The 556,782-nt window shown below is 36.0% G+C and overlaps 3 protein-coding genes across 6 annotated transcripts; all 3 read right to left on the bottom strand.

The window, feature by feature from the left end:
• Positions 1–34,563: 34,563 nt before the first annotated feature.
• On the bottom strand, positions 34,564–66,887 carry LOC145691923 (uncharacterized). 2 transcript variants are annotated; one of them, XM_081767238.1, is made up of 4 exons: positions 66,771–66,887; positions 49,409–49,511; positions 45,772–46,499; positions 34,564–39,084 (listed from the first exon to the last, which is right to left on the bottom strand). In XM_081767238.1, the coding sequence occupies exons 3-4, from the start codon at positions 46,479–46,481 to the stop codon at positions 37,899–37,901; spliced, it is 1,896 nt and encodes a 631-aa protein (XP_081623364.1). In that variant the 5' UTR covers positions 46,482–46,499; positions 49,409–49,511; positions 66,771–66,887; the 3' UTR covers positions 34,564–37,898. The 2 variants fall into 2 exon arrangements, with proteins under 2 accessions (XP_081623364.1, XP_081623359.1); XM_081767233.1 differs by having other exon boundaries at positions 66,693–66,844.
• A 26,257-nt stretch (positions 66,888–93,144) lies between these two features.
• Positions 93,145–358,886, bottom strand: LOC145691901 (N-acetylglucosamine-6-sulfatase-like). 3 transcript variants are annotated; one of them, XM_081767209.1, is made up of 11 exons: positions 358,399–358,886; positions 236,588–236,660; positions 121,417–121,657; positions 121,055–121,114; positions 117,990–118,193; positions 112,736–112,900; positions 107,970–108,143; positions 106,556–106,757; positions 104,548–104,927; positions 98,093–98,209; positions 93,146–93,746 (listed from the first exon to the last, which is right to left on the bottom strand). In XM_081767209.1, exons 3-11 carry the CDS (start codon positions 121,525–121,527, stop codon positions 93,600–93,602), a joined length of 1,560 nt encoding a protein of 519 aa, XP_081623335.1. In that variant the 5' UTR covers positions 121,528–121,657; positions 236,588–236,660; positions 358,399–358,886; the 3' UTR covers positions 93,146–93,599. The 3 variants fall into 3 exon arrangements, with proteins under 3 accessions (XP_081623349.1, XP_081623341.1, XP_081623335.1); XM_081767223.1 differs by lacking the exon at positions 236,588–236,660 and having other exon boundaries at positions 93,145–93,746; XM_081767215.1 differs by lacking the exons at positions 236,588–236,660; positions 358,399–358,886 and adding an exon at positions 122,672–122,733 and having other exon boundaries at positions 93,145–93,746.
• A 74,611-nt stretch (positions 358,887–433,497) lies between these two features.
• LOC145666831 (uncharacterized) lies at positions 433,498–554,177 on the bottom strand. The gene is made up of 19 exons (XM_081734407.1): positions 554,053–554,177; positions 550,502–550,699; positions 545,975–546,128; positions 539,888–540,012; positions 538,371–538,473; positions 532,264–532,549; positions 530,828–530,881; positions 527,077–527,158; positions 526,718–526,809; positions 524,770–525,019; positions 514,544–514,675; positions 500,566–500,745; positions 491,759–491,881; positions 481,992–482,091; positions 474,071–474,368; positions 459,196–459,249; positions 446,806–446,911; positions 436,554–436,663; positions 433,498–434,021 (listed from the first exon to the last, which is right to left on the bottom strand). Exons 1-19 carry the CDS (start codon positions 554,139–554,141, stop codon positions 433,903–433,905), a joined length of 2,655 nt encoding a protein of 884 aa, XP_081590533.1. The 5' UTR covers positions 554,142–554,177; the 3' UTR covers positions 433,498–433,902.
• Between the last annotated feature and the right edge of the window lie 2,605 nt (positions 554,178–556,782).

Raw genomic sequence — 556,782 nt, 5'->3', positions numbered from 1 at the left:
AACACGAATTTCCAATGTGGCACACCATACCATCACTATGCTGCGAACACCTGTAGATACGTAGATAAGGTGCAAACCACTCTTCGCATTCTTCTCTTGGTATTTTTAATGAAATATGCCAACACTGCTGCAGTTATTACTTCGTCTGTCGCCATGTGTGGTCTACCAGTCTTAGTTCGATCCGCCACAGGAAGAGTCCGGATACTTGGAATATCTTCAGCACTTTGAACACAGTGCCATTGCTAACGGAAGTCTTTCCTAGGAGAGCGGTTCAAATTGTCTGTTACCAATAATCACTCGAGTGTTTTGTTCTTCAGAAATCAGCACGATCTCAATGCTCTCTGCATGCGTAAAGGTCATCTGCTAGTAAGTCACCTGCAACAATACAAACAACGAAACAGTCATAACTTCATAATGGATAGAGCAAAATAATAGTGTTATTCAATTTCTACGTAAATTTGCTATTAAAATAATATATCATACGTTATGGTTTCCATTTAAGACAATAACGTAATATTCAAGACGGCGCGGCGTCCTCAAACATTTTCCCCAGCCCTATTTTCTACCTATGTTGGTAATTTGATTATATTTTGCAGCGTTTACAACTTATTAAGGTGTTTCACACTTGAACTACCCTGTTTATACACTCACATATTTATACTCATCTCGTACTTTATATATGTGAAGCTCCACACACACACACACACATACACACAAGAAGCTTCATCTCCAGTTTAAATGCTTTTCAGTTGCTTTTGTGATCCATCTCCTTCATTTACCTCTATAGGGAATAACTGTAGGTTGCACTAAATGGAAGATTTTGTCTTCTTTTTATGTACTTTTTCGGAACCCATATTTCTTGTCCCCCTTTCACCTCACTTCAGGGACGGATCCAGGACGGACTTCTGGAGCGGGGGGTTGTAGTACTGCTCATAGGCGCCGACTTTGGGGGCAGGCCACTTTTGGCCCCCCAATATTTAAAGGTGGGGTCCTCGCCCCTCCCAATATAATCCAGTTTAGGAAAAATTAACAAAGAGGAGTAAGAATTTCTGTCGTAAACTTCGTCGTACCTTTAATTCAATATTAGGAACAGCCTTCTTATTCTATAGAAAACGCCTCTTTCAAAGTTGTGTTTAATAGAGCACTAGTTTCAACCAACACTATCGCAGCACTGATATGACAAGGGAAGATCAATGTGGTGCGCAAACTTGCAGTGAAGTTCTGAAATTTTGAACATGAATTTGTGTTGGGCAAATTTGATTTACGTCGTGAATTTTGCAGCGGAACGGATGGAGCGGACCGAGATCCTGTGGGGGAGGGGCTTTCATCAAGCAGTTGATAGAAAACGTCTGAATATGATGATATATTTATTCATTGTTTGTCCCTCCCTCCATCGGCGCAAATCTGTCTTCAACATTGGGGGGACGGCGTATATATATATAACCGATGTTCAAAATATTTATGAAGTTCAAAAACAATGCTGTGGAGGATCAGGGGAACAGAGTTGTCTTCAGTGGCGTATAGGGTGCTATCGGGCTCAAGCTCGCCCCGTAATAAATTTGTTAGTTTTCGCATTCCACTTAGAACAATAATCAATAATCCTTCTTTAGCATTTCTAAGAATTTCATTGACTTCCCATTTTCTTATGCTCTTTGTTCAGAAATAATACTGTATTTGCCAAATTCCATATAATGTAAGAATTGCGTTCTCTTTTTCTTTCTTTCGACCTTTCTACTTTTCTGTTTCTTTTTCTTGATACTACTTTCTCTCATTTCACCTATCATACTTTCGACCGTTGTCAGTTGTAATTCAAGTCGGCCGTCATCAGTAACACCAAAACTAAGAGGAGTTGATAAGCGAAACTGATGTTCCACACCAACTTGCGCGGATATCAACATAACGGGGCTTTAGTTATTCTAGCAAAGGAAAAATTATATCGTTTTGTTATTTTAAAAACAAGGAAATGTTTGAATTAAAGAAAATCAAAACGAGGTAATAATTAGCCCGGAAAATTGGGTAGACCAAGAGTATACTTCCTTTTTCTTCTATGAATAGAATAAAAGGTGAGATTCACTCCTAAATTTTTGTATTATACCATATAGGATTTATCGGTCTGCAATTCTTGCCATTAAAATTTCAATTTATGCTTAAATTAAAATACATTTAATTCTCAAACTCAGGTGGGCAATTGCCCACTTCCTTCCCTGTGTTGGGCATAGCCCCTCGAAACAAAATCCTAAAGTCACCACTGGTTGTCTTCAACATTGCGAGGTGGGCAGATTTGAGACACTCTAGGGAAGGGAAATGAAACCCATATTACGGTAAGGGGCCGCAGTGGCTCAGTGGTAGAGCGTTCACCTCTGGTGCATGGGGTCCCGAGTTCAAACCCTGCTCCCACGAAGTGAACTTTGTAGTGGACAAACACCATGTCCGTGGGTTTATTCAGGGTTCTCCGTTTCCTCCCACTTTCTTCGTTCTACCATTTCATTAATTTCTCATTATCACAGTCTCCTTTAGCCCAGCCAGCATAACCGTGGGACATAAAACTCAAAGATTTTCATATTACGGTAGATGAATCTGATTTCTGAGGTAAACATGTTGTAGAGTATATTATATATTAGGCGATGTAGACAAAGTAGTAGTAGTACATATCCATGTTACAAATAACTGCCTTGAACACATTTTGAAATCTGAATACATGCATATTTATAATTGGTATGTTTCCAATTAGGCATCAACAATGATCCAAGTTAAAATTTTGGACACTTGTTTTATAATAATATAAATAATGGCTTCCCCAAAAGTATGAAGAAAGAAAATTATGTATGACGCAACAATACTCTTATTTGAGCAAAATGATGATAATCTCAATAGTATTACAGGAATCGTTACAGAAATCTTACGCATGTCATATACTCTTGCGTAACTCTAGGCATTTTTTTAAAAGTATTTCCTGCAAACAGATTTTTTGAACTCGTTTTGAGACATTTTTTAATATTTTTTCATCAGGACGTCTGGCTAGGAACACAAAAGTTACCTGGTTGGGGGTCTGTGAACACCTCGCGCGAGTACTTAAGAGTTACAGATATAACCTTAAGTTTACGGAGAAAAATATTCCAGTAATTAAATTCTTTTCTTTGCTTACGAAGCATGAGTAGATGCCTAAGCTGATACCACAAATAGAAGAAATGCGCGTTTGCTGAAAAGATGGGTTCTACTGACATAGGTTAGTCTATATACTCTTCGTGTGCTAGGGCCTAGGAGAGAGGAGGAAATAAGATTTCACATCAGGTTACGTCCCGCACAGTCGCACACCTTCATTTTCATTAAAAATGGAAAAGCCAAGAGAAATCAATTTCATCTCACTTTCTTTTGAGGCTGTCGGACACAAATCATCACATTTATCTGCAAAAAGCACTTTTCAAATCGAATTATTGGGGAAGCCTTCAGTTCCAATGTTGGTGGGACATGTCTCCCAATTTCCCCGGGATTTGTGCCCGTACCTACAGCTCAGACAATTTTCCAGAATATTCTCCTCTGGCATTTATTGCAATTTGTGCCCAAGTAGCGGATGTGGAATTAATACATATTGATGAGACTACTAAACGCACTAGGGATGCACACGAGACGAGACGAGTCAGAATTTTCCTGACAAAATTCGAGTCGAGACAAAGTCCTTCTAATAGAAAAATATACATTTTTCGAGCCAAGACATCAGTTTTACAGCACATTTTCGAGTCGAGACAGCCCCAAATTTTGTCTCGTGCGCATCCCTACACTACAGCACGAAGTTCAGTTTGAACTACTACAGAATACGATTCTTTCTAAAAAAAAAATAAAAAAATAAAATAAAATAAAAAAATAAAAATAAAAATAAAATAAAATAAAGTAAAATAAATGTACCGGTAAAAGTCAAGAGAAATCAATTACATCTCACATTCCTTTATGGCAGACGGACACAAATCATAACACTTATCCCAAAAAGCACTTTTCACATCGAACTATTGGGGGGACTGTCCCCCCAGGTCCAAGATTGGGGGGACATGTTCCTCTCATCCTCCCGGGCCTTGCGCCAGTAGCTCCCCCCAATATTTTCTTCAAGTCGGCGCCTATGGTACTGCTACTTAGAGCTACTTTTAAGAGCTCCAAACTCTGGGATGGGTTTTATTTATATATAAAATAAGAAAGTTTCCTCTTCTGGGGGGATCGCAATGATCGCTCTTCCTGGATCCGCACCCTGCCTCACTTGCGAAATTGTGGTAACAGCAATTTTGCTACTGAATTTTACATGTCATTTTGTTAGTGCATTACACTAGCCAACAGTGAAAATGTAACTGGAATGAAATAGATGTTTGTTAACTATATCGACCATGCTGATAACGAAAACGACAATGAAAAACTGTTATTAGCTCTCGTTTCCAAGTTAAGGGGGTGCATTTAATTATAAGTATTATATTTTATTAGCATTCATTGTCAATCCCTTCCCATTAAGCTTCGAAATCTCGATGATGGTAGACAGACTAAGTTTCTTACAGGCAACAATAGCTATGTGTATTTTGTTGCTATTTTTAGCCCGGGCTCATAGCAACTAGGGGGAGGGGAAGGGGAAGAAGAACGGAGGAGCGGAACATGTTTCCTTTAAGCGTAGTTTCAGTTTGATACAAATTGTGTTCGAAAAAGACTTCCTAAGACACTGTGAATATAATAAAATAAAAAAATGTCAATGATAAAATACAGCTTTTGAGATCCCTTACATCTGATTGCCTATTCTCAACCAATCCCACCAATTACAATGCAGTTCACTCTAAACAATCCAAAAGATAAACAAACTCTTTAAACTACCTTCCCCTAATTGTAAGCTACTAAAACGTAAACTAATTGCTTAATTTGCCTTTCTCCCTTGTTTTGACTTATACATAAAAGCTTGTCGTATAGCAATCTGAAATAATCCCTTATAACTAGACGAACTGTTAAGTCCTGCGAGAGATTTGTAACTTGTGTAATAATTTCTTCGAATACACCGTGTTTTCATATTTCTTTGATATCCTCAAGTGGTGAACAATCTGTTTCCATGGGCGCCCGATGGGAACGCAGGGATCGCTCCCCTGGCTCACGAAAATGTATACGTAATATAGCAAACCACGTATATTAAATACCAGATATACCAGACGTGATACAGAAACCATGGAGATGCCCCTCCCTAGAAAATTTTCTTCGGGCGCCCCTACCTCTTTCTGGTTTCTTTCTTATGCCATAAACATATTCAATCTAAACTTATGCTCCGTATCATTTTAAGATGAAATTTTTGATTATATTAGAATCATAGACAAAAGCGGAGCTACTCTAAATATTTAGTTACTTTTCCCCTTGATACAGTCAGTGTATTCATAGAAATTAATTCAAAAACATAATATTAGGAAAAACGTAAAGGTTGTTCATGTGATGAGAGCATTAGGGATGCGCACGAGACAAGATTTGAGACTGTCTCGTCTCGAAAATGTGCTGTAAAAGTGGTTTCTCGACTCGAAAAATATATATTTTTCTATTGAAAGAGGTGTGTTTCGACTCGAATTTTGTCAGGAAAATTCTGCATCGACTCGACTCGAGCGCATCCCTAGAGAGCATTCTCACGTATTAAATTCAGGTAGAGCGGAATTTTTCATAGTACTTTTTGTTAGGTTCTAAATCACATTAGCGTGATACAAGTTAAAGAAGAAAGAACTTTATCTTCTTCCATTATCTTAGTATGAACGAATCGGTGACTCATAGAGCTGTCAACAGATCGAATCGGTCGCTCATATGACAGTTAACAGTTCCTGTCCCTAATAGGACTGTCGCAAGTGGGATGACACCTGATTCATTATGACTCACAAATATGTAAACAATGCTGACAATTTTTGCTACAGAGCAGACAGGCTACATTGAGATCGCAAAGGAGACTAATAACGCCATATATTAGGAACGCGAAGAGACCGTACTTTGTCTGTGAAATCAGAGACCACGACAACCTCTGGGCTCCTCAGGTATGTTGCAATTTTGTGTCTCGAGTCTTCATTTGTGGTTGAATCGTAAATGATCTACTATGGGCTTTGCTATTCTGATGGTCTGGCGAGAATCACCAAACCGTGTGAATGATTGTTGCTTTTGTATAACAACTCCATTAACATGGTATTTCCAAGAAAAGAAAATCTTTCTTCATTTATGCTAAGATACCGTCGGCCATGCGACCAATGCCTCACGCAGACGGACTGCCTGTTCCTGTCCTACCTGCCTTTGTTTAAATGTCAACAAACTTTCTAGGAAATAAGAGGGCAGGAAACTGTAAGGATCTGGTGGCAAATCTTCTGCACTGCTGCGTAGACTGAGGTGCAATGTGTCCTTGAAGTTACATTTCTTAGATTCCCAAAAGGACTTCTTTCCTAACGACCATGGTGCTGTAAGAGACGAGCACGAGCAACTTTTCCCCCCCAGCAAATTACGGACGTGGAAATGAGATACTAGGAAAAGTGGATTGCATCAATGTTAGCCGATTACTGCTGGACACTAATCAGGAAATCACCAGCAGAAAACTACAAACGCCAGGCAAAGCGGTTGCGTTTTCAGTGACATTTCTCCGAGGGATAATAACAAGGAAAATACACGCATAAGCTTATATAGGCAATAACGTAAAGTTATCGTAACTTCAAAACGAGAGTTAATCTTGTATTTTCATTAACATTTTCGTCATCAGCATACCCGAAAACATAAAGATTAGCTGCTTTCATGCCAGTTACAGAAAAAAAGAAAAATTTTGTTGGCTAGTGTTATCGTTTGTTCAATAAATGCTTAAGAACTATTCACATGTTGAAAATCAGAAAACTTTAAGTTTGGATGAAGACTTCTAAGAAAATGCATCGACGAGAATATAATAGTACTTAAAGAGTCTTTCTCAAAGGACAACTATGAAAATCTGAGAAATAAATTGTTTAACCCGAAAGTCAATCAAGGAGATAAATGAAAACAAAATAAAGCAAAATATATAAGTATGTATTCTTAAATTATAATAAACTTATAGCTCACGAAATAAAAATTTTAGTTTTACGTCCCACGATTATGAGGCTAAAAGAAACAGATAATTAATGAGAATGAATGATTATTAAATAACTAATGGAATGAATATGTGGAAGGAAATAGGATAATCTAAAAAAAACACTCATACGATGTTACCACAAAAATTCATGTGACCGGGAATCGAAACAGGAACCTCTACACTGAGCCACTGTACCCCCTGTAAGATGCAGTTGATTCATCCAGGGAGGCACCCACAAGGGAGGGTTTACCGGGTCCGGATCCCACAAAAAAAACTTTCTAACTCAACATATATTTTTACACTTTCTCAATAAAACTATATTTGTTTAACAGAGAAATGATTGATTACCATGAAAATTTCATCTTACACTTCATCTGTACTCTTTCTCTCTCTTTTTTTTAAAAAATAAAACTAATCCTATTATTTTTTTTTAAAATATAGGTGGAAGTATTTTAGAATTGCTTATAAACGTTTCAGGTGCAGAATAATAAGCATTGACATAGACATGGTGACTTTTGTAGTATTAGACCCCCCCCCAAATCCTTGGACCCCTCCCAACAAAAAATTCTGGTTGCACGCCTGAATTAATCTAATTTATAATCCACGCAATAGAAGTAATTTTTAAATCTAAAAGAAAACTTGTTATATATTTGACGAAAATTATTTTTTAAAACGAAATCTATCGATTTTAAGGATAAAAGTAAATTTATCTCCTTATTCTTAACCGATTTATGTACATTACGAACACTTAATTCATTCTCATTTATATCATAATTAGTGACCAATTTTGACTTCAAATAATGGAAAATATTCAGAAGCCTTTAAAAATATATATATGCTATTCGCTATATTACATCAACATTGATATTTACAGGAATTATCGTGTAATTTGAAAAAAAAAAAAAAATCACAGTACATAGTGCACAAACATCTAACTTGGGGTTGTTGATTTATCTAATTTTTCCAGGACAGATTTCAATGCAAAGCAAAGAAACTTACTTAAGCGAGAGTATTGTATTAGCCAGCTTCGATTAAAACCTGATAAACTTAATGCAATTGGTCGAAATGACCGAAGATACATACAAAGATACGTACTTAGAAATACTATTAAGTCGAATGATAGAAGCTTCTTGCAATTATACTTCTAATATTATCGCTAATAATTTTTTGCATAAAAAGATTTAAACGAAGTACAAAACTTACTTGAATACACTAGATATCAGGAAAACTTCTCACTCCACTATACCCACTAGCTATACCCTACATTCAAATGTTAATATACAAAGAGAGAGAAAAATATTGTTCTCTTTTCAATACAGTAACTATAATGAAATCACCAGAGTAAGAATTCATTAGCATGCTTTCGTTCTACTAAGTAGGGAACTGTGTTACTAACAAAAATGCGATCAATAACTAGCTATAGCACCGAGTAGTACCAATTGTCAACGTGAATGTGGTATCGAACTGGCCACTAGTAGCATATAAAAGCATGTTTCTAGAGATGTAATCCAAAAAAAGATCTAAAAAAAAGTAATACTGCTGCGAAAAAAATGAAGGTTAAGAATAAAATGCTAGTGCTCAGAAGTTCATGACTTTGTATAGCTTTTCTTTCTCTTTAAAACCATCTAGTTGATCTAGCACGCCTGTCTTTGGTGCAGGAGATTTCTAGTTCGATTTCCGGTGGAAGAACTTTCAAATTTGAACGCATTACGATGGTTCTGATTCCATCTTAAACTTGTAGGGTCACGTCTCATATAGCCCCGGTGCTGGAAGTATAGACGCTAAACTCCAACCAACAAATCTTAATGATATGTTTTAATTTATGAACGTAATACTATTTAAACTAGATATTATAGTACATTTTAGTTGTCGCATGTAGCGTATCTAGGTATAGGCCATATTTTCTTTGAACAGTTCTAAATTTAAGAGGAAGCTTTAAGGAGTTTAGCCTGGGTTTCGGCTCTAAGAGGGCCTCCACTAAGAATAAAGAATGACTTTGGAAACATGATCACGTAGCATACATGTCTCTAAATTATTAACGTGATTTGAAAAACACACAAAAATTATTTTTGAGACAGGTCTGTCCATGAAGTGCGGACCACAATTAGGAACAATTTTGGTCAGACCCAAGTTCCCAGACAACTTGCATGTTGTTTATATTTGACAAACCAAAAGTATATTATTCTCTAGCGCGAGGCACAATTGGGAGTAATCAGTCTAGTCGACTAGAGGTTGGTCCTGTCAGGGCTGGGATTAGTAGTTGCGGGGCCCAATTGGAAGCAATTTTGGTTGGCCCTAGATTCCCAGCAAACTTCATGAAGATCTGTACAACCATATATCTCACTATATATGTAGGCTTATAAAAAAAAGGGGGCAAGGTTGCAATTTTTATATTAAGATACATATTACAGGCTTTATACGGTATTTCAGCGGCGGAACGATAAACAATCAAAAAGTGTGCGCTTAAAAAGTGCCCGCGAATTAATAGATCAAGCAGTGATAAACTACATACAGAAAACCGAAAAACTGTTTTTTTGCTCATCGCTAGTTCATACTGACTGATCAATGCCTAGAGTAAACTGCTTAACCTAGAGGGGGAGGGGCACGGTGGCTGGATACTAGAGCGCTTACCTCTGGTGCTAATGGCCCAGTGTTCGAATCCCGGCCAAGTAAGTTTGTAGTGGACAACATTGTGTCTGTGGGTTTTCTCGGAGTATTCGTTTCCTCTCACATTCTCATTCCACCATTTCTTCTATCATAATTCATTTGCCTTAATCACCCATCTTCCTAGCCTAACAGGCATAATTGTGGGACGTTAAACTGGAAGATTTCATTTCATTTCATTTAACCTAGAGACTTAAAATTTGGACATTACATAGGTCTTCTGACGTAAGCAGGGGCACACTCACACGGGGAGTCTATTAGGTTCCGGCAACTACCAAAACGCTTAATTCAACATATATTTGTATACTTTCGTAATAAAACGATACTTGCTTATCAGATAAATAATTGTTCGCCCTAAGATTTGACTTTACATTCCATCTCTACTCTTGCTTTACTTATAAAATAATCTAGATTTATCATTTCTTCTGAGAATATTGGTAGCAGTACGTAAAAATTACTTATCTTTTCGGGTGCAGAATAATACCTGTTTAATACTACATAGAAGTAATGTCTTGCAGTGTTGCCCACCAAAAACAAAAACTTTTGACCCTCCAGGAAAAAAAAATTGGACCCATTCCAACAAAAATTTCTGGATATGCACATAGACGTTAAGATCCACTAAGGAAGTATTATTATTATTATTATTATTATTATTATTATTTAAATTGACGTGTACGGAGAGAAATGGGGGTTGCAATTGTTAAAATAAGATGTACGTATCTCGAAATTCTTTAAGTTTAGAGAAGTAAAATTTGATATTCAGACTTTTTATTTAAAAGAACTAAACACTGTTTAAGCATTTTTTCGATATTTAATTTAAAAAGGATGGAAAGAAGAAAGGACAGGGGTTGCAATTGTTATATTAAGATGTCGATATCTTGGAACCTCTTAATATTCTTGATCTTTTTCATTTAACACTAGAAGCATCAGAGGGGTCATTTTGACCCATCTGGATGATTAATTTGTTATAATTTCTAAAGTAATGAAAATGTGGTCACTAGATGTCACGACTTTTTATCACTCTACCAATACTCTAACTTAAGCACATTTTGACCCTTAAGAATATATATATATATCACATTTTTTACATTTTACCTAAAAGCCTCACAAGGGTCATTTTGACCCTCATGCCTACAACGCGGATTTTTGACAATTGCAAACATTTTGATACTCACATATATTAAAGATACTAATTAGTATTACTTTTGTGACTGGTATAAATCATATACGATACTCAGATCGATACTATAATCGATCTTATCAGCTGTGGATGTACCATACGTCTGAAAGCTGTCTTTTGTAAGTTTACCTTCCTATTCCTCATCCCGGGTACTCTGTCGTTCCTTCTCAAGAGAACTTTGACGTCAGACTGATCCAGCCAAGGGCGTCTGGTTCTACTGTAAAGGCAACGGGAGCTATTCAACCTAGACTACTATCCAAACGGGTAGTCTAACCTTTGTTCATCTCATCATCATCATCATCACACAGTTAGGCTTACACTGCTTTCTTTACGGCCTTCGGGCCAGAGATCGGTATCATGTCCCTTGATACTTCACGGGACCTAGGGCATCATCATGGCCTCCCTATGGTTCTAGCTGCCCCTTCTGCTACTGCGTCAGGAGCAAAACGAAAAGGTGCCAACAATCCGAGTACAAGTCGTGACACCAGTCCTGCTAGGTCGTTAATCGGGAAACCCTATACTGACCATCAAAAGTCACCGCCATCAAAGAAAATCCATCAAGGCGACTTGTCAGATACAGCTAGTGAATCAGGTCTTGTAATGGACCTCGAAAATTTTCCCGAATTAACAGAGACCACTCGTCCACAAATCTATCAGTTTCTACTTACCAACTTTGATCCAAAGTACTCGCAGGCACACCATCTGTACAAGCAGCTAGTTAAATACATGCCACGCGCCAACATCACTCAAATCATACCTACACGTAACGGGACCATCTTACGGACTCCCGATGCAAACTTTCGAACTACCCTGCTCAATAAACATGGATTCGAAATATTTGGGAAAGGCACTACACTGACTAGGCTCGCAGAAAAACCGCTAAAACAACGGCCCCCACCACGTAAAGAGCCTTTGCTGTCAGTGGTTATCCGAGGCGTAGATACTGATATTACTGACCAGGAAGTCACTGACGAACTTACACTCGAAGGCTATACCATAACCAAATGCATTCGCATTCGTAACAACAACGGCTTAACCTATATGGTGAGAGTGCTTACACACTCTCAAGAGACCATCGACGATCTTCTGTCAAATGGGGCATACATATATCGTAAACGCCATAGAGTCGAGCCTTCTAGATCTCAGCCACCACTACCCTTACGCTGTGAGAGATGTCAAAAATATAATGCTCACTCTACTGATAAATGTCCGAACCAGCCAATCTGTGGGTACTGCTCCGGACCACACAATACGAGACAATGTCAAAACCTTGCTCAACCTCCGACCTGTTCAACCTGTCATGAGCAACATCCAGCATTCAGTTACAAGTGCAAGCAGCGACCTCCTCCGGAACCGACCAAACCTGAAATGACTGTTCCTTTGCAGCATCACACCAAGTCCATTCCGTCTTCTTCTATACCTACTGACAAACACCAGGCCGTCACTATTGAACAACTCCTTGCTTTCATCACACTCACACTTCAAAATATTCATCCTTTTCACCGCCCTCACATCCTACAACAATTGCAATACTCAACACGTGCAATCTTTCATATGAACTTCCATGCTACTTACAGCGGACATAAAGTATACTTTCATGTCAGTCCACTTGAAACCGAAGTCTAATTCCATCTTCCTTCTCTTACGAATCATCATGGCATTATCCTTTATATTTGTTAATATCAGTTCTCTCATCCAGCACAAACCACTCTTCGCACTTCTACTGCAAGAACACCGCACTTCAGGATTTCTTCTCAATGAGACTCGCCTTACACCTCGAAGCTCCTGCAAAATATCTGGATATTCCGTCACAAGAAAAGACAGTAATATGCCAGCTAGACGTGCTAACGGCGGAGTTGCAATAGGCTTTCCCCCTTCTATACCGTGTCGTCATTACGAACTTCCACAGCACAATCTTCCAGAGTACCTAATAACAACCCTCTACTTCAAAAACTTGTATATCACGCTTGCTACAATTTACGTTCGACCTGGTCATATTATTCCGTTAGATTTCTTCCAGTATATTTCAAATAACTTCCCATATTATATCATAATGGCCGACATAAATATCCATAGCAGAACACCTCAACAGCGACGGACTTTTCTCAACTTCCTTACAACTCACACCACTGGTACTTTTCATCAGCTACCTAAGCACACCCGGCCATCATCTCAAACCACACCTGATGTTGTAATTACTTCCACAAACTTACTATCTTCCTGTACAGTTGAAGTGCTGGATCCAATAGGAAGTGATCACTTGCCAATCAAGCTTACCATCAACCGCTCGCATTCTAATACCTCTAACCACAAAAGTTTAACACGCAAATCTCTCAACTATAACAAAGCAGACTGGATCGGATATCGAAATTTCCTAACTGCAAAACTTTCTAACATTCCCGAACCAACATCAGAAGACGATATGTATAACTCTATTAATCTCCTAACCAGTACAATCAATCAGGCCTCCAATAACTTCATTCCTACATCCAGTTCAAATCCATACAGTCCCAAATTACCACCGCACTACCTTCCGCTCATACGTAGATCTCGTCAGTTCTACCGAGACTACGAGCGTACGGGAAACCGAGAATCATTAGTTCACCACCGATACATGCAACGCATCGTCACCAATTACATCACAACATATAAACATCGGCAGTGGGTTAAAACTTGTAATACGCTAGCTGATACTTCTCATCCAACGCAGTACTGGAAAAGGTTCAATCAACTCAGCGGCAAACGTAGTATCACCACATATCCTATTCTTCTTCATAATCAACCGCTTCAAACTGATACTGACAAGGCAAATGCTTTCGCTACTTATCTGCAGGACATATTCACACCGCCTTTAACACATCCTAATCCTCGACATCCAGTCGATCGAATTGATTTTCAATCTCCACACCTCCAGCCCGCACTCAGCCACACATTGGGTCATACCCAAGAACTTACAACACCTATCACAGTCGATAACATTCTAACTGTCACCAAACGAAAACGCAACAGTGCACCTGGCATGGACAATATCTCTTACCGGCATATTAAAGAGGCCCCTTACTGTGTCCTTCATTTCCTGGCTATACTCTTCACATTCATACTCCGCACAGGTTTCTTTCCTATCACATGGAAAATGTCCAAAACTTTAATGTTTCCGAAACCTAACAAACCTACCAATCTTGTTTCTTCCTACCGCCCCATTCAGTTAACCAGTACACTCTGCAAAATCTTCGAACGAATTCTAGTTACTCGCCTTCACACTTACTGCACAGATCATCGCCTGTTACCTCTTTACCAAGCCGGATTCCGCCCTCAATTCAGCATAAATGATCAGCTACTTCGTCTTGTCAATCATATTTACAATCAATTTCTCTCCACGAAACCTTCTTGCCTGGTTCTCTTCGACTTAGAGAAAGCCTTTGATACTGTTTGGCACCACGGCCTGGTCTACAAACTTACTAAATATAATCTGCCTCTCACCTACATACGATTTATATTCAATTTTATCACTGGACGCATAGCCTACATCTCCATTAACAATTCATTATCTCATCCAGTATTTTTACATTCAGGCGTTCCACAGGGATCTGCTTTGTCTCCGCTTCTTTATCTTCTCTATGTGGCAGATATTCCACCTCTTCCAGCAACTGTCAGCACTTTTCAATACGCGGATGACACTGCATTTCTGGCACTTGGCAAAACCATACAGCACATCAACAAACATCTTCAGGAAGCTATCGATCTATTCACCTCCTGGTGTTCCAAATGGCGACTTAAAATCAACGCCGACAAAACTCAAGCAATTGTTTTTGTGCCTCCTGGCAAACGCACTAGGGTTCACCGCAACCCAACTTTGCTGAATGTTTCCGTTCAAGGAACACGAATTCACACTTCAAACACAGCCAAATATCTAGGACTTCTCTTGGACAAACATCTCACCTGGAGACCTTACTTAAAATCTATCTTGACCAAAGCCTATAATCGAATTAATCTACTCCGTCGATTGACTGGCACCAACTGGGGTCTCAACGCCTCTACAGTTCTCACTACATACAAAGTCTTTCTCCGACCAGTACTGACTTACGGATTCACAGCCTGGATACCTGCAGCACCCTTCTTTTATAAAAAGCTACAAATATTAGAACGTCATGCCTTCAGAATCGCTTACCGAATATCCTTACCTAGCCCCACTGCCGATCTCTATAGTCGCATTACTTTTCCCACACTTCTTACCCACATAGAACATCTTCGGTTAAAATATATCACTCATCGACTGACAATGAACCACCCTCTACTCATGGACACAGTATATACTGCAGCCGACTTCGTTACTCTCACACCATTACGCCCCACCCCTCTATCTCTGCTTTTTACCCTTTATCGATACACTGTCCCTCCGAATCATCCCGACATTCCTCTTCTCGATGCATTTCATCTCGATATTCATTCACATTTCATCTTTCCATCATATCATCCACAGTAATCCTACTGTTCTAACAGGGCACCAACTGTCTTACATTAATGCCCCGCGTAGCCCCGGGGCGAGAAGATAACCTCACTTGTTCTTCTAACCTCACCTATGTGTTGTGATGTGTATTGCACGTACTCATTACTTTCATACCACATAATCATTTCATATCTACCTATGCTAATGTTTATGATCATAAGATCATAAAATCCAATGACCATTAAATGTTAATAAATTAATAAATAAATGGATAAATATCACTTATCCCAACAACAGTAGTCCATATTCAATTTTCCTTCTTACCTCTTCCCGAGTCGAGGGCGTAACCCTTGGGTGGGGCTAGCTTCAGGCTAGCAAAAAAAAAAAAAAAAAAAAAAAAAAAAAAAAAAAAATCATATACATACTTTTCCAGAGCTTGCTCTGAAGCGTTGTCAAGTGCATGATAACGAGTTTTGAATTATCCTTCCTATTCCACATCCTGAGCTTCTTGTCTGTCTCTTTCTTGAGATCCTCTCGTCAGACTTATCCAGTCAAGGGCGGTCGGATCTACGGATCGAGTCAGGGGGGTTGCTCCACCTGGACAGCTATCCAAACGGGTTGTCCTACCTTCATCATCTCATTCATTCATTCATTCATCCTTGATCAGCATCACATATACGAGAGTGACGGCTTATTATTCTCCCGGTCTGCAAGATGGCGGACCCCACTGCTTCTGGTGGACCCATAGTGGATGGCCGACATGGTAACTTACCACCTGTTTTCCTTCCTCCCTCCGCTTCGGCCACGAAGGTGGTCAAGCGGAAGGATACGGGTACTAGACAACGAACCCAGTCGGGCAGTTCAACTGCTTCTACTACATCCAACGTTTCCACGCGGTCCAGATCACCACGAAGCAAGCAGTTATATTCTGATACTGTAACGCAGCCTCGCCATCAGGCGAAAAAGCAGCATCGAGATAGACCGTCAGACTCTTCGGATATGGATGCAGCCGATAGCCACACTGATAACGCCGCTAATCATAATAAATCATCTCTCATGGACAGTCATATTGCAAATAAACCCTCTCTTCACTCATTTCTTCTTCAACAATACGATACCAAGTTCAGCAACGAAAAGTTCATAACTATTCAACTTCGGAAATATTTACCTAGCATCCCTTTAACAGAAGTCGTTAAAACCAGAAACGGATACATTTTCAAATCGCCAGACCCACAATTCGCCATTAAGTCCGGAACAAGGCTTCATTCGAAATCTTCGGCAAACAGGCTACCATCACATCACTCAGCTCTACTCGACGCAAACAAGCACCGCCACCGAGACGACCTCCACTACTTTCCGTCGTGATTCGGGGAGTCGACCCCACTTACAATGATGAGGAGATTCATGAAGAACTTCAATACGAAGGACATACCGTCAGCAAAGTTATTCGTATTCGAAATAATGCTGGACCCACTTACATGGTACGTGTCCTCACCTCATCTCAAGACACGATCGATAACCTCCTCACTGAAGGGGCACTAATCTATAAACGTAAACACCGTGTCGAACCATCGCGTTCTTCACCACCTTTGCCTCTCAGGTGTGAGAAGTGTCAGGTGTACAACTCTCATCATACTTCTCAGTGCACCAACTCTACTGTGTGCGGTTACTGCTCTGGGCCTCATCAAACTCGTAACTGCCCAAACATGCAACAACCTCCAAAATGCCCCACGTGCAATGATCAACACCCCGCATATAGTTATAAATGTAAAGGCAAACCTACAGCACAAGAATCTCATCCGGAGCTTGTTGTTCCTTTGCGGGCTGCAGAACCGACAGTTTCTACCAACCACACAGTTGACGATCCGGTTACCGTTAGCAAACTTCTCGAATTTATTGCTCTGACATTGCAAAATATACATCCATTCCAACGTCAACATGTTCTTCAACATATTATTGCTTCCGCCAAATCCACTTTTCATGTGTCATTATACGCTACATACTCCAACAACTACGTTCACTTCCACACCACCAAACTCGAAACAGCAGTATAATTCTAGCAACTATGGATATAATTTTCTTATTTCTCAATATCCGTTCTCTTCTTAAAAACAAAGCAGTATTTGAGACTCTCTTAATGGAAGAAAACGTTACAGCCTTTCTGTTAAATGAAACCTTTCTAAAGCACACTACTTCCTGCACTATTCCGCGATACACATTATTACGTCATGATAGTTCCATCCCAGCAATCAGAGCCAACGGAGGTGCTGCGATAGGTTTTCGTCATTCAATTCCATTTCGTTCACATCCGTGTCCTGTATTACATATCCCCGAATACGTCATCGCTACCTTATATTTCAAAAACATCGCTCTTACCCTAGCCACAATCTACATCCGCCCCGGCCTTCCCATTCCGCACGAGTTCTTTTCACATATCTCTCAATCATATAAACATTTTATTATTCTTGCCGACATCAATCTTCATAGCCGTTCTCAAGCAGAACGCGATGACTTTAAGGACTTCATCACAGTCAATACCAGCGGCACTCTGCTGGACCTACCGTCCCCAACTCGTCCCATCAGTAATACTACACCGGATATAGCATTGGTCTCCAACACTATCTTCACCCATTGTACAGTAACTGTTTTGGACTTAATGGGGAGCGACCATGCGCCCATCAAGCTCATTTATCATTCCCGCCTTACTTCTCCTACAGCATCACCTTCACCACGTCTATCACCACGTTACGATAAAGCTGATTGGTCATCGTATCGCTCCTATATATCAAACTCATTGGCAGATTACGAATCCCCAACTACAGAAGATGAACTCACACACCAGGTTGATACAATCACCACTGTAATTCAACAGGCTTCCTCTCTATATATTCCACAGTCTGAATCCATTCCATATCGGCCGAAACTTCCACCACAATATCTGGCTATTGTTCGCCGCTCACGTCAGTCATATCGAGAATTCTTGCGCACCCGCAATCCGGAAGCTCTACGCCTTCATCGTCAACTCCAAAGACAAGTTCATAACTACATTTCGGCTTATAAATTACGTCAGTGGGTGAAAACCTGCAATCATCTTTCAGACACAGCTCATCCTACTCTGTACTGGAAGCGCTTCAATACACTCTGTGGTAAACACACCAGGACCCCATACCCTCTTCTACTACATGATACTCCACTTCATTCAGACACAGATAAAGCAAACGCCTTTGCTGACTATCTGCAGGGAATTTTCACTCCATCCGAGTCGGACAACCCAGACATGCCTCATCCAGTCGATCAAATCAATCTTAACACTAGATCTTTGCAACCGAACATCACTCATGCACTTCCCGACCATGTTCTCACTAGCCCTATCACAGTTGCCGAAATCTCATCTGTCATCCAGCGAAAACGAAACACTGCACCTGGCTTCGATTCTATTACTTACAGACACATTAAAGAAAGTCCTCTAGCACTACTGACACTTTTGGCATTTATATATACGTTTATACTCCGAACAGGATTTTTTCCTACCGACTGGAAAGTATCTAAAACACTCATGTTCCCCAAACCTAATAAGCCTCCATCGAATGTCTCATCCTATCGCCCCATACAGTTAACGTCTACATTTAGCAAAATATTCGAACGAATACTTGTCAAACGCCTACATCCCTATTTACTTGACCGCCAACTACTCCCATCACACCAAGCCGGTTTCCGACCATCATTTTCAATCAACGATCAACTACTCCGCCTCACAACTCTTATCACCAATCATTACAACTCCATTCAGCCCTCCGTTCTTCTTCTCTTTGATCTCGAAAAAGCATTTGACAAGGTTTGGCACATAGCACTCATATTCAAGCTCATCAAATTTAAGTTTCCGCTAACCTATGTTCGCATTATTTACCAGTTTCTAGCATGTCGTATCTCATACATTGCTATTAATGAGCAGCTTTCACATCCATTTTTTCTTATGTGTGGGGTCCCTCAAGGCTCTGCTCTTTCCCCTCTCTTATACATTCTGTTCGTTGCAGATTTTCCGCAGCTGCCTCCCGACGTTCACCTCTTCCAGTATGCTGACGACACTGCTTTTCTTGCTCTAGGCAAAACCATCCAAGCCATAAATATTTCATTACAAGCCGCTATAAATCGTTTCACTCACTGGTGTTCTCTATGGAAGCTCAAAATAAATTCCTCCAAAACTCAAGCCATCACTTTTGTTCCACCTCGCAAACGTACCAAAGTTCATCGCAATCCCTCCCTCCTGTCGCTCACTGTCCACGATACAATCATCACTCCAACTCGCACTGTCACATACTTAGGCATTATCTTCGATCAACATCTCACCTGGAAACCGCACCTCCAAAGTGTCAAAACCAAAGCCTACAACCGACTGAACTTGCTCAAACGCCTAACCGGTACTACCTGGGGTCTTCAAGCCAATGTTGTATTGAATACCTACAAAGTCTTTCTTAGACCAGTTCTTACGTATGGCTTTCCGGCTTGGATTTCCGCTTCTTCTTCCTACTATGACAAACTAGCCATTCTTGAACGACATGCTTTTCGCATTGCCTTCCGAATCTCTCTGCCAAGTCCGACTCGTGATCTCTATTCCTTGATATCATTTCCTACTCTCCGCTATCACCTTGAAGCACTCCGTTTAAAGTTCATCACTCAACGTTACACACATCATCAACCTCTTCTCTTTGACACAATGCATCACCTTGCACTTCACTCTGCACCCGCTAGATACCATTATACCCCACTTCATCTTCTGTTTACATTATACTGCTACACCATACCACCAGACCACCTCGATCGACAACTCCTTGACGACTATCGCCTGCATGTTCATCTCCCTCATATTTTCCCATCATTTTGTGCACAGTGATTCCATCATTACTAACAGGGCTCACCACGTCTTCATTAGCCTAGAGCAGCCCCTAGGCAGAAGATAACTGCATTTGTCCTTCTAACAGTCCTCATAATGTGTTGTGGCGTCCAGTGCACCTCACTTCATCTCTCATCTCCATCAGTGCTTAAATTTCAAATTATGCGTTAGTTTATATTCCAATTTCGTTAGTTTTCCTTTATTGCATATTGTTATGAGTTCGTTTCTTCACTATATTCTTTCGTTGTTATATACTTTTAAATTTGATAGTTTATTTCTTTTTTGTCATGTTTTGTTTTGTATTCTTACATTTACTATATTTTTTCGTTATGTTAACAGTTATATAAACATATAAAGTTCCTTCTACCTTGCTGTATGTTTATGATCGAAAAGATCATAAAGACCTCAAATAAAAGATGATTAAATAAAAATATCAATAAAACCCCATAGCCCATCCATAAATTCTTCACTTCTCCTATACCTTTCACTACCCTTCCCTAAAAGAGGGTGTAGCCCTCTGAAAGGTAGCTAGCCCATGGCTAGCCTTAAAAAAAATCATATATGTGTGTGTTCTAAGTGGTTGCTGTGAGTGTGGTGCATGATGAGTGCTGAGAAAAAGCTTTCGTCGGAAGAAATACTACAAGAACTACAGGCTATTGATGGAATAGACTCAGGTGATGACTATAGTGATAGAAGTGACGATGAATACATTGGTGATATCAGCATTGATGAACTGTCAGATGGTGAAAGTGTTTCTGCAAGTTATGAAGAATTTAGCGACAATGAAAGCATGGGAGATGAGACTGATGCTGAAAATTTTGAATTATCAAGAGATCAGACAATTTGGGTCGAACAAACCTGTGCAAGTGTTCGCGGAAGGGTTAAACATCATAACGTGTTACGTAAAACTCCAGGTCCTACTCCATATGCTTTTCGGCATGTCGACGACACAGTTTCTAGTTCTTTCAGACTTATAATAGATGAACCTGTTATGCGACATATAAAGAAGTGTACGGAAGTCGAAGCTCAAAGAGTTTTGAACGACCCAGCTTGGTCAGTTTCACTTCAAGAGTTGGACGCCTTCATAGGGTTGTTATATCTTCGCGGTGCTTTAGGAATGAAGGGGATTAGCATAAAGAGCCTTTGGTCAAAGAAATGGGGACCGCGAGTTTTCAGTGATACAATGTCAATAAGAAGATTTAGAGAAATTATGCGGTTTCTAAGATTCGATATAAAAAGTATTAGGATGGAAAAGTATCAATCTGACAAGTTTTGTATGATTTCCACGGTTTGGAAAGCATTTACTGAAAACTCTCAAAAGTGCTACAATCCAGAACCTTATTGTACGGTTGATGAACAACTGTTTCCAATGAAGACGAGGTGCAAATTCATACAGTTCATGGGCAACAAACCAGACAAATATGGCGTAAAATTCTGGATGCTGGTGGAAGTGGAACACAAATACATAATAAATGGCTTCCCATATTTAGGGAAGTGTGATCAACGACCAGCAAACACACAGCTTGGTGAATTTGTTGTACAGAAGCTTGTGGGACCTTTCTCAGAGTCCGGATTGAATGTCACATGTGACAACTTTTTCACATCCCTACGCCTCGCTCGTGATCTCAAGAAAAATAATATCAGTTTGGAAGGAACTATCCGTAACAACAGAAGAGAAGTTCCAGATTCAGTAAAAAAAAGTAGAGGGAAAGGACCTATACAGTACAACTGTACTGAAGACTGAAGATGATATCACGCTCACGGCATATCATTGTAAGAAGAACAAAAATGTCCTTGTTTTGAGTAGCCTTCACTCTTATGTTGATATCGATATCAGCCATAAGAAGAAAAAGCCTGAAACAATTTTATTTTACAATAAGCAAAAGGTTGGAGTTGATGTAATCGATCAGATGGCACGAAAATACTCCGTGAAAGCTGCGAGTAGAAGATGGCCAGTACAGATTTTCTATAACATTCTTGATTTGGCAGCTATAAATGCTTTCGTACTCTACAAGCTGGTAACGAGGAAAAAGATCACTCGTCATCAATTTCTTTTGGCGTTAGGAGAGGAACTGTGTTCGGAAGTGAAGTCACTAAAGGAGGACAGTAATCGTACCAAACAGTGTGTACCTGGATTGCTACAAACAACCAAGCGAAAGAGATGTCAAGTTGCTGAGTGCAATGGAAACAAGACACAAGATCAATGTTTCCACTGTAAGAGGCACGTTTGTGGATCCTGTACAAAGATCACCAAAAAGTACGTTGTTTGTTCAAAATGTCATGAGTAGGTATGCAGATGTGAACATTATAAAACATACCTTCTTGTAAAGATGTTCATGTTCTAATTCACTTTTATACCTTTTTAGTTTAATTCTTATTGTTTATGACTTTTAAAGGGAAACTAAGAAATTTTACTGTAACAATAAGTAGTGTTAATTATATTTGCTATATCATGTAACTTCATTTTAAGTAACTTTGTAAATTACGAAACTTATAATATTAAAATTCTTCACTAAGAATAATAACAAATGTTAAATAAAGAAAGAAAATAATGAAATTTGAATTTAAAAATAATAAAGTCCAACAATAAAACCAAAGTATACAAAAAGTAAAGCGTAGTACAGTTTAATGACTGTATTTTTAAGTTGGGGTCAAAATGACCCCGTTGATGCTTCTAGTATAAGTAAGATTATGATGCTCCTAGTGTTAAGAACATGTAAATGCAGATATAATGATCAATTACACAGAAAAAGTGAAAGAGCAGTTATTAGGATATTTGTAAACTCATCTGAAAGATATAAACAAATGCTTGTTTGTGATTGGCCAAGACCGGAAAATGTAAATTAATCCTTATACCTGACTGGTCGATCGCCTGACTATGATATTTAAAGAGAACTTAAAGAAATATATATATATATATATATATATATATATATATATATATATATATATATATATATATATATATATATATATATATATATACCCTGTTTCAAAAAGAATATACGTATTACGAAGAATTATTTTGTCCAAACTATCGATCGCTGCGCCTCGGCTCGGCTATTGGAGAAACGAATACATAGTCTAGTTTATATTAATAGCCGCTAGATGTCAGTTGTCTTCTGTTTTGCTTGGTAACCGTCATATGTTTAAAATGACTACTCCGCAGCAGAAATCATTTTGTGTTTTCGAGTTTGCGAACTGCAATTCCGTGATTACAGTGCAAAGACGTTTCAGGTTGAGGTACGAAATTGATCCTCCGAATGGGTGAAACATTCACAGATGGTATTGACAGTTTGTAGATACAGGATGTGTATATGCAAAGGAAAGAGTCCTGGAAGCCCTCGTGTTCCTGAAGAAAATGTTGCACGAATTCAAATTGCTTTCCAACGTACACCTTCAAAATCAACTCGTCGTGCCAGTCAGAAGTTACAAGTGCCGATAACAATAATTTGGCGTGTTTTGAGACGTCGATTGGTTATGAAGCCGGACAAGTTACAGCTGTTACAAGCTCTGCGCCCTGATGACAAACGCAAACGTGTGGCATTTTGTAACGAGATTCTGGATGGTATTGACAATGATAACACTTTTGCACAACGCATCGTGTTCAGTGATGAAGCGACTTCCATGTTAGTGGTCAGGTAAACAAACAATATGTTCGAATTTGGGGCCTACAGAATCCACATGCAGTCATTGAACATATACGAGATTCGCCCAAAGTCAATGTGTTTTGTGCGATATCCCGGTCATCTGTTTATGGCCCATTCTTCTTTAATGGAAACACGGTTAACAGTCAGTAGTAACTCGCTATGTTACAAAACTGGTTGTTTCCGAGGCTGCACGAAGACAACTTCATTTTTCAACAAGACGGGGCACCCCCTCACTGGAGTTGCCAAGTGCTGAATATCTGAATGAAACTCTACCGAACAGTTGGATTGGTCAAGGAGCTGGCGACTTAGCAAGTCTTAGCTGGCCACCACGGTCACTGGATTTGTCACCATGTTACTTCTTCCTGTGGGGTTTCGTTAAGACAACGTTTATGTACCAACACTCCTACAGAACCTGGAAGAGTTAAAGAACCGGATCTGTACTGCCATAACACCAGTGATGCAGCACATGCTTGCCTGAGTATTGGAGGAATTTGAGTATCGATGTGATATTGTTCGTGTCGCTGATAGAGGACATATTGAACATCTGTAATTTGAACTTTGAACTGTAATTTGAACTTGAGAGGTTCGTAAATATGTGTGTAAAATTGCATATTCGTACCTTAAAGTTTAATAAATATATGCATTCGAAATACGTATATTCTTTTTGAAAGTTTTCCCTGACAGTTTTCCAATAACTATTTGCCAATGGTTACTCAGAGTTGAAATATGATATTCTTTTCTTTCTTCATTTTTAACATGTTGAGATATTTGTATTTACGCGTAAGTATTATGAAATTATTCAAAGAGCAACTTGCTAGCGGAATGACTTGTCATAAGATTACTCATTTGGGATACATTTGTCGATTGTTATGAGCATATATAGGGATTTTTGATCAGATCTAGCTCGGAATAAATTTAAGAAACAAAGTTAAAATTAACGTTCCATGAATTAATAATTTATTTTCCTGATGTGTAATAGAGTTCAATTAGTACATTAGTAGATAGCTTCTTCTGGAACAAATAATAATTACTCCAACTTTTGAATGTGTGCCATTTTCCTCAAGGATTTCTTGACATCTTTCGAGGTTACATCTATTCAGTTAGTTTTCTATTCTTCTGTCCATCCTATGTACTGATGTCGTCTACGTTTCCCTTCAATGTTTAAAGTTCTTCTTTGATGTAGGTAGTCGCTGTACATAGCCTCACTTTTTAGGTACTTCACCAAACAGTAGAAGTTGACTTACCTATGAATGATTTGAGTCTGTGATTTCACCCTTTAACAGCATTATTCGTTCTGCGCTTTTGATTCGAGCAGTTCCACATGGAGATGTCAATAGCGGGATTGTTCAACAAAATTATCTACAAAATAATTTTAAAAAATCTCAAGTCTTTTATGATGTGGTGCACCTTTCATAATGGAAAGACACCTAACATAGACATCATCTACAGGGAGAAATGCTAGAGCAGAACACATTCTAAGGAGAGCCTTACCTCTGGGCTGATTTGTGAGTCCTAATTCCTGAATCTTCCTCCATAAGCACTGATTAAAATGTAAATTACACCTACTAATGTGTGTTTCCGGGAACGGCGTTCTTAGAGATATTATTGCAGCTTGCTCGAAATTCAATTTGATTAATTGCGGATTCCAATCTTTAATATTAGTCTTCACCAAACTGCAAAAATCTCTTGATACGTCTTAGTATTTCTTGTCAGTAAGAGGCCAAAGATCAATGGGACAATGTTTCCTCCAGCTTAATTCGATTTCTGCGTGTGTTGTATATAAATGGGCAAATTGCCGACTACAACACAAATGTTCAGCCAATAGAAAAACGTAGTATGCTCAATAGCATATTATCTTCTATTCTCAGTTCAAAATATTAATATTTTCTCTTCTTTTGTGGTGTTATCTGGAAGCAGGAAGTTTGTCTCATCATCTATCTTCAGAATATACACATGTTTCACGGCATGTACCGTAAATGTCCCACTGTCTTAGGGAAAGTTTTAAACAGTATCGCAAATGTCCCAGAAAACTGGTTTTCTCAATTGTACCGCAAATGCTCTGATACCATTAGATGCTGTATTTCTGACGATGCTTCCATTATTAGATATGCAGTTTCATTTAACGTAGAATTGCATACACCAAAACAGTTAAAAACTTTCTCATTTTTAAATCTTTACTTGAGTTGGGTTCAGTAGCGTAGCCAGGATTTTTGTTTAGGGAGCCTTTGGGGATTTTTGTTTGTTTTATATATATGGGTTTGATGCGCGCAGGAAGGTTTAGTTTTATTATTATTATTATCATTATCATTTAATAAATAATAATAATAATACATCTTTCCCTGAAGTACTGCGTTTTTGAGATATTTCTTCGCTGTTTCTTGATTGCTGTTTTTGCACATTTTCTTCGCCAAAATTAACACCATTACTGTCTTTTTCGTTCTAGCCACTTTTCTGAAACGTTTTTCGAGTCTTTCTCTGAATTAATATCTTGTTTAGAATCTTCTCCACTGCTTTTTGGTTTCTTTGTTTGCATATTTTCCTCACCAAAGTTAACATAATTGTCTTTTTGCCACTTTAATCACTTTTGTAAAAGTATTGCAACAATTTGCAATTGCAAAATAAATTCTTGTTTCGACTAGTGATGAGCAAATGCAAGACCAAGACAAGACCCGGGTAGTCTTGGTCTTGGTCTTGCACATCCGATCTTGGTCTTGGTCTTGCATTGGAACCCATAGTCTTGGCCTTGCTCTTGCTTGCAAGAGTCTTGCAAGTCTTGCTTTTAAGAAATCTTGTTTTTCATAGGTAAATTTCACCCTCGATATAAGTGATAAGATAATAAATTCTACAATGAGCCGATAGTAACGAAAATACAATGTATGTTTCTAAATGTAATATAGTTTAACTTTGTGTAAGTATGATGATAGTGTACAACATAGGCGATGACCTTTATTTATTTATTTACGTATTTAGATATTTTTCAATGGGTGCCCACGCTTCACTACTTATGAGATAAATCACAACGTTTCCAGCGCCGTAACTTTGATTTTTTCTGGGGGGGGGAGCAAGTATTAATAGTTGTACTTGGGCCTCCTAGAAAAAGTTGCTTTCCAAATTCTTGGGCCCCCCTCTTTCCATCTTTCTCTCACTCTTTATGGGCTTCCGGAGCCTGTGGGCCCTCCAGCACGGCAAAGTCTAAGGGACCGTTAGTTACGCCCCTGGGCCCGTTCCATATATGACAAATTAATTAAGGGGCACAATATTTACAAATCTCAAAGCCATACGAATAAATATTATTTCTAGGGCCCCTAATAGTAAACATTTTTTACTGAAATGGGCCCACGACTCTTTTTTGTTTTATTTACCTTTTGTGTGCTGTTTCGTTTAGTAATGTAGTGAACCTCTTGGATGCTTCATTTATAATTTCATGTTCGTATCGTACATGGAGTAAGAAAATTTTGTCTTAAAATGGGCCCTTTTCGAACGACAGGGAGCTTCCCTGGGGAGCAGTTGCCCCCTGCCCCCCACAAGTTACGACCCTGAACGTTTCGTAATCTTTTTATATATTTTTTTAAACAGATCCAATACTCCACTGGTTCCCAAACTGGGGAGGCTACCCCTGAGATGCATGAAAAGAATTAAGACGGCACATCTCACTGAAATACCATGAATTGCAAAATTACTTTTACACTCTAAAGGCGTCAGATTTTTTTTTTCTTTTCAACCACGATTAGCTGATCTTTGTATTGAACAAACTTCCAATTAAATATTGAGATTTTCTTTCATTGATTCCAATGTGTACTCTATGAGGCAGAAACATGGACATTACGCAAAAGCGATGAAAAAATAGAGGCTTTCGAAACGTGGGCATGGAGAAAAAAGAATTAGCTGGGTTGAACGGAAAACGAATGAGGTGTTAGAAATAGTAGCAGTAGGGAAGAAAAGAAAAATTTTAGACGTAATTAAGAGGAGAAAGAGGAACTGTACTATGAGGGACGTGCTAGAGGGCATGGTGGAAGGAAAGAGAGTTAGGGTATGAAGGATACTGTAGTTGAAGGGAGGTATTAAAGCAGAAAATTGCTGTGTCAAGACGAAGAAACTAACTGAGGACCACTGTACATCGAAGCTTCTCAGTTGCACCAAGTGGCTTGCCATTTATGACAGAATAGCCATTGATGATGATAATGATATGTTTAGCAATATTGGCCAAAAACGGGAGAAAAATTAAAATAATAATGATTATAATCAAATCTCTTAAAATTTTGGAATAATTTGAGTGAAAACTAAAAACGTCTCAACTGTCTATGTCTTTTGTGTAAACTCAATTTATATAAATACTTTTGACCTAGCTATATTAGAAATACAGAATAACGGCATCAAACTCTAAGTTATTTGAAATAACTGTACAAAATCACTCTCACTTGTGAATATGGATTTTTTATTGTTGTATAATGTTATATCGCTCAATCCTCGATGTGCCGTATATCTAAGGAAGCTAAAAGTTATATTGATAAACAATTATTCACCATATAAGCATCCGGCCATCAAGCTTGCAGTCACATGCACTAAGTTTTTGTCAATGACATTAAAATGTTATTTCGATATTAATTTTAAGAGAACACATTAAAAATTTCCAACGGATGCTTGAGCCTCGGAATCAAAGCCATACCCACATAATCGGCATCTATGTTGTACGGAATTACCGATGTTCAATACTACATTTCTTTTTAGTTTTGGAAGAACAACACCACTAATGTTTTCAAATGAAATGAAATATCTAGTTTAACGTTTCACGGTTGCGCACCGAAGCTATGGGAGACGGTGATCATGAGAAATGAATTAAATGGTGGAATGAAGAAAGTAGGAGGAAAACCCTGAGAAAACCCATGCACATGATGTTTGCCCACTAAAAAAACTCACGGCGCAAGCTGGGATCGAATCAGAGACCCCATGCATCACAGGGGAATGCTATATCACTGAGTCAGTACTTGTGCAAGACTCTTGGTCTTGCATAGGGATTTCTGGTCTTGGTGTTGGTGAAGACTCTTGAGTTCATCACTGATATCGACATCCTAAACAAGTATAGTTCAAGCAAACTTTTTGAACTGCTCTAACCTATCAAAGATCAGGTATTGCTTAGACAGTCACACACTAGAAGTTTTTACTATTGTTTTCCACCCTCTCCTGCTAACAATTTTTCGTCAAATATTTTAAATCTGAATGAAACAAAACAACAAAGGAAAATGTTTATTTTTATCACTCCATTCTTTCTATTTTTTCCTTGTATGTTAAGGAAACTAGCTGCTAAGCATTTATCGAAATCAATTGATCAACGTTTTCTTTGATGCCAAATGCGGCTAGATTGATATTAAACAGATGCTTTCTGCTGTAGTTAATCCTATTTACAACGACAGTGAATGATGCAAAACAGATGATAAACAAGTCACGTGCTTTATTATTTTTATCAAGGTCAATGATGTCTTGGGCTCAAATATAAAGGTAAAGATTTTTTTTGGAATCTCATTTTGTGATTAGAAAGGAACTTATTTTTTTCAGTATTGCCTGGCTCAGTCTGCAAACTTTGGAAAGAGGAGAGTGAGTTACTCTGGCGGGCGGTGGCTTTGGGTCAAAGATGACAAGTGAAAACTGTGGTCACTGCTATGGCGAACATATGATGATATATAGGACCTATATGCATATGGTCCTATATGTCACCATATGCATATAGAACCTCCTCACTCTCTTTTTTCCCCCATTAGAACAGCAGGAATTCTTGAAAAACTCGATTTTCATACCCCCAAAATGCAAACATTTTTAAAGAATAGAGAGGTGGTTGACGAACACAGCTTGTCTAGGAACTATTTAGTGACATAGTTTGTTTTGAAGTAGAGTACGTGAAAGGCAATTGTTGTTTGTTCCGGGAAAAATTACAAACATCAAAGTACCGGTACCAAAGAACCAGAAATCTTTTCTTTTTTGACTTTATTTTTTAATCAACTTCCACTTGGAAAAGTTAGAAATTAGCAGTTGCGTTGTTTTACGTCTTATCCAGTTTTTTGACAAAACTTTTCCATATCCATATATATGGAAAACTCTTACCAAACAACGGACAAGCTGTAAAACGAAACTATTCTTTAACATGAGAAGTATATTTCTTTTGTCTCCTAATAAATCTAAAAACTAATGCTTTATACTTCATTCTGGATGGGAAATGCCACACTAAATCTTAACGAGAACTCAATACAAATGCTTAACACTTTGTTAGTTTTTCCATCAGTAGCATATTCTCTGAGTGAATAGTTTCAATGATTTCATTTCTTTCAACCAATAGTGTCCCTTTCTGATAAGGAATTCATAGTTGCCTGTATCATAGTTTTTGATACGTTTACTTTTGAAAGATTACAAGTTGATCCAACAGCTACATACACTGATCCTTGAACAATTATAGAATCTTCTTACGTATTTTCTACCAAACACATTATTGCCTGTCTTCACAATATTGATAAAGAAATCATCAAGTCTCATTTTATTATGATCAAAGAACTTCAAGGACACTTTTAACGATAATGTTTTACAAAGCCGGTGATGATGATGACACACAAGTTTTGAATATAATTCTCAAGAGCTACAGTAACATGAACAGTTCTCAAAGATTCACTACTTTTAAATTCTGGTGAGGCTCCACAATGTGATAGAAAAATTCTAGACCACAGGTCTTATTTATTGACTTTCTTAACCGGTAGACATCTTATAAAGACAAGAATCTTCAAGTTCACTGCTATGCAAACATTATGTATTGCCAGACAACAATACTCTGGCTGTGCCTGTCACCACCGACGACATGTTAACTACTGAAGCAGGGAAACAAATTGAGTCCGAAATGAATCAAATGAATGTAATATTATGGAAACCCTTTACCAACTTATTCTATTATGTAAACTTCCGTCTTACGTACTAGTTACATTTCGCCTGATTTGAAAATGTCGGTTACTTTAACGTTTCTGACACCTAGGAAGATCAATCATGAGGTTTCTCCTTACCAATCCATACAACTTTTAGTAAATTCCTAGAAAGAATGCTTTTTAAGCACTGATCTGAACACTGATGACTTTTGTATGGAGTGAGCTTTTATAAATGGTTGAATTACTGCTAGAAACAGATATAGCGTATGATATAAAATAAAACTCTACATTTTGCCGAATTTGAACGCGCAACTTGCACCAGTGTTTTAGCATTGAACTACAGTTGCTTCTTGCTTGAAGTATCAAATAATATAGTGACATAATATTCTCCCAAATAGTTTTTTTAAACGTATTTTATTGTAGAGCTTATTGTCAAGATTTAATTCATATTCACTGATATTTTTTTATGCTAGAAAGGCAAAGCTTACAACAACAAAGGTATATTTATGGAACTCATTATCATGAGGATTTTCTGAGCAAGAATTATATTAAAATATTCATAAAAACAAACCCGTGAATACGAGACATGCAAGAGATGCAAAAGAGGAGACATTTGTCCTTTAAAAAAATGTTCAAGCAACTATATCGATGATGTAACTATTATTTTCATTAATCTATTTCACGTGTTATCATGAGATAATTTCTTCGTTGAATGCACATTTATCAAGAATTGAAGTAAGGGCACACAAAACATCATGTGTATTAATTACGAAATAATAATAATAAAAAAATGTACTTGAGGGTGTGATGTTCCGCCATGTACAAGTCTTTTGCTCAGCTATAAACATTTTCTAAAGACTTTACAAGTTTTAAATTATATTTCTAGTTGTTTGATTTATTAATGGGTATGTACAAAAGTTCTACGCATTTTTGGTATGCAGATAGAAGTGTGTACAACACAAACTGTAATTCACCTAGGAATGTGAATAATCGTCACTGCAATCGATGGCGCCTTGTGGGTGGGAGGTGAATCCCAACGGTACGTGACGTTTGGGCGCGGACCTTTGGGCCCCGCCGTTTGGGCACTGGACGTTTGGGCGCGAAGCCATTTGGGCGCCAGACGTTTTGGCGCGAGTTAAATTAAAAAGTCATTATGTTAGGCGCTGAGTACTAAGTTCGAATCAAGATATCACAAGGTGTCTACTGTAGTGGAAGTCCTTGAATTATACTGGATTTTCTTTTACATACTAGAAATACTGTAATTTCAAAATTCTAAAAATTGAATTAACAATTAAATTTTGTAAATTTAAGTTTCAACCAAAGTTAAGTGTGCTTTTTATTTGATAACTTTTCAAGCCAAAGGTAAGTAGACCAGACTACATATGACTGACTGCATTACATACATAGTGAGCCTATTCCATTAAAAAACTTAAAGGAGGCTTTCTACTGTAGTTATGCAATAAGTGTGAATGTCAAACACATTTCTAGTGGCTAAATAAATGACCAATATATATACACTTAACTATTATTTTTCACTTTGAAATCGTTCTTCTTTTTTTCCTTTCGTCACTGTCTTTAATGGAGATTAAATGCTTACAATGGAACGAAAAAAAAATGTGATAAGTTTTGATTTTTATATTAGAATGTTAATATAAAAAAAGTGATACCAGAAGTACGGCATACTGCAGTTCCTAAACTCAATGTCTTAGACGCCCTGTATGCGAAATATCTTTCCCTCAACTCGATTAGGATTTAGGATTTTTAGATTTCTGGGCTCTCGGCATTTAAGGCCATTTAGTCCGTCACGTTTGAGGGAGCACACTATCCGGGGAAAGGGAAGGGAGGAAGAGGCCTGGACCTATAAATTAGGTACCACCCCGGCATTTGCCTGGTGTGAATTATGACCGGTAGGGTCTGGTTCCTGTTCGAGCTAACCATTTTGTGGCTGGAAGAATCTGATCCTTACCTGATCCCATTCGGGATAACCAATTTTTTATAACTCCGCTCGATGCAACTCCTGTTCGGTACGCCTTACCTGTGGTGGATTTTAGTAGTTGGCGTGAAAGGGACATTACCAATACAAATGACAATACTGCAATGGAGAGTGCGGAAACCTCCAAGTTGGATCTCGAACCAATATACTGTTTCATTGAGGTTGCGACTGCGAGCGCCCACCATCCTCGCCACGCCTGCTGGTATCAGCACAATAAGTACAAGTTATTAGACATAACATCCACCATTTCAGTAGTGATTGTGCAGAAATACTGTAAAGGTAATTGCACATAAAGAAATAGATAGTATGTAAATTTTATTCACTTAACACAGGTTATATATAATACTTACGTTTACAACATTACAACATTTTGTTAGTGATTTTTATTTAACATGTACCAACACACCGTGAGCCCAAAACTTTATTAATGTGGAATTTATGTGAAGAGATTATTATATATTTTTACTTTCTCTTTCTTTCCTTAAAGAAGATGACGCACTACGAATGCCGGCTAAGATTTGTATTACACAATGCACTAGTATTAAACACACGCCATTTCGTATCACACTTGGCTGCACTATTAATTGATGGACTTTGGGGGGGGGGGAGTCATATAGTTATTCTTAGGAACAATATTTCTCCATGCTTCTTGTTGTTCGTCGGATAGTCATTATTTAAGTTCCGTGGAAGTTACTACTTTTCAATTGGGAGTGCAATTCACTCTTTTACCTGTATCGATTCCTTACTCTTGCCTCGTTGATTTCATGGTTTTACATATTATACGTTGTCTTGACACACGAACATATATTTTGTGTTAATTTTATATTTAAATACTTATGTAGATTCCACTTATTCTTCCCATTATCAAATTTACAAAGTCTTGAACGATTGCAAACAAAAACTCAGATATTTTTCTCTGGCGTCACAGTAGTAGAACAATTCAGACCGCCATAACCACTTAGCATCCCTTTCGCGGCTTTTTGCCTCAGCGTCAGTAAGTTTACGCTGAGCACGCCAGAAAAGATTTTATAAATATTCGTAATAAATATCTTTTATGAGAAATACACACATCAGAGGGCGTTAAATAAGTTTACCATTAAGACGAAATAATTAAAATGTTAAAAACAGTAAAAACATTTCACGATGGCATTTGAGTTTAAGGAACTATATTTTATATTATCATGACCACATTGCACCTCTTTTGTTCGGTGAACAGGAAGCACAAGTCACCATTCACAAGACTGCCAACTCATAGAAAAGGATAAAACTAGAACACAGTTTGCGTCGACGTACGGTACATGAAGCCTCATTCCAATTCAGCCAAAGAAAACGGGAAAATTTAAAATGGAATGGGAGTGAGGGGGGCTACACACTCATAGAATGAGGAAAACCTCATTCAGGGTGGCTGGCCTGAAAGAGCGTGTTACACATTTTCGACCGAGTGCCCCCACCGGGAATCGAATCCTGGACCGCTCGCACCGAAGGCGAGAGCGTTAGCGACTACGCTACGCGTGCCACTTCCCTCAACTCGAGTGCGCGGAAATCTTTTATTGGTAGTTCTTTATTGGGCTTATGGAAAAGAAGAGTTTGACAAACGTAATACGAAAGAAAACAAATTTTAATATTCATAAGTATGTAACTATCAACTTTTTAAAAAATACAAAAATTAAATCAATATATTTTAATTAACATTAAGAAAATTATTAACACTCCGTCTGATTCCTTCATTAACTAGCTTTCTTATGTAATACAAAAATTAGATCAACATTAAATCAGAAGTACAAGAATCGTGAACAAGCGAAAAATCAATCCATGACGAGGTTAGGCAACAAATGCCACAAACGCATTAAACTACTTAATTTAGATTAATAAATAAGATAGAGTTAGAAAATACACAGATAAATGAGGTGAGATAAAGATAGAAGTGTAGGAAATGTATATATCTTGATTCGCGCTTAGTTTTCAGTGCCTAGCATACTTTATATGTCGTAAATTGTGATTTTTACTATGTACCTCGCGCCCAAACGTCTGGCGCCTAAACGGCTTTACGCCCAAACGTCCTGTCCCGAATCCCAAGTTCATGAAAGTCTTGAGATTTCGAGCTGAAGAATAATTGCAAGGTTGTTTTTACAGCCTTCATATCATCAAGATTCTCCGGGCGAAGGATTTCTGCAACACGCGATAGTTCGCACGGGCCAATACAGGAGAACAGAGCGGGTAGGTAAAATCACCCAACTCAAATCCATCAATTTTTAACATGCGATAAAAGCATGTAGCCTGATATTATAGCGGATAATGACTTTTCCAACTGACGAGGCTTGGGCGCTTCGATCATAATGCTTCTTGCAGTCTGGCCAACTGTTCACAATAGAATATGGCATTAATGGTTTGATTAGGATCCAGGACCTCCCAGTGTAATGTTCCTTTGACAACCCATTAACTTAACAATTACTTCTTGGGATAAAGTTCTGGTTTAGAAATAGATGTCAGCAGCTTACAAACGTGAAACACAATGGTCCAACGTTGTACGTTCCGGTACATAACACACTTGTGATCGCCCGTATCAATGCGTGGAAGTAACTCGTTAATTCTGTGCTGCGAAAGCAAAGAAACACAGATCGTGACTTGTTATTTGCACTCATGTGATATGAAACCCAGTGATCTAATTGAAGCAGTGAAACCCTTTACAACCCTTGTCTTGTGTAGCTGGAAGGTGGCCGTCAATTATGCAACGGTTAAGTTCGCTGTGCGTCAAGATTATCTTCGGAAATCACTGCGAACGTCTAGACCAGTGCTTTTAAATCTTTCCCTTATGGCGACAGTATATATTTGAACAGCCATTCGTTGTTTCTTCTTCACATATCAAACACTCCGATACAAGACATTATCGCTGCTCCACATGAAATCGATTTTCGACCTTCAGTTGATTTCTATATATAAATAAAAATCAATCGCAAAGATGGTATATATACACCATATGTGATCGATAAAACCCAACCGATCTTAACTGAAATCGGAATGGTGATAGAACTTCAGCAGTTTAGTTCACAGATGAAGTACTATGGTCTGCAGGTCTTTGGCTCCTGAGTTACTGAGAAAGGATATTATATATCGCATTGCATATCATCCGATCTTGACCACATTTGTTGTTCAGTTTAATATTGATAACATATATTATGGCATGCAGACAATTGGTACTCGAGTTACTGACCGTCAAAATTAGGCTTGCATTTGGAGAAATGAAGAAATTTTACTAAATCGTGATCGATGAAACTAATCCGATCTTACCAAATTTGGCATGGTAGTAAACGCTGAGTTGCTTAATATGAAATATTATGGTGTAAAGATCCTTGAATTCCGAGTTATTGGCCATCGAAGTTCGGTTTGAACTCAGTGAAATTTCATTAAAACACAACTGACGGAATTCTCGATCTTGATCAAAATTGAGATGGTGATAAAACTTTATATGCTTAGGACACATAAAAAGTATTATGGTGTGCAAGGCTTTGGTTCCTGGGTCATCAAATTTGGAGTTGAACTCAGTGAAAGGATATTACATATATCGAATGTAATCGATAAAATCCATCAAGGTTTGACGAAATTTGGCATAGAATTTAATATGTATGTGAAATTTTATGGTATGCAAATCATTGGTTCTCGGGTTGTTGATCATCAAATTTGAATTTTTACTTCATGAAATGACGAAATTTCACTAAATCGCGATCGATAAAACTCATCCATATTGATCAAGCTTGGCATTGTGGTAAACGTTGACTAGCTTGGTACACACACAAGCTAAATATGAAATATGATGTAGAGATTGTTGGTTTCCGAGTTATTGCCTATGCAAGTTGGGCTTTAACTAAGTGAAATAAAAAAAAATCACTAGAATGCGATTAATGGTACTTCCGATCTTTACCAAGTTTAATACACTATGAAACATTATTGTGTGAAGGTCTTCAATTCGGAAGTTAGTGGCCATTAAAGAATCGGGTTTGGCTTAAAACCTGTTAACTGAAGTAGGTGCAGAGTGTGTGGTTACAACAAAAACTTGCTAAAAATCATCGCTTTTGTAAACTTACTAGTTAGGTATCCTCACTATAAGTCCCACTTGCTAGTTCTTACGACATTAAGAAGAGACATCAAGTGCTATCATTACATATTACTCACTAAATATTACAGAAATCAATATAAAATTTCGATTATGGCGTTAATGCGCTGAATGAACAGAAAGAAATTTAGTATTATTTTATTACAAGATCTTCATTCATTTTCAATTTATAACAAAAAAATCCCGCAACACCCTTGATAGCAAGTGACATCCAAGTTGAAAAGCTCTGTTTCTAGACCGTGGTTGATCTTGGTAGCTTCTGTTTATATTCCTGAATTTTCAATACTAGTGACATAAGCTATCATCACCTGCATCTGCTCCATATACTTGTCAAATACTGCGGCAGATTACAGCCCGATACTGCCTTTATCGACTTCGCATCTGTTTGTTTATAACTAGAATAAATGTGTTACAAGTAGATTTGAAGGAGTCATATCGAAGCTGAAAGAGCATCTACTACTATAAGCTAGAAGTCTATGATAACTGAAATTGAAGTGATACAGTTAGTTATTTATTCAGTTAAACAAAAAGTTTTTTTTTTTTTTATAAATATATATATTCTTCTACGTTAAATTACATGACATATTTAAGTTTCACCAAAATTTTAATTATATTTTTTGAATCACCTTTCTCACATAACAATTAAGTTAGAAGATTTTTCATAAGAAAACAAAATTGCATAACGTAAATATACGTTTTGATTTTGCGTTTAACAAACAATGAAAATGGAAGTTACAGTGCAAACCTCTTTCGTTTTTCCTTAACACAGATCACACTAAAGTTCGATATGCGAGTAGTGATGTGGAAAACTACTCAAGTATTACACTTAATATCTATATAGATTTGAAAGAAGTTTGATATAAAGCACTTAATACTTAAAAAAAAAAAAAGCCAATAATCACTATTGTTTTCTTAAAAACCAAGCTCCGAAGGAAGGGTGCATACAATGCATTTGCGCTACCTTTCTCAGAAATTACGATGTTCATAAGCTTTTCTAGCTTACTGCCAAATGAGTTTTGTAATGCCCTAATAGATGATCTTTTCTCGTAAAAGTCTTTGGACACTTATCACAACTAAAAGGTCTTTCCCCTGTGTGAGTTCTTAGGTGAGATTTCAAGTGTTGCTTCATTGAAAAAGCTCTTCCGCACTGGTCACAGGAGTACGGTCTTTCACCGGAATGCATTCTTAGATGTTTGTTAAAGTCTCCCTTCTCAGAAAATGTCTTCTCACAATGGACACAACGATACCGAATTTCACGAGTATGAGTGCGTATGTGAGTAGCTAATGTAGCCTCCTGAGTGAAACTCTTGCCACACAACTGACACGGATATGGTTTATCGCCTGTGTGTATCCTTGCATGAGCGACCAAATGTCCTCGTCGTTTAAAAGATTTACCACAATCACTGCATTCATAGGGCCTGTCATTAGTGTGTATTCTGACATGAATATTTAACTGAGTACCCGAGGAGAAACACTTCCCACACTGTTGGCACGTAAAGGGCTTTTCACCTGTATGCTGGCGCATATGTGCCATAAGATTACCTCGAAGCGCAAATCTCTTTTGACAAAAATCACAAGTAAATGGCTTCAATCCTGTATGCAAGAACTCATGTTTCGCACAGCTATCTTTATACGCAAATGATTTCTCGCAAAGACTGCAATTATAATATCGCTCAGCACTATGTACTTTCAAATGTTCTTTCAGTTTTCGAACGGATTTCCCACATTCACTACATGGGTACATTACTCCTGCATGAACTTTAAAGTGATGTCGAAGATCACCTTTATTTGTAAAAGCCTTTTCACATATTAAACAAATATGACTTGGCTCTGAATGTCGTTCTAAATGAGAAACGAGAGATGATCTTCGATTAAATTCTTTCAAACAATGACAACACTTATATGCCCCTTTATTTCTACGTACTTTTATAACCTGTAACACAGAACTACTTGGAGCACGAGTTTCGCCGCACACTCCGTAACTACATAAGGATTTTCTCTTGGCCTGTCTTATGTTGCTTTGGGTTGTGGAGAATTCTTCGATATGAGATTTAAACCCTATATCTTGAGTGAAGTCACAACTCAATTCGCACAGCTGCTGCAGAGAGATAATGGGCGATTCAACCTGATTAATATGATTAAACAGCTGAAGGTCATTTGCAATTCTTCTATGACCTACCCTATAATTAGAAAAAGTTATAATTTAACTACATTTACAATTACAATAAAAATAAGTACAGGCCTCGGCATTAACTTTCCTATTCAACTGTGATTACGTATGGGATGCAAATTAAATACAAAATGAACAAACAACTCACTTGCTGAATTAATCATCTTGTTAGAAGTTTCTTATAAAACCATGCGAATAAAAACTCATCCATTAATAATTACCATTACTAGATTTTCCTAAAATAATTATAGTAATAACACTATATTACTGAGCTATTACGAACATATTAGTTTCTGATACATATATATATATATATATATATATATATATATATATATATATATATATATATATATATATATATATAAATATAAATATATACAAAATCATTAGAACCGTATTTGACATGTTCGTGGGGAACAAATTCTTATCTCTCAGTAATACTTATCTTTTTAATATAATGCAGTACTTGAAAATTACCTTAAAAATAATCTCACTTTGCTTTTTTGTACTCCCATATAAATTGTTGAAAAGTCATGTTAGACACCGAATATTCGCTAATTAATTTTGTACGTCGTTTATAAGTATGATAATTGAGAATACAAAGTGAAAACAATTATACTAGTAAACATTAATTCCTTGAGGCAGTATAATTAATTTTTGTATTTTTTCTTTTGTGATTGGTAATGACGGTGAAGGTGTCACTGATGTTACTCAAACTTCTATCCATGGTGCTTATGTAGGAATTTAATTTTGATTTCTTCGTTCAAATCAAAAAAAGATCTTGTATGCCCAGGGCTTGAAAAATCCATTTGCCTGCTCGGCAGTGGCGAGTACGTTTTTACATTTGGCGGGTAAATTCCGATCAATCAAAAACGTAATCCAAAGCAGTCTATCGATACTGGTATTTCCAAAGCAGTGGCCGCCATACAGATGACCATATCCACAAGAAATTCAAGAATAGCAGATGTCACTCTATATTTTTTTTTATTTGTAAGAGACATACCAATAAACAAAATTAAAAAACATTGATATGTTTACTGTATCGCAAAGTGACTTTGTTGATTTGTATAAAAACTGTGACTGCAAAATGGTCTGGCGAATAGATTTTTTGGCTTACTAGCACTTGCAAGCAAGTTTTCAAGCCCTGCGTATGCCTGTCTTTCTATGAATAATGGATTTTTTTTAATGCCTACTTTATCGATGATGCATTTTTATCTTTCAGGAAATTTGAAAGGCCTGATGCTGGGGCATCGTTGTGTATGGTATCACGAATATGTTTGTCCTTTTCGTCATACATATATAATTTTTTGGTATGTGCATTAATTTTATTGTAATTCCCATACATCCTATTCTCACCAAAGTTTTCTTCTTATCTATGCCTTGGGAATGCTGACAGTTGTCTGTGGAACTTCGACGTTAAACAAGACTTTTGGGCAATCTATAACAGGATTCAGGACAGCAAGGTGAGAACCTTTTGAGTTTATTTTTTTCTAAGAGAAATGGATCAGAAAGGTTTAGGGAACAAAATTGTCAAAAAACAAGTTTTCTGAATACCGTATAGTTTTGAATCCAAGACGACCTCCCATATTTTTAACAAAAGATTACAAAAAGAATCTACAGCAAATACTGGGTATATTGTCAAAACTTACTGTAAAATAAAATTTAAAAAAATCAAATCAAGTACAAAGACTAGTCCTCCTCACTGGAAGAGTCTACTGAATCTGTGAACCTTCAAGGCTGAAGCGTTAGGCGAGAAAGAGGGAAAATTCCATATCAACCCCATATTTTTGGGCACGAAATTGATGCAAAAACCTCCTCTTGCATTCAAAAATATGCTGCAATAAAAATTCTATATTTTTGTACATTGGTCACCTATCGTTATTTTTGAGTGTAGAAAAAGAAAAGAAAGCACTTTAAAAAATCTTGAGCTTTCTATTCGTTGAATCGCTAAATGATGTGGAATTAGGACATGCATTCAAAAGATCGCTTCATTGGCATGTAGAGGGTATGACAAGTAGATTCATCATAAGTTACCAGACTTCACTGCTATAGCCGATTAACAATATAAAAAGTAATATAGTAAGCTAGATATGCTTCATGATGTTCACAAAAATCCATTACATATAACAAGTACTTGAGTTCACATGGGACTATGTGAAACAGTAAGTGGTTGGTGTGAAATAAAGAAGTTCATTGCTAGTTACTTTTTTAAATTATAAAGGGGCCTCGTAGCCAGAACTGCGGCACACTCTTCTCAGAAATCTTTCTCGTAAAATATCTTGTAGTGAAAAAGTTAGGGCCTATGGGACCTCAAAACAAGCACGAATACTCAAGATAAGGATGAGTCGAAAATCGCCTCCTTCGAAAGTTGTAAGTCACAAAGAGTTTGAAAGATACGTTTTGGAAGAGCTTCTCTCAAGTGGTTCAGCAAATTTCGCAGATTAAAATGAAATGAAATCTTTAAGTGTTACGTCCCACGGTTATGCCGGTCAGGCTAAAGGAGACGGTGATAATGAGAGATGAGTGAAATGGTGGAATGAAGAAAGTGGGAGGAAACGGGAGAACCCCGAGAAAACCCACGAGCACGGTGTTTGTCCACCACAAAGTTCACTTGGCGGAGGTTGGGATCGAACCCGGGACCCCAAGCACCAGAGGTGAACGCTCTACCACTGAGCCACCGCCCCCCCCCCCCCTATTTCGCAGATTAGTACGAGTTTAATTTACTATTCATGTTTACGGAACAAAACTTATCTATCAACAGATTTTAGAAGAAAGTCTAATTGCTGGAAATTCCATCTAATATCCGTCTCCTTATCTTAAAAAAAAAACACCGAGCTATATTTAGACAGAACCTGGACTAGCTCTTGCATAATTTCTCATGTTGATTGGCCAAGGTTCCTTAATTTTAAATCACAGCGCTTCAAAACTGATTTAATCCTCCATGCTGGTCTAGTGGCTAGCACATGTGCCTTCGGTGCATCTGGTCCCAGATTCGATTCCCGGTGGGAGATCACAACCATTTACTTTCATTACTTATGAGTCTCCTTTAGTTTAGCAAGTGTAATCGTAAGAAAACTGATTTCTTGCACTTCCGAGAATTCGTAATTTTGTAAATTTTACCGACTTATGTTCATTACAAAGTTTGTACTTGTTTTGAGGTCATGTACATCTTACACTATTCACCATCCAGTGTTTCTAAACACACTATTTGCGAGTGGAAATAGTATCATTTTAAAAAAAGGCGTTATCTTTTCCTTTTTAATATGACTATTTTTCTTATGTGTATTTTAAGTTGTAAATTATAAATGTATTACTAAGTATCTATGGCCAACAGATAAAGTCAAATGAGATATTAAGAATGAAAAGTCAACTCAATACTAACAAACAATGAACAAGTTGTAGGATAAATTTAAGGCTTAAGATATTGTAAACTATACACAAAGTTTGACATGGAAATATCGTATCATACAAATAATATGCAAAATAAAAATAAAAGGAAAGTATATTCCGCTTTTATAGTTGTCATATTAGATTTTTTGAATTTGTTGGTCATTCAATATTGAGGAAAATTATATATTATTTTCAGTAATGATCATTTTTACGGAATATAATTTTATGAAATATGTGGAAACTCGTGGTACAGTGAAAACAAAACAATGTTCAAATTCTAAGAGTTCAAATGGTTTCGAATAGTGATTTCACATGTATTAACTTCAAATTTCGTTCACGTCGATATATTTATTTATTTAATTCCCGAATGTTTCAATGATAATTCCCATCATCATCAGTGGCAATTTTCTCAAGCATCTACACTAGGGTTTTTTTGTATCTCTTTACCTCAATACCACGTAAACAAAATCTTAAGTCGATTGGTGATTTCCTTCAGGTGACAAGGTGACACTCATTTTCTTTTTAAAGGGATAATTTGTAGCTTTTCCACATTTTTTTAAAAATAAACATGTGCTATTCGTTCAGCGATAGGAATATTTGTTTTTATTTTTTGCTCCTTTTACACGAAGAAAAATTTCAGTTCTATAGGTCATATCGTTCAGGTGACGACTTGACTAAAGATACGTTAGAACGTGTTAAAATTTAAGAAAATTCGATAATATACCAAAATTCATTCTCAATGTTTTTCTCTTGTTTTACAGTAACAGTTACAAAAAAAGGCAGTGAAAGGCTTTTTAAAAGTATCAATGCCTGCATCACGCACGAGAAATTACAAATAATCCACTGGCGGGGAGGAAGGGACTTATGTAGTCAAGTTAAAGGTTGAAGTGTACGCAAAGCTTATGCAAATCATAATTCATTTTTGTGTTTGTGTTTCATTTGTCGTTTTATTGTTTTTTTGGAATTAGATTTTCAAAAAGGAAATACTTTTGCAGCTCTTCGCTTATTTCTAAACTGTGGTAATTACAAATTTAGAAATAACCCAGAACTCACTACGAGTTGATGGCTGCAAAGGGGGGTTCCGCCCGTCCGCCTGCGTGACTTTATCAAGCTGGTAGGTCACTGTCTAAGTGTGACTGTCTACTAGTGTCTAGAATTCGTAAAAATGGAACTATTGCCCACTTGGAACATATTCTGGGAAGAGCACTACAGAGATTTGTCTGTATGCTACACGCTAATGAGTTGCCCCTTAGACTCCTGTTCGAAAGCTTGGATGGGAAGAGCATCGGCCCACGTATATATTCTGGACCTATTGGAAGATAACAGAATCCTGCGATAGTCTAAATGTTTAAAAAATCAGCCAATTGTAGTTGATTGGATCGACGAGTTTCAAGATTTGGACAATTTGAGCACCGACTAACGGTACCTGCTCGACATTTGTAGAGCAACCTCAACATGAAGTGTTCTACAGACCTAGAAAGGGAAAAAAATGGAAAGACGCACGAAGCCCCGTGGTTGACAAAAGCGGTCTGAATCCTGCGCTTATACTTAGCCATAGACGACACCGATATAAATAAGGACAACATTTCTGCTAGTCCTCTATATAATGATAGTCTATGCTTCCACACAATTTTCCACTAAAAGAAAACCATCTTGCACAAACGGACCACGACACCTGTGGACACTAATTTCATTATCTCGAGCAATGGTCAACTCAACGAAAGAAGTAATTGATCCAGTTATATGTAGGAATGCATACTTCAGTCATCCGGAGAACCTCCTACTTGCTTTGATTAGTGACGACTAAGCTGATAAAGGACAATTGGGGTGGCGAAGAATTTTGAAGGTTCAAAGATGTAGCTCTACAATAACTGTTCGAGATTTTGATGTACCAAAAAATGTGAAGTTAGACGCAACGTCTTACGTTGATATGGTTGATTGGTCAACGTAAATCTGACAGAGCCCCTTCTTACCAAACATTTGAGCTTATTGGAGATAAAGGAGAATATTAAAACTGCAGCAAGGACATCCGAAGAAATTAAGTATTTTCCCTGTCACACACAGAAAATGGAGAGCATTATAAAATTAGTGACTGACGCGGCATCTGTGCGTGGACTGCAGACACGACATGATTCGTTCTGGCTACCTTAAAATCACGGCAACGCATATCAAACTTCTCATCGAAGTCTGACTACAAGGCTAATCAGCAGTAGACACTAGACACTAGTAGACAGTGACACTTAGTGAATTACCAGTTTGATAAAGGTACGCAAGTGGACAGGCGGAACTCCCTTTGCAGCCACCTCCTCGCGGTGAGTTCTGGGATATTCCAAATATGTAATTACTACAGTTTAGAAATACGCAAAGAGCTGTAAAAATATTTCCTACTTGAAAATTTAATGCCAAAAAACAATAAAACGACAAATGAAAAATAAACACAAAAATGAATTATGATTTGCATAAGCTTTGCGTACACTTCAACCTTTAACTTTACTACATAACTCCCTTCCTTCCCGTCACTGGATTATTGGTGATTTCTCGTGTGTGATGCAGTATTGATACTTTTAAAAAGCCTTTTACTGCCTTTTTGTTGTTGTTGCTGTAATTCTTACCGTACAACAAGGGGAAAACATTGACATTAATTTTTGGTATTATGGAATTTTTTCAAGTTTTAACACGTTTTAACGTATTTTTAGATTTAAGTCGTCACCTGAACGATATGACCTATAGAACTGAAATTTTTCTTCGTGTTAAGGGAGCAAGAAAACAAAAACAAATATTCCTACCGCTAAACGAATATCACATGTTAACTTAAAAAAAATGAAAAAGCTACAAATCATCCCTTAAAAAAAAAAATTAGAGCCAAGTCGTCACCTGAAGGTGGTCACCAATCGACTTAACACACAAAAATAACCTTATCGGAAAATCAATTTCGAAAAAGTGTTTTTTAGATCCACCCTAATCTGCACCTGTTGATGGTAGATGTCCCCACTAAAAATTTCAGCAAATGAATTTTTGATTTGATTTGATTTTGGGTTTAGCATCAGGTTCAGCAGCGAGGCTATGAGACGTGGACCTACAGTTTAACGTGGAATCTGAACCACATGAGCTCCGCCGGGAATCGAACCAAGGTCTCCTACGCCAAAGGCGCGTAAGCTAACCGCTTAGCCACGAGGGAGTTCAGAAATGAATAATTGGTATGTTGACGTATACCAAAGTTAACGCTAATGTGTCAATTTAGTCGACTTTACATGTACTCATCTAACTAACCTTGTGACTGGAAGAAAATACTGAAACTACAAACCTTTGTGTTGACGGCAGTCGTAAAGAAGAGTACTCTAAACTTTCATCATAGTCAATTGGTTCATCTTTTACAGTTATTTCTTCTGGCAAAAAGCCTCGAAAACCATCCGTTACCTCTTCAGGCAGAAAGCCTCGGAATCCATCCGTTACCTCTTCCGGCAAAAAGCCTCGGAATCCATCCGTTACCTCTTCCGGCAAAAAGCCTCGGAATCCATCCGTTACCTCTTCCGGCAAAAAGCCTCGGAATCCATCCGTTACCTCTTCCGGCAAAAAGCCTCGGAATCCATCCGTTACCTCTTCCAGCAAAAAACCTCGAAAACCATCCTCTATTTCTTCCAACGCACGTACATCTACATTGTTGAAATCTGAAACCTCCTCTTTAATGGAAGGTTCTAGTTCCACTTCTTCTTTTATAATAGCTACATCTTCAGTTGCCTGGCAATCAAATGGTGGGACAGCAGCCAAACCATTCATCGCATCCCTTAGAGATATAAGTTTCTCTTCATTTATTATAAGGGGAGCAGACAAAAGCGTAGAATATAACGAAGAGTTTATAAAGGTCGTCGCACTTGAAGATTTGGTAGAGTTTTGATCATTCTGATTCACGACTTTAATTGCAGAAGCTGAGTCTTTACTATTTCTACGTTTCTTCATCTTTCTTTTACTTCTGAATGACTCAACAGGTGATTTCCACTTGCTTGCCCTTTCCATATTTTCATTTAAGTAGGTCTGAAAATAATAACAAAAATGGTTTCAGTTCATATCAGTAAGACACAATATTAGAAGAATATACAGAAGGGGGGGGGGGATAAAATAAATGTATTAACAGTTTTCATATTATACTCTCGATTTTTTCCTTACACTGTGAAGAAAACTACAAATGTTTTCTGTATAACAAAATATATGGAATCTCAAGAGCACCGCAAGAAAATTCTACAGCATGACAATGGATAATCACCAAATCAAGTGGTTCGATTTTACATTCCACAAATAAGGGTTCTACACAAGAAACAGAGTGCAACATATTCACGCAAATTTCTAAATTACGACTTTGGTTTTTGTAGATAAAAAAATGATATAAATTACAGAGATCAGTTTTATCTCTAAGATAAGATGTGCTCTCTTTCCACGTTATAATAAAAACTTTATGCGAAAACAATTCTTAGGAAAAATTGAGAAACTTTCACATAGAAAACATTTGATAATTAATTTAAAACTGACAAAATTTTGATACTCTCTGAATGGTCAGTAACACACTTTCCTACCGCCAGATAAAAACGCATGTAATAACTGCATTAAATTATAATTCAAGGGGACGATTTTATTTTATTTTTTTAAATTTCACTTAAAAATCATATGAAGTTAAATCTTTCGGCATTTGCAGACTGGTATCTTCTCAATAAGGGAACCCACACTATTCAATAAATTCACATTTGTAGTGATTTCTACGATGAATATTTGTTACTTCTTTATTATTCTTTATATAAAAATCAGGGAAGCACAATAATAACAGTATATACTTCAAATTCATCGAAATATAATTTACCTTCACCTATTTAATGTTATATGTGTGGCCCAGACTAGCGTAGTCACTAATGCTCCAGCCTTCGGTGCGAGCGGTCCCGGGTTTGATTCCCGGTGAGGGCACTCGGTCGAAAAAGTGTAAAAAGCTATTTTAGGACAGCCATCCTGAATGAGGTTTTCCTCATTCACACCAGGCAAATGCCGGGGTGGTATCTAACTTATAGGTTCCAGTCCCGTACCCAGTGATTCCACAAATGCTCAACACGAGTTAATAATAATAGAAATAATCACGTACGTCGTTTGTTCAATTATAGAATTATTATCATTTCACTCATGCTGTGTATATTATTCTGACTGCTCTACGCATTTGTTTTTAAATATTTGATTGAAACGTTAAAGGAAAGGTCATATGACTTTATTCTTAAATTCTATTAACATTTAGTTTAACAACTTTTTCGGACCTTGGTCTGACCAAAGTCAACTTTTAATGAATATCTAGTTTAGCGTAGTCCACAAAAATTTGGAACGCATAATAATAATAATAATTCTACGATTAAACTAGTAAAAATGTTGGTATTGTTTTTTATCGTGTTGAGATTATTCCATAATCACAAATAATACAGTAACACTTATGATATAAATAATTTAAGGACGTTTTTATATTGGTGTTCATAAATACACGCTAGAACTACTATGCTTTAACTATGTGTATTAACGCCTGGACATCACATTTATTTATATTATATTAACAGAAATTAAAAATAGTTAATGAAATGAAATTTTGAGTTTTACGTCCCACGGTTATGCCGGTTAGGCTAAAGGAGACGGTGATAATGAGTAATGAATGAAATGGTGGAATGAAGAAAGTGGGAGGAAACGGGAGAACCCCGAGAAAACCCACGCACACGGTGTTTGTCCACCACAAAGTTCACTTGGCGGGAGCAGGGTTTGAACCCGAGACCCCTAGCACCAGAGGTGAACGCTCTACCACTGAGCCACCGCGGCCCCCCAAAATAGTTAATTTATGCATACATATGTATACTCTTAATCTAATATATTATCATTATTATAAACTAATTTGAATTTGAAGAAAGAATTTAACTTTTCCTGGCGACGTGATTTTTTCAAATGTTTTCGCTCTATCAGCCTGGTGAGGATATTGACATCCGGCGTTTCGAATCCAGACATTGCATGAAGCCCCATTTCGATTGCCGGTTCAATTCTGCCTTTTTCGCTCTTTGAATCTTGAGTTGTTCTGTGTTCCCTTATTTTCAATGGACCTGATTTCGATGTTTAGTTTGTCCTACTTCCATTATGCTATGAAACATACACACGAAACGCAACGCTGAAACAATGAATAACACAAGTTGAAAATGAAATTAAATATTTGGTTTGACATCTCATTAATAAGACTCATAAGCTAAATGAGACGATAGATAATCGTAAAGAAGAATTCATGGGATGAGACCGTAAACGAGAAGTTTAAAAAAAAAAAAAAAAAAATGGTGATGATATCCACCACAAACTGTCACAAGCCTGGGATTTCTCGCATCGGGGGTGAGTGCTATCAGCCCCAAACCGCGGAGTTGGTTGAGATTAGAAATACGGGTCTCTCTATTTTTTGCTCTATCGCAATACTCATAATCTTAGAAATATAACTATTTGAAGAGAGTATTGACTGTATTTTCTCGTATAAGGCATATATCAGAAGCTGTGATTTTTTATAATATTTTCATTGATGGGAGATGTTTGATTTACAGCTGAGTATCACATTATTCAATTACAATTCTTTAAAATCAAAATTCTCCTTTTTAATCAAAATCGTTTTTATAAAACTAACTGATTTAGATTATCAGATATTTGGTTTTGCATTTGTGAGTTTGTCTTTCGGGAAATAAATAAATAAATAATCCATGTTTCCATAGGACAAGGTTGGCCAATTTCTTTGATTTTCCTTCACGGTTTTGGAATATCGTTTGTGGCTCATTATGGCATTGGAACTCTTCTATAACTGAGTAACCTCCACAGCTGCCCAGCACACTGCTTTAATTTCTGAAGTTTTTCTAAGTCCATTATGTCTGTGACAATCATGAACTCCAACAATAAATACCCACCTTTAACGATGAGGTCACTTCTCATGCTACATGACATCGTTTTTAATATTAGCTGAACACTTCATGGGTTCTGTTGCTGAATACGCTCGTCCCAATCGAGGCACTAAAGCGAAGAAGAGAACAAAGACTAATGAGTACATATCCAATGTTAAGAGAAACAATGGAACCATGTAAATTTGATTGATATATTAATGTTTTCATTTTGTATAATACACAATTATTTATATTAGTAAAAGGAAATTACGAACATACCTTGCGTATTTTTTTTTTTTTTTTTTTTTTTTTTTTTTTTTTTTTTTTTTAAATTCCTTAGGACGATAATTTCGGGACATGTAATAATTCTTGGCTGCCTTTCTCAAGCCCACTTCGTCTTTAAGTTAAAGAATCAAGTTGCTTACCTACTTCTAGAACTGTTCTTCAACGTGTTTTGAATTTCCCATCACTTGCTTATACTTCAACAAAATTCTCGAAACCAATTGTTAATGGATTGTAAACTGGTACATGTGTAATTCACTTATATTTGTAAATAAATAAAATAAATATTTAGTAATGAGAAGTTTGTAATTAAATTCCCTACGCACAATTGAAACAAGGTTGCTTGTTCTTGTGTGTGTGATAATTATAGTGTTTACTCAGCTCATTGATTTGTATTAATTAGAATTAAGAATTATGTTATTATGTGATTCCAGCTTTAGTTCTTTGTCCAAAACTTTGCATTCGGTGGGTATGAGAATTTGCGAATGAGGAGTTTGCGTTCATCTTGCCTATTAATGACTAGTAGTTTTAGTAGAGTTATAAAGCTTGATTATATAATTCCAGATTTTGTGCAGTGAATAATCAAGGTTTAATTCTGGCGCTTTGGTCCTGATATAATAAGATTCAAAAGTAGACCTTTCAATTTGCGACTTGATCTATGAAGTAATTCTACTTTATCAATGAAATGTTAGGAAGAAGTTAAATGTTTTGTTAATGCCGAAACTGCAATATTCTGGTCATTCGTATCCCTTAAATGTTCTTTGGTTCTAGTGCACGGCCCTTTTAGTCATTTCTACAGGGTGTTTCAAAACAACTCCGACACGTTTGGGAGGTGATTTCTGACACTAAGATAAGACGAAAAGTATAGACCCATCTGGGTACACATATGTTGCCTTTCGGAATTATAAGATACCGGAAACATGAGAAAATGAACTTTAAAGGTCCATAGGTTCAAAACTATGGGCCTTACCGTAGTCAGGTCAAGACTTCACTTGGGTATATGCCCTACCCAAAAATCCATGTTTTAGAATCCTCCGGTACTTCCACAAAAGTATTTATAGAGGTAGTTAGTGAATACTTCAAATTATATGCACGTAGCCAAACTCTCTCTATAAAAATTGCTGCGTGAGTACCTAAAGATTCTGAAGGTTAGAGCACATATTAGTTCTATATTTGGTTAGAGCACATATTAGTTCCTAAGTGAAGTCTTGCCCCGACAACGGTAGGTCCCATAGTTTTGGAGCTACGGACCCTTAAAGTTTTTTTTTTTTTTCTTTCATGTTTTCGACAGCCTATAACTCCGAAAAGAAACATTTGTGCACCCAGGTTGGTCTACACTTTTCGTCTTATCTTGGTGTCAGGAATCAGATCTCAGAGTTGTCGGTGTTTTGAAACACCCTGTATATAAGTTAGTTGACATTTTACAAATATGTTACTGATGCCTTTAAATTATTCACGTAACGGTTTTCAAATTTTGAGATATTCTTTTCTAAATTTAATGATGGATGGAAAGTTTTTAAGTTTTACGTCCTACGGATATGCCAGCTAGGCTCATCGGTGATGATGAGAAATGAATGAAATAGTGGAATGAAGAAAGTGGGAGGAAACAGGAGAACCCCGAGAAAACCCACGTACACGATGTTTGTCCACCACAAAGCTCATTTGCCGCGAGCTGAGATCGAACTGAGGACTCCATGCATCAGAGGTGAACGCTCTACCAGTGAGCCACTACAGCCCCTTAACGAAGATTTTAGTGTTATTTTCACGCCATATTTTTGATTACTTCCTACAGATACTGTGAATGTTTCGGACATAATGGGACAGAAATCTATTTTTTTTAGTGCTTTTCTTTGCCTCGTCGATCTTTGTTGTGTTGCTTGTATATATATTTAGCGCCTACTTTTCTAATATAGATTTGGCGTATCAGTTACTGATGCCTAACTGATAATTTGCTTCAGTTGTTTTTCTAATTCTTCCTTCATGAATACTAATTTATATGCCCCCAGAGAAAACTTGATCCACATGTTAACTTCTATTTTACAAATGTGCTAATGTGTTCTTCGCCATAGATTATACGGTGTTCGTTACAAAATAAGGCTTTGATACTAAAAATTCATAGTCTGGAGAGAGTGAAAACATGAACCAATATTTAATTCATTATACAAAATTTAGTGTGAATATTATTGCAGTGAAAATAGTGTTGAAGAATACGCAATATGTGTATGAAATATCAAGATGCAGGTGACAAACAGGTTCTTCATTTTCGAGGTAAAAGACATGAAAGAGGTACCAGGTGCCGAAATCACTGTTCTACGAAACAAAGAAAAAAAACATACGCAGCTACTTTTATTTAGTTTTAGTTTTAGTTGTAGATATAAAATGAGATACAACGCAGATGACACAAAATGAGAATCTAATCTAGGAAACCTAAACCGTTTACATGCCTACCTATCATCGCTACCATGCCACATCATATGATATAAACTATTTAAGGCAGTACATAAAGAATACGGTGGAACATCTTTTGGAAAAATCTAATGTACTAGTAATATTTAAGGGAATTATTTCTTTAGGAGAAAAACACTCAACTCATTTATCAATGCAGATATATCACTGAAAGATTCACCTAATTACCATGCTATTATAATCCAAAAGAAACGAAGAAACAAATGCAAGATACATTGGAATATCTATGGTGAGAAGACGACAATGATGAAATGGATGATTATGGTGAAATGAAGAAAGTGGGAAAACCCCGAGAAAATCCACACACACGGTGCACAGCCAACCAGGGACCCCATGTATCAAACTTGTGCGTTCTACCACTGAACCACCGCAGCCCTTGCAGTCTAGTAAAATGCAGATTAATGTGTAAGTAATATACCAATTTAAATGCATAAATAAGGAGTATGCTCAGAGCTTTGCAACTGTACTGATGAGCTCCATCTTGGCTAAGTAGTTAACGTAAGCACCTTTGGCGTGAGAGAATCGGGTTCGCTTCCCAGAGGAAGCTCATAAGGTTCGGATCCTACATTAAACTGTAGGTGCACGTCTGATAGACTCACTGGTGAAAAGGATACTAAATTTAAACAAAAATAAGATAAAATTAAATTTTATTGATACCTAGTGAAAAATGAGAATTTGACACTGAAAATATTTTTTCTATAACACGTAAGTGCGTCATGTGTACACCCTTCCGAAACTTAATTTCGCGCGTGAATATTTCTAAGTTCCTTAAAACAGGCAGTTTCGTAACAACACATTCAGGGGAAAGAGTACTGAAGCATTCCCAACACATCTCGCTGCTTGAAATATCCAGCTCTTATTTTTTTACATAATGCAATGTTACTTTCAGAAAACACAGTGCCTCAGTAAATGCAGAAAATTTTGTTGCAGTTAAAGAGAACACATATTTCTTGACCAAAAACAATGCACTTTAAAAACAAGGAGTGTTGCTGAGTTCGTTGGCTATTAATACAACTGAAAGGTAAGTTTTGATAGCATTGCGTGTGAAGTTGTTCTTTAGTGCTGAGAGAGAATACTTTTGAACCTGGTTCGACTCCCACTGGCTGATTTTATTTATTTATTTTCTAGCTTTTCCGTTATTCCTGGTTTACAGTTTTTGATTTTTAATTCATTTCCTTCTTTGTTTCTTCGGAGAAGTCACATATTAAAAAGTCGCTAACTGATCATTTGTATCCGACAATTTCCCAAATACCAAGGAAACGAATATCATCATCATTTAAAGCATAAGGCTGAAGAATTTACAAATATACACTTGTGATTAAGACTAGTCGTAGTCATCAACTACGACTGTGCTCAATACATTTCTGTCTGAGCTCATCTTCGATTTTCAGTGTTTCTCAAACTGTGTTGCCTAATGCGGAGTTTGGTGGGGGTGGCTAGTCGATGCGACTGGGGTTTGAATTTCTGGACTTTTGTCGGGAACAAGATCAGCTTGGGTGGAAACGTCGGACGTCTCGGTTACCACAGATTTACAAGTAGTAGCTGCAATAATAGCAAAAGGCACAGAAAGCGAGAAAGGGATGCTTCACTTTGACTTACGCTTAGCATCAGCAGCAGAGATCTCAACAACCGTTATCTCTCGGATACTTTTCTCACGTTGAAAGGCTGAACAATCCCGAGACCAAGCGGAATGCTCGCAGTTGCAGTTGACACAAAAAGGCTTAGTCTTTGTACAAGGCTCCACACCAAGACTACCCTGGCCGCAATTAGCACAAGGAGCATACTCGCATTATACGATGTGCAGGTTTGCCCGAAGTGTTGACATTTAAAACAACGCAGGGGACCGAGAATAGAGGGACAGACCTTAAGTCGATAATAACCAGCCTTCACGTAGTCCGGAAGTGTAGGCAAACTGAAAGTAAGAGTTAGTGACTGAGTAGCAACGAGTTCACCTGACTTCTTACTTTTGATGCGAGTTACCTCTACAACATGCTGGTCAGTCACAGTCATCTCCTCCTCGGTGGCATTAGGAGGTTCGAACATGATATCACACCACGAGAGACGTTCTATAGACGATGGAGTTCCACCGACACGTTAACTGGTCCAATGATATCAATTTAAGCAGCTTCGCTGTTTGCTTTTCGTATACCGTTCCCACCAATAAAGAGCCATTCAGTCATTTCTTGATATCTTTAACCTGTCCGGCGTTATAAGTAATAATTTTACTAACAAGAAAGGGAACATGCCTTTAATAGAACTCAGACGATTTGCTTCACAGCTATCACGATATTTGTCTTTTCCACACTATCTATAACCTGACAGTTTGTTTCGTTCTCGTTTGGCTTAGGTTTTTATGATAGGGTGACCTTGGACCCGAGATTATAGTTTTAGCAGCCATAAAAAATTGGTATTAAATATACATTTATAAAGAGAAAATGTGTGTGAACGGCCTAAAATGAACATTGGGGCACTTGTGAGGAGAACTTACGCTACTCCCTTGGCTATGCCATAAGCTCGCACTCATCATAGGATCAGCGTGGGTCCGACCAGTGGGAAGTGGTTTTTAAATTGTATGTAGAATTTTACTTTTAGGTGAAAAGGCTTAAATGTTTTAAAACGACAATAAGACCAAGGGGAATGGCCATGTAAGAAAACCATTCTTGTTGACAGAAATGCATGGCTCCGGACAAAAAGAATTGGAACTAAAGAAACAACCTGTAGAAGAAGAAGAAGAAGAAAGACCCCACAAGCACACAAGGGAACAAAATGTGCAGATTTTTTCCTCTCTGTGCTTTTATTTTTCTTACTTTTATATGTTTTAATAGTTGTCTTGTATATTTTATATTTTCAAAGACTTGGACATGTGATAATAGAAACACTGGACGCACACAACAGCACGCCGGGATGGGTGCACGTCCCCCGCAGATGGAGGAAGACGTCCACGGACCATCCAGTTTCCAAGAATGCCAAAACCACCTGCGAGTCGGATAGCGGTATTCGTGGCTAAGAAAACATGCAGGAATATGGGAGTGGCACATGAATGAGAAATGAAGCCGCCTTCTCAGCTCTATTCCCTCCTTGACGATGACGGTCTGCTACTTAGAGGGTGTATAATAGGTTTTAAAACAATGAAGACACACTTCATCCCAACCCCCAAAAAAGCTTTATGTTGGACCGTTCGGGGTAAGATGATAACAAGTGTTTTAGGGAACTCTGGAAGGGACTCTTATGGTAGACTCTCTACTACCAGAGAATACTATTGCGAAATGTTAAATTAAGAACAGGAAAATGTGAGATAGCCAGGTAAAAATTGTCTGAAACAGTCCTAATGCAGCAAAACATCAGAAAGGTAATGGCAAACTGCGAATAAATAAAATTTCACCTCACCAGATTTAATATTTCCCTAAGAACTTTTTTTCTCCCAGCTTAATAATAATAGACTACGTTTTAGTATCGATAAAGAACTTGTTTTGCTTGATAATGATTTCCTGAACACTAGAACCCCGGAGTTTTTTAGACTTTTAAACTATGCTATATGTAAGTGAGAGAAGTCTTATAGAACGGCTGTGATCATCCGTTAATAGGTATCAGAGCAAAAACGATAAGAAATTTCTTGCAATCGATTCAGGATTCTAAGAATAGGTTCCACCTCCTCCGATAACCCTCTACTCAAACCGAAAGTGGCACAAATCAACCATTTCCGCTTCACCGTTGATAGCTATAAGAAGGAAAACGATAAGATATATCGAGAAACGTCTTTTTGCAATCGATTCAGCATTCCAAGAATGGGTTCCTTGCTATCTCTACCGACAACGATGGTAATTGTCAGCATTTGATCCGTGGAACACTTTAATTTCTACCAAATTTAAATATTTTTACCCAGTTATGGCAATCCAGTTGATCAGTGAAACTCCAATTGTCTCTACACAATTTGTGCTGTTTCTATTTTTTTTTTTTTTTCATCGGTTATGGGAAATATATTTTTTCGTCGTTCGCACTGACTCAAGATGTCCCATTCTCTACATGCTGATGTCGTTATAGTGTTCAATCTAAGACAATCAGAAGATGCAACCAGTGAGCTCAAGCACGTAGTATGGTATTGTCTCGAGTTGGTAGGGCACAGCACGAACCATCAACACTTACATTGCATTCGTCGCAGACGAAAATTAGTGATAATAACTAGCTAACTGTTCTAAAGACACGGATCAACTGATATTGTAAGTAATTTATTGCATTAACATAATTACAGGGCCCACTGCAGTCATAAAGACTTTTTAAGAGGAGAATTTATTCTAGCTGTTTGGACAAATATACATATTACGTCGTTAAAAGTTGACTTTTGCTATTTATCAGTATTTACGCATAAGGTTGTTTTTGTCAACGTGAGGAATCAGCTAGCAGTTACTGTAACAGGTGCCAGTATTTTAGTGAACATCGGTAAAACTAATATCCACTATTGGGGAGTATTAAATATTCATATAAACTCATGTTTAGAAAGAAAGAAAAAATAACTTTGCGATTTTCAACTATAACTATAAACAGGACATTCAAATGTTCTAGTTGGTGAATGCATATATACAAATTACTATTTGTTTTGTAAAGGTCAAAGGCTAGCGCAAAAGTAGTTCTGTTAATAGTTTATAAAAACGTCCATTAGTCTTGTTCATAATCTGTAGCCTTATGTATTTGTAATATATATATATATATATATATTCAAGTTTCCATTAAAGTATCAATGAGATAAAAACTTAACAATATTTTCTTGTTAAGAAAGATTCATTCCATAGCAGTACGATTAGGCTACTTGAACCAATATGCCAGTTCGTCACTACTATAATGAATAACTGTATCATTTCTTTTTTATTATTCCCACAGTGTGGTATGAAGAGTACCGCGGGCCGATCCCACAGTCTGTTGTATTATTCACATCGCATAGGAATGAGATCAACAGTTGTGGCTGTTGGGCTAACATTACTTTTTAATTGATTTTTTATATTGGCGATCGATGGCTTAATCCATTTACCAAATGGTTTGTTCTTTTAACAAGACCCTCAGCCATTGGTTTCAACCTTCTCCGAGACTAACCCTCTATTCAAACCTGAAGTGGTAGAAATTAGCCACTTCCGGTTTTAACATTTATAACCATAGAACAAAAACGGTAACGCGATACTGACAAACAGTTTCCTGCGAGCGATTCAATGTTTTAAATGAACATATCGCGACCTGCAACACTACGAAAACAAGAATTGGTGGAAATTTACTAGAATTTTCAGTCTCAATACTGATTTACATAGAGCAGAAACGATACAAGATATCGAGTAGCGGTTCGTTTGCAATCGATTCAGCGTCTAAAGAAAAAAGTCCCATCTCCTCCAACAACTCTCTATTTAAACTGAAAAATGTAGAAATCAAACATTTCCGGTTTGAAAGTTGATCGCCACAGAACAAACGCGGTAATATAGCTATAGCGACAAGCGGTTTTCAATCGAATCAACGTCTAAAGAGAACATACCATCATTTCCCACAATACTCTACTGAAAACTTAAGTGGTTAAATTTAGTAGTACTTCAGATTTTAATATTGATTTTCATAGGGCAAAACTGATAAGAGATATTGAGAAGCGGTTTCTTCTCCCCAATCGATTCAGCGTTCCAAGAATAAGTTCCATTTCCACTGGTAAGTCTCTATTGAAACGAAAGTGGTAGAAATCAACCATTTCTGGTTTTCAACGTTTATCACTATATACGACAAACGGTAACGGATAAGAACAAGCGTTTTTTGCAATCGATTTAGCGTCTCAAGCGAACATATCATCACAACTCGTAGCACTCTACCATCATCGGAAATGGTTGAAATTTACTAGTACTTCCGGTTTCGATACAGTAAAAACGGCAAATGATATCGAGAAGCTGTTTTTTGCAATTAATTTAGCGTCTCAAGAGTGGGTCCCATCTCCTCCACTAACTCTTTATTCAAAAACCGGAAGAGGTAGAAATCAACCATTTCCGGTTTCAAAGTTGATAGTAATAAAACAAAAACGGTAATAGATAACCTTGAGCAGTATTTTTCAATTGAATCAGCGTCTAAAAAGAACACACCATCACAACCTACAACGCTCTATAAAACCTGAAAAGGGTTGACATTTACTAATGCTTCAGGTTTCAATATATTTATTTTCATAGTGCCAAACCGTTACGAGATATCGAGAAGCATTCTTTTGCATTCGATTTAGCGTCACAAGAATAAGTTTATAGTCTTGGCTTTTATCTATCTGTTCAAACCAGTGGAGTGTGGATTTCCGGCCACAACACTGATCGCATAAAGCATAAAACGGAAATAGATAGCGTCAACCATTTTCCTATTGTGGATTCAGTGCCGCAAGTATCTGTGTCACTTCTGATTTTATTCCTCTGTTACAATCAGGAGTCATAAACGTCAACTACCACTTTTCGTTTCAACATTAATCTGTATAGAGTAAAAAGACTAAGTCACAGCGAATAATGGCTTTTTGATATGGATTAAGCTATATTTGCTCTTATTCCTCTATTGGAACCAGTAGTTATAGATGTACTACTTAAAGTTTGAGTATTGAATTCGTATAGTATGTAAGTCTGCCGTAGTTTCAAACTGTGAAACGAAACTCACTTATTATTTTTATCAGACCTACGAAAATCTGGATCGATGTAAAAATTGACTTGTACTCAGGAGGAACTACCTTGAGAATTACCTTTTATTTATGGGCCATTCCATATGAAATCAAGGTAGCTTATGTGTTTTCAAGTTTCTTCAAATTTTGTACAAATGTTGTGGTATCCAAACATAGCACACCTGTCAAATTTTACAACTCTACCTCAAAGTGGACTGCTGTAGGAGCTATTCGAAATTTGGGGGTTTTGTGCAAAAAACACCTAAGTCCGCCTTCGAGTTAAAGTACTGAAACCGCTATATCTCTGGAGATATTGAAGCTATTTGAAAATGGTTTTCACTAAAATAATATTAGAATTTGTAGCATTTCAAACATTGTACTAATAAACTTCTCAAGTGGGGTTAAACATATGAATTTCGCCATCAAAGAGAAAAACAAAGAAAAAAATGTCAAAATTTGGCAATTATTTCTGAAAAAGGCCCACCTAACATCAACCTCAAATTTTCAAAATAAGTAGCTCTGGTGTTTTTCTTTAACATATAAAAAAATTAGAAGGGTGTTTTTTAGTAAGAAAAACAAATTATGACACAATATAAGTTGAGGGCAGATTAGGCACGTCTTACACAAAACTGCCAAATTTCCAATGACTATTTCCAATTTTCCGTGTTGAAAACGTTTGTAATTGTCAAAACTAAGGTGATTGAACAAATGAATTGTACCAGAAATTTGAAACTTCAAGTATCATTGCTGAAGGGACTCAGATTCTGTCAGTAGTTCCAAAATCATGGACGACTATGAAAGATATTGAAACATTTCAAACAACCGAGTATCCCGTTCGTAGGTTAAAAGAACTGGCTCACTCAGAAGATATAAGTACAAACAATGGGTTCAAACTGATAGAACCCAAATGTGATTAAAGATACACGACTTCATTGAGATTTTGGTAGGAAAAAAAAATGACATATTAGCGTAGCATCAGTTCATAGCCAAATCCCAGAGCGACAACTTCAACTATACATAGCAGAGACTTTGGATGCCAAATCATGCTTAATTATAGTTGATTTTGCTGAAAACTATTCCTGTATTATTGAAGATGAAGTTTAAGAGTAACACTGGACTAACATGCTACTTAACTGTGTAACATTCTAATTTTTTTTAAATGCAACATCCTAAGAGATCCTGTAACTTCTGTTATCAAATGTTTCATTATGTTGTGTCAGTGATATGTTAAAGCGCGATGCAGTTACATTTTATGCTTTATAAGTTATTCTTTTGAAGTATGTTAACGATGTTTTTTCCTCAGACTAAATACGTTATCTACTTTGGAGATGAGTCAGCAGACCGACATAAAGACTATGAAAAAAAGCTGTCAACTTATGTTTGCATGACTGATTTTGGACTCACTTGTGAGTGGAACTATTTTGCCACAAGCTACGACAAAAGTGTTTGCGATGGCATAGGGAAGACGCTGAAATGTCTAGCGAGCCATGCTAGCTTACAGAGGCAACTGGATGTCCGAATTGTTACTAATGCCGATTTCTTCGAAGTTTGTCAAACTAACACCAATGTCATACTATAACCAAACGCTTTTTTTGTGCTGGAATATGTTGGAAACCTTCGTCCAATGCTTCAAAAGAGACTGGAAAAGCCATAAACAAGTGAAGCGTGAAATTCATAATTATGAACACATCAACCTGTTGAAACTTAAAGTCAATCGTGTATCTTCTTCAAAGACAACAACCACTCTAAATACTTGAGCAGAATCGAAAGACATTAATTTTTCATATGAGCAATTTATTGTGTGCATTTCTGAAGAGAAATGGCGGATTGAAAAAATAGTTGAGAATTTACAGGAACATCGTGACTATTATAAATTTAATTTGTTACGAATTTAATTCGCTTTCTTCCTTTCCTCAGAATTTTGGCCTAGGCTGAATACACTCCTGGGTACTGAAGGTACTCCAGGTTATCCAACCGTAACTTAAATTGTATTTGCACAACGAAAAAAAAAACTTAAGTTAAAATATAAAAGAGAAATAAAATATCATCTGCAATAATGAAGAAAGGAAGATTTAAAAATAAATAAATAAATAAAATTAAACTATACTTCGAATCAGGATCTTTCTCCTGTTGAGACCACTGCGAGAAGCACTGTAACTGTTGATAATATCCATAAAGTTTAATTCTTTCGTTCTGAAGACCACTTGCCAATATTGTTAATCCAGCTTATAACTAAGGGATATTCAGATCTCATAACACAATGACGACTACTTCGGACAGTACAAACTAAATTTATTGTTAGAACAGAAAGAAAAAAAATAAAACTACAATGACAGAGTTCTCCTTTCCGCACGGAGAGGAAAAAGACTGAAATACATTGCAAGTGAAAAAAAAGTATAATTAGGTTTGAAAATTTAGTCCCATGTTCTTAATTCCAAATTTTGTCTTCACCAAACCTACCTTTACAACAATATCTACGCGAACAGAACATTTATTTTAATGCACCTCTTAAGTTTCCAAAAAAAATTTAGTTCGGGTTATAGTTAGTTTCATATAATATAAACTCTGTTTCGTCAATCCGATTTTTAGTGCAAGTACATTTTTGCATTTTGGAGATTTAGAATTACATAGTACAAAATTACAAGTTCTGTTTATATCGGGTTGATTAAAAAAAAAAAAAAAAAAGTTATGTTGCCTGAATTCAATTTCGTCACAATTTAGTATTAATTTTTACAATTGTTTTTAAACACTATTACATCATTCGAGAGGAAGGGGGGGGGGGTAACATTTCTTTGGCCTGCTGACATACATTAGGAATACAAAAAAAAAAACTATTACAAGGGTTTACGGCATACTTATTAAATCGGTTCACAAACTGAATACAATTTTCACCCAACAGCTTTCCTAATGGCTGAGCACCCTATGAAAGCGGCAGCGGTGGAGATAGAGAATGGCCGGGCTTACATAAACACACTGAAGAAATAAAATATTATCTGCCTTCGAGCGGGCAACCTGTCTATCTCAGGCGCAACACGTCTCTAAATACACACTTTCTTCATATATTTAACTATTTCTTTGCCCATGGCTCATTAAATCGCAACTTCTCTAGTGTCACTTTTGTTTAGCACAAATGTTTAACTACTGATCGTATCTGCCAAATATTTCTTTAAGTTACAGGGTGAGCGGACAAGCTTCAGGTAATTCCATTATCACAAGCATTTATGTTAACAACATGCCAGCAGGATAGAGAGAGAAAGCAGTGAACGTTCTAAACATCACCCCCAGTTTATAATTCCATACTTAAAGTTTACTAGAAGGGTCCTATTAACCACAAACAACAGAGCCAATTTCAGATTTTGGTACACAACAGTTAACGATACTAAAACTAACCTAACTGCTATAACTAACAAACAAAGAAATAAATTCACACAAAACGAGAGATTCTAAATGCAGATTTGATATGGAGAGGTGCTAACCTAAGCGTAGATTTTTGACATTTGAAGTTCCAACCGAGACAAGTGGAAGTGGAAATGAAGGGAGAGGAAGGACGAATTCTATCACCCAGGCGACTGGGGACCCATGCTTGACCGGAAAAATTTACTTTAAGCAATCATGTTTCTAGATTCCATTACTCTAAAGAAACTCATATAATGTTACTTTTATCATCGTAGAAACAATTTACAGTAAGCAGGCGTATATATTAATTTATCTTTGCTCCCCCCTTTTGATCTGATATATATAAAAAAATATAAATTTTCGACAACCGAGAATTTAGTTCCTAGTTTATAGTTTTGATAGAATTTATGATAATTTATAGAATTTAGTCACCAATTGATCCGGATTGAAACAAAAATTTAACCAACCATAGCCACCATCTTCTCAAAAAAAACTTCCTACACCTGGAACCTTCCTAGTCACATGGTCTTCTAAATTTCAAAGCCTGCTTCTCAAAATATCGAAAGTAGCTGCATCCCAATTTCAAACAAGAGACTATTGTTACCTGAGAGGTCTTGAAGTGCTTTTCAGTCCTGGATATTACCGCTCCTCCGGACAGCAAACGCCATCATAGCCGATACTCGTGCATATGGATACGGAAGGGAAGTTCTGTTATTTCACCTTACATGTTTTTTTTAATCTGTTTATAGTAGTTAGTCGGCCTTCATTTCTCACCCTTCGTCCACTCCTGAAATTCATTAACTACAGATCACATAATTACGTGGTTCGTAGGTGTTTAGTTGAAATTTATTTCATCTCAGTTGCCTGAGATGTTAGCACTACTCCATAGTAACGCGGAAAAAGGACGCTATCCTCTCCCGGCGAGGATAGCTTCACTTCGCCCCCCTTATTTTCCAATTGGTAGGTTTAAATACCGGAAGATGTTGGAAATTTTAACATACTTATCCACCTATTAAATGAGGTAAAATAATTACGATTAAAGTAAAAATATCTAAATTATAACTACTTACTTGAAATAGTTTAAAATTAAATTTTACAAAAAAAAAGCTTGATGTCCTTTGTTTTTCATTTTGGGTTTTCTCACTTGGTGGCAGCACATTCACGCACAGCGAGGACTATAAACGAACAGTTGATGTGGCTTTGGATCGAACTCGAAGAAGGGCGCCATTTTGGGTCTTCAGATCCGAACGTTCTCATACTAATATAAACAATTATACATGAGCGGAAAAGGGACCGTCTCACCTTCATACCCATGGACTCACGAAAATTTTTTTCTGGCCAAAAACACCTAACACATGCTAGATTCCATACGAAAACTTCACCATTAATATTAAAGTACCCAGTATTTCAACTGCTACTGGCAGAAATTACAGCATTTCTGAAGAAGAAACTCAAACTACTGAGAACACCTTCTCTGAAATTGGTGATAAGAGATTTTAGGCTCAATATTTCAAATTGCTTACAATCAACCAAACATGTAAATTATGTACTATTATATAACGATAGTTCACTATTGTTCAGTGTTTCTTTTGTTAAATCAAATAGCACTATATAGACTGCGTAATAGGCACATATTGTTTAAAAATAACTTTATAAATTACATTTAAGAAAGAGTTTCTACTTTTTTGTTTTATTATTTTTTCATAAAAATCATCAACCATTGTAAAGGAACCTACTTAGCCACGCAAGTCGCTTTACTAGAAAATTAAATAATATGAAACTTGAATTATTATTTTTTTCCTTCAACATAAAAAAAACTATTTTTTTTTTAATATGATAAACAGGAATACCAGAGCTACTTATTTTGAAAATTTGAGGTTGATGTCAGGTGGATCTTTTTCAGAAATAACCGAAAAATTTTGACATTATTTTTCTTCTTTTTTCTCTTTGATGATGAAATTCATATGCACACTGACACTGAATCCAGCATTTCAGGGTACTCCACCACTGTTGTAAAATTCTGTGACTAAATTAAAGGTGTTTGCAGGAATACTATGTCCTTTCTTAGAACCAGGTTCGGCTAAAATAATATGCTCCTTTCTGATCTTCTGGGCTTTACGAACGAGATACTCGGTTGTTTGGAATGTTTCAATAGTTTTCATAGTCGTCCATGATTTTGGAACTAATGACAGAATCTGAGTCCCTTCAGCAATAGTACTTGAAGTTTCAGATTTCTGACTCAATTCATTTATTCAATCACCTCAGTCTCGACAATTATAAAAATTTTCAACATGAAAAATGGAAACAGTCATTGGAAATTTGGCAGTTTTGTGTAAAAAGTGCCTAAATCCGCCCTCAACTTACATTGTGTCATAATTTGTTTTTCTTGAACATACCAAAAAACACCCTCCTATTTTTTTTATATATATATATGTTAAAGAGGAACACTAGAGCTACCGGTACTTATTTTGAAAATTTGAGGTTGATGTTAGGTGGGCCTCTTTCAGAAATAATTGCCAAATTTTGACATTCTTCTTTCTTCTTTTTTTTCTCTTTGATGGCGAAATTCATATGCTTAACCCTATTTAGGAAGTTCATTCCTACAATGTTTCAAATGCTACAAATTCTAAGATTGTTTTAATGAAAACCATTTTCAAAAAGCTTCAATATATCCAGAGTGGTTTCAGTACTTTAACTCGAAGGCAGACTTAGGTGTTTTTTTGCACAAAACCCCCAAATTTCGAATGGCTCCGACAGCAGTCAGAGTAAAATTTGACAGGTGTGTTATGTTAGAGTACCACAACACATGAACAACATTTGAAGAAAATTTAAAACATATAAGCCACATTTCAGTTTCAAATTTGGTGATTTCATATGGAAAGACCCTTATATGTGAAGTTAGAACGTTATCAATCAACCGCGTGTAATACATATAATAATAATAATAATAATCAATGTATGACAAGAATAGCACAAAAGTTAGAAAAAATATTGAACTGCAACACCAAGAAACAACACGCACACACGCTATTAATATTCGCATAGCTCTTGAGTTACTTTTCAGCTGTAATAGTAGGTAACGAACTCCTTGACAATCCTCATTGTTCTTAACGGCTTTTTTGTCGGAATGAACGTTTTCTTTATATACAACTAGATTTTTTGCATTTGCCAAGGCACTATTTTGTTCTGAAAATAATATTGCGTTAAGTAATAGAAGAGAAGTTGAATATTTCAAACACCGAACTGTAACCTCAGTTGGGAAGTCACGTTATTATTATTTTTTTTATTACTCCCCCTTTGATGCGTGGTTGCCAAATTCTCTATTTTAAGGTCTGGAGGAATATACATTAGAATTAGCAGCCGATATCGTTACTCAGACAAAACCAAATATTTGTCTTGACGCTTACCCACCGTCACTAACGTGCGTGTTCCCTACGGACACATCCATATGAGGGAACAACAGCTTCGCCCTGCACTTAATCGGAATTCATACAAGGCTTGCTTGTAGTGACCACTGCTTAACATAGGTTTGTGCATGTCTTCGCACGAATATTCGTTTATTTTCAGTGGCAAATTATAAATCTGGTTTAAAAGGAACTTATCTTGGTCACGTTTTTTAGAACTGTTACCGGGGGAAAGGAAATATACAAACATACAATCAGTAAGCATAAAGCAATATAATGTAATGCATTAGAATTCTTTCAAAAAAAAGCACTAAATCTATATGCAATGAAAGGAATGGCATTTCCATAAAAGAAAAACCGGGTTAAGTTCCAAAGTTGGGCGTCCGTTTCCAGCAATTATTTTAAAATTTACAGGAAAGATGTAGATAATTTAAACGTTTGTATACTTGATAATATATAAAAGTGTCGAAAAATCTGTTTATTTGTTATATATAAGCGGTTATAAACATGGGACTATACGGCGAGTGGAGGGAACTACTTGGCGCAAGGTAACCAAACAGTTGCATTGTGGGAAAGAAACAAGCATTTATGTTATCAACATGACGAATGTACAAGGGCAAGTGAACTAACAGTTGTAATGTTTGTGGAGCAATACGTTGATAACGAGCAAAATCTTTTAAAAGTTTGTGAAAAGCAGGGATTAATGAACCTAATAACAAATTACAGAAAGTGTGGAAAGGAGATAACCACGAAAAAGCGTGGCGAAAGCGGACGCCCAACTTTGGAATAAATGCCGAAAAACCTAAACGGAGGTTTAGTGTTCAATTGTAGTGCACTTGCAATCTCTTCGTACTGGTTACTTATAGTTAGTCCAAACTTCAGGTATAGCAGGTTCAGTAATTGCGTACAAGCCTTACTGTTCGCTATATATATGAATCATACTGAAATTTCAGAAGTTGCTAATTTTTTATGTTTACGCAATTATAGTCTTCATACATATGGAAATTTTACGATTCTGACGTCTTTATTGAATGTTCCTTGCACTTTTTTACCTGTACATTATACGTAGTAACAATACAAATTGAAACTCACAATTAAACTAACACAATATACTTACAACATTCATAGTTTCACGATGAAATCTGGTAAAAGTATAAAATACACAAACTTCTATGCAAATAACTACGGTACATACTTTACGTATTAAAGCCTGACGTCAGTTATCTATCAAGTTCATATTTTCATCATCTTCTTCTTCTTCTTCATAAAAATTTTTTTTTCAAAGGAAAGTGGCAGCCATATTAGGCAAGTCGACTATTTCATTGTAAATTGCTATCTAGATTAATTGTAGAAAAAGAGTAAAATATTTTGCACTACAAAACGTGATCCCCACATTAATTGTTACCACAATGGCGCAAATATAATCCCAAATTCGTCTGTAGTAAACAATATTGATATAAAGTAAATCCATTGTTGATAAAAGAAATACTGACTTCAGGGATGTCCAAAAGATTGATATATAAAGATTGAGTACATAGAAGACATTGAAGGTATTTTTAATGAGCAATGTACAACGCAGATATTAAATAATTGAATTTAGATATAAAAGATATATTACTGTTTCATTTCATGTTATTTTCTTGATGACATTCCTTACATAAATCAGAGCATTAATAACATAAATGGGTGTAGGTATGGAGAATGAGTTAACTCACTCCGAGAAGGAACAGAGAAAATCGCGCTCGATGTACTAGAAGTAAGAAAATTATGTCCAAATTTAACTCTATAAAATCATTAATACATGAATATATTTTTTTCAATTAATAGGTTCTGTATTGCTCAAAGTTACGTATTAACATTAGCATGATATTGAAAATATTCATACCTTAATTTAAAAATATCGAACAAGTTTGGTTCTCTTCGGCAGAGAACAAGGTTTTAAGCAATTGTAATATCAGTGCCAGACAGTGCCTAGGATATCATCTCAGAAAGAAAATACGCCACTTTGCATCGATCTATCCTCATATCCTAAAGCTAACCATTTTGTGTTTTGGTCACTATCATTGGAATCATGGCCTGATTAAATAAATAAATAAATTAATTAATTAATATAAACGAAACAAAAGTAGAAAGTACTATATGCTACGAAGCACAAAGTACACTCTCATGACTAAGATTAAGCGAAGGATGTACGACATGTACCGCCGTGTACCCTCGACTACAACCCTGGTTGTAAATATAAGTAATAAGCTTTAAGAAAAGACGGAGGTAAGAAAAATCGTAGGATACATATTAAAAGAGACAAAGCCAAGATATTTATGAAGTATTGATAGAAAGTGGAGGTGGTGTTGCTGGTAAGAGGGTAGAAGAAAATTATATTATGATGGTGAGAGCATCTTGACCACAATTACTGGGAGTAGTAGCTTGTTTCTGAAGTAGAAATAAGTGTTGGGGAGAAGAGAGGGCATGAAGTTATCAAGGAGAAGAAAATGAAAGTAAGAGGAAGGAAAGTCATGTTGAAAGAATCAAGATGGGGAACGGAGAGAACAAGAATGGTGTCAATACCAGAACGCCGATCTACAGGGAAAGTTATAAGAAGCCCAGCGTTGAAAATCAAGTGTAGTGAGGAGCAGAAAAATATCTACTGGAGATACTGAGAGACAAATGTAAGTTCCATTCGCAATCCGCAGTTTGGATCTACTGGAGGCACTTCAATTCATTTACATCTGTTGGGAACATTCATATTCGCATTCCGATGGAATGGAGGCATGGTCTAAGCGTTACCGTACACGTTGAATGCAATTCCGTATCAATCCTGGGAGCCAGGTCACTTTTGCAACTGGAAATATGAGTCTGGTGTCATTTAAGGTTAAAACATGTACTTCTTTGTATCAAATTGGTCGCAAGGTCACCGTTGGTGTTATAAATATTTTAATTTGGAGATATATATTGCCATGAATTACCTCTATGAGGGAAAAGTGATCTTGTTCATAATATAGCTCTATAGCAAAGGATTATATAAAAGTTATTATATATACTGAACTGGAAAGGTCAGAAATATAGCAGTAAAGCCAATAACTGACAACATACAGCATAAATCAACATACTCTGAATACTTCAGTATCTTTCATTTTCACAGAAAAATGCAGTTCTTGTGCTACAAATTAAACAGATCAAGTTGTCGTCGAAACGGATTCAGCATTCAGTTTCGTATTTAACGACAGGATCACTCGGAGAAAAGGTATTATAATATGTAATACAAAAACACCCACACAGGAAACGTCTAGTACAATAAATACATATATGTGACTGCTGTCTTCAGTCTACTCAGAGCCAGGGATGCAAATTTAACTCCCCCCTTTTTTGGGGGCTAAATCTAGCCTATTGGGAGAGGCATTTAGCCATAGAAATCTACGAAATGCTTATAGCCTTAAATATAGCTTATTTTATGAAACTCTTTTGCCATTTTTGGCTTTTTATTGGCTATTAAATTAATTCTAAAAATACTTTTTCTTTGAAAATAAAGTGTAATTTTTAAAAATTAGCCTGTCATTATATATTATCGTGTTAATTGATTTCTCTAGGCAGGGGGTGTTTTATTATGCAACAAATACTTGGTATTCACTCTTCGTCTCTCTTCCTGCCCACAAATTTAAAACTACGTAACAATACTTATCGACCCAGAAAGAATTTCAATGTTGCTCCCGTAACGGTTTACTAAATTTTAATTATTTTAATTTTCGCATTTCATTGCAAGAAAATTTTCTAATACAAATTTAGAAAACTGTTCGGTTCTTCAAGCCACAGAGATTCTTTTTGTTTATTAAAGGAAACAAATAGGATATTTAATTTCCTTGAAAACTCGCAATGAATCATAATAATTCATATGCTGAAAATTGAGACAATGACAGTCTACACAAACCCAACCAATTCACAATTCAATGATGATGATTCCAGTTCCAGCGCCTCGGATAGCTGCGACGTCATCGATGATGACTTATTTCAATTCAACTGATAATATGGCTGTTGACTCTCACAAATCAGATGAGTTGATGGATTTTATTGTAATTTAAAGTCATGTATGTTGCTTGTTGATTTTCAGGGAATAGAATTCAACATGTCAAATTTTACTATCTTATAATACAAGACACAAAAAAGGGTTTAAAATCTACAATGTGGGTTATAGGTTAGTAGTTCAAAATCTAGCCATCTTTTGCGTAAAAGGTTATTTCTGAAGGCCATCTAGCCTATTTTCTTCAGAGGTTTTTGGCAACACTGCTCAGCGCAGGCATTCGGATTGACTACTATAATCAGCAGGAATGTGCGTCATTTAGCTGACTTCAGTAATATTCTTATCAGTTTTCTTTTTGTTAGCTACAAGATATTGAGAAACTGATGAAATATGCTAACAAATAGAGAGAAATACTAAATTCCTTTCTGCTACAGCCCATAAAGGTCTATGGCCGGCCAGATGGCACTCGTTCAACTAATCCCTGTTCAGCGTAAGCTCTAAACTCTGATAAACAAAATATTTGTATCTTTCCGCTTGTCACAATTACGATTGGCTAGTAATGTATCACTCCCACTCCCATGGGGAGGAGCAAATTATACACGAGCATTTTGATAATACTGTCTCATGTTGTCCAGATAGGCTACTTACAGCAGCAGCAGAAAAGAAAGAAAAAACTCGAAAGATTATTATTATTATTATTATTATTATTATTATTATTTTTAAATTTCACTGGTAAACAATTGTTGCTTAGTGAGTAATGGTTTACCTTATTGGCGTTTCACCACAACACTCGTGGAACCGCGATTCATGCCAGCCATCTTTCAGATTTTTAAAGCAGAACACGCCTTCACAGTTGAATTGGCATCATAATTACAGCGCATGCTTAATGCTTATTTCTATTGTTTAATTAACTACACTCGATTACAGTATTATTAGATAATCCGTATTATATTTTTGGCATTTATAATAATATAGCAGTTTTATATGGAGTTTCATATCAAATCATATGAACTATTTTGCGGAGGAGTAGAAGCGTCGGTAGGAAAACAGCAAATCAGGGAGATTTGGTTTCACGTGGCTTTGTTTATCGCAATTTAGAGCTTAGGCCGAACAGGGAATGGGTAATATGTGGTCAGCCAGGGAAGTCGTTAGTGGAGGGATTGGTTTGCGCCGCGACCCCCTAGATTTTTGCCAAATAAATGTAAGTAAATTAAGACGAAAATGATATGTTTAGTAAAACTTTTAATAATCGATTGCATGATAGCTGGAAATTGTGTGTATGCCTATTGTTTTCCTTTACTGAATTATTATACGGGGTGGTGCACGAAAAACCGGCCCGGCACTCCACGAGCATATAGAAAAATACACACAAAGCGTAAAGGTTTGGTTAGTGAAATGCACTTACTTTACTTATTACTTACTTTATTTACTGAAATGATCTTGTAATCTTGTCTTTTACAGTAAATGCTGAAAATGATCGCCTTGTGTCTGAATGCATTTTTGTGCGCGCACCAACATGTTATTATACACATTGTGCAAAATCTCTGCCGCATCAATTGCCAAAATCTCATTACGTATATTGTCTTGCAAGTCTTATAATGTTTTTGGACTATTTGCGCATACTTTTCCCTTTAGATGACCCCATGGATAAAAGTCACAAATGGTCAGGTCCGACGAATGCGGCGGCTACCATCGTTTGTTGACAGTCCTTTGTTCTGTGAAGCTTTCATGAATTCGTGGTAGTGACTTGCATGAAGTGCGGCAGGTTGTCCCATTCTTTTGAAAGAAGGCATAGAAACATTCATAGGGCATCAATTGCGCGTAAAATTCCTCAAATATTTGCATATACAGATCACTGTTTACTGTTGTTTAAAAAAAAAAAATATGGGATCCACAATCCGACTTGCCGACACAACACACCAGACTCGTATTTTCTGATCGTTAAGAAGTTCCTCACGAATCTTATGGGGATTGGTTGTTGACCAGTATCTGCTGTTTTGGGTGTTTACATGTCCTGTCAGATGGAACTAGGCTTCATCATTTATAAAATACAGAATTGGGTCCAACATTCCATTATGAACCATTTCAAGTTACCACGTGCAGTAATTCACGTTTTTGCTCATCTCCTTGCTTCAGTTCTTGGACACATATCACTTTGCACTGATTCATCCGTAGATCTTTTTAAGACACGTTGATAAGTTCTATGCGAAATGTTCACTTGTTGCGACAATTTCCGTGTCGACTTCTTTGGACTCATTCGTGCTTGAATATCCGTGTTCACAGCAGGTGTATGAACAGACGAAGTTCGATTCTTTTTTTGGTTCCACACTGCACCTGTAGTACGCCACTTCTTCACGAAATCCTGTATACTGCTCTTTGTGGTACGGAAACGCAAGGAAACTTCCTTGCAAAAAATGTTCTGCGTTTCCTTAACCCGCCGTAGCACGCGCCACGGAGTCACACTCTGCGGATACTCCGTGAATAGAGAAATTTTAGATTTTTTTAGGACTGTTAAAGGAGTTTGTGCTGTAAAATATACGTGGTGAATTGTCAGAAAAATTGCAAAGAAAATATTAAACAATTGAATATCGCTTAAAAACAAAATACACATTAAAATATGTTAAATAAATATTGCGGATTGAGACTCCGCGTGCGCGCCTTGATGTTACAATTGACCACGGCTATAGAGGGTTAAATGAACCGGTATACACGTACGCCTCCACTATTGCGATTCTTTCTTGTAGAGAATACATTTCGCTGAAATTTACTTCATATGTCTTAACAAAGTCTTCACAGCTTTCGTACTGAAAACTGACAACACACTACACAAACGTCACAACAATAGACGATAATGCACAGTTTGCCTGTCTGTGGCGGGTCGGTTTTTCGTGCGCCACCCGGTATAATATCAGTCGTAACATTGCTATTTCAAATTGCAATTAAAATAGTTGGCCTATTCTCTACACTGACAATAAACGAGCAAGAAGTTAGAAAATAAAACAAACAAGAAGTTAGATATCTGTATATAAAAAGTTTGTCCTAGATTGCGGGAAAAAACTGCTGATACCATACAAGTAGTTTTTGTTCATTTAATTTACATTTTTGTTCTCACTATCAGGGGTAAAAGTGGATCTGTAAAGGTAGGGGGGACGGTAGGTAGCGGCATGACACTACGCCGTTCCCCCTGCCAATCTTTGCCCATTGTACTTTTTTAGAAACTGGGGGCACGCCGTACATATTTTCTCGAGGTGGGGGACGGCGTCCCCCCGCGTTCACCCCTGCTATGATATTCCTGTGCTCTGAAAATGCAAGCAAACACAACAATATAAGCTTTTCAATATAAAATATCCCGCACAGAAATATTTTCGTTTAGCTGAAAACTAGATTTACTACTCCACTTGAGCAGACACTACCTTCTTTTACAGTTCTTGCGAGTATTACCATACAATAAATACAGATGGTGATCAGAAAAATGGAAACACCTAAACGAAATTGCAACTTACCAGATTAATATGGTGTTGGGCCACCTTTCGCCTTCAGAACAGCCTTGATGCGACGTGGGATGGAGGCATAGAGGTCGTGAATGGTAGAAAGTAGAATCTTACACCATTCCTCGTGCAGGGCATCGGCCAGTTCTGTGAGAGAGGATGGAGGTGGAAATCGTCGCCGGAGTCGTGTTTCCAAGACGGACCACAGATGTTCAATTATGTTGAGATCTGGGGATTGGGCGGGCCAGGGGAGGTGTTGAACTTCATCCCGATGTTCCTCAAACCACGCTGCAACAACGCCAGCTGTGTGAATGGGTGCATTATCATCCTGGAAGATGATTTAAAGAACTTGTACACATACATCTATAATAGGCTATCCGAATATGGCGATGTATCGTTCTCCCCCGGGGACACCATCCAGAGACCAGTCTCCAATCAACCCTGCAATGCGATTACAAGAGCAGAAGAAAATGAAAATAGAAAAAGAGCACGCGAGGAGTCTACAGCACCAGAAGAGCCAACTAAGGGAAAGACAACCGAGAATTTGGAATTCGACACAATGGGACAGCTAGACCAAGAAATGAATTACATTGAAAACTTATTGGACTGGAAAACGATAGGAAAGTCCCACCTCGAAAAATTAAAAAAAGAGAGTGGTAGTTTGGGTCAAGGATAAGGCCCAGCTACTTGGAAGGCTAGACCAAATGGAGAAAGTAAATGTTAAGCTTCATGAAAAATACGATAACCTTCAAAAAGAAAAATTAATAACAGAAATGGAAATGATGTCGGGACAAAAAGGTGGTTGCATCGAAGACAAAAAGCAAATGGAAGAATTGAGGCAAAATAATACAAAACTAGAGAAAGAAATAGAGGAACTAAAGGATGAGAAGGCAGAAATTAAAAACGACAGAGATAGACAATACAAACGACTCGAAACAGAAATGCAAGAAATAACGGAAAGTATAAACGAGCTAAAGAAACAATTACAAGAAAAAACGAAACAAGTACACAAACTGCAGGATGATTACAAATATCTGGAGAAAAAATACGAGCAAGTAAAAGAGGAGCTAATACAGACACAACAATCTTTTGGTAGAGAGGAGATAGCATGGGAGAAACAGAAAAATATGTACAGGGACAAGATTGAAGAATTAAGAAACAAACAGGGAACCGACACAGACGCAGTAATACACGAAATACAGGCACTAACAAAAAAGATTGAAGAAAAGCAGGAAAAGATGGAAACAGATGAGGGACAAACGTGGTCGGAAGTAGTGAGAGGGAGAAAAGTAACAGAGAAAGAAAAGAAAATCCTAGAAGTAACAGCTAAAACCAAACCCACCCTAATATTTAGACCCAACGAAGGAGAGACAGTTAAGCAAACTGTTCAAAGACTAACAGAAACAATAGATCCAAGGAAGGAAAAATTAAAAATAACTGGTATGCGTACGACAAAGGATATTGTGGTATTGGAAACCGCAACAAAAGAAGACCTAAACAGGATAAAGGATAAAGAACAAATAAAAAGAGATTTCAAGTTTGAGGAAAGTAGGAAACGAAACCCATTGATGATAGTGTATGGCGTACCGACTGAAATAAAAGACAACGACCTCATAGAAGCTATCATCCAACAGAACTTTGAGGAGGAAGAATTAGCAGAAGCCCAGAACATAAAGGCAAGATTTAGAGCTGGTAAGGGAGGGCAAAAGAAATGCCACCTGGTTATAGAGGTCACACCAAACATAAGGAAAATGTTGATTAATAAAGATCGCATATATATCGATTATGAATCACATAAAGTTAAAGATTTCATTGTGGTACCACAATGTTACACGTGCCAAGAATTTGGCCACATCACGAAATATTGCGAAAGTAAGGACAAAGTACGATGCAGATATTGCGGATCCCTTCGCCACAAAAGTGAAGACTGTGAAGATAAAGGCAAAAAGGTATGCATTCCATGTAAACTGAGACACAAAATATGCCAAACTCCAAATACGGAAGAATGTGTTTCATATCGGGTAGCGCGTGAAAGGATAATCAGCAAAATAAATTATGGATAAAGGACACAAAGAAGTATCCAAGAAAAAGAAAAACAAATCACCAAGCAAAGCCAAAAGGGACAAAAAACGTTTGGAGGAATTTTTGGATAGAAAAGGAAGAGCTATGGCATCTACAAAGGATAAATGTATACAAACTGAAATAGAAAAAGATAATAATACTATTAAGAAACCACCTGACATATACTGGAAGAAAAAAGACAAACCAACTACTTCAGATCCAGCAGCAGAAGAAAAAACAACACTTAAGATAAATTTTGTGAATGGCGAGCAGAAATATCTATTTAAAATCAAAGAAGAACCAATTCAAGATAACAAAATTACATCAACTCAATCTCCGAAAGAAGCAGAAAATAAGAAACCAATTTTGATGGAACCAAGACAATTATGTGATAATATGAGCCATCAATATAGATTAGCCAAATTGGAGGACAAGAACATTCTTAGTGTGGCATTTCGACAAGTAATTAGAGATCTACATGACAAGGGACGGACGATAACGTACCCTACGCTGGAAGAAATCGGTAGAATAGAACTGAGAACATACGATCTTCCCGCTAATGGATGGGAGTTAGTAGATCTAATAAACGAAGTATATGAGAGAAGAGCTATACACTGGGAATTAGAAAATGTATACAAACAGATGGTGAACGCCCACGGCAGAATTTGTTTCGACTACAGCAAAACTGGTATGGACGCCTTTGTATACACCAAACATGCTTAACAGCTTACTAACATTAAAAATTGCACAAAACAACTCGCACAGGTCGAAACTCGCGACATTGGAAGCAAGAAGATTTGTGGAAACAAAATATATCGATTTAATCGCTCTACAAGAACCATATACGTATAATAACAGATTAGTAGCTTTCCCAACATCAGCGAGAATAATTTATGGTGGTGAGGCCTCCCTAGCAGTGATTGTGGTCATGAACAAAAATCTAGAAGTATTAAAAATCTCACAATATTGTGATAATTGGACTGTATGTGTTGAAATTATACAAGGAACTGATTCAATCTGGCTAATAAATTCTTATTTTTAATATAGTAAGGAAATTAAACCATTTCTAAATAAACTACAGCAAGTAATCAGACAAAACCCTGGAAAAAAGATCATAATAATGTTAGATTCAAACGCCAAGAACACAGCGTGGGGTTCACCATATACCGATCAAAGAGGAGAGGAATTGGGAGATTTTATCATGCAAAACGATCTTGCGATTATAAATACTGGAAACAAGCCAACCTTCGTAGGATCAAGAGGCGAATCATTTATAGACAGAACAATCAGCACAATAAACATTATGGACAAAATTGAAAATTGGATGGTTCACGATAAACAAACTACCAGTGACCACGAAGTCATAACCTTCGACGTAAAAATGGATAAAGGAAGGAATAAAGAAAGATTAAATATAAAGAAAATAGATTGGGAAGTTTTTAAAGACAAGCTAGACCTCCCCCAATTAGAACAAACAGAAGATGCTAACAGTATGGTAATAAAGGTAGAAGAAGCCACAATAACCGCGATAAGAGAATCCACTCCGAAATTAGTGCAAAAAGTAGGATACGGTGACTTTTGGAAACCAAAATTAGAAAGATTAAAAAAATTGGTAAAAGCAAGAAGAAAAAGTTATCAGGCAACCCTAGAACCGAGGCTCAAAAATATTAGGCTCCAAAATTATAGAAAGGTAAAGGACGAATATGAACAGGCGGTATTACTGGAGAAAAAACGAAGTTGGGAATTGTTTCTGGCGAAAAACATAGAAATGGATCCTTGGGGTTTTCCATATAAATTAATTATGCAAAAGATTAATCCTACAACATTATGCACAACTAAAAATGTAGATGGAACGTACACAAAAACAAGAGAAGAAACACTAGACAAATTAATGCAGAAATTTTTTCCTAAGGATACGATGGAAGATGATACAATGGGACAGATGCAGCTAAGAAGAAATCATGCAAGAGAAGCAACAGTAGTAAATGTGGACGACTCCGAATTGATAACAAATGATGAAGTAGAAAAAATTATAAAGAAACTAAAAACAGGTAAGGCCCCAGGTCTTGATGAAATAACAAATGAAATATATAAAAGGAATAAAGATATATGGGTCCCTTACTTAACAAGGCTTTACAACATATTGTTAAAGAAACAAACATTCCCAAATGAATGGAAAATTTTGAAGTTAATTATACTACTTAAGAGCCTGGACAGAGACCCCTTAGAAATTGGTGCCTACAGACCAATATGTTTACTAAAGAACATAAGCAAAATTTATGAGAGAGTTATAGCTAATAGGATAAACAAGTATAGAAATACACAGAATGACACTTTACAATATGGTTTTAGAGCGGGAAGATCGACCGAGGATGCACTGAATGTTTTTAAAGAACAAATACAAAATAGTTACTACCAAAAGAAATATGCTCTAGCGTTGTTTTTTGACATCGAGGGAGCATTCGATAATTTACGGATACCAGCGTTATTAGAGAATTTGAAGAAATTAAGGCTTCCACAATATCTGCAAAACGTAATAAAAGACTATTTCCAACACAGAAAAATAGTTATACAAACAGAAATGGGAGATAAAGAAATACAAAATGAAAAGGGCTGTCCACAAGGTTCAATCTTGGGACCCCTGATGTGGGATATACAACTACAGCCTTGCCTGGAGAAAATGGCAAAGAATGAGTCAATAGATAGAATCATAGCCTTTGCTGATGATATTGTAATAATAACCTCGGCAAATTCCAGAAGAGAAATAGAAACAAAAACTAACCAAGTAGTGGAAAGTCTATATAACTGGTGCTCTGAAAATAAATTAAAGCTATCAGCGAAAAAAACTAAGTTTATGCTTTTTGGAACCAAATTAACTAGGGAACCACAAATAAAAATATTAAATCAAAAAATAAAAAGAGTAACAGAATTTAAATACTTAGGCGTAACAATAGATGAAAACTTAAACTTTGAGAAAAATGTACAGTATATAGTTGAAAAAAGTAATAAAATTGCCAACAAACTAATGACAATTGGCAAAAATACATACAAGTTACCAAATAAAATATTAAAGCTATACCATGATACAATACTATGTGCGACTATGGCATATGCTTCAAGTCTATGGGTACATCGAATTTTCGAGAACAAAAAAATTAGAGATTCCATAAATAGATCTCAAAGAAATTTACTTATAAGACTAAGTGCAGCATTTAACACAGTGCCAAATGAAGCATTATGTATACTACTACATATAATACCACTACATGTGGTAATACTACAAAGAGCAGCATTCTACTGGCTAAAAAAGAAAGAAAACGAAAAGCTAATGGATCTTCTTGGCAAGGCAGTAACAACAAAGAAGGAGATCGAAGAAACTATAGAAGAAATATGGAACTTAGAATGGACAAACTCAAACAAATCAAGAAGATTGTGGGATATTATTCCAACAATTAATAAAAGGGAAAAGTTAAAACATCTAGATCCAAGTCCAGGTGTCATTCACTTTCTAAGTGGGCACGGCCCCTATGAAACTTACCTCTATAGAATAAAGGCCAAAGAGAATGCAATCTGTGAATGCGGCGAAATTGGAACACCAGAGCACCACATCTTTTGGTGCCCTCTGACAGAAGATGTAATACCAGAGAGGGAAAATATCAGACGTAAAAATCTAATACAAATAATCGAAAACGAAAATGATTTTAACATCTTAAAGCGAATAGCAAACAGCTATTCAGAAATAAGAAGAAGAACTTATTACAATGAAAACGAATAAGCATTGCATAAATGTAAATAGAATTAGAGTGGATGTGTCTTTGAGTGTTTTTGAATGAATGAAATCTTCCGGACCGAAGAAAATCTTCAGGATGGCACTGGTATTCCGTGCCCCCCGGGAGAGAGGAGCGAGTGGATCATCGCATCCCCGGTTTACACCGGATGGAACTCCGGATGCGTATGGTCTTGTGTGTGTGCGTCGCATGTGTGCTTTTGTGTTCGTGGTTTCCGGGTTTTCGGTTTTCGGGTTTTTGGGTGTACCTCATTGCGTTATGGACAATAAGTGAAGAGGAGTGTCTCAGAGATAGTGAGCTTAGTGACCGCTTCAGTCGATCTCGGCTGAAATGACGCTCCCAGCCTGGGTGTGCGAGCGGAAGGACACAACGGACCAGGATCCGCACTAAGTGCTCTGAGTGGGTTCTGGACCTCAAGTCAGCACATACAGGACTGTGATATGGCATGGATACGAAACTGAGAACACTCACAGAATACTTCGTGAATAACTATTAAATTTAGGTCTTATAAGAGTGGAAGTTATTAGTGAAGTGAAATGTTAGTGTAAATGTGTTCCGTGACCACAGGAGAGAACCAATCATACAGTGAAAAACCATAGTGATCTGTTTTGTTGTGAAAAGTGAACAGGAGTGCAGTTTGATAAATAACCATACAGCATACGGGAGAGGAACCATTGTCATACGGTGAAAACCGAAGAAAGAAGATGAAGCAACACATTATTAAAAAAACTTAACTAAATAATATAACAATTCAAATAATTAATAAAGAAATATAAAATTAATTAAACAATATCATTAAACACTCACGTGGAATAACAAGAGGGAAAAAAGGATAAATAGTAACCTAAATAATAAATGTATTAATACATGATAATAAATAACATAATAAACCATTAAATAAGAATAGGAAACCATAATTACAATTTTAAAAAATAAAAATTAGAAACTAGGTAACTAAAAAACATAATAAGACTACAATGTTTAAAAAACATCTTAATAATTAAGAAAAGAAATCAATGAGTAGGAATTAAATGGATAAGAACTACAGGGAAATAAAATATAAAAATAAACAAATAACAGCAATATAGAAGAGTAGATTAGTTAGATAATATAGATAGATAAGTAGATAAGAATTAAAAACAATAGAATGTATTATTTAAGTATTTTGTATCATATTTCATACTATTACAGTTGTTGGATCAGAAATTGAAATACTAAGTAGTATAGTTCAGGAAGGTGCGGATAGATTTAAGCTGAGTAGCACTTTGCAAGAAAATTGTTGTTATTTTTTTCATAGTTTATTCTTGTTTGTTTCTTTGTTTTTTGTTTGTTTTGTTTTTGTGCTGTGGTTCTTTTGTTCTTTCCTTTTCCCCTTTTCCTTTCACCTTTTTTCTTTCAAACATGGATATCCAATAAAGATAAGAAAACAAATAAATGGCAATGATGATAACCCGTTCCGGTCAAAATGTTCAGATGCCGGATCTGAAAGACGGGCCTGAGCCAAAAAAAATCCTGGAAGATGGCGTCATTGTTCGGGAACAACATCCGGACCATAGGATGCAAGTGGTCTCCTAAAATTGCGACATAATCGTTGGCAGTGATTCGTCCGCTAAGTGCGACCACAGGACCCAATGAAAACCATGATATGGAGGCCCATAGCATCACCGAGCCGCCGCCATGTTTCACAGTTGGGAGGAGACACTGCAGATCATAAGCTTCTTTGGGCGTTCTCCACACATAAACACGGCCCGTGGTTGGGAATAGGGTGAAGGATGACTCATCCGACCATATCACACGTTTCCAGTCCTCAACGGTCCAAGGTGCATGGTCACGGCACCATTTGCGGCGTGCGAAAGCGTTATGGTCCTGATGAGTGGTTTGGCCCGTGCAACACGACCCCGTAAGTTCATGTCATGTAATTCGCGGCGAACTGTGATTGTCGAAACAGGATGGGGGAGGTGCTGATTGAGTTCCTCCGTCACTTGCTCTGCAGTGGCACGACGGTTCTGCGTGACAATGCGCTTTAATACCCGGCGTGACCTGTCACTCATGATTTTCTTCCGCCCACTGTTCCGCTTCCCCGATGTGGTTTTCCCGTGTGTTGTGTAGGCCGTTATCACCTTCGACACTGTCCCACGCGACACACCTAACACAGTAGCCACTGCCGTCACACTCACTACACATAACCGCGCACCAACAATTTGCCCTCTTTGAAAATCTGAGAGGTCTCCCATTTTACACTACCTCCGTCTGCTGCAGCCACTGGACAGTGCTGTTCCACTGCGCCTGACGTAGTATGGAGACCGACCTAACACCCCACCACCAGCGGTCCGGCGCTGCGGGCGCCACGACACCACTGCCAGCCCATACATCTGACGTGTTGCCAACTACAGGTGTTTCCATTTTTCTGATCACTATCTATATATTATAAACATATTTATATTATGCAGGCTCGGATCCAGGATTTTCTTACGGGGATGCACCAATAACTACCAGTACATTTAAATTAAATTTGATTTTTTAAAATGCCTTTAGGATTTATGGTGTGAATAAGGAATTGCTCTGAAAATGCTGTGTCTTTTCGGTGAATGTTTTTCCTTTAACCTTCAGAAATTAACTTAAACTATTGCTTTTGCAAAACTGCTTAAGCCCCAAACGGAAACATGACAGCAGATATTTTCTAAAATGTTCCTTTCCACTGCTAGCCTCTCACTGTATATTTACAACGAAGCTACATCCGACCATGGCTCTTTGGTATTACACTATACATTGATTCACAATTAAGCATGGGAAGTCATCGCAACAATGTTTGGGGTAAGAACAGACGCATAAAATAGGGATACTTTTAGCACTGATGTTTTGTTTCTTTAATGTGCAACACACCTAACGAAAACACTTTACTTTGCTTGTACGCTTTCTCACCCTTCCCCTAGATCAATATACTTGCTCCTCTGTCTCTGTTTCCTCCAGCTAATTATACAGCCAAACAACACCTGCTACTTTGCAACGAAAAAGAGCACTTCAATTGATTGATTCATTACGGTTTAATAGGAACTTCAGCATCGAGGATATTTGTCTCCGTCACGATTAACACGACTCAAATTTAATAACAAATATATCAAAATAGAACCACAAAACTGCTCTGAAAGAGAAATAAACATCTAAAAGAAAAGATGCTATATGAGAATAACAAATATATGACAATAATGAGAAATAGTAAATATATATCAATAACAATAAATAATAATAATAGTAAAATACAAAAATATGTATCAATAACAATAATAATAAAAGTAACAGTAGAGAAATATAATAATAACAATAAATAGTAAAAAAGGAAAAATATCGAAATTAAGGCTTCAGGTGTACCTTTCCATGGAGGCCTATCGTCCATTTACTGACCATTAGTTTGTCTTCCACTATCTCAGATTTCAAAGAAACTGAAGGTGACTTACAAACAGGTGTAGATTTTGATCTTTTTGGGGAAAGGACGGTATCACTGAGTTGGCGTATAAACGGGCTAAATTTTAAGCTACCCATACAACGTGAGCTGCGATGAGCTTGTATTCGCTGAAGACCACCATTAACAGAAACACATGGAGTTTTGTGGGGTTAGAGCTGGATTAACCCATTTGGAGGCCCGGGGCTGGAAAAATAAGTAGTCCCTGCTGACTTCACCTAATACATTCTTGTGAAAGTACAGTAAGAAAGTTAAGGGAATATGTTCCATACTTTTGGTCATATTTTATGATGATTCTTTTTTAGATAACCAGTTGAGATTTTGACCAGAGTGGAGGCCCCTGTCCACCTGGAGGCCCGGGGCTATAGCCCGCTAAGCCCCTCCCTTAATCCGGCCCTGGGTTCACTAGTCGGATGGAACTGGGGTCGGAATTTCTGGACTTTTCTCAGGAACAAGATTAGTTTGGGTGCAAACGTCGGACGTCTGGGTTACTACAGATTTACAGGTAGTAGCTGCAAAAGGCACAGAAAGAGAAGAAGGGATGCTTTCTTTTAAGCGACCCTTAGCATCAGCAGCAGAGATCTCAACAACCATTATCTCTCGGATACGTTTCTCACGTTGAAAGGCTGGACAATTTCGAGACCATGCAGAATGCCCGCCCTTGCAGTTGACACAAAACGGCCTGCTCGCTGTACAGAGTTCCGCACCATGCCTACCCTGGCCTCAGTCCGCACAAAGAGCAGCACTCGCATTACACGACGTGCTGGTATGCCCGAAGTGTTGACATTTGAAACAGCGCAGGGGATTGGGAATATAGAGACGTACCTTAAGTCGATAATAATAAGCCAGCCTTCAGGTAGTCCGTAAGTATAGGCAAACTACTGTAAAGGTAAGAATCAGTGACTAAGTAGCAACGAGTACGTCTGACTTTCCTTTTGATGCGACTTACCTCTACACGTTGGTCAGTCAACTCCAATTAATCTCTTCCTCGGTGGCGTTTAGGGGACCGCAATATGATATTACACCGCGAGAGACGTTCAGTAAACGATGGGGTTCTACCGACACGTTAACTGGTATAATGGTTGTCAATTTTAGTAACTTCGTTGTTTGGTTCTTCTTGGCTATTTCCACCAATTAGGTGCCGATATTATAAGTTATTATTTTAATAAGGAAAGGGAACAAGCCCTTACTAGCACTCGGACCGTTTGCTTCAGCATTGGCATTATCGACCTCTTTATTATGATACAATATACTGGATTACAGGTATTACTTGTCTTTTCCACACTTTGAAATCTTGAGATTTTGCTTCGCTCTCGTTTGGTTTGGGCATCTTTTGACAATCTTTTACATCAGTTGAGTTGAATTACACTTGTCAAAAGTTTAAAACATATGAAATATATGGGTCCCATACTCAGGTAATAGTTACTTACAAATGAGAAACCCTACCGAGAGACAACTTTCTTCAGTCAAGCCAGAATCTCAGAATACTGCCTGGAAATGTTTATTGGCAATCATCATCTCTATCAAGTACCTGTTACGGCAAAGATTGGTTCTGACAAGTAAGGGACCATATGGTTGTCGCGCAAATCAGATGCAGACATACGCCATCTGATTGAGCGTGAAAAGAAATGGAGAACACAGAAATTTAAGGGCCATAGGGAGCGGAGCTAGGAAAGAAGAAACGTTGAATGACGGCAAATTGAAGAAAGTCAGGAATGACGGGAAAAGTTAATTTCGTGCAAACAGGGAAAGAAAGTCAACCAAAAGAAAGAAACTAAACATAACATGGGCATCAAAGACGAAGAAAGATCATAATCAGGGCTGCCATCCGGACCGCAGTGTTGCCAGCGTTGCATAACATTGATATGGAAGATATAGCACAGTATAGCAATTCATGCACAAGGAAAAATATTATTAACACAAAAGACAATTGAAAAGACACTGTACACATGCGTAAAAAGGTTTAACGTAGTCGTGAGTGAATATTACACCCGTGTGAATACAAATGGAGGAAAATAGAGAACAGTACGCACCATTTGTAGTTTAATTGCAGTTGACGTGAAGATCACGAATGAATGCGTGGTCAATACACAAACATTTCTCGCAGTGAGCACAGCGGATGAAAGCAAGCTGGTCACACGCGTCTCTGCAGCATTCTTCTGTGAGTCCTTTTTCAAAGCAATTTGCGGAAGGTGTTTCAAACTGTCAAGGATGTTAATTGGAGTAGCCACATTTGAAAAACGCAAAGCGTATCATGTTTCGGAATCGGCTTGAGGAAACCTGGTAATGAACAAATGACTGAAGGCGGAGAAAGTTCTCACGTTGCCACACATTAATACTGGAGAACATTAACGTGTCTGTGATGAACTTTACCATGTTTTTGAATGGACGAAAGAAGAACACATCAGCAGGTTGTATAAGGCCTGTACATTTCGGAGAAATCAGCTTTTAGTAGAACTGAACACCGTCAGGAACTTCATGTTGTAAATAATGTCATCCTTGTTTGGAGTCCAGGAGTCAACCAAAAGCAAAACACGATCCTTACCCTGAAGATCGGGCCACAAAACTTCTTCCAAGAAGATTTGCAAATCCCGTTTGGTCATATTCGCTGATCTGCTTGCATATGCTTTCACATAGGGGAATTCAGCGACCATGCGCGCTGGAAAGTTATCACTGGGTTCCGAAACAAGAACATACATGTGTGGAAGCAATGTACCGTCCATCCCAATCACCGGCATAATCATATAGGAATGCGTCGTTGCGGTAACTGAACCTACGGCACCAAAGATTGGGTTGCTTCCTTTAATGGCAAGGGTTCTGCCTGAATGCAACTCTTTAGCAAATTTCGACTGATTTGTATTAAGGTCCTGCTCTAGAGTCAACTCGTGCTCTACAATGAAAGAATTGATCTCGTTAACAAAGTCTGTGGCGGATGCTTGAACTGCAGCAGTATCAACGGCGACTCGTGTACTAACTTATGTGTAATCTTGCGCGAAACCAGTTTGTTTTTTTCGTTTGAAGCGCGTGACCCATGATCTGGGCGCTGTGAATGATAATGTGTTGTGTGGATCAATTTCTTTCTTAATATTCATGGCCCAGATACGTATTGTGCGGTCGTGAATAATTGCACTGCATTGTCTCATTGCGATGAAATGCTCGAGTACAGCATTATTTAAGTGTTTCTGTAAGGAGTGCCGGCGTTTGCAAGGTGTTGTGAGTGTCTTTTCAAATTTTTGTAAGACGGTTTTATTTTTTATTTTGCGTTTTTGTGCCATAAGGCTAGTGAATTTTAGACGCGGTGACATATCGATCGCTAACCCAGGAAGACATAGCTGAGGGGCTCCGGCCCCGGGAATTTTGTGAACTGTTCCTTTGGTGGAGATGGAGCATAAGATGACGACCCACTGCTTTCGTGGTGGGTTGGTGGACTTCGTTCTGGTTGCAACATTGTTTCTTCTGCTAACGCTGTATCATCACCGAAATCACTTTCAATGTCCTCAATATCTGTCCCATCTTCATCCATCACTAATGTATTAAACTCATCTACAACACTTTCTTCGTTCCACAACTGTGTTTTAATCTTTTCTGTAACGATAAGTTCCTCCCGCGTTGGTGTTTCTTGTGAAATGCCGAATACATCTGCTAACAACTTCACAACTACATATTTTCGCATTTTGTACACATATGATGCGCCTAGCAAATCGCACTCGTGCCTGCTGGATAATAAACAGAATTGCTTCAATATATGACGGCAACGTCTCACAATCTTTGTGCTCTACCTACGTTCAAATCACTCGCTTCTCCTATTCCAATAGCAGATCAATATTGATCTAGTGTGGTATTTTTCTAATATATCATTAACAAAACCACATGCAACAAGTGTACAAATCAGTTTCCAAAATATCCCCGCACTCAGTCCAATGCCACTTCCTGACTGCCTTTTGTGGTGGCACACACAGAACATAATCTTCGCTCAATACTTGTACTTCTACAACAACAAGCACTAGTTGTGTCTCGCGCCTTTAAGTCCCACACTCTCTGCTCACTTTCTACAAATGCGCCTATCTACGTAGTTGCCTGTGGCCCATAGCATGACAAATTACTTCGTACCTCTTTCATTTTGTAGTTCCACGCTATCTGATTTTGTCTTCTCTCATAAGATCACTGCTTGGACAATCTCGAAGGAAAACCATGAGTACACATGTGAAAAACATGTGCACATTGTATTTTATGAACAAACAAACGTTCGGTTAGCTCTTATAGCGATCGCCATGGAAACAACAGAAACAAAAAATGTCCCCGTGTTTTGGAGGCGTCCATACACTTGTCTCCCACCGAGTTTGGTGACATATATCCTACCTACGGCGAGGCGGCGTTTGCGGTTTTTTGTCTACCAAATCAGCGAATACGCAATATACACTGCATCGTCAATTACCCGGGTCTTCTTCCAGTCTATTTATTTTTCTAGTCAAGGATACAATCAGGGGTTTATATCTTTAATCCCGAGGCCACATCGGCACTTTCGGTGAGACTAGGACAGATGAGGAAAGCAGGTTTGGGCCGTGCTACCGTATATCATCCCGACATTCGCCTTGTGCAACGACGGCTTATAAGGCACAATATGCAGGATGGCCGGCCGAAAGTTTTCCTCTATTAATATCGACACTGGACCGATAGTATCCCGGATAGATAAGTGGTTAAGCTCTTCGCTTTGTATTCAAGGGGTCCCGGGTTCGATTCCCGGTGGGGACACAAAAGGTTCGGATCCCTCGTTAAACTGTAGCTCCCGTCCTTTATACTTCATTATCATCCCATGGAAGGCAATAGCAAACCACCATGGGTTCATCCAGCCCAGAGACCTTCAGGTCAAAACCTGCCTTCGGGCAGAACACCGATCATCATCATCATCATGGAACGATGCTCCCAAACACTTTCGTTTCTGTGTTATCATGTGTACCCCCTTCACTTTCATGTCTATATTTGTCCTCCCTCATGTACATTATTCACTCACAACTATCGTTAAACCTTTTTACGCACGTGTACAGAGTCTTTTCAATTGTCTTTTGTGTTACTAATATTTTTCCTTGTGCATGAATTGCTATACTGTCCTATACCTTCTATATCAATGTTATGTAGCACTGGCAACACTGCGGTCCGGATGGCAACCCTGATTATGATCTTTCTTCGTCCTTGATGCATTTGTTATGTTTAGTTTCTATCTTTTGGTTGACTTTCTTTCCCTGTTTGCACGAAATTACCTTTTCCCGTCATTTCTGACTTTCTTCAATATGCCGACATTCAATGTTTCCTCTTTCCTAGCTCCGCTCCCTATGGCCCTTAAATTTCTGTGTTCTCCATATCTTTTCATGCTCAATCAGATGGCGTATGTCTGCATCTGATTTGCGCGACAACCATATGGTCCCTTACTTGTGAGAGGAAATAAGAATGAAGAAGGAAATCTAATGCAACATTTAAGAACACGAAAGTAAGACGCTTCCCAATTTAAACAGTGACTACTGCAAAACGGTGGTGAAATGTCACCCAGAAATACAAAATGAGATCCTAGAATTCTTGGTTTGGAGGCGTTCAGATGACATGCAATGAAATCAAGGCCAATACTCTGTTTGTTTTGTCCATGACCTCTTATTCCACAGGAGATGTCAGTGGATGCGAGCAACAAAGTATTTGTGTACATTAACTAACTAACTCTATGGCCTATGGAACCCGGAGGTTCAATGCCGCGTTCACAAAAGCTCTCCACTGACTTCTATTCTTAGCTAACTGCATCCAGTTCCTACTCTGTATTCCAATCTCTGCGAGATCCATCTTAATATTGTCCTCCCATCTGCGCCTAGGTCTTCCTAATGGTCGTTTTTCGATTGGTCTTCCAGTCAAGACTTTGAAAGCGTCTCTACTTTCTTCCATTCTAGCTACATGACCCGCCCATCTAAGCCTCCTAAACTTGACGACCCTAACAATGTTGGGTAAACCATATAAATTATGTAGTTCCTCGTTATGAAGTTTCCGCCATTCCCCATTCCCGTTCCTCTTGGGTCCGAATATTCGTCTCAGGATCTTGTTCTCAAATACTTTCAGTCTATGTTCTTCCCTCAGAGTAAGTGACCATGTTTCGCAGCCATACAAAACAACAGGCATGATTATCGTTTTGTATATTTTAAGTTTCAAATTCCTCGACAGAATTCGAGACGACAAGAGATTTTGAACCGAATAGTAACACGAATTCCCTGCTTTTAATCGACATTTAATTTCTCCGTGAATATGATTTTCCTCTGTTAATATTGATCCTAGATATTTGAAACTATCCACTTTATCAAAAGTATTATTTAGTATTCTAACGCATCCATAATTTGCTGTATTCCGGTCCCGACGCACTTCCATGTATTTAGTTTTCTCTGCATTTACTTCTAAACCCATGTCCCTGCAAGCGTTTAATAAGATCTCTGCATTTCTTTCTATTGTTCTCCTATCATCTCCTATTAAATTTACATCATCAGCATATGCCATAACCTGGTGAATACCGTTCAACTGTAAGCCCTGGTTGCTATCTTTGATTTTCCTTATAGCGTATTCCAAAACGAAGTTAAATAATAATGGCCACAACGCATCTCCTTGTTTCAGGCCATTTTCGACGTGAAAGCTCGTGGACAAAAATTTTCCTACTCGGACTTTACTTTGGGATTCATTTAAACATATCTTAATTAATCTAATTAGCTTTCTCGGTATTCCAAGTTCTGTAAGAACGTTGTATAATGTTTCTCTCCTAACCGAGTTGTACGCCTTTCAAAAATCAATAAATAGTTGATGTACCGGGGTATTGTATTCCCACTTTTTTTCGAGTATTCGGCGAATGGTAAATATTTGGTCGATAGTTGATCGATTTCGTCTAAATCCGCACTGATAATCTCCAATAATTTCATCTGCGTATGGGGTCAGTCTTGCTAACAGAATATTTGAAAGGATTTTATAGGTTGTTGATAGAAGAGAAATGCCTCGATAATTATTACAGTCAGTTTTGTCGCCTTTCTTGTGGATTGGAACAATGATTGATTCTTTCCACTCTTGAGGCAATTCTTCCTTGTTCCAGATAAGGAGAATGAGTTTGTGTATCTTGTTCCACAATTTTTCGCCTCCAGCTAAAATTAACTCAGCCGGAATTTCATCCACACCCGGAGATTTGTGTTTCTTTAATTTCTTTATAGCGGTTTCTACTTCTATTCGGTTGGGCTCTGGAATACACGGTTCTGCGGTGTGTATCTCCTTTTCTCCACGCACACTAGTTTTTGGTTGCGTGTTAAGCAAATCGTCAAAGAAATCTTTCCATCTATTTAAGATGCTATCCGTGTCAGTGAGAACTGTACCGTCAGATTTCTTTAATATATAAGCACGAGGTTGATAGCCTTTCTTAAATTCGTTGATTCCCTTATACATGTCCCGGATGTTTTTATTTTTACTATTATCGTCAAGTTCCTTAATTTTAGCTTTCAGAAAATCGCGTTTCTTTGTTCTACAAGTTTTGGAAGTTTCCCGCCTGATATCTGCGAAATTTTGTATAGTCATTTCATTCGGATTTTGTAGCCAGCGTAATTTTGCCTGTTTTCTCTTCTCTGCTAGTTTTATGCATTCCTGGTCGAACCATGGTTTGTTCCTACGTATTTCCGCGTGTCCCAATTTTTCTTTTGCTGAAATTTTAATGCTATCTCTAATTTCAATCCAGGTATCCTCAACACTAGTGCACTCCGAATCTTCTAAAGCCGAAAATCTATTCGAAACTTCAATCTGGTATTCCTCTCTTACCTGGCTGTCTTCTAATTTCTTTAAATTGAATCTCTCCGTTTTCGGACAATGAATATTACCTTTATTCAACGATAACCTCTCTCGTATTATCGCTGCTACCAGGTAGTGGTCAGTATCACAATCAGCCCCTCTAAACGACCGGACATCAATTATGCTAGATTGCCTTCTACTATCTACTAAAACGTGATCAATTTGATTATGTGTTTTCCCGTCTGGTGATGTCCAAGTGTATTTATGAACGTCGCGATGTGGGAATTTTGTACTCTTCACGATTAGGTTTTTGGATGTTGCAAAGTTCACGAGTCTAACACCGTTGTCATTACTTTCCTTATGCAGACTTTCGTTCCCTACAATCGGTTTGAAAATATCCTCTCGTCCTACCTTCGCATTGAAATCCCCTAATAGAATTTTCATATGGTATCGCGGGAGTTGGTCAAATATCCGTTCCACTTCTTCATAAAAACTGTCTTTTATATCGTCATCCTTATCTTCCGTTGGGGCATGTACATTTAAAACAATAATATCACACAACCGTCCCTTAAGAGTAATAAAAGGAAGCCTGTCAGTAACAAATTCAACCCGTTTAATTGCTGGTAATATACGTTTATGAACGAAAAACCCCGTTCCTAACTGGTGATTTTTATTTCCTTCCCCGTAAAAGAACGTAAAATTTCCGGAATTCTCAGATCCATTTCCTTCCCACCTAACTTTCTGAACTCCTACTACGTCCATCCTGTATTTCTCTAACTCCCTTGTTACGGATTTTAACGCGCCTGCCCTATAAAGACTCCTAATATTCCATGTTCCAAATCTCATGTCCATTTTCTTTTGCTGAGGTCGTGCCAAGTTATCAGTCCTTGTCCGAGGCTTTTGTGAATATTTCTGAACAAGTGTTTTTTTTTTTTTTTTTTTTTTTTTTTTTTTACATAATGAGGTTGTTAGCCCTACCCAAACCCCCAAGCTGGAGGACCACTCCTAGTCGGCTGTCCGCGACTGCTTATTCAGTATATTCGCAGTTAACCTCTATCTAGAGGCCTTCTCCTCGATCCGCAACCTGAGGACGCGCCATGCAGTGGTGACAGGAACCCACGTTATTTGTGTACATTGGGTTGACAAAGAAGCTAATGAAATATTTCTAGGTCCCTGACAAGCCTTCCATAGCGGGAGAAGTAATAGCCACACTGATTTTCGGATGCTTTAGCTTAAACACATCTAAGCAGCTTTTTCGATATTTCAAATTCTGTAAGAATCTTGTAGAAAGTTTTCCTCTTAACCAGTCATAAGCCTTTCCAAAATCAATAAATAACTGATGTACCGGGGTTTTTATTCCCATCTCTTTTCAAGTATTTGTCGAATGATAAATATCTCATCGATAGTTGATCTATTTCGCCTAAATCTGCACTGATAATCTCCAATAATTTTATCTTCGTATGGGGTCAATCTTGCTAATAGAATGAGACCTAGAGCAAGAATAATCAACACAATATAAACTAAACTAAAATCCCAGGCAATTCAGTGTAATAATAGATAGAACCAACCAGCCAGATAATGATATGTAGACAGCACGTTTTCCCATTATTCCTGGTTTACTTGATGTACTTCCCTATCTTTGAATTTAAGTAGCTCCTCAATTGTCTCATCATAATGTTATTATTACCAATAACTCCATTTTCCCACCGGGAATAGAACTGGAGATCAGAAACACCAAACTTCCCTGTTAGCAACTTGAATACATGGAAGACCTAACACAGTATGTAGAATGTTAAACCTACTGAAAACTTATTTAATAAATCATAGAATGTCATGTCTTTCTCTCAACACACGGAGTTTTGCATTGACTTGTCTACTGAAATCTGAGATACAAACAGCTCCCGCTTGAACAAATATAAATAAAGATAAATTGTTATCACAATAGTGTTTTTAAAGTTGGAGTTTCTATAGAAATGATAGGAATAACTTGGTTTGAAAGTAAATAAAACACCATACTGTACCTAGTCATCTGAACATTTGAAGGAATTGTCTGCAAATGAACTAATCAATTTCTTGTACAGCATTTTTTTGAACTTACAGCCACGCCAAAAGAAACAAAATATTATTTTCAATGAATATAGGACAAATCGTACTGGAGATAATTTCCCATTAAAAAGAAAAATCCTGAATTGCGAATCCTTCTTTTCAAAATGAACAAAGTCAGTTATTATTTCAATAAATCCTTTAAAGTATACATAAATTCTTTCCAAGTTGCCAAAAATTTACACATTTAGTAAATAGTTATTACAGAAATTCAAATTATTATAAAGTAATGATATGAATTCCATTTTAACTCTCACGAACGATGCCTCATAATAAAATAATCCATCTAGTTGTGCAGCTAGTGTGCGTGTTTTAAAGATTTAAGTTAACGACTCACTGCTCAGCTTTGAATTTAAATATTATATAAAAAAATTGCAGTGTTCCTCAGAACACATATGTATCCTATTAATGCAGGCAAAGACTCAGGCAGAAATTATGTTACAAGCGAAGTAAAAGAAAAAAAAACTTGTTTATTGAGCTCCAAAGAGTTTCGAGTGAGTAAAAACTAGAACTAAAATTTTTCCAAAATGCGAATAATAATAATAAATTGATTAATGAGCACACCAGAACCAAAATGTTTATTAATTTTATATAAATCGTTGCCTTTTGTAAAATTTACTAGTTGAAATTGGTACTAAAAAATCTTGCAAGGTAGAATTTTCTAAATAATACGTTTCCCATATTAATCAGAGTAATACTGTGTATTTATGAGGAATTCAGCATAAATGTAATAATGCAAAATAAATACAATAATGCAATAATTTCCAAATGCGTTATTCAATAATTTCAAATGCAATAATTTCCAAAAAAAGACGATATTCTATTAGGAAGAAATTACATTATTATTTACCAAAATTCTTGGATGAGATAAATATCCCTACTAATCAAAATTTAGTAAATATTACACTGGTTATTCTATATGTATTTATTTCTCTTGTAGATATTTACAATAATATAATATAAATTATAATACAGTACAATCTATTAATAAATGTTTTCAAAGGTTCGTTTAAAAATAGATACTGCACTTGATGCATGTTAAAATAATAAAATATGATAAAGTTAACTTAAAAATTACATTTTACATACATAGCCCATAACTACGTGCAAATTAAATATAAAAGTAAACAATAGAATTAACTTCTACTGAAATAGGTAAGTAAAACAGCACAAACAAACTTTCTTTCAATAACAATCTAAAAAAAAGCTATTTGTAGAAATCAATACAATGGTCTTTTATTCTCACTTTAGATTTACATACAGAACAATTTTCATAAAAATATATACCTACGTCTTAAAATACTTTTCATTTATCTATAACTTTACGTCATATCTTATGACAAAATTTTCCCTGGCAATTTTCTAGATAGTTCATGATTATCTTATATTTCTCTCTCGAGTTTCTCTTTAAGAATTTTGCAACATTGGTTAACTGATATGGATCTGCATCTAAATCATAGGCTTCAACAAAATTCTGTAAAAAGAAAGAAAGCAAAATATTATTCGAGACAATCTTAACGCCTATAAAGAACTATGGACAATATGCAAAGTTTAATAAAAGTAATTGTCTACCTTTCCAAATGGTCTGATTTACGTGATTTCCTTGTAGTTTGTGATTTTTTTTTTACAATCTTTCCCAGTTTGGAAGCAGATTAAGAAAAAAATATATACCCTCTTAAATAAATTACTACGGGCGAGCGTACGAAAGTTTAGAAATACCTATGATGAAAATCAGATCAAAAGCTCTCCGGGTGCTGCATTACAAATTGCAGGTAATTACCTAAAGTTCATTCAACGAACCTTCTGATCCTAATGTAAACATTACAGAATGGTATTACTCCGCCAGTCATTGGATGATTGGCTATCGGTCAGCGCTTCTTTCGAGAAGCACGTGCTTGTATCCTGTAGGTGTTTTACATATTCCTCGCACGCAGTCATACTGTAAACCGTGATTCGCGCGTAAGGTGGGTCAAAAGCCACTTTCTGCGCATGCGTATTCTCTTTTATTACATTAATTCAATTTGGTTCTTAGACACCGTGTTGTTTCTATTATATAACTGTAAGGAAATTGCATTTCAGGTAATGAACCTTACAAGCAACAAAAACATTGAAAAAACAGCTTATTTGACAATGGACTATTTTCTTTTGCCGCATGGATGTTCCAAGGCTCTTTAACCAATAAAGTGAAACAATTACCACGTGTATCTGTTTACATGAGGTACTGAATGTTACTTGAATAAACTATAACAATATTGCAAATTTGTTTTGAATCCGAGCAGACAGAAATCCAAATAAAACACTTAGAAAGCAATGATTTGGTAAAGCCTTAATAGTAGTTTAAACAAGAGTAAGTAGTTTGAAAGACTCAGAAACATTTTTGACTCCATAAGCCGTACCGTACAACAATTTCTTCGTTGTGTTGTGAAAGAAAAGAGAAGGGCTGCTTAAGTGAGGAATTAAACTAAGCAATTCCCAATTTGCTTTTGAAAGATCCAATTGTCTAAAAGAAGATTGGACTTTTTCAAAGTCATAAAGAAGAATCTATAGTACAGATGTAGACATGAGGTGTGCCTGTATATACTTTAATAAAATTGTTTGATCTTTATTCTTTCTTTAAATGTCATTTTTCAATTGTACTCTACAATTTCATTAACTCCTAATTTTTCAATTCATTGAAATAATAACTTTATGTTATTTTTAATATACTTAGAACCCAATAACAGGAGGATATAAGAATTTTATAGTGAACGGATGAGTGAGCTATAGCTACTTAACTTTATGTCCACTGTATGAATATTTCTAGCTACACATATCTATATATATAAAAGAGAACGCACAAAATCCTTTGTCCGCTCATCACGCTAATACGGCTGAACCGATTTCTTTCATTTTTGGGGGGTTGTTAGGATTTGGACCCTAGATGGTTTTTATCATATCACTTTAATTTTCAATTACCAGTGTCTTGAGATAATTGACCAATCAGGTGTCAATACGTAAAAAAAATCCTTTGTCCGCTCATCACGCTAATACGGCTGAACCGATTTCTTTCATTTTTGGGGGGTTGTTAGGATTTGGACCCTAGATGGTTTTTATCATATCACTTTAATTTTCAATTACCAGTGTCTTGAGATAATTGACCAATCAGGTGTCAATACGTAAAAAAAATCCTTTGTCCGCTCATCACGCTAATACGGCTGAACCGATTTCTTTCATTTTTGGGGGGTTGTTAGGATGTGGACCCTAGATGGTTTTTATCATATCACTTTAATTTTCAATTACCAGTGTCTTGAGATAATTGACCATTCAGGTGTCCATACGTACAAATCCTTTGTTATTAGTTCATCATAGGTATAAAAATAAACGTATTTATATGCAACCCGCATGACCCTGTGACTCAGCGGGTTAACATAACTGACAGGCGCTATAAATCACTTGAAAGCGAAAAAGTAAAAATTATCTAAGTAACAAAGTTTATTGCGTTCCGGGGTGACCGCAGCGAAGCGGGGTGAACGCTGCTAGTGACCTATAAATTCGCGTACACTAGGAATGGGCTTCAAGAATTTGTATCTTTCACTAGATCGAACTTGTGTTTATTTTCTCCGAAAACTGGAACGTTTGTGATTACCTTCGCATTAGTAGTTCTATTACTGACATTTTAAATCTTCTTCAATGCATTGAGAGTTTACACGTTTGAAATATTGAGTAAGTTCAATATAAATGAATACACATGAATGAATGAAATAACAGACAAAATCTGGAGCAATCGATTCATTTTGAAAACTCTTGCTCCTCACGAACGAAGTTGTGACGACACTGGACACGAGACACTATTACAGATCTGACCGCTAGTTGGCGAGCTGTCACTTTGGATGAATGCAACGACCCATTCTTCTTATTGCTTCATGGCTTTACCTTTGTTTCCTGAGTACCAGTGTGTTTAACTGCTCTTATTTTACATTGCCGGATTGGAGTGTGCTTTATTAAAAGTACAGCCTGTATTGTTCCTCTTTGTTTTACAATATATATAAGTTGGGTAAAAAAGTTAAGCAATATTGTTCTCACTTCAGAGGGGCATGTCTCAGCACTGTACGTCTGATAAGGGAATGTTAGACGAGGAAGTGGTGAGTGGTAATTCATGTTATTCAGTCAAAAGCAGCAGTGCCGTGAAGTAGAGGAGGAATATGGAAGCGCAATAAGAATACGTTTCGGAAAGACGAACAGTATGCGTGGATGTGCTCACGCGTTGAAGTGGCGTTTAAGCGCAATGCACAACAATGTCTTCGGGGACTTTGTGAAGCGTGTGGTGATGCAGCGTTGCCGTATTGTACGGTGACGTAATGGTTGAAAATGTTTTGTGAAGATAGGGATACTGTTCTAGATAGCCCTCGTTTGAGACGACCCCCAATTGTACAATTCAGCTCCTTGACTTCCTGCTGCATGCAGATTGCCGATGGACTGCGTGTGAGTTAGCAGCGGAGGTGGGCGTATGCCACAAAAGATTTACACATTTTTCAGAACATTCTTAGGTTCCGAAAAACTGCAGCACGTTGGATATTAGGTCAAATCATCGACGTGTAACAATGGCATTGTAATGCACTTACACAAGAATTGCTGAACCGCCACTAGAGGGAGGGTGAGATTTCCTTGGAACGATGGTTACTATGGACGAAACCTGGTTTCAATTGTATGAGCCACGGTTGAAGCGGCAGTATAATAAATGGAAACGTACTGGTTTCCCTCGCCCAAAGAACGTGCACACGGTGTTGGTGTGAAAGTAATGTCCATTATGGCTTACGATATCTATAGGGTCATCCTGTACCATGCTGTATCTCAAGGGCAGGCGAATCGCGGGTTGCAACTTCTTGCAACAACATCTTTCTCCTGCACTCTGTCAATGTCACGATGATCACGATGTCACATGGTTAACATTGTGATGGAGCTCCTGCCTCAGTAGCAGTGGGAGATATTGTATGATCTGCCATATTCACATGATATGAGCCCGTGCGATTACGACCTTTTTGCCAAAATGAAGCAACTACTTTGCGGAAAGCACTGCGATACAAGAGAAACCATTATCCATACCATAATGGTGGTCCCTGTGGAACACCGAGGACGATTGACAGTGTACGACACCTTCCACACACGTGGCAGTAGGTGACAAAGATGAGAGACGATTATATTGAAGGTATGCAACAGCTGTTCTTCTATGCATAATGCCAGGTACGAATTATAACAATATTGATATCACTTTTTATCCAACTCATGTAAATGTGAATGATAGATTTAGTGTTGGCACTTACGGACATTTTGCAATATCCAACCGCTTCTATCCCTTAAAACGAGAATTTTGTATGTGAAGTTCAGTTTAAAAATGACTATCAAGAACCTTATGCCGCTTGTCGTTCAAGAGTTTTTGATCGTAAAAGCGTTTACTAATTTACATAATCTTGCTTATTAAGCCGACTTAATACTTCTGACTTCTGTTTGTTTCCAAAATTAACCTGTCCTGAAAGAATGGAGATTCTCTGAACTCATAGATACTCAGCAATATGATAAAATTATTTCCAAAATAAAGCGTTCCGGGCATCCAGAAATGATCACCAACAAATCAAGTGTATAGATGCAATTGCAGCTTCCAATGTATAATTCTGAATACATATTTTCTGCGAATATATTGTATTCCAGGGATTAAGTTATATCCACGTATCTATATCTATATTTATCTGTAAGTCTATCTTACAAATTTGAAGTTAAATTTTGTAAATGATCATCAATGAAACATCTGAACTATCCTATAGCTTGTGAAAGTATTATTCTTACCTCATCATCATAAAATTGACAATATAAACTGTTTTCCGTTTCGGAAAGCTGACGGACACAATTGTATGTGTTGTTCCTCGAATCTTCACATTTACAAGCAGATTGTAGAGTACACTCCTAAAATTAAAAGAAAATCAAAAATTTACTTCTATGTTATTAGAATACCTATTTCAATAATTGCCATCCGGCACAAATATCCCACGGGCAGCTAGAAGTTGTCTAAATTAGTATTGCCATGTTAAAATTAAAAATTTCCTTTAGATGCTCCTTATTTGGATCGCGAGATTATATATTTTGATACGAGGGGTAGTCCAAAAGTGATGACAGACATTTGTAATACACGTAAAAATCTAATACAGTAAAATAATTTCGCTTCTCTATACTCGCAATACTTCTTAGTAAAACATGTATATATAAATATTGTAGGCCATCATTTGTGGGAGATACATTTATTCGAACATGAGTAGTCGACGTGATAACACGGAAATGAACAAAGACGAAGTGAGAGCTGTCATCAAGTATCTTTGTTTAAAAATCATTTGTCAAGGCTTCAAACTGCCCAACACCTGGCCTATTCTGCAGCCCAGTGAATTTTACCTCTTTCCTCGGCTCACATAAAACTCGGAAGCAAGAAATTTGCAGATGATACAGAGGTGATGGCCTCTGTGGAAGTATTTTGGGAAGGTCAAGACAAATATTTTTCTAGGGTATTCAGGATTTAGAAAAAAATAAACTAAATATATCCACTTGTTAGGAGTTTATGTGGAAAAATATACTAATTTTAAGCCATAACCTTTGCACTACATAACTTTTGGATCATCCCTCGTATACAGGCTTGGAGCGACTTCAAAAGGACAAAGAGCGTGCAACTACATTTGACACAACTATATTAGGAATAAGGGGTAGGGCATTTGAAAGAGAAATGTATTGTATACACACATACAGAAATAGCTTAAACGATTGAAAGCAAGCTTCTACAACTAAACACGATCAGAGGCGGCTTTTAAGAAGTCAATCCATAAAAATTTTAATGTTATCGCTACCAGCTAAGGAAAGGAAGCTTATTTCACGTACTAATTCCTGCGTAATGGACAACAGTATTGAATAGAATAGTATTGATACATTAGGTAAGCTTTCTTCCCTTAGCTGGTCGGGATAAAATTTAAATTTTTACTGATTTGACTTTCCTCAAGAACCGCCACTGAACAATATATATAAAAAATGTAAGGGATGATTCCTAACACGGAAACAAGAAAAAAAGTTCAAATAAACTTTTGTCCAACGTACATAATTTCGGAGCTACAAGGTGCCGAAAGCGTGGGAAAATGACATTCAAAGCTCTTTAGCCCGACTATGGTGAATGATAGAGCTAATACGGCATGGTCACTTCAAAGACACCAAAGCTGCTGTATTCAAAAATGCTTAGGTCGAGATCGTGCAATTCGTGCACAAGGGATTTCCCAAAGGAGCCTAGGGATTCCAGGATAATCTGTCAAGAAAGATGGGTCGAAAACGATACGGATGAATAGCTGTTCCAACTGCTAGCAATAATGGGTCTGTACTAAATTGATATCTCGCACAAGCACAAAATGGCGAACAGTTTTATACGTGCCATGTGTGGTTGCATAACGTGCACTAAATAATAGTGGGAAACATGAAAGGAAAATGTGAATAATTTGGTACAAATGGTAAATACATGATATTACGCTGTCCTATCATTGAACAGGCGCTTTTAAGAAAAGGTAATAGTCATGAAATGTACTAAAATGTAAAAGGATCACACTATTAAAGTCTTTCTTCCATGTATTGTTTTCATTGAAAACAAATAAACCAAAGTGAGCGAAACAACCATAATGCAAAAGAGGTTGTTAGCTAAAAACAAAAGTCACAAAATTGGGAATAATGTCATCAATCAACACTTTACTGCAGGATTGAATGTAGCCAAGAGCATCATCAATTACCTGTAAACGAGACAAATCTCCCAATTATCTTACAATAGGTGATGGACAAGGCGTTACAGCGTCGCAGTAAGTTCTGACGCATCCGCTGTAACAGCTCAGGATCTGTTCCTATAGTATCACAGGCAGCGAGTATTCTTGCTAATAGTTCTTCTGCGTTGTCTATAAGCGTTTCATAGACAAGTGTTTTGACATGACCCCACAAGAAAAAATCAAGTGGAAGCAAATCTGGGGAACGTGCAGGCCAATTACAAGGATCGAACCTGCAAACTGTGGCGTACTTCAGGTGATAACACCGTCTGTGAAAACAAAATATCTTCTAAACGATAACAATATGACAACATGTTAAGCATTCTAGGCAAAATCTCGGAATCAGTCCTGCAAAACATCGGAAGCAGCGACTAAAACAAACGTCCTGATAAATTGTTTTTCCTTGTTCTTTTTCAATGTTCGGGTAACGCACATTACGGCTAATGATAAGAAACGAATATTTTAGTGTTGTTCTCTGGCAGTGGTCAAATTAACATGGGATGGCGGAAAAATCCCCCTCTCGTAAAAAGTATCCTCGGCTCGTATCATCAAATAAAATAAGATTTCTGCCTGGAAGAAAGCACCCATATCCCCCGGTTTTCTCCCCTAGTTTTACTTGCTATCAATGACAAAACTACATGGAAGAAAGACTTTAATAGTGTGATCCTTTTACAACATTTTAGAACGTTTCATGACTATTACCTTTTATTAAAAGCGTCTGTTAATGATCATGTATTTACCATTTGTACCAAATTATTCACATTTTCCTTTCATGTTTCCCACTATTATTTAGTGCACGTTATGCAACCACACATGGCACGTATAAAACTGTTCGCCATTTTGTGCTTGTGCGAGATATCGACTTAGTACAGACGCATTATTGCTAGCAGTTGGGACAGCTATTCATCCGTATCGTTTTCGACCCATCTTTCTTGACAGGTTATCCTGGAATCCCTAGGCTCCTTTGGGGAATCCCTTGTGCACGAATTGCACGATCTCGACCTAAGCATTTTTGAATACAGCAGCTTTGGTGTCTTTGACGTGACTATGCCGCATTAGCTCTATCATTCACCATAGTCGAGCTATAGAGCTTTGAATGTTATTTTCCCACGCTTTCGGCACCTTGTAGCTCCGAAATTATGTACGTTGGACAAAAGTTTATTTGAACTTTTTTTCTTGTTTCCGTGTCAGGAATCATACCTTACGTTTTGTAACATAATCATGCGGTCACCCTATATTATATATACGATATTATATATATATATATATATACGATAACTAAAAATGTTCAGAGTTTAAAGAAACTTTTATTTTCTGATCAAGACATAAGCTGCAAATTAAATCCCGATTTGAAGTTTGTATATAGTATTTGTAATGCGATAATGAAAAAAAGTGGAAAGTAAAAGGAAAACGATAATTTTCGTAAAAATAATTAGCTGATTTGATGAAACATGTCCTTAAGAAAGTTTCTTTTTATCCTTTAACTCGTGTTTGAAATTTTTATGGATAAAAGGATAAATTCAAACCCCTTAAACAAGTATATCGTTTATACTCAACCACAGCAGTCATGAATAAACGATGAATAAACGAGGATTTGTATTCCTTGCAAAAAAAAAAAAAAAGGTTTGATTATTATTAAACTTAATTATTGTTTAAATGCGCTTTGTGCATTTTATGTACATTTATTTATTGTTTATTATGCAAGCCTGAAGAGAGAAAATAAAAAGACCGCTTTACTTTTACATCATAGGCTGAGAGAGATGGTTAATAAAGACAAGCAAATGAGCATCTAACAGTTAATTAAATGAGAGACTGGGAGGAAAAGAAGAATCCTTGGAAACAGGTGAACACAACGACATAAATCACATAGTTACATAATCTGAAATCTAACACTCGATCTATGATCCTTCATACTGGAAATATAAATTTTATGACTAATGTTTATTTAAAATACACTGAAATATGAAATCTTGCTGAATATTACGCTTGCATTGTATAGGGTGGGCCAGAGAGGGCGGTCATTTTTTAAATGGTTAAAACTCTCCACTAAGCAGAGTAGCAGATGTGGGATAGGTGTCATTAGGTTCGTGAAGTCATAGCATTTTATTGTTTGTTATTTTATTTTAGTTTCTGTAATCTTCTTTTCTTTTCAGATTAATTCATGGAGCTATGGACGATAGCACACCATGTTTTTGCCTATGACAGTTTCGCCAAAAATAACGGGTCTATCACGACAGTTTAGGGCGAGTTTCGTCGGCATTTAAATATCTATAGAAATCAATCTGTTCCCACTTGTAATACCATCCTACATTGTGTTAAAATACTTCATACATTAGATAAGGTAATGAACAAAGAAACCACCAGGGACTACACGAACGACATGTAACCCTGAAAATGTGGAAAGAGTCAGATAAACCATACTGCGCAGTCTGCGTCGATCAGCACGGAGACATGCTGAACTTGGCCTCAGCATTCGTTTGGTCAGATGTATTTTGCATTTAAACGTGTATTTTCACCCATACAAATTGGTCGTTATGCAACAGTTGAAGCCCAGTGATTATGCACAGCGACTGAATTGTGCACATGAGGTGAAGACAATTTTTGAGCAAAATGACAACTTCCATTTGTTTATGAGCGATGAAGCTCACTTTTATCTCAATGGCATTGCGAATCAACAGAACTGCGGTTACTGGGCGTCTGAAAATCCCAAAGAATTTACACGAAAGACTCTGCACAACCCTAAAGTGATGATTTGGTGTGTTAGAGACAAAGCTGCTGTCATCGGTCATATCAGCATAAAGCAAGTCATACATGTGAAATCCAATATATATATATATATATATATATATATATATATATATATATATATATATATATATATATATATCAGCAACATTCAGTGGGTGTGCAGGGGATTCTCTACACGGTACAATTTCCAGACATGCACTCAACAGAATTTTAAGGTATATTCTGACTTTAAGGGAGGTTTAAACTAGCCAAAAATAAACGTTGATAGCAGTAAACACGGAATGCTTCGGTGAGAAGTCAGAAGTATTAGTTACCGCCCGGCCTCTCGCGTGGAATAACGCGAACTGCGATGTTTTGTTACATGCTTAAAGGTTAAAAAAAAAAAAAAAAAAAAAGTGAAATATACCGTGATCGCAAGTTATTCCGAGCACGAAGAACCACGGAACTGGCGGTTCCTAACACTTCAGACTTCCCGCCAAAGCATTCCGTGTCCACAGTTGTCAAGGCTTAACTTTTGCTTACTTTGGACACACTTTTGAAATCAGAACATATCTAAAAATTCTGTTGAGAGCCTGTCTGGGAATTATACCGTGTGTTTAATCCATTGCACATTGATGAGATGTGTGTTTTTGGATTACATATATGACTTGCTTTACGCTGATATAAATTGCCACTCCACGATTTCTCGAATTCAAAACAGTGCGCGTTGAAATTTAGCTTTTCCATTATTTTGGACAGCATTATTTCTGAAACTATGCACGTCTACATGGACTTTTTCTCTTATTTTGATGTACGATTGCAATTGCATGATAACAACGATCGACAACTTGATGTGTTGTTTACTGATGCACACAATAGAGCAAAGTATAAAAGCGGAAGATTGTTTATAACAACGTACTCATTTTGGAAGTGGTGCTGTCATCCGTGGGTTATTCCAACATTTCTCAAATACCTTTCGTACTCGCTTACTATTGCATCCACAACGCGAAGTTGAATGTACAACCCTTTACCTGCACACATATTTTCAGTGCCCACGTAAATACGTCACTTCTTTCTCGGTGTTTACTTTTCACTTTTTAGCTGTGTATTTCCATCTATGATAATAATACATTTTTTCTAAGAAAGATAGCTTATCAGTTCTCGCACTACCTAGGTATTTTCTGTAACGCGGACTACCAAGAGGGGTAGGTCATTTCGTGCCCACCGATTAAGATGAAATGTATCTCGCAAAAGGAAACAAATTAGGAACTCTCACAAAATCTACAGAAACAAGTGAACAGTACAAACAAATTTTATGAGACACACTAACGTTAAATTTGAACCACCATAACGTATTCGCTTTAGCTAAATATGTTGAGCAATAACATATCTTTTTACAATTTTAAAGAAACGATTAGAAGAGTAATAACAAATAGTATACTGTGGTGGGCATAAAGTACCTCCCGGTTGGTAGTCCGAGGGTTAAAACATAACTACTCATACATAGAAACAGTTTTGACATATTATTAGATTTCTTTTAAAGGAGAAGTTTTTAAATGTAGGAAGAAAGAAAGGAGTGTTTTAAACCTTAAGTAGTCCTAGAATTCCAGTAAGTAGTCCTAGAGTTCCAGGAATATATACTCCAACTGATAAGGGAATATATTCCTCGATTCAGGTTTACCATACATCCAAACATTATGTCACATATATAAATATTTAGATAAATACATTTTTACTTACAGAAACGGTGTTATCACCTTTCCAGGGGCAATCTGGAGAGACAGTTCTCGATTCACCTTCTCCATGGTATTCAACTAAGAATGCCTCTCTCCAAGTTTCTTGTAGAGATTTAGGTCTCTTCTGCAGTAACGTAGTTTTCCTCATTCCCCGATTTTTGAATCTTCTCTCCTTACCAGTTAAAAGAGGCAACAATGACTCTCCGTCCATGCCTTCTACTTGTTCTATGTTAGCCATATCAAGGAAGGTTGGCGCAAAATCAATGGTTAATGCTATTTCTGAAATCACTTTCTTAGCGGGAATTCCAGGACCTCTCACAAGGAGAGGAATTCTTATATCAAACTCATAGGGTAGACGTTTATCCCACGGAAGAGCGAATTGCCCTAAAAAAATAATCGACAAACAAAATAGTGATAACGACAAAGGAAATTCGTGATATCTTGCATAGAAATAACAAAATCTACTTTTAGTAATACGAAATAAAATTGAATTAAAATTATAGAAATTATTGTTTATAACCACATTTGCTATGGTTTTTAATAAGTGCTTCAGTAAAAGGGAGAAATTTGCACTGGAAGTACAAACAGTATCTGATACATTAGTCCAGTCAACGTACGTAAAAAAAGACACTTTACCTTGAACAAATGGTAATAGAAATGAAACATGCACCAAAATGATGCTGAGTACATTATAAGCAAACCACCTGAAAAAGTCTTCAAGAATATTCAGTCTGGAAGATCGTTAAATCCAATATGGCCGACGTAGGTAGTCATTTACGACAGACATAGTAACAAACGGAGTAATTATGTGACTTTGTAACAAAATTACAGGCTCAACATCCCTGATAAAAGTTGTTCACCATTATGTGTCCTTTCGAATAAGGCATTGAACATACCTCTAATATACAAGGTGTCTCAAAAGTCCCCTGATATAAGGTAACTTATTATCAGAGTTACAACAAAATGTAAAAGGGTAAACCGTCTCCAAATGTGATGTTTTAGATCTAAAATGAATGAATGAATGTTTAAAATCGGATTAGCCGTTTGTGCTGTACACTCTTTATGCTCTCAATGTTAAATGAAAATGCAACGTTACTATTTCCCGGGAGGTGGATAAATTTTGTAAGAGTATGATGAATGGAGGCATGTTTGAAACGTGAGCTGGCCATCGACACGTTAGCGTAAAAGACAGTAACTTCATTCACTTATGTTGTGGATCCCGGTAAATGTCAACGTTGCATTTTCATTTAACATTGGGCGTATAAAAGTGTATAGCCCCAACGGCTCGTCCGATTTAAAACTTTAGACTTAAAACATTTTTGGAGACGATTTTCCCTCTTACTTTTTGTTGTAACTCTGATAACAACAGTGTTACCCTATGTCAGAGGACTTTTGAGACACCCTGTACTTTTTTCATTATCTACACATAGTAGGCCCTTTATGCTTCTTGTAAGTGTAAATGTAACTCCATTTGTGGTTATTGTTTTCAAATGACTGAATGGTTGAATACTGAACTGTAACCGATGATTTTAATTTTATTTATCTCAGAAGGAATGCCAAGCGAGTGAATTATGTGCAGCTGCACTGAGAGCCAAACCTAGAAAAAAGTACATCAAGCATACCGAAGGAAGTATGTGAATTTCAGATAAATCAAGAAGGATATGCAATCTAGAATACCATCTGATGAAGAGACATCTGCAAGTATTCTGCGTTCAAATTCGCCAGCATTTTGTTTTGTTCTTAGCTGTTTGTTTTGTGGTGAGCCTGATAGATATGACGGTAAGTGGAAGGATCACTAATTCCACTAAAAGCTAATACTTTTCAAGAAACAATAGAACACAATGATGATTGGGTCATGACTGTAAAAAGTCGTATTGAATATGCCAGAGAGTATTTAGCGAAGCATAGCTTCATAGCTTCGTATTTTATTTATATTGTTGGAGATGTAAGAGTCATATTTCTATCAATACAAAATATTCTTGTGAACACAAAAAAGATTATTACATTCTTACCTACGTGAAATCCATGATCAGATGAAAATATTATAAAAGTATTATTCAGTTGCTGTATAAGGTTCACCTTCTCTACAATTTCAGCCACTAGGTCATCTACAGATAGCAACGCCTCCCAGCGATTTCTATAGATACGTTCTATCTCTGTCAATGTTGTGTCGTTCAGAGGAGATGGGGGCATTCGAACCAACCAATGCTTATCCTACAAATAAATATATCGGTAATCATCATTATTATCAATTAATAAAGTATTATCAATATGTACATTACACAATCCGATATTATAGGTAGAAAGAAAGACACCAATACTTGCACACTTATGAAAATTTTGATTTTCTTTAGTAACGAAAAATAATGAAGCCAGAACTCGGCGAAAAGTCATAAATACTTACCTGTATGAAGTATAGTCCGAATGAACTTTAACAAATGAACATAAGTAAGGGGATAAAAGTCAGAAAATAGACGCTGAAAGAAACCAGCAAAAAATGCGTCACTAACACAATTAAATTCGTTGCTGATTTCATTCAGAGCTGGACATTTTTTTTGAAAAGCTTCTTTCTGCTTACACTTTCTTTCCAATAGCATGGATATCATGTAGATTTTCTGGGTCATCCAGTGGCAGAAGATCATCACACACATTCTTCCATTTTTTTTTTGAGTTTGATGTCCCACGTTTATGCTCCAAGGTTAAGGAAGACGGTGAAAATGAGGTGGATAATAATGGGAGAATGAAGAAAGTGAGAGGAAACCGTGTAACTTCGAAAAAACGCACGCACATGATGATTGATTAACTCAAAGACCATTGGGTGGGAGCATCGAACTAGACATCTCGTGCACAAGAGTGAGCGCTATACATGATTTTCCTGTTTTGCATAATCTCCCTTGTCAAGAACTGTCGAACCCAGCCAGCACAAAGTCATCTGTATATGTGAATTGTTGGATTAGCGTTAACACACATCCATCTGCCATACCTGGGTGCTTCGTGGTCTATCTCGTGGTAATAAATCTGTCTTTTTAGATGAATTTCTCAATGGCTGATGCGTTTCCATCGGCTGTGACGGTTGACGGTCTACTTGATTGTGGCTGGTCCTACGTATGAGTTGCAATCATCATGCCCAAACCTTTAAAGCTTCGACATATATTACTTCCATTGTGTTGTGCTCATTGCAACAATTTACTATGAATCGATGTTTCTGAGTTATTCTGGAGTTTGTAGAGGAATTTGATAAATGCACATTGGCGTAGAACGGTGTTACGTTGATAATCTATGGTGCATTACCTGCAGCATCGGGAAATACAAATTAGGGATATGTTAGGTGGACCAACTACACAGCAAATTACAAAATTGTTTATAGATATTGTGATATACGGATATTGATCATTCAGTTCCTGAAGTCAAATACTTACCACCTACCTCATTCGAAGCTGTGTTAAAATCAGGTGTCCTAGGAATAGTAACATTCAGAAAATAGTCCTTGTATTGTGGTGCTGGAGTAAATGGAGCATGAGGAGTTGGAACAGCGATAGTCATGAAGAACGGCTTATCTGTCACATGTTGTTGGTTTAGAAACTGAAGTCCATATCGTTTCTAAAAACAAAAATGACTTATAATGTATTCTGAACACAAACATCAAGAATTATGTTTTAGTGTGTAACAGATTAAGTGAATAACAAAGATGAAAATTGTGTTAAATGTTAATAATATAATTTATTAGCCATTATATTATAAACAAACCAAGATAAATATTTGCATCTTGAAACTGATTTTACTCACTCAAAATAGTGAAAGTTGCACTTGTAGCAATAGTTCTAGTACTGCTAATCATTATAATATTATTATTTACTTGGAATAATACTGAACTAAATCAGCTCATTAATAGGAGTTCAAAATAAAACGAAACTGATGTTAACTCAGTATTCATTGAAATATATCACGAAAGAAAACATTTATATACTTAGTCAGTTTTATTGTATAGGGTTATTTAAAAATCACGAAAGGAAAACTTCAATACACTGAGCATAAAAGGCAATAATGTATGCATTAGCCAGAATGATGGAGACCTTCATCATCTGTTGTAAGCTTGCAAGTTGCTAAGTGTGTGATTTTTCTGTTTTCGTAAATTGAAGGGCGATAGTATAAAGCATTAACCAACATAAATTATTTATTGAAATTTCAGTTGTAATCAGAGAAATTTAGAAAATATAGAAAATTTCTAGGCAAAATAATCTATGAACATTATTAGCTCTAAACTTCGTAATGTAATGAGTCGTTAAGTAAAACGTAAGGAAACGAAATAGTAGAATTGTCGGAGTGAGTTTCGTACCTAAATAGTTGAATTAATTAGTTTATCCTACACACAGTGATTATAATAATGCTAACTAGCACTGTGGACTAGTTTTGTACAAAGCGATTTAGTACAATCAAAAACAGTTTGTCAAAAAACCTCGTAGAACGAAGAAATTTTCATTCTAATTTTGTGTCAAAAGCAATTCAAAATTACTGATAAGTTTCAAAATAAGCAATAAGAAGAGTCGTGACTACAAAACGAAGACATGGATAATTAAATATATAATTATGTTCTATTATTACCACATAGTTTCTAGTTATTAAAGTATTATTACCTCACGAAAATAAAATTACAACGATCATAGTTTGATGATTTTATTAGTATAACACATCAAAACAATTTTTGACAATATGCAACATTTTTTTTTTAGCAATTTAAGAATGAAATATTTAATTTAACGTTCTACATTTACAGCTTTTAAGCTAAGGGACGAATAAATTAAGTGAATGGTTATGAGAAAATTCGTGGAATAAGAATGTGGGAGGAAACGAAAGAATACCGAGAAAAACAAGACACGATATTTTCTACAAGCTCATTTGGTTTGGGATTGAACCAGAAACAACTGAGTCCAAATGAGTGTTCTACCACTTTTTAAATTTTTATTTTGTATTTTTTTGCTTTTGTTTTAACTACTGAGTCAGTTATTGGCTCATTGTAGCACGTATATTAAATTTCCGAAATATAAAACAGATCTAAAAATTTATGACGCAGAAAACTTAGACATAAATAGTGACCTGAACTTTTCCTTTTAATTTCCTCTCAAATTCTGTTTTATTATTTTTATATTACCTGAATTCGGTTTAATTTCCGTAGCTCTTATAAACATACTTTTAGACTTATCTTAAACAAGTATCAACACAGATATCTTAGCAATGGGTAGGAAACTTCATCACGTTCCTAGGAAAATGTGGATGACGCTTTCTGCAAAATAACTTTAAACTTTTCATTTACATAGAATATAATGTAATATTTTGAGTTGTTCGTTTACAAATAGAAAACTCTTTCCCCCATCCAATACTTCATCAAAGAAACATTCACAAGCAGAAATTGCATTTTTGAACACACAGAAAAAGCTAAATTATTTGCTTCAGATGACTATATGTTTTTAATACAAAATATGTTTCATTCCGTACTTAACATGCAGTTTCTCTCTGACCTCACTTCTCGAAGGACGAAATTAATAGTTCTTTCACATTTTGTTCTGAGAGATTTTGCCTTCTCACTCTGACCACACTATTGTAATCCGTGAAAAATCCTTCGAAGTCTACCTTCGAGGTAGGCTATAACATTGCCTGCATACCAGTGTTCGAAGTGGAAAAAAACACAGGCGATATGTTTTATTAAGATTTTGACTCGACATACTGGTTATCTAAATGTTGAAATACAGTGAGAGTATGTTGTGTAAAAGATTGCATTTTTGTTTACATAATTGTCATTGGAGAACTTCTCTATAGTTACGGGGAGAGGGCGAACATGGAAAGACTTTCATCCCCCATCAACAACTTTCTGAAAAACATACAAAAATATCCCTCTTACATTGTATTATAGAGAATTATACACAAAAATGCTCAAAAACCGAGTTTTATATTAACAATTTCCTGTGGGAAAACTCCCGGATCCCTCACTCAACTAAGGGGTAATCGAAATTCCCGGAAGATCCGCCCCCACAGCAGACAACCCTTAACTCACCCATGCTCAAAGCACGGCATTTATATGTATTAAGGCAAGACGACACACACACACACACAGACACACACACACATGCACACACACACACACACACACACACACACACACACACACACATATATATATATATATATATATATATATATATATATATATATATATAGGAAAATGTAGGTAGGAAAATGATGATAAAAATGTCTGGGTTGTCAACTTAGAAATTATTTCTACATAAAAAATAAAATCCTCTTACATGCAAAGCTATTCGTGAAAATGAATTTATTACAGGTATTGAGCATCTACTCTCCAGTGACGGTATGTTTATTTATTTATTTAGAAAACAACACAACAGGCTTAATGCCTAATTATAGTGTAGTATAATACATACATAGACATATATACATTTACCTGTACAATTAATCAATTCACTTCGAGTGTCAGGTACTCGGTAATAATCCTGTTTCTAAATACATATTCTGACATACTGAATATATCTAGATCATTGTAAAACCAAAGACGGTATGGCATACCACTGCATACCGTCTCGCTTCGACCACTGTTGCATAGTATAAGCAGCAAAATCTTCGGGTACAATTTCAAGTGCCCACAAATTTTCCACAAATTTCATATCTTTTTGTTCTCAAACGACCCATTAGCTCTTGAGATGGGATTTTCTCCATCTCCTTACTCTTTTCAGTCGATCTAGCATTTCTGGTGTTGAGTGATTTTGCATCTTACATTAAATCCCCAGTCTATTTTCCAAATGGAGTGGGGATTTAATATAATATGCAGTAGTTGAACCATTTCTTTACACGAGTATCTTTCCATAAGAATATTCACTTTCTGGAGTAACTGCGTAGCCGAATGTTTGGGGCACTAGATTTTTAACAGAATAATGATACATTGGATTTTACGCGAATTGTGCGGGCACAGTGGAATTTTATCATTTCCGGAAACATACACAATGGACCAAAACATAATAAGGCAAGTGGATGACGTTATGACGTAATGGAAAACTGCGTGTGGAGCTTTGCTCACGAGTAATAGAAGAAAAACGTACGATACGAAAAAGAACAAGTTTTCAGAATGCCAGGAAGAAAGAGTTGTAGTTGACAAATATGCAATAGCTGCTTGCAAACATTTCTTTCTTGTATTTTTACACCCCTTTCACTTCTTACAAATGTATTAGTGTATCACAAATCTGTAATCTGTAGTAATTTTTACCTTATACTTGTACAGATGTACACTCATGTCCAAAATGATTGTCGCATATCTATAACTGTCCTCTCTTAGCAATATAATATGTTAATGATTTTGCAGGGTACTTTTAATACTGATACTATGTGTATAATTGGGAAATGTATATTTGTGGTAAATTTCATAGCAAAAGAATTATAAATACGAAAATTAGAGTGAGTAAAACAAAATGTTACTAAATGGATAAGAAAGTTTTATTTTCGTTCTATTGTTCTTATTTACTGCTCTTTTGACATGAAATTCAGCACCATATGTCTTTGGCGATTATACACATACTAACATTATAAGAAATACCGGGCGAATTCGTTAGAAAATTCTATTCCTACAACAACATATTTATAGACATGCGACAATAATTTTGGACATGAGTGTACGTTTTGCATATCGATATTAAAACCTGTCTATCATCATCATGTTTAATCACTTTTTTCCGTTTTGCTATATAGTGTGGCAGAAGGTCCAAGCTTTTCATATGTGTGCAAAATATTTGATTATTGTGTTTTTCTCCGACAATATTACGCCATTTATAACTTGTGTACCACTTTGCCTGCTCGTTCCCTATTACATACAATTCAATGATATTCTGACAAATTGCCCATATGCGTATTGTTTTATGTTTCAAACACCGCAAAAATCTACTCCTTTAAGACTTCTAAGTTTATTTGTGAAATGTATTTTGTTTTGCGCAACTTCTTGTATTTTGTTTTATAAGTATAGGTTCCTGCTTATAAAAAATAATTCCTTCAATATAATTCTAGACAAAGGACTTCTCATATATAATATGTGCAAAAATGGCTTCTTAAGTCCTGTAAGATTGCTCTTAAAGTAATTGTTATTAAAATGTCAATAAGATTTTAAAAAGTGCGGAATAAGAATGGCTTCAACTTACAACAACATCAGTCAAATAGTCGTCTTCGTAAACATCTCCATGCTCCTCTGCAGTCCCGTTTACAGACAACGTATAGTTGTAATAACGCGAGTTTCCAACTAAACCAATCCACCAATCCCAACCAGGAGGAACGTGTTCGACACCTCCAACCTCCTTCCTTCCATACTGAAATGAAATTATTAATGCAAATTTGCTGATTAGTATTAGTGCTAAATAATTTTGAGTTTTCTATAATAAAAATCAAAAACAAAAATAATTAAATGTATATATCTAGTATTAACCAGTACTATTTTATTTGGACATTTGTATCTTCGTGATAATGAATTCTGATATTATACTTTTATTACAGGGTCAGTCTGATTTTCTCTTTGAAGATTTTATAAACGTTACAAGTTCTTGAACACTTAATTTATTATACATGAGAGAAAAACCTAATTCAAGTATATCTCATGAAAGGCTAAAATTATGAAGACAAGACTCCCCAAACTTCCATAAAAATTGGAGGGAGATTCAGGTATTTGTAAGTTAATATTTGCAGTTGTAACTTCAGTGTATTAAAATTTGAAATATACATTTTGCGAATAAAATATTATTTATTTATTTCCAACCATGAGGATCTAATATGTCCAAATGGTGCATCACATGCTTATGTTCCGAACAATCTCCTTCCTACCGTGAAATACGGCGGCGGCTCTTTGATTCTATAAGACGCCATTGCATGGTATCCCGAATTCCGTGGGTCATGCTCTTACGCTTACAGGACGCATTAATGCCAAAGATTACGTAAATATGATAGGGTGACATCGTCCAACATATAGTCTAGATGTTGTTTCCCACCAATTATTCAATTATTCCGCTAATTCACACTGCTGGAGATGTCAAAGTTTAGTTTCATGAAAAATCTGGATAAACTACAACATCTATGATCAAATCTGGAATTTAGAATGCGGAGAAGATATTGTTAAACTTTGTCCCATATAGGTATAGGTAGAGCGTTAATAAAAAGTGTGTCCGGAATAGACTCCCACTACCGGTTTTTGTTATAAAACTTTTCACTATAAAAGTATTTTTACAAAATACTGTACAAATAATCTCTAGTATACAAGGTTAGTTATAGGTAGTCTTTGACCTTAAGATCGCAGATAGAATCTCTACAGAGCCCCGTAGCAGGCTAAGCAGGGGGTATTAAGGACGCAATGCTCCGTAGCAAGCAGAGGAGGGTTAAGTGACCAACAGAGCCCCGTAGCAGGCTAAGCGGCTGAGGTTAGGATTACCAGACAAAGCCCCGTAGCAGGCTAAGCCAGGAGATAGGATAGGCGTAGTGGCGTAGCAGACTAGAGGCCTGGGGTTAGGTTACTCCTAGTGTTCTGTGGCAAACAGTAGGAGGGTCACCAGAAAACTGGTACAGAATTATTGTCGTCCAGCCAATTTATAGGGTTCCTTGGGTGGCGGTGGCGCTGCTGCCCCATGGGAGGGGCTAGAAGCCGTCGTCTGCAAGTGATTGTAGATCTATCTGGTGTGAAATTCTCTTGCCAAAACCACGTGGTGGTGTTTGTAAACACTGGCATGTGGAATTGTTTATACACTACATCACATGTGACATTACAATATCCTATTCTTCGTCACTGACTGGACACTACATTGGGAATGGTACAATAGTACTTCGAAAACAATTCATGACTTATTATTCCTTAGTTTCATGAGAATTACTACTGGCTGTATGCTAACGATGGCCCGACGCTACGTTAATACGGTAAATTGCATGTTCTTCAAGTGTTTCCATTATTATGCTAACCATGTGTATGTCGAGCTGTATAACGGACCTTTGGTATGCTGCTCTCGATGCAACTCTGTGGTTATTTTGATGACCGACGGAGTAGTTTATACTAAGTTATTACTATGGCTATGCTATTAAGTTATGTTGAGTGACGTACAGTAATTAATATCATAGAATTATATTCATATTAAATTTAATGCAAACACCTATAATTGAAAACACGTCAGAGGTCTAGAGCGGCAATATTTAGACGGCGACCACTGAAGTACTGGGTTGTTGATGATGATGTGCTAGGGCAAATTCCGTACTACGTGAGAAGCAGTAGGACGGTAGCGTGCAACGAACTAAGAAAACGATAATGTAAAGGTGGGTTATCTTTCTGATTTCCAAATAGTTGGTGCTCGATTATGTGGTACGAGCGTGACGAAAGTGGCAAGTGTGATGTGTCTTGAGAGGCCAAGCGATAACGGACTACAAAACTCATGTTAAAACCCCATCAATGAGAAGAACAGTGATTGGAAGAAAATATTTAGTGACAGGTCCCGACGAGCGTTAAAGCAGTTTGTCACCCAGAACCGTCGAGCGACTGCGGTGCAAATGACGGAAGAACTCAAGCAGCATCTCCCATAGTCTGTATCGACAGTCACAGTCCACTACAGATTTAGGTTTCACGGGCGAAACCGCCGACAAGGAACCACCACACTTTAACACGATGCCAATGGTGTTGTGAACATGTAATATGGACCGCTGGTGACTTGAAACGTGTGATGTAGTCAAATGAGTCATCGTTAACCTTATTTCAAAGCTTAACCGTGGTTATGTGTGGCCGACGCCCAAAGAAGCGTAAGATCCACGTGAAACATGGCAGCAGTTCTGTGATGCTGTGCGCCACAATGTCTTAGTTTTCAGTGGGTCTTGTCTTGACGCTTACCGGTCGCATCATTGCCTGTGATTGTATCGCCATTTTAGGGAACTCTGTATATCTATGGTCTAGATGATGTTTCCAGCCAATGAAGCAATATTCCAGGATTACAGTGCGCCCATTCACACCATGGAGCTGTTCGGTGTGATGATGAACAATTCTCGTGGCCCGTGTAATTCCCGGACTTAAACATGATTGAGGTATATCTTCGATCAATTCTAGATTCACGAATCCGACGCACATATCCGTCTGTATCCTCTTTCATGGAACTGAGTGATGCATTGCACGCAAAATCATGTAACATTTCACTTGCTACCACTCACGACGTCTGAGTCAATTTCACACCGCATCAGAGTTGTTCTGAAGATGACAAGTATTCCAGCGCCATATTAATCTGGTAACTGAATGCCTTTCATTCTAGCTTCGGAATTGCGTTGGCTTCAATCAAAGTAGAATCTGACCAAAAGAAATCACTTTTAATAAATACTAGTTTTACAGTTTCGGCAATGTATCGTTACCTTCATCAGACATACTATGTAATAAAATCTAAATGTTACAGCTTATATATATATATATATATATATATATATATATATATATATATATATATATATATATATATATAAAGAAAATAAGATGACATGTCCGAGAACTAATGAGATCCTTCCATTCATTTTTAACGACTTTTAATTGCGTAAGATCTCAACGTTTAATGATATCAAACGTTTAATCATTAGATGTTGAGATTCGTATGGAATTAAAAGCTATTAAAAGAAAAGAAATGATCTCATTGGCTCCTGAAATTGATCTTCTCTCATTTCCCGAGATATATAAACTGTAACATTTAGATTTTATTTCATAATGTGTCAGATGAAGGCAATGATACATCGCCGAAACGATAACAGTATTATTTATTAAAAATGACTTACTTTGCTCAAATTTTACATTGATTTAATCTGGTAACTATTTCGACATGTTTCTATAAAATTGATAAGTATCTGTTTGTAAAAATGGAGTATATTTTTGTGTACGAATATCCCAGCATAGCTGGAACGGTTGGAGTGTTTAAAACCCAACTTAGTATACTTAAGACGTAAAATTAAAAAAAAAAAAAATGCTGTTGACGTACGACACACCTGCGAGCACTCCTACGAGAGGGAGGAAGGGATGACCTTTAAAAAGTAATCGAAAATGACCAATGTTAATGTTGCTGAGATGAATAGTGACACTCCAAATGTCGTTTAATTTCAAGTTCAGTTCCCATCAAAGTGGCAGATGAGAAGGTTGAAAGCAAAATGTCTAAAGCTACCGACATTAGTGTCGAATGCACCGTTTTCGGAAATGCTGAGATGAATAGTGACACTCCTATATCATTTTATCAGCACGAAATATGAAAAGAGAGAGAAATAAGATTTCCGAAATGACCGAGATTACTATCGAATCCATAGTTTTTGGGGTCGCTAAACTTATTGGTGGTATTTTAAATGTTATTTAAGCCCAAGTTCAGTTGATAGAACAATAAGTAGACAAATCTTCTGGAACTTTCGAAAAATTTTGTTCTCAAAAGGGAAGGGGCCAACTTCTGTAATTACTTTTGGCACATTAAAATTGACGTTATCTGTTGTTTGTGATTGCATCACAGGAAAATGTTTGAATACCTTGAAGCGAATTTTGGAACATAATACCTACGTCAAGCTAGGTTTTTATCATGCCACTTTGATTAAAGGGGATATCCTAAGGGAATGAAGGGATACAAAATTTATCCCCAAAGTAGAATATCTTATGAGTTTTTATCATTACAATTTCATTGAAATGAGTGTCCAAAGGGACAAGAAGGGGGTTTAAGTATTTTCCATAACCTATTTTCCCATAATCTATTTCAGTTAGTAGAAGGTATGACTGTACGGTTAGTAATTGACAGGTAGGTAAATTATGGTTAGTGTATGTTCTGTACTGTATGTAAGTTGTACTAAAGATTATGATATAATGGAAAGGAAAGGGGGAAATTATCTTCATAGAAATCCACGTGTGGCAGTTGACATGTTGCTTCAGCAGAGGTGATGATATGACAAATTACAATATTCAAAGTATCAGATTATGGAAGTTTTTGAATGCTCTTATACAAATAATGAATTAGTATTTGAAGACTCGCTGTAGGAAACAATGTAAGTGCCAAAAACAATAGTTAGTGTATCAGTAGAGACAAAAGATAGTAAATTGTGCTCACGCGTCACAAAATAGGCAATGCTATTGCTAAGAAATACAACCTAGCATGTAACGAAGTATGGAACTCTAACTAAGGCATAAACGTATTTAAAATAATAAAATACTGTAAGTGAAACAATTTCAAGGTGGCACTTACATTGTTTTCAAAAGCGAGTCTTCATTTATGTTAGCTGTTTTGATTTCGATATTAAGTCTTTCAATAAATGACGATAAAACCAAACCACTAATTAATTTTATCCTATATTTTTAAAATTACATACTAAGATATAAGTCTACTATACCTTAAAGTATGATATTATATTAAATACGTATTAAACGCTAAAACTTACCTGATTAAGATATTTTCCAGCATAGAATGTAGTATATCCTGCTTGTTGCAAGTAAACGGCGTAACTTTGAGGTTCTTGCTCGTTCTGCCAAGACGTGCTACTGCAACCTCCACTCAATGAATTATTAATTGCATGATGATTATGGATATATTTTCCGGTTAAAATGGAAGAACGACTCGGGCAGCAAATCGGAGTTGTTGCAAACTAAAATATGAGAATTATTTAATAAGTAGGAACAACAACACTTCATGTGTAAATTTATTCAACTTTTATAGTCATAGATAAAAGAAAGTAGCGTATTGCATACACACACTGTTTCTTGCAAGTTTGTAGACAGGTTGCTAGTGTTTTTGTTTTTAATCTCGTAAATGAAATGGGACATGATTATTAAAATAAAGGATACTTATCATTTCTATTGATTAGGAACGATTAGAAACAACGAGGATGCGACACTGGCTAAACGACAGAAGCTTTAAACAAGTCCTAAATCGCATAAATTCTAAAAATCACTTATGGTGCTACCATCGCGTCCATGTTAAGAATACTGTAAAAGCAGCCTACGCATAGGTAGCGAATACTACCATGTTTTAGAGGCCCCATCAAGGCAAAATTAAAATACAGCAAATTTTACAGTAATTATGTGATATCTTCAAATAGATAAAAGATAATCGAAAAGTGGAACACGAGCTCGCTAGACAATATTATTTTACATGAGATACCGTTATCTCATGACTCACTTATCTGCTTTTGATTTTCAGGCATTTAGAAAATCGGCATTTATTTTCGCGTGTATAAATGGCTGCAAACGAAAAGCTACTAGATGACTCGTGATTACGGTACCTCACGCAAAATAATATTGTCTAGCGCGCTCTTGTTCCACATTTCTATTATCTTTCAGCTATTTGAAGATATCACATAATTCATGTAAAATTAGAGGTACTGTATTTTAATTTCGCAATGATTAGGTCTCTTTCATTGAAATTTTAGGAAATCTTTCGAAAGTACTTTAATTGAAAGTAATGAGATTTAAAAATATATTTAAAGTGTAATTAACACGAACAACACGTTTTAATCAAGCCATATTCAGGGTTGGAAGGGAAGTATTGATATTGAATCAGTTTAGAAACAAATGATGAGTTCAAGTTTTTTGACTTCCTGTGTTTTGCGTACGCCCTGATTACGAAGGACGAAGCCTATTATTACCGTGGGCCCAATCCGACTGGGGCTTCAATCCGGTATAGCTGGAAGTGTACATACCATCTGAAAGATCAACTTTTACACTACAGACTACTCCTCAGCCACACAATCTCACCTCCAAGAGAATTGGATTACAGGACTGTGCTGCTGTTTTGGTGAACATGCTAGGTAAATTTAGGTGTGTGTGTGCTGTAAGAAACACAAACTTTACGTTGCACTGACGCAAATCGATACGAAATGGAGCCCTGATGATTTTGTCTTTGGCACTCAAGTAGCCTTTGTTGCTAGACCTCAATGACCAGAAGAAGGACGTGTTTTGGTTGGTGGGGAAATTATTAATCTAATCGAAAAATTACATGGCTTCGAATCGAACTAGAAATTTGATGTAACGAAACTGGCAACATTATGTTATAGTTTCGTCATATCGTTTAGGAACAGTGATACAAATATATATAGTGCGGCAATTTGAAATCGAGATTGGAATTGCAGAAAACAAGGGTGAGCATAGAAAGTTTCTTACCTTGGGTCATTCAAATTATGATTCTCCTGCATCCATACATCGTTGCACCTTGGCCATTGGTACATAGATAAGGATTACTGGAAGTCTTTTGCGTGTAATGCTGCTGAAAATCCATGTCTCTTGACGGCCGTTTTGTTATCGAATTACGAACCTTTAAGCGCAGACTCGAGTTTAGCAAACAGAAAATAATTGCACGGGAACACGTTTAGTGAATAGGGAGGGTGGGACAACACACAAATCCTGCACCATTACTGCCTTGTGACTACGCATTGTCTAGAGCAGACGCCACTGAACATCACCCAGATACTCGAGCTTTACATGTGACACGTTGAAGTTACCGCTTCAATACCTCAAAGGAAAATGAAACATTAAGCGTGTCCTGTAGACACAAATTTCTTATGCACAATACCCTTACTATCGTAAAAAAATGAACAAAAGCTTGATTTTGAATTTCGACTGGCGCAGTTTTTTGGCTGTGGAGAGTTAAGAGATTTCCACTCCGTACTCTGACGTTTTGTCGACGGTTCATATTGAAAAATCCAAGTCTCATCTCCAGTAACGATATTCAGGAGGAAGTTAGGATTCCTATTGGTGGTAGCAATCTGTTCTTTGCAGTAATCAATCCTGTCCCTTTGTTTGTCATTGTTAAGGAATGAGGCACGAAACGGGCACAGACTTTCCTCTTGTTGAGATCGTACGATATTTACCGCACAGTTTCTTTATTTATGTGCAACTCCTGAGCAAGGATTCTCAGTGTCGCATTTCGGTCTTCCATAACTAGTGTCTTCACTTTCCCCACCAATTCCTGTGTTCTCACTGCCCTTGCTGCACCAGGATATTTGTCGTCTTCAATTGATTCCCCTCTCTCCCTGAAACTCGTATACCATCAAAATACACGCGTACGGAATAAACAAATGGCACCATGCATTTGTTGCAACATTTGATAAGTTTCTCTAGGAGTCTTATCCAGACTCGCACAAAACTCGATCTTCGCTCGTTGTTCGATGTTGAACTCACAAGGCCGCAGCTTAGTAACACCTGTCTGCATTCAGCACGTCCGCACATGTAACTATCAGTGAAGATGAAGGCACTTAGTATCATTTAACCATGAAACATTCCTCTTTTGATTGCACCCAGCTTGCTTTCATAACTGCGCCACATGTTGAGAAAAAAATCAGTGTCGATTTCAAATTGCCGTACTGTATGTATATACTAAATCAACTTATTAATAATAGAACCAGTTAAATTGATTGACACCACTACGTATAATACCAGTAGTGTACATCATACTTAAAACGTAATATTTTCTTAATCAAAATGAAACGCTTCTAACTGTATTTCCACTTACGGCATTTTCGAAAACTGCACCAGCATTACCAATAAGTTGTTGAGTTTTCGTCATGGGATCCTGGAAAACAAAAGAGCGTATATGAACGTGATGTCAAACGAATATATAAATAACAGGTAATTGTGTTTCTACGTTACCAAAGACATTAAGAATTTTTTTAGGAAAGCACTAACCGACTTTTAAAAAAGCGCTAAAAATACAAAATAATAACATTAAAAGCAGAAAATAATAACGTTCTAAAAACAGTAGAAAATCATCTATTACTGTTATTATCTATAAAAGATTGAAGTTTGTGCCAAATCAAATAATTTAATGACTAATATAAAATCATAGTTTCGAAGGTAATTTTATGATATACTCACCATTCCACCTATCCTGATATCTTGATCATCAGTTAGGATAAAAATAATATTAGGTTGACTAGCAGCACTCACGAGGATTCCCAAAAGAGAGAAATAAACTGGGATCTTCATTTTGAACTTCAGGTGTTTGTCAGACTACAACTCTCCCCTAATTATCCAATTAGGAATAATGAAATCCACTTCTGTCCACTTCACTTTTACATTTCTCATTCACAGATACAGAACATATATGATCAATGGTCTGAAAATGGAAACTAAAACTATTAATATAAAACTCTCTACAGTATCTCTAAGTATTGCACAATGCATGGATGAATATATGTTTTTACTGGATTAATTTCAGCAAGAACGTAAACGCAGAGATCATTTCAACTAGTTCTTCAGAAAAGCATTTATGGAAAGCACAAACAAAAGCTGTAATATTTATTTAGCAATATGCATTTAATACAGGAATTTCAATAGATTCATATGTTGTATTAATAGTAGTTACACATGTTTTAAAGTGTACTAATTTGAAACTGAAACCAAGTATTACTTCAGAATCGTTATAACACAAAATACTACAGTCCCTCCTACTGGTTCATTATCATCCTCAATTTATAATATACGAGGAAGAGTCAAAATTTCATTGCATTTCTTTGTATTGCTTCTTTGGCAAAAAACGATCTCTTTGTATAAGGTCAATATTGATTATTTCTCACTTTATTTTGGCTAGATAATGTTATTTAGAAAAGCGGTTACGTCATATTTATGAGGTATTTGACATATCAACACAACCCGAGTGGGAATTATCAAATTCAGTCCATATTGCACTGTGACAATGCAGCGAAAGCAACAGGAAGCTCAAAGAATGAAACTGTCCAGCTGAAAATACGTTGCGCTCAGTATTACAATGCTTATTAAAGGGGGAAAAGCTATGTATTAAGTCATATTTGAAAATTAAGTATAGGAAGATACTCATTTCTTACGAGAAGAAGACCCTTCTGTTTTTGTTAACAGCATTGTAGCTTTTAATAAAGGCATATTAGTTACTAAATTATTAATTCTCTAACCAGCGGATCGCGTACCAGTGGTTGAGAATCCTACTCTACCGAATATAAAATACAGCACATTACTTACTATCACATATAATAGGATTTCACACGTATATAAAAACATAAACGCCACAGTTCAACATTGCTACTGAAATTAAGATGATAAAAGTAAGTTAATTTAGTTATTAATATAGGGAAATAATATAGAAAGGAAAACATACATGTAGATCCCAAGCCTTCAACACTATACGAGAAACTTAATACTTGTTGGCAACACAGTCTTATTGCCAATATAGCCTATAATCTTAATTTCAAGTATGTAAGATTAGATACGTATCGCGTTCAAAGAACGAACATATGCAAGAAAATAATGTGATAAAAACATGTAAATAAGTACCATAGCTATTTTTAATCAGCAAGATAAGAATTTATCATATGGATGGTTTAGGAAGGATAAATAAAAAAGAGCGAGGAACGTGAACGAGAGAAGGAAAGGATATGTACGTGTGATTTAATATTAGTAAAATTAATATAGGGTCTACATAATACGTCCATGTTTACTAAGAGCTAAAGTGGCACAACTGACAGTTGAGATCAATCAGCATCTGGAATACGAGGGCTGTTACAAAAGTCTGTGACCTGAGACTACTATTCGAAGTTCGAGTCAGTAGGATGGTTGGTAAGGGTTTCATTTTCGAAATACCACACTCAATACACTATTTCCAGCGATGTACTAGTTTCTCAAGCACATGTTGCAGACCATTTTCTCAGAGTCGGCGTAAGGTAGTGGAAGTGGCAGCTTTCATTTCCTGGTTCGTGTTAAACTTCTTTCCGCGTAAGTCCATCTTAAGTATTGGAAAAGCCCTGAAATTGCGGAGTGAGAGGTCTGGGCTATAGGGAGAATGGTCTAGAGACTTCTCACCAATTTTCTCCAAAGCCTATTAGTTCTTCACCGTAGGCTTGTTTGGTCATCTTAAACTTAACCTTACTACTTCTGTTTAATTTCTCAAAAATAAATAAATAAAGATAAAAATAAATAAATAAATAAAATAAAAAGCGAACCTTTGTCCAGTAATTTACCGTACCGTTCTCACTTGCAACTGTAATACAAATTGCAGATCGACTTTTATAGCGAGCAAACAAACGACAACTGCACGTTCACTTGACTTATATTAATCAAGTACGCCACAGGCTATCTTTACGTGCGACAAGCACAGACTCGCTTACACAGATTCGGCGTTATGTTCTCAGTCCATGAATTTTCGGACCAACCCTCGTAAATTCTAGTTCTAAGAAAATTTTATAATCCCAACATCTGGGTTGTGTTGCGATTTCGAAATTTCTGACCAAAACGTCAACGCGATAGATGGTGCCGAGAACATAAAAAATGGATCGACGATGGTGGGATGGTGGGATGTATATTGATACTTGCACTTCGAATAATCCTCTTTCTTCTTGTTTCGAGCAACAGATTGGGATTATGCATGGTTGACGCTCGAAAGTCATATAGCCTACTCCGGATTGTTGCTTTCTATTTCTAAACACGGCAACGGGTTTGTTGTGGTGTGGACCGTTATTTTATTTGTAATCTGTTAGTTCAATTATTGCCAAAATGTCCGCAATTAATGGCAAAGCAAACAGCAAAAAAAAAAAAAAAAGTTTGGAAAACTTGCAAAATAGAAGAAAAATTGCAGAGAAAACGAGAAAATAAAATACAAAAAAATGACTGCAAACATAAATAAACTGGTATGAATTTGAAAACATGCAAAAACTAGAATACAATCGACTCACAAATAAATAACTTGGATAATTTGAAATAAAATGTAATTCATTGTCAGAATTACTGACTATTTACTACTTAAAATTGCTGGAAACTTGAAAATTGCGAAATGCATACGGGACGACATCTAATGAATGAATTCATATCATTATTTATTACTCAATTCAATGAACCGAAACAAAATGATAAAAGTATACACTGTATCATAGGCGCCAACTACATGGGTACTCCGAGACTCAAGCCAGGCACATAGCCAGGATTTCGTGAAGAGGGGGGTCCGAGACATGAGGTCATCACAACAGAGGCTCGATCATTCTAAACTATTTTACTGGAACATATATTGGTTCGTTCAGCCAGGATTTCGTAACCGGGAACGGGGGGGGGGGGAGAGGCGACATGAAATTCTGAATGCCCAGGAGCTCGATCAATCTAAACTATTAGATTGGCAACTAAGTTCCCGCCGTTTTTTAAAATTGGAAATATCTGTATGACATTAAATACTTTTGGCACGAAGTTGTACATCATTCGAAAGAGAATATATTGTTCTACTTAAATATATGTTTCGTTGTTACTAAGATACATTTTCTTGTTATTTACAGATCACTAACATGGAATGCCAAGTTGAGAAGAATGAGAATTTTTGACACCTCCTTCTTTTTGCCTTTAATCAAGGTTCTAAGGCCGCAGAAACTTCTCGCAACATTTGTGCTGTGTTTGGAGTGGGTGCTATAGCTGAAAGAACCACCCGTGATTGGTATGCAAAGTTCAAAAAAGGAAATTTTGACCTCAAAGACGCACCTCGTTCTGGCCGACCAGTTGAGTTCGATGAAGAGCGATTGAACCATCTTTTGCATGAAAATCCGCGTCAAACAACAAGGGAACTGGCAGAGACAATGGAGTGCTCCCACACTACTTTAGAGAAGCATCTTCACTCGATGGGCAAAGTTCAGAAGTGTGGAGCATGGGTGCCTCACACTAAAAACGGCGGGAACTTAGTTGCCAACCCAATACTTTACTATTAACATATATTGGTTTGTTAGGGCAATAAAATAAGGGTATGTTGGTAAGTATTTTAATAACAAACTATGAGAAATCTCGAGTAAAATAAAAAAAAGCGCTGAAAAAGATTTTACAATATTTACATCCTTCCTCTGTTCATTCAAATATAACAATTTTCCTTTCATTATGACCCCAACTATTATAAAAAGTACATATTCACAATTATAAAAAGTACATACCTAATAATATCTTGTAAAATATTTTACAATATCTGCGTTCCTTTCTCTGTTGAATCAAATGTCAACAGAACTTTCTTTCCATATAAGTTTTTGTTTTTATTATTCCGTCAACTACTGTCTGTTCCAATGACAGGTTAAAAGAGCAGTAGAAAATTGTTTTTGAAATAAAATGTTTGATACTGCAAGGATGCGATGACGAAAATTTATGATAAAAAATGTCCACATTACACAACGGTACCATACTTTCGGAAGATTGAAATCTCCCTTGAAATCCCACTGACTAGTAGCAGAAATTGTCAGAATTCCGTAACTCTTCTAGAAATTCTGAGAATTCCGTAACTTTTTCTAGAAATTTCAAATTCCCTGACTTTTCCAGAATATCTCGCTCACCTCGCCACCATGTATTTCAAATACAAATCTCCTCTAAGAAAGAGTAACCAAAAGCTTCCTGATTTTAATTTTTTTTTAGCGCGATCTTTCTTTTTCTCATTTCATTTTTTTATCCTTCCTTATTTTTTTCATTTCTGGTCCCGAAGGGGGGGGTCCGGACCCCCCATTGGCTACGTGCCTGCTCAAGCACTCATTGGAGATTATTAATGGATGCTCGATACCAAACTAAATTTTTGCATTAAACTAGAAATTACACTTTTATGCTGTGAGACAAAATTGGACCGTCAAATATAAGTTTTACCAATGCATATAATGTATTTATTTACACGATGCAATTGTGAGAACATTCGAACGCATGCAAATTATGTTTTATCTCTGTCTGATATACTACCCTTATTACTACTAATACTAATACTACTGTAGGCTCTTTCCTTTGCCCAATTACTAAACATATTTCAAATGGAAAAAGAAATCTCACTGTTCAGTTTGAAGTTTGTTTAATATAAAATTTATTTGGGTAACCACAGTTAAAAGAGTAATACACAGATCATTTTATTACAGTTGCCAGATGGTCTTTCGCGCCTTTCAAGGGAAGTCCTCCAGACTGGGATCCAAGGACTATTGAATCTATGAAAAATAAACAAAAACTTAGAATTTGAGACTATGTGATATATGTAATAAGTAACGAAGGGTGAGCATCCACTGGAAAAATTAGAAGTCGGCGCATATTCACACTACCCACATTTTGTTCACGAACATTTAATTAATTTAATGCACGCGAACTATTGAAATGGCATTATCTTACACCACATTGTCAGCTCACATACACTTGAAGAGAGTCAATTTTTCTTTCAGTTTAAAAGTAATCAACTACTTGTAAGATTTTTAAATGAAATATGTGTATTTTGTTAGAACGAATATGCGTTAGATGTGAGAGAGATCTCCCTATTTACAGATATAATTGGAGCGTACCGAAGAAAAGTACTTCGCAACTGATTCATCTCAACATCACGGTAGTAAAATAAAGTAACTATATTCCTGAAGGCTTTCAAGAGTTTGTTTTTGTGACGGACTGCATAACTAGTATATCTAGGTACTATCTCCATATATTTGGTTATTGCAAAATTAATGCAAGTTTCCGGGTACCTTCATATTGACACATGATCATAACCTAAAATATGCTGTCTGTATGGCTTGTTATGTTTATTTGAAAACTTCTGTTCTGTAATTTCTGACTATATACGTTATAGAAAATATCTGTTTTCACTTGTTTTTAAACCTGAAAAGTAGGATGTCAAAACACGATTTTAACAAAATCTACTTGAAATCATAACTTCGTCTCAGAGGCGCATAACAGTTCGAAATATTAATTAGGAGTATGGTAAACGCAGTGTGAACAAATACAACATTGCTTCCAAATGTTACGTTGTGGAAACTTAAACTTGAAAAATAATGACAGTTACGGATATCGTCCTGTTGTTGACAGTGAGACCTAGGTCAGTGCTACCTACTCTGTGATCCACGGACTCCCGGAAGGCTGTGAGAGATTGAAAGGGAGATCCGCGGGACATTTTATTTTCACTAAACTTTATCTTATCTTGTTGTTCGCACCTGGGATATTTGTAATATGCAATAAACATTTTAAGGCAACTTTTTGTTTGATTTTGCTGTGTGTTTCCCTCAATGGCATTACCAAGCTCTTATAGAGGACTCTCACCTCAAAACAGCTTTAAAGTCCTTTAATCAATTATCATCGTGAATACTCTTAGCTAGAGCTTTCAAGATACATTTGTGACTGTATTTGACAAGATAGACAATCAACAAGTTAAGTTGGTGATGCAATCTTTTATTTATTTATTTATTTAATAGTGATGTCACTGAAAGTATGATTTAAGAAATGAGTTAATTGTGGTCATAGCACGTACGTATTTCCATATTTGTCCTAAAAAACCACTGGATAAAATATCTCTTTCTAGACTTGGAATGTGAACTTCCTTCTGTCACAGAAGAATTTATCGAGCTGTCTTGTGATTCGAAGTTCAAAATCCTCCTTGTTTCCTTCGTTATCGTTACTGGAGGTTTGTTTTCAGTCTAAGGCTGCTTTTCCTGAAGTTTCCAAAAAGTCTTTAAGACTCGATTGTCTTTGTCACTACGCATCTGTACGAGACAAATTTTTCATTTCGTACATGCAGTGCCTGATTTACGTATAAGCTAAACAAGCTATAGCTTAGAGCCCCACTCTTTTCGGGGCCCCAAAAAGAGATTAACGGAAAAGAGAAAAATGAAATGAAATCTTTAAGTTTAACGTCACACGGTTATGCCGGTTAGGCTAAAGGAGACGGTGATAATGAGAAATGAGTGAAATGAAGAAAGTGGGAGGAAAGGGGAAAACCCCGAGAATACCCACGAGCACGGTATTTGACCACCACAAAGTCCACACGGCGCGAGCTGGGATCAAACCAGGGATCCCAAGCACCGGAGGTGAACGCTCTACCACTGAGCCACCGCGCCCCCCTATGAATAAAATAAGAGGATAAATACCCTGGAATAGGCCAAACGGACATGAACAACTCTTCTGACCTTTTTTCTATTTAATCTTGGCACTCAGACACTAAAACAAAAATAAATATGTTCCAAGCGAGCTAGCCAAAATATTGAGTATTTTTTTTAATGCGAATATACAATACGACAAGTATATACTGTATTGAAAACAGAGGCGGATACCGAGGGGCGATTGTTCCTCCAGAATATTAAAAACAAAACCTATCCTAAGAATTTTCACCTTTGTATTATAAATGTAAAATAAAACCTAAAATAGGTAGACCTTACTTTTTTTTTTTGGGTTTTATGTTGCACAAGTCAAATAAAGCAATAAATAGCAGAAATTATTTACCTTGGCGTTCTTGCTCAAAAAAAATTTTTTTTTGCAATACGCTCTAACTTTGATTTGAATTCGAACGACCGCCCCCCTCAAACATTCAGCCTGTATCCGCCCCTGATCGACAACGTGACTTAATAATACTGTTATAAAGGTAGAGCTTAAATACTACAATATTTAGTGCCGTAAAAGAAACACGTACTTAACCAATAGTAGTACTTGCCCCACCTGATCTCACTTTGGACTTTGACCGCGACCTTTATTACGTCATAAGTCAAAGGTCAATGACTTTGGCCCGGGGTCAATGACCTAGGGGTACTTACGACCACCCCCTTAAATTTTGGAAATTGCCAAATCTAAAAGTTTGGTATGGTAGCCTAGGACCATAGTATGTACCTCTATCAGTATTGGGGGTCTATGTTGTTCCCTTTCATGGGTAAAAAAATCCCAAAAATTCAAATTTCGGAGGTTCTTAACCTAATTTATCCCCTTTGATGAGGTGTTATTATCCTATATGGTAATATGGGCGTATACAGGGGTTCATTACCTTTTATAAGATATGGGTATATTAATGCACCAATTGAAAATTTTGGGAGAGGTACCTTGGCCCACCCCTTCAATTTTAGAAATTGCCAAATTTAAACATTTGGTATAATAGTATAGAACCCTAGTATGAATCACTATAAATTTGGGTGGTCCACCTAGTTCCTTTTCATGGGTACAAAATTGCCAAATTTTAGTACACCCACGTGTTTGGTCTTTTGGCCCAATTTATCCTCTTGGATGAGGTCCTATTACCTTATATGGTTATATGGTTATGTATAGGGGTCTATTCCCTATCATAAGACATAGGTACATTTGTTCACCCCTTTAAAAATTTGGGAGGGGTACGTTGGCCCACCCCTTAAATTTTGGAAATTGCCCATTTTATACATTTGGTATTATACTATAGGACCCTAATATATATTATGATAAATTTGGGTGGTCCACCTCGTTTCCTTTTAGGGGTACAAAATTGCCAAAATATAAACGTAAGCAATACGTTGTACCACGTGTTTCGTTTTTGACCTAATTTTCCCCTTGGATGAGGTCCTATTACCTTATATGGTTATATGGTCATGTATAGGGGTCCATTACCTATCATAAGACATAGGTACATTTGTGCACCCCTTTAAATTTTTGGGAGGGGTACATTGGCCCACCCCTTAAATTTTGGAAATTGCCCATTTTATATATTTGGTAATATAATACAGGACCCTAATATAGATTGCTATAAATTTGGGTGCTTCACCTCGTTCCCTTTCATGGGTACGAAATTGTCAAATTTTAGTACAATCACGTGTTTGGTTTTGGCCCAATTTATCCCCTTGGATGAGGTCCTATTACCTTATATGGTTATATGGTCATGTATATTGGTCCATTTCCTATTATAAGACATGGGTATATTGATGCACCCTGGAGGGGTACTTTGGCCCACCCATTTAGTTTTGGAAATTGCCCAATTTACACATTTTGTATTATAGTATAGAATCCTAATATAGATCACTATAAATTTGGGTGGTCCACCTCGTTTTCTTTCATGGGTACAAAATTGCCAAATTTTAGTACAAACGTGTTTTTGGTTTTGGCCCAATTTATCCCCTTGGATGAGGTCCTATTACCTTATATGGTTATATGATCATGTATAGGGTTCCATTCCATTTCATAAACAATAGGTACATTGATGTAACCGTTTAAATTTTAGGAAGGGTACCATGGCCAACCCTTAAATTTTGAAAATTTTCCAATTTAAGCATTTGGTATCATAGTACAGGTCTTCAATATGTACCACTATAAATTTGGATGGTCCACATCGTTCCCTTTCATGGTAAAGAACTACCAAAAATGAAATTTCGGAGGTTATTGACCCCGTTTGATAAGGATTTAACACGTTATATGGGTATGTACAGAGGTTTATTACCTTTATATGTTTATGTTCCCTTTTAAAATTGGGAATTATCAAATAACAAAATTCGGTAAACGTTTTCTAGGACCCATTGGTGGACCCGTTGGTGTTCCTCTTATGGTCAAATATTCAAAATTTAAAGGTTATTGACCTATTTTTTTTTGATACGGCTTTATTATTGAATAAGTACAGGATTTATTACTTTTTCACAAGACACAGGTGTATTTGTGTACCAATCTTACATTTTGGGAGGGGGTACATTTCTTAGTCATATCAATAATTGGTAATTGTTCTTAAAATTGGATAGTATCTCATTCATTGGGTAAATCATTGTCAAATATTAGTATGATCACGTGATCAGTTATTGACCTATGATGGGATTAGGAGTCCAGGACATTGGTACATTTAAACTTTGAAGGATAATTTGAGAATTGTCAAATGAAATTTCGTTATTGGTTTTGATTATTCCAGCCTACGGACCAAATATAAACGTAAGCAATACGATGTACCACGTGATTGACCTTGATGAGGTAGTGTACAGGGATTCATTTCCTTTGTTGTGGTACTTCTTAAGTTTAATTACACTCTTGTAGAAAACAGTTGGTTCTACTCAGGTAAACAATTGACGGACATTATTGACATTATTGAACATATAATGATATGATTAATTCTAAGACTTAGGTATATCAAGAGAAGTATTCTTTAAATTTGGGAATTGTGATAAACAGAATTTTAACATAAGGCGCGAAATTTGAAACAATACTTTGAACTTTAGTCACAACTCATAGTCTAAGATCACTTGTGGTGATTGATTTGACCTTGAGCTTTAGAAATCTGATAGCTAACCTTATTGAATCTTATGACTCATAGTCTTAAGAGAATACATGCTACAACACTGAAATTTAGTCACAAGGTGAAGTAATCTGACACTGGCAAAGTTATTGTTGATGCAATCTGATTGGCTGATCACTATCTTTCGTGCAATCTGATTGGTTGATGATTTGAAAGTTTAGCTCAAGTTTAGCTTAAAATTTTGATTTCGCATTAAAACCCCTGTCCTGTACATCATCATTGAGGAACAATAAAAATGAAAGAAATCTTGATGATAGACAGTCGTCCTCGTCTTGGCTTCATGTTTCGTAGCGAAACTCGTTAGTGTCCACTACTGTATTCAGTGCCTTGTTTCTGCTCCATCATCGTGTCCTACCAACTTGTTGAACTTTTCGTAGTCTGTCATGTCCCTCGTGGCTTGCATCAATCATTTTCTTACAAACATTCTTTCTTTTGTAGTATTCAGACAGAACGCGGCACTGGTTTCAAATAAATTTGCAGCTTCAGGGATCTACTCAGTCGAATTTGTCATAACCAAATTAAGAGCATAAGTCATGCATTTGGTGTAAATGATTTCAGAATTATCCTTCTCCAGTAATGCTTTAACTCCCTAATAGCAGCCACTGAAGTTAGCAGCTCCATCAAAAGAGCAACTTACAATATCAGACATCAAAACATTTTTGTCACAAAGTACTCTTTTGATTTCATTATAAGTTACTTGTCTTGTAGTGTCACTGTTTACCACTGGCGCCTCTGGCATATACAATTTGGGGAGGACATCAAAGAAAGTTATTTAAATGGTACTATCTAGCCCAACCTGTTTATTATCTATAATTCCATTTGTTACATTTCTGCTTACCTTCACGGACCCAGTGAGGCACATCAAGAACTCTGTTAACAGCCTGAATATTATATGACAAATAAATATAATTATTATTATTTATATGTTATTCTGTCGTTAGTAAATAAATTAAATTAGAACAAAATATTGAATATTTTGTACTTCAAAATATTAAGGGGACGCGTCCCCCTCGTCCCCCCGCCAGAGACGCCCAAGCTGTTTACGACAACTGCTAACAGCCGCTCAAATACTTGACCGTTTGTAACGTAGAGAATTACTATATCCAGCTGATTAAGCTCTGAAACATCTTGGATAGAATCAACCATTATGTTGAAAATGCCCGCTTTCTTGGCGCCTTCCACTGTTTTCTCCTGTTATTTTGTAAACTTTTTGATATAAAATAATTTTTTAAAAATGCGCTGTTTTTCCATTTTTGACTTATCAAATATAGACCTACAAGATGTATTAACATCCATAAAGAACCAATCAGCCTGTGGTTAAATATGAACCCAGGTACAAACCAGGCACCAGTCTTCAACCTTGAAAGAGCAGCAACTACCCAACATTATGAAAAAGAGGTCCCAGGTCCCAAAAGCTCAACATGATGAGAAACATGCCTAGGACCGCAACTGCTCAATGAAATGAAATAAGGGTCCCAACTGCCCAATATAATGAATAAAAGGCCCAGGGCCCCAACTTCTCAATGTAATGAAAGAAGGCCCAAACTGTCCAATATATTGAAAGAAGGGCCCAAGGCCCCAGGTACAAACTAAATCACAGTTTCTGATAATAAAAGACTATAGTGAAATATGGACCTAGCCACAAATCTAGTAACAAAAGGACCCTATTGAAAAAGATAACTTACTGATTGATGGAAAGATGGAAGAGGAGTGTGTTGGTAGCATAATAACACTGAGCTACCGAATTATTTAGCTCTCTTTTGTTTTAGCTTTTCTTTCTCTTTCTTTCTTTATTCTTTCATCATTGTTTTCTTAGAGGGTCTAGGCCGCGATTGCGACCTAAGGGCTCTGGCCAGTCCGCCCCTAACTACCGTCTTTCTGAGTTTGTATTCTCGTGACATAGCCCAATCAAACTTTATCTATTGCTGACTTTCTCCTTACTTCTAAAATTCCATTTCTACTCCTGGATCAAAGTATCAAAATACATATTTGTATGAAAAATATTCTGTGGAAAACATTAGTTTAATTTTGCTGTGAGAAGACATATGTGGATCTGTATACAGGGTTACTGAAAAGTATTGGGACAGAACAATAATAACTACATGTCAATTGCATTGATTTGGAGTGTGGTCACCATGGAAGGCATCTTGAATTCCGCCATATTGCATATCACACAATATTGTTTTACATGTAAAAGGTTATGATTTTACACTTCAACTTAGACTTAAATATTCTCACAAATGAGAATGTGAATTCATTTTTGACATTTCATCTGTTTGAGACAGGGTGTGCTATATTTTACATATGTATCAAATAGGGAATGTATTATGACAGGGCTGTAACAAAGAGACGCATAGACGGAGGAAAAGCAAATTTTAAATTTGGCATTGGTGTATAAACTGCATTAAATGATTTAGTGCACATCATGGCAGCCATATTGAATTCCGAATATTGTATACCACACAATATTTTTAAATAGAAAGAGGTATGTGTTGAGTTTTGATTTAGAGTTTAACGTCCCGTTCAACAGTGGTGTTACATGAAAAGAGGTATGTGTGTCACATATATTGATGCTAGAATCTTGGTACAAACTACATTCATCGTCCGTTTCAAAAGCATCGGAGTCTACATTATTTATTATTTTCATAATTTCTCCGGACGAAAATACGCCACTATCATAAGAACCACGACTTGTCACGGTGGTATTCATTAGGGATGGCCTTTTTCAAAAAATGTTTTTCGATTTTCGGAAATTTCATTTCTCGGTTTTTCGTTCGTTTTTCGAAAAAAAATGCTTTTCGTTTTTCGGAAAATTTTCCGTCTTTCATTTTTCGAAAAAAAAGTTTTTCGTTTTTTCGAAAGATTTTTCGTTTTTCGAAAAAATTCGTTTTTCGTTTTTTCGAAAAAAAATCGTTTTTTGAAAAAAATCGTTTTTTGAAAAAAAATTCGTTTTCCCCTTTTCGATGATTTTTCGTTTCTCGAAAAGTTTTCGGAATTCGTGGAATGATAATGCGGGAGGAAATGGGAGTATCCCGGGAAAATACATGGACACGATGTTGTCTGCCACGAACTTACTTGGCCTGGGATCAAATGCACAAGAGGAAAGCGTTCTAACACTGAGCTAACGTGCTCCTTGGATTTGGATCTAATGAAAGGATAGTGTATAGTGCCTACTATTGATGAAAATCATCCAATCACGACCAAAATTAGTATGGTTATGGACTGCAAAGTATTTAGTACACACGTTAAAAATTATGGTGTTTGGGACTTTGGTTCCAGAGTTATTTCTAATCAAATTTGTGTTTTAAGTTAGTGATATCAAGAAATTTCACTAAGTAGCATTTGATTAAACTCAAATGATCTTGACGAAAGTTGGTAGGATTGTAAATATGACAAGCTTGGTATGCATGGAAGCTCATGTAAAATATTATGATGTACAGACTTTTTGTTCCTGAGTTATTAGCTATCAATGTTAGGTTTGGAATCAGTGAAATCAAGAAATTTCATTAAAGCGCGAAAGATGGAACTCATCCAATTTTTACCAAACTTGACAAGATGGTAGATCTTGACGAGCTTAGTAACTATAAAGGTAACCAAGAAATATCTGTCGCTTTTTCACCCAAGACCTTCAAACATCGATATTTAACCTAAGACATACCTGGAAGATAAAAAATAGTCTCCTTCTGCCAACGTTTTGGAAGGCCATGTATTCCATCGCGGTAGAACTTGGTGGGCCGTGAATCGAAGAAGGTATCAAGTGTATTTTGCACCTCTACTAGGGATTTGAACTGGCGTCCTCTAAGCTGATTGTCCAAGGAATGGAACAGGTGGTAATCGGACTGTGCAATGTCCGGAGATTATGGCGGATGCAATAGTGTTTCCCATCCAAAGTGTAGAATGGTGTCCCGGGTCATCCTAGCCACGTGGGGCTTAGCGTTGTCCTGTAACAGGAGGATCCCTTTGCGATTCAGAAGTGCTGGCTCCAGAGTCTTGAGTTTTTTCTTGAACACGGCTCAACTGCTGACAGTACACAGTTGCATTGATGCTCTGACTAGCCTGTAGTTGTATTTTTTTCCCTCAAAATACTGTCCAGAAAAATTGGACTTGAACTTAGTTAAATCAATAAATTTCATTAAAACGCGTTAGTCTCATCCGATATTGGCCAAAGTTGATATGGTCATAGACTTTAACGAGTCTGGTACGCGTGCGAGCTCAGCATGAAATATTGTGATCCACAGACCCTTGGTTCTCGGTTCTTGAGGGATATAAATTAGAAATAATAATTCACAAAGGTAAACCGTGTAAAATTTATAGTTTACAGAATATTAAAAAATAATTATTTACTATAAGTGATTATTAATGTGTTATCGACAATATGGCATTACTGCTGAATCGCCGGACCAATTTGAAAATCGAAAAATGGAGCAAAATATATTGCATTCGGTTATATTTGGTTGGATTACATTAAGTTAAGTTAGATTATGTTATTAGATGCGCAGTTTTACTATACGGATCCATAGTATAAGTAGGAGTAGGAGTAGCAGTAGTAGTAGTAGTAGTAGTGGGAGTAGGGGTAGTGATAGTAGTGGGAACGGGTTAGAAGCCCCACAGGGGTTTGTTGGTCTCTGTTCTCGACATGAAATGGGCAAATTAAAGATTTGCTCAAATTTATCTATACATTTTCCAATCTATGGATCCGTATAGTAAAACAAGTGTACCTCTCCGCGAAATAGTCCATCCGCCTCCACATACAGTGCCACTTACAACATCAAAAACAACCAGCAAATGCAATCACTATCTGAGCTTTTGCTATTCCCCTTACTTGACTTTCAATCACTCTTCCTCATAAACTTAAATAAATTCTCCAATTGACCCGGTAAATTTCCTAAAATTTGTCCGGCGATACAGAAATTAGCCCGACAGTATATTTTATTATGTAAAAAAAGACTAACAAATTACCAAATAGAAGGATCCTGTATAAACTGATCGTGGTAGTGTCAGGCAACTCTGTAATAAATTCACTTTTAACAATTGATTTTAACAAAATATGAAACATGAAGTGATTATATGTACTGATACTAAAGACTTCTCACTAAGATCCCCCATTCATTTCTCTTATTTTCTATAACTAATTAAGTCAGTATCAAAAACAATTTGATTCTTTCAAAAATAGGCAATTTAATACTAACAAAATACTATTGAATGGTTTATTTATTCTAAAGATGTTTTATATACGGTAGGACAAAGAACTAAGTATCTAACTATAATAACCTCATCAAACGAGAATTCAAATTTTAAATAGGTGGGTCTTCGTTTTCGTATTAGTTTTTACTGCTACTAACTTCAGTAGAAGAATACTGCTAAGATGAAATTTTTTTATTTGGTTGTTTGTTGAAGTTCAGCGTCCCTTTTCAGTATCGAGCAAGACTATACAAGACGTAGACCTACATTTTAAAGTGGAATCCGAACCACCATAACACGTTCAATGTTTTCCCACTCGGGACCCTGTGCATCAAAGGAATACGCGCTAGCCACTAGACCAATGGCAGGGCTTGAAATCTCTTCTTGGAATAATGAAATTATATATTTAAAAGAAACGTTTGTTGCTTCTTAGTACCTCTCTTGTTCTATGAGAAAAAAAAAATATTGTAACCAGAGATATAGTAAATGTTTATCACTTTCGGTTGCATTAAACTTAGAGATGGAAACTACCATTGTGGCAAATAATCCATATCAAAAACTGCTTCCGGCTATCGTCTTTTCTTTACTATGAAATCGGAAATGGTAGTTTCTCACTATTTCCGGTTTACATAGAGGTATAGCGATCGATATGACAATCTTCGAATCCTGGATTCATATATATAAACATATCTCATTATCTCTTATTATTTTTCCCTATGGTGATCACTATTGAAATTGAACCACTGATTGGAAAAAGGGAATAAGTACAATTTTTTGCGATTTTAACCTGAGATAGCAGATGTGTTCCTTTGAGATAGTTACATCGTTGAGTAGAAAATAGGAAAGTTTGGGCAACTCTATATGACCAATGTAGAAGACAAAATATCTCGCTGATTAGAAAAAGGGAATAACTACGTTTCTTATTTCCTTCTTCCAATCACTATAGGATACCACCACAACTGTGAGACTGTGTGTATGTACACAACCATTGGAGCCCTCTGCTGACGTTACGATACTTCGCCTTGTCTTCGCATTGCACAATCTATAGAGAAATATTTGCCCCAATCAGTTACAGATTTACATGTTTTCAGTGATACAAGTGGTGATCATACAATACCAAAACTGGAATCATACAATGACATTAATGCTTTTCAGTCTGATCGTGTCATAACGCTTTACCACTGTACAGCAATATTTGCCTGTCAGAGGTCACAGTTTTTACCATGTGACCGAAATTTTGTTATAATCAAACGAGAATTCAAACGACAAATCGCATTTATTTTCCAGCACAGTATAACCACATTATTACGAATGCAAGAAATACTGATACTAAATTTCAGGTTTACGAAGTTGTCAATGAAGAAATCTTAGATTTTAAACATTGGTGATAACCGTTTTACAAGAAATCCTCAGGTAGCATTGTGGACAAAACAGTGAAATTCCAAGTAAGTAAATAGAGACACTGTTTATAAAGCAGAATCTCTAGGTTATGTGCAAGCTCATAAGTTTATCAATGAACTAAGAACTGATATTTTTCGATTACTCAAAAGTAATGTCACAAACGTTCCACTGCCAACGTCAAAGGCATACGATTGGCAAGTCCCGATCAATCAGAAAAAGATAAACGATTCTTCACAAATCATCAAATGCATACCTGACCAATACAAAAAGTTTTATAGGATGATTTGTTCATGGAAAACCACTGACCAAGAAACTGCAGAAGACAAAGATGCAGACGGGTAGGACCCTATGTAAAGTCATTCTATTTTGACAACGTATTTTGCTACGTATTTTGTTCAGCTGTCTATTGTACTACTTTTCTAGCTGTACGAATAACATGTGCTGTACCAAAAAAAAAAAAAAAAAAAAAAAAAAAAAAAAAAAAAAAAAGGTGACAATAAAAGGGTTAGAAGCCTAACATGCGTGATATAGTTCGGATACATACTGTATATATCCAAGATTAACATACAACATTGTATTCAGCATGTATATTTTCATAGCTTTCTATCATAAACTGCACATTACATGCCCTACACACAATTACAATTGCGTCCAACTCTAATTGATTGGAAAAAGGAAATATTTTTTCCATTTTTAATCTTATTTAACCAATTGCAGTGCTGCAGTACAAGATTCTCCTTCTTGTCTTAGTGTTTGTTAGTTCTTTTGCTACAAGTAATCAATTATACACTTTTTGCAACAAGTACAAACAACGCCTCGGGAAGGTTTTTTTTAGCGTTTTTGAAAACTTAGGTCTGATGCACTTATTCCCTTTTTCCAATCAGTGATTCAATTAGAAGTGGTAGTCAATTTCTACCACAGAATAACTTGGAGATAGTCTATTGCGAAGGTACTGAATTCATGCTTCTCGCTATTACCATGCCTGCTCTATGGTTATCAATACTGAAACCGGGAGCTGTGATCAGGGGCGGATCCAGGACGGACTTCTGGCGGGGGTTATAATACTGCTACTTAGATCTATTTTTACGAGCTCCAACTCTGGTATGAGTTTTATTTATATATAAAATAAGAGTGTTCTCTTCTGGGAGGCGATCGACCCCTGGATCCCCCCTGATTGTGATACATTTTTCTTACTTTCTGTTTTTGTAGAGAAACAAATGAGTTTCGTTTCACAGTGTAAAACTAAAAAAAAACAAAAAAAAAAAAACCTAAGACTTACAATCCATGCGAATTGAATATTCAAACTTCAGTACAACAAGTAGCACAACTAAAACTCTTGGTTGGAAAAGATTAATAAGATCAAAGATAGAATCTGTTCCTCGGTTGCTGAATCCGTATCAAAAAGCCATTATTAGCTATCACATCGTTTTTGTTCTATGGCGATAAAGATTGAAAGCAGGAATGGCTAATTTCAATCACTTCCGGCTTGAATAGAGGGTTAAGGGAGGAGACGGAATCTATTTTTAGGATGCTAAATCGATTTTAGAAAACTTCTCGATATCTTTTATAGTTTTTGTTCTATGAATATAAGTATTCGAACCGAAAGTAGTAGTAAATTTCAAGCATTTCCGTTTACAACAGAGTGAAGCAGGTTATGACGATATGTTCTCTTAAAACCCTGAATTGATTCCAGAAAATTGCTTGTTGCTATCTATTAGAATTTTTGTTTTATCGCGACAAGTGTTAACACCGGTAATGGTTAATTTGAACACTTTCGGTTCAAATAAAGTGTTAACGAAGAAGGTGGAATCTATTCTTGAGATGCTGGATTAATTAAAAAAAAATGCATCTCGATACCTTTGACCGATTTTGCTCAATGAAAATTAGTATTACCTACAAAATCAAAAATAGTAATAAACTTCAACCATTTCTGCCCTTGTGGAGTGTTGCGGATTGTAATTGTATTTCCTCTTGAGAACCTGAATCGATTGTAGATGAACCACTTGTCGCTATCTATTACCAATTTTGTTCTGTGGCGATTAATGTTGAAACTTATAATCGTTAATTTGAACCACTTCTGGTGTGAATAGAGATCAAGGGAGAAGGTAGAGCCTATTCTTAGAACGCTTAGTCGATAGCGAAAAACCGCATCACTATTTCTTCAAGCTTTTGCTTTATAAAAATCCGTATTGAATCCCTATTGAATATACTAGTAAATTCAGCCACTTTCAATTTGGATAGTATTGTGGGTTGAGATGATATATATATATATATATATATATATATATATATATATATATATATATATACTCTTGAGACGCTGTATCGATTCGTTTAAAAAACACACACACACACACTTGTTCTATTACTATTTTTGTTCTATATCGATCAATGTTAAACCGAAAATGATTATTTTAAACAACTTCCGATCAGAATAGAGGATTAATGGAAAAGATAGTGCTATTTCTAGGTAGTTGAATCGATTGCAAAAATCTACATCTCGATATCTCGTAATTCAGTATTGAAACCGGAAATAATAGTAAATATTAACAATTTCTGGTTTTGATTGAATGTTGTGGATAGTTGTATGTTGTCTTAAGACGCTAAATTGTTTGCAATAAATCGCTTCTCGCTATCTATTACTCTTTTCGTTCTATAGCGATACAAATTGAAACCAAAAATGGTATTTGAACCACTTACAGTTTTAAATGGAAGGTTAATTTAGGAGATCGAACCTATTTTAGGGGCTCTAAATCGACTTTTCATTTTAGGGGCAAGAAACGACTTCTCAATATTTGTTACTGTTTTGCTCTGACACCTCTCGACAGACAGACGGACAAAGCCATTCTAAAGACTTCCGACACTTATGCATAACTTAAGCTGCAAGTGTAATAAGGGCGAACATTGAATATATTCTTGGGACACTGAATTGGTTCTGGAAAACCGCGTCTTTCTATATGTTACCGTTTGTGTTCTGTGTTGCTCAACAATGTAGCAGAAAGCGATAGATCTCTACCACTTCTGGATTAAATAAAAGTCAAATGCATTAGATGAATCAATTCGTGTTGCAAACCTATGCTTCTCGCTATTTCTTACCGCTCTTGCTCTGATACCAGCTGACAGACGAACGGATGGATAGGCAGACAGATGAACATAGCCGTTCTATAAGACTTCCTATACGTATGCATAGTATACTATAGTTTGGAAGTACTATCAAATGAAATAAATTCAATTTGTTTTACAAAAATTATCCGTTTTCCGTTTTTCGAAAAAAAAGTTTTTCGTTTTTTTAAAAATCGTTTTTAGTTTCTCGAAAAATTTTTCGTATTTTCGAAAAATTTTTCGTTTTCCATTTTTCCTTTTCGAAAAATTAATTTTTCGAAAAAGTATTTTTCGAAAAAAAATACGGCCATCCCTAGTATTCATAGCCGAAAGCTCAACTAAAAAGAGGAAGTGAATGCTAAGCAAACTACAAGAAGGATGTTGAAACAACGCTTCCACTGGCTAATAGAAAAAGGAAAACAAAAGAAGCTACAGATTTTTGTCTTTTGAGTACTCATATCTTTTGGGGAATATATACTTGACATAACATGCCTTTTAAATCTACGCCAGATGTGAGCTGTATGCATGAAGGTAAAAAGTATTCATAAAAGGTAAACAAAAGAGACTAGTTTTATGCTTTTGTTTCCTAACAGTCAACTTCGTGTTCAACTGCAGGAACAGACCTTGATACCTACTACTTGACTGAACGCCTTGTAACAAGAGGACAAGCAAACAGTGTGTGTGGTGTGTCACTCCCTCTCTGCTCCTGGCTGTGTTCGCGAAAATATTGTATGCTTTTCATGCTTTGAGGGAAGGGGTAAGGCACCCTTGCACACCTTCGAACATAAAATGATCGAAAGACGACCGATGTTAATGTAGAGTTCATAGTTTCAAACAGTGGCGTATACTGGTTTGAAGACCTGGGCTACCACTGACCTTGCATATTATTATTATAAATAAAAATGGTAATAATAATAATAAAAGTAATATAATAATAATAATAATAATAATAATCATCATCATCACACTATGAATAACAATGAAGAAAAGTGGTTGATGTGTTTTGTTTGATCTTTTGTTTTGAGACCGTTAGCGTGTTTGCACACGATACCGATAAAATCGGAGGAAGCCCCGATAATATCGGTGTCGGTGTCGACGTATTTTGCACACATCGCCGACAATATCGGTGGAAGCCCCGACAATATCGTTGCCGGTGATGAGCAAAGTAAGCGACACATACAAAAAGATCTTCTCCATATATGAAAACAAATAAAAAATGGGAAAATTACTTTTTAAAACAAGGACTACAAAATTGTTCTGAAGAGGTGTGGAGGACGGTACAAAACTTAGGAAAAATAGGCCTATGCCTAAACATGTTTAGATTTAACAGTGCCGTTTTAAATAGATGCCGTAAACATATTATTTTCGTTTCGATGAGAATTGATACTACCGTACATTGCAAACTATATTAGTTTTATTTTTTGTTGAAACACTGTTACATATTGTATGTATATTATTTTGTTTTCCATGCAATTAACATTAATGTCATAGTAGATTAAATGATAATATTCGAATTAGTAATTCTGTTTAACATTGCTCCATACATACACTGGCGCAAATCCCGGGGGGATGAAGGGGACATGTCCCCTTCAATCTTGGAACTGGGGAGATTGTCCGTCCTTCCCAATAATCCGATTTGAAATGTGTTTTCTGGAAGAGAAATTTGATTATTTGTGTCCGATCGCTAGAAAGAGAAGTGAGATGAAATTAATGTCCACTTAGAATAAGCCTCAAATCTGCCCGCCTCCCAATGTTGAAGACAACTCTGCTCCCCTGATCCTCCACAGCATTGTTTCTCGACTACAGAAATATTTTGAAAATTGCTATATATATATATACTGGGGCGGATCCAGGATATGGTCAAGGGAGGGGCTAAACCATATTTTGCCGTTTTATCCAGAGTAAAGCAAGATTGAAGCCCATTTTATACAGTGTATATCTGAGCGTCAAGGGGGGCTATAGCCCCTATAGCCCCCCTTGCATCCGCCACTGTATATATATATATATATATATATATATATATATATATATATATATATAATATGGGAACAATGTTACCCGTCCCCCCCCAATGTTGAAGACAGATTTGCGCTGTTGCATACATACCTGTCGTTTCTCGTTTCTTTTTGTCCATAAACTCAAAATCCTGGACAAGTCTTGCATAAGCTTCTCGCCATGCTTTTTGCTTTTCAATTCTGTCCTTGAAAGAGTCTGTTATCTTATCCCATATGCAAGGTCTACATTCCACAAGTTCAATAAGAGTTAAAATATCGAATGGAAAATTTCCTGCCATCTCTAAAACTCTAAGCAAAACTAGGAAGGTAAGAATGCAATAATACACAACCTTTTTATCCAGTCACTGTAGCTAAACTGCAGAACTCTATCAGGGGTCGATCCCGGTACAAAGGGGAGAGAGAAAGCTTGGATACATAGCTTTGGTCTTTGTTTTCAATTGCCATTCCACAAATGAAGGGTAAGGGGAAAAAACAATGAATGTCCATGTATGTGCTTTTTCGGGTGCTTTGTCCTATCTATTGGCGACTCTTGGTACTATTTGACTGTATATGCCATGCATGCCTAGATGTAAAAATGTCCATCTAAAAAGGGGCGAAAGATTTAATAATCCTATTCTTTTTACACGGTTTTCAATGTTAAAACGCCGTTTTCTCGAAAATGTAGTTTTGTGACATTCCTTCTTTTTTCCCCTTACCCTTCAAATTATTTTCTAAAATGGGAGATTTGGGATAGTTTTGGAAGTGAGAGAAAAAATCTGCAACAAGTGAAGCATGAAGTCACATCCCTATTATTGAGATCACAATCAAGAAAATGCCAAATGAGTAACTTGTCCTTGGAGCTTTGAAAAGAGTGTTTGATTGTGCTAGTTTCGTTTCAAAATAAAATTAATTCTACTTTGACTTGCCAACAAATATTCTATTCAATCATTCCTTATTGAGTGGGACCGGGAAAAGTGATCTGCACACAATTCTGATGAAAATAAAAGGAAGTAATAATAGTCAGGATTTTTTCCATATGCTTATGTTCACAGTGTATCAAAATTTGAAAATTACGCTTAAATTAATTTCCAGAATGTATTAAAATTTAAATGCATTAATAGATTAAAAATATACTATCAAAAAGTGTGTGTGTGTGTGTGTGAGAGAGAGAGAGAGAGAGAAAGAACAAAAATAAAAAAAAGAGTGGAAAATAACCAAGAAATTGATTATCTAAATTTCCTATATTATATTTGGTAATAGCTATTTGGAGGGAAACCAGTACTGTTCAGACTTCCCTCATTTTATACTTATTTAATAAAGGGAATTAGCTACTCCAAAACAGAGGCTGTAAAAAAATAATCTGTTCCAAAGTTGTTTATAGGACAAGATAATAATAATAATAATATACAATTGTAATAGAAAAAATGGAAACAACAAAATTCCAAAGACAAGAAACGAAACAAAAATATACAGCGCTTTGTCACTCACTCTCTTCATCTAACACACTGGCCGGCCGACATTATCGGTGGCGTGTGCATCCAATCATAAGAAAACATTGCCCCCGACAAAATCGGTGTCGGCGGTACCGCCGACATTATCGGGGGCTTGGCCGACAGCATCTGCGTGTCGGAGGATCGGCCGATAATATCGGTGGCGTGTGCAAGCTACGATTTGAGTACATTGAAGTCGATTTCACCGCCGACATTAGTGCGTTTGCACACGGCACCGATAATATCGGTGGAACCACCGATAATGTCGGCGGTGAAATCGACTTCAATGTATTCAAATCGTAGGTTGCACACGCCACCGATATTATCGGCCAATCCTCCGACACGCAAATGCTGTCGGCGAAGTCCCCGATACTGTCGGCGGTATCGCCGACATCGATTTTGTCGGGGGCAATGTTTTCTTATGATTGGATGCACACGCCACCGATAATGTCGGCCGGCCAGCGGGTTAGATGAAGAGAGTGAGTGACAAGGCGCTGTGTATTTTTGTTTCGTTTCTTGTCTTTGGAATTTTGTTGTTTCCATTTATTCTATTACAATTGTATATTATTATTATTATTATTATCTTGTCCTATAAACAACTTCGGAACAGCTTACTATTTTTTTACAGTATCAGTTTTGGAGTAGCTAATTCCCTTTATTAAATAAATATAAAATGTGGGAAGTCTGAAGAGTACTGGTTTCCCTCTAAATAGCTATTACCAAATAGAATATAGGAAATTTAGATAATCAATTTCTTGATTATTTTCCACTCCTTTTTTTTATTTTTATTCTTTCTCTCTCTCTCACACACACACACTCTTTGATGGTATATTTTTTTAATCTATTAATGCTTTTAAATTTTAATACATTCTGGAAATTAACTTAAGCATAATTTTTAAAGTTTGATACACTGTGAACATAAGCATATGGAAAAAAATCCTGATTATTATTACTTTCTTTTATTTTCATCAGAATTGTGTGCAGATCACTTTTCCCGGTTCCACTCAATAAGCAATGATTGAATAGAATATTTGTTGACAAGTCAAAGTAGAATTATTATTATTATTTTGAAACGAAACCAGCACAACCAAACACTCTTTTCAAAGCTCCAAGGACAAGTTACTCATTTGACATTTTCTTGATTGTGATCTCAATAATAGGGATGTGACTTCATGCTGCACTTGTAGATTTTTCCTCTCATTTCCAAAACTATCCCAAATCTCCCATTTTAAAAAATAATTTGTGGAATGGCAATTGAAAACAAAGACCAAAGCTATGTATCCAAGCTTTCTCTCTCCCCTTTGTACCGGGATCGACCCCTGATAGAGTTCTGCAGTTTAGCTACAGTGACTGAATGAAAAGGTTGTGTATTATTGCATTCGTATCTTTCTAGTTGTGCTTAGATTTTTAGAGATGGCAGGAATTTTTCCATTTGATATTTTAACCCTTATTGAACTTGTGGAATGTAGACCTTGCATATGGGATAAGATAACAGACTCTTTCAAGGACAGAATTGAAAAGCAAAAAGCATGGCGAAAAGTTTATGCAAGACTTGCCCAGGATTTTGAGTTTACGGACAAAAAGAAACGAGAAACGACAGGTATGTATGCAACAGCGCAAATCTGTCTTCAACATTGGAGGGGGGTGTAAGATCGTTCCCATATTATATATATAGCAATGTTCAAACTATTTCTGTAGTCGAGAAACAATGCTGTGGAGGATCAGGGGAGCAGAGTTGTCTTCAAAATTGGGAGGCGGGCAGATTTGAGGCTTATTCTGAGTGGACATTAATTTCATCTCATTTTCCTTTCTGGCGATCGGACACAATCAAATTTCTCTCCCAAAAAACACATTTCAAATCGGATTATTGGGGGGAGGCAATCTCCCCAGTTCCAAGATTGAAGGGGGCATGTCCAGTTTATCCCCCCGGGATTTGCGCCAGTGTATGTATGGAGCAATGTAAAACAGAATTACTAATTTGAATCTTATCATTTAGTCTACTATGACATTAATGTTAATTGCATGGAAAACAAAATAATATACATACAATATGTAACAGTGTTCCAACAAAAATTAAAACTAATATAGTTTGCAATGTACAGCAGCATCAATTCTCATCGAAACGAAAATAATATGTATACAGCATCTATTTAAAACGGCACTGTTAAATCTAAACATGTTTAGGCATAGGACTATTTTTTCTAAGTTTTGTACCGTCCTCCACACCTCTTCAGAACAGTTTTTGTAGTCCTTGTTTTAAAAAATAATTTTCCCAATTATTATTTTTTTAAATTTGTTTTCATATATGGAGAAGATTTTTTGTGTGTCGCTTACTTCGCTCATCACCGGTAACGATATTGTCGGGGCTTCCATCGGTATTGTCGGCGACGTATGCAAAGTACGCCGACACCGACATCGATATTATCGGGGCTTCCTCCGATTTTGTCGGTATCGTGTGTAAACACGCTTAATGTTTTCCACCGTAAATGAAATTCCACCATACATTTGCGCAGTTAACTTCTTGTGGATTGCGTTCGTAAAATGTTAATTTTTACCAATGTCACCTCCCTCAAGAGTCGCCTCTGTTACTGACGTTGGCTGTCATTCTGTACCAGTCTACACAAAAATTCTGCAGCCATCATTATAATTGTTATGTTTATTATCCCTATCTAAATCTCAAATTTTTGCGTTGTGTTAACAAACGATTCTCGGGCCCTTTTGTTGCGGAGAGCTTTCGACCCGGGCCCTTTTGATGAGGGGCGTTTTGATTCGGGCCTTCTGGCTTGTGCCTTTTGTTGAGGAAACATTTCGACCTGGGCCCGTTTGACGCGGGCACGTTTGACTCCGGCTTTATTTGACCAGGGTCCGTTTGACGCACGGCCTTTTGACTTTGACTCGGGTCCCTTTGTCGTGAAACCCTTTTGACACGGGTTATTTTTATGAGGGGCGGTTTGATTCGGCCCCTTTTGACTCCAGCCCTTTAAACCCGCAACCTTTTGACACACGGCCGTTTGACTCGGGCTTTTTTGTAGGGGGACTCCTTTCGACTCGGCCCCTTTTTATGAGGGGCGTTATGATTCGAACCCTTTTGTTGTGGAGACCTTTTGAACCGATCCCTTTTAGTAGTAAGGGCGATACTCTGCCTAACTTTTTGGCTCCTGGGTCCCTGCCTCAGGACCCATGGTCCCTGGCCGGGGTCAATGACCTAGGGGTACATAGGACCACCCCCTCTAAATTTTGGCAGGGGTACCTTGGTCCACCCCCTAAATTTTGACAGGGGTACATAGGACCACCCCCCTTAATTTTTGAAAATTGCCAAATCTAAAAATTTGGTATGGTAGGGTAGGACCATAGTATGTACCTCTATCAGTATTGGGTGTCGATGTCGTTTCCTTTCATGGGTAAAAAATTGCAAAAAATTCAAATTTCGGGGGTTTTTGACCTAATTTATCCCCTTGGATGAGGTGTTATTACCTTATATAGTTATATAGGCGTATACAGGGGTCCATTCCCTTTCATAAGACATGGGTATATTAATGCACCTCTTGAAAAATTTGGGAGGGGTACCTTGGCCCACCCCTTAAATTTTGGAAATTGACCAATTTAAACATTGGGTATTATAGTACAGGACCCTAATATGTATTATGATAAATTTGGGTGGTCCACCTCGTTCCCTTCTAGGGGTACAAAATTGCCAAAATATAAACGTAAGCAATACGTAGTACCACGTGTTTGGTTTTTGGTCGATTTTATCCCCTTTGATGAGGTGTTATTATCCTATATAGTTATATGGTCATGTATAGGGGTCCATTACCTTTCATAAGATATGGGTATATTTGTGCACTCCTTTAAAAATTTGGGAGGGGTACCTTGGCCCACCCCTTAAATTTTGGAAATTGCCCAATTTAAACATTAGGTATTATACTACAGGACCCTAATATGTATCATGATAAATTTGGGTGGTCCACCTCGTTCCCTTCTAGGGGTACAAAATTGCCAAAAATATAAACGTAAGCAATACGTAGTACCACGTGTTTGGTTTTTGGTCGATTTTATCGCCTTTGATGAGGTGTTATTATCCTATATAGTTATATGGTCATGTATAGGGGTCCATTACCTTTCATAAGATATGGGTATATTTGTGCACTCCTTTAAAAATTTGGGAGGGGTACTTTGGCCCACCCCTTAAATTTTGGAAATTGCCCAATTTAAACATTTGGTATTATAGTACCGGACCCTAACATGTATTATGATAAATTTGGGTGGTCCACCTCGTTCCCTTTTAGGGGTACAAAATTGCCAAAATATAAACGTAAGCAATACGTTGTACCACGTGTTTGGTTTGACCTAAGTTATCCCCTTGGATGAGATCCTATTACCTTATATGGTTATATGTATAGGGGTCTATTCCCTATCATAAGACATAGGTACATTTGTGCACTCCTTTAAAAATTTGGGAGGGGTACCTTGGCCCACCCCTTCAATTTGGAAATTGCTCATTTTATATATTTGGTATTATAGTACTGGACCCTAATATGTATCATGATAAATTTGGGTGGTCCACCTCGTTCCCTTTTAGGGGTACAAAATTGTCAAATTTTAGTACAACCACGTGTTTGTTTTGGCTCAATTTATCCCCTTGGATGAGGTCCTATTACCTTATATGATTATATGGTTATGTATATTGGTCCATTCCCTATTATAAGACATGGGTATATTGATGCACCCCGGGAGGGGTACTTTGGCCCACCTCTTTATTTTGGAAATTGCCCAATTTAAACATTTGGTATAATAGTATAAGACCCTAATATATATTATGATAAATTTGGGTGGTCCATCTCGTTCCCTTTCATGGGTACGAAATTGCCAAATTTTAGTACAACCACGTGTTTCGTTTTTCACCTAATTTATTCCCTTGGATGAGGTCCTATTACCTAATATGATTATATGGTCATGTATAGGGGTCCATTTTCTATCATAAGACATAGGTACATTGATGCACCCCGGGAGGGGTACCATAGCCAATCCCTTAAATTTTGGAATTTTTTTAATTTAAGCATTCGCTATCATAGTACATGACCTCAATATGTATCATGATAAATTTGGGTGGTCCACCTTGTTCCCTTTCATGAGTAAAAAAATGCCAAAATATAAACATAAGCAATATGTTGTATCACGTGTTTGGTTTTTGGCCCAATTTATCCCGTTTGATGCGGTTCTATTACCGTATATGGTCATATGGTCATGTATATAGGTTCATTTCCTATCATAAGACATGAGTACATTGATGCACCCTTTAAAAATTTGGGAGGGGTATCTTGACTCATCCACTCAGTTTTAGAAATTGTTTTAATATAAGCATTTGGTATCTTCGTACAGGTCTTCAATATGTACCACTATAAATTTGGATGGTCCACATCGTTCCCTTTCATGGGTAAAGAACTACCAAAAATCAAATTTCGGAGGTTATTGACCCCTATTTAGCACGTTATATGGTTTATTACCTTTATATGTTTATGTTCTCTTTTAAATTTGGGAACTATAAAATAACATAATTTGGTAAACGTTTTCTAGGACCCATTGGTGTTCCTCTTATAGCCAAATATTCAAAATTTAAAGGTTATTGAACGGCTTTATTATTGAATAACTACAGGATTTATTACTTTTTCATAAGACACAGGTGTATTTGTGTACCAATCTTAAATTTCGGGAGGGGTGCATTTCTTATTGTCATATCAATAATTGGTAATTGTTCTTAAAATTGGATAGTATTTCATTCATTGGGTAAATCATTATGATCACGTGATCAGTTATTGACCTATGATGGGATTAGGAGTCCAGGACATTGGTACATTTAAACTTTGTAGGATAATTTGAGAATGCGTCATTATTGATTATTACAGCCAAATATAAACGTAAGCAATACGATGTACCACGTGATTGACCTTGATGAGGTAGTGTACAGGGATACATAGCTAACCTTATTGAATCTTATGACTCATAGTCTTAAGGGAATACATGCTACAACACTGGCAAAGTTATTGTTGATGTAATTTGATTGGTTGATCACTGTCTTTCGTGCAATCTGATTGGCTGATCACTATCTTTCGTGCAATCTGATTGGTTGCTGATTTTCAAATCTTTGCTGCATTCAGTTTTAAGTTTTGTTTAACATTTAAAAATCTTGGTTTCGTTCAACATTTTGCACTCACTGATAAATATGATCAAAACCGTTTATTTGTTAATCGAATAGTTAAAAACCGGATAAAGTTTGACGGTTAACCGTGAAACGTAAAATTTTTTTAGTTTGAAATTTTTTTGCTTGAAATTTTTTGTTTGAAACTTTTCGTTTGAAATTTTTGTTTGAAAAAATTTTTGTTTGAAATTTTTTTGTTTGTAAATTTTTGTTTCAAAATTTTTTTGTTTAATTTTTTTTCGTTTGAAATTTTTCGTTTCCAAAATTTTTTCTGTTTAAAAAATTTTTGTTTGAACAGTTTTGTTTGGAAAATTTTGTTTCAAATTTTTTTTTTGAAAATTTTTGTTTGAAATTTTTTTTGAAATTTTTGTTTGACATTTTAAAAGTTTGTGCACTCATTAGTAAAGAACTGGAACTGTTTAGAACTAAAACCTCTGGCAACATTGTGGTGCACGTCAGAACATGATAATGCAACGTCATCAGTTTTGCATCATATATAAGTATCGTTCGAGTTAGTATTCTTGATAACATCATCATGGCTACTTGTCTGCAGTTTCTAAACACGCGTGATGTGATGAAATCATTTACCAAGATTACTGATTTACAACAGAATGTACCTTATAGAATCTTAGCTAGCCAAATGATCCCTACAAAGTTTGGATTAAGAATCGTAGTGAAGCTTGAAAATGATAAGAATATAATTTTACCAGCAAGATATTTACCCATGGAAGCATCAAAACAAGAAGAACTGCTGCGTTTCTTAAATACTGGATCTGTATCTTTATGTTACAAAGGATTCTTGGGTCGAAGTCATCAATTTGAATTTAGTACACAGCCAGATTCGTCAACAATTGTGATGAAATCATGAATCAGCACATTCCTTTGACGTCAGACATAGTTGTATGAATGTGGTTGGTCGGCATGACGTCAGCAACTGTGGTGAAATCATGAATTCAAACGTCAGCACATTCCTTACCAATGACGTCAGCAATAGCTATAAACCAGCAAATACAGTGTCATCCTACGAAATCATTTGAGCAAGTGCTTTTCAGGAGGAAAGATGTGTACTTCTAACGATAAAGAGTTCATCTTCGCAAGCTATTATCCAATAAATATATTTCAAACAAAACATGTGATGATTGGTATCAGTGCTAGAACATTTGAACCAGTGATTCGATTGGGCAAAGCAGAACAATTTGGTGTACAACTGACCTTTGAAGAATGGCAAATATTATGTTCACGAATCGACCAAATGAACGATTAGCTAAATGTGACCATAGTCAAATCATTAGGCTCAAATCATGAAGTGGTGATGCGTACAGTCCTCGAAGAGAAGATGGTGCTGTTACGTAAAAAGAGTACATTCCATGTCCCTCGCAACATGGTGTATCTAACACAAACTGAATGGAACAAATTCATCAGCGTATTTCAGTGTGTGAAACATGCAGTGGAAGTGTGCAACAAAACTAGTATATTCCTGAAAAAGTACTATTTTGAAAAATGTGTTATGCATATTGTACAACATGTATCTAGATATTGTGATGGTTGTCAACATCGTTCTTGGGTGCATACCTGTATTGATAAACAGTTTATTTGTGATCAAATGGACATTGAGTTTCCACCAATTGATATTGCATTAGACCTTAAAAGACTTCAACTGGAATTAAAATTATATGCTAAAGACAAACTAGTGCAAGAAGTTCAAAATACATTGTATCGACAATATCCAGAACCACTATCTGGTATGGATGTATGTGGAGTGTAATAAAATGATCCATTTCAATGAATTGTGTTTTTTCATTTCAAGTACAGCCCCATGTTCTGACGTGTACTATTGCACCACAATGTTGCCAGAGGTTTTTGTTCTAAACAGTTCCGGTTCTTTATTAATGGGTGCACAATCTATAAAAAAAATGTCAAACCAAACTTTGAAACAAAAATTTCAAAACAAAAATTTCGAACAAAAAATTTTAAACAAAAAAAATTGGAAACGAAAAATTTTCAAACAAAAACTTTTAAACAAAAAATTTTCCAACTAAATTTTGCAACAAAAAATTTCAAACAAAAAAAATTTCAAACAAAAAATTTGGAAACGAAAAATTTTAAACAAAAAATTTTAAACAAAATTTTCGAACAAAAATTTTCAAACAAAAAATTTCAAACGAAAAAATTTTCAAACAAAAATTTCAAACGAAAAAATCTCAAACAAAATTTTGAAACAAAAAAATTTGGAAACGAAAAAATTTTCAAACAAAAAAATTTCAAGCAAAAAAATTTCAAACTAAAAAATTTTACGTTTCACGGTTAACCGTCAAACTTTATCCGGTTTTTAACTATTCGATTAACAAATAAACGGTTTTGATCATATTTATCAGTGAGTGCAAAATGTTGAACGAAACCAAGATTTTTAAATGTTAAACAAAACTTAAAACTGAATGCAGCAAAGATTTGAAAATCAGCAACCAATCAGATTGCACGAAAGATAGTGATCAGCCAATCAGATTGCACGAAAGACAGTGATCAACCAATCAAATTACATCAACAATAACTTTGCCAGTGTTGTAGCATGTATTCCCTTAAGACTATGAGTCATAAGATTCAATAAGGTTAGCTATGTATCCCTGTACACTACCTCATCAAGGTCAATCACGTGGTACATCGTATTGCTTACGTTTATATTTGGCTGTAATAATCAATAATGACGCATTCTCAAATTATCCTACAAAGTTTAAATGTACCAATGTCCTGGACTCCTAATCCCATCATAGGTCAATAACTGATCACGTGATCATAATGATTTACCCAATGAATGAAATACTATCCAATTTTAAGAACAATTACCAATTATTGATATGACAATAAGAAATGCACCCCTCCCGAAATTTAAGATTGGTACACAAATACACCTGTGTCTTATGAAAAAGTAATAAATCCTGTAGTTATTCAATAATAAAGCCGTTCAATAACCTTTAAATTTTGAATATTTGGCTATAAGAGGAACACCAATGGGTCCTAGAAAACGTTTACCAAATTATGTTATTTTATAGTTCCCAAATTTAAAAGAGAACATAAACATATAAAGGTAATAAACCATATAACGTGCTAAATAGGGGTCAATAACCTCCGAAATTTGATTTTTGGTAGTTCTTTACCCATGAAAGGGAACGATGTGGACCATCCAAATTTATAGTGGTACATATTGAAGACCTGTACGAAGATACCAAATGCTTATATTAAAACAATTTCTAAAACTGAGTGGATGAGTCAAGATACCCCTCCCAAATTTTTAAAGGGTGCATCAATGTACTCATGTCTTATGATAGGAAATGAACCTATATACATGACCATATGACCATATACGGTAATAGAACCGCATCAAACGGGATAAATTGGGCCAAAAACCAAACACGTGATACAACATATTGCTTATGTTTATATTTTGGCATTTTTTTACTCATGAAAGGGAACAAGGTGGACCACCCAAATTTATCATGATACATATTGAGGTCATGTACTATGATAGCGAATGCTTAAATTAAAAAAATTCCAAAATTTAAGGGATTGGCTATGGTACCCCTCCCGGGGTGCATCAATGTACCTATGTCTTATGATAGAAAATGGACCCCTATACATGACCATATAATCATATTAGGTAATAGGACCTCATCCAAGGGAATAAATTAGGTGAAAAACGAAACACGTGGTTGTACTAAAATTTGGCAATTTCGTACCCATGAAAGGGAACGAGATGGACCACCCAAATTTATCATAATATATATTAGGGTCTTATACTATTATACCAAATGTTTAAATTGGGCAATTTCCAAAATAAAGAGGTGGGCCAAAGTACCCCTCCCGGGGTGCATCAATATACCCATGTCTTATAATAGGGAATGGACCAATATACATAACCATATAATCATATAAGGTAATAGGACCTCATCCAAGGGGATAAATTGAGCCAAAACAAACACGTGGTTGTACTAAAATTTGACAATTTTGTACCCCTAAAAGGGAACGAGGGGGACCACCCAAATTTATCATGATACATATTAGGGTCCAGTACTATAATACCAAATATATAAAATGAGCAATTTCCAAATTGAAGGGGTGGGCCAAGGTACCCCTCCCAAATTTTTAAAGGAGTGCACAAATGTACCTATGTCTTATGATAGGGAATAGACCCCTATACATATAACCATATAAGGTAATAGGATCTCATCCAAGGGGATAACTTAGGTCAAACCAAACACGTGGTACAACGTATTGCTTACGTTTATATTTTGGCAATTTTGTACCCCTAAAAGGGAACGAGGTGGACCACCCAAATTTATCATAATACATGTTAGGGTCCGGTACTATAATACCAAATGTTTAAATTGGGCAATTTCCAAAATTTAAGGGGTGGGCCAAAGTACCCCTCCCAAATTTTTAAAGGAGTGCACAAATATACCCATATCTTATGAAAGGTAATGGACCCCTATACATGACCATATAACTATATAGGATAATAACACCTCATCAAAGGCGATAAAATCGACCAAAAACCAAACACGTGGTACTACGTATTGCTTACGTTTATATTTTTGGCAATTTTGTACCCCTAGAAGGGAACGAGGTGGACCACCCAAATTTATCATGATACATATTAGGGTCCTGTAGTATAATACCTAATGTTTAAATTGGGCAATTTCCAAAATTTAAGGGGTGGGCCAAGGTACCCCTCCCAAATTTTTAAAGGAGTGCACAAATATACCCATATCTTATGAAAGGTAATGGACCCCTATACATGACCATATAACTATATAGGATAATAACACCTCATCAAAGGGGATAAAATCGACCAAAAACCAAACACGTGGTACTACGTATTGCTTACGTTTATATTTTGGCAATTTTGTACCCCTAGAAGGGAACGAGGTGGACCACCCAAATTTATCATAATACATATTAGGGTCCTGTACTATAATACCCAATGTTTAAATTGGTCAATTTCCAAAATTTAAGGGGTGGGCCAAGGTACCCCTCCCAAATTTTTCAAGAGGTGCATTAATATACCCATGTCTTATGAAAGGGAATGGACCCCTGTATACGCCTATATAACTATATAAGGTAATAACACCTCATCCAAGGGGATAAATTAGGTCAAAAACCCCCGAAATTTGAATTTTTTGCAATTTTTTACCCATGAAAGGAAACGACATCGACACCCAATACTGATAGAGGTACATACTATGGTCCTACCCTACCATACCAAATTTTTAGATTTGGCAATTTTCAAAAATTAAGGGGGGTGGTCCTATGTACCCCTGTCAAAATTTAGGGGGGTGGGCCAAGGTACCCCTGCCAAAATTTAGAGGGGGTGGTCCTATGTACCCCTAGGTCATTGACCCCGGCCAGGGACCATGGGTCCTGAGGCAGGGACCCAGGAGCCAAAAAGTTAGGCAGAGTATCGCCCTTACTACTCTTTTGATGTGAAGCCGACTTCACTCGGGCCCTTTTGTAGCGGGGCCCATTTCGACCCAGGCCCGTTTAATGCAGGGCCTTTTGACTCGGGTCCATTTGCCGTGGGACTCTTTTGATTATGGCCCTTTTGATGAGGGGCGTTTTGATTCGGGCCTTCTGGCTCGGGCCCGTTTGTTGAGGAGACCTTTTGACTCGGGCCCTTTTGACGCGAGGCCGTTTGACTGCGGCTTTATTTGACCCGGGTCCGTTTGACGCAGGGCCTTTTAACTCAGGTAACTTTGTCGTGGAATCCTTTTGACCCGGGCTCTTTTTATAAGGTGCGTTTTAATTTGGCCCCTTTTGACTAGGGCCTTTTTAACCCGCGACCGTTTGACAAGGGCCCTTTTGTAGCGAGGCCTCTTTTGACTCTGCTCCTTTTTATGAAGGGCGTTTTTATTCGGACCGTTTTTACTCGGACCCTTTTGTAGCGGAGCCCCTTTTGACCCGGGGTCATTTGACGCAGAACCATTTGACTCGGATCCTTTCCTCGTGGGCTCCTTTTGACTATGGCTCTTTTTATGAGGGACGTTTTGATTCGGCCACTTTTGACTCGGTTCTTTTTGACACAGGGTCGTTTGACTCTGGCTCTTTTGTAGCGGAGTCCCTTTTGACTCGGGCCCTTTTTATGAGGGTCGTTTTGATTCGGGGCCCTTTGACTCGGGCCCTTTTGTTGCGGAGACCTTTCGACCCGGGTCCTTTTTATGAGTGGCGTTTTGATTCGGGCCCTTTTGACCCGAGCCCGTTCGACGCAGGGTCTTTTGACTCGGGCCCTTTTGTTGCGGAGATCTTTTGATTCGGGCCCGTTTGACGCAGGGCGCTTTTTGACTTGGGTCTTTCTGTCTTTGCCCTTTTGTCTGGCCCTTCTGACATGGAACCATATATATAACGCAGCAGCTGAAATACTTGGGGCAGGGGGCTGGGGAGTATGAGTAAATCGATGATCGATCGATACAAGGCGCAGTAAAATTAGTTACACCACTGTTCATATCTATTTCTTTCTATTCTCTCGACATCATGTCTGGAGATGAATGTTCTGAATAATAGGCTACAGTGGCGAAAGACGATATACGCTATCAATGATAAATGTTATGACTGTTAACTTAATATAAATAGGGAATAAAACGAAAAACTGTGTTCGGACTTCCCCCCTTCCGTTGGAAAAAATCCTGCGGACGTTAGTGATTATGATGTTGCCTAGTTATTGTATTATATTATTCTATACACGGAATAAATACTTATGTGTTTTATATAATAATGAGAACCTTATTTACATTTATTACGGCCCTTGCTTTACGAGAAACATATTCACGTTCAGCTTAATCAGTTTCCATTCTCAAATAATTACAGTGAGGCGAATGAAATAATTCAAGCCCGAACATGTCGTAGTAAATTCCTGAAGAGTAACAGCGCTAGTAGCAGTTGTTAGCAGTTTTTAACTTAACATATAAGACAATAATTTGAAAAAATGAGAATACAAATCTTTTCAGAGATGACAGTACAGTGATGCTTTAAATCTATGCCCTTACTCCCTATACCTACGTTATTTCCCTAGTCAAAATAAAAACTCTTCAAAATTAATCAAAATTTCTTATGCAACCATCCCTTCCTTAGAGTACTGCGCTGTCACATACCCGTCACGGCGATGTAAAGGCACTTTTGGCGACGAGGATTCAATAAGGTCAATAATGTCCGTCAATTGTTTACCTGAGTAGAACCAACTGTTTTCTACAAGAGTGTAATTAAACTTAAGAAGTACCACAACAAAGGAAATGAATCCCTGTACACTACCTCATCAAGGTCAATCACGTGGTACATCGTATTGCTTACGTTTATATTTGGTCCATAGGCTGGAATAATCAAAAGCAATAACGAAATTTCATTTGACAATTCTCAAATTATCCTACAAAGTTTAAATGTACCAATGTCCTGGACTCCTAATCCCACCATAGGTCAATAACTGATCACGTGATCATACTAATATTTCACAATGATTTACCCAATGAATGAGATACTATCCAATTTTAAGAACAATTACCAATTATTGATATGACTAAGAAATGTACCCCCTCCCAAAATGTAAGATTGGTACACAAATACACCTGTGTCTTGTGAAAAAGTAATAAATCCTGTACTTATTCAATAATAAAGCCGTATCAAAAAAAAATAGGTCAATAACCTTTAAATTTTGAATATTTGACCATAAGAGGAACACCAACGGGTCCACCAATGGGTCCTAGAAAACGTTTACCGAATTTTGTTATTTGATAATTCCCAATTTTAAAAGGGAACATAAACATATAAAGGTAATAAACCTCTGTACATACCCATATAACGTGTTAAATCCTTATCAAACGGGGTCAATAACCTCCGAAATTTGATTTTTGGTAGTTCTTTACCATGAAAGGGAACGATGTGGACCATCCAAATTTATAGTGGTACATATTGAAGACCTGTACTATGATACCAAATGCTTATATTACACAATTTCTAAAACTGAGTGGATGAGCCAAGATACCCCCCTCCCAATTTAAAGGGTGCATCAATGTACCCATGTCTTATGATAGAAAATGAACCTATATACATGACCATATAACCATATACGGTAATAAGACCGCGTCAAAGGGAATAAATTGGGCCAAAAACCAAACACGTGGTACAACATATTGCTTATGTTTATATTTTAGCAATTTTTGCCCATGAAAGGGAACAAGGTGGACCATCCAAACTTATCATGATACATGACGAGGTCATGTACTATAATAGCAAATGCTTAAATTGGAAAATTTTCAAAATTTAAGGGTTGACCATGGTACCTTTCCTAAAATTTAAATGGTTGCATCAACGTACCTATGGTTTATGATATGGAATGGAACCCTATACATGATCATATAACCATATAAGGTAATAGGACCTTATCTAAGGGGATAAAAAGGGCCAAAACCAAACACGTGGTTGTACTAAAATTTGACAATTTTGTACCCATGAAAGAAAACGAGGTGGACCACCCAAATTTATAGTGATCTATATTAGGATTCTATACTATAATACCAAATGTGTAAATTGGGCAATTTCCAAAACTAAACGGGTGGGCCAAAATACCCCTTCAGGGTGCATCAATATACCCATGTCTTATAATAGGAAATGGACCAATATACATGACCATATAACCATATAAGGTAATAGGACCTCATCCAAGGGGATAAATTGGGCCAAAACCAAACACGTGGTTGTACTAAAATTTGGCAATTTCGTACCCATGAAAGGAAACGAGGTGAACCACCCAAATTTATAGTAATCTATATTAGGGTCCTGTACTATAATACCAAATATATAAAATGGGCAATTTCCAAAATTTAAGGGGTGGGCCAATGTACCCCTCCCAAAAATTTAAAGGGGTGCACAAATGTACCTATGTCTTATGATAGGTAATGGACCCCTATACATGACCATATAACCATATAAGGTAATAGGACCTCATCCAAGGGGAAAATTAGGTCAAAAACGAAACACGTGGTACAACGTATTGCTTACGTTTATATTTTGGCAATTTTGTACCCCTAAAAGGAAACGAGGTGGACCACCCAAATTTATCATAATATATATTAGGGTCCTATAGTATAATACCAAATGTATAAAATGGGCAATTTCCAAAATTTAAGGGGTGGGCCAACGTACCCCTCCCAAATTTTTAAAGGGGTGAACAAATGTACCTATGTCTTATGATAGGGAATAGACCCCTATACATAACCATATAACCATATAAGGTAATAGGACCTCATCCAAGAGGATAAATTGGGCCAAAAGACCAAACACGTGGTTGTACTAAAATTTGGCAATTTTGTACCCATGAAAGGGAACGAGGTGGACCACCCTAATTTATAGTGAATCATACTAGGGTTCTATACTATTATACCAAATGTTTAAATTTGGCAATTTCTAAAATTGAAGGGGTGGGCCAAGGTACCCTAGGCCCCAAAATTTTCAAGGGGTGCATTAATATACCCATATCTTATAAAAGGTAATGGACCCCTGTATACGCCCATATAACCATATAGGATAATACCTCATCAAAGGGGATAAATTAGGTTAAGAACCTCCGAAATTTGAATTTTTGGGATTTTTTTTACCCATGAAAGGGAACAACATAGACCCCCAATACTGATAGAGGTACATACTATGGTCCTAGGCTACCATACCAAAGTTTTAGATTTGGCAATTTCCAAAATTTAAGGGCGTGGTCCTAGGTACCCTTTCCAAAATTTAGGGGGTGGACTATGGTACCCCTGTAGTGTAGTGAATTTGTGTACGTAAGGGACATATTTCTCTCTCACTAACCTGCTGTTGATGATGTAGATGGCTTCCCTCTTATGAGCCTGGAAAAGGCTCGTCCTTGTCGATCGATGAATGAGACTAGACACGAAGTCCACTGAATTCACTACTTAGAATGAGGATAGAACGGTGATTAAGGGTGTTATTAAGGATAGTCTGAACAGAGAGTTAGTGTTGTGGACTTGGCTGTTTATCTTTGAAGGGTTAGGGTTTAGATCTGCTAGTTACAGCTGACTATACTGAAAACCAAATTGCATGAAACTAGGAGGTCCTCAGTTGGATACAGTTTTACATGACACGGAAGTTATACAATACAGACAAATAAAATAACTCACATACGTAAACATAACTCTATTATTTTACAGCTGGAGTGAACAATTTAACAAGCGGATAAAAAAAAGATAAGAAATCCACGTATGTGAATATAAATTCATAAAGATTTTAATAAAATTAACATATTAATATCCATTTTTACATTCTAGGTCCACAGTATTTTAGGTAGAAATTTTATGAACACTGTATACTATAAACCTACGAATCGAATAAAGTAGAATATTACTTCATGTTTCATTGTATCACGGTTGACGATATAATTATTTGCATTATTTTAGTTACGTTAGTACATTCATTACTAAGTTTAATTTTCTTCTTTACTATTAACATTTTTCGTAGTTTGTGTGTGTTTAAGGGATGTAGCACTTATAGTGTATACTCGATCATTTCCAACCGGAGTTACTTTGGCAGACATCTGCCAACAAATTTTCAGGGTTGCAAGAACACAACAATGATTATGAAAAAAATTAAAAGAAACTGAAAAAATACTAAGAAACGAAAACTAAAAAAACCTGCAATAGAGGGCTATTTCTTCATCAAAATCTAAATATAATCAAGGCTTCAGAACAATTGCATTGACATGGTTAAAATTATATTTAAAAGGAAAATACAATTAATTCTGGTTTTTCGTTATCTGCTCTGAACCCTACAACTCAGTGCATCACCAAAATAGAACTAAATCACACAACGGGTACCACACTCTTATTTTCCAAAATATAAGAAAAATCGAAGGCGTGTCTCACATCGTAACGGCACGGTAAAATTATATTGAAAGAGAAAATACAAGTAATTCTAGCTTTTTCGTTATCTCCTCTGAACCAAACAACGCAGCGCATCATCAAAATAGCCCTAAATCACACAATGTGTATCACACTCTCATTTTCCAAAATATAAGAAAAATCGAAGGCGTGTCTCACATCGTAATGGCACGAAAAACATTATATTTAAAGAGAAAATACAAGTAATCCTGGTTTTTCCTTATCAGCTGTGAATCCTACAACTAAGCGCATCATTAAAATAGCCCTAAATCACACAATGTGTATCACACTCTCATTTTCCAAAATATAAGAAAAATCGAAGGCGTGTCTCACATCATAACGGCAAGGTAAACATTATATTTAAACAGAAAATACAAGTAATTCTGGTTTTTCCTTATCAACTGTGAATCCTAGAACTCAGAGCATCACCAAATTGGTCCAAAATCACACAATGGGTACCACACTCTTATTTTCCAAAATATAAGAAAAATCGAAGGCGAGTCTCACATCGTAACGCCACGGTAAAAATTATATTGAAAGAGAAAATACAAGTAATCCTGGTTTTTCCTTATCAGCTGTGAATCCTACAACTAAGCGCATCATTAAAATAGCCCTAAATCACACAATGTGTATCACACTCTCATTTTCCAAAATATAAGAAAAATCGAAGGCGTGTCTCACATCGTAACGGCACGGTAAACATTATATTTAAAGAGAAAATACATGTAATTCTGGTTTTTGCTTATCAGCTGTGATTCCTACAACTCAGTGCATCACCAAATTGGTCGAAAATAACACAATGGGTACCACACTCTTATTTTCCAAAAGATAAAAAAAATCGAAGGCGTGTCTCACATCGTAACCTCACGGTAAACATTACATTGAAAGAGAAAATACATGTAATTCTTGCTTTTTCGTTATCTGCCCTGAGGCCTACAACGCAGCACATTATCAAAATAGCCCTAAATCACTGAATAAGGATTACACTCTTATTTTCCAAAACATGAGAAAAATCGGAGACGTGTCTCATATCGTAACGGCACGGTAAACATTATATTTAAAGAGAAAATACAAGAAATTCTTGTTTTTTCGCTATCTGCTCTGAGCCCTTCAACGCAGCGCATAATGAAAGTAGCCCTAAATCACACAATGAATATCACACTCTTATTTTCCAAAATATAAGATAAATCGAAGGAGTGTCTCAAATCGTAACGTCACGGTAAACATTATATTGAAATAGAAAATACAAGAAATTCTTGCTTTTTCGTTATCTGCTCTGAGGCCTACAACGCAGCGCATCATTAAAATAGCCCTAAATCACATAATGAGTACCATACTCTTATTTTCCAAAATATAAGAAAAATCCAAGGAGCGTCTCACATCGTAACGGCACGGTAAACATTATATTTAAAGACAAAATACAAGTAATTCTAGCTTTTTCGTTATCTCCTCTGAACCCAACAACGCAGCGCATTATCAAAATAACCCTAAATCACACAATGTGTGTCACACTCTCATTTTCCAAAATATAAGAGAAATCGAAGGCGTGTCTCACATCGTAACGGCACGGTAAACATTATATTTAAAGACTAAATACAAGTAATCCTGGTTTTTCCTTATCAGCTGTGAATCCTACAACTCAGCGCATCATTAAAATAGCCCTAAATCACACAATAGGTACCACACTCTTATTTTCCAAAATATAAGAAAAATCGAAGGCGTGTCTCACATCGTAACGGCACGTTGAATATTATATTGGAAGAGAAAATACAAGTAATTCTAGCTTTTTCGTTATCCCCTTTGAACCCAACAACGCAGCGCATCATCAAAATACCCCTAAATTACACAATGTGTATCACACTCTCATTTTCCAAATCATAAGAGAAATCGATGTCGTGTCTCACATCATAACGGCAAGGTAAACATTATATTTAAAGAGAAAATACAAGTAATTATGGTTTTTCCTTATCAGCTGTGAATCCTACAACTCAGCGCATCACCAAATTGGTCAAAAGTCACACAATGGGTACCACACTCTTATTTTCCAAAATATAAGAAAAATTGAAGGAATGTCTCAAATCGTAACGTCACGGTAAACATTATATTGAAATAGAAAATACAAGAAATTCTTGCTTTTTCGTTATCTGCTCTGAGGCCTACAACGCAGCGCGTCATTAAAATAGCCCTAAATCAGACAAGAGTATCATACTCTTATTTTCCAAAATATAAGAAAAATCAAAAGCGTGTCTCACATCGTAACGGCACGGTAAACATTATATTTAAAGAGAAAATACAAGTAATTCTGGTTTTTCCTTATCAGCTGTGAATCCCACAACTCAAAAAATCACCAAATTGGTCCTAAATCACAGAATGGGTACCACACTAGGGTGCAGCGTTTTACCACTTTTTTTTCGGAACGAAATGTAATACCTGGCAAAAGTGGCCCACCCACATGGACATTACAGGTATAGATTTTTTTTCAAATCGGATAGTATCTTCTGTGAGAACTATTGCCTTAAAGTTTCAAAATTTCACTGAAAATTAGAAAAAATACCAAAATTGTTCATTATTTTTAGTTATGTTATAGTAAACATATTTTTGGATTTATACATGCCAGATGCTATGAAAACTGACATTCAAGTCTCAAAATGCCAGTTATCTGTCTCTGCGGTGGGATAGGGGTGCCTACTCTGTGGCCGGCAAAGGGGGCAAATTCAGTACAATTATGCGGTTGTGCAGGTTTTCGCTCACCTGGTCATATAGCCTGTCCAAGCGTCCCAGAGTCTACCACGTGGAGGTGGCTGCACCTAGGGCTCCTGCGCCAGCCCTACCCAACCAACCAACCATATATAGGGACGGATGAACTAATCCAATTCGTCACTGTCAGGAAAAATTGTCACAAATTGGGACTTTGATTGCAATTTAGACACAGCTTGCCTAGAAAGTAAGGTTGACCTGATTATCCCGTCCCTAGCATCACTGCCACACACCCGAGAGGCTGCTTCAGTGACTAATTTCACTATCCGTTCTACTGCCATCGTGTGGCATGGATAGACGGTGGAGGACTATTCGGACACAGTGTTGTCAGAAAGTGAAAGTTTGTCCATGAGCTATTTGTTTGATACCGTCCTTAGAACTGGTGGTACAGTTATTGAAACATCAGTGCTTTCCCAAAATATCATTTCAGTGTAATCTTTCGCCTCAAAATTCAATCTGGGAATGATGTTATATCTAGTAATGTTATGAAGATTCTCTGCTTCGTGTTTTCGAGCACTAAGAATCTTATGTAATGCATCTTGTCGGACAGCAAATAGACCATCAGTCATCATGGCGAAAAGAACATTCTCTGGGAGTGCGAGAAATGCATTCGTCTGAATGGATGAACAGATTACAACCTGGTATTCATTTGGTAAGTATCTAGATCCTTTGAATGGTCTCAAAGACGTGACGAGGACCATTAGCAATGGAAGACTTGAGATAAGTATCTCAGGTCTTTACTGAGTTTTCTAAGTTCTTCTGACTATGATGAGGTAAGTCACATTTTATTGGTTTGAATGACACCACTGGAAGCTTTTCACAGTCAGATAGTTTTGAACCTATGGGACCTTATAAGAATAGGAGCTTGAATTAGCGCCAATATGCGTGAAGAGAGCTCGGAAAGGCAGTTCATTAAAATGCAAGAGACAAATAGCCGGTTAATTCCTTTAATTTTCGACGAATACCTCCTTTCCAACCAGTGGTAGTGTTTGTTCCATCACACCCAAGAACCTCTACTTCATCAAAGCCACCTTTGATTTGGTTCATGATGTACTCGAAAATAGCCGTGGTCTTGTCATGGCCAGAGCCAGAGGATGGTGTCACGTCAGCAACGTATTGAGAGTTAGGTTCAGCCACAAGCGATAAGTGCTCTTTTCTAACGATGCCTGCGTGTGCTTTAGTGTCTTCCCTTTGACCATCAAAGTATAGGCTTTTAATGGGATCATCATTTCTAGAACTTACTTTTAAATTCCGAGCAACTTTAAGTTTCGCACGCCTTATTTTGCTCCTGTTCACAAAGCAGAGTTATGTTGCTAGATTGTTGAGAGGTTATAATTCCAGCCTTTAAAGCTGCCTGAAGCACAGTTGATGTTATATGTGCCACAGTCCTTTCGCTTACATTGTATCTCTGAGTAATCATAGCACTTTCAGTAAAATCTAGCTTCTGTTTAGATGTTCTGTCTCTGGGTTTGGTCTCTTTCTCAGAAGAGCTTTCCTCTGCTTTCTCTTCAAGGTCTGCTTCATTGTCACTGAAGTCATTTTTGTGATATAATAAATAATATTAACTTATTTTTTTAAAAAATACAGAATTTTCTGTGAAAATAGCGTTTAGCAAAGTATTATCTGCAACGGCCAATTCATATAAGCTGAAGGCAACATTAACCAAATATAGCGCTTGAGAAATGGCGCCCAATTTGAAGCATATCCGGCTCGTTCCTGATAGTGACGCTGAGTTACACAGATCGGGACAGGAGAAGGGCGTTGCAGTATTGTGAGGTTGAGGGGGAGTGTCATGGTGAAAAATAACAATGCTCTGCTACCACTATGAACCACCAGTAGAAGAAAAAGGCAAAGACGAAATTAGCTGTAGAAACGCTTAATTGTACTGAATTTGTCCCCTTTGCCGGCCCCAGAGTAGGCACCCCTATCCCACCGCAGGGACAGATAACTGGCATTTTGAGACTTGAATGTCAGTTTTCATAGCATCTGGCATGTATAAATCCAAAAATATGTTTACTATAACATAACTAAAAATAATGAACAATTTTGGTATTTTTTGTAATTTTCAGTGGAATTTTGAAACTTTGAGGCAATAGTTCTCACAGAAGATATTATCTGATTTGAAAAACAATCTATACCTGTAATGTCCATGTGGGTGGGCCACTTTTGCCAGGTATTACATTTCGTTCCGAAAAAAAAGTGGCAAAACGACCCACCCTAGTACCACACTCTTATTTTCCAAAATATAAGAAAAATCGAAGACGTGTCTCACATCGTAACCGCACGGTAAACATTATATTGAAAGGGAAAATACAAGTAATTCTAGATTTTTCGTTATCTTCTCTGAACCCAACAACGCAGCGCATTATCAAAATAGCCCTAAATCACACAATGTGTATCACACTCTCATTTTCCAAAATATAAGAGAAATCGAAGGCGTGTCTCACATCGTAACGGCACGGTAAACATTATATTTAAAGAGAAAATACAAGTAATTCTAGTTTTTTCTTATCAGCTGTGAATCCTACAACTCAGCGCATCACCAAATTGGTCCAAAATCACACAATGGGTACCACACTCTTATTTTCCAAAATATAAGAAAAATCGAAGGCGTGTCTCACATAGTAACAGCACGGCAAACATTATATTGAAAGAGAAAATACAAGTAATTCTAGCTTTTTCGTTATCTCTTCTGGACCCAACAACGGAGTGCATCATCAAATAAGCCCTAAATCACACAATGTGTATCACACTCTCATTTTCCAAAATATAAGAAAAGTCGAAGGCGTGTCTCACATCGTAACGGCACGGTAAACATTATATTTAAAGACTAAATACAAGTAATCCTGGTTTTTCCTTATCAGCTGTGAATTCTAAAACTCAGCGCATCACCAAATTGGCCCAAAATCACACAATGGGTACCACACTCTTATTTTCCAAAATATAAGAAAAATCGAAGGCGTATCTCACATCGTAACGGCACGTTAAATATTATATTGAAAGAGAAAATACAAGTAATTCTAGCTTTTTCGTTATCCCCTTTGAGCCCAACAACGCAGCGCATCATCAAAATAGCCCTAAATTACTCAATGTGTATCACACTCTCATTTTCCAAACATGAGAAAAATCGGTGACGTGTCTCATATCGTAACGGCACGGTAAACATTATATTGAAAGAGAAAATACAAGAAATTCTTGTTTTTTCGTTATCTGCTCTGAGCCCTTCAACGTAGCGCATAATGAAAGTAGCCCTAAATCACACAATGAATATCACACTCTTATTTTCCAAAATATAAGATAAATCGAAGGAGTGTCTCAAATCGTAACGTCACGGTAAACATTATATTGAAATAGAAAATACAAGAAATTCTTGCTTTTTCGTTATCTGATCTGAGGCCTACAACGCAGCGCATCATTAAAATAGCCCTAAATCACATAATGAGTACCATACTCTTATTTTCCAAAATATAAGAAAAATCCAAGGAGTGTCTCACATCCTAACGGCACGGTAAACATTATATTTAAAGAGAAAATACAAGCAATTCTGGTTTTTCCTTATCAGCTGTGAATCCTACAACTCAGCGCGTCACCAAAAAAAAAAAAAAAAAAAAAAAAAAAAAAAAAAATCGAAAATCACACAATGGGTACCACACTCTTTTTTTCCAATATACAAGAAAAATGCAAGGATTGTCTCACATCGTAACGGCACGGTAAACATTATATTTAAGGAGAAAATACTAGTAATTCTAGCTCTTTCGTTATCTGGTCCGAACCCTACAACGCAGCGTATCATGAAAATAGTCCTAAATCACATAGCGGATATTACATTCTTATTTTCCAAAATATGAGTAAATTCGAATTGGTGTCTCGCCTTGTTACACACGAGAAACATGCTTTTTGAATTAAATCGAAAGAGGACCGGGAGTTTGAGTCGACAAAAGTTACTTGTGATTCTTTACGAGACCGTAGGCCTAGGAGACAAAGACGAAACCATATTCAATTTCGGTAGTCGTTTTTGTTTCTTTTTTTGACGAAAATGTTCTGAAATTATGTTTTATTAAATGTTCAGTCGCGGTTCCTTTTTATGTGGGTTCGTAGAATTATTGCAATTAAATAGTGGTAGGGGTATGAATATACGTTACGTAGGGACAGGGTCTGGGTTAGAAATTACCACCTCTGATCACTTTGTATATCAACATCCCTTTAAATTGTACACAATTTAGAGTTTGTTGTCATTTTTTAAAACATTATGTTTCAGTCATTTTTATTACTCAAAGAGTATGTTTCTAAAACGTAATTTTTTAAAGCAAGTATATAGGAACTCATCTTTCTAGCATTATGTTTCTACTCATTGTACTTACTCATAGAATTTCGTTAATTTTATAAAGTAATTTTTACTGTATTTAGTCAGATTTAACAGGTACATTTTGTATCAAACCTACCTTTTATATATCTTCTTTATCTAATATGTCTGCTGAGCTCTGAATATAAATCATATTTATTTAAAAGGATATTTTAGTCTGTAAAGATATTTATATTACAGTTTCAATAATTAACTTGTTACAGAGGAATTACGGTTTATATTCGCAAATTTCTAAATCTAAAATTCATCTTTATTGTGTAAATTTTCATAATAAGCAACTGTTAAAGAGGATTTTAGAATATTTTTATTTTTACTACTAGTTTTATTAGTAACATTGTTGGCAAGAAATTAATCCCAGCTGACTTTATCTCCCCTTTGAATTTATTTTTTTTTAGTTTCTTTTATTGCTTTTAGACTTTAATATGATTCGTCAAATTCTGAAATTATCGCGAGATTGATTGATTGTTTAATTTTTATCTTCCTAAGTTTACAAACTCATGAAGTACTCAAGTTTTCGCATGAAGTTTAACTTACCCCATCCCTCCCTTAGGATAGACCCTTTAACGAAAATGACATGATAGAAACCTAAGTTAGGTCGTGGCCTATTCATGAAGGCGTACGCGAATGGTGAGTTCTGATGCTCCGGACCCCTTCGAAATTCCGATTTTTCTGTATATTGTAATATCCTATGAGATGTTATAAACAAACAATTACACGCATCAGTGTTTACGAACACCACCACATGGTTCGGCAAGAGGATCTCCTACCAGATGGACCTATAATCACATGCAGACGACGGCTTCTGGCCCCTCCCACGGAGCAGAAGACGACATCGGAGCAGCAGCGCCACCGCCACCCAAAGGACCCTATAAATTGGATGGACGAAGGCAACTCGACACCAGTTTTCTGGTGACCCTCCTTTAGTCTGCTACGGGACTCTTGGAGTAACCTAACCCCAGGCCTCTAGTCTGCTACGGGACTACGCCTATCCTATCTCCTGGCTTAGCCTGCTACGGGGCTCTGTCTGGGAATCCTAACCTCAGCCGCTTAGCCTGCTACGGGACTCTGTTGGCCACTTTACCCGCTTCTGCTTGCTGCGGAGCATTGGTTCCTTAAATCCACTCCTCTTAGCCTGCTACGGGGCTCTGTTGGAGATCCTGTCTGCGACCTTACGGTCAAAGACCACCTATAACTAAACCTTGATTCTAGAGAGATTAATTTGTATAGTATTTTGTGAAAATACTTTTATAGAGGAAACTTTTTATAATAAAAACTGGTAATGGGAGTAGATTCCGGTTGATCTTTTTATTAAATGCTCTACCCAAAATCCTATATGAGACATAGTTTTACAATATTTAGTCTAATTTTAGGAGCGATATTTAAAATTTTAATATAATTTATCCTCAAATTGAATCTGGACCCTCCAAAGCTTTGGACCCCTTCCGAAATAAATTCCTGCGTACATTCCCGTATACTGTAAAACATCAAAATTATTGTAGTGGTCTAGGAGATTACTGCCACATATTGTTAATTTAAGTTTCATATAAATACATAGATAGATGAGTTAACAAGTTACAGCGAAGAGCTTATTTTCCTCTTGCAAAAAAAAGTCTATAGACCTGGTAACGCTGTATATATATTTGTAGACATGCGCAGCGTGTTCATTATTTGCTTTTCTGTTTTGCAGTTTCTACGAGTTCTCAAGTGTTGTTTTTGTTCCATCCATGTCAATCCGACTCCTTTCATATCAGTCCATCAACTGGATCCACTCGTTTCATTTTCTTTCTTTTTTTCGCCATCTGGTTCCACCAACCGAATCAACTGATTCAATCCATCAGTGAGTGAAACCGTCTTTTGATTCCGACAAAGTCAATCCGGTTCGTTTCAGAGACTCGATCCTTTTATTTCACTGAAGGATTCGTTCTTTTGGAACAAATCGAGAATCGAAATCATTCCGGAACTACCCCTCATTAGAAATTACTAAACCATCTCATACCGAATAGTTAGTTTGAGCAACGGGTTTTAAGAGCTGATTTCATTTTTTAGACGTAATAGTGGAAACAGCTATGACTATTGTGACAGGGACAGGTAATAATTTAGTTATTATTTCAAAGTTCTTTCAGAAACTGTCCATCATGGAGTGTTTTTAATAGTTTTAATTAGAAATGAGAGTAAGCACAAGTGCGTTAACTTTGTTGAATACTGAATACATAGAATAAGTATATACATATAAGCAGGGGTGCCCATAGGGGAGACCCATGACACGCAGTGCGTCATGAGTAATTTAGGGAAAGGTAATTTTTCGTCTAATTTCGTTTTCAACGAAAAACTTTAAAATTATCCCATGTAAAACTTAACGTAATTCTCCAGAACTACGTTATCTTCGTGATAAAATTAAAATCGACTGAGATTATGCCCATTCACTACCATACAATTAAAAAAAAAAAAACATGAAGGATAATGTAATTTCTGTTTCAATATGTTTACCGTGCCGTTACGATATGAGACACGCTTTCGATTTCTCTTATATTTTGGAAAATAAGAGTGTGGTACAAATTGTGTGATTTAGGGCTATTTTGGTGATGCGCTACGTTGTAGGGCTCAGAGCAGATAACGAAATATCAAGAATTACTTGTAATTTCTGTTTCAATATGTTTACAGTGCCCTTACGATGTGAGACAAGCTTTCGATTTTTCTTATATTTTGGAAAATAAGAGTGTGGTACCCATTGTGTGATTTAGGGCTATTTTGATGATGCGCTGCGTTGTAGGGCTCAGAGCAGATAACGAAATATCAAGAATTACTTGTAATTTCTGTTTCAATATGTTTACAGTGCCCTTACGATGTGAGACAAGCTTTCGATTTTTCTTATATTTTGGAAAATAAGAGTGTGGTACCCATTGTGTGATTTAGGGCTATTTTGGTGATGCGCTGCGTTGTAGGGCTCAGAGCAGATAACGAAATATCAAGAATTACTTGTATTTTCTCTTTCAATATAATTCTTACCGTGCCGTTACGATATGAGAAACGCTTTCGATTTTTCTTATATTTTGGAAAATAAGAGTGTGGTACCCATTGTGTGATTTAGGGATATTTTGGTGATGCGCTGCGTTGTTGGGCTCAGAGTAGATAACGAAATATCAAGAATTACTTGTATTTTCTCTTTCAATATACTGTTTACCGTGTCGTTACGATGTGAGACACGCTTTCGATTTTTCATATATTTTGGAAAATAAGAGTGTGGTACCCATTTTGTGATTTACTGCAGTTTTGTTGATGTGCTGCGCTGTAACGCTCAGAGTAGATGACGAAGAAGCCAGGATTACTTTTATTTTCGCTTTCTATATAATGCTTACCGTGCCGTTACGATGTGAGACACGTCTTGGATTTTTCTTATATTTTGGAAAATAAGAGTGTGGTACCCATTGTATGATTTAGGGCTATTTTGGTGATGCGCTGCGTTGTAGGACTCAGAGAAGATAACGAAATATCAAGAATTACTTGTAATTTCTGTTTCAATATAATGTTTATTGTCCGGTTTCATGTGAGACACGTCTTGGATTTTTCTTATATTTTGGAAAATAAGAGTGTGGTACCCATTGTGTGATTTAGGGCTTATTTGGTGATGCGCTCCGTTTTAGGGCTCAGAGCAGATAACGAAATATCAATAATTACTTGTAATTTCTGTTTCAATATAATGTTTACCGTGCCGTTACGATGTAAGACACGCTTTCGATTTTTCTTATATTTTGGAAAATAAGAGTGTGGTGCCCATTGTGTGATTTAGTGCTATATTGGTGATCGCTGCGTTGTAGGGCTCAGAGCACATAACGAAATATCAAGAATTACTTGTATTTTCTGTTTCAATATAATGTTTACCGTGCCGTTACGATGTGAAACACGTCTTGGATTTTTCTTATATTTTGGAAAATAAGAGTGTGGTACCCATTTTGTGATTTAGTGCAGTTTTGGTGATGCGCTGCGCTTTAGCGCTCAGAGTAGATAACGAAGAAGCCATGATTACTTTTATTATCGCTTTCTATATAATCTTACCGTGCCGTTACGATGTGAGACATGTCTTGGATTTTTCTTATATTTTGGAAAATAAGAGTGTGGTACCCATTGTGTGATTTAGGGCTATTTTGGTGATGCGCTGCGTTGTAGGGCTCAGAGCAGATAACGAAATATCAAGAATTACTTGTAATTTCTGTTTCAATATAATGTTTATTGTCCGGTTTCATGTGAGACACGCTTTCGATTATTATTATATTTTGGAAAATAAGAGTGTGGTACTTATTGTGTGATTTAGGGCTATTTTGGCGATCGCTGCGTGGTAGGGCTCAGAGCAGATAACGAAATATATGAAGAATTACTTGTATTTTCTCTCTCAATATAATGTTTACCGTGCCGTTATGATGTGAGACACGCTTACGATTTTTCATATATTTTGGAAAATAAGAGTGTGGTACCCATTTTGTGATTTAGTGCAGTTTTGGTGATGCGCTGCGCTGTAGCGCTCAGAGTAGATGACGAAGAAACCAGGATTACTTTTATTTTCGCGTTCTATATAATGCTTACCGTGCCGTTATGATGTGAGACACGCTTTCGATTTTTCTTATATTTTAGAAAATAAGAGTGTAATACCCATTGTGTGATTTAGAGCTTTTTTGGTAATGCGCTGCGTTGTAGGGCTCAGAGCAGATAATGAAATATAAAGAATTACTTGTAATTTCTGTTTCAATATAATGTTTACCGTGCCGTTACGATGTAAGACACGCTTTCGATTTTTCTTATATTTTGGAAAATAAGAGTGTGCTACCCATTTTGTGATTTAGTGCAGTTTTGGTGATGCGCTGCGCTGTAGCGCTCAGAGTAGATAACGAAAAAGCCAGGATTACTTTTATTTTCGCTTTCTATATAATCTTACCGTGCCGTTACGATGTGAGACACTTTTTCGATTTTTCTTATATTTTGAAAAATAACAGTGTCGTACCCATTGTGTGATTTAGGGTTATTTTGGTGATGCGCTGCGTTGTAGGGCTCAGAGCAGATAACGAAATATCAAGAATTACTTGTAATTTCGGTTTCAATATGTTCATCGTGCCGTTACGATGTGAGACACGCTTTCGATTCTTCTTATATTTTGGAAAATAAGAGTGTGGTATTCATTGTGTGATTTTGGGCTATTTTGGTGATGCGCTGCGTTGTAGGGCTCAGAGCAGATAACGAAATATCAAGAATTACTTGTATTTTCTCTTTCAATATAATTTTTATCGTGCCGTTACGTTGTTAGACACGCATTCGATTTTTCATATATTTTGGAAAATAAGAGTGTGGTACCCATTTTGTGATTTAGTTCAGTTTTGTTGATGCGCTGCGCTGTAGCGCTCAGAGTAGATAAGAAAGAAGCCAGGATTACTTTTATTATCGCTTTCTATATAATCTTACCGTGCCGTTACGATGTGAGACACGTCTTGGATTTTTCTTATATTTTAGAAAATAACAGTGTGGTACCCATTGTGTGATTTAGGGCTATTTTGGTGATCCGCTGCGTTGTAGGGCTCAGAGCAGATAATGAAATATCAAGAATTACTTGTAATTTCTGTTTCAATATAATGTTTACCGTGCCATTACGATGTAAGACACGCTTTCGATTTTTCTTATATTTTGGAAAATAATAGTGTGGTGCCCATTGTATGATTTAAGGCTATTTTGGTGATGCGCTGCGCTGTAGGGCTCAGAGCAAATAACGAAATATCAATAATTACTTGTAATTTTTGTTTCAATATAACGTTTACCGTGCCGTTACGATGTAAGACACGCTTTCGATTTTTCTTATATTTTGGAAAATAAGAGTGTGGTACCCATTTTGTGATTTAGTGCAGTTTTGGTGACGTGCTGCGCTGTAGCGCTCAGAGTAGATGACGAAGAAACCAGGATTACTTTTATTTTCGCTTTCTATATAATGCTTACCGTGCCGTTATGATGTGAGACACCCTTTCGATTTTTCTTATATTTTAGAAAATAAGAGTGTGGTACCCATTGTGTGATTTAGGGCTATTTTGGTGATGCGCTACGTTGTAGGGCTCAGAGCAGATAACGAAATATCAAGAATTACATGTAATTTCGGTTTCAATATGTTCATCGTGCCGTTACGATGTGAGAGACGCTTTCGATTTTTCTTATATTTTGGAAAATAAGAGTGTGGTACCCATTGTGTGATTTAGAGCTATATTGGTGATGCGCTGCGTTGTAGGGCTCAGAGCAGATAACGAAATATCAAGAATTAATTCTATTTTCTCTCTCAATATAATGTTTACCGTGCCGTTATGATGTGAGACACGCTTTCAATTTTTCTTATATTTTGGAAAATAACAGTGCCGTACCCATTGTATGATTTAGGGCTATTTTGGTGATGCGCTGCGTTGTAGGGCTCAGAGCAGAAAACGAAATATCAAGAATTAATTCTATTTTCTCTCTCAATATAATGTTTACCGTGCCGTTATGATGTGAGACACGCTTTCAATTTTTCTTATATTTTGGAAAATAACAGTGTGGTACCCATTGTGTGATTTAGGGCTATTTTGGTGATGCGCTGCGTTGTAGGGCTCAGAGCAGATAACGAAATATCAAGAATTAATTCTAATTTCTCTCTCAATATAATGTTTACCGTGTCGTTATGATGTGAGACACGCTTTCAATTTTTCTTATATTTTGGAAAATAAGAGTGTCGTACCCATTGTGTGATTTAGGGCTATTTTGGTTATGCGCTGCGTTGTAGGGCTCAGAGCAGATAACGAAATATCAAGAATTACATGTAATTTCGGTTTCAATATGTTCATCGGGCCGTTACGATGTGAGACACGCTTTCGATTTTTCTTATATTTTGGAAAATAAGAGTGTGGTACCCATTGTGTGATTTAGGGCTATTTTGGTGATGCGCTGCGTTGTAGGGCTCAGAGCAGATAACGAAATGTCAAGAATTACATGTAATTTTGCTTTCAATATGTTCATCGTGCCGTTACGATGTGAGACACGCTTTCGATTTTTCTTATATTTTGGAAAATAACAGTGTGGTACCCATTGTGTGATTTAGGGCTATTTTGGTGATGCGCTGCGTTGTAGGGCTCAGAGCAGATAACGAAATATCAAGAATTACATGTAATTTCGGTTTCAATATGTTCATCGGGCCGTTACGATGTGAGAGACGCTTTCGATTTTTCTTATATTTTGGAAAATAAGAGTGTGGTACCCATTCTGTGATTTAGGGCTATTTTGGTGATGCGCTGCGTTGTAGGGCTCAGAGCAGATAACGAAATATCAAGAATTAATTCTATTTTCTCTCTCAATATAATGTTTACCGTGCCGTTATGATGTGAGACACGTTTTCAATTTTTCTTATATTTTGGAAAATAACAGTGTCGTACCCATTGTGTGATTTAGGGCTATTTTGGTTATGCGCTGCGTTGTAGGGCTCAGAGCAGATAACGAAATATCAAGAATTACATGTAATTTCGGTTTCAATATGTTCATCGTGCCGTTACGATGTGAGACACGCTTTCGATTTTTCTTATATTTTGGAAAATAACAGTGTGGTACCCATTGTGTGATTTAGGGCTATTTTGGTGATGCGCTGCGTTGTAGGGCTCAGAGCAGATAAGGAAATATCAAGAATTACTTGTAATTTCTGTTTCAATATAATGTTTACCGTGCCGTTACGATGTAAGACACGCTTTCGATTTTTCTTATATTTTGGAAAATAAGAGTGTGCTACCCATTTTGTGATTTAGTGCAGTTTTGGTGATGCGCTGCGCTGTAGCGCTCAGAGTAGATAACGAAAAAGCCAGGATTACTTTTATTTTCGCTTTCTATATAATCTTACCGTGCCGTTACGATGTGAGACACTTTTTCGATTTTTCTTATATTTTGAAAAATAACAGTGTCGTACCCATTGTGTGATTTAGGGTTATTTTGGTGATGCGCTGCGTTGTAGGGCTCAGAGCAGATAACGAAATATCAAGAATTACTTGTAATTTCGGTTTCAATATGTTCATCGTGCCGTTACGATGTGAGACACGCTTTCGATTCTTCTTATATTTTGGAAAATAAGAGTGTGGTATTCATTGTGTGATTTTGGGCTATTTTGGTGATGCGCTGCGTTGTAGGGCTCAGAGCAGATAACGAAATATCAAGAATTACTTGTATTTTCTCTTTCAATATAATTTTTATCGTGCCGTTACGTTGTTAGACACGCATTCGATTTTTCATATATTTTGGAAAATAAGAGTGTGGTACCCATTTTGTGATTTAGTTCAGTTTTGTTGATGCGCTGCGCTGTAGCGCTCAGAGTAGATAAGAAAGAAGCCAGGATTACTTTTATTATCGCTTTCTATATAATCTTACCGTGCCGTTACGATGTGAGACACGTCTTGGATTTTTCTTATATTTTAGAAAATAACAGTGTGGTACCCATTGTGTGATTTAGGGCTATTTTGGTGATCCGCTGCGTTGTAGGGCTCAGAGCAGATAATGAAATATCAAGAATTACTTGTAATTTCTGTTTCAATATAATGTTTACCGTGCCATTACGATGTAAGACACGCTTTCGATTTTTCTTATATTTTGGAAAATAATAGTGTGGTGCCCATTGTATGATTTAAGGCTATTTTGGTGATGCGCTGCGCTGTAGGGCTCAGAGCAAATAACGAAATATCAATAATTACTTGTAATTTTTGTTTCAATATAACGTTTACCGTGCCGTTACGATGTAAGACACGCTTTCGATTTTTCTTATATTTTGGAAAATAAGAGTGTGGTACCCATTTTGTGATTTAGTGCAGTTTTGGTGACGTGCTGCGCTGTAGCGCTCAGAGTAGATGACGAAGAAACCAGGATTACTTTTATTTTCGCTTTCTATATAATGCTTACCGTGCCGTTATGATGTGAGACACCCTTTCGATTTTTCTTATATTTTAGAAAATAAGAGTGTGGTACCCATTGTGTGATTTAGGGCTATTTTGGTGATGCGCTACGTTGTAGGGCTCAGAGCAGATAACGAAATATCAAGAATTACATGTAATTTCGGTTTCAATATGTTCATCGTGCCGTTACGATGTGAGAGACGCTTTCGATTTTTCTTATATTTTGGAAAATAAGAGTGTGGTACCCATTGTGTGATTTAGAGCTATATTGGTGATGCGCTGCGTTGTAGGGCTCAGAGCAGATAACGAAATATCAAGAATTAATTCTATTTTCTCTCTCAATATAATGTTTACCGTGCCGTTATGATGTGAGACACGCTTTCAATTTTTCTTATATTTTGGAAAATAACAGTGCCGTACCCATTGTATGATTTAGGGCTATTTTGGTGATGCGCTGCGTTGTAGGGCTCAGAGCAGAAAACGAAATATCAAGAATTAATTCTATTTTCTCTCTCAATATAATGTTTACCGTGCCGTTATGATGTGAGACACGCTTTCAATTTTTCTTATATTTTGGAAAATAACAGTGTGGTACCCATTGTGTGATTTAGGGCTATTTTGGTGATGCGCTGCGTTGTAGGGCTCAGAGCAGATAACGAAATATCAAGAATTAATTCTAATTTCTCTCTCAATATAATGTTTACCGTGTCGTTATGATGTGAGACACGCTTTCAATTTTTCTTATATTTTGGAAAATAAGAGTGTCGTACCCATTGTGTGATTTAGGGCTATTTTGGTTATGCGCTGCGTTGTAGGGCTCAGAGCAGATAACGAAATATCAAGAATTACATGTAATTTCGGTTTCAATATGTTCATCGGGCCGTTACGATGTGAGACACGCTTTCGATTTTTCTTATATTTTGGAAAATAAGAGTGTGGTACCCATTGTGTGATTTAGGGCTATTTTGGTGATGCGCTGCGTTGTAGGGCTCAGAGCAGATAACGAAATGTCAAGAATTACATGTAATTTTGCTTTCAATATGTTCATCGTGCCGTTACGATGTGAGACACGCTTTCGATTTTTCTTATATTTTGGAAAATAACAGTGTGGTACCCATTGTGTGATTTAGGGCTATTTTGGTGATGCGCTGCGTTGTAGGGCTCAGAGCAGATAACGAAATATCAAGAATTACATGTAATTTCGGTTTCAATATGTTCATCGGGCCGTTACGATGTGAGAGACGCTTTCGATTTTTCTTATATTTTGGAAAATAAGAGTGTGGTACCCATTCTGTGATTTAGGGCTATTTTGGTGATGCGCTGCGTTGTAGGGCTCAGAGCAGATAACGAAATATCAAGAATTAATTCTATTTTCTCTCTCAATATAATGTTTACCGTGCCGTTATGATGTGAGACACGTTTTCAATTTTTCTTATATTTTGGAAAATAACAGTGTCGTACCCATTGTGTGATTTAGGGCTATTTTGGTTATGCGCTGCGTTGTAGGGCTCAGAGCAGATAACGAAATATCAAGAATTACATGTAATTTCGGTTTCAATATGTTCATCGTGCCGTTACGATGTGAGACACGCTTTCGATTTTTCTTATATTTTGGAAAATAACAGTGTGGTACCCATTGTGTGATTTAGGGCTATTTTGGTGATGCGCTGCGTTGTAGGGCTGAGAGCAGATAAGGAAATATCAAGAATTACTTGTATTTTCTGTTTCAATATAATGTTTACCGTGCCGTTACGATGTGAAACACGTCTTGGATTTTTCTTATATTTTGGAAAATAAGAGTGTGGTACCCATTTTGTGATTTAGTGCAGTTATGGTGATGCGCTGCGCTGTAGCGCTCAGAGTAGATAACGAAAAATCCAGGATTACTTTTATTATCGCTTTCTATATAATCTTACCGTGCCGTTACGATGTGAGACACTTTTTCGATTTTTCTTATATTTTGAAAAATAACAGTGTCGTACCCATTGTGTGATTTAGGGTTATTTTGGTGATGCGCTGCGTTGTAGGGCTCAGAGCAGATAACGAAATATCAAGAATTACTTGTAATTTCGGTTTCAATATGTTCATCGTGCCGTTACGATGTGAGACACGCTTTCGATTCTTCTTATATTTTGGAAAATAAGAGTGTGGTATTCATTGTGTGATTTTGGGCTATTTTGGTGATGCGCTGCGTTGTAGGGCTCAGAGCAGATAACGAAATATCAAGAATTACTTGTATTTTCTCTTTCAATATAATTTTTATCGTGCCGTTACGTTGTTAGACACGCATTCGATTTTTCATATATTTTGGAAAATAAGAGTGTGGTACCCATTTTGTGATTTAGTTCAGTTTTGTTGATGCGCTGCGCTGTAGCGCTCAGAGTAGATAAGAAAGAAGCCAGGATTACTTTTATTATCGCTTTCTATATAATCTTACCGTGCCGTTACGATGTGAGACACGTCTTGGATTTTTCTTATATTTTAGAAAATAACAGTGTGGTACCCATTGTGTGATTTAGGGCTATTTTGGTGATCCGCTGCGTTGTAGGGCTCAGAGCAGATAATGAAATATCAAGAATTACTTGTAATTTCTGTTTCAATATAATGTTTACCGTGCCATTACGATGTAAGACACGCTTTCGATTTTTTTTATATTTTGGAAAATAATAGTGTGGTGCCCATTGTATGATTTAAGGCTATTTTGGTGATGCGCTGCGCTGTAGGGCTCAGAGCAAATAACGAAATATCAATAATTACTTGTAATTTTTGTTTCAATATAACGTTTACGGTGCCGTTACGATGTAAGACACGCTTTCGATTTTTCTTATATTTTGGAAAATAAGAGTGTGGTACCCATTTTGTGATTTAGTGCAGTTTTGGTGACGTGCTGCGCTGTAGCGCTCAGAGTAGATGACGAAGAAACCAGGATTACTTTTATTTTCGCTTTCTATATAATGCTTACCGTGCCGTTATGATGTGAGACACGCTTTCGATTTTTCTTATATTTTAGAAAATAAGAGTGTGGTACCCATTGTGTGATTTAGGGCTATTTTGGTGATGCGCTACGTTGTAGGGCTCAGAGCAGATAACGAAATATCAAGAATTACATGTAATTTCGGTTTCAATATGTTCATCGTGCCGTTACGATGTGAGAGACGCTTTCGATTTTTCTTATATTTTGGAAAATAAGAGTGTGGTACCCATTGTGTGATTTAGAGCTATTTTGGTGATGCGCTGCGTTGTAGGGCTCAGAGCAGATAACGAAATATCAAGAATTAATTCTATTTTCTCTCTCAATATAATGTTTACCGTGCCGTTATGATGTGAGACACGCTTTCAATTTTTCTTATATTTTGGAAAATAACAGTGCCGTACCCATTGTATGATTTAGGGCTATTTTGGTGATGCGCTGCGTTGTAGGGCTCAGAGCAGAAAACGAAATATCAAGAATTAATTCTATTTTCTCTCTCAATATAATGTTTACCGTGCCGTTATGATGTGAGACACGCTTTCAATTTTTCTTATATTTTGGAAAATAACAGTGTGGTACCCATTGTGTGATTTAGGGCTATTTTGGTGATGCGCTGCGTTGTAGGGCTGAGAGCAGATAAGGAAATATCAAGAATTAATTCTAATTTCTCTCTCAATATAATGTTTACCGTGCCGTTACGATGTGAAACACGTCTTGGATTTTTCTTATATTTTGGAAAATAAGAGTGTGGTACCCATTTTGTGATTTAGTGCAGTTATGGTGATGCGCTGCGCTGTAGCGCTCAGAGTAGATAACGAAAAATCCAGGATTACTTTTATTATCGCTTTCTATATAATCTTTCCGTGCCGTTACGATGTGAGACACGCTTTCGATTTTTCTTATATTTTGGAAAAAAAGAGGGTGGTACCCATTTTGTGATTTAGTGCCGTTTTGGTGATGCGCTGCGCTTTAGCGCTCAGAGCAGATAACGAAATATCAATAATTACTTGTAATTTCTGTTTCAATATAATGTTTACCGTGCCGTTACGATGTGAGACATGCCTTCGATTTATCTTATATTTTGGAAAATAAGAGTGTGGTACCCATTTTGTGATTTAGTTCAGTTTTGGTGATGCGCTGCGCTGTAGCACTCAGAGTAGATAACGAAGAAGCCAGGATTACTTTTATTATCGCTTTCTATATAATCTTACCGTGCCGTTACGATGTGAGACACGTCTTGGATTTTTCTTATATTTTGGAAAATAAGAGTGTGGTACCCATTGTGTTATTTAGGGCTTACTTGGTGATGCGCTCCGTTTTAGGGCTCAGAGCAGATAACGAAATATCAATAATTACTTGTAATTTCTGTTTCAATATAAAGTTACCGTGCCGTTACGATGTAAGACACGCTTTCGATTTTTCTTATATTATGGAAAATAAGAGTGTGGTGCCCATTGTATGATTTAGTGCTATATTGGTGATCGCTGCGTTATAGGGCTCAGAGCAGATAACGAAATATCAAGAATTACTTGTATTTTCTGTTTCAATATAATGTTTACCGTGCCGTTACGATGTGAAACACGTCTTGGATTTTTCTTATATTTTGGAAAATAAGAGTGTGGTACCCATTTTGTGATTTAGTGCAGTTATGGTGATGCGCTGCGCTGTAGCGCTCAGAGTAGATAACGAAAAATCCAGGATTACTTTTATTATCGCTTTCTATATAATCTTACCGTGCCGTTACGATGTGAGACACGCTTTCGATTTTTCTTATATTTTGGAAAATAAAAGAGTGGTACCCATTGTGTGATTTAGGGTTATTTTGTGATGCGCTGCATTGTAGGGCTCAGAGCAGATAACGAAATATCAAGAATTACTTCTATTTTCTCTCTCAGTATAATGTTTACCGTGCCGTTACGATGTGAGACACGCTTTCAATTTTTCTTATCTTTTGGAAAATAAGAGTGCGGTACCCATTGTGTGATTTAGGGCTATTTTGGTGATGCGCTGCGTTTTAGGGCTCAGAGCAGATAACGAAATATCAAGAATTAATTCTAATTTCTCTCTCAATATAATGTTTACCGTGCCGTTGCAATGTGAGACACGCTTTCGATTTTTCTTATATTTTGGAAAAATAGGGTGTGGTACCCATTCTGTGATTTAGGACTATTTTGGTGATGCGCTGCGTTGTAGGGCTCAGAGCAGATAACGAAATATCAAGAATTAATTCTAATTTCTTTCTCAATATAATGTTTACCGTGTCGTTATGATGTGAGACACGCTTTCAATTTTTCTTATATTTTGGAAAATAACAGTGTGGTACCCATTGTGTGATTTAGGGCTATTTTGGTGATGCGCTGCGTTGTAGGGCTCAGAGCAGATAACGAAATATCAAGAATTACATGTAATTTTGCTTTCAATATGTTCATCGTGCCGTTACGATGTGAGACACGCTTTCGATTTTTCTTATATTTTGGAAAATAACAGTGTGGTACCCACTGTGTGAGTTAGGGCTATTTTGGTGATGCGCTGCGTTGTAGGGCTCAGAGCAGATAACGAAATATCAAGAATTACATGTAATTTCGGTTTCAATATGTTCATCGGGCCGTTACGATGTGAGAGACGCTTTCGATTTTTCTTATATTTTGGAAAATAAGAGTGTGGTACCCATTCTGTGATTTAGGGCTTTTTTGGTGATGCGCTGCGTTGTAGGGCTCAGAGCAGATAACGAAATATCAAGAATTAATTCTATTTTCTCTCTCAATATAATGTTTACCGTGCCGTTATGATGTGAGACACGCTTTCAATTTTTCTTATATTTTGGAAAATAAGAGTGTCGTACCCATTGTGTGATTTAGGGCTATTTTGGTTATGCGCTGCGTTGTAGGGCTCAGAGCAGATAACGAAATATCAAGAATTACATGTAATTTCGGTTTCAATATGTTCATCGTGCCGTTACGATGTGAGACACGCTTTCCATTTTTCTTATATTTTGGAAAATAAGAGTGTGGTACCCATTGTGTGATTTAGGGCTATTTTGGTGATGCGCTGCGTTGTAGGGCTGAGAGCAGATAAGGAAATATCAAGAATTACATGTAATTTTGGTTTCAATATGTTCATCGTGCAGTTACGATGTGAGACACGCTTTCGATTTTTCTTATATTTTGGAAAATAAAAGTCTCGTACCCGTTGTGTGATTTAGGGCTATTTTGGTCATGCGCTGCGTTGTAGGGCTCAGAGCAGATAAGGAAATATCAAGAATTACATGTAATTTTGGTTTCAATATGTTCATCGTGTCGTTACGATGTGAGACACGCTTTCGATTTTTCTTATATTTTGGAAAATAAAAGTCTCGTACCCGTTGTGTGATTTAGGGCTATTTTGGTCATGCGCTGCGTTGTAGGGCTCAGAGCAGATAACGAAATATCAAGAATTACATGTAATTTTGGTTTCAATATGTTCATCGTGCCGTTGCGATGTGAGACACGCTTTCGATTTTTCTTATATTTTGGAAAATAACAGTGTGGTACCCATTGTGTGATTTAGGGCTATTTTGGTGATGCGCTGCGTTGTAGGGCTCAGAGCAGATAACGAAATATCAAGAATTACATGTAATTTCGGTTTCAATATTTTCATCGTGCCGTTACGATGTGAGAGACGCTTTCGATTTTTCTTATATTTAGGAAAATAAGAGTGTGGTACCCACTGTGTGAGTTAGGGCTATTTTGGTGATGCGCTGCGTTGTAGGGCTCAGAGCAGATAACGAAATATCAAGAATTAATTCTATTTTCTCTCTCAATATAATGTTTACCGTGCCGTTATGATGTGAGACACGCTTTCAATTTTTCATATATTTTGAAAAAAAAGAGGGTGGTACCCATTTTGTGATTTAGTGCCGTTTTGGTGATGCGCTGCGCTTTAGCGCTCAGAGCAGATAACGAAATATCAATAATTACTTGTAATTTCTGTTTCAATATAATGTTTACCGTGCCGTTACGATGTGAGACATGCCTTCGATTTATCTTATATTTTGGAAAATAAGAGTGTGGTACCCATTTTGTGATTTAGTTCAGTTTTGGTGATGCGCTGCGCTGTAGCACTCAGAGTAGATAACGAAGAAGCCAGGATTACTTTTATTATCGCTTTCTATATAATCTTACCGTGCCGTTACGATGTGAGACCCGTCTTGGATTTTTCTTATATTTTGGAAAATAAGAGTGTGGTACCCATTGTGTTATTTAGGGCTTACTTGGTGATGCGCTCCGTTTTAGGGCTCAGAGCAGATAACGAAATATCAATAATTACTTGTAATTTCTGTTTCAATATAAAGTTACCGTGCCGTTACGATGTAAGACACGCTTTCGATTTTTCTTATATTATGGAAAATAAGAGTGTGGTGCCCATTGTATGATTTAGTGCTATATTGGTGATCGCTGCGTTATAGGGCTCAGAGCAGATAACGAAATATCAAGAATTACTTGTATTTTCTGTTTCAATATAATGTTTACCGTGCCGTTACGATGTGAAACACGTCTTGGATTTTTCTTATATTTTGGAAAATAAGAGTGTGGTACCCATTTTGTGATTTAGTGCAGTTATGGTGATGCGCTGCGCTGTAGCGCTCAGAGTAGATAACGAAAAATCCAGGATTACTTTTATTATCGCTTTCTATATAATCTTACCGTGCCGTTACGATGTGAGACACGCTTTCGATTTTTCTTATATTTTGGAAAATAAAAGAGTGGTACCCATTGTGTGATTTAGGGTTATTTTGTGATGCGCTGCATTGTAGGGCTCAGAGCAGATAACGAAATATCAAGAATTACTTCTATTTTCTCTCTCAGTATAATGTTTACCGTGCCGTTACGATGTGAGACACGCTTTCAATTTTTCTTATCTTTTGGAAAATAAGAGTGCGGTACCCATTGTGTGATTTAGGGCTATTTTGGTGATGCGCTGCGTTTTAGGGCTCAGAGCAGATAACGAAATATCAAGAATTAATTCTAATGTCTCTCTCAATATAATGTTTACCGTGCCGTTGCAATGTGAGACACGCTTTCGATTTTTCTTATATTTTGGAAAAATAGGGTGTGGTACCCATTGTGTGATTTAGGGCTATTTTGGTGATGCGCTGCCTTGTAGGGCTCAGAGCAGATAACGAAATATCAAGAATTACTTGTAATTTCGGTTTCAATATGTTCATCGTGCCGTTACGATGTGAGACGTGCTTTCGATTTTCTTTATATTTTGGAAAGTAAGAGTGTGGTATTCGTTGTGTGATTTAGGGCTATTTTGGTGATGCGCTGCGTTGTAGGGCTCAGAGAAGATAACGAAATATCAAGAATTACTTGTAATTTCTGTTTCAATATAATGTTTACCGTGCCGTTACGATGTGAGACACGTCTTGGATTTTTCTTTTATTTTGGAAAATAAGAGTGTGGTACCCATTTTGTGATTTAGTGCAGTTTTTGTGATGCGCTGCTCTGTAGCGCTCAGAGTAGATGACGAAGAAACCAGGATTACTTTTATTTTCGCTTTCTATATAATGCTTATCGTGCCGTTATGATGTGAGACACGCTTTCGGTTTTTCTTATATTTTGGAAAATAAGAGTGTGGTACCCATTGTGTGATTTAGGGCTATTTTGGTGATGCGCTGCCTTGTAGGGCTCAGAGCAGATAACGAAATATCAAGAATTACTTGTAATTTCGGTTTCAATATGTTCATCGTGCCGTTACGATGTGAGACATGCTTTCGATTTTCTTTATATTTTGGAAAGTAAGAGTGTGGTATTCGTTGTGTGATTTAGGGCTATTTTGGTGATGCGCTGCGTTGTAGGGCTCAGAGAAAATAACGAAATATCAAGAATTACTTGTAATTTCTGTTTCAATATAATGTTTACCGTGCCGTTACGATGTGAGACACGTCTTGGATTTTTCTTTTATTTTGGAAAATAAGAGTGTGGTACCCATTTTGTGATTTAGTGCAGTTTTTGTGATGCGCTGCTCTGTAGCGCTCAGAGTAGATGACGAAGAAGCCAGGATTACTTTTATTTTCGCTTTCTATATAATGCTTATCGTGCCGTTATGATGTGAGACACGCTTTCGGTTTTTCTTATATTTTGGAAAATAAGAGTGTGGTACCCATTGTGTGATTTAGGGCTATTTTGGTGATGCGCTGCGTTTTAGGGCTCAGAGAAGATAACGAAATATCAAGAATTACTTGTAATTTCTGTTTCAATATAATGTTTACCGTGCCGTTACGATGTGAAACACGCTTTCGATTTTTCATATATTTTGGAAATAAAAGTGTGGTACCCATTTTGTGATTTAGTGCAGTTTTGGTGATGCGCTGCGCTGTAGCGCTTAGAGTAGATAACGAAGAAGCCAGGATTACTTTTATTTTCGCTTTCTATATAATGCTTACTGTGCCGTTACGATGTGAGACACGCTTTCAATTTTTCTTATATTTTGGAAAATAAGAGTGTGGTACCCATTGTGTGATTTAGGGCTATTTTGGTGATGCGCTGCGTTGTAGGGCTCAGAGCAGATAACGAAATATCAAGAATTAATTCTATTTTCTCTTTCAATATAATGTTTACCGTGCCGTTATGATGTGAGACACGCTTTCGATTTTTCATATATTTTGGAAAATAAGAGTGTGGTACCCATTTTGTGATTTAGTGCAGTTTTGGTGATACGCTGCGCTTTAGCGCTCAGAGTAGATAACGAAGAAGCCAGGATTACTTTTATTATCGCTTTCTATATAATCTTACCGTGCCGTTACGATGTGAGACACGTCTTGGATTTTTCTTATATTTTGGAACATAAGAGTGTGGTACTCATTGTGTGATTTAGGGCTATTTTGGTGATGCGCTGCGTTGTAGGGCTCAGAGCAGATAACGAAATATCAAGAATTAGTTGTAATTTATGTTTCAATATAATGTTTACCGTGCCGTTACGATGTGAGACACGTCTTGAATTTTTCTTATATTTTGGAAAATAAGAGTGTGGTACCCATTGTGTGATTTAGGGCTTATTTGGTGATGCGCTGCGTTTTAGGGCTCAGAGCAGATAACGAAATATCAATAATTACTTGTAATTTCTGTTTCAATATAATGTTTACCGTGCCGTTACGATGTGAGACACGCCTTTGATTTATCTTATACTAGCAGCGTTCACCCCGCTTCGCTGCGGTCACCCCGGAACGCAATAAACTTTGTTACTTAGATAATTTTTACTTTTTCGCTTTCAAGTGATATGATAAAAACCATAGAAGATTGCAGTAAATGTTAACATTATATCGCCTGTCATTTATGTTAACCCGCCCCGCTTCGCTGCGGTCACCCCGGAAGTTTTCGCTTTCAAGTGATATGATAAAAACCATAGTAGATTGCAGTATATGTTAACATTATATCGCCTGTCATTTATGTTAACCCGCCGAGTGACACGGTCATGCGGGTTGCATATAAATACGTTTATTTTTACCTATGATGAACTAACAAAGGATTTGTACGTTATGGACACTTGAATGGTCAATTATCTCAAGACACTGGTAATTAAAAATTAAAGTGATATGATAAAAACCATCTAGGGTCCAAATCCTAATAACCCCCCAAAAATAAAAGAAATTGGTTCAGCCGTATTAGCGTGATGAGGGAACAAAGGATTTGTGCGTTCTCTTTTATATATAAGATTTTGGAAAATAAGAGTGTGATATTCGTTGTGTAATTTGAAGCTATTTTGATGATGCGCTGCGTTGTAGGGCTCAGAGCAGATAACGAAAAATCAAGAATTACTTTTATTTTCCCTTTAAATATAATATTACCTTCCCATTGCAATTATTTTGAAGTCTGGTTATATTTAGATTTTCAAGAAATAGTAGCTTTCAATTTTAGTGTTTCTTTAGAACTGTTCGTTCCTTGATATTTTTTCATTTGTCTGTGAAAGTTTTCACCATAATTTTTGAGGTCTTGCAACCATGATAATTTGTTAGCAGATGTCTGCCAAAGTAACTCCGGTTCATTTCCAAGTGAACATTAAAAGTGAAATTAAACAATGCTGTTGTTCGATAAAACAATTCCCGAAGAGGGAATATTACATGTAATACAGAGTGCTTTAAAATAAAATAAACAATAATAATAAACTGTATTGTTGTATTTAACTCACATTTTCCATATACATTACTTTACTTACATCTATAATTAATTTTCATAAATCTTCTAGATTTACTCCTATTTTAGACAGGAACTACAATTAAGCACGAGCACTTAAGCTTTGCATACAGTGCTCTCAACGGGTCGGGTCGGATCGGGTTGAAGACCGACCCGACCCATGACCCGAATTGACTGACCCGATGACTCGACCCGACCCGAGTGACCCGACAACCCGACCCGATCTGACCCGACCCGATTAGCCTGACCCGACAACCCGACTCGAGCTGACCCGACCCGACCACCCGACCCGAGTTGACCCGTCGGGTCAACCCGACCCGTTTGAGAGCACTATGGTCACGACACTGGGCGAACGCCAAAATGCACTCCCATTGGGAATTAAACCCGGACCACCTGTACCGAAGTCTTACACGTTAACCTCTAGCTAGATCAAGCGGGGGATTTGTATATGCATCTTAATGGATATTTGGCACTTTTGAGGTTTGGTTATTTGTTTTTATAACTGATACCAATATCCGACGTCGGAGAAATTTATTTTTTTTCTTGCTTTAGTTCTATGTGACGAAATTTTTATTCAAGGTCAGTGTTCTCACATGCCCGGACGGCAGGGGGTCTTCTCGGAAAGCAGTAGCAAGAGTCTCTTGGCGGAGACAAAAGGAAATCATTTAACTACAATGATAAGGGTTGAGGAAATGGGAGAACACCTGTGATTTTTTCCAATCCTTCAACTTTCATTCCAAAATAGGTTCTTATGATTCCGGGACCCACGCTACTTTGACTTTTCTTTCTCGGTAATTAAAACGCATTTTACAGTATATATAGTTGCAAGTAAGAAAATACACAATATGAATTTTGTAATTTAAAATTTAAAAATAGAGTATGATAATTAATTATAAAGTACTAATTTTATTTCATCACTTTCAGCCCAACAAATGAAATTCAAACTATTCGCACCCTGGGTCCTGGTCATCAATACTGCGTCTTATTCTTTGTCTTGCACAGTCAAGTCTTGGTCCTGTATTTCGTAGTCTTGGTGGTCTTTCATGCTATACAAGAGCCAAGAATGCTTGCCTCATCGGTACAAATGAAGACCAAGTGTTATTTTGACTATGGTCTTTCATACTATACGGAAAGCAAAAAAATATGCTCATCACTACTTGGTGGTCACTAAAACAAGGCCAAGAGCAAGATTACTAAGCACTTCGTCTTGCATATCCAATCTTTATCTTATTCTTGTATCGATGTTCTTGTGCTTGATGAAATAAAATGAAATATTCAGTTTAAGGTCCCTCGATTCTGCACCGAGGCTAAGGGATATGGTGACCATGAGAAATGAATGCAATGGTGGAATGTAGGAAGTGGGAGGAAACAGGAGAACCTCGAGAAATCCCACTACACGGTTTTTCTCCACCACAAAGCCCACTTAGCACAAACTGGGATCGAATCATGGACACCATGCACCAGAGATGAAATCTCTACCACTGAGCCACCGCGGCCCTGTTTGGGCTTGGTCGTCCATCCCATCTTTCTTTTGGCCTTGCTTAAACAACTTCTAGTTTTGTTCTAAATCCAGACTCCATATTGGCGTAGATATTAATATTGCAGTCGATTGGTAAAATCAATCTTCCACATTTAAAAATTAAAGTACACACAAGTACAAAAATAAGCATTTACCAAAAAACACTAGCTGCAAGTGTTCAAAATAGATTTATGGCTTCCAGTGGCGTATTTAGGGGGTGGCTTCCGGGCTTAAGCCCCCCGAAATCTTACATAGTATAGTAAAGTAAATGAAATATCTTGCAGAATTTTCACATTTCCAGGCAAAGCCCCCTCCCGAAACAAAATCGTAAATACGCCACTGATGGCTTCTATAAAGTCAATTGAAAATTGCTATTTTTAATTAGGCACCTAGTGAAAAACAGCAGCTTTCGACTCCAGCCGAGTTTAAGCTCAACCTAAACTCAGTTGACCAAAGTGAACTGACCCGACTGACCCGACCCGAGCTGACTCGATTGACCCGACCCGAATAACCCGACCTGAGCTGACCCGACTGACCCGACCCGAGTAGCCTGACCCGACAACCCGGCCCGACCAGTTTGAGAGCACTAGCATATAGCGAAAGTAGATGGGTGTCACTTGACTCCCACTACCTGAAAAACCTCCTTTTTTTCCAGGACGTCGTGATATCAAGTAGTCAATTTTTCAGGTCTCCACGATACGTGATGCCACCCGTACCGTCCAGGTATGGAAAAATTAGTACCCCATAAATTCGTTCTCTTTTGTGACCCCCTTTTCGGGGTGTACTCTTCTCTTTTACGACCACTTTTTTCAACCCGTATATAACGTATCAGACCCTACGAACATCTATTACGTAAGGCTACAACCATGTCACGCGTATCGCCCTGCTATGGAAAACTGAGTAACACCGTAGAACTCGTTCTCTTTTACGACTCTTTTTAGTGGTGTATTCGTTCTCTTTTATGATTCTTTTTTGGGGTGTATTGTATTCGTTCTCTTTTATGGTACCTTTTTCAACCCCTATTTTAACATAGCACAATTACTTAAAACTATGAACACAGAGACTACGGACACCTATTTTCGTAATCCGTATGTAACATACCAGAGCTGATAAAAGAGTATGACACCCTTTTAACCCTTATGTAACATAGCAAAGGCAACTAACATAATAGACTATAAATATATAAAAAGGGTGTACTCATTCTCTTTTATAAACCCCTATTTAACATACCAGAGATTATGTAAGGATATGGCAACTCCTACATAGCATAGCAGAGACAAAAAAGTACGAACACATATTCCAACACAGTAACCTTTAAACCCTATTTAGCATGTAAGGGTGTACTCGTTCTCTTTTATGGTACCTTTTTCGCAAGCCCTATTTAACATAACAGAGATTACGAACACATAGCAATGGAGTACTCGTTCTCTTTTATGGTACTTTTTCAAGCCCTAATTAACATAGCAGAGGTTATAAAAGACTATGGTCCTTTTTCAACCAATATTAATAAAGGTTACAAGTATTGTTTTGTAAACCAGAAGCAAAAACCTCATTTTTTACAACCCTTATTTTACACAGGTTTTCTGAACATGCTATTTACGAATATGATATTAGTTTATGCGGGATACGCCCTCTTTAACCGATTTGTACGAAACTCGGTATAATGAGGTTTTCGAACATACTGATTACAAATATTATATTTGTTTTTATCTAAGCCTTATAGTTTATGAGGAATACGCTCTTTTAGCCGATTTGGATGAAACTCGGTATATAGGGGTTTTCGAACATGCTGATTACCTAGATCTTATAGTTTATGTGGAATACACCCTTTTATAACAATTTTAACCAACCTGTATGAAATTCGCTATATAGGGGTATTCGAACATACTGATTACAAACATAATTTATTTTTTTACTTAGGTCTTATAGTTTATGTGAAATACGCCCTTTTACAAAAGATTAACCAACTTGTATGAAACTTGGTACATAGAGGTTTTCCAACATGCTGATTGCAAATATAATATTTATTATTGCCTAGGTCTTATAGTTGATGTGGGATACGCCCTTTCATATAAAAATTAACTGATCTAGATTTTTAACCTTACAAAGTATACTTAATAAAGCCGGTTTTGAATACGCTGTGTATATATAGGTCAGAGGTCAAAGATCAAACATTTAGTTGTATATAATTTGTAAACAGTACAACTTATAGATATTTTTAAATATTTGGTACGAGAGCACTGAAAAGCGGTCACATTCTCTATTCAATGTAAATTACATAGTAGATCATTTTATAAAAAGAGTGTGAACCATTGTTGTACAATGAAAAAACCGGTGATTACGAAATTTATATAGCAGTCGATGCACCTTATGTTATCTAACATTCCCTAAATGCAAGTTACTTTAATATGGGACCATTTAGTTACAGTGTAACATTTTTAAATTCTATTTCAACTGCCTTAGAACTTTGTTCTATTTTGTAGATTTTTGTACCAACCTGACCATATTCAAAATTTAACTAGCCTATTTAATTTTGTACAACCAGAAAAAAGTGAAGAAAGACCATTTTAACTAGATGAGAAGTTTATACAGTTTGTACTATTCAAATAAACGAAGGAATAAAATTGGGTGGCATATTTAATTGTGGTGCAATATTTTGTACTATTTTCTACAGTTCTGTACTAACCAGAAAAAATATTATTTAAAAAAGTGAAGGAGGTCCATTTTAACTAGCTCAGTATTTTATGTTTATTTGTGCTATTTAAATAAACGAATGAATAAATTTGGTTTGCCTATTTATTTCTGTAGCAAGCAGGAAAAATGTATTATTTGAATAAGCGAGGAAGCTCTATTTTAACTATCTCAGAATTTTGTACGTTTTTTGTGCTATTTAAACAGACGAAGGAATGAATTTGAGTGTACTATTTAATTTTGTACAACCAGAAAAATGTGAAGAAGGACGATTTTAACTAGATAAGAATTTTATACATTTTGTACTCTTCAAATAAACGAAGGTATAAATTTGGGTAGCACATTTACTTGTTGAGCAATAATTTGTGCTATTTTCTACATTTTTGTAGCAACTAGAAAAATATTTAAAAAAGTGAAGGACCATTTTTACTAGAAGAGAATTTTATATATTTTGTACTATTCAAATAAACGAAGAAATAGATTTGAGTGGCATATTTAATTGTGGTGTAACTTTTTGAACTATTTTCTATACTCTTGTACAAACCAGAAATAAATTACTATTTAAAAAAGTGAGGAAGGTTCATTTTATCTAGCTCAGAATTTTATATCTTTTTGTGCTATTCAAGTAAACGAAGGAATAAATTTGGGTTTTCTATTTATTTTTGCAGCAAGCACAAAAATGTATTATTTAAATAAGAGAAGAAGGACCACTTTAACTAGTTGAGAATTTTATACCCTTTGTACTATTCAAATAAACGAAGAAATAAATTTGGGTAGCCCATTTAATTTTGTACTACCAGAGAAAATTGCATTATTCAAAAAAACTAAAGTTCCATTTTAGCTAGCTGAGAATTTTATAGTTCTTGTACTATTCAAATAAACGAAGAAACAAATTTGGGTAGCCTATTTAATTTTGTACTAACCAGAAAAAATATACTATTTTAATAAGCAGAGAAAAGTCATTTTATATATCTCAGATTTTTATATCATTTTCTAACACAAGAGAAAATTGCAATATTCAAAAAAGTAAAGAAGGACCATTTTAATTAGCTCAGAATTTTATACCTTTTTATGACATTCAAATAAACAAAGAAATAGATTTGGGTGGCATATTTAGTTGTGGTGCAATATTTTGTACAACTTTCTAGTTTTATACCAATCAGAGAAAAGTAAAGAAGGTTCATTTTAACTAGTTCAGAATTTTATACCTTTTTCTGTTGTTCAAATAAACGAAGGAATAAATTTGGGTGTTCTATTTAATTTTAAATCAAGTAGAAAAAATACTATTTTAAAAAGTGAAGAAGGTCCATTTTAACTAGTTTAGAATTTTATACCTTTTGTACTTTTCAAATAAATGAAGGAATAAATTTGTATGCCCTATTTAATTTTGTAAAACCAGAAAAATATTTAAACAAGCAAAGAAGAGCAATTTTAACTAGCCCAGAATTATATAGCATTATTTAAATAAGTGAAAAAAACATTTAACTAGCTCAGAATTTTATACATTTTGTGGTATTCAAATAAAAGAAGGAATAAATTTGGCTGATCTATTTAGTTTTGTACCATCCAGAGAAAATTATGTTATTTAAATAAGCAAAGCAGGACCATTTTAACTAGCTCAGAATTTTGTACTTTTTTTGCTATTCAAATAAACGAAGGAATAAATTTGAGTGCCATATTTAGTTTTTCTGCTAACCATTTTAATTAGCTCAGAATCTTTTTGTGCTATTCAAATAAACCGTGGAATAAATTTGGGTGGCCTATTTATTTTCGCACCAACCAGATAAAGTATATTTTTTTAAATAAGGGAAGAAATGACATTATAACTAGCTCAGAATTTGTATCTTTTTGTGTCACTATGAAAATATTTGTACCATTTAAATAAACGAAGGAATAAATTTTTGTGTTCTATTTAATTGTGGTGCAGCATTTTTGAAATTTGAATTTTGTACTTATTAGAAAAATGTATTATTTAAAAAAGTGAAAACGTAAAAAAAAATAAAGAAATTACTGCAGCATTAAATTTAGAAAATATTTGCTTATGCTCGGAAACTATCCATTTACTGGTTATGGAGAGGCCATTCCCTCCCTTGTGGAATTTTGTAAGCCTCCACTTTCCCCTACCTTTGCCATTTCGTATGGCCTTATTAAATGGCAGACGCTACTGCCTCTTACTCGTAATTCTCTCTCTACTACTTTTTAGTTTTTTTCGTATGATTTCTCTCCTCTTTCTATGATTGGCCTCAGTTAGGGTGAGGCGAGGCTTACTTTTATTGGCATGATACCTAAAACAAAATTTAAATCATGCCCTATTCTTAATTTCTTCTTTCATTTTTCTTATTTTTTATTTCTTTTTTTTAAATTGAAAAGATATACAAAGGCACATACACACACACAGATACATACATACATATACATGAGCAAGAAACACCTTGCATAACCTGTAAAGGTATAAGCTAGAAAGACAAAAGAAATAATTAGTAAATAATTTAAACAAGTATTACCAGGATATTTTTTCTTTAAATAGTTATCTCCCCTGTATGACTTTATTTCTTGATGTTATTTATACCTGCCTTTCTCACTAAAAAGAAAGTTCTTTGAAAGGAAATCGGACTTCCAGATTTCCAGTTTTTCATTAGTTGTTAGTTCTGGAAATCAATATCAGAACTGTTTTGCTCTATCTGAATTTCTCTGATTTTTTATAAAGTCTTCTTATTTTCTCTCTTCTTTTAAAACACTTGTATATTTTAAAATCCTGCCATCACTAGCAAAACACTAAACAAGGCACTATACACTAACACTAACACAAATAAAGAAGTGAGGTTTTAAGTTCTGAAATTGTTATCAGAACTTAGTTTTTTATCTGTTGATTAGTTTTATTTTCTTCTAATTCTTTATTTCTTTATATTTACAATGTAGGGCGTGGGTCTTGTTAATTCCCTTTTCTTTCATCGTGTCTTTCCTTCCACAAGTTTCTTGATACATGTTTTGCAACAAATTGTAATTTTCCTAGTTTCATTTTATCGTATATTATAGTTTGTATATTATCCCTTTTTAATTGGTCTCTTATTTCTCTTATTTTGTTATTTGTGATACAATTATTGCAATTCCAGAAGACATGTTCTGGTGTTTGTACTTCATTACATGTACATTTATCGTCGTTAATTATATTAAGTCTTCTCAGATGAGATTTATACGGTCCATGTCCAGAGATGTATTCTATTAATTCACTTCTTATTGTCCCCATTTCTTCTCTTATTTTTAAGTTCGGGATAATGGTTCTTGTTCTTTGTCCCTTTATCGAATCCCTCCATTCACCTTCCCAATTCCGTTTAATCAGTTTGTTAATATCGTCTTCGATGCTTGGCAGTTCTGCCGTGATTTCCAATATCTTGGTTCTTTCGTTATTCTTTAGCCACGTATTAATACATCTTAATATCTGAAGGTGTATGGGTTCTTCATTGTCCCTTGTGGATTCAATGGATTACTTGTATTGCAATATGTTGCGTGTACTTGACAACCGAGAGTAGCAGAGCCATTTTAACGATACCATAGCCACTTGGGCGGGATCCCGCGAGCAGAATGGCATGTATCAATTACATGTATTACGAGCAAAACTTAGTCCTAGGGATAACACACTTGTTTGCTTTAGGGCTTAATATGCTGTTAAAACGATACTGGAGAGTAAAGTAGACGACACTAGCGCGGGGCTCGATTGGCGTCACACCAGAGCTAAATTACTCCACAAAGTTTAATTTGGTTTCTCCTTATACAAAAAGAAAAAAAATACTCTCAAATTTTGATCTTGTTAAATCTGCACCACAAAAATTGGTCTGCAAATTTTTAAATGGTCATTTTTCTGGTTGATACAAAAATATATTTTACAATTCAATTGTAAGGCTTAAATTTCAGAAAAAGTTTCATAGGGTACTGCTGGACCTCGTGTGCTCGAGAGGGGGAGTATTCCCAGACACCCTTTCCCGGTATCTCTGAATCGAAATCCTGGCTGGGTCCCTGCCATCTATTACAATGTCAACAACACAAATCGTTGTCATGTCCAAGAAACATATTTTTAAAATAATTTTCTATTTTTTACATTTATATAAGAATGTCTGTCCCATTGACATTTTGGTAAGTTAAAGCTGATAAATATGTATTTACGCCAAGGAAAGAATGGCCTGGGAAAGAAATAATGGCCCAGGAAAGAATTAATTCATTTGCCGTAGTAGCTATTGAAAGTGATAAAGGCAGAAAGTTAGATTTCAAAGAGATATTGCCCATATTTGCTCACAGAAAAGGAGAATGTCATTTAGTGTTTGAATAAAGCATGTATATGTCATTATGCAGTTAAATTTGCTCACTTCTATTTTAATTTATTAGTATTTTTATGTTATCATATTATCTTTACACTACATGTTTTGTAACAACGTATCGTTAGCATCGTATTGCAGAATACACATTAACAAACCGTATATTTTGATTTTGAGCATACATTATAATTGTAGGATTGAATTGAAGCAAATGCAAATAATTACAAACGTCACCTGAAAAAGTTAACTTTAGTATTCCAACGCTATGATAAATTTACTGAAAAATTTATGTGTTAAACGCAAGGAAAAAAGTTTAAAAAAATTTTTTTTTAAAAGCAAAAGTCAGAAAACAACAAAGTTTTTGTTATCATTTACACATGGGTTTTAATACTTGTATCATTATTTGTATATTCTATGCTATTACTATATTGATGTGTATCAAGTTCAAAATAATTAAGAATAGCAATCGATTTCAATAATTCAAAACCACGTTTCCATTAACTTTTATGTTTTAAGTACAAAATTCATTCACTTTTAAAATTGATATAATACCAACTTTTTAAAATGATGATCTTACATTCTATACTTAAATCTAGGAGTACAGAATAAACTCTGATGGTTTTTTATAACACACTGGGGGAGCGGGCGCCTGGGAATTCTCGCCCCGGGCGCTTAAATCTACACGATGGTCCTGGAAGAGATTATAATTTTAGCATTACTAATACTTCGTAACAACATTGTGGCACTGTCGTAGTTCCATGTGGTGGCGGGAAATGGAATTTACAGCAAATGAATGGAATATACCACAAATCCTAAAGTGCGGAAGTCGTAAAAATCAACTAAAAGTTCTAAACTGCGAAAGTCCTAAACGACACAAATCCTAAAATCATTTATCTACGGAAGTACCTAAACTGCGTAAGCCTTAAATACAACAAGCCCAAAAATGCAGAAACTCAAAATCTATAGATCTCCAGTACAGAAGACAAAAAAGTTTGGGACTTATAAACGTTACGCACTTTAACAAATATAGGGTTCTGTAGCAAGTGGAAATACCCTGTATTATTAGCTATCCTTTCATTTTAGTGGTTAATGGGTAAAATATACTGACTTTATTCAGGTATATGTAAAGTTGAATATGATGTGCTTACATAAACATTCGAAACTCGATATTTTCATGACAGTACAAAAGACATTGTTGAATAGTATTATACTTTGCGTGTTTCAATAATATACTCTTTACTAATGTTCGTACTTTGAGAACAGTAAGTGCTACAGCACAGATCGAATATTTTATTTCATAGAAAATGCATTTACTAAAAGCTTTTTGTTTGTCATTTTAAACGTATATTGTATATCTAAAGGAACAATAGAATAGTAAGCTTTCAATTCTATGGGCACTGTTAAGGGATATGATTAGGTTCGTATCCTACATTAACAGCGGTAAAAGAAATGTATTCTTATTGTAGATTGATTCGTGATAGGAAAACAAGAAAACGGACTTTTTCTCTCTCTCTGTGTATGTGTATCTGGTTTCGGTCTGAGCAATCAGTTTGGTTTAAATCGCAGATGGAAACACTTAGGTTTATAAGGCAAGTATTCAGATATCTTATTAACATTATGAATTAGTTAAAACACATTTTGTTACAATTTAACATGAGATTGGAACATACAAAATAAAATAAAAAGTATATTCAGAGAAGCATATTTTGAAATTTACGGTACATTTAAAATGCATAAACTAGTAGTGATGACAAACACTACGCAAAGACAAAAGGAGTAATAATGTTTTGTCTTTCAGTGTAAGTTTTCTCTGCCAGAAAAATAAATCATTAATCATTATGACTCCGATTTAACGATTTGCTAGAATAGAAATAGTAGGATGATTATTACACTTGGAATTACAAGACAGACGATAATTCGTTAAAAAGTTTGGGACAATACATCAAGACAAATTTAAGGTAATTTTATAATCCCATATTTCTTTTCATTTACATATGTGTTCAGACCGCATCACAGAAAATGATCAAGATTTTGCCACTGAAATTGCTACATGTTGTTTTGCAGGTGTATAGTCAATATGGTGGAATGAAAAACTGGGAGGAAATGGAAGAACCTCAAGAAAACCGACGCACACGGTGTTTGTCCACCACAAAGTTCATCGAATCAAGGACCCAATGCACCAGAGGAGAATGCCCTACCACTGATCACCGCGGCCCCTCGAGCATTACACTGCGTTTATCAGATTTACACGTTAAGTATATGTAAAATGATTTTTATCGAATTAAGAAGCAGTTTTCGAACAAAGCAGGTTTGTTCTAAAAAAAAGGCAGTATTAACCTGTAGTATAAACTCAATGAGAAACGAAAGTTACTTTTTATAGTTACTAAAAGTAAGTGTCTAATTAAAGTTCATGGCGGAGGACACTGAGAGAGAGAGAGAGAGAGAGAGAGAGAGAGAAAGAGGAGGGAGGAAGACAAAGAGTGTGTGTGTGTGTGTGAGAGAGAGAGAGAGAGAAGGAGAAAGATTTAAATAGGGACAGAGAGGAATACATTCATATATGTAAGATTAGAATTGGAGAAACATATGATAAGACAGTAACCATATTCTGAGAAAAATTGTAATTTTCTGAACAAAAGAATCAAAATTTCTCAGTCGATCCTGCAAATATCACATCTGCAGCTGTTGAATTAAGGTGGATAACCCTTTTTGGAACATATTGGTATTGGTCAGGGAGAGAAAGGTCTTAACATTAGAAGGATGAAAAAATCACAGCTTCCATAGACAGGGTTCGAACAAAGAACTTTTTATGATCCTACAACGTTAACCACTCAGCCACCGAGAATATTGCTTGATGAATCATGTTCTCACATATATCAACAACGTTAACACTTTAAACGCATATAAATAGGAAATATACCTTTACTTCTATTAGTAATACTCAAACAAGCATTGAAATGTCTAGAACAGGGTTTCTCAACATGGGGGTCGCGAAGATAAACGGAAGACATAAATATAATTAGAATCTATAGCGGAAAATATTTTTAAATAATATTTTGAATTTTATTCTGATAGGCATATTTTTATTTTTATAAATACTGTTAAGAATAAGAAAAAATAGGTCTACTAAACATTTTCAACAGGTGCAGAGTTGTTTACAAATCAATTTGAATGCAAGAGATACGATATGACTGTATCCACTAACTAACTAACTAACTCTATGGACTATGGAACCCGGAGGTTCAATGCCGCGTTCACAAAAGCTCTAAACTGATTTCTATCCTTAGCTAACTGGATTCAGTTTCTACTTTGTATTCCTATTTTTGCGAGATCCATCTTAATATTGTCCTCCCATCTGCGCCTAGGTCTTCCTAATGGTCGTTTTCCGATTGGTCTTCCAGTCAAGACTTTGAAAGCGTTTCTGCTTTCTTCCATCCTAGCTACATGACCTGTCCACCTAAGCTTCCTAGACTTGATGACCCTAACAATGTTTGGTAAACCGTATAAATTGTGTAGTTCCTCATTATGAAGTTTCCGCCATTCCCCATTCTCGTTCCTCTTGGGTCCGAATATTCGCCTTAGGATCTTCTCAAATACTTTCAGTCTATGTTCTTCCCTAAGAGTAAGCGACTATGTTTCGCAACCATACAGAAAAACAGGCATGATTATCGTCATTTATATTTTAAGTTTCAAATTTCTCGACAGAATTCGCGACGACAAGAGATTTTGAACTGAATAGTAACACGAATCCCTGTTTTTAGTCGAAATTTAATTTCTTCGTAAATATGATCTTCGTCTGTTAATATTGATCCTAGATATTTGAAACTATCCACTTTATCAAAAGTATTATTTAATATTTTAACGCATTCATAATTTGCCGCTTTACGGTCCCGACGAACTTTCATGTATTTGTTTTCTCCTATCATCCCCTATTAAATTTACATCATCAGCATACGCCATAACCTGGTGAACACCGTCCAACTCTAGGCCCTGGTTGCTATATTTTATTTTCCTTATAGCATATTCCAGGACAAAGTTGAATAATAATGGCTACAACGCATCTTCTTGTTTCAAGCCATTCTCGACGTTAAGGCTCTTGGACAAAAATTTTCCTACCCGGACTTTACTTTGGGATTCATTTAAACATACCTTAATTAATTAGCTTTTTCGGCATGCCAAATTCTGTAAGGACGTTGTACAATGTTTCTCTTCTAACCAAGTTTTATGCCTTTATAAATCAATAAATAGTTGATATACCGGGGTACTGTATTTCCACTTTTTTCGAGTATTTGGCGAATGGTAATACTGGCGAATATTTGGTCGATAGTTGATCGATTTCGTCTAAACCCGCACTGATAATCTCCAATGATTTCATCTGCGTATGGGGTCAATCTTGCTAATAGAAGGTTTGACAGGATTTTATAGGATGTTGACAGAAGAGAAATACCTCGGCAATTATTAATCAGTTTTTCGGCTTTCTTGTGAATTGGAACAATGACTGATTCTTTTCACTCTTGTGGTAATTGTTCTTTGTTCCAGATAAGGAGATTTATGATTTAGATTTCTGAGCTTTCGGCATCTAAGGCCATTTAGTCCTTTCCCCGGCGAGCACATAATCCGGGGAAAGGGAAGGAAGAAAGGATGGGGGAGGAAGGAAGCGGCGTGGGACCTATAAGGTAGGTACCACCCCGGCATTTGCCTGGTGGGAATGAGGAAAACCCAGGAAAACCTCATTCAGGGTGGTTGGCCTGGAAAAGCGTTTCTACACTTTTTCGACTGAGTGGCCCCCACCAGAAATCGAACCCGAGACCGCTCCAGATAACGAGAATAAGTTTGTGTATCTTGTTCCACAATTTTTCGCCTGCAGCTAAAATTCACTCAGCCGGAATTTCGTCCACATCCGGAGATTTGTGTTCCTTTAATTTCTTTATAGTGGTTTCAACTTCTATTCGGTTGCGTTCTGGAATATACGGTTCTGCGAAGTGCATCGACCTTTCTCCACGCATATTAGTTTTTGGCTGCGTGTTAAGCAAATCGTCAAAGAAACCTTTCCATCTATTTAAGATGCCATCTGTATCTGTGAGAACTGTTCCGTGAGCTTTCTTTAATATATAAGCACGAGGTTGATAGCCTTTCTTAAATTCATTCTTCCCCTTATACATGTTCCGAATGTTTTTATTTTTGCTATTATATTCAAGTTAATTAATTTTAGTTTTCAAAAAATCACGTTTTTTTTGTTCTAAAAGTGTTGGAAGTTTCCCGCCTGATGTCTACGAAATTTTGTGTAGTTATTTCATTCGGATTCTGTAGCCAACGTCATTTTGCCTGTTTTCTCTTCTGTGCTAGTTTAATGCAGTCTTGGTCGAACCATGGTTTGTTCCTACGGATTTCCGCGTATCCCAGTTTTCTTTTGTTGAAATTTTAATGCTATCTCTAATTTTAATCCAAGTATCCTCAATACTAGTGCATTCCGAATCTTCTAAAGCCGAAAATCTATTCGAAATTTCAATCTGGTATTCCTCTCTCACTTGGCTTTCTTCTAATTTCTTTAAATTAAATCTCTCCGTTTACAGACATGGAATATTTACTTTGTTCAACGATAATCTCTCTTATTATCGCTGCTACCAGGTAGTGATCAGTGTCACAATCAGCCCCTCTAAACGACCGAACATCAATTATGCTAGATTGTCTTCTTCTATCTACTAAAACGTGATCAATTTGATTACGTGTTTTTCCGTCTGATGAGGTCCAAGTGTATTTATGAACGTCGTGATGTGGGAATTTTGTACTCTTCACGATAAGGTTTTTGGATGTTGCAAAGTTCACGAGCCGAACACCGTTGTTATTATTTTCTTTATGCAGACTTTCGTTCCCTATAATCGGTTTGAAGATATCCTCTCGTCCTACCTTTGCATTGAAATGCCCCAATAGAATTTTCATATGATATCGACGGAGTTGGTCAAATATCCGTTCCACTTCTTCGTAAAAAACTCTCTTTTATATCCTTATCTTCTGTTGGGGCATATACATTTAAAACAATAATATCGCACCACCGACCCTTACGAGTAATAAATGAAAGTCTGTTAGTAACAAATCAACCCGCTTAATTGCTGATATTATTCGTTTGTGAACGAAAAACCCTGTTCCTAATTGGTGATTTTTATTTTCTTCCTCGTAAAAGAACGTAAAATTTCAGGAATTCACAGTTCCATTTCCTTCCCACCTAACTTCCTGAACTCCTACTAGATCCATCCTGTATTTCTCTAACTCACTCGTTACGGATTTTAACGCGCCTGCCCTAAAGACTTGTAATATTCTACGTTCGAAATCTCATGGCCATTTTCTTTTGCTGAGGTCGTGCCAAGTTATCAGTTCTTATCCGAGGCTTCTGTGAATGTTTCTGAACAAGTGCCTTTTTTTTTCACAGGATGAGTTTGTTAGCCTTACCCAAACCCCCAAGCTGAAGAACCACTCCTTGTCGTCTGTCTGCGACTGCTTATTCAGTATATTCGCAGCTAACCTCTATATCTAGAGGCTTTCTCCTCGATTTGCAACCTGAGGACGAGACATGCCGTGGTGACAGGAACCCACGTTACACGGACTGTATCCACTATATACAAGAAACAGATTCTACTATTATGGAAATTCATGGATATCGTGAGATCTCAGCATAAGAAATATTAAAAATACAACACAAGCTTATTATAAACCAGAATTTATAAGGTGGTGGCCAGTTTAAGCCTAAATTATTGTCAGTTATGAGTTGTTTTATTTTTTATTTTTGAGAAGGTATTTTATAGTGTTCCATCTACGATGAACATGTTAATACATGATTACTTATCCAAAAGGAATACATTTGATATATATTTTTCAACATGTCGTCAATACATAAATGTGTTGTATAGCTTCCTAATCGGAAGTAACATATTGCAAATTACTACGATGAATTAATGGTATAGAATGGCAGTTCATCCAATTTTAACCAGAGTTGAACCAAGGATTAATGAAAAGAAAACGTTTTACTCTTTCAATTATTATACAATTGTTTTTGTAATGCTACTGTATGTTAAGGAAATCCTACGTTTTGGAAATAAGAACATGGCACAAAAATAATTAGTTAAGACTATCCAGTGATATTTTACATCAAATACATTCATAGAAAAATATTAGAAACTTCTTTACAATATCTCTGTAAATAATTAATGTGCCATATAGGTTTAAAGTCCGTTACGTTCAATGTGCGTAGAACGATCAGTGCTCGCACATTAAAACTGAAAATTGGCGCATTTAGCACACAAGGGAATCAAGTGTTCATTTGATTCTCTGGGAAATTTGGAATCTATACACTGAGTTTCATATCCTTCTTGTATGCTCTTTCTCTACGCATTTTAATGACAATAACGTGATAAAAACCCTGCTCACGCACCATGTTAATTATGTTCAAAAATTAATTTCAAATGGTTCATTGGTTTTCTATGATGATGAGACAGACAACGCTGATTACAATGTGAATTAAAAAAATAGAAATTCCCCTTCCCCTGCCCTAATGCGGATCTTTGGAAACGCTAGGATATATGTTCATTTATTTTTAATGAGAAATAATGAGTTTCATCTCTCCAACTTGAGGAACTCTGATATTCTATTTTTGGCATAAATTTTGAATCTCTTTCTCTCCTCTGTATACACGTTTTAATGAAAGCAAAAACCCAAAACCCGAACAGTTCAAAAATTTATTTCACACGGTTCGGTTTTTTTTTATTTTATTTTATTTTTTTTATGATGATACAGACAAGTACGATTTCATTTTTGTAATATATTAACTGAAATACTCGTTTTCGGCACGGGAAGATTACATTTACGGAAAATATTTGAAAGGCATATTTAAACATTCTTCCTTCCTTAAGGTACAAATACGAATAAAAGTGAAATGATAAAAATCCAGGTCGACTCAAGTCAAAAATTTCAAAGTCAAGTCAAAGTCAAAAATTCATCTTTCATTTTGACTATTTTTTGAATAGAAATTAAAATATTGTAGAAATTGATCTTTGTCTCTTTAAAAATCGAAATTTTTGAAAGCGCTAGATCTCGTGTGAGCCCCTGTCCTCTTCTAGGATACACATTTTAACGAAAGTAAGTGATACCAAACGGTTTTGTAACTACGGAAGCTTTCCAAACTTTTGAAATTCGATATTAAAACATATCTATATCTCCAGGCTGTAATAGAGGGATGTTGTGAGAAATGGAATCTGTTCACCTGATGCTCAATCCATATCAAAAATAGTTTCTTGCTGTCTCTTATAATTATTACTATATAGAAATTAATATTAAAAGCAAAAGTTTCAGTATTTCTTACTATCTTACTGCTTCCGGTTTCAGTAGTGAGATGAAACCTATTCTTTGGATACTGAATTCCTACAAAAAAAAAAAAAAAAAAAAAAAAAAAAGATGTCACCTCCTATTACCATTTTCGCTTCATAGCAAACAATATTAAAAGGGATCAGTGTTGAAACTGGAAACTCCTATAAATCCGAAACGGCTGAGAATAAAAAGATGAAACAAAAACTAAGATAGGAAAATGTCATAGGGCACATCACATGGTATTGTTCTGGTGACCCCCAGGGCCCTCTTTCAAGGGGGACCAGGGGTCAACTTCAAGTTTCCAAATGGGAACATGTATTGAATAGTCCTCATTCAATAGTCCTTGAAAAACGAAACAACTGTTGTAGGAAACAATTTTCGATTTGGGCCACCGTTTTCAAAATGGCCGCCAAAAGTGGGTTCTGTATCATATAAAACGTCCAAGAAACACAAACTCATTCTCCTTATCTACAACAAGGAAGAATTGCCGCAAGAGTAGAAAGAAATTCCATTGTTCCAATCCACATTAAAGGCGAGAAAACTGACTGTAATAATTATCGAGGCATCTCTCTTCTGTTAACATCCTATAAAATCCTTTCAAACATTCTATTAGGAAGAGTGACCCCATACGCAGATGAAATTATTGGAGATTATCAGTGTGGATTTAGACAAAATCGATCAACTATCGACCAAATATTTCCCACTTGCCAAATACTCGAAAAAAAGTAGGAATACATTACTACTTTTTTATTATATTATTATTATTATTATTATTATTATTATTATTATTATTATATTATATTATATTATTATTATCATTATTATTATTAGTTAGAGTACGAAGTTTAAAATGAGGCGAATCAACATTTACGTAAACTAAATAATAATTCATTTAATGATATTCACTAGTCCACCATACATTTGCGAGAGTTTGCTTTGGAAAATGAAGTGTATACAACATTGAATAGTAAAAATATTACAATAAAAATGTATTATTAAAAATATTGATTAAGCAATTGGAGTTAAACATGCCTTTCTAGTAAGAATTATATATAGAGAGGATTTACTTTAAAGTGTAATCCACACGAATATTCGAGTTTTAATCCCAGAAATCGATAACTTATACGATAATATTTACTCTATTACTTCTGTAATTCTTTATTCTTTTACGTATTATAATTCTCTTTAAGATATGTTTCTGCCATTTCGAAACGTGGAACGGGAAATGAATGTAATATTCTATTTTTAAAGAAAACCTTTGAAACAGTGATTATTTCAGGAGGTGACCTGAGGGAGAATTTGAGACTGTCGACCTAAAAAATTTTCCCCTTTGGGCCATATCTTTGATCATGCTGAAAGTGGACTAATAGCGTTTTAGCTGTTTTCCGTCCTTCATATATTTACAATCCCCCGGGAAGAATCTTCTGAAATCACAAATGCTTATAAATATTAGTTCTTCATTACATATCAAAAGATAAGAATGAAATATTGAACATACTTAATATTTTGTTTTCAGCTATGAATTTTAGATTTGAAATTCATATGACGATCCGTTCTAATCGAATTTGAAAGAAAAGTAGTTGCCAAAGAACTTATTTAAAGAAATGTTCTCAGTCCTCTGATGAAATAGAAACACACTTTTAAAAAACGAATACTTCTTACAGGGTTTGGACACAAACTTCTGATTGACAGAATATTCACTCAAACCGCTCGCTAATTTTGCATGCCTTCACAGCGCCTCTTTTGAATTTTGTACAAAATGGTTTTCTGCTTCACTCTCGCTTTTGTTTGTGTCAGTACGACTTCTGAGTTTGTGGTGGGTATTTAGACGTTACAGGTCTTGCAATATATAAAAATCTTTTTCATATAAATTACATTCGATTTTACGACCTAATAACTTATATACAACAGGTTGAATCTGTGAAATAATTGAGTTGGAGTGATCATAAACGTTTTCATAGTTAGGAGTCCGGATGTGCAAATTCGCTTAACGTGAGGACTTACTTATGTGAAATTTGGTACGAGCACAATAGACGAGTATTTGATTCGAAACAAAGGAGTTCTGTATTTTGTTTTTAAAAGTATGTAATATTGATAATTTAGTGAATATCCTCCGAGTCCTCAATTACATACTGCTGTTGTTTGCTAATCAATTTGACTATTTACAAGCAACTGTTTTGAATGAACTTAAAAGGCTCTTTATTTAGGTAAGCCAGAATAAGTAACGCTTTAGATGAGTGATTAGAGTTGTGCTTTTCTAATACCGCAGGTCGGGTTCGATTCTCCTCCTCGACCTTTCCACTTTTTACTATGTTGCATTTGCAAGGCTGAGCTCCAGTTGGATGCTGCTAAATGAAAGATAATCTCCAGTGGAGAAATTTAGTGATGATGTAATCCTGAAAATAAAGGAAGAAAATGAATGCAGAAAACCAGTTAGAGTTAATTCTGTTAATGGTTCTATATTTGATATTATCCGTTAATTTCATGCATTTTTAAGTTGTTGTTTATTGACACTATATTTTACCTCTTTCTCTTTGTGTCTCAATGTGTAAATGTTCCCAAAAATTATACAAATCAGGAACCCTTTGTTACATTTGCAACCTAACGGGAAATATGTTAATGTGGATAAGTTCTCCAACTCTTTTGAGTTATTGAATTTTGCACTTTAATATTTACAAATAAATTACTGCATACCAACAGTTGGCATTTTCAAAATCATTTTTACGAATAATGAGATCGGACAATTTCTTCTTTCGAATTATTATTACGTACCGATCAGTGGCGCCGGAACCTACAAAGAAGTAGTAGTACAAAGAAAGTGTCTGTACAAAGAAGTAGTATTATCACAGTTAGTGCTCTCAAACGGGTCGGGTTGACCTGACCCGAGTCGGGTCGGGTTGTCGGGTCGGGTTAATCGGGTCAGCTTGGGTCGGGTTGTCGGGTCGGGTCATTCGGGTCAGCTCGGGTCGGGTTATCGGGTCGGGTCAGTTCACTTTGGTCAACTGAGTTTAGGTTGAGCTTAAACTCGGCTGGAGTCGAAAGCTGCTGTTTTTCACTACCTGCCTAATTAAAAATAGCAATTTTCAATTGATTTTATAGAAACCATAAATCTATTTTGAACACTTGCAGCTAGTGTTTTTATGGTAAATGCTTATTTTTGTACTTGTGTGTACTTTAATTTTTAAATGTGGAAGATTGATTTTACCAATCGACTGTAATATTAATATCTACGCCAATATGGAGTCTGGATTTAGAACAAAACTAGAAGTTGTTTAAGCAAGGCCAAAAGAAAAATGGGATGGACGACCAAGCCCAAGCAGGGCTGCGGTGGCTCAGTGGTAGAGAATTCATCTCTGGTGCATGGTGTCCATGGTTCGATCCCTGCTTTTGCTAAGTAGGCTTTGTGGTGGAGAAACGCCGTGTAGTGGGTTTTCTCGGGGTTCTCCTGTTTCCTCCCACTTTCTTCATTCCACCATTTCATTCATTTCTCATGGTCACCATATCCCTTAGCCTCGGTGCAGAATCGAGGGACCTTAAACTGAATATTTCATTTTATTTCACCAAGCCCAAAGACATAGATACAAGAACCAGATAAAGATTGGATATGCAAGACGAATTGCATAGTAATCTTGCTCTTGGCCTTGTTTTGGCGATCACCAACTAGTGATGAGCGTATTTTCTTGCTTTCCGTATAGTATGAAAGACCATAATCAAAATCACACTTGGTCTTCATTTGTACCGATGAGGCGAGCATTCTTGGCTCTTGTATAGCATGAAAGACCACCAAGACTACGAAATGCAGGACCAAGACTTGACTGCAAGACAAAGAATAAGACGCAGTATTGATGACCAAGATCCAGGGAGCGAATTGTTTGAATTTCATTTGTTGGGCTGAAAGTGATGAAATAAAATTAGTACTTTATAATTAAATATCATATTGTATTTTTAAATTTTAAATTACAAAATTCATATTATGTATCTTCTTACGTGCAACTGTATATACTGTAAAATACGTTTTAATTACCGAGAAAGAAAAATCAAAGTGGCACGGGTCCCGGAATAATAAGAATCTATTTTGGAATGGAAGTTGAAGGGTTGGAAAAAATCACAGGTGTTCTCCCATTTCCTCAATCCTTATCATTGTAGTTAAACGATTTCCTTTTGTCTCCGCCAAGAGACTCTTGCTATTGCCTTCCGAGAAGACCCCCTGCCGTCCGAGCAGGTAAGAACACTGACCTTGAAGAAAAATTTCGTCACATAGAACTAAAGCAAGAAAAAAAATAAATTTCTCCCAGGTCGGACATTGGTATCAGTTATAAAAAGAAATAACCAAACGTCAAAAGTGCCAAATATTCATTAATATGCATATACAAATCCCCCGCTTGATCTAGCTAGAACGTGTAAGACTTCGGTACACGTGGTCCGGATTTAATTCCCAATGGGAGTGCATTTTGGCGTTCACCCAGTTTCGTGACCATAGTGCTCTCAAACGGATCGGGTCAGCTCGGGTTGGGTTGTCGGGTCAGGTCAATCGGGTCAGCTCGGGTCGGGTTGTCGGGTCAGGTCAATCAGGTCGGATCACGTTTCGGGTCAGTCGGGTCAGTCAATTCGGGTCACGGGTCGGGTCGGTCTTCAACCCGACCCGTTGAGAGCACTAATCACAGCGTATAACACGTGAAGAAGTTTAGAGCTTTTACAGTGTATGAAACCCCCAACTACGTCACTCCTCCTACATTCTGGTTATAATTTGTTTTGTTGGTCGCCAAGGCAATCGTAATAAGCCTAACGGATTTAAGTGATTTATGAAGGTATTAAAGTTTTAAAAGGCAATGGACTTCTGAAATTTTATTTTATTTTCTTTTAGTTATATGACCGTGTCCAGAATGGAGGATGAGGACGAGTGGTTTTCAATTTAAAAAGAATGACACGAAATTACCTTTTCTAAGATAATTTCATGCTATTGTTAGCTTGTAGTATCGGAAATTCGAAGTTAACAGTAAATCGGAACGAGGCCGATTCATATTCAATTACGCCAAATAATTGAATATGAACCGAGACCCTTTTTGGTAAGCTGCGAATTGATATGAACGTACTAATCATATTTCAGAGTGAATTTCTAATAAAATGGTACCGTTAACTTAAATTACCGTATTCATTATTTTCTTTTATCATGATAATGCACCACCTCATGTTTTATTAATTAGGCTTTCGATGGTAACTCTGTTAAATGTTGAAATGTATGGACTTCCAAGTTTAAAGTAATTCTGTTGACTTGTCATAGATTACTAGTATCACACCAAAACTATCTTATTGCATATTCCTAAATTATACTAAACACTAAAGTCAAAAGTCAGGTACTACTCACTACTAATACATGTTGAATCAAAAAATTCAATTCCACAAAACATTTTAATAGACGAAATATTCATTTTAACATACAGAAAAAGATTGGAAGAAAAGAAAAAAATGTATAACAGAATATAATAAAATTCGAAAGCAAGATTTTAGAATTTTATCATTCGCAAAACAGATTTAACTAATGAGTTTTAAGAAAACGGTATTACATTTGAGATTATTAAAGTATCCAACACATCGGTAACCAGATTATTAAAACATAAATGAAATTAATATACATAGTTATATTACACATTTTAGGAAGTTTCATAGCGTTTGCGTATGTGACATTTAATAAGCATGTCTAGAAAACAAAATCTGTTTCTTAGCTCCACTATTAGTGTGGCATTGCAATTGATACTATACGAAGAAAGGTTGATAATAAAACGTCCAATAGGGAATTACGTCCTTTGAGATACTTGAAAGGGTTTCAAGTTAGCAAAGTAACGAAAAATAATAAAATAAAACAAAATTCTTGAAGAAGTTAGGATTAATTAGAACGTTGAGTCTCTTCGCTCACATCCACTTAAATCTTAAATCGTTTGATTAAAAAAAATCTATATTGGGTCCTATCTCGATTAGATTGTAGTTCAAAATTTCACTAAAAGTACACAGCACACTTTCATAAGTATATATATTTTCCCTGCTTCTGATCAGCGCTCCAACTGATCTGCTTGGAGGAACCATATCGGTTTACTTATTTATACGTATCATACCTGAAGAAAATTAGATTTTCACACAGAAATCATAAGTCTCATCCGGGAATAGCATATTTAGTCATTATAAGGAATTTTAAATGATGGATTGTAGTCTAATATTTTACTGCTTCCACTTAACATAACGACCGCAAAACTTATTAGATCAGGATATATATATTTTTGGGACAGCTTCTTAACTTTGATTTCACTAAGTTGGAAAGATATAATTTGGTATTCCTGAGTGCTTGGTTTAGTATGTTACTATATTGCTTGCCACCACTGATTTTTTTTATCACTATTTCACTGAGAAGTTGATGCATAACTATGTCTCTTCACCCAATTTACAAAATTTTAACAGTATTGAATGATACGTATACACAAATATCGTACTATGAATTGTATTAAAATCAGCAAATATATTTAAAAAAAAAAAGTCAAACAAAATATGGCTAGCACCCCAGATGGCAATTCGAATAATGTACTGGTAGGTTGGGACTCGACGAAAATCATGTAGAATCGGTAAATACAGGGTTAACTTTACATTTCTTTACTTATTTCAAACATTTCGTAATGATTAATCATATATGTTTCATCGTAACGTTATAAGTCCCTGTAATCATATAATATATACATCATAATTCAATTTTATTTTTCAACCCTTTTCCACTGCATACAACATATTTATATAGAATGCCCTGTGGCGCTAGGAAGCTTTACTTCATTATATACGTTACAAAATGACTTTGGGTGAACAAAATTATTAAAACAAGGCTACTTCAAAATTAGGTATATGAGTAAAAGAAAGAAAAGAAACATAGTATTTGTAAGATCAATAATTTTCTCTAAATGCATTGAAATGTATCGACAACTGTAACAAGTTTGAGGGGAGAGACCAAAATCAGGTGGTATATTGTGATTCTTCCTACACAGAATGGGTATTTGCACTCAGCTCAACAAGGAAATACGATGTCAGTTAAGTTATGTCGCAAGGAACAGGAAAGAAAAAAAAAACATGTATTGAAATGTTAATCTGCCACTGAATAACCCAGCTCGCCATAATCCAGACACACGACCGAAGAAGGTAGCAGATAGGCCCGAAACGTAATCATTGAGTATAATATATATATTGTGTACAATACAAAACAATGTATAAACAGCAAAAAAAAAAAAAAAAATTAACAACCACTACGAATTGACGCTCAAACTTTTATATAGATATATTAACATGTTTAGGGAAAATAGGGGGATATTAAAATTAAGAGATAGGTTAGAACAAGAAAAAGTCAGGAGTCAAAAGAGATTCAGGCAAAGTTAGTTAGTTGAGAGTAAACGAAACTGCGAGTCGTTCTCTTTTTTCTCAAAAAAAAAAAAAACTTAGCAACTATTTTAAATGCCAAATATATTTTCCCCTACTCCAAAAATATCGCTAGCGTAAATTTAGACAATTTCCCAACTCGTAGTCTTCGTTAATCATCAACACATGCATAAGTTTCAGGGTATGAAGAAGAAGTAAGAAATGGACATTGTTAGTTTCCCACGCTAAAAAAAAAACATTTAAACATTCGCTAAATATCCAAACTATTTCATAAACTCCGAACGAATACCGCCCCCAAATATCGGGCGGATTGAAATGTCCCGACATGACCGCTGGAATTGCTGTGTCCTAGCATGGAAAACCAAGAGAAAACACCCTAGGCGTTACCCTTAGGTTCCCCGCGCTCTAGTCGCTGTAATCTGCCAGAAACGTCCATGTCGGTTACGGCCGACTGCATCGGAAGGTTGGGTTTGCCTGTTTAATTTTGGAATGTTCTAAAAAAAAAAAATCGTGGTAGTTTTAAATGTCCGTAGAAGACAGGAAAATAGTAAAGCACTGACTCCAATCTAAGAAAATAATAAGAAATAATAATGATAATAATTCAAAATTCCGACATTTTGGGAAGGAAAACTGCCAAAAATCCCAAAATGAGCTCACAAAGACATGCTCGCTACAGACATGCGCCGCGTTTCTAGAACGTAAGAGGAAAAGGGAGCGGCGTGTTATCTTATGGTAGTGGTAAGTCAATAATAAAGTTTGAACATCATCTCTATCGATTTTCTCCTTGCATGTAACAGATTCCAAAAGTACGAAAACGAAATCGCGGAAAACAACAAATTTGCATCCTCCCAAATCAACACACACACATACATACAACACGTTGTCTACTGCACGCCAGAAGCACACCACGCAAGTCAGCCGCTTGGAATAATGTTTGAACGTCGGAATAAAATATTTCTTCGCCGTTCGTCAGAGTATAAAACTTAAGTGTAGACCATAACTTTCATAAAACAGTTTTAGTTGACCATCCATATTAGTGAAATGAATGTCATGCACTTGTGCCTAAAGGAAGTGGTAGGGTAAAAAAAAATCCATATACATGAAGTGTATATACCGATGAAACCTACTTTGACACTATATCTGAACAATTGGCAGTTGTTTCATTAAGAAAGTTCACTATTATGCTGTTGGTTCCTACCTTAAGTATAAATTTCCTTCACTGCAACTTCTTACCTAATTCAACCAAATAACCTTCCTTTCCCAACGCGTACCGAATTGTTCAATTTTGTCAGCAACAAATACAGTTAGAGCAAGACGCCGAAATATCACACGCACTCATCAATACACATGTACTTCCATTAACCGTGGCCTATACTCAAAATACCATGGGGTCTTTATCAATATTCTTATAAATTATCATTGGTGTTGGGCCCGAGAGTCTCTCACTTGTCAATAAAACATTTATATTTATATTTATTTATTTATATTATTATTACATTACGTTACGGCCACAACACGGTCAAACACATTTTGACTTTTTTTTTTTACACCTATAGACCGCCACGAAACTATACTCTTATTTTTTTTTTTTAATGTGAATAAATGTTAGCCAGGTAAGTGACATGGCTAGCATTTACAACACGAAAACACATTCTCACTTTTCTGCAGTCTTGAAATAACTGGATTTGCTTGCAATAATTGGGTAATACTCTTTCTTACCCTTTCTTAAATTAATAACGAATTTAAATTTCTACATGAAATTACCAACAGCATATCAAGATTAAAACTTCATATTTAAAATAACCCAAGACCACTTTTTTTTTTTTTTTTTTTTTTTTTTTTTGAAGCGTATAACCATATTAGCAGCTACTTATCAAACTCGCCGCAGGAGTTTGGTGAAAATTGTTCTATTGAAACAAAACACTAACATTGAGCGAAGGGTAACAGATGGCACCCTAGTCGACACAGTAGACAACGATAATGCATCCCTTGCACCTGACAATAAAATTTGCACTTTCATACGTATATTTTCAATACATGGATGTCATGGACTAAATTAAATTTTACAAAAATTATCGAAAAACACTCGCGGCATAATTATTTTAGTCTTGAAATTATTTAAAAGAAATGAGGTTAAACAAAACAAATAAATAATAAGTAAATACTCTAATCAATACTACATATCATGGACCTGACCTTGACCTTTACTACGACTAAATCACACAATACATTAACTAAAATCAACAATTATATATTTCCGGTGTGATACTTAACTACGGTGGAACTCTTGCCTATTGTGGATTGTTAAATTTTATGTTTTGATATAGGTCGATTTGCAAAGCAATGGTCAATTTCTACACCGAGTGGAGGGGAATATTGATAATAATGGTTATAAAATTACATATTACAAGTTTAGGACATCTGCAGAGATCAGTCAAGGATCTCTGGCAGATGCCTCGCCGAAAGAACTACATTTTTGTACCCTGGTGGGCCACCCTTACTTAACTTGACATTATGTCAATGTTTACGACGGCACAGAAATTGCATGGGGCTGCCATGATAAAAAAGCAACAATACCTATAAATGAAAGAAATGAGACACTGTTATTTTTATTGGATGAAGATACCTATAATAACGTTTCACTATTTATTTATTTTCTGTTGAAAATTCCAGTTAATGCAATATGGCTGCCCACATGACTATTGTTGTGTTCACTTTTGCCTATTACTTTCTGCTGTTAGTTTGTTATTTTCAATTTCTGCTTATTTCACTATTTCATACCTCTGTTATTCGTGTCTGTCCAATCCTATTGAAACGGAGCACTAATGGTGTGTAAAGGTTTATTTATTTTTCCTCACATTAGTTGACCCTCCTATGCTCGCACACGTTCTTCAAGAAAAGACGCTAACATCACAGATTTAGCGGTCTTTGTACACTAGCATCCAATGGTTTAAGGGCAAAATGCCAATAGGACCTATAACAATCAAGTTAGAGATGCGGGCGATAGAAGAGAACTACGGGAAACCGTTCTAGCGCATCTCATTGGATGAGATGGTCCCGAATTATTACAAATTATTTTCCTTCCTTCCCGTGATTTATATTATTTGTTTATAGTCATTTATTTTACTTAAATAGAAATTTTAATGTCGAAACTAAAGAGATGAGAGTATAATAACGTGGTCATTAAAGAAGCAGTGGCGGAGAAAGAATTTAAACGGGGAATAAATATTTTTTTTAAATTAAAATTTAACAGGAATATAGAAAAATACATGTATAATTGTAATTATATTTTAGATTATTACAATTTCTCCACCTCGACGCGAGAAAAATTTGATTTTGATAAAAAGCAAATTTTTCTAAATTTGACCATGATTATTTGAGCTCTAATAGGGAAATAACCATGCTCGTGAATTAAGATAATGTGAAGCATACTAAATTACTACTTAGTACTGGTAGGTCAGTGGTCTTATGATAGCGTTAATTAGAGTAGTCTTTCAACAATTCTTCATATTTCTCCTGTGTGCAATTGAATAATTTTAAATTGTGGAAATTATGAGTGCCGATACTTACTCCTTTGAGTGTATGTAGAACAGCGCAATTTTTCAGTATTTTGTGGACTAAGTATGGGCCGGTATATACTAACATCCATTTAGCAGCTTCATGTTTTATGACAGATGACAATGGGTGAGTTTTTAGCATGACTAATTGTTTTTCTTTTAACGTGAATCCAGTGCAAATTTCATTGTTACTCTTATTTGTATCACTAGATACCAGAATTAACTTTCGACTATTTTCGATTTGTTCTAGGTCTTTTGGCCAGGGAAACGCCCTGCGGAACGCATCCACAGCAGAAAAACTGAGAAAGCGTTCGGGTGGAGCACATTGTATTGCACTACAATATGAATGATTTAAAAGATTTTGGATTTTCACCAAATGTCTGCTCCAATTTGTTTGATCATCATGACACCACAAACGGATCAAACGGTTCAGCTCTTTATGACTGCGTTCCGTAACGCCGTTCGAGTTAGGCGAATAACTCGAAGTACGTCTATGAATAATATTATGTTTATCACAGTAATTTTTCCACAGCTTAGACATAAACTGTGCTCCTTTGTCCGAGATGAATTCTTGTGGGTGAGGCACTAAGTGAAAATATCTACGTTCTAATACAGTAGTTATCTCTTTTGCGTGAGCATTTCGAAGTGGAAGAAAACTAACAAATCGAGAATAAATGTCTATTGTTGACAAAATGTACCGAAATCCCTGGCTAGTTGGAAGTTTACCAACGACGTCAATGCCCAACTTTTCGTGTGCAAAGCTAGCTTCAATATGACAGGTTTGTTTTACTATTGTACGAGTTGCAAATTTTGTTCTTGCACATTGTACACTTTTATAATATATATTGGTTGATACTGGTTTTCTGTTTTCGCCAATAGAACAGGGATCTGCTGAATTGAAAACACTTTTGAATTCCGAAATGACCCACATCATGTATTATTTTTACAATGATGCCTACATGTTGTTGGGGTATTACCAAAAGCCATTTATAGGATTTAACCGGTTTTATATATAATAGATCCTTGTGTACAGTAATTTGGTCTAGATTCATATTATTTTCGTATTGTTGTCTTAGCTTCTTACAATATTCATCCCGTTTCTGATTGTTTCTAATGTCAATTATATTTATGTTTGAACATTCCGTTTTTGACAGATAATTTACATAATGCGTTTCAGGTTCGGATGTTACTTCTGGAGGGTTACGGCTCAAAGTATCAGCTACAAAATTCTTGTCCCCTGGGCAGTGTTCGAAAACCAGATCAAATTTTTGAAGTTTGAGCAAAATTCGGGTGGTTCGTGGTTCCAACCCTTTCAAAGTAAATGCATGGGTTACAGCTGCATTATCTGTGTGCACGTATGTGGTTCTCCCCATTATGTACTGCTCAAAATGCTCACACAAGAAGAGCACAGCTAGAAGTTCAAGTTGGAAAATCGACAGAGATAATTCGTGTGGTTTCACTCTCCGGCTCGCGTATCCTATGACTCGAGGATCGCTCTCTCCAGGTGGGTATTGCGCTAATAGACCGGCCAAATTTTCGAGACAAGCATCACTTTGTATATGAAATGGGAGAGAAAAATCTGGTTGGCTTAGAGCCGGTGGATTGCTAAGTATCTCTCGAGTTTTGTAAAATGCTTCCAAAGTTTCAGCATCGAAAACGAACTTTTGATCCTTCTTTAATAAATTAAATAATTTCGCCGTAAGACCAGAAAAGTTTTGGAAGAACTTTTTCCTCCAGTTCACAAGCCCTAAGTATTGACGTAGCATGCGTCTTGTTTTTGGAACGGGAAAGCAACGGATTGGTTCATTGTGACGAGGGTCGGCTTTCACTGTGCTCCCACTTACTATATGGCCTAAAAAACGGACTTCGGTAACGAAGAATTTACATTTATTGAAATTCAAGGAAAAGTTTGCATTTTTGAAGGTGTTGAAAGTTTTCCCAAGATGATACAAGTGTTCTTCTTGAGAGGATGACTTTATCAAAACGTCATCGAGATATAAAACAGTATAGGGCCTAGTTTCGTCATTGAAAAACTGGTTCATGACATGTTGAAATATAGCTGGTGACGCTTTGAGACCTTGAGGGAGAGTCGTCAAAACAAATTGCCTTCCCTTATAAATAAAACTCGTGCACGGATACGAATCCTTGTGCAAACTGATTCCGTAATACGCACTGGATGCGTCGAAGGTAGAAAACCATTTAGACTGCGAAATCCGGCTCAAAAGCTCGTTTATCGGCTCAACTTGAACCCTAGGAGTAATAATTTTGGCATTAGTTGCTCTTAAATCCAGCACCGGACGAATACCTCCTGAAGCTTTTCTTACCACATGGATTGGATTGCGATAAGGTGACATTTGTTCCCTGGCAATCCCCAAACGCAACCATTTATTCAGCTCTGCTTCGAATTCAGCCTGGAGTGCTTGTGGCACCAGATAATATGGACCTACAACTGGTTCGCTATCAACTAACTGTAGTTTGTACGGTGGAGCGTTAACTCTGCGAGGATATTCAGAAAATAACCCACGGAACTGTAATAGTAGTTTGCGAAGACCTTCGCGAATGTGATCCGGTAAATCCCCACGTGTTCTTATGTACTGTTCTATGTCTGTTTCCGATACGTTGCAGTCCGAATCCAGGGCTGGCTCTATGACACCAGTCTGTTGAACTACCTCCCTAGTCGAAGGAGTTACTGCATGAGCAGCTTGACAATAAATAATGGGATCAAGGGAAGACCGGTCCTCCACAGGCCTCCCTGATATACTGGCTGCAATCTCGTCTTGTGGAGTTTTAACTAACATTATATTAGGTTGATCAGTAGAAACTACCACTACTTTCCCACAACTATCCTTTAAACGTAACTCTTTCTTTTCTCTATCTACTATTCCCGAATATCTATCTAGGAATGAACAGCCTAGAATTAAATCTGTTCTCAGATATTTAATGACAAATATTGCAGTTTCGAAAATATGATTTTGGATATTTAAGTTAAAGACCTGGACTCCCTGAACAGCGAACTTTTCCTTGCCAGCGAAAGCACCTAAAGTCAACCCAGTGTACGGACGTAGTTTCGCTGACGGAAAACGCTGTTTCAACTGTTTCCAAACTCCCCAATCCATTAAACAGAGATCAGCTCCTGTGTCTATTGTAGCAGTTAATTGTAAGCCTCCAATGGTTCCTTTTACTACAGGGGACGTGGAAAAATAGCGGTTTTCTTCAGAGTCATTTGATTCTTCTTCTACTACAAATTTAATGTCAAATTTCAGAAATAAATCTATGTCTGGTTCTAAGTCTAAATTATTGTTAGACATTTGGATTTTGACTATTTCGGAATTTTGAATGGGGTCTACTGAATCTCCGCAACTACCTTCCCCCATTTTACAAGATGGTTGCGGCTTTAGTTTGACGTCTTGACCCTTGTCTCTTGGTCATTATCGCGGGTCACTATTCGCAACTCATTCTCTGGACGACCATGGGCATTATTACTGTTACTAGTGTTGTTCCTATGATCTATGGTATTAGTGTATCCACCTCTACCACGTCTACTATTACCGCGTCTGTTAACAGCTCCGCGATACTCACTGTTATCAACATTTTGATTAGAATTTGGCCTGTTATACGGCTGATGAGAAATTGGTCTATATCTGTTAAACCATCTCGGTCCACCATTCTGGTGTCCCGACTCAAAGGCGCGAGGGTATCTATAACCTGTCTGAGTGTAACTCAGGAAGTCAGTCTGGCAGCTCGTGTTAACGTGTGTTCGTACAGGATTGTTCGCTTTCACGTGCCTAGCGAAGTACTTTCTTGGGGGAGGTCGAGCATCGAGTCCATATCGCGACGCTCCGGACAACGCACCGATTCGTGCGACGAGTTCATTCACGTCCTTGCATAAATGAGCTGCAATGGCTCTGGATTCTTCCGGCGGAAGACACCCAATTACAATGTCAATAATTTCGGCATTGCTTGGTTCATTAGTGATACTATAATAGCGTTCTATAATATTCCAGGAGAAATCGAGCAACGACGCATACTTTGTTTTATCGTATCGTGTAGATTGCAACGCTTTCTTCTGTGCGCGTTCAATCTGGTCATTGCAATAAGTATCTTTAAACAGCACCAGAAAATCAGAGTACGTTCGCATTCTGTGCCGATTCGCCTGCATCCATGCAGCCGCATACGACGACAGACAACGCTCCGCAGTTTGTAATTTCTCGTAATCAGTGAACGGATACATATCCATACACTGTTGCAACCGTTTTAGAAAAGTTTTTGGAATACCAGATGAAGTGTTGCCATCGAACTTAGGAAATCGATCAATGTCTCCAATTTTTACTTTAGTACTCATGTACGTTTGCATGGGTGCATGCACATTCGGTACTGACGTGTAATTATTGAATATAGGCGTTGGAATAGGATACTGAGCCGAACGATTAGTACTAATACCGCTCGTCCAGGGATACCCGGCAGAAACAACACAGCCAACCCCAGAAGGATACGCCCCGCGATCCGATCCGACACCACCCACGGCCGAACCTCCGGACCATGAGGGAGCCAGACCACTCAGCGGCAAATTCAACTTAAATGGAGACGAATGAGGAATATTTAAACTGGGTACTGTGCTGGTTACAGTACTAAACTGTGGAAGTGTATTTACAACTGTATTCGTTATGGAAGAGCTTACCACTGGCATTGGTAATTTGATAGTTCCTTCGGAAGTAGACTCTTCCAAAATAGTGCTCAAAGGAATACGCGGACAAGCCGGTTCAGAAACTTGCTTAACGAAAGTGTCCGTTCCTACAGTAGGCTCTGGGTTTAGTGGCCTACTGATATTACTGATTGACTGTTCATCGCACTTATTCCGCAGCACGGTCAACTGACTCCGTATTTTCTCGTTGATCTCACTTACAGAGTCCATTTTTACCTTCAATTCTGTAAGAGCCTCTTTGTTCAAATTTACCTGCGAATCTAATTTTTGAATCTTACCTGGGACCGAGTGTGAAACTACTTCTACATCACGTACACGTTTTTCCAATTGGGAAGTTTCATTTTTAACTTCCAGGATTACACTATCTAGTCTTTTTACCTCGCTCCTAAGTTCACCCTGTATTTCCAATTTCATGTTTTTCATGTCCTCAGTCAATCGGTTCACCGAATTACCCAATTCTTTTCTCAAATCCATCATTTCTATCTTATTTTCATCGAACCCTTTCTTCATTTCCTTATTCATTTTATTCATTTCGGATTTTAGCATTTCGTTTATCGCTGCCAACATCGTTTGCATGTCGACAGGTGACTGGCTTGAATTTCCGACGGTGTCACCGTCTTCTGAATTCCCATTTCCGTCTTTACCGTTTACCAGCTCTATCTCATTTCGAGTAGATTCGGCAGTTACTTTACCCAATTCAAAGTCTGCGTCTACTTGTTCAGACGTTTTCATTAATTCTGAGCTATGATCAGGGAGCTTTTCCCTACATTTGGGACATGTCCAGTTGGAATCTTTTGCCAATTGTTCCTCCCTTTCCTCCGTATCGGAGTACTGTAAACATTGGAAGTGGTACCAATTGGGACATTTGGTACATTCTACTTTCCTTTGGGGTTCTTCATATGTTTGGTTGCACTGGCAACACAAAGTATTCGAGGAGTCTCCACCCCCCACTATATTATTCGAATTTGCCATGTTATCGTTAAACATTTACACACATAGAAAATAACTTACAAATAAACACAAAATATACACTCCAAATATAAATTAATTCTTTGCATAGGCCCTTCGGGTTAAATATAGTTCTTCGGCGTTATTTACTTACTTTTACTTCCTCCACTTTTAAATTATTGTTGCTTATTAACCACCCTTAAAACAAAACAATGAGGTGTTGCTAGCGGTTCTATCAACTTGAAGGTTTGCTTTCAAATCATGAACAATTCTGATGTAAGCAGATAATACGTGCTCAATGATATTTTCATCACTATAGCTACGAATCTTTAGACACGCAATAAAAGTTGAAATACATTATCTAGTCATTGACTTATCCGAAAACTGCCGTAGTGTTTTTAGTAACTTGGTTACTATGGTGACACTTGTCCTGTCATTTGGGCGCCAAAAATTGAAACCCCCAACTACGTCACTCCTCCTACATTCTGGTTATAATTTGTTTTGTTGGTCGCCAAGGCAATCGTAATAAGCCTAACGGATTTAAGTGATTTATGAAGGTATTAAAGTTTTAAAAGGCAATGGACTTCTGAAATTTTATTTTATTTTCTTTTAGTTATATGACCGTGTCCAGAATGGAGGATGAGGACGAGTGGTTTTCAATTTAAAAAGAATGACACGAAATTACCTTTTCTAAGATAATTTCATGCTATTGTTAGCTTGTAGTATCGGAAATTCGAAGTTAACAGTAAATCGGAACGAGGCCGATTCATATTCAATTACGCCAAATAATTGAATATGAACCGAGACCCTTTTTGGTAAGCTGCGAATTGATATGAACGTACTAATCATATTTCAGAGTGAATTTCTAATAAAATGGTACCGTTAACTTAAATTACCGTATTCATTATTTTCTTTTATCATGATAATGCACCACCTCATGTTTTATTAATTAGGCTTTCGATGGTAACTCTGTTAAATGTTGAAATGTATGGACTTCCAAGTTTAAAGTAATTCTGTTGACTTGTCATAGATTACTAGTATCACACCAAAACTATCTTATTGCATATTCCTAAATTATACTAAACACTAAAGTCAAAAGTCAGGTACTACTCACTACTAATACATGTTGAATCAAAAAATTCAATTCCACAAAACATTTTAATAGACGAAATATTCATTTTAACATACAGAAAAAGATTGGAAGAAAAGAAAAAAATGTATAACAGAATATAATAAAATTCGAAAGCAAGATTTTAGAATTTTATCATTCGCAAAACAGATTTAACTAATGAGTTTTAAGAAAACGGTATTACATTTGAGATTATTAAAGTATCCAACACATCGGTAACCAGATTATTAAAACATAAATGAAATTAATATACATAGTTATATTACACATTTTAGGAAGTTTCATAGCGTTTGCGTATGTGACATTTAATAAGCATGTCTAGAAAACAAAATCTGTTTCTTAGCTCCACTATTAGTGTGGCATTGCAATTGATACTATACGAAGAAAGGTTGATAATAAAACGTCCAATAGGGAATTACGTCCTTTGAGATACTTGAAAGGGTTTCAAGTTAGCAAAGTAACGAAAAATAATAAAATAAAACAAAATTCTTGAAGAAGTTAGGATTAATTAGAACGTTGAGTCTCTTCGCTCACATCCACTTAAATCTTAAATCGTTTGATTAAAAAAAATCTATATTGGGTCCTATCTCGATTAGATTGTAGTTCAAAATTTCACTAAAAGTACACAGCACACTTTCATAAGTATATATATTTTCCCTGCTTCTGATCAGCGCTCCAACTGATCTGCTTGGAGGAACCATATCGGTTTACTTATTTATACGTATCATACCTGAAGAAAATTAGATTTTCACACAGAAATCATAAGTCTCATCCGGGAATAGCATATTTAGTCATTATAAGGAATTTTAAATGATGGATTGTAGTCTAATATTTTACTGCTTCCACTTAACATAACGACCGCAAAACTTATTAGATCAGGATATATATATTTTTGGGACAGCTTCTTAACTTTGATTTCACTAAGTTGGAAAGATATAATTTGGTATTCCTGAGTGCTTGGTTTAGTATGTTACTATATTGCTTGCCACCACTGATTTTTTTTTATCACTATTTCACTGAGAAGTTGATGCATAACTATGTCTCTTCACCCAATTTACAAAATTTTAACAGTATTGAATGATACGTATACACAAATATCGTACTATGAATTGTATTAAAATCAGCAAATATATTTAAAAAAAAAAAGTCAAACAAAATATGGCTAGCACCCCAGATGGCAATTCGAATAATGTACTGGTAGGTTGGGACTCGACGAAAATCATGTAGAATCGGTAAATACAGGGTTAACTTTACATTTCTTTACTTATTTCAAACATTTCGTAATGATTAATCATATATGTTTCATCGTAACGTTATAAGTCCCTGTAATCATATAATATATACATCATAATTCAATTTTATTTTTCAACCCTTTTCCACTGCATACAACATATTTATATAGAATGCCCTGTGGCGCTAGGAAGCTTTACTTCATTATATACGTTACAAAATGACTTTGGGTGAACAAAATTATTAAAACAAGGTTACTTCAAAATTAGGTATATGAGTAAAAGAAAGAAAAGAAACATAGTATTTGTAAGATCAATAATTTTCTCTAAATGCATTGAAATGTATCGACAACTGTAACAAGTTTGAGGGGAGAGACCAAAATCAGGTGGTATATTGTGATTCTTCCTACACAGAATGGGTATTTGCACTCAGCTCAACAAGGAAATACGATGTCAGTTAAGTTATGTCGCAAGGAACAGGAAAGAAAAAAAAAACATGTATTGAAATGTTAATCTGCCACTGAATAACCCAGCTCGCCATAATCCAGACACACGACCGAAGAAGGTAGCAGATAGGCCCGAAACGTAATCATTGAGTATAATATATATATTGTGTACAATACAAAACAATGTATAAACAGCAAAAAAAAAAAAAAAAAATAACAACCACTACGAATTGACGCTCAAACTTTTATATAGATATATTAACATGTTTAGGGAAAATAGGGGGATATTAAAATTAAGAGATAGGTTAGAACAAGAAAAAGTCAGGAGTCAAAAGAGATTCAGGCAAAGTTAGTTAGTTGAGAGTAAACGAAACTGCGAGTCGTTCTCTTTTTTCTCAAAAAAAAAAAAACTTAGCAACTATTTTAAATGCCAAATATATTTTCCCCTACTCCAAAAATATCGCTAGCGTAAATTTAGACAATTTCCCAACTCGTAGTCTTCGTTAATCATCAACACATGCATAAGTTTCAGGGTATGAAGAAGAAGTAAGAAATGGACATTGTTAGTTTCCCACGCTAAAAAAAAAAACATTTAAACATTCGCTAAATATCCAAACTATTTCATAAACTCCGAACGAATACCGCCCCCAAATATCGGGCGGATTGAAATGTCCCGACATGACCGCTGGAATTGCTGTGTCCTAGCATGGAAAACCAAGAGAAAACACCCTAGGCGTTACCCTTAGGTTCCCCGCGCTCTAGTCGCTGTAATCTGCCAGAAACGTCCATGTCGGTTACGGCCGACTGCATCGGAAGGTTGGGTTTGCCTGTTTAATTTTGGAATGTTCTAAAAAAAAAAAAATCGTGGTAGTTTTAAATGTCCGTAGAAGACAGGAAAATAGTAAAGCACTGACTCCAATCTAAGAAAATAATAAGAAATAATAATGATAATAATTCAAAATTCCGACATTTTGGGAAGGAAAACTGCCAAAAATCCCAAAATGAGCTCACAAAGACATGCTCGCTACAGACATGCGCCGCGTTTCTAGAACGTAAGAGGAAAAGGGAGCGGCGTGTTATCTTATGGTAGTGGTAAGTCAATAATAAAGTTTGAACATCATCTCTATCGATTTTCTCCTTGCATGTAACAGATTCCAAAAGTACGAAAACGAAATCGCGGAAAACAACAAATTTGCATCCTCCCAAATCAACACACACACATACATACAACACGTTGTCTACTGCACGCCAGAAGCACACCACGCAAGTCAGCCGCTTGGAATAATGTTTGAACGTCGGAATAAAATATTTCTTCGCCGTTCGTCAGAGTATAAAACTTAAGTGTAGACCATAACTTTCATAAAACAGTTTTAGTTGACCATCCATATTAGTGAAATGAATGTCATGCACTTGTGCCTAAAGGAAGTGGTAGGGTAAAAAAAAAATCCATATACATGAAGTGTATATACCGATGAAACCTACTTTGACACTATATCTGAACAATTGGCAGTTGTTTCATTAAGAAAGTTCACTATTATGCTGTTGGTTCCTACCTTAAGTATAAATTTCCTTCACTGCAACTTCTTACCTAATTCAACCAAATAACCTTCCTTTCCCAACGCGTACCGAATTGTTCAATTTTGTCAGCAACAAATACAGTTAGAGCAAGACGCCGAAATATCACACGCACTCATCAATACACATGTACTTCCATTAACCGTGGCCTATACTCAAAATACCATGGGGTCTTTATCAATATTCTTATAAATTATCATTGGTGTTGGGCCCGAGAGTCTCTCACTTGTCAATAAAACATTTATATTTATATTTATTTATTTATATTATTATTACATTACGTTACGGCCACAACACGGTCAAACACATTTTGACTTTTTTTTTTTTACACCTATAGACCGCCACGAAACTATACTCTTATTTTTTTTTTTTTTAATGTGAATAAATGTTAGCCAGGTAAGTGACATGGCTAGCATTTACAACACGAAAACACATTCTCACTTTTCTGCAGTCTTGAAATAACTGGATTTGCTTGCAATAATTGGGTAATACTCTTTCTTACCCTTTCTTAAATTAATAACGAATTTAAATTTCTACATGAAATTACCAACAGCATATCAAGATTAAAACTTCATATTTAAAATAACCCAAGACCACTTTTTTTTTTTTTTTTTTTTTTTTTTTTGAAGCGTATAACCATATTAGCAGCTACTTATCAAACTCGCCGCAGGAGTTTGGTGAAAATTGTTCTATTGAAACAAAACACTAACATTGAGCGAAGGGTAACAGATGGCACCCTAGTCGACACAGTAGACAACGATAATGCATCCCTTGCACCTGACAATAAAATTTGCACTTTCATACGTATATTTTCAATACATGGATGTCATGGACTAAATTAAATTTTACAAAAATTATCGAAAAACACTCGCGGCATAATTATTTTAGTCTTGAAATTATTTAAAAGAAATGAGGTTAAACAAAACAAATAAATAATAAGTAAATACTCTAATCAATACTACATATCATGGACCTGACCTTGACCTTTACTACGACTAAATCACACAATACATTAACTAAAATCAACAATTATATATTTCCGGTGTGATACTTAACTACGGTGGAACTCTTGCCTATTGTGGATTGTTAAATTTTATGTTTTGATATAATTAGGTCGATTTGCAAAGCAATGGTCAATTTCTACACCGAGTGGAGGGGAATATTGATAATAATGGTTATAAAATTACATATTACAAGTTTAGGACATCTGCAGAGATCAGTCAAGGATCTCTGGCAGATGCCTCGCCGAAAGAACTACATTTTTGTACCCTGGTGGGCCACCCTTACTTAACTTGACATTATGTCAATGTTTACGACGGCACAGAAATTGCATGGGGCTGCCATGATAAAAAAGCAACAATACCTATAAATGAAAGAAATGAGACACTGTTATTTTTATTGGATGAAGATACCTATAATAACGTTTCACTATTTATTTATTTTCTGTTGAAAATTCCAGTTAATGCAATATGGCTGCCCACATGACTATTGTTGTGTTCACTTTTGCCTATTACTTTCTGCTGTTAGTTTGTTATTTTCAATTTCTGCTTATTTCACTATTTCATACCTCTGTTATTCGTGTCTGTCCAATCCTATTGAAACGGAGCACTAATGGTGTGTAAAGGTTTATTTATTTTTCCTCACATTAGTTGACCCTCCTATGCTCGCACACGTTCTTCAAGAAAAGACGCTAACATCACAGATTTAGCGGTCTTTGTACACTAGCATCCAATGGTTTAAGGGCAAAATGCCAATAGGACCTATAACAATCAAGTTAGAGATGCGGGCGATAGAAGAGAACTACGGGAAACCGTTCTAGCGCATCTCATTGGATGAGATGGTCCCGAATTATTACAAATTATTTTCCTTCCTTCCCGTGATTTATATTATTTGTTTATAGTCATTTATTTTACTTAAATAGAAATTTTAATGTCGAAACTAAAGAGATGAGAGTATAATAACGTGGTCATTAAAGAAGCAGTGGCGGAGAAAGAATTTAAACGGGGAATAAATATTTTTTTTTAAATTAAAATTTAACAGGAATATAGAAAAATACATGTATAATTGTAATAATATTTTAGATTATTACATGTACACAACCACTAAAATTGAAATTTGAAATTTAGAATTTTCCTTCACTCTCCATTCCTGTCAAAAACTTTAGTAAGATGAATGAATATTTGAAAATCCAAAATATTTAAGTTCTAAGATTTGTCGAGTAGAAAGTCATTTAGTTTCATTTTAGCATTGTATTCGCCAGACAGATTAGTATTTTGCATCCTGAACTTTATACTAATCCGCTAATCTCAACAGCGCTGAGGGTAGTCTATTAAGTAAGGATGGCATCAATAATTACTCCCATATGAATACATGTGGAACTGAATTTTGATTGTCCATATCTTGGAATCAAATAGATGTATCACATCAATCAACAAACTCGATTTCTAATGTTTGAACTTCTACATCATGGTCAAAATTAATGATGATCCATCTAGTAACTCTTGAAATTTTCTCTCTTCCTGGCGACGCCCGAACGGACACATGAACAAAGTAAATATATAAAGAAGCTCCTGGTAAACCAAACTCCTTTAAAAAGTATTGTTGGGTACTGTTTACCAGAAGAGAATCTTAAGGCATTGGTAAGTGTTATTGCGTGCAAGAGATGCACACGGTGAGTGTACGTGACCACAGTATTAAATTAAGTAATTATAGAACGTTTCATTCATTACAACATACATTTAAAAGAAAATTGTATTCTGTTTATCTTTTCAGGGAGAAAATGACAAGTCTCTTTCACAGTTTAAAATGTTTTTGGATAATGATCGTTTTACTGAAAACTTTTGCTTCGCAATCCAAAGTGAACTGTCAATTGATTAGGCCACACTTGAAAGACCTTCTTTATTCAGTCAGTACTAAATGGGGAATTCGTCAGTACAGTCTTGCCTGGACACAGGAAGAACAAAAAGGTATTGTCACCCAGTTTCCTCTACTTTATTTGATCATTATCACTATATACAGTACGAAGATAGCCAGTGGTATTATTCTAATTCTTTAACTTCAGTCCAGCAATGGATCGACAATTGTTGATAATGGTATGCATGAGTTTCAAATATAAATAACCCTTACCACTACACTCACTTGATCCTAGTTCTCATTCTTGATATCTGAGCATTTGAGATTAAGAAATAGGCCTAAACTGTTATACTCGGTTTGAGAGATTATATGTTTAATCCTATCATATGTTTAATCCGGCTGAATCGCACCACTGAAGATAGCCATATCTCTGTTTCGTTGATAAATAAGTATACGAGTCTTTATACCAGTAAGTATTGGGTTTATGTGCAACACAAAGCAGAACTACAACGAAAAATATAATCACAAACTGTATATCATTCACATAACAGTTTTCAGACCGTAGGCACATTATTTATTTATTTGTATGCCTCGGTGATCTTGAAATAGTCATTTATCTCTACCAGAGAGCAGAAGCAAGGACTAATTTTATTTACCATTTACATCCGGATTGGTTGGTTTGATCTTATTTTTGCTAATGTGAACAAAGGTATTCAGTTATAGGAGATGTACTTTGTCCTTGTATTTGTAAAATAATCTTGTTCATAGTAGGAACAGAAACTTAACCATACTGGACTTTCTATAATTACGACGTATTACTTAGTAAGACTACAAGAAGATTACTCACAGGGATACGATTAATGTCTAACTTCTTCAATATTTATAAATTCTAAAATAATTTGGCACAATGTAGAAGAATAATTACCTTAATTTTATATTGTAGAGCTATGGTGCTAATTTTATTCAGGAGACCTATAAATTTATCAAAGATATGGCTACTTCAAACTACAAAATGTCAGATTCCTTTATATCGGACGAACATTAACTGACGTGTGCAAGTGTATCTGAGAATGAGACAAAAAAGTTGTTAGTTTGAAAGGAAAAATTGGAAAGGTCTATTAGTTTAGAAAAAAATGAATGTGGAAAGCATGTTAATGCATAATATTAAACAAACATAACGCTAATTATAATCAAAGGAAAATGTGTCGATACTGTCTTGTCACAACAATAAACCAGCATCCATTAATATCCTATGACTGGACCGTTACTTACCGGACAGAGCCATGTCAGAATAAGAAAATGTAATTTTATTATATTAAAATATCTTGAATGAGAAATTCACTAATGAATGAATTACATACAAATACTGTAGATAAAAATGGATGTAAATAAGTTATATTTGTAATATCTCTTCCAGCAATAGTGACCATTATTTTTTTTATCTTGCATTGTAATGTATTATTTTCAACAGTGAATATACAGGGTTTTATAAACTATGGACGGATTTAATTCGCTTATAATTTACATAAAAATGCTCCTATTGAAATCAAATAAAGTGCAAACGGTAGCGGAAGGATTAAATTTTTACCTGTAATCTGCACCAGCTCAGTTCATTCACCGCCACACCTCCAACTGGGCGCCACTAGGAATCGACTTCTGTGGGCTGTTGATGATGCTTTCCCTTACCCTGCTCACTGTTGCAGGCGATGTTGGCGGCCTCCCACTTCGAGGACGGTCCAGGACGCTTCCTGTCTCCAAGAACTTAGCATGCCACTTTCGGATTGCACTTTCAGTCGGTGCCGGCTTTTTGAACTCTTTGGTGAACTTTCGACACACCAGAATTGGTGATTTTAGCTCTGCGTACCACAGAACACATTGCGCTTTCTCTTTCACCGACACCATCTTTGATACGGTAATAGTGTTGCCAACTAAAAATTTAATTCTCCCGCTACCGTTTGCACTTTATTTGATTTCATTATGAGCATTTGTATGAAAATTATAAGCAAATTAAATCCGTCCAGACTTTATGAAAACCCTGTATGTATGAGGAGCGACTAAAACGTTTTGAATCTTTAGGAAACTGTACGAGATACAGGCTAGATAATGCCTCCATTTAAAACATAAAACATAATCTCCTTTTTTAAAACATAATCTCCTTCTACATCAACACATTTGCTCCAGGGGTGCTGAAGTGAACTTATCTCAGTAGAAAAAAAAGTCTTTAGGTTGTGATTACAAGAGCTCTTCCCTCCATGGCTGTAAGGACAACATCGTCCAGCTAGATTTTTTTTTTTTTTTTTTTAGATTTGGGAACAAATGAAAGTCTGAGGGAAGCAAATCTAGTGAATAACTTTGGATGGATGAGGAACGAGTAAAAATACTCATCTTGGGAATTATCCTCCTCTCCAAAAAAATGATGCCATCAGCTTGCCAGCGGAATGAGTGAACTTTACTTCTTTGGGGGTGGAGGATGAAATATTCTTTCACTGTTTGAATTTCACAGTGGTGAATCATGACCGAAAATTGTCCAAATTACGTTCAAACTATTTCAAATTGATGAACGACGTGAAATATTGAGTGTGTTTTTGTTGAAAAGTCACAAAACATGGGACACATCGAGCAGAAACATTTGGTGAACCAAGTTCATTTTTCATAGTGCGATCTGGTGGCTCTTGTGATATGCAAAGCCCGGTGACGAATATGCAATCTCGGATCTTACATGATCATATCAAGTACGAGAGTAATATTTGCCCTGGTGGTAGCAAATGATGGTCTCCCTGACCTCGGTTCAACACTTTTCTTACCAGCGCTTGAATTCTTGCACCCATCTTTTGATAGTGGCATATGAAGAGGCAGATTTACTCAAAGTATTAGCTACACTATGGTGGATATCGGTTGCTGACATTCTTTTCAACTGCAGGTACTTTAGATAATCTTCTAACTCGATTTTTCCATTTTTCCAACTTTTGACCACTGATTCATTTCAAGAACCTGTCAAAGTAATTTTCTTAGAATCATGAAATTAATACATATTAGTACATTCTAGCGTACTTGTTTGTTTCAGGCTCGAAAATTTTCAGTCGTCCCTCGTACATATGCATTTATGACATCTCGGTAGTATAATTCAATAACAGAAAATATTATATTTGGTGTTTCAAATTTTCACGACAAGTATTATACGTTTTTCACTGAATTTGGGGTATTAAGTCGCGTTCTACTATTTTAACCGACAATCATCTTGCTATTCCTGTCAGCAGCTTCTTCAGGGTTTGTAGAACTTAGTTAAAATAGCTTAATACGATGTAATACTCGTAAACACAGCAAATAATGCAAAAAAAGTACTCAACTATAAATACAGGGTTGTCCAGAAGTGGGCGTATCCCCCTTTAGTTTCAACAGTATAGTTAGTTATGAGTCACAAACATATGTACGATCACCATCCATGTCGTAACAGCTGAATTCTGCGCAAAGTTCTCATAGATGTTTTGCGGAGATACTCCGAAGTAACGAGGGTGAAGGCGTGTTCCACAGCTGATCGTAATTCCTGTGTTGTATGATACCGAGCGTTTCTTACTTGTTGCTTTATGAAACTCCAGAGAGCATTGTCTGGTATCGTCAGATAGGGACCTTTGGAGGCCAGGCAAAGGGAGCTGGTAAAGATGCACAACCTCTTCCAATTCAGCGGCCAGGAAACGTCTGATTCAGGTAATTGAATGGCAAATAACTGTGACCAAGCAAAAAACGAACATGGATAGCAATGTTGCCAGACAATGTCAATCAATGTTATTAGAAAATGCCAAGCAGTGTTACCAAACAAATGTGGGTAAAACCTAAATCCGTCAGAAAACACCACTTAGGGGTACGCCCACTTTCGGATCACGCTGTACAGTATATTGTTCATTTGAGTACAAATGCAGAAGCGTAGTTTAATTGTTGATAATAAGTAGCATGATTCTCCAACACTAAAAATCGAACGTTGAATTACATGAGAAATTGAACAATGTTGAGAACAGAGCCTGACACAAATTCAAAACTTTCCAGACTCTTGCTATTTTACTACTACGAAATACAGCTCTATCTAAGATAACGTTACGATAGCTACAGTCTGTTCAATCGCCAATGCTGTAAAGATGCAGAGTGACTTGTGACTTCGCAGAAATTAAAAACAAGTGATTTATTTTAAGATGTCACTGACCTGAGAAAACAGATGAGTGCAGGATTGGTTGATTGGATGGGACGTCTTTTCGAATAAGGGTTTTCACTATGCTACCCACCACTGTTTTAAAATTTAGTGAGTAATTTGAAGGCAATGAAGAATACCAAAAAACTTAAGATATAAACCATACAGTATCTACAATATGATACTGAGTGAATTAGTAACTATTAAAAATCATTTCTATAGCTCAGAAATCTGAGGGCGAAGTTAATAACATCATAATTGTTGTCCCTTCAAATTTCTTTACTAAATGATAGGATTTGAAAATATCTACTAGTTCATGTAATGACATTATGTAAGTTGCAACTGCAACATTTTCTAAAACTGTCATATTGTTTGTTATTATCTATATTAAAATGCTAGGTTTATATGGTTGTGGTCAAGAAAAGTATATATGTTTGTGGATGTTTATATGTTCTGGCCGATTCTTTTGACAATGATATCTCGGAAACAACAAGGTATAGAAAGATGGCATTTTCACCGATCGATTGCAAATTTTGTGTAGATTGTTCAGTTCTAATTGAATATTTTTAAAAATGTCCGTTGTTTCTTTATTACATTTTTAGGGATACATTGGAAGTATTGACATTTTAAAAAGTCAAGCATCATATCCTACGAGTTATACAGGGTGTTTCAAAACAACACCGACAACGTTTGGGAGGTGATTGCTGACACCAAGATAAGACAAAAAGTATAGACCAACCTGGATGCACAAATGCTTCCTTTCGGAGTTACAGGCTGCCAAAAACCTGAAAAAATGATCTTTAAAGGTCCATAGATCGGGTCAAGACCTCACTTAGGAACTAGTATATGCCCTATCCAAATATCCATGTTTCAGAATCCCGCGGAAGTTCCGCAACAATTTTTATAGAGGTAGATGGTGAGTATTTCAAATTATATGCCCGTAGTCAAACTGCCTCTAAAAAAAATATTGCGTGAGTACCTTAGGATTCTGAAGCATATATTTTTGGATTGCCCACATATTAGTTCCTAAATGAAGTCTTGACAAGACTACGGTAGATCCCATAGTTTTGAAGCTATGGACCTTTAAAGTTCACTTTTCCGTGTTTTCGACAGCCTATAACTCTTAAAGGAAGTATTTGTGCACCGAAGTTGGTTTATACTTTTTGTCTTATCTTGGTGTCAGGAATCACCTACCTCCCTAACGTTGTCGGTGTTGTTTTGAAACACCCTGTATATTTCAACACCACACATTTGTATACGGGGTTAGTATATCTCTTCGGCTTTTTTTCATGGCCAAATGATAATGAGAACGAAGGATAACATTTCTTCAGTCTAAGATGAATCTTTATTGTTTGGAGCGTTTTGCCCGATGAACACCACATCACTGACATTGTAATTGTGTATGTAATGTATTTGCTTACTACATACTGCATGCAAGAACAAAGAAAACACTGATCATACATAAATTAGAAACTCCAACCGGGAGTAGGATCAAATCTTTCAAACGGTGTGAGATATTGAAAAAATAACCGAACAATCTCCCCTTGGCGATTTTTATAGAGACGTCCTTCACTTTTGTGTGTAAAGGGGCATGTACAGATGTTGTAAGGAATGACAAGGAGATTCATGCTCAGATGTGAATGATCTGTTGTGTTCCTAGGTAGAGAGCACAGGTTCAGCTAGTTATCATTAATGATAATAATAATAACAATACTACTACTACTACTACTAATAATAATAATAATAAAACTGGTTGACAATAAATAGTGTCACGTACTGATGTCAACTGCTGAAGGATTATGCTGCCATCTAACGGCGCGATGTGTAATCTTTGACTACTTTTGTTTGAATAATTGAAAATGGGATATGGATAATTACTGTTAAGGTCACAGTTACTCGTGAAGATGTGAACGGATTCACTCCATTAATTGACTCGGGCCTAACAATCGCTCTATTTATGTATTGCAAAAAAAAGTCGCTTTCGTTCAAGAGTAATCGTTTGGAGTAACACACATTCTGAAATTACAATATTACAAGTACCATTTCAATGATCCTAGTAAACAATGGTGGGGAATACTGTGTTTACTCGTGTAATAGTCGCACTTTTTGTCATGTTTTAAATGTGAAAATCCAACTGCGACTATTACGCGATGAAAGTTACCATTCAATTATCGTTACGATCAAAGCAATTTCGAATTTTGTTACATAGAGTATTGTATCAACATAAAAAAATAACATGTAACCTACATACGGTAAAATATTAAAACTTGTAAAAATTAAACTCGTAATTTATTGATTCATGGGAGGCAAAAAAAGTCTTCTTGGCATTGGCAGAAAAGAACGATATATTTACATAATCGGGAAACAAAAATCCCGTAGACTATTACGACTTTTATGCGAGAAAATTTTTTGATGCATGTTTTTACTTCAAACTTAAGGTGCGAATATTATGCGAGGGCGACTATTACGTGAGTAAACACGATATATTGAAATCCCCATAGTGAACAGGACACTAAACTGAACATAAAATATCCTTTGTTCAATCTTTATTGCACGTGGTCTTTACTAATAATATTATTTTTTTTTAAAGAATGGGTGGACCTTTCTCAATTAACAAAAATAAAAGCAGAATTTCAGAAGAAGAATATTCGCCTAGACATAGTGAAGGATGATGAACTTACCTTGTACATTGAAGAACAGACACATGGAACATGCTTTATTATCAATCCATCATCAAAGCTACCGAAGGGTATCCTGAAGAAGGTATGAAAACATGTTTAACAAACTATTAATACAAACTATAATAATAATAATAATAATAATAACAAATATTGTGTAGAACAGCTATTCCTTATTCTGTAGTAAAGAGGGTGAATTGTATATATATATATATATATATATATATATATATATATATATATATATATATATATATATATATATCTGGCACTTAGCACATGAATATGGAAAATAGAAGTAAAACTAGTCACAAATATAAGTAAATAAGATTAGGATATTAAAAAATAGCGAAAATCCTTGAAATATAATATTGTACCATAATATTATGAGAAAACAATAAATATTTATTTTTCAATAGTTTCCTTCACACAGTTACAATGTATCTTCGAAAGGGAGTTTTGTAAAGGAATTGGAAATTTCATAAAATCAATGGATAAGAAATCCTAGAAGTTAATATAGGTATTTAGGCCTACTCACTGTATCCACCAAAGTGAATAGTTTAGCTAAACAAGTTATACATCTTATTTTAGAACACTTTTCTTTTTATCTATTTCACATCACGATTCCTTTTCTAATTTCCCGTTTGTAGTAAGCTTTCTGATTATTGCTGCTTTTGTGTAAAATTTTGTTTAATATTCTTTGATCAATTTGACAATAAGTGTGGACATAAAAATATGTCCTATTAAAATAAGAAATCCAAAATAATCGTTAAGATTTGCTCTTCTACTAAATTCTAATTTGTTTTTTATGTTTTGTACTTCCCATCGCGACGCAATGTATTCCTCTCGCGACTTCCTAGGGTTTCCCATCTCGAGGTTGAGAAACCCCGTCTTAGACAAAGTGTTCTGTATGGTTCCCCGGCTTTACATGTGTGCAGTATCTATAACTGTATTCACTACTTTATTACTTAATTGCACAATCTTCCATATTAAAATATTTTGGCATAAAGATAGCAAAAAAATTCAAGACATGTGCATCACAACATCAGAAGGGGTAGGTCATCTACATCTGCAACTAGTGGCTACACAGAAAATCCAGAACAAATAATGTAAAACTAGTTTCATGTAATTCATTTCGGGTAAAAGTCGTCAGTGGAATTTTGAAATTACGATTTGCTGAAATATGTCAATTGAAAACAATACGTTCATGCATAATGAAAATATAAAAGAAAGTAGTAATGCTGAGTTGGATTCTCGGTCGGAGCTCATTTGGTTGAGATCCCACTTAAGTTGTAGGTTCAAGTTACGTATTGCCTTGGTGTTGAAAGGGACGCTAAAATTTAATCCAAACAAATATATACGAATAGCATTTGAAAGAATGTTGAAATAAGTTTTCATACTACTAGTTTGTATGACGCAAATTCTCAGTTATACGTATAAATTATATGGTGCCAAAGTACAGTAGAATTTCATCAATCTGGACTCCGATAAGACGGACTTCCTTTATTCGGACGAACAAAAAAGGCACAATGCAAGGTTTTAAATGTGACTAGAAGTCAACAACCGCATTCATCACATATCTCCGTAATTTTAAGAATACCGTACTGTATTTGCCCATTGCTGACGAACATATTACACACATTACCTGTATATAATACAGTTAGCAGACTATAGTACTGTAGTTGTAATAAGGTGCGTTGCAAAATGATACGACCAGTGTATTAAAGTACGAAAAGTGTATATAAAAGGAGGAAACTGAACCAGATTGGATAGTTAGTGTAACACTGGCAATAAATTACAGAAACTCAAGCAAATAGTACATATATTGTGTGGTACAGTGTGTAGAAATACAAGAAACAATGAATGTACAGAAATGAAATGTACTGTTGCAAAATGATACGACCACTGCACTTAATACCCTATGTATGAACCATTGTTCACTGGTAGTTGAAATGCGCGGTCAAATATGGTATTCACTAGGTTCTGTAACATGGAAATGTCAAGTGCATCCCATACAACAATATTAGCATCTTTCAAAGACTCGATAGTATCGTATTGTCGACCTCCAGCATACACTTGCCGACACAACACAGCCTAAACATCTTTCATTGGTTTTAGGTCCAAGGAGATTGCAGGCCAATCCATTACGCGCATGTTTTTGTAGTCAAATCATTCTTTTGTGAAATTGACCACATATATAGGGGCATTATCCTGTTGAAAGACCTACAAAGGTCCACCGATCACACTAGCGAAGGGAAGCAGATTATCTTTGAGCAAATTTTGATAATCAGTGGCTTTCATACGGCGAGAAAGGGAAGTGAGATTGGTTTTACCATAAGTACCAAACCCACCCCAGACCATTATCAACTTGCCACCTTGTTGGCGTCTCGCTTCCGTTCTTCTTTCAGTGCACATGCTCTTTCGCCCATCGTAGTTTCTTGCGCTTGTTATCGGCGGTAAGTCGAGGTTGAACTTTCTTTTTCTTGTATTGCAACATTTTGCACTGTTACACAGCGCAGCACAAGGTTGATTTATGGATGTTTATGATAGGTTCACCGAACACGTGCCTAGACTTGTATTACCACCGCTAAGCTTACGCACTACATTTCTTACTTGTCTCGGTGTTAGTTTCCGTGGTCTTTCGGCCGAATTCTTTACACCATACTTTGCTCCAAGTTTCAAATAATTATTCACCACATACGCGGTGCGCGCATTTTCCTACCTATAGTTCTGGAAGATATTTCTTCAACTTTATAAGCGGTAATTTGGCATTTTTCATACTCAGAGAGAGAGCGCTCCTTCGACCCATTTTCCTACTTCCCCATCATATACACTACGAGCGCGTTTTAAACACGATACTGTGTCTTCTTCAAATCACATGAAATCTACCTGCTTGGAAACGCCAACAACCTTCACCAATCTACAGTGACACCCCCCATCACACAGTGATGTTATCATTTTGCAACAGTTGATATCCACTTTTTGGTTGTTTCTTTCCTGGCTGCTCGTTATCAGAACAAACACCTGAGTTCTCAATGCCTTTTTCTAGTGCATACTAACCCGCTATTACACGTTGTTTCGCTGCCATTTTCTTTCGGGTCTCGAGTTATGTTGAATAACTCTGGTGGTCGTATCATTTTGCAACGCATCTTATATGTATTTAGGCTCACGCCCTTTAAATGAATCATATTAGAAGTGTTTTATTATAAATAGTTTTAAGGCACTTTCTACCCTTCTTTAGGGTTATTTAAGTTAATTCAGACTTTCATTAATCCGATCAGCTTATCCCTCCGATTCCCACCCAACACAAGTACATACTGATCATGTGTAAAGAATGTTCCTCGAGGTACATTGGAATGTACATGATAGGTACGTGAATAGAGCAATCATGTGAAATACACATGTAAGGAATAAGGTTACTTCCGCCCAAAAGTACGTGCATGACACATACCGAGGAATGTATCTATTATGTGTATATCACGCACCGTGTATGTACTTGACACATTTACTTGGCATTGGCATGTGCCAGGAATGTACTAGGCATGTCAGTAATGTTCCTTAGGGCAGTGCTATGCAACTGGGAGTGCGAGTACTTAAATACTAAAACCTTAACGCTTCACTTTTACGTTGGAATTTAGAAGCTTGTACTTTTAAAAAAAGCCAAGCAACTAACTCTGAAAATATATGCCCTCCTCCGGCATCTGTGTGGCAATTTAACTATCTATTAAAATACTACAGTAACATTTACGAGCGACCGAGCTCTAACCTATAATCTTAGCATTCAAACCTTTGATTTACGGTTATTTGTGATTTCACGTTTATAACAAAGAAAAATATTTTTAAAAGAGTGTAGTTTAAATAAATTACTGAAATAAATATTTTTACAAAGTTTATCCTTTTAAATTATTGTTCAAAGGCCTTTGCCTTTAGTAAGCCTTCTCCGAAATACATGCAAATGAATTGTGCTGCCATCTTTGGAGCTCTTTTAAAATACACATATATGTTTCTCGACAATGAGATCTCAGAAACTACAGGCTCTAGAAAGATGACGTTTTCACTGATCGATTGCAAATTTCATGTAGATTGTCCAGTTCTAATTGAATATTTAAAAAACATGGGCACTATTTCTTTAGTACATTTTTACGGGTACATTGGAAGTGTTGAACTTTCAAAAAAATAAAATAAAACATCACATCCTAATCATTACACATTCCAACACCACACTGTTGTATATAGCGGTTGTATATGTCTCCGGCATTTGTTTCATAGCCAAATAATAATGGAAAAGGAAGGATAACCATTTCCTGAAGGATGTCTATATTATCAGGCTGAATTTCTTTAAGGAGTTAGTTTATACTTAAACTTACGTCTTCCCGAAAATTTTATTTAACGTCTAGTTTTAACGTACAGGTTTTGAACTAATTCTCTGCTGTGTAAGGTCACAATATAACCATCAATGCTAATTTTATGAGGACAATTCTGCCAGTGGTGTTTAGAATGTTACAACCTAGAGATTGCATCAAACGTCAGAAAATTGCAAAATGACACACACAATATATTACAATGTGGCTAAACTCAGAAAGTGGCTATAGAAGTGAAAAGCATATGGCTAAAAAGCCACTATTGGCTCTTTGGAAATTATGTGACTAACGACGTTCTCAAAATGGCCAGATCTCGTCACAAAGTGGCTAAATTGGCAACCCTAGTCGCAATACGAAGCAACTTACGCACAACCATGCCATGGTACATGGGGTATGTGCCATTCACATTCCTCACATTCCAGTGAAGCATGTAAAAGTACCTTTCAAGTGTCAGAAATTCCTCGAAAGGCACGTACCTAGCGACACGTGCTATGCATATGAAATGTACATTTTTCAAGTACCAGGTACGTAAACGGTACATATGGAACTTAAATGGCACGTTCCTAGAATGTACCTGGTTGGGTGGGTTAGTTTGGATTAATGAAATTTTACTGTACATATAATATACCCATTTAGCAAACTAAATCATGATTGACATACATTTTGTCTTAGCTTGTTCTGAGCACAACAAAGAAAAACAAGATAATTATAGACAATTTTGGGAGATCGAACTTGACGAAATTTCTTCAGGATACTTACCTTCCAGTGAACTCTGAAGTATATGTAGTAGAGGATGGTAATACTGTCGTTCATCTACGAGAAATATACCAATTAGAAGAACATGGCCATGCTCAAATGAATGTCGTAGGAAGAAGGGAACCTGAGAACGGATGGAAACTTGACAGGAATGTGATTTGGGAGAGAAGAAAGAATCTTACCGGTGTTAATGTTCTGTTTGGAGGACCTGTAAGTTTTCTCTCCCTATCTCTTTGTGTGTATTTATATGTTGTATTTCTTTCCAACAATACAATCTTGTATTTCTAGTTTTCAATGAATATTGAATTATTGTAGCTGGACTATACACTTGTAGGTGGCTTATACGTATCTTTAAAAAGCACGATAGATACTAAGAAACTCAAACAAAAAGGTTTTTAAAAAAATTGCCATTCTTAACACACTGCTGATCTGCATATTGTCTGGTTCTGTAGTTTCGTTGAACTGAATCGTTAAAAGAACGATCATTATACGTAGATAGAGTTCTAGGCTGATTTCCATCTTTAACTAAACTTGACCGAATGTGTTTTGAGTTTAAAATATTAATAATAATAAATGTGTGCAGTGGAATGAACTAAAATGGTCTACGATACTGAATACTAAAAGCAGCAATCCAAGTATCTACTTTATTTTCATTATAGAAAGAAGCTTTGGAAAGTCAAACTCTTTTTTTAATAGTACACTATAGGAGGCCTAATTTAGTAAAATTTCAACCAACTAAATGTATTTTAACAAATTTAACTGTTTTCAAGAATAATAAAAATCACCTTTTCTCTTCTCTAAACGGGAGTTAGGAATCCCTACAAATGATGCTTGATATCAGTGGAAAGGTAAATTAACAGTGTAAATCTGGATTCATAATCATACATCTATCTTTTCTTTGACAAAAAAAGCACACTTAGCTATATTTTAATTTTTTTTTTAAAATTAGTCATACGCAATAGAAGAAAGTCTCTATTAACTTTTGGCTCTCAGTTATTAAATAAAAGTTCTTTTATATGTTATAATTTCATCGTAGGAACTTTAAACGATTTTCTTTTAATAAAGGAGGAAAATGAAAATTTTTCCAGAAAAAATATGTATACGAATGTAATCAATTTTTAAAAATTTCCTGTACTTGCGTAATTGTTTTTAATATCGGAATGGTATACACTAGCGTTTCTCAAATTGCGACCTGTGGACCAAAAGTGATCCTCAAAGTCCACTTACATTGCGTCAACAATTTGACGAAAGGTCATATCTCAAAATCTCGCTTTTTCAGACATAAAGAAAGAAATAATAATTACGTAGACAAGAAAGCAGTTGAATATGTAATAGCTCGTCACCTATTCCAGATAATAATGTGGAATTATTGGTCAATTATTACATACTTAATTTTTTCCTCCTCTGTGGAATTATATTTCTTTCTTTATGCCTGAAAACGTGAGATTTTGAGATACGACCCCTCGTGAAACTGTTGACGATAGGAACCAAAGATTTGAGATGTTTGAGTAGTTTCGTGTGTTTGAACTGCTAAGCGTTGTTTCACCGGTGCTTTACTCGAGGGCGACGAAAATATGTGAAAGATAATAAGATCATGTGCCAAGAAGTTGTTCACTATCGAACGAGAACCACACTAAATCACAAAGCGTGACTGCATAACATAAGGAAGGACGTAACAATTTTACTTTATATAATGTCAAGCTTTACGATTATATTTGCTTAATGGAATTACATTTTAAACTTCATTTCTTGGCTGAAATTACATCATATGAAACTTATAAATGGAAAATGTAATCAATGCAATTACGTTTTCTTTCTTATATAAGATAATAATGAAAAAGAAGCTTTCAAAGGATCGAGATGCACTTTAGTTTAATATTTTTACTTATTCAATACATACACAATTTTTTGTATTTTCTCTTATGAACAAAAGGATACACCTTAGGTCTTATTATTATGTAGCGGGCACACTTATATCGTAAAAGCTAAGGAATACAAGAAAACTACACACTTCTGACAACTACTATTCTTCTTTTTCTTCTTTATCTTGTTATTATAATTAATAGTTCCTTCTGGTCTAGTGGCTACGCGCTTGTCTTTGGTGCATTGAGTCCCGGCCTCAATTCCCTGTAGGAGAATCTTGAAAACTTTAAACGAATTATGGTGGTTCGGACTCCACTCTAAACTAGACCAAATCTCGTGTAGCCTGGGTGCTAAATGGGACGCTAAACTCTAAAACAACAAATCAACATACGCATATAATTTATATCCATCCAAGTTACTGCTAGAGTTTACAATTTTATATTCTTCTTCCCAGAAAGAAATGTCCCAGGACGGCACACCTACTTCAACTATTCTGCCTTATCATAAGAAAATGTCTGGAAGCTCTATCAGTGATGTATAAACTGGTTGACCATTTAATGTGTTTCAACTTGACATGTACTGGTAACAAGTAAAGAGATGGCCCATACGGGACAGGTCTAATGGGCCAACGGGCTGTGTGAAGGTGAATACTAGATACTTTCTTAGTTTCGGCTCATAGTGGAGGTGATGTAGTCGGAACATGAACCGGCCGCTTTTACTACTCAGGTTGCTTTACGTACAATATCGCAAAAGCTGGGGCCATATGCATAGTTGACTCTAGACGAACCGTACCTGTAGGATAACTCAACCTTTTCCTTGACTATGCAATTCATAAAGTTTCCAAAGCGATCCCTCAGGTAGGTTAACACTGAGGGCTGGTTAGTCTAGCCACTGCTCGCGGGAGGCTAAAATTTTGTCCAATAAAAGTTGAAGGTAGGAAGCTCAATTCTACTCTGAGAAAGCATTAACATCGCAAGCAGAATTGCATAGATAAAATGTATGCCATACCCAGAAAACGAAATAAATGTTCAGAACTTTGTTCTTGAAATACAAAAATGTAGCGGAAAAATAAACGGTTTAAATTAGGAATACAGTTCTTTTTTTTAATTTTCAGATAAGATAACTTCGCTAGGTAGTCCGGCAGAGTGACGGCAAGGATTTGTCAGGGGTCACACTCGAAGTTCTGTGTTCTAAGATGTTGCAGACTCACGACTAGATATTACGACCTTGAGGATCCAAGAGCAGGGAGAATGTCCAATCGTACCTAGGCGATTGCGTACTGCCACCATATGCACGATATCGAAGAGTGATCCCTTGGGCGCAAGGTGCCGATAGAGCCCAAAATAGCAGTTTATAAAAAGCTCGGAAAGGTCTGCCCTCGAAACAAATGTAGGTGACCGGTGGTAAACCTAACGGGCGCAAAAGTTGCACCAGACTCTTAAGGTTAAAGGTTGGACATGCGTGGTAACCAAAAAGTTCCTGAAAAGAAACGAAATAGTTGTTACCATCCTGAAAAGAAAGTTGATTGGTCTGTGCACAGTACAAGGGCCAAAGACAAGTTGAGAAAATTTCATCTTGGATGTTGGAAATATCAAGGAAACAGTCGCCAGTTTGCCAGTGGCCACCGGTTACTATTTGGTACCAAAGTGTTCATCTTCCTCTTAGGTATTGATCAACATCAATATGATCTCTCTATGACTTACAGTTCCCGAGATTTGGCTCCTTAAATTTCAAGAAACCGGAACTATCTTGGCCAATATCTCGGGAACGATAAGAGTGCCGCAAAAAATTCCATTTTCTCAGGTAGTTTTTGACGTTCTATCGAATGGAGGGCTAAAAATTGAAAAAAATCGCAAACAAGACATACATACATACATACACACACACACACACACACACACACACACACATATATATATATATATATATATATATAGATATATATATATATATATATTAAGAATTCAGGAACGAATTTTTTACGTTTGTTGAAAATAATTTCTCACAAATTGTTTTACAACCTAAAGTAATGAAATTTAAAATACGTAATATTACCATTGTTTTTATTATTTTCTGTTTTAAATAAAATATTCACTCAAGAAAATTATCATGTACCGTATTGTCTACCTGGAAACAGGCTGTGGGTCATCGGTGGTTTACGGACTACTTTTTGAAAAACACAATTCTCTACGTAAAAGGAAATTTGTTTAAAAAGTGTAACGTACTGGGATGATTTTAGAGAGAATTTTAGAAAAACACCTAGGATTTATAATAGTAGTTGTTAGTTATGTTAGTTAACATCTTTGTAATTTCTGCAGCAGTCTGGGCTGTCTCATCTCCTTCAAACTTTTTCATACTCATTGGCACAATACGTTAAATAATGCTACTTGTAAAATTTCGTTCAGGAACCTCTTAATGTTTTCCGACATATTAAACATTTCTGTCTTCTACGAAAAAACACATATCTTCTCAAGAGGGTTGAATGAACTCTGGATTGGTGATTTGTTTTACAGAGGCAGTCCTCTTTGCTCAAACAACTCGATATAACGTATGAAATATCGAAGTGGAAACAAACGTTACCTTGTAGTTTCGCTTATAACAACTTCTGACTGCTTGCATGAGCAAATCTACTCACCGGGATTTCCTGGACAAGAAACGTCTGAGGGAGCATGTCCTAGATAGATTAAAAAAAATAATTAAGTAAATTCCGTATACTACAGGGAGAAAGAGAAAAAAAAATGCTTATTCTTAGTCTAGGAAATCTGGAGAGGAGAAATTTACCAAGAGTTCGTAGACACAACATTTTCACTACCAGACTATATACAGGTTTATTGCTTTGAAAGGACCAATCTGTACAACCGCAAATAGACGAAAATGATATGTATCCTCTGGGGACCGCGCCAAGGTTGGACGACGACAAGGCTGGACGACGACAAGCCTGGACATTTTTTGTGTCCAAGCTTGTCGTTGGCCAACCTTGTCGTCAGCGACCCAAAATGAGATATGTCAAAGCATCTCGGGGTCGATCCCGACAAGCTTGGACACCTTCAGGAATGTGTCCAGGCTTGTCGTTGGCCAACCTTGTCGTCAGCGACCCAAAATTAGATGTCTCCAGGTTTGTGGAGCTCGACCACGACAAGCTTGGACACCCCAGGAATGTGTCCAGGCTTGGCGTCGTCCAACCTTGACGTCAACGACCCAAAATGAGATGTGTCCAGGCTTGTCGGGATCGACCGCGACAAACCTGGACACTTGAGTAATGTGTCCAGGCTTGTCGTCAACGACCCAATTTGAAATGTCTGTTCCAACAAACTCTACCAGTTAAGGCATTTCCAGTTCATACATACATGCCCTTCAATATAGAGTTGCATGGCTCGCATCTATATCGCTATTGGCTGTTTCTCGCCAGTCAGCTACTGCCCTCTACTAGAGGATTTTTGAATTATTTTAAATTTATTTATCTTTTATTAAAAGAGGTTATTATTATTTACAAAATTTTCGTTTTACTTAAAAAATTACAAGCAGTATTTAGCAATCGTTGCAATATTTCCGCCAAAAAATCATGGTAAGTACGGACCGCGCGACTCTGCCGTGAAAGCCACGTTTTCATGAACCGCTGACTCTAGGGGCGCGTTCTTAAATATCCATCAGGTTAAATGCTTTCTTTGGTCAGGTTAAATACCTAGTGTTATGAAATTCTTTTCGTGAAAACGCCGGTACTACTCTTACTATTACTTCACCTACTGCTACTGTTACTATTACTAAGTACTCCTACTTCTACTCTTACTCCTCCTCCTCCTCCTACTACTACTACTATTACTCTTACTACTACTACTTCTATTACTCTTCCTCCTCCTCCTCCTACTACTACTACTTATACTATGGATCCGTATAGTAAAACTACACGTTGCCACCTATTAAAGTGAACCTGCACCGGAGAATGCAAGAGCACACCTCAGAAATGATTGCTGAAGGTACAATAAATGAAACGAAAAAGTTTTTTTTAATGAATTTCTGTATGGATCCGTATAGTCAAACTGCACGCTTTTAACTTTGTACAAACAAGGATGTTCCTCATATTTTTTAATCAACATAATAGTAGTATCACTACTCAACCCATTTTTCTTTACTACAATTGAATTTCCCAAATAAAACAAAGAGCATGGATATTTGACACAAAATATTTCGCTTCGTTTTAACAAACCACGGCGCTGCAATCGGAGCAGAAATGCTGGGGAAAATGCTACGAAATAGAGCAGGTTCTATCGACAAGAAATGCCATAGGATATGCCATGGCATGGGAAATGCTATAGCATTTGCTACTTTACACGATAGAATATCGATGATACGAGTTTTGCTACGAGAAATGCTACGATAAATGCTTCCGTCTAAAACTAGCCTTAGAGAAAAGAAGGAGGAAAGAGGTGGACGAGGAAGAAGTTATGGACTGTGGGTGGATAGCAAACCAAGAAGAGAGAGAAGAAAGAAAGAAAGAGGTAGTTGAGGACGAAATGTGAGGATATGGTTGACTTAAAAAAAGGGGGGGGGGATATTGTTGGGAAGTAAACTTCAGTATATGGAAACGGGATAATGAGTCCGTACCATATAATAAAGAAGTTGGAAAACGTTGCTATGCAGTTTTAGTCTTTAATGCGATTGTTATGTTGATGTTTATTTGTTACTTTGTTCTTGAGTAATATCGACATAGAGATTTACTAGTATAATAAAGGTAGTCCAAGATTATATCTGGCTTTAATTAGAGTAGAGGTTTGACATGTGAAGTTAATACTTAACATTCTTGAGGGTGAGTAGTTTTCGGACGATTTTCTTTAAAACAAATCAGCATATTCTGTCTATATTTCATTATAAAATATATTATTAAAAATCTGGCAGTATGGTATAACTTATTTGTCCTGAAAAAATTACGAGAGTTAGTTTATACTTGGGGGTAAGTTTTTCGAACGAATTTTCGAAACTACCTCACAGGATTTTGTTCATATTTCATAAATGAACATTTTAATATATGTCAAAAGTCATTTCTTATGAAAAACCCACAAGGGTAGTTTTACTTTCGGGGGCAAGCGGGGCTGTCGCGTGGGCGAGGCGACCGGGGCGATTGCCCAGGGCGTCGGGGCACAGGGACGATAAATCAACAAAATTCAAAGAATTCAGATTATGTTGGTATATGATTTTTTTAAAAAAAGATTAATGTTAATTCAGATATTTTAATAATGATCAGGCTACGGCTAAGTAACATTTATTTCTTTATTTCATAAAGACAACACAACGGGCTTAATGCCCAGTTATAGTGTCGTGCACACACTATTATACATACATTTATTAATATATATACACAAATAGGTGTCGTTTAATGATGCAGAAATTATTGCATGACAATTGTTTTGAACTTGTTTTCGGACATACTAAATACATCTACTACATGAAATCTAATGATTTCGTTATATGAAGCACTTATTCTTCACAGAGGAGACTTATGTAATATGTTAGTTCTTGCTTTTCTACAACAGAATGTCCCAGTGTTTGCTGTCCTAGTCTTACCTATTAGGACACGTAATAATACTTTTGAAACTAATTCTGGACAGCCAATTATACCGTTTAATAATTTATGTAAGAACAACAGATCAAACACCCATCTTCTTTTCTCTAATGTTTCAAAGCTAAAATTCGTTACTAAGTTTTCATAGGGGACACACTTTGGGTAGAAACCGGTTTTTTTTTTTTTTTGTACGGAAGCATCTTTTAAAATTTAAACTGTATATTTTCTATTGCATTAGAGTATTTAGTGACACTTGGTGTCCAAACTGTACAACAGTATTCTATGTTTGACTTCACATACGAAAAATATAACCTTATAAATGTTGATTCTTTGTAGAAATCCTGTCTTATTCTATAAATTAAACCTAGGTTTCTATATGCACTACTTGTTATTGCGCCAACGTTTTAAGAAAAGTTTAATTTGCTATCAAGTATAACTCCTAGATCTTTGATAGTATTTGGAGTAGACGTATAAGTAGGAAGTGTCACTTATTGTAGAGGCAAAATTAATTGAATTTTCTTTCCTCGTCAAAGACAGAGATTTACAATTTTACACGTTCAGGACTAATTTATTTTTATAACACTATATTTGAACTCTCTGTAGAGCCTGTTGAAGTTTCACGCAGTCATCAATTGAACTGACTTTGGAGTATATTTTAAGATCGTTGACAAAAAGAAGAACTTGAGAAGTTTTAATACACAGAGAACTATCATTAATAACATAACAAGAAACAACAGGGGACCTAGATTAGATCCTTGAGGGACTCCTAATAGAGTATTCAACTTGAAAATCACCGGTAATGTAAAACATCGTCTAGGATTATTCAACTGCAACTCTCTCCTGTCCTCTGCGAGAAGATTCTTTTTTAATCTTGCAATTTATTATTTTTATCGTTATATGTATATTTTATGCTATTACTATGTTGATGTGTATCAAGTTCAAAATAAACAAGAATAACACTCGATTTCAATAATTTAAAATCATGTTTTCATTAACTTATGTTTTAACTACAAAAGCAATTCACTTTAAAAGATTGGCCTAATACTCCCTTTTTTAACTTACATTATGATCTTACATTCCATATTTATATTTAGGAGTACAGAATATACTCTGGTTGTTTTTCATAACACACTGGGGGGAGGAGACGCCTGGGAATTCTCGCCCCGGGCGCTTACAATCCATGCGACGGAACTCGGGGCAAGTTTTCCCAAAACGCATTATAATTTTGTTCATATTTCCGAAGAAACATTTTAATTAATAACTACAACACAATGACTGATTCGACTGCAATGAGACTTCCCACGGACTGACGAGTGTATCTTCGCTGCAGCAAAAAGAACAGCCGATTGACCTGAAATTTAGTACTCAGTTGGAGACAAAGAAGTGCTAGGTATGAAAGAATGCTACTCAATATAGGTTAAGGGAGTGGTTAATGTATCGCAAAAAGCATACCTCATACTTAGTGACGTCACTTATATGTTCGATACAAAGTATATGATGTAATATACACTTTTAGAACATTCCACTTACTTTTTATTGAGTTGAACAGTATATAGGTTAGTAACGTTCATTCCTATGTTGTATATGAGGAAGGAAACATGTAAATTTGAAAGTGATGGGATATATTATATGATAACTGTGTATTATTAATTAACAATTTCTATCTTTATCATTTATTGGGCCGTGTATACCGATCCCTCTTATAGCTAGTATGTGGAGTAAAGATGGTAAAATTTTCTTTAGACGACATCTACTTTTCAACCATCCCACAAGCAGGGTTGGATTTACCAGTAGACCTCAGTGTAGGGGTGCACATTGGAAGATGATTTAATAAGCGAGACAAAAAATTGTAAAACTTGAATAATAATAATAATAATAATAATAATTATAATAATAATAATAATAATTAAAGACAATAAAAAGTATTTTATACTGTTTCATATTCTTTTCTCGTATTTCATTTACTTTTATGATTTTTATATTAATGAAAATGGTAATATTGAAAAAAGGTTTTATTTTTTGTAATCAAAATAATTATTTTGTATTACAGTTGAAACATTAATTTCAACAATTGAAACAATTACTCGGTCGGGTATGGACTTTTGGGTTTCGGGTAGAACAACGATGAATTTCGAAAAAGTACTTATTGAGGCTTAACAACAATTGAAAATGTATTATTATGCAAAATTTGATAGGTACCCCAATGGGGTTCGGGGGTACCATGGGGTACCTAATTTATAAATTTTTAAATATTTTGAAACATATGTCTACGAAATCTTTCAAAGAACGTTACAAATACTAAATAATCGAAAACCACATCTCGCTACACCTCTTCGTTACCGAAATATGGGGGAAATAAACAGTGATACCATAGATGTGTGGGGTTTACGTACTAGATGGAACAATTTAGAAAAACGAATTACTAATTCCTAATAACAATCTCAAAAGACATTTAAATAGGAAACAAACACACACAGCTGTGGGGTTTTGGGGTTACCATGGGGTCGCAAACCATCCATTTCTAAACATTGACAAGACATGTCTTAACACACTTTTAAAGAACATTACAAAGATGTGCTTACCGAAAATCCCAAGTCAGTATACCTAACTGTTACCGAAATATGGGGAAATAAAAAACCGGCACCATAGATTAGTGGGGTTCAGGTGCTTAAAGGTACACTTTTGAAAAACTAATTTTTGAGGCCTAACAATAATACCATGAATATTCATAGTCAATAAAAACAACACATACTAATGGGGTTTATGGGTACCATGGGGTTCGTGACCCCCCACATCTACTTCAGTTTTCATTTTTTTCAGCTAGTTTAACCACTACCCACAGCTGTGTCGAATACCGAAAACTGCATGTTAATATCTTAGAAAGTAACCGAGATTTTAAGATTTGTATTTTTGATGACGTCATATAGATTCTTATGAATATGGAATTTTGGGTTTCTACTAGAAGGAGGAGAAATTTCACAAAACTAATATATGTGCATTAACATACAATCTAATAGACGTTCTGTAGCAAAATATGATGGTACCCCTATGGGATAAATGAGAACCCCACTATATTTTCTACAAATTCATTACTTCATTTATCAATTTCTTTCAGTTACCTTAAACAATACACCCAGTTGAGTCGAGTACTGAAAACTGCATGTCAATATCTAAAAAAGTAACCGAGATTTTATGATTTGTATTTTTGATGACGTCATAAATATAGATTCTTATGGATATGGACTTTTGGGTTTCTACTAGAAGGAGGAGAAATTTCACAAAACTAATATATGTGCATTAATGTACAATCAAACAGACATTCTGTAGTAAAATATGATGGTACCCCTATGGGTTAAGTGAGAACCCCACTATATTTTCTACAAATTCATTACTTTATTTATTAATTTATTTCGGTTACCTTAAACAATACACCCAGCTGAGTTGAGTACTGAAAACTGCATGTCAATATCTAAAAAAGTAACTAAGATTTTAAGATTTGTATTTTTGATGACGTCATAAATATAGATTCTTAAGGATATGGACTTTTGGGTTTCTACTAGAAGGAGGAGAAATTTCACAAAACTAATATATGTGCATTAATATACAATCTAATAGACATTCTGTAGTAAAATATGATGGTACCCCTATGGGTTAAGTGAGAACCCCACTATATTTTCTACAAATTCATTACTTTATTTATTAATTTATTTCGGTTACCTTAAACAATACACCCAGCTGAGTCGAGTACTGAAAACTGCATGTCAGTATCTAAAAAAGTAACCAAGATTTTAAGATTTGTATTTTTGATGACGTCATAAATATAGATTCTTATGGATATGGACTTTTGGGTTTCTACTAGAAGGAGGAGAAATTTCACAAAACTAATATATGTGCATTAATATACAATCTAATAGAAATTCTGTAGTAAAATATGATGGTACCCTTATGGGTTAAGTGAGAACCCCACTATATTTTCTACAAATTCATTACTTTATTTATTAATTTCTTTCGGTTACCTTAAACAATACATCCAGCTGAGTCGAGTACTGAAAACTGCATATCAATATCTAAAAAAGTAACCGAGATTTTAAGATTTGTATTTTTGATGACGTCTTAAAGATTCTTATGGATATGGACTTTTGGGTTTCTACTATAAGGAGGAGAAATTTACAAAACTAATATATGTGCATTAATATACAATCTAATAGATGTTCTGTAGTAAAATATGATGGTATCCTTATGGATTAAGTGAGAACCTCACTATAGTTTCTGTAAAAAGATTATTTCATTTATTAATTTCTTTCGGGTACCTTAAACAATGCACTCAGCTTTGTCGAATACTGAAAACTGCATGGCATTCACACTGAGGCATTCTAAGACTGTAAATAAAACGCAAGATAAAAATGAAATCCGATATTGTTCCTATAGTTAAAAAATATAATCAATTAGACGAAAAATTGTATTTTTCAGTTTCAATTCATGTTGATATAGGTATAGCGTGAAAAATATACTCTTAACCTTACATTGCAGCACGTGCCATACATGTCACAATTTAACATCGTTGTAATATTCTGAGCTTTAAGTTTGACTTTTAAATTATACTTATCCCAATCACCTAATAAAATATTAAAATCATTTAACATGTATCTACAATATAGATAAATCGATCCTACTTTCCTAACCACAAAATAATCTTAGGAAAAAGAAAACAGGAAAACTCTTACAAAACTCAGGGATAGATGTTATCCACTAGCATCTATGGTCTGATACTAGAACTTGCTCCTCTATCACTATTCCACTGTTTTCCCACTTTGGAGGAAGATGAGAGATGTATTTGTCGAGTATATCCCACATGTGATAAAATAATGTACAGAAAGTACTGATGCTCACAAATATGGAATTCGTAGAGTTTTCTTTGTCCTAATAGGGAAATACGTTTTTCTAGGTAACTTATTCTCAACTGGTCCTCCAGGGCTCACGAATTTTTAATGGTTGCTGGTTAAGGTGGTTTCTAATAGTTTCATTACGGTTGTTATTATTTGTAAGGAAGAAGGCCTACCAAGAAAGAGGACCATGTTCAAAAGGCTGAGAACTACAGCTCTAGATTAGTTGTAAGAAAATGCAAATTGCCTGAAGAGCATACAGAGAGACATCAAGCAGATTTTGTTCATGAGTCTTACGCATTATTAGTCCTATCATGGTTACTTAAATAATTCAGACAGTTTTCTATTGCTGGATGGACTGGAAAATATTGTTCTAGGATACTGTAGTACAAAGAAACTCATAGCCAAACGGGAAAATCATTTTGTAAGCGAATGGAAATACGCCAAGAAATAGTGCAAATAACTTCAAATCATATAGGATAAGGCCAATGTTTAATAATTGAGGATATTTATTGGACGTCCTTCATATAAGGGTATTCGATATTACAATGTGCGCCATTTAGTAGACATTTGAACATCGATTCTGCAAGACCTACGTAGTCAACAATAGGAAACTAATTTCCACAGACTGCCTCATCGCATCAGAATAACAATTTCATAACCTGTAAATCATTCACAAGAAGTTTTTATTTCTTAATTTTGAGGAAATTGATACAATGAACTGACTGCGCAATCATTAATTTCTTGCAGGTCGGGGGGAAGTAAGTGCAGTGGAGAGAAAATTGGGAGACAACAATTTTTTATATACACGAAAGGGTAGTTTTTGACATACATTACAATACAACGTGTCCAGGGAGCAGGAGTCGTCATCAGTGAGGGAGCTCGTCTGACGAAGTGACTGATACTTCACTTTTACATAATTCAATGCATCGCAAACGTAAAAAAGTAGAATGACGTTGTGATGGAAATACGACTATGAAACTTCAACTAGGAGTACTTCAAGCGTGAGTTAAAAGGATTGTCAGATAACATGTAATAGGGAAGATAAAAATATCCTATAGTCGGCAGCTCGACAGTGCATCAACTCAAGAATATAAATACACCAAGGACAGATTCTACAAAAAACGAACTACAGGGAACTTCAAGTGCTGGATTGTTCGTGCAGTACAACCTGCTAACTCCAACAAAATACATATCTTAATAGTTTTTAAAGTATATAATACATTCAAAAGATATGTCCAAGGAGAAGACAGATCTTCCGAGAGTTTGGTCTGCACTGAGACAAAGTAGAGCAATCAAACACGTGTATCTCTTCTTTTTCTTTCAAATTTGCCGTCTTTTAGCTTAATTTTTACTCGTTGAGATATTGTATGTGGTCACTCAACTTCATTTTGTATATTGCGTTTATTTTCGTCGTTCAACTTTTGATAAAATACTTCTCCAGTTTCTTTGGGGTCACTATTGTGCTGCCCCTGCACCACTTCCAATTGTGTATAAGTGGAATCTACGACTAAACATAATGGACATTCCTTTTTACCCAACTTCGATCCGACATTTTGTTCTTGCGTTAAGGCTGCTTTTGTATTTTTCGGACAAATTTTCGGCAAGTTATAGTGCCGAATCGAGGCATTTCTATATCCAGGTAAGTTTGTGCTTTCTGTCTTTATCTCGTATCATGAATCAACTCTCAAACGTTGTTGGTGTTCCAGCGCTCCCCCAGAATTTGTAGGGAAGGGTCCAATGTTCCAAGCCACTACATTTACGTAGTATTGAACGAATATTATTCTGCACCAGAAAAAATGATAAGTAATTGTAAAAAAATGATAGAACTAGATTGTTTTATGAGAGAGTACGGATGAAGAGTAAGATCAAATATTAATGCTACATTAATCATTTCAATGTTAGACAAGTATAGTTTTATTAAGAAAATATAAAAGTGTATGTTGAGTTAGGAAGTTTTTTTTGGGGGGGGCGGATCCTGTGGACCACCGTGTGCATACGCCCCTGTTGGTGTAGTTTTGATACACCCTATATATACAGGACATTTTAAAATACGCGTTACAACGCTTGGAAGGTGATTTTCAAGTAAAACAAGGACAAAATATTATATGAAAAAAGGTGAAGTGGTATAGTTTGCGAGTGAAAGGTGTCCGAAAATCGCCACATACCATGTTTGAAACACAATAACGCAAGAAGAAATTGAGATAGCAATGTCAGGTTAAGAGAAGATAAAGGAAGTCGTATCTGACGAATACAATGGTGCTGCAATTGAGGCCCAATTTGAAGTGCGCAATGGGACTTTCACAGAAACTGGGGAGTCCTCTTACGAAAAATACAGGAAACTGAAGACTATGTTCCACATTATAATGAAATCAGAATGTAAGCAGTAAAAGAATGATGATGAATGCTCACATATCCCACTATAGCTGGAATACCTTAGCACACGGAAAATGAGACAATAGCACTGCAAAATCTGTTTTGGCATATGGTTCACATTGTGGTAAGAGAAGTAAAAGTAACACAATTGTATCCATGTTCCAATACTGCTAAGACACCGCGAGACACTCGAAAAATGTGAAAGTAACACTGCAAGATCTACTATTCCACATGGGTTACATCACGGTACGAAAAATAGAAGTTCCCATGCCCTACTACAGCTTGGATTCCGTCACAGTTAAAAAATAGGAAACAAATACTGTGCGCATTACGGTATAATGAATATAAAAACAATTGTGTTATGTGCCACTGAGACATCCTAAGCAATAAAAAACAACAGTAAAAACAGTAGAAAACGGGTTAAAGCTCCGAGTATTTTCTACACTACTTTTAGTACGAAAAACAAATGTGAAACAATCGCCATGTCATCAGATTGTACAAGGAAGCTCCAAATGAAGTGGGTAATCTTCAGAGGAATAAAGGTAGAGAACATCGAGAATCCTATTTCATCCTCATTACTTAAAAAAAAAAAAAAAGACTACAGAATATTGAATCCCAACTAAAATTTTAATTTTTTTTCTGTTGTCCTACCTGATCAATGAAAAATCAAAAGCTAGACACAACACAGAATCGAACACGGGCCGTGAGTCTTGTACGGATCCAATGAGGCAGATAGTATTGATAGTTTTATTTTCTTCTTTTCACTAAGTTTCATGATATGTCTATAGTATCCTGCAGGGTTGTAAACTCTCACTTTTGAAACGAGCTTAGCTCAGCTCAAACTCAGAGTGTAAAAAGGGAGTTAATTCACATTCACACTCAAGCTTTTTAAAAGCGAGCTCTACTCACATTGTTTTTTTTTTTTTAAGTTACGCTTAAGTTCATGCTCAACATAATGAAAACACACTCTGATGATTTAATAACTAAAAATATTTACAATGATACGCAGTGGCGTATTTACGATTTTGTTTCGGGGGTCTTTGCTAACTTTAGTCCTGGAAATGTGAAAATTCTGCAAGATAATTCATTTACTTTAACATAGTAAATAAAATTTGCGAGGCTTCAGCCCGGAAGCCTAAAACGTAACCTAAAATGTCATAAATCTGGGACTACTACGTTTTGTTATTGCATTGAGAAATTCAAGAAGTAACTGATTTTTAAAAATACCTAGATGATCTTTTTAATAAGATGATTCTCTCCTCAAAATTTGTAGGATACAACAATATCTATTTCCGTTGATTTGATTAAAAATAAAATAACTGATCAACTATAAACAAGGCAAGATATTTTCTCTATCTTTGGTTCATACATAACTATCGGGTTATAATTTTGGACAAACATTAAAAAAAAATATGATAAATTCCGCCAACTAAACTAATACTGTCATTTGAAATAGATGCACTTTCAGACTACAGTCGCCTCGAGCTATTTCTAGTCCTAAAGTCCGTAACCTACATAATTTATATAAATACAAATTAGTATTTAATGTATCTTCTCAGAGATCGGATAACAGCAAACCTACAAATGGATAATTACATTATTTTGTGAAAATCAAACTATGTGGCGTTGAGCGGGATTTTACGATCAAACTCCCCTACATTTCGAGTTAAACTGAACTCACGCTCACATCTTTCAAAAGGAGTTAGCTCATGATAAAACTTACGATAAACGAGCACGCTCATGTGAGCTAGCTCAGATGAGCGCGCTCATTTACATCCCTGGTATCTTGGGTAAATTGCAAAGAGGAAAATAATGCATTAATCCATTTTGTTAGGGACTGGGCCTTTAAAATCCTGGATTGCAAAGCCTTCGTAAATTTTACGACGCGCCATTTGCAAAAACGCTAGAACTAGAAATACACATCACACAAAAATATTGTTTTATTTTCCCCGCTCTGAAGATAAACAAACAAATTATATATGTTTGTAAAATAGGCATATAACTGAATCCTACATAATTTTTAAATTTTGAAAATATACAACAATTAGTATATATATATATATATATATATATATATATATATATATATATATATATATATATATATATATATATATATATATATATATATATATATATATATATGGTGTTTCAGATAAAACGTCCAGTGCTTATAAATCCGAAACGGCTGAGAATAGAAAGATGAAACAAAAACTGAGATAGGAAAATGTCATAGGGCGCATCACATGGTGTTGTTGTGGTGACCCACAGGGCCCTCCTTCAAGGGGGCTCAGGGGCCAACTTCAAATTTTCAAATAGGAACACGTATTGAATCACACTTCATTCAATAGAACTTGAAAAACGAAACAACTTTTGTAGGAAACAATTTTCGATTTCGGCCACCGTTTTTAAATGGCCGCAAAAAGTGGGTCCTATATCAGATAAAACGTCCAGTGCTTATAAACCAGAAATGGCTGAGAATAAAAAGATGAAACAAAAACTGAGATAGGAAAATGTCATAGGACACATCACATGGTGTTGTTGTGGAGTCCCCCAGGACCCTCCTTCAAGGGGGCCCAGGGGACAACTTCAAATTTTCAAATGGGAACACATATTGAACCATACCTCATTCAATAGTACTTGAAAAACAAAATAACTTTTGTAGGAAACAATTTTCGATTTGGGCCACAGTTTTCAAAAAAATTATAAAGCGTCGAAAAAATTACGAAAGCTTTATAACCTAGGGTTAAAAGATTTAAAAGATTTGATTAAATCGCAAAGTGATAAAAAGATACGCGTACTGATTTCATTTTCATAGTAAGTAGAAAGATACTACCCTTTGAAAACATACATTTTTAATTGCGAAAGATAACACATACATGTCCAAACTTTCAAAATGGATGATATTTAACTTCTTTGAGCCTCTTATTTTCCATAGTTTCCAATCCAGTGACGGAGCATTAGGTCAATCCGGCGGGCAAGTTCCTTACACAGAAACTTGTCCCTTAACAGTTGCTCACCTTTTACAGTAATGGCAATGATCCTCCTAACTGAAATATTTAAAAACATAGTACAGGTCGACAAGTACTTTGATATTCATTTTAACAAAAGAGACAATGACCAAAGCTTAAAACTCACTTTATTTTAAATTATAATTTGTAACTCTGGATTTGATATTGATATCCAAAAGTACTTTTAAGGCAAAAATAAGCAAAAATAACCAAAATATTACTACCGTGTGACACGGCCACTAAAAAATATATAAAATAAATGCCTACTGTAATGACTATAGATTTTGATTTCCACTGCAAAACTGCAATGCAATTATAAGTATATGAACAAGAATATTCACTTTCTTTAAACGAACTAAAGTTATACAGAAGCTGGATAGGTCTGGGCAAATGTTAATCAGAATTATGTACTAGAACCGTAGCCAGCCCAAAAACTTAGGGGGGGGGGGCAGCTGAAGATAGTGGGGGGGCGATCCAACCATATGATAGTTCCTCATCATATTATAGTTCTTTTGCAAGCCTACTGTAAAACTTTTAGGGGGCCACCAAAAATTTAGGGGGGCCCGGCCCCCCGTGGATACAGGCCAGCCTTGAACATAGGACTTCCCTAAAACTGAATTAGCCATTTAGTTCTTCACTCGACTTTCTTTTCCCTACAAGAATATTTTAAAACTCATATGTGTTTATATTCTGAACATGTCATCAAAAAGTTGATTAATTTATATCTTGGTCGCTCTATTTGATCTTCATGTGGAGTTTTCGCCCCTTGTACACCAACCCATGTATTCCTAAAATTGCCTTAAAGTAAAACTTAAAACATAAGAACTTCGGGAAAACATTCGATTGTTGTATTCATTTAACCCACGTATATTTCTTACTTATCTGGAAAATTCATTCTTCTACATAACAGTCAAAATTCAACATTTATCAGCCTCTCCATAATGCTGACATCATCAAAAATATATAATTCATACAATTTAACTTACTTTCTTAGATATTGATATGCAGTTTTCAGTACTAGACACACTGAGTGCACTGTTTAAGGTACCCGAAATAAATTAATAACTGAAGTAATCTTTTTATAAAACTATAGTGAGGTTCCCACTTAACCCATAGGGGTACCATCATATTTTACTAGAGAACGTCTACTAGATTGTATATTAATGCACATATATTAGTTTTGCGAAATTTCTCCTCCTTCTAGTAGAAACCCAAAAGTCCATATCCATAAGAATCTATATTTATGACGTCATCAAAAATACAAATCTTAAGATCTCGGTTACTTTTTTAGATATTGACATGCAGTTTTCAGTACTCGACTCAGCTGGGTGTATTGTTTAAGGTAACCGAAATAAATTAATAAATAAAGTAATGAATTTGTAGAAAATATAGTGGGGTTCTCACTTAACCCATAGGGGTACCATCATATTTTACTACAGAATGTCTATTAGATTGTATATTAATGCACATATATTAGTTTTGTGAAATTTCTCCTCCTTCTAGTAGAAACCCAAAAGTCCATATCCATAAGAATCTATATTTATGACGTCATCAAAAATACAAATCTTAAAATCTCGGTTACTTTTTTAGATATTGACATGCAGTTTTCAGTACTCGACTCAGCTGAGGGCATTGTTTAAGGTAACCGAAAGAAATTAATAAATGAAGTAACGTATTTGTAAAAAATATAGTGGGGTTCTCACTTAACCCATAGGGGTACCATCATATTTTACTACAGAATGTCTATTAGATTGTATATTAATGCACATATATTAGTTTTGTGAAATTTCTCCTCCTTCTAGTAGTAACCCAAAAGTCCATATCCATAAGAATCTATATTTATGACGTCATCAAAAATACAAATCTTAAAATCTCGGTTACTTTTTTAGATATTGACATGAAGTTTTCAGTACTCGACTCAGCTGGGTGTATTGTTTAAGGTAACCGAAATAAATTAATAAATAAAGTAATGAATTTTTAGAAAATATAGTGGGGTTCTCACTTAACCCATAGGGGTACCATCATATTTTACTACAGAATGTCTATTAGATTGTATATTAATGCACATATATTAGTTTTGTGAAATTTCTCCTCCTTCTAGTAGAAACCCAAAAGTCCATATCCATAAGAATCTATATTTATGACGTCATCAAAAATACAAATCTTAAAATCTCGGTTACTTTTTTAGATATTGACATGCAGTTTTCAGTACTCGACTCAGCTGAGAGCATTGTTTAAGGTAACCGAAAGAAATTAATAAATGAAGTAACGTATTTGTAAAAAATATAGTGGGGTTCTCACTTAACCCATAGGGGTACCATCATATTTTACTACAGAATGTCTATTAGATTGTATATTAATGCACATATATTAGTTTTGTGAAATTTCTCCTCCTTCTAGTAGCAACCCAAAAGTCCATATCCATAAGAATCTATATTTATGACGTCATCAAAAATACAAATCTTAAAATCTCGGTTACTTTTTTAGATATTGACATGCAGTTTTCAGTACTCGACTCAGCTGAGGGCATTGTTTAAGGTAACCGAAAGAAATTAATAAATGAAGTAACGTATTTGTAAAAAATATAGTGGGGTTCTCACTTAACCCATAGGGGTACCATCATATTTTACTACACAATGTCTATTTGATTGTACATTAATGCATATATATATATATATTAGTTTTGTGAAATTTCTTCTCCTTCTAGTAGAAACCCAAAAGTCGATATCCATAAGAATCTATATTTATGACGTCATCAAAAATACAAATCTTAAAATCTTGCTTCCTTTTTTAGATATTGACATGCAGTTTTCAGTACTCGACTCAGCTGAGGGCATTGTTTGAGGTAACCGTAATAAATTAATAAATAAAGTAATGAATTTGTAGAAAATATAGTGGGGTTCTCACTTAACCCATAGGGGTACCATCATATTTTACTACAGAATGTCTATTAGATTGTATATTAATGCACATATATTAGTTTTGTGAAATTTCTCCTCCTTCTAGTAGAAACCCAAAAGTCCATATCCATAAGAATCTATATTTATGACGTCATCAAAAATACAAATCTTAAAATCTCGGTTACTTTTTTAGATATTGACATGCAGTTTTCAGTACTCGACTCAGCTGAAGGCATTGTTTAAGGTAACCGAAAGAAATTAATAAATGAAGTAACGTATTTGTAAAAAATATAGTGGGGTTCTCACTTAACCCATAGGGGTACCATCATATTTTACTACAGAATGTCTATTAGATTGTATATTAATGCACATATATTAGTTTTGTGAAATTTCTCCTCCTTCTAGTAGAAACCCAAAAGTCCATATCCATAAGAATCTATATTTATGACGTCATCAAAAATACAAATCTTAAAATCTCGGTTACTTTTTTAGATATTAACATGCAGTTTTCAGTACTGAACTCAGCTGAGGGCATTGTTTAAGGTAACCGAAAGAAATTAATAAATGAAGTAACGTATTTGTAAAAAATATAGTGGGGTTCTCACTTAACCCATAGGGGTACCATCATATTTTGCTACAGAACGTCTATTAGATTGTATGTTAATGCACATATATTAGTTTTGTGAAATTTCTCCTCCTTCTAGTAGAAACCCAAAAGTCCATATCCATAAGAATCTCTATATTTATGACGTCATCAAAAATACAAATCTTAAAATCTCGGTTACTTCTTAAGATATTAACATGCAGTTTTCGGTATTCGACCCAGCTGAGGGTAGTGGTTAAACTAGCTGAAAAAAATGAAAACTGAAGTAGATGTGGGGGGTCACGAACCCCATGGTACCCATAAACCCCATTAGTATGTGTTGTTTTTATTGACTATGAATATTCATGGTATTATTGTTAGGCCTCAATAATTAGTTTTTCAAAAGTGTACCTTTAAGCACCTGAACCCCACTAATCTATGGTGCCGGTTTTTTATTTCCCCATATTTCGGTAACAGTTAGGTATACTGACTTGGGATTTTCGGTAAACACATCTTTGTAATGTTCTTTAAAAGTGTGTTAAGACATGTTTTGTCAATGTTTAGAAATGGATGGTTTGCGACCCCATGGTAACCCCAAAACCCCACAGCTGTGTGTGTTTGTTTCCTATTTAAACGTCTTTTGAGATTGTTATTAGGAATTAGTAATTCGTTTTTCGAAGTTGTTCCATCTAGTACGCAAACCCCACACATCTATGGTATCACTGTTTATTTCCCCCATATTTCGGTAACGAAGAGGTGTAGCGAGATGTGGTTTTCGATTATTTAGTATTTGTAACGTTCTTTGAAAGATTTCGTAGACATATGTTTCAAAATATTTAAAAATTCATAAATTAGGTACCCCATGGTCCCCCTGAACCCCATTGGGGTACCTATCAAATTTTGCATAATAATACATTTTCAATTGTTGTTAAGTCTCAATAAGTACTTTTTCGAAATTCATCGTTGTTCTACCCGAAACCCAAAAGTCCATACCCGACCAATTACTCTATCATTTTAGTGGTATTTTTACTGTTTACAGTATCACGAACAAAAATTTAAAAACGAATCTATTACTGCAGTAGTGCATATTGTAATAAGAGGTATGAGCCACCGGATTAAATTTTCTCGGTCCAATTTCTTATTCTATACTGTAGTTATTACTAAAACACTTATTAGTCGAATACGTACAAAAAGCATTTTCGGAAAACTTTGCCCGAAGAAAACGCACCTCTTGTTGATTCTTGCATGAGAAATCACTTAAATGTCATATATTTAGGTTATTAAAGAAATATTAGTTTATGAACTGCAAGTAAAATCAGAGAAGTCGTAGCTGCTTGGAAAAAATGTTAAATAAAATAAAATAAACAAGAATAAAGTACCCATGGGAATATTTTCATGAAAAGTGATTCACGCAACATTATACAGTTGTATTATACTTGGTACGGTGTCACAAATATTGAAGTGGAAATATTGACCTAATGATCTTTCATTACTCGTGACAACTTTTGGCGCGCTGCCTGTGCAAATCCACTCAGGCAGTCTTAGGAGGGCGACCAAGATTTTGGATGTATCTGGTCTAAGTACAGATCGCTACATTTGGTTGCGTACTTCAATCAGTGACAGGATCAACTCAGCTTGTATGTGCTATTTCCTTTCTCGGTAAATAGGGGAGACCGGGATTGATTGGCGATCTTTCATTCTTTAATTTTTTAATGAACAGATAGTGCACTGTATTACAATGTAATGGAGGTGTATGGACAGATCAAGGTTTCTTCTGATACCGGTATATCCAAGTTTTGTTTGTGTTTTGTGGTTTATGGTTATATGTACATTTCTCGAAAACCGTAAGCAACAAAACACGAACAACAATTGGATTTATTAGTAATAAACGTGATTTTTGTAAATTCTATATATATTGGAATGAAGTAAGCTATTTGAATTTTGAAATGGCTTTTATTCACAATATTTAAAAGAATGAGCATTATGAAATATGAAAACTTCATTCTTTCATTCTAGCTTGGTTGTCATGACATCAAAAGTTACAAGATTATCAAATCAAGATTATGAATCAGTTTTAATAGGATGTGATGTAGGCTAATTCTTCATATTATGTGATGTAGGCTAATTCTTCACAAAGAAAGAAAAAAGCAATAGCTAGGAGTATATTTTTGTAAAAAAAAAAAAAAAAAAAAGCACATACAAATTATGCTTGACACTGAGAATTGAACATCTGAGAATTAGACCTATTCAGGAAATTCAGAGTCTCAGTTATGGCATGTGTAAAATGGAGAATCACCCGTGCACTCTACATACGCCCTTGCTCTGCAAGACACACACTGGATCCAATTCTCGCCTGGACGGGACGGCTGTTGGCGTATGCATCCAAGCACACAATGCAGAAATCTTCCTCTTCCCCTTTATCATATTTTCTTTGTTTCTCTTCCTCTTTATCAGATTCTTCTTTTTCTTGTTCTTTCTGGATATCTGTCTTCTAGTCTTCTGTTTCTTTTTCTTCTCCAAAAGGTTCTTTTTTGTTTCAGTGGAAGGAGCAGTAGCTTTGGTTTGCCTTGACCTTGCTGCTCGCTCAGCGAGGGCATCATTTACAGGCGTGTCGGTTAAGATAGCTGATGTTCTCTTTCTGGAATTATCACGAGTTTATTTCCTGACGCCAGCTTTCGAAAATGGACGAACTTTCCATGTTAATAACACTTACGCGCTCTTTAATTCCGGAAGTAGCCTACTGGCCCGAATTCAACCAAAAACAATAAGTTCTGCGTCGACACTAATACAAACATATGTACCAAATTTCAACTAAATTGATTCAATTTTACGCAAGTTATCGTTAGCGAAATATCTATGGACATACATACATACATACATACATACACACACACACACACACACACACACACACACACACACACGTTCGTGTTTCAAAAGTAGTAGAGCCCAAATCCAGTCTTATCCCGATTTCGATATTTTGACAGTAATCCAACACGTGCATGTTATTCTATAACATGGTACTAACAGATTGATAGGACTATAAACAACATAACAATAAAACAAACAACGTAAACTGTAAACAACGTAACAATAAAAGTAAAAGAACATAAAATTCCACATATGGTTGGTTGGCGCACTTACCAATCAGCCCCAAATGCTAAACACCATCTAACCCCAAGCACATGTTGTACAACAAAGTTGTAATGACTCAGCAATTGTTTAGCATTTACATTTTATTGTTTGAATATTTACAAAAACAAATTCAGATGTAACTAATGCTATATTACTTACCTCTGTACTTGAAGAAATGACGATTCTGTGATGTAACGAAGAACTGAGAAAAATACTTCAGACTGGCAAAAACACTCTTCATCTAATAGAACGCCCTTATTCGTAAGTTACAAATTCCGTATGAAGGTGGCAGCAACATCCACACGTACCTCTTTTAAGATAGCAGTAACAGCGCATTATGTTAATTAATGTAGGAGTTATATGCGGTTCGTCAACCAGCCTCTGCTGCCAACCAGCCCCGACCTCCCCTACTGGCCAGATCTGAACGACATTTTGGGATATGTGACACGGCAACAGATGCTGTGTTCCACACCTTTGCAAGAAGGGGGTTTTTGCGTTTGGTTCACAGACTGTGTTCCATGTGCCCTTTAGGATACACATTTCAAGAAATCCTATCTCGAGGAATCGTTTTTTTTAAATCACGTTTTTACCATGTCCGGACGTTGATGAGTGACTCACTTTTAGTCTTTTATATAATAGAGACGTATTATCGTAGATTGCAGTAACCTTATGCTATAATATTATCATTGTACCTATTTTATTATTATTATTATTATTATTATTATTATTAGTAGTAGTAGTAATAATAATAGTAGTAGTAGTAGTAGTAGTAGTAGTAGTAGTAGTAGTAGTAGTAGTAGTAGATGTTTAATGGCATACAGTTAGTAATTTATATACTAATATCATTTGCTCTTTAGATCACAGGTTCACCATTAAATGTAACATACCAAACATTCGAAGAAAATCGTGATCACTATTGGCCAATGTTAATGAAGACACTGAATTTCTCGTAAGTATTAACTAGATATATATTAACTAGATATACGCATTGATTATATATAAATGTATCTCGAAACGAATTAAGCGTACCTATATTACTATGTATCTTATGTTGAGCATAATGATAAAGGCGAAGACATACTGAAAATCTTTTGTAGGAGGTATATCTAAAAGCAGAATTTTAAAATATAACAAGTGCGTTATGTTTCACAATGTAAAACTAAAACTTCCACACTATGGGAATTCAATACTCTAACTTGAAGTACGTAGTGCATGTAAAACTACTGGCTGCAATAGATTAATAAGATCAATGATAGAACCTGTTCCTCGGACGCTGAATCCATATCAAAAAGCCATTACTCGCTATGTGTTACTTGATTCGATCCTAGCTCGCTCCAAGTGAGCTTTGTGGTGGACAAACACCGTGTGCGTGGGTTTTCTCGGGATCCTCCCACTTTCTTCATTCCATCATTTCCTTCATTTCTTATCATCACCGCCTCCTTTAGCCTAGTCGATATAAACGTGGAACGTAAAACTTCAAGAATGCATTTCATTTTTTCGATACCTATTTACATTTTTGTTTTGTTAATTAATATTGAAACTGGAAGTGTTACTAGATTTCAACCGGTTTTGGTAGAGTGTTACGAGTTGTGTACTCTTGAGACCCTGAATCAACTACCGAAAACCGACTGTCACTATGTATTACCGTTTTTGTTGTATGGCGATAAGTGTTGAAACCAGAAATGACTAATTTCAACCACTACCGGTTTGAATAGAGAGAGTTAACGGAGGAGATGGAATCTATTCTTGAGATGCTAAATCGAATGCAAGAAACCGCATCTCAATATCTCTTATCGTATTTGCTCTGATACCTGTAGACAGACGGACAAAGCCGTTCAATAAGACTTCAGATATTTCTGCATAGCATAGTTTGGAAGTCTACAAGGAACGTTGGCTATAGTGTTGTACGATTTTAATAAAACGTGTCTCACTCTGATAGCTGTCATTTCTGATATTGGGTGCACAGTATTTCTCTTTTTGTTTTTAAGTGATTGTAAGTCACATACTATAATGAGCTACCCGAAGGCAGGAAAACGGGTGCACGACACCTCAATTTTCAAATAACTAATGTTAAGTATATGGTGCAGGTCAGTGGGATTCATTCATCAAAAACACTATTGATCCTTCAGTCTGTACATACAAAAATAACTCTTCACGAAACAACAAAAGGATTTTACTTTCCGCCTGGGCATAGATCTGCTTCATGAATTACGAAGTAGTCATCATTTGTGTATGTCACATCCTATGTACTAATAAACGAATAACATCTCATACATGATTGTTTTGGTATATTGCGATTAATGGTATAACATTTCGGTCACCACCTAATTTAATAACAATAAGTATTATTGAAGTCGATAACAATTAACTTAACATATACTCTATAATATTTTGTTCTTATTTGATGGTTTGTACCGTATGTTATGGTAAAGCAATATTGTCTTGTATGTATAGCTTGTAAAATGATCTATAAATTCATAATTTCTTTTTATTTAAATTTTCTTGAACTTATTTAAGAATGGAATAAGAAACAATTTATATTTTCTTGTTGCATTTCTGGGATTGTTTGGTATTCTTGTTACATGAATATAAACACATTTATTTGTTTATTTTATTTATTTATTTTTTGCGCAGTGGAACAGTTCATTCAATTGAAGGACTAAGTTTTGGAAGCCTACAGCCAAATGGCAGCTATAATGGTCGAATAGGTTTACTCCACACCAAGAAGATAAACGTTCTCTTTAATCCTTTGTATATGACACCAGAAAGAATAAGAGCTGTTGATTTCTTGGTTCCATTACGATTTGGTGGGTAAGTATAAGCTTTATTTGAATATTGTAACCCTCGATCAGTTAATCTATATTTTAATATTCACACAAAAGCTGATTACAGTTAAAAAAAAATGTGTAAGACACACAGGAAGTCAGTGTCAGCAATGAAATCGCCAGATTGAACAGAAGAGAAGTTCAGAGACTAGCAGTATTTGTTTAAATGCGGATTCAAATTTGAAATTGAAGATTTCTACATGTTTACTGTATTGTTATAGCTACTTCTAACACTTACAAGCACTATTACTAACATTATCATTATTACTAATTAAATGTGGACCGTATTAATCTAAAGGGAAATAAATTAGTGATTACAGACACCTAGCTATTCATATTTTTATATGTCGTTGCGTCCAGAGCCCTTCTCCGGAACCATTTTCTGAAAGTCTTGACAGGCTATTCTTAAGTTTATCTGAACACAAACTTCTGCTAATACATAATCCTTTGGCAACCTCTATAATCTGATCAGGATGATTTCGTTACACTAAACATTCATTCAACATACGAATTACTGACTGATGTAGTTAGAATATATTTAATTGTTTTAAACAGGTTTAGCGCACTTTTTCGTTCTCGAAATGCGCACTCTATAATCTACAATTATTACAGTACTTCCTACCAGTTGTTGAAGTTACAGATGTCAAAACACAAAACTTATTGAACAGTCTATTTCCATAAATACTAATTCTAAGATTCAACACTCTTCTGTCGAACTACTAAACATTGGGCTCAAGCAATAATACAGACGCGACAATGAAAATAAGTTAACCTATTGTTACAATAAAAGGACATCCTTTCAAATAACTAAGTTATATATAAGATATAAATGCCATACATAATTTTCATTATACGTAAATTTAATATTTAAGCCTGCATATTTAATATGTTAGCCAGGGGTAAAAGTGAGGAGGAACGCGGGAGGACGTCATTCCTCCACTTCCCAAAAATATCTATGGTGTCCTCCCAATTTCTAAAAAAATCAATCGACAAAGATAGGCACGGAGTACGGCTTGACGTCAAGCGTCCCCCTACCTTTTCAGATCCACTTTTACCCCTGACGTTAGCTCGTAGAGGGCATTTCGAACCAGGGCAGCAGCCGGAGATTTCATAACCCTCATTACCAAGATTAAAATAAGATGTACGGGCCACCACAGTAAAGTTTCTCGCTTCAAATCCTTAAACTAAATCACCATGTGCTACAATTATTAATGAAACATTCTCTTGTAAAATAGGAACAAAATTATAATGTTTTGCGGAAAATGAAAACTCATCCTCAGAAGCAAACTACCCCATGTACATTTGTTTGATAAGAAAATGACTTATACCATATGTTAGGGTTATTAATGACATATTTGTTTATACAATAACAACAAAAAATGAGTGATTTTACAAAATGTTAAAAAAAAAAGAAAAATACTAACCCCAACAGTAAAATCTCCTCTCCAAGAGTGAATTCACTTTTGTGGATATTCTCCTGGACGGGATTTACGCAACATTATAGGAAAACTAATGAAATATTTATTTGCGAAATATGAACTAAATCGCTTGAGTAGTTTCCGAGAAAATCACCCGAAAAAACTAACCCCCAAGAATAAACTACTACTCGTAGATTTTTTCAGACCAAATGAGCTCTGGTATACTGTCAAGTTTATTAACGAAATATTTATTTATGAAATACGAACAAAATCGCCTGAGTAGCTTTTGAAAAAAAATCTTCATAAAAACTGACTTCAAGAATAAATTATTTCTCGTCGATCTTTCCATGCCAAATGAGTTATGCCATATTGTTAGGTTATCAATGGAATATTTATTTTTGAAGTATGAAGAAAAAGGCCTGAAAAAACCTACCCCAAGAATACACTATAGTGCGACACAGATGACAAATTTGACGGAAAATATGCGAACTAAAAACAGTGTTGCAAATTTATGAACTCTAATAGTCACTGTTGTAATAAGAACTATATTGTGCTATTAATACAGAAAAAAATGTTTAATTTTGTTCTTCATGTTATTCCCTTCCGCTTCATTGTCGAGTCGTACTCGAGAAATATATCCTTTTACTTTTCGGTTGAACGATGTGCAGGCCCATATGTCATATAAGGAGTATAAATGGAGCGAGTTATGAATAAAATTAATTCCTTGTCTATTTAAAATCTCTTGATCTATTAATCAATTTAAAAAAAAATCGGATAGTATGTTTGAACAAGATTTGATTCGTAACTCAGTTGCTAGAGAGGGAACTGAGCGAGCGTTGGCGACGTAAGGCAGTTTAACTTAGACGTAGAAAACATAAGCTTCCACTGGAAATCGAACCCAGGCCTCATAAAAAATGTGAGAAGGCAGAACCATATAATCATGATGAAGTATGTTACTCCACTGAAAGAATTATTTCAGTTACCGCATCTCTCGTATGTGAAGTTCCTAGTTCGATTCCAACTCACACCAAGTCTGTTTTGTGTAGGATGCACACGAAACACCATATGCGGGGTTTTCTCATGGTTCTTCTGCTTCCTCCCGCTTTCTTTATTTGATCATTTTTTTAATTTTTATCAATGTCTTCCTTTGTCTCGGTCCATAACCGTGGAACGTTAAAGTAAAAAATAATAAAAAAAACTGATGCAGCTAAATAGATATAAAATAACCTGTTTATTATAATGATTTTTTCTGAGTAGAGTAATATATTATTTTCAGCCTTATGTCAGGAGGGGCACGGTGGATCAGTGGTAGAGCGTTTACCTCTGAATCATGGGGTCCCTTTTCCGATCCCCGGCCAAGTAAGTTTGTGGTGGACAACATCATGTCCATGGGTTTTGTCGGAGTACTTACGTTTCCTCCCAGATTCTCATTCCATCAATTCTTCTATCGTTATTCATTTGCCTAAACCACCGTTTCCTATATATATATATATATATATATATATATATATATATATATATATATATATATATATATATATATATATATATATATATATTAGCATTCTTGGTTCTTTATCTGATGATCCCATGTTCGAGTCCGTTTATCGTGTCTGAGGTTTTTCAAGATGTTTTCTTCAAACCTTCATTAGGCTAATGAAACGTTTCAGTAAGTAGTGACCAACTTTCTTCCACGTCGTTTTATGCCGTTGATTGTTGCTTTTTTCCAGTATAAATGACCGTCTCAGAATGTATCAGGAACTTGATTAAGTATATAAATAAACATTAGTGTTCGATATAAGCTCAATGTATGCAAAAAGATATGAGGTGTTATGGTCAACTCAACAAAAATTTACTTTGGTGAAAGCGCATTTTAAAATGTCTTCATAAGAGCATATTCAACAAAATGTTCAGCTATCAATTAGTTATTATTATTGGTGGTGATTTGAGTTTAGCGTCCTTTTCAGCACCAAAGTTAAGTGATACGTGAACCTACAATTTAGCATAGGATCAATATTACATGCGCTTCCACTAGAATAGAATCCTGATCTACCGCGCCAAATAGTTAATAGAATTGTTTAAGTTCTGTTTTTATTAATTCTTTGAGTAAATAGGAAGGGCACGGTGGCTCAGCGGTAGAGCGCTTACCTATAGTGTGTAAGGTCCCTGGTTCGATGCTCGGACAAGTAAGCTTGTGGTGAACAACATCGTGCTCTTGGGTTTTCTCGGGGTACTCCCGTTTCCTCCAACTTTCTCATTCAACCAATTCTTCAATTATTCATTTCCTTTAATCATCGTCTTCCTTAGCCTAACAGGCATAATCGCGGGACGTTAAACTCAAAGATTTTATTTCATTTCATTTTGAGTAAATAAAAAAGCAGACCCAATGTTGTTTGTCCTTACTACCCGAAACACATTATAAGTACAAAAGTTGTTTGAAATTAAAATAGGCCTATATTGAAAATAATAGTCCTTTTTCGATTTCATAAAGATTATGTGTGCAAATAAGAAGTTTTGTTAAAATACCGGTCAATGCTTAAATATACTATGAAATTCATCGTAAACTTAGCAGCTATGCCAGTATCACTTTATATCAGAGTAGTGAAATATTCTCAGTTATTGCAACGCTCTTCTTCAAGACGACAAGAAAGTTTCAACCAATAGGGGTTGTAAACTCATTACACACCCCCAGAGCGACTGTCAACAGAGCTGAGTTGCCATACTTACATATCTGCCACCGACCTCACTCATGCTTCATTTCTTAAGATTCGCGCGGGCAGAAGGCAAATTTACCTCGCGCTCTTCTCAACAGATGAAAAGAAAAGAGAAAAAAATGGAGGGTTGCGGAGAAAAGTACTCCGTAACCATAAATACGCTTTCACCAAGAATATTAATTTAAACTTTTTACTATCATCATTTGAACATAATGCCTTAAAATGATATACAAATGAACATGCAATTTTAACAAACGACATTTTTTTATTATTGAGAAATGAAAAATAAAATGCCATGGCGACAAACTCACTTGATGTACAGTACATACTAATCATCATCGTCTTTTCCATCGTGGAGAGCTAATATTGATATAATCATCATCATCATCATTGCTGCTGTCACTGTTTCGTAACAGTGTGACACGTTTGTTGACAATTTTTTAAAATTCCTCGCGTTGTCCAAGCCTTTTGTATTAAGTCCCATTCATGTTTCATTACATTATTCAAGAATAAATTGTCAACTTTGTCTATTGCATCATAACAAAGTTTTTCGACATTCTTTAGTGCAAAATTAGTGTTCTTTCTTTAAATGTAACCTTATCATATCAATTGCATCGATATGGTAGTTTTAAGTAGGACTATAAGTAGTGTTGCGCCAGGCCCACAACTAGAGGGGGGCTAAGGAACCTTCCCTCCAAACTTTTCGAGGCCCCCCTAGACCTTAACACAAAATGCTATTATTAATACAAAAAACACAATTTAGCTATGTGTAAGAGATTTTTTAATGACTTGGCCCCCTTAACATATTCATGCCTCCCCCCAAACCTCTGAGGCTGGTTGGGGGCCTGTGTTGCGCACGAGATGAGTGCATTTTCATACAATGGCTTAAGGTGATTCTCCAATTTTAACCCCCACCTCAACTAGATCATATGAAAAAATATATACCATATCAAGATATGTACTTAGGCATACAAAAACGCTCGTATTTTGAAAGTTGAAACTATTTAAGTTTGGACGTGCTTAATGAAATTCTGTGTACGCCACTGGTCCCACATGATAAGACTGAATTATGTCTAAAACCAATGATAAAATCATTGAAACATTTTTCCTAGAGCAAGATAAGGTATTTCATGTATGTATGTATTATTTCTTTGTATTATTAATTCCAGTGTTCAAAATTTAGTCCAGAACTTTGCTTCCACAGAGAAAATTCCTCAAGAGTTCCCCCCCTTGAATTTTGATCTAGACAGACCAGTGTATAAATTGAGGTTAGAAAAGTTAGACGTGTTTTCGTAATATTTGTTGTTTTCGTGGGGGAGTAATATTATAACATTTGTTTTCCGTATGCAACTACTACTACTACTTTTTTGAAAACAAAACTTTTTTTTTTACAAAAACATTGGTCGACTGCATTTTTCTTGTAACACGTTAATATTAATAAAAATCAAAGCGTGCAATGATATTGTATTATATGAAGCAAATCGACATCCATATTGTGTTGTCCTAAAGTAACCATTTCTCCATTCTTTCCTCAGGTCGATTCTTTATCACCACTACAGAAACTAAACAAATAGGGCTATGCCTTTTGAAAGTTATTTCGCAAACATAATTCATTTTCCTTTATATCATAAATTACCCCTTCCCGCTGGTCTAGTGGTTAGCGCGTATGGCTTTGGTGCACGTAGCCCCTGGTTCCATTTCCGGTGGGACAGCAATAATAATAATAATAATAATAATAATAATAATAATAATAATAATAATAATTTGTCAAATATTTATTTTAATCAATCATCTGTTTCTGTTAGCCTAAAGGTCATAGCTGTAAGACGTTAAACTAAAAGGCTTATCCGTTTTTCGCAATAAATTGTCCACTTTGTCCCTTGGGGGGTTTCTCAACTTGGGATCGCGAAGGGAAATGAAAACGATACTTGTAATTAGGACCTAGTAGCAGAAAAATATGTTTTTAAAAAAATATATATTTTGAACTTCTTATTTTGATAGACATATTTTTATTTCTATACTTTGTTACCAAATACAGCAAAGAATATTAAACAAATAAAGATTAGTTAAAAAAAAAAACATTTGGAATAAAAGAAGGAGAAACTGCAAATTGAAACACCAGAAGCAAAAACATACAACTTACAACTGTAAGCTATTGGCAGCAATAATGAAAAACTTATTGGAAACCGGAAGCTAATTATGGGGATTACAGGCAAGAGGATGTGATAAAAGGGGTCGTAATATAAAATGAGGTGAGAAAGCCCAGTTTATTGTATCGTTAGTAAGTCTTTATCACATCCTCTTGCCTTCCCCTCATAGTATTTTATCTTCAGTGATTATTGTGTTAAGGAATCAAAGTGCACGAGAATTTAAATTCATTATTATAATAAAAGAATAGCAGAATATATACCTAAATGTGCCGGTATATATACTTAGCGTGAAAAAAAAACATACAGATCCTAAATACTAACAGATATATGTAATTTGCAAAGAGTTCTACAAAACAAACTGAAATTAAATTTTGTATCCACTACAAACACAATATCAAATTATCCTGAGTGAACAGAATCTTTCGCCCTTCTAATTTTTGGCGTTTGGGTAAAAGGAAGAGCGAAGGTTGGAGAGGGAGGGGAGGGTGAGAACATGGCAACACCGGCTTGTCAGAGAGAAAGTGGGGAGTATTCAGAGTGCTTAACTGACCCTAGCGCCACGTAGAAATTGGTGTTCTGACATAACGTCATTTGTGTCGCACTATACCAATCGTAGAATTTTTCAGGACAAATTAATTGTAGGACTATTAATAAAATATTTTCTATGAAATATTAACAAAATCGTCTGAGACGTTTCTGAGAAAATCGTCTGAAAAAAACACCCTAAGAATAAACTTCCCCTCATAAATTACTTCAGGCCAAATAAGTTATGCCGTTATAAATGGAATATTTATTTATGAAATAGGAATAAAATCGCCTGAGTTATTTTTGAGATTGTCCGAGAAACCCATTCTCAAGAATACACTACCTCCTCGCATAACCTCGTAAACTTTTCCAGGCCAAATGAGTTAAGTTATTAATGATACATTTATTTATGAAATATGAACAAAATCGAATCATTTTTAAGAAACTCGTCGGAGGTCGGAAAAAAGACGTATAAACCATGAAAACATGTAAACCCATTGGAATCTCGGATTTGATTTTTTCAGAAACTTCTTTCTCTCGTTTCGTCACAAGTAAAAAAAAAAAAAAAAAAAAAAAATGAGTGGGTGAGTGGGGACATATGGGTTCGATTTCCGGTGGAAGATCATACGGTTTGGATTTAGCACTAAAAGGAACGCTAAATTTCAAGACGATCAACCATCTAAGAAAAAAGGCTGAATACTATGCATGACATGTTCGTTGGTTAGGAGCTGACAAATTCAAAGAATATAATCAATAATCCTCAGTCCACTTATTCATTTTTAAAAGACATCAACATCAATTTAATAACATAGAATTCACTGCAGTGAAAATCGTTAATTGCACTCTTAATTCCCAATTTCCAATTTCATATACTGTTATTTGCCTATTACTGTCTAATGCAGGGATGCAAATAAGCAACAAAATTTTACTAGCTGAACAAGAAAAGCTACTAGCCCTCATTTCACAATAGAAATCATTTACTTACCTTCGGTGTGATATTAAATACTCGCCAGCGCCGATTAACCACTTGCCCCGGGCGAGTAGGTGAGTGATTATTTGCATCCCTGGTGTGATATTAAATACTTGCCAGCACCGATTAACCACTCGCCCCGGGCGAGTAGATGAGTGATTATTTGCATCCCTGGTCTAATGCCTTCCTTGTTAACACAATTAGAATATATTAAAGAAGCGCAATATCTTGTGTGAAAAACAAGGATACTAATGAATTTCTAGTAAAATTCAACAACGTTTATTACAGCAGATAACCACAACTATACTGTAAAATGGTTGACGGTTACGCAAGATTGCTGTCTTTAAAGTGTCACCCATGGGAAGACATAGTTTAGAAGATTTTTACAGATATCAGCTTTCGAGTTCGCATATCTTCATATGTTATTCTGGCACATAATAGTCAATATAAGATTACATTATTATCGGTGCTGAGCCGCACGTATAGAGGAAAAAGCAGAAGGAAATCCAGGAAGAGGAAGACCAAGGATATAATATCTAGACGCAGTTACGAAGAAGAGACCTTATCAAAGTATAAAACAGCTCTCCGAAGAGAGAGAAAAGTTTTAAAATTTCCATGTTGCCCACCAACCTATGGTTGAGGTGAGAAAGAAGAAGCATCCCCTGTTGATCACATGAAAATTCATGTATTTAGTAACCTCACAAAGAGATATGCTATACTATGATAAATGCTCAGCGATCAAAGTAAATTAAAATATGATCTTCATTTCAGCTCAGAGTTGAAGAGGGTAAGGTAATAGGTTCGTATTTCGTCCCCCACTTATATTTTGCATTCTGGAGAAGGCACATATAGCAGTACAGATCTAGAAAATTTTTCGTTTATACTTTGATGATTTTGGGACTCAACAATTTGAAAGAATTCTAATTGTAATACCAAGACAATAAAAACATTTCTGAAAGCATACGTTACAAGATGATTACAAAAAATGGTTTCTAATTTTGTCCCCCTGATTTCTAAATTGAAATGAAATTTTTGAGTTTTACGTCCCACGGTTATGCCGGTTAGGCTAAAGGAGACGGTGATGATGAGAGATGAATGAAATGGTGGAATGAAGAAAGTGGGAGGAAACGTGAGAACCCCGAGAAAACCAACGCACACGGTGTTTGTCCACTACAAAGTTCACTTGGCGGGAGCAGGGTTTGAACCCGGGACCCCAAGCACCAGAGGTGAACGCTCTACCACTGAGTCATTGTCGCACCATAACCGACCAACTGTTCTTCTATTTTCTTATCGAATACAGTTTTTGCCCAGTTTATTTCTCTACTAGTTCTTCCGATGTTAAATGTGCTCGTTTCTTATAACAGTCTTTTAACGTAGCTCGGGGAACGTTGAATATTTTACTGGCAGTTTTGTGGCCCACCCTCTTCTTTCTTAGTGCATGTATTTCTTTCTTCATGGATTCCTTGTCCCATTCCTTCCGAAACGACAAGAAAGGGAAAACTTAATAAATTCTTAATTTCGTTCTTTGGACGAAAATAGGAATATCACGAGGGGACGAAATAATAATAATAATAATAATAAAAAAAACGAGGTAAACATTGCGACTAATATATACGTTCACATTGATTTTGGACACCTTAGTCACGCATGCATTAAAACTACAATATATGTCACTGTAACGTAAAACATTGCAATGAAACTACGTATTTTGATTAGTATTTGCACCTTATTAAAGGTATAAATGCAAGAACTAACATGAGGAAGAATAATAAAAACTGCAAAACCTCTCGTAGTAACTCCTTCGCACAAGAGGACTTGTCACATACAACTGAAATGACTTAGCGGTGCATGACGTGCCGGCCATTATTATTGCTACATCCATCACACATACCGAGAAAGCTTGGGGGACGAAAATAAGCGGGAGGATGAAATACTGACCTATTACTTTATTATTATTTATACATGTTTAATTAATAATGTGGAAGTTGTATTAATACAAAAATACAAATAAATGAAAGAAATATAATTTAAAATATACATGTGTGTATTTGTAGTAGATAACAGATGACTTGATAATGATTCGAACTTCAACACATATTTGATGAATAGTGACTAATTTCTGACACATTCAACGTACTTAAGACAATATTAGAACATAAGTTACAAGAACTACAAAAGAATTTTTACGTATTGTAGGAATTTTTTTACATGATGTCGAGAATGTGTAAATGATGATGGACACTACTTTAAACAACTGTAATTTATTATTAAATAAGAATTTAATTATGTAAATACTATTACTAATCACAATAAACGTATTTGCTTTGTTTGACAGTTCAATATGCGGCGAGTTCATGCTTTACGTGAAAATAAGTTGGATTACCGTCTACTGACCTTAACCAGACCGATATTCCGGCCAGTAGCATGGGAAAAAAATTAGAAGTAATAATTAATTAATAAACTGTTTAGTTCTAGTTTGGGAAAAGATTTGTCATGTTGCTTTACGCTATCTGTTATCTTTCGCCGTTCCTAATCGGGTTGCTATCTCGCTCACGAGTGGAAAAATTAGTTAGTGTATATTTTTGACTAAACTTATATTTAACAAAATGTTGATCTTGAAATATACTTTCATACAATTAAGGTATCAATTATACTTGCGAGAACCTGAGCACTACTATAGTTGGAGTTCATTTGTCATGGTGTTCAGCAAGTTCCTTTGGATGTGCATTCTTGGAATGTCTGCTATCATCAGTATATGTTATTACGGAGTTTTAAAGTGTTGTGAATTGATCAATGTAGAGGAAGGAAGAAGAGTAACTTTCACTCAATCTGTTTTACAAGTTATTGGACACTTATGTAATCAAGGTATTAAACAATTCTATTACTATTTATAATTATCAATAGTATAGCGTTTATTGTTATCTCTTGTTAAAGAGTGTGGATAGCTTATAATACTAGTGGAAGAGACTTATTTTAATTTAATACAGCTTATAGAATTAATAATCAATAGTATAGGTATTCTGTCATTATTGACAGATAACTTGCCGCTGACAAACTTACATGCACTACATTCTTTAGCTAAGCCTTTCTTTCTTTTTACGTAGATTTTTTCTTTTATACCGACCATCAACTATAGTCTCTTTCGTCTCCTTCCTGTTTGGCACCTCTGTACCTTCTAAAACCAAATATGATACAGTTCCTTCTCACCCAATGACACAAGTAGTTTATTTTCCTCTTTCTAATTAAATCTGACATTGATCCTTTCTCCGCTCCTATTCCTAACACTCTCTAATTCGTTTTCCACTCTACCTAGCTAATTTTCTTCACTCTTCCCCACAACCATAATTCGAATATCTCTAGTCCTTTTTAATCGCTCTTGTACAATCTCCATGTTTCTGTCTGATAAACTTTAACAATCCATACGAATTATTTTGAAAACTTTTATTCAAGGACCCACAAACTTTTTTCCTACCTAAATGCTTCTTTCGACATTCCTATCCTTGTTTTTAATTTGACGTTCACACTTCACGTCAGCACTAATAATACTACCCAGGCAATGAAAACTAATCCATTTTCTACCTTCTCTACACCTGCTTCTATATTTGATACTGCGCAGTTCGTTCCGATCACAATTACGTTGTCTTTCTAATACTTATTTTATTCCGTATTCTTTGCAGCTATTCCACAAGTTTTCTCTTGTTGATTAAATAATTAAATTAGCACACACTATAGTCGTAGGATATTTGTTAGTGAGTGGTACGACAGAGACCTAGGAATAGACCTCTATGATGGTAGTTTCGATGCTGAACTCTACCAAGATAAGGTGCATGTTGCGAGATTCAAGTAGAAGTCGATCAATGACTGGCTGTACAAGTATGTATCAATATGGCTGTAGCACGGTCGTAGGATAAAGGGTGTTCTTATTTTCCGAGAAAGATAAAAATCAGATATAGGCACAATAGAATACACTTCTGTATGAAGAAGAGGTTCTAAAACGCGAAGAACTAATGTTTCCCTAGATTTTAAACCTACTAAAATAAAATGAGATATTAGTTTAACACCCCAAGGTTATTCTCTTTAAGATATAGGGGGAGAAAACTTAATGTAAGTGAATGATTGTGAAATTAAAATATTTATGCTCTTCCACCGAGAATCGAGCCCAGAAGCAAGTACACAACAGGTACTACCATGAGCAAAATAAATGACGCGTCTCTTTATTTTGAAGTTTTTTGAAACTATCTCCGTTTTCTTTATATGTTCGAAATTTCGGAAGGTTTCCCCAGCAGGACAGGTTAATAACAAACCCGTTTTTAATATTTGTGTTAGATATTAGCTTAAAATAAAGAAATTAGAAGCAAAAAACATTAAATCGACAGAAATCTCGAGAATTACCAACTCTGCTAAAGTGGGAAATTTTCAAGAACACGAGGGAATTCTGCATTTCAACACGAAGCAGCGACATCTATGTCATTGAGAGAAATGTGGATTAAATCTACAAACAAAACTTTTAACGAATATTTCTAGTATGTCTTATTATATGAATTATCTGCAAACTCCAAATATATGAATATATGCTAAGTATTAACATAAAGATAGAGCAAATAGTGGAAACTATCTATGGAAAAGGACGAATTGGTAGGACGATCGTAATGAAATACCGTCTTTACCGGAACAGGCTCAGTTCACGTAAAAAAAACAAATAGCTCAGTTAGTTAAAGCAACTAGTCTGTATGCTGAAGGTAGCGGATTCGATCCCATGGAAGTGCCGTTGTCATTTTTATCACTACACTACGGTTATTTTATTTATTTTTTTATGTGAGAAAGAATCAAATTGTAACGTATGTGTAAAACTCATGACGATACCAAAAAAAGAAAAAATGCCGTTGTCGCACTTGCATTAGCGTCCCTAATTTTGTTTGCAAACAGTTTCGTAATTATTTCCCCTGTGCTCACTGCTCACCATATGCTCGCTGGCGCATAACGAATGTTTCCCAGTAAATGTTAATTCTAATTTGGAGAATTTTATAAAGTTTCACAATATTTCTCACTAGATAGTCTTCTATCTACGTGTTTGGATATTTTGATAACAGATGTCCCTATTAAATGTTTAATTTTCCCTAGATGTTTAATTACGGAAAAGTTTTAAAATGTATTTGTATTGAATTGAAATTGTTTTGAATTTACTACATAAGGTAAGTAGACCGAAGGAGGAGAACTTAAGTAATTGATATTTTACGTAAATGCAACCTATTGTAGAATGATGATGCTTCTTACCTTCAGCATATAATCTTTACGTTAGAGAGTCAGACAGAGAAAAATCCTGGTTTTTTCTCCTCTATGACCACCCACCTCCCGTCTCACAAAATTTCGGTGCTCCAAAAACATTCAAATAATAATAATAATAATAATAATAATAATAATAAATAATAATAATAATAATAATAATAATCCTGAATATGCCATCCTTACATAATGTAAGGATATCTTAGTTTCCTAGTTTAAATCTTAAATATCTTAGTTTAAAATGCTTTCTTTAGTACTTATTTGAGCAACCATGTAGGAGGGGGTACGACTTTTTATTTTGCCCCTCTCATTTCAGTACCCTTCCAACAGAAAGTAATTTTTGATAAGCAGGACAGACAAAATGAATAAGAAATATATTTACAGCATCCTCTCCCCTTTCATGATTGGAATATCACGTAATATTTTTTATTCTACGAAAGATGGCCCTGTGCGGTTAGGGGTAGGTAACTAAAAAAATACCTAATATATAGCGCCCCTTGATTGTAATATTACCGCTTCTTTATTTGTACGAGGGAGCCCCTACACAATCAAGGGTGATAAAAAGAAAAAGAAGAGTGTCTATTGATTCCAGTGGTGGATCCAGCACGAACTCCTGGGGGAGGGGAGGGGAAGTGAAACATTCTTTTGATGATGTGAAGCTGTCACAAATTACCACTTAACTAAACTAAACAATAGTGGGGGGAACCGTAACCCAGTCAGTTTAAATTGATGTAAAAGTTTAATTTTTGGCTTCATATTAAAGTTTTGGTTTCAAATGAGAATTTCAGTCCAAGTGGTCAATGATCAAATCTCGTGGGGCTCTTCAGTGGATGCTAATACGGACCCCTTATGAGAAAAGGCAAAATTATTAACATGTTTATAACTTTCGAATTTTTCGTCTATTTTAAAGAAATATTTTGCTTCGTATTAAAGTGTTGGTTAGAAATGACAAATTCAGTCCGAGTGGACAATGATCAAATCTCCGGGGGGGGGGGCTTCAGTATAGGGGGCTACAGCTCCCTTATGGGAAAAGGCAAAAATATGAAAATGCTTATAACTTCCGAATTTTCCGTCTATTTTAAAGAAATTATTGGCTTCATATTAAAGTCTTGGCTTCAAATGACAATTTCAGTCCGTGTGGACAATGATCAAATCTCGGAGGGCTCTTCGGTGTAGGGGTTTCGGCTTCTTTATGGGACAAGATTCACGTAGTTGATATTGCAAAATTGTTTTGTATATATAAGTGGAAACTTGCAGCATTTGGTTAATTTTACCTCTTATGTTTTGCAGATTCATATTCCAAGCAATAGTTACTTCGCAGAGCTAAAAGAAGGCACTTACTAGTTTCATTAAAATGAAATGTCTTTTATGAGAGGAGCAGACGAACGAACAGGCACCCAAACGTTGGTTGAGTCGTACGGTTGAAACTCGTTAAGCTCGCTTCAATTATTATTATTATTATTATTATTATTATTATTATTATTATTATTATTATTATTATTATTATTATTATTATTATTATTATTATTATTATTAAGCATTGCAGGAACCTTTGGTGCAGGGGTCCGTGGCTCGATTCCACTTCGTGCCAAGTGAAATTTGAGGTGGACAAATACCGTGTGCATGGGTATGTATTTTCTTGAGATTTTCCATTTTCCTCCCACTTTCTTAATTTCACCATTTCATTCTCCCTTAGCGTAGGTGCATAATCGTCCAACGTTAAACTAGATATTGCAATTTCAATAATAATAATAATAAAAATTAATTCAACTGAAAGGACTGTAATTTATGTGGACAGCAATTATCATAAATATGCAACCATTATAAAAACAATGCTTTGAGTAGAAAGATAATCCTTTCCAAGTGTTAACGAATGTGCACGAGATAAGACATGTCTCGAGAAAGAGACAAGACGCGCTTTGTGACATCCAAGATAATAAGAGGCAAATGTTTTGGACACGAGATAGCTTGTAAAATGTCTCGTCTTGTCTGGAATGTCTCGAAAACAAAAGTCTAAGTTTTAAAATTATTTTTCAAGATCTATTCTCTCAGAAGTAGTTCTCTGCCTTAAAATTAATAACGACATTTGTGATTTAAAAAAAGATAAACAATGCCTAAAGTTAATAGTTAACTTTTCGAAAAGAAGCTTCATTAAGGGTGAACCTGAAAGATGTCCACAAACTTCGGGAGGTGATTCGTGACATCAAAAGGAGACAAATGGTCCTCTTGCAGTTTTCGAATTCAGCTTCGTTGTCGAGATACAGGGTTGCCAACTGGTCGTGTTTGAGAAACTCACTGGGAATAAATTCAAGTCCAAGAATAAACTACTACTCATATATTTTTCAGGTCAATTGACTTATACCATGTTGTAAGGTCAAATATTTATTTATGAAGTGTATACAAAATTCGCCAGGGTCTTTTCTGAGAAAATCGTCGAGAAAAAGTCAACTCCAAGAATAAACTACCCCTCGTAAATTTTTCTAAGAGAAATATCTGATACTGCAATATAGGGTTGTTAATTAAATATTGATTAATGAAAAATAAACAAAATTGTTAAAACCATTTTTGAGAAAATAGCGTTTTTCGATTTTCGGCTGTTTGTAAACCACACTTATTTTAGGTGGTAGGAAAAAATGGAAAAGCTCCTGTAAGAATACTAAGTAAACCCTAAGTTTAAAATTTGGTGTAGATAAGTTGAACGGTATGGCCTCTAGGCGAGTGCATATAAAAGTGTTCCGAACGGACGGACCGGAAGGACGGGTGTCGAAAAGTCACATTTTCGGTATGTAGACGCCATGAAACGTAAATCCGTTGAAATCTGAATTTGATATTATTTACACAATCACTATATTTTCTTCTCTCTTTTGTCGCTCGAAAAAGAAAAGCCTGAGTTTACCACAAAAAGCTAGGGAGTTTCTCAAAAAATATTCAATTACAGGGCCACCGCACTAAACTTTTTCAATTCAATTTCTTAACTGTGTTAGACCGCAGTTGTTACTGAAGTGTGTATTTGGATAATACGAATAAAATTATCGTATTATTCAAATACATCGAATGTCAGATTATCGAATAAAAAACTTTGAAGAAAATCCACACTACAAAACTAACTCACACTTTGAGCACATTTTCATTAGATATATAATAGACCAATTAATGCAATCATTGTTTATGAAATATGAAAAAATCAAATGAGTCACTTTGGGAAAGTCGTTCAAAAAGAACACGTCAGGAGTAACCTACCTCTTGTGAATTGTTTCGAACAATGAGATAAGATATACTTTTGGTTATTAATGAAATATTTATTTGTGAAATTTGAACAAAATCGCCTGTCGTTCGAGAAAATTGTCGGGGAAATAACCTTGACCCCAAAAATAAACTATCCGTTGTAATTGTTTTTCATAGAAATGACTTATACTAAAATATAGGGTTATTAATGAAATACTTATTTATGAATTATCAATAAAATTGTCCGAGTAATTTTTGAGAAAATCGTGAGGGAAAAATAACTCCCCGAATAAACTATCTCTTGAGGATTCTTTCAGGGTAAGCGAGTTATTCCATATTACTAGGTTTTTAATGAAATATTTATTTCTGAGTACGAACAAAATTGCTTGACTCATTTTTGAGAAAACCGTGGAGGAAAAACACCCCCAAGAGTAAACTACCCCTCGCATATTTTTTCAGGACAAACGAGTTTTGCCATATTATTCGGTTATTAACGAAATATTTATTTTTGAAATATGAATAAACTCTTTTGAGTCGTTTTTGAGAAAATCGCCCAGACAACACTCCACCAAGAATAAACTACCCCTCGCATTTTTTAGGACAAACGAGTTATGCCATATTGATAAGTTATTAATGAAATCTTTATTTATGAAATATGAACGAAAACATTTGAGTCCATTTTGAGAAAATCACTGAGAAAAAACTCACCCCCTTAGTATAAACTACCCCTTGTAGATTTTTTTCAGATAAATGACTTATACCACAAAATAGGGTTGCTAATTAAATATTGATTTATAAAAAAGAAAGAAAACAAGATCGTTAGAGCCAGTTATGAGAAAATATATTTTTCGTATTTTCATCGTATAGGAAACTACCCTTGTTTTGGGAGTAGGAGGGAAATAAAAAAAGGTTTAGCATTGACTAGCAGTTTTTGCTATTAATATCCCTTCTAGCAATATTGGCAGTGGACAAAAGTTAGCCCGTATTAAAGCTTTTTGCTCCTAATTTAGTTATTTTACTTTATTATTTAACGAATATATTGAAAATTGTCAGAGACAGTATGCAGTAATTTATTTCGGGAGGGGTCCGACTTCAATATTAGGATAAATTATAATAAAATTTTAAAAGATAATCCCCAAAATTAGGCTAAATTTACAGAAAAGTTGGGGTTTCAGGGGGGTCTGGACCCCCTGGACCCACCCCTAAATGCGTCCTTGTTTGTCAGTAACATTTCCTCATTTTGAAACCCTCAAAAACTTCGGATAGACTATATAAAGGAAAACGAGTTATTTTCGATGAAATATCACTTCAAGGAGACGCGTCAGTTTTATTGCACATGGTGGTATCCCACGTTCACAATAGCAAGAATTCCTTTCCTCTGATTCTCTGTCATTGTGCTCTATCGAAAGGTTAGGTTTGTAACATATTACTCTACGAACAAGCATGACTGGCAGATAGGAATACTGAACACAACTCCAGAGAAATGCATGCTGAACTTACGTTTATAGCTACGCTTTGGTGATTTGCCTTCAAGGTCAATCGAGTGGTAATTCAGATCCGTCTCTGTTCTTAAGCCATGTTCGTATTACTTCGAACAGTTTTGATAATGAAAAGCATGCCTGACTTTTTTCGCGTAAGAAATCGATACTCAGTTGGTCAGAGCAACTAGTCTGTAAGAATTAGGTTGTTAGTTAGTTAGGAGCCCAGTACGGTGTAAGGGTTTTATTACTATCGTTTTTATCTTTTTTATGTGAGGAAAAATCAAATTGTGACATCGCGATATCAAATGTATTTGATTAGGTAGCTTTGTCTTAGCTAAAATTTAAACATCAGTAACCGTCGAAATTATTTCACTAACCGATCACTTACTGAACATTTCAAACAAGTCAAACCAGTGGCATAACATGAAGGTTAACCTCTCCTCCGCAGTCCTTAGTTATGCGTCCGTACTTTCAAGGGCGGACTAAGGGCCGGGCGACTACCCGGGGCGCCAGAGAAAGAGGGGCACCAAAACGAGCCTCAAAATGTAAATTTTATAATGTGCTTTCTACTGACGTTTTTGGTTTATATTCTTGTAAAGTAGTGGCAATTATATGATCTTTTTCCATTTCACTATGGAAGAAGAGAGTTTCATAGTACTAAGGGGGCTGTATCGAAAAATTGAGAGATGGCATGTAGAATAAAGTGTGCCGGGAATTAAGTATTGTTTGTTTGTTTGCTTGAGTTTAGCGTTCCACGGTTATGCCTTAATGGGCAAGGGAGATGTGGATACTAATTATAGTAAAATCGAAACCACTTTTATCGTTCAACAGTAATCCATCGGGAATTGGACCCGGTACCACAGAAGGCAGGCGTGCTAGCCACTAGAGCAGGGGGGGTGGAGTTGGTATTGTTTATAGCGGGCCATATTCTTTGTGAAGTTTTCCTAGGTAATGGATTTCTTTTTGAAAATGGGCTTAAAACAGGGGCGTCATTTAGGGAGGGCAGGGAGGGGCCTTTGCCCCCACTGAGTTTGAGATGTATAAAGATTTTATCATTAGAATAGTAGTAAATCAGTGAAAAACGCGAAATTTTACTTATATCAAGAGGTCTTGCCCCCCAAAGCAAAATCTGAAATGACGCTCCTGGTTTAAACTATTAAAAACACTATGATAAAATGTAAAATATAGGCTACTACTAGGGGAAGGGCGCCAAAAAGTCACTTTGCCCGTGTGAAAATTTGGCCTCCTCCGCCCCTGCGTACTTTCTGTATATTTTTTGGCCTTGCAGCTTGTGCGGTCCCCACGCCACATTGTTGCGGGGGCCCTATTTACGCCTACCCTTCGAACGTAATTCAATAACTGTTTAAGAAATTCGTGGAAACGGGAATATATTTTTCTAATAGTCCCATAGAACTTTCACTCAGAACGCCAGATGCAATTTTTCAGAGTGGGCTCTGGCTAAGTAGAAGGAAGATCTGTTTCCTAAGTAAGTTCCTTTCAGAAAGTTTGCTATTTCTTTAACAGTGATGTAAATAAACATACTCATCGTTATTAGCTCGACACCAAACCATCCTGGACAAATCCCTCTAGAACAATGATCGGCAAAAGTTATTCTGCCTAATTTTATAGGCGACCCAAGGGTGAAACACTTGTTAACGAAAGCAATGTTGTGTATATACTGCCTTCTTTCTGACAAAATATAAAGTCTTTTGTAATCTATTCTATTTCTATTCTATTTCTAGAACACTTTTCCTATTCTTTTTGTCACCCTTGGTTGTGTAGGGAAGCCTCGAACAAATAAAGAAGAGGTAATATTACAGTTAAGGGGTGCTATAAATATATTAGGTATTTCTTTTGTTACCTAACCATAACGGCCTAGGGTCGTCTTCAGTAGAATAAAAAATGCTACGTGATATTACATTCAAGAAGGAGGAAAGTATGCTCTAAATATATTTCTTATTCATTTTGTCTGCCCTGCTTCTCAGAAATTATATACCTTCTGTTGGAGGGTGCTGAAAAGAGAGGAGGGGAAATAAAACGTCGTGCCCCCTCATACATTTTAAATTTTGTGACGTGGTTGCTCAAATTATTACTAAAGAAAGCACTTTAAACTAAGATGTCTAAAGTTACAACATTATGTAAGGGTGGCATATTCAGGAATAATAATAATAATAAATATGAATGTCTTTGGAGAGCCGAAATTATGTGACACGAATCATTATAGGTAGAGCTTTAAGATGAGTGGTCATAGGGGAGGAAAAACAGGATTTTTCTCTCTCTGACTCTCTAACGTTAAGATTATGTGCTGAAGGTAAGAAGCATCATCATTCTTAGGTTGCTTTTACGTAGTATATCTATTACTTGAGCTCTCCTTCTTCGGGCAACTTTGCTTATGTAGTAAATTCAAAACAATTTCAATTTAAGACAAATATTTATAGAGAAAATTAAACATTTAATAGGGAAATCTGTTATCAAAATATCCAAACACGTAGATAGAAGACTATGTAGTGAGAAACATTGTGAAACTATAAAATTCTCCAAATTAGAATTAACATTTACTGGAAAACATTCGTTATGCATCAGTGAGCACAGGGGAAATAATTACGGATCTGTTTGGAAACAAAAATTAGAGACACTAATGCAAATGCGACGATATTTTCTTTCTTTCTTTCTTTCTTTTTTGGTATCGTCATGAGTTTTACACATATGTTACAATTTGATTCTTTCCCAAATAAAAAATAAATAAAATAACCTTAGTGATAAAAATGACAACAGTACTTCCACGGGATTCGAACCGTCTACCTTCGGTATACAAACTCGTTGTTTTATCTAACTGAGCTATTTGCTTTCTTACGCAAGCTGAACCTGTTCTACAGTAAAGACGATTTTTCATTAAGATTGGGCTAACAATTCGTCTTTTTCCATAGGTAATTTCCACTATTTGCACTATCTATACGTTAATACTTAGCATAGATTCATATATTTGGAGTTCGCTGATAATGCATATAATAAGACATACTAGAAATATTTCGTTAAAATTTTCGTTTGTAGATCTAATCCACGCTTCTCTCAATGACACAGATGTCGCTGCTTCGTGTTGAACTGCAGAATTCCCTCGCGTTCTTGAAAATTTCCCACTTTAGCAGAGTTGGTAATTCTCGAGTTTTCTGTCGATTTAATGTTTTTTGCTTCTAATTTCTTTATTTTAAGCTAATATCTAACACAAATATTAAAAAAGGGTTTGTTATTAACCTGTCCTGCTGGGGAAAGCTTAGGAAATTTCGAACATATAAAGAAAACGGAGATATTTTCAAAAAACTTCAAAATAAAGAGACGCGTCATTTATTTTGCTCATAGTAGTACATGGTCTAGCCACTAGATCAGCAGGGAGGAGTCGAAACTATTAAAGAGGAACGCAAATATAATTTCCAACTCAACGCAAACACTTTCTCAGTTAGAATAAAAGAACACAGAATTATGGTATTCACAATGCAATCATATGTAGCTTGTGCCAATAAAGCTAAAATATTTTCCAGAGTCATGGACTGATTTTTAGGGAATACCCAATAATAATATACACTTCTTTCGCGATATCATTCTGAGAAGGAAATAGATTCTTGGAACATGGAGAAAGAGTTTTTAAAAATCGGTCAAGGCCTGTTTATTGAAACATAACATCGGTATTTTTGTATTGGAACTGAGGAAAATTCGAAACAATCAGTCAAGATGGTCGAGCTTGGGATTCTAAAACGAAACCTGTTGATTGATAGGCGAGAACAGTCTAACAACGCCGATTCAGTAGCCTCAGATCTCACACCCAAATAATACTGTACCTTTAAAGACATCTGAACGAAAAATGGAACAGGCAACGTGAAAATAGTTTTGTACACTTATGTTCACTAAAACCTAGAATCCTTTTCAGAGACTAAGTACAAAAAAGTGAGCCTATATAGAGAAGTGTCAGTTAAGGACTCGAATCCCTTATAAGACCATTTTCTCCTTCATGCCCTTGCGCGTTTGTATCTCTTTTTGTTTTTCAATTTAAATTTACATTCTTTGGACTATTGTTTCTACATGACACTTTAGTATTTTATTATGACCAAAGCAAAGTGTTTCGTCGTTATTGCAACATTGAAATCATAAAACCGTGAAATTTGGTAAATACTTTTCACATTGAGTCTTTTCTTCTGTTATTTAACAGTGATATACTAGAGTAGTTGCGTAAGCGTGGTTTCACAAGTTGGGGTCCTGAGTCCTATTCCCGCTGAGTTAATGAAAGAACATTTTTTCACTTACAATATATAATAGATACTTCCGATGTATAATAACATGAAAAATATTCAATTTCTTCGGTCTTGGAGTTGAGACGATTTTCTTCACTCCAAGAGCTAAAGAAAGATGAAATACAAACAACAGGCCTTATGCAGAGTCGTTTTGACTTATGATTAGCGTCATACTAAAGAGTTATACTAACATATATTTCTTGCAGTAGTCAGGCCTTTAGTATGATGCTAAGTATACGTCAAAACGACTCTGCATAAGGCGGAACATGTCTACAAAATGACGTCAGACGTATCAATCTTCATTCGTACTGTCTGGTAACGTAATACACTTAACAAACAATTGATGAATACACACGGCACATCTTTAGTATGGGTGAAATAAATGACTGATCAAGAACAAACGTTATTGTTTCCTAGCAATTGTGGAATTGTTCCTAATTTTTACTTGTTCTTCTGCTAGTATTACTGCTAGAAATAACAATGATGTCTTAAGCAATTCACCATTTTCAATATATAAATTTACTATCATCATCAGTGTTCTGCAACACTGACAGGTCCTTATAGCAAAGCAATCTTTCTTCATTCATTTCTATTCTCAGCTTTTGTTTTTATTATGAGACCAGAATTTTCGATCTTCATATCGTTCAGTAGCTGACACCTTTTTCTTCCCCTCTTTATCCTTCCAGACACTAATCGTTCGAAAGTATCGTAAAAGGCAATTCATCCTTAATGTCCTAACAAATTTCTTTTCTTTTTTGCTATCAACTTCAGTGTTCTTCTTTCTTCCTTCACTCTGGTTACAATTTCTTCATTTCTTATTTTCTCTTTTCAGCTGATTTTTCATCTTCTCCATATCTACATCTTGAACACTACTGTAATGGATAATTATAATTATAGTGAAAACATGTGTGAAAGTTCAGTGAGTATGACTGTCCAGCTGTAGACTATAACACTAGATGGTAGACTGAGAGCCCGTTCTTATAGCCACTTTTTCCAAAGTTGGCATTTATTAAATATGTCGTTATAACTGTGTGAATATTAACCACATTATTTCATTAATGATAATAATTGTATTTACACTAGGAAAGGGACACGTTTGGTGTGGGGCGTGTTTCTATTAATTCTCACTTTGTCCCGTAACAAGCTATTTTAAAACGTGACCGTTTGGCTCGTATATCACACAATATTTACAACTTACGAAAAAGTGAATTTTATCGTTCCGCTTGTTAACACATAACCACCCCACACAAGTGACATTTCGATTTTATAAAGTTGCTTACTAGAAGAGTTCAATAATATACATATATACCACACTTAATTTCCTTGAATTTCTCAAGTTGCTCTACCTCTGTTTAAGAGGAAATAAGTGAATGTTGAGAATCTCGACGTAAAAGACCTGGGATTCTTTTCCCTGGCAGCCGTTCTTTTCGAAAATACAGCAGCTGTTAATTACTGGCTGAATATCGGATGATCAGTTTATATTAACTATTTTCTTGTCTCAAACTTCCCATTCCCATGTTACGCCACAGCATAGATCTATTGTTTCTTACTTGTGGAAATTTGGTACCCCTTTTCATTAACAAATTACCAAATATTTTAGAAATTCATATCGGACGATTATTAAAGAAGAGGAGAAAAGGATACGTAAATTCTTCATAAAGCGCGGAGCACAACTCTTCGTTTTACAGTAAGTGATGGATATTTATATTCGTGATAGTAAGTAAATAAAGTTAACTGTGTTAGTCCAGGAAATCTAGAGCAATTTTACCCTCAACCTGGGCAAAATTGCAACACAAGCTTTTTAAACAGTTTTCGATTCAGGAATTACTACTGCATAACATATTCAAAATCCGACAAAATCGGACCACGGGAACACCCCCAAAAACGGTTTCAAAATGGCGGACCATCATTTTTCGAAAAAAAGTAGACCTTTACGTTGGCGGCTCTAGTAACCCTCTTAATTGACACAGAGACATAAATGATACCTCGTTGGAACGCTCATAGACCAAATTCCATCATGCCCAACCCGTAGAAGAAGAAAAAGAAGAAAATCGATTTTTGTTTTTTTAATTGATATTTCTTGGACCCTAGCAACACTGTGCGTCCTCATACGCCGGCAGAAAAATTCCTACGCGTAGACCAGAAATTGGTAACAATAATATTAAAACATGAAGGACGTAGGTTCAACAGTAAGGGAGATAAAGATTCGGAACCGCGGACCAAGGAGGGTTACTCTGTGTAGTTTTTACTGTGGTTTAACTTCTGTTTCTTAGATCTAGCATCCTCCCTAATTGTCACAGAGACATGAAGAATACTGCGTTGGAAAGCTTATGGAACCACCTTGCCAACGACGTATGGTTTGTGCCTCCTGTACCCAACCCCCTTGTGCCCAACCTGTAGAAAAAGAAGAAGAAGAAACCTTTAAAACATTGGGAAAATCTACACTTTTACCTTTCTTGGACTCTGGCAACCCTGATAATCGTTGGGCATAGGTGGCACAAACAATACGTCGTTGGAAATGGGGTTCCATAAGATTTTCTACCTATCATAGTCTTGCATGAACCTAGGCACTGAAGAATCATGGATGATTCCCTTACACGTTTGTGTATCATCTGCAGAAGCCTAGATCCTGACGATAACCTCATCACACTTCAAGAAAAGGGAGATGAAGGAGTGAACAATGCCAGTAAGGCTCGCGGTAGTAACATTCTCGCCGCTACAAGTATGGTGGTTCATGTCTCTTGTCGGAAACGTTATATTGATAAAAAAGATATTGCGATTGCCCTAAAAAGAAAAACATCATCGCCAAATCAAAAACGAGTTACTCGCCCTTCGGATGGGTCCTTCAACAGGAACAGTGACTGCCTGTTTTGCGGAACGTCTGTCTTATTTGATCACCGTCACGTGTTGAAATCAGAAAATGTGCGAGTGAAAACACAAGCATTGCCACACAGTATTTTAAAGTGTTGCAATAAACGAAACGATACCGGGTCACAAACTGTCCGAGGTCGAATTGAGTACTTCTCATCTGATCTTCATGCAGGAGATTGTGTCTATCACAGATAATGTAGTATCAACTTTCGAACAGGTAAAGCAATTTCTCAACAATACTGCACCGACAATCAGTCAGCGTCAAAAAAATTCCGGGCTGGCCGATCTACAAATGATGAGAAAATCCGAGCATTTCAGCGCATCTGTAGTTATTTGGAAGAGCACGATGATGAGCAACTAACTGTAGGAGAACTTGTTACAAACATGGGCACATTTCTTGAAGGGACTGATCACATTGCATATGACAGACGGCACATGAAGCGTCAACTAATGGAGTACTTTGGTGAAAAAATTATAATTTCTAGTGACAGTGGAAAAAACGACTTCATTACACTTCGAGAAACTGCCAATCACATTCTAGGGCATATCGTGATTTACCACGAGAGTATGGTGAAGAAAAGGAAAAAAATAGAATAATAGAAACCGTAGCTCGACTGATCAAAAGCGACATAAAATCCAAACTACAAACTGGAAGTAATACATATCCTTCACCCAGTGACTTGACCATTCAGGAATTCCTTCAATACCTAGCCTAAAAGTATTCTATACCACACTTTTTGCCGGAAAGGACAATGAAACCAAAATAGCATCGATTGGCCAGTGTTTGATGCAAGCAGCCAGACCAAGAGATATGTTAGCTCCTCTGCAGTTAGATGTTGCTGTGCAGCTGCACCAGCACCATCGATCGAAACACCTGATTGACACGCTGCATCACCTGGGATTTTGCTCTTCATACGCGGAAGTGCAGCGGTTTGAACGCTGTGCTGCAAGTACATTTGGTAATCGTGTGATCGAAATGCCAGCAGACCAGACTCTCCTCTTTGCAGCGGATAATGTAGACCATAATCTCCAAACGCTGAGTGGTTTAGGCACATTCCATGGTATGGAAATGTTGGCGGCCATTACTCCATCCACTACTACCAGTCTAACCATTCTTCGGAAGCCCGTCTCTGATGCTGATGTGAAGTCCCTTGCCAGTGTTCCTATTCACGCATACACTGAAGCCAGGGCTATTCTTGAAAAGGTCAACTGTGAACTGGTAACAACACCATCACCGAACGAAAGCTCCCTGGAAACTTTCCTGGCACTTTCCGTCACGCACACCAAACTGGTCAGGAATGATGCAGGCCATTCACGCAGCTCCATCTCTTCATCATTCAGGGAAATCCACTGTTCTTTCCTTACCGATTATTGGCCTCCATCCATCTGAAATGTCATGCATCTATTCCACTTTAGTGTCCCTGAATAATTTTGCTAAAAATTAAAAGTCACACCAATCATCACCTTAGACCAACCACTGTTTTGGAAAGCTTCACGTATCCTGCATGACAGAGCACATAACACCAGTATTAAGGACACGGTTCTCCTGTTGGGCTCATTTCATACTCTGATGAACCTTCTAGGAGCAATTGGTTCCCTGATGGATGGTTCAGCCTTACGTGAAATCTTGCATGAGGTTTATGGAGAAAATTCGGTTGTACATATGTTAAGTGGCAAATCCGTAGCAAGAGCCTTCCGTGCGCGCATGATGGTTGACCTCGCATTAAGTGCATTGCTTGTGGAGAATGTTTTTCTGGAGACCGATAACGGAGCACACAGAACAATCAACGATGCTTACTCTCTCTACCAGAGTCTGATGTCAGGTGAGATTACTATAACTGGAGCTAGTTCTTCACCTCTTCTTCAAGAAGCCCGAGAAAAAATAGAAGCACGAAAGTCAGAACTTATTAACACATCAAAAACAAGTCAGTTGTGGCTTGCATACCAGCGCATGTTGACTACAGCAAGGAAATTTGTGGCAGCAGACCGAACAGGAAGCTGGGAGGATCACCTTGATGCTATAGCAGAGTGCATCCCCATATTCGCTGCAGCAGGACATTTCAATTATTTGAAGTCGACGTGCTTGTACCTGCAAACAATGTTAACGCTGCCATCGGTTAATCCAAAGGTTCACGAAAGCTTTCAAAATGGGTTCGGAGTTACTAGAAGAAGCAACCGTTATTGGGCTGGGTTGTCCTCTAATCTAGTCATAGAGCAGGTTCTGATGAGATCGCTAAAATCCACTGGAGGTCTAACCCTTGGGAGTGGAATGTCAGAGATGCAACGATCTTTGTGGGTGCTCTCAATGCCAGAATGCTCCGAGTAAACTCTGGCGATGCAAACTCTTACTCATACAGCATATGTCACTAGCGAACAACATAGAGAAGCCGAAACGTCAAGAATGTCACGTGATATCAGTGACACACGTCGCATTCTTGTAGGACTGCAGCCCATTTCACCACTTGACGGAGACAAATCGTTGAGAAACATTGCCACTGGCGTCACAGCGGATTCCTCGGTCAACGTTCATAATTTATTTTCAGTTGGAGAAGAGCTTGCGAAGAAACTATCTGGCAAAGACCTGTTCACTGTAAAATGGAAACGTGCAGATAAAGTCAAAATTCTAGCATCCCCAAGTGGTGTTAAAATCAGCAGCGATATCTCCGTCGATTCGAATCTTTTGCTTCAAAGACTGTTAGTTGTCGCTAATGCAGGCAGCACATCTTTAGAGGAGATCTTAGCGCATGAATTATGTGCCTACCCACCAGCTTTATTTGAGTCACTCAGCATGATACGTAAGGCAGACAAAGCCCCACTGGCCCCTGCGATACTAGAGTTCAGCAAGCAGCAGACCGCACGGTTTGAGGAAACGGAGCCAGACAATATTCTGTATGTCTTAGACGGAGGATCTCAGTTACATAGACTACCATGGTGTAAAGGCAGTTCGTACAACAATATCGCTGTATCATTTGCTGAGTATACGGTTCGTAAATATGGCACATCAACCATCGTGTTTGATGGGTATGGAATTTGCTCACCATTGTTCATTGCAACTGCGCTACCGGGTGTGCAAGAGCGTATTGTACTTGTAGAAAGCATGCCCTTCCATATACTATTGCTTGTGGTGTGTGCCAAAAAACTGAATGTTTTAACTTTAAATGAATATGGTGAGGACAGTGTTAGCGTAGGCGATGACGATGTAGTTGTATAATTTCCCTCCCAAAGTCTTTTGTCTTCCCATTCTTTTGCTTTAGAATATTTTTGCTTTATATATATAGGTGTTATGTTTCTATAAAACGCATTGTCTTGTACACTGTATTATGGTATGGCCTTCTATTTTCTATTGCTTGTGGTGTATGCCAAGAAACTGAATGTTTTAACTGTTTAAACGAATATGGCGAGGACAGTGTTAGCCTAGGCAATGACGATGTAGATGTGTAATTTGCCTCCCAAAGTCTTTCGTTATTCCCATTCTTTTGCTTAAAAATATTTTTGTTTTATGTATAGTACTTATATGAAAGCGACCTTTGATTTAAAGAAAGAAACAAGATTTTTTCATGCGTAGAACGATTATCAGGGTTGCCAGAGTCCAAGAAAGGTAAAAGTGTAGATTTTCCCAATGTTTTAAAGGTTTCTTCTTCTTGTTTTTCTACAGGTTGGGCACAGGGGGCACAAACGATACGTCGTTGGCAAGGTAGTTCCATAAGCTTTCCAACGCGGTATGCTTCATGTCTCTGTGACAATTAGGGATGATGCTAGATCTAAGAAACAGAAGTTAGACCACAGTAAAAAATATAGTGACCCTCCTTGGTCCGCGGTTCCGAATTTTTATCTCCCTTACTGTTGTACCTACGTCCTTCATTTTTTAAATATTATTGTTACCAATGTATGGTCTACGCGTAGGAAGTTTTCTGCCGGCGTATGAGGACGTACAATATTGCCAGGGTCCAAGAAATATCAATTAAAAAACAAAAAAATCGACTTTCTTCTTCTTCTTCTACGGGTTGGGCATGATGGGTACAAAAGTCACTTCGTTGGAATTTGTGGTCTATGAGCGTTTCAACGAGGTATCATTTATGTCTCTGTGTCAATTAAGAGGGCTACTAGAGCCGCCAACGTAAAGGTCTACGATTTTTTCGAAAAAACATGGTCCGCCATTTTGAAAACCGTTTTTGGGGGTGTTCCCGTGGTCCGATTTTGTCGGATTTTGGATATTTTCATCAGGTGAGGTACCTAAACAAAATACAGGTGTAAAGCTAAAGGTTGCAATTTTGCCCAGGTCAAACCGTATTTTGATTCGACTATGTACTTTATATAAAAATTTGTCAGTATTATATGATTAATTGGGTATGGCTTGCAGTAGAAATATATTTTATCGAATATAAAATTAGTTTGGCGTATAAACTTCTAATTACATGCTTATGTTTATTCATTTCAGCCTAATTTCACACAACTCCAAGTGTCACTGATTGTTCAATAGATTTTCGACCGAGAATTGTTATAAAATGCACTGTAGGCGATATACACCAATTTTAACATCAAAGCATTAAATTTGAAATTTACATGTGTAACAAATATTGCACTTTTTTAATTATTTCATCATATCTTCATGTTTAAAAAATAAATAAAAAACGTGTAAGACCGAATTTCGAACCCTTGATCTTCAAATTTCACAAGTGCTCTACGAATACTCAACGTGTCACCACGCTCGGCTACCGTCGGCACAAGTACTTCTTGCAGCTGGTGTCTATATAAAGAGTGGAGGGAAAATGCAATCACTCTGTACAGATCTGTGAGATTTGTTATGCATCTAGGCTAATTTCTTTTGGACTTAAGTCTATGAAATGGACTGTAGGTTTTTGTGATTAGAAGTGTAAAAATCATATATAAAAGGTACTTAATCCGCGAAAATATGTAAAGATAACTTTACTAATATATTTAAAGCACATATATTTTCTTTAAACTTGTTTAAGACTTCACATTTTGACTGAAGTTAATTGATATTTCAATACATAAGAAAACAACTATTTTCCATTTCAACGTTATAAAATTAGTTGTAACATACCGAAGATTTTCTTTTATTTGTATGGTGCAGATATTTTTTTCGAAGAGTGTTTGATTTATCGCTACACTCCCAATATATAGGGGAGATGCATCTCTGTATAAACAAGTAATCGTTACGAATTAGTAGTAGTGAATATTCATGCAAACCGATTGTTTTAATCCCACATTATTTCTAAACCTAAAATTGTGATCTACTCGGCTATTAGTTACACTACATGAGTGTTCGATAAGCTCGCGAACTATTGATGAACTAAAGTGAAAATTCTCAGATTGAAACAAGATAATTATATTTAATTTTAAGAGTACGAGGCTCATGTCAAAATAAAAGGCGGATAGTTATTTTGCCGGGGTTGACAAAACTGAAGAGTTGAACACCCACAGAAGCATAAAATAGTATTCTGTGCTTGCAATAGAGGTAGAAGCACACAAGTAGAGTTGCGTTGAGTTGAGCTGTGCAGGTTTCGGCTTAGCGTTCTTTTCAGCAACAAGGCTACAAGAGACATGGACCTACTGAATAACGTGGAACCCGAACCAGATGAGCTTCCGCTGGAAATCGAACCCGGGTCTCCCACGCCAAAGGTGCGTACACTAACCACTTAGTTATGAAGAAGCTCGAGTGGAGTTGTATACGTCCAAGTAGCAGTAAGGTGAAATGGCTGCCGTAATACAAAATTCCATCAAATGTGAAATGAGAACTGTCATAGATTTTTGAAAGCCAAAGGACAGACCGCAGCTGATATCCATCGGGAATTGTGCGCCATTGAAGGGAAGTCAGAAATGAGTGAAGAGTTCAGGCAACGGTGCAGTGAATTTCGGGAAAAGTGTTCAAATGTTCATAATGATGAGTACAGTGGAAGGTATGCTGTTTAGATAGAAGATCTGTTGAAACGCGTTAATGAGAAAATGCAATTTAATCACCGGTTTGCAACAACTGAACTCACCCAAAAGTTTCCAGAATTGTCTGTGATCTAAGGATCTTCTGTTGAGAAAGTGCGTCGTCGACCGAAATAAATGTTGCTTGCTAGATAAGGGCGATAATATCTATTTTTTCAGCTTTGCCATCGAAGTTCATTCCAACATGGTTCTTATTTTCTGTTCAATATTATTCAATAATGCACTAACAAGAAATAGCCTACAATTGTTGTTTTGTAAAAATATTGAACATTAAACATTATAAAAGTTCACAACAAATTGGGGAGTAGTAGTAGTAGTAATATTTAATTATTAATACAAGAATTCTAATATTAATAATTCATAATTAATGTTTTCCAGGAACTGAACATGTTCCAAGTTCATTACCTTCTCGTATAGCGTACTTGGTTTCACTAATGTTTGGTCTGATAATTTACCTATCTTACTGTAATATTTTGATAAGTTCTCTAACCACCAAGAGAGCTTCCAGACCTTTCAATTCTTTGGAGGAAATGGTCCAACTGAAGTCTTATCAACTGGCACTTCAGAAGGATACTCTATCTCTCGAAGCCTTTCGCGTACGTATATATGTATATATATTTAAAAAATAATAAATACTGATATATTATTAGAATATTCTGAAAATTCAAACAAAATTTCCTATATTATATTCAATATTTATTCTATTTATTTCCAAGAATAAATAACTTAATGAATTGAATGTATTTGACCTTAATTTTTCTCGTACTAGAACTGAGATTATTTACATAGGGAGGAACTATGACATTTTATCAGAGCATATTAAAAGTTTATTTATAATATATACAGTAAAAATACGTAACTCAAAAGAATAATAAAGAATTATGGTAGCATTTATATATTTTCTTTCCGCTTCGTCTATCTTTATAAGTTCAATCAAGGAGTAGCATGCAATCTACTGTAGCTCCGTAATGGTACGCACTAGAGAAATCAAATTTTATGGGTAGAAGCATTAGTACTTCGGAAATGCTGGTCGATATACGATCCATTTGCTTCATCGCACTACAGCCATCTTTGTCTCCGCACGTTTGTAGAACTTTTGAGGTTGGTTATTACACCACTTTCTCATACAATTAGCTCCTTGTCACTCGAAACTGTTTCCCACCCAGATTAATCTCAGTCGTCCAAAGAAATAGAAATCCGATGGCACTAGGTAGGGACCTATGGGGTTTGTGCCACAGATGCTCTTCCTCATTTATACCATCTCCCTTGTCAGAAACCATGGAGCACAGCGAACAAATTTTCTTTCTGTATCGCAGTTATTGGATTACCCTTAGCAAAGATTCTTTTGCTATATCTCTGTGCTGTATGATCTATTTCGTGGGGATGTGTCAGTTTTTTTCTTTTCCTTTTTTAAACCAGCCCCTCAATGATTGGTGCGATTTAATCCGATGTGACAGATGACGGTCTATTTGACTGTGGCTGTTCTTGAATGGTGAAAGTCACCACACGGAAACTTCTGAAGCCATCGGCAGACATTATTTTAATTCAATGTATCCGTTTTACTTACAATTACGGAGCATTACAAAGGTATGGTATAAATTACTAATAACTAGTTGAGAGGAACGAAATTCATGCGTGGAGGAACAGGAATAGCGAACTTCAACATTGTGATATGGCAACTACACTTACTAATTGAAATAAGAACATCGGGAAATGACCAGTAAATGGGATCAAATGCGGTGTCTAATGTTCTTGGTTTAGTCTTATTTAGAAGAGTCTTTATGCATTGAAATATCATTAACAAGTGTAAGAACATCGAAAACAAATGACAGCATTTCTGCTAATGTAAATTTTGTCAGAAAATCCTTATGTTTACAAATTATTTTCCTCAAAGAGTACAAAAAATACATTGTATGTTACTTGATATCACTGCTAAATATATCACGTAAAGTTTTGTTCATAGTAAAATACAAAAATATAATAGATATTTTCAATGTTAATTATTTAAGACATTCATGATATTCCTGTAAGGCAATGCCCATACTAACAATTACAGTACAGTTGTACCTATCAAGCACATAGGGTTTTGAGGCGGCTAAGTTATTATTCTTAGCAAATGATAGGTTTGCCTAATCACAGATGAATAATACAGTTATTAATATGTGTCCCTCGGCTTGCATTCACCATGCAAGCTGTGGTTCTTCTAAGAACATACGATATATATTGAAAGATATATGATAGGATGTACCTGCTCCTATTTCTGCGTTCCTTCATTCATTCACCTAGTTGTTTAACATCGCCACGGTGTTATTCTCATACCGCTCAACATATGCCCTGTGTTACACAGATAACACAACCGTCTGTCCTGTGTTAATCGCAAAACCGCACCCTTGAAGTGGTAATCACGCTACGGCTACTGGTCTCTGTTCAAACTGAGTTCTTTGAACACCATCATTTGTTTGCTGTGAGATGTTAGAAAACTGAGAATTTTATGACAATGCATTTTTGTCACAATACAATAACTTAATTACACAAAAATGTCCACTTCTTAACATATTGTTAGAGATTGACGCGAAACCGCGAGAAGTATCGTTTCGTCTCGCTTATTTTTGAGACGAAAAGTCAGATAAGTTTTCGAGACGAGACCTAAGCCACATTATACAATACACAGACGTCTTTACTTAGAAAAATTAGTTGATGTGAGTGGAATATGTAGGTATATTTAAACTCTCACATCTCGGGTGACCACAGCTTAAACCGTTAAAAGGGGGATTTACAAAAGCACAGCATAAGTATATTTTGTTAATAAATTAATGATTTCACAATGAAACCGTACTATAAAATGAAAATGTGAAATAAAACAATATGTATGTAATGAATAGTTGAAACCATAATAAAGCAATACTGTAAAATTAACATACAATTATATTACAATGAAAGTTAATTATGGCATTGTGTAGTGACAATAAAAGTGTCAAAATACACGCATATAAAAAGGGTGGAAGCTTTAAATCCTTCCAACCGCGAGTCGACCGTGATTGATATGTATATCACTTGAAATGTATGCGATTGGGATTCTTATGACACTTTTCTTATTCTTATGAATGAACTAGAGATATCTTCTAGGTCAACAACAGCCCACAGCCAAACGGAACGTTTGCCGCTAAATTTCCATTGAGTCGAAATCTAAACGGTTTTGTTGAGAAAAAAATATTGTTTAAAATGGTGACTCCGCAACAGAAAGCTTTGTCCTATCTGCACAAGGTTGATCTCATAATTGCTGTGCAGCGTGCATTTAGACAGCGTTCTGGAATTAATTGGTTCATAGGATTAATGGAACATTCGTTGTTGGCACTAAATCTTGGACATAAGATCGGGGCCCGAGGACTTTTAGCCCCAAAAGTTCCCCACACATTACACCGTGAGACTTTTCTTTGTCGGGTGACGTGAAACACTGTGTTTTTGTGCCTTCATTGACAACTGATATGGATGATTTCAGAAACAATGGCAGTGAATTCAGTGGAAAAGGGGACTTTGCAGAGAGTTTGGGAAGAATTTTGTTGTTGCTTCGATGATGTCCGTGGCAGATGGAGAACACATAGAATACTTATAACATGGCGAGCAAAGTAAAGTTGACGAATCACTATACTAGTTGGAATCTGTAATGTAGTTATAACTTATTTCATTTTCATGAAATAGAGTTTTGAAATTGAACCCATTTTTTGATACACCCTGTACTATTATTAGCTCGTTAATGATCGAAAGTGATTTATTTACGTCCAATAATACTCAAGGTCGCTATTACATTCAGTAACTCTGGTTTACTAACAAATAATAATAGTCACTATAACTACAGTTGTTGAAAAGATTTCGGACGCGGTCTACCTGGGCCTATTATTTCAACACGAAAATTTTGCCGTTTTGTCTCAGATGTACCTCTTGTATAAAGCATAAGATTTGGTGACAGTTGGATCGGAATCAGAGAAATATTCCATATCATATCATTATAAATCTTAAAATGCACACACGAAAAGACAATTTGCAATAGATATTGCAGTGTTAAGAAAAGGGTGTAAGATAAGAGCATAATAGTTTTGTCTCAAAGATGTATACATAAAAGTTCAATGTAATGACAGAAATTAGAAAGAAATAAGTTTTATATGTTTTGCAAGAGTAGAAGAGCTTAATTATCAAAAATTACTTGATATCTAGGATGATAAACAATAGTCACCAAGAAAAAAAAGTAACGAGAACATACAGTAAGTAGTTAGGATAAAAAAGCGCATACGTGCAGCTGAAAAATATATTGGATGACTTTAAGATCCAATTACCATAGTGTAATAGGGAACAGACTGAAAACCTCTTTGATTTCATTTAAGCTTTGAACAATTACTGTAAGAGAAGAAATACTTCTTTAAATGTTATTAAGGACAAACAGCTGTGCGTGGTTCAACTTCAAATCTTTATTTTTAAATTTTGCTTCTTATTTAGTACAATAGTTTTAATTATCAGTCCGAGTTCGAATACGAAACAAATCGTAGGATACAGCCATCTAGAGAGGCATTGAATATGTTTTTTTTAAAAAGGGAAATGGTGTTATTGCTTTCTCGGTTACAAAACACAATTAAAGCAAGATCAGGTGAAAAACATTATTACAAAAGCATACCCCAAGTACAGACTACTCGCATGATGTGTTTAACACACTTAATGAACTAGAAATATACATGCTTAAAATACAGTCGCACTTGTTGGAAGAATTAAATGATATTAAACAGTAGGAAAGAGGAAACAAAGCTTACCGCCATTGGGAAGAGAAATTTTAAATTCTAAATATTCTGAGTATTAAGCCAGAGTCGTTCGGTCCTGCATTTGTAGACGAAAAATGTACAAAAAGAACCAGAGAAAGTAGAGAGAGAGAGAGAGATAGGAAAAAGCATAATAAAATGCTATTTTTGTTTCGACAAAGTAATACTCGGTCTAAATGCAAGAAACTTAAAGAGGAAAAAAGAAATAACGATAGAGTTGCAGCAATGGCTCTAAACAAAGTAAAGAAAGTTGCAAAAAAAAAAAAAATACATAACACTCTTCCTTACTTGTATAGATGTTTATTTAATCGTCAGTTCACAGAATATTACACTCATACTGGGTGTTATATTAGTTTAGTAGATGGCAATATTGCACAGGAATGTATAAGAAAAACGACGTGGATGAGGAACATGTATGAAAAGACCTCCCTGGTAACGGGGTTTACTATTGCCAAACAAGTTGTATATCGTAGTTTTTTTTATTATTATTAAAATGGCTTTTGTATACAAATTTTACATCTTGGAGTTTCTTTGGGCTGATTATTTGAGCAAGGCCTACACTGAACTTCACTTCTCAAGGTGGAAGGTAAAAATAAAAATGAGATAATCTTAATAAGGTATATAGTTTCCCTGAAAAAAGAAGAGAAAGTGGCTGAATTGGACAAGAAGGGACACCCGTCCTGTGTTAACAATAAAGACAGAACTGTAAATAGGATACAGCAACATTTTACTACATGTGCCTTGAGGGAATAGAGGAAGGGAGAAACAGCTCCGTCTCACGGAAGAAATGCGCAGAACAGGATGGGAAAACAACAGCAAAATAACAAGTTATTTTTAGGTTAGACAAGTTAATTATTTTAGCAAGCTACGTCTACGGACTTAAGTCTTATCTTGCACATGTGGGGACGATAGGACTTTGCATGACCACAAGCTGGCTATGACTAGGATACGCTTAAAACTAATTGTAAGTAATATATTATAATATCTAAAAGTTCAAGAATTCCTCTTAAAATAAATTTTTATTTCTAAAAATAAGAGCAATAGAAAGCGTATAGCAGGCAGGGCATACTCGGAATGAGACGTTTCTTATGCTGTTGGAAGATGGGACCTATATATGGTACATAAGGTTGGAGGACAAGATTGATGGCATTCTAAATATACGACATACTAGTTATACGCCCCAAATGAAGATCATAGGCGAACGTAACATATAGCTTATTACTCCCTGTCTTATTAAATTTCAGAATGTCAAGTGTAGATCCTATGTAACGAAAGAGGACTCGTTGGAGTTTCAATGTTACCTGCAAGTATTCACATGTGCACAGGGCTTGACTGTGTCTAAGATTGAAGCTACTTTCATCGCTGAATAGCACTATCTTCCATTCGCCTTGCTACTGCAGGCTTCCGAAACTATCAAAGAAGTTGTTAGCTATGAGCTGGTGTCAGAATAATTCTGCGAGAGGAACAGCAGTGGTCGAAGTGAGACGGTATGCGGTGGTATGCCATACCGCCTCGTTTTTTCTGTGATGAAGGCATGCCGCCTCAGGTTTTCCAGTGATCGACACATACCGTCATTGGAGAGTAGATGCTAAATACCTTTAAATAAATCCATTTTATACCCAGTAATTGACGACTAACTTTGCACGTAAAAATATTTTATTTCTTATGTAGAAATTATTTCTAAGTTAACAACACCGATATCTTTATCTTTTTCGCATCATTTGTTTTTTAAAATGAGGTGTCTCTAAAGCAGTTTATATACTTATATTTTAATGTGTCATACTGAATTGTTTCTTTCTTATGTGTATCTTCTTGCCTTAATGCATATAAATGTCGAGTTTCGAGCATAGGCGGAGTTAGGGGTTGTCTACTGTGGGGCGGATCTTCCGGGGATTTGGAATATCCCTCAGTCGAGTGGGGGTTCGACCGTTTTCCCGTAGTAAATAATTAATAAAAGAACTCAGTTTTTGAGCACTTTCGTGTATAATTCTCTATAATATAACATAAGGGATATCTTTTAAGTTTTTTCAGAGAGTTGTTGCCGGGAATCAAAATCTCTCCATGTCTCCTCCGCCTTGTAACTACAGTGGAAACACTCCAACAGTTTTTAGTCATTATGTAAATAGAAATGCAATGTTTTAGGCAACATATCTTCACCGTATTTCAACATTTAGATAGCCAGTGTGTCGAGTCAAAATCGTGATAAAACATACCGCCTCTGCTTTTTCTCCACTTCGAACACTGAGGAGCAGAGGATAGTAGTTCATCGACCTTTTAGCGTTCGTACGCTGTGTTTAGTAGGTTTACTCTGGAAACCATTATAATTCTGATTGTACTAGCGATTGTCGTCCTGTCTGTTAGGGCAGCGTGAATGATCTTTTCGTGTGAGAGTTCTTCTGTACGTCTCGGAAGCATTAAATGACTCACGCAGCTGTAGGAACCCTCTGCCTCCCATCGTGTATACCATCGATGGTTCACTGGCACAACATGTAGCACGAGCAGCAAGCAATTCAACGGAACGACTATCCAGCCTCTTGCTGTTTTGGTATACGGCCACCTCGAAAAACAACTGTACAATAGGTGTTCACTGGCGTCGTCCCGAGATTTGATACACAATTTGATCTAGACTTTTGTGAGACAGCGTTTTTTACTGGTAGAAGCACGAATTCTACAGAGGCCTTCTGTTTTGCGAATTTCGTTCAAACCTGACAATGTATACTGAGTAATCTAAATTGTATATCCACCAACCACGCCAAAATCCAATTAGCTTCCATCGAATAAAATAGGAGAAAAGTTTACAGATAAAAGGTAGGAAGTATGAAGTTAAATGATAATAATGTAGAATTTCAATTAATTGAAGAATTTGAGATGATAAAATTTTAGAATTGATGATAAGTGAAGAAAAATACTTTATGATCTTTTCATGATCTTGACGAAGGTTTAGTACGACATGCACAGACTCACCCCATAGGCATGCCTATGCTAAGCAAGCTGTCCTACTTGTTATGATTATTGTTAAGCGTTGAAATGGCTAATTTTCGTTAAGACATTGAAAACACTTGTATTAAACCGCCTGTTCATTATTACGATTGATAACTGAAATGAGAGTAAGACACTTGATATTCTTGAGAAAATTGGAGGGAAAAAATGTTCACCAGTGTTTCATTAAATTACAAAGGGAAAATAAAATTGTTACCATTTTACAGAGTGCGAAGGAAGGTTTGTTGAAGGAAGCATGGGAAGGACTTGTTAAACAAACACCAGGAAATGTGTTTTCGAACCGGTCAACCTTCATGGAGAGGTTGTGCAAGGAAAAACTTGTAGGTTTACTGTTTGATGGGTGGAAGAGATCTCTGGAAACGGGATGCAAATGCCGAATATTAATGCTGAAGCAAATTTACATCCGATCTACGCTTGCGATTCCGATCATGAAGGATTTCCCCCTCAAACCATTTCTCAATCACTAGTAAGTAGCCCTTTTAATTAGTACATTATATTGCAGTGCGACTGATAAAATTGTTCTTTTATGTAGAACGTATCTTTTCATTATTTATTGTATAAATAAACGCTCACAGTGAATAATAATATCCTCTTTAATTTTAACATTTAACTCTCTGTAGGTAGAGATGCTTTTTAGGCTTGTAAGGAGTTCAAATGACGCTACATATTTGCGTGTTGAAGGGTGTTTTGTTTTAATTGTTTGATACGAATTACCAGTTACTATTAAATAAACACCCATTTGACAGAGACAGGCTTAAGACCAAGAGAAATTAGGCTCACGCAAGCAATTAAAAGCACAATTGCCTATCCTATTTGGGCATTTAGATGTTATTTTGCTTTCCAACTTTACATTTCTAAGATACAATGGTAAGTCATGCGTTACAGTGCTCATAAATTTTAATATTGTTGTAGTTCTGCCTGTCTTCGCGTCGAATCCTATCTTCATACAAACAAATATAATTGGGTGCAGTCTTGCAATCAGTACTGAAATGAAGTAGTGAACGCTGTGTTGTTCTAAGACATTTTATCGAGGATACTTTGATTGAGCTTGTGTGTGTGTGTTTGAGTTTTGCTGAAGATTTTCTTACAACATTCATAATGAATCGTATCAAAGGAGCACGTTCTGCTGAAGGTATATTTGAACTTATTTTTCTTTTCGGAGAATGTGGTGAAACTATCGTGCGACTACTAGAAGATTTAATGAATTGTATTCCAATTTTATAGCATATAATTTCAATTCCTTAAAATAATGATGAACATGTTTTTTTTCGTTTTCTCATATTCTCAGTCATTTCGCAAATACACGGGGTGGCAACGGACTTTATGGACACGAAATGTGAACCCCTGTCATTTTAGATGGGTCAACATAGGGACTTGAAACTTTCGGCAAAATATTTCTCTTGTCAAGACCTTTCCAACGGTATATCACTCGACTTTCTTTGTTATTTAAAATTTTCAAGTTGACCCCCACGTACCTTTATATGGCGATGTCTGGGGTGGACCTTTTATAGCTCAAAATTCAAGTCCCTTAAAATAATGATGGACGTGTTTGTGCGTTTTCTCATATTCGCAGTCGCTTCGAAGATACACTGGGTGGCAACGGACTTTATGGACACGCAACGTGAATTCCCGCCATTTAGGATAGGGTCAACATAGGGACTTGAAACTTTCGGCAAAATATTTCTCTTGTAGAGACCTTTCCAACTATATATCACTCGATCACCTTTGAAATTTAAAATTTTCAAGTTGACCCCATGTACCCCTATATGGGATTATCTGAGGTGGACCTTTTATAGCTCAAAATTCAAGCCCCTTAAAATAATGATGGACATGTTTTTTGTGTTTTCTCATATTCGCAGTCGTTTCGAAGATACAGGGGGTGGCAAATTTTAAATGTATCACACTGTATATTAGTTTTTGTTTTCGAAAATATAACACAAAGTCTGACCGCCCACAACTCGGGAACAGTAAACAAACACAACACATTTCACACACTTGTATATTAGATGAGTTCTATCTCGTGGAAGTTTTTCCTCATCGGATTAGTCGGAGTTATGGATTTTTGTTTTCGCAAATATGCAGCAAATTAGACAACCCAGAACTCGGGAACCAAACGCCTGCATTACATATTTTAAATTCCTATATACAAGGCTGAGTTTTTATTACAGTACAATGACAGCAGTTTAATATTCAAAGTAACCCCTCGTGTTGGAGTGTTTGCATTCACCATTCTGTCAGTTTCTCGACACCATGCCTTATTCCTCGAGGCAAACAAGTCAATCGTTATACTGTTTCTACCTTCTGCTAGCTGGTAAAGTATTGCAACTTCAGAAAGTGTATCATAGACCGAAACAGGTAGTAATCCGAAAAGGTAAAATTACTTTATTGCCGGATGTAGCATCAGTTTGATGCCATCAAGTTCCTAAATGTTTTGTTAATTATTTTGATCCAAGTGTAATTTGCCATTTTCAGTTACAGGAGAGCGCGTTTTTCGTTCACCAATGTAGGGCATTCATCCATTTCAATTTCGAAAATAAGGTCAGCATTGATGGAACAATCATTAGGAACGCATTTGAGGTGAATTACTCCCTCATAGTTCCACCACACACAGAGCATGATTTATGCTCGAAATCACTCTATTTGACGACCAGCTATGGAAGTTGGCCCTTGTTCAGCAATATTTTTATAGAATCAGAGTTCGAAAAAAAATTACCCACTTTTCTTTGCATGTGACATTCCGTTTTCGGAAACGCACATCACGCGGATTTTGCGTAGTTGTCGGCAAACATCCACTCTCTTCTGAGCCTGAACTGTGTAAACTTATGTAGCACAATGCGGCAGTTCCTGATGGCTTTCCTGAGTTCATGAAGGTGATGCACTATAGTGAACTAGGACAAGCCGAGCTGGTTTAGCAGTCGTCGTATGCTGGTTGATGGATTCTTCTCAATGGCGTATCGTATGACCTCAGAATATGTTACCATGGTACGGTCGGATTTTAGCTAATCTATGACATCTTTAGAATCCACGAAATTTCTAGAACCAACGTGTTGGTGCGCTGCTTCACTTCATCTTTCCGTTTTGTATTGCAAATGTTTTGGGTTACTACCCCAACGTTATGCACAAGTTTGAACTCAAACAGTAAGAGCTCACGTATCAGTCGTTGAGCGCTCGTTGACGCTTCTATTAAAAGCTGATTGAAAATACTGACGGAGTGGCGGCGTCCGTGTTAAATAGACCGCTTACCACACTCTCTCTTTGGCCATGATCACGGCGTACATCCGTGCCTACTTGTTGGGTTGTGGAAATATTTTATCGCCCATAACTCATGAACTGTAAGCCTGCATAACATTTCACATACTTACATATTAGATTAAGTTCTATCCTTATAACACATTTGTTCCCAATTGGGTAAGTTCTTATATGTATCGATAAGGGCCGATTTGGCCCCCTTCCCCTTGGAATGAGCTGATTCTAAGCTATTTTGTAGTTGACCATATGTAGTTTATGGAAACCAGCATAACTTGGGCCTTGCACTCTTCTATAGGTATGTAATTATGGCGCAAACTTGGTTGTAATGGTCGATTTTCGCGAAAATTGCGTTTTTTGATTTTTGAGGGCATGTGAATGGCATGATTTCCACTGACTATGTTGTGAAAGGATATAAGATGCTCCTGTTGGGCTAGGTTTGATTAGGTTGCTGCCTTGCGCTCATAGTAAGAAAAAAATGTTTTCTGTAATATCGAGAGTATTTCGCGAATATGGTAAAAGCCGAAGAAAGATGGTGCAAGGCGGGTAATCTGTACCAAACGAGAACAGTTATTTCGTAGGGTAAGAGAAAAGGATTAGGGAGCCTTTGACAGCCCATTCTGATACATGCAAAATCATGAAAACAATGATTTTGCATTTAGTGTATGGATGAGTGTAGAAGTAGTAATGGCGTTACTTTAGGACACTTTTTGGCCCCTGGGTCCCTGCCTCAGGACCCATGGTCCCTGGCCGGGGTCAATGACCTAGGGGTACATAGGACCACCCCCTCTAAATTTTGGCAGGGGTACCATGGCCCACCCCCTAAATTTTGGCAGGGGGACATAGGACCACCCCCCTTAAATTTTGGAAATTGCCAAATCTAAAAATTTGGTATGGTAGCCTAGGACCATAGTATGTACCTCTATTAGTATTGGGGGTCTATGTCGTTCCCTTTCATGGGTAAAAAATTGCCAAAAAGTCAAATTTCGGAGGTTTTTGACCTAATTTATCCCCTTGGATGAGGTGTTATTACCCTATATAGTTATATGGGCGTATACAGGGGTCCATTACCTTTCATAAGACATGGGTATATTAATGCACCCCTTGAAAAATTTGGGAGGGGTACCTTGGCCCACCCCTTCAATTTTGGAAATTGCCCAATTTCAACATTGGGTATTATAGTATAGGACCCTAATATGTACTATGATAAATTTGGGTGGTCCACCTCATTCCCTTTTAGGGGTACATAGGACCACCCCCCTTAAATTTTGGAAATTGCCAAATCTAAAAATTTGGTGTGGTAGCCTAGGACCATAGTATGTACCTCTATCAGTATTGGGTGTCTATGTCGTTCCCTTTCATGGGTAAAAAATTGCCAAAAATTTAAATTTCGAGGTTTTTTGACCTAATTTATCCCCTTTGATGAGGTATTATTACCCTATATAGTTATATGGACGTATACAGGGGTCCATTACCTTTCATAACATATGGGTATATTAATGCACCCCTTGAAAAATTTGGGAGGGGTACCTTGGCCCACCCCTTAAATTTTGGAAATTGCCCAATTTCAACATTGGGTATTATAGTACAGGACCCTAATATGTATCATGATAAATTTGGGCGGTCCACATCGTTTCCTTCCAGGGGTACAAAATTGCCAAAATATAAACGTAAGCAATACGTTATACCACGTGTTTGGTTTTTAGTCGATTTTATCCCCTTTGATGAGATGTTATTACCTTATATGGTTATATGGTCATGTATAGGGGTCCATTACCTTTCATAAAATATCGGTATATTTGTACACTTCTTTAAAAATTTGGGAGGGGTACTTTGGCCCACCCCTTAAATTTTGGAAATTGCCCAATTTAAACAGTTGGTATTATAGTACCGGACCCTAACATGTATTATGATAAATTTGGGTGGTCCACCTCGTTCCCTTTTAGGGTACAAAATTGTCAAAATATAAACGTAAGCAATACGTTGTACCACGTGTTTGGTCTTTTGGACCAATTTATCCTCTTGGATGAGGTTCTATTACCTTATATGGTTATATGGTTATGTATAGGGGTCTATTCCCTATCATAAGACATAGGTACATTTGTGCACTCCTTTAAAATTTTGGGAGGGGTACTTTGGCCCACCCCTTAAATTTTAGAAATTGCTCATTTTATATATTTGGTATTATAGTACTGGACCCTAACATGTATTATTATGATAAATTTGGGTGGTCCACCTTGTTCCCTTTCATGGGTATACAATTGCCAAATTTTAGTACAACCACGTGTTTGGTCTTTTGACCTAATTTATCACCTTTGATGAGGTGTTATTATCCTATATCGTTATATGGGCGTATACAGGGGTTCATTACCTTTCATAAGATATGGGTATATTAATGCACCCCCAGGAGGGGTACCTTGGACCACCCTTTAATTTTGGAAATTGCCCAATTTAAACATTCGGTATAATAGTATAGGACCCTAATATATATTAATGTAATTTCGTTCCCTTTTAGAGGTACAAAATTGCCAAAATATAAATGTAAGCAATACGTTGTACCACGTGTTTCGTTTTTTACCTAATCTATTCCATTGGACGAGGTCCTATTACCTTATACGTTATATGGTCACGTATGGGGATTCATTTCCTATGATAAGACATAGGTACATTTGTGCACCCGGGAGGGGTACTTTGACCCACCCCTTTAATTTTGGAAATTGTCCCTTTTATATGTTTGGTATTATAGTATAGGACCCTAATATAAATTACTATAAATTTTGGTGGTCCACCTCGTTCCCTTTCCTGGGTACACAATTGCCAAATTTTAGTACAACCACGTGTTTGGTTTTGGCTCAATTTATCCCCTTGGATGAGGTCCTATTACCTTATATGGTTATATGGTCATGTATATATTGGTCCATTTCCTATTATAAGACATGGGTACATTGATGCACCCTTTAAAATTTTGGAAGGGGTTCCATGGCCAACCCCTTAAATTTTGGAAATTTTCCAATTTGAGCATTCGGTATCATAGTACATGCCTCAACATGTATCATGATAAATTTGGGTGGTCCACCTCGTTCCCTTTTAGGGGTACAAAATTGCCAAAATATAAACGTAAGCAATACGTTGTACCACGTGTTTGGTTTTTGGCCCAATTTCTCCCCTTTGATGGGGTTCTATTACCTTATATGGTTATATGGTCATGTATATGGGTTCATTTCCTATCATAAGACATGGGTACATTGACGCACCCTTTAAAAAATTTGGGAGGGGTATCTTGACTCATCCACTCAGTTTTAGAAATTGTTTAATATAAGCATTTGGTATCTTCGTACAGGTCTTCAATATGTACCACTATAAATTTGGATGGTCCACATCGTTCCCTTTCATGGGTAAAGAACTACCAAAATATCAAATTTCGGAGGTTATTGACACCTATTTAGCACGTTATATGGTTTATTACCTTTATATGTTTATGTTCCCTTTTAAATTTGGGAATTATCAAATAACAAAATTCGGTAAACGTTTTCTAGGACCCATTGGTGTTCCTCTTATGGCCAAATATTCAAAATTTAGAGGTTACTGACCGGCTTTATTATTGAATAACTACAGGATTTATTACTTTTTCATAAGACACAGGTGTACTTGTGTACCAATCTTAAATTTTGGGAGGGGTACATTTCTTATTGTCATATCAATAATTGGTAATTGGATAGTATCTCATTCATTGGGTAAATCATTATGATCACGTGATCAGTTATTGACCTATGATGGGATTAGGAGTCCAGGACATTGGTACATTGAAACTTTGTAGGATAATTTGAGAATGTGTCATTGGTATTGATTATTACAGCCAAATATAAACGTAAGCAATACGATGTACCACGTGATTGACCTTGATGAGGTCGTGTACAGGGATACATAGCTAACCTTATTGAATCTTATGACTCATAGTCTTAAGGGAATACATGCTACAACACTGGCAAAGTTATTGTTGATGTAATTTGATTGGTTGATCACTATCTTTCGTGCAATCTGATTGGCTGATCACTATCTTTCGTGCATAAATTTTTTTGTTTGTAAATTTTTGTTTCAATTTTTTTGTTTAAAATTTTTTCGTTTGAAATTTTTCGTTTCCAAAATTATGTTCTGTTTAAAAAATTTTTGTTTGAACAGTTTTGTTTGGAAAATTTTGTTTGAATTTTTTTCGTTTGAAATTTTTTTGTTTTGAATTTTTTTTAAAATTTTGTTTGAAAATTTTTTTCGTTTCAAAATTTTGTTTGAATTTTTCGTTTCCAAATTTTTTCGTTTCAAAAAATTTTGTTTCAAAGTTTGGTTTGACATTTTTAAAAGTTTGTGCACTCATTAGTAAAGAACCGGAACTGTTTAGAACAAAAACCTTTGTCAAAATTTTTTTCATGATGCAATAGTACACGTCAGAACATGGGGCTGTACTTGAAATGAAAAAACCCAAATCATTGAAATGGATCATTTTATTACACTCCACATACATCCATACCAGATATATGATCTGGATATTGTCGATACAATGTATTTTGAACTTCTTGCACTAGTTTGTCTTTAGCATATAATTTTAATTCCAATTGAAGTCTTTTAAGGTCTATTGCGATATCAATTGGTGGAAACTCAATGTCCATTTGATCACAAATAAACTGTTTATCAATACAGGTATGCACCCACGAACGATGTTGACAACCATCACAATATCTAGATACATGTTGTACAATATGCATAACACATTTTTCAAAATAGTACTTTTTCAGGAATATACTTGTTTTGTTGCACACTTCCACTGCATGTTTCACACACTGAAATACGCTGATGAATTTGTTCCATTCAGTTTGCGTTAGATACACCATGTTGCGAGGGACATGGAATGTACTCTTTTTACGTAACAGCACCATCTTCTCTTCGAGGACTGTACGCAGCACCACTTCATGATTTGAGCCTAATGATTTGACTATGGTCACATTTAGCTCATCATGAAAATAATCATTTATTTGGTCGATTCGTGAACATAATATTTGCCATTCTTCACAGGTCAGTTGTACACCAAATTGTTCTGCTTTGCCCAATCGAATCACTGGTTCAAATGTTCTACCACTGATACCAATCATCACATGTTTTGTTTGAAATATATTTATTGGATAATAGCTTGCGAAGATGAACTCTTTATCGTTAGAAGTACACATCTTTCCTCCTGAAAAGCACTTGCTCAAATGATTTCACGGTATTGGTTGATTTATAGAACTACGACTGACGTCATTGGAAAGGAATGTGCTGACATTTGAATTCATGATTTCATCACAGTTACTGACGTCATGCTGACCAACCACATTCATACAACTACGTCTGACGTGTTGATGTTTGAATTCATGATTTCATCACAATTGCTGACGAATCCGGCTGTGTACTAAATTCAAATTGCTGACTTCGACCCAAGAGTCTTTTATAGCATAAAGATACAGATCCAGTATTTAAGAAACGCAGCAGTTCTTCTTGTTTTGATGCTTCCATGGGTAAATATCTTGCTGGTAAAATTATATTCTTATCATTTTCAAGCTTCACTACGATTCTTAATCCAAACTCTGTAGGGATCATTTGGCTAGCTAAGATTCTATAAGGTACATTCAGTTGTAAATCAGTAATCTTGGTAAATGATTTCATCACATCACGTGTGTTTAGAAACTGCAGACAAGTAGCCATGATGATGTTATCATGAATACTAACGCGAACGATACTTATATATGATGCAAAACTGATGACGTTTCATTATCATGTTCTGACGTGTACTATTGCATCATGAAAAAAATGTTGACAAAGGTTTTTGTTCTAAACAGTTCCGGTTCTTTACTAATGAGTGCACAAACTTTTAAAAATGTCAAACCAAACTTTGAAACAAAATTTTTTGAAACGAAAAAATTTGGAAACGAAAAATTCAAACAAAATTTTGAAACGAAAAAAAATTTTCAAACAAAAATTTGAAAAAAAATTCAAAACAAAAAAAATTCAAACGAAAAAAATTCAAACAAAATTTTCCAAACAAAACTGTTCAAACAAAAATTTTTTAAACAGAACATAATTTTGGAAACGAAAAATTTCAAACGAAAAAATTTTAAACAAAAATTGAAACAAAAATTTACAAACAAAAAAAATTTAAAACAAAATTTTCAAACAAAAATTTTTTCAAACGAAAATTTCAAACGAAAAGTTTCAAACAAAATTTTCAAACAAAAATTTTTTCAAACAAAAATTTCAAACGAAAAGTTTCAAACAAAATTTTCAAACAAATTTCGAAACAAAAATTTTTAAACTAAAAATATCAAACGAAAAAATGTCAAACCAAAGTTTCAAACAAAAAAAAAAATTCAAAACTTTTTAAATGTTAAAACAAAACTGAATGCAGCAAAGATTTGAAAATCAGCAACCAATCAGATTGCACGAAAGATAGTGATCAGCCAATCAGATTGCATGAAAGATAGTGATCAACCAATCAAATTGCATCAACAATAACTTTGCCAGTGTTGTAGCATGTATTCCCTTAAGACTATGAGTCATAAGATTCAATAAGGTTAGCTATGTATCCCTGTACACTACCTCATCAAGGTCAATCACGTGGTACATCGTATTGCTTACGTTTATATTTGGCTGTAATAATCAATACCAATGACACATTCTCAAATTATCCTACAAAGTTTCAATGTACCAATGTCCTGGACTCCTAATCCCATCATAGGTCAATAACTGATCACGTGATCATAATGATTTACCCAATGAATGAGATACTATCCAATTACCAATTATTGATATGACAATAAGAAATGTACCCCTCCCAAAATTTAAGATTGGTACACAAGTACACCTGTGTCTTATGAAAAAGTAATAAATCCTGTAGTTATTCAATAATAAAGCCGGTCAATAACCTTTAAATTTTGAATATTTGGCCATAAGAGGAACACCAATGGGTCCTAGAAAACGTTTACCGAATTTTGTTATTTGATAATTCCCAAATTTAAAAGGGAACATAAACATATAAAGGTAATAAACCATATAACGTGCTAAATAGGTGTCAATAACCTCCGAAATTTGATATTTTGGTAGTTCTTTACCCATGAAAGGGAACGATGTGGACCATCCAAATTTATAGTGGTACATATTGAAGACCTGTACGAAGATACCAAATGCTTATATTAAACAATTTCTAAAACTGAGTGGATGAGTCAAGATACCCCTCCCAAATTTTTTAAAGGGTGCGTCAATGTACCCATGTCTTATGATAGGAAATGAACCCATATACATGACCATATAACCATATAAGGTAATAGAACCCCATCAAAGGGGAGAAATTGGGCCAAAAACCAAACACGTGGTACAACGTATTGCTTACGTTTATATTTTGGCAATTTTGTACCCCTAAAAGGGAACGAGGTGGACCACCCAAATTTATCATGATACATGTTGAGGCATGTACTATGATACCGAATGCTCAAATTGGAAAATTTCCAAAATTTAAGGGGTTGGCCATGGAACCCCTTCCAAAATTTTAAAGGGTGCATCAATGTACCCATGTCTTATAATAGGAAATGGACCAATATATACATGACCATATAACCATATAAGGTAATAGGACCTCATCCAAGGGGATAAATTGAGCCAAAACCAAACACGTGGTTGTACTAAAATTTGGCAATTGTGTACCCAGGAAAGGGAACGAGGTGGACCACCAAAATTTATAGTAATTTATATTAGGGTCCTATACTATAATACCAAACATATAAAAGGGACAATTTCCAAAATTAAAGGGGTGGGTCAAAGTACCCCTCCCGGGTGCACAAATGTACCTATGTCTTATCATAGGAAATGAATCCCCATACGTGACCATATAACGTATAAGGTAATAGGACCTCGTCCAATGGAATAGATTAGGTAAAAAACGAAACACGTGGTACAACGTATTGCTTACATTTATATTTTGGCAATTTTGTACCTCTAAAAGGGAACGAAATTACATTAATATATATTAGGGTCCTATACTATTATACCGAATGTTTAAATTGGGCAATTTCCAAAATTAAAGGGTGGTCCAAGGTACCCCTCCTGGGGGTGCATTAATATACCCATATCTTATGAAAGGTAATGAACCCCTGTATACGCCCATATAACGATATAGGATAATAACACCTCATCAAAGGTGATAAATTAGGTCAAAAGACCAAACACGTGGTTGTACTAAAATTTGGCAATTGTGTACCCATGAAAGGGAACAAGGTGGACCACCCAAATTTATCATAATAATACATGTTAGGGTCCAGTACTATAATACCAAATATATAAAATGAGCAATTTCTAAAATTTAAGGGGTGGGCCAAAGTACCCCTCCCAAAATTTTAAAGGAGTGCACAAATGTACCTATGTCTTATGATAGGGAATAGACCCCTATACATAACCATATAACCATATAAGGTAATAGAACCTCATCCAAGAGGATAAATTGGTCCAAAAGACCAAACACGTGGTACAACGTATTGCTTACGTTTATATTTTGACAATTTTGTACCCTAAAAGGGAACGAGGTGGACCACCCAAATTTATCATAATACATGTTAGGGTCCGGTACTATAATACCAAATGTTTAAATTGGGCAATTTCCAAAATTTAAGGGGTGGGCCAAAGTACCCCTCCCAAATTTTTAAAGAAGTGTACAAATATACCGATATTTTATGAAAGGTAATGGACCCCTATACATGACCATATAACCATATAAGGTAATAACATCTCATCAAAGGGGATAAAATCGACCAAAAACCAAACACGTGGTATAACGTATTGCTTAGGTTTATATTTTGGCAATTTTGTACCCCTGGAAGGAAACGATGTGGACCGCCCAAATTTATCATGATACATATTAGGGTCCTGTACTATAATACCCAATGTTGAAATTGGGCAATTTCCAAAATTTAAGGGGTGGGCCAAGGTACCCCTCCCAAATTTTTCAAGGGGTGCATTAATATACCCATATGTTATGAAAGGTAATGGACCCCTGTATACGTCCATATAACTATATAGGGTAATAATACCTCATCAAAGGGGATAAATTAGGTCAAAAAACCCCGAAATTTAAATTTTTGGCAATTTTTTACCCATGAAAGGGAACGACATAGACACCCAATACTGATAGAGGTACATACTATGGTCCTAGGCTACCACACCAAATTTTTAGATTTGGCAATTTCCAAAATTTAAGGGGGGTGGTCCTATGTACCCCTAAAAGGGAATGAGGTGGACCACCCAAATTTATCATAGTACATATTAGGGTCCTATACTATAATATCCAATGTTGAAATTGGGCAATTTCCAAAATTGAAGGGGTGGGCCAAGGTACCCCTCCCAAATTTTTCAAGGGGTGCATTAATATACCCATGTCTTATGAAAGGTAATGGACCCCTGTATACGCCCATATAACTATATAGGGTAATAACACCTCATCCAAGGGGATAAATTAGGTCAAAAACCTCCGAAATTTGACTTTTTGGCAATTTTTTACCCATGAAAGGGAACGACATAGCCCCCAATACTAATAGAGGTACATACTATGGTCCTAGGCTACCATACCAAATTTTTAGATTTGGCAATTTCCAAAATTTAAGGGGGGTGGTCCTATGTACCCCTGCCAAAATTTAGGGGGTGGGCCATGGTACCCCTGCCAAAATTTAGAGGGGGTGGTCCTATGTACCCCTAGGTCATTGACCCCGGCCAGGGACCATGGGTCCTGAGGCAGGGACCCAGGGGCCAAAAAGTGTCCTAAAGTAACGCCATTACTACTGTAGACCGAACTTGTGTCGGAAAAATAAATGGCTGCGAGTAGGTTGCTTAGTGAGATTGCAGATAAACATGCTGGTTTAGTTTGGTTGTTTCCCTACGTTTCTCTTGCATGAAACATAAGAAACAAAGCAAAGAAACGGGCTTCTCGATAAGAAGAGACTGATTGTGAACCTAATTATCAGGAGAGGGATCCTACTATTTGTTTGAATATCGGATGACTCATATCGCTTGTGCGACACATTGCAGACTATATTGAATCCTCATTTTTGCTATTACGTCTTTCGAGCTCCTTTTTCTGTCTCTGAAAAGAGAATTCTTTGTCGTGCTTGTAGATGTTGTTTTGAGTTCATGTGTTTTGTTTGTACATTTCTGCCGTGTGCTGTCTCTGCAGTGTTGTTTTGTTTTTACTGCTACTAGCGCTCAAAAATAACAAGCTCATTTAATTCGAATACGAACTCTACTGCATTTGGCTTACATTTTTTGTGATGGACTATGCCTACGCAGGTATGCTGTGACGCGTGCGGTGCTCGTGTACGTAAATCGAAATTAATTCGAATTGGTAGTGACACAATTCTGCGATGTTTGAAGGGAAAAACGCGAGCTTAGTAATAGGTAGCCGGATATGCCCCAAATGTCACTTAGAAGCATCAAAGCAAGTGTTCTCGAGTGGTGATCTCTGCGAGAACTACTCTCAGTGATAAAAACGCATAGCGCCATTGTGCCGAAGCATCCTCTAGCAAAACTGCCCCTACATGTGACGATTTAGAAACTGTCAAGCCTGCGGAGAAACTCAAACTGAACGTTGGATGAGCTTCCCTGTCTCACAAAAATGTATTGCTTGTAACAAATCTCAGACGTGTCTGGCATTAATACCTGCAAAAGCTAGATGCCAGTTTTATGTTGACAACGGCTTTATTATTCCCAAAGGTGCGCGTTGTTGTCACGATCATTTGGACTCACATTATTTGAAACCTGGGACTGTGATTGAAAAAACATCAAACGAATGCCTCGTTAATGCTGGAGAAGTACAGGAGTTGCTGGATGGCTTCAGATCAGTTGCATTCCGCAAAGGAATGGATTTTGATACGCCCGGTGTTTAGAGAAATACTAAAACTAGTGCAGACTACTGGAATTTAACACGAGTGACAATTGAGCAGTCCGCTGTTATATTGAACAGCGTGGACTGCCATTTGAGAAATAGCTCAAATCGGAGTTCTAGGACGTCTCTTGCTGTTTTTCTTATGAAACTTAGAACTGGAATGTCCTACCATGTCCTCTCGACGCTGTTTGCCCTCCAGAAATGTGTTATTCAAACATGTGTGCATTCTGTCTGTAAAGCCCTCATGTTAGCATTTGTTTCACAACATCTAGGACTTCAACATCTTTCCAGGGACGATTTCATTAAGTACCATACCAGGAACTTTGCCAAGACTGTTTTTGTGGACGGGAGCGACAAGGCAATCCTCGTTCTAGATGGGACATATATTTATATTGAAAAGAGTTTAAACTATAAGTTCTAGAGAAGAACTTTCTCATTGCACAAAGGTCGCCCGCTGGTCAAACCCTTTCTCATTGTGAGCACAACAGGGCATATACTTGATGTGTTAGGGCCGTTTTATGCAGATGGTAAAAGCAGTGACTCGTCTATTATAAGAGGACACATGATATCATCTGCCGAGGGTTTGAGATCCTGGTTGAGAACAGGTGACGTTTTGATTGTTGACAGCTGGTTCAGAGATGCTGTGCAATTCTTGGAAGACATGGATCTCATTGTTAAAATGCCACATTTTCTGCAAAACAAAAGCCAGTATACTAGCCATGAAGCCAACGAGTCCAGGTTAGTAACGTCCGTTAGATCGGTTGTTGAAGCTGCTAACGGTCTCATAAAAACATTTAAAGCATTGTCGAATGTACTGCCCAACTCACACATACCATTTATTGGGGATTATGTGAGAATAGTGTACAGCATAATTAATGCATGCAGACCTCCAAGGACCCTGGAAGATGCAGAAAACGCCAACATAGTCAAACAGGGAATGTTACGGCTCTCGCAATCCCTGAATAAGTTGAAGGAAAGAGTGCTCCATGAAAACTGGTCAAGGTGCAGAGCAATTTGGACGGAAATGGAGGCAAGCAATATCGATGATTTTCCAATTTTGACTATTGACGAGCTTCGAAATATCACTATGGGCGTTTATCAACTGAAGCAAGATCAATCTGTAACGATATTGTGTAATTTTATGTAACTTGTATTTACGGGCAAAATGTGCTTTTAAAATATGCACAAGCTGTTCAAAAGGAAGAAGAAGAAGAAGAAGAAAATATAAAGAGAAATAGATGTAATTTCTTTTCTGTTATCATGATTGATGTTCTGTTCTGATAGTGATATGACATGTTTTGTAAGTCGTCATAGCAACGAAAAACATATAATATAAAAAGGAGAATCCATCTTGTGATATATATACATGTACAATATTTAAAAGTGTGTTAATGTTTAATTTATTACGTACTACAATAAAAAAAAGTAATACCTAAATGAAGTGTTTAGATGGATTTTGATAAAACAGTAACCTAGATTATGTATATATACGGACTAAGAGCTACAACGACATATAAAATATGCAGAACAAGCATTAAGCTAATTACAAACTGGTGATTTTCATAGTAATACACATTTAGTGGTCGTTATAAATTGGTGGTTTGCCGCCTCAGGAGTTTAAGGGATTTGTGAGAAGACAAGTAAACAATCTCCCAAATAAATAACTACAGATTGATTTTAAGGTTATGTAGTACTTTTATTAAATACATCAAAACGGAATATACCTTATTAAGGAGTTGAATAAAAATTTTCAGAAATACTAAAATGAGTCTTCCTGGTAGTGAAAATACACCTGAAGTAACTGGTAATAGGGAAATGTACACTTCCTCTGACCTAGCTGACCTTATTAAACAGAAGATAGGACAATTGAAGCAAGATTTTGGTGAGCAAATGAATCAGCAGATAGGACAATTGAAGCAAGATTTTGGTGAGCAAATGAATCAGCAAATTGTACAATTGAAGCAACAACTCGATAGTAATAGTCAACATTTATCACAACAAATTGAGAATACAAATCAGCGAATTGAACAGAGTGATCACAGAATGGAACAAATACTACGTAGGTTCATCAAAGTGCAAAATTCAGTTGAAGTTGTAGAAACTATAATTAATAAACATAACCAAATAAGTGAACCTGAACCTTTCATGGAAGCTATAGAAAATGTAACTCCTGAATTTACATCGACGAAGGAATATGACGTCATTGATTTAAATGTGTGGATGAAATTTGTTGAATGTTCGCAAAAACATGCTGTGGTATTGGTTGAATTAGAGTATCACGACTTTTCTCTTTATTCGAATGTTTTTGATGGTCTTACTGATACTACGTGTAACGAAGGATTCAGTATGCATCAATATGCGGAAAGTTATGGTCATCTTCGTCTAGTGAATGCTATTGGTTGCTTGTATTCACAGTATATTCAATATAATATTAATTCTGGTGATGAAGTAATTGTAATAGAATCGTTTAATATGTACACGACATTGGTTATTGTAGCAGGAAGAAAATTGATTCCAGTATTCGTGAAATTCAGAAAGAGAACTGTGTTCCCTCCAATGCTTGTAGTGATTGGTTGATTGAGTTGGAGCTGTTGAAATGTTCACTCAACGAAAAGACCAAAATGATAATAGTGAACAATCCGATGGTGCTTTTACAGAACGTGATGCAAAGCGTTGATTTCAATCATGTAGGTATGGCATTGCAAAATTTTGAGAATCCATCAATGGTGCAATACAATACTAACCTGAACCAAACTAACCTTAATCGAAACCAAGTTCGAAATATCCATGTGAGATTAAAGAGTGATTCCAATGTAAAAAGTAATGTTAAATTCACATGTAGCGGTAATGTAACCGAATCTAATCTTAGTAACGGAAATAGTAATTGTACTACACTTAGGAAGCATGTAATCATTAGATCTAATTTCCCTCGAATTGGATTTCGTAGAAATTTCCTAGATGGCAAAAATTCTCGAAATAGGAAACAAAGAACTGTAGATGGAAATAACGCGCAAGATTGTATTCCGATTTATGATTTTCAATGCAACCTAAACGAATTCGTTGGTCATGTAACTTAAGCTAAAGTAACGGCGTCCGAGAAAACTATCATCAATTGATTCTTTAATTTCACTGCAAATATTGTAATGACTTCATTTGTTTTTGTACTTTATTTGAATTCTATGAAGATAATATAAATGTACAAACATATGATTTATTCTTTGTAAAACTACACCCTCAAAGCGATGCGTCCTTAAAAAGGATTTATAAATTTTGTGATTTATTTGCTGGACCATATTTATGTATAAGACAAATTAATCCTAAAGTTTTCGAATTAATGGACGTGAAGACTGGAAAACTTTTGGGCTTACGCAATATTGATGAACAACTTAAGTTATGCCGTCCTTCGAAGTATACAAAAGCAAATGGATGCAATTAGTTAAGACATTAGTTCCTTCGGAAGTTGTAACCAAAGTTAACATGAATGACATTTAATCTTTGAACTAATTCCTAATATGATAATTTCTTTATTTATGTTAGTTTATATTATGATGTTGATTATCGTGTTTTGCTCTAGATATTGTCGATATTTCATTTATAAATTGCATTTTGTTTGAATATATAATATATATGATCCTTTCTCATTTAAGAAAATAATCATACAAACATCATAATAATATCCTTTTCACCATCATCTTAGTTTTGCCCAAGAAAATGACATAGATTTTGTTAACTTGCAACTTGTAACACGTATCAATGGCCTCGAAAGGACTTTAAATTAAACAACTTTTATAACTTTATTTGAATGTACCTTCTATTGTCAAGGTTGAATTGTATAAAATGAAATTAATTATAAGAATTAAGATAAATATGAAAATAATATTGATACAAAAGTAAAATATGATATATGAATGTGTGAATTGCAATTATTGCATATACGAGGGTCATTCGAAAACTTAAATAACCAACATGTGATATCGAACGGTCCAAGATTTCCCTTTTTATTTTTAAACAAAAAGTCCCATTTTTCGGGCGACACAATACAGTAGAACTCAATGCACGACACGTTGTCCAGTACACGGACCACTTTAACTCACTGCAGAGGTTAATCACTCTTGTACCTTACACGCTTCTGTTACCTGTTTTGGCTACAGCATCTCTCCTTCTACCCTGTGTCTGACATAACAGCAATCGCCTGTTCGAGGCCGCATAGACTATATCTTGAGAAGGTCATGTATGTGTTAGCTACTGGATCTACAAGAGTACCACCACACAATAACTGGCAACGATAAATGAGTGTGCTGTTCGAAACAACGACAAACAAGCCCACAACACATGCTCCCGGATTTGGGAGATATTTCATATTGTATGTACGCACACAAGATACATCGCGCGTCCACGTCATTGTGGGTCTGGGCTACCCTTGGCTTAGGCCCTGAGTTAATCCTGCAAAGGCGTCGGCGGTTGTTTGTCAGGGCATGCTATCCACGTACCCAAACGGGATTCGTCTGATGTGATTGGGGACACCCTCGCACCATCGGACTTTCACGTAGTAATGCGACCGTGTTGCTGCCAACGAGGAAGAAATATGACAACGTGTTTCCTCTCGACGTTTCTCCCATTGTGCGCTTGTTTCAATGGAAGCACAACCAACCCGTTTCGATGTCAAATTTTGCAGATGAGCCCCGTTGAAGATACTCATGATACGCCACTGGTATCGCTACTATTTTTATAGCATTCTACACATACGATTTGGTAGTTCAATTGTTTGTTTGACGGCTCAATGTGCATTATTAGTTGAGATAAAGACCTGCTACGGGTAATCAGATACAATTCTGCAACAACGCCTCTAGCGGCTAAATGGGAAAAGATATGACAAAGTTTGTCCTCTAAAGGTTGCATAACATTTAATGTCCTTTCGAACGTTTCCAACAGTTATACCACTTTCCATTTCAAATTTTGAAGTTGCCACCGTTGAAGGTATTCACGAGACGCCACTGGTCTCGCTACTATTTTAATTGCATTCTACACACACGATTTCGTAATGCAATTTTTTGTTTGAACGCTCTACGTGCAGTATTAGCTCGATATATGCCTGGTACGTTCTTATTGAATCACCCTGTATATAGTATTTGATTAAAATTAACAATGAAGGAAAAATACATTTTTTTTGTGGTGTCAACATGTGGAGTAGTACAGGAACTGTAAATGACCAATTTATGCATGAAATGTATCCGGATTTTTATCATTTGTCATTAGTTTAATTTGTTTATATACACAAAATATGTTTAGTTACTTGCACAATAGTACGTGTAAACCTTCGATCAAATGCATGCATAGGTAAAACTATAATATTATATATATTAAGTGTAACTTGATATTTTAGTGTTTAGAGGCGAGTAAGAAGAATTGTAAAACAGAGAGGTTAAGCGTTTCTATTAAGTGTAGATAATTGTTCTTTTAACACATTGAATATGCAACCATCGTTTCGTTTATAACTATTAAAACGAACTTAATATTTACGCTCTCACACGTATTTCTCTTTCAGCCTTGTCAAGATCCAGGAATCTGGAATTATTGAACATATGCGTAGACAAACAGAGAAGCCTACAACTGAGAAACGATTGGTTGTAGTCATATCACTTGCTCACTTGTATCCTGCTTTCCTTTTATACATCATCTGCATTGTTGGAGTAGCAGCAATTCTTCTGGTAGAAATTGTAATCCATAAATGCCGTGGAAGGAAAGGGAGAAGTCTGTAGCTTTACGATAAAATGTGATTGTTTCATAATCGTAGGTGTTCTTTTCCACAAATTATCATAAAAGAACGAAATGAAGTTTCAGATGATTAGTGCAAATTGAAATAAGGATTGTACTATTATTCTACATATACATGTATAAGCAATATTCTGCCAACAATGAAGTATTAGCGTGTGTTAGAAACTTCAAATAAAAGTTCACCTACAGCAGAGGTTCGAATTTAATATATGAATATTGTGAGATGTTTATTGAATTTAAGTAACTGAACTGTAGTAGTTAAACATAGCTCATCTGAATTAGTGTTGCCAGATTCCCAGCTTGAAAAGTAGCTACTGTGCCGTCAAAATTCTGTCACGCTCCGCTATCCATACTGAAATTCCGTTATTTTCCGCTACATTATAAAATTAAACTTTACTGGTAAAAAAATGTTAACAAAACTGCAATATATTTCGCACATTAAAAGTTAATCAGAGAGATACCAGGACATTGTAGGACAGGCCCTAAGAGTGATGATGATGAAGTAGTGTCCTACTGCTTAACGTAGAATCCGAACCATCTGTGTCCCCACCCGGAATCGACCTTGGGACTCCTTAATTACAAGGCGGCGAGCTTATCAGAACATTAGAGGACTAGCCCTTATTAATCAGAGAGATGTGAGGACATTTTAGAATTCACCCTTAGTAATCAAGGAGATATGGTGAAATTTTAGGATTGGCCCTAACATTTGGCCCACCTAAAGACAATTCTTAAACATGGATACGAATCTGTTATCAAAATAGCATATAATCTTATTTTAAAAACATTTCTTGAAAACAAATATTAGTATTTTTTTCTGAAATACATGTGCACTTTTGGAAAACTATTTTATGGAGTTAAATGTAAATAATTTAGGTAGACAAATATGGTAATTTCGTACAGGCACATATCCAGGAATTTTATTGGGAATGATCTCTAAGTTTTTCCAGTTAGAGTCTAAATTCAGTCTGACTATATACTGTATAATAACTCTGTAATATACTAATGCAGTTACATCAAATTTACATGGAAGTTGGAATTCCGGGTTCTCTCTCGTCCTCATACCCTCAGCCCTGTATAGGTACGAGTACCTGTTCGTATTGTGCTTTCCATTACCTCAAAATTATAACATTTTACTTTAATAACTTATGGTTTAAATTAGGAAACTCTAAAGAACCTTAGTTTACCCCGTCGATTATATGGCTTCTTCTAGATGCTAGCTGCCAGTTACTGTAACAAAGACGCACCTTATAACTTAACTGCAATTCCTATTTTGAATGAGTCATCAGCAGGAGGAGCAGGCATGGATTTGTACAATTCTCCTCCCCTCCTACATACAGGGTTCTCGAAACCTGGACAATCCTGTTTATTGAGAGCTCCCTCGTAGCTAAGCGGTTTGCGTACGCGCCTTTGGCATGGAAGACCTGGGTTCGATTCCAGGCGGGAGCTCGTGGTTCGGATTCTACATTAATCAGTAGGTCCACGTCTTATATTGCCTCGCTGCTGACAGGGACGCTAAACTAAAAACTCAACTCAATCCTGTTTATTGAAATTTGTGTACTTTCCCTCTGCATAACTATCTTAAGCAAAACTATATTAAGCATTTTGAAAAAAAAATGCGTTTTCTAACCTAATTTGTTTGCTTCTTTCAAACTATGGGGGAAAAATTGGAAGCACCTTATGATAAGAAAAGTCGCTACATTTTCCGTATTTTTCGTCCGTCGTCGCTTTGTCGCCAAGGCAATGTAAAGTCGCTACGCGTAACGGAATTCCGCTACGGTTGGCAACACTGATTTTGTAACAACTGAGTAAATTGTTATTGAAACACCAATAAGAATTTAGAAACAAAAATAAATGTTCTTGGTAAACAATGGTCCTTGGGTATAAAATGGGAATGTATGGACTCCACTCCAATTTGACCTGTTATGAATATAATAGTGCATGAACTCAACAACTGACCTTCATAACAAAGATAATGTAAAGTACTCAGTTCTATTAACCGTACACCTTTTACTCGCATGTTGTAAGTTTTCGAACTCCCCAGTGAACCTCCTGAGGCTTATAAGTCACCTCTTTTTCCGGGATACTGTAGATAATTTTTATGTCTGTACATCATATTTGCGAAAGCACTCTTATGAAACATACTCCATATTTATGTATAGGAATACTTACTATATGTGTGGTATGATATCTAAGTTCCTATTTTATGTATTTCTTTAAATAAAAGAATGCTATATACAGCTTGATCCATAATAAGGTAGGTGTATGCAAATTCGGCACGCTCAGCTTTTAACAATCACTGTTGAATCCTCAAAACTGACGTAGTAAATATGACGGTTGCATTAGGTAGATTCATATTTCTGGTTTCTACGACAAAAATGTTTCTTCTTTAGTATTGAATGGCAAAATTGCTCACACCTCCGTACATGGTTAAATAAACTTAGGAATAATTATGAATTTAATTTGAACACATTTTATCAGGTAGTTTTAAAAGTAGTGCTTTTTTGCGCTTTAGGTGGCGTTAGTATTCCCAATTTCAGGGTATATTGGTCACAACGGGTAAGCTCTAACGTCATTCGCCAGCTGAAGCAAGTAGATGAGCAAAAACTTGAAATATGTATAATCAGACTTAAGATATTGCGCTTAAAAATGTGTTAACTTTTTGCAAAACTGCGCTACATTTTACACTTTTATTTGGATAAAGACCCAGATGTTAAGCAGGATCGTGACGAGATTTGTGCTTTTTACGGCCAAAATACGTTATCGAAAGCAACAGCGAAAAGAAAATGAATGAAATCTTCCAGTTTAATGTCCCAAGATTATGATCTTTGGGCTAAGGGAGATGGATGATAAAGCTAAGTGAATGATTATGGAATAATTACTGAAATGAAAATGTTATAGAAGAAAGAGAACCCCCAAAAAACTCACAGACACGATGTAGTCCACCACAAACAGCCAATATATCGTTCAGTCACTTTCTGAAAATGTCGATGTCCAAGATGTTCCTCGCAAATGGTAATCAATCACCCGAAAAGTGGATGATATTCTGCAAAACATCGAGCAAGATCGGGATATATGTAGTCATCACATCACCCTCGACATAAACACCCATAAACAAACAGTGTAAAACCATTTTCAGAAATAGCTGGCTAAAAGTGGAAAAAACCTCAACATCTGGGTGCCATAAGATGACTCAAAAAGATTTACTCGGTCGAATTGGTATCTACAAATCTCTACTGAAACGTAACGAACTCGAGTCAATTCTTGAAGAGATTGGACAGGAGTTATGAAAAGTGGATAACTTAACACTACAATGTTCGAACAAGATAGTACTCTAAGCTCAGTTTGTGCCAAAGCTCACACAGATAATGATGTGCATTTAGTGGGATTGGGAAAGGAGCATGCATCACGAACTGTTACCGCCATGCCGGGGAGAACGATAGACTCGGCAGCACGATTGCACGTAGTAATTTGAAAGAAGTGGCCGGAGATGGTCAATAGAAAGGGTGAGGTACAGTATATAACGCTGATAACACCAAACCGTATATATATTTAATGACCTATCAAAAATTTGAAAGAACTTACCTGCGAGGTTTTAGTTAATTCATAATTCGTTTAGCCCGGACTCGACACTGTCAGGGTGTAATTTGTTTCAGTCTCTGCAGAACTTCGTGAATGGTGTATCAAAAGACGAATGTGAGAACCACATAAAACAATCTTTGACCAGAAGCCAAAAAAAGTTCAACAGGAAATTGTTGCCGGAAAAAAGGCAACTCATCGAACAAAATGGTACATACTTGGTCTCATGTTATTTTCAAGCAGTGGCGAATCAAAATTTCTAGAAGAGGGAGGTCAATTCAGCAATGAGAACGAACCTGACTTCTTTATCTCTCAAGCCTTCCCTTAGATTTGGACCTCTAGTGTTTTTTTAAATTTGGAAGATTCTCTTAAATTTTCAATTCCGATGTTCTTTTAAAAAATACACATGTACATTAGATATTAATTTTCGTAATCCTAAAGTATGTTTTTCCCCTTTCGTAAGTTTATATATGAGCGTTGTAAAGAAAAAATAAACCTTAATTCAAAACTCACTTTTGTGTGTGCATTATTGACATATAAGTTTTCTTACGCACTTGTAAATATACATTTTAAACTTAATTATATATAATACAAACTCGTATATTATGTAATTATGCATGTATGTTTTATATCTTACTTATTATTATAAAAGGTTTGTTTGAAATAAACTCATATGTAAATATTTTGTAAATAAGCCTCATACAATTGAAAATAAAATATTACAAATTTTTGAAAATAAAATATATTATTACGATTATGTCGTAAAATTTTTAAGAAGTTCCTTACATGTGTACAATATTATTGTGGTTAAGATTAGTCTTTATTAAGTATTAAAACATTTTTGGATTACACGTGTATTAAAAAAAAAAAACCTTCCATGATCGTATACAATCCTATCATATATTTAAGATAAAATTTCAAATTTTTAAATGAATTTTTCTTTATGATATGCCGAAAAAATAAATCCATCATATAGTGTTGATTATTATTCCTGGTAAATTTTAGAATTTGAAAAATATATAAATCTTGCTATTTATATTAAGAAAGTATTTTTAATTTTTTGTTAAGTCATTTACCATACTCTCGAAGTAGCATACACTCTGCTTTATATAAATACCCAATGTATTCCTCTTGAATCAGAAGTATCCAAATTTATTATCAATACTATTAGTGCTTTAATACTTTTAGGTGTCATCCATTGCGTAAACACAACGAATATAACCACCTGTAAATTTATTAGCTAGTAGAACTTTTCAATTGTAAAGATACTTAACATTATTTTGTGGTTACTATACAAAAAGTCTGGAAATGTTAATACATAATGAATAATTTTCTAATCGTTTACACCAAAGCTTTTATTAACACCAACATCCTAATCTTTTAATTTCTTGTTCCTGGATATTCTATACAAGTTTGTAATTCATTTTGAAAACTTATAAACCTAACATTCACAAATTTCATCAGTTTTATCTTTGCATGTTGTGTTTTTATTTCATAATGTAATTTTATTTTTCGATGATTTTCTATTTTTACTTGGGCTTTTATTTTCACATGTTCTATTTTAATTCTTCCATACTATGATTTTATTCTTATGTCTTTTATTTTTAAATATATTGCGTTTTTAATTTGCATAACGAAATTGTAATTTTGCATTTTTAATTTTACGTGTTGATTCTATTTTTCAGTTATTTTTATTTCTTACATAATTGATTTTATTTTGCACTTTGCAATTTTAATTTTGCATGTTGTAATTTTGTTTCTCCATTATGTAACTTTATTATTGTACATTGTTTCTGATTTTGCATGTTGTACATTTATTTTTGTATGCTGTAATTTTATTTTTACTAGTTGAATATACTCATGCTTCGCACGGGGGCTGTATTTGGAAGTGAATGCCTGTGTATCACCATTGATTTCAGCGACCGCGAAAACTATGGATTTGATACTAATATCGGTCATTTTGGATTACTTTTATATGTCTCAGTATCTCAATCCCTCCCCCGGTGATCCCCGACCCGGAGCCGAATAGCGTGAATTTGGAAGTTAATGCAATTGGAGTTTCACTATTGATTTCAGCGACAGCGAAAACTATGAATTCGACACTAACATCGGTCATTTTTTCTACTTTTACATGTCCCGGTAAACGCCTCCTGGTTCGAATTTTGACAAAAACGTTTAACTCTGGTCTGGAGCCTGGACCAAGGTATTCGTGACTATAATTTGTCTGGTTCCCAAGCCGGTTCCGTTAAACGCCCCCATGGTTCGAAATTTGAAAAAAGGGCTTCGTCTTGATCTGGGGCCTCGGCCAAGGTAACCCTGACCAAAATTTGGTAAATCTCGGTCCACTCGTCTGGTCCCCAGGCTGCATACAGATAGACAGACAAACACTCAAACTCTTTATTTTATTTATATTAGAAGATAATGTAAAGGACTCCTTGATACAAGGAGCTCAAAACTGAAGTGTCGAATTTTTTAGAAACTCTGGTGCTATCAGGAAAGTATAGGGAGAGCTCATTCGTGGCTAAGCGGTTAGCGTACGTGCCTTTGGCGTGGAAGGCCTGGGTTCGATTTCGGGTAAGAGCTCATGTGATTCTGATTCCACGTTAATCAGTAGGTCCCGTCTCATATAGTCTTGCTACTGTTTCTGAAATAAAGTAATTATCTTAGCAGACGGAGGCAAAATATCAAAATATTTTATAATGGAGTATATGGGAGACTGCACGTGACCAATGTATTTTTTTAGGTACCTTAGGTTAAACTTAGGGAGCTGGATTTTGGACAGCGTGTAAAGTATAAACACCGGCAAATTATACTTAAAACCACGGTGGATACTTACAGTTTTTGACTACTGTGCCGGACAAAAAGTGGGAAATGGAGCATTGTTATCCATGGAGATGCGCAGCAGGTGACAAGTTAAAATTAATATTTTCTTTGGGTTCTGGTCATATACGAGGAGGGATAAAAATATAAACAGGATTTTTGTTCCTGAACATCAACAGTTGGTAGGACTGGCCGCGCGCTTCTGCTATGTTTAGGCGGGACCGCTTGGAATGGAGAGAGCGAGCTGTAAGATATTTCCTGCCATTTCGTCAGTACCGCTCATGATGTCAGAGCAACAGGTGCATCCCTCCACTGCGCAACGCATAATTACGAGGGTGGATCAAATATAAACGGGATTTTATTTCTTATTTAAATTCATTTATTAAATACCAGAAGGCACTTACAATTTATTTTTCCACATAGTTTCCTCCTTGGGAAATGCATTTGTCCCAGCGTATGGGTAGCTTTTTGATGCCCTCATCGTAAAAAGAACAGGGTCGTGTCACCAGCCAGTTGCGCACGAACTCTTCCACACTCGTCATCTTCAAATCGTTGCCCTCGTAGAGCTTCTTTAAGCGGTCCGAACAAATGGAAATCGCAAGGCGATAAGTCCGGGCTGCAAGAAGGATGTTCAAGTGTAATCCAGTGCATTTCCTGTAGCTTCGAGACAGTTCGAGCTGAAGCATGGGGTCGCGCACTGTCGTGCAGGATGATCTGTCGAATCGATTGGTCTCGTCTTTTGCGGCGATATGCAACTCTCGCCTTGTTCAACAGCTCGCAGTAGTATTCAGCATTTATTGTGCGTCGCTCATGTAAAAAGTCAATCAGAAAAATGCCTCACCGATCGAAATAAAAAACGGTTGGTAGAACCTTGCCAGCTGAATGTCGAGTCTTGGCTTTTACTGGTGCTGCCTCCCCTTTCCTCTGCCACTCCTTACTGGCTTGTTTGGATTCAGCTGTGTAGTGGTAAACCCATGTTTCGTCACAGGTGACGAACCGACTCAAAAATGCATCACCTTCCGCAAACCTTGCTTTAAGTCTCTGACAGATCTCCAAACGTCTCAAAAGGTGAGGGACTCATCTTGAGCACACTTTATGAAACTGTAAGTCGTTTTTGATGATTGCTTGACAACTCCCATAGCTGATTCCGACTTGTTCTGCAATTTCTGATACTGTTACTCGTCGATAGTCGTCAATAATGCCTTTAACCGCACGAATGTTTTTGTCCGTAATACTGGTCCGATGACGGCGATCGTGTTGCTGATTTTCCACACGTTCTCGTCCTTCCTTGAACTTTTTATGCCAGGCATACACACGCGTCCTTGACAATGTTTGATCCCCGAACTGTGCAGTCAATCTCTGGCAAATTTCTACCGCTGTAACTCCTTCACGAGCAAGAAATTTTATACGAGAACAGAGGCGATATGGAAACAACCAAGAACCCTTGCTCTACTTGTACACTTAAAATACCAACCAGTAATGGCTCTTGACCCAACCTGCGTGTTACCAAATTCTACTAAGAGACCGTAATGGTTGAACAGGTATTTAAACCTCAAATTATTGGGAGCAACTGTATTATAAAATAAGGCGAAGCTGTCATCGCTTTTCATGCGTTTAACGTAGGCCTGATCATTCTCGATTTGGTAGATAACTAATGATATTTCATATCTGCAAATCATCTGCAGTTAGACGAGGAAATTCAGTGAGTGAAGTAGCACCACATGGCGTCCAAACCTGCGATGTTCTTCTAGCAATGTCTCTTAATCAGTAAGCTTTTGTTGCAGATGATTTGGCAGATTAGTATGTGATAGGATAGCAGCAACTTCTTGCATTTCTTCGTAATCTTTAGTGAGGGGCGGGGCGAACTGGTTTTCCATGGCGCAAACAATCAAAGGATATGCACAAATATGTGTCAACACTACTACGGGAACTCTATTTCTGACCATTTTGAAGTGCCCATTTTTGGCCTCTATTGGTCATGTGCCTTTGGCGACTACACGTTAAAAGTTTTCACCTACTGCTTCATGTTGCTTTGAGCCCTTTTGAATAAGAACAGGCATATTGGCAAGTACTCCTGCTTTCTGCAATGCATATACGGAATCCCGAAATCTTCGATCGACCGGAACACAGTCACCAGGCTCTATGAAATCGTGTAAATTATTAGCAGCAACTCGGGGCCTATAACATCAACAATAAATCCAGACGGTGTGACAATCATTGACTTTACAAGAGGACAATTTTGTACACCACATATGCGCCTCTGAACATTGTAATTATTTGACTTTTCAGTATATATGTAAATACCATCTATAATTCATACAAGTTTATTTGCTGGAATTCCATATAACTGCTACTCCGCTCCGGAACTTTGGTGAGAACGATCGCGATCTATGTTTTTAATACCTAGAACAATGGGAACAAACCTTTCTACCAAGACCTCGCGAACAGATTGCAGTGTTCTACATACTCCACTTTTGTCTTTGTATTTAAATAGTGCAGCTAGAAAACTGATAAATCATGTCGCAGTTTCATGAGGAGCATTGTCACTCTGTTATTGACACTCGTGTTGGCACTTGGTCGCAAATGGGAACAGAACTGACGAAGATGCATAAACTATTCGTTTCTTACACCAGTGAAAGCAAATAATTCATTGTCCGAAATACAGGTGATATCAGTAGCGTATGAACAGAGTTCAGTTTGTACAGCACAAATGATCATATCCATTTCAACCGATACAGTTTCGTCACAAGCACCACTAGCCACTGGAACTTCCTTAAGTAAGTTTCTGACTTTGCACAAACAATTTGTACAGAGATAATTAACTTCCGCTACAAAACAGAAAGATTTCTCAATCGAACCACGCAAGTAACTTACGGTATGTAACGTCATTCGACCTGCAATGGCTCGTTACCGATTGCCTCGAAACCATTTTCCACACCCTGATGGCTGAACACTCACCATTCTCACGAGAACAAATGTTACAATCAATTGCACGAAACGAATCAGATAGAATATCCTCGGTAATTGATGGTAATATCACAGCAAAGTCACTCCGAAATGGTCACTCTCAGATTGAAATAAATCAGACGCACAGTCCTGTAGACATTATGGACATTCTGTACAAATGAGCGATAGCACAAATAGGATTCGCAGTAGGTAACGTAATCAAGCGATACGCTATCTATTAATGCACTATCCTCTCTCCCCACACTAGTTATACAGTAGGCTGCTGCGATTATGATGTTGCTGATCTGGTGGTATTCTGCCCGAAGGTAAGTTGATGCGAAGGCTATTATTTTCTGCTACATATTCTCCCATACGCCGCACGTAAACATTTTCGGTTTCTCACTTTTTGTCCGGCACAGTAGACGAAAACAATAAGTCTCCACGTGGTTTTTAACTATTATTTGCCGGTTTTAATGCTTTACATGCTGTCCAAAATCCAGTTCCCTAGGCCGAACATTAGGTCCTAAAAATTTCACTTGTCAGGTGTAGTCTCCCATACACTCAATTATAAAATATTTTGATATTTTGCCCCCGTCTGCCATGATAATTACTTTATTTCGGAAACTATATTTTTTCACGGTCAGCCCTATACTTTCCTGATAGCACCAGAGTTTTGCGAAAATTCGACACTTCAATTTTGAGCTCCTTATGTTAATGCATGTATAGTTCCTTGAAGTGTTTATCAACTTTGTAACGACGACATATTTAACACTTGCATGAAACATTTGCATTTCACACATACTTTCATTTAAAATATGAGCATTTTATTTTTTAGGAAACTTCTTAAAGTGTATTACGAACTCTTAATATTTCGGAAACATATAATAATAGTAAAAGAAAAGAAAATGTTAAATAAAGAAATATGAACATGGCTGCAAATAAGCGTATACTTTTTTAATTGCACACAACTATGATTTTCATCTCACAAGAAACGAAACATTCAATAACCAAGAATAAGGGATTGTATTATAATTTTGTCAACGAGTCTTACTACATTTGCAAAACTCAATACAATGACTCTTATTGTTAATGACAAAATTGAATTAAAGTTTTTAGAATATAAATAAATTAACATCAATTACTTAATACATCGATGTTTCTTTTTTAAAATTGAGTATTTGTACAGACTAATACAAAAGAATTATATTGCGATATTTTAAAAATAAATGAAAAACAGAACAGCGAACTTTTCAAATTTCAACTGAAGCAACTTCCATTGTATTGAATATAATTCTCTTTTTAAGTACTGAAATGAAAACAAATATCATATAGGGCAGGTGTAGAAGTAAAATAAAAAGCACTTTAATTTCAGAATATTTCTTTTTATTTTAAAATACTTTTGATATGATTTTTTTATAAACACAGGAGAAATATAGAAATAATTACACATATTTAAAACGCATATACACGTTTTCCAAACAATTCCAGAGCGAGCCGGCTCGAACCATCGGCTTAGTTGTGCCGAGCCGAGCTAAGCATGTTATAAAATATCTCTTGTGGTCTCGCTATCGAGATGAGACGAGATGTAAGCAGTGTCCCCTCTCGTAAGCAACACTAAAAGTATCCCATATTACTACTTAGCTTACATTTTTCATGACTTTCGCTTTCCAAGGTAATCAGGCAATGATTTCAAAACGAGCGAGCCATTTATCAAACTCGATTCGACTCGAAACTCGACGCCAAAAACAGTGAATCGGCTCGGAATTCGAGTCGAGAATATTGCCCTTGACTCGACTCGAAACTTGACTTGAATTCAAGTCGAGTTTTGGCTTGACTCGTGCCCCTCCCTATGAGTTAGAAAAAATGGTTGCTTATTATTATTCTGCTAAACTAATTATATAATAATAACAATGTTATGTAAAATTAAAAATCCAGAATATAAAGAAGCATTACATTACAACTAATAAAATTAGAACAGATGGACTGGGTGTGTGTGTGTGTGAATCAAAACCTGCCAGTAACTCTAAAATTGATACATGCTTTCAAAGCTAGTTGTTCAAAACTCTATAATCAACAGGACTTTAGGATACGCAAACTGATAAAAGAACTCTAATATTACATACCATCAACATAACATCAATAAAGTAGGCCTGCTCATCAGAACACAGTTTATCCATATTAACCCGTTACTGTATATCGTTAATTACGGGACCCTAGTTGATAAACATTTCCCGCCGGGGCACCACTTTACTTTTAAATTCTGTCCACCATCATCTTCAGCTTTTAAGCAAAAGTATTCTTTCAAATGTTCGAACGATAAAATATTTTAGTTCTCCATCTTTATAAAAACAACACCAATCAAAGTAAAATAGACTACCGGTACCATTGCACTCGTAGTTCACCAGGGTTGGCAAAAACCATGGTTTTTATTAAAAAAACAGTTTTTTTTGTTTAAACCAGGTTTATTTGGTTTAAATAATTTGCTCTATATATTCATATCATATATGGACAGAAATAAGTTTGTTTCGCCTTGATATTATTATGCAACAACCGGGTTATGCTGGAAGGGGTCACATACGCTTAAAGCGGAATAAAAACTGCTTCTCGAGTTACATCCGAGAGAAATTGTCCTCCATTTGAACTCGGAACCAGGACTAATTGGCCACAAATGTGATACGTCTGCCGACTCACTCACGAAGGAATCCTGATAAAAATACGTTGTACTGATCTTTACATGCTTCTTAATATAGCTCTCAAGAGTCATTTCAGAAGGACAAAAAGATAAACAGTTGCACAATGAAACCATTATACTGAATTACATATGGACAATTTCAAAGTACTACGGAGTACAGAAGAACTAATTTAATTCAAGTTAGTTAACAACGACTTTTATTGGTCCAAATTAAAGAAATACGACGACTTAATGTGCACATCACAAAGATACGAATTATTTGAGTCCACTTTGGCTTAGACTCATTTATACATAAATAGATATCGAAGATACTTCTCATTTCACGAAATGCCTCTCGTGGGGTCTGTATGACCCCCCCCCACACACACACAAAGTACGGCATTTCGATGTATTTTATCAATAGTAAACATTGAAACAAAACAATATTTAGAATGTTTCTTTGATTGCAATTACATAACAATAATAACTACAAAAAAATCACAAAACAAACATTTATAAACTTACATTAAAAAAGTTGCTTTTGTAGTATAATCTTTTTGAGTAATGAATGGGGAATTTAGGTCTGAGTATAATACGAATAATATACGGGAGTGAAACGTGATAACCCACAAATGTGTGTTCATCAAGATTTTACAAACACTTACACTTTTACGAACATTTTCGTTTTTTTTTTTTTGGTTTAAACCAGTTGTTTTTTTTTTTTTGAAAAAAACAGCTGGTTTAAACCACCTTGGTTTAAACCAGCCAACCCTGTAGTTCATTCACTGAATGTATTGATTTGGAGCTGTCAAAATCTTCCAGGTGCTTGCAATCAGGACACCTGATTCCCCTGAAGCTGTCCTCATCTTGCAAACACAGCAAGTGGCACTATGATCGTATCTGTTTCTTTGTGTGTCGGCGACTGACTTTCGGTCACTGACATACGTAGTTCATTTTCCATTGTTTCATTCTCAGAAATTCACATACAGGGAAGAAACTTTTTTTTTCGAGCAAAAAATATATATCGAAGTTACTCATCCGAAATGTAACGCGAATAAAGTAACGCAAACTAGGTACGTTACTTAAAATTTGTATCACGTTACCGTTAGTTACTTTGGAAAAAAATGTACCGCGTTACGAGGAAACGTTACTTAAAAAGTAACGCGTTACTTGCGTTACGTTACTTCCCAGGACTGTCTACTACAATCAGTAGTTATAGGTGTACTACTTCAAGTTTGAGTATTGAATTTCCATTGTTCGAAGTCTACCGTAGTTCACTCTGCGGAATGAAACTCACTTGCTTAAATGAAATTCTAACAAATATGATTCTGCTCCTTCTTTTCATTAAACCTGTTATTTCCTTTCTCTCTTGATGTGTGCTTAAAAATATTGCATTGAAAGATAGCTACAGGTCTATAAGAGGATAAATGCCCGAGTATTAAATAAAAGATAAGCTATATGTTTTTCTTATAAGGAATCGTCAAAATGTAATCAAGGAAGCCCGTAACACTTGTCATGTAGAGTATAAGAGATACCACAAAGCGCAAAAAGTGGTTAAATCTTTTTGTGTATTTTGTGTTCAAATTTACTGCATTATTTTCCACTATGGGAAGACGAGTAAACACGAAATTACGTTTGATATTGTCAAGACATAATACATTAGTTAATAAATGTCACATCGGAAATAAAACACGTAAATATTCCAGCTCGATTTATGGAAGTTATTAATGCTATAGAATGCTGTAAAGCATTTTATAGCATTTGGGTTACTTCTGGGCCATCGGCTCACGAGGTTTCTTTGGGTTAGCAGGTTTGTCCGAGTAAGACCAGATCTGAAAAGCAAGACCCAGACTCATGTGACGTGGAAAGGTCGTGATCAATGTGATACAAGTTGCAACAGTAAGAAATAATTTACTAACATGTAAGAAATAACAGTTCACGATATCAGTAGCAAAGAAAGTTTTGCAAGATGAGTAATCTGATATTGTGTGTATTCAGTTTAACATTCTTTTTAAATAGAAACACTCTTTTAAGTGCTAATTCTGAATTATTAGTTGAACAATTTTCAGTTCTGAAAAGGTGTTAAGGAAAATACTCAACTAAATCTGAGACAAGTGAGAAAAAGGTGTGGGAAGTCTGTTACCAGAGTTTTGTAAGCAACTGACAAAATAATGTTTAGACAGAAAAGAAAATCTCTTGAGAAACGAATTGAAAAATGTTTTAGCATTCAAGTTTAAATTGTTACTAGTGTGATAAATCAGATTCAACATAAGATACACTGTACATACTAAATTCACAAGCTGACTGCCGATAAAATGAAACATATTATGTACTGTTTACTACATTAAATATAACAACTTATTTTTCATATCAAGAAAAACTTATGCATAGAAGACAGCACAAATGCTATTAATATGAGTACACAAATGAAAAGAATTCTACCATAACTCGTTCTACCATGAAAAGAATTCTACCTTCGGCTCGACCGTTTGGAAGGAATTTTTGAACATAGTTAATATATACTTTGAACTGGGTTGTTGTTAGGTCATTTTCATGAAAATGTGTATCCTAATAAAAAGAGTGAGTCCAAAATGTATTACAAAAATAGAGTTTCTCATGTTAGGAAGAGAAACTTTGCATGTAATTTTCTTATTAAAAACGAGTGGACATGTGTTCGAGAGTTTTCAGAAACTCGGTATTTAAAGAGAGAAAAGGAGAATTTGTTTGTTTTCCAATATTTAAGCATGACATCGAGGTTGTGTCTCGGCACTGACACAACTGCTCTTACCTAGTAAACAAAACCTGCACTTAGACACAAGAAAATGGATGTCTCTGACGCCGAAGTTGCTTTTCTGAAATGACAAACAGTGTGGTACTTCAAAACCAAACGGCACGTACTTTTGGTATGCATCTTGTATTCCAACCTCGTAGCATAATTTTCCAGGGAGGGTAGGCCAATAAAATATAATGTGATGGCTGGGAGAATAGTTAAGTTGGTTTCCAACGTTTGTCCGTCTAAGAGATTGCAATTAAGTTCCTTTATAGAATTATTGTCAGTAGTAAACTGATATTAATATTATTGCAGAAATTTATATAGTTTTCACATTAAATAAAAATTATGCTAGCCCTTCTCTGCCTGAAGATACCTACTTGATTATTTAGAAAATATGCATTCTAAAGGCATCAAATACCAACTGAATTACTTAACTTTTGAAGCACAAACAGTTCGGCAGAGTACAGAGAATGGAGGAGAGAGAAATATTAAAGACAGTCAGCGCAATATCACTCTCTTCAAAAGCTTTCAAATTAATTTTAGTTTTCAATTGTGAATATAGTAGCAAAGAACGTAAGAAATATGACTTACTATACAATGTTAGGGTTACACTGAATTTCATTTCCACATTTTATAGGCCTTTTACTTGTAATTCAGTTTCGATTGATTGTTTCAGTTTAACGTTTCGGTTTTCCGAATGAACTAAAGTCCTTATGTACTCAGCGCCGAAAAAGCGTTACACTTCAATAAATTAACATAATATACTTCTATAGAAACCTTCTTGATATAGGGAATTAATTTTGTAATACTAGTGTAAAATTCGTAAAATAGAACTTTTAAATTACTTTTTTTTTTTTTTTTTTTTTAATTATTGTACGCGACTAAGTACAAACACCATCACATGTTTACAAAAACTATTCGGAAGGAAAGTAATGCCATCCACAGGTTGTCTTGAAAAGGAAGGAAACTTCAAGAGAGACATTATTATGATACCTCCCTTGTGGTCAGTATGTAAATAATTTTGAAGCAAGATGGTTATAATCAGTCATGTGGCCTTGAGAAATAGTAAACGAAAAACTATTTCATAGATTTAGCATTGCAGATTAAAACGTAGAGAAGACAGATAAAGCAAACTTTGATGACAATGATTATGGATAAAGTAAGTCTGATACTTTAGTACTACCAGATTAAACACATTTCCAGTCCTTCTGGATTGCACTGGACAGGATTGATTGGATAAACTTTTCATGGTGATAGACGTAATAATTCTAACCAGAATTTCTAGTTTACTTCCCGATGCCCATAGCCTTAATTTTGCACCCCAAATACCATTATCCTTTATGTTGTTCGAATTATTATTATTATTATTTTTAAAGAAACCTTGTAGAACTCCCTTAAAGTACAAGTCAAAGAACCTTGATCGCAGCTCCAAACGTACATACAATTCTGTATAAATTTTAACTAATATTTTAAACCACAGGTTCACAATTTTTTAAAACTTGTAGCACTAAAAAGTCCATGGAATGAAAACTGAAATTATTTATAACTAGTAGAAGTTGTAGATTTTATGAAACTGGCCAAGACAGGCAACAATATCAAAATATTAATAGAAACAAACAATACTTCAATCACAAACCAAGATGTCCTGCATGCAATATTATTTATTTTTACAACGGCAAATTTTTAAATGTACATAATATCTTACTTTCCTTCTAGCCGCGTTCCAGTGAATCAAGATCTATAGATTAAACATCAGAAGTATTAATTTCGGCACCATAATAATGCCTTTTCAAGACAACTTGTGGTAGGTACTGCTTTGCTTCCGAAACGTTACTGTATCTATAATTTTGAGTTACTGAAACTTGCCACAGGATTGAAGATTTTCACCTATGGTTCTCAAATATTTCATCAAGTTTGGAACTTAATGCGAGATTCATGAATATGCCATGGAATAAGAGGTCTGTAGTAAGTAAACTAGTAAGACTTTTGCCACAAAAATATACATCTTATGACCAAGAGACAATTCGAACTTACAGACAATTAAATTGAATTAACCATTTTATTTAAACTGAGACATTCTTCCTTAAAATGAACTAAAAAATCCCTATTGATTTACGAAAGACATAATGATCTTCATATTTCTCTCATGATTATTGCTTCACAAAATTTATTTCAGTATATTTCGAATACAGCCACATTGTGTCCGTATTGCTCTATGAGTTTTAGAAAAAGCAACCTCAACAACTCTGCTTATCTCGACGAGTTACGAAGGATTAGAAAAAAAGTAAATCGCTTGCAACTGATAATTTTCCAATGAAGATTTAAAATAGAAAAAAAAAAAGCTTTTCTCTTCTATATATAAAACTTATTTTCAAATAACTAGCTACCAACATATAATATCCACTGCCCGTTTTATTTAATCAAGATTTCTTCAACTGTATGTTTCATAAAAGCTTACTAGAATAATTTAGTTCGTTTTAACGTCTTCTCGAAGAAAGAAAAAAAAAGTAAATTTTTCATCCCTCAGAGATGCAGATAAATACTAAGTTCTTATATGTACAATGTTTGGAATAGAACATTTCTGCACGAAAATCACTTGCAAATGACGCTAGGTCTTATTATTGAATTATTCTTTCTAATACATAAGTTTTTCAAGGTTTCGTAACTTAACTGCATAATACTCTTACAACTCTTAACTGTATAATACAATTAGACTTCTTAAAACTGCATAACACTATTAAAGTACGGGACAATAATAAACGACCAAAACTGCCATTACTTTTAGTGGCATTTGTGGTCATTTATTCTTGTCCCGTATTTTACAACTCAATCACATGGCTGCATTTATCAAGAAAGGTTTCAATACCCTGGTAACTAGTATAACATTCTTGAACTGTCATTTTTTTGAAAAACGTAAAGTGCAAGATTTACGGGAATGCCTACAGACGCATTTTATACCGTAAAGACTCAGTTTTTATTATTAATAATATTAAGTCTGCACAATATATAATAATCAATCACGAAGTCGCAGCGTTTAGAGCACAACATCACGTATTTCAGTGGAAATCGTTTCTGAATATTCTTTTGTAAATTTTTAACAGTATTACTTTAGGGTTTGAAGAGAAATCATAGCAGCATTTCCTAAGTAGTTTTTCTTCCATGCTTACTTTCGGAAAGGTTTTGTTTCCCTCTCCCCCATCAGAGCTAAGAAAAATTAAATTGCCATTTTCAACAGACTACAAAAACAGTGAAGCCCCTACACATTTGATTTTTATTACCGTGGACAAAAGTTTCTGGAAGAAAGCCTGCTTATAGGTACATTAATTTTCATGTAAATGTCTGAATGGCTGAAAGACACTTCTTTTCGTTAAGTAGCTTCGCGAATAGTGTTACACCTCAATAAACAAGTTTCCGAAATTCTACAATCTAATACGGAAACCTTTATGGTAACCCCTTTTTTTTTTATCACATATCTGTAACTCCTAGGCGTACCGACTTGGTTTCGATGAACACACACCTGTAGAGTTGTTTAGAACTGTGTAAAGACATGTTTACTAAATATTTGATAATGTGAACTTTATGGACTGTAAGCCATTAAAATCTATTTTTTCGAAATTTTACCGTTAGTACAGAAACCTTGCATCTTCCTGGTATTGCTGTTCATTTCAACATAGGTGTACAAACTTGAAATGTTCGAGTGAACACATCTGTAACTTTCCTTAGAATTGTAAAAACACATCTTTTCAAATAATTTGGCTACTGCAAAATTTTACCTAAAACCCCAAAATCCCACGACGAAATCCAATTATAGATGCACAATGTTGTTATTAACCATTAATAAATAGTTGATCGAAAATATTTTCTTCTGCTTGAAACCTAAAAGTCCACTCCCGATCGTGAAGTATAACTAGGCAATGAATCTTAATGAAAATGAAGGAAACAGTGAACCTCTATATATTCAGGAACGTTATATCGATTTTCCTTCTGAACTTCAACTACGTTCATGAATATATAAATTATTATTATATTGTTAATTAGGCATTCTGCTCTATCTCACGAATAGTGCAAGGGTGACTAATATGATCCACACAAGCATTAAGCTTACATAGTAATTATAATTATTTTCCACATTGAAAACAATTGTGCATGTTAAGATTGTGAATACTACAAGAACCAGATATGCTAAAAGTAAAATCCTATAAGGTACCAGAGTACCCTTGTGTAATTAAATTAATACTGTTTAGAATTTGAACCTAGAAAGGCATCACAACCACATACATGGGAATTCAGAATACTGGTAATAGACTAAAAGCTTACCAAACAAACAAACAAACAAACAAACAAAAAAAAAAGGCTGTAGTGATGATTTATACATTATTAGCTTTTGCTTATCTTGTTCTAAAGGTATAGTTATAAACTCAACCTGCACGACTGCCTGCTTTGATGACCAATGAACCAATTATCCTTACGTACAAATTAGATTTAAAAATCACCAGAAATAATTGCTCAAACAATTCTAACATTATTGTGTAAGGGTAATTGGTTTATTGGTCATTAAATCAGGCAGTCGCGCAGATTCAGTTTTCAGTTCTAATTACTAGACTCATGCTTGAAAAATTCAAAACTGATGTAGGGGTCCTAATTTCAGAGTTCTAGAACATTTAATTTAATGGTTAAACCAATATAGGATCCTTCATTTGTTTACTGTACAGTTGAAGTGGTGATATCACCGTTGAACAGCAGATGGTATTAGTGAGGGGGAGAAATTCTGAAAGTAGTGTTTCAGTTGTAGATAACTATTGTGGTTCTTATCAACAAGTTATAGCTTGAAGTGTTGTGGTTGCTGTCGTAACAAGTTAACGACACTCAAAGCGTTCAACAATTCGAATGGGCCAGTTTAAAATGATCGTGACGTGTTTCGTGTATCAATCTTTTATTGTGTAGTCCTGTAATTGCAGCATAATGGGAAAAGCAAAAGACCTTTCTCCGCGTAAAATGGAAGTTAACAAAATACTTGTGGTGGAAATAAGATACACATGGTAAGACATTGCTAGTAGAGTTGGGATAGAACAAAAATCTGTGGGTAGAATCTTTGTTCAAACGAACAAGAGCCAAAATAGGGTTGGGAAGTGTGGGCGAAAACCAAAGCTACCGCTAACAGGTATCAGAAAACTACAAAAAATTGACTCTGGGAAACAGAAGTGCAACTTCTAATAGACTTAAGCATAAAATTGGCTGAGTATGGCGCAGACATTTCGCCTGAAAGTGTTCGAAGGATTCTTTGTGCCAAGGAAATAAAAGGACACGGTCAAGAAAGAAAACAAAAATTAGTCTACTTCAATTATGGCGAAGAAGCGCCTCGAATGGGCACGAGACCTAGAATATTGGACTGCTGACGATTGAAGAATAGTGTGTTTCAGTGATGAATCATGTATCTTTGTGTCTGATGAATGTTCACAATATGTGCAACGTTGACCTGGGAGGAATTCAAGTTGGAATGTCTTTAATAAACCGTTGAGTTGAGTTGATTTTAGTTTAGCGTCCCTTTCAGCAGCGAGGCTATATGAGACGTGGACCTACTGATTAACGTGGAATCCGAACCACATGAGCTCCCGCCGGGAATCGAACCCGGGTCTCCCACGCCAAAGGCGCGTACGCTAACCGCTTAGCCACGAGGGAGCTCTCTTTAATAAACCGTGAAGCACCCTACTTCAGTCATGGTCTAAGGTATGATCTCTGTCTTCGGGCCTGGAAGACTGTATATAGTAGAAAGAACAATGAAGTACGACCAATACCTACAAGTTCTTCAAGAAGAACTGCTTTCCCAGATGCATTCTGGTTTGATGACGTACAATTCATCTTTATGCACGATGGAGCCCCATGTCACAGGGTCAAAGCTGTGGCAAAATTCTTCAAGAACAACGAAATTAGTGTTCTTTCGTGGCCAGGCACTAGTCATGATATGAACCCGATTGAAAACTTTTGGAGCTTCATGAAAGAAAAGCTAGAGAAGAAGCAGATTAGAACCAAACTTCAATTGATCAAGGAGATCAACAATTTGTGGTATCACGATGCTGAATGGAAGGCAAAATGTGCTAAACTCGTACATAGGATGCCACAAAGGATAAAAGACTTAATAAAGAATAAGGGATTTTATAAGAAATATTAATCTTTGTGTGAGAGATAATTTTCTTGTAGGTATTCCATTTCATTTTTTGTTTCCAATTTGGATATACACAGTTTATAGTAATTATATTTGAATGTTACGTACGCATTTGCTTTATTGATACTGAAAAGCATATGCCACACCCAGTAGAAATTAGGACAGAGTTACAAAGTAGTAGTTTGGACTAAGTTCGAACGTATTTTCTCACGCAAAAGAACAGTAAAATATTCAGAGACTGAATGTTGAGTCTAATAACTTGAACACGCCTGTATAACTACCTTTGGAACGAGTGTAGGACATAAGCTCACCGATAAAAAGCCCACCGGGAATAAGCTCACTGTCAATCTTACGTTGGAACTGCAGACAAAAGCTTTCCGATAGTGGACATAAGCTCACCTAAAAATAAAATATACGATTATACACTTGCTCAATTCTTAAATTAGTTCTTTGGTTGTTATTAAATTAGATGTTTTCGTTTCTCTTTCGTGATTGGCTGTTTGTTGGCTACATACAGTCAATGATCATTCAGACTTATTACTTCAGAAACGATTCAAAATTTTTAATGAACTACATCCTTTAGACCAACGATCTTTTCAGTAGACGCTCCGTTTGCCCTCACCTTGATTGCCTAAGTTTATAGGCAATAAACGAATTTAAGATTATTATTATTTTAAAATTGGTATTTCTTTTGGTTGGTAGCTCACAGGAGAATTTAAAAACAATACGGTAGCTCAAAAGCTTCATAAATTTGGCGAACACTGCCTTAAATTAACACTATAAAAGGTACAACAGATTAAGAAAAGCATAATTCCAAGAGGCGTAGCATTAGGAAGTGCAAAACAAAAGAATGAAAGTAACAGGGACGCTAAAAAAAAATATCGATAATGATTACGAATATGTAGTGAGGAAAGAATGGGAAGAGTCGGTCTTTTGGCATGTAATAAGCAAACGAAAGAAAAGTGCAAGGGAGCTCTTTCAACAGGTAACGGGGTAAGGAAATATTTTATGTATTTTGTTATTTCTTAACCTTCTGTCACACTATGCCTACAATAATGAAAACTGCACAACTTGGAAAAGTATACGACTTTCTTATGATGGGCGCCATAGTTTTGAGTTTTTGAAAATTTTTGATTTAATAATATGTATGGAAAATTTAATTTAAAAATCTCTTTTAAACTACATCATTGAAAAAGGGTTCACCAGCAGTGAAACATAATAATCCTGCAAACCGTTTGAGTACTGTAATACGAAGAATACGTCCATGTGGGTGTCGGACATAAGCTCACCGGCAGTCTTAATAAAATAAGAAAGAGATTCATTTGATGAGTATTGGTCTGCAAGTATAATGACAGCCTTAAGACTTGAACTCTGCAACATTCTTAATATTTTATTCTGAGAACTCCTATATGACTACTAGTCATATAGCCTACTTTCTATTAAGAAGGTAGGCCTACTAGCAGTCAAAGCCCAGATTTAAATAGGGCCTATCTGGAGCATTTTATTACAAGTTCCTCAAAGCCAACCCACGTTTAACACATTAAACCCTGCAACATCCTTATTATTTTATTCTGATATCTGACAACTGTTATATAGCATTAGTAGTTCTATTTTCTACTGAATTAGGCCTGCTACTAGTCAAAGTCTAGATTTTAATACCTCTTCATACCCATCATACGTTTTTCCAAAAGGAGGGGGGAGGTGGCTCAATGGTAGAGCATTCACCTCTGATGCTTGGGGTCCCGGGTTCAATCCCAGCCCCGCCAATCGAACTTTGTGGTGGACAACCACCGTGTGCGTGGGTTTATTCGGAGTTCTCCCGTTTTCTCCCACTTTCTTTATTCCAACATTTCATTCATTACTCATCATCACCGTCTCCTTTAGCCTAACTGGCATAATCGTGGGACGTTAAACTTAAAGATTCCATTTTTTTTCTAAAGGAAAATGAAATATGTCTGAGTTACTTTCAGCCACAGTGAAGAAAGAAAAAAAAAACTTAACAAGGAGATACTCTTTCAACAAAATTTCGTTTACCGATATTTCTGTGCTGCAAAATTTCCTGCACTGAAAGTTTCAGCACATGGGAGGGGGTTGGATTGCTTTCTTCAGTTAAAGAACGTAGTATTTTTGGTTTGTCCAAATCTGTTTTCAATTTATATTTTAATATTCAAAATCTACTTCATATTAATATTCAGTCTGGTTTTCATTTTTGTCATATTTTCCGTTGCTTTTTTTAATTTTATTTTATTCAGGTTTATTTTCCTTTGGAATTAAATTAGTTAACCTATAAATGTATTTAGTTATCATTATTGTATTCTTTATTGCATTAATTATCTTATAATACAATTATATTATTAATGGTGAGCTTATGTTTAGGGAGCTTTTGTCCGCTTTTGCATTAACAAAGGTGAGTTTATGTCCGCGACCCCGTCAATGTATATATCTAAAAGCAACAACCTTTGAGAAGCCCCGGCAATTAATTACTGAGGCACTATACGCGATACCAGATATTGAAAGGGCGTCATTTCCAACTTGGGAAATAGTGAAGCGAGGCATCAGGAGGTACCAAGGAAAACTTATCCCGAAAGAACCCCAAACAAATGCTAATTTATAGTTAGGTACAACTTTAAAATTCATTTATTTGTTCTTTATTACATTCATTGTTTCGAAAACTTAACTGTTGCATTTAACATTTCTAATATTAATCTTAGCTTACACTGTTTCAAATGGTGAATGGGTTACTTACATAAAGACGCATTGCACTTTTATTTTATTTATTTATTTATTTTTAAATTTTGAAGTTGTATATAGCTGCTCTTTATTCAACTTGTGTACTTATCTTTGATATACTGGAACTTATCTTAGCTTTCATTCTTTCACATGGAAAGTGGTCTACAACAGGAAAATATCAACCCTGTGTGCTTTTGCTACATGATGTTCCGCAGGCAGATAAGAGGCTCTTACCCTTCAGAACAGATAAGCAACTGAAGCACTTAGAGATGACATTTTCCCTCATATTTTGAAGATTTATTATTTTATTTTGACAGTACTATCATTAGTGGTATCGTAAAACGTGTTACATCTCACACCAACATAGGTTAGTTTCCAGATTCAAAAGGTACCGTCACCTATTCCCAAAGGAAATGTGGAACCTATACGAAGAAAGGACTTAGAAGAAATACACTAGAACATGGAAGCAGGGAATAGGAAGAACGAATAATTTAAGTGAAAGATGGTATCATGAATTTTCTAATTTCGTTAATGGAAGTCAACGATCCTTCTGAAAGGCTCTAAGCAACGTTACAAAGAATGGTGTGTCCAGAACAATCATTCTGCAGCATTAATTAGCAACTTTTCCAGCAAAAGTCAGAAAAGAGAACATAGAATAGTAGGTCAAAAGTTATTGTTTTCGTGTAGAGAAATCAGAGGTGGTAAAAGGGATATTCAGAGTTTCTTGCAAGCTATTGGCCATACTATCAGGTTGTAATTTCTAAAATTGCAAATTGTATATTGTATTTGAATTTATGTATTTCAAATTCCGTATTACATACTACTTCGACAGTTATGCTGCAACAGTGTGTTTTAAATTATCTGTAAATAAATAGTGTATTATGAACAGTATACTATCATTGTGAGAAAAACTCGTATATTTGTTTGATATGCTACTGTGTGCATATTGTACGGCATGCTCTTTGGATGTTCCAAGAATTATCTCAAAATGTTGTCGAAGTGATTCATTCAGCTTCTGGAGAGAAATTTCCCATCACGGGAGATATTTTGGAGGCTCCTCCGTAGCGCCATCACTGATTATATAGTGTAATTATAAGCACCAGTTATAGTAAACTTACGTCAGCGTAATAGTAAACTTACACGTGCAAATCTATAATCCGGTGCAGATTACGAGCTGTCGAAAAATATATATCTATATATCTATATCTATATATATATCTATATCTATCTATCTATCTATCTATCTATCTATATATATATATATATATATATATAGGCATGTTTGTGGTGACATCTGAACTTTTATCTATATGTAAATGTATGTATGTAAATAAATGAGGTATATTTTTTGGCAAGTGTAAATTAAATTTAAGAGTATACAGACAATTACTTCAAAAGAATAATATTTGAATACATTCTGTGATAAGATATAAAATAAATTTACATTACATTTTCTCCATTATGTAATGTTTACATTTGTTGCCTGGAAAAATGTTACCTTATATATGTTATTGGATGTGAAGTGTTCAATCTTACCTGTAAATCTCCTGAAATTATGGCGTCTTGAAGTTCAACTTGCTTCGCATTTACTACGCGAATCCTGAAACCGTGTTTCCATAAAAATAATCTATACATATGATCTTGAAGCTTTGCTGGCGTCTACTATTAATCCAATGTTCTCGGGATTGCTGCCAGAGTGAGTGTTGCTGTGCTGAGCTTTCGTTACCATACAGCGGCAACATCTTCAGAGCTATGTGTTGGAATGTGCTGGTCGTACAATTTATATTGTGGTCTTTAGGAATTGCTGTGTTTCTATTGGTTGTTTTTGTTGGCCAATGGCGTGCTCTGATTTTGCTGGTGGAAACTGCTCTCTGATTGGCTGATGGTTCTTTTCGTACTGAGAAGCTGGATCCAGATGTCAGGTAGATGATAACCTTCGTCTCTGTTGATGGATGGCTTGTATGAACGGATGAATAAAGATTCATGTATTTTCCTGTCGCAGAACTGTTTGCTTTTCTTTAGTACTTCAATTTGGTCCCACATGGCTGTATGATTGTATTGTATGCAGTGTTCGGCTATTGCAGATTTTTCAGGTTGTTTAAGTCTGGTGTGTCGCTGATGTTCTTTCATTCTGTCTTCAATGTTCCTTCCCGTTTCACCTATGTAAGTGGCGTTACATTCACAGGTGATCCTATAGATGCCTGGTGTCTTTAATCCCAATGAGTCTTTTGCAGTTGGTAATAAACTCCTGATCTTCGGTGGAGGGCAGTGTATAGTCTTGATGTTGAATTTCTTCAATAGTCTTGCTAGTTGGTTGGAGGTTTTTCCCATATATGGAATAACTGCAATATTTTCCTTATCTGCCGTGTTGTCCTCTTTTGTGGTGCAATTCCTGCTACTGTATTTTCTCATGGCTGTCTTGATCTGTTTCGACGAATATCCGTTGAATTTGAATACCGTTTCCAGGTGAGACAGTTCTGTGCTTATATTATCTGGATCTGCTATTTGGTATGCTCTGTGTATTAGAGTATTTAAAACCCCCATCTTCTGTGCAGGATGATGAAAACTGGTCGCATCGAGGTAGAGATCAGTGTGCGTGGGTTTCCTGTAGATTGAATGGCCTAGACTTCCATCTGGTTTCTTGTATACGAGTACGTCCAGGAACGGAAGTCTTCCTTCTGTTTCTGTTTCCATAGTAAACTGGATGTTGTGGTGTATAGAATTCAGATGCGTCAGGAATTCGTCGAGTTTCTGTCTGCCATGGGGCCATATGACGAATGTGTCGTCTACATACATGTGTCGTCTACATGTCGTCTACACGAATGTGTCGTCTACATGTGTCATACAAGCCATCCATCAACAGAGACGAAGGTTATCATCTACCTGACATCTGGATCCAGCTTCTCAGTACGAAAAGAACCATCAGCCAATCAGAGAGCAGTTTCCACCAGCAAAATCAGAGCACGCCATTGGCCAACAAAAACAACCAATAGAAACACAGCAATTCCTAAAGACCACAATATAAATTGTACGACCAGCACATTCCAACACATAGCTCTGAAGATGTTGCCGCTGTATGGTAACGAAAGCTCAGCACAGCAACACTCACTCTGGCAGCAATCCCGAGAACATTGGATTAATCTATACATGTTGGATTGTTTGAAATACATGTCCTACTATCAAAATGGTATTAGAGGAAATAGGTTCAAGCTACATTTCGGCTTCTGGAGAGCTATGACGATGTTCTAAGAGATGGATGATTGTATTTGAACAAATGTATATAGATACTTGTATTTGTGTAAGAGGCTAACTATTTGTATAGCTTAAACATTTTTGTACCTGAACAGTTTAGTTTGCTACTCATGAGAAAATAAGACACCCCTGAAAATAAGCCATAATATGTGTGCTGAGCAGAAAATTAATGTAAGATTTGGTTTTTATTTTCGGAAAAACATGTCTCTTATATTAATCACATTCGCGTTTGTTAAATTTGTTGGAAATAGTTTACATCTAGCTGAGTCTTTAATTAGCTAGTTTTTCAAAAGTGAAAACCTCCAGTTTTTATGAACGTTCATTGATATGTGGTGCATTCACACAATTCTGTCTGCTCACCACTGTTGCACAGCTCAAGCGTGTATTGTAAAGTTTTCCCTAGAGTAGATGCAATGCCAGCTTGTAATGACGACCTAGTACAGGTTATTGTGTGTTATTCGCACATGTTCGTACGTTGTGTAAATTTGAAATCATATTGGGTGCTGATTGGGAACACAGATCTACATATTTGAATCAATGTATAAATAATGGATTCGTATCGTGCGATTCGTGAAATGAAATCTTGGAGTTTTACGTCCCACGCTTATGCCGGTTAGGCTAAAGGAGATGGTGATGATGAGTGAAATGGTGGAATGAAGAAAGTGAGAGGAAACGAGAGAATCCCGCGAGCACGGTGTTTGTCCACCACAAAGTTCACTTGGCGGGGGCTGGGATCGAACCCGGGACCCGAAGCACGAGAGGTGAACGCTCTACCACTGAGCCACCGCGCCCCCCAATGTGAGATTCGTATTTACGTAGAAAATGCATTAATGAAAGCATAATATGTTAAACACGAAATCCTCCATAAGGTATCCATTAAGCACAGTATACAAAGTGGGGTTCTGTTCTGCAGATGTGTCAGAAGGCTTCAAAAATTTGACAATTTACAGTTGAAATAAGATAGCGAAATGGTTTCAGATATTATATCATTTTGTTGTTCACTGTGTGTATGAACAGTTTAAATTGTAACCATACGGTTCAGCTCATCGAATATTAATGAAGAAAATTTTAACTTTTTAAGTAAACCTCGTATAAAACACACTTAAGAATTTTTTTCTCAACAAACAAACGAATATTCATTTGTGTGTGTGCGTCGCGTCTGCGACGGAAGTCTTGGTGAACCCCCTCGTCTCTCCAAATACGGTGCTAAAATTTAACACAGGGAGCTAACTTCGTCTCCAAAAATTCCTGCCTATAGCTTATCATAGTTATTTTTAGCTCTGACATCAACAGTTTGCATCGCAAGCCTCTCTGTTGGGTAGAAACGCGGAGAGAAAAGCCAAGTCAGTCTGACAATTGTTTCTGGTGCGATAACAGCTTATAACCTCGCAGTATGTAAAAAATTATGTGAATTTACAAAAGCACAATGAAAAAAATTCAAGACCACCCAAAAGAAGACAAAATGGAAAGTAAGGAAATTCATCCCTCCAACCTTAAGGACATTCCCCTTGAACCGCCAGAAATCATTTTACTCCAGCATCAAAGTGAGTGAGAAGTGAAAGTGCGAAATAATAAAATAACGTACGATGTAGTGAAGTTCAATCGGTAACTCGCGACTACCGCGTCTTCCGCGATTGTAATAAGAATAATTGGGCCAAGTGTTAAATTTTATCATATTAAATTATTTAAAACGAAGTGCCAAAATGTAATGTAATATGTGTTTGTGCGGTTTCGGTGTTGTTTATTAAAGTGAAATTTCGCATATCCTTTATCAAAATAATTATCATGGTATAAATTTATATTTTCTAGTTTAAGAGATTTTAATTTACTTTTCTCTCCACCATAAATAACTAATGCCTATCAACATAATAATTTTCTCATTATTAAATTGTATCGGCATTGAGAATACGATTAGAATCAGTTTTCATGTCAATTTACCAGAATGTTCTGATTCGAACTCTAAACCGTGTTGTCCAGTGGTAATATGGTCGGCTTTGGTAGAAAGTCCGAACTGCTATTAAAGTCTAAAGGAGGCGTCCTAAACATAGAGGATCGAATTCCGGACTATCATGAATGCCTAAGCCCTCATAGGGAACTGCAGGACACGAACCACATACAGTCATAAAATTCAACATTACTATCTTGCAGCGTTTTATTTAACACGCATAGGCCTACTTACCATCACTGGCACGTGTGTTTCCTACAGACGCACCCTTGCGGGCATGTCTGCTACGCCCCTGAGCTAAGTCTGTTAAATGGAATTTGTGCTTTTTTTTTTATTTTTTAAATGGCAACTTAGCAACTGTTGGTTGGTGTTTTATGTATTGGGCAAGAATTAACTTTGACTCGGACAGTGACTTTAATCGGTTTTTATAGGTTCAGTCGCTTCCTGGAAATGTTTGTGCTTTTGATGCGACATCCTTTGATGAATCGGTTGCAGTCACTGTCCGAGTCAAAGTAAAGACATGTCATGTACTGTAATTTTTACGGTTCACATTTGTAGCCTGTACTTATATTCGTTAAGTCCTCCTAAAGCCAATCTGCATCGAGGGCACGCATGATATATGACGAAACTAAGCGTACCGAAGGGTGAGAAAATATATTTTCGAACAATTTGTTAAGTAAAACATGCTGGCTCTACAGACTATATACCACAAAATGTAGTAAGGTGAAGTTAAGTATCTAAAGGCAATGTGGTAACTCATTATGCAAAAACACAGAGGTTTCCACGATTTAAGAGATTCAAATATTTTTGTGACTTCGGTACGCAATGGGGCATGTCATTTTAGAATCTCTTGAGCAATGTGGAAGCAATGGAAATATATCCGAACCTTAGCTCTAATGTACAAATACATACTGGTAATCCAATACATAAACTGTATTTATTCCATAAACAGTGTTATCCGTTATCCTCGTTAATGTGTAAACATATCATCGGTAACGCGCCTTCAGCCTTCGAACGCATGCCGAGCAGGCCACTTGCTGTGCTCCTGACCTGCTCTTTAGATAGCATTCGTGTTTTTTTTTTAGCGGCGACCTAGCACAAACTCTTGTTTTTATGTTTTTTTGCAAAACAATATTTATGGCTTACGTACACTTATCGGCTTAAGTTCCAAAGTTGGGCGTCCGTTTTCAGCAAAATTTTTAAAATTTACAGGAAAGATATGGATAATTTGATCGTTTGTGTGCTTGATAATATATAAAAGTTTCGAAAAATGTGTTTATTTGTTATATATAAGCGGTTATAAACATGGGACTATATGGCGAGCGGAGAGAACTACTTGGCGCAAGGTAACAAAGCAGTTGCATTGTGGGAAAGAAATGAGCATTTATGTTATCAACATGGCGAATGTACAAGGGCAATAAAGTAACAGTTTTGGCATTTGTGAAGCAATACGTTGGTAACGAGCAAAATCTTTTAAAAGTTTGTGAAGAGCACGGATTAATGAACCTAGTAACAAATTGCAGAAAGTGTGCAAAGGAGATAACAGCGAAAAAACGTGGCGAAAGCGGACGCCCAACTTCGGAATAAATGCCCACTTATCTATCCTAACGTCAATCTGCACTGAGGAATGCATGTTCACACACGAAAAATGATTGTTTCAGGAATGCTGCCCTTTAGACAGCATTCGTGTTTTTTTGGCAACCTAGCACAAATGTTTTTTTTTTTTTTTTTTTTTTTTTTGCAAAACTATTTATGGCTTACGTACACTTATCTATCCTATCGTAAATCTGCACTGGGGAATGCAAGTTCACACACGAAACATGATTGTTTCAGGAACAAATTGTCGATTTAGTGAAAAAGAAATGCGTATGCAATAGCTTTATGTATGTATCCGTATTTTTATCTGTACCAAATATTGTTTATGACATATAGTGTAGAAGAGAATGTCCATGAAGTGCGGGCACTCTGTAGAGTCTATCTGTACGATTCGCACAACGTCCGATCTTTGTGGAAATATTAATGTCTAATTTAATACTTACCGACACTTCCTTACGGTACGTTAAAGCAACAGAGTAAACCACTGAATATATCTAAACTTTTGTCTACACCAATTTCAGACGTCACTCAACGATGAACATTTACTATTGAAACATATCATGGAGGAGGCTTGAGTGAGATATTCTATAGACTAATCTGACAGATTTGATTGTTCGAACAGGGACAGTTTCAGGGGAAGAAGTCAGGCCACTTTACAGTTAAAAATAACCCGCCATTTCAAAGCATTAGTATTTACAAGCCTCTATCACAGTCAATCATCAACAGGTGATCATCCTGTGCTGACTGCGAAGTACAAACGTACTTAAATTTATCCCTGTAGTTAGACATGGAATATTAGAATTCTTTATTTTAATATTGGAGACAAATAGTTGTAAGCCTCAAGTGGTACACAAACAAAATCTTAAAATTCTTTTCAGAATTTATCTTAAAAAATAAAAATAAAAAAAATCGAGGCAGAGCAGAACAGTACCGAACTTCATCATCCAGTCTAGTGTTGCCAGATCTTAAGATTCGAAAGTAGCGAGGTTGTGCTCAAAAAGTAGCGGACTTCAACTATTTGTAGCCCTAACATTTTTTTTTTTTTTTTTTTTACAGATATACAACTTTACTTATCATCTATCTATCTATCTATTGTATATATATATATAAATGGTATATAATGGAATCACCTGAAAGTTGGAAATACCAGATGTCCGGGTTGGCAATGGTCAGGCTGCGACAGCAGTTTCGGACTATTGTCGGTGGTGTATAGGGCAAGCTCCACATTACGCCACGATGAGTAGAACTGCAGTGTGCAGTGAACTGGGCATACGGTTATAGCATAAAATAGACAACCTTTCTGATTTCCAAGGAGACATGTTTGCTTAAGTCAGTTTTGTGGGCTTTGAAATACACTTCACAACGTTTACAGTATGTTTTTTCAATGTTATTCCTCTGTTTTTAAATTCATTTGTTAAATTCTTTATTTGGGTGCCATGAACTTTGGAAGTTTTAATTGTAACTCCACTTCCTCATTATTTTAATATGGATAATACAGTAACATAATTCAATATCTGATGTTCGCGTTTACTCTACTCCATACAACTATTAGGTCGAGACAGCAACACGGTCACTGATACTGAAATACCTAAAACTCAACGAAAGTTTAGTGCTGTCAGATCTGGAAATTGAAATTTACTAAAACAAAAATTAAAATAGTTTTAAACATGTTAGTTTTAGTAGAACTATTGTTCATTGTAAGTAAAATACCCAATAAACAAAAGTTTTATTGTATGAAACTAATAATTTGTGATTTCATTGGTGAAAATAAGAAAATAGCTGATTCTTAACAGTTATAGTCTGTTAATAATTAAAAGTTGTCCAAAAAGTAGCGTGTCGCCCAACCTGAAATTTTGGTAGCGCGGGCACTTAAAAAGTAGCGCAATCCGACAACACTGTGCCAATGTAACATTTTAGAAGCAGAGTTGTCAACAATCTCAAGATTGTTTAGAAGTAAGTTTTTTTTTTTTTAACGCAAAAATAGCTAGACTTTAAACTGCTAACCAGTAACTCTAATTGGGATTGTAAACATTTTTCTATTATTCCCCTTCTTTTGTGTGTAAATACTTAAATTATAGAATTATACGTAAATTATAGTAAAATTTAAAATGTTTATTTATTCACTGCAGACTAACAAGTAACTATCCGCCTTATGCAGAGTCGTTCTAACACGTGATTAGTGATATACTAAAGAGTTCAAATAACGTCCTGCATTAGAAAGACCTTTAGTATGATGCTAATCATTGTCAAAACGACTCTGCATAAGGCGGATAGTTACTCGTTAGTCTGCAGTGAATAAATGCAGGACGTTATTTGAACTCTTTAGTATGTCACTAATCATGTTTTAGAACGACTCTGCATAGACCGAATCCGCCTTATGCAAAGTCGTTTTGACGAATGGTTAGCGTTATACTAAATGCCTGAGTACTGCAGGAAACATGCGCGCCAACTACGTGGGTGCTCCAGGGCTCCAGCACCCACACAAATAACAAATATTTCTCACTTGCCATTATCAAAAAAAAAAAAAAAATAATTAAATAAATAAATATAAAAATAAAACATTGAGATGGAAGTTAAAATTTCTGATCTCTAAAACAATTTTTTTTTTTTTTTCAAATGCGTTAGTGCAAGACAACCAAGAAACACTCCGCCTTCCTTGTCTGTCTCTGGCCTAGTCAAATGCCATCTCCACAATAAAATGGAACTATGTTGTAAATAGAATCGAGCACAGTCCTTTATGACAGTGTTCATAAAAGTTCTTAACTAAATGAAATCAATCAAAAAATATCGAGACTCTACTGAAAACACATAAGACACCCCGCCATTGATATGCACTTACATAAATTTTGGAAAATTGGCGCCGTTGGCAGGAAACATATGTTAACCGAACTTTTTAAGTATGGTACTAATCATGCTTCAGAACGACTCTGCATAGGGCCCTATGAATTTAAATTACAGTAAAATCAATCAACAACTAACCTGAGTTGTGAAAGACAACAGCCATCGAATTGGTGACGTCGCAGGTAGACATACTACTAAAATTAGATGCATTATTGTTAGATTATGGATTTTTTGTGCACAGTCATTCTTTCAGAAAAAAAATGTTCCAGGGGGACACACTTAGTATTCCGAGGGAGCACATTGGTACTATTCTACTTATAGACGTATTATTTTGGTCACCTTCGGTGGGGAAGTGTCCCGCAAAAAACATATCTGGAAGGAACACTGTGTATGCTGCCATTGTCCCAATTTTCAGTGGTACTTCCAGAGAACATAGTTCTATCAATATTTCTTATTTCTTCGTAGAACCGCACGAATCATCATGGTTGCATAGAATATTTTCAACTCATCCTTTACCTTTCGTTCTTTTCACTGTCGACAAAATACCAGTAAACGCTCAACTTCGACGTTAGACAATGGGGAGAAAGGATCATAAGAGCAAATTTAGGAAGTTCAGCAACAGGATTGTGACTACTTGCGTCTTTATATTTTGCTACTTCACTCCAAAAGGAGATCGTATTATTAGTTTCCGACTACTTTACTGCTGCCACATTCGTATACTGATCTTGAATTTTAGTAATTGTGTCTGCTAGCAGTAGGAATATTTCTGAAGTAGAGACAATGGACCTTATGCAGATTCGTTTTAAATTATGATTGGAGTCATACTAAAGGTCTGACTACTGCAGGAAACATGTTAGTCGGACTCTTTAGTATGACACTAATCACGCTTCAGAACGACTCTGCATAAGGCCCAATATATCTTTCAGAACATGCCATGTATTCTCTAGAGACATCACTGTAATTTTCTGAAGAATGTCTATATTTTGAGGGAGTCTTTGCTGCAGCTAATTTAAGAGTTCGTCAACAAACATTAATCAACGATTCCTAAGCTGTCTTTTCTGCTCCGCAGGTGACTTTAATATCCGCACCTTCATTTAAAATTCGTAGCCTAAATAGGATTGCCTATCGATATAATCGTCAACATTATTTTTCAGGGGATCCAAGCGGCAGGTTGGCAATACCACTTTTCCTGTTACTAATTGTAAGATTGCATATATCACCCAACAGTATTTGCTGGGATCTGTTGTGCTAGCCTGAAGTGAATTTATTCGGCCTGAATTTCGCCGAGAATTTGTTTTAAAAATATTAAATAGTCATGGAGGGACTTATCTGAGTACATATTAACGAGAAGCTTTGCTGTATATCTTCGCTGATGGCGAACCATTTCAAAAATACATTTTAACTCTAACCATTGATTCAAGATTCTGCTGACAGCAGTTTCAAGGGATAATTACCGAGTGCTACAAGCTCTAACAATTTGTAAAGAATAATGACCATCATTAATTGTTTCATAAAGAAGTTTGTATGCTTGTTGTCAAGAGTGACTGAGCCAATTGTGTGTTTCTTTCACAAGAAAATTTAAATTTTTTCGGAACACTCGATAAACAGAAGTTTAAACTGTCAGTTGCAAAGAAGGCCACTCGCACAATATAAGTACTAATGAAGGAAGGCCTTCCTTGAGTTTCTTTCACATGCCATTTACCCCTACCCTAACAGACACATTGTCAGTCACTATACCAATTAGTTTATTCAGGTTCAATCCTTTGCTTTTTAAAGTTTCCTTCACTGCCGCAACAATACCATCTGCATCACATGCTGCAAGTTCTACTGTTGACAAATAAGTAGCCATTATTTCTCCACGTAATGTACTATAATATAACAATTCCCAAGAATTTTGACACACTCACGGTCGTTGATTTAACCAGCAAAAAGCTGTAGTAGCAATCATTAATGTCTTTCAGTGAGTCATTTTCAAAGTGAGGAGCTAATACGTTTGAGGGCATATTAACACACTTTGGCCTGTTTAACTTGATACTTGTTGCAACACAACTGTCACTAAAATAATGTTTGCATAAATCTGTTAAATAACCCACAGCTGCAATATGCTACTGCGAACAAACTAAGTGACCCTTACTAGCAACTGACTTGTCTGAAGATTTTACAATAATAGAATCCAGGGAACGATATGTTGAAAGTACTTGCATTGAATCACGATGTTTCCTGCCCCCAACATGTTGGGATACATTGTACCCCTTAGCTGCTAATCAGCATAAGCGTTTAAAACATTGTCTCTAGTTTCCACATTTGTAAGTTTACGACTTTAGGTCTCAGTTGCTGACGTGGTTTCAAGCCGTCCCCCTAAACGACCCTTCTGGATCTGCTAGTAACTGGAAGTGATTAAGTATAGTACGTAACAAAAGTAAAAAGGAAAATGGGAGAAGCTGAAAGAACAGTAGAGAGAGCTGAAAGAACAGAGTGAGAGTTTAGAGATGGAAACAGATAACTTCCGTTTTCAGGTTCAGTTGTAGACAGAAAAGAACAAACTTTATTTCAATTAATACAACAGAGGATAGAATCAATGTTAACATAGTGCCTATTGAAGAGGAGCAAAAATTTATCAGGAATTTATTTATCAAGACACCTTACAATAAGCATCATTATTAACTTCAAACCTCAGAAAGGGGCGCGCATATTGATAAAATCAAGTGCTCTTGGAAAACCGTAGACCTAAAGGAAACTCTCTCGAGATATAGCAAACATAAATATTTTTCTCTGTAATTTCTTTGTGATCAAAACTATGTACTTTCCTTATACTTATTACTTTCCAAAACTATGTACTTTATTCCTAATGCTTACTTCTCACTATATCCAGGACTTCGTCATTGTGACCTCTCTTTGTACATCTGCTTTTTTACTTGTACACAAACAGTAGTAATTTTTGTAATCGGTTATTTGAAGAAAAAAAATCTGAATATCCCATGTTCCATTAGAGAAACTTTCTCCCGAAACTGCTATGTTTCGTTAGAGAAAACTGCTACCTCCGATACGGGTTCTTTATTGTTAATGATACTAAAAGTTTATATACTTCATGTCATATATTTGTTTCCACTTGTATTATATTGTAGATGGTACTAATAAATTTCTGTTTTGAGTACATTTATATATATATATATATATATATATATATATATATATATATATATATATATATATATATAGAGAGAGAGAGAGAGAGAGAGGTTGATTCACTCATTTTAAGCTGGATCGCTAGCCACCTTTAGGGTAAAACTTTCTCACTAGATGGCAGTGCATATTGCGACACATGCGATGTTGCCACATGAGTTACGCATAGTAAAGTGTTTAGACACGATCACATTTTATACTGATTTACAACAAATTGAAATGAGAGTTTTTATTTCCATTTTATTCAATACTGCCTGCTTAAAAATATGAATTAATTGTATTCTTTGATCAAAAGTGATTTTTCAACTCATAAAACGTTATGCGTATCTCTCAAACTAGATGTGTTTACGGTGCAGGTTAAGAATGCGTATACTAATACAAAATCATTACATAAATTTCGCCTTTTGGACAAAACAGACTCTAAGTATGCTCAAAAATGGTGTTATATAAGCGTAGTTGCAATCCTTGGTGTAAAACCTATCTCTACTGAATTCTAATATGCCACTTACCTAGGAAATGCGTGCTTTCACCACTGATTGTATTCGATATACAGGCCACTTCTACTGACCATTTTCCGGCATTGGAGTTTCCATTGCAGGATACTGCATTGCGGCTGGACTATGGATATTGCATACTACTTCCCTTTATAGGCTTTCCACAGACCAGTGATGATATGGATGGAGTCGACGATGGGACAGGAATCGCTTGAGAAATCCGAAAGCACAATAGTTCATTGGGTTAGCATCAGGACTCTTGACAGGAATGTCAAAGAAGGAAATTCCAGTTTCCTGTTCCAAATGACAATAGAATTCAAGAGAAATTTAGACGTGTGGCATGATGCCTTGTCTTAATGCAGTTCAACTTGGTTCACACCTTGCCCGTACAATGCTGGGATTTTATGCTGATACATTTCAGTTAGGACATGAGTCTGGTACTATATCGCATTGATTTTGACGTTCCACTCCAACTTTCGGAGGCACAGTTTTCATTGTACGAGAAAACTACCACAATCACGAACGCTTTTGGGGAAACAGTTCTAGCTGCTCTCGTCGGTGTGGTGGGCCCAGGATTCTGTACTACATATTTCCATATAATATTTCCATATAATACAATTGACCATAGCACGACCTGTATGAAAATTGCCTACTTGACGCGTTTCTACGATGCGTGATTCCGTAAACTTAGCATTGGAAAGGATTACAATGAACCCCTCCCAAAATATGTTCATTTTCTTCGGCATCAGACTACGTACTATCACACCATGTGATGCTATTTGCCTCGTGGCAATGGGTTGCACATGTGCAGTTCAGTTGCACATTGACTTTGCCACAATATAACTGAATCAATTTCTGTATGATGGGTTTTAAAGTATATACTTCTGAACGAATCAACATAGTGAATACTATGGAATTGTAACTACTTATATTGCCAAACTTTGATTACCCTGTAAATTTTTATTCATGGGTTCTAGTTTTACAAAAGATACTTGGATATTTGTGAAAATCAAATTAATATAACAAAATATTGCAAAATATTAAAGCAGCATGTTCATAACTGTTAGTAGTATGGTGACACTGCTAGGCGAACAGTGTTTTTTTTTTTTTTTTTTTTTTTTTTTTTTTACATATACATTACATAAACAATCTGTTCCAGCAGAACTATTAAATATTATTGAGAACGACAACGTACTTTTTAACGTCATGAGAGTTCATTTTTGTCGATTTTCTCGAAAACTATACACATGTATATCAATTTGTTCTGCTCAGAGATTTTCTTTGCAATTATAATTAAATAATTCATTACTTATTGTCAATTCAAGCAGTGTTGTCAATTTGGGGGAAAAGTCGATAAATCTAGGGGATTCGACTTCCAGGATAGCGACAAAAAATAATTTTTCCGATTAGCGACTTTTTTGGCGATTTTTGAATGACAATTTGGCGACTTATATAGAAATGTAGCGACTTTCGTGCTGCGAAACGAGTCCTGTAGACAAGTACTACTAGCTCGAATAGTTCAGATATATATTTATTTCCCTTTTGCCTATTTGAATCAGCGTAAGCGTTGAGAAGCTGGCAAAGTACGTAGCATTTATCTCCTTATTCCCGCTTTGATTGCTGGTATCCCTTGCCCTCTAACGGGAACCAACTCCAATCTTCAATGTCTTTTTGTTTGCAGAGCTTCCTTTTAGAGGCACAAATAATGCATTACCGATAGCAAGCTGATTATCTGTAGAAGCTTCAGTAAAAGGGGATAGGAAATGAGGTTTTTTTTTCTGTGTAGACTTTTACTTTTGTTCATTTTTCTAAACTAATTTTTGATTTCGTTGAAGTGAAATTGACCATAAAGTAAAAAATATATATATTGTACTAAAAGTGAAATTATTATTTGTTATATATGATTGATTTACGTTTTTACGTATATGCTTTCCTAGCGCAGATATATTATGCCTTGAATTAATCACATATCTGATATATATGGTCACACACTTGATGAGAGAGAACGAGAGAAAGAAAGATGGAATTTCAAGAATAATTTTTTTTAGCGACTTTTCACCCAAAATTGGAGTCATTTCATCTTCCATTTAACTACTTTTTGTATCAACTTGTTGGCAACTCTGAATTCAAGTTTATACTATTCAAACTGTTTTAATGTTTCAACTAGAACGACAATTGGTTCATCCTAACATTTATTATAATATGTTAAAGAAAAATAACAATTACATTTCAGAACTACCATTCGTATGTAAAATGTCTCATGCAAATGGCGATAGTCTTAATCTTATAAACTATACAAAGATACACCTTTAAACATAATACAAACTTGATTTATTGCTATTATAATCATCTGAACAATTCATCAAACTCTGATTTTTACTCTCGCTATGCAAACACTGTAATTGAATTGTTTATATGAAAACAATGTATGCATAAAACAATTTCACATTTGTAGCACACTAGAACATAATGTCTGGTGTACCTTCTAAACATCAATAAAGGTGATGTTAGGAGTGAGTAAACGACCCGCTCGGGAGAGTAATACTCCCGGAAGTACGTTTCTCCGCGCGCTACTCTAGACAGCTGTTTTACGCGCTATCCTAGCCAGTTGTTTTAAGTTGGTCACAAAATTTATATCATGAAGTACAAGGGGAACAAAACGACCCTATTTCATTGAGTACAAGGGCATAAGTACTACAACTACTTATCTGCATAAAAATAAATAAATCACTTTTTTAAGTATTATTTTCATATTATTTTAATTTAATAAGTGTTCTAAAAATGTAAAAAAAAAAAAATAAAAAATCTTTCCTCGGGCGGGGTTTGAACTCGCGCCAAAAGAGGATTTTTATTATTAGCATATAGCGCTAGCCCACTCGGCCACTGAGGCCGACAACAGCAATCGTTTGTTGTCTGCTATTTGAAAGCAACGTGGCAAGAAGTGGATAACGCCAACCAATCAGAACTGTGTTTCTCGTTTCTACTTCCGGGAGCATTACTCTCCCGAGCTAGTCCTGTGAGTAAGGCTAGTTTTAGACGGAAGCATTTATCGTAGCAGATGTGCTGCCAAAAATCTCGTATAATATTCTAGGGCTTCAAAAGTGCATGGTGCTTTTACACGGTAGCATTTTGATAAGCATCTTGTGACGTAGCAAACAAATTACTGGAGAAGAGCGCAATTATGGCTCCGAAACTAAAGCGTGAAGTAAATAAAGCTATAGTGATTGTAACAACAGTTCTTGCGGTTATTTTAAAAACGAAAACCACAAAGAAGTATGTGGGCAAAGACCATCCCTACTCCAACTCATTTTTCTTTACTGCAATTTAATTTCCTACACAAAACAAGGAGCATGGATATTTGGCACAAAATCTTTCCCTTCCTTTTAACACACCACGGCGCTGCAATCGGACCAGAAATACTGGGGAAAATGCTATGAAATAGAGATCGACAAGAAATGCCATGGCATGTGAAATACTATAGCATTTGCTACTTTACTTGGTATGATATCGATGATACGATTTTTGCTAAGAGAAGTGCTACGAAAAATGCTTCTGTCTAAGACTAGCCTAAGTAAGGTGATCTAGCAATTGATATATGTCTGATTATTGGACAATTTTTGTTTCGTTAAACACCAATAATATTGTAGAATTGTTAGTAGATTCAAAAATAATATTCTACTTCACAATCAACCACCTGGAATGTACTTCGCTCTTGGCCACGGTCAAAAATTATTTTATATTATAGACTTGGTTTCAACTCTGCAATTACTCCATATCTTCTGTACAAAATTCGTCGGACCGATTCACCTCTCTGTTGGTGCAATGAAGAGGTTGGAACTCTGAATCATCTCATATTCCAATGTCCTTTGTTACCTAAAAATAGAACTCAAGTCACGGAAGCGCTGAATAAACGCTATCGTTATGAACCCTTCACTATCAAACAAATTTTGACGCACAATGATTTGGACATCTTGAATCAATTCATATTCATTTAGACCAATTTTCATTTGGCCGATTATCCGGGACCTCCTACGTTCCTTTGGAGACTTCGTTGCGTCTGCATGGTAGGATTGTGAAACATGCAAAATTCAATACAGCAGGCATGACTTCTTCAGTGAATTTTTTACCCGCCATCTTTACGTTGGATAGTTTCCGAACTATTGGCGTCCGAAAGTCATTTTCCCACGCTTTCGGCACCTTGTAGATCCTAAACTATATCTGATAGCCGAAAGTTTAAGAGCACTTTTTTTCTTGTCTCAGTGCCAGGAGTCACCTCCCAAGAGTTGTACCACTTATTTTGCAACACCCGATATATATATATATATATATATATATATATATATATATATATATATATATATATATATATATATATATATATATATATATATATATATATATAAAGCGATGTTTAAAATAGTTATGATATTGAAAAACAATGCTGTGAAGGATCACGGGAGCACAGTTGTCTTCAACATTGGGAGACGGGCAGATTTGAGACTTGTTGTGCAGACACATCAATTTCATTTCACTTTCCTTTGTGGCAGTCGGGCACAAATAATCACATTTCTCCACAGAAAAACACATTTCAAATCGGATTATTTGGGGAGGGGGGACAGTTCCCCAGTTCCAAGATTGGAGCGGACATGTCTCCCTCAACCCCTCGGGATTTGCGTCAGTGGGTGAAACAGACTATGTCTGCACTCTGCTAATTACAGCACCTATCAATAGGTGAAGGTGAAGGTGAAGGTCAACTATCCTAACTAGGTATAAATGTACCACTATGACTTGACACCTAGTCTTCCGTCCGAGCGCTGCTATCGGCTGAAGGAATTCCACTCCCTTTCGCTGAGGGTCTCTCGCTTACCAACAGCTGAACCCTTATTGGCTCAACGCGTGAGTGTTTCGAGGGTGAGTTTTAGTTTGCATTTTTGCCACGGCTCAAGACATTTTGGCAGCACTTTAGATTTAGACATTCCTAACTGTAGCAGCATCGCTGGTGCCATTGAAGTTTCGGAATAGTAGCGTTTCTAATTATTTTTTATATTTTTTTTGTATTTTTCATCATTATGTGTTCTTAATTTTATGGAAATAGATAACAGTAAAGGCTAAGAGACCCGTTAGTATATTTATAGAAGGCAAAAACACAGGATGGATACGTAGTTTGAGAAAATATAGACATGTAAATATTTTTGTAACTCGGCATTCCTTCGTGGTGCAGTTTTATTATACGGATCCACAGATTGTGAAATGTTCTAAAAAAATTGAGGAAGTTTTTAATTTGCCCATTTTTTGTCGAGAGGAGAACCCAATAAACCCCTGCGGGGCTTCTAACCCGTTTCTACTATAACTACTACTTATGCTATGAATCTGTATATTAAAACTGCACTTTCTTCGGATTGAATTACCCTGATGATGGTATTAGATAAATGGGACACCGAAATATAAGATAGAAATCAGTGGCGTGCCGTGACTTTTCTCACAGGGGACTAGGTTCGAAGAGAATGTGTGCTGTAGAGTGGAGGTCCTGAGTAGTATTATTGACACCAAATAACACAATTTATATGTTTCTGTAAACGCTTCTTCTACCAAGCCTCTTTCTTTCAAGAAATGGATAATTTCAGTCACAGTTTTATTTGAAAAATCTAAGAGTCTGTAAACCTATATTAATTCACTCCGCAAATTGTTAAAATTGATTTAAGGGCCACTCCCTTAAATTGATTTAAGGGTCAAAAACAAGCAATCAGGAAATCGAGATTTCAAGCACTGAAAATTTTTAAAATCAAACAGCTCAAGAAATTGTAACTCACTGAGATCTTGAAATCACAGTATCAATAATATCATTGAAGATACGCACATATTTAATTTCTGAATCTGTTGAGTCATCTACTTTACGTCTTTTATTAGAAGGTTCCCGTTGTCATCCAATTCTACTTTTCTATAAGTCTCCAAAATAGTTTCTTGCATTTCTAAGTTGAGATACCATCTTTTGTACTTTTTGGATGCAATATTTCACATCCAAGGTTTTACTTTAAAGAATGTTGAATAGTATATCCGTGCGGAGAAATGCAAAATCGAAATCCTTCAATGATAACTCTCACATTTTTTCTTTTTTTCTTTTTTGTAGTCATGAAAGCTTCGGTGTCGCAATTATCTTAATCTTCTACAATGTTCTCAGAACACCGTAAGAGTTCTATTTGATTTTTATTTACTGCATTCACAATTTTGGAATTGTAATTCCATCTTATAGTGGCAACCGTTGGAATTCGCTTAGTTACTTCTGATTCAGCAAGCGCGTTACAGCGTTTCGATGAATATGAAAAGAAATTTGGAATGCCACTTCTAAAATATATTTTACATTCCTTGATGTGATTAACAGACTGTGGAACAACGAGATTGAGTCTGTGATGATAGCAGTGTATGGTGAGTGCACTCAAACACCTTTTCACAAAAGATTGTAAACCGTTCAAATGTCCAGAAAACGGCAGCTCCATCCATAGCCTAGTGCTACTAGCTTTTGCTTACAATTAAAATGAGAGAGAATTTGGAAAGCATGCTCACTTAGAGCAGTCGCAGTGCAATCACTGCTTTTTTAGTAGTAACATCTGCAAAACAAATAAATCTTTCACGAATTGCCGTCTTTCACGTACCGATTGAATGTTGAGAGATCTTTGCAATGTCCGTAGTTTTGTCCAACATTATTGCTGTAAGAAGTGTATTGTTTATTTCTGACTTAATTTTATCCAGAATTACTCCCCAACACATTTAATAATATAATTCTGAATTCTGTTTGACGTTACTTTAAACACTCCCATGCTGTGAAGATGACAAGTTAACATCAGCGTCCGAAGGAGAGGGCAGGGTGGGGTCCGGACCTTCCTCTGGCTCACGAAAATGTATACGTAGTATAGCAAACCACGTATATTAAATACCAGAAATACCAGATGCAACATAGCAACCATGGAGATAGGCCCCTCCCTAGAAAATTTTCTTTAGGCGCCCCTGCAAGTCCATTTAGTGTCGTACTTAGAAAGTAACTGAATTACTTCAATATAATTTCCCTAATTGACAGAATCTTCCTGTTTGTTATAGCTCTTGTTTAGCCATAAAACAAGAGGAATAAATCAATCGGTTCATTAGTTCTCGGTTTGAATCAACTTCTACATTGCTTGCTCAATTAAAAATCAATTCTGGTTTCCTGAAAGTTTTCAATTTAGTTATTGTGGACAGGTGTGAATAACATTTTTCTTGACGGAACTTGGGTTTGTGAAAATTGTTCATGTCACAAAAGCCATCATTCTTCCACACGTTCTTTTCTATGTGGAACAGAATACAAGGCCAGCAATACAGTTTGTTTCTTGTCTTACATGCAGTTAGCTATTTTGAAGAAGCAAAATAATCCGTATTGATATTATGTATATAATCTTTCATTTTAATCTAAATGGAAATGCTTGGAGTTGTTTTACCACTGGTTATTATTTGTTGCATTTCTTGAAAATTAAGGAATCCAATGGTCCAGAATACAAGACTGAAACAGCCGATCCCCACCCCTACTGTCCCCTATACCAATTGAAGTAATATCACTGCTTGCGTCATCGCTTTGCTGCAAGGGACTCGGTTTCTCAAACGAGTCCCCTTCCATACTTTATTCTTTGAGTCATTTTCAAAATATATTGATAATCTAAAAAGCTCACACTTCACTAGATCTCTTATGGGGCGTTTACACTTAGTCGATTTAGTCGCACGACTAAATCGACTCGCTGCATTTGCCACTAAATCGAAGCAACTAGACCGAATCAGATTGAAGGATGTGTTCAATTATTTCAACCACAGAAAATAGAACGTCTTTTAATTCAGTTGCCAGTCGATTAGTCGCTTTCGATCAACAAGCGATTAAGTTGAAGTCCCGTTTACACGGTCGATTAAGTTGAAAGTGACGTCAATTAAACTGAATCGAACGCAAATCGACTAAGTGTAAACGCCTCATTAAAGTGTCAAGATTAATACTGTAAATTTAATAGCGTTAAAACTATTAACTGTAAAAAGCAAACGAGCATTAAATTCGCTTACGACAGAACGCCCGTGCTTAGAGCTTATGGGCGTTTACACTTGGTCGATTTAGTCGCACGACTAAATCGATTTAGTCGCATGACTAAATCGACTCGCTGCATTTGCCACTAAATCGAAGCAACTAGGCCGAATCAGATCGATGGACGTGTTCAATTATTTCAACCACAGAAAATAGAACGTCTTTCAATTCAGTTGCCAGTCGATTAGTCGCTTTCGATCAACAAGCGATTAAGTTGAATTCCCGTTTACACGGTCGATTAAGTTGAAAGTGACGTCAATTCAACTGAATCGAACGCAAATCGACTAAGTGTAAACGCCCCATTAGACAACATAATATGAGGACTAGCTGACTGGACCCTGTTCCCTTCCCCGAGAAAAGCCGATTAACACCCGAGCGTTTCCGATCTCCACTTCGCTATCGCACCCAGCACACGGGCGCTGACTACAGTTGTGTCAGAACAATTGAAATAGTGCCATTTTACAAAAATAGAGAAATGTTTTCGTTTTCTTTGGTATATATTTATCACAAATACTTTAATTAAAATTCCAGGGGACTAGCCTAGTCCCCTAGTCCCCTTGACGGCACGCCGCTGATAGAAATAAATTACAACGCATTAATAGATAAATATTATTTTCTTTTTGTTCTACAAGATAATGTGCTATTCTTTTTCCATGTATTTCTATTAAATAAATTAAATTGAGTTAAATATTTCCCTTGTTGGAAAACTATGACTACAAACGTGAAATAATTTGTCAATGACTTAAAAAGTACCGTTGACATGTATCAGTGAACAAAGCAAGAATCCTTTCTGAAAACTCACGGTTGATGGAAATTTCTGGTTATAAATTGTGAAACAATAATTTCAGTTATTAAAGCTACAATGCTAAGTGCTAATCCTATTATTAGCAAATAGAATGCAGCTTGAAAGTGGTACATTGTGAGCACAGTTTTTTCATCATCATTATTATTATTTCTGTCGTGATTTCGAGACGGTGTATCGTTTTTTATAAAATCTGTACTTCTGAAACCAGCTTCTACCATTCTATCTATAATAGCATTGAAACGCTGAATGTAAGGCGAATTCTTGGGAACAATGTACGATGCATATGTTAGACCAATAGTTTCCCTTGCGATATGAAGTAGCGGTTTACCATCTTTTGATTTATACATCTGTTGCCATAAAACTGGCATATGGGGCCGTTGCCATAGAAACAAACGTTTCCATAACAACGAATCCTGTCGCTGCGCGTCAATCTACAACTGATTGGAAAAAAAAAATCTGCAACAAAAGTGATGCACAGAAATAAGTCGTGAGTGGGAACCCTTCACCCCTGGTGGGGATGTTCATGAAGCTATCAGCTTATGCCTAATTACATTGGAATATAATTTCCATTTCTTATTTCGAACATACTAGGTTCGATTGCAACGAGAAAACTTTTATCGGACTTCTAAATAAAATAAAATAAAATAAATAAATACATGACCGTGTTTATTACATATAGAATTCCCAGTCACGACCCCCCTTCCAGTTTTATTAAAAAATAGAAGAAGAAGATGAAGAAAAGAAAGAAGATAGAAGAGGAAAGATGTAAAGTAAGAAGGTGATAAAGGGAAAACTGTTACTAGATATTTTAAGGAATATGGTAAAGGAAAGTGAATAATTATCTAATTGTGATCATTTCCAATAGCTATTGGGTGAATGTCTGGTATTAAGGTGATCAACGGTAGACACATGTTAACCCATACATCCCCGATCTAGATCCATTTAACCCAAACTACCAAATTATCCCAATCTAGCTCGGAGATAGATGAGAAAGTTTAAGTTTACCGTTTTTTCAATATTTCCAGAAGTTCTAGACTAATACTCAATATTTGAAAAATGAACGACGAAGTTGATGGCATGTTAGAAACGACCACAGGAAAAAAAAAAAAAATCAGAGTATCACATATGTGTCGAAGATTTTGACTTTCACAGTTCTCTCATGATGATCATTCGTTCAGGCTACTTCAGTCCTTTTTACTTCCTTCATAGAGCCAACTTAAGTTAGTATTAACATTCAATGAGTTTAATTGATAACTACCATTAATTATATTAAATCACACATATATGTCAAAATAATGGATGCACTTAATACTAAACCTACATTTCACTCACACACACATTCATACAGGACAATGTATACTTCGGGTTGTATTTAGTTAAATTAAACTAACCTAACTACATTACTATATACATTTATTACATTTCAATAAAAGCAAAATTAGTTGGACATAACAGGGAAAAAATTTAATACATGGAAAGAATGTTTCATTAACATGCATAGAAATTCGCTAATTTTATCAAGACCAAATAACACATTTCTCTTCCTATATATATATTAAAAGTTGCATTACATAAAAGAGAATTTGACAAAAGGAAAAGAAAAAAAATGAAAGACAAAAAATAAAAAAAATTCAAAGATCAATACATTTAGGATTCAGTGTAATGAATCTATATATATATATCGTTGCGGAGAAGAAAGAAAAAAAAAATATAATTGGTTAATCATCCTTAAAAAAAAAACACTTTAGTAACATTTTATTGAGTCTTTGTCTCAATAGGAGACGTATCGACTGTTTTATGAGTCTTTGTTCTCACGTCGATAATAGCTCCTTTTTTTTTTTTCTCAACTCTCTTTACGCACTGTGGTTTGTGTCCGTGAGAGTATTCAATTGTTTTTGTCTTAACTATAGACAACTAATTGCTTCATATCACATACATGTATATCTATATTTCTCATTTCGTCACTCGACGCACTTTATCTAAAATTTCAAAGTTTGTCAATATTAAGGAAAACTTATCAAATCCAGTCACAGATATTGGGAACATATTTCCATATTCCGGGATTCACATTAACTTATTAAACAGATTTTAGTTCGTTGAAGTTAAGATCACTAAATTTTTCCCTAGTATAGATCTTGTAGTCAAAAATTCTAGATACTGAATAGTTTGGTGTCCGATCGTAGGGGAAGGATTTGTTCCATGTTTTACTGATGGAAAAAGTCGTTGGAGGGGCGCACTGTTTCGTAGGTTGCTAATTTCACTCGCAAAGTAAATTTGGGTAAGGATTAGGGTTATTCTTATTTATCTTACGACCCGCTACTTGTTTTATTCACATGCGGTATTTAACATTATATTCAACTTTAATAGTTACAGACATCAGTAACCACTCAACAAAATGTAATTTATTACAATATACGCGGTAACACTATATGTCACAAATAGTTGGTAAAGGTCGGGTGTCAAAAACCTATGGCAACCTAAACAAAACCAGGGTAAATACCGAGCCCATTACATACATACTCATATATATATATATTCATATTATTCAATACAATAAATTTCACTTTAATATCCATCGTAGTATTTTGTCGACGTTTAAATTCTACATAACCGTTCATATTCGACAAATATTCATATTTTATAAATATTTATATTTATTTGGCTCAAAGACAAAACAAAACCCTGACTATCAACATTCACTTTTTTCCTTCATAAGGTTGCAACATTGTATTTCATATGAATAAACCCGATAATCAATAATCATTTTTCAATTTACTAAAGATCCGCGTAGATATATAAAAAATAGTTGACATAAGAGGTGGAAATGCAACAAAATGAGCAGGCACGTAACTTTTACAACTATGTAAGCACATATATAGATGTATATAAAAAAAAATCAATGTTATTGGAAACTAGTGGGCCCAGACTACTAATACATACACACTATATGACCAATCAATAGAAATAAAAACCAGAAATCAGTTGTCAATGGATATAATTTGTATGATCCATGAATAACGAATGTTTCTAGGAATCCGAAAGCATAGTGTACCTTCCCGTCAATTTCTCCAGTGGTGGATTGAATATCGCGAAAATGGTCCCGAGTTGTGCTGCAATACCTCCACGAAATTGCATCCCTCGATGTCTCAGTTAGTACATACGATCGAAATAAGTGAAATGAAATATTGTATGTTTTATGAGTTTCAGAAACCGGGGGGGGGGGCAAGGTTGAAAAATTTGAAAAAAAAAAAAAATCTCTAAGTAATGAAGACAGAGAGAGAGATAGAAAAGAAGGAAGACGAAGAAATAGTGGCGCCAAAGACTTAAGTGAGAAATAACTAACGCTACATAGACAAAGTCGAATTTCTATCTCGACAAATCCATAGCCAAAATATTCTTAACATGCCAAAAGGGTGGTCTACTCAAATACGTAGACTCAAGGAACGCCCTGCTGCCAAGGATGCAAGTTCTGTGTCCATCAGATCCCAATCCCACAAGAATTTGGTTGTAAGATTGAAATCCGATCCCCGTATCCGGCCCAAACCAGCAGGTTCCCGGAAATCGTCCGGAAGGTTAGAGAAGGCGCTAATTTAGAATTTCAAGAAAAAAAAAAATCATTCGACCTCTTGGAAACTAGAAGATTCCAGAATAGGGATGAAATTAGAGTAATAGCTAAGGTATCCCTAATTAGTAATTCGCCAAAATTAAAAAAAAAAATTAAATAAATAAACTGAATTTTGGATCGGTGATTTCAATTACCGAAACATCACCGATGGCTACCCAGCGCAGACATGCCACCGTCTGGGACGTCGTTAATTTCCCTCATCTAATTAAACTAAGAAAAGACATGAAAAATACTTAAGGGGACTAGGGGTCGACGTCCGGGTACGCTATATTTAGTAGCAGTTAATTTAATCGGATAGTCCGAACTGAGTTATATGAACACTGCACAATAAATAAATAAGGTAAGCAACAAAAAAAAAATCTCTGAGAGGCAATGAATGTTAAAGGTATAAATGACCGAAACCTGTACTTTTCGATGATCACAGGATATAGCAGTTGGTTTTCTTAATTATCATTTCTGTCAACCTTTAGAAGTAATTCCCACATGATGCTACTCTATCTATTGAAAGGCTTAAGATCTGGGGCTGTTATTATGAGGTACATAAATGCAAAGTAACACACAATTCCCAACTATAATTTACTATCCAAGTAGCAAACTCGGTTGGATGAATGCACCGGTGTAGAAGTCTAAACGCGAGAGATATTTTCTTTTCTTCGTAAACATATTCCTATTTTCACTATATAAAATTTACTAGGCCTATCCATTTAAATATAGGGGTCATCATTTCATTCATATTATATATCATATTATTAACATATCATTACATTCATTCATTATCTACTAATTTTCGCACGAAGTAATATTTTATAAACACCCTATTTCGTACATTTTACACGCAGGCCATACACATATTTACGTTACGCAGTAATAAATATATATATATATAACTATCACAATCTATCACGCTCAAACCACCACACGATCACATTCATCGAACCACGTACTCTTTATTTCGAAGCACCCAAATTGTATTTACCTTGCAGGTTTAAAAAAAAATCATACATGGATTTACGGAAAGTTAAATTGTCAACGATTAATCTATTTCTGATTTGTTGATAAAACTGAAGCAACAATGGAATTTTCTACAGCCACGGGAAAAGAGAATTTAATCCTACATTTTTAAACGAACAGTAACAGCATATGGACTTTACTTCTATTAAGAAAATAGGTGTTCTTTATTTCAGCGGATTATTCATTAACTACTGGACCTAGCAAGCTAAAATTTTCAGTACAGTAAGATCTCATGCTATTTTATACGAAGGTATACTCATCCGAACCGAAAACCATGTCCACGGGAAGTAATTTGAGAATAACTGTCCAAAATCAAACAATCTAAATCACTAAGTCATGCGATGTCGTACTGTCAACAAACTATTGAGTACCGAAACCGGACGCTGTGGCGCTGTAGTGGAGGCATAATTTACCGTGTACTGAAATCTATACTTGTACTTATTAATCAGAAATTTAATATTTACTCTGGTTTATTTATGTTAGCAAAATGGTACTAAATTAAAGCATATTTATACACTGTCCAAATCGAAAATTCACACACTCACACAAAACTACTAACTACATACACCACTGTTAGTACTATACATAAAGACAACTAACTAAACTAAACATGCACCATTTAGTTACATGCATGTTGACGAAAATAACCTAACACATTAAATTTAAAATACATTACTCCCTCGTCGATATATACAGTCGGCTCTATTTAATTTAAAGGGGGTCAAAAATGAGAAAAGTAACACTAGGTCCAATTGACCTGACCAATTGTTTACATAATGATTGCCAAAAATTGATGCCCGGGGGGCACCTTAACGAGGTTTATGGAGGGACCCTTCCCCTGAAAGGGGAAAAGGCCCTAAAACGAACAATAACTAACCCATTCCCCCGCTAGAACTGGTTCAATTTGGAAAAGGGGATAGGAGCCCTTTTGAACTAACTTAAGCTGCCATTATGATTATTTACAGTACTATCAAACCTACTACATACATGCAATTACGAAATAAATAATGATAAATCACATTTACTGTATACACGACCAACATGCACTAATCAGGTCGTAATGTCCCTAATCCCTAATTGAATTTGGAATAACAAAAAAAATAAAGTCACTCTTTCACTTCTGCTATTATAGCTGGGCAGCAAACATGGCTTCCTAGAAAAACAGAACTGGATGCTTCACTAACTTATTGTTTCTTTACGGAAAATGTAGCTTTTTTCACTGTTTTGGGGGCTCCTACACAGCCTTCAGTGTTCAATTATGAAATTAAATCATATTTTTACCTGAATTCTATTAAAATCCTAGTTCTTTTAACGCAGATAGGTAGGCGAAAATATAAGCTGCGTATCGTAAGGTGTCTTCTATTATTCTGATAACATTGCGCCGAAAAAGCCAGAGGTAAGAGAATTCCTCCAATCAGAAAGAAAACTTTAGCCGCGGAAATTACAAAGCGAATGGAAATTTGGCAAATCCAGATATAACCGGATCTGAAAGTGACTATGGACTAGTGAGAAGGGGTGAGGGAAAGATTAGGTACCTGGCCAAAATCTACATTGGTCTGAAATTAAGGAGATTTATATCCAATAACGGAACTATGTTTTGGTATGACGTCAGAATGGTAAACCTTGTAACTATTCAAGTTATATATCCGTAAATGGGATTTACACTCAATCAAAATATAAATAAATATATTATACAGTGGGAATATGGTTACTAACAAAACCTTTGGGTTTATTATATTTAATTCGAAGTAAAGAGAGTAAGTAAATTGTGTAACTAAACCGAAATTGAATTAAAAAAAAAATTGCTAGGTACAGGGTGCGTAAAAAAAAAATTGCCATTACTTTCAACTGTAATGGTATATTACAGTTTTCCCCGGCCCATTAACAAAATTTTGTTAGAATAACAAAATTTTGCTAATTGGGAATACCAACTAATGATGCTTGTTAAGTTAACACACTCATTCATCCCATTCAAACGTTACCAGTCACTCTAGGACAGTATATTATATCTACTTGGGGTATTGCGCAAGTAATTCACTACGTTTATGTTCTGTACAATTGAAAATCTTTAAATTTCGAAAATTGTGAGTTCCGATACTTTTTTTTTTTTTTTCAGTAGTGTTCATATAGCAATAGAACGGATAGAAGTCCTAACTGTGACATCAACAGAGACAACTCGTGAGGCTCCACTCGCCGAGTAGCATATCAAATGACATTAGGATGCAGTTTCCCGTCTATCACTGCCATTTAATATTGTTCTAGGCTCACCGTTACCACGCACTTGCGAAGGGACCGAATTCTGGGGTCGATTTACATTATTGTTACTATTATTCTGACTATTACCGTTCTCCCTTCTTCCGTACGCCCTGTTAAAATTCCTCCTGGTGTTATCGCCCCTATCCGGGTTCGATGCCATGTTGGTACGGTCATAGGGACGATAACTCCGGCGATTGTTGAACATGGGCCGATTCCTAAATAGTCGCCGGCCATTATTGTTGTTTTCTGAGCCATACCCACTAGGATAACGAGATCCAGCTTGGGTATAACTCAGGAAATCTGTCTGGCAACTTGCCGTTACCTTCGTCTTCGTCGGTTTTAGAATTTTTGCCTGTCGGGCGAAGTATCGTTTTGGTGGACCACCAACTTCCTTGCCGCACAAGGCAGCTAAACGTGAGGTGACTTCTCGCACCGTTTGGCACAAGTGGGACGCTATGGCCCGGGACTCATCGGGTGGAAGAGCGTTAACTATAATATCTACAAGTTCAGCCTGAGAGGGATGTTCAGCTATCTGATAATATAGTTCGATAATTTTCCAAGCATAGTCCAAGAGGGACCCATACTTGGAGCGATCATACCGGAGTGATTGTAAGTTTCTCTTTTGGAGCCGTTCGATGTGCTCATTACAATATTCTTCTTTAAAAAGAATCAAAAAATCACTAAACGTTCGGATTTGGTATTTAACCGAAGCAAACCATGCGCCCGAAGCGGCGATCAAACATTTTTCAACTATCTGCAGGCGTTCCCCATCAGTAAGTTTATACATGTCTAAATATTGCTGCAGTCTCCGCAGGAAAACTCGAGGTAACCCGTTAGTAATGTTCCCATCGAAAGTGGGAAAACGTTCAATATCCCGGAGGGAAACTTTAGAGCTCATACTATGCGGGGCAGGAAAAGAATCCAGTGGAATCAACGCGTTATCCTGAGCAGTTGGGGTTGTCACCGGATTTGCCACCGACGGAGTGGTCACTGAACTGAACGCTCCCATATGACCAAGAGAGGTTTTGTAATTTGTGTTGACCATGTAAGGTTCAAACTTAGGACCCACCACGGTAGTAACCGACGGTCCGGCACGTCTCCTTTCCCCTCCTGGCAGCACGCTGTACGATTGTACCATTCCAAAGGTAGAGTGAGCATTTACGCTAGTGACTGTTGTAGTCACAACACTCGACTGCATCGGTACATCAAAATTACTCAACCATGATTTCGAGGTTGGCTGATGCGGGGGGCAATACATTGCTGTGTCCCGTGCATCAGGCAACACTTGACTCTTACCCGGGAGGACGTTACTTGTTTCGGGGAGAATTTTCCCTGGAGAATCGCCATCAGGAAAAGGATAGGAAATATCAGACTTGGCGATTTGCAATTTAGTAATATTCCCCTTAATACTGTCTACTTCGGTTTGAATTCGACTAATTCTTTGGTCAACCGACTCTAGTTTAGATTCTATTGATAGGTCGGATATTACAACATTCAATCTACTTATTTCAGCCTGCTGCTGTTCAACTTTTTGTTCGATGTCACCAAATCTTTTGTTTGTACTCTCAAACCTTATATCTATTTCATTGAATTTCTCATTTGTTTCGTCTCTGAGCTGCTCGGTGGACTGTTGGGCCCGGTATCTAACCTGCTCCAGTTCAGTAGATGTTTGCTCTTTCAATTTGCTCATCGAAGAAGCAAAGTCTAAACAGATCTGGTCAATTTTATTGTTTAATACCTCGAATCGAGCGTCGGTCTCTCGTTTCGAGGTATCAAACTTCTCATTTATTTCACGCCTTAAGTTTTCACTATTCTGGTCTAACTTTTCATTTATCTCACGCCTCATTTCTGTATTCTCACGCCTCATTTCTGTATTATTTTGTTCCATGTTAGTGAATCTTTCGTTCATCATCTCCATCATCTGGCGAATTAATGCAGACGTATCAGACCCTCCAGATGACATTCCTTCCTTCGGGTTTGCCGTCTGATCCCGAGAATCACTTTGATTTCCACTCTTTTCCTCATCGTCGAGGTCAGATATCTCCGCTGGAGATATTTGGCCTCGGTCCTTTTCACAGTCCTCACAATATTTTTCTATTTCGCCGGTTTGAACTTTTTCTGCATTTTCAGCAGTATCGTCCAAATTGGAGCAAGCAAAGTGGATCCATTTTAGTCCACAACCGGTACATCTTATAAGTCTCCGCGGGGCGCGAGATCTTTTCTCTTTTTCGTTTAATGTGCATTGAGTGCACGTGACATCACACTCGTCCTGTGACACAACAACCTTTTTTGTTGCCATAGTTTTGAGACACTTTACACTTTACAAAAGACAAGATATATACATCAGAAATACACATATACTATAAAATACTTATTCGCTATCCAGACAAGTATTATTCATAAATTAAAGGACTCCCATTCTCTTTCCTTCCTTGACACCCTTCTAGCGTTTAGTTCTATTTTAGAAAAATTTTGACACTCCTTCTCTTTTTCCCCCTTAGAAAAGGAAACAAAAATGACAAAGTAGCCAACGACTCTACTTGTTTCACTATAAAATTTCTCGTATTAATTTCAATGTTGTAATCAATTCAACATGCCTTCAACCTCACTCTTTAACATTCTTAAAAAATTTCAAATCTATCGGTCGCCATTTAAACGGAGATCCGTTGCCATGGGAACAAGCGTTGCCATGACAACCATTCTTGTCGCGGTTCACCAATTCAAACTGATTGGCATGATAACTGGTATTATTCAATAAGCATTTTCAGATCCGTTACCACAGTAAACATGCGTTACCATGGCAACAGTCTTGTCACGTGTCGCCATTCTAAAACTGGCATATGGGGCCGTTGCCATAGAAACAAACGTTTCCATAACAACGAATCCTGTCGCTGCGCGTCAATCTACAACTGATTGGAAAAAAAAAATCTGCAACAAAAGTGATGCACAGAAATAAGTCGTGAGTGGGAACCCTTCACCCCTGGTGGGGATGTTCATGAAGCTATCAGCTTATGCCTAATTACATTGGAATATAATTTCCATTTCTTATTTCGAACATACTAGGTTCGATTGCAACGAGAAAACTTTTATCGGACTTCTAAATAAAATAAAATAAAATAAATAAATACATGACCGTGTTTATTACATATAGAATTCCCAGTCACGACCCCCCTTCCAGTTTTATTAAAAAATAGAAGAAGAAGATGAAGAAAAGAAAGAAGATAGAAGAGGAAAGATGTAAAGTAAGAAGGTGATAAAGGGAAAACTGTTACTAGATATTTTAAGGAATATGGTAAAGGAAAGTGAATAATTATCTAATTGTGATCATTTCCAATAGCTATTGGGTGAATGTCTGGTATTAAGGTGATCAACGGTAGACACATGTTAACCCATACATCCCCGATCTAGATCCATTTAACCCAAACTACCAAATTATCCCAATCTAGCTCGGAGATAGATGAGAAAGTTTAAGTTTACCGTTTTTTCAATATTTCCAGAAGTTCTAGACTAATACTCAATATTTGAAAAATGAACGACGAAGTTGATGGCATGTTAGAAACGACCACAGGAAAAAAAAAAAAAAATCAGAGTATCACATATGTGTCGAAGATTTTGACTTTCACAGTTCTCTCATGATGATCATTCGTTCAGGCTACTTCAGTCCTTTTTACTTCCTTCATAGAGCCAACTTAAGTTAGTATTAACATTCAATGAGTTTAATTGATAACTACCATTAATTATATTAAATCACACATATATGTCAAAATAATGGATGCACTTAATACTAAACCTACATTTCACTCACACACACATTCATACAGGACAATGTATACTTCGGGTTGTATTTAGTTAAATTAAACTAACCTAACTACATTACTATATACATTTATTACATTTCAATAAAAGCAAAATTAGTTGGACATAACAGGGAAAAAATTTAATACATGGAAAGAATGTTTCATTAACATGCATAGAAATTCGCTAATTTTATCAAGACCAAATAACACATTTCTCTTCCTATATATATATTAAAAGTTGCATTACATAAAAGAGAATTTGACAAAAGGAAAAGAAAAAAAATGAAAGACAAAAAATAAAAAAAATTCAAAGATCAATACATTTAGGATTCAGTGTAATGAATCTATATATATATATCGTTGCGGAGAAGAAAGAAAAAAAAAATATAATTGGTTAATCATCCTTAAAAAAAAAACACTTTAGTAACATTTTATTGAGTCTTTGTCTCAATAGGAGACGTATCGACTGTTTTATGAGTCTTTGTTCTCACGTCGATAATAGCTCCTTTTTTTTTTTTCTCAACTCTCTTTACGCACTGTGGTTTGTGTCCGTGAGAGTATTCAATTGTTTTTGTCTTAACTATAGACAACTAATTGCTTCATATCACATACATGTATATCTATATTTCTCATTTCGTCACTCGACGCACTTTATCTAAAATTTCAAAGTTTGTCAATATTAAGGAAAACTTATCAAATCCAGTCACAGATATTGGGAACATATTTCCATATTCCGGGATTCACATTAACTTATTAAACAGATTTTAGTTCGTTGAAGTTAAGATCACTAAATTTTTCCCTAGTATAGATCTTGTAGTCAAAAATTCTAGATACTGAATAGTTTGGTGTCCGATCGTAGGGGAAGGATTTGTTCCATGTTTTACTGATGGAAAAAGTCGTTGGAGGGGCGCACTGTTTCGTAGGTTGCTAATTTCACTCGCAAAGTAAATTTGGGTAAGGATTAGGGTTATTCTTATTTATCTTACGACCCGCTACTTGTTTTATTCACATGCGGTATTTAACATTATATTCAACTTTAATAGTTACAGACATCAGTAACCACTCAACAAAATGTAATTTATTACAATATACGCGGTAACACTATATGTCACAAATAGTTGGTAAAGGTCGGGTGTCAAAAACCTATGGCAACCTAAACAAAACCAGGGTAAATACCGAGCCCATTACATACATACTCATATATATATATATTCATATTATTCAATACAATAAATTTCACTTTAATATCCATCGTAGTATTTTGTCGACGTTTAAATTCTACATAACCGTTCATATTCGACAAATATTCATATTTTATAAATATTTATATTTATTTGGCTCAAAGACAAAACAAAACCCTGACTATCAACATTCACTTTTTTCCTTCATAAGGTTGCAACATTGTATTTCATATGAATAAACCCGATAATCAATAATCATTTTTCAATTTACTAAAGATCCGCGTAGATATATAAAAAATAGTTGACATAAGAGGTGGAAATGCAACAAAATGAGCAGGCACGTAACTTTTACAACTATGTAAGCACATATATAGATGTATAAAAAAAAAAATCAATGTTATTGGAAACTAGTGGGCCCAGACTACTAATACATACACACTATATGACCAATCAATAGAAATAAAAACCAGAAATCAGTTGTCAATGGATATAATTTGTATGATCCATGAATAACGAATGTTTCTAGGAATCCGAAAGCATAGTGTACCTTCCCGTCAATTTCTCCAGTGGTGGATTGAATATCGCGAAAATGGTCCCGAGTTGTGCTGCAATACCTCCACGAAATTGCATCCCTCGATGTCTCAGTTAGTACATACGATCGAAATAAGTGAAATGAAATATTGTATGTTTTATGAGTTTCAGAAACCGGGGGGGGGGGCAAGGTTGAAAAATTTGAAAAAAAAAAAAAATCTCTAAGTAATGAAGACAGAGAGAGAGATAGAAAAGAAGGAAGACGAAGAAATAGTGGCGCCAAAGACTTAAGTGAGAAATAACTAACGCTACATAGACAAAGTCGAATTTCTATCTCGACAAATCCATAGCCAAAATATTCTTAACATGCCAAAAGGGTGGTCTACTCAAATACGTAGACTCAAGGAACGCCCTGCTGCCAAGGATGCAAGTTCTGTGTCCATCAGATCCCAATCCCACAAGAATTTGGTTGTAAGATTGAAATCCGATCCCCGTATCCGGCCCAAACCAGCAGGTTCCCGGAAATCGTCCGGAAGGTTAGAGAAGGCGCTAATTTAGAATTTCAAGAAAAAAAAAAATCATTCGACCTCTTGGAAACTAGAAGATTCCAGAATAGGGATGAAATTAGAGTAATAGCTAAGGTATCCCTAATTAGTAATTCGCCAAAATTAAAAAAAAAAATTAAATAAATAAACTGAATTTTGGATCGGTGATTTCAATTACCGAAACATCACCGATGGCTACCCAGCGCAGACATGCCACCGTCTGGGACGTCGTTAATTTCCCTCATCTAATTAAACTAAGAAAAGACATGAAAAATACTTAAGGGGACTAGGGGTCGACGTCCGGGTACGCTATATTTAGTAGCAGTTAATTTAATCGGATAGTCCGAACTGAGTTATATGAACACTGCACAATAAATAAATAAGGTAAGCAACAAAAAAAAAATCTCTGAGAGGCAATGAATGTTAAAGGTATAAATGACCGAAACCTGTACTTTTCGATGATCACAGGATATAGCAGTTGGTTTTCTTAATTATCATTTCTGTCAACCTTTAGAAGTAATTCCCACATGATGCTACTCTATCTATTGAAAGGCTTAAGATCTGGGGCTGTTATTATGAGGTACATAAATGCAAAGTAACACACAATTCCCAACTATAATTTACTATCCAAGTAGCAAACTCGGTTGGATGAATGCACCGGTGTAGAAGTCTAAACGCGAGAGATATTTTCTTTTCTTCGTAAACATATTCCTATTTTCACTATATAAAATTTACTAGGCCTATCCATTTAAATATAGGGGTCATCATTTCATTCATATTATATATCATATTATTAACATATCATTACATTCATTCATTATCTACTAATTTTCGCACGAAGTAATATTTTATAAACACCCTATTTCGTACATTTTACACGCAGGCCATACACATATTTACGTTACGCAGTAATAAATATATATATATATAACTATCACAATCTATCACGCTCAAACCACCACACGATCACATTCATCGAACCACGTACTCTTTATTTCGAAGCACCCAAATTGTATTTACCTTGCAGGTTTAAAAAAAAATCATACATGGATTTACGGAAAGTTAAATTGTCAACGATTAATCTATTTCTGATTTGTTGATAAAACTGAAGCAACAATGGAATTTTCTACAGCCACGGGAAAAGAGAATTTAATCCTACATTTTTAAACGAACAGTAACAGCATATGGACTTTACTTCTATTAAGAAAATAGGTGTTCTTTATTTCAGCGGATTATTCATTAACTACTGGACCTAGCAAGCTAAAATTTTCAGTACAGTAAGATCTCATGCTATTTTATACGAAGGTATACTCATCCGAACCGAAAACCATGTCCACGGGAAGTAATTTGAGAATAACTGTCCAAAATCAAACAATCTAAATCACTAAGTCATGCGATGTCGTACTGTCAACAAACTATTGAGTACCGAAACCGGACGCTGTGGCGCTGTAGTGGAGGCATAATTTACCGTGTACTGAAATCTATACTTGTACTTATTAATCAGAAATTTAATATTTACTCTGGTTTATTTATGTTAGCAAAATGGTACTAAATTAAAGCATATTTATACACTGTCCAAATCGAAAATTCACACACTCACACAAAACTACTAACTACATACACCACTGTTAGTACTATACATAAAGACAACTAACTAAACTAAACATGCACCATTTAGTTACATGCATGTTGACGAAAATAACCTAACACATTAAATTTAAAATACATTACTCCCTCGTCGATATATACAGTCGGCTCTATTTAATTTAAAGGGGGTCAAAAATGAGAAAAGTAACACTAGGTCCAATTGACCTGACCAATTGTTTACATAATGATTGCCAAAAATTGATGCCCGGGGGGCACCTTAACGAGGTTTATGGAGGGACCCTTCCCCTGAAAGGGGAAAAGGCCCTAAAACGAACAATAACTAACCCATTCCCCCGCTAGAACTGGTTCAATTTGGAAAAGGGGATAGGAGCCCTTTTGAACTAACTTAAGCTGCCATTATGATTATTTACAGTACTATCAAACCTACTACATACATGCAATTACGAAATAAATAATGATAAATCACATTTACTGTATACACGACCAACATGCACTAATCAGGTCGTAATGTCCCTAATCCCTAATTGAATTTGGAATAACAAAAAAAATAAAGTCACTCTTTCACTTCTGCTATTATAGCTGGGCAGCAAACATGGCTTCCTAGAAAAACAGAACTGGATGCTTCACTAACTTATTGTTTCTTTACGGAAAATGTAGCTTTTTTCACTGTTTTGGGGGCTCCTACACAGCCTTCAGTGTTCAATTATGAAATTAAATCATATTTTTACCTGAATTCTATTAAAATCCTAGTTCTTTTAACGCAGATAGGTAGGCGAAAATATAAGCTGCGTATCGTAAGGTGTCTTCTATTATTCTGATAACATTGCGCCGAAAAAGCCAGAGGTAAGAGAATTCCTCCAATCAGAAAGAAAACTTTAGCCGCGGAAATTACAAAGCGAATGGAAATTTGGCAAATCCAGATATAACCGGATCTGAAAGTGACTATGGACTAGTGAGAAGGGGTGAGGGAAAGATTAGGTACCTGGCCAAAATCTACATTGGTCTGAAATTAAGGAGATTTATATCCAATAACGGAACTATGTTTTGGTATGACGTCAGAATGGTAAACCTTGTAACTATTCAAGTTATATATCCGTAAATGGGATTTACACTCAATCAAAATATAAATAAATATATTATACAGTGGGAATATGGTTACTAACAAAACCTTTGGGTTTATTATATTTAATTCGAAGTAAAGAGAGTAAGTAAATTGTGTAACTAAACCGAAATTGAATTAAAAAAAAAATTGCTAGGTACAGGGTGCGTAAAAAAAAAATTGCCATTACTTTCAACTGTAATGGTATATTACAGCCACACTATTGCTCCAAGATGTGTTGTGAATACTATTTTATCACGATTCTGGGCCAGTAACTCCATAACTTCAAGAATATCATCTTTTTCTCTAATTTTGGAAATTATTTCGTTTATTCTTTTGTGAGGAAACAGCCGCAGAGAAGCAGCATATTGAGAACTTGTTTCAATGTCCAAATCTGACTTTGCTGCATCTTCAAGTGTATCAATAGAAGAATAATATTTTGGCATTACCATGTAACTTACCAAAGAGCTTTGATATAAACCACTTATTACAATGAAGGTTAAGATCGATAAAATAAGACTTAATTTTAAGAGTTGTAATTTTGGTTCGGGAACAGTTTTCTGCAGCGCGATTAACAGTACATATAAAGCACTTTCAAAGGCAATATCCATCTTGAACAATCCTTGATAAAAACATTGAATGAAGCATTCACAAATAAACATGTAGAACACCATTCCAGTAAACATTAGCCATAAACTCTTACTAAATGGATGAAAAAAGCATTGCCATTGTGGAACAGGGACTGCAGATGGAGAAACAAATACAAAAGCATTGAAGTTAAACATTGAACAGAAATCTACTATGGTCCAGCGATTATCCACTGCTATGTATGTGAAAGAACATATGTCCGAATGTGAACTGGCAACTTCTGCAATAGGTCCAATCCAAGTTCCATTTGATAACTGCATATTTATTACTCGAATCTTATATAGATGCTTGGCAATTACAGGTGTGAAATTGGTATAGTGTATAATGGCTTCTAACATGTCTGAAGTTTTGATTATTAGTCCATTTTTATTTTGTACTATAGTTTGGAAACCTTTCGCGTTGATATCACTTATGTATAAAGGATACTGATTCACATTTCTTGTCTTGTCATTGTATAAATCCTTAAGATGGTTTAAGTCCCTCTTGATTATGTGAACCTGTTTGTCTTCTCCACTAAACCTTCTTGTAATGAAAGGACTATAGGATAAGATATTTAAAAATGCATTTTCCGATGGGAACTTGGTACGTTTTTCGTTAACTTTTAGAAGAATTTCCACATTTAAAATTTTATCCGCCCAAAATATTCGATATATCTCCTGCAATAATGTATAATTAGCCACTTCTTGCATTACTACTATGATGAACTTACTTTTGTTATTCAACTGTACTACATTTTGTGTATTAATAAAAATATGCAGTTGTTTTAGAGTTTCAGTGAATATAATATATGCAGAGTTCATATGCGTACTTTGTATCTTCTTAACAGAGTAAAATTGGTAATCATATCCTATATCTATTATTTTAATTACTAGCGGCACGTAAACGTTTTTGTAAATCTCTTGAACATATTGATCCAAATTATTTAGTTTTGAGAAGTTGATTATTATCACTTGCAAACTTTCGTCGAAATGTTCAATACAGATTTGATTTATTACTTTAATAAACTCGAGCTCAAACTTAAGAAGGCTGTTGACTTCTGGGTTTGTTATTTTATTTCCTAAACATGTTTTCTCATAATAACCAAGTATCAATATGATAAGCACAAAACTTTCTTGGATTATTGCGTTTTTTCTCTTTCCTTGGTTCAATGAAAAAGCCATTTTACACACTGGAAAAAAGAGAAGAATGACATTAAGAATTTACATGATATAGCTACATATAAGATTAGAAGTAAATTCGTATGCAAATTTAAACATGCACTTACTTGTATGCAAAAGGATCAACCACTGATTCAGACATGAAAAGGTCTTACATATTGCTTACATTTTGTTACATTATAAACGGTTTTAATCTTATAGACAAGCTGTCTTTGTGGTGACGTCATCACCAATATGCTGATGAAATTCGAGTGTGTCATTCCGCTTACATGTTCTACCAACATTGTCAGATTTGTGAGATTCCTTGTACAAAATATAATATAAGCGTTTCAGTCCCTACTACAGTGTATGTTTAAAATCATCTGCACGCATTTTGCTCGATAAAGGATAAATAAAATTTATTGCATTTTCTTGTACAAATTATCTCCTGTAGAACCGTCTTTGAATTCAATACACATGTCTTGCAGGGATGGACAGAAAATTTCGGAACCGGGTTACCCGGATCCAGAAGAAAATCTAGTATCCGGCTCCAGAATAGAGAATCAGGTACCCGAATGCATAACAGAGAATCGAGTATTCGGATCTAGAACCGAAAATAGAATAACCGGATCCATATCCGAGAATAGGGTATCCGGCTCCAGAGGTGAGAACCAGGTACCCGAAACCGAGGGCTGGATATCGCGAAAGGTATCCAAACTTCAAAGAAGAAATAGAAATTTGAAAATGATCTTTTTAACTAACAGTATTTTTCTTCCGCTAAAAATGCTGCAAAGGAAAGCATACAGAGTAAAATCATGTTCGAAAGAATATTGATGAGTTAATTGTATGTATTGGCCATGAGTTTGGTCCCATTGCTGTAGGAGTGGAGTGCACTGGCAGAATTCCTATGATGAGAAAAATAAACAATGAGATCGTTTATGGCATTTATAAATATCACAATTTTTCTAAAAAAAAAAAAAAAAAAAAAAAAAACCTACCATACAGCTTTCTATCTCTTCTACCGTGATCTTTCTTCTTTGTTCTGAGCCAAAGTGTTCACTACAGATGCACAATCCCATGTATTTAAAGCTCAATGTTAAGTGATACCAGGAAAAACGCTGTCCTCGGAGGAACAATGGTTAGTGCGATAAAAGCAAGCAAATTAGTGTTGAATTCAGATTGTCTTGCAAGGTGGGCAACCAAAAACTTTTAGTTGAGAAATTTCACACTCACGATGCCCGGAATATAAGTGTCAATTTTAAACATTTAGTACAAAATAAACAATCTAATCGTTGTTTGAATATCCTTACGCAATCACCAAATGCTTTATTACGAGAGCTGGAAAGGATTAAGTGGCAACTTTGTTTTATCCCTGTGCAGTAATTTTTGGTCTAGCTGCTGTTGGCAACAGACGTAGAAGGTGGGTGGAGCTATAGAACGCGGGTACCGGCGCTAGTGTAGGTATTGCAGTAATAGTAGTGGAGTGTGTTGAATGTAGGTTGTCAAATCATATCGCTCTAATGGGAATGTTTTCCAAGTTAGAACAACGTGCATGGATAAAGATCGAACGGGTCCGTGGTAAAAACGCCAGGGAATGTCACGAAAGATCGAAGTGAAGCATGTGGTAATGACAAATTGCCGTATCAGACTGTGGCACGTTGAGTTGCAGCGTTACGTGCAGGACGTGATAGTGTGCAACAGGAACCAAGTGGAGGTCGACATGGGGTCGAAAATCGCGTCATTGAATTGATTCAATCTTTACTGCATGTGGACAGGAAGTGGATTGCCAGGTAATTGACTAACGTGGTAGGAACATCCCACACTACAATGTTGAATGTGTTGCACAATGTTCTTAGTTACCGAAAAATTGCATGCCATTGGGTGCGACTGCATCACCTACACCTTACAGATGTTCAAAAATGGCACAGATACGCCCTCGCCGGTGATCATTTGGCACGTTTCACACGGTAAGGTCACATGTTTCTAGACAGGATCATTTCACTTGACAAAACATGGGCGCGTTCTTATGAGCCAGAACTTAAGCACCAATCAAATGAATGGCGCCACACACAAATTCTTCGACCCGAGAAGCTAACTAAACATATTGGCTTCATCAGACACTGTAAAAACCAGAGAGAGTTGCATCTACATATAACAGAAAACATAAAATTGTTCTGAACGTATATTGGCTGATCAAAACAGATTCAGCCAATCATAACAGAAGTGGACAAAAATGAAACTAATCACCGAATATGCATTTCCCTCCCTGGTCTAGTGGAAAACTAAGCTACAAATTAAGACTTTCCAATAACTTGCCCCACTGTTCGTCAACTTTAAGTGTCCTGTATTCCAATTCATAACACAGCTTTTAACTTTTTCAATGAATCTGGCCTTCTTCCACTTTCTTATTAACGTCCTTTGTTCCCGTACTAACACTTCAAACTCGCACCAATTAATATTATGCCCTGTGTCCCTTACATGTTTAAAAATGGCATTTCTTTCTCTTTCCAATCTCACATCATCTTGGTGTTGTTTTAATCGTTCTTTGCTTAATCGTTCACCAATATAACAACTATTACAATCACCGCACCTTATCTTATAAACCACTACTCTTCTTTCCATCAGCTCCTCTCGGCTTTTCTCTTTCTCTTCTTTTTTCTTTTTCTTCATTCTTAACACGTCCAATCGTCTCCTACTCCCTTTCCTATATGTTGAAACGTTCCCTATTTTCTTTAGAGCTCTCTTGATTATCTCAGTATCTTCCCCATATTTTCTATTCTCCACCATGGCTTCTTTTCTTCCCCTCCATCTTCTTTCTTCTTCTTCTTCTTATTTTTCTGGTTCTTTCTTCTTATTCTTTCCATCCTTAGCTTTCTTTTATCATATTCGTTGGTCTCCAATTGATTGTGAAATTTTTCTATGTCTTCCTCTGCTTTCCTTTTCTCACTACTGATTCACAAGATCCTCTGCTCCATATTTTTAATGAAATTTCTCTTCGTTGATCGATAAACATCACTCCTTTTATTACAGAAATTTCCTAATGCACACTTCTTCTGGAACCATTCTGTGACAACTTGTCACTCTGCCTGCTTATTTTCATATCTAGAAACACAATGGCCCCTTCTTCTATTTCCAATTCCAGTTCTATGTGCTTCTCTAGATCTTCTATTTAATTCACAAATTTAGTAAGTTGCCTCCGAGTACCTTTTCATATCCCGAAGCAATAATCGACATACTTGCTGAAAAACATAAGCTTTACCCCTCCTTCCCTTTTGGCTTCGTTTTCCTACCTGTTCATCTCTATCTCCGCCAATACTGGAGTCATTCCCGATCCTATACTCAGGCCCTCCTTGATACTTGCTAACCTGTCTCCTATAACGCAGAAACTGTCCCTCCATATGGTCTTCAAGGCTTCCTTGAGCTTTTTTGCACTCCAATCATGTATTTTCTTTCCTCTCATTTCCTCTATCACTGCTTTCAATATATACTCCCTCTTCAAGCTCCGAAACATTCACATCAACGCTAAACAACAGCGTTCTACCTTCCGTACGTCCCCTGTTGTCCAGTCTGTCCTTCAGCTCCTTAGAATTTTTAACACTTTTACTCTCCTGCTCTCTTCTTAAAACTTCAGCTATCCTCTTGACCTTCTCCTCCAGCGGTTTACAGACATTCCCTCTGTAGTCAAGCACCGTCCTCAGCTTTATCACTTCCTTATGAATCTTGAGAATCATTTCATTATTGGAATACTTCCTTCCTCATTTAAACCTTCTTTCTTCAAAGAACAAATTACCTTTTCTTTTATTTCTCTCCTTAAATATTTCCCCCCTATCACTTCGTATGTCCCACTACACAAATCATCTAATTTTTCTCACACCATTGCTTTTCCATTACTACCACTGCACCCCCTTTGTCCGCTTGCTGCACTATTATATCCTTTCTCTGTACTAATTTTCCAAGTGTCACCTTCTCTTATTTTGTAAGATTTCCCCCTTCCTTTTTCATGTTTTTCTTAACTATCGCCACAGCCTTTTTCCTAATTTTGTTTTTCTTTTCTTTATCTTCAACCTGCCTAACGGTCTGTTCAACAGAATAAATCACTTCTTCCACATTCAATCTGTCCTCTTTGATTTTGAATTTATGTTCTAAGCTTAATAACTTCTTTTCTTCCTCTGACAGTGGTACATCACCAATCACTACCACTTTTTTTTTTTTTTGTCCAGATCCTGCTTTTATTGTACCGTAATAAATACAAGTATGTTGTTTACTGGAATAAAGCAAGACTTACGACTTATCCTGATATTTTTACCAGAACCTTAGATATGATGTATCCTAATTAGTAAGTAAAATAGTCAATGCATTGTCGTACACGTTAAACGCTATTAAGCCAAATTTTCCATTACATTAAGAATTATAAATTTAGGTTCTCACTTATGGTATCTGATTTCTGCAAATAATGCGTTGCATTTGTTGAATTCCTAAAGAAATAATTTGTTGAGACTGACTTTTGGAGTACCTTGCAGTGCATTTTATGTTTTTCTTTTATACCTTTGATTATTATGTTTCCATAGCACTACGTACCGTATAAATATTCTAGGAATATATTCATCTGCTTAACTTTCCACACCTATTCCATCACACGTTTGTTATTCATTAACTTTAATCTGATCAGCACAATTGTATATTATTGGAACTTTGAAGGTCAGCTTCGTGATCATTAATAAGTCATGCATAAACATTGTTTCTTGGCGCTACCGCACGTCTGTTTGATTGTCGTTGATATCTGATTTAGCAAAGATAAAACGAAATAACTTGGTACATAATGCTCGATACTTTCAATTACTTCTGGTAACGAGAATAAATCTATAGGTGTTTGAATGTTATTAGCGTTAAAATGTATTAACTTTCATTCCTCAATGTAAAATTGAAATTTCAGTAAAAGAATATATAATCTTTTAAAATTATCAGTAATGCATAATGTCACAAAAATGTAAAAAGTTATTAGATGATAACTATACAGCCAAGAGCGTAATTTGTGGGAGACTGGGGGCAACCGCTCTCTCCCCATTTAAGCTTCTTGCAGTTCCAGAAGTAAAAGTAAAATTTTCTTACTCAATATGATACGATACGAACATAAATGTAAATGAAGCATGTAATAAGTTCATCACATTAAAAAAATATTCTTACATGAAACGAAAATATATGGACCCATTTGAGTAAAATGTCTGTTATAAAGGCACTCAAGAATAATATATATATATATATATATATATATATATATATATATATATATATATATATATATATATATCAGTGGCGGCTAATGCTTTGAATTTTAGATGATGTACAATATATGACCTCGTTATTATTATTATTATTATTATTATTATTATTATTATTATTATTATTATTATTATTATTATTATTAATAATAATAATAGCGATTTCTTCATGGTGTACTTCTAACATGCAATGGAGAAGCTAATTTTTTATGATTTTTGACATACTCTTAAAAATTGTTGCGTTTTCTAAATTACTCTTGAGAGCTCTGTCAAGTTCTGCGCTGAAATTAATTAATCCACTAAATACGCATGGATTTGTAGAAGAGACTGTTTCATCATGTCCTCTTAAAGCCAGTTTGAAGACGCCTCAAAACCGAATTGATGATTATATTGAGCACGTACCTGTTTTGCGTCCCTTTTTGATTGTGATTCTCAATAGGCCGCCTATAAGCAGCATCTAGTTGAGCAGCAATATTCACATTTCCCAACACAATGAGATTAACATGTTTTATACGAACTGACGAATTTTCTTTATTATTATTATTATTATTATTATTATTATTATTATTATTATTATTATTATTATTAATAATAATAATAATAATAATATTATTAATTTTATTATTATTATTATTATTTTGAGCAGATGCTGGATATCCATAAAACCTTTTTTTACTCTATGCATCTTCCCCCGCCCGAACAAGAAACACGGAAAACAAAACAAAACATTTTTAATTTCCCATTCACATACCTACTTACGCTGTTCGTACAAGTTGAGATTAAACTTCCTTGTAAATGTTCGTTTCTGACTTCTAATTACTTGCGTTATATGAAGAGTCGGAATCGGCCCTCCGATGTTTTTCACAAGTAGGTTTGTTTCTAAAGTTCTTTTTGAAAAGGTTCATTCAACAGAGACGTTACAGAATTCATTGTCACTTCATGTACAGAATTCATTGTCACTTCATGTATACCTGGGACAGACACGTAATTATGTAATTACAGCAACCATTCCAATGAACAACAAAGACCGGCACACGCACACACACAACACTACAAGTTACGAACAAATTCGACAATTTGATCGTAAACATACTCCCGTCCGACACCAAATACATGTCTTTTTCCAGTGTGATTTATTTTGCGCCAAAAGAAACTATTCAAATACTCCCCTTCAAAGACCTTTTACTGAGAGGGGTGCTAGCCCGCATTTAAGCAGCCAAAGGCGTGAGTGATAGTAGTGGGAAGAGGAAAGTGAAGAAAGACAAGGGTTTTCTACATTGGACATTGGTCAGTCGAGTTGAGGACAGGGATTAGAGTCCTCTTTAAAATCTCACCCCTTCTCCCCATTAACCCTTTTTTTTTCTAAAAACTGCTCTCCAATTCTCTAATTTATCCACACAAATATGAAAAGGAGAGCATTCTCTCTATGCTGCCAAATTTCCACTTGTTAAAACACGAGTGTATTAACTATTGACACCCTTAACATGTCTTCATTCTTCACAGGGTCGCCTTTACTGTCACTATAGTTACCTTGACCTTACTTGGTTGACAGAACCAATAGTTATGACCACTTGGCAATCTCGCATTTAGGCAAGGCGCAAGGTTTTTTTCTCCTCTATACGACTTGGAGGAGCGGACCATTCCCCTTCAGGCGAGAACCGTGTCAACCAATATTGCAGGGGAAAAGACGGTGGAGAATTTCCAGTTCCAAAGCGTTTTGTTTTGGAAAAGTTGTTTTTGTTGGTAGACTTGCTTGTAAAAGATCTGTAAATATATAGATTCCTATGAGGCACTATAAGGAACCTTGCACCTCGCAACCCGCGTAGTAGCCCAGCTGGGGAGTTTGTCCCAAGCAGAAAGCTATTAGCCAGCCCCGTTTCAAACGCACGTCTTTATGGAAAGATAATGTTGACAATAAAGTGAAAAGTGATTTAGCATAAATAAAAAATGAAAATATTGGAAGGAGATTTGTTCAAACATGCAAACATTAAGAGAAACCGCCACTGATATATATCTATATCTATCTATCTATCTATCTATCTATCTATCTATCTATCTATCTATCTATCTATCTATCTATATATCTATCTATATATCTATATATCTATATATCTATATATATATATATATATATATATATATATATATATATATATATATATATATATCCGAAGTTTTATGTTATGTCAACTATAGTCCCCTCGATTGAACTCTTAGAGCATGGAATGGGTCCGCCAAAGTATTTCCAAAAGAACTGAAAAACAATTTAAATTGCTTCTGCTGCCTCGTCATATGAAAAATATTTATTTCTCTACGATAAAGTATCGGTCTAAATCAGGGATGCAAAAAAGCAACAAAATTTCACTCGTCCAAGAAAAGAGCTACTAGCCCACATCCCACATTAGAAATCATTTACTTACCTTCGATATGATATTAAATACTCACCCGCACTAATGAACCACTCACCCCGGGCGAGTGGGAAAGTGGTTGTTTGCATCCCTAGTCTAAATGTAATCTGGAACTTACTTCAATAAACCGTCAACTAGGTACTTTAGAAGTAAGAAAAATGTTTATTTAGCTTCAAATTATGTCAAATATGGGCCTCATAATTTAACTTGTATTATACGTTTAATAAATGTAATAATTTGAAATAGGATTACCACCTTTCATTTGGAAAAATTCTGGACATGTCGAGAATTGGAGTCAAAAGATAGACATGCAAAACTAGTAATAATGCATTCCTTTTACACACCCACATCCAAGGGTAGATTCTTAATATTAAAAACAAGTTTTTATTTGTTATTAGTGTAACAAGGTAAAAGAGTGTGAGAAATTGTGCTTTTAAAGAGAGCAATCCTGGAGTTGTATTGAAAAAGGGAAAAAGTAAAATGCTTCTTTTTAAGAGAGCAACTATTTATTTCTTGAAAAGAAGTATTTTTTTAAACTTATTCCCTTTTAGCATGTGACCCCAGATTTCCTCTCTTTAAGAGTATCATTTTTTACGTATTCTCTTTTCCTTTGTGACTCCACTTTATCGAATTTAAATTCGTACATAGGATGAAATTCAGTTACGTTAGACATACAAATTGTATTAAATTTTACTATCAGGACACATTTAAAACAAACAGTTAAAAACTAGTCTTCCAACTTGATTTATTTTCGTTAACACTTTCCGTCGTACTTCACACAAACTCAGGAACACCCGAACAAACTATACATCTAAGTCTATCACCCTCACTACTATGCAAGTTACTTCAAACGTTACATAAGTAACTATATTTTCTTACAATCACAAACTTATTTTAATAGCTTAATAGTGACGTCATTTCGTTTCAAATAAATTCCATGTTTAGAAAAATAATTACTAAAATTACCGCTTCATTGTTTCTGTTAATTATAATTGTTAATGGAAAGTAGGTTTTGTTGTGGCACAAAATGTAAAGAAAAGTAACCTATTTGGAGCTTGGGTTAGTGGTGACAACCACATAATAAACCTCCGAGTAAAGTACAAAACACTTCATTAATTTTGAAAAAGGCTAGTATTTAAAATTTCTCAAACAGGAAATTAATGGACGAGAATTATGAAAATGTTAGGTACTGCTTGATTGAACCACTACGGCTTATGTATTATGATACAGATATGAAATGTAGATTTATAAATTTTCATATTCCTGTTTATTTGGCGTCCGGAGTAGATGTTGCTCCGGACTCCGGACGAATTGTTTAATTTCCGGAATATCCGGGTCAAACCCGGACGTGTGGTAACCATGAAAATGATAAATGTTTACGTCCCGAAAAAAGTATTAAATAACTGGGACGCTACATGTAAAGAATAGAAAGTGTTATTTTGTAAATTACATTATTGTGTTTATTGATTTGTATTGATAGAAATACGTTCGTGTGATAAACTCGAAAAAATATATTACTTCACATCAGTCTCTTCTCGATCTCAACAAAGCCGTAAAGTTTCTTAAGTTTTGTTGTGATGTAATATTCGATTAAGAGAAGCCGATCGAAGCTCAAAAAAGCCCAAGATCAAGCTTCATACCATTACGAAGAAGAAGAAAATTTTTCTTTCTGTATCAGCAATACTCTGTTGTATTTTGTTTATGTGAGATGCAGCCTTAGCCTTTGCAGGGCCTAGGGCGAGGGGCCTTGCGGAACCCTTCATTAGTTCCATAATAGAATTTCTAGTGTCGATGACAGAATAACACCTGTCAAAACATCGAAAAGCTCATATATTTATTTACAAATCGCAATATTACAAGAGCTGCTCAATAGAAACGATATTTTATGTTCAATGGAAAGTAATGGAATGGTAGTTGTTTTTCCTTAAACAACTTTTGTTAATAAACAAACTCCATGATTCTGGATAATCACAATAACATTTAAAACACAGTTCTGACCAGAACAAAATGAATATATTTATAACTAACGGCTGAGGAAGATATAAGATTTGCTGTCATCTGTCTTTTTTAAATGTCTGATGAAGAGGACGTTAGGTCCTTGAAATTGTAACAAAAAACTTTAGTTATTAATATAATTCATTTTGTTTTAGTCAGAACTGTGTTTTAAACTTTTGTTAAGTTTCTGCTTTTGCTTGTCATGAATTTTATAAATTTGTTTTGAATATTTTGTTTTGAGATAATGATCATTAATCTCCTTGTTCGTCATTTGGAGTAAAGTTCTAGAAACTCTAGCATTTTATTAGCTATGACTCCCGAATGCTAAATTGTGTAAAGCTAGAAATTTAACAGTGACTCATAGCCTCTCTAAAATACCTTTCCTGCCCTGTTGTTGTACTGGAATTTGGATCTGAGATTGTTGATAGCTGTCGAATATAAAATATTTTACAATTGCATAAAATCATGACAAATTAGAAGTATCATCATTAATATTTGAAAATGATTTCTATTATTATTCTAGTATTTCTGGTTCACAAAATTTAACAACTTCTAGAAAACATCACAAGATTAGTGGTTTTGAGAAATAGGCCACTGGAAACATTACTTAATACGTTTATTTACATTTCATAGATACTATCTGGTTTTCTTTTTAAAAACATTTTATATTCCTTATTGCTTTCAAAGTATCCACCAAAAATTGAGAAAGATGATGGACTTCATTGCAAAGACCGGAGTCTGATCCGAATTTGACAATACGGGCTATAGAAATTAGTCTCATGAGCAAAGAGCGCACGTGTGTTAAGGATCTACTCGATCGATTTTTGATAGTATTTTATTATAGGATTATTTGAAAGTAGTAGTTACTTAGTTATGTTTTAAAGCCTCACCAATTAGTGTAGGAAAATCAATTTAGTGGAAGTACGGAAAAATAGTACAACAATCTGAAAACTAGTGTACGTGTTCTTTGGATATCCCTGAATAACATACTCAAAATTCAAAAAAAGTCCCTGCAAGGTAACATGCCACCATCTTAGAAAATGGCTGCAATTGTGGATGTTTTACTCAGTATTGCTCCGGAAGTGGCTGTAACGTCGAACATAAGAAATATATTGTTGTTCGATTTTCGTGAAATTACTGTAGATATTGCTCGTTATTTACTGAAAAGACGTTTTTAATCTTTTAAATGACACAACAATATGAGTACCGTAAACGCGGGCTACTTGAGCCATGCAAGTTAACTTGAGTCCAAAACGGAAAAATGTTGTTTGGTTCTCTATGGACTCTCAACATCAGTTGAACTACGTAGTTTAGTGCTTGGTTTGGTAGGCAGCAACACTAGGAGACACGCGTGGAAGTCTGGGAAGTTTCGGAAGTCACCACTAGTGGTAAGACTGGTTATTCAATCTACACCAAAGTTTGTTGTGGATTTCACGCTGCACATTTTCATCTGGACAGATATTAGGAATAGCCTAAAACTGTAGGTAAGTGCATATATTTCATATTTAGTTTAGTGTCAAAGCCAATTGATGACTGTTCATGTATTAAATAATTAATTTATTCAACAATTTGCGGTTAACTACAACTGGTACACCTTATCTGCAAACTTGGATTTACCCCATGGAAAAAAGGCCGAAAAAGGTCAAAAGGCGTCCTTAAAAACAATTAAGATCACCATACGAAAACGAAAGCAAGCATTGGAAGATATCACATCAGAAGAAGATGACGCACTCAGTTTGAGGTGACACCGTCATCAGCATCGACAATCCTGATGAGAAACATGTAGGACACTTGACTATAAATTGTGGCCAGACCGAACCCAAATCAGCACCAACCCCGGCACCTGTAACGAAAGATGATTTCGAAATAGGGAATTTTGTTCTGGTAAAATAGAACGGGAAGGAATATCCAGGGGTTGTCCTCGCTATAGAGGCAGAAGGTGTTCGAGTCTACACGAAAGGCTTGGAGGTGGCCGAAAGACAAGGATGCCTTGGTGTATAAATGTGAAGATGTAAAGAAAATAGAACTCTTAAAACGTATCGAAAGAGGTTTGTTTACTTTAACTGGACTGAAAACACTGTTGTATGTCTACTAGTGTTTGTATTTGTACAATGTCTAATAACTTGTGTTCAACATTACTTTTTACAATTCATATTTGTCATTTAAATCAACGTTTGGATGTCTGTGGGTTTGCAGAAATTATGTTAATATAATAACCATCAACCTAGCTGCTCCCAAACTGCCTTCAAATGATAGTATCTATTGGACTTACAGTCTGGGCTACCAACTGGGCTACCCAACCGTAAGGTTAACTTGAGCCCAGGTCAAAAACACAAACATAAAATATTTACTACTTCACAAACATGGCGTTTGTACGTTAACCTATCCATAATAAACTGTAGTTTCACAATATAAGGTCACTATGTTAAAGAAAAGTCAGTTGTGCACAATTTATACTAATTTATGTTACAAGTTTCAAATCTGGGCTCAAGTAGCCCGCGTTTACGGTACCTCCCAGATGTGTACATTCCCAAATCAGTACATGTCAAAGTCATTCCCAGATACGTAAAAGTGCCATGAGTGATGACATGGCATATTTTGACATTGGTAAAAGATTTTCCCACTTTCGTACATGTTTAATAACTGACACTGTTTCGGTGCATTTTTAATAAAGTTTGAGCACAGGGGGATATTGAATTGCAATCTCAAGGAAATACGAAAAGATAATAATAATAATAATAATAATAATAAAGGCTTTCCATACTCTTGTATTTTTTAAAGGTAGTAATAAGAGCACTGGTACTAACGTAAAACGGTCAACTCTTGGCGTTAAATTCAAATTCGAACCATGTATCCCCGAAATGTGTTTGATATGAATTCACAAATCACAACAAAGGGATACACAAGTCGGCTCTTATAAAGAGCCTTCGTCGAACTAGTAACTGGTATCTGGATCTTCTATGATCTTGGTCCATCTGCAGCAGGCCGTTTACTGTTGTTACCACCACCTTTATATGTAATTCGACAATTTATGACAACTTATGAATATATTAAACTGCAACCAAACATCTGCTAACATCTTTAGAAACTTCAAAACTACCCAAAATGTTATTTAGTTTTTTGTCGAGTTGCACATATACTTTCTTTTTTCTTTCTGTCGTAAGCATAATTACTTGTTCTGCCTTCTAGCTTGGTAAAATAGACTAATTAGATGATTATTAGGATGTTGCTTGCTTAGCAGAGTATTTAATCTATTATTCGAGCCCTCTGTGGGTGGGAATGTATGCAAGTGGAAGGACAAATAGTCAAAAAAGTGATCAAATTGTCAAATATAAAAAGAGAAATCTGGGAAATTTTTCAACATAAGTTTCTGCTAAAACTCGACTTTTAGATATTTTCCATTCATTTTTATTTTAATGAAGGGTACTGAAATAAAAGTAAAGAAGTGCACAAGAACTTGTCTTAGCTTTGTCTAAAAACTCAAGTCTGAATGGATTTATAGAGGGTGCAGCAAGCGCGACGCCGCACAGTGGTCGGAAACTGGAAAAAAGCGGTCAAAAATCGATTTTGTCAACATTGCATGTAAACATGAACAATGCATGTAAACATGAATAAATAAAAATGCCGAAAAATCAGTAAAGAATGAACCAAACAATATGATATGTTTCAACCATTTATATCGTTTGTGTTGTCGATGAATGCGGTTGGATAGTATATTGGATTCAAATACTGTGTGTTAAGTGAAGAGTTTCATTTATTATCCAATGTCGTATCATTTATATGATAGCTTTGTTAGTGTTACCGAAAAGTTACATATAAGCTGATATTAGTAGTTATGCAAACTAAGCTTAACCTTACTTATCTGCAAAATAATGTTTATGAAGTTGAACATGAGTAGTACAAAGTTGAACATTGAAAGTAGCTGCAGTCAAGTGAATCTGGAGGACAGCTCTATCTAACTGGAAATGCGTGATGAGTAATGTTGTTGTGGTCGCAATCGAGATCCGCTATCTGACCCTTACAACGAGAAAAGGCATATTGTCTTGTACGTAATTTGGATTGCGCTTCGTCCCTGAATCAAAGTTGTAGTGAAAGCTTCATACATATTGCACTGATAAACTGTCATGTGGAGCTGCTGTATATAACACGTCAGTGTAGTAGTATATAAGATTCTATACTGAATCTCTTAATCTTACCGAAACATTGTAATCCTGAACTAAATTACATTCCAGTAAGTATTAGTGTTTCTTCGAAGATGGTGCGAGTGCAAAACCGCGAACTTTAATTTTGTATCCGAAGGCCAAACACACATTTTTTACACCGTCTTTTTATCAGTTGCACATTCAACTAGAGAGAGGGAGTACATTGAACCAGTAACCGCTTCTTGGATGCATATTAACACCTGTCATAACTTCTTACTGGCTAGCGATGTCCAATTTACATAAAGCATCAACATGTAATGTTTTCAATTTATAAACTGTATGTATGATTCACGATGGTGGATTTCAAGATGGCGGCTTTCATTATCCTGTGTCCTCCCAAATTTATCCTCACCTTTATTACTTCCCTACATTGTCCCTTTGGTTATATTTTGCAGTATTTAACATTTATGCGAGGGGTTTCCACACTTTTGGACCAACCTGTATATATAACTGCTCGTATTGCAACAGCGGTTCTTTGAATCACTTTCACAGTAGTTGCAATCGATTTAGCAAGGGCAATTACGTATAGAATAATAGAGAGACGTCCCTCAACTTCCATTTTTTCGGAATAAAATATTTTTGTCCTTTTTTTTTCAAGTTTCAGACCACTGTGCACCGCATGTGGTGGAGTGAAATGTTTTCAACATTTGCACTGCGCTTGACAAGTTTCTAGTTTTGAATTTTTACAAAAGCAATAAAAGATATTCACATGTGAAAACATAAATTGATATGTTCATGAATTATAAGTTCACGTTTCTCTTACCCTGCAGAAAAATGACTTTGAAGGTGCATATGTCTGTATACAAGTATATTATATAGTTCGCTAAGCTAGTGTCTTGGAAGCCGAACGTTTAGAAACGCGTAATTTGGCAACATCACGTCAATTGTCACCGTGGTTCTAACTATATTTGCTGGAAGCTTTTCTGTGCTACTCGGTGATATGATATATATTATCGACGGTGTTAAGTACTAACTTGACTCGTGAAAATAAACTTAAGTGATCAGTGTTTTGCAGGATTAGTGGAAATTGTTTTTTTCTGAAGTGACTAGGAAATGCTTCGGCTTTAAACTGAGTCCCAAGTTTTGCTAGTTATTGTATTGCGAAAGATTACAATGGGTATGATGGAGAATGTTGTGTTTGTGATTTGCCAAGCCCCAGCGTGCAAAAGAGAAGCTGTGATTGTGACTAGAGGGTTAGAGAAAATTCGATCTATAAGTTTAATTCGACGCGATGACTTGCATAAGTTTTCAGTGGACAAAGAAAAGGTAACAGTACATTGCAAATGTAGGAACCACTACACAAGTCGGATTAACAAAGTGACGGATATGGCACAGGCTATGAGCATAAACTTACAGAAAAGTACCGGATTCATTTCATTTCAAGGCGCACTGCTGTGTGGAAAACCAACGAAGCTCGTCGAATTGGAAGAGCATCCCGAACGTTTTCCAGCAGTTAGTTGTATTATATTGCCATTTAAACAAACTATCATTGCGCATAAAAAAGATGAAACGACAAATGGGGTAGCGAAATTCTTCTACGAGTCCGATCTCTGCTTGACCTTGCAGCTGAAACTGTTCTTCTAAGTGTACAACAGACAATCAAAAACGTTCAGATATAGGCTATCAGAGGATTAGTACTGATTTTAAAAACGATACAGCGTTTGCAAAACTATGCGAATTCATTGAAAGTGACAACGAATGCCAATATCATTTCAACGACCTCCATCGGCTAATGTGTGAACTATCTCCAGGTGAAGAATTATTTACTGAAAGCGTTTAAAAGAAAGATTGGAAGAACATTTTGGACCAAGAATATTTGTATCACACATCCGAAGCAAATCAAGTATTGTAATGCCATTTCGAATTGTAACAAGCCGTATATTGACAGACAAAAGGTATAAAGAGTATAAATAGATCTTTCGAATGAAAAGAAAAGAATAGTGTAGATGGCGGCAGAGATAATCAAATAGGATATTTGTTCTGTTGTATACAAGACTGATACATATCCACGAGCTGAAGATATTCGAACAAGAAGAGCTGACATAACTTCAGAAAATTTAAAATTGGTTTTGGAAAGAATCACAAACAAGGAAAAACGTTACAGAAAATCATAAAGAGTACTGACTATAGCCCATGCAATTATATCAGAAGTACGGCAAAGGTCATTGGTGTTACCAATGCAATTGGGGGTATCAGTTCGTTTGCATCTAAGATACCGGTGCCGAGCTCTTATCGACCATCTCCTCCGACACCACAGTTCAAAGCTCTCTAAATATTTCTTCTCTAACTTCCGTAATGTCCAAGTCTCTGAAACATAAAGACCAATGCTCCATTTATAGCACTTGACCAATTTCTTCCTTGGTCCAACATTAAGTTAAGAGTGGCCTTTTCTGGTTGAATGCTTCTTTGGTTATGGCAATTCTCGACCTGATCTCTTTGGTGCAGTATACGTCTTTCGTCAAAATGTCAAAATACTTCCCAGATGTTTGAAGTGGTCGACCTCTTCAAGTCCTCTTTGTTTTACTCTGACTCGTAAGAGTGCATTTCCACGGGATATTCTCATAACTTTTGATTTTTCGATGTTGATTTCCATTCTATATAGTTTCACAGTGTCTACTATTTTGTGATTCATCTCCTGTAGTCCTTCTTCGGTTCTAGCTATAATATCATCTGCATACCTGATTTTGTTAATGGTCTGTACTCATATCTTGAAATTTCCAATTCCCACTAATGCTTCCTTCATTAACCATTCACTGTAAATGTTGAACAATTGGGGTGACGTATTACAACTTTGTCTGACTCCTCTTCCAATCTGTACACTATTGGTTTCTCCTTCATTCAAGCGCATCTTGACTCGTTGTCCTATGTACAGGTTGCGAATGAGCCGTCGGTCTCTCCAGTTGGCCCCGATTTCTTTACGTCCAGAACTCGTTCTGAGATAATTTTCAACAACTCAATGACAACTCTGGTGCCTTTTCTTTTCCGGAATCCGAATTGATATTCTTCCAACATCTATTTTATTTTCCATCTGTCTGTTCAGTATGTGTGGAATTATCTTTCCAGTGTGGGAAATAAGGCTAATGGTGCTGTGATCGCTGCACTCCTTTGCTACCTTTTTTGGTATGCAATAATCAATAAAATCCTTTGGCTATTCTCCACTCAGGTAGATCTTGTTAATAAGTGAAGTCAGTACTTTCATTGCATTGTCTCCTAATCCCTTGAGCAGATCTGCTGGTATGTCGTCGTCTTCAGTGGCCTTCCTCCTTCGCATGTCCTTGATGGCTTGTATTAATTCACTTTTCAGTATACTGCGTACTTTTCCTTCATCATTCATCTCTTCCTCTGCTTCGATCGCAATATCTTTGGGGCGGTTCTTCTGGTGATACAGATCTTTTATGTATTCCTCCAAAACTCTAAGAATCTTATGATGGTCAGTGCATACATGACCTTGTTGATATTCGATTCTAAATGTGCGTATGCATTTGTTAGTTTTTCCATTCAACAATATACCTAGGTCACAACATTTGCAGTGTCGACGGCTATGGTAGTTTTCATGTAATTTGTAGAATAGTCTATGCAACTCAAGCTCCTTTCGTGAAATGAGATTCTATTTACAGCTTCATCGCCTTCCTCAACCAAAATCGGATGATTTGGTTACACAAACATCAAGACATACGACGAGCGCTACAAAAATGGACTGAAACATTTGTCTATGGAGAATGTTAGTATATTTATCATTAAGCCAGAAATTTGTTAAAGATACTGACTGTTAAGGATGTCTGGGCTAAGTTGCAGGGTGTCGAACTTCGTAGGATGGAGCGGTTTCATGGAAAGGATAACACAACCCGAAAAATATGTTGAAACATCCGCTGCACAAACGTTTTAGTTGTTAACCTCAAACCCAGTAACTTGTTGACTATATATGGACGTCAGAGGTTTCGTCGGACCAGTGCAAGAAACAAAACAATAGTAATGTATATATAACATTTGACCAACTACTTTACGTTAAAGTTACGGACATCGTTTTAGCAGCAAATGTCGACAGTTTGCTTTCAAGAGTGGTTATTCGTCTTGGAGGACTCTATGTATTAATGTTGTTTATGGGTGCCGTAGCCCATACGGGAGCTGGCCAAAGCAGTGTACGCAAAATACTTTCCTACTTTCATGCCTGTGGGTATAAAAATTACGCCAAATTTACTCACATATACTTGCAGCAGATGACAAAGCTTGAATCTTCTTTGGCATCCACCAACTGTGCAGAATTTGTGAAGGAGTTTTTACTGTAAGCCAGAACATCAAATTCTGGAACGAAATTCGATCAAACTTGACCATTGAGAGGTTTTGAAAAATAATCCGGAAAGTTTAAAGTAAACCGGAGTTTAGTTCGTGGACGTGAAATATCTGACTCTGTTCTCGCACAGTAGATACAATCCATGCCAGCGTCAATGTAGATACTTGATGCTTTGGAAGACTTAGTAGATGTTGGTATCACATTACAATAGCATGTAGAACTTGGACAAGCTTGTCAAAAAAGGGACCTAAAGCATACAGAAAAGATCACGATGTTGCGGGTGCTATCTCCTTTTGGAAAACTTACTGATCTAGTTTCTTTGTACAATGTTATTATCGGAGACGAAACGGTGAACTATGATTCAACTTAAGGACGGGGAATTGCTACCTTAAAGAAGCTTGTTGGGAAATCCTTTTGCGAACATGAAACTTCTGCGGAACGATAAAGTAGTCACTATTGCGGCAATAACGTATAGTATCATTGTTCGGGTGAATTAACTCCTGTGAATTCTGATCACCTGTTTCATCAGATGGCATGCGTTGTTCGCAGTGAAGAGGAACTGGAATATTGTCTCAACTATGAACTGGCACCGATGCTATCAGCATTCTTGCACGCAATTACACTTAGAAAGAGTACAAAATCAACTTCAAGAGGTGTTATGAAGAAGTGATGGCCCCATCTAAAAGTTTCCATGAAACTTTACGATTTGTTCTGGACGGATGAGATTTCTGCACCGAGTGTACTATGCAAGAAGAGTGATGTATGCCAGAGTTAAATTTCATTCATCAAAGCCAATTATAAAGAACGTGTTGAGTGGTCTCCGATGGTCATTCAGAATATACTAAAAGGAAGCAGAGCATATGCGAGGAAGATTAAAAGTTTCATGTTCAGGAGTGCTGGTAGAGATAAAACTGTAGCAAAGTAATTCACAGTATCAATTTTTAAGCAACGGATTTAATAAGACAAGATTCATAGGTCTTCTAGGATCAAAATTAGAAGAAAATTGAATTATCACCACCTCGGGTGATAACAAGATTCTTTTAATAACTGTTCCTATTGAACTAGGAAAAGTGGGGGAAACTCCGTCATTGTGGGACCAGACAGCGTATTGCTGGTGCTTCTTGTGGCATTTGCATCAACCAAGAAAAACATTTGGTTGCTTATTCTAGGCTCGAAATCACATGGCCCTAAATTGTTCAAACTTATGAAATTGCAGCTGGCTCTGGGCGACATACTGTAGTCTCATACGATTTTCTTTCATACGATATCGGCACCTTACAACAGAAGAAAAATGCTTGCCTTTAAGACTCTGGGAGCATCTCCAAGCCTTCACAAGAAAGTGGACATTTCAACGAAAAGACTAAAACAGTTAAAGTGATCGTAATGGCTGGTAAAGAATTCCTTCTTGCTATGCATGGCAGGATAATTTCCGAAGGACTGAAAAAAAACTTGGTATAAATGTTACGTGAGGACTGCCACTAAATAGAAGATAGATGCAACATTAAATCTAGCAACCCTTCCTCCAACTCAGCAACATTATTTAAGAATGTACTATTAGGTTCAGGAATGGTGTGGCTGTCCCTTCCTCCAACCGAACGGAGCTGGAAGAAACACAGAAATGGAGATTTAAGACCAGTTTCTAGCACTGAACATCCTGCTCCAGATATACTAATAAACCTTGTAAGCTGTAACTCCCATGCAGCGTGTGAAAAATCTTGTGGGGGTCGCAGAAATGGATTTGGGTTCGCCATTTTGTAGCACTAGTGCAGGCAATGGATGTGCGAATCCGCCGGATCCTGCAGATTCCTGATCTACAAGGAGAAGTAAGATAATTCGACAGACAATGAAGTGCTGAACGGAACATGGAACACACACACAACAAAGATGTTCACCCATATTTTCATTGAAAAGGAAATGATTGAAGTAAAACGTTGGATGTGAACTAAATTCTCGCTTGGGATTTCGTCCCTAGGCTGTCTAAATTGCACACCAGTATTGCCTGACCTACTTCCAGAAGTTTTGTGAAGTTGTGTGATTGTTATACACACAGAATATGAAGTATTATTTTCTTGCATCATAATCTGAACTTAAAATGAAAATATAAAACTAAATAATTAAGTAATAATAAAACCACAGAGACAATTGCGACGAAACAGCACAATATTTAGTTACTCTCTCATTATCCGCACATGATTCATCGCCCGTTGAGATTTCAGTTTTCTAACAAATTATGACATATTCTTGTGTACTTTTTGTATTTGATTTGAAATAACAACAAGCAGCAAGTTCAAAAATCGAGTTTTTACTAGAACATGTCTCGAAAAATTTCATTTTCGTCATGATCGCAAATAGGATACACTAGGCAGGTGTTACTAATACAATTGCTGATGAGTGTATTTTTAATTAAAGGTTAAAAATTTGTGTTCAATAAACAACCAGCACTGTCTGCAATATTTTCGCAGATTCATTCGGATACATTAACCGAAATGCAATTTTAGCATATATTGTCGTTAAAAGTTTTTTTCATTTAAAAATAAAATGATTAGAAGCCTTGTTTCAATTTAAACTGGATTAAAAACAGATAATTGAATGAAAGCAAGAAATTGTTTCTGTTTTTATTTGGTATCTTTTCCCCGTCACCTAATGCTAACAAATATTGCATCTTTTATGACTATTTCTTACTTTGTCTCAACTCCTATCCCAAACGTTTTGTGTGTGGCACGGTGGCTCAGTGGTAGAGCGTTTACCTCTGGTTCGATCTAGGCCAAGTAAGTTTGCGGTGGATAATATTGTGTTCCTTGGGTTTTCTCCGGGGACTCCCATTTCCTCCCACTTTCTCATTCCATCAATTATTTCATCATCATTCGCTTGCCTTAATCATCCGACTCCCTTAGCCTAAAGGGCTTAATCGTGGGACGTTAAATTGAAATAAATACTTCATTTCAATTCATTTTCCAAAGATTTGTTCTGTTCTGCCTCTGTCATTCTATATGGACCAACTCATGCATTATAACACGTCACTCACACATTTCCAGTCTTTTCAAGCATTTGACTACACACTGTAGACATAAAAGAACTTTTATGAGAACACTACAAATTGAACCTGAATATCTCGTTCAAATTAAAATAAGTCTATGAAATCAGCAAATTTGATTTGCTTTCATTTTGGGTTTTCTCACTTTTCGTGCGGGGCACGGTGACTCAGTGGTAGAGTGTTTATTTGTAGTGCATGGGGTCTCTAGTTCGATCCCCGGCCAAATAAGTTTGTGATGGACAATATCGTGTTCGTAGGTTTTCTCGGGGCAGTCTCGTTTTCTCCCACATTGTCATTACGCGAATTCTTCCATCATCATTCACTTGCATAAATCATCTGTCTCCCTTGGCCTAAAGCACATATTTGTGGGACGTTAAACTCAAAAGATTTTCATACTTTTCGTTTAAATTTCACCATTTTAAAAATGAAATAGATTGTAAAGATGGAGATAGTTTTTTTCACGAATTCGCCAAACTCATTCAGAAGGCAGTGTATTCTTCAGATTCCTATTATCAGTCGCTTTTATTTTTAAGAGGCTCTTGATTGTCATTTCTGTGGCAGTTCGTTCCTTAGATTTAAATATTTTGTAAAACTATATTATTATAACTAAAAGAAGAAAAATATTACCTTTTACACAATGGGAACTTTACAACTTCTTACAGCTAGATCTAAAACAAGAGGATGATTATTTAAGTTCTCTTCTTATATATACACACACATCAACCTGCATGTTAATGTCTGTACTTGTGCGACATTGATCACTATTAAAATAATGTTGGCGTACTCACTTCTCTGTAGAAATATCGACGTCCCTGTGGGCTATTTCGTGCAATGCATATTATATTGTGCTTGTTAGTCTATATTACCTTTCCGGAACTTGAAGAAATAGCAAAGAGTAATAACGATAAGGAAGAAAGGCAAGGAAAAAGAATATATATTTATATAATACATGTTGACCGTTAGGTATTTATTTACTTTCTTCGTCAATTGTTTGCTGTAACACACATGATTGTAGTTTGTAACGTAGAAAAGAAGCAAATATATTAAATAAAATACAGAAATAGGCCTGTTCTTTTTTAGTTAAAACGACGAAGGTTACACTGTTCATAATTAACAGAGAAGGTTTTAAAAACAATTCTCTAGAGAGTACAAAAATGAATCAATTTCGGAGATATTACAGAAACTCACTATGTTTATACAATGTTTTAATGTAAAACTTAGTAATACAGAATGAGATCTGTAATAATCTTACGATGGCAACATTTTAAAAACAAAAAAACAACATTATGTTCGTGTTGTATATTTTATGGAACATTTTGATATTAATGAATGTTTTAAAGTAGAAGCTGCGTACACTCTCAAAATTGCTCTATTTATGTAATAACCATTTGGATACGAGAGCAGAACGAAACGACATGGTCAACTTTGAAAATACACGAATTGAAGAAAAAGAAAACAAACAAAAGTTCCAATAGTAACAAAAACAGTAGTGAGTATATTATAGGACAAGTACCCTACAGTGAACTTACTGACAAATAAATCAATATTTAGAGGAAGCTAATTTGATGCCTTATTAAAAAAAAAAAAAAAAAAAAAAAAAAAAAAAAAAAAAAAACTACGCGGAGACAGAATGATGGACAATGAGCTCTGATCAGATTCCTCAATCTTCAAAGAAAATCGGTATAAATGACGCATGAAGGGATGGTAGCTGTGCATGGTTAGAGATGCCTATCTTATAACTGTTAGGCCCTATAAGAAAGTTCTGAATGTAAGTGAGAATTCAAATATTGTCTTACAAGTCCACAAGATGATCCATAAGAAGGTTGCCTCTCAACAAAGCGCGGTGGCAAGAATTGAGCAGCTATTATTTGAAGATAGATATGTGACTATTAATTGTTTACTTATAAATGTGAACATTACTAGGGTATCCATTCATACACTGTTATATGACATTCTGCGTATGAGCAAAGTGGGTTCCCCGATTGTTGGCACCTTTTAAAATACAATAACGCCTGCAATGTGCACAACAATTATGACACAGATCACTGGATTATCTGTTTCATTTTGATCACGATTTTTGTCTGAGTCATCCGCGTGTGTGTTCACTTCTGAAACCAAGTCCAATCTGGTTGCCAAAATAGAAGCGATAATCTAGAGAACGATGACCTGGAACCAGTTGAAATATAGGCACTATTTGAATTAATGATGTCTATCGTTGAGCTCGAATATTTATTTTATTCTCAGTATGGTATTTCTTAATCAAGGCCGAATCTTTAATATTTCAAATATAATTACATCTCATTCGTCTTCCCGTACTGAGAAATATTGCAGTGGTTTTGAACACAGACAATACAAAAGTATGTAACAAAACACGGTTTGGGCTCAGTGGAACCCCTTATATGTACAAGACAAGTTTCACAGGCTCATTCGATTATATTTTGAGGAAAAAGTGTAGATTTTCTTTGCTGTATTCTCACGCGCTGATTACTGATAGACCTTGTAGTTATCTTTCAGTGTAATGTTTGGACACAATAAGAAAGAAATAAAATAATATATTTACTCAGAAGAAGGAGGAGAGAATAATGTGCTTAACATCCCACGATTATGCACTTAGGCTAAGTGAGACGGTGATGATGAGATGGATGATAATGGTGGAATAACAAAAGTGGAACGAAACAGAAGAATCCAGAGATAGCCCACGCACCGTAGTGTTTGTTCACAATTAAGCCCACTTGACATAAGCAGGGATCGAATCCGAAGCCCAGGCGCCAGCAGTAAGCGTTCTACTACTGAGCAACCCCGTCCGTAAGAGAGAGTCATGCTTAATAGAATGATATTAACAGCTTCCGGCATTCTTCATGTGTATGACGATGTTTTGGCATCATTGGGTCAAATTACCTAATATTTAATTTATTACAAAATTGCTTTAAAACGGTTAAGAACAATAGTAAGTAAGATTCCATGTCATTTTGTTCTCTTATTCACAAATAAATGCAAAACAAATTTTCAAATTAAATTTCGGAGAATTTAGCGAGCTACAAAGAAGCATATGGACTAAGCGAGAATGAAGATATTTCGAAAAACATAGTTAGTGGCACTTTCTATGCTAGAAAATTATATAAAGAAATAATTCCTCGTTTCTTATTCTATCTTGAGAAAAGGTAAAAACAAAGCTGATAAATTCCTTTTCAAAAGCTAACCTGCTTTTCATCTTTGGATGTTACATGGAAGTAGAAGCTATAACAATTTAATTTCCAGAATAACAGAAATTTGAAAAAGAATTTTATTAAATAAAATGACAATATTCACTCTAAACGTGCCTTTATGCCACCATCACCGTAGGGTATAGATCAATGGTATGTAATCTGAGGTATAACTGGGCCTGGTGGATAATGAGTATGACTGCTCCTGAATCACGGGTCATGAATTTCATGACCCGTTTCATCACTGGACTGCACAAAGCATTTTGAGTGGAGTGGAATTTCAGTTTAGCGTACCTTTCAGCAGCGAGGCTATGCGAGACGTGGACCTACTGATTAACGTTGAATCTGAACCACATAAGCTCCCGCCGACAAAGCATTTTGAATCAAACTACAACAACAAGAACACTCTTGTAAACAGAACAGTGCGTTTGGTTTAAAACTTTACCCTGAAACTAAAGAAAGGAGTGAAACAAGGAAACATACCTCACCCCATATCCTCATAAAGGATATAAAGTGCAGCATTAATAAAGTAGTATCATGTACGTGTTGTATAACGTACGAGATCTTAATGGCATGATCTTGACTAGTTACGTACACGAAGGTGCTACAATCATAGGAACATATTGCAGGAACATGCTGCAAAATTTACGGGATACTATCAAAGCAAAGAAACATTGTTTGCCTTTGAAAGCTGTATTGCTACTAGTGGACTATGCTCTGACACAGACAGGACCAGAAATAATTTTGTGTGCCAATGTGGTTACGAACCTATTCACCCGATCTGGCTCCGTTCGATTACTACATTTTCACCAATATGAAGAAACGTTTATGGAGTGGTCATTTTACTGATAATGATGAGGTTATTAATGCGGTGGAAACCTGGTTCACCTCCAAATTATGCAGGTAATATTAACGACTGATCCATAGACGTGAGAAAAAAATGGCAACACGAGATGAATATGTAGAGAAGGATCCGCTCTTGCACCAAATTGCAGATGCTTAACTCATGTCTATCATGGTGAGGGTAAGAGCTTTCTGTGCTCTTAGTCCAAATATAACTTAAGATTTCATAAATAGATTGAAGTAAGAAGGTTTCTATTATTACTTTTAAACATATTAGAAAGTTAATATTATCTACTTGGAGTTCTCATTTCCTAACTGTCGAATTCGGATTAAAAAAAAAAAAAACATAAGAATTTCATTGGGGCGCTGTTGTGATGGTAAGATAAATGTAATTTCAAATCATTTTATAGAAAGTAGCTTATAATACAGATTATTGCGATATTGATTTATTTTTGGTACGTCTAGGATCAGGGAGATATGTAACAATAATTCGGAAATGTATCAAGGACTTATGACCCAAGTAAGAATTAGAGTGGGTTTAACACGCCAAATCCCTGTTAGGGTTAGATTACATCAGGGCTCAATCTTAACACCACACCTCTTCAACATTGTCATGGATGTTATAATTCAAAATATAAGGGATAAAGCCATCTTGTGTGTAATATTTGCTGACGATATTGAATCTATTGCAATGCAAATAATTAAAAAAAATCATTAAGTAGAAAATTGGAGGAAGTCTTTGGAAAATAGAGACCTAAAACTTATTAGAAAGAAAATGTATAAATGTAACCAAGGAAGTTCTGTCACTTTTTTTTTTTTTGTTGAAGTTTGTGTTCAATTGACGCTCACACCGTAAGTTAAAAGTAAATGGAGATAAGGCGAAGATCAGTTCTTGGTGTGGGTCTACCCAACATACTACCTGGTTGTGGCAGTTTAGTTACACCGTGAACTTGTGTAAGGACAGAGTAAAGATTGGACCTCCACAGAGCGTCATAAGGGCGTATACGCTGCACGAGTTCAGACTGGTGTCAAACGCTGCTGCAGTGGGGTGGAAGATATGCAAGGCCTTTGGTGAGGGACTTGTGACTACATGGACAGTGCAGCGGTGGTTTAACAAGTTTAAGGACAATGACGGAACACTTGAAGATGCACCCCGTGCCAGAAGACCAACACATGTACAAAATAAAGATCTTAAGGCACCAATTATGGCAGACAGTGGCCATACATGTGAGGTCTCCCGTGCTAACTACACAGACACGAGGGAGTTCTCCCTGGTGTTTGTGGAGAAACTATTCGGAAACACCTCCATCAACTTGGGAAGCACTACATCAACTGGTCGATGGTGCCACATGATTTGACTCCAAACCAGAAGGCAACGCGAGGCAACCTTTGTTTCTTTGCTGTCACGTCTGAGGAAGGAGAGGTGTTGACATATGTTGAGAAGTGCGCTGAGAGAAATACACTCTCCGTACAGCGGTATATTTTACAAATATACGGAATACTCTTGCTTACTACAGAAATCAGTACGGAGGATATTTTATCGGTATGCTATTTAGGCACTGCCCTTAGATGTTACATCATGCCGTTGCAGGATGTCTGATATCTAACTCCCTTCCTTATATTAGATACACATATGTATTTTACCTTCGTCAGCTGTATGTTATATACGTCCATTTCTATGTGAGATTCTGACAGCCTATATTGTTTCATATGGAAAGTACGTACAGATGGAACATTTATACAGGAAGTATTATAAAACATGCGTTTTCAGTTATACGTTTGCTGTACGTTAAGTTCAAAAACTACAGGGTTTACAAATGTAACATTGGATTTTACGTACGCCACATATATATCTTTTCTCATTGTGGGTCATGTGCGAAGCTCCATGGCGCCATTATCATTTATTGGCATTCCACGAACCGGATCCAAAACAGCCTCAACCAGTATTGCACCAGAAGAAGGTCCTCCTGTGTGTTTTGTGGACTGCTCGCTGCATAGTGCATCAGGAACTGTTACCAGCTGGTCAGATCATCAATGCAACTGTGTACTGTCAGCAGTTGAGCCGTGTTAAAGAAAAACTCAACACTTTGGAGCCAGCACTTCTGAATCGCAAAGGCATCCTCCTGTTACAGGACAACGCTAAGCCCACGTGCCTAGGATGACCCGGGACACCATTCTACGCCTTGGATGGGAAATACAATTGCGTCCGCTATACTCCTCGGACATTGCACCATCCGATTATCGCCTGTTCCATTTCTTGGACAATCACCTTAGAGGACGCCTGTTCAAATCCCTAGTAGAGGTGAAAAATGCACTTGATACCTTATTTGCTTCACGGCCCACCCAGTTCTACAGCGATGGAATCCATGGCCTTTCAGAACGTTGGCAGAAGACCGTCGATGCTGATGAGGACTATTTTTAATTTTCTATTTATGTCTTAGGTGAAATATCGCTGTTCGAATGTGGTAGGTGAAAAAGTGACAACACTTTCTTGCTTACCTTTATAATGGGATAAGTAGGGTTACAGGGGAAACAACTGAATAAAATGAAACTTTTAAATATTTAGGCTTATTTTTTGTCAAGAATGGTGACTTGGACATGAAAATAATATACAGAATACAAGAGGGATGGTGAAATTGGAAGAAAATATGTGGCGTTCTGTGTCACCACAGAATCACGGTAAAGAATAAAAGGATGATTTAGAAAACATTGGTTAGGCCAGAAACGACATACAAAGGAGAAATATGGTCAATAAAGAAAGAACAGGAAAAGAAGATCGAATGTTACCGAAATGAGAATACAGCACTGAATATGGCATAACGAGAAGAGACAGAATAAAGAATGAGAAAATAATGGAAACGACCAAGGTTGAAGAAAAATCTGAGAAGATCCATGATTGAATACTGCAGTAGTATGACCATCTAATGAGAAGAACAAACGACTATGTGGTCAGAAGAGTGATAGCAAAGGAAGTGGAAGATGGAGGGAGACTAAGAAGGAAATGAATGGATATGATAAAGAATGACTTCAGATAGAAAGATCTAACAGGGAAAGAATTATGGGACAGGCATTAATAAAGGAGACTCATCAGAAACCTCGACCCCCACATAAGTAGGCAAAAACGGAAAGATACCTTGCAATTATTTTTAATAAATTGCATTACTTTCCAATTAAAATTATTCTACTTTATTAGGTTAAACTATATATATTTGTTATATGTCAACTCTGAATATCACATATTCCGTTCCGTTTCCCCTCCAAAAATTGTTTGATTCTTTTCACTGAAAAATCTTGCAATATAAGGTCTAAAACGTTTCGCGATTAGATGAAAACAAGTCGATTGATGAAGTGAAATATTTTATTCTTAAAAGCAATAAACGTAAAATCGTATGTTACATTTGTAAATCCTGTAACTTTTGGACTTAACATACAGCAAACGTATAACTGAAAACGCATATTTTATAATAATTTCTGTATAAGTGTTCCATCTATACGTACTTTCCGTATGAAACAATATAGGCGGTCAGAATCTCACATACAAATGGACGTATATAACATATAGCTGACGAAGGTAACATAAGTATATGTATGTGATATGCGGAAAACTGTTAGATGTCAGACATCCTGCAACGGCATGATGTAACATCTAAGGGCAGTGCCTATGTAGCACACGGATAACGTATGCTCCGTGCTGATTTCTATAGTAAGCAAGAGGATACTGTATATTTGTACAATATACCGCTGTCGGGAGAATGGATTTTTCTCAGTGAAAGCTAACTTATGTGCTTTTAAATTTTTATGGTTAGATGGTTGGATTTGAGTTTAATGCCCCTTTCAGCAGCGAGGCTATATAAAACATGTACCTACAGCTTAACATGGAATCTTAACAACATGGAAACCCTTCCGGGAATGGAACCGGGGTCTCTGAATACGCATACGCTAACCATATAACTACGAGGAAGGTATTTTTTTTAAATATAATGTAAGGAAAGATGTATAAATACTTGTTAATTATTTTTAAAAGGTTGCAAATAATTATTAATTTAGTTTGTAAATTTCTGTAAGTTCAATTGTCTTTTTGCGTTACTTATAAAAAGTTATAAGAAAATTAGTATGGAGTATTGTAAAGAGCCATCACAGTATAACATAAAACCGACACACAAGAAATAAACAAGACGCATACAGTAGTTTGTAAATATGGTTATAACAATCTTGAAACATATTCAATATAAATGACGACAATCTGTAAAAGTAATAAATCAAAGAACGTTGGCAGAAAATTGTCAACTTAGTGACGCTTTTCACACAAAACAAAAAAGGCTTGAACTGTGACAACGACGGAAACTATCAGACATAAATTTTGATTATCCAAGTAAGAAATACTTTTAAACTCTATTGTGTTCAGATTGGAACTGGGAAACAGTTTTACTCAAGTACTAGTGCTATCAATTCAATGTAATTTCATCTTCCTAGGATGAGAGATTCGTGAGATACGCTACTTTTGGGCAAAGAAATGGTCAGCTGGCACTCGCTGGCAAGCTTAGACACTATTTAGAGAATGATCACCTGTGCTTACATACAACATTTCAGATAGAAGTGCACACGAGGAAAGGTATGCGGATTGAAGTGAAGTTCAGCATTGAAATTCAATAGTGGGGCAGCACCAATTAGAGTGCACCTAAACAATTTAGACACGCGTAAGAAATAGCCAAGCAGTTAGGATAAATAACATGTTAATCACATGTTCATATGTTCAGACTGTGTTAAAAGTAACGTTCTTCTCATTCGCGCGTATCAAATTTATGTTCTTGTAGATCTTACAGTTATCTTTCAGTGCAATGTTTTGATACATCCGACACATATATTAAGAGAATAACATAATTACAAATTTACTGAGAAACGAGGGCAGAATCATGTTCGCTAGAATTACATTTAAAAATGAAAAGTTAGTTTAACGTCCCACGTTTAAGCGCTTTAGACTAGAGGAGATGGATGATATGATAAAAGTAAATGGAAGTTGAAGTAAAATATTAGTAATCTCGCAACGAGAATCAAACCCGGGACTACATGCATCAAAGGCTCACGCCCTGTAGTTTAATAGTGATAGTAATTGTTGCAAGAGCGAGAAGCTAAAATAAGCTTAGGTTGAACTTTACCCCTAGACCACGAATCGATCCAACATATACAAAGCTCTATATTACTCTATTTCTTGTTCAAGTACTAGCCAACTGTTAACATAATGATCTAACCTACCTCTTTACTTCTAGGAAGATAGGAAAGAACTACTAGTTTGATTCGAACGCTATTTCTTTCTAACGTACATGATATTCATTCACACATATAATACAGTATATATATACAGTATTATTACTATGATATATTTTGTGAAAAACACTGAATCTCTTCCGTACAAACTCAAATAGCATATTACAAAGAATATGCCATCAAACTACATTAAGCTTAATGCTCATTGCTCGTAATATGAATCTATCTTATTTGTTTTTTTTTTGGGGGGGGGAGGCTTAATGGACTTTTCCACTTTGTGTTGCCGAGGCCATTTACGAAAATATACAAAGGTTCATTAAGCTATACTAAATTGTATCAAATGTATTTATGGCGAGAATTCTGCTGCTGATATTATCACTATGACTTTTCCGCGTTGCGTGACTTTTCATTGTGACCGAACTTCCATTACCTATATAATTACGGACCAGTGTGTGCTACATAATGCTTCTTTTCATAACTGAAAATTTTGTTCGCACACATTTCAGTAAATAAAAACTGTATCCGCTGCATGTCTCACTATGGAAGGTCGCGAGATGTTACACTGACTATATCGATATTATGCTTAATCGACTCGAATTGCATATGAAACAATTACACAAATGGAGAAATTCTCGATCGCAAGCGTGTTTGAATTACGAACGTTAAAAGTTCAAAATTTAACAGATTTTGCAAAAAGTTTGAAGTAACTATTTTTTTTGGATACACGCTTCATTTTTGCTATCGGGGTTTTTTCTTGGATACCCAGCACAGTGGTGAGGTCAAAACGTATGCATTTTGCAAGATAGCGGTACTTATTACGTAGGACGTGAAGGGTAATAGCGTTTTACATCTTGCAAATTGTCTTCTGTTTGGCACTCCGGGTCGATAGCCTGATAAAATTTATTTCATACCCATATTCGACTGTATTATCATTCAAATGTCACTTTCCTGTGTGGTCTCCTTCAAATTGAAAAATGACATTTGTCTTCGCAATGAAAAGAAATGAAATTTTTAAGTTTTACGTCCCACGTTTATGCCAGTTAGGCTAAAGGAAACGGTGATGATGAGAAATGAATGAAATGGTGGAATGAAGAAAGTGGGAGGAAACGAGAGAGCTTCGAGGAAATCCACGAGCACGATGTTTGTCCACCACAAGGTCCACACGGTGCGGGCTGGGATTGAACCTGGGACTCTAAGCACCGGAGGTGAACGCTCTACCACTGAGCCACCGCGCCCCTCTTGTCTACGAAATGCTTGGCCGCTCAACCAACGTGAACGGGACTCCGAACCCAGTCGGCCTCTGCTTATGCATTATGGAAGACGATGTTTCACTATCTTATCGCTGTCATTTTTTTAAAAAAAATCAACCGATTTTAATGGCGATTGTCGGAAAGTAATGGCCAAACTTCAGGGAATATTTTACGATATTTGGCGATATATGTGGACAAAAAACAATCGGCTAGCGACGATGTATGCAAATATCGATTTTCTCCAGAATAAAAGCTACATTGTTCACAGCTTTGAGCGCACATTCCCGCTAATTATTTTTTTTTTTTTAATTTTCGCCCTATTTTGTCGATGAATATATTCAAATGTTTACTCGAGTTTGACCAATATTTCTTATAATCGACATTTCCATTCGAAAAAAAAATGGCAAACGATGATGTATTGAAACACCGTCTTCCGAATTTCATAAGCATAGGTCGACAGCGTTCGGAGTTCTACCCAGGATAGTTCCGCAGGCGGCTGATTTTTCACTGCGCGATCTGTTTGAAGCGCCAATTTCGCGCGATTGACTGCAAATGCAATGCCGGTGGTGTAAACTGATATTCGTATTCACTGTCAATGCCAGCCTGTAGTGGATAATTTATTTGGTTTAACTTTATTTTAAGAATAAACTGAATTTTATTTTGCATATATGGTACTATGTTATAGTGCGCAAAGTGCAAAATGTTTGCTGGACAGCTGATCTGAACAAAACAACACATTGGTGACAGATCCTTTTGCAACAAAAAAAAAAAAAAAAAAAAAAAAAAAAAAAAAAAAAAAAAAAAAAAAACGGCCTCGTTCTTACTTACAGAAGGCAAGAACATCACAATTAAGATTATCACAAGACTAATTAGGAATAACATGACATTCTTCATTGAATTTGGCATGCCTGACAAGCGTTTCGTAGACAAATGCCATAGTTTAATTTGAAGATGGCCACACAGGAAAGAGATATTTGAATAACAATACAGTCGAATAGGGGTATGAAATACATTTTATTAGCTTATCAACCCGGTGTGCCAACCAGGAGGCAATTTGCAAGTTGTAAAACGCTATTACCCTTCACCTGCTACCTAATAGTACCGTTATCTTGCAAAATGCGTACGCTTTGACCTAACCACTCTGCTGGGTATCCAAAAAAAAACCCTTGATATCTAAAGTAAAGCGTGTATCTCAAGAAATGTTTACTTCAAACTTCCTGCAAAATCTGTTAAATTTTGAAATTTTAACGTTTGTAATTTGTAATTCAAGGATGACGATATAAAAGTCAGTGTTTTTTACGAAGAAGTGGAACGGATATTTGACCAACTGCCGCGATACCATATGAACATTCTATTAGGGAATTTCAATGCGAAGGTAGGACGAGAGGATATTTTCAAACCGATTATAGGGAACGAAAGTCTGCATAAGGAAAGTAATGACAATGATGTTAGACTCGTGAACTTTGCTACATCTGAAAACCTTATCGTGAAGAGTACAAAATTCCGACACCGCGACGTTCATAAATATACTTGGACCTCACCAGACGGAAAAACACATCACGTTTTAGTAGATAGAAGAAGCCAATCTAGCATAATTGATGTCCGGTCGTTTAGAGGGGCTGATTGTGATACTGATCACTAAATGGTAGCAGCGATAATAAGAGACAGATTATCGTTGAACAAAGAAAATATTCAATGTCTGAAAACGGAGAGATTTAATTTAAAGAAATTAGAAGAGAGTCAGGTAAAAGAGGAATACTAGATTGAAGTTTCGAATAGATTCTCGGCTTTACAAGATTCGGAATGCACTAGTGTTGAGGATACTTGGATTGAAGTTAGAGATGACATTAAAATTTCAGCAAAGAAAAATTGGGACACGCGGAAATACGTAGGAACAACCCATGGTTCGACTGTATTGAACCAGGAATGTATTCAACTAGCAGAGAGGTGAAAACAGGCAAAATAACGTTGGCTAGAAAATCCGAATGAAATATTTACACATAATTTCGTAGACATCAGGCGGGAAACTTCCAAAAGTTTCAGAACAAAGAAACGCGATTTTTAGAAAACTAAAATTTAGGAAATTGAAGATAATAGTAAAAATAAAAACATTCGGGACATGTATAAGGGGATCAATGAATTTAAGAAAGGCTATCAACCTCGTGCTTATATATTAAAGAAAGCTGAAGGAACAGTTTTCACGGATACAGATAGCATCTGAAATAGATGGGAAGATTTCTTTGACGATTTGCTTAACACGCAGACGAAATCTAATATGCGTGGAGAAAGAGACATACACACCGCAGAATCGTACATTCCAGAACACAACCGAATAGAAGTAGAAACCGCTATAAAGAAACTAAAGAAACACACATCTTTGGGTGTAGACGAAATTCCGGCTGAGTTAATCTAAATGGATTCAAAAAATGTGGAACAAGATACACAAACCCATTCTCCTTATCTGGAACAAGGAAGAATTGCAACAAGAGTGGAAAGAATTAATCATTGTTCCAATTCACGTAACAATTATCGAGGCATTTCTCTTCTGTCAACATCCTATAAAATTCTTTCGGACATTCTATTAGTAAGATTGACCCTATACGCAGATGAAATTATTGGAGATTATCAGTGCGGTTTAGACGAAATCGAACAACTATCGATCAAATATTTACCATTCGCCAAATACTCGAAAAGAAGTGGGAATACAATACCCCTTTATATCAACTATTTATTAATTTTAGAAAGGCATACGACTCGGTTAGGAGAGAAACAATTTACAACGTCCTTACAGAATTTGGAATACCGAAAAAGCTAATTAGATTAATTAAGGTATGTTTAAATGAATCCCAAAGTAAAGTCCGGGTAGGAAAATTTTTGTCCACGAGCTTTCACGTCGAGAATGGTCTGAAACAAGGAGATGCGTTGTCGCCATTATTATTCAACTTTGTCCTGGAATACGCTATAAGGAAAATAAAAGATAGCAACCAGGGCCTAGAGTTGAACTATTCACCAGGTTATGGCATATGCTGATGACTTAAATTTAATAGGGGATGATAAGAGAACAATAGAAAGAATTGCAGAGATCTTATTAAACGCTTGCAGGGACATGGGTTTAGAAGTAAATGCAGAGAAAACTAAATACATGGAAGTGCGTCAGGACCGTAATACGGCAAATTAGGGATGCGTTAAAATATTAAATAATACTTTTGATGAAGTGGATAGTTTCGAATATCTAGGATCAATATTGAAAGACGAAAATCATATTCACAAAGAAATTAAATGTCGACTAAAAGCAGGGAATTAGTGTTATTGTTCAGTTCAAAATCTCTTGTCGTCGCGAATTCTGTCTAGGATTTTGAAGCTTAAAACATATAAAACGATAATCGTGCCTGTTGTGAAACATGGTCGCTTACTCTGAGTGAAGAACATAGACTGAAAGTATTTGAGATCAAGATCCTGAGACGAATATTCAGACCCAAGAGGAACGGGAATGGGGAATGGCGGAAACTTCAAAATGAGGAAGTACATAATTTACCAAACATTGTTAGGGTCATCAAGTCTAGGAGGTTTAGGTGGGTAGGCTATGTAGCTAGGATGGAAAAAAAAAATAGAAACGCTTTCGAAGTCTTGACTGGAAGACCAATTGGAAAACGGCCAGTATGAAGACATAGGCGCAGATGGGAGGACAATATTAAGATGGATCTCGTAGAAATAGAAATACAAAGTAGAAACTGGACCTAGTTAGCTAAGAATAGAAGTCAGTGGAGAGCTTTTGTGAAAGCGGCATTGAAACTCCGGGTTCCATAGAGCATAGAGATAGTTAGTTAACGTTCGTAATTCCATCGTGCTTGCGATCGACGATTTCTCCGTTTGCGTAATTGTTTCACATGTAAAAAAAAGAGTAGATTGAGCATAGTATCGGTAAGAAGTTAGTGTAACACCTGGCAATATTTCCTATTCAGAAGCATTATACAGTATGTTATTGAAAAGGGGACATTCCATGTGAAATCAACCAATAAAATGACAAAGTCTGACCTTACAATCTCAATTTTTTGTAAAAATTGGTACACAGCTTTATAACAGTGAGAGATGAAAAAATTCCAAATATTACTCCTCTACTCCTGAAAGTGTCCCCATACAGGGTGTTCAAATATTTTTAAAAAATGGCATTTTTCAGTTACAGTGTTTATTAAAAATTGTCATAAAATGGTTATTATGTGCACTAGATGCATGGAACAAACACCATTGGAAAGCTTAAAGATTGCTCTACAAATTGTACCATATTGTAAAACCTGTACAATAAAAATAATACTTCAAACATTCAAATTAAAATTTGAATTTCGCATAGAAATGTCCCTCTGAATTTGTTCAAAATTGTCCAGATTGTAGTCTCATATGTGTACTAAAACACCAGAAAGTTGCATTTTGGGCACTCAATGGGACCCGGTTCAAAATTCAACATATACCAAACATTGCAAGATATTGAAAATGTGAATATCTGGGTTCAGAACGATAACCAATTTCCTGTAGCTATTTACCTGCAGCAACAAAGGAATTTATATTCAACTTCATTTGTTTCTTGATGTATCCATTTGAATTTATACAATTATCCACCTTCCGAGTTATTAAGTGAGATATTACGTTTCCGAACATTAAATAGAGGTCATTATCCTTGTTAGTCAGTATGGATGTTTCTAAATTTATATTGGCTACATTGATACATGTTATTTTCATTCCGTTGTTTCAGGATTGCTGTTACAAACATGTGGAAGTGCATCATTGAAATAGGAAAAAGAATTTATTGACTAATCGTTGGTGCTGAAAGTGTGTGAAATGATTGTGAACAGTGTCACTGTGTTTCATAACACAATTGATACAAATATTGTCAAAGGGAGGGAAATATATTCCTCCTTTTTATAATAAGTTCTGTAACAGCAATCATGAAACAATGAAATTTGTCGTTGTTCATTAGAGTTGCTCACCACAGAAGAAGCACACTTTCAATCAATCGAGACGAGACGAGAGATATGACGGACCAGCTGTCGAGAGTAGACGAGAAATTTTAGTCTCGTGGGCAACACTGGTTCACTCAAGTCTTAAATCTCAGACACAGTTATAGTGTTACATGATTCATAGTATAAAACTATAAATTAATAAAGTGATGATACGAACATAATCAAGAGCAATTTATCATCGCTTAAAGATACGCACGTCATTACGCAATACGCTTCAATGATACGTAAATGAATCGTTTATTTCAGAAACCCGTTAACCGACATTTTTTCACAAAATGACTTTTGTACGGAAGAAGTTACTCATGCTCTAAACACACACTTTAGTGCAGAAATCAGTTGCCTCCCATGGCGTCAAGCTGGTTATTATTAAAAGCGAACATGGCGTTTAGTGCAGAAATCCGTCCAGTGATATCACATAACATGTTTCTGCAGTAAATCTAATGTTTACCTCTTTTGGCAACACTGCACTGCTAGCGACATTCGTTAGGTTTTTCTTTAAATGCACTTCCTTTGTTAACATTTTTCAACAGTCATCGTTGACAGGGACCCCCGAAGAAAATTTTCTAAGGAGGGGCCCATCTCAATGGTTGCTCTATTGCGTCTGGTATTTCCGGTATTTAATATACGTGATTTGCTATATTACGTATAAATTTTCGTGAGTCACTCCTCTTCGGGCGCCCATGAGCATTGAGGAGTCTTGGTACTGGTTAGAGTATTGATGTTATAATAGAATGCACAGATTTTTTCCCGTTCTTTGGTTACAATATCTAGTAATAGTTCTGAGGAGTCAAGGAGGAAGCAAGAGTCAAGGTGGAAGATTACAAGAACTATAAAAGTAATATGGTGCCAAGATCTATTTGAGATGAAATTTTGTGCCACTGTCCAGGTAAATGCAGTTTATCCATTGATAATGAAACAAAACATAAGATTTGGAATGATTTGTATTTATTAGATGAGGAACAGTCATATTTACAAATATTGATAGAAGCAAAAGAAGCAAAACATAGGATGGAAACAAACAAAGTTGAAGCTAGTGCCAGTGAAGGGTCACTCTCATTTAAAAGAAACAAATTTTTTAAGCACAAGATAAGAATCAACGGAGTTCTTATTCCAGTTTACAAAAATGTATTTCTACATATCTACGGACTTTCTGGGCATCGAGTTGTAAGGCTGACTAACTTAGTTCAGAATAAGCTTATCCTTCTGAATAGGTACCTATCAATATGAAAAAAATTGACGACCTGGTTAAGCTAAGTGACTACACTACAAGTTATGAAGATTTCTACGATATCCTTCACTGGCCAACTACAGAAGCCATGTGTAACATAGATAGGGAAGCCATGTGTAACATATGAAGATGAGTAGTTTAAGAAAGACAGAGATACATAGTAGTTTAGAAGAGAATCCTGTTGACTTTTGTAGGACACTGATAACGTGATTATCGTTGTTACTATTGGTACATTCCTATTCTAATCATGTTCTGCCTTTTCATTTGATACTCAAATAGGTATAATTGATAACTTTGTGTTTTCTTTTTAAAACAGAATACAACAGCAAATGTTCTTATTTTGCTTGCAAACTTTACGTTTTCTTCCGTCACAGCTAGCTTTATTGCAGAAATCCGTTAACTGAATTTTTCAATATAAATTTTTATTAATTACGGAATAACTATTATAATATAGTTACATGCAACATAAAATTCGCGAACAAATTAACTATTACTCCAAATTTTGTGGAACCCTCAACTTTTTTAATTGTGAGAGATATAATGTTTTTTCGTTTTCTCTAAAGTTTCAAAAAGTGCATTTGGCGGTTTTCTGAAATAAACGATTCAAATCCATTCTTGTACAAAAATACTTTTATATATAATTTGTTCTTACATGGTGAATAAAAATTCTCTTTGCTGAAAGTTCTCCATCTCCAGATGAGATGCAATAATACGGGGACATGTTAATCTAGAGAATGGATGTAGATCTTATTGAAATATCAGCAGGAACAGTAATCCATATTCATATTTGATTATGTTTTTGTTTATTCTTCTTTACTAAATTACAGTTCTCATTTACTTAGAATATAGCAAGGAATAATGAATAATATGTTATGGCATTCTATAAGAGAGAACTTGTGTTCCTTTGATCTCATAAATGCTTCTAATAGAGACATGCTTGTATTATTAAATGGAGACTAAATTACATAAACTCATGTGCTTACAAATACTCAAAGATATACATTTTTAATATTTGTCATATTTGAAACGTATGATTCGTTTTCTATTGACGCAATGGGTTTCACAAATTAAAATGTCACACACTGCACACTCAGCTTGCTTTTCGAGTTACATTCTTCTAAATAAATTATCCCTATCACTCCAAACCTTATATCATTTCGTAATAATGATCATCAGATCGTGGACCAAGGGGTTATAACTTCCCCCCTTGGAGAATTTTCACCACTATATTAGTAATGTTCCTAAGGGTCCTTTGAATAAAAAATATAGTTGTTGGTCAACGTATAAGTGCAACACCTAGGTCCTGGAGCCCTTAACCCTTTAGCACCAGAGCATTTTTACAGACATCAATGAGATCTCTTTAAATCCCCGTAGATCAGTCCATCAGTGCAACACTGGAACAAGTTATTCCTCGATCGTTTTGTAAGAGTGTAACTTTCAGTTCACGTAATGGACGTGACATTTCTATGTACGAAGGAAAAATAATTGAAGGATATTTAAGAAAATTTCTCTAACACATGTCCCTTCCCGCGATTCTTTTACTTATTACGTTGCAACACTGCAAGGTAGGTTAATAATAATAAGTGTTTATGTATTAGGTTCAACTTAAAATGGAAATTTCATTTTGGTCCATCAAATAGTGGCAGAGAAAAACGTATTTTATAGCGTTCACAGGGTTCATAATTATCGATTTTCATAAAAGTACAAGTTAGACTTTGTATCAATTTTCCGTTTTATTTTTCTACGGAAAACAAGTGATATAAATTATTCTAGTTGCTTTTTCTCATTCGTTATATTATGACAGATTCCCAGTACCGAGAAAATGTATTTCCTATGCCGGCTGCTATATAAGATCCATGTCTCGAACTTGTAAGGGTAATGATTCACCTTCTTTTCGAATAGCTGCTTCTTTAATGAAATGTTCAAAACTCGGGTGACACGTGTCACCAGCGATTTCCATGACCCACCCGTTCCCTTTTTTTTGTGATCCCCATTCCCGCGGTTTCTGTCAAAATATGCACTCATCCACGTTATACAGGATGTTTGTCATGGTGTGGTGCAGCGGTACGCTTCAAATATGGGGAATTGTCCACCGAGAGTGTGCAATTTTTCACCCCGCATGATTATGCAGACTGACTTAGCAATCTTGGAAATTTTGTAAAACCTTGGTAATCCCAGAGGTAGACCGTGTTTGTTTGTGTCTTATTAATTCGATATTTGGATGCAAATTGATGTTAAGCGGTGCAGTTTTGCAGTGCAGCTGTTTTGTTGCAGATTTTTTTTTTGATTGAAAGATTTTATGGAAGCTTTTCTATTAAATTTCTTAACCTCATGCCAGTTTTGTTTTATGGGTAGTTTATTACACAGATTTTTTGATTCTTCACAATGGCAATCGGTTTTCTTGTTGCAGTTGTCTTTTGTCTGACTGGCTTCTTTTTGTATGCCATTTTTCTTCAGAACAATTGAGATGTGGTATATTTCAGGGGTAATGTACTACTATTATCAACATACAAAGAAACAAGAACACAAAGAATATAACAGATTGTTTAGTACTACGGCAATTAAGAAACTACATATTACTTACTATGTTAAGTGCTATTATTTGTGTGCATATCAATAAGAATACATAACTATGGAATAAACTCGAAAGCTTTTGATAACTTTACATATCCACACACATATTTGGAAGATGTATTCAGTGTAAACTTCAGAATAGCAAGAATCCTGCAGAAGAATATAATGTAACCGCACAACTTATTGTTTTGAAATATTTTCTATTATACCATCGACCAACAAACCATAAAGCCTTCCTGGAGATTTCTCGGTTCTGGGGATCTGTCATAATATAACGAAGGAGAGAAAGCAACTAGAATAATGAATATCACTTCTTTTCGGTACAAAAATAAAACAGAACTTTGATACAAAGACATACTCGTATTTCTATGAAAATCTATAATTTTGAACTCTACGAAAGCTACAAAATACATTTTTCTCTGGCACTATTTGATGCTTCAAGGTGAGATTTTCATTTTAAGTTCAACATATTTGGTCTAGGAATTAATTCGTGCGGTTGGTACGCACACATTGAAGCTGCAGTACAAACACAAAATACATAAATACCTTAAGAAAAATATTGTCCATCGCTAGCCACCACTTTCGCCCATCTGTCAGGCAATGTACGGATTCCGTGGCGAAAGAAGTCCTCATCCTTGGAAGCGATCCAGTCAGAGACCCATGTTTCGATATCTTCTGAAGAAGTAAACCGCTGTCCAATCAAATCGTTGTTCATGCAAACGAACAAGTAGTAGTCCGAAGGAGCAACGTCTGGTGAATACGGCGGGTGGGGTAAAACTTCCCATCCGACATTTTCTAAATAGGTTTTGACCGGTTTTGCGACATGTGGGCGAGCGTTATCATGTTGAACAATAAGTTTATCATGTCTGTTCTCCCATTCTGGTCGTGTTCTGGCCAGAGCTTGCTTCAAACGCATTAATTGTCGTCGATAACGTTCTCCATTCATAGTTTCACCCGGTTGCAGCAGCTCATAGTACACCACACCTTTCATATCCCACCATATGCACAGCATAACCTTTGCACAGTGAATATCTCGTTTTGGTTGTGATGGACCTGGTTCACCTGGTTTCACCCAGGCCTTTTTTCGTTTAGGATTCTCGTAATGGATCCACTTCTCATCACCCGTAATAATTCGATGCAGAAACCCCTTTCTGCTCTGTCGTTGAAGCAGCAATTCGCAAATGGTTTTTCGTCTTTTAACGTCTCTGTCTTTCAATTCATGTGGAACCCAATGTGACATCTTTTGAATCATTCCCATGGCTTTCAAGCGTTTGGAGACTGTTGTTTGATCAACGCCTAATGCTGCTGCAAGTTGTTCCTGCGTTTGACACGAATCCTGCTCGAGCAATGCTGTCAATTCTTCGTCTTGAAATTTTTTTGGCTGTCCAGCTCGCTCTTGGTCTGCCAAGCCGAAATCACCACTTCTAAACCGTGCAAACCACTTCTGACACGTTCGCTCAGCTAGAGCATGGTCACCATACACTTCCACCAAAATACGATGACTTTCAGTCGCACTTTTCTGCATGTTAAAGTAATGCAGCAGGACACCCCGCAAAAACACTTTATCAGGCACAAATTGCGCCATGTTCACTTCACTACAAACTGGTGTTGTTGACGCTTTAATCCACTGCCCTATACTACGAACGATACGCGATGACAGGGGTTTGCAACACATGTGTGGATACACGGAACTGTGGGACGCTCCGTTCGTTGCGCCATCTCTTGTCCACCCGCACGAATTAATTCCTAGACCAAATAAAATATGATACAGAAATACAAATTATTATTATTATTATTATTATTATTATTATTATTATTATTATTATTATTATTATTAACCTAACTTGCAATATTGCAACGTAATAAGTAAAATAATCGCGAGAAGGGATTTTTTCTTAAATTTCCTTCAACTATTTTTCCTTCGTATATAGAAATGTCACGCTCATTAAGTAAATTGAAAGTCTACTATTACAAATCAATCGAGGTATAACTTGTTCCAGTCTTGCACTGACGGTCTGATCTAAGGGTATTTAAAATGATCCCATCGATGTCTGAAAAAATGCACAAGTGCTAAAGGGTTAAAGGCTCCAGGACGCAGGTGTTGCACTTGTATGTTGACCAACAACTATTTTTTGATTCTAAGGACCCTAAGGAACATTCTCCAAGTGGGGAGTTATAGCCCCCTTGGCCCCTTGCTCTACAGGGTTTAAAACTTGATTTATATCTGTGCTGACGAGCAAGTTATTGCAATTGTCTAAAACATACCATGCGATACCAAAATTTATGGATTAGAATTTCCGAGTGAATGATAGTTGAAGAATATGGAGTTAGTGTTTCGCTTCTTTGTAATTTTTACAGCAGAGAAAATGTGAGGTTAGCTTCTCACTCCTTCACGATGAATGTGACAAAAGCAGTCATCTCATATTTCGGTACTGATATTAACAAATTCGCAAAATACTTTCTAAGTCTACACTTCATATTCTTTCATGTAAACTTGTCCTTATTGTTTTTTCAATTCATTTTCTTGTTCCACAAGGTAAACAATGGCCTAACAAGAAGGAAATATGGTATTTCTACCACGCTCATCATGCTTGCGCCAATAAATAATCCAATTACTCCTCCAATAGAAACTGAAAGAAAAATGAACAATATATTGGTAAGAGAGTGTGTACTCACGATTTGTAATAATTAATAGCCTTATTTAATGAAGTGAGCATATTTCTCTAATGCATTCTTTGTATTTCATTATGTGATGTATTTCAGTTCATTTCAAATAAAGATTGTCTCGTAATTCTGAGTTGAATCAATATACTAAGTTAGTCACGTCACGAAAAAAAGAATTAACTGAATACAAGTTACTATGTCTGCTTAATTGTTATGCGGATATTAATGAGAACTAACGTAAAGGCCTAGTTATTGTTAAATTTGGGACAACTCATTTGCTATATTCGGTCAATTCAGAGTTACAAGACAATCTTTACACCAAAAGATTTTAAAATGAAGCGAAATATACCGTAAGATTTTACACAGACGTTTTGCACATTGAAGAAAAATAAATAACATCTTTACGCCGAAAACGAGGCAAATATCATTTACACCGAACGAGGCAGCTACGGAAAAAATACGTAAAGGTGATTTTGGAATGACGAGGCACATGGCAGAAAAAGGCCGGTAATATATATAAAAAGCAAATGATAGGAGACATTTATTGTGATTCACTTATTGGCTATTTTTCGACGTAGTCACCATACACCTCCAGACATTTCTGGTAGCACGGCACAAGCTTCCACACACCCTCCATATCTGCCGACTAATAGTGCAGTCAGTCAGAATTGATGTCTTGAGCATTTCACTGTTGTTGAAATGCTTCAACACAAGCCGATTTTTCATTTGAAGAAAAATTAATAAATCACAAAGGGCAAGTTCGGGATGTAAGTGTCATGATTGAATACGTAGTTCCCATCGAAATTTTTGAATTGTCTCAACAATGCGAGCAGCTGTATACGAGTGGGCGTTGTCATGGATCAGGATTCAAGAACATAGCATTTCTCTACATCGATTTTGGGTGGCACATAGGAGATCATTCCGCATTTGGAAACACAAATCTGATGTAATTGTTCGTACTGGTTTCAAAAACTTCAGAAGAATCAAATCATTTTGTCCCAAAATACAGTTAACATGATTTTGTTTTCTGACGGTGTTAGAGTTTTTTTACTTTAGGAGAACCAGAGTGCCACCATTGGATTAACTATTGCTACGACTCAAGAGTGGCATACGATATCCAACTTTCACCCGCGTCACTCCCTCCCTTCAGCGGGCAAAAAAATTAGGTGCAGCTGTCATCCTTTGCTCTTTCTGAGTGTCTGTCAGCATTTTTTGCCACCCAGCTGGTAAGTCAAAATTATATGCATTGTTTTCGCAAGCACTTCCGGAAACTCTTGGGCAAGTTCAGTTATTGTGAACTGGTAATTCAATCGCACTTTCTTGTTAACACGTTCCACCAGATCTTCCGTCTGAACACTAGGCCTTCAGCTACGTTTGTCGCCATAAACATTTGAATACCCTTCTCGAAACACTCTGTACCATTGCTTGAACTTTCCTTCACTCATTACTGTTGGTTCGTAAATGGCACACCAATTCCTGATAGATGTCAACTGTATTCTGTCCTCTGGCGTTCAGAAATCATGCGACGGATCTCACTTCACATTGCTACTCCCTCGTACCCAACTCTATTCGGACAATTATATCTTTATTGTAAACACAAAATACAAGAGCATGCTTCTGCACAGGCTCAAACTTCATCAGTGTTGCCAACCCCATATAAAATTATCGGGCCTTTTCTTACATATGCCTCATACTTATTTCATTGTGAATGAAGGGAGTACATGAAAACTTATGATAAGTGAAAAAAACAATTTTCTATGAAACGAAAGGGGACTAATACATATACACACACACACACACACTTTGGCAGTGTTCGAAAGCAACAAAATTAATTTAAACATACTTCTAAGTTTAACATAACTGAATGCGAGTTCGTAAAATTCAATATAACGATAACGACTGTCTCTTATATATTATTATAATTGGAACTATCTCAACAAACTAAAAAAAAATCTATTACTGGATATACCAGAATACTGGATTAAAAATCTTTGATGAACTAAAATATTATTTCAAGAATACGTATGTGTTAGTAAGTTACCTTTCGATTGGTTGTTTACTACAACACACCGCCCACAGCTGAAGTACCAGTTCTATTTGTAGTTTTTTTAATTAATAAAGTTTACATGGAAACAAGTATTTGGTTTATTTTTCTGTAACTCTAAATGGACATGATTTTGTCCTAGTTACATGGAACTGTACTCAAATAATTAAGGTTCACCGAACATTCTGAGAAAATTAATTATACAGGGAGGAAGTCTGCATAACGTAGAAATTCTAAAATTAGTCTACTATTATTCATGAAATCTATAATTTGTACACATAATGAATCAAACTTCATTATTCTAATTGTGTGAATTACAAATATTTTACACATAGTAAACCATATAGTTTATTAACACTTTAATATGCACGTTAATTTAAACAAACTATTCAAGATATAGGTAACTAACTAACTATGATTAATGCACAGTGTATACAAAATATTATAAACACACCTGCAATATCTACCATTCCTCGAATGACTCTTATGCGTCTTCGTGTGATTCCTCGTTTGTAAAGGAAGTTGTGGACGCCATGGTGACCTTTTTGCAAGCTCCTGGTGTCACTGAAAAATACAATGACTTTCAAATTTTTCATCTTTCATGTTTGTAATAATGAAACAATCGTTTAGTATCTCTAGAAAAAAGAAGAGTCTAATTTGAAACACTAATAACTAAAAATTGGCAAAAATCGAGTATTCTTTATTATATTCTTGTTAATAATATTACTGTACTTAAGACGTAAATAAAAAAGAATAATGACCAACCAAATCATAAAGATAAGCTGCCTAGTTTTATAACAAAGTCGTTGGGATGACATAAGAGGCACGGATTACAACAAAACCTATGTCCAAGTGGTGACAGAAATCACACTCGTTCAGTAAGTGTGATGCTTGTGCGCAGAATGGGAAAACAGGCGAAATATCAGAATTTGATAGGGTCCTGGCGGCTGGGAACGAATGTCTTGGAAACAGTGTGATTTGTTGGATGTTCCCGAGCTGCCGCGGTTAGCACCTTCGAAGCAGAAAAAAATACTCTGAAACAAACACCAAACCACGAAACATGGGGTAGCCCACATTTTATTAAAGATATCGGGCATCGCAGACTGTCGAGGTTAGTACAACAAGATTGGACTCAAACTGCAGCTTTATTAAATGCAGACTTTTACATACTTTAACAATACGAAAACCTCGAATGTGTCTGAGCACGCAATTCACCGTTAGTCTTCGAAGCCAATGTTTCACATGAGAACCAATATTAACCATACTGCCAGGGGCACGCAACCATTGTCACTGGAACACACAGCAACGACACAGCGTTGCATGGTCCGATGAATTGCGATACTGCCTTCATGAGACCGATGGCTGGGTCAGAATTCGTCTTGCTCCAGGGAATGAGCTGCTCGACACGTAGGTTGGCGACAGAACCGTTATGATTCCATTATGGTTTAGGGAAGTTTCACAGTGTCACCAATGGGCTCGATAGAGCGTCTGGAGGACGCCATGAATCTTCCTAGCTATCAGCAAGTCATTGCGATCACGTACACCCATTCATGACTCCCATATTACCAGCTAAAAATGACCTTTCTCAGCAGGACAACGCTGCTTGTAACAAAGTAAAGATTGTCTTGCAGGTTCAATGGGCACAGTTGTGAATTTCAATTGACGCAATAACCCGTAAAACGACCCGATCTTAACACAATTAAACGCTTTTTCAATGTTACTGAACGTCAAGTCCGACCTCGTCGCGGAATTCACAGAGATCAAGTAAGGTGTGTGTACAGATGTGGTGTGTCATGCCTTCAGCCACCTACTAACGTCTCACTGCTTCCATGTCAAACCACAGTGTTTCTGTCTTGTGAGTGAAAGGTGAATGTACCATACATTAGGGAAGCGGTCATAATGTTCTGGCTGGTTCAGCGTAAGTTATTTTATTCGTTTAATACAGTTTTGTATTAGGAATAAGAATATCATATCTTGTGTTACTTCGCAAGATACGATTTTCCCGTTCGTAACACAAAGATATACCTTAACAGCACAGAATGTGCTAAGCATGTGACATTTAGGTATCCCAGATACTTTTTAGATACCCGACATTTGGCACATATGATATTCATGTGCTAAGTATGTACTAAAGCTACCTACAGTTTTAGGTACTTGTTACACCTAATTGATATTTGCAACTATGTACCACAAATATAGCATTAATATACCCGGTTCAGTTTTGCACTCTGACAGTCATTTGTTTTTATGTCGTCACTTTGTACATATCTGTCATGTTCTAGGTACTTGCTTTAGGTATATACTGTTTCAGATGCTCTAACAGTACAAGATCTGCTAAGCAGGCTACATTTAGGGGTTCTAAATTCATTTTCCACATTTGATGCATTTGTTGCTTCTTTTCTTAAGCGATTGTGTACTAGAAGCAACAAATTCATCGACTTTATTAGATGACAACTGTTGCCAATCATTTGAAAGTGAACATGGAAGAACCATGGAATAAAGTAAATAGCCACTCATCATTTTGTTATAAAATTACATGGCGGGTAGATTTCGTCTGATCCCAAACGATTATCGTCGAATGTACGTGGTTAAAGGAGCACCCTGATTAGCCAAATTCAAAAGACCTCAACAATTTATGCCTCTACAAGCAACATCTTTGTCGCCTCCGTGGCCAAGTCGGTAGAAGACGAGACTAGTAATCCAAAGGGTGGTGGTTCGTGCCTACCCTGGAGTACCTTTTTTTAGTTGTTTAAAGTGTTTTTTAGACTTACCTTAACATAAATACATTACGTATATAGAGGATTTAACATATTTTGGAGGAGTAACTTTGTTGTTCATTGACTCTTACGGCATGGGGTACATAACTAGAACATACTATTCAGGCACCTCAGGTGCATGTCAGGCATGTGCCTAGGGGCGGACATAGACTGTGACTATCCTTGCCATCCATGTGATTTCTCTCTCAGAGATACATAAGACACATACTGGACACATTCCCATGTACCTGAGGAAACATGATAGGCATATGCCTGCTATGTGATTGTTCTGCTAGGGTATTATATAAAAGTACTTGATTTCACTACTAGCTGGGTACTTACAGACGTGTATCAACTTAACAGAAACTCCTATAAATTGCTATCTACCATATTAATATTGTGTTGCACTCCTGATGCGACTTGAATTGCAGCCATAGAGATCGAAAAATGGTAGTAAGTGGAGTGCATTCCTCGTGAAATTCATATCTTGGTCCCGTTAGAGAGGATGAAGTTGGAAATCTGTACAGAATTCGTCTCTCTCAAACGTACTACCTATATTGAATTGTGTTCAGATCCCTAACAGCACAAGATGTGCTAGGCTTGTGCTATTTAGGTGTTCCAGCTACTTTTTAGGTACCGACACTTGGCACATGTGATATTCATATGCTAAGTATGTACTTCAGGCACCTACAGTTTTCGGTAGTTTTTACACCTAATTGATATTTGCAACTATGTTCTAGAAATATATGATTTATATACCTGGCTCAGTTTCGCGCTCTAACAGTCATTCGTTTTTATGTCGTCACTTGGGATATATATCTGTCATGTTCTAGGTACGTCCTTTAGTTACATATTGTTCCAGATACCCTAACAGCACAAGATGTGCTTGGCATGTGCCATTTAGTTCTTCTAAATTCATTTTCCACATTTGATGCATTTCTTGCTTCTTTTTCTAAGCGATTGTGTACTAGAAGCAACAAACGCTCAACTTTATTAGACGGCAACTGTCGCCGATCATTTGAAAGTGAATATTGAAGAAAGTAAATAGCCACTCATCATTTTGTTATAAAATTACATGGCACGTAGATTTTATCTGATCTCAAACGGTTATCGTCGAATAGACGGGGTTAAAGGAGCACTCTGATTAGCAAAATTCAAAAGACCTCAACAATTTACCTCTCTACAAGTGACGTTCTCTTCATCGCCTTCGTGGCCGAGTCGGAAGGGCGCGCGTCTAGTAATCCAAAGGTTGGTGGTTCGCCCTCACTCTAGGGTACATTTTTTTTACTTGTTTAAAGTGTTGTTTAGACTCATGTTAATGTAAACACATTACGCATATAGGCGATTTAACATATTTTGGGGCAGTAATTGTGTGGTTCATTGACGCTTACAGCATGGGGAACATACCTAGAACATACTAGGCATCTTCCCCAGATATATGTCAGGCATGTGCCTAGGGGCGGACATAGACTGTGACTATCACTTGCCATTCATGTGATTTCTCTCAGAGATACATAAGGCACATACTGGACACATTCCCATGTACCTGAGGGAAAATGATAGGCATATGCCTGCTATGTAATTGTGCTATTAGGGATACGGGAATGGGTTGGGCGAGGGAATATTTCACATCCCGATGTTCATCAAATCACACCACAACACCTCCAGCTATGTGAATGAACTCATTCTTATCCTGCAAAATGGCATTATTGACTGGGAGCGACATCTGGACCAAAGAATGCACACAGTCTCTTAAAGTGGCGAAATAATCATAGTTAGTGACGCGACCGATAAGTGTCACCACAGGATCCACTATAAAGCAGAACTTTGTGGCCCATAACATCAAAAAGCAACCACCATATTTGATGATTATACAGAATATGATACTGCGGATCTTACATTTTTGCTGGTCTTGGATGATGCAGGAAACCTTGAGAACTATCAAGAATTAATAGTTTTCCTATTTTTTACAGTTCCAACGCACAAACTGTACGTGTTATTTACGACCGTAACGAATGAACTCAACATTGTAAGTCGATGTATGGTATAATCTTACCACATGTAACAGATCTTGCTCATGAAAGATCGATTTGAACCAAGAGTACACTCACATCTTATTGTTGCTGCATACACATTAATTAGAATTCGATGTGGGGATTGAGCGTTTCGTTTTGTTACACTCCCATGGGCTGGGCACTGTCACCACTCATTGTGTAGCGTTTTACGATATTAGAATTGCAAACTCATGTTAGACATATAGTAAAGTTTATGATGTATTACAATGACGATACTTATTAGTGCGCCACAAAGTTATTGTTGGCACTACAACTTTTACATGCTAAATTGTCTATTAATATGAGTAATTCTCAAGTAAGCATTAGTAAATATAAGTAGTGCCATCAAATGTGTTGGTATATGTATGGTATTTAGAAATCTGTGTTGATATACAGACTAACTTTATCGGTTCATGAAAAATACTTGAATATTATGCACCAATGTCTAATTTCATTGTTACTGGACTCTCACCGAGATAAACAAACATTCCCTGGATAACTTGTATTTGTTACTCCATTTACAAATGAAGCTTTACTTTAGTGTATTGTGTCTTACAAAAGACTTTATTCTACTATGTTGTGAATGTTATTTTGAATACTCAACCTGTCCCATCTCCCATCTGGAAGCCAACTCAAATTGATGTTCCAAATTGTTCTGACGTCATCCCTGCTAACTAGGTAGTGGTGGGCAATTAGTTGCAGTGGTAGACATTCTTATGCAATAGTCTAGCCTGCGTGAATATTCTATATTTGTAACTGAACTTTTAGCAGCAGCTATGGCTGTTTTTTTTTATGTATTACCCTCATAGGTACGCACGTTCTCTGATAAATTAAGCGGTCCTTTATTGTTTCAATAAAGAGATTTGTCGTGTATTCTACTTGATATCGACCCAGCCCCCGCCAAGTGAACTTTGTGGTGGACAAACACCGTGTGCGTGGGTTTCCTCGGGGTTCTCCCGTTTCCTCCCACTTTCTTCATTCCACCATTTCATTCATTACTCATCATCACCGTCTCCTTTAGCCTAACTGGCATAACCGTGGGACGTAAAATTCAAAGAATACTTGATATCGATATCATATATTGTATACAATTTAGATAACTACATATTTGCACATAAATCCACTGGAGAGAAAGTAAAGAAAATAGGGCCTCACGAGAGCTGGGCAGGATTCTCCACCTACCTTCGACTAACCGGAAACCGCCACCCGGATCTCAGAGAAACTAAACCTGTGAACCAGTTGGACAAGGGCAGTTCAAGACAGTTGAGGATAGAGAAAGGATCGGCAAAGCGCGCTTGGGGGACCTTGATTGACAGGGCCGGATTTCCCAATAGGCCCGGTAGGCCTGGGCCTATGGGCGCAAGCTCCCAGGGGGCGCACGGCCGAGAGAAAAAAATTTAAAAAAATATCTAGAAATAAAAATAAATAGCTATAACTTAACATATTTTTTGAATTGATTAAAAAAAATCAGGCTAATAAAGCATTCTGATTCTGAAGTTCATTGGAACAAATAATTGTTGGTAAAGTTAAACTATTTTTCAACATTATGCAACAACTCCGTTACAACATTTATCTCAAAAATGTAATTTTTTATAATAGTACGATTTACTATTTGTACATACAAAATATCTAGTTTTACTTTAAAACACAGTTTTTGTGTCACGTTATCAAAATACTTCATGTAAGCTATGTTTCTGAGATTAAAACTATTTTATAATATATTACAGATTTTCTTTTATTTATTTGCCCAAATGGCTAAGTTGAACAAAACCAAAGTTATTCACCAATCTTTTGTTAATACATTAACGGTATTTTGTTAAGCCCAGAACCAAGTAAATTCCTCAAAAAACTTGCAATGATAAAATTGCATCGTGGAGTGGTGTTCAAGCAAAACATATAGGCCTGATATACTTTTTTAATAAAGGTTTTTAGGAAAGTAACTTTAACCAGACTAGGGGGCGGAAAAAATTATTGGGCCTAGGGGCGCCAAAATGCTAAATCCGGCCCTGCTGATTGACCCAAAACATTTGCCATTTATGTCATACTCGCGCCACATAACCAAACCTCAACATATTTCCCCTCTTTGAAAATCAAAGAGGTCACCAGTATCTCTGTCAGTATCATCTGTATGTACACAACAACACAAACTGGACGTTTTCTCAATATCATCTGCAGTATTTCTGTCTGCTTAATTCATTTTATTGTAAAACCCCTGTACAGAAAACTACTTAACTCGATTACCACACTTCTTTAAGCATTCGATTACCACACTTCTTTCCTTGAATTTGTGCTTTCTTTGAATTGATATGACATCAAATATAAATTAACAATTAGTGTAAACAAAACAAGACCGGAGAAATCGATATGTCATTTCCTTTGTGTTTATGGGTCACGGCGGGATTTTTGGTGCGTTGAGTACCGGATCGCTCTAAGAGCATTTTGAGGTGGACAATAATCACGTGTGTGGGTTTCTTCGTTGACCGACTATTGGATTTTACAAAATCATATATGTTTCGATTGTGAAACTATTTTTTTTCTATAAATTCTGCTTCTTGTCAATCCTCGAGTAAGCATTCTGCTGTAAAAAATGAGGTGTTGAAACAACACAAAATGACTACAACTTTAGCGTGTTACTTGAGTTAATTCAGTAGCAAGATTTTTTGTTCGTTGTCCCGTTTAAAGGGTTGTGCCCTTTCTTCGGGTAAGTGCTGTAATGTAGATCAATTGTCTCTATGGAAATGTAGGTGGTCTAAGGGTTGTCAGGTTTATTATTTCTTTATTCATCACATTAATATTAAACATACATGGATTGAAATGATTCCAGGAGAAAAAATAAAATAAATATATAACACAAGCATGTTATGTTGTGTTATAATTATAATAGATTAATGACTGGAAGTGAATATTGCCAGTTATTACATAAACGCAAATGATGAGAGGAAAAGAAAGTTGAGGGCTGCAGTACAGAAAATGAACAAATGTAATGAATGGATGAAATGCAGTGCTTTGGACGTCACATCACAAGGTTATGTTAGTTCAGACAAAGTTATCTTCTGTTCCTGGGGCGATTCAGGAACTGATGAAGACGGAGGAGGCCCTTGTTAATAGGTATTACTGTGCATATGATGGATAGATATGAGATGAAAGTTCATGCGGTCGGTAGATTGTACAGATTTCGGGGTCCAACATGTCATCATCTAATTGTAAATGATATAATGTCATGAAGTGTTGGAGAGGGGTGTCAATGAAAGTTGGTAGTGCATCGTTGTCACGGTCGTAGCGGAGTATATCAAATATCATAGGATGGGGCTGTGTCAAACGTTTACTGATGTAACGTATACGAAGTTGTTCCAGGTGCGTTAATAATGCGGAAAATCGATCATCTCATAAAGTAGACGTGTTGGATGCGGTAGGCTTATGCGGTATGCTAGGCGTATAGCATGGCGTTCTAGTATAGTAAGTTTTTGATAGAATTTTAGGGGCGCAGATGCTCAGGCTGTATGTCCATAGGTTAATGTACTCCGCATGAAGGTTTTATATGTATTGAGAACGGTATGTGCCCTTAATCCCCAGGTTGTGCCTACTAATCGTTTGAGAAGATTAAGACGATTTTGCACTTGACCTATGAGTTTGGTGAGATGTGGAGTCTAGGTAAGATGAGTGTCAAAAATGACACCGAGATACGTAATAGTACTTGAAACTGGAATAGGCGTAAGATCAACCTGAAGGCAAAGTAGATTCGGGTTTCGATGTACTCGTGAACGACGTCGACGTGGTAAGAAAACTATAGTTTGTGTTTTTCAAGAGTTAATATTCAACCTCCAAACATGACACCATCGCACAAATGCATCAATGGCTACTTGCATGGTTCCATTGATTGAGATATAAGCTAGTCGTCCTATTAAGAAGGAGTGTATGAAGCGGATGTACGAAGTTGGCAGGAGGTAGTTACGAAGTTTATATAGTAAGCCAGGGTGCCAAACTTTGTCAAAAGCCTTTCCGAAATCAAATGTTACAAGGCAAAAAGGAAAACCTGTATTATATTGATTGTAAATAGCTGTGTTGAGACTGAATAATTGATTTTGAGTACTAAAATTTGGTCGAAATCCAGCTTGGTGTATTGGAAAAAAGATTATGTGAGTGAAGATGGTCGTGCATGCGACGGACAAAGATTTTTTCCAAGATTTCGCAGAGACAACTAGTGAGGTGAATAGGACGATAGGATGTGACTTCTGATGGAGATTTCTTTGGTTTAGGAAAGAGAAGCACTTTGAGTATTTCCAGTAGAGTAGAATATATCCAGTTCACAGAATGAAGGTATAGATGGTGTTAAGAAAGAGTAGAAAAGAGTGAGGCGCTTGTCTGATGAGTACATATGTAATAGAGTCAAATCCTGGTGCAGTATTGCTTTTACCTCTAAGTGTATTACTAATATTTTCGGGGTCAATCGGCATGGTTAGAGGATTATTTGGCTCTAAATCATGATCAGCAGACGGGCGAAAGGAAATAGAAGCTGCATCGGTATGTCGGTTTATAGTTGGTTGCAAGCGGTCTGGTGTATGCCAACCGGGTAGAGTGTAAATATATCTTGAAAATAGGAAGTAAAAATATTAACCATTTCTGCATCTGTAAGGACTGCTTGATGATTATGAACAATAGAGTAAGCCGTACTAGATACTCTACCGGTTAATTGATGGAACTTGCGCCAATATTTTGTAGGATGTGTTTCATTAGCTAGTTTGTTGCAAGTTTTAATCCAGTGGCGTCTCTCAAACGCAACGATATAATTATGAGTGATCCTTAGGTATTGGCGATGAAGCCGAAGCGCTTCAAGGTTACCCGTAGCAAAATATTCACGGAAAGCTCTTCGGAATGCTGAAATAAATGGTAAATATTGCGGAGGTAACTTAGGTTTGTGTAACTGAACTTCGATTGTTGGAATGGAACGTTGTGCTGCGTCTTGAAGGGCTGTAGTAAGTGCAGTGATTGTTCGATCGAGTTCGTATTGCTTACTAGACATTGTGAGCGCATTTACTGCAGTGTCTAAATAGGTGTGACATTGTTCCCAATTTAGCACCAAGACATCGCCTTTCGAGCATATCAGAAATAACTAGTTACTACCTGAAATAATTTGCACTGGTATTTATCATTTAACATGAGCAAAGCTTTGCAAAATATATTTGGCACTTATGCCAAGTAACGAATAATATTCTATGTTTTCTGTAATCGGTCACGATAATATTGATGTAAACATGTGATTCATCTGACAACAGTTACATAGGCAACAGTTCTGCCATCTTATGTTGATATATGCTAAGACACAAGAATAACAGATAAAGAAAACAGATGGAAGCTCAGCTATCTATGTAATTGTTGTCAGATGATTCACAGGTTTTCAATAATATTATTGTGACCGATTACAGAAAACATCGAAGGTTATTAGTTGCTTGCCATAAATGGGAAATATGTTTCGCAAAACTTTGTTCATACCAAACAATAAAATAAAATGCAAATACTTACAGCCAGTAACGAGGTATTTCTGATATACTCTGAAGGCGATGTGGCTGGTGTTGAATTGACACACAAGTAACACGATAAAGTGGTACGGTAGTCATTTTGTGTTATTTCAACATTTCATTTTTTGCTGTGTGACTGTTGAAGCAAGTGTTGCAGAATTTTTCCTGGTACAATATAGATGAAATTTTGGTATACATACCTACGTATGTGTATATACAAACAATACGTATTTATCTATTCCTGAGATCGAAGTACATCTTTCTTCTGTTACACAAAATGCAATTCAATCGATAAAGTAACATATCACTGTTAAATGTTCATTATTAACTCCTGAATTTCTTATCACATGTACTTAGTATATAGACCTATATATATTTACCTTATAGTCAAAACACTCAGAAAATCCATTTGAAGGCATGACAAGTCACACTTGCAGTTGAGTCCATAGTTTTTTGAGTGATATGTGTTAACCGGCTCAAGCTGATCTGAAAATGGATTAATATATATAAGGCATGTTCTACAAAGGTAGCCAAGAAAGTTATGTCGCTTTTTCACTCACCACCTTCGAACATCGCCTCCTAAGACGATATAACCTAAGAGGTATCTGGAAGATCAAAAATAGTCCCCATCACCATCGAGACTTCTGCCGACGTTCTAGAAGGCCATGGATTCCATCGCTGTAGAACTTGGTAGGCCGTGAAACGAAGAAGGTAACAAGTGCATTTTCCACCTCTACTAGGTATTTGAACTGGCGTCCTCTAAGTTGACTGTCCAAGGAATGGAACAGGCGATAATAGGTCGGTGCAATGTCCGGGAGTATGGCGGACCCAACACTTTTTCCCATCCAAGTCGTAGAATGGTGTCATAGTTGTCCTCTATCGGAGGGGTCCTTTGCGTTTCAGAAGTGCTGGCTCCAAATTTTTGAGTGTTTCATGAACATGGCTCAACTCCTGCCAGTACACAGTTGAATTGATGCTCTGACCTGCTGGTAGCAGTTCCCGATGCACGATACCACGAGCAGTCCACCAAACACACAAGAGGACTTTCTTCTGGTGTAGTGCTGGTTTTTGGCTTTTTGGAATTGGCTCATGGGATGCTAACCAATGATGACGGCGCCGTGGAGCTTCGTACAGGACTAATTTCTCATCACATGTCAACACTCTGTCCAGTAATGGCTCCTTGCTCAGACGAGGCAGCAAAGAAACACAGGTGTCTGCTCGCGTTGCCTTCTTGACCGGAGTCAAATCATGTCGATCAATCGACCCAACTTGTAGTGCTTCTTAAGTTGATGGAGGTGCTGCCCAATAGTATCTCCACTCACATTGAATTGTAGTCCAAGTTCCTCACATGTCTGGTCGCTGCCAGAAAATCTCCATTTTGTACATGTGTTGGTTTTCCGGCACGAGCTGCGTCTTCGAGTGTTTCGTCACCGTCCTTAAACCTGTTAAACCACCGCTGCAGTCTTGACACCCTCACCAAAGACCTGGCATATCTTTCGTCCCACTCTAGGGGTGTTTGACCCTAGTTTGAATTCACACAGCATACACGCCGTTATGATGCTCTGTGAAGGTCCCGTGTTCACTCTGTCCTTACACAAGTTCACGGTATAACTGAACTGCCACAACCAGGTAGTATGTTGCATATGCGCAAAGCAACAACTGACCTTCGCCTTATTTCCATTTGCATTCAACTTGAGTTGTGAGGGCCATTGGAACACAGACCTCCACAGAAAGCGACAGATCTTTGTTGGTTTCCTAAATTTTCATGAAAGTAATCTGGAAGAAAGTTAGAAAAATTGTTATGTTTATCACACTTTTATATCGTGTCTTTTAAAGCTTTATTTTTAGGAAGAAGAAATAAAACGAACTATAATTTTCTGTATATATATATATATATATATATATATATATATATATATATATATATATATATATATATATAGTGGCTCAAATAAGTATTGGTCGGAAAAGAGGTAGGAGCCAAAGTAGGAATAGTAGAACAACCATGTTACATGTGATCGTAAAACTTGTGAAAGATATTCATGTATATGTGTATATGGCATACACATCCAGACAATTGAAATATGCTACGTTGTTTTCCAACAGATCAGCAATATTGCAGAGTTCGGGCAGCATTCAACGCCAAATAAGTATTGGACGAGCAAACATCTTGTTATGAATGCTCGCCCTCTGAGTTGGTTCCACCCTCGAGCTCCCGTGTGTCTTTGAACACAAGATACTCGAGTTGTAGCAAAGTGGACAGCAGTAAGGTAGTGCCTTTCGTGAAGCAGGAATGGGGAGAAAAGCGACGGAAACAACTTAGGAAGAAAGGAAGATTTTAGTAGAGCTGCTTCGGAACGGAAATCATTTGCGAAAATCAGTAAAACTATTCGGAGACCAAGAACAACGGTTTAGAACATTGTTTACCGGTATAAGAAAACAAAAAGAGTAGATAATGCACCGAAAAGCGGCCGCCCGTCAAAGCTTTCAATGACAGCAAAACGAAACATTGTGCGTCAAATGGCTAAACATCCAAGATTAAGTGCGCCTAAGTTAGCAGCTGAAGTGGAACGTGATGTAAAAGTGACTGTGTCTGCTGAAATTATCAGAAATGTGCTTCGTAATAGGGGGAAAGGGGGAGAACAGCCCGTCGAATATCTTATGTAAGTAAGGAGAACAAGGAAAAGAAATTGACGTACGTGAAAGAGCATAAAAATGAGTTATGAGTTGGGAAAACAATCATTTTTATCGATGAGAGTACAATTAATATCTTCAAGTCGGACGGACGTGTGATAGTGTGAAGAAAGAATGCAGAATTAGATGCGAAAAATTTGACAGCCACTGTGAAACATGGAGGGGGATTTGTTATGGTATGGAGTTGTATGAGCGCAAATAGTGTGGGTGATTTATGCTTTATTGAAGAGACGTTGGATCACAAGGCTCACATCAACATTCTGAAGACGCATCTTCCTCCAAGCGTGGAAAAAATGGGTCTCCCTTCCCAATATATCTTCACATAGGATAATGACCGCAAACATACAGCCCTAAATACTCGGCTCTGGTTATTATGTAACACAACTCGTTGGATGGAAACACCACCACAATCACCCGAAATTAACCCAATCGAGAATTTAAGGCAGTGCTTGCAACAGAACATTCACAAACATGACATCTCTAACAAACAGAACCTGAAAAGTGCATTATTAGGAGAATGGGGTAAAATTTCTCGCGAAATCACAGACAGCTTGTTGCATTCGATGCCAAACAGGTTTGTGAATCATCAAAAATAACGGAGCAATTACCAAGTACTAAGAATGGTAACAAATTAAAACAATGATAATCATTCTTGATGCCGAATACTTTCTGACCCACCATATATAGTTTTTGTGGCTATATAATTTAATGTATGCGTCTTCGAAATAACTTTGTTAGATTCCAAGCAGTAGGACATGTAGCTTGGATTCTACGTTAGGTTGTAGGCCCATTCTCTTCAGTGACGTAACTAAGGAGGGACAAATGGGACTAGTGCCCCGGCGCTGGATTGATGAGGCGCAAAATTGGGCAATATTTATTTCACTATGAGGCAGGAAAAAGAGTTTTAGCAAATTATAGATCATAAAAGAATACCTCATAAACTTAACAAGACAACAACGGCTCACCAACCCTAGAATCATATTCATAGAGCATAAATTAATTTCAAAATTAATTCTTTTAAGAACATTGTAAAAATCTTTGCAATCAAAAGAGCCCGGAAAGTTAAATGTTAGTTTCAGCTTTTTGTGTTTTCATTTAACTTACATCGATTTTAAGATATCCCGATGTAATTCCAAAAACATTGTGATTTGCAGTTATTATGATAAGACTATAAGGATATGTCAAGCATGCTGCTCTCAGATTATTTGACAATCAAATAATATTAATTAGTTTTTGTTTTATCTCGTACTAAAAATTAAATAACCAGATTCATCACTTGAAGAAAAAATGGAATAGGAGAATTACTGTGTGATACAAATATCAGGTGTAGTCGGGGAGCGTTTTAGCTTGGTTGGTCATGGGGGGGGGGCACTAAGACGAGTTCTTGCCCCGGGTGACTAGTCTAGTTGCATCGCTGATTCTCTTATAGTCTTATGTAGACGTATATTATGTAGTTCAGCAGTGGATTTTTAAGTATGTCAGAAATGTGTACATTTACTGTGAGTTTCAAAATAGATACAAATCCATATATTTTCTCTTTTGTCTAAAAATAGGGCTCATGTTTCTCTGGATTTTTAAAATTAAACTTTTTGTTTTCACAAGAACTGAAATATTTAGGCTCCGCATTACGTTAAACAACGCGAGCAAGTTTTATAATTTACGCAGTTTTCAACCTATGTTATACAGAATGACCTACATAAAGGTAACTCAGCCGGGGAATACCAGAGAGCAAATAATTGTGCGTAGTTCTCTGAATAATTTTGTTTGACGCCAGTGTGTCTCCCAATGTACAGTTCCTTACATGCAACTCCCCACCTGTTCAGCACTGGTAAACAAATCGTTTCGAGAAGGTAGTGCTTCCCACGTAACAGCGAATTGTGATAGTGAACAAATACAGTAGATCTATGTGCTGATTAGGTCGTACTGTAATTGGTTACTGGTAATGGTTGCAGACGGACGTTTGGACAAACCACCAAACGTGGCTCCTTTAACCGGCTTACGGAAATGCTTAGAACACGCGAGTCTGGTTGCTGAGAACCCATATCTTTTAATGTTTGGTACGCACTTTCAGATACTCATGTAATGAGTCTAGTGTTCTTTGAATCAACTATGAACAGGGAAATGGCTTCTTGCAATAGTTTTACGACGTATTGACACCACAAGAAAGACTATACTCCTACCTCTAATACTGTGGAGCCAAATGTCACATATCAAACTAATTCCTGGCGTTGGTGCATAAATTGTTTACAGAAGGGCGCACAGTAAGCAAGAGCTTGAGGCCGCCTCGTGACCAGGGTTCGTCCTCATGTGATTTCTAACTTTGGGAATGTTAAAAGCAGAAGCTATATACAAATAATATCCAAACCATGGCTGAACTGCAGGAAATCATTATGCATACTATCCGGTGCAATCCGGAATAAAGAGCTGCTGGCGATATAAGCTAATATGCTGCGATGTGCAAAGAACTGTTTCGACGTTTACAGAAACTACTTTCAGCACCTATCGTAACACGTAGGTAAGCCAGTGCTTATTTTTCTGCTTTTCTGGCCATTATCCGGTATTAGCACGATGTGCTACTTTTACATAGGTAGACTACCGTGTTAACTACACTCTGCCACACAGCACTACTGTATTTAAAAATCTATTTATGCTTGCCCTTCCATATATTATACGCATGTAGAACATACAAGTAGCTTTTACATGAAATTATATGTTATCATAACATTGTTTATACTTTCGTGGTGTCAGTTAACACACACTATAGCTACTTCCTCAAATACAGATACAATAAAAATGGTACAAATAGTCAATTGCTTCAGGTGCATTTAATACACATTTTGTTAACTTGTATTGTTTCAAATAATAGTATTGCGATCATTACTCTGATCGATTTTGATCAGTGATGATTTCAGGGGATGCCCCAGGGGAATTTAACCTCGAAGCCAAGAAGTTACCCCGGCAACCATATACCTTACCGTGCTCAATGTGGATTCCCAATATTTTTGTAACACTACTTTCTACCTCCAATGTATTGAAACTGCGCCCGGAGAAAATCTTCTGAAATAATTACTAATTTTGATTACAGGTTTTGCTTTCCTCCACATAAGATTGGTAATAGTGTCATTTCTATTTATTTCACTATATCTGAAGGACAACACTCCTAAGGACTCAAAGAAGACATAAACCCATTTAAACCCTATTCAATTACTAAGAGGTAGCATTAGACTAAATATAAGGGAACCATTCACTGTTGTCTTCGTTATCATAGTGGCTGCTTGGAGGAGATTGAATGTACGAGTTTCATAAATGCATGGATTTGCTACCAAGCTATAAATTACCATTTTACTATACTTCCATATATTGAGATCAAGTAAGTTCTTAAGTATTTATTTACACAAGCTTGATGCAGTTTTAGTACTAAATTCTGTGTAAATCCGTCCAGTTTTCAAAATATTTCTGGAACATATTTGGAGAAGTATTATGAGAAGACTGTTTCAAATGAGAGCACCTTAGGAAAATGAAATATTTAGCTTTCGTATAAAGAAAAATTGAAGGAACAGTGCCCTAAGAAAGATAGACTAAACGCCGCCTGATTAATGAAAGGAAACACTGGAGGCCATTACCAAGCAGAAACTAGAATAGGGTTTAGCTAAATACGCTTATGTTGAAAAGCTTGCAACAAACAACGACTTAAATTACGAACTACAAACAAAACATGCATCACTTGTATCTGTTGACCCCTAACATTCTTCTACATACTGATATTTACTTAGTACCGGACGTATAGCCATACTGGAATAAGCATTAAAATATTAGACATTACCTGTTTTAACAGTTTTCTCGACTTGTGACTTGTCGACACAACAATTGACAATGTGTGTAATAACATTGTGACCTGAGACTTGTTTTAGGGAGACTTTCAACACATTAATGAATTTTGAGATTTCATATTGTAAAATTACATTTGAAATTTGGACTTTTTTCGAAAACTTTTGCACCTTTGTGGCTCGTTTTGTATCATAATTTTGCATCTTTTTAATAAAAATTTGCAAAACTTTGCTAAATTCATAACTCAGCTAATCAATACCGATACTTCAACATGCATGAAATAAATATGTTGGCTCTTACGTTGGTTAACTATTTTCTATGGATGAAAGGAATGAACTAAACCTACCACAAAAGTTTTCCGATTTGAAAAATTTACTCCCCCGCAAGATCAAAGTGTTCTGATTTGGAATAGCATAAATATAGTAATGTTATTTATAGATATCTCCTGCATAGAGATCTCATATTAACAACCCAACATAAGACAATTTTGAAATAGGATACTTCAAACAAAAGTGCTCTTTTAGTTTGACATTAATTTACTTAAGACAGTGGCAGTGTCGCGGCAATATACATGTAGCTGTAACTTCAGATGAATCAATCTTACACACTCCTTGAAGAGTTAGAACCATTAAAGATTCGCAAAAGACGTGAATTATTTTGTGTATTATTCCAGGAAGTAAATATAAATATCTTCGGGAAATATTCATTTTATTTTCGTTAATGAAGAGCCTTTTGGGGGCGATATGAAAGGGAGGACGTAGCAGGTCTGGCCACTACTGTGTAGTTAACCCTCCTTACAAATTTCAAGGTCTGTAGCAAGCCATCTACAAGTTTACAATTTAGTCCACTGTGAGCCCCAGGCTGACATCTGATGATTTTTGTTTCAGGACCTTAACTGATACAAGCGTTATGATAGACGAGACTTACTAATAAAGCAGATTTTCAATACAAAATTTCCTCAAAATGTTTTCGTCTTTACATTTTTTTGATATAAACAAATGCGGTTAGGGAGACGTAATTTTATACATGGATGTAGGTGATCCTAATGCCCATTTTTTCCAAGTTGCAGAATTACTCAGTCGCTGGCAGATAGCCGATGAGTGAGGAGATGTAAGTGAGCTGCATCGGAATTTGGTTTCTGACAACATGACAGAAACACCTTAACAATGCTACTGCGTTAATTTTGTGTCAAGCGTGGATAATCCAAGTGAAAACGATCCACAAGGTTTGATAGGCCTTCAGGGATTAAACAAAGGCTTCAGGCCTTTAGGAGTGAAATATTTGACATATATTTTCTTGGCCAAATACAACACACATATGCTTCCCCTGGTTCTACTTTTCTGACATGGCTCCATTTCATGATTTTCCCCCAAGTTGAAAATGTCCTAGACATTTCAGTTTCAGTCCAGAGAAGATATCATGCAGAATTCGATGGACCAGCTACGCACAATTCGAAAAGAGGTTGGCAACAGTGGGAGAACTATTGTGAGAAGTGTGTGAAAGCCCAAAGGAAAGGAAAGTAATGTAAGATATTAGTATCTAAATACACATTTTTATGAATAATTATCCAAGACGTTTTAAACAAACATGTATTAAACCAAACATAACTTACTACCTTTAACTTTTTCTATTGCGTTAAAATAATAGTAGAAAATAGGATTCCTAGAAGACATTTGTGACTATAGTTTTATCATATCGTTTTCATAGAAGGTAGAGTCAAGTTTTATTTCTGTATTTTTACACACTAAGCAGCTAGAAATTTTGACCACCTGTCACAATTTGAACGAATTTGTTGTCTAACATAAGAGGCACCAGACACAACAGAACAACTTTCCGCACGGTGACAGTGATCCCACTCAATCAGTTAGTGTGATGTTTGTGCGTAGAACGGGGAAAGTCGGGAGTATATCAGTTTGATAGCGGCTTGATTGTGACGGCCATTTAGCTGCACACAGAGCTTGAAGGACAAGATATGGCATAAAAATATATCTCAAACCTGTCCGTAATAGGGCACACACACATGTCGTAATGATACTAAACACACTGCTAACAACGTGAATAATACTGTCACTAAAAACACTGCAAGAAGACGCTAGAAATATTAATTTTAGTGGAAATAATGCTAGTTTAGTCACTAGACAACATTTAAAAGGTGATAAATTTCTATTCTAACGATATAAATGAACCAATTGTTTTTGATAAAAATATCCTTAAAAATTTCTAAATCAAGCGACAAAATGCTACATTGGTAACACTGATAACAGGAGACAAACGACAACCACCGTGTATAAATTTTTGACATACAATTATATCATCTCAAACATTGTCCCAGTGATCAAAACATAACATATTAATCCGTCAAAACTAATGAAAACAAAGCAGTAGATCATTTTGACATACTATAGTTGCTCACATTTTTTATGCTCATGGCGGACATATCCGTAATGTCAAACAATCCATGGACGGCTATTAGAGGGGGGAGGGTGGAAAAGGGGGGCAGTTGCCCCCCACTTTTTTGAAATTACCCATTAATGTATATAGTTTAATTTGGAAATATAAAGTTTTGTATGTATTATTAGTTCATAGAATAAAAATGGTGCCATAAAATATTTGTCGTTCCATGAGTACGTATTTGTTGTCTTCCCGTGGAATTTAGAAAGCTACAGAAATTGTGTTTGAATTGCCACTAAAAATGGCCCAAAATTTAACCTATTGGAGCGCAACAATTCGAGCGTACTTTCATTTCTTCTTGCAAGGGATCGATATGTTAGTCAGCCGCTCTGGAACTAATTGAGAACATTTTGCACGAAAAGAAATCCTTCACAAGTTATTCTTTAATTGCACAAAAATCGACAGTTCCTAAAATGTATTTTCTTTCTAATAATAAGGAATATTTTTTTTTTTCAGTTTAACATCCTGTTCAGCAGCGAAGTTATATGAGACGTGGAGTTAATGATCAACGTGGAGTCCAAACCACGTGAGCTCCCCCGAATCCCCGGAATCGAGCCCGGATCTCTCACGTCAAAGGCGTGTACGCTAACCTCTTAGCCACGAAAGAGCTCAGTGAGGAATACTAATTTTGCAGTGTAATATACGAGTTGAGGAGCGTACATATACAGTTTTGTATACACAATTAAATTTAGTGAATTCAGCATAATTCTAGGTTTTAGGATTATTCTAGGTATAACTGAAATGTGGAATGACTACGTATTGCTGAGTTTTGATATATTCCAAGAAAGTGAAAACTGTACTTAACACGTTAACTGCCGGCTAAAATTAGCTGGTTGAGCCCCAGGCGCCATTGATGCAGTATTGTGTGACTCTCACTGAAATATTCACCGGTTGCTATAATCCTCCTCCCATAAAGTTAGTAAGCAAAAAAGTTTTTTTACAGGCCATTAGTTCCGGTATACTTTCGTGCGCCGTATTGGTCCGACAGCACGAATAAGTAGCTTTAGTTGTGAGCCAACGGCTGGTAATAGAGTCATAAACTCAATATTACAATGTTAGTCCCATCGGACCAACGCGGCAAAGTAGGAAAGTTCATTGTTGGGCCCATCGGCCCAACACGACAGCCAACGTGTTTGGCAGAGAACATGTTTCGGGAAGCTGCAAAAGTATTTCTTTAAATATCGTAGCATATGCTGGTAGTATTCACTGTCATTCTAAGAGTAATAATACATATAATAGCATGAGTGGAATTAAAAATATAAGTTGTTCGTTAATTTCCAGTTTCAATATAACTTCTGCAAACCTATGATTATTCATTATTAATTATTCATTACTATGATTATTTCATTAATCTTATCCTTTCTGTTTATTTGTTTCGCAAATTTGTTATTAAATAGGACCCTAATCTGATCACTCAATTTTCCAGACAGATATTCATGAGCAAGGAATCAAATCTCTTCTTACAACTTCGTTGTTTAAGAGTACAAAGGGCTAGTATCTACTTGCGTTGCTCTTGTCAATTTACTTAATAAATATCAAACAAGATATACGGTATTTTAACTGAAAAAGACAGTATCCTAATAGTTATACAACCTTTCGTCAAACATGTTACAAGTAACCAGGAAAACTAACATTGATATCAAATATTCAGATCATGTGTTGCCCCCCACTTTTAACGTCCAACAGCCGCCACTGAAACAATCGACATATTTTATGTCCACCATTAGAAGGCAATTCATATGTACACATTGAAGTATGCCCAAATTTGAAGACATGCATTTTTGTGTCGTTTTGAGTCGTTTCGGGCTTTGTGTGTGGGAACGAGCATCTCGGAAATAGAGCAATTTATTGAGTGTTCTTGAGCTGTCGTGGTTAATATCTTTCGAAGTTGGAGAAAAGGCAGTGAAGCTAGCTCCAAATCACAAGACACAGGTTAGCCACACCTCATTAAAGATGTAGGACGTTGTATATTGTCGAGATTGGCACAACAAAACGTAATGTGAACTATGGCATATTAGTAGCAGACTTTAACAAATTTTAACAGTTAATAAAGCGTAAGTGTGTATGAGCACGCAGTTCGTCCTACAGTGTTAGATATGGGTGTCCAGAGCCGAAGTCCAATACATGTACAAATGTTAACAGAGCTCATCGGTAACGATTGGAATGTGCACGTGCCAAATGTCATTGAACTGCAGAGCAACGGCACAACGAATCTAGAAACTGCCTTCATCACATCGCCGGGTCAGAATTCTTTGTCGTCTAGAGCAATAGCTGCTCCATACGTTCATAGTAGGATGACGATAAGCCGGTGGAGGCTTCATTATGATTTGGGGACATTCACATTAGCCGCGGTGTTGCATGTGGAGACCACCATAATGGCTTCTAGCTATCGGCGGGTCATTATTGATCATGTACATCCATTCATGTTTGCCATTCCAGTTGGGAATGCTTTTTTTTTTCTGCAGGACACTACTCCTTGGAACTAAGGGGAACGTTGAGCGGCAGTATATGGGGGAGCACAGTGGTGAATTTAGGTTACTGCAGTAGCCCTCAAATGTGCCCGATCTTAACCCAATTGATAACTTTAAGGACATCATGGAACGTCAGATCTGACCTTATCTCTCCGGAATTCTCAGGATTAGGTTACTTGCGTGTGCAAATATGGTGTGCCATGGCTCCAGCCGCCTATCAAAGTATCTTTGCTTCAGAGACGCAACTAGGATAGTTGTCGCCCAGGGCAAAAACTCGCCTTAGCGTCTCCCCGGCCATTCAAACCAAAACGCTCCCCGACTACACCTGCTTTGATTTGCATTACACAGTAATTTATCTATTTCATTTTTTCCTAAAGAGGTAAAGCTTAATTTCGAAATCGCAGTACATGATTTAATTTTCAGTACAAGATAAAACACCAAACTAATTAGTATTTGATTGCCAAATAATCTGAGAGTAGCAAAATTGACATATCCTTAGTCTTATCATAATAACTACAAATCACAATGTTTTTGGAATTATATTTTGATGTGCATAAGTGTAGAATGAATCAACAGTCTATTCTATAGAATGGAATATATAATTATGATTACAAATCAAGCTGTTGTCTCGAGCATTACATTCGGACATTTTACAAATCTCTTAAATTGATGTAAGTTTAATGAAAACACAAAAATATGGAATTAAAATTCAACTTTCCGGGCTCTTTTGGCTGCAAAGGTTTTCACAATGTCCTCAAAAGAATAGATTTGAAGCTAACAATATCCTAGGATTGGTGAGTCGGTTTTGTCCTGTTAAATTTCTGAGGTATTTTTTATGATCTTTACTTTGCTGAAACTCTTTTCCTTGCCTTATTCTGAAAATAAATATTTGCCCAGTTTTGAGCTTCCCCCAATCCTCCGCTTGCCTGCCTTTTACGTCATTGCATTGCTTCCATGCCAAATCGGATTGCTGCTGTCCTGCGATAAAATTGACAAACCAGATATTGGTTAAGTGGTCAGTATTTTGGTCTTTTTTTGACAGTGTACCTTCGTACAAATCAAGGGTTCGCAAATAAGTTCAAGCTTCAATGAATTTTATATATTCATAAAATACTAAATTAAGGAGACATTAATATATACCTCTTTCCATCTTGTTAATAGTTTGTATTGCATCAACATTTCTCAATGTGTACAGCAATTTTCATTATTGTATTAAATTGTTATTTTTATCTAATTACTAAAGTACTTGTTATTACTTTTCTTAAAGCAATTAATCTTCAATTTAACAGAAATACCAAAAATTTAGAAATTAATATAGCAACCTACCTTCAATTTCTTTAATACATTTTCTACCAGATTCATCACACAGAACTTGATGTCCTAAAAATACAAATATGGTATTTCAGTTTATAAACAAATATATATACTTTTCTTATGAAAATGTAAGTTATAAATTAAACACATTCATAACAGCTTGGATGTTTTACTTACAAGGGACATCACCCAATTGTCCAGCTCCGATTTCAATGAAACGTTGATTGCTGATAGAGGACATGTATGCATTACTTGTGATGACAGAAATGTTTGCCATGATGCATGTTTTCTATTTTTTAATAATTTTTAAAGGTTTTGATGTGGTTAATAGAGATTACTGCAGAAGTCCGTTACTACCCTTTGTAAACGGAGTGTTAATGAAAGATCAATCATGTAGATATGTATAGGACCTAGGGGGAAGTCGTATGGTACGTATGACCTTGACGGCAGCCATCTTGAAATCCGCCATTTTGAATTAAGGTCAAGTTTTTTAAATGGGAATAGGGTAATATGAATAGTATAATTTCGGGTAGAATTTAATCAGGAAGACAATGGTGAAGTTAGTTTTAAGATAGGCTCATTTGGTGAAAAGTTACAGGCATATTAATTGTTTACTTACTATGTGCGTAAGTCCCTTACCTCCGCTTCTAACCCCCGTATTAGTGATAATAAGTGGATAAAGGTTTCGGTAATACATATTATGCCTAGAGGGAAGTGATACGATAAGGGTATCATTGACGGCAGCCATCTTGAAATCCGCCATTTTGAATTAAAGTGAAATTTTGAAAACTGAAAACCATAGCATGTGGCACCAAATTTTAATAGTAAATTTTCCCCAGAAGCCAATGGTATGCTTATTTTTGTTCTATAGTTAACCAGTATGAATTTGTGACTCTTCTAATGTGCACGAAACGTCCATTATTCGATCTTTCAAATTGGCAACACTTCTAACTTTCATCGCATGTTTTAAGATTCCAACTGGCACTTTGCAATTGTTTCCATGGCTCATGTTTTCTAAATTGATTACATTTTTTAAGAGTTGCGATTTGTCAGTTCATGAATAGTGTTGGGATAAGCATCCAGCAATCTTTCTGAATTTTGAAGACTTGCCATGTAATTATTAATTTCCTAGGCAGTGTAATTATTTATTTTAACCCAGAGTACATGAGGATCCTATGGACCTATATGATGTAAAGAAATACAAATGAAATTATAAGAAATTGGTGTAACACGAACTCAAAATTATCATGAATGTAGCCTACATGTTGCGCAAACGACAAACGGTATTTTTTTAATAAATAGAACTTTAAAAGATCAGCACGAATGATAGAAAATATCAAAGAGACATAATATGACTGTTCCCAACACACTGTTTGTGCCATGAACAAAATATGAAAACAGGTAACTTGTTTATAAAGGGGTGTAACTTAATCGAGTTCCCGATCAATACTGATTATAAATCTTACAAACATGAACCATCGACAACAATCGCTAGAAAACGAATGACATTTTTGTCTGACTAGCTAAAATATTGCCATAGAAAATAAATAAATAAATATACAATCAACAAATAAATATAAAACAAAACAAAAGACCATTGATTTACACAACAATCATATTACGTTTCCTTTTTTGAAGTGAATTTTCAACTTATTTCTCGTCTCATCTACTATCCATTACAAGCTACGTCTCCGGTATTACCTGAATGCAAAGTTGGAGTTCTTTCGTTCTGCGATGATTCATGTCAGTAAACGAGTTTTTGAAGGGCAGGTATAGGAAATAAATAATTAGACCCTACATTGCCTATGAAATTAATAATTACATGGCAAGTCTTCAAAATTCAGAAAGATTGCTGGATGCTTATCCCAACACTATTCATGAACTGACAAATCGCAACTCTTAAAAAATGTAATCAATTTAGAAAACATGAGCCATGGAAACAATTGCAAAGTGCCAGTTGGAATCTTAAAACATGCAGTGAAAATTAGGAGTGTTGCCAGTTTGAAAGATCGAATAATGGACGTTTCGTGCACATTAGAAGAGTCATAACTTCATATTGGTTAACTATAGAACAAAAATAAGCATACCATTGGCTTCTGGGGAAAATTTACTATTAAAATTTGGTGCCACATGCTATGGTTTTCAGTTTTCAAAATTTCACTTTAATTCAAAATGGCGGATTTCAAGATGGCTGCCATCAATGATACCCTTATCGTATCACTTCCCTCTAGGCATAATATGTATTACCGAAACCTTTATCCACTTATTATCACTAATACGGGGGTTAGAAGCGGAGGTAAGGGACTTACGCACATAGTAAGTAAACAATTAATATGCCTGTAACTTTTCACCAAATGAGCCTATCTTAAAACTAACTTCACCATTGTCTTCCTGATTAAATTCTACCCGAAATTATACTATTCATATTACCCTATTCCCATTTAAAAAACTTGACCTTAATTCAAAATGGCGGATTTCAAGATGGCTGCCGTCAAGGTTATACGTACCATACGACTTCCCCCTAGGTCCTATACATATCTACATGATTGATCTTTCATTAACACTCCGTTTACAAAGGGTAGTAACGGACTTCTGTAGTAATCTCTATTAACCACATCAAAACCTTTAAAAATTATTAAAAAATAGAAAACATGCATCATGGCAAACATTTCTGTCATCACAAGTAATGCATACATGTCCTCTATCAGCAATCAACGTTTCATTGAAATCGGAGCTGGACAATTGGGTGATGTCCCTTTCTTAGTAACTTTGTAATATAGGAAACTTAATTCTTTAAATACCTATTTCTTTAATTATGCGCCAAATTACTATATTTGGTAAGCAGAGACTTACTTTTTATTGAACTTCACAATCTACTGACAACCCTTAACGTCATAATGTCATCTACGGAACATATTGTAAAATCGAAAACTTGACTATGAATCAAATATAAACTTGATATTACTTGGGTACTTCAGAATTAAAATGAAAAAAGAACCGGTGTTTAACTCGATATAGACTATTTTAATTACACTAGCTTTTCAATTAAAAAGAGACATGGCAACTGTGTTTTAGTACGGAACATTATTTAAGTTAGAAAGTTGTATTTGTAAAATGAATGAAGGATTGTAGTTGTGGTTCGCTACTTATTAAGATGATTCAGATACTAATAGTTAGCAAACCTGATAATCACAACAGTCAGAATTAGTCAGAATTACACATTAGTCAATGTGTAATTCTGACAATTCTGTGCAAACCTATGTCAATTACACATTACACACAATCACATTAGTCAGAATTACTAACATGATAATAAATGAAGCCTAGATTATTGAGAAGTATGTTACAAACACTGAGAAACAAAACTTACCATTTTTCTATTAAGAGAGTCTACTAGCAAAAATCCCTATTACGGAACCACTTTGCGCCTTAGGATACACTTGGGGGGATGAATTTTAACTTATTTCGAGAATATAATTATTCATCTCAATAATCCCAAAAACTATGGATTGGATATTCATAGCAGTCATGTTTCATTATTTTTAAATATTACCCCTTCACATCTCTTGTCAGAAATATGCTAAAAATCGAAGGTAGTCCAGGGTTAACTTATATATCAAAAGTGATCAAAATCAGTACAGGGTCAATCCATGCGAAATGATCGAGAAGAAAGAAAAATTGCCGCTCGACTTTTTCAAAAGATCTAATTTTTCAAGAATGTTTAACCTGTCAGGGTACTTCAGAACTACAATTAATTAAATTTTAACAATATCGCATGGTGACGCGGCGGCTGCCGCCATTTTGCGTTTTTCGATTTTAGGCGTTTACGTTGTTTTGAATATCTCAGCATGTATTTGTCCTACCAAATTGAAAATTGCTGGACGTCTCCAACTCGTGCAAAGGTAAAGCTTTGATCAAAACATTTTTGCCTAAAACCACTTGAAGGAGGTGAAACCGGTGCCTACAGTAGCAACATTTTTGGACATTAAAAACATGTTTGGGAAGAGGAAACAACTGACATAGAGGTCTGAATTTGTGTGTACATTTAGTCCGGGTTCATAAGTTAATACGCAAAAAATTACAGATCTGTAGCTACTCCCAAACGCCTGAAGAAAGATCGTAAAGTTGGGGAATTATGCCAATTTGGCATGTTTCATTCTCCAATATCTCCAATGGGCCTGGATAAAAAAATCTGAAATTTGGGAGTAGTTAGTCCGTTAGTATACCATAACACACAACAAAGCGGTTTTGTGTTTTTGAGCAGAACTGGGTCAAAGTATTAAATAATAACGTCATAATCTAGGAGGTGTTTTGTTCATAAATTCAACTGGAAATTTGTTGTTGTGAAGTAAAATAAAGTAGGATGAATGGTTAGTCCTGTCAAGACTCCCAAGCTCGTTTCTTTCCTTTAGTTGTAACACTGTCTTATCACATCCACAGCAGCACTGGTGAAGAATTCCGCTATCAGCAGAAGGCGAGGAAAGTCAAAATGCACTTGACAAAAAAGTCCGTAAGTACTCCTTGCTTTTGTTGCTTGCTATATCAATGATATTCAATCATGTTTTTTATTGTCTTAACTGTCAACTCATGCAGGAGATAGTGGTCCTTTCGTTTGATCTACATTCCACAGTCAGTGTTCACAGCGGTAGATGTTCACTGACTTGGAAATGTAGATCAAACGCAAGGAACCTGATTTCACCCCTTTCAAGGGTTTTAGGCAAAAGAGTTATGAGACCAAAGTTTTAGCTCTGCACGAGTTGGAGACGTCTAGCAATTTTCAATTTGTAAGGACAAATACATGCTGAGATATTCAAAACAACGCAAAATGGCGGCAACCGCTGTGTCGCCATGGGATGTTGTAAAATATAATTAATTGAGTTTTTAGTACCCTGATATAGGATAAAGATTCATAAAAATAGATTTTTTGGAGATTTCTTGAGCGGCACATGCTTGATCACTTAGAATGGATTGACTCTACATTGATATAGCAGTAATTTCTACATTTTAAAAATTTATCCCTTCATCTCTTTCCCCGTCCTTGCCAAATATATGCTAAAACCTTAAGATTGGGCAGGATTCACTCATATATCTAAAATGATTTTAAAAATCGGTGCAAGTATCCATGAGTACTTAGCGAGCAAACATCGTAATATTCATTTTAATTTAAACGAGTATCTGTTAACCTCGACAAGATCTACCACCAAGCGTAGTTTGGCACAGATCGGGAAATACGATATACCCTTGTGAAGCAAAGTACAAGATTAATCAGAAAACGAGGGCAAATAACGTATTTTTGATATGTTTTGCCACACTGACTGTATAAAATAAAAAAATAGGAGTGATAAATCACATTATTTCTAATTATACAACCTCTGACAATAAAGTTCGTTGAATGATCCCGTAAATAGAAAGTAGATACAATATGAATGACACTTACCTTACTGTCCTTCGAAGTAGTCCCCTCTCGCAGCTATGCAACGCAGAGAACGGCCTTACATGTCCTGGAAACTTTTTGAGAAGTCTTCTTTCGGGATGGTCTTTGCAGCCTCGTCACGTTTCGTGGCATGTCTGGAATATCGTCAAATCTCTTTCCTTTCAACGCGAGCTTGAGGCGTCGGAACACGAAGTGGGAAGGATTCAGATGGTATGGTATGATGGATGGTCAATTTTCACCTCCCTCTTTTGGGCCAGGAATTGTCTGAGGATATCATCTGTGTGAGGGCGAGCATTGTCATGAACCAGAAACCATAAACCTTGTTCGGAGTACTGGGTTCGTACTCTTTGTACAGTCCGCAGCAAAAAGCCTGCAAGATGAGCATGTAAGTTTATTGTGAAACTACGCCTAAGAGCGCAGGGAATCAACATAACGTCTAAGTGGCACGAATCACGCCACAGAAACCTCGGCGTCCTGCCCTGCACACTTATTTTGGAGCAAAAAACTTCGTCATTTCACAATAAACTTACATTCTCACGTTGCAGGTTTTTTGCTGCGGACTGTGCATGTTTCATGAAACATCCCAAATTTCAGCGTACGTAGCAGCATTCACTGTTGTTCCCTCAGGTGAAATTCCCTGTGGATTCAATCGGCAATCGTTCGTGATTAATGTCCTCACCTTTTCAATGTTTTCGTCTGTGCGAGAGCTTGACGGCCTTCCGCTACCGGAGTTATCAGAATCACTATCCCGCCCTTCTCGAAAACGGCCTAACCATTCGTAAATGCACTTCAAGGACACTGCTTGATCTTCATAAAACTTGTACCAACATGTCATGGGTGTCTTTCGGTGTCTTACCAAGCTAAAAACAAAACATCAAATTGATCCTTTGTTCGTTCATTTTACTGTTATGAGTATGAAACCGGACACACTAACACTCATTTGGTATAACGCGTCTCACACAGACTACAGTTGACTCACAACTGAACAACGGTAAGTCCACAATGGCGGCAACTTTCGCAATTGGTGTGCAGTGTTTCGTTGCGCTACTGCTGCCAGAACGAGCACACTGATTTCACTCACCGAACTTTATTGTCAGAGGTTTCATTTTTGTATGAATCTTGTAATCTATTGTCTTTAGCCATGTTTATTAGACCACTCGTAATGAGATAATTGAAAAAAGTACTTACAATTTTAACATCACTACCATGTTTATCTTAAACCGCTGCACTGGATGAATAAGGATTAAACTGGTAAGCAAGATTTCTTTATACAAACAATACAAGTAGTTACTTAAACGAGCTTTGAAACTTACACATCGAAGTGATAGGGAAAGGAACATTATTTTTCCTTTTTAATTTTGTCTAATCAATAGACAAAGTCATAAATTCTTGCATATGAGGGCATTTTCACTATTTGCTTATTTGTGTTGGAATTTGCATTTCGAATACGTGGAGGAAGAGGGTGGACTTTACTATTACTACAGATTCTTTCCCTTTTATTTTTGAATCATAGACATTAATTCATTAAATTAGTACAATGTTCTTTTTTAAACTATAGAACACAAATTTACTGTTAAAGATTTCAAAATTCCACTGAGAACAGTAGAGAAGGTACTAAAATTTAATATGGTTGATGCAGGTTAGAAACCAAACTTTCACTGAGCAACGGGATTGAAGAATGATATCGACATTAAATGTATTAAGGAATACCAATGAAACATAACTCTCATCAAGTAGATTTCCAGACCAGAAGCTAGACGTTTATGTGTACGACTTCAAATGTTTTTAATTAATCTTATGTGTTCCTGGACGAAAAAGGAACATTTGGAATAATGACCATAAAATACGATAATGCTGGGGGTCATTGATTAGTTTTTCAAAGCAACGCACATAACGAAAACATACTTGGGATATTAACAAACTGTAAAGGAGTTAAGTGTAAGTGTGTGAAAACAGAAGCGAATTGTAAGACTTCTAAATTCTAAGTAATGAGAGTTTAAAATCTAGGACAAATTTCAACAAAATCTTATACTACTCATTGATATGTCTCATTGATAATGAACCTTATACCTAAATGTTAACTTAATACAACGAAGTAATATGCTTATAAAAACATCCTCAGTTACACAAGTATTAGGAATCTATTAAAGCTGTGGCCGATTTTGCCCATATAAAGAGAAAAGCCATTTAGGAAAATAAGAACTGCTTGGAAAATCGGATATATTCCCAATCTGCAGCAATAGCCTATATATAATTCTTGGCCAGATCATGGATCCCACGGTTGCACAATCAAAAGGAAAGTTCGGGAGAAAGCACTCGCCTGCAGAGAAACTAAGCATGCCATTTGAAGGACCAATTCATGCTGATTGTAACGAGCTAAGAAAATTCCTGTACGGATGAGAACTGTTCGAGAGATTCAACTTGGAAGTTTATATGAAAAAAAAATGAGGATATGCATATTTAAATGCGTTAAGTAGAACATTTTTAGCAATGAATATTGACGTCCGAATTGAAATCTATCGAATGGAACAAAAACAGAACTGTTTTGAAATAACTAACATGTTTGTTAGTTAAAATTAATCATTATACTGTTTACAATAATGATAAGTTAGAGATGAAAATTGATCACTGTTGTTCTTCTGTTCTATGAAGAAATGGCACAGCCAAAAGATTTCCTAGCACCATTGACATTTTATATGTGCAATTGCGTTGTATCCGTCAAGGGAACAGTTCCCATAACCAAAGCGAAAAGCGAATTCGACAGGTGACTCGAAAGGTATATAGGGGACGCGGTGGCTCAGTGGTAGAGCGTTCACCTCTGGTACTTGGGGTCCCGGGTTCGATTCCAGTCCCCGCCAAGTGAACTTTGTGGTGGACAAATACCGTGCTCGTGGGTTTTCTCGGGATTCTCCCGTTTCCTCTCACTTTCTTCATTCCACCATTTCACTCATCTCTCATCATCACTGTCTCCTTTAGCCTAACCAGCATAACCGTGGGACGTAAAACTCAAAGATTGCATTTCATTTTCAATTAGTATATAATTTGTTCGGTAACCTGCCTTGTCGAACGCAAACTGAAACATTCCAATGTATCGCGCTAATCCGAATTGATTCATTAGCATGGACATGAACTTTATTTAATTGTTTCGTTGGTACATCATAACGTCCGGATGAAGAAGTTTCATACTATGTACAAATATCCTGCCATAATCTTTGATTAGTCGGAATCCAAACTCATCAAATGGTTGTACAAATCTTGTGAAGTTCTCTGGTATATCCTCAATCATAACGTCTTTGCTATCCGTCATCCAACTTGCAATGAACAATCTGTTTGGGAATAGATCCAGTGATAAAGCAGTGGTAAGTTCATTAGGTTGCATAATAATGGTAGATCGCTAGGAGGCGCAATCGTGCATTTCATATTGAATCTCTCGGAAAGTTCTCAACCCAGGAATTTTGATAACTTGTTATAATCAGCAAAATTGGTCCTTCATATGGCATGCTTGGTTTCTCTGCAAGCGAGTGCTTTCTTCCGAACTTCCTTGTCAATGAAAATTGAACCAAAATTCGTTAGTACGAGTTATCTCATTCAGAGCTCTGAACTGTCATTCCTGCAGATGATCATCTAACGAATGATTCTAATGATAATCCGATAGTATAATGTCAGGGGAATATGAGGATGCGTGACTGTTAAGTAAGCAAATCGGATAATTGTACCATGGGTGATCTTAGAAGCAGGTTGTCTTATGTTGCCTTAAAGTCGAATAACACTTCTGCAACTCAGAAGCACTTGCTCCACAATTATCAGTTTTTCCATACACACGATCCAATTGCTGGACGTGCACGGTTGCATTATATTTTTGTCCAGGTGGAAATAGTTCCTTATGCGCAATATTCTGAGTATTCCATTAAATCAAAGACTTTGTGTTAATGCAAAGTAGTTTTTATTGTTTAATATCAATTTAACTAATATGGTGCCAACAAATGAAGGAAGTGCCGCGGAGTATCATAAATAACGTACTTAGGGTCGGATCTAGGATTTTCTGAGGGGGGTGCACCAGTACATTTGAAATGAATTGAATTTTTTAAATGCCTTTAGATATATGTGGTGTGAATGACAAAATGCCCTGGAAATGCTAAATGTCTGTTCTCGGTGAATCCTTTTCTTTCAACTTTTAGAAAATTGACTTAAACTATCGATTTTGCAAAACTTCCCTTTGTTTTAAGCCCAAACGGAAACATACAACAGGAATTTTCGGAAAGTGTTGCTATTTACACTGCTAGCTTCTCACTTTAGGTAGTGTATATTTATAACGAAGGGGGGAGTGCACGTGCACCTTTGCACCCCCCTAAATCCGACCCTGAACGTACTTCTCATCGCACATCGGCACTTTGTCCAGAATAGTGTCCTTCACCTGACAAGGAAATAATCAGGTAGTTATCGTGCCACTGTGTGAGTCTCAATCAACTCATCTAGGATCAATAGTATCAATTCACAATTTTCCTAAGGTTTTGTAGGTGTTGTTGTATTGTTTGTGAACTGCAATTGATTTTGTTTCCCAACGCCTCACATATATGGCCATGTTTACCCTTAATACCCGCGTTGAGTACTTCGTTGTTTTTAACTTCAGGTTGTTCCTGGTGTGGTACGTGTTGGAGGGATCCATAGTCGTTCTTAATGTGTTAAATCACTGTCGTACTCTCTGCTTATATACGGCATCCGTATCAAATCACTTTTGTATTGTTTTAGTGTTTTTTTGCAAGTTTAAATTCATAAAGTATCGCTGATTCGGATTCCTAGAACTCAAAAAGTTTATTTGGTCTTACTTACAAGTCACTCTAACTCAGTGTAGCTCCATTTGTTATTCTTACAATATCTAGCCTGAACTCAGTCTCTCTCCACGTATTCTGTAACATCTGAGGTATTACTGAAGCAATCGCATTCTTAATACGGTTATTCAGTTCATCAAGGTTACGCACCTTTTCACCGGAATACACAAGATCTTTCACATATTCCCACAGGAAGAAATACAAGGGTAACATCAGGAAAGCGTGGAGTCCACCTAATTGGCCCGTCACGACCTATCCAACGGCCAGGAAATTCAGTAGCAAGGTACTCCCTCACTTGTAGGCTCCAATGTGGCGGTGCACCATCCAATTGGCATATCACTTGAGGTTCCAAATGTCGTAACTGGGAAACAGCGAAGTGTTGAAGTGTGTCTAAGAACACATTTCCTGTAACGGTTTGCTCTATGAAAAAGAAGGGGCCTATAACTGTATTATGTGTTAAAGCACACCAAACATACAATTTTGGACTGTCTCTAGAATGTTCTATGTACGTATACGGATTCTCAGAAAACAATGCTCAATAGGAAATTATGGTCATAATCAATCCTGTCCAGAATTTCGGTAGCAAATGCTGCTCTCTGTGGTTTAGCTCTGGGCTTAATTTCTTGCAAAACAATTGCACCTTATACGCAAGCAAACGTAATGATTTCTGTACCACATCGTGCACCGTTGACTTTGGAATTGCCAATTGACTTCCTCGCGCTACGTGAGAAACGCTCTTTTATTGCTTCCACATTTTTTTCTGACACACGCGATATACCACCGCTGTGTTGTTTCACTACACTCCCCGTTGATAAAAAAATATCCTTTCACGCCTGGATATTGTTCTGTGATAGAGAATCCTTGTGGGTAAACACATCGAAAGTTTCGTTGAATTTAAACAAACTTTTTGTCTCTGCAAACCACCACACGCATTGCGCCTTTTCGACTGCCGACGCCATTTCTGTTTATCGGAGATACTAGCGCCGTCACCGGTAGTTGTTCAAGAATGAAAATTTGCAGAACAAAACTTTTTGAGCTTTTCTTCAATATGAATGTTTTTTTTCTGTATCTCTGACCATATTAAAATTATACACTTTTAAAAACCGTCAGCCCCATTCCGGACAGCCTGTATATTTCACCTGCTCCAACTTGTATTTTATTTATTTTTTTATTTTTTATTTATTGAACAATTTCCCAGATACAGCATAACTTTGCCATTTTACACAGGGACATGCTAACAAAAGAAAAAAAAAACAAGACAACAATAACAACAACATAGAAAAAAAAGAGTGTAAAAGTAAAACTATTCCGTCAAAGCTCGTTTGATTGCTCTTTCAAACACTGGGTAGCTCGAAAAAATGTCCACATCAGTTGTTACTTGATTATAATTGTTTGGTATTCTATAAAAAAGAGACCTCTGTATAACAGCCAACCTAGGACGGGCAAGATGGAATAGGTGGGTATTCCGAGTGATGCGGGAAGGGACACGTAAGGATAGTTCCTGAAGTAATATTTCCGATCTTAAAGTTCCATTAACTATTTTATGTAGATATTTCAGGTCAGAGATAATTCTGCGTACTTCAGGAGTCTGAATATTAAGATGTCGCAAGAGCTCCTTCTTAGATAATATTCGAAGTGCAGGAACACGAAAACGGACTATAGCAATGAAGAAATTGAGAACAGAATCAAGTCTGGAGAGATGTGTAGGTGCTGCCATGGCCCATATGGGAGAGCAGTATTCGATCTTGGGTGCTATTAAAGTCTTATAAAAAGTTGCTAATGAAGAAACAGTGCGTAGTTCGGTGAATCGATAAAGAAGTCCCAACATGCGCATTGAATTCTTTAGTATTGAGGAGATGTGGTCAGAGAAGGTGAGTTTAGAATCAAAGATGACACCAAGATCGTTATGACTAGCAGAATGTGTGATAGGGGAATCGTTGATATGGTATGTGGAGGGAACAGGAGACTTTTTCAAAGTAATAGTAATACTGTCACATTTCTTACTGTTGAGTTTCAAGTGCCACATTTCACACCAGCCTGTAAGGTAATTTATGTCTTCCTGTAGAGCAATTGTGTCATGGAGACACGATATTTCTCTGTATAACTTACAATCGTCAGCAAAAAGCAGAAGGCCACTAGGTTGAGCTGATAAGTGCGTGTAGAGATCATCCATATACAGGACAAACAGTAGAGGCCCAAGTACACTCCCCTGAGGCACCACTGAGATCACGGGTTGGGGGTTAGAAGTCGCCCCTGAAAGAACAACCCTCTGTTTACGGTCCTTCAAGTAGCTTGTGATTAGAGAGAGAAATTTGCCATGTACATTAAATCTATTGGAGAGTTTATGAAGAAGATGAATGTGACTGACAGAATCAAAGGCCTTCGAGAGATCAAAGTAGATAACATCTAATTGAGTATTGTTAGTCATACATTTGACTGCACAGGAAAGAAGAGTACTTAAGTTTGAGAGACTTGAGCTATTCGGTAGAAAGCCGTGCTGAGAACTATGGATGTAAGGTGAGGTGAATTTAAGTAGCCTGTCTTTAATTATTTTTTCGCAGATAATTGATATTACAGAAAGAAGAGATATTGGCCTATAGGAGGATACATGATCTTTAAGTCCTGATTTATATATTGGGGTCACGTGAGCCAGTTTCCAACTGGTGGGATAATACCCTTCCTTGAAGCATCTATTGAATAAGATAGATAGAGGAACCGCAATAACTGAAGCAGTTTTGTTGAGAAAGAGAGGACTAATTTTATCAGGTCCAAGTGATCTATGTGGAGATAACGATAGCAAGAGAGCCAGAACTTCGCCCGGGGTGGTAGAAAGAATGGATAAGGCGTCCGAACAGATGGTGCGGAGAGGGGGGAGATGGGTTGTAGAGGGAAGGGAAGTAAATGTTTTGCAGAAGTAGTTATTGAAGAGGTCTGGTCTTTGATCATCACTCGCTTCAGTATTTTCATCTTGAATTGTTGCCGGTATGCCCGGAGATTTTGTTCTAGATTTAATTACAGACCAAAAGACTTTAGGGTTACTAACAGTAAAATCACCAATTGAGTCCATGTATTCAAAATATTTACGTCGCTGTACCTTCTTGGCAAGACTTCTAATTCTAGCAAAGTTTTTATATGTGTAGTCACTCGGATGTGATTTCCATAGAGTCCAGGCAAGCTTTTTGTTTTTAAGAAGGTCACGAAGTTCATTGTCGTACCAGACCGGAAACCTGTTCGATTTTGATGCTTTCACCGGCACAAAGTCCTTTATGGCTGAGTGGACAACGGATGTAAATAAGTCCACAGCGTCGTCAACAGTTCCTACCTCTAACAAACACCAAGGAAACAGTTCAATAGCCCGGCAGATGTCACCCCAGGGGGCTTTCTTCCATAGAAGTTGTGACCTACTTTTGAGGGGCTGGTTTGTAGTAGTGGAGGGGAGGAAATCGAAAGAAACATCCAAGGAATCGTGATCCGAGGGAAAAAGATTTCTGCATGGGACAACACAACGAGGTTCTAAGTTAGAAAGAATGTAGTCAAGATTGCTATTATTGCGGGTATTATGCATATTATGTTGACCTAGACCAAGTCCATGAATAAAATTGTCCATGAAATAACTGTCGTTTCCATCTTTAGCGACTCCATGCTTGCTGTCCTGCCACGTGATGGAAAGGTTGAAATCACCCAATAGGATGACGTCACCGTGTGACAACGCATGTAACAGTGAGTCATGGCAAGCTTCTAAGATGTGCTGGGGGGTGTTCTTGTGCGGCCTATAGAAGCATCCAATAAACACAGAACGACGCTTTGGAATAAATACTTCCACCCATAACCATTACTTTCCATTATAACCAGCAGGCTAGAAGAGAAAATAATCACTAACACGTTATCGCTCTCTTTTATTATTATTTTTCGTCTGAAAATGAAAGTTGTTGGGTACCAATAAAATGCCACTACGTATTCTTTGAATATTTAATAAAATACTCGTAATAACTAAAAATGGAAATTTTCTCGTTTTTTAAGAATATTTAAGGCATTTATTCCGAAGTTGGGCGTCCGCTTTCGTCACGTTTTTTCGCTGTTATCTCCTTTCCACACTTTCTGCAATTTGTTATTAGGTTCATTAATCCGTGCTCTTCACAAACTTTTAAAAGATTTTGCTCGTTATCAACGTATTGCTTCACAAATGTTAAAACTGTTAGTTCATTGCCCTTGTACATTCGCCATGTTGATAACATAAATGCTCGTTTCTTTCCCACAATGCAACTGTTCGGTTACCTTGTGCCAAATAGTTCCCTCCGCTCGCCGTATAGTCCCATGTTTATAACCGCTTATATATAACAAATAGACAGATTTTTCGAGACTCTTATACATTATCAAGCACACACGCGATCAAATTATCCATCTTTCCTGTAAATTTTAAAAATTTTGCTGGAAACGGACGCCCAACTTTGGAATTTAACCCATATTTAATATTAATTTGGTGCAAGAATATGAAGCAACGATGGATAGTTCTGACATTTCATAAAAACGTTGGTTATGCACTAAATAAGTAATCCTTAAATTTAAGTTTATTTCATTTCATTTATAAAATAAATAAAACTAGGCAATTATATGCAGCACCTACCTTGCTTGTTGCCAATCAGTCTGTCAGTGCAGTTGCATAGTTTCATTTTTTGTTCCACTTTGCACTGTGTTATGCAAGCTGAGTAACTGTAGAATGGAAACGCCCACATGCCTTCATTTTCCTCTGGAAATCTACACTTTCTGGACTCTACAGGTAAACTTCTTACACTCTCGTCTGCAATTTCGTCGTTGAAAGTGAACTCTCCGTAGAAATTGGGATTTAATGTTGGCACATTATTGGTATACGAAGATGCAAATCCACGTTCCAGTGGTATCTCGTGACTTGACAAAGACATCATCTGCACATATAATATTTTTGATAGTTTACTTCTAATGAAAAGATTGCTCCTATTTTTTATACATTTATGATTTCACAATTACTACTTCCTATCACATACAAATCCAGATTACATCTTAAGAAACCACTTATGATTTTAAGTCTTTCAACCATTTAAGATCCATATCCATAGGAAAAATAATTGAACCGGTGATTGCAGAAAGGATCTAAGTCCATTTTGTGTAGCTTTGAAATTATTTTTTAAAAAATGTTTACATCCTGGACTGGAGATTTTTCTTTTTCTTTCTCTTTTTCTTTTTTGCTCTCGACTCAGTTCAATTTTCCTTTTAATTTAAGAAACGAAATATTAATTTAAATTTTTCAAAAGGTTTACACATCGTAAATAATTAACGTTTAATTCTTACACTGATAGACTTTAATTTTGTATAATACGTTAAGTTACTAATGACTCGTTTCACAAGAATATTGGTTTAATTTAATAATAATGATGTAGAATCATGATTTTCCTATGTACGTTTACTTTTTCATTTTTTCAGCGTGTGTGCTCTTTTGCTGATATTATTCCTCTTAAATACACTATTAGTATAACTATTAACATTATTATTATTATTACTTCTGCTCTTGTTTGTTCTCGCAAGGGAACATCTTTATTGATAATAGAATTGCCAAATCAAACAATGCGCAATCGATAGGGAAGTGAAGAAAAGAAATCCAAAGTTTTACGGGTCGACACCCAGAAAGAAAGGAGATACAGAGAGTAGAAGGATCTAGAATCATGTGAAGATAGCAATGCAAAAGATACACTGACACGGAAAAACCTTCAAAATGATTAAAGTAATCTAAATTACATTTAAACAACAGTACAGTAAGTAAACATTTACCCACAGACATGCTCAATAACATCAAATGTAATGTAGTGTTGTCAACTGAGCAGAAAGTGAAACTTTGTTAAATACCACGGAACACAAATTATAACATCTGGCAAATTTAATTATGAGTAGAATTATGCCTGTGAAGCCTTGATATACAGTGTTGCAAACGTTTGATTATCCTATATGAATTCCTATATGAATCTTAGAACATCAGTGTCAGTTTGTAAACGTAAATTATAAAATTAAAATAATTTAAAATGTTGCTATTTTTGTTATTGGTGTTCTCTGGCTGGTTTAGCCATTTTAAACGACTAAGTAACAACTTTACTTATTATTATTATTATTATTATTATTATTATTATTATTATTATTATTATTATTATTATTATTATTATTATTATTATTATTATTACTATTTAAGACTCAACATTGTCATAACATCTGGAATAAACGAAGAGATTAATTTCCTTTTTATTGTGATTATTTTTTAAATTTAATATTAATTATTTATTTTATTTATTTTTTTTACTGTAGAAAAAGTAGAACATTCTTCCCTGGACTAGTACGGTTTTCTAATGTGAATCCCAGAGGCTATCTTCAGAGATGTATATTAACTGACCAATGTAACATCTTGACCCAAACAAAATTTTATAACTTTTATAATCTGGACTGAACAGACTACTTCAACATCCATCTTCTGTACAGATCGATAATTCACATATTCGTTTTTGGAAATATTGCTTAATATTTATAGATAATGATTGCAATACGGATAATTATTAGAGAACAGGATTAGTCCATTTATAATCAGGGAATACTTAAAGCAACATAGAACACCATTAACGGAATCAAATATAATACCAACAACCCAACGATAATAAACCAACAACTATTGCGCAACGGAATTTCTATGTTCATTTGGCCGAAATTTATCATAATTTAAAAGAAATACTAAACTGTGTTCCAAATTCTTGTCGGAGACAGAACTTCCCCTTCCAGGGGGGCGATCGGGGCGATCGCCCCCCAGAAGAGTAAAACTTTCTTATTTTATATATATAAATAAAACCCATTCCATAGTTTGGAGCCCTTAAAAGTAGCAGTATGACAACCCACCTCCCCCTCAGAAGTTGGTCTTGGATCCGCCCCTGCCCCCTTCCACTGGATCATTGCTGTCTTCATCCAGCACAACAAAATTTCATTTCAATTCAGTAGTACCTAATACTTGAGTTTTAGTGTATATTAGTTAAGTAATTCAATGCTCTAACACCTACGAAATGATGATGAAACCTTTAGCTTCATTTCCAGATTATTTTAACTGTCACTTGGTTTGTTAATTTGAAACTACAAACTGATATCTCGGACATGGTACATATACGGAAAGAAAAAAAAATCCTTTCATACAACTTTCAGTAAATATGAGAAACTTCTGGATAATCTGATTAACAAAGTATATTTGTGTAGAATACTCAAAGAACTTCTACAATATTGAATCAGCACAGAAAAAGATTCATAGTTACGTTAATAGATTCTTTTTGATTGATTCACATGCATTACTTGGTGAGTATAACCTAAATACAAACACACACATAATTACACAATATACTACTTAGCCTAACATGCATTGTAAGTAGTGACCATAGGAAAAGTGATATGGATAACTACTCTACATATAACATAAAAAGAAGAACACAATTTTCCATCGGCTACCTCATGTTCAGCCCTCCCGGACTTCTGTTATCCTTCTGAGCTTTACCTACTGGATATACATTCACAGCCCGAATGCCGGCATTCCAATTCTTTTGGGAATTACCTCTAGCATTCTTTAGATGGACTACGTATAACTATTCCAGTAGAGTGTGCATACTTTCCCACCATTAATATATCGACTTGGACACATACTGCTTATTAATAGCATTGGCTCCCTGATTACATACCCGAGCCACGATCAATACATATACAAAATATAAAACATTAAATATATAAAACATTACTAATTACCTAACTACACTCACATATCCATGTCATCACACACTCTGCATCAAATCATAACAAACATTTAATATCTATATTTTGGCATGCCAAGCACAAGAATACATTAACCTGTGCTGAGTTATTTGACCTGTTCACTTTTGGTATTTAAATTAGGTTACTGAACATATCTACTTTAATTTTGAATTAAAGGCCGAAAGAAATAAAAGTCGCGACGAGGAGACTTACTGTATATTCTGAATTTTGAGACTCTAAATACATATTACCCTTAGGTTACCATTGTGGTTCAAGGATAGATCAAAAAGATTGTATAGAAAGAAAATCTAAGTTTACCCCGGTCGACGAACATCTAACGTATAGTAGTGATTTAAGTTTTACTCACAAACCATGATCCAAAATTTTCACTTGCCACGAATCGAAATTGCAATAATTAGTTTAGAAATTCAGCGTTACGTGATCCAGTCACTTATTATTAGTTACTTGCTCTGGAGCACGGCAGTCCACATTGGCAAATACACTTCAAATATTTCAGAGATTTCCACTACAATCTTCTTATCACAATTCTTCGGGAATTATATCGAACTACGGTCGTGCAGGTAACACTACGCGATGCTTATAGGTCATCCCGCAATAGTCGCACTTCAACTTTAGTTTTTACTACAATAATTTCTAATTAACTAACCGAAATCATAGTTAATTGCTTAATTTAAGTAATCTAGAATATTATTATGCCAATTTTGAATGAAAATAATTTTAGTCACAAATTACCTCTCATTGTAACATACGTTTAAAAATCGTATGTTGTTTATACTCAAATGCTATTCCAAACATGGCGCTCTGACTAACGCTATACCAATTTTAGTCACAAAATGTCAATCCGCTTCGAAGCGCTGTAAATTTTAATCCAGTTTCCGAAAGATAAAATAATCTTATATATATATATATATTGTTATGTTGTGTTGTTCTGAGGTTGACATTTATATTTGTGTATACTTTCTTTTGTGAAATCGTATTTGAGATCACTCCTCTACTCTCCACCCAGTATTACAAAGTTGGTTCTGAGTCCAACTCCCTTTAAGCCTCGGTATTGAAACGTCTTTGGCCTACTGGTTCGAAGATGATGAGAAAGTGCACTAAAAGTCTCAACAATGGGGGGAGACTCGTATTTCAGTGGTAGAGCTTGTACTGGAAATCGAAACCCAGGTAACATATGAAGACTGTGAGCTGAATCTAGATAGGGAGGGATAGCTTGACTAAATTAAAGAGACCATTCCATTGTACATTTTATTTATAAGAATAAAAAAAAATAAAAATGAGGATACAGATGAATCTCACAAATCGGTTACTTGGAATTACAACTTGAAATTCTTACTACATCACATTTATGGGCACAACCCCTTCGTAACCAAATGGGTGCTAGAAGGTTTTTTTTTATGCTAAACCGCGATTTATTGAAAATAGTGAAATTGAAAATCCGTACATCGCAACTTGCATTGGCCCAAAAGGAAAAATGTTAATTCTCGAAGAGGGAATTTGGTCTCGTGTTGGAAATAAACTTCATATTTGTCACTAAACAATCTCCAAGGTGCTCATCCCGAGTCGAGGGGGGACTTAGAAAAAATAATCACATACCTGATTTTCTGACGAGCGTCCCTGTCAAGAGCGAAGCACACTGGTTGACTGCAGGCCGGAGAATCACCCGAGCCGGGCGAACAAGCCTCGCTTATATAGGCGCTTCGTCCCACGCATTTCTGCCAGTTCTGACGTCGCTCGAAAGCTACGTCACGAGCCTCGACGAGCTTGGAGAAGCTTCTTCACGCGCATGCTCAATAGTGGCTAAGACGTCTAGTTTTACTATGATTTTTCCCCATCACGCCGGGGTTGAAATATCTATTTTACATTTACTTTTACATTTTTATTTCACGCATAGCTCCAAATACATAATGTTTTTCATGTACTTATCGCTTGCGTGGTATTAACTAAATTTGGATCCGGGACCCGGCGCTGTGATCTGAGTAAATCAAAGCCAGGGTCATACCACTATTACATGCGTGTGGGTTGGTGTCAATGAGGCATCAGGTTGCTAATACAATCAGAGCCTCACCTGACTCCGTTCTCCCTTTCTCTCTTTTCCTTGCTGCACACACAACTTGAAAAGCGCGGGCGACTCGCCCCATAATTTGAGTCCGGCTTAGGACTTCGAGGCATAACTGTGTAACAATATATATATATATATATATATATATATATATATATATATATATATATATAGTGTTCGAAGTGGAAAAATGTAGAGACGGTATGTTTTATTATGATTTTGACTCAACATGTCGGCTATTTAAATATTGACTTGATCACCGAAAAAACAGAGATGGTATGTCCTCATTACTGAAAAAAACCAGAGGTGGTATGGCATACCACCGCATACCGTCTCCCTTCGGCCACTATATATATATATATATATATATATATATATATATATATATATATATATATATCAAAATTTACATTTATTTCTTTAAATATTTTCACACTTTTTCTGATAATTCTAATTTGTTTAATAAAATCTTCAACGAATTTAGTCTTGAACTTGGTACTAGATTGTTTTCTTACCGATGTAAACAAACATCATCCGTCTTTCTGAATTATTGAATATGAACCGATTTTCTCTCTTTGCTAGCTAAAGAAATAAATGCTTCTCCAGCTCGCAAAGCTTTCTAATAATGACCACATAATGCCTGGAGCTTCTACTTCAAACTGATATACTGTCGTTACTTATTTCTCTGTAGTTTATTTAAATTCATACAAATATTATTACTATTGTTCACTGTTTACGTGTGTTTACATATAGTTACTCCATATAGCAGATAATAATCTAATGCTTGAAACGGAAAATTTTAATGAATACTAGCTGAACCTGCGCTCTCTACACAGCGCATCATTCGCATATGAGCATAAATCTCCTTCTCATTCCTCACAACATATGTACATGTCCCTTTACAGACACAAGTGAAAGACGTCTTGATTTAAAAAAAAAATCGGCAAGGGGTATTATAAAGGGGATATTTTTTGATTACTTTTTCTCAATATCTCGCAGCGTTTGCAAGATTTGAGCCTACTTTCGGTTGGAGTTTCTAATTCATGTATGATCAGTGTTTTCTTTCTTTTTGCATGCTGTATGTAATAAGCAAATACATTACATATACAATTAATTATAATGTCAGTTATATATGGTGTTCATTGGGCAAAATACACAAAAAATAAAGATTTATCGAGTAATGGTTATCCTTCCTTTTTCACTATTATTTGGCCATGGAACAAACGCCTGAGACATATACAACACCAATATACAACATTGTGATGTTGGAATGTATAACGCATAGGATATGATGCTTTAGTTTTTTTTAATTTCAACGCTTCCGGTGTACCCAAAAATGTAATAAAGAAATAATGGCCATGTTTTTTAAGTATTCAATTAGAACTGGACAATCTACGCAAAATTTCCAATCGATCAGTGAAAACGTCATCTTTCTAGACCCTGTAGTTTCCGATTGTCGAAAGGATTGACCACAAACCTGTAAACATAGTTTAAAAGAACTCGGAAGATGGAAGCACAATTCACATGCATTGATTTTAGAGAAGGCTTATTAAAATACAAAGACTTTGAACAATAATTTAATATCATAAACTTTATGAAAAAGATAGAGTTCACTAATTTAGACTATTTAAAGTACAAATACTGAAAATGTTTCTCTCTGTTAAACGTGAAATCACACATAACCGTAAATGAAAGATTTGAAAGCCAAAGTTATAGGTTGGAGCTCAGGCGCTTTTAATTCTTATTCTAGCATTTTAATAGATAGATAAATAATTGTTATTATTATGCCTCTCATACTTATAGTTTGCATAGCCTCTCTCCTGTCGTGTAAATTGTCCTTTGGTAAAATACATAGATTTAGAAAGCAGGGCTAACAGTACAGGTATACAATACACAGACCACTATTCTGTTTTGGAAACGGGGCTTCAAACAACGGTTACAAATTTTGTGTGTTGTGCTTGATACTATTCTGATTTTCCACTTGGCTAAAACTGCTTCAACACTGTGCTTCGTCCCTTATTTTCGTTCTTCAGTGATTATATTCTTGTATGTAGTCTCATATTTTGGTTTAAACTAGTTTGAATCGTGTACTGTAGGTACTCTTGTACATCGAAGATTCATATAGGCCTATCTTCAAACGTTGGCAACACTGTACATCAAGACTTCACAGGTATGGTTCTATTCATAACTAGATTTGCTAGATGTTATAATTTGTATTTAGTGCAATTCAACAGTGCTCAGTTGGCAACACTGCATTACATATGATGTTATTGAGCATGTGTGTGGGTAAATGTTTGCTTACTATACTGTTGTGTAAATGTCATTCTACTTTAATCATTTTGAAGTTCTTTCTGTGTTAGTGTATATTTGCACTGCTATCTTCATATGATTCTACATCCTTTTTTCCTCTGAATTTCCTGTTTTTCTTTTTTTTTTTGTCGGCTCGTAAAACTTTGGATTTCTTACATTTCTTCACTCCTCTATCGATTGCGCATTATTTAATTGGCCAATACTACTATCAATATAAGATGGTCTTTTGTTAATATCCTTACAATATCTGTATAAATCATTTAACGATGTATATCTTTATTCATATCCGAAATGTTTCTCATCAATTCATTACATTGTATTTAAGAAATCAAAATATATAAAATATGATACATACATAGATAAATTGTCCATCCCATTTAATAGCAAGCTTGATTCCGAACGTGTCTATAAGCAAAGATTCTAAACTTGGTTCGACAGTGTCTGAATCGTTTGATCTGTAAAATAAATTAATATAAAATCGAATTTCTAAGATGTTAGTACATTTGGGCATATACATGCTACATTATTTGTTACGTAATTCTACTGATGCTTCTTAAACAACTGTACAATCTTAATTAAAATGTAACAAACGTTATAGTATAGAAATATAAATAACTTTATATATAGTATTATAAAAATCTACGAAATAACTTACTATCATATAGCTATAAAATACTGTGATGGCAAATCAATAAAAACAGCATGAATTTATTATTCACTATTAAAGAACACATTATGCGTTTAATGCATATTCTTTTCTTGTTTGTAAAACTGTAGCCTTCGAAACTTTGTTTTAATAGCTCTGGTTAACATTATGTTGATGCATATGTTGATAGCAAGCATATCACGTTGATAGGCGTAAAATTCAGACGAGTAAACGCTTTTCGGTTATCTTTCCCGCTATATGTACAGATGGTGATCAGAAAAATGGAAATACCTGTAGTTGGCATCACGACAGATGTATGGGCTGGCAGTGGTGTCGTGGCGCCCGCGGCGCCGGGCCGCTGGTGGTGGTGTGTTAGGTCGATCTCCATACTACGTCAGGCGCAGTGGAACAGCAGTGTCCAGTGGCTGCAGCAGACGGAGGTAGTGTAAAATGGGAGACTTCTCAGATTTTCCACAAGGGCAAATTGTTGGTGCGCGGTTATGTGGAGTGAGTGTGACGGCAGTGGCTACTGTGTTAGGTGTGTCGCGTGGGACAGTGTCGAAGGTGATGACAGCCTACACAACACACGGGAAAACCACATCGGGGAAGCGGAACAGTGGGCGGAAGAAAATCGTGCCACTGCGGAGCAAGTGACGGAGGAACTCAATCAGCACCTCCCCCACCCTGTTTCGACAATCACAGTCCGCCGCGAATTACATGACATGAACTTACGGGGTCGTGTTGCACGGGCCAAACCGCTCATCAGGGACCATAACGCTTTCGCACGCCGCAAATGGTGCCGCGACCATACAACTTGGACCGTTGAGGACTGGAAACGTGTGATATGGTCGGATGAGTAATCCGTCACCCTATTCCCAACCACGGACCGTGTTTATGTGTGGAGAACGCCCAAAGAAGCTTATGATCTGCAGTGTCTCCGCTCAATTGTGAAACATGGCGGCGGCTCGGTGATGCTGTGGGCCGCAATATAATGGTTTTCATTGGGTCCTGTGGTCACACTTAGCGGACGAATCACTGCCAACGATTATGTCGCAATTTTAGGTGACCACTTGCATCCTATGGTCCGGATGTTGTTCCCGGACAATGACGCCATCTTCCAGGATGATAATACACCCATTCACACAGCTGGCGTTGTTGCAGCGTGGTTTGAGGAACATCGGAATGAAGTTCAACACCTCCCCTGGCCCGCCCAATCCCCAGATCTCAACATAATTGAACATCTGTAGTCCGTCTTGGAAACACGACTCCGGCGACGATTTCCACCTCCATCCTCTCTCACAGAACTGGCCGATGCCCTGCACGAGGAGTGGTTTAAAATTCCACTTGCTACCATTCACGACCTCTATGCCTCCGTCCCACTCGCATCAAGGCTGTTCTAAAGGCGAAAGTTGGCCCGACACTACATTAATCTGTTAAGTTGCAATTTCGTTCAGGTGTTTCCATTTTTCTGATCATCATCTGTATGTGCCAACTTTCACAAACATGGAGGAAGACGTCTAATCATGGTATACTTTCCAAAATTAGGTACTGCTTATATATATATATATATATATATATATATATATATATATATATATATATATATATATATATATATATATATATATATATATGCGATGTATGCGATGAATGTATGTATTTAAGAAATTGTGACGTGTGTAATTTTTGTGTGACATAACATCACATGTTAGCACAGGTAACTGTTGGAGATTTACCTTGTTTTCAAGTGGTAAGTGTTACTCTATGTTAAGATTATAACAGCGTTTGAAAAATATTAGAACACACACATACTTGAAATATAACGGCTATGGGGGGAATAGATGTTGAGATGGATGTGGCAGGATGCATATTATGATAGTTCCATTGAGCTTAAAGAATACGTTGTATGTAGAAAGTTCCTGTATCACACAGTTAAGGTTAAATATACGTTGAAATACACTAAAGTAACAAAAAGAGATTCCTCCTCTCGCAAATCTTCAAATCTGAAGCTCTCCAGGGTTGTTGATTTGCTCCTGAAAGGACCAAAGCTTTAAAACAAAATATCATCCTCTTTAGGTATATTTGAGTGAATCTCACGTAGATGCATGTTTTTCAATGTTAAGTCTTTCTTTTTGGATCAAAAGACTCAATATATTTCAGGCAAAAGTTTTCCTGTATGCCTTATACCTCAAGAACTACATATAATGTAGCCAAACCAAAAATACGAATTTACTCAGTATGATGTGCTTATTCCGTAAAAATTTACGAAAACTCGATTTAGAGCCCTTTAAAAAAATTTGCGGCGCCTGATCCAAAAAGTTCAATATATTTCATAGAATCAAACATTATCTTTTACGCCCCATATTTTGAGAACTACATATAATGTAGCCAAAACAAAACTAACAATTTACTCAGTACGGCGTGTTTATTCCGTAGAAAAATACAAAAATTCGATTTAGGGACCACTCAAAAATTTTGTTTTCTCTGATCCAAAAAAAATCAATATATTTCATACAATCAAACATTTTCTTTTACGCCCCATATTTTGAGAACTACATAAAGTGTAGCGTAACCGAAACTAACAATTTACTCAGTATGGTGTGCTTATTCCGCAAAAAAATATGAAAATTGGATTTACGGTCCGTTCAAAATTTTGTGGCTCCTCATCCGAAAAATTCCATATATTTCATTCAATCAAACATTTTCTTGTACGCCTTATATCTGGAGAACTACAGATAGTGTAGCCAAACCCAAACTATTAAAAAAAACAAAAAAAGAAAAAAAAAAACGATTAAGGAGCTGTTCTAAATTTTTGTGGCCCCTGATCCAAAACTAATTATTGGCCAAGACCGCAATCTTTTGATCCATTTTTTTTTTGGATTATTCCTAAAATTCTTGTTATTTCGTAGTACAGTAGCAATGCACTCTTTGCTCTGAATTGGTGCTATGAAGCGGCTTGCAGCCTCGACTGATAGTGATACTAACAAGAAACCTCCGACTGAAATAACTTAAAACATTGCTGCAAGGACTGTGTCCGTCATATCTGAAACTTGTTTGATCTTCTCTCTTTCTAACCTTGTTCGTGGTAGTTTCCGCATCAGACTATAATTTTCGCAGGAGACGTCGAAGTGATGTTTTGAGAGTAACATGGTTATAGGAATTATGTTCCTAAACTTACTTTCTAACATTGGTTTTCTAATTGTAAATTCCTTACAAAATGCATACGGTGTTCCTTTTTTCTGAGAATTGTTTTGCACAATTATAGAAGTCAACAATAGAATCGATGATCACGAGAGTCCCGAACTCCCATTAATATATGCAGCAATTAGGTCTACTGGCCCTCTACCATGGGAGGTACGGAAGAAATTCAATTTATCTTTGACATTGAAGTTGTCTTTGACTGTGAACCGCTCTACCATTAGAGAAAATTTCAATTTAAGCCATCTTAGGAAACATACCTTTTAGGTTTGTAAAGCAACCATCCGGAGCACCAAATATCATTTTGTAGTGATTTAACTCTTCCCTTAACAGCTATTAATATACCATATGATCATGCACAAGACATATCGATGATCCTATTAAGCGTCTGGAAGCTCGTTCTAGACTATCGTATTGAAGTTTTTTAATACAATACTTTCTTCAGAATACATTCGTTTGGATAGACATTGGTTTCTTGGTTTTCAAAATAAAGGGACTGAACGTTCTTAACGAAGTTGTGAAGTTGTATTGTTTACTAGTGTTTTCAAGTAATCCACTGGCCACAACGACTTTATGGAAATCATATATCTGTCATGCACTTCTCGTTATTTATACCGCTGTAGAAAATATTGAATGGTGGTTTTCATCGAATCGAAAATTTTTAAGCAAGTTTTTCGTAGCTTTAATAAGAAAATAGAAGTTAGCATGATATTTACAAACACAAACGTTGTGCGGTATTTTGTGACAAACAGGACATATTCTGGGCGAAATTAATAAAATGTGGTCTACATTAAGAAAAAGAAATAATTTTAGTGCTTTTCTTCTATTCGTTTTGTTAATGGTTTTCTTTTACAGTGAAGATCAACGTTTCGATAAATGCGATCCGGTCCTATGTAGGTCTAATTGGAAAATTTTAATGAAATGAAATCTTTAAGTTTTACGTCCCACGTTAATGCCGGCTAGTATAAAGGGGACGGTGATGATGAAAAATGAATGAAATGGTGGAATGAAGAAAGTGTGAGGAAACGAGAGAACCCCGATGAAACCCACTCAGTCGGTGTAAGATTTAGTTTGCAGCTCAATAATAATGGAGAAAAATTATACATGGGCCCATTGACTATCAGATTAATAGGAAACAACCTCCATCTGGTAGCTCTTATAAAGAACACAGTTCAAAATTGTAAAAGAATACAATCAAAAGTCGCTTTTACGTACGCCATCCTCATAAATGAAATGTGCCACACTGTCTTGCTGTATTTATTTGTTACAGATAAAAATATCTTAACAATAAGAGATTGGATATCGTTAATTTCATTATGCTTTCGTTTTGTAAGTAGAAGCACTTTATTACAACAACAAATTACATATATTTTGTGTGACAAATGTGATACAAACATATTAAATCTAATTTTCAAATAATGATTAAACATACATATGAATTAGAAATAATGTTGAATAGTTCATATAATTCTCCTTTCGTAGCAGAAACCACCTAGAGATGATGGACAATTGACTACAGACACATCTAGGAATCGTGATTTACTTAAGAGATCATTTATCACCGACATTTATTTTCAGTAACAACTGTAAATCCATTTCTGTGATCAATTATGAAAATTCAAGATATTTAACTTTATGTTCATTCCCAAATTATGGTGCTACTTAACAAATTACAATTGAAGTGATTTTTCCTCTTTTACATGGTATAATCGATAGTTGTTTTTTTATTTCCTGAACACTTGCATAAACAAATACTTCTTTCCTGTTTTAAAAAAGTGTCATTTTTTAAATCAAGTCGTAGTATAAAAACGAACATTGCATTCAAACTTCCAATTTTCACATCTTTCAGTGTTAGACAACCATCTTTGCAATGATGTTTCCAGGTTGAGAACTTGGTAAGGTGTTCGACAAGTGCTTTAGTTTGTTGAAAAGATATCAGTGTGGCAAACTGCAAAAAAAAAAAAAAAAAAAAAAAAAAAAAGATTGGAAGAATAGCCGGTATTGGAAGAAAAGCCGAGGTGTTATATGCGCTGATTTATTAACCCCAAATTATTCAGTTCAAATCCACCCTATTACAAAATAGTACTTTTAAATTTAATTTGTTCTTACACGGTGAACAATAAATTCTCTTTGGTCAAAGTACTCCATCTAGAGATGAGATGCAATAATCATCCACATATTAACCAGGAGAAAGAGGGAGTGAAGATAGATCTTATTGAAATATCAGCAACAATCATCTAAATTCATATTTGTTTATATTTCAGTTTATTTTTGTTTATTCTTCTTTACTAAATTACCATTCGCGATTACTTAGAATATAGCAAGGAATAGTAAATGATGTATTACGAAGTTCTAGAAGAGAGAACCTGTTGATATCGTAATTGCTTCTAATAGAGACATGTTTGTATTATTAAATGGTTATTACTTTAGACAAACTTCTGTTATGAACCCAAAAATGTCAAAGATATAAATTTTTACTATTTGTCACATTTGAAACACATGACATGTTTTCTATTGATGCAATGGTTTTCTCACATTAAACTCGCACGCACTGCACATCTTATTTTTACTTTCTTACATTGTTCTTTTGTTCTTTCGATTGCAACTTCGAACACCCTGGAAGAGAATAACATAAAAACGGAAAATGTTCTTGTTAGCTTTCACATTAATGACACATATTTTTTTTTAAAGAAAGAATGATGTGATGGTTTTGAAGATAAAAGGAATTTCCGCAAAACACAGTTGGGGTCAAATCACTCCACAAGACGTGATTCTTTCATAAAGTTTCAATAGCGATATTAAAACTGAAAACTGACATAAGTTAAGGCAACGTTGAAACGAATAATATAAAACATTCAGAGACTTTGTAAAATGTTGTATGCTGTGAAACAAAATAAAAGTTGGAACAACATTGATTTTTCCTTGGTATGTCTATGGTTAAATAAGATCACTTTGTACCTTTCTCACGATATCAATCACTCTGTAGATATCTAACGGTGTGTTCTTCCCGATTGAATATTTGTTGCAGAGGCATCGTTTTTGCAGTTTGCTACACTGACATCTTTCGAACAAACTAGAGAACTTGTACCATTTCTTACTTAGTTCTCAAGCCAGCAAACTTCACTGCAAAGTTGTTGTCTAACGTTCAAGGATGTGAAATTTGGAAGTGTGAATGGACCTTTGTTCGCGTGTACACAGTCAATTGGAAACTATACTTGGGATCTAACTTTATATAAAAAGAAACCTAAGAGGAGAGATTTCGTAATATCACTTGTATGCAAAATCTGTTGAGTGAAGTTCTTATAAGTTGTGTTTGAAGTAGTGGAAGAAACGTAGATTATAAGCAGAAATCAAGATGGAGAATTTAATGCAACATTTATTTCATATTCAGTGAACTAGGTAGATACAGATGGCGGTTCTATACTTATTCTCAATTTCAAATTTACACCAGTTAACTCGTATATGAAGTGAAGATGACCTGTAATGGATGAATTGTTCGCTACTGATAAAAATGTGTTAAGTTTGTTTCACTTAATTTATATTTTATGCTTTTATAAATTTTATGAGAGCTAATAATTACAAGATTTTCATTCTTTACGATTACCTTTTGTAAAACATTATACTTATCGAAGAGTAAAATCTATATTATTTATAGGATGTAATTTACAATAGTTAAATATTAAAATAAATAATGAATATTTAAACAAGAGGTAGAAACGTCTGGCATTCAGAGTCATAAAATGTGGCCTCATAGACCTTCTGTAAGAAATGTTAAATGATAATTATTTAGCATTATTCACAACAGGCCAGAAGGCCGCACTTTATGACTCTGAAGGCCAAATGCGGCCTTAATCCGCGGGTTTCCCACCCGTAGTTTAACCCTAGGAACACCAAGGGGGCGCTCTGAGGCCCACTGCCATTAGTTGTTAATGGAAGCCAAAATACCTTGGTGTTCCTAGGGTTAATCCATTTGAACACCCCGGTTCCTTAGTACTTGATTTTCAAAGGAGTAAGGATCTAATCTAATGTTTATAATGATCTAATCTAATCGTTCTAATCTTTCTAATAGTTTATAACTAGATGCAACTAGTATCGGAATGTATCTTGTTAGACTTAATGAGCGTTTAAATGTTTAAAATTTCATTCAACTTGAAAACTAATTGATTTTCTTTATAAAAAACTGAAGCCTAAAATTTGTTAAGATGACAATCTAATGACATTGTAACTCATTATAGAGCCTGAAGCAGATGTTACAGTACATTTCAAGGAACAGGACCACCATCATGTATGGAAGTTTTCAGCTAAACTGAAATTTGAAATCTTTTTAAACTTTTAAAATTTTATTATGTTACACTATCTTAGTTTTTATTCCTTGTTATCGCAATTAACACTAAATTTGAGTAGCGTGTTAGCGTTTCTGAATTACGAAAGATGAAGACTGTTTCAAAATGAATATAAAAACTTGGCTTGTTTTAAATATTTACATCTCATAATTTTAATTACAATTATTAGTAATTTCAAATTATTACTTTTGAAAGAAAAAATCTACAAAAGCTATACTGGTTTCAAATGGATACGTATAATAGAAAGATAAGCTAAATTCATCTTTCAACAAGTATGAACATTAATAATTTTATGCTCTTCCGATATCGCTATGGATATGTCGGAAGTCTTATAGAGCGGCTTTGTCCGTTCTTCCATCTGCCTGTCTGTCTATGAACATGTATCAGAGTAAATATGGTAAAAGTTATCTCAGAAGATCAGCACAACAAGGGTAGCTTCCAACTTTTCCATTAACTCTCTATTCAAACCGGAAGTGGTTAAAAAAACTCATTTCTAGTTTCAACGTTCGTCGCTATAGAACGAGTATAGTAACAGATAATAAGAAGTTTTTTTTTGCAATCGATTCAGCGTGTGAGGACAATATAACATGACTATAGAAAACAGTGTCAAACTGGAAGTGGTTGAAATTTACTATCATTTCCAGTTTCAATACCAGTTTAACGTTTATCACCATACAACGGAAACAGTAACAAATACCAAAACCGGACGTCGTTCAAATTTATTATAACACCCATTCTTAATACCCGTTTCATCGTTTATCGCCATAGAATAAAAATAATAACATATAGCGACAAGCTTTTTTTTTTTTTTTTTTTTTTTTTTTTGCAAATGATTCAGCATCTCAAGGCAACGTATCATTACTATACACAACACTCTACCAACAACGAAAGTGGTTCAAATTTACTTTTACTTCCAGTTTCAAATACCGATTTCAACGTTTATGGCCATAGAAGGAAAATGATAACAGATAGCGACAAGCGGTATTTTTGCAAACGATTCAGCGTCTCAAGAATGTCATAACTATCTACAACACTCTGTTGAAATCAGAAGTAGTTTCAATTGACTATTACTTCCGGTTTCAATACTGATTTCCATTCAACAAAAATGGTAAATGCTATCGAAAATGTAGTTTTCTGTAATCGATTCATTGTCCCAAGAACAGGCTCAATATGCTCCGTTGACCCTCTATTTAAAGCAGAAGTGGTGTACATTAACCTTTTCCGGTTTCAACATTCATCGACATAAAAAGAAAACGCTAACAAATAGCAAGAAGCGATTTTCCACAAACGATTCAGCGTGTCAAGACAATATAATATGACTATACAAAACGCTGTCAAAACTGGAACTGGTTCAAAATCTTTGGATTTACTATCACTTCCGGTTTCATACCGATTTAACGTTTATCGCCATAGAAAGAAAACAGTAACAAATAGTGTAAATTGTCTGAGAATTGAGGCCGACCCTGTCCGGACATCAAAATTGAAGTAAAATTTATTTTAGTTCCTCTAGTAGGTATATTTTCAAATTTCTAGCTTCTCGGTATAGAATGAAATACAAACTAATGGAAGATTAGCGCCTCCATCATTATGAACAATAAATGAATTGTAACAGCTGTCTTATTAAGTTTTTTATTGGTTTACATAAAATTGTATTAGTATCTTCTATATTCATCGTTCTTTATATATTCAAGAACAGTACATCGCATTACTTATATTTCTTCCCTATAGCTAGCTTTTCTTTGAAGTGGAACAAGTGTTGATAGGAGTAAAGAAACTTCTCTCTCCACTTTTGAATGTTTTGTCAGTTAGACATTGCAACGCACACAAAGAACAAGGAAATAATTTTGACTATTAGAAAAGTTACCTGATTTATCTTATGTAAATAACAAAACTGTATTATTTGTAAAATTAGGAAATATAACTACTCATACTTACTGCATTTGCATTGAATTTATAATGTAACAGTTAGGAAAGTCACTAGCAATAGGTACTAAGTAGGAACAACAATCCACTGGTACACCATTGATAGAGCAGTTCTTCAAGTTCTCATTACAGTTTCTGAAAAAAAAATAACGAAGTATTTAACATTTTTGAATTTTGTTTACGGTAGTACATGACATTAAGATTTCTTCAGAAAAGTAATGCTCCCGGAAGTAGGAACTAAATACACGGTTCTGATTGGTTGGCGTTATCCGTTTCTCGTCATGTAGTCTACTTATAGCAGAAATCAAACACCAGATGCTGTTGTCCCTTGTAGCCGAGTGTGCTAGTGAGCGGGCTATTAATGCAAGTCGCTTCTGGCGTGGGTTCAAACTCGCCCCAGAATTGTAGTAGTAGGAGGAGGAGAAGGAAGAGTAGGAGTAGGAGTAGTAGTAATAGTAGGAACGAGTTAGAAGCCACATAGGGCTCGTTTTGTTCCACCTTAACCCGCATGATATAAATTTAATCTCACCTGCTTCCTCATGACCAACTTAAAAGAGATGGCTAGGTTAGCGGGCGAAAAAATTACTTCTGGGAGTATTACTTTTCCGAAAGGGTCGTTATGACATTGAAAATAATTATTTACTAATAATTATTTTAATATTTATGTATATATTAAATAATTATATATATTTATTAATATTATAATAATTATTTATTATATTTTTATCACTTAAAAACTTCGAAAGTAGGTTTGTATTAATGTTCTTAAAAATTGAAAAAATATGACCTTAAAGCATAAATATCTCACTATTGGAACATCTGAATCTAGGCATCTTGAAACTATACTCAGTGATGGAGGGTCTCTTGACAAAAGAAGGAAAGAAAAAACTCCAACGAATGTCAAGTAATCCTCATACTCGAAATATATCCTTACGCTCCATCTTAAAGAAAAGAAGAAACAAGTCTAATCAGAAATATCAGTAATACTTTAAGTACCGTGTTTACTCGCGTAATAGTCGCCCTCGCATAATAGTCGCACATTATGTTTGAAGTAAAAAGCATTCGCCAAAAAATATCCACGCATAAAATTTGCATTCTACAGGATTTTTGTTTTTGTGAACGAGACTTTCTTCCAAATTCCTTATCTTGCGCGAGTTCGAGCAACAACAACAAAGAGAAAACATCCTGTGGCAAAATAAAGTGTTTATCTCTCGAAGTTCTATGCAAATGAATAGTACAAAGCTGGTCTTCTATAACATCTGACACCGTGTCTTGTCAAAAAGCTTCAAAAGACCGGCATATCCACCGCTTTGGACCAAAATGAAGACGAAGTTCTGCAGAACAGTTACGAAGATTCAATCAGATGCAGATATGACAGAAAGTGAAACTTCAGGTGAAAGTGAATAGTGCCTTTCGCATGTATGGATAGCTCTGACAATTTTGTGTGTATATTCCTTCTTTGTGGTATTACATAGTTGTTAATCATGTATTTCCCAAATACATAAATATATCGCTCTTTTGTGCCAATGCCAAGATTTTTTGTCTTCCACGAATCGGTAAGTTACGAGTTTAATGTTTACAAGTTTTAATATTTTATCGTTAGTAGGCTATATTTTATTTTTTATGTTGGCACAATGTTGTATGTATCAAAGTTCGAAATTGTTTGATCGTAGCGATAACTGAATGACAGCTTTCCTCGTATAATAGTCACAGTTGGCTTTTAGTATTAAAAATTGGTACAAAAGGTGCGAATATTACGCGAGTAAACACGGTAAGTGATTCGGGAGCAAATTCTCCCATGTATTACCAGTATGTTTGCAGTATTACTTTCATCCTCGGCGTATTTAGTCTCCCCTGGATGTAGATGGAAATATATTCCATCAATATACAACAAAGAAACTATACTAAATATATAATCCCAATGTGCTTTATGCTATACCAGGTCAAGGTAACTGTTACTACTCATCCTAGAGGATTCCTTCAAATCGGATTTCACAAGGCAAATGTTTCCAAGAAAGAAAGATTTAATAATAACGGAGGTAGTTGGAGAGTACTTTATATCATAGGCCCGTAGTCAAACTCCCTCAATAAAAATTGTTGTGGAAGCACCTCAGGATTCTTAAACACGCGTTTTTGGAAAGGGCACATACTAGTTCCTAAGTGAAGTCTTGATCCGACCAAGGTAGGTCCCATAGTTTTGGAGCTATGGACCTTCCGAATTCATTTTTTCATGATTTCGGCAGCCTATAACACATAAACTATGAGGTTTTCGCCCTATGTTTATTGGAACATTTTTGTTTGTTTTACTCTCAGGAATCACTCCTCTGCTTTTGCACAAGGAATTTAGCGCCATACTGTATGTGATGCTATCGACGTGATGCTGTCTTTCGTGAAGTTCTCGTTTGCCTTCCAGATATTGTGATTCTTGTTTGGTTAATAGTCTAACGCTGTTGGTGATCGTCCACTGTATTTATGCTTGTGTTTCTGGAAGAAGTTCACTCAACGTCTGTGGTAGAGAGCACAACGTCGAGTCAGCCGCCTGAGAGTCAGAGGAAGTCTTTGAACTCCACTGTTGGTAAATAGAGAGCATAACCGTAAGAGATTGGAGCTGAACAAGGTTCCGTAATGCAAAAAGAAGTGAACTTGTTGTCTCGAGATTGACTCCTTTCTCTTCTACCCGTGCATCTTGATGTCTGTGTCACGGTTTCGGAGACAATTCGCGACGCCATCATACTTGTTCCTGGAGCAGATGGAGAAATGCTGTAACCCGGCAAGTGTCAGATAATATTTTTACAATCCTTAATTTACAATTCATGTTCATTTAGTCACCTATATTGTGCAAACTCTCTAAATTTGATTGGTAAGTACCATTTCGATGTTCGTGACAACTTTATACCTTATCTATCTACTCCTAACGCTCAGCCTTCTGAATTTTTTGCTCTACCTATTCTACTGACTATATCGTTACGGTAGAAAACTGGTTCCCTACCTCCCTTCTATCCTTGTCTCAAAACCTCCGTTGCTCAAAACAGTAGCTGAAATACCATTTCCGTATTATCTTGTTAACGTACCAAGCCAGTGGAATTACACCCTACCGTAAATTTTCAGTCACCGTCAAATTATCATCGTAATATCACTATTAATCCTAAAAAGCTAATTTCTGTGCTTGCCGATTTCTTTTACGATGCTATCCCAAATTTGAGTCAGATTGTATTTAGTTTTTTGCAATGTGTAGGATTTCCTTTCCGTATATAGTGTTTGTGTTTTGGTTAGGAAACAATGGGACATGTTCATGGAATTTTTTCTCGCTTTGACCGGGGGACATTATTTCCTAAGGAATCCAACTAAGTTACACAAAATAGTTTTATCTGAGTTGGTTTATTATTATTATAATACTTTTCTGTATCCTATCTTGATTTAATTCCATTTATGATCAATGTATTTGCTATATGATGCAACGGAGTGCAATTTCTGTCATTCCTTTTCGTGGTACATTTGTGTGTCTTAACTGAAGGTAAAATACTACTATGTTCTTTTTGTGGTCTTTTTCACGGTGCGATGAAAGAGTATCTTACATTTGGGACTCACTGCTGGTGATAAGGGTTTATAGAGTTTTTGCGGCCAAACATGAAGTCCTGGGTCGTTTGGGTGTTTTCCACTGTAGTTGCAGTTTTTTTCCTGTTACGCAGCGATAGAATACCGATGATAATTTGTATTGTTCAGAGAAAGGAGTCTACCGTTGGAGAGCCGATTTTTTCTGCCCCTACAAATTTTGGTAATGCGAGATTATTTTGGGAGCATGATAATGGTCACTTTATAAATTCTTATGTTAAGGTATTACTAGTACGCTATAGCTCTAGACAATGAGTTGATTGTTGATTATGTTTTTAAAGTTTATGTCGCGTATAATCTACTCTTAAAATTGCTTTTTGTCTAAGAGTAAACATCTTTATATTATTTATGGCCTATCCGACTAGTTGGTTGTCAAATAGTTTTTGTATTATTCAGATGTCGAGAGTGGACGCAGCAAAACCCTTCTCGCAAGTTCATGTAGTAGGAAATAACCGCATTTTATCTAATGGATCAACAACCTAATCCTCTTTTTCTATTGTTTGGTTTTAAATAAAGTCTGGATGTAACTAGGTTACTATATGCGTTTCTTTTCGGGTGTTTGCATTCAAATTGAGCTATTATTTTTTATATAAGAAATACATTTGAGTTAAGTGCAGATAGTAATTTGTAGTCATTTTCCAGTAACATAATTGATAATAGTTTATTTGAATATTTGGGTATTTACCGAATACTGCTTTTAGCAATACTATTGCACCTTACTGTTGCATCTTTTATTTATCCGTTATTAATTATTATTTATTGGCAATCAGTTCCATTGGCAAACAGTTATTTTCTTTATTTTCACACTGAATTTTTGTTACCACATTGTGTTCCTTTCACGCCCTCACACCTTACTTAACCCTGCCTAACACTTAACATCCACACAAAATTTATCGTCGTGTTCGGTCTCACGTTTCATCTCAACTTTCAGCCAACGACACTACGTTCAACACCACCGCACCGACCAAAGATTCAGACTGCAGAGACTTATTTTTGCTAACTCCAGAATTTCGTCGAGAAGTTTCCCTTATCTTAATCTTTTTTCTCTTCCGGCTGCCGACTTTTTCAGAACTACCGTCCCATTCCTACCATCTATCTTTGGAAACGCCTAAAATGTTCCATTTTGGCTAAGAAATTCAGTAGCGAAATGTAAAAGATTCTATTGACATCGGTTATCGAACCAGTGACCCGGCAGAACATCCCCTCAGATAACAGAGGAGGAAGCTTCAACATTTCATCAGTTATTTACCAGAAAGGACGCATCTGGGAGGAGTGATCTAAGTCAGACTTTCGTCTGTCTTTTGTCAAGTGGCCATTTGTCTTCCAATGTTGCGAATTGTCTTTGCTCGATGGTGAACTTTGTTGATGATCGTCGCTTCTATTTCTGTTTGTGGTTCTGGACGAGAATCACCCAACTTCTGTGATAGAAAGCCTAATGTCGGGTCAACTGTCCGAGGATCAGAGGAGGCCTGGGAAGTCTTCTGTTAGTAAACGGAAAGCATGACCGTCAGGGAGAGGAGATGAGTAAGGAGCTCGTAGTCCAAGAGGAAGTGAGCCTGTTGTCCCGAGATCGAGTCCTGGCACTTCTATATAAGAACCTTGATCTCTGTGCCGTGATTTGAATGGTGACTCGTGATCAGCGTATTGGTTCCTGGAGCAGATGGAGGAACACTGTAAACCGGGAAATAACAAGTAATTCTTATAATCCTTCATCCTCACACCGCCCCATGTCCATCTAGTCACTCATCTTCTGCAAACTCTCTAAATTTGATTGCTAAGTATCACATCCATGTTCATGATACACTTACATCCCATCTATTTCGCACGCACAACTTTTTGAGTTTTATGGTCTACATATTTTACTGACTACATCTTCATTGAGGTAGAGAACTGGTTTCCAAAATCCCTCCCAATCCGATATTAAAATCTTTCGTTTTGAATATAGCTAAATTATGTAAATGCTAGTCTCTCAACTTCTGGCAAGTCCTAAAATATTACTAAACTATATATAACTCATTTAAAACTTATGTCTCTAAGTGATGCTTCAAACTAACTACCTAACTACAATTAGTGATCTCCATTTATGAAAAATCAGTTCAAATACCTAAGTCTTCAATAAAAGGTTTTCATATGTAGCCAGTAAAATGACAGGGATTGTGACAAGTTGACAAGTATTACGGATCAAGGAAGATACCGAGGACTGCGTGCATCTTTAAATCCTGTTTCTTCGGCTAAGGTTTAAGACGAGTTTGCAACAATATTGAGCACCTTCAGAACTATACTCATACAGGAGGGTAGTAGTATTCTTTACTGTAATATGTATTAAATTTGTGAAGTACAGGGTGTCCCAAAAGTATGTAGTGAGTACCGTACTGATCAGCTGATTGCATTTTATATCATTTCTTAATGTTATGCTTAGTTTCTTTATTATTTGTTCTTAAAGCCTTTTACTTATACATTAATCTCGGAACAGTCGAAGGAAATAAACCCACAAGTTAGAATGTTAAACTTGATCAATGTGGGTGTGTATACCTACTTTTGGGCCACTATAATTAAGTTGAACAATAACAAACAACACACACACACACACACACACACACACACACACACACATATATATATATATATATATATATATATATATATATATATATATATACACAGAGTGTTAATGAACTATACCGACAAACTGTAAGAGGTGATTCCTCACATTAAAATAAGAGAAAAAGTTCATATTGACCTATGGCGGAAAGTGCATAGTTTCAGAACTAGGGCTGTCCAAAATCGCGAAAAAGCCAAATTTCAATAGGCCCTATTTTAAATTCGAGAGACTGTGGTTGGTGGTCCTTATCAGCGTAAACGAAGTCACGCATACGCAATCCAAAAATGCATATCTCATTAATGTTCAATGTGTGTACAGAGTATTCCGTGCAGGGCGAAATTCTCAGACATGCCATCAACCGAATTTTGAGATATGCTTTGACTTTACAATTGATCCAAAGTAGGCAACCGATAAACTTTGATAGCAGTGAACACGGAATCCTTTGGCGATGTTGAAAATGTTAAGGATCGTCAGCAGCACCATCTCTTGTACTCGGGAAAACGCATGCTGCGATGTTTTCTTTCACGCTTATAAGTGAAGAAAACTTGAAATATACTGTGACGAAATACATATCATCACAAGCGAACACAAAAAACATGGAGCTGCCGGTTCCTAGCTTTCCCTCCGAAGCATTGAATGCCCATTGTTGTCAAGGCTTACCTCCTGCCTACTTTGGACCCTCCTTGAAATCAGGGTACATCTGAAAACTATTGAGAACATATCTGAGAATTACACCCTGTAGGGAATACCCTCTACATGTATTGGCAATTGATGAAATATGCACTTTTGGATTGTGTATGCGTGGCTTCCTTTACGCTGATAAGGCCCATACACGGTTTCTGGAATTCGAAATAGGACCTATTGAAATTTAGCTTTTCCGCGATTTTGGACAGTCCTAGCTCTGAAACTATGTACTTTTTGCTATAGATCCATATGAACTTTTCCCCTTATTTTGATGTGAGGAATCACCTCTTACAGTTTGTCGGACAGTCAGCGACAAAGATTTTTCCGTTTGGTAAATTTTATTTTGGGAGTAATGGTAGTATGGCTGGACCGTACAATGGTAGTATAACTGAAACGTAGAGAAAATTACGTTGCTTTTAATTTACTGAAAGCTGTACTTAAGTTGTACTTCCATTTTGAAGTTATTTAGGAACTAATTTCATAAAATGGAAAGAACTTTTCCACTGATTGTACAAGGAACGCTTTTGTGATGATTTATACTTTCATGTTTCGTTCCAGATGCAATGGAACACTTAGGTTGTGAAGGCATTTACAGGTGTTTATGATCTCCATACACAAATTGGGAGTGTTACTGGAAACGGGGGAGACATTAGCGCCCTGTGCAACCCATTTCTTGAACCTATGTGAATGTTTGTAACGAACAGCATGAAAAGCGATCATGTAGAACAGCGCTAGTAATCGTGGTTTAAGTGGAAAGAGGGTTGGCCGCTACTGAAATCCATAGGCAATTTGTGGTAATGTGTGGAGAACATGTACCGTCGTGGAATACGGTTACAACTGGGTTGGAAAGCGGGAGTACCTCGACGAGAAAGAGGAGCAGTTCTGGAAGAAAAATTACACTGAAAACACCACCCATCATCACCGTAGTAGGGAGGACCATTCAAGAGAACAAATGGATCACATTCTCTGAAACGGAGGCTGTCACACGACTGATCACAAACACCCTGGAGCACATTGTGCACATTAACTTACAGTTGAGGAAAATCAGTACGAAATGGGTTCCGAAACTCCTGTTTAAAAAAAAAAAGCAATGTCGCCTGGACATGAACAGAGAACTTTTGCAATGCCATGATCAATCTCGAAGATTTCATGCCTAGGCTTGTGTCTGGTGATGAGACTTAGCTCCATTACCATGAGCCGACGACGAAGCAGCAATCAATGCAGTGGAAACATCATGACAGTCCACTGCCAAAGAAATTTGGCACAACCCTCAGCTGAGATGCGTATGGCCACAGTGTTCTGAGACACGAAAGGTATTATCCTCATCGACTGGTTGCAAGGTTGAGCCACAGTTAACAGTGCAGCATATCTGAAGACCACCAGACGTTTACGTCGTGCCATTCGAAGTAAGCGGTCAGGAAAATGAGCGAAAGAAATAGTTCTGCAGCATGAAAAGCATATCCTCATAGCAACCTAGAAACACTGGTGTCATTGATCCACTACAATTTACAGTGCTACTGCACCCACCCTACTCTCAGGAGTTGTTTCTCAGCGATTACCACCTGTGCGGGGCATTGAAAAAGTCTCTGTGTGATCGTCGGTTTGCAGATGTTCATGAACTTGAAGAAGGTTACGAAACATGGGTGCGTGGGACTTCAAACAATTGATACTACGAGAGTCTTCTGAAGCTAACACTCAACTAACAAAAGTTCATAAAGATAAATGGAGATTATATTAAGAAGGTGAATACATTGTAGCTGTGTAACTTGTATTAATATGTTAAAAAATACATGTAAATAATTCACGGCCCTCGTATATAACATTCTAATTTTATTCCTTTGATGTATACAAAACTAGAAAGTTATAATGATTAGTATTTATGAAACCTAGTACATAAAGTGCGACAAACGGTTGTACTTACGTAGCATTCCATTCAACCTGTTTATCGGAACACACTGCAAGTGCTGGGAAGGTACTTGATGAATTATCATGAGTTATCACTTCATATGCCACTGAGCTGTAGAAGTACTTCATCCAAAGAGATTTAGCTGCCATCGCGGAAAATACCATCATAGCTACCCAAACAACAAGCCACATGAATCTATAAAAGAAACAAGACATCCTTTTATAAACTAACAACATACATTTCAACACATTTAAATTTAGTTGAAAATTAAATCAATTACAGTAAAGTCAAGCAAGTGATATAAAATTACTATTCACGCTGCCAGTCCAATATGTACTAATACAAATATAGATTAGTAAAATTGTAACGGACATATAAATAAAACTTTCTATGCGCCATTCATAGACATTTAAAAATACAAAGTAGTGAGCAAATATATATATAAAAAACCTATTTCAATAACTTTCTTTAAAAAAACTTCCAAATACTTCCCACCAATATATAATTTTTGTTTCAGATAAACATATATCAAACACGTAGCTTCTCAATCGTCAAGGTAAAATAATCACAGAATAAATACATGACGAACTATATAAAAGATCAAAAAGATACCACAATATTATACTTCATTTTCTTCAATAAACAGAATAACAATATATGTCTTTGTAATTATAACACTATGTCCGATAATTCAATTTAATTTTCCACCACATGTCTGTTGGTTATATCTAAATTCTTCCCTCTTCTTCTACATTGTCATTCCATCAATTCTATCGTAATAATTCATTTTTATTACGAGGATATATCCCGAGAGAAACGAGTATAATGATTTGTTCCTTCCATACGTGTTTTACTTTGAATTACACTATTTCACGGATAATCACCATAATGCATAAAACCCAGAAACACACATCACTGATATCTGGGGTCCATTGCAGAAGTCGCCCAAAGATTACACTAGATGGCAGTATAATGACGCACAGCAACATGACACTAGATGTCGGTGGTGAGGAGCCACATAGTAGCAGAGGAAAGAGGGACCACGCCGCAGTGTTGTCAGATGTTGGGAAATTTCCCACAAAAAAGGAAATTCTTATCATTGGCGGGAGTGCGGGAAATTCTGGTTGAAAATGGGAAATTCTGTCAACTTTTCTTCCTTTTCATGTCGGCTCTTTCTCACTCCTTGTCTTCATCTCTTTGCACATGAAATAATACATGGATTGAAAGCGTCTTTAAAGATCAAAAGAACCAGAACAGCAAGAGAGAGATTTACAAATCGGGAAATTTCAGGGGTTTGAGCAGGAAGTCTGTTATTCTGATTCTGACAACACTGCCACACCGCAGTTGAGTGAAACAGTCGCGCAAGTTGGAAGGTTTGAACAGCGTGCATACGTAAAAAAATGCAGTTAACTGTAGCAGAAATGTTACGAAGAGCTTGCAGAAGCTTTAGGAAACATTGCTCTATCGAACGGTTGGGTGGTGGGCAGCAATACTCGGACGTGGCAGAGCAGCAAGGGCCGACAAATAACAATTCGGACGACCTGTCATTGTGCGTAAGGACTTTGTTAGTATTATCATCGTTCAACGCAGGACAGGAAATGGGCTGTGCAGGAATTACAGTCCCATAACGATATTGAAGAAAGAACTATTTACAAAATTTTGATCTCATGCCAAAACTGAAGGAACCATTGCATGGAATCACTGGCACAAATCCCGGGGGGAGGAGGAGAACATGTCCCCTTCAACCTTGGAACTGGGGGGGGGGGACTGTCCCCCCAATAATCCGATGTGAAATGTGTTTGTTGGAGAGAAATGTGATTATTTGTTTCCGATTGCAACAAAGGAAACTGAGATGGAATTGATGTCCCCCAGAATAAGCCTTAAATGTGTCGGGCTCACAATGTTGAAGATAACTCTGCTCCCCTGATCCTCAACAGCATTGCTTTACAACTTCATAAATATTTTGAACATCGCTAAAAAAAAAGAAAAGAAAAAAAAGATGGGAACGGTCTTACCCGTCCCCCCCATCACTGCATAGAATACGTGAAGACATTGCAGTGAGCCGTCAAAAAATTAGCTCATGGGTATTTGGTGCATTCCACATCGTTGGCAGTTACGATGGATTCTTTGGGAGACTACTGCGAAGGATTCTAGATGTCACTAGTATGAGTTTCTGTGCTTTACGCACAATTGTAAGTATTTTTGTAATGATTTATAATAATGTAATTCGAGATAAAACATATGGAATAAATATTTTTTACGTGCTTTATCTTGATCGGGATATGTACGTTAACGTTTACATTTTGTACGAACTTTACATTTGTATATTTCAGAATTTCGTGCTGCGTTCCCATTTTCGTGAAAAAAAAAAAAAAATAGTTGTCATGACTTTTGTAATACCCCTCGTAGTACTTCTTGATATTTCTACGGAAACGTAAGCAATTGTTTCCTTTAACGGTATTTTCCAGTGGAAAATATTCATAAGCAAAATTCAGATATAATACATTAATTTATTTCCTATTGCTTCTTCCAGTGGCAATGTAAAACATTAGATAAAATAATTGTTTACTCAAAATTGACTTGTGAAAAAAATTGGTAAAACACAGGATCATTTTCTTCTAAATATTGACTTCTTTGTTAGAAAGTTTACCTATAGGTTACATAAAAATATAGTCACCCTTTTGTTACTATTAGAACTTTTGTTTATTTTCTTGCCGTTCAATTCTTTTATGTTCAAATAAAACTGGCCTTTTTGTTTCGTTTTGCTCTTGTTTTCCAGATAGCTATTACAAAAAATAGAGCAATTTTGAGTGTGTAGCTAACTTTAGACCTTGTACTTTAAAACATGCATTAATCTCAAGACGTTACCATAAAACATACAACACAAACACAATTTTCTTTTTGTTTTCAAAATGTTGCCATCGTCGTATTCTTTATTACTAAGTTTTACATTAAAACATTGTTCGAAAATAGTGAGTTTGATAAGATCTCTGAAATTGCTTAATTTTTATGTACTTTTCTAGAGAGTTGTATTAAAAACATTGGTATATAAAGATGTTCTTTGCTAATTATGGACATTGTAACCTTTGTAATTTTAACTAGAAATAAGAAGTTTACTGTTATACTGTTGCAAGTTGTTTGCTTCCGTTTTACATTAGGAACTGCAACTATGCATGGTAGAGCAAACAATTGAAGAAAATTAATAAATATGTGAGTCAACATGTATATATATATATATATATATATATATATATATATATATATATATATATATATATATATATATATATATATATATATATACACGTTTTCCTTGCCTTTCTTAATTATCGTTATTTGCTATTTCTGTCAGGGTTGGAAAAGTAATATAGCCTAACACGCATAACATAATCTACATTGCACTCAATAGCTCAATGGTCGATATTTCTATAGAGAAGTGAGTGTGTAAATATTTTTTTAGTAGTGATCCATGTCTTAGAAGGTACAAACATTAACACACAGGTTAATGTATATACGAAGAAAACATATATAAGCTTCGTCTTGTGTCAGATCTACATCTAAGAAGCTGCAAAGCTCCATTGTGCAGAAGGTAATTTTTCTCTTTTTGTAAAGTTATAAGAGTATAGTTTAACAAAATACCCAAATCTAAGGTACAAACTGCCAAAGAAATGAGATCAAGAGCCATTTAAATAAAAGGGTGTGATAATCGGAATCTGAACAGTGTACTGAGCTCGGAATGAATTTGGTCTAAATTGGACCCTATCTCCTAAATTGGACCTTTACAATAAAAATCAATTTCATTTTTTTTAAATTGTACTACATAAACGAAAAGTACGAAAACCTTTCAGTTTAACGTCCGACGATTAACCAATTTAGGCAAGTGAATGGCGATGGTAGAATTGCTCAAATGATAACGTGGGAGGAAATTGGCGTAAATTGAGAAAATTCATGGACACGTTGTTGTCAGACAAACCAGTAAGAAAACTCATAATGAAAGCAAATACAAGTTGCTAATTCCATACAATTATTTTAATCTTTGTCATGTAAGACAGGTGTAATTTGTAAGGTTGGCTTAAACATTGGTTTTTATGTTCATAGTGTGTTGCCAAATAGTTAAAAAAAGAACTTTTGAAAACCTCGGTACAATGATTTTGATTGTTATTTTTAAATGAAAAAAGAAAAACTCCCAACGACAGGATATAATACTTGTGAAACTGCATTTTAGTGAATATATCTGAATGGTTAGTAAAATTACTGAGGCTAAGTAGAAAGTGCGAGAGAAAAGGCTTTACATGTTATGAAGTTGGTCAGGTAAGCTGAGTTCAGTAATGGCTAGTACCCAGAACGCCCAGAGTCAAGCTCACTGTTCACAGAATGGGCAAAATATTGCAACACCCATGCTGACCTCTATTTGTGACTTCAAACACAAACCAGTTTTCAATTGAAGAACACATACTTTTGCGTACTTCTATATTAGTGAGTCTTTTTATTTTATATTAGCATCTTCCTTCTTTAAAGAATTAACCATGTTTATACTGCTGCATTGATCTCTGATGATATTTCCATCTGCATTGGTATTTCCACTCTGTCATTTGAAAGACATTATTATTTTTACATAATCCTATTATAAAGTATTATCAAAATGTAAGGCCTTCTTCAGTAGATCATTAACGCAGTGCTTTCTTTGGTAATGATTCTTTATAATATTACTATCTCACAGTTGTTGTACTTGTTTATCAATTTCATACCATATACTTAACGGAATAGGTGGATAACTGTGATGAAATGAAGCACTTCTTTTACTTGTGTCCCACGTTCATATCCTCTAAAATAACCAATATATTCTGAACTGTATGAGAATATATCTCTGTACTTGTATATACAATAAATTATGTACAGTGATTTTTTTGTTCTGGTAAGTGATAAAGAGAACAGTGTTGAAAGTTTTGGCAGAGTGCCTTTGTATTTCTTGTGTGCGAATTTGGTATGTTTTCTTCTTTTACTTTTTGTTCATGTTTTTTCTATATATGCAATTGGAGTTCCTTTATTCAAAGTTATGCAGAAGTCTTGTGGCTTCTGTACTGTTTGACCTACTTCTGTAAGAAGTTTCGTTATAATCCTAATGATAGAAAGTGAGTTTTTTGTTTCTCCGTGGCCTCTGACATGAGTTGACGAACTGTTCTTGATTTCGTAAGAAAATATAAGTCAATCGATTCATTTTGTCTTTATTGAATTTGTAAAATTTTCAATTCTGCTTTAGAAGGTGTCAGTTTTGGACAGCACAATAAGATCAATTTTTGTTTTAGTTGCTCGTAAGTAAGGCCGTTAAATTGGTTTTGACTTTGCAATTGCAATTGGCTGCAAATACAATTAAATTTCCGTGTTCTTTTCGAGTGAGCACGATTTGAGTAATGTCAAATGATCGAATAACATGATACGAAAACGATAGGGGGTTCTCTCTTATGTGACCAGAATACTTTGTTAAATTGGGTTTGTTAAAAGATAACCGGGATCCTGCTCCTGTCATATTATCTTCGCTATCCATTCTTGCCTGAACGAGTTATTGGCATAAATACCTGGCAGCCAAACGAATTAATTTGTATCGTTCTAAAGAAATACTATAATAATGCAGTAATGTTTCTTGACAACACATATTTTATATTATTTCTATAACACCATGTCAGAGTTCGTTCGTGGCTAAGTGGGTAGTTACGCTCCGTTGGTACAGGGAACCCGGATTCGATTCCCGGGAGCTCGTGGTTTGGATTCCACGCTAATCAGTAAGTTCACGTCTCATATAGCCTCGCTGCTTAACGGGACGTTAAACTCAAAATCAACTCAACTCAACTCATAACACCGTGTCTTATTACAATAACTACTGATGCAGTGATACTGAAAATGATACACTCTAGTGTGAAAAAGATTTTAAGCCCATTTTTTGTTAAAAATAGTATCTAGTAGGAAAGTTGTAATGAAAAGTTTGTCGGATAAACGCCGACGCTTCAATCATCCTAAAGTTGTCTTTGAGGAAAGAGCTTAGAAATAGTACACGGGAATTTATTTACCCCATTCACCTTTTATTACTGAAATTCCTCCCATGTACATAAATAATATTCTAACCTCAAATAATATTCTAACCTCAATTCTAACCTCAAGTTCTTAGATATTTGATGGTTTGTCGGTGAGATTAGAGGAACCCAGAGACAAGTGTACTAAAGTGACAGGATCAAAGGCTCTTGTCGCCAAGGAGTGTATGTACAGCTCACAGATGACGAGGAGAACCCTAAAACAAGGGTCAGCGAGGAAAGGTCAACGTCACGGTCAAGTCCATTTTCGGTTTTTGAGGTGTGGTCTATACTTAGATGTCGTCTGCTACTCCGGGTAAAGTTATATATGTGCTATTCCGTGGTGTCATTTGAAACCCCCGTGCGAAAAGTGGGCGAGCCCATACCTATGTGACACTACTTCTGCTAGGGTCGTTCTCGTCATCTGTGAACTGTATGTACCTCTCAGATACGGAACGACTTAGAAAGTAAGATGGAGTTCAAAGACCAGGTGTCTTAGAGAGTGGCGAGGTTTTTTGCGAGGACCAGACGTCTAAGCGAAGAATCTCTCAGGGCTCGACCGTCCTAGAGAGTGGCGAGGTGTTTCGCGAGGACCAGACGTCTAAGCGAAGAATCTCTCAGGGCTCGACCGTTCTAGAGAGTGGTGAGGATATTGCGTCCAAACGAAGGTACACTCTCAAAAACCAAGCTTCCTGGAGATAGTAGGTGACGATCAACCACTGAAGATTGACACTTTCTGGAGTGTTGTGGCTCTTTTTTTTATCCTGAAATATTTCTGACTTCATTGATATTCTTTACTTGACGATTGTTAACGATGGTTGACATGTTCTACATGGTTCTCGACTTAAGTTGTTTACAGCCAGCACATAGTGTTGGGAACACGTATAGCTTCTCTGTACTGCCTGAATGATTTCAAGCGCTATACTTTTGTGTGAAAATCAACTTATAGTGATTTCTCAAGATCCAAATTAACAATTTCGAGGTAAGTACAGCCTTATTTTTCAAGATATTTTTAGTTTTAAATAGTATGCGTATTATTGTTAGAAATGTGTTTGCACAAATTCTTAGAAGAATTAAACATTATTTTGTTCCCGAAGAGTATGCTTCATAAAATTTATTTTTCGAAAACTACACATGGGGATTACATTGTATTGTTCTCAAGAATTACGTGTGAGAATTTGTTAAAAGTTTCAGTTATATGTTTTTTGCTCGTAATCAATTTTAGATTTATTCAAGTCAGTTTTATTCGAAAACTATGCATTAGGATTACATTTTTTCATTCTAAAAGAAAACTAGGTATCCAACTTTGTTGAAAATTGTAATAATTTGATTCTTGTACTTATATTTTTTTTAAGTTTACAAAAGTCTATTATTTTCGTAATTCACGCTAGTCCTACGCTCACCCTGGCCCTACCCACTCAACCAATTGAGGTGAAGCCCATTCACATTTTTAGTGTTAAATTTGTGCTAACGATACCTCAAAGAAAGACAATTAGTGCTCTTATCAGTAAGCCAAAAGAGATAAGAAAATCTTTAATGGTGGCATCTTCAACGAAAAGAATTAATCCCTCATTTTCATAATGAGATAAATACCACTAATTTTCTTTCTATGCTGTATCGTCAGCACTAACTTTTCGCATAATTTTCAAAATTAGTGTCCTATTATTACGTGTGGGTGAGGCTATACCTGGCCCCACCCACACGTATTCCAATTTTGAAACATATGCCCAATTCGTGCTGTCAACCTATATATATATATATATATATATATATATATATATATATATATATATATAAATGTAAAAAATAGCTCCACCTTCTCAACCGATTGAGATGAAATCCATACACAAACTTTGTGTTGAATTAGTGTTAACGATACCACATAGAATGAAAATTAGTACTCTCATAAAAATGCCGAAAGATATACCCAAATCTTTAAAGTAAACGATTGATCTCTAACTATTATAGTAAAACAGATACTACTAATTTTCTTTCCATGCAGTATTGTCAGCGCTAATTCAGTATTAATTTTTGACATTGTGTACAAAATTAGCGCTGTATTGTTAAAAGTGGATGAGGCTGTTTTGACATGAACCTGGCCTCACCGATACCCGTACTAATTTTAAACAATATACCAAAAATTAGTGCGGACGACCTATAATGCTAAAAGTTTTGTGCTGTTACATCAGCTTCAAAAAGTAATTTTAAAAAACGTGAACCTAGCCCCATCCACTTAACTGATTGAGATGAAATCCATACACAAAGTTAAATTAGTGCCAACGTTATCATATAGAGAAAAATAGTACTCTTTATTAGAAAGCCAAAAGCTATACGAAAATGTTTAATGGCGTCGTCATCAAAGAAAACAATTCATCTCTCATTCTTATGGTGAAATAAATTGCACTATTTTTTTCCATGCGGTGTTGTCAACACACATTTAGCACTAATTTTTGGCACAGTTTACAAAATTAATGCTGCATTATTAAAAGTGGGTGAGGGTGTCTTCACATGAACTTGGTGCCACGCATACCCGCACTAATTTTAAACTATATGTCAAAAATTAGTACTGACGACCTGCAATGTTAAAACATCTTTACTGTTATACAAACTGTTATACTGTCAAAAAATAATAAAAAACATTCTAACTGGACTAGGATGAACGGATTGAGATGAAACCCATAAACAAAGTTAGTGTTAAATTAGTGTTGACGATGCTACATAGAATAAATTACTACTCCTATCAGAAAGCTGAAAGATCTAGCTATCCATCCATCCATTCATATATATGGCTGCATCATCAAAGATAATTTACGATTTCATAATTTAAACGAGCCAGACGATATTTAAATTTCGTTTTCGCAAATTATTGTATTTACTTCAATATTTTACTCCTTGGAGCTGATCTTGACTTCAGTATACCTCTGGTGTGTAAGGCACTGGTTCGATCCAAGCTCCGGCTATGTGGGCTTTGTGGTGAGTATTGTGTGCTTGAGTTTTCGGAGGGTTCTTTTATTTCCTCTCAGTTTTCAAATTCCACTATTTCGTTCATCGTTATCACCGTCTTCCTCAGCCTCAGAGCATAATTATGAGACTTTTTTAAAGTTTCAATAAGTTCAAGGTGAAGTTTGCGATGGATTCAACAAGGGGACAATACGATTTCTTCTAAGCTGTCACTAATGTCGAATGTGTAATGTCGAGTCGACTCGGAAAGTATTGAGTCAATTAAAAAAAGTATGGACACTAGTAACCAGCCAATAGTACTAAATTTTGTGAGAACTAATAAATAGAAAACGTACCTTTTTTAAAAAACGGAAACTTCATTTAAAACAGACATAAAATCACACAACATAATTCTTCAAAATAACAAATTTTAATCTCCCATGTATGAAGTAAAATTTTAAACTTTTAAATTGATGCAATAACAATTCAAAACCACTAAATTAATTGAAGTGCGGATTCCTGTGGGAAACTGTTTCTTTTGCCAATTATAAAGCTTACCATCGCAGTGAACAGATTATTTCAGTTTAATTAAATTAGCAACACAATATTTTCATTTTATTGAAGTTTTTTATTTATTTATTTATTTGTTTGTTTTAAATAGACGTCTTGAGAAACAAACTGCAGACTTAAATTTTTAAACGGGGAAAGAGAGAAAAGAACGAATGTTGGCATTCGAATAGTAACAATTTCTATCCTATAAACACAAAATTAAAAAAAAAAAAGTTGAGAATGCTGCAGAGCTTTTCCAGAACAAATTTAGAAAGAATGGAGAGAGGGAGCAGAAAGAATGACTATGATTGTTCCTACATGTAAAAGTAAATCGTTTTATCCGCACCTTCTTCTCTTTCTCGCAAAATGTCATTTCCCTATGACTTACGGTTCCCAAGATATGACTCCTTATATCTCCGGAAATCGGCCATATTTTGGCCATTGGGAACGGTAAGAGTGACGCAAAACATTCCATCACTTCCTCAAGAAAATTTTTATTTCTATCGAATGGAGGGTTTAAAATTGAAAAAAATCGCAAATAACAGACAGACAGATAGACAGAGAATTCAGTAATGAACTTTTTAAGTTCGTTGATAAAATGTGATGTATGTTAAATGTATGTCAACTTTTTATTTTGCAAGAATTTCGAGAACGAATGGATAGTCTTGAAATACAGTTTAAATTACTTTTGAAGTTTTGTTGTGAACAACAAAGATATGCGAAGTCATTGTGTAATCATCTTGAAAGGTTTAAGGAGGAGATAACACACGAGGGTTCATTAAATTTGATCCCCGCTAGACGTGAGGAATTTCACGCATATTTTCGAGCTTTCTCCTGAATATAGATCTAGCAAATTCGTGTTGCGAATGGGATAGGGTTCGATTCTCGGCAAGGGCTTGCTTGATTTAGATTTAGCGTTAAGCAGTAGGTCTACAGCTTGATGGTGAAAATGACCAAAACTGAGTTTGGTTTACAAACGACCGAAGTCGAGTGAATAATTGAATTTCAATACATCGTAAATATTTTAACGAGTCACGATTTTACAACTTAATAAATATTATAAGTATGGCTGAAATAAGGTTAGTTAACTTTTCATCAATACTTAGATTTTTACATCAATTTCAAATTGCATTGTTAATAGGTCTAATTATGTATATTAATGGATATATAACCAAATTATTTTTACAGACAATTGATTGACAAATTCATTTGGAAGAAATAGTTTCAGCATTGTTAGCAATATCAATTACTTCCCACTTTTCAAATAACTTGAATTACCTGTGCTGAATAAAGTATTTAGAATTAAGTTAAATAATTCTGTAGCATATATATTGAGTATTAATTATGCAAAATCAAATTCGCAGTTTAATTCTATAATATTTGTATCTCACATCAGAATTTAACCCCTTACCGCATGCCGTGCCATATATGGCACATACCCTTTTTTCACCTTAGCTTTTTTGTGATTTATCAAAGGCATCAAATGACTTTTGTCCGCTGTGTGAGATATTCACGTGTATGAATAAGAGATTTTGATGTCATCTGGCATGTTCTTTGTAAGTTGTAAGTGTGCCATATATTTCTCTCGTTATTACTTATTTCTCGCCGGAATTAAGTGAAAAATCTAAAATTCAAGTTTTAATTCATTTTTCAAGTTCCCATATGAGGATTTCCAATACTGATAATTTTTTTCGCTAGAAAAAGTCATACAGAAAGGGGTCAACTAATGTCTTCAAAAGTAAACAAAATCACAAGAGACCCCAAAGGCTGAAATTAATTTTGTAGAGGAGGGTTGGTTTAGCCGCCATTGTCGACATGGAAGTTTCTGTTCAATTGGCCCTTACACCGTGAGTTGAATGCGAATGGAGATGAGGTGAAGATCAGTTGTTAGTGTTGTTATATCCAACATACTACAACCAAGTAGTATTTCAGTTATACCGTGAACTTGCGTAACGACAAGGTGAACATGGGACCTCCACAGAACGTCTTAAGGGCGTGTATGCTTTACAAGTGCAAACTGGGGTCAAACGCCGCTGCAGCGGGGCGGAAGATATACCAGAATTTGGTTAAGGTGTCCTGACTTCGCAGACAGTGAAACAAGTTTAAAATGGTGACAAAGTACTCGAAGACGCACCACGTGCCGGAACACCAACAAATGTACAAAATGAAGATCTTTAGGCAGCAATTGAGGCGAACAGTAACCATATATGTGAGGAATTGGGACTACAGTTCAATGTGAGTGGATAAATCAATCAGCAGCACCTCCAGCTACTTGGGAAGCAGTAGAAGTTAGGTCGATGTGTCCCATATGATTTGACTCTGGGCTAGAAGATAACGCGAGGAGACACCTGTGATTCTTTGCTGTCTCGTCTGAGGAAGGAGCCATTACTGGACAGGTTGACATGTGATGAGAAATAGGTCCTGTACGAAGCTCCACGCGCCGTCATCACTGGTTAGCATCCCATGAACCGGTTCTGAAACAGTCGAAACCAACACCGCACCAGAAGAAGGTCCTACTGTTTGTTTGGTGTACTACTTCTGGCGTCTTGCATCGGAAACTGGTACCAGCTGGTCAGAGCATGAATGCAACCGTGAACTGTCAGCAGTTGAGACGTGTTAAAGAAAAAATCAAAACTCTGGAGCCAACACTTCGGAATCGCAAAGGAGTCCTCCTGTTACAGGACAATACTAAGCCCCACGTGGCTCTGATGACCCGGGACAATATTCTACGCCTTGGATGGGAAACACCATTACATCTGCGATACTCCCGGGCGATTGCACCGTCCGAGTATCACCCAGTTCATTCCTTGGACAAGGACGCCAATTTAAATGCTTAGTAGAGGTGCAGAATGCATTTGATCCCTTTTTTTTTTTTTACTTCACTGCCCACCAGGTTCTACTGCGATGGAATTCATGGCTTTTCAGAACGTTGGCAGAAGGTCGTCGATGCTGATGGGGACTCTTTTTGATCTTCCAGGTACGTCTTAGGTATGATATCAAAGTTCGAAGATGGTGACTGAAAAAGCGACAGAATTTTCTTGGCTACCTTTATACCTTAATTTTTTTAATGTCAAGCATGCAGTAGTTTAGAACAAATTTATCAATATTTATTTTTCTCCATACTCCGTACACTGTATTTTAGATGTAATTGAAAAGAGAAAAAAAAACGCACTGGGACATTGGCTTAGAAAAACTGTATCATGAGAGACGTGCTAGCATTTACGGTGGTAGTAGGGAGATGAATTGGCGAACGGGGCGACAGGGAATGGCGGTAGCCTGTATCAAAACAGAAAAATCGATCTAATCTGATGATCATGGTGATCATGGAGCATGGAAGCCTTTCAGTGGTAGCAGCCAATAATTGCAGAATACCTATGAAGATGATAATACTCCTTACACGTTTGTTACATTATTTTGTCTGTAGGAATGTATACCGATACACTGTATACCGATGAATTGAATCTTGAACTTCCATTTTTATCGATTTTCTAGTATATTAATTTGGGTATGTTGATTACAAATTCGAAAATTACCTTCTCGAATTCATCGAAGTCATTAACTATTTCTGATTTTGATACTCTGTAGGTCACATTAAGTTTTAGCTGTGTTAATGTGTAAAGAAGAAACAACTCTCCTTTTAGGTTCACTTCTGTAAAAATATTCTCTGGTATTTTCATGAAAGATATCACACAGATTAATATACGAGGGAGGTCCAAAAATAAGTTTTCCCAGGCGTCTGTGGATATAGGTGGAGATGCAAGACCAAAAATAACATGGGGCACAAAAGATAAAACGTACCTTTACTTTTCCACATAAGTACCACCTATATTGAGACATTTGTCATACCGGTTTATAAGCTACAAAAACCCTCCCAGGAGAAATTCAGGGCTCTGCATACGGAAGAAGCGTCGAACAGCTTCTGTAACTTCAGCATTGCTTCCAAAGCGCCTGCCTCCGAGTCTGCTTCAAAGCCGGAAACGGATGAATGTCACTTTATGCGAGACTGTATGGCAGATGGACAAGGCGCTCCACACAAGAGCTGCAATATGGTTGTGCGCTGCCGTCGCTGAGTGTTGTTTAGAATTGTCACCCAACAACATTCCACGAGGCGGTTATGGATTTCTGCTCCCGAAACGCCACGTCCCCATTCATAGCGCAAAACCGCTTACACTTTCTCCTTTGGCCAGACGTCAAAACGCGCCTTCTCTCCACAGCTACCAGGCTCAGACTGAGAGGCTCGTTTGCGCTGTGCGCAGGAGCTGCGACGGCGCCATCTGCAGAATCGCGTGCGCACGATATCCAGTTGTGTCTGGGTGTGTTGCGCGTGCAACCACTGTCGTGTTTCTCCCATTGCTGTAGGCCTTCCTGGGGAAAACGAGAGGGGAAACTTATTTTCGGAATCCACTTTGTATATTTTAATAGTTCTGACTTGTTCTTACCTAAGAATGTGATTGGGTGCCGTTTTGGTATACTTCAGTCCATCAAGAGATGTAAATGACAAATATTCCTCTATCGATTGACGAAACGCTGACCATATCTTAGAAGCTCCCCATTTCGAAACGTACTTCAACCTGAAAGAAAAATATTTGGAATCTAATATCTTAATCTTTGTTGTTGCTCTTACTTAACATACATACGTAAAATGGCTGTTATGCAAAATATTTTTTTACTTTACTGAACTTGCAATTGAAAATAATACACTGTTTTTGAGTTCCTTATTACACGGTAAGTTAACAGATGCTACCTGAACAGTTGTACATAATGTGAGTTAAAAAGAAAACGAAACTGATAACATGGTGATAGAACCGAACTGCCGCCACCTTCACACACCAGGTAATTCATGCCATTAATACAATACAAATTTGAACTTGCTCCAGTTGCTACATGATTGCAGAAACTGATTGAAGTGAAGTTGTACTTTTGAAGTGCATTATGAAAATGGAGCTCCAAAAGTTTGAGAAAAGTTGTGCCATCAAAGTTTGATAAAGCTCGTCCAATCAGCTTTTGTGAATTTCGATAGGTTAAAAAGTGCTTATGGAGAACATTTCCTATCTTGGGCACAACTGTTCAGACGTACAATTCTTAGGAAAGCTAACAACGAACTTGGTACACGGTGACCTTCAACCTCAAAAACTGGTGACAATGTAGAAAGAATTAAATCTTTTCTGAGGTGAGGTAGTCGAGGAAATCTTCTAATAGGAATTTGTACCACCAGAAATCGATTTTTTTTTATCTGGAAGCCTATGCAAGATTCATGAAAAAAGTGGCACGTGTGTGACGAGGCATTGCACGCACTTGGATGCTGCATCACGACAACGCACCATGTCACACGACAGTGTTCATAATGAATTTTTTGAAGAGAAAAAAAGCCTTCATGTGGTTCCTCAGCAGCCAGATCTCAGTTCCTGTAACTTCTTTTTATTTCGCTCGCTTGAAAGGACCACTTGAAAGGACGCCATTTTGGTACTTCGAGTAATATCCAGAAGAGCATAACTGATAAGCTGAAACCTAGAGTCAGAAGAAGTCTGCAAGCACTGCTATGAACAATGTAAACAACGCCTTCATCCGTGTGTAACTATCCAAAGGGACTATTTTGACGGGTATAGCTTTGATTTGTAAAAATAACAAAATTCATCGTTAAGAAAAAATAAGTTTTCTTACTTTTTTAACACATCTTGCAAACTTCATTGCGAAATCATTTTAGCACCTCAAACAAGGAACTCATATCCAGACAAATTCTCATGTAATGTAAAACCGTTTCTTGAAAGTTTCAATTCTTCCTGCGAACAATATTAGGATATGTTTAGGTGTACACAGAATGTGTATTGGAGTGGTTTGGAAAATCCATATCCATTCCTCTATATTATCCGTATCCGATCCTTCTTGAAAACAGGAGCAGATTTGTTTGCTTAGGAAGTTCTCCATACAAACTTTCGCACTTAATTTTTGTTCAACATCATTGCTTACGTGTAAGAAATGGGCTACATCTTTTCAAGGATGAAATAATCAATAATGCTCAGCAACTAAATTTATACCTGTAAGTATTCAGTTCACTCAAATTTTGTCATAACAATTTTTAGTAGCTCTTTCTCATTGTAATATAATATATTCGCCTACTATATTGTTACTGTCCTTGTGACAAACTTCTAGAAGATACATTCTAATAATTACACCATGTCAAGAAGAAACCCCCGAATATTGAATTATGTTTCATTCGATTTGTGTACACTATGAATATTTCTGTTATACATTGGGAGAATATATTTAATATAATAAATATATTTAATTTTTGATCCTTCAAAAGTTCACGGATGATGTCTTATGGTTAAGCAAGTGGCCAAAACCAGTATCACTTCAGTGCGTCAGCCTCACTTATATTCCTTTGAAGTTTCTTCGAAATTTCGGCCATATTCATCTTGGCGTCACACCAGAAGGGTCTGGACTAAAGGACGAGAACAGAAAAACCCAAGTCAAAAGGAGCCCTGTTAAGTCCTTTTATCAAAAGGACGTGCGATAAAAAAGCCCTGGTAAAAACGTCCGACTGAAAATGGCTCTGCATCAAAAACCTCTATGATCAAACAATAAGAATGTTTATTAGTATGAAAAATATTAAGTAGCAGCATCAGTTTTACTTCTGTTGAAGAAATATATTACCTGTTTGACAAGTTCAGACATTTGTTTTGTGGAATCACTGTTGTGTTCGAGGAGTTCTCGGGGAGAGGTATGAGTGATTTTCTGCATTGCTTTACAGAGTCAGAAGAACATAAGAGTACTAAAAGTCAACACACACTACATTTCTTGATTTATTGTGTTATAATGTTAGAATGATTAAAGTGATTTTGTGATTTGAAGTGGAAAATGGAAACGAAAAGAAACCTAATACAACATCCTAATCTAGAAGCTGGCATTCTTTCTATTCAGCAATAAGGCTACATTCCATCTTACGGTAGAGTGAACAGACACAACGCTGAGTACTGGTCTATTGATGACCACACGGCTGTAGTTCATCATGGAACTAATCCTCGAATGAATGTGTGATGTGGGATACAAGGCAATAACGCCGTTTTTCTGACACCCTGGTTAACCTACATCATCTGGAGATCATATTGCAGTCGTATCTGGACGACATACCCTTGTTATTGAGGCGTTTATTTTATTTACAGCACGATGGAGCAGCACTACATAACGGCCGTACAGTACGACAGTGAATATACGAGGTGCTTCCTGGTTAATGGATTAGTCGCAGGGACCAGGGTCATATGACCTAACGCCATTAAATTTTTACTTGTAGAGGTCTCTAAAGTTAGTGTGTGTATTGAACCAGACCCAGAACCGTGTGTTACCTGAAAGAGAATATCAGGTACGTGAATCGATAAATAACGCTTGAATCATTGCTGTGTGTGTGTGGTAGTGTACAGCACCATATCCATATGCGCTACCCGCAGAACGAAAACCAATCGGAACACCAATAATGCTAAGAAGTATTGTCTCTGGGAGCGTAATCTGTGCGTTCATGAGCTACGTAGATTTATTTTGAGTAACATGTATAGCCTGTATAGCCTGTCTAGTAAACTCTGTAAGCAATAGTATCAGATGACGCTTAATTGCATTATATATTTCGCATCTTAAATTATTTTCATAACCAGTATTTCTTTCAGAAAAAAAATATTCTGGAGGCACACTTAATATTCGGAGGGGCATGTATTATTTTTACTCGGTACTATTCGATTTATTATTATATTATAGAATATTATTTTGGTGTCCTCAGGAGGGTACTCTCAGAGCTCCGGGGAGGAGTAGCCCCCCCCCAAAAAAACGTCTGTAAGAAACAATGTTCATAACCAACTTTCAACTCGTTACGAAGTTCATCACCCTATTCCTATCCTCACTTTAACAACTCCACGATGCAAATGGTTGCAACCGAGATTTGTAGTACTTTTCTTTCTTCCATACGACATAATTTTTGCTTGATTCCCGTTCAATTAATATGTGAACCAATGGTTCTATTGTAACATTATGACTAGTAATCTTGCTTTCTCAATTGTCATTGGGGTGATTATCAGGGTAGAACAAAACTGCTGGTCCAATGTGAAAAATGTCAACACTTTAAATTGGAAATCTATCATCTCGAGCAATTTTCCGCTTTTTATATTTTTCTTATGGTACAGGACTTTTGTTCCACGCTGTATATACAAAAGACTTAAAGTATGTACACAAAATACGTGCGTTAAATTTAATTCGGTTCAACATATCGTTTTGATTTTCTTGAAAAATTGCATTTGAAAGAAATCTAAAAGAATCAATATTTTTGGCAACCTTCGCATGTGACTGAAGTCACTTGTAGATAAGGGCATTAGTTCATATTGTCGCATGCATAGATAAATCAAACGAGTAATACATGTGAATTTGTATACAGGGTTAGACAAAAGTATTGGGATAGGCCAGTAATAAGAAGAGGAATGGACGGAGGAAAAGGAAACGTTCAGTTGGATATTGGTGCAAAAACTTTATGAATATTGAGTGTATTGAGTTGTGGCCTTCATGGCAGCCAACTCAAATTCCGCCACATTGGATCACATAATATTTTTTGTATATAAAAGATTGTGTGTGTCACATCAATTTAAGCTTGGATTTTCTCAAACGAGAATCCGAACTCATTTTTTATCTATCGCTATTCAAGTACGAGAAACGATATGCTATATTTGATATTTGTATCTAGTAGAGAAAAGTATTGGAACAGGGCAGTAATAATGTGGAAGGAGGAAAAGGCATGTGATGCAATTGGCGTTAGTGTGTAAACTGTATTGAATGGGGTTGCGGACATCATGGGAATCATGTTGGATTCCATCATATTGGATATCATATATTATTATTATTATTATTATTATTATTATTATTATTATTATTATTATTATTATTATTATTATTATTTTAGATAGAAAAGGGTATGTTTGACTATCACTTGACCTAGAATCTTACTACAAACGAGAATCTGACCACATTTTTGACATTGCCACTCGTTTCCAAGATAGGATGTGGCATTTTGTCATCGGAGGCCTATAATAACTTATCGTGGCAGGAGGAAAATTAATTTTGCAAGTGGATATTGGTACGAGAATTACATCATATTTTATCATATGGGAGTAAACATCGTGACAGCCACCTTGGATTCCGCTTTATTGCATACACATAGTATAGTTTTTTAAAAATGGAAAATGTAAGTGTGACACATCAATTTAGACTAGAATCTTTTCAGGAACGAGAATCTGAAATAAGGTTTTGCTTCATTACATTAATATTCGGACGTCACGAAGCAAACTCTGCCCTCGAAAGTTATTACTTATTCAGTCAGTATTTAGTAGCAAACAGCTAGTACTTAGTAGTAAACCAACGATAAGTTATAGCTCTTCTTCTATTATGCTTGTTACAATTTTTCGGGTATAGTGGGGGGGGGGAATGTCGTTCCATGCAGTGTGAAATACTTTTTTTTTTAAAACAAGTCTTTCCCACTTCCAATTTTCCCCACTTTCGTGAAGATTTGTCTGAAGACTGTTAAGATATACTTCTTTTATCATAATCTTTTCAATAAGCACTAACCCCAACACCTGACGAACACAGAAACTCCAAACTACTACCCTTCCTCCCTCGTGTTTTACAGTAATCAAAAGTTTCTTGACATTTATTTCTATACTTACTTGTCTCTAAACTATTATTCTAGCAAAAGACACATGCAGATTCAATTTAGATTCGTCGATAACCTATACACATTCCCACCAATGTTTTGGCTTATGTACGAAAAGTTTAACCAATTCAAGTATCTTATATTTCTTAATCTGGGTAATATACTATCACAATTTCTTTCTAGGTAGTCTACCATTACACTCTTCTCTTTAATGCCCCGCACAGCACAATACACTGACTAGACAAAATATTATCACCACTCCCTACTTTTTGAACGAAATCGTTGAGCTCAATGTTTGAAATTTTGCCTTGAACAACAAATATATTTACCATGAGATTATGTTGCAACACACTCCACAATATTTTACAAACTCAAGCACACCATCAAAACCGTGAAGAACACGCTTACCTATGTGTAAATTATACGTATAATAGACATAAGAATTTCTACCGCGAATGTCTAATACACTTATAAGAATATTTAGGCAGATATTTACTATATATATCTGCCTCTACATCTAAGGGTAGAACGTTTATATTCTATTATATGTATACACACAGACCTGCGATGAAAAAATACAAGGGAAGTGATAGTTGAACTTAATGTAGTTTTTGGCGCTGGTTTAAAACAAAATAATGAAAAATGTCTATCACGACACATTTTCTTGTAAAAAATAATTTTACTTGGATTTGTATGAACATTTATCGTGAAACATGTTTTTCACAGTTGAATGTCTTCTCTTCCTAACTGATTATCATTGTATCGAGATGAAACCTACAGAATACCCCTCTGTGACACCTCCCCGTCGCAATGTCTCGCTAAAAATAGCGTCGCGCGAATCCTGACCTTGGTTTAATGACCTCATAGGAACGGCCATGAAACAAGCAACAGTCACCTTCTATTTGTCCGAGCTTTATCTATATTGATTTTGAACGTGTTATTTTTCGGAAGAATAAATTCGCCCGACTGTTCTGGAGTCATCAAAAAAGATATAAAAAGAGCTATCCTCATGAGGGATGAGGGATTCAGTTTATCTCTTTTTAACTCAAATGATCGTGTACGTACTGTGCTCGTAGTAAGATAAAAAACGTGGAAAGATTTACGTTAGTATCAATATTTCATTCATTTGTTGCGTCGAGCGTGCGCTGATGCAGTGACAAGTGGAACTTCATCACAGAAACGAATGTAATTTGCTTTTCCCTATGTGTTTCGTGAAACATGGCATCGAGTTCGAGACGTTGTGTAAATGTCCCAGATTAGTTTTGTCACATATGCTGCGAGTTAATGTTACTAAAAATCGCATGAGGAGTATTACAGCCAATGTAAGACAATTGTATCTTGCGTATTTTGTCCTGCAGCTCGGAAACTGCGACAAATAATGGGTTCATAAAGTTTGTGTGCAGTGTGTCAATGATCTACGCTTATGACTTAGAGGAAACAAAACTGCTTTAAGATTTGCAACTCCAGTGATGTGGAGGAAGCCGCAAAACCACTCTGATTGTTACTTTTGTTCCTGCCATGTCCATGGGTATAACCAAAGAATCAAAAGCTAATCTCTTATCCTGAGAAAATTCCATCGTCCATACACCCCGTTCCTCATGGGTCTAATGTGCCAGTGCCTTTGGCTCCAACTGAATTGCCAGCCATCTCTTGAGAATCTTCAGAGTCGGAACATCCAAAAGTTCAAGGCTCCGATACCGAATATAAGCCTTCCGGAGGCGATTCACGTCAGCCGTTCTCTCAGATTGAGCTTAATGATCTAACTAGAGATCTGGACTTTCGAAAGAGGCAGCTGAATTGTTGGGCTGCAGATTGAAATAAAACCTTATTGGCCAAAGGAACCTCGTTTTCTTGAGGCAGATATCGAGAAAAGGAATTTGTTAAGTACTTTGGGGAAGAGAAGAACCTGGTTTATTGTTCTGATGTTCCCGGATTGATAAGCAAATGTAATATCACCTACAGTAAAAATGAATGGAGGTTGTTCATAGATTCCTTGTAAAGGAGCCTTAAAGCTGTCCTTCTCCATCACGAAGCCGGTATGCATCTGCACCAGTTGTTTCTTTTTCTCTTGACGACAAGTGGCTCGTATGATCTGTCAACAGTGGTTTTTATCCATTTAAACCTGTCACAATAAATCGATTGCTGACAAATCGATTTGTCTCACCAAGAATCGATTATTTTACATAGATATAAATGGATAAAAGTCACTGTTGCCAGATAGTACATGCAACATTGTTCGAGAGAATTCCTTTTCCAATAGGATTTTAGCAAAAATATCGATATCGATTTTACAAAAAAAAAAAAAAAAAAAAAGTCCTGAAGTGATAAACAAAAATGGAGGTCATTTCCAAGATCAGCACACTAAATCACATATTAAAAAGTTCGGAGAAAACTTCTCTTGTATTTTTCAAAAACGTCAATTTAGCTGGCCTGTGAATGCACTTATACATAATATCGATATTGTTAGATATATACAAAGTCTAATTCAGATATCTAATAGAAGTTTATTATACGTATTTGTGCTGTGTACAACTATTTTCACAATTTCAGGATACCTTCTTTCCTATTCCTTACACAACTTTTACTGTGAATTTGGAAGAATTTGTTCTTGTGTTAACTTCTTTTGCTCCACTCATTCAAAGCTATTTTTCTTTCAAACCTCCAGACTACGTCAAAGGCCGCAGTTTTGTTTATGTTAAGCAATGTGGAAATTTTCGTGAAACAACACCCCTTAGCATGATGAAATATAACCAGTTGCCTGTGGTAATACGTTCTATTCAATGCACGCTCTATTTCTCTGCCATCTCGCTATTTGTAATAATTGCACTGTCGTTCTTGCTTCTATGGCTACGAAAAAATTAACTCTGTGTATCAGAAAATGCAAGTGAAATGGGTCATGATTTCTTTTGGCTATTTGTAAACAAAACAAACCTAACTAATATTAAAGTGACACCTAAAACAGGAATTTTGGAGTAATTATGTAAGAAGAGTGTGTCACATTTAAACAAATCTTCTAGTTTATAAATTTTTATAACAGATAAACATAGTAGATCAATATATTTGCTTGAGTAATTTCATTCAAGTATACCAGAAATGTAAAAAAAAAAAATGAACAATTACAGTGCCCTAATATTGATATGAGTCATTGTCGGTTAAAGGAAATCATCCAATTATTCCCTCATTAGAGACTTCTCCCTTGATGACGATTATAGTTCATGTTACAGCCATTGCAACCACGAAAATGACTTGATGGAACAAATGTGCATCAGTGAATTGGTTTGGTAAGCTGTGGCCTAGAAAAATATACATCTGTCACTACTAGAGGGGGTGACGAAAAATTTCTCGCGTGGAAATCAACACCACACAAGAGAGATACTCGTACCTTTCAGACCAATACGGAACAAGACAGAATGTCATGAGACCGGACAAGTTTCTCTCGTCACCTCATCTCATCGGCATTAGTTAGGACTATATTCAAATGTCAAAGGAATTCTCTCGCACTATCTCTTAAATGAATGGCGATAATGACAAAAATAAGTTCAGATTCTCGTTTATGGGAAGATTGAAGCCTAAATTAATATGACATATATATATACTAATGTCCGTAGTGTTGTTACATCCAATATAAGGATTTCAAGACGGCTGCGGTGGTGTCTACATACTTTCAATACAGTTTTTGCATCAATATGTACCTGCAACATTTTCTCTTCCTCCACCGAGTCCCCTTACAACCGACCTGTCCCGAAACTTTTTGCACTAAATACAGATGTCAAATGGAGCACACTTTATCACATAAACAAATGGCGATAGGTTAGAAATGACTTACGATTCACATTTGTGGGAGGATTCGAGTGTAAATTGATACGTTGCACACACTTCTTTCCGTTTAAAAAATATTGTCATATCCAATATGGCGGAATTCAATATGGCTACCATAATAGTCACACTCCCATTGAATAAAGTTTTTGCACTACTACGAATTACAACATTTGCTTTTCCCCCTTCCACGCCTTTCGTTATTACTGGCCTGTTCCAATATTTTTGACTAACTTTGCACACAGATCCACATGCATTTTCTATCTCCTTTCAACACAAATAACTTGTGCTCTCCACAAAATACTTTCTATACTAGTAACCATTTTTATCTTTTCATCTCAGGCATTTTTGAGGTGGGACGTTTTTATCAAAGCTTTTTTTTTGACTCGGGGGCCCTTTCGTGTCGTGCCCTCTTGTCACGAGGCCTTTTAACTCGATATAATTTTATCCGAGGGCCAAATGATGTAAGAATCCTTCTTCACTCTTTTGTACGGGCTCTTCTGACATTTAACCATTTATCTTGCGCACCTTTCGGTATGGTCTGCATTATTTGTACTCTCATAGGCATGAGTTCAATGAAGATCATTGAAATGTACAGTACATACGATTAGATGCTATATTGAACACAACATTTTCAAATGATATGGACGTTCCTCAATTCTGTATCAATTAAGTAAATATTTCAATAGTATATGAGTAGTATCATAATTGTTCGCGTGTTGAATACAATTTAGTAGAATTCTACACAACGCACTATGGAGGACATTATGTATTGATTTCATCCTGTACTGAACCATTCAGTTCATATTTGTTTTGCACAGTGTTCGTAAATTTTAGATGAGTATGGTATTTTTCAAACAGAGAATGTAATAAATTCCAAGAATGTCATAAGAAAAGGCAGGCATTCAAATTGTAATGCTATGAAATGCTCAATGTCATCCCTACAAACTTATCGTCTTTATTTGACTGATAAAGAACACTTAAAGCAATTGAAGTTGTTCTCGAGAATCAATAATCATTAGTAAAACATTATTTTCGTTAATTCCTTAGTTATCTTTTTAAAAGGATTTAATTGGCTTCCAGTAACAGAAAACAAACAAAAATATTTGTGAAAAACTAAATTATTAATAAAATTAGAACTACCATAAATTTTCACTAGATACATACTCGCCATCATGGATCTCCTTAGAATTTCTCCTATGATAAGTAATCATATTGGTACTTATAAGAGAAATTTCTACAGGATACACTGATGCTCGATTCCAGAACCTTGCGCTTCGCTGGTTTGTAGTAAGTTGTTTACGTTGAAGACATGTACGCCACGAACGAACCAGGTTTAGAGCTGACAGGTATATGAATTCCACAACCGACAACAAACTTCCTCCGAAGAACAAGCATCCAAATCCTCCAAAGGAAACTGTAACAGAGTGTCAGACACATTACTTAACCCCATACTTTCTTTTCTATCGTCTCCCGAAAGTAACAATTACTGTATGATTTCAAATTAGCTCTAATTTCAAGTTAAATCAGCATGTGGAACAATAAACACTTTCTACTCATTTATTACAACAAATAGCTGATAGATTAGTTTTGGTTACAAGGACGACACACTGTCCTTATACACTGTATTATAACTACTGTAAATACGTATAAATAATGTATTTGTTCAAAGAAATTCATAAGTGTATAGAAATTAAAACTAAATTAAATGCAACGGATGCATGTAGCCTTTATTTCTGGGTGCATAGTATTACCCTTTAAATGTTGAGAACACATACATACGACCTCAGCAGTTTATTTCTGAAGTGTGGAAGTCATATATACACGCTTTGTATTTGGTTGTATTATACCCGAATGCGGATGCCTAGCTATATATACACCCGGATAGTTATTAAATCACAGATTGGTTCCGGGACTCGACAGTTATGTTGTTCCAATGTTGTTTAAATATGTGTTTCAAGTTCTGTTTAAAAAAATATCCAAAAACCTTACATTACACAAGGAACTTCTTCCCAAAGCTCCACAGTTGAAAGGTTTCAATAAATCCAAGTTTTATTGTCACATAAGCAATAACTCCCACTGATTTCTATCCCACGAAGTTACTATTGTTTCCAATCAACTATCGAATACACTGCGGAAGACCCGAAGTCAGTTCCCGGCAGGAGCTCAAGTTATTCGAGTTCAAGTTCGACATCTCACATGGCCTCGCTGCTGAAAGGGGTGCTGAAAACGAAATCTAATCGAACGTTCTGCTTGATATTGTTCTATCACCTTCTTGGACTGACAGTCTCTCTCTTAGATATATGACTAACAAACGCACATTTAGTATGGAATACCCAGGTTAGATTCCCGGTAGGACATGTGTGATTCTGATTTTACTTTAAACAGTAGGTCAATATCTTAGTACTGGAAATGAATGATCGAATAAATTCTTATTTGCTTTACTAACGATCGAAATTGAATGAATATTTGAATTGCAATGCTCAGGAAAATATTAAACTGCAAAATATTGGAATATGCTCAAGGGGGTTTAAAACCCGGAACCTCCGTTGTGTATGCCACTCTGTAACCGAACAAATCTGACAGAATAGAGTGACAAATTCAAATGAAAGAAATAGGTTGAACAGCGTTAATAACTTCAATCATTTTTCACTTCTTGAGTAATGTGAATTCTTTGTGATTAGCAAAGTATTAAAAATTAAGTTCAATAATTATGTATGAAAGAAATACGCTGGATATATGATTATGCAATGGCAAATTCGTTCTTACATTTTCCATATTTCTGCCTTACATCAAAAGTTAACGAATGATTTCAATGTGAAAAATTACATGCCAAAGACGGAAGGAGGAGGTGGTGCGTTTTAGCGGGAGAAAGGAGGGGTGAAATCAGTTTTGCCGCCACTGCCAGTGTGACTTTCTCTCATAGATCAGTAGAACACTGGAGTGGCTTCTGTTTAGGAGAAAGAGAAGAATATGAAACGTGGCCTTGCTACTCTTCACATACCTAGAAAGAAATCACGATTGTCTTTTAACTAGGTAAGGATAAAGAATGTTTTCTAAAGAAAAACGTTTTCTAAAGATGACGTATAGGTTAGTAAAGAATAAGTACTCTTACCTAACATCTCCAGATCTCCAAACATTACATCACGTATAAACCTCATCTTTGGAAACGCTGACATTTGAAAGAGGACTGCGTTATATTTTAGGCTGAAATAATAATATTGATAATATGTCAATATGCATTTAATAATATTATAATATTGCTCCCTGATACGAGTCAATTTCTGTGACAATCTATGACTCATAATCTATGACAAATTTTTCAGTGGTTTTAATTTTTACTGTATTCTTTTTAAGTAAAACAAACGTTTTAAAGCACGTAATTCATGGCGAAAGAAGGAAATTAGTTTCTCTTTTTAAATTCTAACTACAGAATGAAGTGTACAACCATTTAAATTTAAAAGTAAAACATACCTGCCAGCTCCCAGTGGTGCAGAATCAAAGTTCAATACGTCACATTCAGCCAAACAGGCACAAGAGTGTTTGAACATTTTTTCTGCGAAAAAAAAAATTAAAAACATTTACGTAGTTAGATGGGCAATTTCTTTCTTTCGGTAGTTTCTAATATCAGAACAACATAATCTTACATGGTAAAATCAACCTCAAACATTAATTCTAAAGATAAAATATAATATTTTTAAAAAAATATATAGTACTGAAATATTTGTGTAATTGCAATAAACATTTTTCTCAATATATACTGGCGGAAACACACTTAAGAACACTTCGCATATGACGTTCGATTCAAATGAAATGTTCGCAACAGAACATTAATCTATTGGGGGCGCATTGATCTTAGTTTAGTACACGGCCCTCCATATAGGGTAGGCTGATCCAATTGTGCTTAAGCAGGCAGAATACTGCTAGCAAATTTAATGTCGAAAGACAACAATACGACAATAATTGTGTATGCGAATCTGTTGTGTATGGATCACAGTTTGTCTGCAATAATATTACACCATTAAGTGACTCGAATGTGGACGTACAGTAAGCCTGCAGGGCACTAAGTGGTCGTTCTACAGTGTTGGTGCGCCCTTGGATTACGTCTCTTTGGTGTGTATATGATGCAAGAAGAAAGATTCTACATTACAGGGAAAATAGAGTGAGACAAAAGAAAGCGAGTGAAAAGAGGGATCATTCGGCCGCCCTAACTGACAAGAAGATGATACAAACGCCATGCCTCCATCTTATATATATATACACAAACACTAAACAATCTATTTTCGGTGTACATTCATAACATCGTCAATCTTACCGTACGACCTCAGTTTCGCCGCATTGTTGAATCTAATGCTCCAGCAGGATACTTCAGATAAAAGCTAATTATTGTCTATGAGTGAACTCTAAGTAGAGTATTCTGAATTTTTTTATCACTTTCGTCCCTTTATTTGATTTTTTTTTAAAAAAAGAAATATCGTACACGATCTTTGATATTTATCCGATCTTAACCAAACTTGGCATGCCACTAGACCTCAAAGAACTTAGTACGTTATGAAATATTATGACGTGTAGACCTTAGTTCCCAGTTGTGGGCCCCTCAAATTTATGAGTTTAGACTTAGTCAAACTATTGCAGATAAATTATCTAACTTGCTATTTGAACATAAGTACTTGAAAAACCGGTTATAATTTCTTTCACGAAATGGCATAACTCAATTACTCCAACATTTGTTTTTTTTTCTGAAAATTTAAAATGAGAAAAATTTAAAAAGGAAGTATATTACAGAGATACGTATGTACACAGTATTGAGGAAAACATGGTAAAATGTGGTATCTTACGGGGAGGAAAGTGAAAACTAAAATATCATCATAACTAAGAACAAGTAATTGAACAATAGCGTCTTAGGATAGTTTATAACACTTAATTTTATGTTATATTACTTGAAAATACGTAACGTTTCTGTATCATAAAACTGAAAGTTTAATCTTTGTACACGTAACCCTGTCAGTAGACAATAGTGAACGTTAACTCTTAGTAAAGTAAATGTTAAAGGTTCATATGAAACATACGCAAATAAATCATAAGGCAGTTCAATACCTATGTTGTAAATATAGAGTAAGATTTAGGATTTATGATTTAGATTTCTGGGGTTTTGGCAGCTATGGACATGTTTACCCGTCAAGTATGAGGAATGGCGTCAATCGGAGAGCACTCTATCCGTGAAAAGAGAAGAAAGAAAGGGTTGGAGAAAGAAGGAAGCGGCCTGGTACATACATATATGTTAGATACCACCCCCGCCATTTGCTGATGTAAATGAGAAAAACCTCAGTCAGGATAGCTGGTCTGAAAGACGTGTTCCCATCTAAAAAAAAAAAAAAAAAAAAAAAAAAAGCTGAAAGAAAAGCAGCAAAGGGCGATCTTTCCGATCATGCACTATTTTTCTTCCTTTTCTGTAATCTTCTGCGTTTCAATCACTGAAGACTTAACCTTTTATTTACTAACGGTATTTTAAAGTACCACCAGAAAGAAACCGCTATGGGAAAGGACCTCACTTTTTTGTTTTGGACGCTGTCGGAAACAATAGTTACGAGTGGTACCGTCCTACAAGCCATTTCGTTCGTGGTGTATTCTGTTGTATAGATAGCTCTCCGACGCTGCAGTGGGAAACCCCCATTTGCACGTTCCAATCGATCATTCCGTACGTATGCTAAACATAACCAGGTCATTTTACGTTTGTACGTATTATTTATTTTCAAGTCCCCTACTGCATCTCATTTGGTGAAACCCCTTCTCCCTTTGGGGAGTCACCTTGTGCAGTTTGCTCTGTTCCTTTCTATTTGCGCCATTACTTTGGTGGGGTACTACTTTCTTTACATTCTTTTGACCTGACGTCAATATCTCTATTTGTTCTTCAGATATTGCAATTAGAAGAAGGAGGCCGGCGAAATGTCGCACAGCTGCTGCTTTAAAACCCACCGCGTTGGACCTATGTTTATTGGGACTTCTTTACTTGCTTTTAACTGTAGAATCACCTCCCGAAGTTTTTCGGTCTTGTTGCGTTCGATACTGTATATTCAAAGTTATTTACGCAGAAATACTGTATATATGATGTAAGATATACGCTTTGGGTTTCAAGTCATGCTTATTTGTATGGTTTCTAACATTTTAAAAGTAATTTATTATTTTTTCTGATAGTTTAACTGATATAAAGATTTAAAGAAATCGTTAGGAAATTACAATCTATATATATAAAAGAGAACGTACAAAATCCTTTGTCCGCTCATCACGCTAATACGGCTGAACCAATTTCTTTCATTTTTGGGGGGTTATTAGGATTTGGACCCTAGATGGTTTTTATCATATCACTTTAATTTTTAATTACCAGTGTCTTGAGATAATTGACCATTCAAGTGTCCATAACGTACAAATCCTTTGTTATTAGTTCATCATAGGTAAAAATAAACGTATTTATATGCAACCCGCATGACCGTGTCACTCGGCGGGTTAACATAAATGACAGGCGATATACAGCGGAAAATAGCTTGAATCTTCTGTTTAAAATTTTTTAATTGATTTGCTTATTTTTACAGACACTTTTACAATATGCCAGCACCGGGATGACCGCAGCGAAGCGGGGCGGGTTAACATAAATGACAGGCGATATAATGTTAAGATTTACTGCAATCTTCTATGGTTTTTATCATATCACTTGAAAGCGAAAAAGTAAAAATTATCTAAGTAACAAAGTTTATTGCGTTCCGGGGTGACCGCAGCGAAGCGGGGTGAACGCTGCTAGTTTTCATATAAATATTTAATTCTTGAAACAGTATTTAGAATAAACATAATATTTTATATTCAATCAATATTTCAAATAAAACTAATTCGTATTGTCTTTTTTGTATATATATATATTTATAAAACTTCATTTTATTGCTTCTTTTCTTAATACTTTACAAATATGAGAGAACGTCTTCTAATAAAATTCTGCAATTTCTGTAGATTAATTCTTATTTAGAGAAAAAAAAAACATCCATGTTAAAAGAGGATGCATCAATGACAAAAGCATTATAACATTTAACTGACATGTTGTGAGGAAGACTGTACGAAATATTTTTTATAATATTTTCCTGAAATCTTTATTTGCAATAGTATTAATTTAACTAAATTTTCTTATATCACAATATGTCCAGTTCTTGTACTTTATTTAGTATGCGATCATACTTACTTTTTAAACGAGCAATGCATGCAAGTCCTCTAACATCACAAGCGTTGTGTTTTCCTGTAAAAAGAATATATATATTAGTTACATTTAATATTTCCACGAGCAATATGGTTTTAGTAGATTTAATTAAAAATTAATTGTAACGCAGAATGAGGATCTTTCTTTCTTTACTTCAAATATTTATAATGTATTCTTTGAGATGTATGTATGTTTTAAAAGTGGAAGACTTCTATGTTTCGAATAATGGTAGGCTACAAACACACAGTGACCCATAACTATTGGGAACAATTCGTGTACAACAAGTGATCAATAAAGGTCTGCAGGTACTAGCCCAACTATAATATCCAAAGATGCCTGGATCGGGTGGTTCAATTAGAGTTTTGTGTTCCTTTTAGCACCGAGGTCATATTCCAAACTTACTTGGCATTCCCTGCCGTGGAAGGAGCAGGACGTGATAAACCAAAAAAGAAGATAAAACACAATTTGGAAATAGAACATAAAAGGCTAATTGCTATTACAGTAGGCAGTTCTGATAACGCCAGTAAGGTATTTAGACATCTCAGTCAGCATAGTATAAATCTGGTTTTCGCAGTAGTGTTCTCCATCTATTTGACATGCTGTCGATAGTACTATTGAAGAAAGCCTGAGGTATATTGGCACATACTTCCTTAAGGATAAATTTGAGTGCCTGGAAGGTTCAGAGTGGTGGTTCCATCTGCAAAAGTTATCTTTCGAGAACATCACAGGCATGTTCAATGAAATTAAGTTATAGGGAGTATGGTGGCCAATTCATACGGTTAATATCCTCATTCTCCGGTGGTTTTAAAGCTTGGGCAGTTTTGAGTGAACTTGTGTTGTAATCCGTGCAATCAGGACTCACCAGTAAAATGAACATATCCTTTCAAGGTATCGTTGAGCACAGTTCTTCAGTAATGGATCCTGCATTAAAGACATGCAGTAGTGTTCCTCTATCTTTCATAATATAACTTCAGAACAAAATTTGAAGATAAAATTTTCAAGACCTTCATGAATTTATGTTTATATATCCATACTGTCTGTATTTCGGAACAATAAGATGACAAATGCCAGAATCATCAAGCAATATTTACTTTTCACTAGACAATAAACAAATTCATAGTTTAAAATCATAAGTAAATGTATAAAACGAATTTAACAATTTATTACCCATTACTTAATAATTACATTTTCTTGAGAAGTAATGCATCAACATAAATACCTAAGTATATGTTATTAAATCATAAAATTAATTAAGTGTATCTATTCTAATGAAAAGGGTTGAAACTAATCAAGTTTATTTGTGTATCGTAAATAAATGAACATAACGCATACAAGTGATTTGCAAATAATCAGCATTTAGAAGGCAATACGATTAAAACCTACTACAAACAACTAAATAATATACCGTACTCAATACGTACCGAAATTATAAAATATTTCTGGAAAGCATTTACACTTCTCGATTATCTCTTTGTATTTACATTGAAAAATGCAAGCACCGTGAGTGTAAATTCTGCTGGTATCTAACTTCATTTCCTCCTGGTACAAACATCTTCTTTGACGAGCGGACAACCTTCGAAGACTCGGGGAACTCACAATTGGAAACAAATTCAAATTGTACAGAAATGCATTCTTCGCTCTTTCTGGCCTATAGGTATGGTAATTCATTATCTTCAGAGGGTATTCATAAGGTGAGCTGATGAACATCTAAAAAACAACAAATAATCATCATAAATAATTTTACATCTCAATGGGACGCCTAGAAGCAACGCTACTTATGAAAATCAATAGAAAGATATCTAGAGTATAAAATCCCTTTAATGTAATGTAACCGATATAAACCAACTTATTTCACCAAACGCCAATTGCATGTTGATTATGATCCTTATCAGAAAGATAATACACTATACATGAAAGAAGCATCAAACCAGTACAAGTACAAGGCTTATTCCTTAAAATAAATTTGAAGTAATAGGATTTATTTGGAAATCGTCTAGGCCTATTTGATTGTTGTAAAATTAATACAGAATTTGAGATACTTTCTTTTCTGCACAGATTACCACAGGCAAATGTGGTAGTAAAATAGATTCCCTATATGGTTTCTTAAATATAATTTGAAAGCTTATGTTGAGTTCTTTCTTGTTGATTACGTTACAAGAAATGTCTGCATTGTTAGCAATGTTCGCCAAATCTACTACTATTATTCAAAGCAGTCATAGAAACGTGCAGATGTTTTGAAACATTAATGAAATAGTAGTAAAGGGAGTGTGATATAATCCACAGTGTATTAATAGTTCTAATACCTCCGTTGTAGAAACACGCGTCTGAAAGACAATGAACGTCGTTGTGTCGTTTGGAACGACCAATTGAAAACGATTACTGAAGAAGATCTGCGCAAAATGACGCAACAGGTTGTGAAAGATCTTACAGATTCTTTTTTGACTGTTGTACGACATTTGTATAAATCGAAAAAGGTTAAAAAAGATAAAGCAAGGAATTTAAACAAAGTACGAGGGGGAGTCAAATGAAAACCATAATTATTTTTTTAAATATTATTTATTGGTCACACAGGGTACAGAAGTAAATCACTTTTCAACATAGTCCGCTCCTCGTTCAATGCAAGTCCGCCAGCGCTTCGGAAGAGCCTGAATACCTGCAGAAAAAAGTCGTTTGGGCGACGGCGCAACCACTCGTGCACCGCGTTGCGTACCTCTTCATCGGAGTGGAACTTCCTGCCGCTGCAATTTCGTCTATTGTCACACGGCGGTTTTCCAAAACGATGGCTTCAACGGCTGCAATGGTCTCTGGAGTCACTACGCGCCGAGCCTGGCCGGGGCGTGGAGTATCGGCCACAGACGTAACACCATTTGCAAATTTCCGGCACCATTCATAGATTTGTGGCTGTGACAAACACGCATCTCCATACTGAACCTTCATTCGCCTAAAAATGTCAATCGTCTTCACACCTTCACTTCGCAAAAACCGAATCACAGAACGCTGCTCCTCGCTGGTGCATGTGGCTAGTGGGGCTGCCATTTTGGAACTGTTGTTGCGCCGGTGTTTGTGCATCTGCCGGCTGCTGCCACCTAGGAGACTCTAGTCAAAAAGTATTTTTTTAAAACAAAGTGAAACTCAAATTCTAAAATTATCTTTTCGCTCTCAACACAGTGACACGTGTAATCAGCTTCATGGCTCAATGAAAATAAATTCTACAGAGATGAAATTAAAACATTGCCTGGAATTGGACCGTCGCAGAGTTGAAAAGGTTAGACAAAATTTGGACAGTGATCATAAAATTTCACAAATGCCCAGTAGTGATGTTTGTACTCTTACTATGGACCTTGTACAAGTATTTTCACTTCCTAATTTCCTTCACAGTAACATACTACTCAAGGCAGCTGAGTGTATACAATTTTGGGATACACATTGAAAACAATGGATATTTTACTTTTGCGTGATATGAAGGACAAACGGACCAGGGCGGTACTGAAATAGGAACAGTCGTGTTGAAAGCTACACATTATATAATTACACCGAAACACAAACTAATATTTCGAGCGAATTGTTCTGGTCAAAACAAGAATAAAATGTTGTTACACTTGTGGATTTATATTATCGCGGAGGGTGTCATTGATAAAGTAAAACAGAAATGCTTCATTCCAGGTCGTTCGTTTTTAAGTGTGACTGAATTTCCGCACAAATAGAGGCTCGAAAGACAAACTTCTCATTGCGAAGTGCTTGTAGGTCTGCTTCAGCGAATCTAGACAAGCACGTTAAATGCAAAATTATAAGTTTTATGATTTTAAAACTGTAGGTGAGGAGGCTTTGAAAATGAAAACGCTGCAATTTTCCGAAGTTCAATGGATCATACTAACAAAGGGGAAACCTAGGACAGAGTTGATTACCAAAATGTTTAGTTAAATAGAGGGATAGAATAAAGTGAAACTTTTTAAGAAACATATCTCAGTTGAAAGCTTCTCATTTTTCCTATCATCATTAACATGTGCTAAGAGGATGATAGAGGAGAAGAAAAAGGACTTGAGGGAAATGGTTGGGTACTTAAAAAAAGAAAGTAGAGAGCTCCTTGAGGACTTGATCAAGCAAAACGTTTAATGATTTTTTCCTATTTTGATTTTTTTTATTCGGAATATCATTTTAAGTACATTTGTTTTGTATATAATTTGTACAAAATTATAATTTTTCTTCTGGTAAGTGTAGTAATGTAGGTTAATTGAAAGGTTTGTGATGGGAGGAGAAAGCGAAAGGTGTTGTAAATTTTTTTTAACTTTAAAACTACATCCCATTTTACTAAAATGCGATCCATGCACGTGGCTCGTTAGAAAGGAAAACACCCTGTTGTATATGAATCCTTTTTATTTTCTACACTTGGAAATACTTTGGGTAGTTTTAAAAGTAGCAGTTTCAAAATTTGTGATGTAAATATGTTTATATTGTGTAATAAAAGGCAAAGTTGTAACAAATGTTTCTACAGTGTTTCCTAAAAAAACATACATTTTTCTCAAAACTTTATTTTGTCACTTGGCTCATTATGTATCTTTAGTCTTTGCTTTTTGTGCTAAAATGTTTTCAAACTTAATGTACATTCAAAGAATTTGTAGCCGGGTGATCCCTATAGTTTCTACAAACGGGGTGAGTCCATTACAGACAAGGAGTATTGTCAGAAATTTCGTAGAATGAATCATATAATTCACCATTTCTGGTATCTAAACAAGTTATCAAGGACATCTTCAAGAACAGAGATATGTCGTCGAGAACATATATTCTTAGAATATCTTGATAAATTTTATTATCTCCGCAACCGAAAACTTTTTGTCTCGGTGCATTATGTATTTTCTCTAGTTGGAGTAAATATATTGATTGTAAAGTTCTTTGTCATTATTTCGAATAATTGTGGTCAGTTTCGGACAAGTTATGGCAATTTGTACTAGCGGTACAAAATCTGTATTAATCTGCATTAGGTTTTGCAATAGCCTGAGGTAATGTTACAATATTTTAATGATATCAAATAATAACAATAAATATACTCTGTTATTAAATATTAACACACCCACACGAACTTATAATTTAGTTGTACATCCAATTTCAAATATATGAAATTACATGAAAATGAATTCTAGTTAATTGATCGATGTAGTAATGTATCAATAAAAGAAAGTGCTACTTTGGGAAATTCAAACATACAAAATGTATCCCTAGATTAATTTACGTGGGTCTAGAAAAGGAAAGCTTGCTTAAGAGTCAGCTATACCTTTGAGAGAATTGAAACAAAAAGATGAACTTATTAATATGTAGTTTACCCTTTTTATTTATAACCAAAAAAAAAAAAACAAAGAAAAGAAATACTACGGCTGTAATATCAACAATTTGTAGAAAATGTTACATTAAAGATATCTTCGTCATATTTATTAGGGGATGACAATTAATTTATTATTTTACATTATTTCTCAAGATTTTGTATGAAGCTTTTGTTATAAATCCTTATTAAAGGCTTGCTAAAAAGTTTTATTAACATTTCTTATGACAGTTTTGTTAAAATTCCTTATTAAAGATTTCTTAAAACACATATTAAAATCTTGTTAAAATTCCTGGTAAAGATTTTGTTAATATTCCTTATGTAAAAGTTTTAATACTACGTTTAATTTAACATTTCCTATGAAAAGGTTTTGTTAAAATTTTTAATACAAATTTTGGTAAATTACTTCTAAAAGTGTTTGTTAAAATTCCTTACAAAGAGTTTTCTTAAAACTCCTTTGAGAGTTTTTCATAAAATTTCTTACGAAAGATTGTTTAAAATTCCTTTTAAAAACTCTACTCAAATTCCTTATTAAGACCCTTTTCAAATTTCTTACGAAAGTCTTGTAATTCTTTATCAACGTTTGCTTTTAAAGTTCCTTATGAAAGTTTTTGTTAAATTCTTTTTATGAAAGACTTGTTAAAACTCTTTATGAAAGTTTTGTTAAAATTTTTTAAGAATTAAATCAGAGGACTTTGCTAATTTTATTTGAAATGGACAATAGTCGTCAATGCATTACTATGTTTGGCAGTGATGTTAAATTGATGATTTACCTCTGTTTATCATTTTGTAGGAAATATTTGGTCTAGGAATTAATTCGTGCGGTTGGTACGCACACATTGAAACTGTAGTACAAACACAAAATACATAAATACCTTAAGAAAAATATTGTCCATCGCTAGCCACCACTTTCGCCCATCTGTCAGGCAATGTACGGATTCCGTGGCGAAAGAAGTCCTCATCCTTGGAAGCGATCCAGTCAGAGACCCATGTTTCGATATCTTCTGAAGAAGTAAACCGCTGTCCAATCAAATCGTTGTTCATGCAATCGAACAACTAGTAGTCCGAAGGAGCAACGTCTGGTGAATACGGCGGGTGGGGTAAAACTTCCCATCCGACATTTTCTAAATAGGTTTTGACCGGTTTTGCGACATGTGGGCGAGCGTTATCATGTTGAACAATAAGTTTATCATGTCTGTTCTCCCATTCTGGTCGTGTTCTGGCCAGAGCTTGCTTCAAACGCATTAATTGTCGTCGATAACGTTCTCTATTCATAGTTTCACCCGGTTGCAGCAGCTCATAGTACACCACACCTTTCATATCCCACCATATGCACAGCATAACCTTTGCACAGTGAATATCTCGTTTTGGTTGTGATGGACCTGGTTCACCTGGTTTCACCCAGGCCTTTTTTCGTTTAGGGTTCTCGTAATGGATCCACTTCTCATCACCCGTAATAATTCGATGCAGAAACCCCTTTCTGCTCTGTCGTTGAAGCAGCAATTCGCAAATGGTTTTTCGTCTTTCAACGTCTCTGTCTTTCAATTCATGTGGAACCCAATGTGACATCTTTTGAATCATTCCCATGGCTTTCAAGCGTTTGGAGACTGTTGTTTGATCAACGCCTAATGCTGCTGCAAGTTGTTCCTGCGTTTGACACGAATCCTGCTCGAGCAATGCTGTCAATTCTTCGTCTTGAAATTTTTTTGGCTGTCCAGCTCGCTCTTGGTCTGCCAAGCCGAAATCACCACTTCTAAACCGTGCAAACCACTTCTGACACGTTCGCTCAGCTAGAGCATGGTCACCATACACTTCCACCAAAATACGATGACTTTCAGTCGCACTTTTCTGCATGTTAAAGTAATGCAGCAGGACACCCCGCAAAAACACTTTATCAGGCACAAATTGCGCCATGTTCACTTAACTACAAACTGGTGTTGTTGACGCTTTAATCCACTGCCCTATACTACGAACGATACGCGATGACAGGGGTTTGCAACACATGTGTGGATATACGGAACTGTGGGACGCTCCGTTCGTTGCGCCATCTCTTGTCCACCCGCACGAATTAATTCCTAGACCAAATAGTTTTTGTGGGTTATTACTACTTTAGATTAATATTAAAAAATTACAGTTTCCTGCTACAGTTCGATCTTCAGCATTTCCCCCATGTATTGTCAGACAGAAACAAACTTATTAGCAAGATAATTTTACCTGAGTATCCTTCAGGATGTAAGCTGAACTAATTTGTAACTGCTTATCACTGCTATCAAACGTAGTGTTACTGATGATTTGCTTAACAGCCGCTATTCCATTACTGAAAAAAATGGTAAATTTGGAAACATATTTTAAAGTAGATATGATATAAAATAAGGAAGATGTGCTAAATTTTGAATGGCTACAAATATCATGCGCCCGTGTATACGCGTACTTTATTATTATATTATTAACCCTTGAATAAGAGATAACGCATCCATAGATAATATCTTGCATGTTCACTCGAAATAAGAAAAGACTGTTGTAAGAATACCATGCAATTTCTTTCCACATATAGTTGTATCATTTGTATTGTTAATTGATTAACTGATTTATATTTATGTGTAGCTTCAGTAGTAACACTATCAGAATTAAAAATTATAATGATCTATAGCACTTTAATGTGTGCGATCCTTTTCCACTGGCTACTGAATCTAGGACCTCATCCACTAAAGGAGTGGACGCTAGCCACTAAACTAGAAACGAAGGCTTACTACAGTTTAAGATTTTAAACAAGTAGAATACATACATTTGCTCCATTGTATCTCTGTCTTCCTGAAATGCTTTTATTAAGTTACTTGTAAATATGTATGTTAGATGCGACTTAAACTTTACCCATTTCCGTACGAACTACAACTCTGAAAGTTGGTGCACATATATAAACCTAATGATAATACAATATTTTCACATAATTTTTGATCTACCTTATCATTTTCTGTAAAATTATTCATTTTTTCACAATTATTTATTTTTGTACAAGAAGTAAGCATCGCCAGTTATTTAAGCATTACTTCGATAGATGGAAGAATGATTCCATGCTGGTTCGAGATCATTATGTGGCACAGTATTTCGTTTTCAGCAAACATTTTGGATGAACTGTTGTAAGTCTTATAATGTCTTTTTAGAAAATAAAACATGTAAATTCATACATTAAAATTAAAGGTAATTGCAAGCTAAGGAAGTCAAGAATAAAGAACTCATTGCAAGATATTGGATAAAGTCTAGAAGTAAGAAAACATATAACTATAAAAAAACTTTAAAAAATAATTTCATAGAGTTCTTCATTGTTATTGCCTTATTTACAAAGGTTTAGAAAAAATCACTGAAATTCTTTAGTGGGGTAAAATGGAAAAATGTAACCGAGACAACGAATTAGGACAAGTGATCCACTTTCCTTATATCTTTAAAAACTTTAACATTTAACCTTACGAAGAATGCTAATGGTTTTAGTCTTAGTTCTATTTCTTCATTCTAAACCACCAACATATATGTCTGTGAGAGTCGAAGATGTCCTGATTACCAAAAATCAACTTCGATTACCAGCAACCAACGCTTAAAATAAATAATATACACACACATTTTTGTTATAAGGCAATAACACTGCATCACCTCACTAAAAATAATTTCTCTCTTTTAGTGTATTTTATAAAAGCATTGTTATTAAATTTATTTTATTTCTTTTTAATATTATCTACCTTGTTAATGGAGGCAATGCTGAATTGTAGCCTACACATGCACCATAGGGATTCTTAAGAAAGTGTCCTTCGTATTTCATTTTATCTTCGTACCGCATAACCATCCATTTTGGAAACGCTCTGATCTACAAGGAGAGATAAGCAGGATTTTTAGTTTTTAAATCATGAAGTGACCAACCAGTATTTAGCTGCGGGATTACTACTTAATATTAAAGAACGTACTATTAGGCATTCTTTATTAACTCAATATTGGGTATTTTGTTGTAAGATTGAGAAATTGTTTCTAGTTGAATATTTATAAGCATGACAATTTTGTCACTAATTACAACTCATTAACACTGAGAGAGGGGCCGCGGTGGCTAGTGGTAGAGCGTTCACCTGTGGTGCTTGGGGTCCCGGGTTCGATCCCAGTCCTTGCCAAGTGAACTTTGTTGTGGACAAACACCGTGTGAATGGGTTTCCTCGGGGTTCTCCCGTTTCCTCCCACTTTCGTCATTTTACCATTTCATTCATTTCTCATCATCACCGTCTCCTTTAGCCTAACCGGCATAACCGTGGGATGTAAAACTCAAATATTTCATTTCATTTCCTGTCATTACACTGAAACATTTATTAACACTTGCATAATCTTATTCTTTGCAGTTTTCCAAACTGTATGTTTAAGGAGAAAAGTACGCGTATCTGGCAGTAAGTACAGTTTTATCTTTATACATTTTGTGGGCAATATAGGCTCAGAAAACACAATGGTATTCTTACTTTCTTAGAATCCGGGATTTCATATTATTTTCTGTAATACACTGCCCTTCACAGGACTGTGTAGTGGTGGATGTGGAAAATTTGTACTGAATGAGTCGTCTTGACTAGGTGCAATGTGAAAAATGAAAATTAAAATTTTACGTCGCAAGGTTATACCGGCTAGGCTAAAGAAGATTGTGATGATAAGAAATGCACAAAGTGGTGGAATGAAGAAAGTAGTAGGAAACGGGAGAACCCCGAGAAAACCTAAGCACATGGTGTTTGTCCACCGCAACTAGGTGCGATGGGCTCATTAACAACGATAATAAGGTTCTCAGGAAAACTGAGCATAGAGCTGACTAATTTTCAATGAAAAACAAAATATACTAAATAAAACAGAACAAAAGTTAGTTATATGTGCATTTTATAATAAATTATTCTAGAAATAAAATATTAGGTTGTTGGAGCGAAATGTCCATTTTGATGTCTGGTGGGATACTGACCTGAGCAACACAACACCAAAATGAAGTAAGATCATGTGTCTAACGTCACAAACTCTGTACACATAGAGCAAACAGACTGAGGCACCCAAAACAGTCAGGAAATAGTGTTATTCAACAGGATCGTATGAAAGTACATTATGTGAATATACTGTTGCCAATGATTTTTCTTTACGAATTTGAACTGGGACATTATGTCCACCAAGCTACAAAAACATTAACAGTGCATTTGCAGTAAATGCATTTGCAGTTGGTTTCTCAAATTTTGTTTGGGGCCGCGGTGGCTCAGTGGTAGAGCGTTCACCTCTGGTGTTTGGGGTCCCGGGTTCGATCCCAGCCCCCGCCAAGTGAACTTTGTGGTGGACAAACACCGTGTGCGTGGGTTTTCTCGGGGTTCTCCCGTTTCCTCCCACTTTCTTCATTCCACCATTTCATTCAGTACTCATCATCACCGTCTCCTTTAGCCTAACTGGCATAACCGTGGGACGTAAAACTCAAAGATTTCATTTCATTTTTTTCAAATTTTGTTTCTGTGACAGCATTGGAAAATGCACCCCTGGGCATCGACTAAGAATATCATGTTTGATGATGTTCTCCTCAACAACAACTTGGAGGTAAATCTTTGGAAAAGTGTGTCATTGCAGAAGTGTTAAGATAGGCCTATATGCAATTCCACTGACATTTGATGGCTTCATGCGATCGGTAAGGTGAAAACCCTGGAGATACCGGCAACAAGAATTACTATTTGGAGATGTCAGTTGCCTGAGTGTAACATGTAACCGGAAAAATTTCTGCATCCGATTGCTACTTCAGATGAAAGATAGGTCTGCCCATTGCAAACGATCGGAACAATAGTTGGATCGTGATCAACGCCCAGGGAGAATTCTAACCCCTGCCAGATGGTGTTGTAACTGGTTTGGTGATCTATGATGAAAGTGATCCATCATGTCATTCTGAGGCGAGGTGAAACCACCAATGCAGATCGTTACAGTACTGAACTCAATGAAATGTACATAAATTTGACCACAAGTATCACGCAATGATAAGCAGACATGGCGTACTAAAGTTGCACCACAAGGCTCACCCACATGAGTAGCACTTTCCTCACCTCGGTATTTTCCCGATATCTGTCTCAATGATTACCGTTTCTTCCGGCATCTCGATCATTTTTTGGGGGGAAGAGAATAGTTTCTATAATGATTGGGAGGTGCAACTACGGTTGAGGAGTTCTTCGTATCGGAGACTTCAATCTTCTTTTGACACGGAATGCAATCGTTAGCTAAACAATTGTAAAAGTGTGTGTTGTCAAAGATGGGAACTATTTTCACTAATTAGGAATTGTATAGGCTTTTTGGAAATAGCACACTTAAAGAAGACCAACACAGAAGTTTTCCGGTCAGAGCTTCTGTGTTGAACTACTACATAAATCTACAGAGCAAAATGAGAACACAAATCAGATAAAAAAACACGCGGAACATTTTGAATATATCAACTAGTGTTTGTAAAAATTGGCACACTTAGAAAGTATTTGGGAATACGTCCAAATTTAATGGATTTGCATGGCAGGATATGGCACCCGAACAATATGATTTAAGCAGGATGGCGCATACGAGAGGCAATTTTACGCAACATTCTAGTAGTGAATTGTGGATGAGCAAAGAGGAAACATGAGTATCATTGTGCCTCGTAGAAGTCAAAGTATGTATCATAAACAGCGACTCTTTTCTAATGGGACCACGTATACGGTGAAACTAATGGAAAAATGCTTCTCTCACGTCGCGAATGTGGCGCAAATACAGGACATGCCGCTACGACAGTAATGCGTGTGTGGAGTAACGAAAAAAAGAAAACCGAATATAGTATTGTAGCGTACATCAAGCAATGCACTGAACAATGTAAACCACACTTGCGGATAACAGACATTTTATCCATATTGAGGTGACGAATACTAAAACACTGTCCATAGCATAAGCTCGACTTCCATGTATGCTACTGTACGTGGACTTCTTTCGTCAACGGTTCGATGATGACTGCTAAACGGTAGACTGATGATACAAGGCCACAATGGACGAGTGACTACAGTCCCAGGCGTAGTGTGTGATAGGTAGTCATTTGTAGGAGGGTGATTCTGCTTTAACCTTTTCTACGATAATGGTCAAATACGAGCAAGATGCTATTATGATGAGTGCAATTGGTGAGCTTGTATTGCTGTGCAAAATAAAGTACCTTTAATTCCTGTTCGTTATATGACTAAATCTTCGACTCTATATCCTCTGTAATCAGCAATTGAATAACTGCTAGCTTGATATGTTTGGATGAATTCACTGATCAACCTTCCTAACTTAACCTACTTCATCATGTGCACTCAGCTCAAATTTAACTTTCATAATCACCATTCGATCCCTGATGTACAGTACAATAAGATCTAACGGTACACGCCACACACGAAGCTCTGTTTATTGAATGAATCATTTACATTTGAACAACTGTTAAACGTATTGAAAGCATATTTTTGGGAGGGAAAATTTACAAGAGTAGATTGTACACTAACGGTGTTGTTATTATCTTGAGTTTTACGTCCGACGGTTATGCCGGCTAGGCTAAAGGAGATGGCGATGATGAGAAATGAATGAAATGGTGGAATGAGGAAAGTGAGAGGAAACAGAGTCTCGAGGAAACCCACGCACACGATGCTTGTCCTCCACAAAATTCACTTGGCTGGGATCGAACCCGGAACTCCATGCACCAGAGGTGAACGCTCTACCACTGAGCCACCGCGGACCCACTATTTTATTTTATAGTGTGAATGTTTCATTACATATGGTACCTTAAAAGACATTATTGAGAACAGATGTAATAATTTTAATCATTTGACAGAGTATGTAAAAGTACTTATTAGTTGATAATTTACTACCATCTGTTGAGCTAATAGCTGGTGAACAAGAAGCATTTGGTACATAAAACAAGATTGTGATTCCTAATCCTCAGGAACCGCATGGAAGTGGGTCTTCGGTAAAGATTTCGTGCAATTGCAGACGAATTACAAATACACCATAGAAATCTATCTCGGCTGCTCTGTTCGATCGATAAGGTGAAAAAGTTGGACGCATGATACAGTACAATATTAATTGACACGGCCAACATGAATGTCGTCTTGAGATGTGCAGTGTATGGAATAACAGAAAATGTTTCCTGAATTCGATTATCACTTCCAATTAAAAATGGAACTGCTAGGACAATCGTAAATTATCAAAACAGTGCAGCACAGAGATTGGATAGTCTAGAACAGTTTCCAAAATAATTTATTTAACCGTAGAAAATGTCGTTACTCTTATGTTGAAAAAATGAAATGAAATCTTTCAGTTTAATGTCTCACGATTATGCTCTTTAGTCTAAAGGATATGATGATGAAGGCAATTGAATGGTGATGGAAGAATTGAGAGAATGAGAAGGTGGAAAGAAATATGAGTACCCGAGGAAACCCACGGACACGATTTTATCCCCACAAAGTTACTTGGCCTGGCATGTTTATCTATAGTGGGAGTGATCAATCATGTCTTTCTTGATCGAGGCGAAACCACCACTGCGGATCATAACTGTATTGAATTATATGAAATGCACCGCAAACTTGTCCACAATCATCCAGCAATGGTTAACAGGCATCGTATCCTCATGTTGCACGAGAACAAGAGTGTGCGCATTACTCACTCGCACGCGTTGCAGGCTGTCAATGGGTTGCAGTATGAAACCATGAAACCATTCCTTGTCCAGTGTATTCTCCTGACATCTCTCCTACTTTCTCTTAGGCATCTCAATCACTTCTTGGAAGGAAAGAAATTCCTGATGATGGAGTGGTGCAATGTACGGCTGATGTCTTCTCCGCATCACAGATTACAGACTACTTCGCTAATGAAATCCAATCCTTGGCTGAGCTGGAGATCATATGGCTAATCAGATATTGCACTTATGATTTTCTTGGATTTTGAAAGTGAAGTGCCGTATCATGTGAACATTTCAATCACACTAACCCAAAATTTTTGAAAGTAAATCTTTTTTTCCTTGTTTAAGTACCGATACTGAACCAAAATGTTCCACAATTCTCTAAAATTTACTACTTCTATTTTCACCCTTGAAGGTTCAATTTCCATAAATTTCACTACTTTGTGTTTTCGTTTCAAAAATCTGAACACAGTACAAGGTGAGTTAAGGGTCTCGTACAATTTAAAGTTCTCATCTTTTATTATATATGTTTTATTCATTTCCAACACCTTTCAAGGCATCATCTTGGAACGAACCAAAAGAACAACAAAATTGTATGCGAGAAATCTCACGAATGGTGTTTGTCCAACATAACTTGAAACTTGTGAAAGGAAAGTGAGGTTTGTGAACCAAATAGTAGAAAAGAACCAACTTTTCATAATTTTAAACATAGAAACTTTTTCTTCACATCACCTACATTTGCTATTTTGCCACGAAGGAACACTACACATAGTATAGTCTAGTGATAAAGTGCACTAAACAAATAAACGAAATTTATCTTTCGTTTTAAAATATAGGAACTGCGCGCCATAGATAAGACACTTAAAGTAGAAACATGAATAATAGATGGTGCGCAAGGTACTTTCTTCGAACAAACTGTGTATCTTCTAAACTTTTTTCTGATATTATGAAACTCGATCCCATTCTTGATTAGAACTGTTCAGAATCGCTCACAGAAATTGGAGTACGATAACAATGGTAACGTAGAGAGGACAATTAGATTTTGATTAGACAAAAGAAAGACGTCTTAAATACTGGCTAACACAATATCTATATCTGTGTTTATATCTAAATCTAAATATTGAAATAGAACCTTGTTTTGTAGGTCGACGATATTAACATTCTTTAAGGCTGCGTCGTTTTCATATTCTATCATATTTTTCATGTTATCAGCACTGAGGTGGGCCACATCACGAAAGAAGTTCCCGTACAATGCTTGCTTCTGTTTGTCAACATCTCCAAAGTTCCTGGAAGGGAATGTAACTTGAATTATTAATCATTTTACCAAAAAGAAACTCAGTATGTGTCAAAAGATTAGAGAATATTTATGTAATTATATTAAGACAGACATTTTTCTTAAAAGGATCTGTCTGGATTACTTATGTTGTTTCTGTTATAACCTTAGTTGAAGTTTATATCTTCAGGTCCCAATCAAAGAGAAAAACTCCTTAGTCTTCATGCAGATATGATATTTTCTTCCAAATGATTAAGCACGTTTACAGTTTGCAATCTGACCTAGGTATGCCCATAGAAATGTTGCGTAACAGTTAATTTGTCAAACACTTAACAATCTGTTGGCACAAAGTACTTGATGTCTCTTGATATTCTTACCTATGGAAGAAGCAACCCTAGCTTCGTTGCAGAACATCTGTCTGCCATAAGCGTGCCCACAGTCAGGAAATGTGAATGTAAAATACACAAAGCCTGCACTACCTTATTGTATCAAGCCTTCTGGCATTTTACCTATGTGGGTACACTCACTCATGTTCAAAATTATTGTCACATGTCTATAAATACGTTGTTGAAGGAATATAATTTGATAACGAATTCGCCCGGTACTTCTTATAACGTTAGTATGTGTATTATCGTCAAAGACATGTATGTGAAAAATTTCATGTCAAAAGAGCAGTAAATAAGAACAATAAAATGAAAATAAAACTTTCTTGTCCATTTAGCAACATTTTGTTTCACTCATTTAAATTTTCGTATTTATATTTCTTTTCCTATGAAATTTACCACGAGTATACATTTCCCGATCATACACATAGCATCAGTATTAAAAGTACCCCGCAAAATCATTACCAAATTGTATTCTTACAAGAATACAGTTATATATATGCGACAATATTTTTGGACATGAGTGTACCTCTACATAAAATATTCAGTAAATCATGTTATGCCTACTCATTCCTTTTCAATTTTTACTACAGAGTAGACCATGTGAATTCCTCCATTGTCAGTGACACATTATTAAACTTCCCATGAAACACTATAGTTTCACATCGAACACATTCTGTGAACTAGACTTTTCATACATAAGATACATAGTTCTGCCATTAACATAAGGACATTGATTATTAAGATAATAAATTTCAACTTTATTATACCCTTAAGGCTTGTATCAGTGCAGTTGTATCAATGTATTTGTCGCTTATATTAAAATACTGTACCATTTATTCCAAACAACTTCGTAGGCTGATATATAATGAGAAGTGTTTATGGCCCATATTAAATTAATACTATTTATATCCATTTTTAAGTGAAATTTCAGTACTTCCTGTTGCTGAGTATTTTTTATTTTCTTTTCCTAGTAACTTTGCCGGGGGTCGAATGGAAACCAAATTTCCAAATTGGTAACTAAACCGTACCATTGAGTCTGATAGTGTATGTCAACGCGGTCTGATAGTGTACACATCAACACGGCAGAGAAAGCACTAATCCCTTGCGGACGGCCCTAACTGGAGAAAGTAGCGGTCATGGCCGTTTTCACATATCGGATGAGATATCAAGTATCTCAAGGAGCAGGTCGTACACCAATTGGTTAAAGAGAGCAACTCCCGTGCTGATGGATGAGCCTGACAGGGGTGCCCTCCCCAACAACCATATCTTTAAAGGCAGACAGGCTTCATCAATCATTGGTTCTGGTAATGTATGGGTGTACCTTTTCCGTAATAAGAGGAAGTCTCGTATAGCTTGGACGATCCTACCGGGAGGATTGTTCTAGTGACCGTGGACTGTCGACTGGGGGAAGGTGCCTATCCCAGGAATGTGGGGAAAGGTTTCCGATCCCAGTGAAAGAGAGGAATAATTTCGAAGGAATAAGGGGGCAAGCTATGTGGAAAGCTGCTGCTATAGAACGACAGTGGAGACAGGGCCGGGACTCATACCCTCGGGTTTACCTGGGGTTCCCGGATTCGGTTGCACTCTGTCGAGGTGTGGTCAAACCGTGGGATCCGGTAGCTGGTGATTGTACTGGCGGGATATGAACTCGCCTTATAAAGTTCGGATGCCATAACTGCGGAGCATGGTAGTTCTTGGCTCGCGAGCAACTGCCTCGATCAGTAGGTCTACTGGTAAGCACTAGACTATTGTCTGGCCCCTCAGTGGGCGCATCACACTTCCTCTAACAATATAAACAGGAAGCTTAAAAAGTTCAAAAAGTTGAAGGATAACCTTAAAGGTTCACTTGGGCACGATGACTACGGCTGTCCAATAATCATGGAAATACGGACTGGCCCATTAACATAGGATGACAGACCGCAGCATGTCACTTATAATGTGTCAAATACGTGATGGTAGACCACTCCATCTCTAATGTCTTTTTCTAGTTTCCATTTGTTTCTTCCCAAATTCTCTCTTTATACTGACTTTGAAATTACCATTATAGTTTTGAATGCATTTTTTTCAATTTTTACTGCATGTAATTACTTTTATTGTTGACTTTCCTAGTCTTTCGTTGAACTAACTAACTCTATGGCCTATGGAACCCGGAAGTTCAATACCGCATTCACAAAAGCTCTCCATTGACTTCTGTCCTTAGCCAAGTGAATCCAGTTTCTATTTTGTATTCCTATTTCTGCGAGATCCATCTTAATATTGTCCTCTCATCTGGGTCTAGGTCTTCCTAATGGCTGTTTTCCGATTTTATTTCCAGTCAAAACTTTGAAGGCGTTCGTACTTTTCTCCATTCTGGTCACGTTACCTGCCCACCTGAGCCTCACAAATTTGATGACCATGACAATGTTTGGCAAACGGTATAAACGGAAACTTATGTAGTTAATCATTATGAAGTTTTCGCTATTTCCCATTCCTGTTCCTCTGGAATCCGAATATTCGTCTCAGGATTTTATTGGCAAATACGTTCAGTCTATGTACTTCCCTCAAGAGTAAACGACCATGCAATCATGTACATTTATCACTCCTTTATAAATCAATCTTATTCGTCATAGAAATAGAGTGAGAATGTTATCATAGCGCAGTTGGCTTTGAGTGTCTCTACTTAATTAGTATTACAATTTCGTTCTGGACGTGACGAACGTCGTGAGTTCAATTGGGAATCCGTTGCCTGTATTATCGGCCAGAGTCATCAGTTCAAGTTATTGTCGTTTGAAACGCCCGAATGTGAGATGGAGCAACACCCGAAGGATAATAGCTTCAAAATTAGATGCTTTGCTATACTGTTATGACTTTTTTCCTATCAGCTACATCCTTTCTTAATTCTTAGCCATTTCCAACCCATGTATTATTACATGTGTTATCTCTCGTAATTGTTGGTTTTCTGTTTAATGCAATCTAGGTCTTGATGATAGTAATACAAATCCTATGACCAGAATGTCAATCATCATCCCACTTAAATTTGACTCACATTACACTGTATTCTTAGCTTAATTTGATTAAGGATACGCCCCTGCACAATATAACTCCCAAAATTATAATCAAATTTTAAACTTTATTTTTATGAAATTATCGTATTATTCAAATATAAGGGATATACCAAACGATAGATCACATCAAGATGAACAAACTGATATATTTGGAGATAAATTCTCATACGTAATTTTTGAGAAATTAGAGTGATGTCCTTCGCTGTCAATCTGTGTAATTGGTAGCTTTTATTTTGCTGAAACAGTTTTTATTATTAATTTATGTATTAATTAATTTAATTTAGATCATTATATAATAATATGACATATATACGAGGGTAAGTCAATAAATATGTTCACTTGTTCTAATCGACTGTATTTTGCCTCTATGGCTTTCTCCACTCCCAAAGCCGATAGATTCCACCATTGTCTTCGCTTGCGGCAGGTTTCAACGTTATTAATTCAGTTCACCTTTCGCCATTGCGAAAGAAATATGCACCACAGAAGAAAAGCATATACACATTAGTTATGGTTCTGCATATGAAATTATCCATAACAGGCTCAACTTTCATAAAGGCTGTATGGGATGAGTTCCAAATCATCTCACTGTGAATATCACAAACGTAATCATAAGACAACCTATTAGCAACTACTGAATCGTCATGGCAACTAAGGTGAGAAATGAATATTTTAAATGAATAATTACTTGCGTTCTTCTGTGATGTAAAGGGACAGTTGTGTAGACATGTTTACTTCGCAGCAGCATAAAACGAACTGAAGTGATAACGTTCAAGTTGATGCATGCAAAGACAATGGTACCATCTATCGGCTTGCAAGCGCGGAAAGCCATAAGTCAACATACAGATGATTAGAAGGAAAATACACATATTTATGGCCTTATTCTTGTACGTGTGTATACATATAAACTCATAAATGACACATTTCCATTTAGTTAGTAATATATAGAGACTACTTACTGTTTGATAATTTTCTTGTGAGTACGAATAAGAGCATTTGTAGGACAAAATGTAATTGCTGGAAGAGGTATTCTCCATTCGTTGTAAGTCCGTTCGATTGTGACTACCACTGGATTGTCTTGGAACTTTCTCCAGGATGTTTGAATAAGAAATCCCGTTATAACAACCCCAATCAAGAATAGGATAATCCACAATAATCTGAAATTTTAAATATACATATCAGAAAGAACTGAAATCGACTTAATAATTATATTGAGTTTTGAAATTTGATTATTTCATTACTTTAAGGGAAATTATGTGGATGTTTTATTACTAGCTATAAGCTCATTTGTTGGTCACACCTGTAAATAATAGGCTGAACAAATTTGAAATTACTTCTTTTTATTGGAAAGAGGTGTTAGTAGTACTGTTTATATTTTGTTGGAACAAATGTAGTGCTATATTATAGTCTTCCCAGAATCGATCATCTGATGGCATCATTAGACTGTACAGTTGCACAACACAGTTACTTTGGTTGCTTCGTTTCTTGGATTTGGAATTAGCGTCCTTTTACCAACGAGGAGATTTGAAACCTATAACTGAATATTGGAAACTAACCACATGAGCTCCCTCCGGAGCGATAGCAGAAACATCATACACTATTGTTTCGCTAATATAATACAATTTGCATGTTTCTGGACAGCTTTTGCTCCATACTGTGCCTTTTAAAATGAGGCCTATTAGCCTCTAACATTAACCCCTTCTTAGAATACAGTTTCTACCCAGACAATGTTCTCAATTCTTCTTCATACTCACATTTCATAAACCTTTAATAGTTTATCGTCATATTTGCATCATGTCCATATTTGTGGCCTATAGAATACACCATTCTACACCAAACATTTGTTGACAGCTTGCTTGCTCCAAAAAATCTTTCGCCTAGTACATTTGCCTCTATTTCATCTTCATACTTCACGCCTTTGCTAATAATGTTAGATAGAAACCAATAATTATTTTAAGTTTTTCCCTCCTTTCAATATTTGACACTCATTGCTTTGTTTCAATTATTAATACTTTTGTTCTTCTAAGTTTATTTCGATATAATTTTCTTCCCAGTTTCTCATTAACATCTTTAGTCTTCTATGTTTAGATTCTGCAAATTTTGTCAAATCATAAGAAAAATCAGTATATGATCTAATTCTTCTACCTTCTCCTGAAATACCATCTTTGCAATGTACATCTTTCTTTATGATCTCATCTAAATAGTTATCAAACGTTGGTGAGAGAATGCCTCTGTCAAACTCCCTTCCTTTTGCATTTCTTGTAATACTTTAATAGTTCCTTGTTGCATACGGACCTAGCTATATCGAGGCTTTAAAATATCCTAACATTCATATTTACTGATGAAGCTGGTAACTATTATTATTATTATTATTATTATTATTGGAATTAAGTATTATTATATAGAGCCTTCAAAATAAGATGAAAACTGATAACTGCAGCAAACAGGAAGGTATGTACGTAACATAACGAGGAAGTTTGTTAAATTAACAGTGGTTGCGATAAGAAGCAACACATTTGGAGTTTATTAGAGTTATATGAAACACTAGTAGAACTATAAAACTCGCATAGGCAAGGTTACATGAAAAAACCAAACAAAATATGGACTTAGATTCATAGTCAAAGCAAACCTTTCCTTAACCCAAATACTTCTCCGCAGAGCAGTAATATTTCGTACTAAATATGACTCTATCATTGTTACTAACGATTGAAATGTTTCTGTAGTCATTCTTACATAATTGTAGTAGTCACTTGCAACAGTGAGTAATATTTTATTTAATTAATTTAAGTGCGTGCACTGATCACGTTTGAACAACCATTCTTTCACCCACGACTTTCATCGCACGTTTCTATTTAAAGCAAAGTGTAACATAATTTTCTTCTTGCTCTCATTTTAGTACAGAACACTGTCCATATTGAAGGTAAAATATTGGCAACATTGTTGACAGTGTAGGGTCAATACCTCCAATCAAATAAAGTAGCCACTTTTGATAGATCGTCTATAATATTGAGGCAACGATATTGAACTGTGTGGTTTGCATAATGGCACTATTTTGTGCTGTTACACATTGCAAACCATTGTTTTCTCTCATCTTACTAATTTCTTACTCTTTACACTTTCCTGTATAGTATTTGAAGCATATTTTTTTCCTGAATGTATTTGAGACCTAATATTTTGTAATGTTTCCTCTGCCTATCCCATTTCGCAGGGCTGTCGCCTTTAGTAGCAAAGTGCAGCCGATATAGTTTGAAGTTTTACTGCAATACGCAATTCTGCCCATCCGACACATAGCGATTCTTTGCGAAGGTGGTGTCTATCGGAGAGATGTTAAGAACTGCTCAACTTTTCTTCCAAGTAATATGAAACCTTCCCATTATTCTTCCTCATTGCACTCACACAAAGCGACCACCAACTACATCCCTCCAAAGCACATGTAATGATAGTATTGAGAGAAATGTTTGGAGGCACTACTCTTACAAAGCGTTCAGTCATTGAAGTTGGGACTTCTTTATTCGTGTTATAGGGAACACCTATTATAGTCACACGATATATTAAAACAGAATGAATAATAGATATGATTAGTGGATAATATTTTGCAATTACATGAAACTTGCAGTATAGACTCCATATCTTGAGCTTAAAATGTATACAATAATTATATCGATAAGTTATTCGAGAATTACTCATATCTTTTAGAAACGAATAAATCAAATGTCGTTAAAAGTATGCCTTAGTTCAACAATTATACGATTTTCCCTCAAATTGTTAGATTCGTTCGGTTTTTCGGCAAGGGCGCCGATCCTGGGGGACCGAGGGGTCCTGGACCCCAAAGCTCAAGTGGACCCCCTTACTGTATTTGTAAATTTACAATATTTGGCATAACTTGATTGCAATTTGTTTTTAAATCCTCATATATGCTTTCTGCATCTGAATTGGCTCCCCAAATTTACAGAGAAATCGGCGCCCTTGTTGTTCTGTTATTATACAGTAAATGTTTTTTAAAATATTAAAATTCGCGTGGTTTTTCAATAATGATAGGGTTTTCTCTCAAAAACTGTTAAAATTGACCAGTTGTTCGATAACATTTTTTTTTTCAAAATTATTAAATTTGTGTGGTTTTTCGATAATTATAGATACTATTCCAGAAATCTTTAAATTCGTAGAAAAAATTGTAAGACAAGCATTTCAGAAAACGACGAATTGCAGAAATACATTACATACTTATATTCTAATTTTCCTTTATCCTCAAAGGTAAGAAAGGTGTAGATGCTGCTGTTGCGTTCTTCAATTATTATGTCACTTTTCTAAAATTATTTAAACACTATTTACTAATCACATATATTTTTGGGTTAAAGTGAAAATTCCAGTTGGACTTTAATTAAATGTATTCTTACAATTAAACATGTGGAAAACCTAATTCATTTGAGATTCTAACACAATATTGCTTTCAAAATTCTGCCTTGGTAATCTATAGTATCTATCAACCAGAAGCTTTTACGCTATTTATTACCTTTCCAAAACATGTATCCCCTTCCTTGCAGCTACTCCAAGGCCATGGAATGTAGTTTCCAATAAAACATTACTTATGCACTCAAGCATGGCTCTACATGATGTATGGAACGGTTTTCATCCAAATATCACTAAAAAATGTACAGACATCAGACTATCATATATTGGAAAGAAATTTATAAATATTTGCTTTAAGAGATAATATTATTCAAATCTTTCTTAATCCAAATTTAAATTGGAGTTACTTTCCCTTTCATGTTTGAAAATTCTAGAAAAATCTTATTATTTATCTATCGGGGAATATACAACTCCACTCTTCGTATAAAACGTCTTTATAGCGCTGGTCCTGGGAAGACAAGCCCTCTCAAAATTTATTTGAACCGCCCAGCCCTCAGGACGTAGATATCTTTATTTGTTTTTTTAGTGTACACTAGACATAATATCCCTTTCCCGCAAAATCTCTGTCATAAATCGATTTCTTAAATCATCCAGCAGAATAGTCGAGAGCTGAAGTTAATCTTTGTTTCTTATCTAAAATAGATTTTCAGTATTTAACAATAATGCTGCATGCTTTTATTGCATTAGTTTTACTTTTAATACACTTATATACTGTGGAAAAAATTACCACATCTGCAGTATATTTTCAATTCACATAACCCTTCCCCTGGAATATCTTTACTTCTTTACAGACGTCGATATTACACTTATCTCAGCAGTAATTCAAAAACTGAGTACAATGTTTCGGTATTAGTTTATCCGCGTAACGCAGGTAAAACTAGCGCATTCGAGTATATATATATATCGTATTACTTTCTGTACATCTTTCAACAGCAAATTTTGCGTGTAGTTGACGATTCTTCACATTTTTCACATATTCCCCTCCACCTTTGGCTAAAGTTGGCCTACACACGGATCAATTAGTTGAGACCCAATTAAATATTGAAGGGTATTATACAGAAGTATATATTTAAATTTTACAAACACTACTGTTTTGATAAATTTCTACTTGACACATTTCACAAAATCTTCTTTATTCATAATGACCGCACAGAAAGTTTAGTGAAGGTAAATATCGCCAGTGAGAATATCACATGTATACGCGTCCTTGTTCCTTTATATTGGAACAACACTGTAGGCGTCAATATCTATTCTCCTTCTGGGTATCAACAACGTGATTCGAGAGATATTTTTATTGAAGACATGTAATACCTCTTCACAGGGAAGTTTCATTATCTGATTCTGCTCTGCGGATGGAAACGTCACTCATTCCAGAGTGATTTTTCTGATACCTAAACTTTCAGCCGTGTATTACGATATTTTACAGAAAATTGTAACTAGAAAGATTGTTCCCTCACATATGTTCGCAATGACACTGGGATGTATCTACTTACTTTAAAACAAATGTCTTCACAACAGCAACGGTGACTCTGGAAAGTGAATGAATTTTGCAAGATGAGTGGCATTGGTCTTCAATATTTAAAGAAAATTATTCTGATAATCTTTGAAATGGAGATAGTAAAGAGACTTTGTAACAACAGAGATCTCCTTTGAATTTGGAATAGTGAAAAATAACTAAATTTCTTCAGAATGTTCACGTGTTTCTTTAGAGGAGCTTTGAGATACACAAGGATGGTATGAACTCTAATGAAGCTGAGGTGTGTGCATCCTGAGTGTGTCATCGTAGTATCTCTCCTTAATGTAATATTCCAGCGGGAAATGTCGAAACTTGGACAATATGGCATTGCCAGGGATAACTATGGTGAACATAGGCATGTATTAACCAACCAAGTGAACTTTAATCTTTTGACAACTTTGGATGTGAATGATGTTAAATTTACTATAGACTGTCCTTCATTATCAAACAAGTTGCTTGATGTGTAGGTATGCAGTTATTTGAAAGGATGATTTTTAAAAAGTGGATAAACAATAGAGAATTCTAAATTCAATGGATCGATTCTTTTGGCATGAGTTTGGGCCAGTTTGGGCACAGTTTTTTTTTAATTGAACAAACAATTAGAATTAGAAGTCATAGTGATATCACATTTAAAATAGTTGATTTGAAGAACGCATTAGAAAAAAATAAACTAGAATATGCGATGAATTATTCTGCTCCAAATGAAGATGAACAACAAACTATTGAGTGGATCCTGATGCATAGTTCTTTTGTCAGGTCGTTAAGGGGTGAGAATGCTGACAATATAGATAGTGGAGTAGAATGATTAAAAAATTTCAAGTGCAAAATGAACATGAGGCAGCGGAAAAACTCTCATGATACCTAATTGCCAATTCGAAAGGAAAAAGGACCTTAGAATTTTAGTAAAGTGTTAATTGAAGAGTACACAATGCTGAAATGTAACCTCGCAAGCTACGGTAGCTCTCGCTTTATAATGAACAACATGAATGGTTCATGTCCTCATGTAGCAAATGGCTATAAGTTAAACAGTTTGCTCCTCCTATGAAGAATGTATCAGCAAATTCTGGTTATTCCTTGATCTTGTCCGAACTTGAAGAAGATCTACTTTCAGCAAGAAGTAGAAGGATCCAGGCGAGAATCCATGTTAATAATGACCTCTGTAGCGACACTTTAGTATAAGAAGTTACCAGTTAGTATCAAGTTAGCTTCTTGCATATTAGGCAAATATACCGTATGAAAGGTATATTAGGAGACCTAAAATCTGATTAGAATATGTATATTTTGACGATGCACTAATAGCGTACGATACCAGACATG

This window comes from Thermobia domestica, chromosome 1 (assembly GCF_964235325.1).
Source record: "Thermobia domestica chromosome 1, izTheDome1.hap1.1, whole genome shotgun sequence".
Lineage (NCBI taxonomy): Eukaryota > Metazoa > Arthropoda > Insecta > Zygentoma > Lepismatidae > Thermobia > Thermobia domestica.
Note: the sequence above shows the minus strand (reverse complement) of the source record. Positions and strands in the feature narration are given on the sequence as shown.

Excerpts from the sequence above, each read along its gene's own strand:
- LOC145691901 (XM_081767223.1), bottom strand. The coding sequence starts at position 121,527 with ATGAAGATCCCAGTTTATTTCTCTCTTTTGGGAATCCTCGTGAGTGCT. Across the intron at positions 112,901-117,989 it reads CTGGAAAATATCTTAATCAG|TATGGAAGGAAGGAGGTTGG; the intron begins GTAAGTTTTAGC and ends ATTTCATTTCAG. Across the intron at positions 104,928-106,555 it reads TGATCATGGATTTCACGTAG|GGCAATTCGCTCTTCCGTGG; the intron begins GTAAGAATGTAA and ends TTATTTTTTTAG.
- LOC145666831 (XM_081734407.1), bottom strand. The coding sequence starts at position 554,141 with ATGCTTGAGTGCATAAGTAATGTTTTATTGGAAACTACATTCCATGGC. Across the intron at positions 527,159-530,827 it reads ATGCATTGCTCGTTTAAAAA|AAAAAATGTTCAAACACTCT; the intron begins GTAAGTATGATC and ends TTTTTTTCGCAG. Across the intron at positions 434,022-436,553 it reads AGGAATGGTAGATATTGCAG|TTTCTATTGGAGGAGTAATT; the intron begins GTGTGTTTATAA and ends TTTTTCTTTCAG.
- LOC145691923 (XM_081767238.1), bottom strand. The coding sequence starts at position 46,481 with ATGGAAAGGGCAAGCAAGTGGAAATCACCTGTTGAGTCATTCAGAAGT. Across the intron at positions 39,085-45,771 it reads CGACTGCCGTCAACACAAAG|GGTAGGTCATAGAAGAATTG; the intron begins GTTTGTAGTTTC and ends TTCTAATTATAG.